Source organism: Saccopteryx bilineata, chromosome 7, assembly GCF_036850765.1.
Source record: "Saccopteryx bilineata isolate mSacBil1 chromosome 7, mSacBil1_pri_phased_curated, whole genome shotgun sequence".
Lineage (NCBI taxonomy): Eukaryota > Metazoa > Chordata > Mammalia > Chiroptera > Emballonuridae > Saccopteryx > Saccopteryx bilineata.
Genome location: NC_089496.1, coordinates 82555185 through 83131900, shown reverse-complemented (window position 1 = coordinate 83131900; position 576716 = coordinate 82555185). Strand labels below are relative to the sequence as shown.

Sequence of the window (576716 nt, the reverse complement as noted above, 5' to 3'; positions counted from 1 at the left end):
CAGCTACCTGCAAAAAAATGAAACTAGACCACCAACTTACACCATTCACAAAAATAAAATCAAAATGGATAAAAAACTTAAATGTAAGCCGTAAAACCATAAGCATCTTAGAAGAAAACATAGGCAGTTAAGCTCTCTGACATCTCTCGCAGCAATATATTTGCCGATTTATCTCCACGGGCAAGTGAAATAAAAGACAGGATAAACAAATGGGACTATATCAAACTAAAAAGATTTTGCACAGCTAAAGACAATAAGAACAGAATAAAAAGACAAACTACACAATGGGAGAACATATTTGACAATACATCTGATAAGGGGTTAATAACCAAAATTTATAAAGAACTTGTAAAACTCAATACGAGGAAGACAATCCAATCAAAAATGGGTGAAAGAAATGAATATACACTTCTCCAAAGAGGACATACAGATGGCCAATAGGCATATGAAAAAATGCTCAACATCACTAATCATTAGAGAAATGCAAATTAAAACCACAATGAGATATCACCTCACACCAGTCAGAATGGCACTCATCAACAAAACAACACAGAATAAGTTCTGGTGAGGATGTGGAGAAAAGGGAACCCTCCTGCACTGCTGGTGGAAATGCAGACTGGTGCAGCCACTGTGGAAAACAGTATGGAGATTCCTCAAGAAATTAAAAATCGAACTACCTTTTGACCCAGCTATCCTACTTTTAGGAATATACCCCAAGAACACCATAGCACTGTTTCAAAAGGAGTAATGCACCCCCATGTTTGTAGAAGCATTGTTCACAATAGTGAAGATCTGGAAACAGCCCAAGTGTCCGTCAGTGGACGAATAGATTAAAAAGCTTTGGTACATATATACTATGGAATACTACTCAGCCATAAGAAATGATGACATCGGATCATTTACAATAACATGGATGGACCTTGATAATATTATACGGAGTGAAATAAGTAAATCAGAAAAAACTAAGAACTATATGATTCCATACATAGGTGGGACATAAAATTGAGACTCAGAGACATGGACAAGAGTGTGGGGGTTACGGGGTGAGGGGGAGGAGAGGGAGGGCACAAAGAAAACCAGTTAGAAGGTGACGGAAGACAATCGGACTTTGGATGATGGGAATGCAGCATAATCAAATGTCAAAATAACCTAGGGATGTTTTCTCTGAACATATGTACCCTGATTTATCAATGTCACCCCATTAAAATTAATTTTTTAAAAAGCAGACATCAAATGAAAAAAAGATCCATTTTACCTCCTGCTCTTGGAGACTAAAAGTTACTCTTTCAGTAAATTGCTCTGTTTGAATAAGTCTGTTATTAATAATTAAAGAAACTGAGACTTAGATAACTTAAACTAGTACTCTGTAGCATGTAAAGAAGCAGTCCTCTGTCCTGCATTCATTTTTTTAATCTTTATTTTTATTTTTTCCATTGATTTGAGTGAGAAAGGAAAGAGGTAGGAAGGGAGAAATAGAGCAAGCAAGAGAGAGAAGCATCAACTCACCATTCCACTTAGTTGTTCCATTTGGTTGTGTACTCATTGATTGCTTCTCATACATGCTGTCACTGGGGGTAGCCCCATGACCTTGGTGTGCTAGGATGATGCTTTTTCCACTGAGTCCCCTGCCAGGGCTATCTTGTAGTCTTATAGTCCGATTCTAAATAGTCCATTTCCTACATGACTTTCTGGTCTTGTCCAGCCACTTTCCATTTGCTGAGACAAAAATTACATTCCTCCCATCAAAAAAGAATCACTTTTTTGTTGTTGTTGTTGTTGTTGTTTTTTGTATTTTTCTGAAGCTGGAAATGGGGAGGCAGTCAGACAGACTCCCGCATGTGCACGACCGGGATCCACCCAGCACGCCCACCAGGGGCGACGCTCTGCCCACCAGGGGGCGATGCTCTGCCCCTCCGGGACGTCGCTCTGTCTCGACCAGAGCCACTCTAGCCCCTGGGGCAGAGGCCAAGGAGCCATCCCCAGCGCCCGGGCCATCTTTGCTCCAATGGAGCCTCTGCTGCGGGAGGGGAAGAGAGAGACAGAGAGGAAAGAGAGGGGGAGGGGTGGAGAAGCAGATGGGCGCCTCTCCTGTGTGCCCTGGCCAAGAATCGAACCCCGGCCCTGGACGGTTGGCTCAGCGGTAGAGCGTCGGCCTAGCGTGCGGAGGACCCGGGTTCGATTCCCGGCCAGGGCACACAGGAGAAGCGCCCATCTGCTTCTCCACCCCTCCGCCACGCTTTCCTCTCTCTCTCTCTTCCCCTCCCACAGCCAAGGCTCCATTGGAGCAAAGATGGCCCGGGCGCTGGGGATGGCTCTGTGGCCTCTGCCCCAGGCGCTAGAGTGGCTCTGGTTGCAACATGGCGACGCCCAGGATGGGCAGAGCATCGCCCCCTGGTGGGCAGAGCATCGCCCCCTGGTGGGCGTGCCGGGTGGATCCCGGTGGGGCGCATGCGGGAGTCTGTCTGACTGTCTCTCCCTGTTTCCAGCTTCAGAAAAATGAAAAAAAGAAAAGAAAAAAAAAAAAAAGAATCGAACCCGGGACTTCCGCACGCCAGGCCGACGCTCTACCACTGAGCAAACCGGCCAGGGCCAAAAAAGAATCACTTTGGCCTGGACAGATAGCTCGGCTGGTTGGAGCATCATCCCAAAAGGTAAAGAGTGCTGGTTCGATCCCCGGTCAGGGCACATACAGAAACAGATAGATGTTTCTGTCTCTTTCTTAACTCCTTCCTCTCTTTATAAAATCAATAAATTAAAAAAAAACTTTTCTTTTTTAAATCATAAGCAGGAAAGATACCATGGTTGAATCATTTCCTTGATTTCTGTGGAAAGGGAAACTAGCCGATAAATCTGGTATCTGATTTTCCCCAATCCATAGTCACATAGCCCACTACTTCCTCTTTATTGGAGTAGAATATTAATAGCAAAATAGTAATAAAAATAAAATAACAGTAATAAATAAATTAGAAAATGTTTAGCCTGACCTGTGGTGGCACAGTGGATAAAGCGTTAATCTGGAAACGCTGAGGTTGCCGGTTCAAAACCCTGGGCTTGCCTGGTCAAGGCACATATGGGAGTTGATGCTTCCAGTTTCTCCCTCTCTTCTCTCTCTCTCTCTCTCTCTCTCTCTCTCTCTCCCCTCTCTATAATGAATAAATAAAATCTTTGAAAAAAAATTAAAAGAAAATGTTTGGACAATGTTAAAAGATTTTTGTATTTGCCCGGCTGGTGGTAGCGCAGTGGCTAGAGCAATCCTGGGGTTGCCAGCTTGAGCTAGAGGTCACTGGATCCATCCCCAGTCAAGGCATGTATGAGGAGCAATCAATGGATGCAAAACAATGAGTTGATACTTCTCCTTTTCTTTTCTCTCCCCCTCTCCCTTCCTCAAAATAAATAAGATTTTTATATTTGATCCTCTCAACAACCCTATAGCCAAGTATATACAATAGGCAAGGACAGTGTTATTAGCCCATTTCTTATTTGAGAAAGCTAAGCCCAAAAAATTAAATTCATTCATTTATCAAATATATATTGTGTCTATTATATGCCAAGAATATACTTTCATGCTCTCAGGAGCTTAAATTCTAGCAGGGAAGGCAAACAAGCAATCACCATAAGGTGACGTGGGTTAAGAACACATTCAAGCCCTGGCTGGGTAGCTCAGTTGGTTAGAGTGCCATCCCAATATGCCAAAGTTTGGATTCATCCCGGCACATAGAAGAATCAACCAGTGAATGCATGGATATGTAGAACAGCAAATCCATTTCTCTCTCAAATCAATCAATAAAAATAAAACACATTAAGAACAGGACAGGACTGCCTGAGTGAAGGTTTCTGTCCCTAGTGGCTTTAGCAATGCCCACAGTTGCCTAATTCGTTCATGATGAGACTCTTAAGAAAAAAGCTGAGGTACTGGATGAAATTACTGGAGGGGAGTTTGCTTCTTTAGTATCCCTCACCCTACTTCAAACCCAAAGTGCTCAACACTTAACAGGTGTTTGTTATTCTCATTCTTCACCCAAAAGAATGGCTCCTCTCATCTGTTTCCTAACTCAGTGTACTGCAGCGCCGCCAGATGTGCAGGTACCCCTCCTCTCCTCTCGCCTCCCACTTTCAAGTAGTAGGTACTACCAGCTCTCTTCTTTATGCTCCCCATGCGCCTTGTTGGCGACTTTTTTCCAGCCATCATTTGTTACTTAGGCCTTTGCAACAGGTTAATATCCAACTTCTCAGCTTCTACCCCTCCCTACCGGTGATGTCTTATTTACAAATCTTATAATGCCATTCCAGTACTTTAAAAGTCATGGTCCTCTATCTTTGAAGATGATAAAATTCAAAACCTTTAGCATGACTCAAATCTTTTTGCAAGGTGGCAAATGCCTCTGCACATTTTATTCTAGCTTCCCTGTATGATCCTGCTCCCTCTTGTAGGGGAACTGTTTACTTCTTGTCCCTCAAAGAACAATTCGAATGTCTACCCTCTTTTTAAAGTCTTACCTGAATCCCTAGGTACTCCTTCTGCTAGAATTCATCACATTGTCTTGTAATCAATCATTTGTTCACATATCTATCTATCTCTACCATAAAGCTGTGAACCCATGACCATGGGGGTGGGAGGAGCAACGAACACACAGTGTCTTCCTCCACACCTAGAGAATGTCTGGCACGGAAAATAGCCAATGTTGAACGAGGGAGGGAATGACTAAATAGGCTCCGCAATGTTCTTAGGGACTACTACAGAAGGTGCAAGGGGCCTTCCTTGTCACTGAACTCCACTCAGGTGCTGTGCCTCTTCTCCCCTGCCCTCGTGCCCAGCACTAAGTCTGTGCCTGTGCAGGAATGTGCCCTTCAAGCAAAACACAGGCAAGTAGGAGAGACGGAGAGCCTGAGCTCTATAATTTTAAGGGTGGATCCTCATTCACCTCTGGAATAGTTACAAATGTCTGGGATTAAATACAACGATTTTAAGTACAATATTCTCACCAATGTCCCTGCGAAAAGAGAGTTGGGCTGGGACCCTTGGGAAAACCTCCAGACGATTAGGGGGCAAATCATTTTATCGCACTGGCAAAATTTTCCCATTTAAACAGCAAAAGTTTGCCGGGATTGTGGGCTCTAAATATGTGTACATTGATTCAACCTATTTTCGAGGTGTGAAACAACGAAAACCACACCGAATAGGTTCTACTAGCAGCTGAGGGATCCAGACATCTTTCCTGAATCCCTAGAAGGCCCAATGGGGCGGCTCTAAGACTCTCCCTACGGCCCCTTCCCCTCCTGGGACAAAGATGTTCAGCAAGGCCACTCGAGCCCCGCCTCCTGGCGTCTGCCGGGCTTCGGCGGGCGGGGCCCGCCACGTGGAGCGAGGGCCCAATTCTCAGAAGGCGTCTACGCCGTTTCCGCGGCGCAGCCCGGGGCTGAGCCCTAGGCCCACGTCACCAGCGGAGGCCCAGCGGCCTGGCTTTACTCCTACGCCGCTGACGTAACGTCATCTTGCGGGACGTGGACGGAAGAAAAAAAGAGTAAACGGCGCCAGAATCTACCACGCGTGCACTGTGGGCAGAGCGCAGCAGCGGCGAGGCAGGTATGCGGTGGGGACCGCGGGGATGGCGAGGCGCTTTCTTGCGCCTCTGCGGGCGGTGATGCGGCCGAGGCGGGGGAAGATGTAGGCGCCGGGCCGCGAGCGACCGTGGGGGTTGCGGGAGCGCCGCCCAAGCAGGAGCCGTCCCGGGCGCGCACTAAGGTCCTGTGGCGGCCCATATGGCGGGGCATGGGGGCTCTGGGGCCTGCGGGGGACTTGTGGCACCCGACCTTCTTGGCCACCCAAATGGAAGAACTGGTCCAGGTGGATGCTTGAAGACCGGCGGACCCGTTCCGGGTCCAGTGCACCTGCTTTGGTGATGTTTTACCCTGGTTTGTAACTGGCCACACGCTGATTCTCAGGGGAATCCGCTCTGGACGGCCTGTTGCAGTCTGGCTTGCGGTCTGTGCGTAGTTCCCGGCTCACCAGTGGGCACCCAGATACCCCCTCCTCCCACCGCTCCCTTTATCCCCGGCTTTCTAAAGTGGTGAGATTTATCATCGGCTCTTTGTTCTTAAGTGCACCGTATACCGAACCTGTATTTCTGGGTGAACTTTGTTAGGATTAAAGTTCAGCTCTTCGTGCAAAGCAATAAGATAAGAAAGGTAAGGGCATTCTGTTTAGAACCAGTAAAAAAAAAAATACTTGAGAAATGTTCTGAATCAAAACATGAAAACTCTTTTCAACTAATAATATGAGTGTAGACACACACAGACACATGTACTCTTTGCTTCCTGGAATCAGCTATCTGCTTATTTGAGGGCATAATAAACTGGCAGGATGAACCATCTATTGCTGTGCGGAAGGAGTTAGAGCCGATGTGGTACAGGTCAGGAGGCTTGGTTTCTAGGTCAGCCTTTACCCTAATAAAGTAGACTTTAGGCCTGACCTGTGGTGGCGCAGTGGATAAAGGATCGACCTGGAAATGCTGAGGTCGCTGGTTCGAAACCCTGGGCTTGCCTGGTCAAGGCACATATGGGAGTTGATGCTTCCCGCTCCTCCCCCCCTTCTCTCTGTCTTTCTCTCCTCTCTCTCGGTCTCTCCTCTCTCTCGGTCTCTCTCTCCTCTCTAAAAATGAATAAAAATAAATAAATAAAGTAGACTTTAAACATTCAGAGCTTTTGGTGACGATTAGATAAGGGAGGAATAAACAGACTGTATAATTTGCGACTGTATCCATCAGAGTATTTATTGAATTCTTTGTGCCTGTGACAGGTCCTGAAAGAAATAAAGAAATGGTTGTAAGATATCATTAATGCCCAAAAGACAGGAGACCATCTGTTTTTCCCAGGCATTCCATGCATTGTCTCATTTAATTCTCACAATAATGCTATGAGGTTCTTTTTTTTTTTTTTTTTCCTGAAGCTGGAAATGGGGAGAGACAGTCAGACAGACTCCCGCATGGGCCCGACCGGGATCCACCTGGCACGCCCACCAGGGGGCGATGCTCTGCCCCTCCGGGGCGTCACTCTGCCGACCAGAGCCAGTCCAGCGCCTGGGGCAGAGGCCAAGGAGCCATCCCCAGCGCCTGAGCCATCCCCAGCGCCCGGGCCATCTTTGCTCCTAATGGAGCCTCGGCTGCGGGAGGGGAAGAGAGACAGAGAGGAAGGAGGGGTGGGGGGTGGAGAAGCAAATGGGAGCTTCTCCTATGTGCCCTGGCCAGGAATCGAACCCGGGTCCCCTGCACGCCAGGCTGACGCTCTACCGCTGAGCCAACCGGCCAGGGCCAATGCTATGAGGTTCTTAACTGTTATTGTACCTGATGTACAAATGAGTAAACTCAGGCTTAGAAAGATTAACCCTCCAAAAGGCACACAGCTAGCAGTTGCAGAGCTTGAACCCAAATCTGTCCAACTTCAAAGTTCATGTTCCCATACTATTTACCATGCTGTCAATAGGAAGTTTATAATCTAGTTCAGCAATTTTCAACCCTTTTTATCTTGTAGTACACATAAACTAATTACTAAAATTAGGCGACACACCAAAAAAATTCATGATATTCTTTGCCACTCTGACAAAAAATAGGTATAATTTTTATTCATTCATACCAGACAACTATTATTGTATTGGCTGTTGTCATTTTTTTATTTGGCAATCTAAGGTAAAATAGGTCAGTGCCTCTGACCAAATAGTCAGTTGTTGTATGTTTTAAAAATTCTTGAAGCATACCAGTGCCTCTTGACACACTGGTTGAAAATAGCTGATCAATGGCCTGACCTGTGGTGGCACAGTGGATAAAGCGTCGACCTGGAAATGCTGAGGTTGCCGGTTCAAAACCCTGGGCCTGCCTGGTCAAGGCACATATGGGAGTTGATGCTTCCAGCTCCTCCCCCATTCTCTCTCTCTGTCTCTCTCCTCTCTAAAAATGAATAAATAAGATAAAATAAAAAATTATAAAAAAAAGAAAGAAAATAGCTGATCTGTATAGTTGGGAAAAGCAACAATAACACATGAACCGATTAAAAGGTAACATATAGGATAACACCCAACTTTGAATGTTAGAGTTGCTGAGGAAGGTTCATGAAGGAGATGGAACTGGAATTTTAGTGTCACAACTTGATTATTTTACCGTTTTGGCTCTTCTATGAGTATTTTGGAGAATTCATGTGGAAATAATTGTTCATCAACAGTTACTAAAGGGATTTACACAATAAGCAAACACACCATGGGCTTGTATTATGCTTCAGTATTGTGCCAATAATTTTCTTTTGGGATCTTCCAGACAGTCACAAACACAGAAGTCAACAAAGACAGCACTTAGCACTTTCTGTTGCCTATTAGATGTGATATCTTTTACATATAATGGTTAGCATGATATCCTGCTAACCCCTTCCCTTCCCTTTCTGTGCCTTTGTGCAGTGAATTGAAAACCAGTATATGCCACTTCTTGTTTCTCTTCACTATAGGGCTACATGCTAGTCTTTGAGGCACATTTAAGAGGGTTAGACTATGTCCACCAATCAATAGAGCAAAAGTTAAAAGGAGGCCCTGGCAAGCAAAGAAGATGCAGTATTTGTCTTATCTTGTGAAAACAGCAGTGTCCCAGCTACAATAATGAATGGCTTATTCTCAGTATATGTATAGGAAGGAGCCCCCATCTTTTTGTGAAATAAATTATTCTTTGTCTAAAGCCTCAAGTTTGATGTAGGGTGGGAAAATGCCCACAACCATGATATTCTTAGGTCTGAGGTTTCTAGCCATGTACTTATCCTCCATGGGATGTGCCCAAAGACATTTAAAATGCCAATCATTTGTAGTCTGCCCAGGCGGTGGCGCAGTGGATAGAGCATTGGACTGGGACGTGGAGGACCCAGGTTTGAGACTCCAAGGTCGTAGGCTTGAGTGCGGGCTCATCTGGTTTGAGCAAAAGCTCACCAGCTTGGACCCAAGGTCGCTGGCTCGAGCAAGGGGTTACTTGGTCTGCTGAAGGCCCACGGTCAAGGCACATATGAGAAAGCAATCAATGAACAACTAAGGAGCTGCAACAAGAATTGATGCTTCTCATCTCTCTCCCTTGTCTGTCTGTCCCTATCTGTCTCTCTCTCTGTCTCTGTCAAAAAAAAAAAAAAAAAAAAGGTTGCGGATTAAGTCCCAATCTCTGGTCAGGGTACAAATGGGAAGCAACCAAAAAATGAACGACTGAGTAGAACAACAAATGCTTTCCTTCTCCTTCTTTTCTCTCATCCTTCCTCTCTCTGCTCTTTAAAAATCAATAAAAATTAAGTCCTCTCGGGCTCGGTTGGTTGGAGTATCGTCCTGGAGCATGGAGGTTGCCGGTTTAATCCCTGGTCAAGGCACATATAGGAGCAGCTCAGTGTTTCTCTCTCTCTCTCTCTCTCTCTCTCTCATTCTACCTCTCTCAAAAAAAATTTTTTTTTAGAGAGACAGAAAGAGGAACAGATGCAGCACCTTAGTTGTTCATTGATTGCTTTCCCATATGTGCCTTGATGAGGGGGGGTTTCTAGCCATGCTACTGACCGCTTTGCTCATGCCAGCGACTATGGGCTCAAGCCAGCAACCTTGGGCTTCAAGCTACCGACCTTTGGGCTCAAGCCAGTGACAATGGGGTCATGTCTATGATCCCGTGCTCAAGCCAGTGAGTCCACCTGCACTCAAGCTGGCGACCTCCTGGTTTCAAACCTGGGTCCTCTGCATCCCAGGCTGTTGCTCTATCCACTATGCCACCACCTGGTCAGGCAAATTTCTAATTCTTTTTTTTTTATTTTTTATTTATTTATTTATTTTTTTTTTTTTCTATTTTTCTGAAGCTGGAAACGGGGAGAGACAGCCAGACAGACTCCCGCATGTGCCTGACCGGGAACCTGGCACGCCCACCAGGGGCGACACTCTGCCCACCAGGGGGCAATGCTCTGCCCCTCCGGGGCGTCGCTCCACCGTGACCAGAGCCACTCTAGCGCCTGGGGCAGAGGCCAAGGAGCCATCCCCAGCGCCCGGGCCATCCTTTGCTCCAATGGAGCCTCGGCTGCGGGAGGGGAAGAGAGAGACAGAGAGGAAAGGGGGGGGGTGGAGAAGCAAATGGACGCTTCTCCTATGTGCCCTGGCGGGGAATCGAACCCGGGTCCTCCGCACACCAGGCCGACGCTCCACCACTGAGCCAACCGGCCAGGGCCAAATTTCTAATTCTTTTTTTTTTTTTTTTTTTTTCTTTGTATTTTTCTGAAGCTGGAAATGGGGAGAGACAGTCAGACAGACTCCCGCATGCGCCTGACCGGGATCCACCTGGCACGCCCACCAGGGGGCGACGCTCTGCCCACCAGGGGGCGATGCTCTGCCGCGACCAGAGCCACTCTAGCGTCTGGGGCAGAGGCCAAGGAGCCATCCCCAGCGCCCGGGCCATCTTTGCTCCAATGGAGCCTTGGCTGCGGGAGGAGAAGAGAGAGACAGAGAGGAAAGGGGGGGGGTGGAGAAGCAAATGGACGCTTCTCCTATGTGCCCTGGCGGGGAATCGAACCCGGGTCCCCCACACACCAGGCCGACGCTCCACCACTGAGCCAACCGGCCAGGGCCAAATTTCTAATTCTTTTTTTTTTTTTTTTTTTTTCTTTGTATTTTTCTGAAGCTGGAAATGGGGAGAGACAGTCAGACAGACTCCCGCATGCGCCTGACCGGGATCCACCTGGCACGCCCACCAGGGGGCGACGCTCTGCCCACCAGGGGGCGATGCTCTGCCGCGACCAGAGCCACTCTAGCGTCTGGGGCAGAGGCCAAGGAGCCATCCCCAGCGCCCGGGCCATCTTTGCTCCAATGGAGCCTTGGCTGCGGGAGGAGAAGAGAGAGACAGAGAGGAAAGGGGGGGTGGTGGGGAAGCAAATGGACGCTTCTCCTATGTGCCCTGGCGGGGAATCGAACCCGGGTCCCCCGCACACCAGGCCGACGCTCTACCGCTGAGCCAACCAGCCAGGGCCCCAAATTTCTAATTCTTAATGGCCTTTTGCTTATATAAAACCTAAGGCACTCTAGGAAAGGAAAGGTAGAGTTGGAATTTGGGAAGGAACTGTTTGTTATTTTCTCTTTTCTGCACTATAAAGAGTAGTTAGGAGTTCCCCAGTACAAAGAAGTTTGGAGAAGGAGGGTCAAGTGTTTACTCTGAGTGTGGGGAGAAAAGAGAATGAATTGTTTAGTAATTTTCATTATTTCATTATTCAATTTTTAAAAAATGCATCCTGCAGGTTCTTTGATCAGTAACCACATTGCAACATGTTGAGTCAAGTCTACCGCTCTGGGTTCCAGCCCCTCAATCAACGTCTCCTGCCCTGGGCTCAATCCACAGCTCTCTCCAGATCTCGTATGTACCATAGGAAACTTAGAAGTATGTGGGAAGTTTGGTCGGGGTGTGAAACTTTTGGATGTAATAGATAGGTTTATGGCATCGAGTCTGGTAATAGTTTCATGGGTATATACTTATCTCCAAACTCATCGGGTTGTATACATTAATTTTGTATAATTAATTTATGTCAGATAAATAACTCAAAAATAAAACCAATTAAATAAAGTATTACCTATATTCATTCCCCCCAATTTGTTTTTTTAAGCAAAGAGATGAGAAGGACTGACTCATAGTTGCAGCACTTTAGTTGTTCATTTATTGCTTCTCATAAGTGCCTTGACCCAGGGGGTTCCAGCTGAGCCAGCGACCCCTTGCTCAAGCTGGTGACCTTGGGCTTAAGCCAGCAACCTTGGGCTTCCAGGCAGCGACCTTTGATCTCAAGCCAGCAACCATGGGATCATGTTGATGATCCCATTCTCAAACCAGCGACCCCACATGCTCAAGCTGGATGAGTGACCTTGGGGTTTTGAACCTGGGACCTCAGCATCTCAGGTCGATGCTCTATTCACTGCACCACCACCAGTCAGGCTCTGCCCAGATTTTTTACAGAATATTTTTGTTCATTATTTTTCTGTAAATTAAGTATTTTTAATTTTGAGATAATTATAGATTCACTGAAGTTATAAGAATACATAGACATTTCTTACACTCTTTACCCCATTCTCAATATCTCACTATAGACTTCTTCCAATTTCTCTTCTAGCCATCCCTCTCCTCCCTGTCTCTAATTTCTGGCCACTTCTACTCTGTTGTCCATTTTTATAATTTTGTCATTTCAAAAATGTTATATAAATGGAATCATACAATATGTGACCAAAAGGGATGGCTTTTTTTTTTAACTTAGTATAATTCTCTGGAGACTCATTCAACTTGTTATGTGTATAAGTTGGTTCCTTTTTAGTACTGAATAATATTTAATGGTGTCAGTGTACCACAGTTAGTGTAACCATTCATGCATCGAAGGGGATCTGGTTGTTTCCATTGTTCGACTGTTACCAGTAAGGCTGCTATGAGCATTCATGTACAGGATTTTGTGTGAATGTAGTTTTCATTTGTCTGGGATAAATGCCCAAGAATTCTATTGCTGGCTCATATGGTAGTTAGTTTAATAAGAAACTGCCAAACTGCCTGACTGATGGTGGCTCAGTGGATAGATTTTCACTTGGGGCCCAGGATTCTAAGGCCCCAAGTTCAGAACCCCAAGGTATTGACTTGAGCGTGGACTCGCCAGCTGGAGCACGGGATCTTCGACATGATCCCAAGTTTGCTGGCTTGAGCCCAGAGGTCGTTGGCCTGAAGCCCAAGGTCACTGGCTTGAGCCACGGTTCACTCACTCAGATTGAGCACCCCTCACCCATGTCAAGGTAGATAGGAGAAGCAATCAATGAACAACTAAAGTGAAATAACTAGGAACTGATTCTTCCCATCTCTCTCCTCCCCCTCTCTCCCTTCCTGTCTCTCCAGAAAAAGAAAAAGAGAAAGAAACTGTTTTTGTAGAGTGGCTGTACCTTCACCAGCAGTGTGTGAGTGATCCACTCTGCATCCTCAGCAACATTCGGTGTTGTCGCTCTCTTTTTTATCCATTCTGATAGGTGTGAAATGATATCTCATTGTGGTTTTAACTTTTCCCTAATGGCTAAAGATGTTAAACATCTTTTCATGTGTTTATTTGCTATTTGTATAGTTTCTTCACTGAACTATCATTTGCTCATTTTTAATTGGATTGTTTGGTTTTTTTTAAGTTTTGAGAGGTTTTCTTTATATTTTTCTTAAGTGAGAAGCGGGGAGGCAGTCAGATAGCCTCCTACATGCACCCAACCGGGATCCACCCCACATGCCCACTAGGGGGCGATGCTCTGCCCATCTAGGGCCCTTGCTGCATTGCAGCTGGAGCCATGTTAGCACCTGAGGCAGAGGCCATGGAGCCATCCTCAGCACCTGAGCCAACTTGCTCCACTGGAGCCTTGGCTGCAGGAGGGGAAGAGAGAGACAGAGAGGAAGGGGAAGGGGAAGGGTGGAGAAGCAGATGGGCGCTTCTCCTGTGTGCCCTAGCCGAGAATTGAACCCGGGACTCCTGCATACCAGGCCGATGCTCTACCACTGAGCCAACCGGCCAGGGCAAGAGTTCTTTATTATTTGATAATAGTTCTTGGTCAGAGATGTGGTTTGACAGTATTTTCTCCCAGTTTATAACTTGTTACTTCATTTTCTTAACAGTGTCTTTTACAGAGGAAAGTTTTTTTGGTTTTGCTTTTTGGTGTTTTTTTTAATGTCCAATTTATCAGGTTTTCCTTTCATGGATTGTACTTTTGGAGTCAAATCTAAGAACTCTTTGTATAGCCCTAGATCAGCGGTTCTCAACCTGTGGGTTGTGACCCCGGCGGGGGTCGAACGACCAAATCACAGGGGTCGCCTTCCGATGGCTTTAGGCGACCCCTGTGTTTTGGTCGTTCTACCCCCACTGGGTCGTGACCCACAGGTTGAGAACTGCTGCCCTAGATACTAAAGATTTTCTTTATTTTTTTTTTCCTTCTAAAAGTTTCGTAATTTTACGTTTAAGCCCATGATCATTTGAGTTAATTTTTGTGTAAGGTGTGGGGGTTAGGTCAGGATTCATTTTTGCCTGTGGATGTCTAGTGTGCCAGCACCATTTGTTGAAAGGCTATTTATTATATTTTGAGTTGACTCTCTCCTTAATGACACCTAAATCTTATCAATACTCTATCTCTAACCTTACTGCAAGAAGACTTACTTGTCAGCTAGCCAAGATTATTATCATCTGGAAAAATCTTTATTTCTCGTTCAGGTGAAGAAGAGTGTAAGGGTTCACTAATTCATAATTCCTATAAAGAAGAGTTCAGGGTCTGGAATTAGGCTCCCTGGGTTTGAAAACTGCTAGTGGCTTTGTAAATAACTTAGTGGCAACAGCCATGGATTTGGGTCACAGTTTTATGAGTTGGCCTCTTGGACTGGGATCAGCTGCATTGTGGTTCTGGATCTCTGTCAGTTTTCACATTGACTCTGGGCTGATTGTTGAGGGCAGAGATGGTAGATCATCTCTGTCCCCATGGTCTGTCATCGTTCAGCAGTCTCCATGGCTTCTTTATATCACACTTGCGGTCAAAGCAAGTCACAGGGCCAGCTCAGATTCAAGCGGTGGGGAAATGGACTCCACCAGATGAGTGCAGAAGCTTCAAGTATTATGGCCATTTTTGCAATCTGGTAATGTTGGTAAGTTACTCAACTTTTCTGGGCCTCTGTTTTCTTATTTATAAAATGAGGCTAATAATAATAACTCACTCATAATAATACCTATCATGAAATTAACTTTTTTTTTTTTTTGTATTTTTTCTGAAGTTGGAAATGGGGAGGCAGTCAGACAGACTCCTGCATGCACTTGACTGGGATCCACCCAGCATGCCCACCAGGGGACGATGCTCTGCCCATCTGGGGCATTGCTATGTTGCAACTAGAGCCATTCTAGCGCCTGAGGCAGAGGCCATGGAGCCATCCTCAGTGCCCGGGCCAACTTTGCTCCAATGGAGCCTTGGCTGCAGAAGGGGAAGAGAGAGACAGAGAGGAAGGAGAGGGGGAGAGGTGGAGAAGCAGATGGGTGCTTCTCCTGTGTGCCCTGGCCGGGAATTGAACCCGGGACTCCTGCACGCCAGGCTGACGCTCTACCACTGAGCCAACCGGCCAGGGTAACTTTTGAGAATTCAGTAAGATGACGATGATGATGATGATGATGACAACACCAGTAGCACTTTTTTTTTATAACACTAGCTAATATTTGAGTGTTTACTTTGTGCCAGTCCCCATTAGTGCATTAACTCTTTTCTCCCCTTACAACTCTTTGAGATAGGTAAGGTTACAGCAGGTAAGAAGGTTGAGATTTCAACCCAGGCAGTCGGGCTCCAGAGTTTACACTGACCTTTTATATACCATATTTCCCCATGTATAAGACATTCTCATAAGACACACCTTAAGTTGGGGGCCTGAAATTTGGAAAAAAATGTATTACATAACGTTATTGAACTGAAGTTTTATTCATTATAATATTCATACAACTCCTGAAAAAGCAGGAAGTGCAAGTAAAAAAATCTACAACCACTTGTATAAGATGCACTCAGTTTTTAGACCCCAAATTTTTCAAAAAAGGGTGCATTTATACATGGGGAAATACAGTATTCTCTGCTTTATAAAGGTATATGAATAGTTAACACAGCTCTTGATATATAGTAAGTATTCACTTCACTATTTTTTTTTGTATTTTTCTGAAGTTGGAAACGGGGAGGCAGTCAGACAGACTCCCGCATGTGCCTGACCGGGATCCACCCGGCATGCCCACCAGGAGGTGATGCTCTGCCCATCTGGGGCGTTGCTCTGTTCAACCAGAGCCATTCTAGCGCCTGAAGCAGAGGTCATGGAGCCATCCTCAGCGTCTGGGCCAACTTTGCTCCAGTGGAGCCCTGGCTGCGGGAGGGGAAGAGAGAGAGAGGAAGGAGAGGGGGAGGGGTGGAGAAGCAGATGGGCTCTTTTCCTGTGTGCCCTGGCTGGGAATTGAACCTGGGACTTCTGCACACCAGGCCGACGCTCTACCACTGAGCAAACTGACCAGGGCCTACTTCACTATTTTTATTGTTGATATTATTGTTTATACTCAGTAGCCTCATTCACAGAAGGAAGCACTTTCTGATCTTGTTCCTAGATTTATTTTTCTATTTTTGTATCCAAATTTTTCTGGAGCCGGAGCCCTGTGTTCACTGACCATGGTAAGCAGAAGAGAAGATATTAAAAGGGCAAAGTGAGAAGGCATGTGGATGCAAACATTAGAGAGAAGTAGAAAGCCAGGAAGGGAGGAATAAATCATGTCGGAGTTCTTTCTTGTTCAGACCCGGGATGTAGCCTCACTGATTGCAGAACACGAGGACTCTGATTCATAAAGGTGAAGGGCTTCCCCTCCCGTGGAGTATGACCCATGGCACTTCTTAGGAGTGTGGACAACCGTACCCCACCACCCGGCACCACTTGTGCACACACATGCACCTCAGTAGTCCCTCAGACTTACTAGGGGGAGGTGGCTATTCTCTGGGACTTAGATTAGAGCCTAAAGGTTCCTTAAAAGATAGGAAGAAATGATACATCCAGAAGCCTTGGATTTTCCCAAACTAATGAAGGCCTTCTCAGTCTTTAGTATGGACCCTAAAATATATAATACACTGCAGAACATAAAATGCCCCAGGAAAGGAAAGGTGAGTCAGGGAGGGTGAACGCATTGTGAATGGGAAAACCAAACCCCCTGGGTCCCATGGAACTGTCCTTGGTGCTCTAGGCTACTGGGTGTGACTGAGCTTTTCCTTGCTTGAAACCTTGTTTTGTTCTTATCTTGAACCTTGTCAGCGCTGATCTGCTTGTGACCCAGTTGCCAGCAGCCAGAGTGACTCTTGACTGCCTGGCACTGAGCCAAGTACCTTCTGCTGATTCAGACAGTGAGTCAGGTGGCCTGATAGATTCTGATTGGTTTCTGTCATCTGATCACCTGGACTGACTGACCTATATCTCTGAGGTGCCCTTTCGGGCTGTCCCCATCCCTGTCAGCACATTTTCAAGATAGGATAAGCCCTATAGTGGACAGGAGAGAAGAATGGCCAGCAGGCCTAGTTCTGAGAGCTGTCAAAGGGATACTTGGCTTGGGTAGCTCTGAACGCTGCAGCCACTGATGACCCCAAGTCCAAATGAGTCTTCCCCTCTACTTGTTCTCTCTCTGCCACTCAGCAAGGGCAGAACTGTTATGTGTATAACTCTTTTTTTTTTTTTTTGTATTTTTTTTTTCTCTGAAGTTGGAAACGGGGAGGCAGTCAGACTCCCACATGCGCCCTACCGGGATCCACCAGGCACGCCCACCCAAGAGGCAATGCTCTGCCCATGTGGGGCATTGCTCCGTTGCAACCAGAGCCATTCTAGCACCTGAGGCAGAGGCCATAGAGCCATCCTCAGCGCCTAGGCCAACTTTGCTCCAATGGAGCCTTGGCTGTGGGAGGGGAAGAGAGAGACAGAGAGGAAGGAGAGGGGGAAGGGTGGAGAAGCAGATGGGCGCTTCTCCTGTGTTCCCTGGCCGGGAATTGAACCTGGGACTCCTGCACGCCAGGCTGACGCTCTACCACTGAGCCAACTGGCCAGGGCCTAACTCTTAAGCTTAGACTTAGGTATATATGTTGCTTAGAATAATATCCTTGAGGACTGAGCCAGGGTACCTATATTGATGAACCTAATGAAGAAAGGGAGCTCTCCACAGAACTTAGCCCCAACAGCAAACCAGCCCTCTGGGACTCCTCCATCACAAGGAGACAAACCACCAGTGAGTATAGCAAGGGTGCCAAGCACCAGGTCTGTCCCAGGTGATGTACTTCCTGAGCAGCTTTCTGCAGCAACTGGACTGCGGGCCTCTTATGAAAAAGACCGTGTCATCTTTCTGGTATCTGCAGACTTGAAACATAGTCACTTTAAAAAATGGTTACTTAAGAGAGGGAAGAAAGGACTCTAATTCATTAAAAATGTTCTAAGCTTGACCAGGCGGTGGCTCAGTGGATAGAGCGTCAGACTGGGATGTGGAGGACCCAGGTTCGAGACTTTGAGGTCTCCCGCTTGAGTGGAAGCTCATCTGGTTTGAGCAAGGCTCACCAGCTTGAGCCCAAGATCGCTGGCTCAAGCAAAGGGTCACTCGGTCTGCTGTAGCCCCCTGGTCAAGGCACATATGAGAAAGCAATCAATGAACAACTAAGGAACCGCAATGAAGAATTGATGTTTCTCATCTCTCTCCATTCTGTCTGTCTCTATCTGTCCCTCTCTCTGTCTCTCCCACAAAAAAAAAAAAAAAAAAAAAATCACGCATAAAAAAAAATGTTCTAAGATTTGTATGTGAAGAAGGCAGAGAGGAAGAACACACAATGATTTTCCGGTCCACAAGAATGTTTCTGCCTGCTTTACCCACCATTGTTACAACGTAGAGAAAAGGGTAGAAGCTGGATTATAGTTAGAGGAGTTAGTGGGCAGGGGGCAGAAGATAGACATGGTGGGTCTAGAGAAATTCTGAGACATGTCTATAAATAAAACCGAGGTAATCCTGGTTGATTCAAGTGGAGAAAGTTATTCTGTAATAAAAGAATTATTGAAGAATGGTCCAAAAGGTAGCTTGGAATGATTACATTTAGTAATTCATTAATGCCTATAAAGATACATAAAGAACTCTTGGGAGTGGGGGAGATGCCTAAAGTTTAGTCCTGTTGAGAACCGTATTGCCCATGTTGTCTTGCTTCTTACAATCCGGGAATCCCACAACTGAAGGTCTGTTTTGGTCAGTGAGACCACCTTTCGGCAACTCACCTGTCAGCAACTCTCACCCACAGACAGTTTCTCTTCCCCTGTGCGGGCCTCACCGGCCCTCTGCCTGTGCGCTCGTTCTCCTTCTGTGTCCGTCAGAATCAGGTCGGGGCGTGTAACAGCAAATCCAAAACAAGAATGGCTCAAACAAGATCGAAACTATTTCTCTCCTTCTCCTAAGAGAAGCCTGGGGTCCTAAAAGAAGGGAGCCAGCCCAGGACTCCCAGAGTACTATGTGAGATGAGCAGGCTTCCACACGCCTTTCTTTTGCTGCACAGTTCTTACTGTCTCCTTTTTATTTTATTTTATTTTTGTGACAGAGACAGAGAGACATATAAGGACAGACAGACAGGAAGGGAGAGAGATGAGAAGTATCAATTCTTTGTTGCAACACCTTAATTGTTCATTGATTGCTTTCTCATATGTGCCTTGACCGGGGGGCTACAGCAGACAGAGTGACCCGTTGCTCAAGCCAGCGACCTTGGGCTTCAAGCCAGCAACCTTTGGGCTCAAGCCAGTAGCGACCTTTGGGCTTAAGCCAGCGACCATGGGGTCACGGCTATGATCCCACGCTCAAGCCAGCGACCCTGTGCTCAGCTGGTGAGCCCCCACTCAAGCTGGCAACCTTGGGGTTTTGAACCTACGTCCTCTGTGTCCCAATCCAACGTCCTATCGACTGTGCCACCACCTGGGCAGGCACTGTGTTTTCTTAAGTGTAAAGTGCATGTTTGAGCCCTTGTTCCAAGCTGCAGAATGATTGAAGGGAGCAATTTTTCCTCTTTCTTTCTTTTTTTTTCTTTTTTGGTTCACATTTAATATAATTTCTGTCTAAAAGGCATTAGTAGGTAACATAACATTAGGTAAGGAGAAGAGGTTCTAGGGGGCAGTTCTACAGATGGAGAGTAATTGGGGGGCTCTGAGTTGCTGAACCTTGATTTCTCTAGGAATAAATAATAGCCATGAATTGGCACAAATAGATGTGGCTGATGGCAGCTTGAAATGTGGCACCTGTGGGTTCAGATCGCACTCCAAAGCACTTTTCTTGTTAAGGAAATTCCTAGAATCCCACGGAACGTTTTTATATGTACTGCATTAACCTGAACTTTGGGCATATAGCCATGTTTAGCTGAGCAAGGAAGTCTGGAAACTGTAATCTTGTGACTGGTGGCAGTGTACTCTGCTAGAACAGGAAACCTGGTAATTGGTGAGAGAGAGGGTGAATGGGTAATTGGTAAGTAGTTAGTGGGAAGAGTTGGACTCCTGAGAAGTTGTGGGGAGATTCAGTGCCTGACATTTAGTTCTTAGTGCTTTTGGGTGATGTAGATATATTTTCAGCTTTTCAATCAAGTTTTGTTTGTTCTTTTGCTTGTCTTTCTTAGAAATCTTATACAGCTTGTGAAAGAAAAACAAGAATAAGGAAAGGGAAAGGATTGCCTTGGGGCAACTGCCAGCCTGTGAACTGGTGCTGGTCCACCACAAATTTCGTGCCAGTCCTTGAAAGAGTTAACCACCCTGATGTTATAAGATCTGTAATCTTCATACAACATCTCGGTGCTTGACTCTTTCGCTGAGTCTATAATCTTCATACATCGGGGTGGTTAACTGTTTTGCAGAGTCTATAATCTTCGTACATCAGGATGGTTGACTCCTTTACAGAGGCTGTAATCTTCATATGGCATCGGGTGGTTAACTCTTTTGTGGACTGGCACAAAATTTCTGGTGGGCTGGTTCCAGTCCACGGACCAGTGGTTGAACTACACTGGCTTTAGGGGCAGATGTCCAAAGGGACAGAAACAAAGTATCTGATTCTAATATTACTTTTTCCTTCAGAAAGCTAGCCAGTTTCTTCTGTCATTATTACAGGCATCTAGATTCATGCTGCTATGTCAGAGAGAAAATTTGTAGGTAGATGACTTACAATTTTTATTACTTACTAATTACTTTGCTCTTAATTTATGCTAGTCAGACTTACTCCTTTTTTATAGTGCTGTGGCTTTAAAAGCACATATACTGTATTTTTTTTTAATTTTGAAAGCAGTACATTTTTACTGCATACATTTGGAAAACAGGAATAGAGAAAAATATTGAATCACCCATAAGCCATCAAGAATTAAAATATTAAAATTTTTATTTATTTATTATTATTTTTTTAAATTTATTTATTCATTTTAGAGAGGAGAGGGAGAGACAGAGAGGAAAGACAGAGAGAGAGAGAAGGGGGGGAGGAGCTGGAAGCATCAACTCCCATATGTGCCTTGACCAGGCAAGCCCAGGTTTTGAACCAGCGACCTCAGCATTTCCAGGTCGACGCTTTATCCACTGCGCCACCACAGGTCAGGCTAAAATTTTTATTTATTTTCTGCATCTTTTTTCTGTTCATTTAAACATGTCTGTGAAACATACCCTGAACATTTTGCTATGCTGTTAAAAATTCTAAAAATGTTCATTAATCCATCTGTCCTTTTTTTGGGAAGTTTATTCTGCTGACTTTTCCTTTTATAAATAACACTGCCTTCTGATGAATCTCTTTGTCTCGATCTCTGATTAGTTTCTTTGAATAAATTCTGAACATGAAATTGTTGAAGAAGCTAACTTTTTTTTTTTTCCTTCTCTGTATCGTTCCCATTTTAGTATATGTGCTGCCGAAGCGAGCACAAAAGCTAACATTTTTAAGGCTTTTAATATATATGGTCTACCGGAAAGTTCTGTCCATTTTTGGAATAAAACAAAATACAAATTTTTCTTACCGTCAATAAACTTTATTAAATAATATAATTGCCATTATTATTAATGATTTCTTGCCAGCGTGAGGGCAATTTGTATATCCCATTTTTGAAAAATGTTTTATCTTTTGATGTGAAAAATTGAACCAGTGCTTGTTTGATATCTTCTTCATTTTTGAATTTTTTTGCCCTTCAAAAAATTTTGTAAGGACAAAAACAAGTGATAGTCGGAGGGTGCTAACTCCGGGGAATATGGTGGATGCGACAGAATTTTCCAGCCTAGTTCTGCAATTTCTTGACGAGTCCCCAAAGCAGCATGTGGCCGGGCATTATCATGATGCAGTATGATGTTCTTCCTATTGAACATCGCCGGCCTCTTTTCTTGGACTGCTGTCTTTAAATTATCCAGTTGCTGACAATACTTCTCCAAATTGAGCTTTTTGTTCGGTTTTAGAAGCTCATAACATATTGGGCCTCGAATGTCCCACCATATACACAACATTCTCTTATTCAGAGTCAAATTTGGTTTAGAGGTGGAAGGGCTAGGTTTTCTGGGTTCACAGTATGCCCTTTTCCTTACGATGTTTTCGTAAGTAATCCACTTTCCACCCCCAGTTATCATCCGGTTCAAGAAGGGCTCGATTTTGTTCCAAGCAAGCAGAGATGTGCATATGACAACTCAATCATCCAGATTCTTCTGACTTAATTCATGTGGTACCTATCTTGAATATTTCCACACCAAGCCTATCTTCCGAATATGGTCTGAAATGGTTTGCTAAGCTAAATTAAGCCTTTCTGCGATCTCCGATGTTGTCAGAAAAGGATCTTGCTCCAACATGATCTTAACAACATCGTCATCAATCAAAGATGGTCGCCCAGAACGTGGCTTATGAGAAAGGTCGAAATCACCTGTTTTGAAATTTTCGAACCATCTTCTGCATGTCCTCAGAAACTGTACCTTCACCAAACACTTTCAATAAATTTCTATATGCTTCTGTAGCATTTCTTCCTTGTTGAAATTCGTAAAAATTACAGTGGCGTAAATGAACTTTATCAGTAGCCATGGGTACACTATTGCTTCACACATAAGACTAACGTGAACCAACTTTGTTTTAGTTAATTTGCTACGTCAGTATGTATACATTAAGTGATAAAAATAGAGAGGCACACATGTGCCAAATAAACATGTGCTTACGTGTCCAAACTTGTGATAGAAACGGAGAAACGGACAGAACTTTCCGGTAGACCTGATATTTTGACAACACTTCTTCAGGAAGATTGTTTTGTTTAAACTCTCCACCTCCAGTCTTTGAGTGTATCTGTGATCTGTGTAGTGGGTATAAACACGCAATACTAAGATGAGAACAAGCTAGATATATAGCTTCTGATATACTGGTTTTACTTAGTTATGAACAATAAAGCTACTTTTTGGTGGCTAACCTGGTTAATTTTATGCATAAATATTTTTAACGAGACAATATTTTGTTCTTTTCTTGCCTTTGTTTGGGGGCTCTAGATCGTGTCCAGCCTGCAGCCATCAGTCATGTTCGTTCCTGGAGCAACATCCCCTTTATCACCGTGCCCCTCAGTCGCGCACACGGCAAGTCCTTTGCCCACCGCAGTGAGCTGAAGCACGCCAAGAGAATCGTGGTGAAACTCGGAAGCGCCGTGGTGACCCGAGGGGATGAATGTGGCCTGGCACTGGGACGCCTGGCATCTATTGTTGAGCAGGTAATTGCCAAGATGGGAAATTCTACTGAACTAAAATAAAGTTTTTAAGCTGTCAGTTCAGGTTTATCAGCTTGAACCAATGATCTTGATTTGAGTGCAATCCATTTAACCCAGTCTGGAAACTGCCTTTCTCACTGAAGGTGCCGGTGGGAGACAGCTTCCCGGGGTGTCGTGGAGTAGAGCTGATTCCGTCAGTTCATTCTTCAGGCTACTTGGTAATAAGGAGCTGTGTGTGTCAGTGATTCTTAATTCTGGCTGCACATTAAAATCGCTGGGGACCTGGAGGTGTCTGGGCTTCACGCTCAATCATTTCATATGTATCTCTGTGGTGGGACTCAAACACCCATGTGTTTCTTGTCTTTGTTTGTTTGTTTGTTTGTTTTTTAAGGGTGGGAAGGGGGAAAGTCGGAGAGAGGAAGGAACAGAAAGATGAGAAGCATCAACTTGTAGTTGTGGCACTTTAGTTGTTCATTGATTGCTTTCTCATATGTGTCTTGACTGAGGGGCTCCAGCTGAGCCAGTGACCCCATGCTTAAGCTGGTGAGCCTGCACTGAAGCCAGATGAGCCTACGCTCAAGCCAGCATCCTCGGGGTTCTGAACCTGGGTCCTCTGTGTTCCAGTTCAACACACTACCCACTGCACCACCACCGGTTAGGCCAACACCCATGATTTTAACATTTCCCAGGTGACTCTAATATATAGTTAGGGTTGAGAACTCAGGTGGATGTGTATAAATATTGAATTTCGCTTTTTTTTTTTTCTAATTAGCCCAATAATCTTGAAATAAATATGAGCTATCATTGCAAAGATTTTCCAAGTCCACATATTGAGGGCTCACCATACTCCACAGAGACTACCCATTGTGAGGCTTTCATTTATTTATTTTATTATTATCTTTTTTTAGATTGCATTTATTGATTTGAGAGAGAGAGAAAGAGAGAGAGAGAGAGAGAGATGGCAAGAAGAGGGAAAAGGATCAACTCATTAGTAGTTGCTTCTCATATGTGCCTTGACCAGGCAGGCTCGGGGTTTCGAACCAGTGACCTCCGCGTTCCAGGTCAACGCTCTATCCACTGCACCTCCACAGGTCAGGCGAGGCTTTCATTTAAAAGCAAAGGGTACAGGCAGCCAGAGAGAGAATGCAAACAAATACTGGGGGTCTGAGAGACAGATAAGCCCCTTTGTACAAGCCCCCTGGGTCCTGTATGGAGACAGGCTCACACTCTGTCCCAGATTGAATCACGAGAGATCTGTGTGCGGAATCTTAGCTTTGGAAGGGCTCAAGGCAGAGGTTTCCGGTGGGGATTTAATGCTCCACTGGCCGTGCAGTCAAACCAGGCTGACTGCAGGTTCTCAGTAAAGAAACTGCCCTCGGACTTTAAACATGTCACAAATCCTACTAGCCTTATCTTTGCCAAAGAGGAAGGATCAGCAGACTTTTTCTGTAAAGGACAGACAGTAAGTATTTTAGGCTTAGTAGGCCATATGGTCTGTCTCAGTTACTCAGTTCTGCCATTGTAGTACAAAAGCCACCTTGGAGGATTGTAAATGAATGAGCATGGCTGTGCTCCAGTAATAATGTGTTTCTGAAACCAGGTACGGGTCATGTCATATTTGACCTTTAGGCCATAGTTTGCAAACCACTGAGCAAGAGTAAAAAATTAGACATCCTGCCTGACCAGGTGGTAGCACAGTGGATAGAGGGTTGGTCCAGGATGCTGAGGACCCAGGTTCGAAACCTTGAGATCGTCGGCTTGATTGCAGGGTTGCTGGCTTGAGCAACATGACCCCATGGTCACTGGCGTGAGCCCAAAGGTCACTGGTTTGAAGGCCAGGGTCCCTGGCTTGAGCAAGGGGTCGCTGGCTTAGCTGGAGCTCCCCAGTCAAGGCACATATGAGAAAGCAGTCAGTGAACAATTAAGGTGCTGTAGCTATGAGTTAATGCTTCTCATCTCTCTCGCTTTCTGTCTATCTGTCCCTCTTGCTCTCTCTCACTAAACAAACAAACAAAAAACCAAAACAAAACAGGCATCCTGGAGATGAAGCTAGAGATTTTCCATTCTGGCTGTAACTCCTCTCTCCTTTATAACCATAACCGTATTTTTAGTCATTACAACAACTTTACTGAGGGGTTGTTATTAGAAAACTGCTAAGCTGAAATTTCATGGCATTTTCTTCTTATATTTTCTATACTAAACAATTATCAAATCTGCCTCCCAGATTGAGTCCATCTGATCAATTCAATTTAGCAAATACTTGTCTCAGCTGCCTTTTGATGGGCTGAACAGGTCTCTAACAGTTCTCTCTGCCCTTGGGGGGCCAGGTCTGGGACTCCCCAAACAATTAGATGATTATTTAAAGCAGTAAGTTTTCAAATGAACGGGCCCAAATGACAGTGACTGATGGATGGAGATGGGAAACTCAAATGACCGTGTGGTTTTTCTTGGGGCTTCTTGAGAGAGCTGGACTCAGCCTGGGCATTGCGACTGCTTGGCTTTGTACCCACAGAGGGAACTGTCCCAGGTTGCTAAGTGCACAGTGTGAGCAGGGCCCTGGCATTGTGCAGCCCAGTGCTTCTGGGGAAGGAGAGGCTCTACAAGTGGATTCCAGGTGGGAGGATCAGACCGGGAATGAGTGTGGCATGCTGGCGGGCCAGGGAGGAGCTGAGCGTGTAAGCAGTAGTGATCTTTTCGGAGAGCGGGAAATAGAGTGGATCTTTCCTTCAGGCAGGACTTTGGCAAGGTAAAGAAATTGTGTTCAATCTCAAAAGCAGTTTGAAGTATTTGAGCAAAGGAGAAAGTTGATGAAAACGGTGGGGAGAACCTGGTAATGATTTCTTAGGTCACCGGCTCCTCTGCTAGAGACACTCATGGACCTAGTGCAAGGTCTTTCTAGACCAGGGCAGTGCTCCTATGTCTTGTCCAAGGCATCTGATCCTGTTAGATGGACGCAGGAGCCAACGTAAAGTGGTTTCCACCGGCCAGAGATGGGAAGATGATTACCGCAGTGAATTTAAACACATAAACTTGTTTAACTCCATGAATTCGTAATGAAACTTTAACTCCATGGTCATCTTTGGAGGATACTAAGAGGAACTATTAATTATTTTGCAGACTGGTATATAAAGGGAGAGAGACACACATCTCTCCTGCCTTTCCTGACAAATGATACCTCAAGGTGACCAAATAGTTCATGAAGAAAAATTTCCCTTTATGGAAGTGTTCAGCCTGTGAATGAATTCGGATATCAGCATTTTTGCAGCCCTAATAATTAATAGGTCTTCGTGATGATCATAAACAGCTGCTAATATCACAAAAAGAAAGATAACCAGGCATTATGTATCCCTTTGATGGATACCACAACCTATAAATTCTTGATAAGACAAATCAAGCCTCTATACCCAAGCAGGAAAATTGAGGCTGGGAAACCCTAAAGGACAAACAACCTAGTTTATTTAACAAAATATTGCAAAAAAAATGCTGGAGGAGGTACCTGTGGATTAAGAGATATAAGAGACATTTCAGTTCATTGAAATGTATGGGCTGAATTTGCACCTTAGTTTGAGCAAGCTGAAAAAATTGAAGAAATGTGAGCACTGACTTGATATGATATTAAAGAATTATTAAAATGTTTTAGATGACAATGGTTTTATGGATATGTTCCCTATCCTTTAGTGATTACTGCTGAAAAATTTATAGATAAAATTACATGTCTGGCCCTGGCTGGTTGGCTCAGTGGTAGAGCGTCGGCCTAGCGTGCGGAGGACCCGGGTTCGATTCCCGGCCAGGGCACACGGGAGAAGCGCCCATTTGCTTCTCCACCTCTCCGCCACGCTTTCCTCTCTGTCTCTGTCTTCCCCTCCTGCAGCCAAGGCTCCATTAGAGCAAAGATGGCCCGGGCGCTGGGGATGGCTCTGTGGCCTCTGCCTCAGGCGCTAGAGTGGCTCTGGTCACAATATGGTGACGCCCAGCATGGGCAGAGCATCGCCCTCTGGTGGGCAGAGTGTCGCCCCATGGTGGGCGTGCCGGGTGGATCCTGGTCGGGCGCATGCGGGAGTCTGTCTGACTGTCTCTCCTTGTTTCCAGCATCAGAAAAATGAAAAAAAAAAAAAAATTACATGTCTGGGACCTTGAAATTTGTATTTAAATAATGGTGGAGCTATACAAGGAATGTTGGAAAGTGAGTAATTGGCCATGAGAGATAGTTGAAGATGGGTGATGAGTGCATGGAAGTTTCTAATACTGTTCTTAAGACTTTGGTTTAGTATGAAATTTTCTATGATAAAAGGTTATTTTTTAAAATCATGTTTTATCATGGCTGTGAGTTCCAGGTTATAGGATTCAAGCATCAGGAAGAAAAGACAGATTTGGAATATTGACTTCATTTGCATCTTGAATCTTTTATTTTTTCATGTGGGTCTGTCCAAGATAGGGAACAAAGTGACTGGATTCTAGGCAGACAGAACAGGTGAGTGTCTGTCTCTGATCTAGACAATTTGAGAAGCCATCTGTTAAGTTTATGTTGCAATTCCTAGCTCCAGACTTCTGGTCTTTTTTTCCTATAACATAGACCTTCTGTAGATACCCAACTTCAGCAGATACCATCAAGCCCTTTTGATGCCACATCTGGCTGCACACCAGAATCCTTTACTAAAAACTTCTGATATCTACCTGTCATCTGCTTACCAGATTTGAGTCAGCATTTAATAATTTGTATTTTTACCAAGCAATCGGTGATTCTTCCCAGGGCCAGCCCAGTGCTGGTCCATAAACCAGCATTTGGGATACACTCAATTGTCCATCCTACCTGAGTTTCTTATAAAGAGAGGACAGAGATATAACAAGCGACTTCCTCTGTTTTCTTCCTCAATGTCAGGTGTCAGTGCTACAGAATCAAGGTCGAGAGATGATGCTGGTAACCAGTGGAGCCGTAGCGTTTGGCAAGCAGCGCTTGCGCCACGAGATCCTTTTGTCTCAGAGCGTGCGGCAGGCCCTGCACTCTGGGCAGAACCAGCTGAAGGAGATGGTGAGTGCTGCTTTCCCCGCTGGAGTCGGGCTCCTCAGGCCTCCTCCCCTCACCCCAACCGCACCTTGTCTACCGGTGTGTTGCAGGCAATTCCTGTCTTAGAAGCCCGAGCCTGTGCAGCCGCGGGACAGAGCGGACTGATGGCCTTGTATGAAGCCATGTTCACACAGTACAGCATCTGTGCTGCCCAGGTGAGAGGCTGGCCTTCGCAAGGGGGTGAAGGACCCACTAGGGAGATTCCCACGGAGCAAGAAGATTATGGGCGGGGCTCTGGGGCCCGATGACCAGGAGACAGTCTCTGCTTCACTAATTGCTAGTTGAGGGATCTGGAGAAAGTTTTTTGGGGGAGTGGAGGCATCCACTCTTGTGCCCATCTCTTCATCTGAAAAATGAAGATAATATCAGTGTCTACTTCAGAAGGTTTTCCACAGGCTTAATGAGAAAGTATATTAAAAGCATTTAATACAGTGTGTAGTACAAAGTGTGCTCCTAAGTGTTAGCGCTGATTGTTACTAGTACATCTTAGGGCTACCACAACCGCTAATACTTCTGAAGATAGGAAAGTTAGATGTCTTTATTTCATTGGCAACTTTGGCTTTAGCTGGCTTGCTTCACTTGGCACCTGATTGCCTTATATAACAGATATCTACTAAGAATTGACGGTAAGAAGGAATGGTGGTGTCTGGTTGGATTTTTCATTCATTCAGCAAATATTTTTTGAGCATCCACGGTGTTATCAGGGAATCTGTTACGTATTGGGGATACTGTGTGAAGAAATTAGCCCTTATGAATTTTGTAGGGTTGCCTCTGAATGTTCTAGAATTTTTTTACCTTTTTTTTTTTAACCTAAATTCCAGATTTTTTTTTATTTTTTTTTTGCAAGAGAGAGAGGGGACAGACAGGAATGGAGAGAGATGAGAAGTATCAACTTATAGTTGTGGCACCTTAGTTGTTCATTGATTGTTTTCTCATATGTGCCTTAACTGAGGTGCTCTAGCCGAGCCAGTGACCCCCTGCTTAAGCCAGTGACCTTTGGGCTCAAGTCAGCAACCATGGGGTCATGTTTATGATCCCACGCCCAAGCTAGTGAGCTCACACTCAAGCTGGCAACCTCGGGGTTTTGAACCTGGGTCCTTAGCATCCTAGGCCAATGCTCTATCCACTGTGCCACTGCCTGGCTAGGTAAGAATGTTTTTCATCAACTAAACAACTACACACTGACTAGAAATACCTTAAATATCAAAAAACAACTGAAAAAAATCTAACTCCCCAGGTTATTATTTTCTTTTTTTTTTTAATAAATTTTAATTAATTTTAAAGGGGTGACATCAATAAATCAGGGTACATGTCCAGGTTATCTTGTCGTTCAATTATGTTGCATACCCATCACCCAAAGTCAGATTGTCCTCCGTCACCTTCTATCTAGTTTTCTTTGTGCCCATCCCCCTCCCCCTTCAGGTTATTATTTTCAAACTCCTTTGCTGCCTCTGATCCATTTGCACAGGTGTTACTTTGCACAGGTGATGTTACTTTACACAGGTGGTGTTACATATACGTCCTTTCAGCTTTTGCTCTCCTTCCTATTGCTTTGTTTCCCCATCATTTTCACAGCTGTTATTCAGTGATGTTCTGGTTTGATACCAGAATGTCTTGGAAGAATGAGCTGAGACAGAAAGGTATGGACTTGTCCACCTGTTTCCTTTCGTCTTAGATCTTTTTCCTGTTAGCATAAATACAACAGAAATCTCTGTCACCTTTTCTTATCAGCTTTCTTCTCTGCCACAATCCACTGATAATTTTAATCTTTAATTTTTTTTAAAGTGCCTGGAGCCAGGTTTTGCTTTTTCCCCAGGTTTGATTTTTTTTTTTTTTTTTGAGGTGTTTTGGTTGGTTGGTTTTACTGGAAGTCACATTAAAAGTCAGTGCACATGAGCCCCCATTGTTTCCATGAATGTTGGTGTGAAAGAGTCCCACCCCCTCCACTTTCCCATAGGCCTCCATTCGTGGGCCCTTCTCTCCGGCCTCTGCCTTCCCCCGTGATCTTAGCTACCACAAATCTTGCTCTTTGTACTTGATCCTGTGGTTCTTTACTAATTCTTTTTTTTGAAGACCTTTTTCAGTGGCTTTTGGGACTCTCCAGAAAGTTGTTGGGTTAAAGAACTAAACAAGTACAGCAGCTTATTTTTTCTTCATAGAAATGAGACTGATTTGCATGTTAACAGGTTGTCCTTCTCCACTTTCCACTCTCAGGGCTCTTGTCTCCTACCTCTTGTTTGTTAAATGGTTTGAGCGACAGGTATTTTCTTTCACTGGACCTTTATACCTGCTGCTTGCCCCTCCTACACGCACGTGTTTACTTTTATTGTGTGACCTTTCACCACCAGGACTAGAATCTATATGTTTGCCTTTGACCAGTACTGTTCCCTACAAGACTAAACTTCCGAAAAGGAGTTCATGGTCTGGTCTATCCTTACAAAAATATGTCCCATTCCAGCTTCCCCAAGCTATCAATATTTTTAATCTCCATCCCAGCAGCTGGTACAGGGCCTGACATTTCAGAGTTACTCAATAAATTTTTTATTGAATGAGTGAGTGAATTATTTCCCTTAGACATGTTACTGTTTTGTCTCCATCACCCATGTTTTATGTCATTCAGATTACTGTTATCTTAGTTACCATGGCCTACCCTGGGTCAGGGCTTAGTGTTGTTGTGAGTCGGGGGCGCAAAGAGAGGTCAGCAGACAAAATCATCGTGGACTAGCAAAGGACCGCCGCTCGCTCAGGCAAATGGCGCCGAGTTCGCGCTGTGTTGTATTTTTATTCACAATATTTCAGAAAGCTTGTTTACTTAGAAATTGGCATAGTGTCAAGCATAACCTTTACTTAAAGATACATGGAATACACCTGCATGATAGCTTAGCAACAATACAGTATCAAAAGGCGTTAATTGCTATTGCTTCTATGGTTCCCACAACATTCTTTATCTCAAGGGATAACCTTGAAAGGAACAGAAATCTTAGGAGAATGTTTTACTGAGAAAAAAGCCCAGCAACCGCTTTCAGTCACATAGACCTGTTTCAGTGACCCGCCTTTGAGTCACAAAACAATGCTCTTGGCAAAACATTCTTTTCTTATTGGCCGTGTTCCCACCCAAGGCCATGCAATGGGTTATTCCACTACAGTTTAGCTTTCCACTCTTTCCTTCCTTCTTGACCACCTCTCTCCAACCATTCTTTCTTCGGCCTGCCTTACACCACAAGAACCCTCTTCCTTAAACATCAGAGGCTTTTCGGTGAAACGTATGCATGAGCTTCAGGGTTTGTTGCCATTTAGTTTCTTGCCATCGTCCCCATTACCTTTCTCTTTTGCTGAACACTGTGGACTCAAGCAGGGAAGCAGAGCTGACCGCCAGCCCCATTCCCAGCTCTCCGCTCTGCCTCTGAGCAGCGTGTGTCCTCCCCTCCCCTGAGCTAAGTTATGTTTGGCCCTTCTTTCAGTTTGCTTCTAACCATTCACTTCCATAACCCTCTCAGGTTAATCCCACATGCTCACGTCTCTGTTAACTGCAGTGTGCCTGGGCTGCCAGGCACGCACAGTGACGACACAGTCCTGTTTCCTTGTCTCCCATACACTTTTCCCAGCGAGGTAAAGCGTTCATTCATTGGCTCACCAGATGTTTCAGTGCCTGCGATGGCCAGACCCTGAATCAGATGCGAGGATACCAAGATACTTTAGAAATTAATGGCAGTCATTAGTTTCCCCACTATCCCTCCAAAGTAGGTACATTAATTTTCTTAATTTTGTAAATGGATGAGATTTGGTAACTGACTGAGAATTACTTTTGCAAGAAGACCTCCAAGTGACTAAATTTTTCAACATCTCTGGGAGACTTGGGTAAGCATCCAAAAATTTGTGTTTCGTTCCAGTCTGTATGGGACCTGAGAAGCCTAAAGTTTGACTCTTCCAGTTTTAACATCTCTTGTGTGCATTCCTAGGAATTTCATCATTTTTCTCCCTCCTGCGTTTTTGATCTATTTAAACCTTGTAGATTTTGGTGACCAATTTGGATTTCCACGATGAACAGAAGCGCCGGAACCTCAACGGGACACTTCATGAGCTCCTCCGAATGAACATCGTTCCCATTGTCAACACAAATGATGCTGTTGTCCCGCCAGCTGAGCCCAATAGTGATCTCCAGGGGGTAAATGTGGGTAAAATATGTCTAAGGGTCGAGCATGCTGGAGACACTAATGCCACGCTATGCTGCATGTACTAACACTGGAGGTTTGGCGCTAAAAGGCGGAGAGACTGGGAGAGAAGATGGCATTGTGAACATGGTGCATAAGCTCTTCTGGAATGGAAGGGTTTCACGCAGCAGGGGGAGGTGTGATAGTGGTCTGAGACGGTGCTGTCAGCGTGGCTGTGTGTGGCAGTGGGTAGAAGGGTGCATGTTTGGAAAGCGGGGTTGCCAGCAGGCCTGGTGTTTTGCAGATGGAAGGGGCCTGCGAAAGCTGTCCACCACTTACTCAGGGTCATTAATTTTGCCTGCCGGAGCGTAGCTGAGTGCTTTTGTGAACCTCTGTTTGAATTGTGTAGCTCACTCACTCACTCACTCACGACTTTTTACCTGCATTCCAGGTTATTAGTGTTAAAGATAATGATAGCTTGGCTGCCCGGCTGGCTGTGGAAATGAAAACTGACCTCTTGATTGTTCTTTCAGATGTAGAAGGTACAAGTAATGCCTTTTTTTTTTTTTAATCCAGCCTTTGTTTTAAATACTGCACGTGTGAGCACATGAGTTTCTCTCTTTGAGTCCTGCTGATCCTTTTTGTTACGAACCATTATTTTTTGAGCCATGTGGGCTGACAAAGGGTTTTTATGACTCAGAAGAAGATGGGGGAGTCTGGGAGAAGCAGTTTAAATGCTGAAAGGTTGTCATTTTCAAGCACTTTAGTTTCACTTCTCATATCAACTTTATGGACATATAATACACATACCATACCATCCATCTATTTAAAGTTTACAATTCAATGATTTTAAGTGTCTTCATACAGTTCTTCAACCTTCACCACAATTTTAGAACATTTTTATCACCACAGCAAGGATCCCATGCCTATTAGCACTCCTCACTTCCCCACAAACTCTCCCGCCCAACACGACCTTCAGTCTACATTGTCTTTATTGATTTGCCTGTTCTGGATATTTTATATAAGTGGAATCATACACTAATGCCACTTTGAACCTTCATGTACAAAGTGTGAACATGTTTTTTTATTTCACCTGGGAGCAGAATTATTGGATTATATGGTGTAACTATATGTTTAGCCTTTGGAAGAAGTGCCAGACTGTTTTCCAAACCATGTATACCATTTAATCGTGTAAACCATTTCCAAAATGGCATGAAATATACCATTTTATATTCCCAGTCACAATGTCTAAGGGCTCTTGTTTCTCTATATCCTCACCAATACTTACCTTTTGTCTGCCTTTTTTTTTCTTTTGGTGACAGAGACAGACAGAGAGAGGGACAGATAGGGACAGACAGACAAGAAGGGAGAGAGATGAGAAGCATCAATTCTTCGTGTGACTCCTTAGTCTCCATAGTTATTCATTGATTGCTTTTTCATATGTGCCTTGACCGGGGGACTGCAGCAGAGCGAATGACCCCTTGCTGAAGCCAACAACCTCGGGCTCAAGCCAGCAACCTCGGGCTCAAGCCAGCAACCTTGGGCTTCAAGCCAGTGACCTTTGGGCTCAAGCCAGTGACCATGGGGTCATGTCTGTGATCCCACGCTCAAGCCAGTGACCCCACACTCAAGCTGGTGATCCTACACTCAAGCCAGATGAGCCCATGCTCAAGCCGGCAACCTCGGGGTTTCAAACTTGGGTCCTCCGCATTCCAGTCCAGTGCTCTATCCACTGCGCCACCACCTGGTCAAACTATCTGCCTTTTTGATTAGAGCTGTTCTAGTGAGTGTGAAATGATACATCATTGTGTTTTTGATCACTTTTTTTTTTTTTTTTTCCTGAAGCCGGAAACAGGGAGAGACAGTCAGACAGACTCCCGCATGCGCCCGACCGGGATCCACCCAGCACGCCCACCAGGGGCCACGCTCTGCCCACCAGGGGGCGATGCTCTGCCCCTCCGGGGCGTTGCTCTGCCGCGACCAGAGCCACTTTAGCGCCTGGGGCAGAGGCCAAGGAGCCATCCCCAGCGCCCGGGCCATCTTTGCTCCAATGGAGCCTTGGCTGCGGGAGGGGAAGAGAGAGACAGAGAGGAAGGAGGGGGGTGGGGGTGGAGAAGCAAATGGGCGCTTCTTCTATGTGCCCTGGCCAGGAATCAAACCGGGGTCCCCCGCACGCCAGGCCGACGCTCTACCGCTGAACCAACCGGCCAGGGCCCGATCACTTTTTGTTTTTAATGTCATTAATGAGGCAGATTATTTTAAATTGGAGCCAATGCAGAAAATCCAGGCTGTGTGGCTATTATATCTTCATTGTCACTCTAGTCCTTTCTCCCTCCTCGTGGAGGGGCCCCTCTTTTCTCTAGTTTGACTCTCCATTCACTCTTCCCACTTTGCTGAACTGTTCCCATTTACATTTGGATCCATGCGGAATATGGCAGCTCTGTCAGAAATGAGCCAAACTTAATAGGACCCCCAAATTTATCATTACATTCCCAAGAGGTCAGGAGACCTGCCTAGTTCCCAGCCCACGCCCCAGGCAGGTTAACGTGGCAGGATTTGTTCTCCGGTTCGCGCTCTAGCTGGGTAAGGTCAGAGCAGGGCTGCAGGGCCAGAGAGAGGTGGGTTGATCACTCTCCTGCCCACGTGGGAGATCCGGGAGTCCGTACAGATGTGTCAGTGTCTTCACCTGTAGGAAGTCTTGGCACTGTGTTTACCCACTGTGGATGTGAAATCTCAGGATAGTAATGGCTAATTTGGGGTAAGAGTGAACCATCCTAGAGGAGAAGGCATTTCAGTTCTTCAACAGATTTTTTTTTTTATTAAATCTTTTCTATTAAATTTTTACTGTGTGAAGCAGTGCTGGGTACTTTATAAGTGTTGATTTATTTAATCCATGTTACAACCCTGCAAAATAGGGAAGGAAGCCCAGTTATTCAGATGAAGAAATTAAGTTTTAAATTCACATCAATTAAATGGCTTATCCAAACTCACATAGCTAGTATTTGGCAGAGGCCAATTTTAAATCTTACTCTTTTCAATTAAAAAATCTTCACTTGGCCCGGTCTGTGTAGCTCAGTTGATTGGAGTGTCGCCTCAGTGCACCAAGGTTGTGGGTTTGATCCCCAGTCGGCACATAAAAGAATCAACCAATGAACATATAAATAAGTGGAACAACAAATTGATGTTTCTCTTTGTCTCTTTCTTCCTTCCTCCCTACCTTCCTCTCCCCTTCCTCTGTCTCCTTTCTTAGTAAAAGTAAGTAAATAATAAATCTCTACCCTATTCCCTCTGAAGGATGTGAATTTGTGAGATCAATATATAAAACCCAATATGAACTAGACTCAGTGAACAGTTTTTCTGTAGCCCTATTCAGCAAAATTGGCTATCACAGGTTTATGCTTTTAACTCTTAATTGGTTATCCACTGAATGTTGATTTTTAGAAAATATCAGGCCCTGGCTGGTTGGCTAAGTGGTAGAGCATTGGCCCAGCATGTGGATGTCCCAGATTCAATTTTCCAGTCAGGGCACACAGGAGAGGTGCCCATCTACTTCTCCACCCCTCCCGTCCCCCCTCTTGCTTTTCTCTCTCTCTCTCCCTCTCCCTCTCCCTCTCCCTCTCCCTCTCTCCCTCTCTCCCTCTCTCCCTCTCTCCCTCTCTCCCTCTCTCCCTCTCTCCCTCTCCCCCCCTCTGCGGCCATGGCTTGATTGGAGTGAGTTGGCCTTGGGCACTGAGGATGGCTCCATGGCCTCTGCCTCAGGTGCTAAGAAGAGCTTGGTTGCTGAGCAACAGAGTAGCGCCCCAGATGGGCATAGCATCATCCCCTAGTGGCCTTGCTGGGTGGATCCTGGTCAGAGCACATGCAGAAGTCTGTTTCTACTTCCCCTCCTCTCACCGAATTAAAGGAAAAGGAAAAAAATTTATATACACACACACATATACATATATCAGAATTTTAAATATCCTCTGTGTGGGTTTGAGAGGCTGCTAATAAAGGAAAAAGAGTAGTACACAAAAATATCAGAATGCTAGGACCTCTATATGTCTCTGGAGAAATTTTGGCTTAGAATTGTCTAACCTTTTCTATCCTGTTTATTGTATGAAGCAAGAACAGCCTCCTCAGAATCCAAGCCTGTAGCCTCAGTGCACAGTATCTTCTGGGAAGAACTCACCCTAAATCCTGGGAGCTGTGAAGGGTTGGGTTGAGGTGGACAGAGGCTGTGAGAGGTGACTTCCCCTGTTACCGCTGCACACCAACTTGTTCTTACTGGACACCAATTTCCTCCCTCCTCTGACCCCCACTCCCCTAGAAAGGATGTGTACAGCAGGGCTGTGTTAAAGGTCTGGGATAGTGGAGCAGAGGGGTGTATTTTAGCATAAGAAAAGCAGTACGTTAAAGCCAGAAGCATCCCTGCCCTAAAGGTCCTGCAGCCAGTCCCCGACCAGGTGCCCTTCCTGTCTGTGTCCCCCTTGGCTTTATTGTGACACCAGTTCTTCAAGCCCCTCTTCTCCTTCCATGGCTCCGAATTGCTCGAAGTGAAATTGTGAGAATTTTAAATTTGGATTGTATGGGCCCTGGCCGGTTGGCTCAGCGGTGGAGCATCAGCCTGGCGTGCGGGGGACCCGGGTTCGATTCCCGGCCAGGGCACATAGAAGAAGCGCCCATTTGCTTCTCCACCCCCCCCCCTTTCCTCTCTGTCTCTCTCTTCCCCTCCTGCAGCCAAGGCTCCATTGGAGCAGGGATGGCCCGGGCGCTGGGGATAGCTCCTTGGCTTCTGCCCCGGACGCTGGAGTGGCTCTGGTCGTGGCAGAGCGTGGCCCCTGGTGGGCGTGCCGGGTGGATCCCGGTCGGGCGCATGCGGGAGTCTGTCTGACTGTCTCTCCCCGTTTCCAGCTTCAGAAAAATACAAAAACAAACAAAAAATTTAGATTGTATGCATGTAACATTTCATGTAACTCTTATTTCATGCCACTGTGCTCAGTTATAAAGGGACCTAGCCTTTGTGGTGATTACTCCAGACTGAATGCGAGAGTCACGCGCTCTTCTGCTGACTCAGCCTGACCTTCACATGGCTCACCCACAGCGTGGGGCGTGTGATTAGGGTGCTGTGAGAGTTAATGAGAACCAGTTTCACATTTCATCCTGCTGGGAAATAGTCACATTAAACAGTGGATGGCTGCTCTGCTCTTTCTGCAGCAGTCACTCGCCCCTTAAGGTTCCGCATCATAAATAGCAATGGCGGGGAGGAAGACAGCTTTCTGGTAGACTGTGGGCAGGGCTAATGCATTTTGTGCCAAGGATATGGCCATGCTCTGATGCTGGCAAACATTTATTAAGCCCAGTAATAAAAGTATATAAGGCAAGTCTGACCAGGTGGTGGTACAGTGGATAGAGCATCGACCTGGGACTCTGAGGACCTAGGTTTAAAACCCCGGTGTTGCCGGCCTGAGCATGGGCTCATCTGGCTTGAATGCGAGGTCGCCAGCTTGAGTGTGGGGTCATAGGAATGACCCCCATGGTCGCTGGCTTGAACCCAGAGGTCAGTGGCTTGAGCAAGCGGTTACTGGTCTGGCTGGTGCCCCCTGGTCAAGGCACATATGAGAAATAATGAACAGCTAAGGTGCTGCAACTACAACTTGATGCTTCTCATTTCTCTCCTTTCCTGTCTCTCTGTCTCTCTCTCTGTTGCTCACAAAAAAAAACAAATGCGTAAGGCAAGTCCTCCTAGAGCTGTTTCTCAGTGTGGGGGTACTCCGGTGGTTTCTTGTTCTCTTTTTTGGGTTGTGCTGGTGGAACAGTGGAGTCCGTCTGAATGAATTAAGTACAGAGCGGTTGGCAGTGCCTGGGAGGCTCCCCTGGGGGACACGTACTTCATTAAAGCAGTATTATCATCTCTGTTTACTTTTAGGCCTCTTTGACAGCCCGCCAGGCTCAGATGATGCGAAGCTCATTGATATATTTTATCCTGGAGATCAACAGTCTGTGACATTCGGAACCAAGTCAAGAGTGGGCATGGGTGGCATGGAGGCCAAGGTGAGACTCTGGTTGGTGCCTTTACATGACTAACAGTTATAAAACCGGACCCTGTTGCGTCGTCTTTACTTTTGTAATTGTTTGGGGCTGAGGGTTCCCATACTAGACACATACAGTCCTGCATACACACATATCTAAACAGGGGCTTAGTGCACTTCGTGTCCCAGTATTTAGTCGTGTCTGTGCATGCAGTCTTCTTACTGATGCTCTAGAGAGTGTTCATATTGTAAACTCCTTAAGGGCAAGGTCTATATAGTTTTCATAATTCATAAGTTCTCTAATATAATTAGCTCAGATATTTTTTTGATGAAATCTAGCAAAAATTCTCTCCCTATTAATTGTTTTAAGAAGTTATACCCTAAGGCAGGGGTCCCCAAACTTTTTACACAGGGGACCAGTTCACTGTCCCTCAGACCATTGGAGGGCCGCCACATACAGTGCTCCTCTCACTGACCACCAATGAAAGAGGTGCCCCTTCTGGAAGTGTGGTGGGGGGCCGGATAAATGGCCTCAGGGGGCCGCATGTGGCCCGCGGGCCGTGGTTTGGGGAAGCCTGCCTAAGGCCCTGGTTGGCAAACTGCAGCTCATGAGCCACATGCAGCTCTTTGGCCCCTTGAGTGTGGCTCTTCCACAAAAGACCACGTGCGGGCGCTACCTTGATAAGGAATGTACCTATCTATATAGCTAAGTTTTAAAAATTTGGTTCTCGAAAGAAATTTTAATTGTTGTACTGTTGCTGTTTGGCTCTGTTGACTAATGGGTTTGCCGACCGCTGCTAAGGGATGGCATCACCTATAGCAATGGCAGAGATGAGAACCAGAGTCCCCTTTACAAAAGCTAAAAGTTCTCAACTTCTGGGTAAAAGCCAGACTGGACACTCAGTTGAGGCACGGTAGGTCACATGTAGAAGTCGTGGGTCACAGTTCAGAGTCTTAGGACACGCTGAGCACAAGGGACAGACTGGTTCATCCTTGGGCAGCACGTGCCACAGTCGGGCTGGGAAGGGCGCCTAGGCTGGGTGTGTTTGAGCTGAATCATCCCTTTTATACTGAAATTGCTCAGTATCACATTGTATTTTATACTTTTCTGCAAATGTAAAGTGCAGGTGACTAGACCCTGCGAAGATCAGAATCTCACCTTGGGTCTGACCTCTCCTGGTAGGTGAAGGCAGCCCTCTGGGCTCTGCAGGGCGGCACCTCTGTGGTCATCGCCAATGGGACCCACCCCAGAGTGTCCGGGCATGTCATCACAGACATTGTGGAGGGAAAGAAGGTTGGCACCTTCTTTTCCGAAGTAAAGCCCGCAGGTACGTAGGTCCTCGTGGAACCCTGTGTCTGTGGGGAATAGCTTCAGGTACCACGGCGAAGCCGGAGCTGAGGGCTCCTGGTCTGGGAACAGCGGTCACAAGACTGACATGCTGATGGCATGAAATATGGGTGGTTTGAACACTATTTACAAAACTGGGTTTTGCTTTGCTTTTGCAAAATATATCTAACCTGCCTAGCTAGGCCTCCTAAGTCTCTAAAATCACTAAGTTAAAGACTGTCAGCAACCATTTTATCAAGAGACATGCTAGGCCGCTGCTGGATGCCAGACACTAGTAAACACTAGAGGTGGGCAAGAGATGGTGTGTGCTCCCAAGTGGGCACAGACACCACCTTGCATTCTGATCTACATTGAGAAGTGCAAGTACGTTAGAAAATACAAGCCAAAGTGGGATTGAAAAGAACTCTAGAAGACCTGAGTCACATCGTCTACCCCAGAAATGGAAACACGTTTCTTGTGTTTGTGCCTGAGTTAACCCAGTACAGTCTATCCTTTGACCATTTCATTGGTCAGAATAATCTCCATATGTGCGACAGGCATGCTAAGACCCTGGCTGTATGGTCCATGCGTGTGCTGAGCCATGTACGTGCTGAAATAGTGACAGGGAACCAGGCTGAGCGTGATCTGATATCTGCAAATGTGCTTACAGGCCCTACTGTTGAGCAGCAGGGGGAAATGGCTCGGTCAGGAGGAAGGATGTTGGCCACTTTGGAACCAGAGCAGGTAATAACCCTAGCTGGTAAGTTTTGTTCCTTCTCGGAGTCATGCTGTGAGGTTTAGTGCACAGTTAAGCCCGATGCCTTCCTCTTTTATTTCTCGTGTCCCCCAGAGTTTTCCAAGTTACAAGTCTGATTCAGATTTGCTCTGCCTTTTGTCTTTTTCTAAAAATTTTGTTTTCCCTTTTGTCTTTTGTAGGCTAAGACCTAAGGTAACTTTTCATGACTGATGTTTGATCAAAAACATCATGAAAATAATGAGACCAGGAAGGCTCCCTAACCCTTCCATAAACTGGGCATGCAAATATAGGAAAATTACTTGTCCGGTCCATCCGAATCATCTGACTGACCTGTAAGGTAGACGCTCACCAGCCTGCCTCCGAGTCCCAGCCCAGCCCTGTCCACGAGGAATCGGTCAGTCTAAGTAGCAGAGGTGATGAGGCTGGAAGTGCAGAGAGGTCATGTGGAAGCTGGGGACTGGCTTCCCAAGGATCGGTTGTTGAGGATGGATGTGAGAGTGATATATGTAGGAAAGCAAAGGAAGAGCCTAGCTCAGCTTCTCTCTCTGTTAAACCATATTGATGCCTTCAGTAACCACCACACGGACCCCCGCATTTCCTAATCTAGGTGGGAAAGGGCAGGGTTTCTTTCAGTATCCGGGACTGTCATTTCCCCCTTGGACTGAAGTAATTAAAGAAATAATTGTCAAAAAAGAAAAACTAGGTGCAAAAACATACCTGGGAAATTACTGTATAGAACTAGTGATGTTAAATGTACTACAATACGTGTATCGTGCTGATTCAAAGTGCCCTGGCCATGTCTCCTGGGTAGACTATATAATTCCTCATACCCCCTTCCCAGCCTTGGGCCAAGGTTTGCTAATCATAATCATCAGAAGTCATAAAGAGGAAGAGAAGTGCCTGACCTGGTGGTGGCACAGTGGATAGACCGTCGGCCTGGGACGCAGAGGACCCAGGTTTGGAACCCCGAGGTTGCCAGCTTGAGCACAGGTTCACCAGCTTGATTGTGAGTCGCTGGCTTGAGTGTGGGATCATAGACGTGACCCCCATGGTCGTTGACTTGAACCCAAAGGTCACTGGCTTGAGCCCAAGGTCGCTGGCTTGAGCAAAGGGTCACTCGCTCTGCTATATACCCCCCCCCATCAACGCACATATGAGAAAGCAATCAATGAGCAACTAAGGTGCCACTACGAAGAATTGATGCTTCTCATCTCTCTCCCTTCCTGTCTGTCTGTCCCTATCTGTTTCTTTGTCTCTCTTGCCAAAAAAAAAAAAAAAAAAGGAAGAGAGATAAGAAAAAAATAGGGGGAGATTAACAGTGAGAGAGGAAGAAAAAAAAGAGGGGTAGTGGTGGGAATTGAATGATAGGAAGTAAAAAGATTTCAGTCACTGGTGACCTTGGACTTAGGAGCAAGGCCTAGCCTGCTCAGAAGACCAGATTTAAAAGGACAGGTGGCCCTGGCCAGTTGGTTCAGTGGATAGAGTGTCAGCCCATCATGTGGACATCCCAGGTTCGATCTCCAGTCAGGGCACACATGAGAAGCAACCATCTGCTTATCTTCAGCTCCCACAACCCCTTCACTCTCTCTTTCCCTCTCGCAGCCAGTGGCTCAGTTGGTTTGAACCTCAGTCCCAGGCACTGAGGATAGCTTGGTTGATTTGAGCATCAGCCCCAGACGGGAGTTGCCGGGTCAGTCCCGGTTGGGGTGCGTGTGGAAGTCTGTCTCTCTATCTCTCCTCCTCTCTCTAAAAAAAATAAATAAAACAATAAAATAAAAGGTCAGGTGTGTGTTCTTGGATTAATGTTTGTTTATTAATGTTTTACCTTTTTCCTAGAGAGCAGAAATTATCCATCATCTGGCTGATTTGTTGACAGACCAGCGCGATGAGATCCTATTAGCCAACAAGAAAGATTTGGAGGAGGCAGAGGGTAAATACCACACAATTTGAAGTCACTGTTTAGGAGAGTTTTAAGAATTATATCATAGTCTACTAAAGTCAAGGTTGAAATAGAAGAAATTATATTGTTGAGGTTGGTGGTTAGTGTTCATTGGGCTCTTTCAAACTATACACACTACTTCCACTCCCTTTCCCAAATACTTGAGTACAACCCCTCAAAGGGGCTTTTTTTATTCCACATATGACTATTACGGCAATTTCAAACCAACAATGGAAAAGATTGAGGACCTCACTGTTTTAGAAATTGAGCTAACAGCAGCTAACATTTCTTTTTTTTTTTTTTTTTTTTTTTTTATTTTTCTGAAGCTGGAAACAGGGAGAGACAGTCAGACAGACTCCCGCATGTGCCCGACCGGGATCCACCTGGCACGCCCACCAGAGGCGATGCTCTGCCCACCAGGGGGCGATGCTCTGCCCATCCTGGGCGTCGCCATGTTGCGACCAGAGCCACTCTAGCGCCTGAGGCAGAGGCCACAGAGCCATCCCCAGCGCCTGAGGCAGAGGCCACAGAGCCATCCCCAGCGCCCGGGCCGTCTTTGCTCCAATGGAGCCTTGGCTGCGGGAGGGGAAGAGAGAGACAGAGAGGAAAGCGCGGCAGAGGGGTGGAGAAGCAAATGGGCGCTTCTCCTGTGTGCCCTGGCTGGGAATCGAACCCGGGTCCTCTGCACGCTAGGCCAACGCCCTACCGCTGAGCTAACCGGCCAGGGCCAGCAGCTAACATTTCTTCATGCTTTTCTGTGTTGCCAGGCATTGTGCTAAGGACTTCACAGACAGGATCTCATTTTATCTTTCAATGTAGCACCTGTGAGGTGGCTACTATTTATTATCCTGATTTTATAGAGGAGAAGACTGAAGCACAGAGAAGTAGTCGACATGCCTAAAACCATAGGGCCAGAGACAGACTTGGGATTCAAACCCAGATGGACCGTGCCTATAAAATAGTTATAGAATAGCTTATACAGCCTGTGCTGAAAGTTAGCTTAACTCTTAGTGAGTTAACCAGGTTGCACTCTGCCCAGAGTTGGCAGCCCTTGAGCTGCTGATGGTGGAGGGAGTGGGGCGGCTGGACTCACTTTACAGACAACTAAATATGGAGTCAGGTTGGCCCTCAGCCTTTCTCTCCCCTTTCGCTCCCTTTCCTTAATTCTCTGTCTTTGGCACCCTAAAATAATGGGGGTTGATTTTATGGGGCTTTTTATTTTCTCTTCTCTTGAATAAATTGTCTTAAATGAAACACTCAGCTGAGTGTTGCTCCCCTCAGGGAGACCTGGTAAGGCTCATCACATTGTTGTCCTTCCGGAAGACGTGTTTGAGTCGTTGCCTCAGAACTTCCTTTGGAGTTTACACGTGGTCTTTCTGAATTTTTGCAGTATTGGAAAGTCATAAAATAAGCATTCAGAAATGGAAGAAATCTTTGATAACATCCAGTTCTTTAATTCAAAGTAAAAGAATTAAGACCCACAGAGGTTAACATTGTTTTTCAAGGTCACACTACTAGGGATTGGCTGAACTCTGACTTCCGATCCCAGTTATCTGTCTGGAAGTTTACGAGGACACACAGTTGCTTAAGAACAAAGTCCTGGTAATCCCCGTTGACTCAGTAAACCCATTTCAGGAAATTTATCCTAAGAAAACATTTCAAGAGGAGAAAACAGCTCTATATGTAAAAATTCTTAGAGCAAGATCATTTATCACACTGAAAACAGCAGACAACCTGAGTGTCTGGTAACGTAAGTGTGCTTAAGTGCATTAACCTGTATCAACTCAATGAAAACTTAGTAGTAATTAAAATTATTTTTGCAACATGAAAAATGTACATGCCTTGTAAGGTGAAAAACTAGAGTGTAACATTTAACATGCACTATAATTAAAATTTGATTTTTAGCACATGGGGGAAATGTGAAGAAAATTAACTAATTGATAAAGTTAAATGATACTAATATTGTTTGGTGGAATGATGGTTTAATTTTTTTTTCTTTTTCTTTTTTTTGTTTTTTTGCTTGTATTTTTCTGAAGTTGGAAACTGGGAGGCAGTCAGACAGACTCCCGCATGCACCCGACCGGGATCCACCCGGCATGCCCAACAGGGGGCTATGCTCTGCCCATCTTGAGGCGTTGCTCTGCTGCAATCAGAGCCATTCTAGCGCCTGAGGCAGAGGCCATGGAGCCATCCTCAGCGCCCAGGCCAACTTTGCTCCAATGGAGCCTTGGCTGCGGGAGGGGAAGAGAGAGACAGAGAAGAAGGAGAGGGGGAGAGGTGGAGAAGCAGATGGGCGCTTCTCCTGTGTGCCCTGGCCGGGAATCGAACCCAGGACTCCTGCACGCCAGGCCGACGCTCTACCACTGAGCCAACCGGCCAGGGCTAATTTTTTTTTTTCTTAAATGTAAGTTTGGATCCTCTCCTCCAAATTAGAAATCTTTTTATTATCTGGGTAGGTATGGCTATAAAAAAGAAAGGGAAAATTATTATAATCTCATCTCAACATTAACCACAGTAATGATTTGTGATATCTAATTCCATATAATTTTCCTGAGTATACATACATGCATATATTAGAATATGTATATGTATTAAGAGACTCACTCCATGCATGCTGTTGTATTTAATTTAAAGAAAGTTTTATATATGAATTTGTAATTCTATTTGTTTTTATTTCAAAAGAAAAAATTTTCATCTCTTCTAATTATGAAAATCATTCATTATAAAAGACTAAAGCGCCTGACCTGTGGTGGCGCAGTGGATAAAGCGTCAACCTGGAAACGCTGAGGTTGCCGGTTCAAAACCCTGGGCTTGCCTGGTCAAGGCACATATGGGAGTTGATGCTTCTTGCTCCTCCCCCTTCTCTCTCTCTCTCTCTCTCTCTCTCCCCTCCCCCTCTGTATAATGAATAAATAAAAAAATCTTAAAAATAAAAAAAGACTAAAGCAATGCAGAAATGCAGACAGCAGTCTGCAAGAACTGCATCACAGTTCTTGATGCCTTCCAGACATGTAAACACGGAATGTTTGATAAATAGGACCCTAGCATACATGCTGTTTTGTAGTTTTCCTCTTTCACAAACTATATTCTGAACAGCTTTCCGTAGTATTTAATATAGCTATTTTATAATAACTGCATTGTAGCCCGTTGTCTGAATTTATAGTTAGAATCCAGTTTCCCACTAGTATAAAAATGCTGTGATAAGTATCCTTGTTACATGCAAGCTTATTCATGCAAATGACAAGTTTCTGGAACTGAACTTGCTGGCACAAAGGTGTGTGAGTTTACATACCTTTATATGATGATTAAACTCCCAAACTAGCCCCCCAACACAAAAATGCTGTATAAATGGCATGTCCCTGTCCTCCCGAGAACCCGTTAAGTTCCTGTCTGTCCCTGACACTGCACCACATGCTCAGTAGAGCAGTAGCAGCCTGCTCAGATCTGCTGCTCTCTCATGTGCTCTTCACACCCCCTCAGGGAGACTTGCAGCACCTCTGATGAAACGCTTGAGCCTCTCCACGTCTAAACTGAACAGCCTGGCCATCGGTCTGCGGCAGATTGCAGCCTCCTCACAGGACAGCGTAGGGCGTGTTTTGCGCCGGACCAGAATTGCCAGGAACTTGGAACTAGAACAAGTTACTGTTCCAATCGGCGTCCTGCTGGTAATCTTTGAGTCTCGTCCTGACTGTCTACCCCAGGTATGTGACTAATGCTGAGTTATGTCTCCCACAGGTTTTTTTTTAAGTGAATAAGTTTTACCCTTTTTTTCTCCCAAAGATAATTTTGAGACTTTATTCTTCGGTAATTTATATTATTGATTCTTCCAGTATTTTTTTTTTTTTAATTTAAGTGAGGAGGGGAGATAGACTCTCATATGCGCCCTGACCAGGATCCACCCGGCAACCCCAGTCTGGGGCTGATGCTCTGTCCTTCTGGGGACAGTGCTCACAACTGAGCTATTTTTAGCACCTGAGGTGAAAGCTCCTTGGAGCCATCCTCAGTGCCCAGGGCTAACACACTCGAATCAAGCCATGGCTGTGGGAGGAGAAGAGAGAGAGACAGAGAGAAAGGGAAGGGGAAGAGAAACAGACGGTAGCTTCTCCTATGTACTCTGACCGGGAATTGAACCTGGGACATCCACATGCCAGGCTGACGCTCTACCACTGAGCCAACCAGCCAGGACCCCAATAATTCTAAAGTAGGTATTTGTCCATTTTACAGCTGAAGAAACTGAAGTTTACAGAAGTTAATAGTACTGTGAAACTTATAAGGGTGGATCTGGGCATCAAGCCCAGCTGAATCTCCCATACCATGACACGAGGGCACATGTCCAGATACCTGAGCCCTCTGGGCACTTTGTTCCCTGACCACGGCACCCCTGCTGGCCGCCTGCAGGGTCGTGTATATCATAGCTGGTCTTGCCCCTGTTAAAAAAGCTCCTTTATTATCAGTGTCACAGATGGCTTCCCGTAGGTACATCTCTTAGAAAAAGAACTTCTGGTAGGAATGGAAACTAGACTAGACTCCTCTTTAAGGAATTATTACCGGCTGATGTTGAAAAGTCATGTATTAAAGGGCTTGCCAAGCAGCCATGCTTTCCTTGTCCTAAACTTTCTCCCAGAAACCCGAGACCGCACCCCCACTGGACTGTGTCCAGTAGGGTGATACCAGCTCTCCTTTGCACTAGCCACGAAGTTTCAAAGAAGGTTTATTTAAAGACATACAACCACCCCCTTTTTACTGTAGGGTGTAAGTGACCATGGAAGTCCAGAGTGCTCTGTGGAGGCCACTCCCTGGCATGACCTAAAACCAGCCTGTTCACCAAGGGACTCCCATACACGACCCCTCTGACCTGTCTCTCAGAAATGCCTGGCGGGAACTGCAGAACTCACCTCTGCTGGAAGAGTGGCCCTCAGTCTGCAGGCTGTGTCCATGGAGCTTCTCTGCTCCCTTTCAGCTGTATTTGCTGACACGTCACCGTGAAAAGGTCTCCTCGTCAGCCAGCTACAGCTGAGGTTGCTCACTTGGAGTGTGAGCCTTGGATAACATCAGACTCCTTGAATCCTAAAAGTCGTATGTAGAATTCAGTGTGTACATCCAGCTGGAGAAAGTTTATGTAACTTTTATAAAGGTTTCATAAGCAACAAAGTAAACGAACAAAAAAAGATTAAGAACCACTAATCTGGAGATTAACATATTCAGGCGAGGTTTTTCAGTAAAGAGTCTTTCACTACTTAACAAAAACAGGAAGATTTTCATTTACCCCAGGAGCATTCAGAAGGTGAAGCTTCAGGCCTTGAACGATCAGGTCAAGGAAATGAGTTCTCTGCTCAAGGAGGGAGACTAATCCTCCTCCTAGTTGGCTTTCCTACCCAGACAGGTTTGTGCTCCTTTCCCAGCAGTCTCTGCCGGAGCTGCCTGGGGGGCTGGTGGGGGCTCTGGTCTTCTCCGGGGTCTCAGCACCAGGCGCTTAGAGCTCTCAGAGCAGCTACAGGGCCAGTGTAAGATGCGGCCAGAAATGCCGCGCAGCCTCAGCTCCAGTCGAGAACAAGCGCCTGAGCCCGGCCTGTGGGGGCGCAGTGGATAGAGCGTCCACCTGGTCACCAGTTGAAAACCCTGGGCTTGCCCAGTGAAGGCACATATGAGAAGCAACTACTATGAGCTGATGCTTCCCGCCCCCAACCCCTGCCCCACATTCTCTCTTTTCTCTCTTAAAAAAAAGGGCAAGCGGCTGAGCACCGTGCCCTCCCCTGTGGCCAAAGTGAGGAGGGGACTGTGTGACTCTGGCCACTTAACTCCCGTTCCTTTGCTAATGGTGCTAGGAAGACATACAGTTTAGCTCCTAAAATCCGGGTGTTTGTTTTTAGTCAGGGCTCCCAGCCCTGCCACTTACAAGCTTTGTGACTTTGTGGAGTCACCAACTTCTCTGGACTTCAGTGTCCTTATCTGTAAAGCAGGAGATAAAACAGGTACCTAATTCGCTGAAATGTTGTGAAGATTAAACAGGCTAGGCCTTATAAAGTGACGAACACAGTGCTGGGCACGGAGAAAGTGCCCAGTGAGTGCTGACGCTGTGTTACTATTACTGCTCTTCCCCTTGGTTCACTGCTCTCCCCTTCGATCTGCAGGTGGCGGCCTTGGCTATTGCAAGTGGTAACGGCTTGTTACTCAAAGGAGGTAAGGAGGCTGCACACAGCAACCGGATTCTTCACCTTCTGACCCAGGAGGCCCTCTCGATCCATGGAGTCAAGGACGCTGTGCAGCTGGTAGGTCCCTGAGAATGAGCCGGGTCAGGCCCAGAGGGCCGTGTCAGGTCTTTGGGTATCTGAAGCCAAGCCTAAGCCTCGTACGTCCACACCACTTCTTCGGGCAGCTTGATTGAGGAAGCGGCAGGTCCAGTGTGTCTGCTGACCCCTGCTGCCAGGGGCTTCCTTAGCCCAGGTGGGTCTTCAGTGGCTTAGGAAGGCCTCTCGGATACAGCAGGGTCCTGGCTCTCTTGATCTGTTAGCCCTTCTTTCTTAGGTCACAGGGTAACAGGAATGTCAGAGCTAGACTCTCAGGCCTGGGCTTTGCTCACTGGCAGAGTGAGTTAGGCCAAGTCAGATGAGATAAATTGGATGAAAGTTTGTCATAAACGAACATGGAGTGTGGAAGTGTCAGGTCATGCTGTTATCTTTATTATTATTGTGGTCATTATTTTAACCATTGTCTTATATTCCTCAGCTGTCAAATGGAGTTTCTGAACTAGATGGTAAAAAACTACAACATACTGATCGCCTAATGTGGGCACAGCACTCTTCTTCCTTCTCTTACTTAATCCTCTGAACAATCCTATGAGAAAAATATCAATTATTAGGCCTATTTTATAGATGGAAAACATAAATAGGTTCAGAGGCTTAGTAACTCATGTGAGCAAGTCACACGGTCAGTAGAGAGTTGAGATCTAGACTTCAGCTGGCTCCAGATTCTCTTCTTCCGTCGAGGGCCACTCACTCCCACGTTGCAGGGTCTGGCTGCTGGGAGAGGGTCTGTAACCCACGTTGCAGGGTTCTTCTGGCTGCTGGGAGAGGGTCTGTAACCCACGTTGCAGGGTTCTTCTGGCTGCTGGGAGAGGGTCTGTAACCCACGTTGCAGGGTTCTTCTGGCTGCTGGGAGAGGGTCTGTAACCTGCTGCGCTGCTCGCTCACTGACGGCTTCTGGGTTTTCCTGATGACCAGAGAGTGGGTGGAAAGCACAGATGTGAGGGGACCAGTCCCAGCTCTGCTACATCCCGTCTTAATTCAAAGGCTCTGCCCTCCCCGCTTCCTCTTGATGTACAGCATGCATTGACTGTACTGACCTTATGTGATTTTATCCGTCTGTCTACATACACGTATATGTAACTACCAGCCTGATCAAGATACACAGCACTTCCAGCTCCCAGAGGCTCCCAGGCGCCTTCCCCATCTCTGCCCGGCCACCACCACCAGTAACCACTGTTGACTTCTTTCACATTCAGTTTATTTTGTCTGATCTTGAACTCCATACAAATGGAATCATACAAAATGTACTCTTTTATGTTGTATTTATTTTGTTCATTATTATGTCTATGAAAGTCATCCACATTATTGCACCTAGCGGTAGCTTTCTTTTTTACCACTGTATAGTATTTCACTTATATGCATATACTACAGTTTATTTATTTATTTTTTTGGTGGCAGAGTCAGACAGAGGGACAGATAGGGACAGACAGACAGGAAGGGAGAGAGATGAGAAGTACCAATTCTTCGTTGTGGCACCTTAGTTGTTCATTGATTATTTTCTCATATGTGCCTTGACTGGGGGCTACAGCAGACCGAGTGACTCCTTGCTCGAGCCAGCGACCTTGGGCTCAAGCTGGTGAGCCTTGTTCAAACCAGATGAGCCTGCGCTCAAGCTGGCGACCTCGAGTCTTGAACCTGGGTTTTCCGCGTCCCAGTCTGACGCTCTATCCACTGTGCCACCGCCTGGTCAGGCTATCTTTTCTTCTGTTGATGAACATTTGGGTTGTTTCCAGTTTTGAACTGTGCAGATTAAAGTCACTACGAACATTTTCGTACACGTATATTTGTAGTTCTGTTGTAAGTAACATGGCCATATGGGGGAAATTACAAATCAGTAAGACAAAAGATGCCTGTAATGTAAGTGTCCTAACACAAGCACCGTAGTCAGTCCAGCCAGCGTCTCAGGTTGAGGTTGTCAGTAGAAGTCGTGAAGAACCATGAGTCCCTGGCAAGACCCAACATGTCATTCAGGCCAAGGTTAGAGAACCGCCAGAGCAGCCACTTGCTCTTGTGAGCCTCATCGCCTGGCATAATGCCCAGTGTATGGCTAGCTGTGTCCTCGCCCCTTCCCTGCTAGACTCAGCTGTTGGTGGCAGGGCTGGGTCCTGCATGTTTGTCACACAGAGCACAGCACCTACCGCACCGTGTTTGATGACCACTTGCTGGACAACACTGATTCCATGACCAGGGACTTCAGTTCTCGCAATGCCTGATTTAGTTCTTAGGAGGTGCAGACATTTGTCTGTAAAGGGGATGTTGCTACTTGTGTATTTCATGGGGATAGAAGCTACTCTTTGTCTTCTCATTCTCTGCCTCTTCAGGTGAACACCAGAGAAGAAGTGGAGGATCTTTGCCGACTAGACAAAATGATAGATCTGATCATTCCACGTGGCTCTTCCCAGCTGGTCAGAGACATCCAGAAGGCCGCTAAGGGCATCCCGGTGATGGGGCACAGTGAAGGGATCTGCCACATGTATGTGGATTCCGAAGCCAGTGTCGATAAAGCCTCCAGATTGGGTGAGCCGATGGAGTCCCCTGTTTGACGGGCAATGTGTGTGTTCAGTCCTGTGGCTCTGGATCGTGTTAACAAACAGTTCTTTGTCCTCCTTCTTCAGTCAGAGACTCTAAATGTGAATATCCAGCTGCCTGTAACGCTTTGGAAACTCTGTTAATCCACCGAGACCTACTGAGAACACCCCTGTTTGACCAGATCATTGATATGCTGAGAGTGGAACAGGTAAGACAGTCCACAGGATTCATACATCACTTCCTGTCTTCCATGTGGAAACTGAGAAGCCTTTGGGATTAGACCAGGAGCATCTGCCCTACCATGTAAGGCAGTTCAAGAAGCAATAGTTCAGCATCTGCTCTGTGCAGTCTGTGCTAAGTACACAGAGATATGTGAGACATGAAGACATTGCCCCCTGCCCCTGACAGTCTAGTAGACGGAAGAAACCCACACACGGGTAGCTTCACGACACAGTAGAATGTTAAGTGCTAATAGGGTTCAAGTTAAGACAGATCACAGGCGCCCACTGAATGGACTTTTGGGCAACCTTTTATTCCAGCAGCTTAGTTTAAAGTTTGTCTGAACACACACTCCTGTTTGGATTTGATTTGAAAAGAGTATGCAGAAATATTCTCAAACAAAAATTTATTGCGCCTGTCCCTCCACAGAGATCTTCAATTATCAACTTGAATGTACTTTATACAGTGATTTGGGTGTCAACTATTGGTGTAATATCCTCTTTTATTGAGGTTATTTTCTTACCACATCATTAGGGTTATAAACAACCAATGCCAATGCTTCCAACATAAATGTATGCTCCACTTTAAATTCCTATTGGCAAGAAAATAGATGCTCTGCAGACAAAAATGGACAATCTTAAGTTTTCTGTCAGAATGTATTTTAAGCCTTAATATCTGACATCATCGCACCCTTCCTGAATTCTGTGAACGAACACAGCAGTAGCGAAGGTGGCTGCTGGCCTCGGTTGCTTTGACCAGGAGCATGTGTTTCTTCCTTCCAGCCTTTTGCTGGAAAGGAAGGCTCCAGTCAGCTTATAAATACGGTGTGGACCCAGTAAGAACCTGAGAGAATTATTTTGAAAATGAAAATGAGGCCCTGGCCGGTTTGCTCAGTGGTAGAGTGTCGGCCTGGCGTGCAGAGGTCCCGGGTTCAATTTCCGGCCAGGGCACACAGGAGAAGCGCCCATCTGCTTCTCCACTCCTCCCCCTCTTCTTCCTCTCTGTCTCTCTCTTCCCCTCCCGCAGCCAAGGCTCCATTGAAGCAAAGATGGCCCAGGTGTTGGGGATGGCTCCTTGGCCTCTGCCCCAGGCGCTAGAGTGGCTCTGGTTGCAACAGAGCAACGTCCCGGAGGGGCAGAGCATCGCCCCTGGTGGGCGTGCCGGGTGGATCCCGGTCGGGCGCATGCGGGAGTCTGCCTGACTGTCTCTCCCCGTTTCTAGCTTCAGAAAAAAATACAAAAAAAAAAAAAGAAAATGAAAATGGACCCCACAAATCAAAAGGGAGTGATAGCCTGTGCTCACTGGTGTTAAGGGCCTTCCTCTATGCTTGCGGCCAGTTTGACTGGGAACTGGTACGTGCCCAGCACCACACTGGACTGGACTGGACAGGATAGGAGGAAAGCTCTCCTTTGCCCAGGAATAGAACCCCCGGCCCTGATTCAGGCAAAGCCAGGACACCTCATTGTCCTCAGGATTTCCTTGAAAGGCCCCCAGTAGGATGAGTCCGTGTGTATACCTCATGTGGCACCTCGTGCTGTGTTGCGGCGAGTAAACCAGCAGGGTGACTTGTACAGAGCTGGGCTCGGCAATGGGGTTTCAGTCCCTGAGAAACATGTCTGCCCTCCAGGCCTGAAGGAAGTGGGGCTCCAGATAGGAAACCGCGCAGAGCCTCGGCAGCCACGCGGACAGCACAGGCACCTCTTGTTGTGATGAGCCGAGCAAGGGCTTGGTCCCAGAGAGGCATAAACGCTGCCTGGGCAGGCTCTGCAAACAAGGCCCAGGTGGGACCAGACGTACGACTGGGTCCTCAGTGACCGGCCTCCGGATCCAGCTGGGGGCAGAAGTAGCCCAGAGGCGGGAGCTGGGCTGAACCTACACATGGGGCCTGACTGGCAAAGTGGAAATCTAACGAGTAACCACAGTTTGAAGTGGTTATCAACCGAGGACTCTTTCCCCAAAGCACGCCTGGGGCTTTTCCAGGGTGACGGGAATGGCAGTGTGTGCATGGCATCTCCCTTTACGTGAGTCCAGCAACCAGGTCACATACTGTGGGGATGGGGTTTAATGGTCAAGTGTTCGCGTTAGTAAAATGCCAGCAATCGGGCTTATGTTGATAGCACGTTCTTTTTCTTTTTTAAAAAAACCTTACTGATTGATTTTAGAGAGAGGAAGGGGGGAGAGAGGGAAGCATTCATTTGTTGTTCCACTTAGTTGTAGATTCAGTAGTTACTTCCCATATGTGCCCTGACTGGGGATCAAACCTTGGTTTCTTGGAGGACAGAAGGCTGCCTTTAATAGGAAGGCAGTAATGCCTGAAGGGTGGTGGTGCAGTGGATAGAGCAACTGAACTCGGACACTGAGGTCCCAGGTTTGAAACTGTGTGGTTGCCAGCTTGAGTGTGGGACCATTGACGTGATCCCATGATCTCTGGTTTGGGTCCAAAGGTCACTGGCTTGAACCCAAGGTCACTGGCTTGAGCAAGGGGTTACTGGTAAAGGCATGTATGAGAAGCAATCAGTGAACAAGTAGAGTGCCATAACTATAAATTGATAGCTCTCATCTCTCCCTCCCTCCCTCCTTCCTTCTTTCTCTCTCTTTCTCTCTCTTTCTCTCTAAAAAATAAGTAATAGGAAGGCGGGAAAGGAGCCTCAGGCTTGTCATCTGCAGACTCACCCCACTGCCCGACCCTAGAGGAAGAAGTAAGCTTGCTTTCTGCATTGTGTTCTGATTCTGCACCTCCTCTGTTACAGGTGAAAATCCACGCAGGCCCCAAGTTCGCCTCCTATCTGACCTTCAGTCCCTCCGAAGTGAAGTCTCTGCGAACCGAGTATGGGGACCTGGAGTTGTGCATTGAAGTGGTGGACAACGTGCAGGACGCCATCGAGCACATCCACAAGTACGGCAGCTCCCACACGGACGTCATCGTCACCGAGAACGGTCAGTGTGCAGCTGCTTCAAGCATACGGTGCTTTTCTGCCTTGATCTCTGCGATGGTTCTGCTCCCCTCAGTCCCTCTTTGTTCGCAGGGAAACATAATCTAAGCAGACTAATGATGCCAGCTGATGGTTGCATTCACTGGTTTGCTGAGTGCTTTCACATCTGCTGCCTCATTATATTGTGACAGCGACCCCGTGGGAGGAGGCAGGAAAGAGATGATTAGCTCTAAAGATGACTCCTGTGAAGAGGCGTTATCATTTAATCCACCCAATAGTCCTTCCAGGTTATTGGAATAAACCCATTTCACAGCTCAGGAAACCAAGGTTCAGGAGGATTAAGGGCGAAACCAGCTCCAATGCCATTCATTCAGTCCACAGATATGTACTGCAGGACACCCCGAGGCCCAGTGAGAAAGGAAGCCGTGTGGCTTCCTGAGGACCCAGCACAACCAGGAGTAAAAGCTGACACCGAGGGAGCGCTCTGTGTGCCCAGCCGCGCAGAGGGCTCCGTAGGGTTTGATCACGTTGTCCTCCCCTCAGCCCTGTGAGCCAAGTAGTGTTGTCAGACCCCATTTTAATTAAGCGTAGAGAGGTTCAGAAACCTGCCCAAGGTCACCCAGCTAGTGGGTGTCAGCTTGGAGTTCAGACTTACATACACCCTTTGGCTCAGGAGCCTATGAAGAACCAGTGTAGACGCCACTGCCGCGCTGAGGCCCCGTCTCGCGGGAGACCCGCTCCCAGCCCAGTCTTCCCCAGGCAGCTGCTCTTTCCACGGCGGCAACTGCTGGAGTGGGCTTGCCTTCTTCCTCTTTAGATTTTTCACAAATCTGAAGTGTGTAACACACGGAGAGGCCTCTCGGGCCTGGGTTCTGCCGGGCAGTCGCTGGTGAGGGGCTGGAAGCAGGGCTGTTCTCTGTGGGTCATTCTAACCCAGTTCCTTCTTCCCGTGCTGCAGAGAAAACAGCAGAGTTCTTCCTGCAGCACGTAGACAGCGCCTGTGTGTTCTGGAACGCCAGCACACGCTTCTCTGACGGCTACCGCTTCGGCCTGGGTGAGCAGAGCTGTGGTCGTGGAAGGAGGGAGTCCCCAGAGCGTGGTGAGGGGAGGAGACACCTCTCCCTGTGGTGACACACTAGACCAAGATAGGAGAGACAGGGTTGCGGGAGGATGGGCGTATGCGAGAACATAACAGCTGGTAGAAGTCCTCTGCTCTGGGCATTTCCATGGTAAGAAGGTAGGTACATGTATCTTCTTTTTCATAGACGCGGAAACTGAGTCAAGAAAGTGAAGTAGTTTGCACAACGTTACGCAGCTGGCATTCAAACCCAGACTGCACAAGCCCAAAGCCTGGGTCACTTCCAGCCAGGGCAGTCCACGGCCTGTCTCCGCACACAGGTTGTGACAGGTGTGCACGCCAAGGGCCCTTGAGAGCACTGCAGTTGCAGGCTTACTTCTTAAAGAGACGCAGCCAGGTTGCCTCGGAGCTAGGGTTCTGAACGCATGAGGACAGGAGAAAGCAGGTGTTAGTACCTTTGCTGGGCTTAAGTGTCACCATCAGAAAGACACAGGTAAGGCCAGAGATACAAGGTTTAGTTCTAAAGTAGACTGAAGTAAAAAGCTTCAGAAAGACATCATTCATAGTAAATCTCTATCCCAGTAGCTTAGGGATTTTCCAGACCATTTCTGGTTTTTGTGGGGACCATTACACAGAGTTCCAGTAAGGCATTTATGACACATGTGAGAGGTACCTCCACCACTTGAAACATTTTAATCCCTCTGAACTCTTAAATAGATGATCTTCCCAGAGAAATAGTTCTCACTGAATTGCTAAAGGTTATTAAAGGGAATTTTACTCAGTTATTCTTAGTCATTAGAGACTTTAGTTTTAGTTTCTTGTTTCTGTTAGAATGGGGTGATGATTTAATTATTTAATTATCACCTCACTTGCATTGATCCCTGTATTCCATGATTTTGAAGAAGAAATAGCAGCATACGTCTAAGGGCTGAGTGTCCAGTCTCCAAGTCCAGGTGGGGAGAGAGCGAGAGGCCGCTCCGTTATCTTTCTAGCCCTGGCTCAGAGCGGGAGCTCAGACTCTGGCTAAGTCAGAAGCGTTAGTGACAGTGACTGAACACTTCTTGAGCACTTACTATATCCCCAGCACTGTGGTGAGTGCATCACATGCAGTGTCTCGCTTAGTTCTACAGAATGGATTCTATTACTCTTCTCATTTTTTTTTTTTTTCATTTTTCTGAAGCTGGAAACAGGGAGAGACAGTCAGACAGACTCCCGCATGCGCCCGACCGGGATCCACCCGGCACGCCCACCAGGGGCGACGCTCTGCCCAACAGGGGGCGATGCTCTGCCCATCCTGGGCATCGCCATGTTGCGACCAGAGCCACTCTAGCGCCTGAGGCAGAGGCCACAGAGCCATCCCCAGCGCCCGGGCCATCTTTGCTCCAATGGAGCCTTGGCTGCGGGAGGGGAAGAGAGAGACAGAGAGGAAAGTGCGGCGGAGGGGTGGAGAAGCAAATGGGCGCTTCTCCTATGTGCCCTGGCCGGGAATCAAACCCGGGTCCTCCGCATGCTAGGCCGACGCTCTACCACTGAGCCAACCGGCCAGGGCACATTTTTTTTTTAATGAAAAAAACTGAAGCAAGAGTGATGGTTAGGCAACATGCCCAGAGTCAGGTGGTCTCTACATTATTACACCGGATTTCACTCTGGTGGGCACACTGTCCTTGCTGGCCACTGCCCCACACTCACCCCCACTCGGGTCCCTGCCTTGCTCCTCTGCCCGCAGCACCCTTCCACCTGCCCTGCCCTGGCTGACTCCTTCTCATGGTCCGGGCCTCCCTCCTCGGGGGCTCTTCCTGACCACCCTCCCCATGCGGTCTCATAGCACCCTTCAGTCCATTTTGGCCGCTTTGCCCACAGGAATGTAGACTCCACAAAAATAGGACCTGCATCAGTTACTCACCACTTTATCCCCAGGGCCTCACCTAGTGCTCAGTGCAGGCGTGATGAAAAGGGAACCTGCCTCCACCGTTTGTGGTGCTCAACAGTGAACCAGACCCAGGGGAACGCCCGCCTGGTCCTGGAGCAAGAGGGATGGAGGATGAGCAGTGCCTTCTGTGTAGTCAGTGGTGGCTAGTGAGTGCCCACGAGCTAAGAACTCTGGGGGTCCTGAGAACATGTCCCTGACCTCTTAGGATTTAAAGAATATTTAGGGAGGTGAAACCTCCATACCAAACATTGTTATACACCTGAAAAAATGCCCACATGTCAAATGACGGTGCACAATCTAGGCACTGAGCAGCTATCAGAGACTCACTTCTAGTAAAGTACGAGAGAGAAGCCCACATGCCGAGTTTCAGTAGAAGAAGCGGGTTCATCATGATTTACCGTGCCCAGAGAACACGTGGGCTCAGTGGATCTCACGCTGGCCAGGGTGGAGCTGGGGGTGGCGCCCGAGTGGGCAGGGGGGAAGGTGCCGTGTGAGGGCGGGCAGGGGGCTGGTGGACGGCTGGAAGCAGAGGCCGGGAGAAGCCGCGTCCTCATCATGCTCTTTTGCAGGAGCTGAAGTGGGAATCAGCACCTCGCGAATCCACGCTCGGGGCCCAGTGGGACTCGAGGGGCTCCTGACGACGAAGTGGCTGCTGCGGGGGCAGGACCACGTGGTCTCAGACTTCTCCGAGCACGGGAGTCTAAAGTTCCTCCACGAGAACCTCCCTGTTCCTCAGCAGAACACCAACTGACAGCGCGCGGAGAAGACGGGGGCGGTTCGGAGATCTTCATGGCTGAACCTGTCTTAGGAACCTAGGGCCCGAGCCAGGGCTTGTCTCCCACATACATCCTGGAAGGGAGGGTCTTCCCGCTGGAAAGTGCACCTGGGCTTCTGGGCCAGTGACCTGCAGTAGCTCACGGTTCTCTTTCTCCTCTTTAAGTTAGAAAAGAAGCGTTAGGGATAGGGACTTGGCTGAATTGCCCCAGGAAGGGACTTTGCTTTGCATGATCCAGTTTTCTTCCGTGATAGAACCAGAAAGGCGCAGTTTCCCCACATAAGAGGCAGCGGGAAAACCCTGGCCGCTTCTTGCCTTTTATCACCTCAATGAGGTCAAGTCTCCCTTGGCATTCGGTTGGTGCCAGAGCCGGCCAAACCTAGTCAGTCTCCACATTTCATGTCTGTCCCACTCAGGCACCTCTGAAAAGGAAAGGTTTGGAACTTAGAAGAGGGGCAGCTCTTTCAGCGTTCTCATCAAAAACAATCACAAAAATGGATCAAATCATTTCCACTGGGGAGGTTAATCTTTTGTATTTGTGGAGTAAAACAAGCATTCCAGATGTTTGCAGCCTCTCTCAGTCCGGTTGGTGGAGTGACCCACAATGCATTGCAACCCGGAGCTGCTACAGGAGGTGTGAGTTTAGGGATGAAGTATCTACAACAATTATGCTTGAAATTTTTATATCAATTATTATGTCATCCTAATCTTTCCCTCCAAAATAAAATTAGAGGATTATTTTAATACTTTGGATCCTTCCCCTTTTTGAGAAATAAAGTTTTTATGAAAAGCCTGTGCACCAGATTGAAGTTCTCATTGGCTCTCCCTCAGTCTCCAGAAGCCGGCAGGGAGGCGGCTGGGCCCTGCCGCTCCAGTCAGTGGGAGCAGCCCAGGCAGGTTGGGGGGCGGGTCTCAGACTGGGAGCCAGGAGAGGAAAATGGGAGGCAGGGAGGCCCCGGGAGGTGAAGGACTAAAAGTTTGGCGATGGTCTGAAGTTGGGGGGGGTGTGCAACCACTGTGCATACAACCACTGTGCCCGGTCCGCAGGCATCCATTTGGACAGCCCCAGCCCCAGCTGACGGGGGCTCATTCTGGCTGGTCCTCCCCACCAGCCCCATTGCCTCAGGGTCGCCTGTTTCATTGACAGCTCTAACCCCTCACCTTCCTCCCTCCATCCAGCTCCTGTTCCTGGGGTCCCTGGTGCCTGACACACTGCAGTTGGAAAATGTCTTGTCTCCTGGGGGCCCTTGCAAAAAAAAATAAGCACTCACTTACATGCTGCTGTTTATCCTCTAAGGATGTTTTATGAGTGCAAGAATTACGGTGTCATGATGCGGAACGTGTTCCCAGACTGGTTCCAAGCTCTACCTCTCATCCAGACCCTTACATGGTCTGCGAGTCACCCTGCTGCCCTGTCCTCTGAATGGGGATTCGGGCATAGCTTGCCTGAAAAGGCAATGAAGTCCCGCCTGAAACTGGACGGCAAATACCACAATCAGCTCATAACCGGACAACAGATGCCCCGGAGTCTAAAATAGAAAGTGGCCCAAGAAGGCTGGGGCCCCTGGGAAAGACTCCACCGAGGTGGCAGGCCTGGGTCAGCCCTGAGCAAGACCGAGGAGTAAGGAAGGAGTGGGCAGAGCATTCAGCCTAGAACTGCAGGCACAAGTCTGCAGGTGGAGATGGACTTGTCTGGGAGCAGTGAATGTGTCGGCTGGGGCGGAAGTTCGTGTGTGCAAACGGAAGGTATTACATCCAAATGTATAATCTCGACTGGGACTTCTCATCCCAGGGCCAGGAATGGGGGTGGGGTTTGGCCTGGGAAACAGGCAAAACCCAGTTTTTCAACAAGACCACTTCCCCTCAGCAGCAACTTCAGCCTTAGTCCATTTCTACAGAGATCGTGGGCCATCAGCATTCTCCCTTTTTCACCAAAAGTGAAGAAATCCTCCAAAGAGGCTCAGAAGGCAGGTATAGCCTCACAAGTACCCCAGCCAGGCAGCCTTCCACTGCGTCCTGGCTTGTCCTAGCTAGAGGAAGCGGCTTTTTATTTATTTTTTTGTGACAGAAGGACAAACAGGAAGGGAGAGAGATGAGAGGCACCAATTCTTTGTTGTGGCTCTTTAGTTGTTCATTGGTTGCTTTCTCATATGTGCCTCAACAGGGGGCAGAGGCAAATTATGGTCGGTTGAGGCCTCGGGTGCAGAAGAAAATACTGGGCCCCTTACACTAGAAAAAAGTGTAAAGTTGCAGTTTTGCAGGGCCCTTCAGAAGTCAGGGCCCAGGGCACGCACACACACCTGGTGCGCCCGCCATTAAATCTAACTTTGAAGGGGGGGGGCGCTACAGCAGAACAAGTGACCCCTTGCTCAAGCCAGTGACCTTGGGCTTCAAGCCAGTGACCATAGGGTCATGTCTATGATCCCACACCCAAGCCAGAGACCTCGGGGTTTCGAACCTGGGTCCTCTGCATCCCAGTCCAACGCTCTATGTACTGCGCCACCACCTGGTCAGGTAGAAGTGGCTTTTTATTTTGAAGTCTCTTCTGGTCCTGCCCTACTTGCTTTTCCTGGGCACTAACTCCCGAAGTTCCCACCTCTCCCTCCAAGGGGGGAAAAGACCTCTGGGATATTATGCCAGACAGCAAATATTCTTACTATCAAGCCAAGTGTACCTGACTTTAGGTTTTCAGGTAGTTGAAGCCAAAAGTATCTCAAAGATACAGTATATACATACATTATGGGGCATTTATAAAATTCTTATGGAAAGAAAGATGGGCAGCAAACAGCTAAATGGTAATGGGTGGTATTTGCTCTATATTCCTCATTTATGGAACCATCTCTCCATTCTGCAGTAACTCTGCTTGGTCTATGGATTCAGGGGAGGGATACTGATACCCCCTTACCTCACTATTTTTTTTAGGGGATATATTATCGCTTCATATTGAAATATCCCCCCTTCTTTTTTTTTCTGAAGCTGGAAATGGGGAGAGACAGTCAGACAGACTCCCACATGCGCCCGACCGGGATCCACCCGGCACGCCCACCAGGGACGATGCTCTGCCCACCAGGGGGCGATGCTCTGCCCCTCCGGGGCGTCGCTCTGCCGTGACCAGAGCCACTCTAGCACCTGGGGCAGAGGCCAAGGAGCCATCCCCAGCGCCCGGGCCATCTTTGCTCCAATGGAGCCTTGGCTGTGGGAGGGGAAGAGAGAGACAGAGAGGAAGGGGGGGTGGAGAAGCAAATGGGCGCTTCTCCTATGTGCCCTGGCCGGGAATCGAACCCGGGTCCCCCACACACCAGGCCGACGCTCTACCACTGAGCCAACCGGCCAGGGCCAACCTCACTATTTTTAATGGTAGTCTGGTGACTTGTACCTGATAAGTCAGGGTACTCCGGTTCCCTGCTAACAGTGATTGCTTCAGGGCTAGGCATATAATTTAGCTTGGCCACACAGCATACTGGTGGAATTGAAGTTCTACTGTGGCTATTAGATTAGAAAAAGTTCTCTTTCTCTGGAGTTTTAAACTTTAACTCTCAAGGGCTAAGGCTGATAATATCCAGTCTTCCACATAGACTGTGTAGGAAGTATCCAACACAGAGGAAAGAGAGCCAGGGAATATAGAAAGACCTTGTCCACCTAGTTCCATCTGTGCCTAAAATCCACCTCTGGAATCAAGAATTTCCTTCTTCTTTTTTTTTTTTTTTTTTTCTTAATCTAGTTTGAGTTGGATTTCTATCCCTTTCATCTTAAAGGACTCTGAATAATATACCTGGGTTCATATGTCTGCTCTGCCACTTAAGTGACTTTGGGCAAGTTACCTGACTTCTGTGAGCCTCGGTTTCACTGTAGGAATATTAACACCTCCTGCATCATAGGTGGTAATTTAAATACTTGGCAGAGCATGGGCACATAGCAAGCACTCAATAAACCGGAGAAGGTCACTTGCTATGGTTTGCAGGTACCCAACTGATGCTTGACTCTACACTTCATGACAAACCAGAATTTTCTTCTGTTCTTCATGAGGCAACTTTCAGGAGCCAGCTTTTCCCACGCCAGCCACATCTGGTCACCAGGAAACCAGCCTTGGCCTGCGCATGAGCAGGAAGAGCAGAGCGCCGCATCTCATTAAACACTGAAGCATCTGGGGTTTGCGGGCCGGCTGCTGAGAGGGCGTGAACAGTAGAAACCCTAGGTGGGGTCTGAGAAAGAAGAGGGGGAGCCTAGGTGAATGTCATCTTCTACCTGAAAGGAGAAAAGCGATCTTTGTTTGGGGGAGGAGACCAGGCCTGCAAGGGGTCAGCAGTGGGTCGGAGCAAAGCAAAAGACTTGGGTTTCTAGAGAGACTGGCTGTGAGCTGTGGGCCCTGCAGTGCAGCGTGAACTGTGTGCCGTGTGTGTGCTCTTCTGGATTAGAAAGTCGGGGTTTTTTCCCCTTTGATTTTTTTTTTATTATTTATTCATTTTAGAGAGGAGAGAGAGAGGAGAGAGAGACAGGGGGGAGGAGCTGGAAGCATCAACTCCCATATGTGCCTTGACCAGGTAAGCCCAGGGTTTCGAACCGGCGACCTCAGCACTTCCAGGTCAACGCTTTATCCACTGCGCCACCACAGGTCAGGTCTTCCCCTTTGATTTGAGGGGTGGAAGGGAGAGAGAGATAAGCACCAGCTTGTTGTTCCACTTAGTGTTCCATTTAGTTGTATATTCACTGATTGCTTTTCATGCCCCGACTGAGGGTTGAACCTGAGGCCTCTGGTATGCCGGCCTGATGCTTTATCCACTGAGCCGTCAGCCAGATCTAGAAACTCATTTTTCAATCCCCAAGCAAACAAACACAAAGATTTTGTGTATTTAGATAAATCCTCTAAAAATCTTGCCTGGCTAAGGTGTTTTCTTTTATACAATTTTTTTTTTTTAATTTTTATTGACTGATTTTAGAGAGAGAGGAAGTGGAAGACAGAGAGAGAGAGAGAGAGAGAGAGAGAGAGAGATTGATTTATTGCTCCACTTATTCATGCCATCATTGGTTGATTCTTGTACGTGCCCCAACCAGGGATAGAACCCACAACCTTGGCATGTGGGAATGACGCTCTAACCAACTGAGCTATTTGGCCAGTTGGCTAAGGCCTTAACTCTGCTAATCAAAGCTCTTTTCTTATGCAGGGGTAAGTGATGTTGATGTCATTACTACTCACATCTACTTCTCAAATATACATGGAAAAAAATATTTCTGCATAGTATTTTGTACCCTGTATGAAGAGTGTCCCTAAAGCAGCAAAAGTGGAAATGTTTTCAGGTACAAGTAACAGAAATCCAAAACCAGTTTTAACAGAAAGTGTATTTATTTGCTTACATAACTGAGGAAGTCTAGAGGTGTAGTTCAGGCATGGTTTAATCAGGGCTCTGACTCTCTCTGTAGATCTCTGTAAATCAGTGGTTTTCGAACTTTGGGATCTTGGCCGTGGCTGGTTTGCTCAGTCAATAGAGCGTCAGCCCGGTCTGTGGACATCCCAGGTTCAATTCCCGGTCAGGGCACACATGTGAAGCGGCTTCTCTTTTCCTTCCTATCCTCTTCTCTCTCTCTTCTCCCACAGCCAGTAGCTCAATTGGTTTGAGCATTGGTCCCAGGCACTGAGGATAGTTCAGTTGATTCAAGCATCAGCCCAGGATGGTAGTTGCTGGGTGGATCCCAGTTGGGGTGCATGTGGGAGTCTGTCTCACTATCTCCCCTCTTCTCACTTAAAAAAAAAAGACTTTGGAATCTCAATCACCTGCAGGCCTTATTAAAACAGATCACCGATTCACTAGATCTGGAATAGAATTTGCGTTTCTAATAAGTTTCCAGCTGCTGCTGTGGTTGCCACTGTCAATCCAGGAACTGCGCTCTGAGAACCATAGCTGTAGGTGTTCGCCAGCAGCGACTTGTTCATGTTGTGGGTTGGGTGCTAGAGTGGGATCAAAAATGTTATTATCCGGCCCTGGCCGGTTGGCTCAGCGGTAGAGCGTCGGCCTGGCGTGCGGGGGACCCAGGTTCGATTCCCGGCCAGGGCACATAGGAGAGGCGCCCATCTGCTTCTCCACCCCCCCCCTCCTTCCTCTCTGTCTCTCTCTTCCCCTCCCGCAGCCAAGGCTCCATTGGAGCAAAGATGGCCCGGGCGCTGGGGATGGCTCCTTGGCCTCTGCCCCAGGCGCTAGAGTGGCTCTGGTCGCGGCAGAGCGACGCCCCGGATGGGCAGAGCCTCGCCCCCTGTTGGGCGTGCCGGGTGGATCCCGGTTGGGCGCATGCGGGAGTCTGTCTGACTGTCTCTCCCCGTTTCCAGCTTCAGAAAAATACAAGAAAAAAAAAATGTTATCATCCTTCCTTCTCCAGCAAACAAAATTTTAAGCTCCACTCTTATTAAATTGTCCTGAACCAGTCACTGTAGTAAATGTAGAAGTTGAGTTGAGTTGTATTTCACAGAAAATCTGAACAGGTAAGTCATGAACACGATAGGAGTTCATTTCTGCCCTGTGTCAAAGGAGACCTGGAGGCAGACCTCCGGGTAGGCAGGGTGACGGCTCCGTGATGTCATCAGGCACTCAGGCTCCCTTACGGTTTGGCTCTTCCATCCTAGGCTGAGGCCCTCATCCAAGGGACAGTGGTATCCCCTCCATCAGGACCGCATCCTAAACAGCAGGAAAGAAAGAACCATGGGAAAGAGTAGGCACCAGCTACCCCTTCTTTAAAAAAATAAAAATGTTGGCCCTGGCCGATTGGCTCAGTGGTAGAGCGTCGGCCTGGCGTGCAGGAGTCCTGGGTTCCATTCCCGGCCAGGGCACACAGGAGAAGCGCCCATCTGCTTCTCCACCCCTCCCCCTCTCCTTCCTCTCTGTCTCTCTCTTCCCCTCCTGCAGCCGAGGCTCCACTGGAGCAAAGATGGCCCCGGGCGCTGGGGATGGCTCCTCGGCCTCTGCCCCAGGCGCTAGAGTGGCTCTGGTCGCAACAGAGCGACGCCCCGGAGGGGCAGAGCATCGCCCCCTGGTGGGCAGAGCGTCGCCCCCTGGTGGACGTGCCGGGTGGATCCCGGTCGGGCGCATGCGGGAGTCTGTCTGATTGTCTCTCCCCGTTTCCGGCTTTGGAAAAATACAGGAAAAAAAAATTAAATAAATAAAAAATAAAAATGTTTATTTTATTGATTTTAGGGATAGAGGAAGGGAGAGAGAGAGAGAGAGGAACATAAATCTGCTCCTGCATGTGCCCTGACCAGGAACTGAACTGGCAATCTCTGTGCTTCGGGACAATGTTCTAACCAACAAAGCGATCTGGCCAAGACTCCTTAAAATAAATAAATAAATAAATAAATAAATAAATAAATAAATAAATAAATCTATATATCTATATATCTATATATCTATTGACTGACTTTAGAGAGAGAGGAAGGGAGAGACAGAAGCATTGATCTGTTCCTGTATGTGCCCTGACCAGGGATTGAACCCATAGCATTGCTGTATCGGGACCAACTGAGCTATCCCGCCAGGGTCGGCTTTCCCTTCTAAGTGACTTGCCAGGAAGGCCCAACCAATGGCTTGGCCACAGTTAGCTTGTGGTATCTCCTGTCTATAAGGGATCTGGGCACATTGCAGCTCCAAGAAGTAGGAATTCATTAGTAAGGAAGATGGTAAATTGGGTGGAGGAAAAATGATCCTAATTGATTCATGGAACTGTAAGTAGGATCTATTAACCTAAACGTGGCTGTTAGGGAAGGAACTGTTTGTGGCCAGATGGACCACTTTATCTGCAAGGGAGGCTAGGAATTATAGCTTTGTAGCTGGACTCATTTCTGCCTGAGCAAAAACAAGGATCCTCTCTGTAAGGAAGGAAAGAGGATAAATATTGGGTAAGCTGCTGGCACTATTTGTCACAATTACCCTTAAGGCCTTATGAATTTTCTTGGAAGTTTCTTTCATTTCCTTGAGCTCATTGATGGGTTTTGTAATTCAGGTTTTGTGGTAGGATGGGGGACAGCTAAATTGCTATGTAAGAGATGGAGAAAAGGCAACATTTCCGGGCGCTTCTGCAGAGGAGAGAGTGGGTTGTATACCAGCCGTAGGCAGAGGGTACAGACCAAGGATCAGCAAGATATTGGGCTGGAGAAAGAAGCTAAACCACCAAAGTGTAAGAAATGCCATCTATTTTGGGGTTTTTTTTGTATTTTTTTGAAGCTGGAAACGGGGAGAGACAGTCAGACAGACTCCCGCATGCGCCCGACCGGGATCCACCCGGCACGCCCACCAGGGGCGATGCTCTGCCCCTCCGGGGCGTCGCTCTGCCACGACCAGAGCCACTCCAGTGCCTGGGGCAGAGGCCAAGGAGCCATCCCCAGCGCCCGGGCCATCTTTGCTCCAATGGAGCCTTGGTTGCGGGAGGGGAAGAGAGGGACAGAGAGGAAGGAGGGGGTGGGGGTGGAGAAGCAAATGGGCGCTTCTCCTATGTGCCCTGGCCGGGAATCGAACCCGGGTCCCCCGCACGCCAGGCCGACACCCTACCGCTGAGCCAACCAGCCAGGGCCTGCCATCTGTTTTTGAACTGGTGTCTCAATGGGAGGAATTCTCTTGGAAGTACTTGTGTTTTAGAAAAGGAAACTTATTATTCCCAAAAATTAGCCAAAGTGACATAGAAAGAGCAACATACTAACTAACCTGCATTGCCAACTATAAATTGTGTGAACTTAGCAGAGTGACTTTTACTGAAATGAACCTCAATTTCCTTATTGGGAAAAAGTAGAGATTAACACCACCTACCTATCAGGAGAGAACCAGGCAATGGATTAGATCCCTAGCTCATGAAAGAAGCTCCATCAATACTAGCCATAATTATCAGTGGGGACCCACCTGGTCTTTATATTCCCCACTGAACACAGCTAGGAGCCACGCATATAGGTGCTAACTGATCAACAATTGTTTTATTGAGGTATAATTGACATATTATATTAGTTTCAGGTATGCAACATAATGATTTGATATTTGTATATATTATGATCATCAGAATAAGTCTAGCTAACATCTATTACCACAGGTAGTTATAAATTTTTTTTTCCTATGATTAAAACTTTTTTTTTTAAAGTGAGAAGAGGGGAGGCAGAGACAGACTCCCACATGCGTCCTGACCAGGATCCACCTGTCAAGCCCCCTACTGGATGATGATCTGCCTATCTGGAGCTCCTGCTCCATTGCTTGGCAACTGTGCTATTTTAGCACCTGAGGGGAGGCCATGGAGTCATCCTCAGTGCCCAGGACCAACTTGCTCAAACCATCAGAGCCATGGCTGTGGGAGAAGCAGATGGTCACTTCTCCTGTGTGCCCTGACCAGGAATCAAACCTGGGATTCCACACACCAGGCCAACACTCTACCACTGAGCCAACCGGCCGGGGCCTCTATGATGAGAACTTTTAAGCTCTACTCTCTTAGCAGCTTTAAAATATGAAATACAGAATTATTAACTCTAGTTACCATGCTGTACATTACATTCCCATGAGTTGAACTGTAAGTTTGTACCTTTTAACCCCATTTACCCCTTTTGCCTACCTCCCACCCCCCTGCTTCTAGCAATCACTGATCTGTTCTCTGTGTCTATGAGCTTGATTTGTTGTGTACATGTTTTCTTTTCAAGATTCCACATATAAGAGCCTGACCTGTGGTGGCACAGTGGATAAAGCAATGACCTGGAACGCAGAGGTCGCTAGTTTGAAACCCTGGGCTTGTCTGGTCAAGGCACATACGGGAGTTGATGCTTCCTGTTCCTCCCCCACTGTCTCTCTCTCTCTCCTCTCTAAAATGAATAAAATCTTTTAAAAAAAAGACTCCACATACAAGAGAAATTGTCTTTGTCTTTGTCTGACTTGTGTCACTTAGTGTAATGTCCTCAAGTTTCATCCATGTTGTATCAAATAGTGGAATTTCCCTTTTCATGACTGCATAATATTCCATTATATATGTATATGCCACAGTTTCTTTATCCCTTTGTCTATTGGTGGACAGTTAAATTGTTTTTATATCATGGCTATTAATTACCTATTGAAATGGACGAGTTGGGCAGAATTGTAGAGGTGAAGGGGGCCTTCTCTGAGCCTTGTGAACCATTAGGGACCCTAGAGTGAGGGTGGTAACCTAAAATGATCATACGTCTTTGCTGATCCCAACTTATTTCTAAAAAACTGAGGAATGCCGTTGTTCTCACCTCGTTGTGAACGTGAAGGTGCCCTTAGAGTCTGCTGCAGTGGACGGTGGTTTACACATTACAGTGTTTTTTCTGCTAGTGCTTCTGGCAAAAATAAATGAATAACTTTATAATTTCTCTTACTGGAAAACTCCCTTTTGGTGAGAATGAGATTTAAAATTTCATTCAGCATTCAGTGAGCATTTATGGTATGCTGTGTGCTAGAAATAAGAGACATTCCCTTACCTAGTGGTTCAAAGCTTAACCTGTTTGAGAATCGCTGCTCTACCCCCAGATTGTTCTCCTTAACTCCTAGTCTTTACCACCCATTTTACCCCCATTCCTAGGAGAAACCCCTTGGACAATGGGAAGGCATCAGACAGACCTGCTCCAGGCTGGAAGGGAGGGGAAGCAGAAGAAAAGCAACTCACTTTATTCCCTCTTGCCCTAATAGTCCTCCAACACTAGGGGGCAGTCTGGCCCTACGGACCTAAGGAGGTCAGCCCTCCTTCAAGTCCTGGGCCTACGGCCTGTGCGTCCTGAGACTGCTCACCCGGAGGCGGAGGCGGAGGCGGAGGCGGAGGCGCAGTGCTGGAACAGTAAAATAGCTTCTAGGGACCCGTTTATCCAGAGATAAGAACACATCCCCTTTTTTTGGATAAGAGGCAGAACAGGGTTTGGACCTTGGGATTTCACCACCTACTAGCTTTTCGACCTGGGGAAAGTCTTAAGTTCTCTGAATTTTGGTAATACTTATCCATCAATGTGTTTTGTGAGAAAATAGGTAATGCACTAAGCACAATATCCATCATATAGTAAACCTTCAGTAACTGTTCGCTGTTATTATTTATTCTAGTCTTAGTTCAGGATATTGCTCTTTTATTTAAAGTCCAAAAATCTATTCCAAGAAAATCAGGTGGGGCACTCAAGAGATATCTCCTAGGTACCCGGCACTGTAATAAAAGCCTTGTGCCACAACAATCTAACCGAGGGCATTGTTAGCCCTATTTGACAGGTACAGAAAGTGAGGACCAGCGAGGTTGAGTAAGTTGCCTAAGGCCACACAGCTGGAAGCCGTGGAATTTGGATTAGAACCCAGACAGCTGGGTGTCAAAGCTCTTAACCACCACAGCAGGCTATAGCAGTAGGGTTTTCCCAGAAGCTTCTCGTCCAAGGCAAGTTGTAAGTAAGGCTGAAGAAGAAGGTTGCCATAGCTACTAACTGGACCCCTTTTCAAGTAATCAGATCCTCAGTCTGCTCCAGTTTTGCAAGAGGAGATGCTTGTCTGGAAACTCTCCTCAACACCTGCCCCTGGAGGGAGCCAACAGCACCTGAATTATTTAGAGAGTCTCTAGACACTTGATATAATGAGCAGGTGTGGATGCTTCTCCAACTTTCTCGGACATGCCTTTACTTACCCCTTTTCCCCTCCCCCTAACTGCCTGTGAGGAAAAGGAATCATCGGCCATTTCCACATTGAGTCTACCTCTTCCTTCATTCGCCATCTGAAAATTATTTGTTGGAAATGAATTGTTTTCTCTGCAAATTTCAGATCATGTTCATTTGAGTTTAAATTGGTGATATAAGCAGGACCCTAAATAGTAAATAAATAAATTATGGTTTTCTATTGATTCAGTTTCTTTTCCTCTATCCTACACTTATGAAAATCAAACCTAAAGGCTGAATTTGTACAAATGAAAACAACAGGTAATAAAAACATTCATACTTTTGATTTCAACTACGTAAAAGGAAAGAAAAAACTATACTTAGAGAAGTGGAAAGAAATATGAGTATAAAAGTGGCACATAGCTTAAAGTATTTAGGCCATGATAGCATATGGAATAGCACAATAGCTATTATAAGCAAGTTCTGTGATTAGGGTCATGAGTTTTCTAGGATCTGTTTCTCACTCATGCACCCATTCCTGAATACTTACACACAGCCCTACCTTGACCATCCATCCACCCTCCCACGCATCCACCCTTCCATCTCTCCCTTTCTCTCACTTCCTGTTCATAGGCCAGTAGTGCAGGTTCACTGTGCATAGGAGACTGTCCTGGTGGGGAGAACTTGCTTCCAGGCCGCTTCCTCCTCCTCTCTGTCTGGTCTATGACTGTACTGTTATCACCATCCTTCATAGTACCCTGGTTAGATTTTTTTTTTTTTTTTTTTTTTTTTTGTATTTTTCTGAAGTTGGAAACAGGAAGGCAGTCAGACAGACTCCCGCATGCGCCCGACCGGGATCCAACCGGCACGCCCACCAGGGGGCAATGCTCTGCCCATCTGGGGCGTTGCTCTGCCGCAATCAGAGCCATTCTAGCGCCTGAGGCAGAGGCCACAGAGCCATTCCCAGCGCCCGGGCCATCTTTGCTCCAATGGAGCCCCGGCTGCGGGAGGGGAAGAGAGAGACAGAGAGGAAGGAGAGGGGGAGGGGTGGAGAAGCAGATGGACGCTTCTCCTGTGTGCCCTGGCCAGGAATCGAACCCGGGACTCTGAGCCAACCAGCCAGGGCCCTGATTATATTTTAATATGAAATCAAACAATCCATTGAATCCTAATTAATAATACTTGAATTATGTATCTTTGTACAGTGAACCATTTGAAAACAACTAGCCATTAAAAATCTTGTTTTTAAAAAAGAGTATTGACATGGGGTAGAGGCTTACTACAAAACATTGAATAGAAAAAACTAGACTATAAAAGTATAATTGATATTGCCCAATGATATTAGATATATTTGGTTACAAAACGGACTGGAAGAAAACGTATCAAAATATCATGAGGATTCTTACCCAGAAGTGAGACTCCTAGTGAGTTTTATTTGTCATTATACTTTTCTAAGTTTTCCTAAGTTTCTATTTTACTGCTTAAATTATTTTTAGACTGTTTTTCTTTTTTTCATAGCTACTAATCGTTATTCCAATGGGAAATTCTTGGTACAATGGTGAAAATAAAATTTGTGATAACAATCTTTTAAATCAGAAGAGAGGCTTATTTTTCCATCCCATCTCCCTTTGCAGCCTGCCTTTTGCAGACAAGAAATCAAGGCTCTGCCCTGCTGGGTGGCTCAGTAGGTTAGAGCTTTGTCCTGAAGCACAGAGGTTGCCAGTTCGAACCCCAGTCAGGGCACATACAGAAACAGATTGATGTTCTTTCTCTTTTTTTTTTTCTCTCTCTCTCCTTTCCTCGCTCTAAAATCAATAAAATAAACATTTAAAAAAGGAAGACAGGAAGGAAAGAGAGGAAAGGAGGGAGGGAGGGAAGGAAGGAAGGAGGAAAGAGGGAAGAAAGAAAGGGAGGGAGGGAGGGAAGGAGGGAGGGGGAAAGGAAAGGGAAAAGAAAGGAGGGAGGGAGGGAGGCCAGCTCAGGGCGTAGGTCCGGACAGATCCCAGGCCTCCATACGGGGATTGGGACCTCAGAGGGGAGACTGGGCGGTAGCCCCTGGAGCCTGCGGCTCATGGCTCTGTCTGTTGTACGCTGGCTTCACCCATTTTGCTGGAAACCTTCAGAAAACCATGAGGGTTTCCGCTCCAGGTATTTCACCGAACTCTGGTTTTCCTTCTCTAACTCGCAAATAAGGCTGCATCACTGACTGTGTTTCCAGATTCTGTTTCAATGCAGACAATTAGATGGTAAATAATTCAAGAGAACGGAAACTGGCAAAGTGGTGTGTGATGTCCAAATAGCTATCTTGTTTACCCTCTGGTGTAAACTTCAGGCTCATCTGCAAGTCGGGAGCCCAGGAGTGGGTAAAATGTTTAAATGCAGGAATTTCCCTGTTTTCACTCCCTCCCACCTATGAACATTGTCAAGGGATGCAGTTTCCCAGTTTGATTCACATGGAACAGCATGACTTTGGCAGACAGATTCACATGACTTCGTAGGCACATCTGAAGTTCCTCCCACCGTGGGTTGTGTCCAGAATCCAGAAGCATCCGCCTCTCTTTGGGGCGAGGACTCATTATCCAAAGTTGAGGTCTCAGCAGTATCACCATCCATCCTCTTCCTTCTGTGCAACGAGGAGATACCTTTCACCAGGCCCTTCTAAACCTGCCCATCATTAAAGAAGCAGTCTTATTTAAGACTCTTTGAATTACAGGTAACATAAACCACCTCCACTTTGCTTAAGAAGAAAAGGATAATGTATTATATGGACACAGGGTGTCTCAGAACGCCCAAGGGGGGATAAATAGAAGTTACCCAGCCTCTCAGGAGACTGGAACTAGCTCAGGCAAAAAAGAGTAGTTTGCCCTGGTCCGGGCGCTCAGTTAAAGCGTCACCCCGATATGCTAAGGTTGTGGGTTTGATTCCTGGTCAGGGCATATACTGAAATCAACCAATTAATGCATAAATGGATGGAACAAGAAATTGATGTTTCTCTCTTTCCCTCTCTCTCTCTCTCCCTCCCCTCTCTTTTTCTAAAATCAATAATTAAGAAAAGAATAGTGTGGGCTCAGGAAAGCAAACCACAGTAAGCATGAATGACAGGAATCAGGGACTCCAACATTCATCCCCTAGACATTCCCATGCCTCTCCTTCCTGTGCGAGGGCTTCCTTTCCTCCTACTGGAGACTGGCTTCTTCCATGAGCATAAGGCATAACCAGTGGAAGCTTCAGACCTATTCTCAAAGCTTTGTCCTACCTCCTACCCACTGCAAATATAAAAAGGTTCTTGGCTCCCAGTTCCAGTGCAGAAGAACTCTGATTGGTCTACTTGGGCCGCCCACGTGTCCTCACTCTAGTGAGATATGGAGAAGGGCTGTGGCAGCACTGCGTCCATTCAGCCATATATCACGCTGCGTGTCCTGACGCTTCCGGTCACACCTGCGTGACCATATTCTGGTTCAATCTTGAAATAATTTCATAGGGCTTTTTCCGGGTAGGATGTGGTATATAGAAACAATCCAATGTTCCTGCTGAAACAACTAGAAAAACGGGGTTAGTTATAAAATTATATTTTTAAAGATGCTAGATTTTTGTGGCAGCAATGAGGAATAATAATGAACTATATAAAATTATGGAGAGGAGATATCCCTTAATAAATGAGCTGATAATCTCTGATCATTTTATTCCCTGGGGGTATTTGCCAAGTCCGGGTATAAGCCTAGGTTAGAGCTTGGCCTGGGCCTAGGTCTTTACACGGACAAAGAGAGACTGATGAGTCTCTCTTAGAGTTTTATTGTTTTTTATTTTTATTTTTAAATTATTTTTATTTATTTATTCATTTTAGAGGGGGGGAGAGAGAGAGAGAGAGAGAGAGAAGGGGGGAGGAGCAGGAAGCTTCAACTCCCATATGTGCCTTGCTTGACTGGGCAAGCCCAGGGTTTTGAACCAGCAACCTCAGCATTCCAGGTAGATGCTTTATCCACTGCTGCCACCACAGGTCAGGCCTCTTTTAGAGTTTTGATGATCAATGTGATCGAGAGGAGTGTTACATTGGAATCTAGAAGAGCTCCAAACACATGGTCAGTTTTCCCCAGGGAACATTTGCTAAATTCTGGATGGAGCAGGAGAGGCTGAGCTAGAAGTGTCTAATAGTGGAGGGAAATTTCCCACAGACTTGTAGTACGTAGGAAACAAAATCCTGTTGGAGAGAGGAGGGCTGCACCAACATGAGGTGGGCGTCTCCCTAAAGACATCTGCTAAATTTTGAAACTGTATGGAACAAGAAACCAAAGAGCCCAAGATCTTGAGAACAGAACTGAATCTCCCACAGGCTCTCCAGGTTGAGAAGACCTGGCAGGCTGTCAGTCAAAAGCCTGATTGGGTTTCCCTCAGGGAACAAGATGATTCAAAGTTGGACGGGGACTAATAAAACTGCAATACAGCCCAGTGCAGCCAAATCCCTGACTATACTAAGGTGATCAATGCCTCATCCCATCTACTAAGACAGTGGTTCTCAAAGTGTGCGCCAGGGCGCACTGGTGCACCCTATGGTATTCCAGAGAAATATGTGCCTGTTGCGGACCAAAAAACCAACAGGGTTTTTGGAGTTTAGATTTTTGGGGGACAGAGGTGTGGGGAATTGGCTGTAGGCTGACAGTCTGCCCAACCCCCCACCTCACTTGCCTGATTAGGTTGCAAAAGGCTGTTAAGCTGTGGTACTGGATTGTTTACACTACCCCCCATGTTCCCTGGAAAAACTGGAGGCAAGTTTCTTCTAGCCTATGTTTGGTGTAAAATTAAGATGATATGTATGGTGGGGGTTTTGGATTGATGATTAAACATAAGGAATTGTCTCTTGAAGCCTTTTGGATTTCTATAAAAGAAGAATATGTGGCAATATCTAAAAAAGCTTTGAACATTTTACTATAATTTTCAACATCCCATTTATGTGAATTAGGATTTTCTACCCTCAACACAATTAAGAGTAAAAAGAGAGGAATTATTCAATGTATTGATGGGGAAATGAGAGTTTGCTTTTCAAAATATATGCCCAAACATTGAAGAAATCGCTAGGACACATCAGGCTCCTGTTTCTCATAAACACAAGAATGAAAAACTTAACACATTCGTGCCAGGACCTGCTGAATTTACTAAATCTTACTAAGAATGTATCTATATATATATATAAAAAGATAACTTTTTTGTCGTGTTTTTATTTTTTAACCCCTCTTTTTTATGAATTCTAAAAAGCATAACTCAAAAAATGTAACATAAAAATGTTTTTTTCCCTGGCCGGTTGGCTCAGCGGTAGAGCGTCGGCCTAGCGTGCGGAGGACCTGGGTTCGATTCCGGCCAGGGCACACAGGAGAAGCGCCCATTTGCTTCTCCACCCCTCCGCCGCGCTTTCCTCTCTGTCTCTCTCCTCCCCTCCCGCAGCCGAGGCTCCATTGGAGCAAAGATGGCCCGGGCGCTGGGGATGGCTCTGTGGCCTCTGCCTCAGGCGCTAGAGTGGCACTGGTCGCAACATGGCGACACCCAGGATGGGCAGAGCATCGCCCCCTGGTGGGCAGAGCATCGCCCCTGGTGGGCGTGCCGGGTGGATCCCGGTCGGGCGCATGCGGGAGTCTGTCTGACTGTCTCTCCCTGTTTCCAGCTTCAGAAAAATGAAAAAAAAAAAAATGTTTTTTAATGTCAGAATAAATTTAATTTTGTCTTATTTATTTTGTTTAATTACCATAAAAACACACTTGGACTTTATATTTTTTTCTTTAATATTTGATTTAATTATTATAACATTTCTCAGAAATTTGTATGTAGTGTGCCTATAATTTGTAGGATTTTAAATGCACCCCGACTTCAAAAAGTTTGAGAACCACTGTACTAAGAGAAGCAAAAAAGAATCATCGGCCCTGGCCAGTTGGCTCAGTGGTAGAGCACCAGCCTGGCGTGTAGGAGTCCCGGGTTCGATTCCCGGCCAGGGCATACAGGAGAAGCGCCCATCTGCTTCTCCACCCCTTCCCCTCTCCTTCCTCTCTGTCTCTCTCTTCCTCTCCTGCAGCCAAGGCTCCATTGGAGCAAAGTTTGCCAGAGTGCTGAGGATGGCTCTGTGGCCTCTGCCTCAGGTGCTAGAATGGCTCTGGATGCAACAGAGCAACGCCCCAGATGGGTAGAGCATCGCCCCCTGGTGGGCATGCCGGGTGGATCCCGGTCGGGCGCATGCGGGAGTCTGTCTGACTGCCTCCCCATTTCCAACTTCAGAAAAATACAAAAAAAAAAAAAAAAAAAAGAATCATCACTGGCGCCTGACCAGGGGGTGGCACAGTGGATAGAGTGTCGTATTGGGATGCAGAGGGCCCAGATTTGAAACCCCAAGGTCACCTGACCTGTGGTGGCGCAGTGGATAAGGTGTCCACTTGGAGCACTGAGGTCACCAGTTCAAAACCATGCACTTGTCTGGTCAAGGCACATATGGGAGTTGATGCTTCCTGCTATGGGAGTTGATGCTTCCTGCTCCTCCCCCCTTCTCTCTCTCTCTCTCTCTCTCTCTCTCTCTCTCCTCTCTAAAAAATGAATAAATAAATAAAAATTTAATAAGAAAAAGAAACCCCAAAGTCACCAGCTTGAGAGTGGGCTCACCTGCTTGAGCACGGGGTTGCTGGCTTGAGCATGGGATCATAGACATGACCCCATGTTCGCTGGATTGAGCACAAGGTTGCTGGCTGGAGCAAGGGGTCACTGGCTCAACTGGAGCCCCTTAGTCCAGGCATGTGTGAAGAGCAATCAATGAACAACTAAAGTGCCATAACTACAAGTTGATGCTTTTCATCTCTCTCCCTTCCTGTCTCTCTTTCTCTCTCTCTCTCTCTCTCAAAAAAAGTTTCCGTTGAGAAATCAGCTGATAGTCTTATGGGAGTTCCCTTGTACATAACTAATTGCTTTCTTCTTGCTGTTTTTAAGGTTCTCTATCTGTCTTTCAAACTTTTGCATTTCATTATGATGTATCTTGGTGTGGGCTGCTTTAGGTTCATCTTGTTTGGGACTCTGCGCTTTTTGGATTTGTATGTCTATTTCCTTCATTAGATTTAGGGAAGTTTCCTGTCATTAATTTTTCAAGTAGGTTTTCAATTTCTTGTTCTCTTTATTCATGATGTGGATATTGGTATGCTTGAAGTTGTCCGGGGAACTTCTGATACTGTCTTCATTTATTTTTTATTTATTTTTTATTTTTCTGAAGTTGGAAACGGGGAGGCAGTCAGACAGACTCCCACATGCGCCCGACCGGGATCCACCCGGCATGCCCACCAGGGAGTGATGCTCTGCCCATCTGGGGCGTCACTCTGCTGCAACCAGGGCCATTCTAGCGCCTGAGGCAGAGGCCACGGAGCCATCCTCAGTGCCCGGGCCAACTTTGCTCCAATGGAGCCTTGGCTGCAGGAGGGGAAGAGAGAGACAGAGAGGAAGGAGAGGGGAAGGGGTAGAGAAGCAGATGGGCGCTTCTCCTGTGTGCCCTGGCTGGGAATCGAACCCAGGACTCCTGCACGCCAGGCCGACGCTCTACCACTGAGCCAACCGGCCAGGGCCACTGTCTTCATTTTTTTGGATCCTTTTTTCTTTTTGCTGCTGTGATTGGGTGTTTTTTGTTTCCTTATATTTCAAATCACTGGTTTAATTCTCAATTTTATCTACTGTACTGTCAATTCCCTGTAATGTAGTCTTCATTTCAATTAGTGTATTCTTCATTTCTGACTGGTTCTTTTTTATGTTTTGTATTTCTATTTTTATGTTTCCTATCTCAGTGTTGGCATTCTCACTGATATCATTAGGCATCCTTATAACCAGTGTTTTGACCTTGGCATCTGAAAGATTGCTTGTCTCCATTTTGCTTAGTTCTTTTTATGGAGTTTTTTCTGTTCTTTCATTTGGTACATGTTTTTTTTGTCTCCTCGTTTTGGCAGCTTCCCTGTTTTGGTTTCTAGCTATTAGGTGGAGCTGTTATGTCTTCATTTCCCAGGCTTGGTAGAGTGGCCTATGCAGGTCGGTGGGAGGAATTTATCCCCAGGCTGCTCAGCTGCGAGAACTGGCTCTGACCACCAAGGAGGATCAGCTGTGTAGGGCCCTGCCCCCCAAGGCAGGACTCACATTGGTGGGGCTCTGGTGCCCGCTGTCTGTCCCTTGAGTGTGTCTCTTGTAGAGCTGGTTGGGTCGTGCTTTGATGTGGTCTAAAGCTGTCCACTGGGTGTACTGGCTCTGGGACCTCTTGGGAGGTTCAGGCCAAGGTCAGCTGCCACCTGTGTTCTGCCCAAGGCCACCTGGAATGAGCTACAAAGTGATCTGCAGATGGCTGCTACTTGTGCTGTGCTTGGAGGTACCCAAGTGAGACCAAGCATCTAATCAAGGCCAGCTGCTGCTAATGCCAGGCCTGGGGCCACTTAGCAAGTGGTATAGGGCATGCTGAGGCCAAATACTGCTTGTTTGAGTGAATTTAGTAATTTTTTTTTTCTTTAGGGAGAGGAGGGGAGGCAGAGACAGACTTCTGCATGTGCCCTAATGGGGATCCATCTGGCAAGCCCACTGAGGGGCAATGCTCTGCCCATTTGGGGCCATTGCTCCATTGCTCTGCAATCAAGCCATTTTTTTTTTTAGCACCTGAGGCAATGGCCACAGAGCCATTCTCAGTGTCTGAGGCCAACTTACTTGAAGCAATAGAGCCATGACTGCAGGAGAGGGAGAGAGAGAGAGAGAAAGAGAGAGCAAGAAGAGGGAGGGGAGGGGTGGAGAAGTAGATGGGCACTTCTACTGTGTGCCCTGATCAGGAATAAAACCTGGACTTCCACACGCCAGGCCAATGCTCTACCTCTGAGCCAACTGGCCAGGGGTGAATTTAGTGAATTTTGAAGCATGAGCCAAAACAGGCCATTTTCATAGAAAAGCCACTGAAAACAGCTTGGGTGCTTGGGTGGGCCTGAAAGTTGGGTGTGGTGTGGCCTTAGGGAATCACCAGGGTGGGGCAAGCAGTGTGAGCCAGGTTGATGGAGTCTCAGATATGGCCTAACCAGCTGGCTGTGCGTGCGTGTGTGTGTGTGTGTGTGTGTGTGTGTGTGTGTGTAGGGCGGGGGAGCATCTCAGAAAAGGAACAGTGGGCACTTTTGTCTGGCAGAAAGCTGCCCCCCAGCTCTCACCTTGATGCCAGGCGATTCAGGTCCTCCTTGTATACCCCTGGTTCTTTTCAAGCTGCTGCCCCAGCACCAGAACTCAGACCTTGATGCCAGGCGATTCAGGTCCTCCTTGTATACCCCTGGTTCTTTTCAAGCTGCTGCCCCAGCACCAGAACTCAGACCTTGATGCCAGGCGATTCAGGTCCTCCTTGTATACCCCTGGTTCTTTTCAAGCTGCTGCCCCAGCACCAGAACTCAGAGGAAGTAAATCTGAGCAAGTTTAAAAGGAACTGCCTGGGACTCCAGCAGCCTTCCATCTCACTTAGCCACACTACCAATTACCTTTGTACAGAAGTCATGGGGACTTCTCTTCCTGGCACTGAAACCCTGGGTTGGGGGAGGGGGGTTCCAGTGAGGGTCTGGGACCCCTTGCTCCTCAGGGGAGACCTCTACAACCAAGATATTCCTCCCGATTTTTATCTGCCCATTCTTCATCTCCACCCCTACCAGTCTCCATGTGGTTTCTTTAGATTTCAGGTGGTTCTGAATGATAGTTGTTCTGTAGTTTAGACGTAATTCTGATGTGATTGTGGGTGGATTCGAGTACCAAGTTTACCTATATTGTTATCTTGATTAGAAGTCTATTGTGTAATAATTTAAAAGTAATATATCTTTAAGCCCTGGCCGGTTGGCTCAGCGGTAGAGCGTCGGCCTGGCGTGCAGGGGACCCGGGTTCGATTCCTGGCCAGGGCACATAGGAGAAGCGCCCATTTGCTTCTCCACCCCCCCTCCTTCCTCTCTGTCTCTCTCTTCCCCTCCCGCAGCCGAGGCTCCATTGGAGCAAAGATGGCCCGGGCGCTGGGGATGGCTCCTTGGCCTCTGCCCCAGGTGCTAGAGTGGCTCTGGTCGTGGCAGAGCGACGCCCCAGAGGGGTAGAGCATCGTCCCTGGTGGGCAGAGCGTCACCCTTGGTGGGCGTGCTGGGTGGATCCTGGTCAGGCGCATGCGGGAGTCTGTCTGACTGCCTCTCCCCGTTTCCAGCTTCAGAAAAAATAAATAAATAAAAATTAAATAAATAAATAAATAAATAAATAAAAGTAATATATCTTTGAAATGGTCTGAAACATCTAAACATGTCTTCTTTTGTGAGCCTTAAAGGAAGTCTTGCCTGGAAACCCCCAAGACATTCCACTTTTGAATTTTACAGGGGTAGAAACTGAGGCAGATGGGGAGACCACCAAGGTTACCTGTGTGCAGAGGTAGGACTGGGAGCATTGTTCTTCTAAGCTAAGCCCACTGCTTTTTCCCAGTTCACCACCATCAGGTGAGCGTGGAAGGGGTTTTTGGAGGGTGTATGTTATCTAGTTTACTGTACTAGAAATAGTCACTATGCAAACCTGTCACCTTCTCTTTTTAAGGCTGAGCTATGCCAGTTCCTTCAACTTTTCTTCCTAGATTTTATTTACTTGCCACCTCTGAGACTATTCCAAAGCTGTCTGACACATCACCAGTGTGTTTAAATTTCCCCTCTGACAGGTTGCTTAGCACTTATTTTCCTCAACCCTTCTTAAGAGTGAAACTAAGTAAAGTGAACCAGTGAAGCACAGTCGACTCCTGGTTCTCCAGGGGCAGGGTGGCCAATTTCCCATCCATCATGGTAAAAAAGAACCCCCTCAAGCACCGTATAATAGGGGTAGAGTCCACAATCAATGGATGGCACACTGGGTAACTTTGATGTCAGAATGTCCCTTCCTTTCACCAATTTTACAGCATGAGCAGGTTGGTTTATTGAGAAATATCTATGTAGGAGTAATTTAGTACTTTTTCTTTTGGATGCCTGCCACAAACACTTTCACAGACATTTTCCAGTGTTAAAGTGCACCTCAGCAATGTTTCCATTGCAAGTTCTCCATCAGAAAAGAATTTCCCATCAAAATGGCAGACCGCATCTCCTCCCAGGCCTTCTGTCTCGCTGACAATGTAGAGTGAGGAACCAACCTCAGCTGCCAATGTTCTCACATGCAAGATCGAAATCTTTAAAAGCCCTTTTGGATGGTACTGTGGTCAACTCTTGTCTCTGTTGGGAATTATTTGGTTTCCTTCCTGAATTTCCATCTGGGAGAAAAAGAGGCTTGATCTGCCCACAGCAAGAACAAGTGGCTTTCACAGCAGCTGATTGCAATGGAAAACCAGAGTCAGATCCACCTCCAAAGAGCTTTCACGTGAAAAGGGATGAAGTTTCAGTTATCTGCTCCAATTCAAGAAGGGCCAAACACTTCTTGAAAATCCAGAATTGTTTATTTAAATTAATAAAAGAAGAGAAAGGACTAGAACGAGAGCCAGATTTTGCATCGCTACCCTCAAGGGCGCAGCGGAGTCTCTGAATCGCAAGAGCAGAGCATGCGGAGTAACTATCAGTATCCTGACCGCCCCTCAGGACAGGAAGCTCCATCACCCTCTGTGCCCGCGTGGCCTCGATTCTTCCTTCTGATATTCCCAGAATACCTCGCAAGCCGATCTTCTTACCATCCTGCTTCCCTGATTTTCAGTGCTCTGCTTCCAACCTAGAAATACAAGTCAAATAACCGCAACTACATATTATGTAAGCTTTGCAAACCAGACATAAAAGATAAAGACTGTATAGCACAAAACCTAGAAAGAAATCATAATTGATGGCAAAATATTAGAGGCCTTTCCATTAAAATCAAGAACAAGAGAGACAGCCATCAATTGAGTGTACTAATACAATGGGCTAGAAAAGGAATGAGGAGCTGTTGGACAGATAAAATATATTATGCTCACTTTGTTAAAGATGGCGCTGCCCACATGGAAGCCGTCGCCCAGGTGATATTAAAGTGTGTTGGGGGCGGGCTGTGGGCAGGCAGGATCCTTGTAGCCTGGGGCTTGGTTTTAGGACTAAGCCTTTCCCACCCTTTTTGATGTGGGGTGGTACAATCCCATCATGCCTCAGATAAGTGACTTTGTATTAGAGACTTCTCTATTTTGTATACTGGATTAAAGGTTTTGATTTCTACACTATAAAATGAGGGCAGAACAGGAGCTTGCTCTCTTGGTTTCTGAGATTAGCATTAGAGAGCAGAGAGCAGAGAGAGGCCACGTGGAGGAGGCCAGGAGAAGCAGCCAAGATGGCGGAGTGTTGAGTGAGAGGCCAGTTTGTGCAGAGTTTGTGCAGGGAGAAGGAAGGAGATGGGGAACATAGGTGAATAAGGCTGGTGAGCTAGAAACCTTTGATTCTAGGAAACTCAGATAAGTCAGTAGCTTTGTGAACACTGAATGTGAGTGGGTTTTGGAGCCCAGTGTGTGTTTTTACTTGCCCGCTGAGTGCAAGCTAGGATTAAAGATGATGGCCCATCAGTTTTTGGCTCCGTTGTTTCTTTACTGACTGTCCGAAGCCAATGCGAACCTGCATGGGCCAGGCGGCTGTGATGGTGGCCCTGGATACTGGCTTTACAGGAGCATTCATATAGATGAGAGAGAAAGAGAGCTTCCTGTTTCTCCTCTGTCCTTACTGCTGATGACTCCCCTTCCAACCTTGATTTTTGCCACTTGATCTGTGGCCAGGAGCAGATGGAAGTGCCCTGTAGCTTCGGATGCCTATGTGGCATCTACCCATTTTGGTGTTACCAGGTCAATCGTTTCCTTTTAGCTATCTGCAGCCGAGGTAGAGAGCAGAATGGGAAGAGGAGAGAGTAAAGCCAGTATCCAGGGCCACCATCACAGCCGCCGGGCCCATGCAGGTTCGCATTGGATTCGGACAGTCGGTAAAGAAACAACAGAGCCAAAAACTGATAGGCCATCATCTTTAATCCTAGCTTGCACCCGGCGGGCAAGTAAAAACACACACTGGGCTCCAAAACCCACTCACATTCAGTGCTCACAAAGCCACTGACTTATCCGATTTTCCTAGAATCAAAGGTTTCTAGCTCACCAGACTTATGCACCTTTGTTCCCCATCTCCTTCTTTCTCCCTGCACAAACTCTGCACAAAATGGCTTCTCACTCAACACTCCACCATCTTCGCTGCTTCTCCTGACCTCCTCCATGTGGCCTTTCTCTGCTCTCCTTTCTGCTCTCTCCTCTAATATTAATCTCAGGAACCAAGAGAGCAAGCTCCCATTCTGCCCCCATTTTATAGTGTAGAAATCCACACCTTTAATCCAATATACAAAATAGGGAAGTCTCTAATACAAAGTCACTTATCTGGGGCATGATGGGATTGTACCACCCCACATCAAAAAGGGTGGGAAAGGCTTAATCCCAAAACCAAGCCCCAGGCTACAAGGATTCTGCCTGCCCCACAGCCCGCCCCCAACACACATTAATATCACCTGGGTGACGGCCTCCACGTGGGCAGCGCCATCTTTAACAAAGTGAGCATAATATATTTTATCTACCCAACAGAGAGATTAAAAAAAAATAACTTTATTGGTTAGAGTTGCATGATATAACAAAATATAGGGAAAAAAACAAAAAGAAAAACAAGAAAGAATTAAGTGAACAAGAAGGACAAGTGAAAGAGAAAGGGAGAAAGGGTAGATCTGTGGAGGAGTAGCCAGGAGTAGGTTAGTTAGACCAGCAGAATCCTGACGGAAGCAGTAAGGATGAGAAACTGGGAAGGGCTCATTGCCAGGAACACGTCTGGCTACAGGAACGGGAGGCCTTACCCTGCCTGGAGGAGCGTGGAGTTGTCTGCGATGGAGCTGCGTGCGCAGGAAGATTGACTGGGAAGAAGTAACTGGGGGACGTGGAGATCTGTCCAGTCAGAGGGGAAGTTTGGGGAAACTCTAAGTCAGGGGTCCCCAAACTTTTTACACAGGGGGCCAGTTCACTGTCCCTCAGACCATTGGAGGGCCAGACTATAAAAAAAACTGAACAAATCCCTATGCACACTGCACATATCTTATTTTAAAGTAAAAAAAACAAAACAGGAACAAATACAATATTTAAAGTAAAGAACAAGTAAATTTAAATCAATAAACTGACCAGTATTTCAATGGGAACTACGGGCCTGCTTTTGGCTAATGAGATGGTCAATGTCCGGTTCCATATTTGTCACTGCCAGATGTAACAAGTGATGTGATGTGCTTCCGGAGCCGTGAGGCGTGCATCCCACGTCACTGGAAGTAGTACTGTGTAAAGCCAGGAGACTGGGCCAGGGCCACTATCAGAGGAGCCCAGCCCATGCAGGTTCGCATTGGATTCGGACAGTCGGTAAAGAAACCATGGAGCCAAAAACTGGTGGGCCATAGTCTTTAATCTAGCTTGCACCCGGCAGGCAAGTAAAAATACACACTGGGCTCCAAAACCCAGTCACATTCAGTGCTCACAAAGCTACTGATTTATCCGAGTTTCCTAGAATCAAAGGTTTCTAGCTCAACAGCCTTATTCTCCTCAGTTCCCCATTTCCTTCCTTATCCCAGATACAAACTCTGTACAAACTAGCATCTCACTCAGTACTCCGCCATCTTGGCTGCTTTTCCTGGCCTTCTCCACGTGGCCTCCTCCCGCTGCTGGCTCTATTCTCTCTGCTCTCTCATGCTAACCTCAGGAACCAAGAGAGCAAACTCCCGCTCCGTTCCCATTTTATAGTGTAGAAATCCAAACCCTTAATCCAATATACATAATGGGGAAGTCTCTAATACAAAATCACTTCTATGAGGCATGATAGGATTGTACCACCTCACACCAAAAGGGTGGGACAGGCTTAATCCCAAAACCAAGCCTCAGGCTACAACAATTCTCAACACACATTAATATCACCTGGGCAACGGCCTCTTTAACAAAGTGAGCATAATACATTTTATCTGCCCAACAATCCACCCCTATGCTCACTTTACTACCCACCAATTTACATCACCAGCATCCCCGTGCAAGGAAATTAGGCATTATACAGATTACAACAGCAAAAATCATACGGTTTCAACAATTACAAAGGTACATTTCACCAGTCTCTGAGCACTTAGCCCAAAGCACAAAATGTCCTCGGCCTTCTTTCTAGCCATGGGAAAAACTTCCCGGGACAGGGGAGTGCTTCCAACAAAGCCACCCCCCACCCCCATCAAGGGTATTTCACATTGTCCAAAATCCGTAATCCGTAAGTCCATCCAACAAAGGAGCCAATGCCCACTCCAGTCGTAGTCCAGGAAATCAGTCCACACACATGAGACCTCAGCCACCCCCCTCATCCCTGCCGTCCTGGCAGGTCTTACACTGTCCCAAAGAGGGGCACATGGCAATGACAGTCAGCATTTCCATCTTGGCTCTGGAGAGCATGATAACGTTCATCCTATGTCCCCAAAATCGGAGACCTACCAGGGCCGCAGTAGGTGCTCCTTCCAGCTGGGCTTCTATCTTCTGGAGACTGTGGATCACAACTCCAGCTCGATTCTCCTCATCTTCCAAAGAGGAACTGAAAACACCACCAGCTCCTGCTGCCAGGCTCAAGCCCTGGGCTGCCGCCGCCTTCTGCTCCGCAGACCTTGTAGCTCCGGACCCGGCCTCAGCTTCAGCCTCAGCCTCAGCCTCCTGCCGCTGCTGGCTCTCCACAACATCCAGGGCAATCTGCAACTCACGAACCTGTGATTCCTCCTCCAGCAGCTGCTCCATTTCAAGGCGAATCTCGAACACCTGGTTGGCCTCCTCCTCCAGCATTTCCTCCAGCTCCAGGGTCAGCATCGGTTTCTCCTGCATTTGCTGGAGCTCCTTCCGCTGCTCGGTTTGCAGGTCCCAGGCAGCCTCTTCCACAGAGCTCTCGGTTTCCTCACGCATGGCTGTAAAAGTCAGCCAGCCTACGATCCCCAAAAGGACAGCCATGGGGAACCCTAACACTAGCCAGTCCTCTACTCCACCACTCAAAGGCTCCTTGCCGATCTGTAGCGAATCCTGCCACAGACTACGCCAAATGTAAAGCCAGGAGACTGGGCCAGGGCCACTATCAGAGGAGCCCAGCCCATGCAGGTTCGCATTGGATTCGGACAGTCGGTAAAGAAATGGCGGAGTCAGAGGATGGGGGGCCATCCTATTTATTGGTGTCTCACCAAGACAGGCAAACCACAAAAGAAGACAAGGGAAAAGCAGAAAACCAGCTCTTCCCATGAAGGGCAAGGGATCAGGGGAGCCCCTGCAATTGTGATAGCAGGAACTGTGTGTCTGAGCTCCTGGTCTGTCCCACTTTATAGTGTAGAAATCCAAACCCTTAATCCAATATACATAATGGGGAAGTCTCTAATACAAAATCACTTCTATGAGGCATGATAGGATTGTACCACCTCACACCAAAAGGGTGGGACAGGCTTAATCCCAAAACCAAGCCTCAGGCTACAACAATTCTCAACAACATTAATATCACCTGGGCAACGGCCTCTTTAACAAAGTGAGCATAATACATTTTATCTGCCCAACATACTGTATGTGAGCGATGCTATGCTTTGTGTCTCTCACTGACCACCAATGAAAGAGGTGCCCCTTCCGGAAGTGTGGCGGGGGCCGGATAAATGGCCTCAGGGGGCCGCATGTGGCCCGTGGGCCGTAGTTTGGGGACCCCTGCTCTAAGTCCTTCAGATGAGCCAGGCACTGTCAGTGCTTTAAATTTCTTGTCTTATTTAATTTAACCCTTACACCAACTCTGTTAATGTAGGTGCTCGTATTCTTTTCCCCTTCTATTGACAAAGAAATGAAGTATTTTGCCTAAAATCAGTCATTTATCAATAAAGGGAACTGGGATTAAACCTGAGTCTGCTGACTCTGGAAGCCTGGCTGATAATCTTCAGCTTTCACTTCTCCAAATTCTTATCTGGCTTGACCCAGTTTACCTTCCAAGATTGGGTGTATTCAGCGTGCTTTGGGAGGGATCGCTATGCATTCATTATATGGGTAGGTAAAAAATTTTTTTATCAGACTAGTGAAATTATGGATGCCAATGGCTCTAAAGTCTGTGTCAAATGAGGGGTAGGGAGGATCTGGGGATGGTTAGTCGGGAGGAGTGAAAGGGGGGACATTGGATATCTGAAGGACTGACCTGGAAGAGGTCATCATCTCCTGGGTTGTTCCAAAGGGGAGACTGGTTGTTGTGACCCGAAGCTGATTACAGCTCAGCCTTGGGTGGGATTTGCAGTTAAGACTTTCTGAAAGTGGGATGACCTGTACAAGCTTCCACTGCTGAAGGTGTTCAAACCAAGGTTCCAGTATCCATGTATCCGTTCGTACAGAACCCACAGTGTGTCAACCCTATTCTAGGTGCTGCGGTCCAAAAGGCAACAAGACAAATGTGCTCACCGCTCTCCTGGAGATTTCATTTTCGGTGGGGAAAACAGACAAACAGATAAATAATTATATAAAGTGTTCAGAAATCGCGATGTGTTGTTATAAAGGAAATAAGGTAGGAAAGAAGGGAGGACACTGGAGCAGACCCGGCTGGTGATCCGCCAAGGGTCCCTGTTGTGGTTTCTGTGGGTCAGTCCCCCAGCTTCTGGGCGCTTGCGTTACAGGGACCAACTCCTGTGACCTTGTTCCAAGGATAGCCCTTGGGCCACTGGAGCTCTTTGCCAGCGTGCACACGGAGCTCCTCCTAACCCCCTAAGTCCAGGACTCAGCTAGTAGAGTGGGAGCAGGAAAGCCCAGCCCTTCGAGGAACAGGTCTGGATGCAGTCCAGGTTCATGCATCTTCCTCGCTTGGTGACTTCTGATTCCCTGTGCCACCCCTCCCCCCCGCCCATTCCTTTCCAGGGTTCTCCTGGGGGCATTTAAAAAATAAAACAGTTGCTCATGAATCCTTGTCTCAGGGTCCTTGAACTCCAAACTAAGATAGGGAGAGAATAATGATCGGATTTACATTTTTTAATTTTTTTTGTATTTTTCTGAAGCTGGAAACGGGGAGAGACAGTCAGACAGACTCCCGCATGCACCCGACCAGGATCCACCCGGCACGCCCACCAAGGGCAACGCTCCGCCCACCAGGGGGCGATGCTCTGCCCCTCCGGGGCATCGCTCTGCCAAGACCAGAGCCACTCCAGCGCCTGGGCAGAGGCCAAGGAGCCATCCCCAGCGCCTGGGCCATCTTTGCTCCAATGGAGCCTTGGCTGCGGGAGGGGAAGAGAGAGACAGAGAGGAAGGAGGGGGACGGGGTGGAGAAGCAAATGGGCGCTTCTCCTATGTGCCCTGGCCGGTAATCTAACCCGGGTCCCCCGCACGCCAGGCCGACGCTCTACCGCTGAGCCAACCGGCCAGGGCCCGGATTTACATTTTTTAAAGGTCCCCTGGTTCCTGGGGAAGAACAGACTGGTGGATGGAAGTCTGGAAGGAAGGAGGCCAGCTAGGGGCCAGCAGCCTAGGTGAGGATAAAGTAGGGTGGCAACGGCGGGAGCAGGAAGAGGAGAGATTTAACATCTGTTTGGAAGATGGAATCAACCAGGTTTGCTTGGAAATGACTGAAGGAAAGAGGGGAATCCAGCATGTCTCCTAGACTAGACAAGTACATGTAGGGCTATTATGGATAGAAATCCCCTCACTGAGTGGGAGGTAGAACAAAGTGACATCAAACGCCATGTGTCCATTTGAAGATCCACCAGCAATGGCTGGATTTAACAACCAAACAAAAGACAGGAGCTACATACAGATGGCTGCACATGACAATAAACATAAAAACAAGAGAATGTACACAGACTGGCAGGCAGTGTGCTCAAGTTATTAAACCAGCCCATATTCTTTTGGACTTACCAAGTAGAGTGTTTCTATTTCCTGCCCCTAGAGTTCCCCACCCACTTGACTCCCGGCCACAGCCGGTGTTGTGAAATGTGCCGGGCCTTTATCTCAGAGGAAAGTGTTGGTGTGAGAGTCATGCTGACTTTCTTGGCTTGGCTAGCTCATGTTCTTGCTGACTGTTCACCTTGCTTTTTCAAAGAACAGATGCTCACCTGTTGTCGTTGCTAATATTTACTGAGTACTTACTAAGTGCCAGGCACTTTGCCTCATACTATGCATACATATATAATCTCGTTTAACCTTCACAACAACTCTTTGAGGTGGTTTTCTTGTATTCCTCTTTGGGGCTGCAGCCACCATGGCTTAGCCTCTGGCCCAAGGTCAAATAGCCTGCGAGTGGCTGAGGTGGGGTTTGAACCAGAAGTCTCACATCAGAGCCCAAGTTTTCAACCAGTATGATTAGACTGATGGAAGAAAAGACAGTGTTCTCAAGGGAGCTTGACCACTTCCTTCGTCTACCAGGCATCCCCAAACTACAGCCCGTGGGCCGCATGCGGCCCCCTGAGGCCATTTATCCAGCCCCCGCTGCAGTTCCGGAAGGGGCACCTCTTTCATTGGTGGTCAGTGAGAGGAGCACTGTATGTGGCGGCCCTCCAACGGTCTGAGGGACAGTAAACTGGCCCCCTGTGTAAAAAGTTTGGGGACCCCTGGCACAAAACTCTAGTCCCTCGTGGGCTTGAGCCCCAGGACAGTGGGCAGGTTCTCACTTTTTCTCCAGACAGGCCCAGTGCCCTCTGTTCCCACCCAATGCCAATGTCCCATTTCTTCATGGAGCCTGTCTAGCTCTGCTCTGCAAAACAGGGCTCCCTGATATGTTTCTTGGACCCCTAGTGAACAGTCCAGCTCTTGAAGAACTCAGTTCCCTCTGTGGTTTAGGGATTTCCTTACAGAGGACCCCAAGGTAACCTGATTAGGGCACTTCAGATCCATTGCATCCAAGCTTCCCAAACACCTGCTGCGTGCTAGACTCTGTGTTTGGCAACGAGAGGAGGAAAGTAGGTAAACAATGTTTTTGTAGGGAACTCACAGCTAATGTCAAACATCTTGTCCAGGTGACACATATCTAGAAGGCTGAAAGTTCCCCATTCTCTGGGAACTTCAAGGGCCTTTATAAATTTAAGAGAGGCCAGAAAATAATTCCTGCCATGGATGAAAACAGCCTAAATGTCCAACAGTATTTAACTATTAGTTAATTCACTGATAAGATATTCCACATCACTGGCCCTGGCTGGTTGGCTCAGTGGTTGAGCATCGGCCTGGCGTGCAGGAGTCCCGGGTTCGATTCCCGGCCAGGGCACACAGGAGAAGTGCCCATCTGTTTCTCCACCCCTCCCCCTCTCCTTCCTCTCTGTCTCTCTCTTCCCCTCCCGCAGCCAAGGCTCCATTGGAGCAAAGTTGGCCCGGGTGCTGAGGCCTCTGCCTCAGGTGCTAGAATGGCTCTGGTCACAACAGAGCGATGCCCCAGATGGGCAGAGCATCGCCCCCTGGTGGGCGTGCCGGGTGGATCCCGGTCGGGCGCATGCGGGAGTCTGTCTGACTGCCTCCTCATTTCCAACTTCAGAAAAAAAAATACAAAAAAAAATATATATCACATCACAAAACATTCCTTTTTTATGTATTATATATATATATATTTAAAGATCTTATTTATTAATTTTAGAGAAAGGAGAGTGAGAGAGAAAGGCAAGTGGGTGGAGAGGGAAGCATCAACTCATAGTCACTTTTTGCATGTGCCTTGACCAGGCAAGCCCAGGGTTTCAAACCAACAACCTCAGTGTTCCAAGTCAATGCTTTATCCACTGTGCCACCACAGATCAGGCCACAAAGCATCCTTGAAGGCCTTAAAAAAAATTTTTTTTTGAATCACAATGGTTTCATAATATATTGTTTGTGAAGTTAAAATAAAAGGTAACATAATATTTTGCACACTGTGATGCTATTTACATGAAAAAAGATACCTTGAATGTATGATTGATAACGGTTATATCAAAATGGTAAAATTCCTGATGGTTTTTGTTTTCTTAATTAAATGGTTGATTGAAAAATAATTTATTCAGAAGTCTATCTGCAGAGGGTAGATACTACATGATTCCAACTGTATGGCATTCTGCACAAAGACAAAACTATGGAGACAGCCTGAATGGGCGGTGGTGCAGTGGATAGAGCATCAGACTGGGATGCTGAGGACCCAGGTTCGAGACTCCGAGGTCGCCAGCTTGAGCGCGGGCTCATCTGGTTTGAGCAAAGCTCACCAGTCTGGACCCCAGGTCGCTGGCTCGAGCAAGGGGTCACTCGGTCTGCTGTAGCCCCACGGTCAAGGCACATATGAGAAAGCAATCAATGAATAACTAAGGTGTCGCAACAAAAAACTGATGATTGATGCTTCTCATCTCTCTCTGTTTCTGTCTGTCTGTCCCTATCTATCCCTCTCTCTGACTCTCTCTCTGTCACTGTAAAAAACAAAAACGCTATGGAGACAGTACAAAGATTAGCAATTGCCAGAGGTTTGGGTGGAGGGAAGGAGGTGTGAGGAGTGAATGGGTGGAGCACAGGTAATTTTTAGGGCAGCGAAACTACATAGTGATGGATATATATCATTATACAGTTGTCTAAGCCAATATATTATACAACACAAAGAGTGACTTTTAATGGAAATTATGGACTTTAGTTAATAATAATGTATTCATATTACCTCAGTTATAATAAGTATACCACACTAAGGCAATTATGGGAAATGGGAAACTGTGTGTGTGTGTGTGTGTGTGTGTGTGTGTGTGTACATGTATGGAGGGCATAGTGAAAAGATATATGAGAACTCCCTGTACTTTCTATTCAACTTTTCTGTAAACCTAAAACTGCTCTAAAAATAAAGTCCATTATATATATATTAAAAAATAATACTCTATAGTTCAAAGATGCAGAAAATTACAGAGACTATAATGAACACACATTGATTCACCACATAAGTTTGTCTTAAGATATTGTCATATTTGTTTTAGATAATTTTTTAAAACACTAACAAAATATAGCCTGTCCAGATGGTGGCACAGTAGATGGAGCATCAGACTGGAACACAGAGGACCCAGGTTCAAAATCCAGAGGTCGCTAGTTTGAGCGCGGGCTCATCCAGCTTGAGCAGGGGGTCACTGACTTGAGCATGGGATCACAGACATGACCCCATGGTCACTGGCTTGAGTCCAAAGGTTGTTGGCTTGAAACCCAAGGTCGATGTTTTGAGCAAGGGGTCACTCGCTCTGCTCCGCCCTACCCCTGTCAAGGCACTTATGAAAAAGCAATCAATGAACAACTAAGGAGCTACAATGAAGAATTGATGCTTCTCATCTCTCTCCCTTCCTGCCTGTCTGTCCCTATTTGTCCCTCTCTCTCTCTGTCAAAAAAAAAACAACAACAAAAGACAAACGTAACAAAATATAGAAACTAAGTCTCTTTACACCCTCCTTAATTTTAACCTCTTTGCTCCATCCCCAGGGAACATTCCTCCTATCCACTTGTCTATACAGTACTTTTTACATATCTGATGATATATATATATATTTTTTGTATTTTTCTGAAGCTGGAAACGGGGAGAGACAGTCAGACAGACTCCCGCATGCGCCCGACCGGGATCCACCCGGCCCACCCACCAGGGGCGACGCTCTGCCCACCAGGGGGCGATGCTCTGCCCACCAGGGGGCGATGCTCTGCCCCTCCGGGGCGTCGCTCTGCTGTGACCAGAGCCACTCTAGCGCCTGGGGCAGAGGCCAAGGAGCCATCCCCAGCGCCCAGGCCATCTTTGCTCCAATGGAGCCTTGGCTGTGGGAGGGGAAGAGAGAGACAGAGAGGAAGGAGGGGGTGGGGGTGGAGAAGCAAATGGGCGCTTCTCCTATGTGCCCTGGCGGGGAATCGAACCCGGGTCCCCCGCTCGCCAGACTGATGCTCTACCGCTGAGCCAACCGGCCAGGGCCCATATCTGATGATATTAACAGTCTGTATTACTGTTTTTGATCTTTTACTTCTCAAAAATAGAATTAGCCTGACCTGTGGTGGCGCAGTGGATAAAGCATAGATTTGGAACACTGAGGTCGCCAGTTCGAAACCCCAGGCTTACCTGGTCAAGGCATATATGGGAGTGGATGCTTCCTGCTCTTCTCCCTTCTCTCTCTCTCTCTCCCTCTTTCCCTCTCTCTCCTCTCTGAAAATTGAATAAAGTCTTTAAAAAAAAATAGAATTATATTTTTGATTACCTTTTTTTTAAAAAAAAAACATTTTATTTATTGACTTTAAAGAGAGGAGAGAGAGAGAGAAGAGAGGGGCGGGGGAAGGAGCAGGAAGCATCAATTCATAGCAATTGCTTCTCCTATGTGCCTTGACCAGGCAAGCCCAGGATTTCAAACCAGCAACCTCAGCATTCCAGGTTGATGCTCTATCCACTGCACCACCACAGGTCAGGCATCCGAGTTACCTTTTTTAAAATTAATTTTATATTAAAAATTATTTTTTCTTGATACATTGAAGCTCTGGATTATTCATTTTAAATGCTGTATAGGATTCCATCATTCACATATACCACAATAGAAAGTTTTAAACTAATATTTTAGAATAGATCTTTATGATATAAGAAAGTACTCCTAATAGTAAATGAGAAAAACAAGACATAAAATATTTACAGTATGACAAAAAGAATATATGTATGTGTATATGTATAATATATAAACTTACACAAAATACTGCAATAACAAATACAAAAAAAGTTATGTAGTGATCAGACATTTGTATAACTTCCAAAGTGATTACCCTGATAAGTATAGTACCATACATAGTTATTATAACATCATTGACTATATTCCCTATGCTGTACTTTACATCCCTGTGACTTTTTTATTGTGATTTTTTTTTTCTTAGAGTTTGAGTTGAGACAGAGTTTATTAGTGGAGCAGAGAGACCCAGAGTGGCTATTCCACAGACAGATCAGCCCTGTGACTTCATTTATTTATTATTCTTATTTTTTTATTTTAATTATTTTTGTATTTTTCTGAAGCTGGATACGGGGAGAGACAGTCAAACAGACTCCTGCATGCGCCCGACCAGGATCCACCCGGCACGCCCACCAGGGGACAATGCTCTGCCCATCCGGGGCGTCGCTCTGTTGCAACCAGAGTCACTCTAGCACCTGAGGCAGAGGCCAAGGAGGCATCCCCAGCACCCGGGCCATCTTTGCTCCAAGGGAGCCTCGGCTGCGGGAGGGGAAGAGAGAGACAGAGAGGAAGGAGAGGGGGAGGGGTGGAGAAGCAGATGGGCGCTTCTCCTGTGTGCCCTGGCCGGGAATCGAACCCGGGACTTCTGCATGCCAGGCCGACGCTCTACCACTGAGCCAACCGGCCAGGGCCCTGTGACTATATTTATAACAGCATCTTGTACTTCTTAATCCCTTCACCTTTTTTTTATTCATTCCCCACCTTCTCTCCCATTGGGCAACCATCAATTTGTCCCCTCCATCTAGGAGTTTGTTTCTGTTTTGTTGGTTTGCTTATTTTATTTATTTATTTATTTATTTATTTATTTTTTATGCAGAGACAGAGAGAGAGTCAGAGAGAGGGATAGATAGGGACAGACAGACAGAAATGGAGAGAGATGAGAAGCATCAATCATCAGTTTTTCGTTATGACACCTTAGTTCATTGATTGCTTTCCCATATGTGCCTTGACCTCGGGCCTTCAGCAGACCGAGTAACCCCTTGCTCGAGCCAGTGACCTTGGATCCAAGCTGGTGAGCTTTTTGCTCAAACCAGATGAGCCTGCACTCAAGTTGGCGACCTCGGGGTCTCGAACCTGGGTATTCCGCATCCCAGTCCAACACTCTATCCACTATGCTACCGCCTGGTCAGGCTTTATTTATTTTTTTATTCCACATATAAGTGAAATCATACAGTATTTGTCTTTTGTCTGACTTTTTTCACTTAGCATAATATTCTCTAACAATACTATTTTTGGATTGTAGGATCATGGATAATTTTCCTTATTTCCTAAACTTTGCACAGTGAATAAATATTGATTTTATAATTTTTTAATAAGGCTAACGATAATCAAAACAGCATGGTATTGGTAGAAAAATAGACACTCAGACCAATGGAACAGAATAGAGAGACCAGAAATAAAATTACATATATATGGTCAAATAATCTTTGATAAAGGGGCCAACAACACACAATGGAGAAAAGAAAGCCTCTTCAACAAATGGTGCTGAGAAAACTGGAGAGCCACATGCAAAAGAATGAAACTCGACTACAGTTTGTCCCTTTGTACTAAAATTAATTCAGAATGGATCAAAGATCTAAACATAAGACCTGAAACAATAAATTACATAGGAGAAAACATAGGTACTAAATTCATGGACCTTGGCCATAAAGAGCATTTTATGAATTTGACTCCAAAGGCAAGAGAAATGAAGGCAAAGATAAATGAATGGACTACATCAGACTAAGAAGCTTTTGCACAGCAAGAGAAACTGACAACAAAACAAACAGCCAACTAAACGGGAGATGATATTTTCAAACAACAGCACATATAAGGGCCTAATATTCAAAATATACAAAGAACTCATAAAACTCAACAACAAACAAACAAACAATCCAATAAAAAAAATGGGAAGAGGATATGAACAGACACTTCTCCCAGGAAGAAATACAAATGGCCAACAGATATATGAAAAGATGCTCATCTTCACTAGCTATTAGAGAAATGCAAATCAAAACTACAATGAGATACCACCTCACGCCTGTTAGATTAGCTATTATCAACAAGACAGGTAATAGCAAATGTTGGAGAGACTGGAGAAAAAGGAACCTTCATTTACTGTTGGTGGGAATGTAAAGTAGTACAACCACTATGGAAGAAAGTATGGTGTTTCCTCAAAAAATTAAGAATAGAACTACCATATGACTCAGCAATCCCTCTACTGGGTATATACCCCCAAAACTCAAAAACATTGGTTCGTAAAGACACATGCATCCCCGTGTTCATTGCAGCATTGTTCACAGTGGCCAAGACATGGAAACAACCACAAAGCCCTTCAATAGATGACTGGATAAAGAAGATATGGTACATATATACAGTGGAATACTACTCAGCCATAAGAAATGACATAGGATCATTTATGACAACATGGATGGACCTTGATAACATTATACTCAGTGAAATAAGTAAATCAGAAAAAACTAAGAACTGTATGATTCCATACATAGGTGGGACACAAAATTGAGACTCATGGACATGAACAAGAGTGTGGAGGTTACAGGGTGGGAGGGAGGAGAGGAAGGGGGTGGGGGAGGGAGGGGCATAAAGAAAACCAAATGAAGGGTGAAGGAGGATGGTTTGACTTTGGGTGATGGGAATACAACATAATCAAATGTCAAAATGATCTGGAGATGTTTTCTCTGAATCTGTGTACTCTAATTGATCAATGTCACCCTGTTAAAATTGTCTAAATTAAAAAAAAAAAAAAGTAAGGCTAACAGCATGCAATATGGCTGAAAACAGGAGTTTGAGCTGTGTATCCTGCAAAATTATTACCACCCTCCCTGCCTCTGTTGGAAGAGCCCCTAGATAAGCTTGTACACAGTCCTGCCCTGTGTAGCCAGCCATCTCACAGGGGCAGCAGCTGGTTGCTGGTTTTTGATGCCTGATACCCGCAACGCAATTACGGGATTGGCTATAATTATGCCCGCAGTGATATTATAGGATTGGATATAAATATACTTGCTACATGTGAAGAGAGTTTATTTCTGTTCACAGTTTACCATCTGGCTGCAGTGCACCCTTTCCTAGCTGAGACAGTGAAGAGCAGTACCCAAGCTAGAAGTGAAACAGGAGTCAGATTGGAGGCTTTGAATAAGCAGCTTCTGAAAAGTCATCTCAGTGTGTGTGATGGGGCCATCGAGTCAGGAATCATGGGAAAGAGGCAGCAGCTTGGTACCAGACTTTTATTTTTCTTTCGCTGCTCTGAGCTCAGTCAGACCGGCTCGGACCTTCCTAAGTCATAGTACACCTGTAGATTTGAAGCCCTTTTCCTTGCAGAAATCTGTTTTTCTCTCTTAACTTTCCTCTCCAGCTCAAGTCCGACATTTCCACCTGCCTGCTAGATCATTCCATCTGCTGGTTCTACAGTAACATCAGATTAGGTCATCTTTGATCACCTCTGTTTAGGACCTTGTATCGAGTGGTGGGAGTCAGCTGGTTCGCACCAGTTCGGCAGAACCGATACCTAATTTTTTTGTTGAGTTTAACTAAACCAGTTGTTAAAGTGGCACTTATAATCAGGATTCTTTCTAAGGTGGGCACCTGGGCAGCTGCCCAATGTGGAAAACACAAATTTACATTCCTTACTCTTTTTTAAGGTGACCGACTTTTTTACAATGAAAAGGAGGGCAAAAATAAATTGAAGAAAACAATATCATAAATAAAAGAAACATTTTATTCATTGCAACAAAAATACACTATAATATGATAAATGCATAATAAAAACCTTTAAATATTTTATATTGTAATTATCTTTACGTGCCTATTAATTTTTAATAATAATTGTAAGAAAAAAGTACTCATTTAGATACAAATACGTCACATCATACGCAATGGATCAACTCTGCATCGATCAAATATGGATATTTACAGATTAGTTTTCCAATATCAAAAAGAAGGGCATTTAGGAGGACACTTTTCGAGGGAGGACGGAACTTACAAAAGAAGGACTGTCCTCCCTAAAGGAGGACGATTGGTCACCTTATCTTTTTTGATGTTTATCTGTGCAACAGCTTATTCTAAGCACCCATAGTAATGTTCATTCCATCCATAGCTGAAAAAAATTACAAGTGAGGATGCCAATCAAGAAGCAATATGGAGGCCCTGGCTGGTTGGCTCAGTGGTAGAGCATTGGCCTGGCGTGCAGGAGTCCCGGGTTCGATTCCCGGCCAGGGCACACAGGAGAAGCGCCCATCTGCTTCTCCACCCCTCCCCCTCTCCTTCCTCTCTGTCTCCCCCCCCCCCCCCCCCCCCCCCCCGCAGCCAAGGCTCCATTGGAGCAAAGTTGGCCCGGGCGCTGAGGATGGCTCTGTGGCCTCTGCCTCAGGCGCTAGAATGGCTCTGGATGCAACAGAGCAATGCCCCAGATGGGTGTGCTGGGTGGATCCCGGTCAGACGCATGAGGGAGTCTGTCTGACTGCCTCCCCGTTTCCAACTTCAGAAAAATACAAAAAAAAAATTTTAAAAAAGAAGCAATATGGAAATATCTTAACAGTTTTATTGTTTTCTGTCAGATATTATTTAATATTTTTTCATTAATATTTTAAAACTCTTTCTTATAACATCTAGTTTTGTGTACCTCTTTTACTTTTCTTATTTAAGTATTAAAATGCATGAAATAATAAACTACCCTTTGGTATATTTTTTTTTATTAATTTTTTTTTTTTTTTTTACAGAGACAGAGAGTCAGAGAGAGGGATAGACAGGGACAGACAGACAGGAACAGAGAGATAAGCATCAATCATTAGTTTTTCGTCACGCGTTGCAACACCTTAGTTGTTCATTGATTGCTTTCTTACATGTGCCTTGACTGCGGGTCTTCAGCAGACCGAGTAACTCCTTGCTTGAGCCAGCAACCTTGGGTTGAAGCTGATGGGCTTTTACTCAAACCAGATGAGCCTGCTCTCAAGCTGGTGACCTCGGGGTCTTGAACCTGGGTCCTCTGCATCCCAGTCTGACACTCTATCCACTGCGCCACCGCCTGGTCAGGCGGTATATTGCTTTTTTATACTTAAAACAGTCATTGGGCAGAGAACCATTGTTAAGTGATTTGAATCCAACCACTGCTCGTATCCCAACAGAAGGCAAATCTTGTCACATCTTCCTTTATGAGTTTGGTGCCCAGATCTAGCACAGTTCCTGGCTCTCAGTGATTAATGAATATTTATCAAATGAATGAATAAGCAGATCAATGAAATGTCTGTGTCCATTCCCCATGGTCACCTCCCCAGTCCCAGCCCTCACTTCCTCACACCAGGACTACTGCAGTGTACTCTCCACTGGTTGTTTTGCCTCCGACCTTTGTCATCCGCAATTCATTCTGCTGCTGCCACCAGACGGGCTATCCTTACATGTCACCTCCATCGTACCACCCCCCACCCCGTTTAAAACCCTTTGTTGACTCCTCACTGGCTGCCAGATAAAATTCATATCATGAGCTTAGCATTCAAGGTCACTGCCTCTGTCCTAAATGTAGTTTATGCCTAAAATAGCAGTCACTTTTCTAAACCCTCTGGTCTCTTCTCACAGATCTGGCACTTGACTATATGACTATCCTTAGGCTGTTCTCTTAGTCTGGACTGCTGTTCCCTTTTCTGTCTGTTCTCCAGAGGAGATAATATCTAAACTTAAGACTAGAAGCACAGTTGGGAAGGAGCAGAACCATGACTCCTTTCTTTAACAAATTCTCACTGAATCTCCACATTGGTGAGAACCAGATCTGGTACAAATTGATCCATTCCTTGCTCTTGAGGAGTCAACTCCTTTAGATTAGCCACAGGTTCTCCAGGACCCTGGAACAGCCTCACTGTGAGCCCCCTTGGTCCGACCAGGCCTGGGTCTTAGCCTGTGCCCTTGCTTTTCTAGCCACTCAGGGCTAGGCTGACCCTCCAGGGGAAACTGGGCTGTTGTTTATCCCTACCGGCTGCCTTGGGGCTAGCTGACTAGCCAGGCCTATCTAGGATCAGACTTTGTGTTCTAATCCCTTTCCTACTTCCTTGACCCCAATCATTACAGTCAGGCCTCCCAAGGACCAAGTGGCCTTCCAAATCAACAGTGGACACATGACCCTCCTAGGCAACATCATGACACTGTGGAAAAGGCCTGTTTAAAATTAACAGGTACAGCCTTGGCCGGTTGGCTCAGCGGGAGAGCGTCGGCCTGGCGTGCGGGGGACCCGGGTTCGATTCCCGGCCAGGGCACATAGGAGAAGTGCCCATTTGCTTCTCCACCCCTCCCCCTCCTTCCTCTCTGTCTCTCTCTTCCCCTCCCGCAGCCAAGGCTCCATTGGAGCAAGGATGGCCCGGGCGCTGGGGATGGCTCCTTGGCCTCTGCCCCAGGCGCTAGAGTGGCTCTGGTCGCGGCAGAGCGACGCCCTGGAGGGGCAGAGCATCGCCCCCTGGTGGGCAGAGCGTTGCCCCTGGTGGGCGTGCCGGGTGGATCCCTGTCGGGCGCATGCGGGAGTCTGTCTGTCTCTCCCCGTTTCCAGCTTCAGAAAAATACAAAATAATAATAATAATAAATAAATAAAATAAAATTAACAGGTACAATATATTATAATTTTAAAAAACAGGTTATAGAACAGCATGTATTAATGGTCTTATTTAAAAAAAATCCTGCATGGAGAGAAATTTGGAAAAATATAAATAAAATTTAATAGAGATGATTTAAAAATGTTTTGCTTATCAATAGTTTCTAATTGTTTCACAATGAGCAAATTTTACTAGTACAATATTTAAGAGAAAATAAACTGAGTGGCACAAAAAAATGACAGGCTTTAAAAACATCACTATATTTTATGTGCTATAAGTGTGAATTAATGACCTAACAGTTTTGTGGTTTGGTATGTTGGAAAGGTTCACTATTATGTTCCTTGCTAATTATACCACCTGCTATCAAGGGTGGTTTAGAAACACAAAGGGTAGTGTTTGCTTATAAAACTGAAAGTCCTTACTTCTCATGCATGGTAGTTGCCCAGGCCTCTGTGTTATAAACACCAAATCTTGGCGGGTTTTTTTGTGTGTGTGTGTGGTTTTTTTTTTACCAACCCTGGACACATGAAACCCTGGGTGAGGGAACTCGTGGTCTGACCTGCAAAAGCTTAGACCGGAATTGCCACAGAAGCTTCAAAACAATAGAATGTGATGTCGTGGGCATCCCAGGAGGAAATAATGCCAGATTGAAATGCATTTTTGCATCATTGAGCTCCCTGCTGACTGAGCCCTGCTTATCTCATTTGGCAGATCCGCCTCAAAGTGCGTGAACTATTCGTGCCTCAGTAGTTTCCAATAGATTGATTTTGCTAGGACTGCGAATTGGCCATCTTGGATTGCAGCCTGCAGAAGCTGCTTCTGGCTCAGCCGCAGGGTCACAGGCACACGGAAACAACGGCCGCCACTGCAGCCACCGCCACCAGGCCACCAGAAAAAGGGACTGGAGAGCTGTCCTAAAGCCACAAAGATGACAGTGCCTTAAATCTTCTGCAACCAGGTGGGATAAAATACAGACGTACAAGAAAGCAAACAAGGGTCGTTTCTGCTCTCTTTTCTTTCTCTTTCATGTATTCTCCGTGGTATATTCTTCCTCTTTCCCTCAGACCTCTCTCTCTTTGTCACCTTATTCCCCTCTTTAGAAGCAAGAAAAATAAAGATAACATTTTAAAAAAGAAAACATAATATAAAGATGAGTTTATAAAACAGTGAATGGTGAACGACTTATAATATAGTGATCAGAGAGAAAAGCAGAGTGTAAAACTAGGCATACACTATGGCATTGCTTTTTAAAAGTATACAAAGAAAAAGATTACAAGGAAAAAAGCAAGTCAAATGGGAATAGTGGTCGCTTTAGGCAATAGGAATACAGATGATTTTCATTTTTTCCTTTAAACATTTTTGTATTTTCAAAATTGTCTAAAATGAGTAGTAGTATACTTATCCTCAGAAAGTTTTCATAAAAATATATAAAGTCATAACACACATAAACAAATAAAGTGGTCCATGCTTTTCTTTTTTTCTTCTATTTTTAGTGAGAGAGGGACAGAGAGACAGGAAGGGAGACAGATGAGAAGCATCAATTTATAGTTGCAGAACCTTAGTTGTTCATGGATTGTTTTCTCATATGTGCCTTGACTAGGGGGGGGGGCTCCAGCTGAGCCAGCAACCTTTGGGCTCAAGCCAGCGACCATAGGGTAATGTCTATGATCCTATGATCAAACCGGTAACCCTGTGCTCAAGCTGGTGAGCCCATACTCAAGCCAGCGACCTTGAAGTTTTGAACCTGGGTCCTCAGCATCCCAGACCAATGCTCTATTCACTGCACCACCGCCTGCTCAGGTGCCTATGCTTTTCATTCAGCAAGGCGTATTGGCCTTTGCAGTTTAAAATAATAGAAACTTAAGCTAGTCTGGCAGTTCCTCAAAAGGTTAAATTTATTCCTGGCTCAGTATTTCAGTTGGTTAGAACATCATCCCAATATGCCAAGGTTGCGGGTTCGATCCCCAGTTAGGGCACATACAAGAATCAACCAATGAATGCATAAATAAGTGGAACAACAAATTAGTGTTTTTCTCTTTCTCTCTCTCTCAAATCAATCAACCAATAAAATTTGAAAAAGTTAAACTTAGAATTACACATACCATATGACTTAACAAGTCCACTATTAGGTTATATACCCAAAATAATTGAAAACATATGTCCACATAAAAATTTGTACATGAATGTCCATAGCAGCATTATTCATAATAACCAAAAAGGAGAAATACTCCAAATGCTCCAAATGTCTATCAACTGATGAAGGGATAAACAAACTGTGGTAATATGTACAGTGGAATATTAGTCATGGAAAGGAACAAAACACTGATACATACGATAGCAAGGATGAACCTGGAATGCAGTATCCTAAGTAAAAGAACATAAAAGGCCATATATGGTATGATTCCATTGATATGAGATGCCCAAAATAGGCAAATCTATAGAGACAGAGAGTATATTAGTAATTGCCAGGCACTGGGAGAGGGAAAATGGAGGCTAACTGCTAATAAGTATCTTTTTATGGTCATGAAAATGTTCTGGAATTATTTTCTCGTGATGGTTGTACAACCTTATATACTAAAAACCTCTGGACTGGACCCTTTAAAAGAGTGAATATTCTGGTGTGTGAATTATATCTCAATTTTTAAAAAACAGTGTATCTATCCCACTGACTTGTCATTTCCTACATATTTATTGGTTTTCCCCACTAGATTGTGAGCATCATGAGGATAAGGTCCTGTCTTTTTTTTGTGTGTGTGTGTGTGACAGAGACAGAGAGGGACAGAGAGGGACAGATAGGGACAGACAGACAGGAAGGGAGAGAGATGAGAAGCATCAATTATTCATTGTGGCTCCTTAGTTGTTCATTGATTAAATTATCATATGTGCCTTGACCTGGGGGGCTACAGCAGACCAAGTGACCCCTGGCTCAAGCCAACAACATTGGGCTCAACCTAGTGAGCCTTGCTCAAACCAGATGAGTCCACGCTCAAGCTGGCGACCTTGGGGTTTCGAACCTGCGTCCTTCACATCGATGCTCTATTCACTGTGCCACCGCCTGGTCAGGCAAGGTCCTGCCTTTAGTCTCTGATTCTCTAGCATTGAGTAGAGGACCTGGAACAGAGCAGGCACATGAAGCTGCTTAATTGAATGATTTGTCTCCCCACAAGCCCAGGGCTACCTGGCTGGCTTGCTCCCACCCTAATGAACCATCTGGTTATTTGAGGCCCTACTCTAGGTATAGTGTACTCACTCTGGAACCAAAGAGTGGGCAACCTATGGTTTGAATACCAACTAGTAGCATCAAATTATTTAACACACGGAGCCTTCCTTGTCCAAGGGTCACCGTGAGTTGAACAAAGGGGCTTCCACTGACCCCTGAGGGGTCCTTACTTTCCTCCTGTTGGAGGGTTCACCACGAATAATCCTCCTCCTTTGGAGGTGGAAAGCTGGGCTGCAGGAGATGATGAGAACCTGCTTCCGGCGTGTTGTCTGGTTCTGCTCTATTTCCAATCAGGGTCGAATGAGAAAGTCCTCAGTACTTTGGGCCTAAGGGAGGAGATAGGAATCCCTGTGCGCTTGTCTCTTGTGCCAAGTCCTCTCGCCCTCGCTCCCTTGGTGGTAAGACATGATTCTTTCAGTTTATCTCCTTACAGACAGAGCCGGATGAACAGGTAGGCTGTGCACGTACTGGTTAGATCACCAGTTTTAAGAGGGTTCCACTCTGGCCGGTTGGCTCAGCGGTAGAGCGTCAGCCTGGCGTGAGGGGGACCCGGGTTCGATTCCCGGCCAGGGCACATAGGAGAAGCGCCCATTTGCTTCTCCACCCCCACCCCTCCTTCCTCTCTGTCTCTCTCTTCCCCTCCCGCAGCCAAGGCTCCATTGGAGCAAAGATGGCCCGGGCGCTGGGGATGGCTCCTTGGCCTCTGCCCCAGGTGCTAGAGTGGCTCTGGTCGCCGCAGAGCGACGCCTTGGAGGGGCAGAGTGTGGCCCCTGGTGGGCGTGCCGGGTGGATCCTGGTCGGGCGCATGCGGGAGTCTGTCTGACTGTCTCTCCCCGTTTCCAGCTTCAGAAAAATACAAAAAATACAAAAAAAAAAAAAAAAAAAAAGAGAGCTCCAACACCCTGGAAATAGAACTTTCCCAGGCCTTGTCTCACAGGGAGCCATGTGTGTATGGATGAATCGCTTGGCTCAGCCAGCTGGGGAAGCAGGCAGTAAGATCCCCAAAGAGCATGGCAGTGACTAGGGATGGTCACTCATTGCCATTCATGGAGGTGGGTCAAGGTAAGTGAGGTTTAGGAGGCGGGTTTAGGAGACAGGGCAAGCAAGTTGGGGGCAAGACAGACCTCCAGAGGTAATAGAGAAGGGGCTGTCACCTGCTAGGCTCTCCTGTTCCCTTCTGCCCTTTCCCTGCACTGCGCTCGGCATCTCCTCTTGGTAAATGCTGACAAACTGTTATTAACCGTCCCAGGGCACCCATGTGACTCAATTTGGCCTGTGTAATGAGTTTCCTCAGTGAACTCTTCCAATCACCTCTGACAAGCTCCCAGCAGCTTCCAGAATGTCAGTTATTCCCTTAACACCATTGTTGTTGATTTTTTAAAACCTTGTTAAGGTTACATCCGTTTAGTGAGGCTAGTTGCCGCATTTCTGAACTTGTATTTTTTTTCTTCAGGCCATTTAATGATCTCTCTTTTTCTCTTGCCACCTTCTTTTTCCTCTTTTTTTCTGCTTATTCCTTCTTGTTGTTTTTTTTTATCACTAACCCTAAAAAATAATTTTTTCAGATAAACATTTCGTTAACAAAATTTCTTCCGAGTAGTAAGCCTTCTAAAGTAAACTCAGCATATTGCAATTGATGAGTCCCCTGCCCAGCCGCTGCCTTCAGCTGGCCCCTCCTCTTGTACCTCTCCCAAATCCCTGACCTAGGGCAGGCCATTCTATTGATCCAGTAGAAGTGGATAGAAGTATGTCCTAAATTTCTTATTTCTCTCAAAGGTCTACTCAGGTCAATACTTTAAAGTCTTATTTTGCCTAACAGCAATGTCAAATGTAAAACAATGTCAAAGTCAAGCCTTACATACTTGGTGAAATACAATGCAATTTACAATTTAATTGTATAGAATTGGGATTCCACTATATATATATATATATTTTTTATTTTTTGTATTTTTCTGAAGCTGGAAACGGGGAGAGACAGTCAGACAGACTCCTGCATGTGCCCGACCGGGATCCACCTGGCACGCCTACCAGGGGCGATGCTCTGCCCCTCCAGGGCGTCGCTCTGCCACAACCAGAGCCACTCTAGCGCCTGGGGCAGAGGCCAAGGAGCCATCCCCAGCGCCCGGGCCATCTTTGCTCCAATGGAGCCTCGGCTGTGGGAGGGGAAGAGAGAGACAGAGAGGAAGGAGGGGGGGGGTGGAGAAGCAAATGGGCGCTTCTCCTATGTGCCCTGGCTGGGAATCGAACCCTGGTCCCCTGCATGCCAGGCCAACGCTCTACCGCTGAACCAACCAGCCAGGGCCAAATTTTTTTTTTTTTAAGTGAGAGGAAGGGAGATCACGAGGCAGACTCCTGCAAGCAGTCTGACTGGGATCTATCCAGCATCCCCATCTGGGGCTGGTGCTTGAGTACCAAGCTATTTTTAGCACCTGAGGCTGGTACACTCTAACTGAGCTGCCTTGAACAAATTGAGTCACTGGCTGCAGGAGAGGAAGAGGGAAAGAAGAGGGAGAGGAGAGGGGAGAAGCAGATGGTTGCTTCTCCTATGTGCCCTGATTGAGAATTGAACCCGGGACATCCACACTCTGGGTCGATGCTCTAGCCACTGAGCCACCAGCCAGGGCCTATGCACACATTTTTATCCAACCAACAATAAAGGACATGTTGAAGCAAGTCTGTTTTTTCTTTTTTTAAGATTTTATTTATTGATTTAGAGAGAGGAAAGTGAGAGAGAAGGGGATGAGGAGGAGCAGGAAGCATCAACTCACAGTTACTTCTCATATGTGGCTTGACCAGGCAAGTCCAGGGTTTTGAACCAGCAAACTCAGGATTCTAGGTTGATGCTTTATCCACTGTACCACCACAGGTCAGCAAGTATTTTTAGGTTGATAAACAGAGGCCCTTGACTAGACTTTTGGGGTTATTGATTTATGCTCATCTTGGCTCTGCTTCCCAAGCCCAGTGATCCCCATAACCCCTCTCATTTCTACCAGGCACCATAGATTTCTGACCAACTTTCACCCATCTCACCCAGTATCCTCAGCATTGACCTCCAAAGAACATAGAATTCTTGGATCTGACATTCCATGATGTTCTAATTAGGTCTGTGCCCGCAGTAACCTACACAGCTCAAGAGTATAGATTTGTTTTTTCTCCTGCCCCCTCTTCTAATTCCTCACAGTCATGGCCCACTTGTGGGAAGCTTCCTCCTTCCTGTTTATGATCCTGGTCTGTGTGCTTGACTCTCCTGCCTGGTATTTTTATTTATCTCCAACAGCAGAAGGACTGCTGGGAATAATCTGATGCACATGAAGAGAAAATAAGGATTCACTAATAAGATTAAATTAAATTGAAGCAGATTTTTAACAGTGTGTGAAGCACACTACTAAACACTGTTTGAGATGAGCAGACACAAGCCAGGACCTTATGGAATTTACAGTCTGGTAGGGAAAAAAGATGAGGAATAAGACTATACACGTAGACTCAATTCCTGCCAAATATGGGAAATCCCATGAGAAAGGAATAAATGAAGTGCTCGTAGGGCTTGAAAGCAGGAGTGCTCACGTTTCCCTAGGGGACCAGGAATGAGACTGTGTGATATCAGAGAGCGGTTGGGACAGACGGTGGGAAGCCCTGAGCATTGCTACAGGCTCAGTCGCAGACATACCAATATAGCCTTGGTGGTCCTCCTCCCAGGACAGCCCCACAGAACTTACAGGGTCCAGTGTAAAATGGAAATGCGGGGCCTTTTGTTCAAAAATGAAGAATTTCATGATGGGGAGAGCAGAGCACAGGACCCTTTTCAGCACCAGCTGCACATCCATGGCCCCAGTCCGCCCTGGGCCTCTGCTTCGTCAGGGCTACTTACCTTCAGGAGATAGGGAGCCAAGTGTCATAGTGCCCACTACTTAAACATCTGACTGGAGATAAGAATGAATTGACACGATTACTTCTGATGAATTCTTGGGTTGCTTTCAGTGTTAAAATGTTATTAGACTATGTTTCTGAATACTTCTTGGAGGAGACATTTGAGTCTCCCCCCCCCTTTTTTTTTCTTCTAGAGACAGAGAGAGAGAGTCAGAGAGAGGGATAGACAGGGACAGAGAGACAGGAACGGAGAGATGAGAAGCATCAATCATTAGTTTTTCATTGCGCATTGCGACACCTTAGTTGTTCATTGATTGCTTTCTCATATATGCCTTGACCACGGGCCTTCAGCAGACCGAGTAACCGCTTGCTTGAGCTATTGACCTTGGATCCAAGTTGGTGAGCTTTTGCTCAAATCAGATGAGCCCGCGCTCAAGCTGGCGACCTCGGGGTCTTGAACCTGGGTCCTCGGCATCCCAGTCTGACGCTCTATCCACTGCGCAACCACCTGGTCAGGCAAGATGAGTCTTGAAGGACAGTAGTATTTTTCTTTCTATTTTCCCCTCTTCCATTCCTTCCTGTCCTTCCAGTATTTTTCCATTTAGCTCACACACTCTAATGATAACGTTAGGCTTTACAGTGAGAAATGCAACAGTCACACAGACTGGTACCAGCAGAGGAGTTCAACATTCGAGGGTTGACTTGAAGACTTGGGCCTCATTTAAGATTCCTCCAGGCAGCTTCCCACTGATAGGGATGGCCTTGCCTGTAGATCAGATGTCCATGGGTAGAGTCTGGATTTTCATTTTAAAATTATGTTGTTTTATTTTCATTGAACAATTTGATAAATGGTTTTGAAGAAAAATATAGATGAGCAGAAAATACTCATAATCCCATAGAACTATTAGAAATGGCTCTAATAGACCCTGACTGCTTAGCTCAGTAGGTTAGAGTGTTGTCTTGAAATGACAAGGTTGCGGGTTCGATCCCTGATCAGGGCACATACGGGAAGCAACCAATGAATGCACAACTGAGTGGAACAACAGATGAATGCTTCCCTCCTCCCTCCCCTATTCCTTCCTCTCTCTGTCTCTCTAAAAACCAATCAATAAAAAATAAAGCCCTGGCCAGATACCTCGTACCTCGGTTGGCTGGAGCATCATCCTGAAGTGCAGAATTTGCTGGCTTGATCCCTGGTCAGGGCACATACAGGAATAGCTCAATGTTCCTGTATCTGTCTCTCTCCCTGTCTTTCTCAAAAAAAAAAAAAAAAAAAAGAAAGAAAGAAAAAAGAAGTAAGAAAGAAGGAAAGAAAAAAAAGAGGCTCTAATAGGTTAGAACATTGTCCTGACATGCCTAGGTTGTGGGTTTGAATCCCAGTCAGGGCACATACAAGAATCAACCAATGAATGCATAAATAAGTGCAAGAACAAATTGGATCCCTCCCTTTCCTCTCTCTCTCTCTCTAAAATCAATCAATACATTTTAAAAAAGGATAGTTCTAATGGAATTGCAGTATAAAACAAGTTTTCCGCCTATGTTTCCATTCAATATGTATTATACTTTATGTGTTAATAAGTATCACTATACTCTTTAGTTATGCATGGCTGTTAGTATTCTGTCAAATGGTTGTGCTGTCATTTTCTTATCTAATCCACTCAATTGGATATTTTGAGTTGTTTCGATTTTGTTTTTCTATTCTAAATGGCGTTGCCCTGAATTTGCTGGGTAGGCAGCTTAGTTTCTCTACCTGTTATTTCCCCCTTGTGTGGATAGCCTCAAGATAATTATAATACGCCTCCTGGGTTTGTTGTGTGGTGTCAGTGAGTTAATGCAGGTAGAGCTCTTAGCACAAGTACAGAATAGCGCGTAGCAGACTAGACGTGCTCAATAAAAGCCTTTTTATTACTTTACAGGCCCAGAGGAACTGTTTTGCCTGGATCAGGGAGTCAGTTACTAGTAGAGCCTGGGAAGCCTGATTCAGATTCTTCGCAAAGCGACCAGATGAGGTGCAGGCAGAGAGAGGCCTGGGCTGGGGGCTCCCTAGAATACTTTTCTAGTGGTGTCTTGTCTCCTCAGTTGTAGAGTAAGATCCCAGGTGACTAGGAGTCTTCTAAAATTTTGTTTTTCTTTACATAGAAGAGGACAGCAGGTGCTCAGCAAAGGTTTGTCAGATACCTGACATCTAAGAGCGTTAGCAGATGTTTTTCCCATCACCCTGTGCAGTCATCAAGGCCTGTCTTTACCTTGCCACATAAAGGCTGTTAACTGGGGACATGCTCTGGCTAGAGACTTTTGCCAAGGGCGACTGATCCAAGTCAGCTGTGTTCAACTGAAGGATGACTGGGATGTCCCAGAGATGTGGGAAGCTAGGTGTGGAGGGAGCAAGTTCCAGGCCAGCTATTTGCTGACCTGCTGACCCTGTGATCTTTGGGCAAACAGCTTTCCCTGTCTGCTTCCTTTTCCGTAACACTGAGGGGGACAGGAGGAGATCAGGGTGGTATTGCACAACGGTTAGTTCTGAACTCAATCTACATAGTAAAAGTGCACTTCTCTCCCCTTGCACATTATCGTTTTATTTTATTCACTCTACTCTTCATATTGCAGGTGATCTTGTTTATTTATTCGCTATTTATTCACTAGTTTCTCTGTCTCCCTAACTAAAAAGGAGGCTTCATGAGGGGAGGGGCCTTGCCTGCTTGTTTTTCAGCAGTGACCCAAGACCCAGCGCATGCCCACTGCCGTGCAGCTCCTGAAATAATATGTTGTATGAATGACCCTCAGAACCTGCATTAAAATCTTGACTGCACTTTCTATGCTTTCTATGTGACCTTCAGCAAGCCACTTAAACCACACCTCAGTTTTCCTGCTTGAAAAGTAGGGATTGATAACAGTGCCTCTTTTCTTTTTTTAAATTTTAATTGATTGTGTTTATATAGATTCTAGTGTCCCTCCGAATACATCCTCCCCTCCCCCGTGTTCCCCACTACATCCCCCTTGTCCCCCTCCCTGTAACGCCCTCCCCTCTTGCCTCTAGGATTTGCTTTTCTGCTCTCATGCCATCCTATCAGCCTATCATCCCCTTTCCCTCTGTCTGCTTTTCTTCTGCATCCTTTGATCCCGCCTCTGTCTCTATTCCGTTCCTCACTCAGTTCATATTGTTTGTCGGATTCTTCAAATGAGTGAGGTCATATACTTATGATATTTTTCTTTCTCTGCCTGGCTTATTTCACTTAACATAATAGTTTCCAGGTCCATCCATGCTGTCACAAAAAGTAAGATTTCCTTCTTTTTCATGGCCCCATAGTATTCCATTGTGTATATGTACCACTGCTTTTTAATCCACTCGTCCACTGACGGACACTTGAGCTGGTTCCAGGTCTTGGCTATTGTAAACAATGCTGCCATATACATGGGGGTGCATGTCTTCTTTTGAATCAGTGATGTGGTGTTCTTAGGATATATTCCTAAAAGTGGAATGGCTAAGTCAAAAGGCAGTTCCATTTTTAATTTTTTTTTTTTTTCTGAAGCTGGAAACGGGGAGGCAGTTAGACTCCTGCATGCGCCCGACCGGGATCCACCCGGCATGCCCACCAGGGGGCAATGCTCTGCCCATCCGGGGCGTTGCTCTGTCGCGACCAGAGCCACTCTAGCGCCTGGGGCAGAGGCCAAGGAGCCATCCCCAGTGCCCGGGCCATCTTCTGCTCCAATGGAGCCTTGTCTGCGGGAGGAGAAGAGAGAGACAGAGAGGAAGGAGAGGGGGAGGGGTGGAGAAGCAGATGGGCGCCTCTCCTCTGTGCCCTGGCTGGGAATCGAACCCGGGACTTCCACACGTCAGGCTGATGCTCTGCCACTGAGTCAACCAGCCAGGGTCCCATTTTTAATTTCTTGAGGAATCTCCATACTGTTTTCCACAGTGGCTGCACCAGTCTGCATTCCCACCAGCAGTGCAGGAGGGTTCCCCTTTCTCCACATCCTCGCCAGCACTTATTCTGTGTTGTTTTGTTGATGAGCGCCATTCTGACTGGTGTGAGGTGATATCTCATTGTGGTTTTAATTTGCATTTCTCTAATGATTAGTGATGTTGAACATTTTTTCATCTGTCTATTGGCCATCTATATGTCCTCTTTGGAGAAACGTTTATTCATTTTTTTTGCCCATTTTTTTGATGGGATTGTTTATCTTCCTGGTGTTGAGTTTTACAAGTTTTTATAAATTTTGGTTATTAACCCCTTATCAGACATATTGTCGAATATGTTCTCCCATTGTGTGGTTTGCCTTTTTATTTTGTTCATATTAATTTTAGCTGTGCAAAAGTTTATCAGTTTGATATAGTCCCATTTGTTTATCCTGTCCTTTATTTCCCTTGCCTGTGGAGATAAATCAGCAAATATATTGCTGTGAGAGCTTATTGCCTATGTTTTCCTCTAGGATGCTTATAGTTTTATGACTTACACATTTAAGTCTTTTATCCATTTTATTTTTGTGAATGGTGCAAGTTGGTGGTCTAATTTCATTTTTTTGCAGGTAGCTGTCCAATTTTCCCAACACCATTTGTTAAAGAGACTGTCTTTACTCCATTGTATGCTATTACCACCCTTGTCAAATATCAATTGTTCATAAAGGTGTGTGTTTATTTCTGGGTTCTCTGTTCTGTTCCATTGATCTATATGCCTGTTCTTATGCCAGTACCAAGCTGTTTTGAGTACAAATGGCCTTGTAGTATAACTTGACATCAGGAAGTGTGATACCACCCACTTTATTATTCTTTTTCAAGATTACTGAGGCTATTCATGTTCTTTTTTGGTTTCATATGAATTTTTGGAATATGTGTTCTATATCTTTGAAGTAGGTCATTGGTATTTTAATAGGAATTGCATTGAATTTATAAATTGCTTTGGGTAATATGGACATTTTAATGATGTTTATTCTTCCTAACCATGAACATGGTATATGCTTCCACTTATTTGTATCTGCCTTGATTTCTTTTATCAACATTTTTTTTTTATTGTTCCGAAGTTAGAAGCGGGGAGGAAGTCAGACAGATTCCTGCATGCGCCAGACCGGGATCCACCTGGTACGCCCACCAGGGGGTGATGCTCTGCCCATCTGGGACATTGCTCCATTGCAACCACAGCCATTCTAGCGCCTTAGGTAGAGGCCATGGAGCCATCCTCAGTGCCCAGGCCAACTCTGCTCCCATGGAGCGTTGGCTACAGGAGAGGAAGAGAGAGACAGAGAGGAAAGAGAGGGGGAAGGGTGGAGAAGCAGATGGGCACTTCTCCTGTGTGCAATGCCCGGGAATCGAACCTGAGACTTCCACATACTGGGCCGACGCTTTACCACTGAGCCAACCGGCCAGGGCTTTATCAATGTTTTATAATTTTCCAATTGAAACAGTTATCAAAAAACTCTCAACAAACAAAAGCCCTGGGCCAAATGGCTTCACAGGTGAATTCTGCCAAACACTCAAAGAAGAACTAACCCCTATCCTTCTCAAGCTATTTCAAAAAATTCAAGAGTAGGGAAAACTTCCAAGCCCCTTTTATGAGGCGAGCATAATTCTGATTCCAAAACCAGGCAAAGAGAACACAAAGAAAGAAAACTGTAGGCTAATATCACTGATGAATTTCTCAGGGATAGTTTGCTAAAATTCTCAACAAAATATTAGCAAACCAGATCCAGCAATACATGAAAAAAATCATACATCATGATCAAGTGGGATTCATTCTGGGGAGGCAAGGCTGGTACAATATTTGCAAATCAATCAATGTGACTCATCACATAAACAAAAGGAAGGAGAAAAACCACAAGATAATATCAATAGATACAGAAAAAGCATTCAATAAAATCCAGCACCCACTTATGATCAAAACTCTCAGCAAAGTGGGAATACAGGGAACATACCTCAATCTGATAAGGGCCATCTATGACAAACCCACAGCCAACATCATACTCAATGGGCAAAAGTTAAAAGCAATCCCCTTAAGATCAGGAACAAGGCAGGGGTGCCCCCTTTCACCATTCTTATTCAACATAGTTCTGGAAGCCCTAGCCACAGCAATCAGACAAGAAGAAATAAAAGGCATCCAAATTGGAAAAGAAGTAAAACTATCATTATTTGCTAATGATATGATACTGTACATAGAAAACCCTAAAGTCTCAGTCAAAAAACTACTGGACCTGATAAATGAATTCAATAAAGTGGCAGGATATAAAATTAATACTCAGAAATCAGAAGCATTTTTATACACTAACAATGATCTGTCTGAAAGAGAAATTAAGAAAACAATCCCCTTCACTATTGCAACAACAACAACAAAAGTGCCTAGGAGTAAATTTAACCAAGGAAGTTCAAGACTTGTACTTGGAAACAGTGCCTCTCTTATAAGGCTTTGAGGATCAAATGAGAAAATATCCGGAAGCATTAAGCACAGGGATTGGTACAGAGAATAACAATGATAGTAGCAAATATTTATGTAGCGCAACAGCCAGACACTGACCTAAATGCTTTATGTAGGTTACCTATGTTAATCTTCACTACATCCTACTATTAGGCCATTTTATAGATGAGCAAACTGGGGCCTAGAGGTTAAGTAGCATTTGCACTCAAGATAAGATAGCTGTTATTTTTACGCCTAAAGTTCGTTCCCACCTTTCCGGGGGTGGGGTGGGGGGGCATCCCTCTGAAGGGACAGAGGGCAGCACGCTGTCCTCCAGTCCAGCCGCAGCCCGCCAAAACATTAAGGGTTACTGCGGCCCCCGGCGCTTTATGAGCCGGAGATCCGTGGGCCAGCGCGGGGGGCTGACAATGCTGTGGGCGGGGTGGCGGGGCACTTCCTCGCCTCCCATTGGCGTACACGCCCCTTCCTGTCACTGCTGGGCTCGGCCCCGCCCCCTGGCCCTGCCCGCTGCCAAAGCGAAGCCGAGTGGACGGTTCCAGACGCATGCTAATGAGGGGGCGGCTGCCGTAGCTCATTGGTCAGCGGCGGAGTGTCGGTGAAGTCAGCGCCGAGTCCCAGAAAAACAGAGCGGGGCCAACTGCAGCGTGTAGTGCGAGTGGGGCAGGACGCGCGCTGCTCACCAGCCCGCCCGCCAGGCGACCCGCAAGGTAAGCCCGCGCCAGCCGCCCGCCCGCCCGTGCTCACCCGATGGGCTGCGCCGGCGCTGGGGGCGTGCGCCAGCCCGCCCCCGCGGGCGTTGCCTTTGTTCCGCGCTCAGAGGAGTCGCGTTTAAAGGGCCAGCTGTTGGAAGGACTTGGGGACCCCCTCCCTCAGAGCATCCCCCGTAGTCGCAGGGAAACCGTGGCGCCCTTCGGCCGAACCCTCCTTTCTGTCAGTGTTTTAAGGAAAGTTTCCCAGGGTGCGGGGGTTTGGGGAGACTCCACGGTTTTTTGGTGGGTTGGGGGTACGTGCGATCATGGCCTCTGCTAGGAAAGAATGTCCGCCTGCTCCAGGCTGCCTGCAATATGGGTGGGTGCAGGAGACATCAAAGCCCGGGTGGGTTTGCGCTGTAAAGGGAAACTACCGAGGAGGGGCTCCTCTACTGCAGTTCGGGGAAGAAGGAAGGGAGCGAGCGGCAGGATGGAGGCATTTCAGGTGTTTTCATTCATCAGCATCCTTCTGGAGGAGAGGGCGGCGGGAGGGGCCAAGGACGACCGGTCTGGCCTAGGACCCGCCTGAATTAGCGGATACGTGTATGTGTGTCCGGGGACACCGTGCCTGTCTATTCGTCCATGCTCCCCCCCCCGCCCCATGCCTGGCAGTTCATTACCGAGACGGACGGAAAGGAACTCCTTTCTCCTAATTCCCGGGGCATCCCGGCTCTCCCCTGGCTGCTTTCCGACGTGGCTTCCTTGATAAGCAGTATTTCCATTCAAGTTAGAGGGGGAAAGAGGCTTGAAGTCATTATGTTCCTTTCATGGGGGAATGTGTTGTCGAATTCTGCATCCTCCTGCATCCGCTGTCGTAAGATGGCTTTGAAATTCACCAGTGCATGCTTTCTTCAGGCTGACAGAATTTATTACGCTATTACATTGCTACATAACAGCAGAAGGGATCCCACTGAGCATGGCTCCGTTCTTCCAGACCTTGGGTCGTCCCAACATGTTCTGGCTAAGCCATTGGACTTTTGTTTTAAACTGAGCGCTGGGATGCTCCTGTTGTCGCAAAGCTGACCTACTGAAATTGGCCGAATTGATTTCAGGGCCAGTAGAAGGGAGGTTCATTTAGAGACATGGAACTATCTGGCATGTCTGACAGGCATCTGACATCACCCCCACTTGCGCCCTTTTTCCTTTCATAAGTGAAGGTAGAGATGGCTTGTTTGTATCCACTGCCCTCCTTGGTTTTTGAGCTCCTCTAGATTCAATTTTGTGGTTTTGGCTTGATGGTCATCGAATGGAAGGAGGGTTCTTAAAAGAGGGATGGGCAGCAGATGGGAACAGCAGTCTCAATGACAGAAAACACGTATTGGATATTTGAGGACTCCAGCTCTACAACCCTTCAGAGACATAAGTGAGAGCGATGGCTATCTATGCAGTGAGGGGTGTGTGTGTTTTGGCTTTGAGGGAGGGGTGGAGGAGGAGGATGCTGCCAGCTATTTTTCTGCCCTACCTTCTTGATGCTGCCTTAAATAGCTCTTTGCCAGCCAAGCTCTGATGTCTCAGGCTCTTGGACCAAGGGGCCCCGCATGGAGGGGTTGATCTGTTGGTATCTTTGCCCTGGGCATTGTTAGAGTTGATCGTTAGGGGTTAGTTCCCCAGGGGTTAGTGAGAGCTCATTTCTCAGCTGGAAGGCCCTGAGTTGAACTAGCTCAAGTAATTTCCCTGTAAGGTTTAGCAACTGAAAAGAAATGCTTTCTACCCCATAGGGTGAAGAGAAGGGAAGGTATTGTTGTCTTCCATTGGACACCCACCCCCTGTTGGCTCTCTCCTCCTCTTACCTGCTTTTTAAAATTCTAGTTGGAGAGTTGCTGTGAACTTCTCAGAAGGGATTGGGAATATTGGGGGTTGAGGTAAGAGTTGTGGGAAAGGATGAGCAGATAGATATAGATGCTCCTTGCTGGCAGAACAAAGAACGGTTCAGCTCTCCCCTCTTTCCCCTTCTCCAAAATAGAGTTGAGTATAGATAGCAGAGTCTGGGGTTTTCTTTGCAGAGAATGAATGGGCAGGGTACAGGAAAGCAAACTTTGATTAGGCAACATTAGTAAATCACCTGGTCATCCAGATTTAGTTCTCGGCTCTTCCCTGGATGTGGACATGGATTTGCTGTAGAGGGCACTCATTGGTAATTTAGGATTTATTCTGTTTCTATGAAAATGGAAATGGATGGTCTCAAAAAGCTTAGGTGGAGGAGTTCTGGACCAGAGTCAGGACAGCTGGCTTTAATCCTGGTCACTAACCAGCTTTGGGCTTTGGGCTAATAGTTGCTTCTACTCTCTGGGCCTTGGTAAAGTGGAGGGCTTTGGAGAAGACCGTTTCCCACGGTTCCTGACGGCATTATTGTTCTTAGATTCAAAAGTATAGTCTGTGATGGCATTTTTAGATGCTTTTGTGTTTGCTAAACTGATGTTAAATCCACAACATTGCTGAATGGCATGAAAAAAGCATTCTAGGACTCAGGCTTCTGTTGGATTCAGACTCCCGCATGCGCCGGACCGGGATCCACCCGGCATGCCCACCAGGGAGCAATGCTCTGCCCATCCAGGCGTCGCTCTGTTGCTATCAGAGCCACTCTAGCGCCTGGGGCAGAGGCCAAGGAGTCATCCCCAGCGCCCGGGCCATCTTTTGCTCCAATGGAGCCTTGGCTGCGGGAGGGGAAGAGAGAGACAGAGAGGAAGGAGTGGGGGAGGGGTGGATAAGCAAATGGGCGCCTCTCCTGTGTGCCCTGGCCGGGAATCGAACCCGGGACTTCTGCACGCCAGGCCGACGCTCTACCACTGAGCCAACCGGCCAGGGCCCAGACTCCCCTTTTTTTTGATTAATGTGATATTTGAGGTTTAATTACATGTATATAATTCACAGCCAGAACTGCCCAGCATGAGAGGCACAGACCCTCAGAGCCTGTGGTTGGCTGGGCGGATGAGGGTGGGATGATAGACTGCTGAGGAAAGGGAGTTGCTATAACTCATTCTTTCTGTGTATCCTTAACTCACGGTTAACTTACGGTTATACAGGTGACTGTTTAGCTAGTTACAACATGAGAGTTGAAAGAGACCTCTATGATTGCCAGGTTCAGTCTCCCTCAGTGAATAATTTGAAGAGTTGGGAGGTTTGTGATTTGTCTGAGGTCGTACAGCTGGCAAGATGCAGAGCTGGGATGGAATCTCAGATACGTATAGATTCTAGGTCTCGTGTTCTACACGTATCTCTTAAGCCTCCGCCTCCTCTGACAAATGATAGAAAAGCGAGGAAGACACAGGGGCTGAAGAAGGGAGAGGCTGGAGAAGCAGACTGGGGGCAGGTCAGGTGGGGAAGGAGAAACCACAGAAACCGAGTTGGAAGGAGAAAGGGATGGAGCAGGAAGCTGTGGGGGATGCTCTATCAGCTGTGAAATAGCAGATTTCTGCAGCCCTTCGGGTGAAGTTAAGTATGGAGAGGCTTGGCCTAGACAAGGGTGAGGGTGAGTGTCCTCGGGGTGGGACTGACTTGGAGTCGCCTTGGCTCTCCCGTTGACCCTCAGATTGCAGTGCGGAGGCTGCTTGTTTCAGGGCCAGCGGAGGCCTTTGGAGCCCCTGGGGCACACGGCGCCTGAACATGTGGGAAGTCAGGTGTGCTGGTGGTGATGCTGGAGAATGCTGAGGTTGGACCCAGTTCTGCTGAAGTCCCAAGTTTTTTGTTTTTTTTTTTTGTTTTTTTTTTAATGCAGGAACTGATAAAAGTTTTCCTTGGAATTTCTTTTTAACTCAAGCAGCGTTTTCTCCTCCGACTACCATTGCGCTTTGTACGTTCATTGAGGTAGTATTTCATGTACTCCCTTTCCGAGTACATACTTGAGGATGACTGACTTACTGAGTTGTAGCTCATTTGGGGGGAGCCTACGGCCTGTGACCTGAGGTAAGTCTCAAAGTGTTTCAGTGAGCAAGTAAAGGACTGTGCACAGTGGTTAACCAGATCAGTAACCATTTAAGGGCATAACAGATAATACTTTGAAGTCTAGAGCCCGAGCCAACAGCTGGCCGTGTACAGTGAGTGCAGTTTACTTTGGCTGACTCTTCAGGCCTAGGAAGCGTCTCTGTGGATTTTAGTTGTTCCTTCTTTCTGGGTATGGGTAGGCATGTGTGTCTGTCCCTCTGTCTCACTGTCTTCCCGGTCCTTTCCCACATCTTCCTCTTCTGTACATTTCTTTTTTTTTTTTTGTATTTTTTCTGAAGCTGGAAACGGGGAGAGACAGTCAGACAGACTCCCGCATGCGCCCGACCGGGATCCACCCGGCACGCCCACCAGGGGCAACGCTTTGCCCACCAGGGGGCGATGCTTTGCCCCTCTGGGGCGTCGCTCTGCCTCAACCAGAGCCACTCTAGTGCCTGGGGCAGAGGCCAAGGAGCCATCCCCAGCGCCCGGGCCATCTTTGCTCCAGTGGAGCCTTGGCTGCGGGAGGGGAAGAGAGAGACAGAGAGGAAGGAGGGGGGGTGGTGGAGAAGCAAATGGGCGCTTCTCCTATGTGCCCTGGCCAGGAATCGAACCCGGGTCCCCCGCACGCCAGGCCGATGCTCTACCGCTGAGCCAACCGGCCAGGGCCTCTTCTGTACATTTCTTTTTCTCCCCGGTTGTATCTTTCTCCTTGCCTTCCTCCCTGTCCTTTCTTTACTGTCAATGAGGTAGCTTTGTGGTGTATTTTAATATATTTATTGTGTCATTAAAATTTCATCTTCTCTGTTCTTAATTTGAAATCAGCTGAGTTCACTCTTTTTGAACGTTTGTAGATGTGTTTTACACACAAAACCAACAAACCAACCCCAGTTAAATAGCTTTTTACTTCTGTGTGGTCTTCCATTGATTCCCCATCCTGCCTCTTCTGTGGTCAGTAGTGTCTCTTTATAGAAAAAAAATTCCCAGCTCACTATCATGTGCTTATTGTTTTTATAACAAAAACAGCTATAACAATGGAAAAAGTTTCCACCCTTGTATGTGGACACAAGGGACACTCTCTCCCAAGAGATGTGCCCTATTTCTTGACTTCCTGCCCTGGGAAGCATGTGTGCAGTGTCTTCTCTAACTGAGGCCTGCACTGCAAGGGGCTGAGGATGCTGATGGTGGACCTGTGGCTCTTGTTGCTGATTCCGGTAATGCGTAGAGTGGGGGAGGTGGGCAGGCTGAGGCCGAGAGAGTACTCTGCAGGCTTGGAAGTGTCTCTGTGGATCCTTTACTTGTTCTCGCTGAAAAATCCAGCGCAGTGGTTTTCCTTTGTTTCCCCAGGCTGAGCTAACCCAACCTGCAGGAGCAGGACTCAGACCCCTTTGTTTTTGTTTTTTTTTCTTTTTCTTTTTCTTTTTCTGAAGCTGGAAACGGGAAGAGACAGTCAGACAGACTCCCGCATGCGCCCGACCGGGATCCACCCGGCACGCCCACCAGGGGGTGATGCTCTGCCCCTCCGGGGTGTCGCTCTGTCGCGACCAGAGCCACTCTAGCGCCTGGGGCAGAGGCCAAGGAGCCATCCCCAGCGCCCGGGCCATCTTTGCTCCAATGGAGCCTTGGCTGCAGGAGGGGAAGAGAGAGACAGAGAGGAAGGAGGGGGGGTGGAGAAGCAAATGGGCGCTTCTCCTATGTGCCCTGGCCGGGAATCGAACCCGGGTCCCCCGCACGCCAGGCCGACGCTCTACCGCTGAGCCAACCGGCCAGGGCCCCAGACCCCCTTTGGAAAGGAATGTGTTGTTTCTCAGCTTTCTGGTTTGTGTTGGTTATAACCCAAAGAGTGTCTTGTGGTGACTCAGGGAGGGTGGGCCACCACCGACAGGTGGCTGATGTGAAGTCCCAGATACTTTGATAGATGCACGCTGTAGCCCTTTAGACCTTCCTTCTGACTCTTATCAGTTACAGAGAAGGTTGAGTCTTGGTGCTGACCGTCAGCAGAAAGTTTAGTGTGTAACGTGGCTCTCTCAGGCAAGAAGTCCCCTCAAAGTCTCCAGTCTTTATGTTAAAAAAATCCCGAGTTTTGTGTTCTATAATATGTGCCGGAGCATTTAAAATGCTTTACTGTTGAGGGCAGTTGATGGTCCAGGAAAATGTGTTTCTCTTAGGCCTTCACCTGTCCATGTCCCCTCTCATTATACACAGCGGCCCCATACTCCAGCCGAAGAAGCCAGCAGTGGGGCGGGTGTCACATCTGGGGGTGCTGAGAACCACCCCTCCAGCCTTTTCGCTGTTTCCGGCGCTCCCCTGAGGCCCCAGTCCTTCTGCGCTCTGCCACAAGGTCCTCCCCCACACCAGGACTTGTTCCTCTCCAGAAGACCTTTTCCTCCTGCCTGAATGACGCCTCCTTCTGTTTTCAGACTCCCCTCACCTCTGTGTCTGCTTTTTGCTAACACTGGTTCCCTGTTGGTCTTCTCCACCAGACTGAGAGATCTGGCAAGAGAGAATCTGTGTTTCATCGTTTTAAGTTAAATTTTAATTTGTATCAAAGTTATATATATATTGCTCACAACAATTAGGGGATATGTTATAGCTTCATATTCATTTTGAAATATCCCCTAATTGTTGTGAGCAGTGTATATACATTTGCAGTTTTGAAAGTCAAATAATACGACAAGGCTTATAAGAAGGCTGTGTCCCCATCCTCGTCCTGGTGATCCACTTCCCAGAGTCGGTCACTGAACACGATTTTCTGTTACTGAAGTGACACGTTACCACAACATAGTGGCTTAAAACAACAGAAATTTAGAGTACAGTTCTGTATGTTAAAACTCTGAAAAGGCTGTCAGTGGGTTAAAATTCAGGTGGCAGCCGGGCTGCATCCCCACCTGGGAAGAATCTGTCTTACTTCTTTCAGCTGCTAAAGGTTGCCTGCATTCCTTGGTTTACGGCCCCCTTCCTTTATCTTCAAAGCCAGCAATGGCCAGGTGAGTCCTCACGTTGCATCACTGTCCTTCTAACATAGTCACTTCCTCCTCTGACTCCCTTCTTCTTCTTCCCTCTTCCACTTTTAAGGATTCTTCTGATTACTTTGGGCTTATCTGGATGATTAATCTCCCTATTTTAAAGTCAGTTGATTAGCAGCTCTAATTTCATTGGCAGCCTTAATTTCCCTTTGCCATGTAACACATTTATAGGTTCAGGGGTTAGGATGTGGATGTCTTATACTTTGTGCTGTAGTCACTTTTTTTTTTTTTAAGTGAGAAGAGGGGATATAGATAGACATCCACATGTGCCCCAACTGGGATCCACCTGGCAACCCCTGTCTGGGGCCAATGCTCAAATCAGCCAAGCTATTTTTAGCACCCAAAGCTGATGCTCTGACCAACCAAGCTATCCTCAGTGCTTGGGGCGGACACTCAAAAAAATTAAGCCACTGGCTGTGAAAGGAGAAGAGAGAGAGAAGGGGGAGAGGGAGGGAAGAGAAGCAGATGTTCCGTTCTCCTGTGTGCCCTGACCTGGGATTGAACTGGTGATGTCCACATGCTAGGCCAATGCTCTATCCACTGAGCCAGCCTCACAGTCACTTCTTATATTGCACTTTTTATATCTCATTTCTCTTATATTACTATCATTTTTATAAGTTACATGCTCCCAATACTGGTTCCTGATTGTTCATTTTAGACGTTACTTCATGTCCTGCTACAGATTAGAGAAATCCTTACTCCTCTCCTCTCCCCTCCACTCCTCACAAACTCCCCTTCCTCCCTGTCATCCGGTTATGGCTACATCACAGTTTCTGATTACATCAATATTCAATGTTTACATTATTTTCACTGTAAATTGTGTTCATGGCCAAGCCATATAATATTTCCTTTCTTGTACATTTTTCAAGTTAATAATTACTTTTTTACTTATATTATTATATATTTTTTAGGGAGAGAGGTAGAGAGACGGGAAGAGGTGGAGAGATCAGAAACATCAACTCGTAGTTGCATCACCTTAGTGTTCATTGATTGCTTCTCATATGTGCCTTGACTGAGGGGGACTTCAGCCTAGTCAGTGACCCCCTTGCTCAAGTCAAAGATCTTGGGCTCAAGCCAGTGACCTTGGGCTTCAAGCTAGCAACCTTTGAGCTCAAGTCAGCGACCAGGGGTCATGTCTATGATCCCATGCTCAAGGTGACGACCCCACACTCAAGTTGGTGAGCCTGTGCTCAAGCCAGTGACCTCAGGGTTTTGAACCTGGGTCCTCAGTATCTCAGGTTCATGTTCTATCCACTGTGCCACCACTGGTTAGGCTACTTTCTTTTTCCTATTTATTTAATTTTCTATGTACTTATTACAAATTCCTAGAGTCTCTGAAAGCATTTTAAAACATCTCTGTTTTTATAACATATGTTTCTTTTAATTTTATTAGCTATTTTTGCCATAGAGACCTCACTCCCAGAGGTCTTCAATCCTTTCCTCTATTCTGGCCCACTGACCTCTGGGCCAGGGGCCTAACGCAGCCGGGGGGTTCCCGCATCTTGTTCTGGGTTGCATCCTGTTTCCTCTTTCTTGGTTAGTCCTCCAGGAGTTTCTGGGAGGACCTGTGGAAGGTGATCACTTCAAACTTGCATGTCTGAACAGTTCTTATTCTACAATTGCACTCAGTTCATGGTTTGATTTGTCTAGAATTTTAGGTTGAAAGCCATTTTCCGTTAGAATTTTTTTTAAATTTTTTTTATTTTTATGAACCTGGAAACGGGGAGAGACAGTCAGACAGACTCCCGCATGCGCCCAACTGGGATCCACCCGGCACGCCCACCAGGGGTGATGCTCTGCCCACCAGGGGGCGATGCTCTGCCCCTCCAGGGCGTCACTTTGTTGCGACCAGAGTCACTCTAGCGCCTGGGGCAGAGGCCGAGGCGCCATCCCCAGCGCCTGGGCCATCTTTGCTCCAATGGAGCCTCGGCTGACTGCGGGAGGGGAAGAGAGAGACGGAGAGGAAGGAGAGGGGGAGGGGTGGAGAAGCAGATGGGCGCTTCTCCTGTGTGCCCTGGCCGGGAATCGAACCCGGGACTTCTGCACGCCAGGCCGACTCTCTACCACTGAGCCAACCGGCCAGGGCTCCGTTAGAATTTTTAAAGCATTGTTGCACCATCTTCTGGCTTCCAATATTGATGTCAACAATTAGGATGCCGTACTGATTCTTGATTCTTTGTGGATAACCTGCTCTTTTCTTTCTCTGCATTTGGAGTTTTCTTGCTTTAAAAATTATTGTGTTGCATCCTTGATATGCTCTTTTGAACGAAAAATTCACATCCTTCAGTTCTTAGAAATTTTCTTTGACAGTTTCCTTTTCTCCATTTTCTGTGTTTTGTCTCTGGAACTTAGAATAGTTGGATGTTGGACTTAACTGGGTCAAGTTTGTAATTTTAAAATCTTTTATTTTTTATTTTCATTTTATTTTTGTTTTACCTTTTGAGAAAGATCTTCAGCGTTATCCTTAATCATTCCTTTTGAACTTTTTGTTTTTGCTTTCATGGTTTTGCATGAAACACACCTGCATGTTATACTTTCTAAAACTCTCCCCTTACCTCTGAATGCTCACTTGTTTTTCTTTCCTTTTTAAAAAATACTTCCTGTTCTTGTTATATGGCTTCAATAAGTTCACTTACGGAAGGTGTTTGTTTTTTGGAATTTTTATGCTGTTTCCCACATTGTCCTCGTTTCCTCCAAGTCCGTTTTGTGCTTGTTTTGCTTATTGTCTTGCCCACCGGAGCCGTCCTTCCGTGCGTGCCGGTCACCGAGTGGCCCATTTGTGCTTTAAGGGTGGACTCCAGAATGCTGATAGGGCATCTGTGTGACAAGGAAGGGGTTGTGAATTTCACTGCAGGGTAATCCAGCAGAGAGTCCCCCCCTTTCTCCACTGGGGACACCTAGTTGTCAGTGCCTGTGGATCCTCTTTCCTGGGATGTTGTTTTGCTGGGGAGGAGTTTGCCAGGGGTTGTAATAGCCCGGTTGTTCTGCATTTCTGGGAGCCTTGATAGAGAAGGAGGCTCGGTACCCTCTTTAATGTGTAGACTTTCAGATAACCCATCTATTTTCTGAAAGTTGCCCGCCTCTCTCCCTATCTCCCTCAACTGCGTCTGAGTTTAGAGTCTAGTGTCATTTGCTAGAACAGTGAGCCTTCACCTTCTGCTGGCTGAGGGAGGGGAGTCACCAGACCGAGCAGATTGCGGAGGGACTCTGGGGTTGATTGCTCTTGGCAACAATTTTTAGCAGGTTGTCCTCTTTTTAGTCCCCTCCCGCTTCTCACAGTCCTTGGTGCCTCCAATTCCTCTGCCTTCTCCTGTTGCAGTGGCATAAGTCACCCCTTGTTCAGTGGTTTCCTCCCATTGGCATTTAGCAGAGAAAACGAAGCAGAAACCTAAAGCGGCTACTGCGTGGTGCTCAGCTGTCTGTCATCCAGAGTCCTGTTGACATAGCTTGTATGCCGTTGACTCCTTTCCATTGAAAGAAAACAACCTCCCTTCTAGTGGGGTTCTGGGAGGGAGCAGAGATAAATATGGCTGCTCAGCCTTCTGACTTTACCAGCAGTTTGTTTTGTCTCTTTATTAGAGCCCTTAACTGGTGCCTGATATATAGTAGAAATGTTTATTGAGTGATTGAATGCATGTTTTTAAGAAGGTATGCATATGGTTAGTCATGAGATTTCAAGAGTCCCAAACACCACTCTTACAAAAATAAATCCAGGACCTATTTTGAGATAGACATAATAGCAGGCGGGTACTGCCAGGCTCCCTGTGCTGTCTGATAAGAAGCGTGAGGAAGACAGTTGACTGTTGAGCTGGTGAGTGACGAGGCCCTAGTGCTATCTGCAGCCCCATCACCAGCTCCTTGGGTCATCTTGAGAAGTCACTTAACCCGTCTGGGTCTTGGTTTCTTCAGCCTCAAAATGAGCTGTTGGTCAAGATTTGATTCAGTTTACTGCACCAGGTGCCTGCTGTGTGCAAGGCGTGGTACAAACGTCTGTTACAGCAAGTCATTGAATTGATTGTGTTTGGCTTAGATCTTTTTCCTGATTGTTGTTGAGTGCCTTACACAGAGTAAGGAGTCTGCAAAATCGACCTCTTACTCCTTTTAGACCGTGGGCTCCTTCTGAGGGACCACGTTGTAGTCCTTGTGTCTCCTATGTCTGCTACAGTTCTTGGTGCATAGGCGGTATATGGTCAATGTCAGGTTTTTCCACTTAGAAAGAGTATATCAAGGAAATATGAACACGTGAGTTCCTCTGCTAGAATCCCTGGACCCTACTCGAAGAATGAGGCCTCGCTCTTTGGGAGTTCAGTGGCACATGCCCAGACCCACGTATGGAGCCCGCAGGCTCAAATGGGTTGCTTTTAAAGTCAGCAGAGATAGCAGTTCTGGACGACAGCCCTGACAGTAGAGGCTGATTTCCTCCAAACAGATCATAGTTATGTGTTTAATCAGTCTCACACAGTGATGAGTTAACATCAGATTCATCTTAACCAAGAGCATGAATTACAGGTATGATCCTGCGTTTGTAGTGTTTAAAAATGCTTAAGTGCCTGACCGGGTGGTGGCGCAGTGGATAGAGCGTCGGACTGGGATGTGGAGGACCCAGGTTCAAGACCCCGAGGTCACCAGCTTGAGTGCGGGCTCATCTCGTTTGAGCAAAAAGCTCACCAGCTTGGACCCAAGGTCACTGGCTCAAGCAAGGGGTTACTTGGTCTGATGTAGGCTCGCGGTCAAAGGCACATATGAGAAAGCAATCAATGAACAACTAAGGTGTCGCAATGAAAAAGTAATGATTGATGCTTCTCATCTCTCTCCGTTCCTGTCTGTCCCTATCTATCCCTCCCTCTGACTCTCTCTGTCTCTGTAAAAAAATAAAAAAAATAAAAAAATAAAAATGCTTAAGTGCTTTTTCATGACTTGCTTTGGCTTTCCCAAACCTGTGAGCTCATGTGCTAGGACCACTAAGCAGGCTCTACAATGATGACCAGAGAAATGGCACCTGCCATCCTGGGATTTATAGACTAGAGCTGAGTTTTCCAATAGGATAGCCACTAGCTACCTGTGGCTATTTAAGGTTAAATTAATTAAAATTAAATGCAATTTAAAATTCAGTTTCTCAGTCACACCAGCCATACTAGGAATGCATGAAACGCACGTGGAACTAGTGGCTGCCATGTGGATAGCGCGGATATAGACTGTTTCCATCGTCTCGGGGATTTATCAAAGGATTGCAGAAGAGAGAAGGGACTGAAGCCCAGGTCATTTATCAGTTGGACCCTGGCCTTTGCTTTGAGGTTTCTGTCATGTGATTTACATTCCCTTCATTGCTCAGGCAGGTCCCTCACATGTAGCAAGGTGTCCTGGAGGGGCCCTGTGTTGCTGGATGAAGAGGAGAGCTCAGATAACTCCAGGGGTGGGAGGGTGCCCCATTTGATAGGTGAATCCTGCTTGCTTGTGGGTCTTCAGTTTAAGAAACGCTTCAGGAGCCACAGTTTCATTTCATTCATTAAACAGATACTGGGTGACAATGGAGATGTGAGTATTGCACTCCTGGAGTTTATGTCTTCATTAACACCAAGAGGCTGGGTAGGCTCTTATCTTCCCCAGCAGCCATTCAACAGTTCGTTTCAGGTTTTCAAGTAGGAAGTTGTTTTTTTGTGTGTGACAGAGACAGAGAGAGGGACAGATATAGACAGATAGACAGGAAGGGAGAGAGATGAGAAGCATCAGTTCTTCATTGTGGCTCCTTAGTTGTTCATTGATTACTTTCTCATAAGTGCCTTGACCAGGGAATGGGGGACTACAGCAGAGCAAGTGACCCCTTGCTCAAGCCAGCAACCATGGGGTCATGCTATGATCCCACGCTCAAGCCAGCAACCCTGTGCTCGAGCTGGTGAGCCCACACTCAAGCCGGCGACCTTGGGGTTTTGAACCTGGGTCCTCTGCATCCCAATCCGACGCTCTATCCACTGTGCAGCCACCTGGTCAGGCTAAGTAGGAAGGTTTTAGTATGACAGTGTGTGTGGGGGATAAGGGTAGTAAAGGCACAATAGACATACATAACCCATGAGGAATCTTGTCGCCCCAAGTGAGGCACAGAGGACAGGGAGGCAGTGATGGACTCAGGAATGACCTATGAGGAGACTGTTCCTGACAACCTGGGTTCTCAGGTGGCATAAAATCACTGCCTGAGTACCAGTACTGGGGATCAGGAGTACGCAGTGACTCCTTACTTGAACCCTAACCTATAATTGGCTCTGCCACCCTCATTCCTGTTTGGGCCTTTCCATCACGGGGGATGTTTGAGCTCACAGCAGCTGTGACAGGAACGGGCGCTTAGTTAGATCCCGGAATTGCCCTTCTGCCTGCTTGTCCATGTCAAAACTCATTACTCATTTATATAATGCCTTATGCATCGATTATTAACACCGGCCTGCAGGCCGACCTTTGAGCTTGGTTTCCTAGCATGAAGGGGCACTAGGACTTACCTTGTGAAATCCAAACAGTGTCTCTGATTGCCTGGAATTTGTGTGGAACCTGGTGTCTGTGCACCTGAGCAGTTGCCTTGGCTGACTTGTGAGTCGAGAACTCATTGGCAGATTGCTTCTTCATTTCGTGTTTGTCTTTAGTCAGGCAGAGCTAGTGTGGGGTGACTTCTCTGAGCACAGAATGATAGTCAGGGGTTATAGTTGCTTATAACAAACTGACGGGGAAAGCGGAAACATTTTTGTGGTACACTGATGTTAGGGAGTCTTTCCAACAGAGCTGTAACATGTGTACGCCACTGACTCTTCTGTGCTTGGGCCTCTCTTTTTAGACAGTGCACACGGGAGGCAGGTGATAGGATACTGGGCAGGATCTAGAAGCTAGGGATGAGATAGAAGAGGACAGGGCTGGAGCTGGGAGACTTGGGTCGCGGCCCCAGTGGGCCTGGGCATTGTTGTTTTTTTTTTGTATTTTTCTGAAGCTGGAAACGGGGAGAGACAGACAGACTCCCGCATGTGCCCGACCGGGATCCACCCGGCACGCCCACCAGGGGGCGACGCTCTGCCCACCAGGGGGCGATGCTCTGCCCCTCCGGGGTGTCGCTCTGCCGTGACCAGAGCCACTGGGGCAGAGACCAAGGAGCCATCCCCAGCGCCCGGACCATCTTTGCTCCAATGGAGCCTTGGCTGCGGGAGGGGAAGAGAGAGACAGAGAGGAAGGAGGGGGGGGTGGAGAAGCAAATGGGCGCTTCTCCTATGTGCCCTGGCCGGGAATTGAACCCGGGTCCCCTGCATGCCAGGCCGACGCTCTTCCGCTGAGCCAACAGGCCAGGGCGGCATTGGGTTTGAGAGCGGGCCAGAGATCTGGACGGAGAAGCCAAAGCGGAAGTAAGAACTGGGCTGCTGTGAGCTGGACACAATGAGGAAGGCTCCGGAGAAAGCAGAGTCCCAGTGGGGACAGAACATAGAGGAGCTGGAGGAGGCCGGCCGTCAGCAGGGTTTGGTGGTGACTGCTGAAAATCAGTGTGCCAAGCCCACGAGCCTGGGCCACGGCCGTCTTGGCCTCTTAGGACTGTTTTGTTTGCTTTGTGAGGCCGTTATGCCGGACATGGTAGGTAGCGAGCCAGCGCTGGCAGGTGTGAGGGGGCGAGGCCCCCCAGGAACTGGGAAATGCTCGTCATGCCTGAGCACTGATAGAAGATACAGCTCCTCTTCGAGACAGCTGCTGCTGGAGGAGGCCCGCCGCCCGCCAGCCTGCATCTCATCTATGGTCTTGGCTTTGCCTTTAATTATTAAAGTCATGAGCTGTTTAAACACTCACCTGAAGCGTCACTGTAAATAATTTTCCCATCCTGGGGTCAGAGAAGCTTCGGCAGAGAGGAGTTTTGCAGCTGTGCTTCTAGATTGCCCGGGTTGCTCCTTTAAGGAACGGACACCTGGGCGGCCAGGAAACGCAGAGATGCCCTTGACGGTGGGTGCACACTCCAGACTGTCTTTCGGATTGGCGTTTTACTTTGCGTAAATCTTAATTCAGGGAGAAGAGAAGAGAGTATTCCTTTTCATTGTAGGCAAGGAAGAAGCTGTGCTGTTAGATGATGTAAAATATTTAACACACTCTTTAAAAAATTAAACTGCCCAGGAGCCTTTGATTGGTGGCGCCCATGGCAACATGCATGGTTTTCAGGCGTGTCTTCCTGGGGCTTTTGAGCTTCTCAGAAGGGGTGGGGGACCTGTCTCTTTGAGGACTGGTCAGTGAGAGGGCTGAGTGACCCCTTCAGAGGAATGAAGCTGGGGGTGGTCTTTATAAATAGAGGGGAGTGAATGGGAGGAGGAGAACGCACCATCCTTGGGGGGCTTGTTCATTTATTCCATTTTACTGACCTCCGTTAGTTCTGGCTCTTAGGACTCTTTGTCCCCCCTCAGGTCTCCTGCCCACGTGGTCTCCCTTCACCTGGTCAGCCCCGCTCCCCTTCCGGCCCCACCTGAAGCAGCAGAGAAGGGGCCACTGCTGAAACCTCCTGTGCAAGGCTGTCAGAGTTTGGTGTTCTGGACACCGCATTCTGCACGGCACCTGTCTCAGCGGCTTTGTTACACTTGTGTAGAAAATCATTCATTGTCCGCCTGACCCACCCGTCTGTAGGAGCCACGATGACAGTGGCCAGGGCTGTTTCTCGTCACCATTCTATCCCCAAAGCTCAACATGTGCCTGGGCCCGAGTAGCTGCCCTCTCTCTGTGGAGTACATTAGTTCATTTGTTAAGTTTTGGGTTCAGGACCAGATTCTGGGGCTACAAAGAGACTGAAACGGCCTTGCCACCCTGCAGGCTGATCCTGAGCTCTCCAGGTCTCCATGGAGGGCAGGGTGAGAACTTGATCAGTTCAAGTTCTGTTTATTCCTTAATTCAAGTATAGAACTATGTAGCTTTCCTGTGTACAACACAGATTTATAATTAACTTATAAGTAAGCGTGCTTGATGCTATTTTACTAATAGGAGTGACTAAAAAGTTTGGTGATGACTGGTCTGAAGGGAGAGGTAGGCACATGGAAAGGTTTTTATGCTGAAGCACTAAGTTAGGGCAAGGACAGGGTGCAGTGGGGGCCACCCAGAGCGGAGCTGGAGCCGGGCCATAGGCGGGCACTCCTGACGGAGGGCAGAGGGACCAGCAGGAGCAGAGGCAGGGTGGCAGGAGAAAGCTTCCTGACGGACAGAAGAGCACATGTTTTAATCAAGCTGGAGTGTAAGGTGGGGGAGGGAGGCTGCTAGAAGCCCCTTCTGGTACTGGGAGGGATTGAGAATTGCTAATACCAAGAGGGAGGTGCCTGGGCCCTTGTCTGCACAGTGAGGCAAATCAGCAGCAGCACAAGGCAGGCAGGCCCTGGAATTCAGAAGAGGGCAGATATTTTGGTTAAGAGGTATCAGCATTGCCTGACCAGGTGGTGGTGCAGTGGATAGAGCATCGGACTGGGACACGGAGGACCCAGGTTCAATACCCCAAGGTCACCAGCTTGAGCGCGGGCTCATCTGCTTTGAGCAAGGCTCACCCGCTTGAGCCCAAGGTCGCTGGCTTGAGCAAGGGGTCGCTCGGTCTGCTGTAGCCCCCCTCGTCAAGGCACATATGAGAAAGTAATCAATGAACAACTAAAGTGCCACAATGAAGAATTGATGCTTCTTATCTCTCTCCCTTCCTGTCTGTCTATCCCTCTCTCTGACTCTGTCTCTGTCAAAAAAAAAAAAAAAAAAAAAAAAGGATCAGCAATGTCATGGTTTTAAAACCTACCCCTTTCTTCGTTGCAGAAGGGAAGGGAGAGGCCTGGGGACTACTCAGGCTTCGTTCAGGCTCATCTCAGGGTTAGGCTTCTCCATAAAGTTCTCTTTCATCTGCTCCCACCCAGTGAGGGCTTTACCTTAATGTCATCTCGACCCCTCTGCAGACTCTCTTTTCTGAGCTACAAAACTGTGTATGAACAAGAAAACGGAGTATGGCATATGTAAATATGTATATTTGATGTATTTACTTACCTGTGTAATCATATACACACCTTTCTTTTCTTTTTTGTTTTTAAGTCCCAGGGCTTGAAGTAATTATGTAGTTAGAAATTAGAATCCACATAGAGTAGGGCTAGATAAGGTGTAATTAAAGAGGAAAGCCTAATTTTGGACGAATGATAAGAGGTCATTTGACTCAGTCTGGGCCCAAATCCAATCTTGGAAGAACAGTAAGAGGTCATTTGGATGTACGGAGCTTGAGGCCACCCAGGAGCCCAACCTGGCCCGAGAATTGGACCGATTCTGTTTCAGTTCACTGTGAAAGCTATTCATTGAGCATTTATTGGTATAGGGTATTGTGGGAGGCCCAGCCACGAGTAAGAAAATGTCTCGATCTCAGGGAGGACACGGGAGGACATTGCCTTGAGAACAACTAGGAGGCCTCAGGTGGAGAGGTGACTCCAGGGGGAGGGGGCTTGGGGTCGGCTGGGGAAAGATTCACAGAGTTGGTGGCCTTTAAGAAGTGCCGTGAATGGTTAGGAGGGTTTCAAGAGCAAGGACAAGAACTTCCTGGCATATTAGAGGCACTCAGATCATATTTGTGGAATGAATGCCAGGCTGAGTTTGGAGGGAGAGGAATGGGGCCAAGCTGTCGGGAGGCCCTTGCGGTGTGGTGAGGGGTAGAGCCCACAGCTCTGGCGGGACAGTGGCAGCAGAGGCCAGGGCACACCAGGCTGAGGCCCTCTACCGGGCGGTGGTGGCTGTGAGGGGCTGAGACTGCTGTGGGCCCTGGAGGTCCACGGAGGGGCCTTGGACAGAGCCCGGAAGGACCCATTGGAGAGGGGAAAGGGGAGAAGGTAAGACTTGCCAAAGGGAGGGGAGTGATATGGGCAGAGGTCCAGAGAGGAGCCGAGAGCGAGGGGCACATACATGGTGGAGCAGGGTGCAGCCTGGTGGACTCATTCCTGGGGGCAGGAGGGGTTTAATCCAGTGAGGCGGAGGAACCATGGCGGATTGCTGGACAGGAGGCCACCATGGCAAAGGCCTGGGGAAGGAAGAGGAACCCGGGCCTGGTGGGTAGAACAGGCTTCTGAGGAGCTCAGCCTGACCTCTTTGGTGCTGAGGTGATGGGAACCAGGCGGTGGCGGGGCCGTCTGCAGTTTGTTTTGTCACTGAAGGTCTTGGTGATAAGAGGAGGAGAGAAATAAGGCAAGGGAAGAGGTGGAGGTGACTGCGAGCTTCCTAGCCTGGGAGAATGGTGGCACCAGAGAGAGGAGGGGGGCCAGCTAGCGGGAAAGAAGGTGTGGGCAGAGGCACTGGGTCTCTAGAGCCCAGAGGCTCCTGTTCTAACCCCAGCCCTGCCTCTGAACTCTCTGGGAGACCTTGGGCCAATGCTTATATCTCCCAAGTTCCTTTTTTTTTTTTTTTTTTTTGGTATTTTTCTGAAGCTGGAAACGGGGAGAGACAGACAGACTCCCGCATGCGCCCGACCGACCGGGATCCACCTGGCACGCCCACCAGGGGCGATGCTCTGCCCCTCCGGGGCGTCACTCTGCCACGACCAGAGCCACTCTAGCGCCTGGGGCAGAGGCCAAGGAGCCATCCCCAGCGCCCGGGCCATCTTTGCTCCAATGGAGCCTCGCTGCGGGAGGGGAAGAGAGAGACAGAGAGGAAAGGGGGGGGGAGTGGAGAAGCAAATGGGCGCTTCCCCTATGTGCCCTTGCCGGGAATCGAACCCAGGTCCCCCGCACGCCAGGCCGACGCTCTACCGCTGAGCCAACCGGGTAGGGTCCCAAGTTCCATTTTTTTATCGGTAGGCCCCTCCGCCTTGCAGTGCAAGCTCAGCTCACCCACTGGCGGTGTCACAGCCTGAGGGCTTGCAAGGGGGAGGGTCTGGCCTGGAGATTTGGGAGGTTTACATGGAGGTGAGGGGAGAAACCGCCTGGTCCCATTGCTTATCTTCCTGCTGTGTGGTTGAGGTCAGCACTCCATGCTGGGGCTGCACAGGGAGGGGTCGTTCATCTTCCTGAGTTCACAGCAAGGCGATTGTCAGGGCAGGGAACTGTTGTCAGTGAGCTCTTTCCCCTCCTCCTCTTCCCTGCCCTGTCTCCACTCACCAACCAGTCTCCTGGAAATTTATGGCTTTGGACTTTTAGAAGCAGAGTCCTTGCATAGAAGGCTTCCTGGCAGAGGAGGGCTTGGATAGAACTTGAGAAAGGACAGAGGGAAGTATTTCCAGAGGAGAAGGACAAGTTATATTACAGAATTTAACACAGAGAGTCCAGAAAGGAAACTATGTTTTTTTGAAGGGTGTATGCCAGCTCTGGGCCAGCTTTCATGATCTTTGTCTCATAATTTTTATATCATTCCTGCTTCTCTTATTATCCCATTTTACAGATAAGGCAACAGGATTAGAGAGATGAACTAATTTGTCCAAAGTCTCAGGGCAGGATTTCATTTTATTCAGGTCTTTGACTCCACTGGCAACAAATCTCTATTTCTGCATCCTGCAAATACTGTATTTACTGGCTGTGGGGGAACACAGGGAATAGAAGAGAATGATTTGTCTTTATGACCCTTATTCCTAGTTAGGCACTTACGTGCCATGTGGGTCCAGCTGCCATCAGACAGCAGTGTTCAGAGCATGTCTGAGAGAATGGTGACGGGCTGCTCAGAGCCCACCAGTCCTCACGGATTAGGAAACTGAGGCCCAGAAAGGGAAAAGGGCTATGCCACAGTCAGGGCAGAATGGGGATAAGAACTGGAAGAGTCCAGAGACTTTGAGGCTTTTTGGCTCTTTTAAGGCCTCCCTGTGGAAAAGTTTGTTTATGGACAACAATGGAAACCTTTGTCAGGAGAGTTGGTCTGGGCAGGGTTGGATCTGAAAGGTCCTCTCTCTCTCATTCTCTCTCTCTCTCTCTCTCTCTCTCTGTGTGTTTTCTTTCCTTCACTTTAACCTCAGATGCCTTTGAACCAGCAGGAAGGATTCCTTCTGACCAAAGGTTAAGACCAAAGGCATTTAACAGGTGGAAAGGGCATAGGAAGGAGGGGGAAGATCAGAAGCCACAGAAATAGAAGACTAAACTCTAGGCTTGGCTAAAAAGAATGTTCCAGGCCTGCAAATAATCCCTAACAATTATTGAGTACTCATTGTGCTAGTGAATCTTTATGTGACGTTTCGTGTGACTGCCATGGCTGTCCCATGAAGTAGGGGCTGTTCTGTCGTTGCCATTTTACAGGTGAAGGAACTGAGGCTCAAAGAGACTGTGTAATCTACCTAAAGTCACAGGGAGTAAGACACAGAGGTAGGACTCCGACTAAGGTCCACCTGATTAAAAGCTCTACCTTTTAACCTCCTAGCTATTTGTAGGACTAAGAGCTCCAAGTGCCCGAGCATGTGGGGGTGTGTGGAATAGAACATTTAGGGAGGTCACCCTTTGGCAGTTGTTCTTGGCCGTGGGCGCTCTTACCTCTAGGGGACATTTGACAATGTCTGGGGACATCTTTGATTGTCACAATTTAGAGCAGGCGTCCCCAAACTACAGCCCGCGGGCCGCATGTGGCCCCCTGAGGCCATTTATCCGGCTCCCGCCACACTTCCGGAAGGGGCACCTCTTTCATTGGTGGTCAGTGAGAGGAGCACTGTGTGTGGTGGCCCTCCAATGGTCTGAGGGACAGTGAACTGGCCCCCTGTGTAAAAAGTTTGGGGACCCCTGATTTAGAGGATGCTACTGGCATTTGATGGGTAGAAACCAGTGTGCTGCTAAGTCTTCCAGTGTACAGGGCAGCCCCACGACAGAGCGGGACCCCACACCCAGTGTCAGTGTGCTGCTAAGTCCTACAGTGCACAGGACAGCCCCGCGACAGAGCGGGACCCCACATCCAGTGTCAGTGTGCTGCTAAGTCCTACAGTGCACAGGGCAGCCCCACGACAGAGCGGATCCCACATCCAGTGTCAGTGTGCTGCTAAGTCCTACAGTGCACAGGGCAGCCCCGTGACAGAGCGGGACCCCACATCCACTGTCAGTGTGCTGCTAAGTCCTACAGTGCACAGGGCAGCCCCGTGACAGAGCGGATCCCACATCCAGTGTCAGTGTGCTGCTAAGTCCTACAGTGCACAGGGCAGCCCCGTGACAGAGCGGATCCCACATCCAGTGTCAGTGTGCTGCTAAGTCCTACAGTGCACAGGGCAGCCCCGTGACAGAGTGGGACCCCACATCCAGTGTCAGTGTGCTGCTAAGTCCTACAGTGCACAGGACAGCCCCACGACAGGGCGGGACCCCACATCCAGTGTCAGTGTGCTGCTAAGTCCTACAGTGCACAGGACAGCCCCACGACAGAGCGGGACCCCACATCCAGTGTCAGTGTGCTGCTAAGTCCTACAGTGCACAGGGCAGCCCCGTGACAGAGCGGGACCCCACATCCAGTGTCAGTGTGCTGCTAAGTCCTACAGTGCACAGGACAGCCCCACGACAGGGCGGGACCCCACATCCAGTGTCAGTGTGCTGCTAAGTCCTACAGTGCACAGGGCAGCCCCACGACAGAGCGGGGTCCCACACCCAGTGTCAGTGTGCTGCTAAGTCTTCCAGTGCACAGGGCAGCCCCACGACAGAGCGGGGTCCCACATCCAGTGTCAGTGTGCTGCTAAGTCCTACAGTGCACAGGGCAGCCCCACGACAGAGCGGGACCCCACATCCAGTGTCAGTGTGCTGCTAAGTCTTCCAGTGCACAGGGCAGCCCCACGACAGAGCGGGGTCCCACATCCAGTGTCAGTGTGCTGCTAAGTCCTACAGTGCACAGGGCAGCCCCACGACAGAGCGGGACCCCACATCCAGTGTCAGTGTGCTGCTAAGTCTTCCAGTGCACAGGGCAGCCCCACGACAGAGCGGGGTCCCACATCCAGTGTCAGTGTGCTGCTAAGTCCTACAGTGCACAGGGCAGCCCCGTGACAGAGCGGGACCCCACATCCAGTGTCAGTGTGCTGCTAAGTCTTCCAGTGCACAGGGCAGCCCCACGACAGAGCGGGGTCCCACATCCAGTGTCAGTGTGCTGCTAAGTCTTCCAGTGCACAGGACGGCCCCACAACAGGGCGGGACCCCACATCCAGTGTCAGTGTGCTGCTAAGTCCTACAGTGCACAGGGCAGCCCCGTGACAGAGCGGATCCCACATCCAGTGTCAGTGTGCTGCTAAGTCCTACAGTGCACAGGACAGCCCCACGACAGGGCGGGACCCCACATCCAGTGTCAGTGTGCTGCTAAGTCCTACAGTGCACAGGACAGCCCCACGACAGGGCGGGACCCCACATCCAGTGTCAGTGTGCTGCTAAGTCCTACAGTGCACAGGGCAGCCCCACGACAGGGCGGGACCCCACATCCAGTGTCAGTGTGCTGCTAAGTCCTACAGTGCACAGGACAGCCCCACGACAGGGCGGGACCCCACATCCAGTGTCAGTGTGCTGCTAAGTCCTACAGTGCACAGGACAGCCACACGACAGAGCGGGACCCCACATCCACTGTCAGTGTGCTGCTAAGTCCTACAGTGAACAGGACAGCCCCGTGACAGAGCGGGACCCCACATCCAGTGTCAGTGTGCTGCTAAGTCCTACAGTGCACAGGACAGCCCCACGACAGGGCGGGACCCCACATCCAGTGTCAGTGTGCTGCTAAGTCTTCCAGTACACAGGACAGCCCCACGACAGGGCGGGACCCCACATCCAGTGTCAGTGTGCTACTAAGTCCTACAGTGCACAGGGCAGCCCCGTGACAGAGCGGGACCCCACATCCAGTGTCAGTGTGCTGCTAAGTCCTACAGTGCACAGGGCAGCCCCACGACAGAGCGGGGTCCCACATCCAGTGTCAGTGTGCTGCTAAGTCCTACAGTGCACAGGACAGCCCCACGACAGAGCGGGGTCCCACATCCACTGTCAGTGTGCTGCTAAGTCCTACAGTGCACAGGGCAGCCCCGTGACAGAGCGGGACCCCACATCCAGTGTCAGTGTGCTGCTAAGTCCTACAGTGCACAGGCCAGCCCCACGACAGAGCGGGGTCCCACATCCAGTGTCAGTGTGCTGCTAAGTCCTACAGTGCACAGGGCAGCCCCGTGACAGAGCGGGACCCCACATCCAGTGTCACAGTGTGCTGCTAAGTCCTACAGTGCACAGGGCAGCCCTACGACAGAGCGGGACCCCACATCCAGTGTCAGTGTGCTGCTAAGTCTTCCAGTGCACAGGACAGCCCCACGACAGAGCGGGACCCCACATCCAGTGTCAGTATGCTGCTAAGTCCTACAGTGCACAGGGCAGCCCCACGACAGAGCGGGACCCCACATCCAGTGTCAGTGTGCTGCTAAGTCTTCCAGTGCACAGGACAGCCCCGTGACAGAGCGGGACCCCACATCCAATGTCAGTGTGCTGAGGTCGGGCAGCCTTGCCCTCCGGACCCTGGCTGGGTTTGTACCTCCGAGCACAGGGCTGGTGGAAGGCCACCTGGAAAGGCCATCTGAGGAACTCTTGGTGTTCCTTTAGCTCCAGAGACTTTTGTTGTGTGTTAATGAATGTTTTCAGTTTGGGCTCCTCATGTGCCGAGTTCTACAGAGCCTAGATGGTGGTAATGGTGGGTGGAGGCCAGGGGGTCACATTCCAGTCAAGTGTGACAGGCCAGCGAGGCTCAGGGCTGCAGATGAGCCGGACAGGTGAGCCGTGTGCAGGGCCCTGTCCAGGCTGCTGAGAATTGACTTGGCTGTTTCTCTGCATGTAGCTGAAACAAGAACTCAGATCCAGTCACTTGTCTGTTTTCTCCTGAAAGGCGGTTATGGAATGATTGCCATGACTGCACACCACAGAAGGGCCTGAGGAGGGGCTGCGTGTTGCAGATGTACGGGGTAGAACTAGGCTGCGTGCCCAGCCCCTTTGCTGCTAGTTACTGTTTAACTAGTCTGCCCCATGCCGCTTAGGGCAGACAGACAAGCAGATCTGGGGAAGACCCAGGACTCGGCCTTTTCTTGAGTTTCTCTGAGCCGCTGTATCTGAGCACTGTCAGCAGTCGAGTGGGCTGGGTGGAGCGGCCCCATCACCGGAGGAGGCGCTGCTGGGGCAGTCTGAGCTCGGCACCTCCCCCCCCCCACCCCCAGCTCCTCTTCCAGGTCGGACACGGAAATGTTGTGTCTGCTCCCTGCGCTCGGCTGTGTACATCACCAGGGAGGATTTTTGCCAGTAGCAGCCTCCCTGCCTCCCTTTGGAACCCTGTAGTCCCGGGGTCCCCAAACTACGGCCCGCGGGCTGCATGCGGCCCCCTGAGGCCATTTATCCGGCCTCCGCCGCACTTCCGGAAGGGGCACCTCTCTCATTGGTGGTCAGTGAGAGGAGCATAGTTCCCATTGAAATACTGGTCAGTTTGTTGATTTAAATTTACTTGTTCTTTATTTTAAATATTGTATTTGTTCCCATTTTGTTTTTTTTACTTTAAAATAAGATATGTGCAGTGTGCATAGGGATTTATTCATAGTTTTTTTTATAGTCCGGCCCTCCAACGGTCTGAGGGACAGTGAACTGGCCCCCTGTGTAAAAAGTTTGGGGACCCTGCTGTAGTCCTCCCTTGCCAAACTTGCTACCACGGAGCCTTTCCCCTGCTGGCCTCAGTGAGGGGACAGTCACCCACTTCCCTTCCGTCTCTTGGTCCCCCACCCGAGACCTCCGTCATGAAGCTCTCAGGCCACTCCAACCTCCAGGGCCACCTCCCTCCTAGAGACAGCTCTGCTCCAGAGGCTCCTTTGGTCATTTTCTCAGTCACTGAATTCTCAGTCTTTCCTGTGTCACCTTCTGACCTCTCCAGTGGCTCAGTAACTAATTAGCTGTGTGCCCTTGGATGAGTGAGTCACTGAACCTCTGGAGAAGCAATAGTGTCGAGTCAGGTGACTTCAGTTCCTTTCCAGCGTCAGTGTCAAATGAGGGTCACAATCGTAGGACCTGGGGTGTCTCTCGAAGGTCAGTGGGAATTCAGTTTCCTCTTTGTTCTCATACGGGTTCATGCAAAACTAGTTGTTATTTGGTCTTCATACTAAATAAATAAAGATTTTCATATTACTTCTTTACTCAGTAAACGTTTGTTGAATGCCTGCTACATTCAAGGGCATGTGGTGGGTTCAGCAGGGTTGTAAGATGGGTCTCTTGGGCTTTGCCTTCAAGGAGCAAAGCCTTATGGGGTGGTGGGTGTGTCTGTACAAAACCATAACAGAGAATACTTTCTAGCATATCACCCTGTGCCCATCCTTGGTACCGGCTTTCACAGTTACGTACACACACACACACACACACACACACACACACGTACACACATAAACACATGCACAAATTCAAGTTCCACTACAGGTGAATTTTTTTCAGTACTTACTATGTGCCTAACATAATGAGCTGTCAGTAAAAACTATGTTAAATGAATGCAGTAAAGAATGGCACCATTTGACTTGGGTTTTTTTGGTTTTTAAGGGGGTGGGGGTGGGGACAGACAGGAACAAACAGACAGGAAGGGAGAGAGATGAGAAGCATCAACTTGTAGTTGTGGCACTTTAGTTGTTCATTGATTGCTTTCTCATATGTGCCTTGATGGTGGGGAGGGGCTCCAGCTGAGCCAATGACCCCTTGCTCAAGCCAGTGACCATAGGCTCAAGCCAGCAACTTTGGGCCCAAGCCAACAACCATGGGGTCATGTTCAAGTCAGATGAGCCTGTGCTCAAGCTGGTGACCTCGGGGTTTCCAACCTGGGACCTCAGCATCCCAGGTTGATGCTCTATCCACTGTGCCACTGCTTGATTGGCTTGACTTGGGTTTTGAAGGAATTGTAGAAATTAGATCTGCATAGATGGATAGAGGCATGTGACAGACTGGCAGGGGATGGGGTGGGGTGGAGGCAGAAATAGGAAATGGTGTGAGCAAATGCACCGAGATAGTGAAGCCCAAGACATGCTGGGTAACTGCAGGTCCATTGGGATTGGATCCTGTGGTATGGTCAGGATGCAGAATGTCTGGAAAGGTAAATTTGGCCTGGAGTGTCTTGTATTCAAGCTTGTACTGAGAGGACTGACTGGATTTATCCTACAGTAGGATGACCTCACATACCAGTTTCCCAGGGTGGCTTTGCCTGTGGTCACAGTGTGATAATGAATAGTGCCCCCTTTCACTCTCAAGTGTCCCTGTTTGGATGGTACAGTCTATCCTGAGAGCTGTGTGGAGCTCCTGAAGGGTTCATAATGGGATATGGTCTAGCTGACCTTTTAGAAGCAGGAGATGAGATGTTTTTCCAGTCCAGGTAATTCAGGCCTGAGCCTGAGGTGGTGTAGTGTGAAAGGAGGAGGTGGTGTCCTGGCCGGGTAGCTTGGTTGGTTAGAGCAGTGGTCCCCAACCCCCGGGCTGCGGACTGGTACTGGTCCGTGGGCCATTTGGTACAGGTCCGCAGAGAAAGAATAAATAACTTCCATTATTTCCGTTTTATTTATATTTAAGTCTGAACGATGTTTTATTTTTTAAAAATGACCAGATTCCCTCTGTTACATCCGTCTAAGACTCACTCTTGACGCTTGTCTCGGTCACATGATACATTTATCCATCCCACCCTAAAGGCCGGTCCGTGAAAATATTTTCTGACATTAAACCGGTCCGTGGCCCAAAAAAGGTTGGGGACTACTGGGTTAGAGCATCGTCTTGATACACCATTGTCTTTATGTTCACTTCCATGGTCAGGGTACATAGAAGAATCAACCAATAGTCAACCATAAATAAGTGGAACAACAAATCAATCTCTCTCTCTCTCTCTCTCTTTCTCTCTTCCTCACTCTCATTATCCCTCTCTCCCTGTCCCCTTCTCCCCTTCTCATTCTCTCTCCCTCTTTCCTTCTCTCCCTCTCCACCTTCTTCTCTTTCTAAAATCAGTCAATCAATAAATTAAAAAAAACAAACAAATGAGGAGATGGTTACAAAAGAGACTAGAGGCCACAGTGACACCACACATGGTCTTTAAGAGGCTCCAAAGCAGCTCTTCCAAAGAAAGACCCATCCTAAAATCCAGGCATCCTGGCTGAGCGTTTTTCTAACTTGAGTTAGAAAAGAAAATACGTGTGTGTGTTTCCTGAGCAATTAAAGGTCAGAGGAGCTTTCCCCCAGCGTCCAGAACGTTCTGCTGAAACACACTGGTATTCGCTTTTCCTAAACCCCGGCATTGTTCCTTGGAATTTAAAATAGGTTATGAATGTGTTTGATGTCAGGAAAGATAAATCTGTGAGGAGGACTGTAGTCATTACATTTCCTTTTTAAGTAGAAACAATATAAAGAGCTTAATTCAGTCCTGAATCAATCTCACTTTGTTGCCATAATTGTGTAAAACCTGAACTGCCTTCTGTCTGTCACACTGTTTATATTCCCCCTCCGTTCCCATCTCCTGGGCCCTCTCGGAGTCAGAGCCTTTTTAGGCCATGCACGGCTCTCCTCTCCCGGCTGTTTTCTTGAGGGTTGTGTTGTGAGCAGTGACTTCCTTTAATATCTAGGGTTGCTCTTCAGGGTGGCTATTGACTAATGCCCCCAAATGAGCTTTTTTTTTTTTTTTTTTCTTTTTTTTTTTTTGGTCTAAGGGAGTTGGAAAGCTAAATTCTTGGGCTATTTTCTTCCTATTAAAAAGATTATTAGATTTTCAAATAGTTGATATATACACATGGTTCAGAAATCAAAGCACTATATAAATGTATGCATAGAAAATTTTCATTCTCATCCCTGTGATGTCTGTTTCACTCCCTCCCCCAACCTGTACCCCATTAGGTGGGTCAGTTTGCTCATGACAGTCCCAGGTTATGTTCTTTGTGCCAGTGAATGATCAGTAACCCCCCCCCCCTTTCATTCTCAAAAGTGTCCCAGTTTAGGTGATATATGATACGTCCCCCTATCGATAGATAATCACTTTTATTAATTTCGTATGGATGCTTCCAGTATTTCTATATGCAGATACACACATAAGGGGTGACCTACATTGCCTCTGGCACTTCATGACAGATCCTGGAAAACTCCGGACGAGTAGAAATGGAGGAATGTTTGTAGAGACTGGTAGGCAGTGCCTTTTCCTCTGCTTGTCAGTTTAGTTGCTAGTTAGGAGTGGCTTCTGTTTACCGAGGGAGAAACGAAAGGCTGTGGGAAATGAAGCCAGCTTCCTTCACTTAGGAAAGCCACTTCAGTAAATGCATCTGGGAAGCACTTATTAACACCAGCTTTCTGCCTAAGATGGTATTAGGTACTTCGGATGAGGTGGGTCCTCCCGTCATCTGCACTTGTCTAAATGCTTCGAGATCCAGCTCAGCTGCGCAGCCCTTCATGAAGGCTTCCCTGGTTCCGTGGCCAGAATTCTTTGGCATCCCTGGCCATCCACTCTCCATTCATCCAACCATTTATCCACTTCATCAACCTGCATTCCGGAGTGCTTCCTTTCATTGACTTAGTCCGGCCAGCATTCCACAGGACCTGAGCTGGGGACGCAGAGAGGAACGAGATGGACACAATGAGCCCTAGCTGTAGGAGACAGATAGATGAGTCAACGGGCAGTGGTTTATCTAGGCCACTGGTATCCTGCAGAGGCCTCTCTAAATTAGTGCCTGCTCCTCCCTTCAATCTCTCTTTTTTTCCATGCTAAGCAGTCTCTGTCCCCCCTCTATCCACTATACCTGCCGTGGTAAAAAAAAAAAAAAAAAAAAAAAGCCCTCCTTACTGACTAATGCTAAAGAAAAAGAGCTGTGTGAGGCGGAGCCCCAAGCGCCACCCCTCTTTGCCCTTAGTTTCTCCCTCGGAATCGGGAGTGAGGTATGACCTGTGAGAACGCTGTTATCTTGGACATTTCAACCACAGTGATTTCAGGAATCGGCCCGGCGGCACAGCCAGCTCCTTCTTTTATCTTCTGATAAATACAGCTTCCCTTGCCGTTTCCTGGTGCCGTGGAGGTGATCAGTCCAGGATAAGAAATAGCCAGGCCAGGAAAATGACCTTTTAATAAAGCTGAAAGGGCCCCTGGGCGAGCTGGAATGGCTGTTTGTGTGGCATGAGCCACTGTACTGTCTCCTGTGGTTGTCACCGAAACGTTCCACGTAACGACTCCAGCTGTAGCTGCCGAGGAAAAGGGATTGAGTCGGCTTGTTCCCGAAGAGGGTTCTGGCTAAATGTTCGCAGATGTTTTTCTACGACTGTGCAAAGCAACCTTCTGCGGGAAGAGGTGAGATTTGTTTGACAACTCACACTCCGCTCTGTTCCTCTGTCCTTCCTGCAGTAACTTTTCTCAGGAAACAGGCAGGTGGTTGGTGTTTGTCTGCTAAGGCCGTTTTGAACCAATGCTTAGAGTGTTGACCTTGAGCCTGGCCGCACTGGGTAGTTTTACTTCCCATTAAAGCAGTGGTTCTTAATGGTGGGGAGCATTCCAGTCACCTGGGGTGCTTGTTAAAAATGCATATTACTCCCTGGGGGGACCCAATCATCTGTATTTTTAACATGTGTAGGTTTCTGCAGCTTCTATTCGGATATTTTCAGCTACAAGGAACAAACTCCAACTCAGATTGGCTAACAGGGACATCATTGTTTCAAATAGGACTGGTGCACTGTACTACTCCCAAGACCCACCATTATGTGGTCTGCGGTGGGAGTCATGCCCCCTTGAAGTTGAGCAGAGGAGCACTTCTAAATCCTGAAGTAGAGTGAGCTTCTGGCTTGATTGAGTGGCTCTGTGATATCAGCAAGCAGCCAGGTTCTTGCCATCTGGGCCATCTTGGTGCTAGTGACATCAAGAGGAAGAAGAGGGACGTAGATTGAATTCTGGCTCTCTCAGGTGCCTGGAAGGCACTCCATGGCTCACTCTTAGGAGCCAGGAAGCTACCTAAGACACATCCATGATGTCTTCTTGGCTGGAGCTGGGTCACATGTCTACCCTTGAGCCGATCACTAAGGGCACTTGCACTTCTACAGCCATCTGGAGGAGGGCAGGCACCGGAACAAAATGCAGGCTCTGTTAGGAAGGAAGGAACAGGGGTGAGGGGCTGGGACGGCACCGGCTGGGCCCAGGTCGCAGGTGGTTTGCAGACCACCCGCCAAGAAACACTGCCTCACGTCATCCTGAACAGTTGGGCTGTCAGTAAGGTTATCTCCGCTGTGCAGCTGAGGAAATGACACTCACTGAGCTTCAGTGGCTTGTCTTAGATAACACACCCGGAGGTATGTGGGTTGGGAGTGAGGGCACTGGTGTGTTTGAGAGACCTTATAGCCCTCCAAGAGTAAGCATCCTTCTTTTGCCTTCCTGAGGTCTCCAGGCAGCTCCCTTCATTTCTGATTTCTCCTCCATGATTACAGTTACTCACGGCAGGAGGCCTTTCTGAGTGTTTCCTATGGAAAAAATTCTCCATGCATGAGGGGGAAAAAATAGGTTTGCTGCCCCCACTCCACATTGGCTGTGCCCCAAAGCAGTTGGAATAGTGATAACAGTTCACATTTTGGCGGGCTACGCACTCAGTCCCTGTGCTAGGTGTAGTCATGATCTTCAATCCTGGCAACAACCGCTTGTTAGGTTTTTTTATTGAGAGGAGGGGAGACAGAGACAAACTCCTACTAGTACCTGGACCGGTATCCACCTGGCAAACCCCCGGCAGGGTGGTGCTCTGCCCATCTGAGGCGTTGCTCCATTGTTCAGCAACTGAGCTTTTTCTTAGTGCTTGAGACGGAAGGCCATGAGCCAACTTCAGCACCCAGGGCCAACTCACTCCAATGGAGCCTTGGCTGCGGGAGGAGAAGAGAGAGACAGAGAGGAAGGAGAGGGGGAGGGGTGGAGAAGCAGATGGGTGCTTCTCCTGTGTGCCCTGACTGGGAATCAAACCTGGGACATCCACATACCAGGCAGACACTCTACCACTGAGCCAGCTGGCCAGGGCTTGAGTTAGGTTTTATTATTCGTATTTTATGGCTGGGGAAATTGAGGCCCAGGAAGGCGACACCGGCAGTGGCGGAGCTGGGCGGCCTGACTCAAAGTGCGAGCTGCTTTCCCGCTCCGCACTGGGGCTTATCAGCAGCTGCCAGCCTTGTTATGCCCCAGAAGGAAGGTTCTCAGGGAAGAGGGTTTTAGTGTCAAAAGAGCTCCAGAGGAGTTGAATGTTTCCTATGGGAATAATTCTCAAGGCAGTAAGAAAAAATATCCTGAGCATAATAAACACAAGAAAGAAACAGGAAATCTGGTTTGTTACATAGTAACTAAAATGTGAACAGGAATAACTCTCAAAAAAGCCTTAAGTTTTGTTGGATTTGAATATGGAAGGCCGAGATTGAGAGGGTGGGGAGACAGAAGACAAGCGGCGGACGGTGTGGCCGCAATAAGGAGTGCCCGGCAGAGAGTCTGAACGCCCCGCTGGCTCCCTAGTCCTGCCTTGGGGACATAAAGTGCAGCTCGGTGGGCACAGGGGGCAGAGAGGTCAAGGGTGGAGGAAGCCACATCAGCTGTCCAGGGCTCTGCAAAAGCGATGGAGTGTCAGCGGAAGCCACAGAGTTGACAGCTTAGTTTTGGTTTTTTGTTGTGTTTGCTCGTTTGTTTTAAAATTGATTTCAGCATGAGAGAAAGGGAGAGAGAGACAGGAACATAGGTCTGTTCCTGTATGTGGCCTGACGGGGATCAAACTGACAACCTCTGTGGTTAGGTACAGTGCTCTAACTGACGGAGCTCTCTATTCAGCCAGGTGACAGCTAAGTCTTAAACTTCGTGCAGCTCTCTCTACCTGCTTGGGAGCTGTTAGGCGCCTAGAGTGCAGCCGCGCGTCAGAGCCAGTGGAGGGCAGATGTGTGGCTTCTGCCTCATCTCAAGGAGAAAACAGCTTTGCCTGAGGAGCCCCTCTTCAGCTCTGGACATTTGAAGTCCCTCCCTTGGCTCGATGCCTGACCTACGCCTCGTCTGTGCCTCAGGGAGTATTGTCCACAGATGCCTAGAGGGAGATAACCACAGTGCAAAGTGAGCAGGGAGCAGCCCCCTGCTCAGTATACAAGGTACAGAACTCAGTATAGCAGGGAGCAGCCCCTGCTCAGTATACAAGGTACAGAACTCAGTATAGCAGGGAGCAGCCCCTGCTCAGTATACAAGGTACAGAACTCAGTATAGCAGGGAGCAGCCCCTGCTCAGTATACAAGGTACAGAACTCAGTATAGCAGGGAGCAGCCCCTGCTCAGTATACAAGGTACAGAACTCAGTATAGCAGGGAGCAGCCCCCTGCTCAGTATACAAGGTACAGAACTCAGTATAGCAGGGAGCAGCCCCTGCTCAGTATACAGGGTACAGAACTCAGTATAGCAGGGAGCAGCCCCCTGCTCAGTATGCAAGGTACAGAACTCGCAGTATACAAGGAGGACCCTGTGGGCTCAGGAAGCTTCAGGTGGCAGCTGAAGATGTATGTTGATGGTGGATCACAGGTGTTGTGTGTGTGTGTGTGTGTGTGTGTGTGTAGGGGCATCCACAGGTGAGGCCTTTTCTAATTATAGCCAACACACCTCACTGATCATAGTGGCTTTGAGACATGACTTTGCAAATGTGAACAGAGGAAATAACAGGATTTCTTTTCCTTCATTGAAGCACACCTGTAATGTTAGGGGTTTGAGTTTGTAGCAAGATATTTAAAATAAATTTCTCCCGTCCATCCTCCCTACAATGGCACATTTGTTGAGCAGCTTTGGCATGGCAAACTGAGCTTGAGGCCGAGGTTTCAAAGACCAAACTCGTTACCTTCCAGGTAGAGTCTCATAGGTCAACAGAACCGTTCCAGGGCCGTGTGATAAGTGCTAACAGGTAACAGGTATGTGCAGGGGCCTCGGGGAGAGTGTATCTGGTGGGGGAGGGGAAGGGGGTTCTCAGAGGAGGTGACACCTGAGCTTGGACAGGAAGGCTGGGAGAGCAGTGTGCCAGGTGGACGAGCCTCTTGGAAGAGATTCTAGGCAGAAGGTGGTAATAGCTTTCATCTGACAATACAGCAAGTTCATGGAAGCCTGCTGTGTGCTGGCGGTTATGCAGGACGGATGGGACTCGGTCCCACCCTGCAGGTGTTCACAGTCAGAGGTCAATAGTAAATGACAGTGCAAGTGACAGTACAATTATAGTGTGGACAGAGTCCTGTGGAAACATAGGGGCCCTTCTTAACGTAGTTATTGGTGTTTCATTCCGTCTCCCTCCCAGGAAGGGCCTTTCTCTGCAGGTCTTTTCGTTGGTGAGAGGCTCTGTTTAAGAAGCTAGCTCGCTGTTAGCTGCCCTTGGGGATGACAATTTGGATTATACTCAGGCATTTATTTACACTTACAGATTTCTTCCTCCTAGGCTTAGGAAGTTGGACTTGGGCAAGGCACCTCACCAGTCTGGGCTTTATTTTTCTCACTTATGAAAAAAAAAAACCGGCTCTTGGACCAGGCCAGTGTTTCTTGAACAGTGGTCTAGGGACCAGCTGCCTTAGATAGGCACCGTGTGCGGAGTCCTTGTGGGGTGGCTCCTCCCCCTTCATACACAGGTGCTTGGGAGTGGGTCTGGGAGGCTGCATTTAATAGGCACTCCAGCTGGTTCCTAGACATCTTAGAGTTTGGGGACACCTGTGCTACATGATTGCAACCTCTAATCCTTTCAACCCTAAACTCTCAGCCATAGATTTGTCCATAGGAACTGGAAATAGAAAATGTTAGCTTTCTCGACGGCTACCACCGAGTGCTCCGCCGTTTAGGGGTCCCGACCCTTGGCGGTTTGTTCTGCAGCAGGTCTTGAGATTCCTCCAGGAAGAAAAGCCTTGTTAACATGCATCTGAATGTGACTGTCAGAATCTGTTCATTACCACAAACAACCATCTCAGCTTTTCAGCTCTGGCTTTGGAGCGGTTGACTGGCTTCCTGTCCCCAGGCCTTCTCCCTGGACCTCCTGCATTCTGAGAAGGTCATTTGCATTGTCCCAACGTGAAGCCAGAGGTTCATCTTTCTTTCACGGGTGGCATGTCTACTTTGGTTCCTCTCAGATCATCTCTGTGAGGTTAGTAAGGAAGGTTCACAGTATTTTAAAAGCTCCTGCATGTGTTCTCATTTTTTGGTATTGTGTCTGAAAACACAGTTTTTAATGCTCAAAGTAGGTAAAGAAGGGCTTTATCTAGCTGCCTGGGAGTTGCTCCAGTTTCTTGTCTTTTCCCCTCAGAAGCCTCCTGGTGGCCCCTAAGACGCCACAGTGCTGGTGACTTTGAGAGGCTGTTTCCTAGGGATCACTCTCAGCTTGACCCCTTCACATCATTCAGGTGTGAATGAAACGGTCCTAGGTGAGGGCACTGTAATCTTGCCCATCATGAAAATGAACCTTGCCACCTAGTATTCTAGATCTTAAAAACTGACAACTTTTGGCCCTGGCTGGTTGGCTCAGTGGTAGAACGTCGGCCTGGCGTGCAGAAGTCCTGGGTTCGATTCCCGGCCAGGGCACACAGGAGAAGCGCCCATCTGCTTCTCCACCCCTCCCCCTCTCCTTCCTCTCTGTCTCTCTCTTCCCCTCCCGCAGCCGAGGCTCCATTGGAGCAAAGATGGCCCGGGCACTGGGGATGGCTCCTTGGCCTCTGCCCCAGGCGCTGGAGTGGCTCTGGTCAACGCCCCGGAGGGGCAGAGCATCGCCCCATGGTGGGCGTGCCGGGTGGATCCCGGTTGGGCACATGCGGGAATCTGTCTGACTGTCTCGCCCTGTTTCCAGCTTCAGAAAAGTACAAAAAAGCCCAAACAAACAAAAAAACCAACTTTCTCTGGATCTTGATTCCCTTCTGGTTCTGTTATTCTGTGTGGTGGTTTCCCTTGTCGAAATCAATCTATAAACATAGAATTCTACACTTGTAAATGCTGGTAAACCATCAACAGTACTCAGGTGGGAGACATCCAGAGCTGTCTTTCAACAGTGGAAATGGTAGATGTAGTTTTGCACCCAAGAAGGCAGGGTTGGGCGTGAGCCTTGTCTGTATTTCCCGGTGCCCTGGCCATCGTGGGTGCCCAAGGTGTGGCTGCTGGAAGCATGGGTTTTTAAAAAAATGATAATCATTAATTAAACTGATAAAGGCATGGCATTCAAAAATCTGATCAGTGTGAATTTGAATTTGCCCTTGGTTCTTCCTTAAGTTTAATTTTCATGGAAATGTCAATTAGATGCAGGATCAGTTGCAGTGCAGAATGGCAGAGAGGAGAAGAGACAGACACCGTTTGCATTTCTTTTTTTTTTTTTTTCATTTTTCTGAAGCTGGAAACAGGGAGAGACAGTCAGACAGACTCCCGCATGCGCCCGACCGGGATCCACCCGGCACGCCCACCGGGGGCGATGCTCTGCCCACCAGGGGGCGATGCTCTGCCCCTCCGGGGCATCGCCATGTTGCGACCAGAGCCACTCTAGCGCCTGGGGCAGAGGCCACAGAGCCATCCCCAGCGCCCGGGCCATCTTTGCTCCAATGGAGCCTTGGCTGCAGGAGGGGAAGAGAGAGACAGAGAGGAAAGCGCAGCGGAGGGGTGGAGAAGCAAATGGGCGCCTCTCCTGTGTGCCCTAGCCGGGAATCGAACCCGGGTCCTCCGCACGCTAGGCCGACGCTCTACCGCTGAGCCAACCGGCCAGGGCGACACCGTTTGCATTTCAAGAGCTTTGCTACATCTGTTAGTTATTATAAATATTTGCAAGTCATTTTGTTAGATGATCCCCAGAGATTGATTAACAAACCCTTCATTTTGTGTTCAGGGAAACTGAGGCATGGGAGTAAAGTAATGAGCCTAAGTTTACATAGCGAAGCTGTTGGCAGGCTAGTTGACCAGTAATCAGGAAGGATTTGTGGAGTACCTCCTGTCTACTGGTACACATAAATTAAAACTCATCTTTGCAAAAGCTGTTAAAGATAGTGGAGGTCACCTTGGAGTGTGTTGTTGTTTTGTGACATTTTTGTCATTTTGCTGTCACTTAGCTGTTATTTGGCTGTTTGGCTTTTACTGGTATCTCTCCAAGGACAGGGAGCTCACTATTTACTGAAGCAGATCACTTTCTTTTTTTTATTATTATTATTTTTTTGTATTTCTCTGAAGCTGGAAACGGGGAGAGACAGTCAGACAGACTCCCGCATGCGCGCGACCGGGATCCACCCGGCACGCCCACCAGGGGGCGACGCTCTGCCCCTCCGGGGCGTCGCTCTGCCGCGACCAGAGCCACCCTAGCGCCTGGGGCAGAGGCCAAGGAGCCATCCCCAGCGCCCGGGCCATCCCCGCTCCAATGGAGCCTAGGCTGCGAGAGGGGAAGAGAGAGACAGAGAGGAAGGAGGGGGGGGCGTGGAGAAGCAAATGGGCGCCTCTCCTATGTGTCCTGGCCGGGAATCGAACCCGGGTCCCCCGCACGCCAGGCCGACGATCCACCGCTGAGCCAACCGGCCAGGGCCGATCACTTTCTTTTTAAATGGTTCCAATTATTAGAATTCTTTAACATGTGATATAATCCACCTGTCTTACAATTTTCATCTTCAGGACCCGTGTCTCACTATATTTATACACCATGATTCATTCATTTGTTCATTTGTTCGTTCATTTATTCAAGTTTATGTGTTGAGTACCAACTATGTTCAGGAGGAATAAGAGAAAACAAGATAGAAAAGGTTTCTGCCTCCTGGAACTTAGGGCTTGATGTTTAAATAGTGGAAGGAGCATTGAATTAGATGTCAGAAAACCTGAGGACAACAAAAGAAATTTACTTGAAAAAAAAAGGGGGGTTTTATACCGCTTGCAAACTGTATGGACTTGGCTAAGAACACTTGAGTATCTGTTTTCTCTTCACTTTTTAGAGGACATTGTCTCACTGGATCTTCAAAGCAGTGAAAGTTCACTGGGGCAATGTACCCTGTAAAATGTTCATTGCTGTATGTTACTAAGAGTAGTGCTAGCTCTTGCCTCCAGAGTAGCAGTTCTCAAAATGCGGTCCCCAGATCAGCAGCAGCCCCTGGGAGCTTGCTAGGAATGTAGACTCCCCAGCAGCACCCCATAACTGCTAACTCAGGAACCCATGGGCGGGGCCTGAAAATTGTTTTCCAAAGGCTCCCGGTGACTCTGAAGCCTTCCAGGTTGGAGAATAACTGCTGTAGGTAGACTAGAGCACTTCTCAGTCTTGGCTGCACATTGGAGTCACCTGAGGGGTGTTTTAAACCTGTGCCTGTTGTGCCCTGACAAGTCACGAGAATCCGAGGGTGGGGCCTGTGTGGAAGCCTCTCGGGAGCCTCTGTGCAGCCAGGGCTGGAGGAACCGCGGCTGGGAGAGTGCGGAGCTCAGATGGGGGACTCTCTCGAGTTTGGTTTGAGTCTCGGCCCAGTCCCTTATCAGCGCTGTGGAATTTGGCTCGAGGTCTCTGGCCTCAGTATCCTTATCTGCATAAAGAGGATAAAAATGTCCCATCCCCCAGGGTTGTAATAGTCAATGAGATGTCATCTGCAGGATGAGTCCGGCATGTGGTAAGTGAAGGAGCACTGAGTTGGTGGAGGTATTTGAGGCTGTGGTGCTCATCTCTCCTCCCAGCCCTCTTTTCCCACGCTAAGAAGCCTCTTGAGCTCATCCTTCTGGGACCTGATTTCCAGCCCCTTCTTTTGGGAAACTCCATGACTCTCTTTAAAAGGCAGAGAGTCCTGCTTGACAATATCCATCAAAATTACAAATGTATCTGCTTTTCTTTCCTTATAATTCTAGTTCTTGAAATTTGTCTCATAGATATACCCACATGGGCAAGAAATGACGTTTGTTATTCCTTACAGCATTGCTGGTAGTGGCAGGAGACGGGTAAGCTCAGTGTTCAGCAGGTCAGCATCCATGCGGTTGAACTGTGCGCAGCTGCAGGAAGGAGTGAGGCTGCTCTTTGAGCACTGCTGAGGGACTCTGGAGGATCTATTTTGTGTGTGTGTGATAGACAGAGTCAGACAGAGGGACAGATAGGGACAGACTGCCAGGAAGGGAGAGAGATGAGAAGCATCAATTCTTCGTTGCGGCACCCTAGTTGTTCATTGATTGATTTCTCATATGTACCTTGACTGGGGGGCTACAGCAGACCAAGTGACCCCTTGCTCGAGCCAGGGACCTTGGGCTCAAGCTGGTGAGCTTTTGCTCAAACCAGATGAGCCCGCGCTCAAGCTGGCGACCTCAGGGTCTCGAACCGGGGTCTTCCGTGTCCCAGTCCGACGCTCTATCCACTGCGCCACCGCCTGGTCAGACTCTTTTTTTTTTTTTTAATCTGAAAAAAAGCAGAATGTGGAACTGCATATATGGTGTGCTGCCATTTGTGCAGAAAAAAGAGGAGAGGACAATATATGCTTATTTGCCTGTACATCCATACGGTACCTGTGGAAGGATACCAAGGAAATGGGTGACACTGTTTGCCTTTGAGGAGGAGACTGGGTGGAATAGGAACTTTTCACTATAACCACTGGGTGCCTTTTAAATCATGTGATTGTATCCTATTTAAGAAATTTATTTTAAAAAGTGTGGTGTCCTGAGCTGAATCCTTCAAAGTGGCCTGACTGCTGTGAGGTACAGTGGGAGTATTACCGTGTTTCTGGGTTTTGGACACTGTCCTACTTTTGATGCCATTTAAGATTGCATTACTCTTGGCCTGTGGGCTCTGATGAACCTTGTGGTCAGTGACAGTACTCAGCTCTGTTTCACGTGAATGGTTGCCAGGGCAGGTCTCATGGACTCGAGGAAGTTTAGAACTGCCCCCAGTCTGTACTTGCACAACCAGCTTTGTGTTTGGCCCAGAATTTAGGCTGTCTGGGTCATTTGCATCTTGATTTTGTCATCTATAGTATTAGCTCCTCTTCCCAGTTCGGAGCCATCTGGGGGTTTGATGAGTCTGCCTCCTGTGTCTCTCTTCAGTCAAGCCATTGTTTGGAAGACATTGGACAGGGTGTGGCGAAGAATCCAACATTGTGTCATGCTGTCGGCAACCTTTCTCTAGCTTGTCATTGTGCCATTAAAGACATCAGTGTGGGCAAATGGTTAATGTGTGCTATTCTGTGCCAGGCGCTGTGCTACCTCTAAAGGGCTAGATCAGGGGTCCCCAAACTTTTTTTACACAGGAGGCCATTTCACTGTCCTTCAGACCGTTGGAGGGCCAGACTATAAAAAAAACTATGAAAAAATGCACACTGCACATATCTTATTTTAAAGTAAAAAAAAACCAAAACGGGAACAAATACAATATTTAAAATAAAGAACAAGTAAATTTAAATCAACAAACTGACCAGTATTTCAATGGGAACTATGCTCCTCTCACTGACCACCAATGAAAGAGGTGCCCCTTCCGGAAGTGCGGCAGGGGCTGGATAAATGGCCTCAGGGGGCCGCAGGGGGCCCGTGGGCCGTAGTTTGGGGACTCTTGGGCTAGATAGTAAATCCTTTTCACTTTGTGGGTCAATCTCTGTTGTAATACTCACCGTGGCCCTGGTATGACCAACATAGCCATAGTCAACATGTAAAATATAACAGACACAGGTGGGGGGCTCGATGTGGCCTGTGAGCCGTACTGTGTAGAAAGACAGACTAGGAGCTCAGATTTGATAAGTGCTACTAGAGGGGTATGTACAAAGTTCAGTCATGGTCAAAGGAGGGAATGATGTACTGTATTTCCCCATGTATAAGATGCACCCTCTTATGAAAAATTTGGGGTCTAAAAACTGGGTGCATCTTACACAGTGGTTGTGGCATTTCAAATGCCATATGGAACTGAGGATGAGGCAATATATGAAGACAGTGATTCATCATCAGACACAGATGAGGACAAGCTATTGGTTGAGCTTTGACAATGATGAGGTGTTTTATGAATTTTATGATGAATAAAACTTGAGTTCAGTAACTTTATGTAAAACTTTTTATTTTTTGTTTTCAAATTTTGGGCCCCCAAAATTAAGGTGTGTCTTATACATGGGCACGTCTTATCCATGGGGAAATACGGGTACGTTCTGTGGCGGTGGTAGTTCAAATGGCTAATAGTCACATGCCAGTACAGACTGACTCTGTGTCCCTATCTTATCTGCACACGAATCACTGGAAGTTTTTCTGGTTGCTTTGCTGAAATCAAGATGCTTTCTTCTCTCTGACATTTCACCTGGTCTGCTAACTGGGTAATCATGACAAGAAACCACCGCTTACCCTCTGCCACGACTCGGTCATCGTGTCCCCACACTGCCTTCTCCCAATGTTTGCACCCTCTTCTAAATCCCCCCCGTACCATTTGTTTTAGAATTTTGCCAGGAGTCTCTTCATTTGTTGTTATCAGGGCTTATTGACTTGCAGATGGCAGGATTGCCCACTTTCCTCTTTTAAAATCGGAACATATCTCATGCTGTCAGACCCCTTCCTCCTCTGTGCGATATTTGAGGTTGATCAATCACAACGTTCTAAGAGACGTTTATAATCAGTTAAATATTCCTGAAAGAATGAGATGTTGTCTAGAGAAAATTTGGAACGACACCAGGAAGTAGAAGGAATGCTATAACTCATCGGTCGTGGTGCGCCTCTCCAACTCGGCCCCTGTAACATTTTGGTGTCGTTTCTGCCAACTATGTGGAAAATAATCTAAGTTTACAGTCTTGACTGCTTTGGAAGGTCTGTGGTCTTTAAGGGGAGCCTGGTGTTTAGACTAATTAGCAAAGTTGGAGAGGAGCATGATTCCTGTTTGTTCAGAGGATAGAAGACACAGAGGGCAAACGAGGTCTGTTTCACCTGGGTGAGGAGATGGCTCGGAAAGGGTGCCTAGAACAGGTGACCCTTGATAATCGAGCAGAAGTTGTAGTTGAAGGAATGGAAAACAGTTGTATATAAGCTACAGTCACAACTGTGTGCTAAATGTGTCTGAAAAAAAAATCGGCAAGGAAATGTCCCCAAATAATGCTGTGGTAGGAATGTTGGTGAATGTGGTTTTATTTTCTCTGGTTTTCTAAATGGGAGTCTATTGCTTCTTGTTAGTATTTTTCTTAACACCACAGACATGGGCCCCGGCCGGCCGGCAGTGACTCAGGGTTGCAGAGCCTGGCTGCAGGTTTGCTGCAGAGCCAGGAGCTCGGAGCCAGGCCGGCAGTGCCCATGCGCTCCTGGCATTGCCATCAGTGGTACCTGAGGACAAAGTAGAGAAGCTAATAATGATTTGATAGCCCAGATCTCTGAAACTGGTCGAATGTTATCTTTGAAATCTGAAAGTTCTAGACAAATCTTGGATGTAACTTGAATAAAACGGTACAGATTGCTTCTTTGCAACCCAGTCCGATCGGGCCAGACCTTGCTTCTCTGTGCTGCTCACTTTCAGAATGTCCGAGTGCCGAAACTTGAGCTAATGCTTTGAGGGGAAAGTGACTTTACTGAGTGCAGAGAGAAAGGATGTACATGCAGATCTCTTCCTTCCGCCTTCCCTCACTTAAATCATGAAAAACAAACAGGTATTTTATAGCCACCACGCCCCCTGGTATTTCTGGCATACAGATTTCCCACCCTGGGCATTTACCTCCACCACCGCATCCACACACAGAATGGAGGGGCATCCGGAGTTGGGAAGGGGCTGGCCTCGTGTGCCGCAGGCAGTGACTCCTGTCTGTCTTCACCACAGGGAAGAGGAGAGTCGTTGGTTGGATTGTTCTGAATCTAGATTTTGGCTTTATCTCTTACTTGCTGTAAAACTTCAGGCACAGTCCTTGAGCTCATCTTTTCCCCTCCATTAAATTGGGATGATGAAATTGACCTCACAGTTCTAAGGATTGAACCGGATAATGTACAGAAGCACCAACCTAATGCCTGACCCATGAACAGGTGCTCAATACATCGTGTGGCTGCCCTTCATTTTTTTTTTTTTTTTTTTTACAAAGACAGAGAGTCAGAGAGAGGGATACACAGGGACAGACAGATAGAAACAGAGAGATGAGAAGCATCAATAGTTTTTCGTTGCGCGTTGCAACACCTTAGTTGTTCATTGATTGCTTTCTCATATGTGCCTTGACCGTGGGCCTTCAGCAGACCGAGTAACCCCTTGCTCAAGCCAGTGACCTTGGGTCCAAGCTGGTGAGCTTTTGCTCAAACCAGATGAGCCCACGCTCAAGCTGGCAACCTTGGGGTCTCGAACCTGAGTCTTCCTTATCCCAGTCTGACGCTCTATCCACTGTGCCACCGCCTGGTCAGGCTGCCCTTCATTATTACTACTTGACTCATAGTGCCAGCCTTTTTTTTTTTTTTTTTTTTTTACTGAGGGAGGGACAGACAGACAGAGACAGACAAACAGTAACAAAGGGAAAAAGATTAGAAGCATCACTTCTTTGTTGTGGCATCTTAGTTGTTCACTGATTGCATTCTCATATGTGCCTTGACAGGGGGCTACAGCAGAGCGAGTGACCCCTTGCTCAAGCTGGTGAAATTTGGGCTCAAGCCAGAGACCATGGAGTCATGTCTATGATCCTGCACTCAAGCTGGATGAACCTGCACTCAAGCTGGCAACCTAGGGGTTTTGAACCTGGGTCCTCAGCATCCCAGGCCGAAGCTCTATTCACTACGCCACCGTTTGGTCAGGCCATTGTGCCAGCCTTACACATCGGCTCGTGTGTGTCCCATATGTGATCATGCAGGAAGAACTCTTGTGTTGTATTCATTGTCAGTACTTTGCACTCATGATTCTGAATATTGACATGAAGTTGGTGGGGTGTGGGTCATTGGCGGGAGTTACGGTCCAACTACATAAAATAACATTTGGTGAAATTTCACTTCCAAAATTGTTTTCCACAAAAGGCTTAAAAAAAATTTTTTTTCCATTGATTTGAGAGAGAGACAGAGAGAATAGAGGAGAGAGGGAAAGGGGGAGAGAGAGAGAAGGAGAGGGAAGTATCAACTCATTTCCATTTGGTTATGCACTCAATGTTGTTTCTCTTGGGTGTCCTGATTGGAGATCGAACACATGGCCTCAGTGTGCTGGGATGACATTCTATCCACCGAGCCACCTGGCCGGGGCCCACAAAAGCACTCTGTACAACAGGGGTCCCCAAACTTTTTATGCAGGGGGCCAGTTCACTGTTCCTCAGACCATTGAAGGGCCGGACTATAAAAAAAACTATGGCCCTGGCCAGTTGGCTCAGCGGTAGAGCGTCAGCCTGGCGTGCGGGGGACCCGGGTTCGATTCCCGGCCAAGGCACACAGGAGAAGCGCCCATTTGCTTCTCCACCCCCCCCTCCTTCCTCTCTGTCTTTCTCTTCCCCTCCCACAGCCAAGGCTCCATTGGAGCAAAGATGGCCCGGGCGCTGGGGATGGCTCCTTGGCCTCTGCCCCAGGCGCTAGAGTGGCTCTGGTCGCGGCAGAGCGATGCCCAGGAGGGGCAGAGCATTGCCCCCTGGTGGGCAGAGCATCGCCCCTGGTGGGCGTGCCGGGTGGATCTCGGTCGGGCGCATGCGAGAGTCTGTCTGACTGTCTCTCCCCGTTTCCAGCTTCAGAAACAAACAAACAAACAAACAAACAAACAAAAAACTATGAACAAATCCCTATGCACACTGCACATATGTTATTTTAAAGTAAAAAAAACCAAAATGGGAACAAATACAATATTTAAAATAAAGAACAAGTAAATTTAAATCATCAAACTGACCAGTATTTCAATGGGAACTATGCTCTTTTCACTGACCACCAAGGAAAGAGGTGCCCCTTCAGGAAGTGCAGTGGGGGCGGATAAATGGCCTCAGGGGGCCGCATGTGGCCCGCGGGCCATAGTTTGGGGACCCCTGCTCTACAAGATCCCTGAAGGGCAGACTTTGTGAAATGTACACAGTCAGGTGCTGTGTACAGTTGCTTTATGTTGATGAAAGCTGTGTTAAACTAGGAAACATGAACTGGGTTAAGTACTGGCTGAAGAAGTGTGGTGATTGACTAGAAAAACAAAAGGGGAATAATTAGCAACAGGGAAAAAGAAAAGAGGGAAGGAGGCTTCTCCGGGTCGGTTCTCGAGACCATATAAAGCTTTCTTACCCCTCCTGCCTCTTAGCTGTGAGCACCCTGGGACCTGGCTCTGAGCGTTAGGAGGGCCTGGACAACTTGTCTGCTTGAAGCTGGCGATGTGACTTAATCCCTGCTTCAGGACAGCCCCAGTTTTCACTTTTCTACTACTCTGAGGCCAGATAAAGATATAATTAGGGGAGGAAGCTCTGTCCTCAATCAGGAAGGCCTGGAGGGTAGAAAGATTGGATCAGCAGCCCCCAAAGGAAGGGTGATGTAAGAGTTAGTCTCCATTGTCTGCCTCTTGAGATGGAAAAAGTCGACTGTGAATTAGGCCTGCCCCGCGTCCTGTTACATGGAGCACTGAGCTCTCTGGGTGTGCTGTTCCCCTCTGCCTGCCTTTAAATATCAGCTGAATCCGAAGGCATGTGTGGCCTTCAGTGTTTTTCCGCCATTCCTAACCTGTCACAGCTGTTGGGGAACTGGGAAGACAAGGGTCAGGCAAAAGGGGGACCTTAGCTTTGAGGTGTGGTGCACAGTAGCTGTTTAATAAACACTGTCTCATCATCCAGTGCAGAGCCCATCTGTGGCAATTACATCAAATTCAGGGCATGGAAAGAACTGGAACCATTGTTTGTGTTTGTCTTTTTTTTTTTTTTTTGACAGAGAGAGGAACAGATAGGGACAGACAGGAAAGGAGAGAGATAAAAAGCATCAATTCTTCGTTGCAGCACCTTAGTTGTTCATTGATTGCTTTCTCATCTGTGCCTTGACCGGGGGTGGGGGTGTGGGGGGGTGTGGCTACAGCAGAGCAAATGACCCCTTGCTTAAGCCAGTGACCTTGGGCTCCAGCTTACGACCTTGGATTCATGTCTATGATCCTGCACTCAAGCCGGCAACCTCGGGGTCTCGAACCTGGGTCCTCTGCGTCCCAGTACGTTGCTTTATCCACTGCACCACCGCCTGGTCAGGCTGTTTGTCATTTTACTATCTGAGCAGTAGGGTATGTGCAATTCAGGGTATTCAAGTTTATATATAAAAACTACTTAAATATCTTTTTGTAGAAATGTCCATGAGTAAAAGTCTCCTGGTCTTGGTTTAGCTGCCTACTACCCTTTCCCCTAATTCAGGGGTCTCAAACTCGCGGGCCGCATGCGGCCCGCCGAACAATTTTGTGCGGCCCACAGACTAATCCACGAAGTTCAAAATATGCCCTAATTTGTAGAACCGTAGCTTTATATCATATAGGTTAGACCAGGGGTAGTCAGCCTTTTTATACCTACCACCCACTTTTGTATCTCTGTTAGTAGTAACATTTTCTAACCGCCCACCGGTTCCACAGTAATGGTGATTTATAAAGTAGGGAAGTAACTTTACTTTATAAAACTTATAAAGCAGAGTTATAGCAAGTTAAAGCATATAATAATAATTACTTACCAAGTACTTTATGTTGAATTTTCACTAAGTTTGGCAGAATAAATCTTTATAAAACAACTTACTATAGTTAAATCTATCTTTTTATTTATACTTTGGTTGCTCTGCTACCGCCCACCATGAAAGCTGGAACACCCACTAGTGGGCGGTAGGGACCAGGTTGACTACCACTGGGTTAGATCCATTCTCAGCCTTGCTGTGGTCTTTTTTTTTTTTTTTTTTCCCATTTTTCTGAAGCTGGAAACAGGGAGAGACAGTCAGACAGACTCCCGCATGCGCCCGACCGGGATCCACCCGGCACGCCCACCAGGGGGCGATGCTCTGCCCATCCTGGGCGTCGCCATGTTGCGACCAGAGCCACTCTAGCGCCTGAGGCAGAGGCCACAGAGCCATCCCCAGCGCCCGGGCCATCTTGGCTCCAATGGAGCCTTGGCTGCGGGAGGGGAAGAGAGAGACAGAGAGGAAAGCGCGGCGGAGGGGTGGAGAAGCAAATGGGCGCTTCTCCTGTGTGCCCTGGCCGGGAATCGAACCCGGGACTTCTGCGCGCCAGGCGACGCTCTACCACTGAGCCAACTGGCCAGGGCAAGCCTTTCCTCTTTTGCAGGAGACTGACCGGGTGCTGACGCAGGACAGTTAGCTTGGTAGGGTTGTTATGTCTTTGCTGCTCAGGGAGGAGTAGCAGACCTCCCTGCCTTGAGCAGCCTTGGTAAGTAGTAGGACCAGGGGAGAGAGCGAGGCTCCTGAGGCAAGGAGGGGAGTGGCTTGATATCGGGCTTCTCCTTTAACACCTCCTCTTCCTCTCGTTAGTTTTTCTTCTCTTCCTGCTCTGTTTCCCTTGTTTCTCCCTACTTTACTGCCCCTGTAAGTTGCTAGACCTAGTGCATCTAGGCTTGTGGTAAAGAAAGGGGTGCTACTTCCTCTCCTCATAGTTCAGGCTTTATTTTAATGCGCATTTTACAAAATGGCTTTGGGCATGTCCCCCATGCCTTGCCATGCGTGCAAAAGTCAGCATGGGTTTTACAAGGAGAGTGATGACTCAGGCATCAGCAACCTTCCCCAAAGTGGATGTCAGCTCTTTGTGACTCCTACTCTGGTGCTGGGGTGATGTGCTCACTCCTGGCGTGGACTGGCCGGAGGCGGGGACTTTTGCGGGGCTGGAGCGCTGCTGAGGCCTGGCCAGCCCCGTCTCCTTGGCTCCTGCCATGACATTGCTGACTCTGCTGTTTGGCTAGTAAGTTTTGACTCCTGAAGTGTCCTTTGTATTGGCCATTTAGTCTGTGCTGTTCACAGCCTTTTCATCATAGGAATTACAATGTGAGCATTTTTGACCTTGTAAGGCTTTGTAGAAGAGACTGTGGAGCCCAGATCACTCCGTGCAGCAGTGCAGAGGCCAGCGCTCTGGAGAGACTCTTTCTTGGACGAATGACCCTGACGCTCTGAAGGCCGTTCCTGTGGTTGGTCTAGGGTTGTGCGGAACTCACCCCGCAGGGAGCTGGTGCCCCGTAGGAGACTGCTGCAGGGCACGAGCCCAGGGGAAACTTAGGGGTAGACAGCTGCTTTTTCACAGCAAATGGGATTTTTTTCCATTTCCTGCTGCAGGAAGGGAGGTTCAGGTTTAATTAAATGTATGGTAAACAGTCTCATTTCCCTAGTTGCTTATCCTTGGTTCACTCCAAGCCTGTTTCAGGGAGTCTAGTAGAAAGGCCAGCAGCTCTGCCGTCCCTCCCCTCCCTCCCTGCCAGAGAGCTCAGTCTCGGCAGTCCCCCCTTTGGGTGAGGGGAGCTGCACAGCCACGTAGTGGGGTCCAGGTGAGGACCAGGCAGATGTGAGTTAGTGATAGGTTTTGACGGGCAGGTGATTTTATGTGCTCAGTAGCCCTGGGTCTCCTTTCTTTTTATTATTTTTTTTTTCTTTTTTTTTTTTTTTTTTTCATTTTTTCATTTTTCTGAAGCTGGAAACGGGGAGAGACAGTCAGACAGACTCCCGCATGCGCCCGACCGGGATCCACCCGGCACGCCCACCAGGGGGCGACGCTCTGCTCACCAGGGGGCGATGCTCTGCCCATCCTGGGCGTCGCCATGTTGCGACCAGAGCCACTCTAGCGCCTGGGGCAGAGGCCACAGAGCCATCCCCAGCGCCCGGGCCATCTCTGCTCCAATGGAGCCTTGGCTGCGGGAGGGGAAGAGAGAGACAGAGAGGAAAGCGCGGCGGAGGGGTGGAAAAGCAAATGGGCGCTTCTCCTGTGTGCCCTGGCCGGGAATCGAACCCGGGTCCTCCGCACGCTAGGCCGACGCTCTACCGCTGAGCCAACCGGCCAGGGCCTCTCCTTTCTTAATGGCCATCTGGTCTACTCTTTCACATTACTGGGGAGGAAGCCATCCTGGGCCCAGGGAAGTAAAATGACTTACTCTGGATCACATAGTAGTGGAAGCACCTGGACTAGAACCCTCTCACCCCTGCATTGGCTCATCGAGGCCTGTGCCTCCTTCACACTCTGGGGAAGCTTATACCCCGTAGGGAGGTAGTTGAGGCTAAGAGTGCACACACTGTGCAATGTGGCTAATCTGGGTTCCAGTTCTTGCTCTGCTTACGAACTATGTGATCATCAGTGTGTTTCTAATTTCCCGAGTCTTTGTTTTCTCATATGTAGAATGGGAACCATACCTACATCATTGGGTTTTGAGGGTGGGCCTGGCGACAGGTACAGACAGACACCCAGTAAAATGCAGCTAGCAGTAGCATTTTCCACGACTTGCTTCAGAGTTCTAGCTGGGGTGAGGTTGCAGTCTTCCCTCCTCTTTAACTGATCCTGAGGCAGGGAGAACTGCAGATTCCAAACCTGCCAGGACTCCTGCACCATCGTTACCTCATTCCACACCGGCCCTGTGAGCAGACTGAGGCTGGCAGGATGTGTGCCCGTCGGAAAAAGATGCCTGTGGATTTAATAACTTGTGGTTCTAATACTCAGCTTTTTTTTCTTCTTTATTTTTCTTCTGAAGCTGGAAACAGGGAGAGACAGTCAGACAGACTCCCGCATGCGCCCGACCAGGATCCACCCGGCACGCCCACCAGGGGCGACGCTCTGCCCACCAGGGGGCGATGCTCTGCCCCTCCAGGGCGTCGCTCTGCCGTGACCAGAGCCACTCTAGCGCCTGGGGCAGAGGCCAAGGAGCCATCCCCAGCGCCTGGGCCATCTTTGCTCCAATGGAGCCTTGGCTGCGGGAGGGGATGGGGTGGGGGTGGAGAAGCAAATGGGTGCCTCTCCTATGTGCCCTGGCCGGGAATCGAACCCGGGTCCCCCGCACGCCAGGCCGACGCTCTACCACTGAGCCAACCGGCCAGGGCCTATTACTCAGCTTTTATGGGCCAAGGGATATGGCTGAGGAGGATTGATTTTATGGGGGCATAGAGAGTTGTATGCTTGCCTAGGCAGCCCTGAGTCACAGACCTTGACTTAGGAGTTATCTATACATATGCACCGCCAGCGGCACACACCTCTTCTTCCCAGTACTGATCCCTGCCCAGCTGCCCTGGTGTGACTCAGTCTGAAAACATCTGAGTGCCTACTGTGTTCCAGGCGCAGGGCAAAGTATCAGGAAAAGACCTGGTGAGCAGAACCAGACCTGGGCCTTGATTGCATAGAACTTACGGAGTTGTGGGGAACACGGACTAAGCTTTAAGGGTTAAATTATAATCATTGTAAGGCTGTGAATAGGAAGGACTGGGGGCCATTGGAGCATACACTAAAGAGATCTGACGGAGTCTGGGAGGACAATGAAGGTCCCCAAAGTGTTGAGCTGAGAGTTGAAAGAAGGCCAAAGGGGAGGGGGACAGGTGACCTTTTGTGCCACCCTGTAAGCCTACCACCCTCCCTCTTTTTCCTTGGTCTTTTAGGAGGTAGTTAATCCTTCTATAGTCAATCCTGTTATAATTTCAAATGTTTGCTTTATTAATTGCGTAGTTTTCAGGGCAAAAATATAGCACGATGTCTATTTTTTGAGTTAAACAGCGTAAGCTGTAGCCTTTTGTTGAATGTCTACCGTGTGGCAGGCACTGTATGTAAATTGTCATTTAATCCTCTCAACAACCCTGCAAGGTATTGTCCTTTCCAGATGAAAAAACCGAGGGTCAGAAAGGCTAAGGGACTTGGTCGTTGTCTCGTTGGTTAATGATGGGGAAGCTGGCATTTGAACCTTTTGGCTCACAGCCAGACCCACCAGTGCCTGTCTGCCTCTCCCTCTTACAGATGGGCTCGAGGTGACTTGATCTGGGAGCGACCCACCGGCTCCATGGAGTGTCCATTGGAAAGTGCAGTCTGAGTTCCAGCCTTTCAACTTGTAAATGAACTGTTGGCACAGGACCCATTTATCAGTTGAGGATTGTTGTCTGTGTCATGTCATCATGGAATCTAAGTGGATCTGTCTTGTCGTGGTTTTAAAATTGCTTTTTCAGTTCAAATCCAGAATTATTGGAGGATGGCCTTAGATATAGTCACTTGAGGTGAGTGACAATGGGCCAGATAAGGGATGTCAGTTTCTGCTGCCAAAAGTATCCCCCTGCGCCACGGGGAAAAGAAATTGGTGTGATCTGGTGACTTCATTACTCAGATTAAGTCCCAGTGACACCCCTATGGCTTGTCAGTGAATGGGCTCTGGGTGGGGTTCACGTGTGTCAGTCACTTCATCTCTCTGAGTCTCAGTCTCCTTTCCTGCAAAATGGGATAATAATGTTGCTTTATCTACCTCAGCATTGCTATGAGATTCGAATGAATTATTTAGAGGACTTTAGGATTAGAAGAGGGTATCCCTAAGATACTGTGCAGTATGTCCATAAAGTCATGGTGCACTTTTGACCAGTCACAGGAAAGCAACAAAAGACGATAGAAATGTGAAATCTGCACCAAATAAAAGGAAAACCCTCCCAGTTTCTGTAGGATGATGTGGCAGCATGTGCGCATGCACAGGTGATGACATAACACCGTGCATACAGCGGAGCAGCCCACGGCCATGCCAGTCGACATGTGGATGGTACAGAGGAAAGTTCAGTGTGTTCTGTGGCTCGATAAATTCGAATCCGTGGCCCTGGCCGGTTGGCTCAGTGGTAGAGCGTCGGCCTGGCGTGCAGGAGTCCCAGGTTCGATTCCCGGCCAGGGCACACAGGAGAGGCGCCCATCTGCTTCTCCACCCCTCCCCCTCTCCTTCCTCTCTGTCTCTCTCTTCCCCTCCCGCAGCCGAGGCTCCATTGGAGCAAAGATGGCCCGGGCGCTGGGGATGGTTCCTTGGCCTCTGCCCCAGGTGCTATAGTGGCTCTGGTTGCGACAGGGTGATGCCCCGGAGGGGCAGAGCATCGCCCCCTGGTGGGCAGAGCGTCGCCCCTGGTGGGCGTGCCGTGTGGATCCCGGTCGGGCGCATGCTGGAGTCTGTCTGACTGTCTCTCCCCGTTTCCAGCTTTGGAAAAAAAAAAAAAAATTCGAATCCGTGACCAAAGTGCAACATGAATACCGGCGTGTTTATAACAAAGAGCCACCACATAGGAATAACATTACTCGGTGGGATAAGCAGTTGAAGGAAACTGGCAGTTTGGTGGAGAAACCCCGTTCTGGTAGGCCATCAGTCAGTGACGAGTCTGTAGAGGCTATACAGGATAGCTACCTAAGGAGTCCTAAAAAATCTGTGCGTGAGCCCACATCGAACTACACTGAATAGGTACGAAACTGGGAGAGTTTTCCTTTTATTTGGTGCAGATTTCACATTTCTATCGTCTTTTGTTGCTTTCCTGTGACTGGTCAAAAGTGCACCATGACTTTACAGACACACTGTATTCAAAGTGCTTCATAGGCCTATGAAAATAGATACCTCTTTTGTTGATTTACCATTATGATTCATATTATTGATAGTGTTTACACACTGGTTCTCAAACTTTGGTTGCATCAGAAGGACTTGGAAGGCTCATTAAGCCACAGATTGCTAGGCCCCTCCTCCAGAACCTGATTCAGTAGCTCTAGAGGGGGACCAGAGAATTTGTATTTCTAACAAGTTCCCATGTGATACAGCTGCTGGGCTGGGGACTGCCCTTTGAGAACTGCCACACACTGCTTAGATCTGCAGCCGGTTAGCCCTGCACCGCCTCAGGCCTGGAGGGTGACGAGTGAGACCCACTGGCTCTTGGGGGAGTGTAGATGCCAGTTCAGGGCCATGTTATAGCCAGGCAGAGCTGAATGGGCATTGGCCATCTGGTTCCATGGCTGTGATGTCCGAGTAGGCGAAGCAGTTTCACCATTGGACCCATTAGGACTTGGGATGGCCTCTGGTAGTTGCCAGTTCTCGGTGCTGTGGTGTGTGGGAGGAAGGGGTGTGGGTTGGATGCTTTGGGCCAAACTTAAACAGTCCCATCCACACTGGTGAACTCCATTCTTGAGACTGGCCCACATCCACCCAAACTCACTTTGGTTCCTGGAAAGAAATCACCTCTCTGACCTTCCAAGGTTGCAGTGGAGGGAGAGGCCCCCTGTGGGCTGGGTGTCTCATCATCGTGTTCTCTCTTTCACCCTACGTGATTTCCCATCAATTGTTCCAGCCACGCCCCTCTACCACATGGGTGGTTTCCACTTAACTCCCTATCCTAATTGAGACACCCAGCCTTTTCTTTAATTATCCCCATTTTGGAAGAGAATAGGCTGGAACAAGCTAGCAGAAACTTTCATACTTTTTGGAATCATATTGAGTGGCTTGTTAAAATTGCAGATTCCCTGGCCATACCCTCAAAGATGTTGATTTCTCAGGTTTGGAGAGATCCCGGGGATTCTGATGAAGGATCTGAGAACCCCACACTGAGGGAGAAAATGAAAGAGAATTTGACTTGGTTTTCAGCCTGCCAACTTGTGGTGGGTACCACTTTTACTCCAACCACCAAGAAGCTCCTGCTTGGGCATCTGTCCTCCTTGGAGTTTACCACCTTCGAGCCTGTCATCTATACCAGAGAGACACAGAGATGTGGGGCTGGAAGAGGAGGGGGTTTGTCAGTGGTGACTTCCTTGTTTGGCTAACAGATGACCAAGCCATTGATTTCTCTGAGAAGAAGGAAGCATCAGGGTGTCTGTGATGGTCGCTAAGGAGGTCTTTGATCTAGAGCAGGGGTCCCCAAACTTTTTACACAGGGGGCCAGTTCACTGTCCCTCAGACCATTGGAGGGCCAGACTATAAAAAAAAAACTATGAACAAATCCCTATGCACACTGCACAGATCTTATTTTAAAGTAAAAAAACAAAACGGGAACAAATACAATATTTGAAATAAAGAACAAGTAAATTTATATCAACAAACTGACCAGTATTTCAATGGGAACTATGCTCCTCTCACTGACCACCAATGAAAGAGGTGCCCCTTCCGGAATTGCGGCGGGGGCCGGATAAATGGCCTCAGGGGGCCGCATGTGGCCCGCGGGCCGTAGTTTGGGGACCCCTGATCTAGAGTGTCGTGTATCACATTCTACTTCACAAACTCTCCTCCTGCCCAAGGCCCAGCGCAACGTCTGGGTGACCTTTGTAGCCCACATGGGATTCATTCTCACGGCTTCTTGTGACTGTTGATGGGTTTAAAATTTTTCTCATTTTGCTTTATATGGCTGTCTGGTTAGGTTTCACTGGACTGATTCTTATCTCTGAAATTATATTGTAAGCATCATAGACGTCATGATGTCTACATGGTACGCTGGACGTACAGATAGGGAATCAATAGGAGGGTAGGTAAAGTCACTGTGATGTTTCTGGGCTGGCTACAGCTTGATCCCTGCACAGATCTCAAAACCATGGCAATAAGGGTTTAGAACTGGCTTGTTCTTCTTCACAGTGTCATTTTTAGTACAGACCCTGGAGGATTACCATCATCAAATAGTAATTCTAAGGAGGGAGCCCCATCTGAAGCCCAAGTTTTAACCAAAAATAGACCAGCATCAGGAAGGGAGTGGGTCAAACAACTATTCCACTGCACCAGACTTGGCAGAGACCACTGGCTCCGATGGAGTTAGCTGGGCACCTGCCACGGCGGCGTATTACTCAGATGCCTAGTTGAGTGTGTGGATGAGGTTGTGTGTGAGAGAGAAGGACAGAGAGAAAGGGTCCTTACTTCAAACAACATTCTTCCTGGGTCTCCCAAAGATATATTTGTCCCTTTAAATGTTTCTTTCTTCTGCATAATAGTCAATGTTCAAGATTGTGGGAAAGAAAAAGAAATCAGGAAACAACCCAAGAACCCAGTTTTCAAAAGGGCCTGGGCAGACTCTCAGCATTTTGTAAATGGCTCTTTCTAGCCCGGGTCCTTTCTGTGGTGGCATGCCAGATCCCGCCGGCAAGATGGCTCGTTGTTTTGCCCATTCTTTGCTCTCAGTCTAAAGTAACTTCTTAGTTCATGCTAGTCCTTTTTAAGCTTCATGGCTTATTGCATTTGGGAACTAAATTTACACAGGAACATGGAATCAGTTCAATACAACCCCAGACCCAGAGACGGTTAGAGTCCTTCCTAGGTGATCCCAGGTGGCCCGCGGAGATCGTGCAGCTGCTGAGTGCCAGCGTCCTAAGCCCAGGTTCCCTGTGTTGGAATTTAATGTCCTTCTCCCTGCCCTGCCATTGCAGAGATCCTCCAAGGGCCAAACTGAGGTGCGGCCAGTAGAGGAAGGGTTTCCAGGACCGAGGTCGATGGAACAATTTAAGTTCAAGGAGACTGACGAGGAAAGGGGTGTTGTTCAGATTGCATTTTAAAATGGGTTGGGAATAACACTGGCTGTGAAAACATTATCAAAAATCTGCAAGATCAACACTCATTCTTCCTGGTAAACATGAAAGCCCAGCAGCTGCACCTCTTTCCCACATGTTTGGCCAACTGCTGTTCAGGGCGCCGCGCCTCCCTCAGCGGCGTATGGAAGCCGATGGAAGCCAGGGTTGGCATTCCAGCTCTTTGCTGAGGGGAACAGGGTGTATCAACGCTTTCAAACGCTGTTCCCATCCAGGTTGTTGTTGAACTTAAACTGGGGAATATACCCATCCCTCAGGGGTCGCGTGGACCCTTTAATATGGCTCCATGTCCCTGGTCAGGTTTCGCAGAGTCAAGACCCAGCGGAGGGAGATCTGATTTTATTTATCAAAGGTGATTTGTGGGTGATTTCTTTTCCGCAAGTCTCCTCACCCTCTTAATCACCTCATGACCTCTGTTATACAAGAGGATTTGTTTACTTCAGAGACTCAGCCCACACACAGGTTTGAAGCAAGTCCAAAAGGAACATTTGCCACTGTATAAAAACTTGACTCATCTTATGCTTTCTGATGAGAACTGGTCCATCCGTTCTATTCGCCCCTCCACACCACCTACCTCCGCTGCCAACATCATTTGTAGAAATTTTACTGTTTCAGAATTTACTGGTTTATTTCTCAGAACTGGAGCTGTTGCCTGATTTTCTTGAGGATATACTTGGGGAAAGCAGAACTGACTCGTTTGTGCATTTATTTCTCTCTCTCTCGTTCTCTTATGTATCTTCACAAAGAGATGGCTTGGGAACAGTTACTAGGAAGAATGCAGGAGTAATTGAGAACCAGTGTAGGTTCCTGGAGTACAAGCCTGTCATTGGGTCATTTACCTTTCTTGACATGGACTCGGGTGTGCAGTAGATACAGTACCATGCTGCTGGAAGGCGTCTAACGGGAGAATCCCTCTAGGAGCCTATGGCTATGAGAGGAAGTGAGGGCTGGATGATGAGGCAGCAGGTAGATTCGCTGCTGGCTGGATTACCAGGTCAGGTTTGCATTCTCAGCATGGGAGGCAGACCTATTCTCAGCATGGGAGGCAGACCTAGGTCGTCCCTGGTCAATATTTTTTATCAGACACTTGGAGCTGTGGAAGGCAGCCATGTGAAGTGTGCAGATCTCTAAGGCTGGGAGAGACTGCTTACACTTCACAGAGTAATCAGTACCCAGAAAGCTCTTCTAAGATGTGCCCAGCATCTTGGTTCCAGAAAATCCTATGCATAGGATGGAGGTGACCTGATTTTAAAAGAAGTTCTTGTGAAAAAAAGAGGCATTTTAGATGATTAGGAAAAGGGGCAGGTCTTTCTTAGAGGGATGGGGGAGTAGATGGTTCTTCAGCAGGGTGCCCTGATAGTTTTAGATTTGCCTTCTGGACCTACTGACTCCCCGACAGGGGGTGATGCTGGGCTGGGTGCCCCGGGAGCAGAGTAAGGTGGCTTTCACATTAGGCCTCCTCTCTGGGAAACTACCCCCTTGCCCACACAAGGCCTCTTCCTAATTAGGCCCTAGGCCCTGGGGCTGAAGCTGCTTTTGTTAAAAAAAAAAAAAAAAAGAAATGAAGGGGGGACGACAACATGGGCTTTAGAAAATGCATAAATGGAATGCTTTGTATTCCCGTTCTAAACTTAAAGATAATTCTGTTCTGCAAATGAAAAAAGTAATAAAGCTGTGATTCCGGTTCCATATTGCAAGGGTGGCAGGGAGAAGGTGTAGCTGTGGGAGAAAGGGATAAAACAAGACATTGGGGTGGAGTGGGGAGGAAAGATGGTGACAAGGTGAGGGCCTGGGAGAGAAAGAAACAAAGAGAGATTTGCACAAATAGAAACAAACAAGGCACTCAGAGTCGGAAAACAACCCAGTTTTAGGTGAAGCCAGTTTGCAGTAGAGCTGCCACCCACTGCTATAATTTTATTTATTTATTTATTTATTTATTTAAAAAAAATTTTTTTTTTTCATTTTTCTGAAGCTGGAAACAGGGAGAGACAGTCAGACAGACTCCCGCATGCGCGCCCGACCAGGATCCACCCGGCACGCCCACCAGGGGCGACGCTCTGCCCACCAGGGGGCGATGCTCTGCCCATCCTGGGCGTCGCCATGTTGCGACCAGAGCCACTCCAGCGCCTGAGGCAGAGGCCACAGAGCCATCCCCAGCGCCCGGGCCATCTTTGCTCCAATGGAGCCTTGGCTGCGGGAGGGGAAGAGAGAGACAGAGAGGAAAGCGCGGCGGAGGGGTGGAGAAGCAAATGGGCGCTTCTCCTGTGTGCCCTGGCCGGGAATCGAACCCGGGTCCTCCGCATGCTAGGCCGACGCTCTACCGCTGAGCCAACCGGCCAGGGCACTGCTATAATTTTATGTCTAGGAATTATGAGAAAACCATAGAATCGCTATCCGAAAAGAGTTTTTCTTCTTTGTAAATGCACCATGAAGTCAGAATATGACAACTTGACGTGCCTAGCACTGTGCCGTGAAATCTTGGCGTTGACCGATGGTATAAGAAGCAAAGGCCCAATTTATTTAATGCTCTTCAGAATAAAAGATTCCTTCCCCCTCAAAATTAAAAACCTTATGGTCATTAAAGAAAATTCTCAATTTTTTAAATCAATATGCATATGCACATATATAAAAAAAAATTACCTCTAAGTCATCAAGTGATTAACTCTGGATGGTGATTTTATAATTTTTTCTTTGTGCCCCCCCCCTTTTTTGGAGGGAGTATTATTTTCTAATTTTTTAAAACAATGAACACCGTGGCCCTGGCTGGGTGTTTCAGTGGATAAGGCGTCCCAGTGTACCAGAGGTCGTGGGTTGAACCCCAGTCAGGGCACATACAAGAAGCTGTTAATGAGGACACAACTAAATGGAACAACTAAGCGAAACAATGAAGTCGATGCTTCTTTCCTTCCCCCATCCCTCACTCTCTCCCTTCCTCTCTCTCTCAAATCAATGAGAAAATTAAAAAATAATAAAATAAAAAGTGAACAGTATTACTGAATTACTATAATCAGAAAAGGTTACTAAAAATAATACTCTGGTTTAAAAATAAGGAGAAACAATATTTGAATACTATCATTTGCCTAATGTATTCTTTATTTTTTGTATCTTAAGTTGGAAAATATATGCATCCAAGGTATTCTGGCTCATTTCCCCTTTTTTCTTCTAGTTTTTATGATTTGCAGGGTTTATCGCAGTTACATAGCATATCGTTTCAAGAATCAAGTAGTTCTTCAGGACCACAATCTCCTGCTCCCCCGCCAGACACAGCTGCCCGGTGGCAGTCATTGAAAATACTAGCTAATTCTTTTGGTATTTACTTCCATGTTTTTCAATAACTTGCAAGTTTGCCACTTTAGGACATTAGGTTGACTCCTCACCGTGTAAAGTAAGGATTTAGCTCTCCTTCTCCTCTTTTTGTCTTTGGAGGAAGAGAAGTCCGTCTTGCTTCTCTAGAAGTCATATTATACATTATCGTAGAGGACAAGGGTTCCTTACCTGGAGTAACATGCACATCTTTTGGCCTTTTGTGATTTTTCCAATAAGACTTTTAAGGTCTGTCAAAAATTCTAAGTTACAGGTTTGAGTAGAGCCATGTGTTGTTCCTTGGTCCATGGAGTGCCCAAAACAAGGGCCCATTGGAATCTGGACTGAATTAGGGCATCTCCTGGAGGTTGTTTTTTGACGCAAGTATCAATTAATTTTGTTACCCTTTGCTTTTCTCTGTGTGTGTGTGTCTCTGTGTGTGTATGTGTATGAGAGAGAGAGAGAGACAGAGAGACAGAGAGATAGACAGGAAAGGGGAGAGAAGAGAAGCATTAATTCATAGTTGCGGCACTAGTTGTTCATTGATTGCTTCTTGTGCGTGCCTTGACGGGGGGTGGGGGTGAGGGGAGCTCCAGCCGAACCAGTGAGCTATGGGCTCAAGCCATTGACCATGGGGTCATGAGCCCATGCTCTAGCTGGAGACCCTGTGCTCAAGCTTGTGAACCTGCGCTCAAGCCAAATGATGTGCTCAAGCTGGTGATCGTGGGGGCTTTGAACCTGGAACCTCAGCGTCCCAGGTCGACACTCCATCCACTGTGCCACTACTGGTCAGCCAATTACCCTTTGCTTTTATCATGAAAGTAGAATGTAGAAAAAATATAGTATCCTTATTAGTTGTGGCCATTGTCTGCTGGATTTGGTTATCTTTGAGGATCTTAGAAGGCACCTGCCTTGAACTCTCAGACCAGGGCACTCTTAAAGAGACAGCTCTGTTCACATTTGACTGGACATGTCCAGGGTTTGTGGGGCAGTGGCAGAGATGTCTGCGTCCTGAGGCCCCAGGTGCCATCTTTTCCTGAAAAGCTGCTGCAGTTCAGTCTCAAAGTAGGGTGTGTGGACCCTAGTCTGAGTCTTGGAGTTTCCCAGAGCCACCCATGACCACCTCTGAATTCTTTGTCCAAATCGAGAGGCCATTTGTTTGAGTGTCTCTGTGTTCTCCAGGCTCCCGAGTGACTCCCACCTCCTGACTCTTGCCTCTATTTATGGCCCTTCTGAGTTCTGAAAAAGTCTTCACTGGGACTCACACCAGTGATCTTACCTCTCTTTCTCACTCACGAGGAATGGGGGAAGGCAACAGAGCAATGCCCTTGTGACGTCTACTGTAAGAAAGGAAGACTTGGAATCTTAAAGTTGTAAGCCACATGGTTTGTACAACTCTGCCTGCATACCTGCCGCAGAGCAGAGCTCGCTCTCACAAGAAACCACTCTTTCCAATTTTGGTTGGGCTCCTCTTAGGAAAGTTCTTTCCTGCTGAACTTACATCCTTTTCTAGGAGTTCTACCCACTCAGCAGATGAAGGGAGCTTTGAAGATACAGTTTGTTGAAACTAGTCAACAAAAATTACTCTTCCTGTTACTCTGGCATAAGTGATATTAGAAATGGTCTTAAGCAGAAGCCATAAAAGATGCTGGTAGAAACTCATGTTTTCTAAGCACCGAGTGTGTTGCCAGCAAGGTTCAGTCTTGTTTTTCTTTTTCATTTTGATTTATTTGAGTTTGATAGAACAGTATCAGTGACATGAGGAACAATTATAGTATCTTTTGAAATTCTACCCTGGAACCCCACCAGAAACCAACCCAGATTTGTGCCAGGGAACACATCATAGGTTTGGGGTTTTTAAAAATGCTTGTTTGAAATGCTAGGCTTTTTTATTCTTAAAGGGTATTGTTCGAGCGGGTGGAGTTCTTTTTTGAATCTATGAATTTAAACTTCTGAGTTCAGCGATGACCGTAGTGAGCATCCCGGATGTGAGTTTAGACGGCCTCTGAGAAGCGAGATCTGTGCGCGTGCACGCACTGAAATGTGTGTACACGTGCCTGCACGCTTGTGTTCCCTTTTGTCCACCAGTTTCAAACTGTTCTTGACTTTTTTTTTTTTACTGCTTTTTACTAATCCTTCAGCTATGGCCTCTTAGGAAAACTGTGTGATGTGAGGCTTTAAATAAAAATGAATTGCCTTATAAAAAAGAAGGAAACTGTCAGCAGTGAGTGAACATGTTAACAGTGGTGGTTGGATTCTTGTGTTTCCTTTGAGACTTCCTTGGTTTCCCCAGCTTTCTCTGATGAACCTATATTACTTGTATGTTTGAGAAAACTAGTTGAAAAAGAAGTATGGATGCTTTCAAACTCATTCCTCGTCTGTAAGGAAGTAACGAGGTGAATTCAGGAGAGAGAGCAGATGGGGACCTAGGATGTTGGGAGCCGGGGCCACCATGGGAACTGTTGTCCCCAGTCTTTTTATCATCAAAGGTACCTCTCTTTTATTTTTATATTTATTATTCTTCTAAATGTCCCTTGCTTTGAAAGATTTTTACCTAACCCAACATTGTGTTTATTAAGTAATAATTTCCCCGTTGTTGATCCACCAAAGATAGACTAACTGCCCATTAGAGAACGGGCAGGGTCATTTTATGGAGTTGCTGCTGCTCCAGCTAGGAGTCAAGATGTGCGATGGCTGAGCTGGCCCTTCGGCCAGGCTCTCATCTGTGTTTTACCTTCATTGCTACCTAAGTGGAACTTCCTGAGCTAAGGACTCAGGGTTGGGTTTGTGTCGTTAGAGCTCTTCCTTGTTTTGGGCCCAGGACCCTGTATTTCCTGTAGTACTGGTATGTCTTCCCACAAATTCCTTGATTTTTAATGTAACAACATCTAAAAACCTAAGGCTTCATAACTATGCTGACCTTTGCCTCATCCCTCGTCATAGTCCATACAGTGGTAATAATAGTTGGCATCAGTTGAGTGAGCACTTGCGGAAGTACCACCAGATACTGTTAAATGTCTACGCAGATCTTATTTAATCCAAATAACTCCTGTAAAGGAAGCGGTGTTCATGAGTCCCCCCATCCCATTTTATTGATGGAGAAACTGAGGTTGAGTGTTTTGTTTCAAAGTTATGAGGCCAAAGAGCAGCAAAGTTAGGATTTAAATCATGTTCCATCTCTTACATATTTCATACCATTTCTCTTTAATCCTTTCTTTCTTTTTGACAGAGACAGAGAGAGAGAGAGTCAGAGAGAGGGACAGACAGGAAGGGAGAGAGATGAGAAGCATCAATTCTTCGTTGCAGCTACTTAGTTGTTCAGTGATTGCTTTCTCATATGTGCCTTGACTGGGGAGCTACAGCAGAGCAAGTGACCCCTTGCTCAAGCCAGTGACCTTTGGGCTCAAGCCAGCAACCATGGAGTATTATCTATGATCCCATACTCAAGCTAGCGCCCCTGCGCTCAAGCTGGTGAGCCCGTGCTCAAGGTGGTGACCTTGGGGTTTTGAACCTGAGTTTTCCATGTCCCAGTCCGATGCTCTATCCACTGTGCCACCGCCTGGTTAGGCTTTTTAATCCCTTCTTAATCAATTCTTTCCAGACAGAACCTCAGCTTTGGGTCTTTTTCACATCCCAACACATCACCTCCTGTGTGTCTGGAGTTAGTTGACTGTCTTTTCTCAGTTCCTCAGCAGGGGGTTCAGGAACGGTGGTCAGACACCTGGGCTGCAGGACCACAGTGCCAGCATCCTCCTCCTGCATCTGGACAGACCAGGATGGAGTGGGTTTATTCCCAACTGTGCGGGAACTGGAGTTGGGATTTGGTTTTCTTCTAATTTCCCACTTTTAGATTAGGGCTTCTCAGAGTCTGAGGAGGCATTTCCCAGCCACAGAAATGACTGAGTAGTGTCTCCAGTGCAGTTCAGAGTTCGTGTGCCCTCCAAGAGTAGAAGGCATAGAAAACCTCAAATCCCTATCTTTTGGAAAGGCGAGGAAACTAGAGGAGGTACTTCCCTTCTCACAGAAAGACCTTAGTTTTATTCTGAGCATGTAGAACAGGGATTCTTAATTTTTATTGGATCGTAGAACCTGTTGAGAATCTGATGAAAGCTTTGGACTCCTTCCCAGAAAAAAATCATAGTGACCATAAGCAACATTTATGTTGTAGGCATTGTGCTAAGCACTTACATGTATTACCTTTTTAATCCTCACCATAACCCTTTGAAGTATATGTACTGTTGTTATTCCTCCTCTACAGATGAGGAAACTGAGGCATTGAGATGTTAAATGACTTGCCCGTGGATAAACATTTAGAAAGTGGTATAGGGTCTTTCTTTGCATATGATTTAAGTTGGACCTCAGGATCTAGACAGAGTGCCTCAGTTCTAGGGTACAAGCCACTACCAGCATTGCCTAAAGAAGGAAATTTGTATGTGTAAGAGGATAGCAGGCCCTGGCCGGTTGGCTCAGCGGTAGAGCGTCGGCCTGGCGTGCGGGGGACCCGGGTTCGATTCCCGGCCAGGGCACATAGGAGAAGCGCCCATTTGCTTCTCCACCCCCCACCCCCTCCTTCATCTCTGTCTCTCTCTTCCCCTCCCTCAGTCAAGGCTCCATTGGAGCAAAGATGGCCCGGGTACTGGGGATGGCTCCTTGGCTTCTGCCCCAGGCGCTGGAGTGGCTCTGGTCGCAGCAGAGCGACGCCCCGGAGGGGCAGAGCATCGCCCCCTGGTGGGCAGAGCGTCGCCCCTGGTGGGCGTGCCGGGTGGATCCCGGTCGGGCGCATGTGGGAGTCTGTCTGACTGTCTCTCCCTGTTTCCAGCTTCAGAAAGAAAAAAAAAAAAAGAGGATAGCAGGTGGGTATCAACCCCCACAGCTGGTGGTCAACCCGCTCGTCAAGGTGGCGGAGGAAGGAAAGGATGCTCGTAGTTCTTCTTTGCAGAATCCTCCCCCATCCTCTTGGATCAGTTCTGTGCATCTGCGTGGGGTTTCTAAGTGTCCAAGCTTTGCATGGATCCCACACAGTTATCTAACTGACATTTAACGGTAGGTGGGGACTCAGACAATCTGGGCTTCTCGCCTGGTTCTGCCCCTCCGAGCTGTGTGACTCGGGGAGTCATTCACTCTCTGAGCCTGTCTGCTCATCTGCAAACCAGGGAGGATGAACTCTGGCCTTCCTTAGGACAGGAGGGTCTGACGGTGTGAGGAAGGCACTGCTCTTAATACGTCTTCAGTGCAGCACATAAGCAAATGGGCTGAGTACGTTGTGCACCTTGTTCTGTCATTAAGATCAGGGGGCCCAGAAACTGACCTGTGACCACTGACCACACTTGACAACTGCCGCTCTGGAAGGTACAGTGAGTATATTTATGGAGCAACAATCAGGGATCATAATAAATGAGACTTTGGAATAGTCTGTACCCTTCTCGTCTCTGCCTTTCTGTTCCCTCCTGTTTGTCCATGATCCCCACAGGAGGTGTCCTTAATGTCATAGAGCCACGGACTGTGTCGGTGCGGGACAGGGCCCTGATCACCTGTGGCCAGCCTTCTTATTTTGCGGTAATGGAAATAGGCTCAGAGAGGTGTAGGAACTTGACCCAGACCACACAGCTAACACATGACAGAGCCAGAACTTCAGGTGTCGCATGTGGTGGTCATCTCTCCTCCTAATGCCCTTCACCACCAGACGCAGCTCTTCATCTGTTTCACCTTATCCTCTCTACTTGCTGGGCCGCTCTCACCATACTTTCTCCCTCTTCCTCCTCACTGCCTCCCACACTGTCTCAGTGTGTGGTGAGGGAAGGAACAGAGCCATTTGTATAAGTAGAACCAGCTCAGAAGTTCTTTCAGGTGCTACACCCGCAGTTCACACATTCAGATCATTGTAGCTTCTCCAGGCGCCAGGACAAAGCTCCGCTGTAGACAGAGACCTATGTGGGAAATACCTCTCTTTGTATATACTGCTGTCTCCCCATTAAAGAAGTGGCGGATATACCCAGCAGTGTGCTCCTGGAAATTTCTGGAAGCCAAGGTGGTGTGGCTTATTAATGACTGTGCCAGCAGAGGTCTAACTTGGATATAAAAAAACGTCCTTTCTGGGGCTGGGCGTTCAGAGCGGTGACATTTAGCACCACTGGGCACCGGCTTAGCACTCACTGCTTGTTGCCTTGTGCCACTGTGGGTGTCCATGGACTTTCTTCTCCCTGCCACAGAGTTCCATGGTCTATTACTCAGCTTTCCCAGTTATCCTGTCTTCTAGGGACAAGTTTCTCTTGGTTAACTCAGTTCCTGGGTATTTTTCATCTAGAGTCAGGGCGTTGAATAGAGGCTGAGTTAGGGGACCAGGAGTTGGGGGTGGTCAGTGTGTGTGTGTGTGTGTGTGTGTGTGTGTGTGTGTGTGTAAGGAGGGGCTTTATTCATGTCTGAAAGGGCCCAGTACTTATGAGAGAAGATGGAGTGGTGGCTAAAGGAAAAGTGTTTATGAGCTGGCAGTTGGGGAGATGGGGGAGTGGGGAGGTGAAGAGTTTCTAGAACATCTGCTGTCTGTGTATGGGCCACCAAATGGTAGAGGAGGAAGAAGCATGTTACAGGTAGTTTTCTATGCATTACGGATTTCATTTCCTCCCATTGGTGTCCAACAAGATCCACTAGCATTTTGCATCACATTTTACTATGTTTGGGCTGGGTGGTTTGCTTGCATGGCTACCTGGAGACCCAGGTATGTTCATTCATGTTCCCGGTGTGTTCTCTCCGGGAGACAGGCGGAGTGTGGGGCAGAAAGGGTGAGAAGCAGGCTCAGGAGGGCTGTGATGGGGGCGGGGGGGAGCTCTGCAGTGAGGGGTCCAGGGCTCGTGCCAGAGTCAGTGTGTCGTTTGTGTTACTACACTGTGGACAAACCCCTGATCATGTCCCTGCATTAAAAATAAATGTCAGAGTTTTCAGATTCGTGCTTATTCGCTTTGTAATATTTTTCAAAAAAAAACAACAAAAAAACCCACAATCGCCTGACCTGTGGTGGCACAGTGGATAAAGCGTTGACCTGGAAACGCTGAGGTCACCGGTTCGAAACCCTGGGTTTGCCTGGTCAAGGCACATATGGGAGTTGATGCTTCCTGCTCCTCCTTTCATTTGTCTCTCTTCCTCTCTCTCTCCTTTCTAAAAAATGAATAAATAAAAAGTATTAAAACCAGAAGAATTTGTTTAAAAAAAAAAAGTCCGAGGCAGTTCATAGTTGGAAAATGTAGAGAGATTCATTCATATTGTATATTTTTCCAAAGAGGTCAAATTGAAGAAGAAGGAGAAGGTTGAGATTCTTGGCCATATTTTACTGATATTATTGGGGAAGGATGTTTAAATTTTCTCCAAGAAATTGCTCTGTTGTACTGATTTGAGATGGAGGTAGCTTGGCACAGAGGGTTTTTCAACAGAGGGAGCGAGCAGTGACTGTTTGGTTTCAATAAAAGAGAATGCTTTTTTAGATAAAAGAGAGTGGGCCTCCTGGGGTTGAATGGGTCTGCGTGCTCCCTGTCCAGCATTCACATTCAGTAAAGTGACTTTTTTCAGTAGCTGAAGGCCACAGAATAAATAGACGCTGGAGCCCGCAGGTCTGTGCACGGAAGCCCTGGCCCCTTTCCGGGCTCCTGGGAGAGCAAGGAAAACGCTTCTGCAGAGGAGCCTGAAAGGCTGGCCTGACATCCAAGGAGTTCAGGCAGAAGTGGGTGCTTTTGGGTCCCAGGCAGGGGCAGAAAGAGTATCTGCCCTGGTCCCTCTTATATGTTGCTGGCGGGGATGCTGAACAGCTCGGTCTTTTTAGCCCAGTTGCCAAGCTGTTGGGCATCTTGAAATTGTCCCTATTTTTTTTTTTTTTTTGATCCTCTTAAGGGGCCTTGTGTGAGGGCAGGAAGTGTCAGCTGCCTTCTGGTGTTTGAAACAAAGTTTAGAGTAGACAGTCATTTCCTACCCAAGTTTAAAAGATGTCAGGAAAGCAGCCCTGTGCCGGGGGAAGGCCCTGATCAGTTTCTGGCCTCTGTGGGGGCCATGCCTGCTTGTTTCAGGGGGGCCCCTCTGCGGGCTGGGGAAGCCCAGGGGCGGCCCTGACAGTATTCTCACAGTTCCTCAGTGTTTCCAGGGACTCCTGGACCACGGGCATCACGGTCTCCAAGGTTCTCATGAGCGGTGTGCATACCTGGGTCCGCTCCACATGGACATTCAGAGTCTGGGGGCTGGTTGGGGCTCTCCACGTGGCCCCTTGGTGTACTCTGGATGGAGAGCCACTCTGCCATCTGCAGTCACTGTGCACACTGGCCTCTGTGGTTAGTCAATTTGATGCCAAGAGATCCTGGGTTCAGGTTTTACGGTGTTAAGGATGCCAGGAAAGGAAGAAGAGTGGGAAGCGTGCAGGTGTTGAGTACCAGCAGCTGTGGGAGGGCTCCATGCCCAGGGCTTCTAGCTGCTCTTTGATTTCTGCTCACCCTCAGTGTCTGTGCCCGGGCGCAGGGGACGAGATAGGTGTCAGAGAGGTCGATAACTTGCTTGAGGCTGGTGCAGGTAGTAGGTGGAGACCACCAGGCTTGACCAAGTTCTCATTTTTTCCATTATGATTATAACCCCCAGGCTAGAAAGTTGAGTGTCTTCTCCAGCATGGCTGTGCATGAGAAACATGATGTTAGTCACACCCGCAATTGAAGATTTTCCAGTAGTCACATAAAAGGGTGAAATTAACTTTAAGTACATATTTTCTTTAACCCAATGTATCCAAAATGTCATTACAATGTGTAATCAATACTAAAAAATATCAGTGAGATATTTCAGCTTTTTTTTCCACACCGAAATTTCCAAAACCAGTGTTACTGTTATAGTACATCCAAGTCACCCCAGCCACATTTACAGAGCTCAGTGGCCACGTGTGGCCAGTGGCTCCCTTGCAGGACAGTATATCTCCAGCATCTGACCGGAGAGGTGTGTCCTGCCTGGCTGCCAAGGGTAGCTAAGGGTCACAATCTTTTTAATTAATGGTTTCCAAATGCCACAGGATGAATCCGTCCCTGCTGGGCAGTCTGCATGAGTGTCACCTGAAAAGGAGGATATTAAAATTCCTCCATCAGTCTGGAGCCCCAGGTGACTTCTGTGTAGCCTGATTGGAAACAACTGCACTAAAAACATTCACTGGGCAATTTACCCGGGTTCTCTGCCTTTGCCCACCCCCTTTTCTGGGCACTTGCATTCCAGGCACGTTCTGTGGAGGGGGGTGTGAAGGGAAAGGCGGGAAGTGCATGCCCCGGGCACCGTTTCTCTCTCCCTCATATGGAACTGCAGTTTCAATGGGAAAAAGAAGTCCTGTGTATGTACCAGGACGCGATCATGCGTAAGGGGCGGAGCTTTCCCTTTTGGTGGCAGAGAGCAGGGTCCCTTGCTGTCAGGAAAGGTGAGACCAAAGAACCAGAATAATCATGGGAGAATGGGATTCTGTGTTCTGAGCCTGTTTTCTTTCCCAGTGGTTTGGTTTTAAAACGTGTCTGCTGACTTGGAGTTAGAAATTTGTGCCTGAGGAGCTCCAGCCCAGGGCTCTGAACCTCAGCGGTCAGGCGGGCACCGAGGTGAAGGGTGGGAGCGTGCAAATCCAACTCTCAGGGGTGTGCTTCACTGTCACAAAAAATGGGGCTGTCTCCCTTTTTTTGGAAATATAAAAACCTCATAGTCTTTCATTTCTCTACTGTTGATAGAAAAATATTTCTCTTAGAGAAAAAAGCAAGGTAAGCAGCACCGTAATAAATGGCGAGTGACACTTGACCTTGGTGTTTGGAAAGATGAGACTGAGAGCGGTGCCGTCTCAGGGGGACAGCTACCACCCAGCTCCACCCAGATACTGTTCTCGAGGCCCAGTGCTACCAGGTCTTGGTATTTTTAAGGAGAAGCCACAACTCCAGAATACTTTAAAAAATAAAATCTTTGGTGCTTTTTTTTTTTTTTTAAGATTTCAAAAATTACTTTGCAGGCAGAGAGAATATAGCACATGCAAAGGCCTTTGAGAGCGGGGGGTGCTCTGGGCTTTGTCAAGACCTCTCAGGGGGCCCCAAGTCAGATAGAAGGGGTGTCTTTTCTTAGGAGTGGGAGGGGTGGCAGAGGGAGGGAACCACCAGATTTGGGAGGAAGAAAGGTATGAAGTCACAGTGAATCATTTGAAGTAGGCGTGCTTTTTTTTTTTTTTTTAAAGGGGAGCTAAAAATCATTTTCCTATTTCTGAGCTAATTTTATTCTACTTTATGAGCTTTTGTGTCATTCAGTGGACTTGGAAACTTTTGTTCTCCCTCCTACTGAATCTGTGGAGTGGGTTGGGAAAACTTTGAAAAGCTCTTCCCTACCCATGTTCGTCTGCCAAGGGATATGGTGGGGGAGCTAGCTGGGCAGTGGGACCAGAGACGAGAGCTACTCGAGCCACCTCAGCATAGAGCATCTCGGAAGCTTCAGTGGTGCTCAAGTCCTAAGGATGTGGCACTGGGCACGGTCCCAGTGGGATATATATGTTATGGGAAATAGGGCTGTGTTCTTCAAGGTCAAAAAGGAGTTGTTTTGCCTGACCAGGTGGTGGCGCAGTGGATAGGGCGTCGGACTGGGATGCGGAAGACCCAGGTTCGAGACCCCGAGGTCACCAGCTTGAGCGTGGGCTCATCTGACTTGAGCAAAAAGCCCACCAGCTTGAGCCCAAGGTCGCTGGCTCCAGCAAGGGGTTACTCGGTCTGCTGAAGGCCCGCGGTCAAGGCACATATGAGAAAGCAATCAATGAACTAAGGTGTCGCAACGAAAAACTGATGATTGATGCTTCTCATCTCTCTCTGTTCCTGTCTGTCCGTCCCTATCTATCCCTCTGTCTCTGTAAAAAAAAAAAAAAAAAAAAAAAAAAAGTTGTTTTGCATATATTAAAAAGTTACCTTAAAAAAAAAAGTGCGTTGTGATTGAAGAAAAAGCACTGCACAAAAGAAATAAAAAATTATTCTGATTTGTTTTCTTCCTGAGTCAGGCCTCAGGGTCAATGGGGGATTTTCTCCAATTCTAGACTAGTTTTCTGAGCAGGGTCCTCCTTAAGGTCCACTAATTAGTGGCTGCTTAGATTTCAGAGGCCATTGGTAAGATTAAGCTGGGAAATGGGTTGGCTTGGTCATCTTTTGGTTGGGAGACATGGAGTTTGAGGTATATTCTTGAAACAACCCAGAGGGTTTGAAGGCAGGCAGTACATTGGGACACAGTAATCAGCCAGGTAGACAAAGATCTCCTACAACATCAAAAACAACAAAAACGCCAGCATGAGGAAGTGCTTTGTGCTAGGATGGGAAAATGCATGGTGCTGTGAGTGGACATAACCAGAGAGGATCCCATTGGCCCAGAGCTAGTTGGATGGTCTGCATTGATGTTTGGTAGAAATTAAGGTGGCTAAGGTGACTTTCGCAACATCCAGTATTGTTCTTTATTCTCGGGATAGAGTAAGATGAAGATATGGATGAGGGAGATAGGGAACGGCTCTAGGTGTTTGGCAGGGCCTGGAGCAACTCTTGTGATTTCTTCTGGAGGATGGGGTCAGAGAATGATCTTGTTTTAGGTGATGATATGGTGATACTGTAGGAAAAATGGATCTCCTAAAAATTGGGGACCACCAGAAGGGACCAGTTAGTATCTTGAGCTTTCCCTAGATCTTCCTGCCCTCAATGCTCTTCCAGATTTGCATTATTACTCAAGTGAAAAACTCTGTAGTTGAAGGGGGGGACTCTCGTCCTGGTGAAGGATACTGTGCGTTGCTGCCGGGCCTGGCACTCATGAAGGCTGACCTTGCTCAGCCCTGGGTCCCTCTGGTACTGGGCTGTCGGAAGGTCACCTGGCAGCAGCATCCGGTGATGGCAGGAAAGAGAGCTCTCTAGGCTGGCCCATTCAGGGAACCGGCTTACTCTGATCTGTTATCTTTGTGGTACACAGCATTTACTTTGCCACTCTTGGCTTGAGGTTGTTCAGGTTGTTACTTGACCACAAAGTGGAAATCTGGGAAGAGAAGTGCTCAGCTGGCTTGGAGGGTTTCCAGGCGTTGCATTGATCTGCAGTGTCCTGCTCTTCAGGCATTAAGAACCCGGTCAGACTTCTCTGTGCTTTGGAGGTGTTCCTCGAAGGCCACCTTGATGACGGGAGGCTCCCAGACCCTCTGTTCTGCCGGGGTGAGCCTACACAGGCGTGCGAGGTCCGTTCTCTCCGACCCTGGACAGCTGCAGTAGTTTTCTGGAGGCACTGGCGTTGGGTCCGGGGACTGGAGCAAGGTGGGAGGCTCCCTTCACTTACCTAGTTTCCATCTTGGCTGCTGGCATTATATATATATATATATATATATATATATCTCTTGGCTGCTGGCATTATGTGTGTGTGTGTGTGTGTATATGTATATATATATATATCTTGGCTGCTGGCATTATGTGTGTGTGTGTGTGTGTGTGTATATATATATATCTTGGCTGCTGGCATTATGTGTGTGTGTGTGTGTGTGTATATGTGTGTGTGTGTGTGTATATATATATATATATATATATATATATATTTTTTTTTTTTTTTTTACCTAAAATAAAAAGGAGCTAAGTGCTGGTTGTCAGAATGTGATGTAGGGAGTAGGTAAATGTACTAAGACTGTGCAGCTCCCCCGAGCCCTGGGTTCGTGAATCCTGCCCAAAGGATGCCAGGTTATTAAGGAACTTGTTTGGGAGCTCCTGAAGCCTCTGGGTGAGAGATACCCATGACCAAATGGGTACCCGAGTCTGGGCAGCAGAATCACCTGAATAATTCCTGCGCCTCCAAGTTAGAGATTCTGATTTAATGGGTCTGGGGCTCGGGAAATTTTTTTAGAGTGAGAAGAGCTTCTCAACTAGGGGGAGTTCTTCTTATTCTTCAAATGAATTCTGCCTCCTTGTTTCCTCACGCTGGCTTTGAACACTGAGCCCTAACCATGGCTTGGTCTTCACGCCTCTTTTTTTATTTTTTAAGTAGTGTGTGCACACGTGTGTGCAAGAGAGAGAGGGGGAGAGGGAGACCAGAAGGGAGAGAGATGAGAAGCATCAGTTCTTTGTTGTGGCACCTTAGTTGTTAAGTGATTGCTTCTCATATGCTCCCTGACGGGGGGGGGTGGGTGGGTGGGTGTGGGGTAGGGGGGCTCTACTTGAACCAGTGACCTTTGGGCTCAAGCCAGCAACCATGGAATCATGTGAATGATCCCACACTTAAGCCAGCAACCTTGGGGTTTCAAACCTGGGACCTCAGTGCTCTAGGTCAAGGCTCTATCCACTGTGCTACCAGTGGACAGGCAGGTCATCACTATTTTTTTTTTTTTTTTTGTATTTTTCTGAAGCTGGAAACGGGGAGAGACAGTCAGACAGACTCCCGCATGCGCCCGACCGGGATCCACCCGGCACGCCCGCCAGGGCGATGCTCTGCCCACCAGGGGGTGATGCTCTGCCCCTCTGGGGCATCGCTTTGTTGCGACCAGAGCCACTCTAGCGCCTGGGGCAGAGGCCAAGGAGCCATCCCCAGTGCCCGGGCCATCCTTGCTCCAATGGAGCCTTGGCTGCAGGAGGGGAAGAGAGAGACAGAGAGGAAGGAGGGGGGGGTGGAGAAGCAAATGGGCGCTTCTCCTGTGTGCCTTGGTGGGGAATCGAACCCGGGTCCCCCGCACACCAGGCCGATGCTCTACCGCTGAGCCAACCAGCCAGGGCTACTTCACTATTTTTTATGCCTCTTTCCAAAAGCGTGCCTTTGGGGGATGCTTTCTCTTCGCTCCCCCCACCCCAGCCCCATCCCCATCCCCATCCCCACAGCATAGACCAGGAACGCTGCCTCTTCTCTTTTTGATCCATGCAGAACAGGAGAACTCCTCCTGGGGATTTTGATGGGCCGATTTACTAGGACATTTTCTCATCTTTCCCCCTTGAGGCTTGACTGCATAGTAAGTAGATTCTGGCCCTGAAAATGCAGACCCTGGGGTGGAGATAGGACCATCTTGTGAGGGGCACGGGAAAAAAAAATCTGCTTGCTGTCTTCTCAGAGACCTTGTTTCTTGGGCGTGCAGACTCTAGGGTTGCACTGGTTGCCTGGAGTCAGAGGTGGGCACTGCCAGGGAGCAGGGCTGTATTGGTGGCCCTCGTGATAAGGGCGCTTGGCGAGATGAACCCCCCAGGAGTGCTTGTGTGGGGCTGTGCCTCGGCCTCAGCGGATGCTGGGCATGTGGCATCAGGCAGGGGTGTTTAAGACCACTGGAGTAATGTGAGATGTGGGCCAGACCAAACCGGAGGGGCTGTTCCCAGGCTTTGCTTTAGTCCATGCTGTCCCATGACCTGTAATTCTCACCTTCCCCTCAGTTTGCCCCCTGCCTGCTCCACTCCCATCCCTGCCTTAGACCTTCTGCAGGCTTCTGTCCGTGCTGGGAAGTGGCTCTTCACTCCGTCCGTGATCAGTGCTCCTGTACACCTGTGCCTAGCCAGATCTGTACATTTACTGTTGTTTTTAGACTCTTTCTGAGTGTCGGGGTCTGTCTTGTACCCAGACAGACCAGCTTAAGGGCAGGGACTGAGTCTTGTTCGTTTCTGTATCTCAGTCACCTCGTGCACCACCTGGCGTGTAGTCGAGTTCAGGAAATACCTAGTTCTAGTGAGTGACTGAATCAATCTGTTCTTCAAGGGGCTGATATAAATAACGCCCGCCACGATCTTATAGTTGAGCATTGTTCAGTTATTACAGTGCTAGTACCTGGTACATAAACTCATTTATGGCCTTGTAAAGGAAATTTTTTTTAGCATAAAGTATATATTTTAGACAGTTTGGGACATTAACTGAGCATTTTAGAAGTAGCAGATACATTGTGTTTGTGAGCATTTTTTGTACTTTCAGCAGCAAAATTTTTGAAAATGTCACATTAGGAAACGAACTGTGAGGGAACTTGTTATAATTTACTCTTATATTTTTTGAAAAATGAAGGTGTGGTGATCATTTTATTACAAAGTAGGTTGGATTCTTCAATTGTATTTCCTTGAATTTAGTATTAGCTTTGAGAGACACACAGATCTCTCTCTCTCTCTCTCTCTCTCTCTCTCTCTCCCTCCCTCCCTCCCTCCCTCCCTCCCTCCCTCCCTCCTTCTCCCTCTCTCTCTCTCTCCCTACACTCCCCCACACACAGGGTCAAAAGTTAGTTTACAGTTGTATGTGAAAGTTTATTCTTGTATTATTATTATTTTACATACAAACAACTGTATATACACAGGTAGAGGGAGGTATTTCTGTACCACAAGAAGTCATAGGTAGAGAGAAATATTTCTGTATCATAAGAAGAACAATAAGCTCTTCTGTGTTGAGACAATAGGGAGTGGTGGAGACTGGGGTATAGTGGAGTAGGCAAATTTGCCTATGAAGGGCAGCTACCCCTTAGCACCAGCTGATCATGTTCAGACATGAATATGGACAGATCCTCTGGTGGTTTTTTTTTTTCTTTTTTTTTTTTTAAGAAAAGCCAAAGGTCTGGGTTGCAGAAGTCTGGGTTTTATGACTGATTTTTTGGTTGGGCTTACATTTTCTAAACATATTCTGTAGTTCAATATAATACCTCTATAAGGTAAATGTGCCCTGCTGGGCTTTCATGTTGTAATCCCCATTATGTATGATTCATAATGCTTCTTTCTGCCCAAGAGCCCATGATCCTAAGGGGGACCATTTAGTTGGTGAACCAAAGAGTCTTGTTCTATGTGGGGAAGTCGGAGTGGGAAGGGAGTGGGCTGGAAGAGTTGGATGGGGGCTTTGAGTTTAAACAGGGTGATTTACAATTGGTATTTTGATGACCTTCTTGCAGAGAGGCTACAGGTGCCTGATTCACACCAGATGTTCTGTGTTTGTCATTGCAGGAATTGGCATTTGTTGGAAGAGTCTGTGAAACCCCGTCTCTGCCCAGACCTCCAGGACCAATGCATCTTTCCATCACCTTAAATCACTGGTGAATATGTGTGTGTGTGTGTGTGTGTGTGTGTGTCTTTCCTTCTGCAGTGAAAGGAAATATTTTTAGTGGACTATAGGATGTAATTTTCAGGGAACCACACTGTCCTTTCTATTATAGAAGGGAGGGAGGGACACTGGGCTAGGCTTTGGCGTGTCTGGGTTCTGGTACCTACTGGGTTCTGCCACTTTTGCTGTTGGATGTTAGGTGAATTGTTGGACCTCTCTGAGCCCCAGAAAGAAATGTATCCTGTCCTGCTAAAAGAGATTGTGTATGTGAGTGCTTCATAGGGAATAAAGTGCTTGGCAAATGTAAGGTAATCTTATTTGGCAGGGCAAGGCTAAGCTAATCATAAATAAAACGTGAACACTGATGAAAACATGCATTTTAAATACCTGTTTGCCGAGACCTCTAGAGTGGTTCTTCAAAAGATTTGCATTTTCTTCCTACCACTGCTGCGCTTTTTTTCTTTTTTTAAAGGATGAACCAATTACATTTTAAGTTACTTTTATTTTTATTTGCAATAATTTCACAGTTAACAAATATTTTTCCTTTTTAGAAAGAAATTTCCTTACTCATCACAACAGGTCAATGTTTTGCATCTGTGGTAGTTGAAAGAGGCAAAAATATGTCCTTAACAACAGTGGTTCCAAAGCTGAGATGAGGATGCTTCGAGGCTGCCCCTGGTGATGCTGAAGGTCGCATGGAGGCTGTGGAGGGGCAGCACCGGCATGACAGAGAGGCAGTTGGTCTGTGCATCTTGATTGCAGACACTCTTTTTTGAGAAAAGCCTGCTTTTTTTTTTTTTTTTTTTTTTTTTAACATTGACTACCTGGTCAGCTCCCACCATGTGGACCAGGTGCTCTTTTTTTGTTTTTTTTTTAAATCAAGTGAGAGGCAGGGAGGCTCAGAGTGATAGAGTTCCTGCATGCACTCTGACCAGGATCTACCCGGCAACCCCCATCTGGGACTGATGTTCTGCCCCTTCAGCTGCTGCTCCGTTGCTTAGCAACTGAGCTATTTTAATGCCTGAGGCAAGCCCATAGAGCCATCTTCAGTGCCTGGGTCCAACTTGCTCATCCAAGTCATGGCTGTGGGAGGGGAAAAGGGAGGGTGGGGGTGGGTGGAGAAGCAGATGGTAGCTTCTCCAGTATGCCCTGATTGGGAATCAGACATGGACTTCCACACGTTGGGCCGAAGCTCTACCGCTATGTAAACCGGCCAGGGCCCCGGGTGCCCCTGTATCCCTGTGAGACAAATCCCAGTTGCACGGCCACTTGGGAGCTGCCCAGGTGCAGGGGGCTAGGCGCTGGAGCAGGAGGAAGGGTGGTCAGGACAGGCAGACCCAGGCTTAGGGGCCCATTTCAGGCTTGAAAAGCTGATTGTTAGAATACCGTGACTTACGGGGATATTTTGGGTCCCCTAACTGGAGTCACATACGATAGGCAGGAGGAGTTCTGTGGTTGGGATCCCCAGGGATACCACACAGATAGCCTCAGGTGGGTGGGACAGTTTACCCATTCAGCAAACAAGTATCAGTGCCCAATCTGTGCCAAGGCACTGCTCTGGACGCTGAAGATTCCATGGCCACAAGACAGACTGTGTCCATGTTTCCTTGGAGCTGAGATTTGAGTGGCAGTGACAGACTATATGAGCGCCATGGGGGCTGGAGTCTGTTTATCGTTCTCATGGGCATATTTCCAGCTCTGAGAAGAGCACGGTCCTTATGATGGGTGTTCGCAAAATACTGTTTTATGAATGAAGTAAGGAACTAAACGGATAATATAATTTCAGGTAGTAATAAGTGGTGTAAAAAAGAAAACGAAGTGAGGGACCGGATGGAGCTCTTTTTTTTTTTTTTGGTGTGTGCAGTGAGGCTCTTTTTGAAAGAGTAGTCTGACGAGGCTTCTGTGGCATTGGGGGCAGGGAGAAAGTGGGGGGGGGAGAGGTTGTGCAGGGATCTGAAGGGAGTGAAGGAATCTGGGGGGGGGAGTGTTTAGGCAGAGGGAGCAGCAAGCTAAAAGAAAGGTCTGTGATGATGGCGGAGCCTGGCATGATAGAGGACAAGGAGGATAGCCAGTTTGGCTGGCCTTGAGCAGGGAGGCAGTAGTTATGGGGAGGGAGAGTGATATGAAACGAGATCAGTGGTAGGTGGGAGCCAGATCTTGTAGGCCATGATAAGGTGTTTAGATTTTAAATCTCTGATTGTGATTGGAAATCACTGGAGAAGTTTGGGTAATATAGTGATGTGATACTTTTTGTGCTTTAAAATGAATTTTCTGGGTCCTGAGTGGAGAATGGACTTTGGGGGCAGGAGCAGAATCATTGTAACCTGCAGGAGGCCCTTCTAGTGGTCCAGGCTTGGCGGAGACCGTGCAGTGGCTAGAGAATTGTGTGAGGCGGTGAAGTCGGGATATATTGAAGGGCGAGTTTGCTGGGTTGGTGTGGGTGTGAGCAAAAAGATGAGTCAAGGAGGAGCTGGTGTTTTGGGGTGAATGATGTTGCTGTTTACTGAGATGGGGAACAAAGAGGGAGGTTTGGAGGCCCTTAGAGTTTTGTTTGGGATGTATTACGTATGAGATGCCCACCTGATATTCTTGTAGAGAGGCAGAGTTGCCTGGGGCTGGAAATGCTACCTTGGAGAGTCATCCGAATGTAAATAGTATTTAAAGTGATGAGACTGGAGGCAATCACCTAGGGAGAGGACAGAGGGATCCGTAGGATTTGGATGGAGGATTTGGATGGAAAAGAGGGAAGGCAAAGCATGGATTTTCATATAAAATCCCTACTAAGAAGTAAATGAAGACACATGCTAATGAATATGGTATGATTTCATGTAATGATAATATAAATTATTTAAATAAGATAATGTGATATAAGAGTAGTAACAAAGCCTCTCCTTACATAAAAATGTTTGACATACTGTGACTCCCCCAAATCAAGAAAATTACTTTTAGCTCATACATACAGAGAGTATATTGATAGTTGCGTGAGGTGGGGGGTGGGGAGGGGCAAAATGGATGAAGTGAGTCAAAATGTACAATCTTCCAATCATAAAATAAGTAAGTCCTGAGGAAGTAATGTACAACATAGCAACTATGTTTAATAATGCTATACTGCATATCTGAAAGTTGCGAAGAGAGTATATCTTATAAGTTCTCATCACAAGATAAAAAATTCTGTAACTATGTATGGTGAAGATGTTAACTAGACCTATTGTGGTGATCATTTCACAGTGTATATAAATGTCAAATCATATTGTACATCTGAAAATAATATAATGTATGTCAGTTATACTTAAAAATATATAAAGTGAAAGAATATTAGTTTTAGAATTGCATAATTTTGTATCTGGTCAACTAAGTGAATTATGGACTGCGTTTAAGCAGTTGGCACATGGCTGTGCCTTTGGCTGGCAAGCAGAAGATCCAGCATCCTTTGCCAAAAGCTTGTAAACGACATTGTTCTTTATATGCACTGGGACTTCACAAGCTATTTTGATGACTATTAAGTTTAATCACTGTTAATGTTTCAGATTTTTCTCATCCTATAATCATATCATCCAAAAGTTCATTAAATGAAGGTTTACTAAGTGAAAAACATGCCTGAAAAATCAGACACTGTGCAGTGAAAGTTAGAGGTGATGAAATTTTATGAAGACAGTCAAACAGGCACCACGATTCGCAGTACCTCAATTTAGGAAATGTTCAGGATATCTTTGAAATATCAAGAATAAATGCTACGAGATAAAAAGCAGCAAAAATATACTGTGATGCTTGTAATAGAGATATATGTTTCAAGGACCACCCACACCCCTCTGTAGCTGCCATTGACTGATAGAAGAGAATCAGTTCTGAACCCCACACATTTCCATCTATTTGTGGGCTTCTGGCGTAGAGCACAGCTGTTACATACTGGTCTTGTCCATTTCCTGGACAAACGGCCCTACTGAGCTTCCTGCATGTTCTGTTGGGTTCCTTAGTTTTTCTGTTTTGAGGTTACTTGGTGTGTTTCTTTAGTCTCGTTGTCTCCTGCCCCCATGAACAGTGTTGTCCCTTTGTCACAGTTCACAGCTCAAAGCGTGCCAGCCTCCTCTCTCTTGCCCTGAGCCTGGGCCCCACCCCTCTCTGACTGCCCTGGGGAGCCCCCCAGTTTAGTGTCCTCAGGATTTCCTTTGTAAACATACTCACTTTCCCCCAGGCCTGGACTTCTCAGGCCTTCTGTGGGAGGGCCAGAGGCTGGGAAGCCGGGGCAGCCCTGACTTCCTTGCTTTGACACGCATTTCAAGATCGATACTGTAGTATCGAAGTGAAAATATTCTCAGTGGACATCTTTAGCGTCTAATCTCTGAAGAGTGAACGTTGATTGTATAGCGTTCTATATCTAGAACCAGCGATTTATGGCAAAGCGAAGGTTTGGGTGAAACGGTGTTCATGATGATAGATAGATGCCAACCCTGGTTTTCCTTTATCTTCTGTTCCCCCGAAATGGAACCTACATAAGATAAAAAAGAAATGAAACTCACTGCCAATCATATTGGGGAGGATTTCTCCTCTCTGCTTGCTTCTTCAGTTGAGTGATTTTAGGAATGAGAGGATGGTACTCTCTTGTGCCCCCAGAGACGTAGAGTGGTGGACATGTAACCGAGAGTGGTGTCCTCCTTCAGTTAAAAGCAGATCAGTGTTTCAGTGCTTGCGAGCTCAGTCGACCATCTCAGGATGAGATGTTAGAGACCCGTTGTCACCTTGTAGGGGGCTGTGGTGTAAGAAGACTTCCTTTCCTCTGTGGAGCCATCTCTACTTCTAATTGTTTTTGTATCCTGTTTATGTATGAGCTTTTAAAAGCATAACAATCTCCCTTTCAGGCTTAATACATCATCTAGAAATCTTTAAAGCTCCTTCACGATTTCACTTTCTGAGTGCTATTGCTCGATGTGTATTTTGGTCGAGGTCATTCCTGTTCCCTGTCCGTTGCCTCTGTTTGTTTAAGGTTCGTGTTCATGAGTAACCTGGGACTAGGCTTTTTAAAAATTGAATTTAAAATTTTTGCTTGTTAGGGATATGTCAGGCCAGTTTCTTTCCTCCTTTCTTCCCTTTTTGCAAGAAGAATTAAGGCTGTTTCTAGCCAATATTTTATTCAGCTGCTTTAGACAAATAATGGATTAGAAATGAGCTATAATTGCTGTGAGTTGAGCCACAAATTACAGCCATTTCATCTGGACAGTTCTGGTGCCCTTCAGAGCAGAGACTTAACTGCACTGAGAACAGGACAGGGTATTTGTAATCTATTGTTTCTGATAGTTTCTAAACCCAGAATTCAGTCAAATTTAAAAGCAACCTATACTCATTTTCCTCCTCTTAGGAATCTCTACGGCTGTAGGAAAATGCTTGAAATGGAATTGGCATAAGTTGTCACATTCCCAAACGCGAAGGCCAGGATTCAGTGACGAGGACCCGTGCTGTCGCTCACCCCGTGCTGTTGGGTGTGCTGTTGGGCAGCTTCTGCGGGGCTCATTGGCTGAAAGAGTCTCCTTGGGCTGCCATATTGGTTTGTTATTGCGTCCTACAAGGACATGATACCCATTCTGTGTAGCAGTGACATTTCTTAGGTGTCGGTGCTTCTCCAAGAGATTTACACGTTTGATTTTGTACTTTTTTTTTTTTTACAGAGGCAGAGATAGACAGGGACAGACAGACAGGAACAAAGAGATGAGAAGCATCAATCATCAGTTTTCCGTTGCGCGTTGCGACTTCTTAGTTGTTCATTGATTGCTTTCTCATATGTGCCTTGACTACGGGCCTTCAGCAGACCGAGTAACCCCTTGCTGGAGCCAGTGACCTTGGATCCAAGCTGGTGAGCTTTTTTTTGCTCAAGCCAGATGAGCCCGCGCTCAAGCTGGCGACCTCGGGGTCTCGAACCTGGGTCCTGCATCCCAGTCCGTTCTATCCACTGCGCCACCACCTGGTCAGGCTGATTTTGTACTTTTTTAACAAACGGGAAAACCATATCACATTTACTGGTCATGTGTAAAACCAAGATATCATCTCTTTTCCCATCTAGTGACTACAGACAGAGAGTGAAATAACATCTTTTGTCTTCCTTTTTATTACCCTGCTTCAAGGAAGCAAACATTAGATTGTAGTTGGTGCTGTCATTAAAACAAGAGATCAACCTCATCTCCAGTAATTAGTGAATGTTATGGGATGAAATCATTCCGATTGTTCCACTGACTAATTTCGATAAGGCACCATCTGATAGCAGTGCCCTCATCCTGAAATCTCCTTATCAACACAGAGATGATTCACTCAGTTTTCCTCACTCAGAGATTTTCTCTGGTGTGCTGATGATGGCAGTGATTATGTAAAAAATGGTTCCTGCAGAGGTATGCTTGAAAAATAGACTACATTGCTTGTGCTTGAACTTGCACAACCACACTTTCACTTTTATGATCAGATAGGTATCGGTTCATTGGTTCTTAAGCTTTTGGGAAGGAAGGTTTAAGAATTCCTCTAAGGCACATATACACATACACAATTTGCATATATAATACTGTTATATTTTCAGGAGTTGACACTCCCCAACCAGGTAGGAAGCCTTCTAACTTAGTCACACAAGCCATTAGCATACCATAAAAGTGATGGCATTTGGATGGCTCTGAGTGGCAAGTACCTGCTCCAGGATGGCATTTCTATCAAACAGAGAAAGTTTAGGGAAGATAGCTATGTTCAGGGCAGCCAAGTGCCAATGAAATTTGCAACTTCCAGAATTGTCCTGACATGGACTCAAAGGTTGGAAATAGTCTTATATGAATTGCTATTGCTTTTATGCAAAAAGGAGGTAGACAGGCCCTGGCCAGTTGGTTCAGTGGTAGAGCGTCGGCCTGGCGTGCAGGAGTCCCGGGTTCAATTCCCGGCCAGGGCACACAGGGAAGTGCCCATCTGCTTCTCCACCCCTCCCCCTCTCCTTCCTCTCTGTCTCTCTCTTCCCCTCCCACAGCCAAGGCTCCATTGGAGCAAAGTTGGCCCGGGCGCTGAGGATGGCTCTGTGGCCTCTGCCTCAGGTGCTAGAATGGCTTTGGCTGCAACAGAGCAACGCCCCAGATGGGCAGAGCATCGCCCCCTGGTGGATCCCAGTTGGGCGCATGCGGGAGTCTGACTGCCTCCCTGTTTTCAACTTCAGAAAAATACAAACAAACAAACAAACAAAAACAACAACAACAAAAAAAAAGGAGGTAGAGGCACCTGTATCCTTTTTGCTTTCTAATGGCTAATTTAATTTTTTTTCTGAGTTTATTCATTTTCCCTCCCCTCCTCCCCTGGCCAAGGTACAGGTTATTATAAGAGAATACAGGTTCTTAAAAAAAAAACAGAGAGAGATCAGCCTTCATTTTCCAACAAAATTTGTGTTACTAGACATTGCATTTTTTTCACTTAATAGCATTCTATCCTTTGTGGCCAGCTTTGTAAAGGTCAGGAAAGTTCACATAATTCGATTTCTAACTACACTTGACAATTAGACTACCTAGCAGTATGGGGCCTTATTCTTGCCCGGAACAGCACGGGCTGGTGTGGAACCAGCAGCCGCCCTGCGTGTGGGGCATGTGACCCCAGTTTGTTGCAGTTTCCACACCACCCCTTACCTGTGTGACCCTCTCAGACTTTTTGTTTTGTAACACCAGGCTTAGATGTTCAGTTTAAAATCTTTTTTTTTTCCAGAGAAAACGTCTCTAGGTTATTTTGACATTTGATTATGCTGCATTCCCATCATCCAAAGTCCAATTGTCTTCTGTCACCTTCTAACTGGTTTTTTTTGTGCCCTTCCCCTCTCCCAATCCCCTCCCTCTTCTCCCCCCCCACCCTGTAACCCCCACACTCTTGTCCATGTCTCTGAGTCTCATTTTTATGTCCCACTTATGTATGGAATCATATAGTTCTTAGTTTTTCCTGATTTACTTATTTTGCTCAGTATAATGTTACCAAGGTCCATCCATGTTGTTGTAAATGATTCGATGTCATCATTTCTTATGGCTGAGTAGTATTCCATAGTATATATGTACCAAAGTTTTTTAATCCACTCGTCCACTGACGGACACTTGGGCTGTTTCCAGATCTTCGCTATTGTGAACAAAGCTGCCATAAACATGGGGGTGCATTTCTTCTTTTCAAACAGTGCTATGGTGTTCTTGGGGTATATTCCTAACAGTGGTATAGCTGGGTCAAAAGGCAGTTTGATTTTTAATTTCTTGAGGAATCTCCATACTGTTTTCCACAGCGGCTGCACCAGTCTGCATTCCCACCAGCAGTGCAGGAGGGTTCCCTTTTCTCCACATCCTCGCCAGCATTTATTCTGTGTTGTTTTGTTGATGAGCGCCGTTCTGACTGGTGTGAGGTGATATCTCATTGTGGTTTTAATTTGCATTTCTCTAATGATTAGTGATGTTGAGCATTTTTTCATATGCCTATTGGTCATCTGTATGTCCTCTTTGGAGAAGTGTCTATTCATTTCTTTTGCCCATTTTTTGATTGGATTGTTTGTCTTCCTGGTGTTGAGTTTTACAAGTTTTTTATAAATTTTGGTTATTAACCCCTTATCAGACGTATTGTCAAATATATTCTCCCATTGTGTAGTCTTTTTATTCTGTTCTTATTGTCTTTAGCTGTGCTAGTTTAGCTTTTTAGTTTGATATAGTCCCATTTGTTTATCCTGTCTTTTATTTCACTTGCCCCTGGAGACAAATCGACAAATATATTGCTACGAGAAATGTCAGAGAGCTTACTGCCTATGTTTTCTTCTAAGATGCTTATGGTTTTACGGCTTACATTTAAGTCTTTTATCCATTTTAAGTTTTTTTTTGTGAATGATATAAGTTGGTGGTCTAGTTTCATTTTTTTGTAGATTTCTGTCCAATTTTCCCAACACCATTTGTTGAAGAGGCTGTCTTTACTCCAATGTATGCTCTTACCTCCTTTGTCAAATATCAGTTGTCTATAAAAGTGTGGGTTTATTTCTGGGTTCTCAGTTCTGTTCCATTGATCTATATGCCTGTTCTTATGCCAGTACCAGGCTGTTTTGAATACAATGGCCTTATAGTATAACTTGATATCTGGAAGTGTGATACCTCTCACTTTATTCTTCCTCTTCAAGATTGCTGAGGCTACTCGTGTTCTCTTTTGGTTCCATATAAATTTTTGGAATATGTGTTCTATATCTTTGAAGTCATTGGTATTTTAATCGGCATTGCATTGAATTTATAAATTGCTTTGGGTAATATAGACATTTTAATGATGTATATTCTTCCTAACCATGAGCACGGTATATGCTTCCACTTGTTTGTATCTTCCCTGATTTCTTTTATCAATGTTTTATAATTTTCCAAGTACAAGCCTTTAATCTCCCTGGTTAAATTTATTCCTAGGTGCTTTATTTTTTTAGTTGCAATGGTAAAGGGGATTGCTTCATTAATTTTTCTTTCTGACAGTTCATTGTTAGTGTGTAAAAATGCCTCTGATTTCTGAGTATTTTTTTAAAGATTTTATTCAATTTTCAGAGAGGAGAGAGGGGAAAGAGGGAGAGAGAGAGAGAATGGGGAGGAGCAGGAAGCATCAACTCTCATATATGCCATGACCAGGTAAGCCTGGGGTTTTGAACCTGCAACTTCAGTGTTCCAAATCTATGCTCTATCCCACTGCGCCACCACAGGTCAGGCTGAGTATTAATTTTATATCCTGCCACCTTGCTGAATTCATTTATCAGGTCTAATAGTTTTTTGACTGAGACTTTAGGGTTTTCTATATACAATATCATATCATCTGCAAATAATGATAGTTTTACTTCTTCTTTTCCAATCTGGATGCCTTTTATTTCTTTTTCTTGTCTGATTGCTGTGGCCAGGACTTACAGAACTATGTTGAATAAGAGTGGTGAAAGGGGTCACCCCTGCCTTGTTCTTGATCTTAAGGGTATTACTTTTAACTTTTGCCCATTGAGTATGATGTTGGCTGTGGGTTTGTCATAGATGGCCTTTATCATGTTGAGGTATATTCCCTGTATTCCCACTTTGCTGAGAGTTTTGATCATGAATGGGTGCTGGATTTTATCAAATGCTTTTTCTTCAGCTATTGAAATGATCATGTGGTTTTTCTCCTTCCTTTTGTTTATCAGTTTAAAATCTTACCTTGAAAAATCAAGAGGTCTTGAGGTTCCACAGAAAATTTTGGTATCTTCTTTTTTAAATAATAGAAAGTACATTAAAAATGATAGAAAAATATTTGGGGCATTGGTGTTGTGAAGCCAGTGTTGTTCTTCCTCAGGAGTTCTGGGCATTTCTAAATAAGAGGGGAAGGAAGGAAAGCAATAATATAATATTTTGTATTCTTTAAAAATGTCAAATCATTGTATTAGTTTTGAAACATATCTTGTACTCTGTATAATGTGATTTGCTCATAAAATTACCATGTTGAGAACATTTATACAAATCTGCTAATTACATTTGCTTTTAAATATTTCCAGGGTTTTTTTCTTTCAAATAGAGCTGAACTACTGAACTCGAAGGAGCTGACCATTTCTTAGCTTTTTTGCTTTTTACAGTAAGCAGACGAAAATATCAAATTTGACAACAGAAGTCACCATTTCGGGGAAAGAGTTGTTTTTTGGAACCTGGTGCCTTCCAAAGTACCCAGTAGATTACAGGAAAGGAACTTCATGTAAACAACACAAAATCAGCGACCCAACCTAACATTTTAACAACCATGTGAATTTAATCTAAGTCTTTCCCATTTTATGAGCTATTGTGATCAGCAGTTTCTGTTTATTCTAATAATATTTATTTTCCTCCTAAAATTATTATTGTAAACTTCTGGAAACTAAAAGCTAGCCAGGATGGTGACAGCACCTTGTTCCTTTTTCATTTGTAGCCTCTCGTTTTTAGGGTGAGAATTCATAAAGGACTCTTGGTATGCTGGGCAGGGGATGAGAAGGCTGGAATTTTCACCCTGGCCACTGCCTGGTCCTGACTTGCTACCTTCCCTAGGACAACGTAGGGTAGTATGTTTCTTATATAAAATGAGGTTGTTTGGGGTTTCCCCCCAACACCAATAGTCTAGATTTTTTTTTTTTTATTCAGTGAGAGGAGGGGAGACAGAGACAGACTCCCACATGCACTCCAATTGGCATCTACCTGGCAAGCCCACTAGGGGGCGATGTTGTACCCACTTGGGGCATTGCTCCGTTGCTCAGCAACTGAACTCTTCTTAGCATCTGAGGCTGAGGCCATGGAGCCATCCTCAGTGCCCAAGGCCAACTCGCTCCAATTTAGCCATGGCTGCAGGAGGGGAAGAGGGGGGGGGAGAGAGGGAGAAGCGAGAGGGGAAGGGGTGGAGAAGCAGATGGTCATTTCTCTTGTGTACCCTGACTGGGAATCAAATCCGGGACATTCACATACTGGGCTGATGCTCCATCACTGTGCCAACCTGCCTGAGCCTAGATTCCTTTGTTCTGGCACATTCAGCACTCAGTGCTAGGCATAAGTTCTGGGAAACTGGAGTCCTGGCTGCATAACAATTTCCATGGGATTAGAAGAGCAGAGCCCCAATGGAGAAGGGCTCCTGGTGTTCCTGACGTCACCATTTGTTCCTCATGGCTACCTGTACTAAACACGAAAGAAGAACTGAGGAGAACGAGTTTTGTGCTCACGGGATAGCCCTGAGCTCACAGCACTGGGGGAGAACCCTGGTGCTCTGTTTAGTGGGTAGTATAGAGGTGAACTGGGTGGAGGACTTTTATGTTCTTGGCATTCTATAGAATATTTCCGAAGACCGTGTTCCCGGATTTATAAGAGGACCATGATCACTGGTTGACTATCCTAACACTTGAATTTTATCATTCTGAGTGACACTTTTTATTTTTTTTAAAAAATAATTACTTTGTTTTGACTTTTAGTAACAGTTATTTTTTTTCACTTTCCAATTACAGTTGACATTCCTTTCTCTCTCTCTCTCTCTTTGTTTTTTATTATGTGGGAGGTGGAGAGGCAGAGAGACAGACTCCTGCTAGCTCCGCGACCGGGATCCATCCAGCAAGCCTACTATGGGGCAATGTTCTGCCCATCAGGGGCTTGCTCTATGCTTGGCAACAGAGCGATTTTAGCACCTGAGCCTAGGCCGTGGAGCCATCCTCAGTGCCCAGGGCCAACTTACTGGAGCCATTCGATCCGTGGCTGCAGGAGGAGTAGAGAGAGAAGGGGGAGAGTGAGGGGTGGAGAAGCAGATGAGCAGTTCTCCTGTGTGCCCTGACCGGGAATCGAACCCAGCACATCCACATGCTTGGCTGACACTACCAGTGAGCAAACTGGCCAGGGCAATATATATTAAATATATTGTGTTTGTTTTAGGACTTTTATTTTTGAAACGGCACTAAATGATTCAGTGCTGCTTGGGTTGGCATTAAGTGGGCCGTGTGTATAGGAGCAAAGCAGGGACCAGAGACCAGGCTCCTGAAGCCCTTGCCATTGTGTTATAGAGAGGATCTTCTGGGCAGTAAGCACTCTAGGCTGCGTTCTTGGCTCACATACCTGAAGATACTGCGTGTTTGCATCTCTTTAGAATGCCTCTTCAACATCACATTCACTCATTTGTTGACTCTTATTCACAAACAGTTATTGAATTGCTAATAATACTTACATAATGCCTTTTGGCATGCAGAGTACATCCATATACCTTATCCCACTTAAGTATGCTTGTTTCAAAGCCCAGTCAGATGCACGGGCAACAGCCTGCATTGGTTGATGACCGTGGTTTCTGTTTTTGACTGTCTTCTGTCCTGTGAGCAGATACCCACAGCTTGGCCTGGGCTATGTAGGAAGGAACTTGGGACAGGTGGGCAGAAGGGTTGCTATGGGAGCTGTGCTTGGACAGTCACGCCTAGGAGCAGAGGAGGTGGCAGTCATCCACTGAACATGAGTGGGGTGGGCGGGAGGCCGCCGCAGCTCTGAGGAAGATGGAAACTATTTGGAACAGCTGCCGTGGGTCAGGCAGTCGAGGCTGAGCAAGAGCTGAGAGCAAGTCCTGCTGAGCGCCTGGGAGGAAGCCTTTGGGTCCAGCAGGTGGGCCTGCAGTACAACTCAGGGACAAAAGGAGCAGCTGGGGGCAGCGGTTGGCGGGTTGCATGGTGGTTGACCTGGTGTTGGCATATGCCAGTCCTGAGAACGTGGCTGTATCGGGAGATGTTGAGGTGAACAACGGGCCAGTGGGGTGTTGGGCAATAATAACTCTTCTTAGCTTGGCTTAGAAGACCCTTTAGCTCAGAACTGCTCCTACCATGTGCCCTACTGGGCCACTCCTGTGTCTTTCGTACATCTTATTCCTTTCCTTTGGCTTAATTGCCTCCTACTTCAGTGCCGGCCTGGGCATCACTCCTGGGAAGTGTTCCTGATTGCCCTCTGCTTCATTCTCTGCTGGCTCAGACCCTTTGCCCTGTCCACGCGTCTCCCCTCTGTACTCTGGGAGCTTGTTTACAGGCTGTTGGTGTCTGTCAATCAGAAGGTTCCACAAGTGCAAGACTATTCTAGTACCCAACAGAGCACCTGACATACCGAAGGTGTTCAGCAAATGCCGAACGGAGGCATAACTGCTGTGCTGCGCTATTAATCGTGTAACAATGCTAGAACCAGAATAAAAAGACAGGAGCAGCTAGTCTGGCTCATTTTATATGTAGTTTGTACAGATCTGAAACTCAGAGAGGTTGAATGCCTGACCTGATGTCACACAGCTTGCTTGAGGCAGAGCCGGGACTCAAAGTCACCTCTCCTGATTCCAAATGCCGCATTCTTTCCGCTCTGCCTCCACAGTCTCCAAATGTGCCTGTGGTTGACTTGTAAGTGTGCGAAGATGGCAGACCTCTGCCTCTGCTTAGCTCCTGGTTACAGCCTGTCACTATTCATAGCAGTCTGTTATCTCATTTTTCTCGCAGGGAGGAAAACAGTGTCCTCACAACCCGAGGAGCTTTTCCTCTGCATGTTGCCAGGTTTACAACAGCCCTTACCTCACGGCTTCCCCTTCCCTTTCCGGGTCTGTCCTAGTTTATCTTTGGTTGGGGCAAGCATCAGCAACCGTTTCTAAGTAAATAGAGGAATCTCAGGTTCAGGGTTTGTGGTTCAAACACGTGGTGCTTTCTGCTTCAGCCTGTCCCCTCTGGCTGCTGTCACTGCCTCTCCCATCTCCAGGCTGCCCTGGTTTAGCATGTGTTAAAGACTGGTATTGCTCTATGGAAGTTTCCTTCTTGGTGCAAGAGCGCTGAAAAAGGGAGGCCGTAGGACAGAGAAAGGAGATACTTGTCTGAATCATTTTGTGTTAAGGAAAAAAAGGTCAATCCGCAGTTTTCCAGACCCATCCGTGGAGAATGGAATACAAGGTAGAAAGTCTAGAGATGCGTGTTGGCATATTTTCTGTCTCCCAAACTTGTCTTTTTGCACTTTTGGGCAATCTTTGATATCCCGAGTGTTCTTCTAGGGTTAAAGTCTCAGCGTGACAGAGGGTGGGGTGTGGCTCGTTCCCCTACTGCCTGTTCATGGATGACGCGGTTTGGTGAGGTTGGTTCCAGTTCACTGTGGATCAGCTGTACTCTCTCCCCGTCACCCTTGGTCCAAAGTACCTCACCCTTAGTTCCAGGATGGAAAGGTTCAGTCGTTGAGCCCTGGGGGTGGGGGGGACTGGTTTGAGCTTGGGCTCCTCTTTTAACCAACCAAACAGTACGTGGTGAAAAATGTCCATTTTGCAAAAAGTACTTTGGAAATGAGAGTCTTTTAATTTTTTATTACTTTAGGGAGCTCTGCAACACTGCTTCTCTGTAGCCTTCCATATTCCCCTCCCTTTTCTTGTTTTTAAGTTAAGAATTAGATGATGTCCAATGCCCCCTTTTAGCTCAGAATTCCTGTGGCTTGAAACAAACTCCTGTGTCTTTGATCCTATGGGTTTCTGAACCCACTTTGGATCTGTTTCCGAGTCTCCCTAGGCTGGTCTTGAGTTTCAGACCAGGAGCTGGAAGGACATCAGCCAAGGGCTCGGACTGCCCAGGAAGTATTTTGATTAGCTATATTCTCTGCTTGGCATCTACTCATTTCCTTCAGGGACGTCCCCTTCCTTGGAAAAAATATCTCCTAAGGTGCTTATCTGACTGAAGAGCCGAGAAGGCTTTCCGACCAGGCATTTCCACTCAGGGATCTTGGCTTGTTACTCACAGGTCACTGGGTGAGAAGGATGTCACCAAATTTAAAATACTCCTGACATGGCACATCCCTGACCCATCCCCGCTGGCAGTGGTCTTTTTCTGGTTAGTTTTGAGTGGGACAGTCTGGAGACAAACAGCATGGACTGCAGTATCAAGCAGAAGGCGTTTTTAGAGTGTCAGCCATCACACTTCTGGGCTGGGACCTGAAGGTGTGTCCTAAGAGGTGGTCTCTCTTTAGCCCCCACCCCGAGTTCTCCTCCAGGTGTGTAGTTTTTCCGTGTGGTGCCATGAGTGAGAGCATTAGCAGAGGTTCTGCTGACATCCTACAGCTATAGTGGGGTTCCCCCCTGAAGTTCTCTAAGGATCCTCTCAAGGACCCTAATATAACTGAGGGTTACTCTTCAGCAACCACTTCAGGCTCTTGGTTCGTGTGGAACATGTGGTCAAGCAAAGTACTACTACCTTTCCTCAGCTTCTCCTAGAAACAAGTAGTCTTCACACATGCCCATCTTACATTGAATCTTTAGATTTGATTCATATTACATCCTGTGAATAACTTTTAAAATCCAGCTTCGGTCATATAATAAGGTAGATGTACCTCTCGTTTGTGTCCCATCTAGACACGAGTGCTTGAACGGAAAGTACCAGGATAGGGCTGAATCCACATGCCTGTGGTCTGGTGGTTCAGTGATCTCTATATAAATCCACCTCTTGCTTGTGTTTCTTTCATCATATTGGTAAGAATATCACGGGACTCTTTGTTAACGCCTGGCTCAACCGAAATTACAGTCATCGGAACTATTGATCTAATAGATCTAAGTTTAAAAAAGGAATTGGTTAATTTGGTACATATAAGATCTACCGGAAAGTTCTGTCTGTTTTTGGAATAAAACAAAATATAAATTTTTCTGACCGTCAATAAACTTTATTAAATAATATAATTGCCATTATTAGTAATGATTTCTTGCTAGCATGAGGGCAATTTGTATATCCCATTTTTGAAAAATGTTTTATCTTTTGATGTGAAAAATTGAACCAGTGCTTGTTTGATATCTTCTTCATTTTTGAATTTTTTGCCCTTCAAAAAATTTTGTAAGGACAAAAACAAGTGGTAGTCGGAGGGTGCTAAGTCCGGGGAATATGGTGGATGCGACAGACGTGCTTCTGTAGCATTTCTTCCTTGTTGAAATTCGTAAAAATTATAGTGGCGCAAATGAACTTTATCAGTAGCCATGGGTACACTATCGCTTCACACATAAGACTAACGTGAATCAACTTTGTTTTAGTTAATTTGCTACGTCAGTATGTATACATTAAGTGATAAAAATAGAGAGGCACACATGCACCAAATAACATATGCTTACGTGTCGAAACTTGTGATAGAAACGGACAGAACTTTCCGGTAGACCTTATATTTTCAGTGAACCTGTTTCTTCAGTTCTTGATGATCACCACATTTTTCCTTAGGTATTCATTTATTTAATACCCCAGGCTAGAATTTTCCTGGACATTGACGCCAGGCTTCTTGGTGTATACCTCCAGAAACTTCCTTCCTCATCTTTCAGCACCGCTCCTTTCTGGAGGCTTCACCTGCTAGTCCATTGCTATGTGCGATGGATTCCTGTGAGTCAGAAAACCTGACTCGACTCAGTAGCTGCTCTCCTTCCAGCTCCACACCTGTCTTCTGCTTCAGTCACCTCTCGCCAGAGTTGCCTTTTCCAGGATGGAGGACGAGCTCTCAGATGGAGGAGGAAGACACAGCCTAGCAGGCAGGAGCCTTTTCTCTGTCTCCACGGCTATAACACTACACCTCCCCACGCAGACCTATTACTTCTTCGCTTTCCTTTTTCTTTTTTTTTTTTGCTCTGATCATAGCTTAAAAAAAACCCAAACACCCCAAACCTTCCTACTCCTGATGATTATTCACATTGCTCACATGTTTTAACTCATCCCAGAAATTAGCCTTTCGGACTCTCTTCTGACTGATAACTTTGACTGTCCTCTGTTCAGCTTTGACTGTTTCCTCCCCCATGTGGCCCAGACATGCAGACAGAGCAGTCCATGCTAGGAATGCTTCACAGCCATTTCAAGGACCTCTAGGGGCTCTCCTGGCTCCTGTCCTCACCACCCTTTTGGGACCACAGGGGTTTTTCTCCAAGCTCAGTAACCTCTGCTGCCTGTCTGCCCTTCCGAGAACGCCCCTTGTCACCGTGTTCTGTAATTTTAAGCTGTGACAGGCTCTCTGGGCTGTCTGGCACAACCAGACGGGACTGAGTTAGTGACTCAGGACAAGATTCAGCCCTGCCAACTGCCCATAACTTTTTTTTTCTTTTGTATTTTTCTGAAGCTGGAAACAGGGAGAGACAGACAGACTCCCGCATGCGCCCGACCGGGATCCACCCGGCACGCCCACCAGGGGCAACGCTCTGCCCACCAGGGGGCGATGCTCTGCCCCTCTGGGGCATTGCTCTGCCGCAACCAGAGCCACTCCAGCGCCTGGGGCAGAGGCCAAGGAGCCATCCCCAGCGCCTGGGCCATCTTTGCTCCAATGGAGCCTTGGCTGCGGGAGGAGAAGAGAGAGACAGAGAGGAAGGAGGGGGGGGGGGGAGTGGGGGGTGGAGAAGCAAATGGGCGCTTCTCCTATGTGCCCTGGCCGGGAATTGAACCCGGGTCCCCCGCATGCCAGGCCGACGCTCTACCGCTGAGCCAACCAGCCAGGGCCTCCTATAACTTTTATTCCCATCTTACATTATTCCTACCCCAACTTCCCAAGAGACCATTCCTTCAGAACTCCCACCCAGGGCAGGGCAGGGCTGGTCTGGGACCACCAGTACCTTCGCCAGGGTTGAATCCTCAGCATCTGGGCCTCTCCCTGAGCTGAGGCACAGGACCAAGGCCACCCAGCCCCAGGTCAGAGCACCAAAGGAAGGAAACAGCCCGGGACGGGCCAGCGGGGAGAACGCACTGCCTGGGCTGGAAGCTGGACGTTTGGGGAACAGGGAAGAGGGGGAGGATGGACCGTCTTGCTTGTGATGACGGGAATGTATGAGCCAGAGGGACCCAGACGGTGGGGTGCCTCGCTTTTCTGCAGAAGTCGGTATTGGGAGAGCGCCCTCTCTTAGAGTGGCCCGTCCTGTTTCGGGATGAGTCGGTCAAGGCGCAGCTCTGTCCTGGCCCCTGGAAGTGCCTCGCAGTTCCTCACTTTAGTCCCGTCATTCCTGTGAAGAAAAGCATCTTCACTTCATTGTGACAGATTTAGGATCATTATGAAATTTCTCTCTTTATTGTCTATGGAGAAGGATTTACTAAGAAAAAATCTCAGTGAGGGATGTTGTTGATTTAGGGAAAGATTTTTAAAGGACCCACTTTAGGAACGTACATTTGCATATGAACAATAAAAGTGCTAATTAAAATGATTTTCACATAGTCATTTCAGCAGTGCAGGGACTGCTGCTTGGCAACCCTTGGAGAATGGGAGTGGGGACTTTGGAAATAATGAAATACTTCTTCCATTTGTCTAATCCACTAAAACATACTGAGCACCTATTTGCCGGGCACTAAGCTAGAACCAGGCGGCGGGTGGGCGGCAGGGAGGGGCGCGGTGGCGAGAGTTTGGAACCTAATACCTGACCTCTAGGGTGGCCGCCCGCGGGGCTTGTGGGGGACAGGAGACCACCAGGAAAGTCCAGGGAGAAGCGGGATGAGTTGATCACCCTACCTGAGGAGTTGAAAGTTCGCTAGGAATTAACAATGTACCTAACTAGACCACACCTGTTCACATTGTTTTAAAAACTGTTGGCATTCTGCCCTGAGGGGCTTTTTTCACCCTTCAAATTGAGCAGTTTCATTCCCCTTTGAAACTATATCCTAACGTTTAAACTATTTCTGTCATCATCCCTGTTGGCATCAGTTGTCCCAGGTCACCGGGATAACTGTGTGCATGGCTCCAGGCTTTGCCTTGGGGGGTGTGGGGGGGCTGGTTTAGCCTTGAATTGACAGGAAAGCATTTCAGCTCCTGTCACCACCACCGCCTAACTTTTTTTAAAAGCAGTGTTTTAGAGCATAGTAGGAGCAGAATAAATATTTGTGGACCGAAGTTTGTTAACTTTGTGGTTAAGAGGACAGGGTCTGGAGTCACATGGTTAGGTTTCAGATTTTTGCTCTCTGCTTGCTTATGATCTTGGTTTGTGACAACCTCTGAGCCTCATTTTCTTCATTTGTGGAAGTGGGATTACAATAATATGAAGGTACTCATAATAATTATGATGATGAGAGGCTACATATTATGCTCTCTAGTTGTGCCTGCTCTGGAGTCAGACTGCTGAAGTTCAGATCCCACTTCCTAGTTATGTAACCTTGACAAAGTTATTGAACCTCTCCGGGACTTAGTTTTCTTACCAGTGAGACAGGGATAATAATAGCACTTATATCAGAGAGTTGTTAAAAGTAAGAATTGCATGCTACCTCATGCCTCGCATGCAGTGTTATATAATTGTTTGCTGAATTTTAAGAACCATAAAACCATTATTAATTATTTCATTTTGATTCTAGAATTCCTGTGAGGTTAGACAGACAAGTCGTACTCTTATCCCCTATTTTTGTTATTATTTACATTTGAGGATAAAAGTGAGATTCTGATGTTTTAAAATGGTTTACTGGAGGGAAGCTGGCTGGAAAAGATAGAAACTGCGACCTGAACCCAGCTATTTGCTGTAAAAGAAGATACAGGTGCACCGGCTCACATTGATTAAGGCCACATGGGTGTGAGTGAAAATATTAAGGCTTTGACATAATAAATCTAGAGGCAAGTAAATCCAAGGCAAGTGAAGAGTGGATCTCCCTCTTCTGCACCCACACCCTCACTGGAATGGGCTCCGATCGCTGGGCCTGATGCTAACTGATGTCCTCTGTGAGTTACGGCGTTGAGCTTGTTCCCTCCCGTTGGGTCTCTGGGACTTCTGAAGGTTGCCAGGTTTAGCCCTCTTCCAGATTCTGACTGCCCGAGTTCATGTTGCCTGCCCTCTGGCTGGAGTCCCTTTGGAAACCGCAAGATTCTACTGTATTTATTTACCTGATTCCAGAACACCTTCAAGGAGCTGTTTCATTGCAGCCTAAATAGGAATCCTCCCTCTCCCCTTGCCTTTATATCTGTTGTTGAAATTTTCCATTCCTCGTGAGAAATTTACTTATGAAAGCATTGTATCAGGGACTCTGAAAATAACAACACTTGTATTTGCCAGTCTCTTATCACTTAGACAGGTATCTTTAGATTAAAGTGTTTGGTGTTTGTTCCCAAACATGAGCACTTCTTAAAAATGCTGCAAACATAAGGGGTTAAAATGTAAACATCCTATAGGAGCCATGAAAGGTGCTTTAGTACTTATGTCCTATTTTGGAGCTCTGGAATTCAATTCCTTCCTGTTGCCAGCTGAACCTGGGATTGATGTATTACATGAAAATATATTCCTATCTTCAAACGGGACAACAGGACATTCTGTCCTCCAAATTTCAGTGTTTGAATTGGGTGTTGCAGGAAACTTGGCACCCTCGCTTTCTTTTCAGAATAATAAACAGATGATGTCGCCTTGGGTTTCATCTGATAGGGCTTAGATGCTATTGCCTCATAAAGGCTGATTCATAGACAAATGGGAACTAATTATAGTAACTCAAAAATAATGTCCCTGTTTAAATTTGGCAAGGCAAGATGCCTTGCATGTTTTGTAGGACATGAGAGATTCCGTTTCTTTAGTGGCATGGAGGTGACATACCCGTTTCTATTTTAGCCCCACAGTGGTTGTGCTGGGTCATTACCTGCCATCGTTATTTTATTTTATTTTATTTTATTTTATTTTATTTTAGGAATTTCTCGGGTTCTAAAGCCTTTCAGAATCTCTATTATGAAAAATCGCAGGAAATTATTCACATCTGTGGAATGAACAGAGCATTGTCAGAGGGCAACTGCTCTAGTCACGTCTGCTCCTGTCATCCCCCCTGCAGTGGATTAGGCCGGAAAGCAAACCATTGATCTTCTTCAAATAATTTTTTTTTTTTTTTGTATTTTTCTGCAGCTAGAAACGGGGAGAGACAGTCAGACAGACTCCCGCATGTGCCGGACCGGGATCCACCCAGCACGCCCACCAGGGGCGACGCTCTGCCCACCAGGGGGCGATGCTCTGCCCCTCCGGGGCGTCGCTCTGCCGTGACCAGAGCCACTCTAATGCCTGGGGCAGAGGCCAAGGAGCCATCCCCAGCGTCCAGGCCATCTTTGCTCCAATGGAGCCTTGGCTGCGGGCGGGGAAGAGAGAGACAGAGAGGAAGGAGAGGGGTGGGGTGGAGAAGCAAATGGGCGCTTCTCCTGTGTGCCCTGGCTGGGAATCGAACCCGGGTCCCCTGCACGCCAGGCCGACGCTCTACCGCTGAGCCAACCGGCCAGGGCCTGATCTTCTTCAAATAATTTTTTAAAAATTTATTTGAATAAATAGGTGATCCATGACCATGTTTAGAATTCAAAAGTTAGAGAAATGTTTGTAGAGAAAAGGAAACCTTCCGTCTCTTCCATATCCAGATGCCTAGTTCTCTCTTCAAAAGCAGTTCTGGGCACCAGTTTCTTATATGCTATTCTGGAGATTTTCTCTGAGTTTATAAATATGTGTGCATCTATGTTTTCTTCACACGAATGGTGTCCTACTCTTCACAGAATTGTACACTTGGCATTTCTATTTAACCATGATCTTAGAAATCATTCCATCTTACATTTCAGGCTACCTGTGACCTCTCATAGTTTTGGGTATTTTCATTAAGTAGATATGTCACAACACAAACAATTGTCTATGAACGGTATTTAAGCCATTCTAAAAGTTTGCCACCAGAATCATGGTAGAATGATAATCTTGCACATCTGCCCTAGGGTAGGCGCTCCATCTCAGTGGGTCTGAGAGCGGGCTGTGGAGCCCAAGGGCCTGGGTTTAAATCCTAGTTTCTCCATTTACTGTTGAACTCCCTGGTCTTGACCATTACTTAATCTCTCTGTGCCTCCGTTTCCTCATTTCTAAGATAGTATTTATCTCATAGGTAGGATGCAGTGATTAAAAACACTAAAGCTTGTAGACCAGTGCTGGGCATGTGGGCTGATCCATACGGGTTTACTAGTATTATCATTCTGTGTGCTGTGGAAACTCCTGAGTCCTAAGATAAAGGTTCTGAACCACTCTTAGTGGGTTGTAGAAGCCATAACATAGTTTTTGAGTCTTTGGGTTATCTCCCACCTGAATCTGCTGAAATGCCATGTTTACCTTCCCCTTGCCCACTTCCTTATTGCATTTGTGTAACATCCTGGAGGAGAAAAAGGAAGATTGTATGTTAGGCCACTGTACACATGTGTCCAAACCCCTTCAGAGGCAAAAGACGTATTCCCCATGGTGATAATTTTTAACAAATGGTCCACATTCTCCCCCCCCCCCCCCGCCATACTTAACTAATTTACAACTTTATAATACTTTAAGTATTTTACATTTAGGCAAACACATAGCTGTGTGTGTGTATTTGCGTATGACTCAAATTTATTTAATGATGTCACCATGTTTTAAATTGTAAGTTAAATCATTGGAAAAGATTAGAGAGTATACTTGCCCTGATTTAGTTGACTTTGATGGTGGACGTTTATAGGGTCTCATGTCACCCAAGTCTTACGTCATCAGAGACCACCACTTTTGGATTTATACAACCCAGAGCTAAAATCCCCATGTTGGTGTTGCTGGTTCTTTGACCTTGGGCAAGTCACTTACACTTCCAGGGCGTTGGGGTTCCCCATCTGTAAATGGAGACACAGGTCTACCTCATAGGACTTTATGAGGATGACAAGAAGGACCCAACAGTACATGGCCCAGAGCAGGTGCTCCTGAGCCATCCGTCCCACTTCCTCCGGCCACACCCCAGTCCCCTGGAAGTAACCACCTCCACCTTCAACTCCAGTGCTCCTCCCCTGCATTCCTGATTTGTCTTCAGATTTATCAGGGTGCTTTCTCTGCCTTAGCTGGGAGGGCAGCTCCGTCTCACTTGTTGTCACTTATATCCTGCCTTATGTTAACCAGTGTTCAATGAATGCCAGCACTTGAGTGAGTGAGAGGCAGGTCACTACTGCTTCTTTGAAAAGCAGTGGCTAGCAACAGCATTGTCAGATTGGAATCAGGAGCCGCAGGGAGTTAGGGGAGCCCTTGGAGTGATCGCAGAGAACGGTGTTTTCATTCTTGGTTATTGCTTTGAGCAAATTTGCTAAAACCAGCTCATGAAAATTATTTTCCCAGATGTTTTTTTGGGGGTGAAAGGAGTGCCTAGAAACGGTTTCATTTCATCAAAGCTCCATTAGAATGGCACTTGCAGGGCTGCTTTGACTGTTTGACCCACCACTTCCCAAGAAAAGCATGAGCCAGGCGGTGTGTAGACTTAGTGGCCAGCTTTGCTTGGCCTTTGCTTTCTGTCTTGGAGGTGGGCTGCTGGACACCTAAGCAGAGAGGGAGAGCAGGGGAAGTCAGAGACAGTTGGAAAGGGAGCAGGAAGACCTTTGCTAGATCCTCCAAATCTCTCATTTGGAGAAGAGCTGCCCTATTTTGCATTAAGCGTTTCGCTGTGAATTTTTGAAATAGCAGTCACACCCATATTAAAATGTAGGAACCAGCATGTTCTCCACGGACTGCAGACCCAGCCTGTCATAGCCCTTCCAGCTATGACAGGCTGGGATTCTACAAACCAATATTTGGATCATAGAAACCATTGTTGTCACTTGGAATGCTCTTCACAGTTCTTCTCTTCTTTTATTCAAACCTTCCTGTCCTTTAAGATGCAGCTCAAGTTGCCCTGCCCAGTTTGTGTAGTTCTTTGACCCTGGGCTATTTGACTGGCTGTTAGTTAGAAACAGCCTGTGTGTTGAACTGTTAGTTATTAACCCTGTTGTCATTGGGCTTCTTCCTGTGTTTATGCCTTGGCTTCCCCACTCCGACTTGTTCTTTGGGCCGAGGCACTGTCCCGCCCCTGGACTATCATAGGTGGGAGTGGTGCATGTTCCCAACTGTGCTTCCCAGCCCCGGCTTCTGCTGAGAACTCGTTAGAAATGCGCGTCTGCCACTCCGTCAGGAAGGGCACTCCGAGTTCTGCAGCGTGATGAAGTTTTAGACCACCTCGGATACAGTGAGAACAGCGGGGTTTCTGAAGGTCTGGGAGGCTTGGTTTGAAGTCCACTCTTGTCATTTACTAACTTGACTGTAGGAGAGTGAATTTTTCTTTCTTTTCTCTCCTTGCGGGGCTATTTTGTAGAACTCTGTTCTGCAGGATGTTAGTGGGTTCCCTAGAAGGGTAGGGACGGGTAAGGGGTTCCGTGGCCAAAGAAGTTAGCAGAATGCTCTGTTAGTGAATTTCAACAGGAGTCTTTATGGTAGGACTTCTCAGAGACCCCCGAAATGCTGTTGGGGTCACTGAGAGTCGGCATGGAAAGATGTTGCAACCTTGTTAGATTCTAGAACACATTTTCTGCTGTGTACCTGCTGACTTTTTTGGTAACAGTGTTTTGTGGAACACGTTTTGGGAGATTCCTGCCTAGGGGATCTGAGAGAGGACTTGGGGCCTTGAGATCTTGGCCCTGTGACTCAGTGAGATGTTGAAACCTCAAATGCAGGGCAAGAAGACATGATGCCAGAATTTATACTTTGGGTAAACCAGACTTAAATAACGACTTGAACATTGAGACAATATGTAAGTGAAGGATAAAGTATTATATTTTTCTTAGGTAGAAAGTTGTTGTTTTTTTTTAGATAGAAAACCGTATATTGAGGGAGAGGCGGGGAAGACAAGTTTAGGAAAATGTCATTTATTAAAAGCATTCGAGTCCTGGCAGGAAACATATGGCATATTCAAATCAGGTCATTTAAGAGACTTAAATAAAGGAGCTGTTTATAGAAGGTATAGGCACGGTTTGGGAAAGGCAACAATGGTTGGTGCAGGACTTGAATTCCTCTACGTACGCAAGGTTTTATGGGTATCACGTTCATTCCTCATGAGAACCCCACAGGTAGGTGTTATTATTTCATGCTTCGTGGAAGAGGAAAGTGAAAATCCAAGAGGCAAAGCAAGTTACCCTTAGAGAGTAGCTAGGGGACGGATGGAGGCAAAAGTCACCCGGCTCTCAGACGCGCTGTCCCTACATTGGTCTTCCGGAGCACGTGCCCTCTTCCTTCTGTCTTTCTCGTGCAACAAGACTGAAGACGCTGCTCCCTACAAGCTCGTGTGCTCATTAGATACATTGCTCTGAGCAATCAGGAGAAAGTAGTACATTAGACAAATATAGAAACAAAAGTATGCAGATTACATACTATGGGGAAGAGACACAGATGGCAAACATGTAGTTTCCATGTCTAGGTGTGTTGGGGCTATGGAAATCTGTCACCCATCCATGTGGGGATTAATCTCATTGTCAGAAGTATTTTTGGCAGATGTGGGAGCCGTTTGAAGGGCATGAATGAGGCAGCTCAGCATGCAGGGGCTGGGAGGAGGGACATTTTCCAGACATATGGCAAAGTTTGGGAAGGCTTGGCTGTGGGAGGAGAAAGAAAGGGTGCTCTATTCATAGGGGCCTTAGCCAAATGGAGATGGATCTGGTAGTGGGAGATTGGCAAGTAATGGGGAAAGGAAAGTGGTCATAATGAGATCTGATGGTGCCTCTGACTCCAGTTTTTCTGTTTGTTTGTTGTTTTTTAAAGTGAGGGTAGGAAAGATAGAGAGACAGACGACTCCTGCATGCACCCTGACCGGGATCTACCCAGCAACCCCTGTCTAGGACTGATCCTCGAATCAGCTGAGCTATCCTTAGCACCTGGGGCTGATGGTCGAACCAATGGAACCAATGGCTGTGAGAGGGGAAGAGAGAGAGAAGGGGAAGGGGGAAGAGAAGCAAATGGTCACATCTCCTGTGTGCCCTGTTCTGGGATTGAACCCAGAACATCCACACGTGGGGCTGACGTTCTATCCACTGAGCCACCGGCCAGGGCCTGACTCCAGTTTTTATATTGGGACCACACTGGCCCAGTGAAGTTTGTTTTGCCTAACATTTTTGTTAGGAGATGGTAAAGGTTGAATTTTCTAAGAACTGATTTTACTTTTTTTTTAGGAAGTTTCGGAGTGCAGATGGTCCCTGGGTTAGGAACAAGGTGGGTTTCATAGGTTTGTTCCTAAGTTGAATTTGTATCTAAGTTAAAACAGGTCCACTTACCTATTAAATGCAACTTAGACAGATGTTTGTCTTAACACAGTATTTACTTTTACCTTTCTGTGCCTATAAGTACTTAAACATTTTCAAACCTACAGAACCTATCTCGTTCGTAACCCAGGAACGGCCTTAGGTGAATACTTCATTTCTCTTATGGCCTAAGAAAATTTAAAAGTCATGTTTCCAAGGAGGTTCCTTTCTCCCATGTCATTTTGAATTTGGGTTGGCTTTTGGTGCTTAATTAGAACATATCTTATGGTTAAGTCCTCTTTATTCCAGAAAACAGAAACGCCTCTCAAGGACTTTGTGCACAAGACCGGCCTTTGAAAACATCTGGTAAAAATAACAAGTCTCTTGGAAAACTGTGATTCTCAGATGCGACCCCTACCTCCTTCTTAGTAGGGAGTCACTGGAGTAGACCTTTATTTCCTGTTGCTTCCACCCAGCGGTCCTTTACGGAAATATTTCAAATGTTTCTTTAGGCAGCAGGGAACCTTAAAGGGAAACAGTGCTGAGGCCCCAGATAGGCACAGAGATGCCTTCTTTGCCCAGTGGGGCCTCAGGGAGCATGGAGCTGGCCTGGGCCTCGGAGCTCTGAAGCGGCGCCAGGTCCCTGCCCCAAACTGCTAAAAACAACTCTCCCCCCAGGCCCGAGCACGGCCCTAACCCGCCACACCTCCAGCTCCTCTTACAAACCAGATCTTTTAAAATAGTCTTAAATGTCAGACGTATTTTTTTTTTTCACAACACGCCTCAGACATCTCATAAATTATTCTGCAAGAAAAACTTGAGTAGGAATGCTCAGAAAATGAAGAGTGCTAGTCAATTAGACGACCGTTCACTCCCAAGCCCTCCTGCTTTTGTGCCCCTCCCCCAAACTCATTGAAGAAAAATTACAGTGAAATAGAATTTTCCTGAAATCATGTTTGAGGCTGTCTTCAATGACCGCGGGCTCACGTTCTTTCAGAATGCTATGTGTTAGTTTGAACGAGGTGATATTCCAATATTTAACTACTTTCAACTTTAAAAAGGCTATTTGCTATGGTTCAATAGGATAAATACAGAAGGTATAGGAAGTTTGAATTCACTGTTTTCTGACTTCAAAATATATCTGAAAAAAAATATTTAAAGAAATCTATGATGATCCACCCTTTTTGCCATTTGCTTCTCTCTCATGAAAATGGATAATTAAAGATAATGGTTATAGAGTTTGCGGAGCTGCTCAAGCTGTCTCTGCTGTCACATTGGCTTCCCTTGAGGGCTTTACAAATACGTGTCACATCTACATGTAGAGGCGCTGGGTTCTGCTTCATGTGTGTATGCCTTCAGGTAAACCCGTGAGCCTTCCCTTTATGGGCTTTTAATCTGTTGCATCTTATGTTTATTTTTACTTATAGTTCTTAGTGACTTGATTTATTCAGTTACTAGTTTCTGAAAAACTGGCTTTTGGGAAGAACTTCAAGATATTTATTGGTACAAAGAGAAAATCTGAATTTGGGGCTATCCTAATAGTCTGGGATGTGTGGTACAACACAGAACCGTGGTCACCGATGCCCAAAGCCATGTTCTCTGGGTGCCTTTTGGCCCATCGAAAGATACACCATGTTAACGATGCTAGTTTATTTCACTTCGTATCTCTCATTCTTCAAAAATTGGGTTTTTTAGTTAACCAGTGTCTTAGTCTTTTCAGGTTGCTAGAACAGAATACCACAGACTGGGTGGCTTATACACAGTGGAAGTTTATTTCTCACAGTTCTGGAGACGAGGAAGTTCCGGGTCAAGGCAGCGGTAATAGCGTGTTCTTGTGAGGACCTCTCCCAGGGTGCAGGCTTTCTGTTCCGTCCTCACGTGGCATAAGGAGTGAGGGGGTCTCTCTGAGGGTTGTTTTATAAAGGTGCTAATCCCTTTTGGGGGGGTTCTGCCTTCATGACCTAATCACCTCTCAAAGGCCCCCAACTTCTAATACCATCGCCTTGGGTCTTGTGTTTTCAGCATGTGAATTTGGGGTGCACGAACACTCAGTCTGTAGCAACCAGTATATTTCATAATTTAGAACATTCCATTATTTCTTTGTATATGGAAAGTTAGAATCTAAAAGAATTTTTCTTAGTAAGGGTATATTTCTTAGCATCATATACTTTTTATTTTTTATTTTTTATTTTTTTATAGGGACAGATAGAGTCAGAGAGAGGGATAGATAGGGACAGACAGACAGAAACGAAGAGAGATGAGAAGCATCAATCATCAGTTTTTTGTTGTGACACCGTAGTTGTTGATTGATTGCTTTCTCATATGTGCCTTGACCATGGGCCTTCAGCACACCGAGTGACCCCTTGCTCAAGCCAGTGACCTTGGGTCCAAGCTGGTGAGCTTTGCTCAAACCAGATGAGCCTGCGTTCAAGCTGGCAACCTCGGGGTCTTGAACTTGGGTTCTCTGCATTCCAGTCCGACGCTCTATCCACTGTACCACCACCTGGTCAGGCCATATACTTTTTATATAAAATCAAATCAACAAAATATTAATTGCCTATTTACTACATCCAAGTCACCGTGTGAAAATTTGGAAAGAATACTTGTAGCAAAGAATTTTGTTTCCCTTGATACATGACATTAGTGTGACATTCTCCTTAATCATTTGGTCTCTAGAAAGATAAAGCCATTGATAGTGTCTTGACTAAGGGCAGCATCCTTTGGGGGAAACAGCACTGGATTGGAAGTTAAAAGTCCTGTTTCATTCCTGTCCGGTCATAAGCCCCTTTCCTTTCTCCTCAGGACTGTTTTCTCATCTGTACAGTTAGGGATCAAACTATATTAATTCTAAGGTCTTCATAACAAAGTAAATCTGACAATGATTTTGAATGTTTACTTCCTACTGTGTAAGGTATTGAGATGGTTCCAAGTATGTGGAAGAGAGTCTTTTACTTCTGAAAGTTTTTAAAGAGCTATCGCTCTGGCCGGTTGGCTCAGCGGTAGAGCGTCGGCCTGGCGTGCGGGGGGACCCGGGTTCGATTCCCGGCCAGGGCACATAGGAGAAGTGCCCATTTGCTTCTCCATCCCCCACCTCCCCCTCCTTCCTCTCTGTCTCTCTCTTCCCCTCCCGCAGCCAAGGCTCCATTGGAGCAAATATGGCCCGGGCGCTGGGGATGGCTTCTTGGCCTCTGCCCCAGGCGCTAGAGTGGCTCTGGTCGCAGCAGAGCGACGCCCCGGAAGGGCAGAGCATCGCCCCCTGGTGGGCAGAGCGTCGTCCCTGGTGGGCGTGCCGGGTGGATCCCGGTCGGGCGCATGTAGGAGTCTGTCTGACTGTCTCTACCGGTTTCCAGCTTCAGAAAAATACACACACACAAAAAAAGAGCTATCATAGCTAAATAAACCAATCAACCAACCAAACAAAAACATTTATTGATCATTCTGCAAGAATAGATCACTACAAAGAGCAGAGAGAACGTCACCGTGAGTGAAGTGCTCGGTACCCCTTTAGAGAATTATCCCTGGTTTACAGAAGAGGAGATGATGTGGAAGCTGTCACAAACGTGGGACAAAGAGTAGACTGGACAGCAAGTGCCCCAAGTCCTGAGCAATAGCTGCCATATATTTGGCACTTGCACCAAGCCTGGCTTTGTACCCAGTGCTTCTAGGTGCTTCACCTCTGTTATTCCAACCAAGCCTCGTAGTAGCCACATGAGAGGAATACTGTGAATACCCCATTCTACAGATGAGGAAACCGAGGCCACACAGCTAGTAAGTGGTGGAACTGATAACCTGATTTCGAGCTTCTATTCTCAATCGCCATTCCTCTGAGGGAAGGGTTAGGGCATGGGTAGAGAGAGGCAACAGACCTCTCATTAAAGGGAAGCATGGAGCCTGACCAGGTGGTGGCGCAGTGGATAGAGCGTCAGACTGGGATGCGGAAGGACCCAGGTTCGAGACCCCAGGGTTGCCAGCTTGAGCGCGGGTTCATCTGGTTTGAGCAAAAAGCTCACTAGCATGTACCCAAGGTCACTGGCTCGAGCGGGGGGTTACTCAGTCTGCTGAAGGCCCGCGGTCAAGGCACATATGAGAAAGCAATCAGTGAACAACTGTGGTGTCGCAACGAAAAACTGATGATTGATGCTTCTCATCTCTCTCCGTTCCTGTCTGTCTGTCCCTATCTATCCCTCTATCTGACTCTCTCTCTGTCCCTATAAAAAAAATAAAAATAAAAATAAAGGGAAGCATGGAATTGCCAGTAGTTAGTGATGGAGGGAGAAGGGGACATCCATGACCAGGAACCACCTGCACTGACCCATTTCCTTCTGTTTCTCTCACCTTGATTACCTGCCACTGCCTCGCCGGGCCCTGGGGAATATTGCCTCTCTGTGAAGATTGTAGCCCAAACTTGGCCAAAAACCTCCCTCCAGCTCCCCTGTGCTAAAAAGAGCCGTGTATGTTCTGGACCTTGGGATGTTTTTGCCACCTGAGTTGGCAAGAGTCACATCAAGGGAGTAAACAGCTGGACTCAATTATACTGGTCACAAAAATTAGGGGATATTTCAAAATGAATACGAAGTGATTAAAAAAAGAAGCATTTGATTTTTTTATTAAACAAGAACATCAGAAAAGCAAACAAGTCAAAGAAAGTTGTTTGATTATGCAAATAAGATGCAAAACCCACTTTTATTTCACTGGTGAAAATACACTACACAAAAGGCTGAAAGTACTGGAGTCTCTGCATGTTTTCTGATCCCCTAATTTTTGTGAGCAGTATATTTTGAATTGTAGGGTGACCCCCAATGGTATAACTATGAAAAGATTTAAAAAAAAATTTTTATTTTTCAAAACATGATGTTTGTTATTTCTCTTTTAAGTGTTTCTACTTGCAGAATCCGAAAATTCTAGATTTGGAATTTGTGCCTTGAAAGGCTCCAAGTGAACAATGTGGAGTTCTTAACGAGCCCTAAGGTCATCACGGACCAAAGCGGCCACTTGTGTCTGCTTGCAGGCCTCGGTCCAAGCTTCTGTTCACTGTCACTCTCTTGGCAGCCAGCAGTGGACATTGTCCAGGCACCCGTGGCATTAAAACAAAACAAAAACAAAAAGCCATTATCTTGCTTTTAAGCACCCACCAGGGCTTGGGTTGTAAGTCCCTCAAAGGCAATAATGGTGTCCGTCTCTGGGGCTGGCACTGAGCAGACGCTGAAGGGCTTGTTGAGCACATTCTCTTAATCACCATAATAATGAGTGCCGTAGAAAGGTGTTTTCAAAATAAGCAAGGAGTGAAATGAAGGGAAATGCAATGTAAGATGCATCTTTGTAGTGAGGTAATAGTTAAGAGCCTGGGATTTAAGGTCAGATCGAATTTTATGTCCTAAGTCCAACACATACTGGTCATGTGGAATCATTGCCTCCTTTCTAAACCGGTAGCAACAGTACATACATCATCAGCTATTGGGATTAAATGGGATATTATATATAGCATTCTAAGAATAGTGCCCGGGAAGCTCTTGATAATAATAATAGTTGTATTTACTACTGGGGGAAAAGAATCGGAGTGGGCTGTCTTTCAAAATAAATGGGTAGCAGAACTTGAGTATGTGTGCTCCCGGCCCCCAAATATAAAATGTTCATATGGTGCAGAGTGGTACAATCCTAACTGCTTTGTGATTACCTGGATCAGAGACAGGAGCACCAGGGGTGAGCGCTGTCTGTGGGGTCTGTCCTGTGTCCCGTGTGTAGTGACCTGGGGCAGAGACAGGAGCACCGGGAGTGAGGGCTGTCTGTGGGGTCTGTCCCGTGTGTAGTGACCTGGATCAGAGACAGGAGCACCAGGGGTGAGCGCTGTCTGTGGGGTCTGTCCTGTGTCCCGTGTGTAGTGACCTGGGGCAGAGACAGGAGCAGCGGGAGTGAGCGCTGTCTGTGGGGTCTGTCCCGTGTGTAGTGACCTGGGGCAGAGACAGGAGCAGCGGGAGTGAGCGCTGTCTGTGGGGTCTGTCCCGTGTGTAGTGACCCGGGGCAGAGACAGGAGCATCGGGGGTGAGCGCTGTCTGTGGGGTCTGTCCCGTGTGTAGTGACCCGGATTAGAGACAGGAGCACCGGGAGTGAGCGCTGTCTGTGGGGTCTGTCCCGTGTGTAGTGACCCGGGGCAGAGACAGGAGCAGCGGGAGTGAGCGCTGTCTGTGGGGTCTGTCCCGTGTGTAGTGACCCGGATCAGAGACAGGAGCAGCGGGAGTGAGCGCTGTCTGTGGGGTCTGTCCCGTGTGTAGTGACCCGGGGCAGAGACAGGAGCACCGGGAGTGAGCGCTGTCTGTGGGGTCTGTCCCGTGTGTAGTGACCCGGGGCAGAGACAGGAGCAGCGGGAGTGAGCGCTGTCTGTGGGGTCTGTCCCGTGTGTAGTGACCCGGGGCAGAGACAGGAGCAGCGGGAGTGAGCGCTGTCTGTGGGGTCTGTCCCGTGTGTAGTGACCCGGGGCAGAGACAGGAGCACCGGGAGTGAGCGCTGTCTGTGGGGTCTGTCCCGTGTGTAGTGACCCGGATTAGAGACAGGAGCACCGGGAGTGAGCGCTGTCTGTGGGGTCTGTCCCGTGTGTAGTGACCCAGGGCAGAGACAGGAGCAGCGGGAGTGAGCGCTGTGTGTGGGGTCTGTCCCGTGTGTAGTGACCCGGGGCAGAGACTGGAGCACCGGGAGTGAGCGCTGTCTGTGGGGTCTGTCCCGTGTGTAGTGACCTGGATCAGAGACAGGAGCACCGGGAGTGAGCGCTGTCTGTGGGGTCTGTCCCGTGTGTAGTGACCTGGATCAGAGACAGGAGCACCGGGAGTGAGCGCTGTGTGTGGGGTCTGTCCCGTGTGTAGTGACCTGGATCAGAGACAGGAGCAGCGGGAGTGAGCGCTGTCTGTGGGGTCTGTCCCGTGTGTAGTGACCTGGATCAGAGACAGGAGCAGCGGGAGTGAGCGCTGTCTGTGGGGTCTGTCCCGTGTGTAGTGACCCGGGGCAGAGACAGGAGCACCGGGAGTGAGCGCTGTCTGTGGGGTCTGTCCCGTGTGTAGTGACCTGGATCAGAGACAGGAGCACCGGGAGTGAGCGCTGTCTGTGGGGTCTGTCCCGTGTGTAGTGACCCGGGGCAGAGACAGGAGCAGTGGGAGTGAGCGCTGTCTGTGGGGTCTGTCCCGTGTGTAGTGACCTGGATCAGAGACAGGAGCAGCGGGAGTGAGCGCTGTCTGTGGGGTCTGTCCCGTGTGTAGTGACCTGGATCAGAGACAGGAGCACCGGGAGTGAGCGCTGTCTGTGGGGTCTGTCCCGTGTGTAGTGACCCCGGGGCAGAGACAGGAGCACCGGGAGTGGGCGCTGTCTGTGGGGTCTGTCCCGTGTGTAGTGACCTGGATCAGAGACAGGAGCACCGGGAGTGGGCGCTCTCTGTGGGGTCTGTCCCGTGTGTAGTGACCCGGGGCAGAGACAGGAGCAGCGGGAGTGAGCGCTGTCTGTGGGGTCTGTCCCGTGTGTAGTGACCCGGGGCAGAGACAGGAGCAGCGGGAGTGAGCGCTGTCTGTGGGGTCTGTCCCGTGTGTAGTGACCCGGGGCAGAGACAGGAGCACCGGGAGTGAGCGCTGTCTGTGGGGTCTGTCCCGTGTGTAGTGACCCGGGGCAGAGACAGGAGCACCGGGAGTGAGCGCTGTCTGTGGGGTCTGTCCCGTGTGTAGTGACCCGGGTCAGAGACAGGAGCAGCGGGAGTGAGCGCTGTCTGTGGGGTCTGTCCCGTGTGTAGTGACCCGGGGCAGAGACAGGAGCAGCGGGAGTGAGCGCTGTCTGTGGGGTCTGTCCCGTGTGTAGTGACCCGGGGCAGAGACAGGAGCACCGGGAGTGGGCGCTGTCTGTGGGGTCTGTCCCGTGTGTAGTGACTCGGGGCAGAGACAGGAGCAGCGGGAGTGGGCGCTGTCTGTGGGGTCTGTCCTGTGGGTTAAGAGGTTATCAAGGCAGTGGCATTATAGGTATCTTTTGTTAAATTTCCCGATGTTCTGTGCTTATATTTCTTTTGTACTTTAAACCATGTTTTAAAAAATAAAACCTGTTGGCCCTGGCCGGTTGGCTCAGCGGTAGAGCGTTGGCCTGGCGTGCAGGGGACCCGGGTTTGATTCCCGGCCAGGGCACATAGGAGAAGCGCCCATTTGCTTCTCCACCTCCCCCCCTCCTTCCTTTCTGTCTCTCTCTTCTCTTCCCGCAGCCAAGGCTCCATTGGAGCAAAGATGGCCCGGGTGCTGGGGATGGCTCCTTGGCCTCTGCCCCAGGCGCTAGAGTGGCTCTGGTTGCAGCAGAGCATCGCCCCCTGGTGGGCAGAGCATCGCCCCTGGTGGGCGTGCCGGGTGGATCCCGGTCGGGCGCATGCGGGAGTTTGTCTGACTGTCTTTCCCCGTTTCCAGCTTCAGAAAAATACAAATAAATAAATAAATAAATAAACCTGTTAAATCTAAAAGCTATACTCTTGAAATGAGATATAAAAGGGATTCTTGCCTGACCTGTGGTGGCGCAGTGGATAAAGCGTCGACCTGGAAATGCTGAGGTTGCCGGTTTGAAACCCTGGGCTTGCCTGGTCAAGGCACATATGGGAGTTGATGCTTCCAGCTCCTCCCCCCTTCTCTCTCTCTGTCTCTCCTCTCTCTCTCTCTCTCTCTCTCTCTCTCTCTCTCCCTCTCCTCTCTAAAATGAACAGATAAAAAAAATTAAAATAAAATAAAAGCGTCAAAACACATAAAAAGGAAAAGGGATTCTTTTACAAAAGAGTTTAATATTTGAATAGCAACCACTTTTGAATTTGGGGGGGGTTAATTGCGTTTCCAACTGCTAGAAAATATTTTCTGTTGCTGAATAATTAATGAGGCTGCATTTATTGGAAACACCTTGAGGACTTAAAGAGTGGTTCAAAATGAAAACTTTCCTTTTATAATAATATAGCAGGGTAAAATAATAATGGGCTATTAGAAATGAAAGCCTATATAATTAAAAAAATAATATTTGCTCTTTAGGTGGCATAAACAAGTATGTCAAATATATTCCTTTTTTAGAGTGATAGTCACTTTATGGATTTTGATATGAACTGGTCCTTATTGTAGGGTATGATTAAATTCTTTGCTTTCTCAGACACCCACTTATGACATATCTGTGCTCATAGAGGAGTGTGCTCTTAGTAAATTTCTCATTTGTAAGCCCTGTGGCAGACTGTGTGCAGATGGGGCAGCAGCGGGCCAGGCAGACCCTGCAAGTGGAGTGACATTCGCACATTGTTTTATTCACTGTGAACATTTTGCAAAGAATAAACGAAAACTGCCTCCCTGCTTAATGAAATTCTAAGACTATCAGTTGCTAAATAATACATTATATTTAAAGTCATACAACAAATTCATGATCATTTCCAGTTTGCTCATGTTGGCCAGTGTTTCTCGAAGTGTGGCCTTCAACCATTTTTACCAGCAGGCAGATTCTAGGGCCCCGTCGGACTTTCTCGGTCAACATATCTGGGGCAGAACCTGTCAAAGATTTAGCTGTTACCTGAATTGGAAATATTTTTAAATCCAGAGAATTCAAACTTATAGTGAAAGCTGGAGTCCAAGTTAATTTTGTTGTGGGGCACATGTAAGAATAAGTTTTAAAATTCTCATTCTCTCTCTCTCTTTTTTTTAAAGATTTTATTTCTTGATTTAGAGAAAGAGAGGAGAGAGAGAGAGAGAGAGAGAAACAGGGGAAGAACAGAACAGGAGGCATCAACTTATAGTAGTTGCTTCTCACATGTGCTTTGACTGGGCAAGCCTAAGGTTTCGAACCAGCAACCCTAGTATTCCAGGTCAACACTTTATCCACTGCGCCACCACAGGGCAGGCTCATGCTCTCTTCTAAATTCTCCAGCTCATCAGCACTGACTAAGAATAGCTTTGCAAGTAGTATATATAAATTTTTTTTTGTATTTTTCTGAAGTTGGAAATGGGGAGGCAGTCAGACAGACTCCTGCATGCGCCCGACCAGGGATCCACCTGGCACGCCCACCAGGGGGCGATGCTCTGCCCATCTGGGGCGTCACTCTGTTGCAACCAGAGCCATTCTAGCGCCTGAGGCAGAGGCCACAGAGCCATCCTCAGCACCCGGGCAAACTCTGCTCCAATAGAGCCTTGGCTGTGGGAGGGGAAGAGAGAGACCAAGAGGAAGGAGAGGGGGAGGGGTGGAGAAGCAGATGGGCGCTTCTCCTGTGTGCCTTGTCCGGGAATCGAACCCGGGATTCCTGCATGCCAGGCCGACGCTCTACCACTGAGCCAACTGGCCAGGGCCTGCAAGTAGTATTTTAAGTTAGTTCCTCAATGTCCTCAAGACGAAAACTTACATTTAAGAAAAAAATTGATTATTTCATTTGTGAATTCATGAAACAGAAAATTTGGGAGAAATTACTAAATTTGGAGGAAAGGGGATAAAGAGCTATTACCTCATGTTAAGGGTTAAAACCAATATTTACTTTGATAAATATAATTTCCTTGTCCATAAAAGTAAGGACAGTAGTTGCAGTAGCCGGTATTCCACATAAAGACAATGATGGTTTTATTAGGAATTTTTAACCACGTAATTACACAAAGCAGCATTTTTGGCTTTTAGTGAAATTAAAGCCGAAGAGGGGTCAGTCTGTGTCTTGATGTCCTCTATGTTGCAGTATATCTGTAAGGGGAAGAAACCAGGGCATGAGAAAAACAAGCACTGTGATTATCTCAAAATTTCTTTGACTTTAAAAATGATTTCAGGTAACATCTACATTTAAATATAATTTTGTCATGTCATTTGTGTGGATTTCGGGGACAGAAGAAATGAATGAAATAAGATTTAAATAAAACGTTTTAACCTCTGTTTAGTGAAGAATTTTATGTTTCTATCAATAAATTTTAATAATTCTAGTAGAGTTGACCTTTATTTTTCCAGTTGAAATGTTGTTTGGGTTGGGAAACATCGATCTATTCTTCATTCACACGTGGCTGCTGGTCTTTGGGGACTCCTTGCCCTTCTGCCTGTATCTCCCTCCATCTGCTCTCCCACCCTGAGTGCAGAGGGGCCGAGGGGACTGGAATGTGGCCCCGACACATCCTAGGGAGATCCACGGTTTATTCCCAGCCAAGAGCAGAGCAACACTCTTAAGGATGATTTCTGTATCTTTACAATTAATTGCCTGAAATCTCCCTCCTGGCGCTGTGATCTATGAGCTCCCATGACCCAGCCACTCCATTTATTTTCCTTGCTAGGAATTTCCAGAGCCATGGCTGGGTCACCCTCTGCCTTCCCGGCAGCTGGTTTCACTCTGAATTTAATGAGGGAGCTGAGCTGAGCGGCCCGGGAAGGGTTTCCCCGCCTGGCACCCCATTGGAGGGACACGGCTGCTTGTCCGTGTTCAGTGAGTAAAGGCTGACTGACTGACTGCCGGGTGACTTCAAGAAAGGGCCTTTCCAGCCAGCTCTCCTCTGGTCAGCGTCTAGGGCACGTTCCCGAGCCTGCCGCCGCTCCCGCCCTTCTCTTTGAACCGTGCTGTTACCAGCAGTGAAGTAGGAATGTGAGTATTTCAATCACACATATATGTAACTTAGAGTCACTGGGATTTTCTGTCCCTGTTCACTGGTTGGACTTGACAATGTAGCAGAGCCTCTTGACCAACTTTGCATAGTCATCCTGGATTTTGTGCCACCCAAGGCCCCACTGCACCTGATTCTCTGCATTTAAATTTGCCGGTTAGTTATTAGAGCTGTGATATTAGCAGATGGGAATTTGAAATGCTTCGTTACCATGCTGAGAGTTAAAGTATCTTTCATTTCTATTTTTAGAGTGTTAAGCTTATATTTTAGTTTTTTCTCCTTTGTAACCTAGTGTATTTACTCAGACTTTACATTTTTACAGGAGAAAAACTTATTTTTTTTTGCATTTTTATTATTAAACAGATAGGAAGAAAGTCTATAATTATAAGCTTCTTAAACTGGATGTCATCTAGAAGTGTAATATATTCACCAGACTCCACAAACATCAAACCTTCCTTTAAGAAGATTGGGAACTCACCCAAGAGTTCTAAAGTTACATTTTATGAAGGGTTTTTGTAGCATGCTTAAAGGACAGGAGAGATTGTTGTATGGAACCTTTATTCTTTCCCCCATCTCTGCAATCTTCTGCCCTGTTAGAATTTTTGATGGCTTGATTTCCAGATATGTAAGACCTAACTATAAATTTAAACAATGAGAAGACCCACAATTCAATGCCTCACAGTTAGTGAACTTTTATGGAATGGAGTTCAGAAGCACCCAAAAGGCACTGATGGTAGATTTGCCTTAATGAATTATTTTTTAAAAAAGGAGAAATCCATTTATTCTACAAATTTGTAATTGTATATAAGACTTTAGAAATTAGTCTTAGAGATATTTGCACTTACTATAAATGTTATGAGACCTTAGATTTTAATTTTCTGTTGCTTTTTAATTTTTTATTTTATTTATTCATTTTAGAGAGGAGAGAGAGAGGGAGAGAGAGAGAGAGACAGTGGAGAGGAGCTGGAAGCATCAACTCCCATATGTGCCTTGACCAGGCAAGCCCAGGGTTTCGAACCGGCGACCTCAGCATTTCCAGGTCGACGCTTTATACACTGCGCCACCACATGTCAGGCTTCTGTTGCCTTTTTTTTTTTTTTTTTTTTTTTTTTTTTTTAGTTTATTCATTTTTAGAGAGAAGAGAGAGAGGAGAGAGAGAGACAGGGGGGAGGAGCTGGAAGCATCAACTCCCATATGTGCCTTGACCAGGCAAGCCCAGGGTTTCGAACCGGCGACCTCAGCATTTCCAGGTCGACGCTTTATCCACTGCGCCACCACAGGTCAGGCTTCTGTTGCTTTTTAAACAGAAGAGAATGTCACAACAAAAATTTTAAAAGCCATTTCAAATAATATTGACCTTGTGACTTACAAATGCATACTATCACAAAGGCCGGCCTTCAGGGAGCTTAGCTCCTAGGAGGCACAGCAGGACCGAAGGCGTGGTCGTTGTAACCTCTGCTGCTGATTGGCTTTCCCCCTGTCCTGTTGGAGGGCGTGGCAGGGTGGGGGTTCTTCCTGTTTCTGGGAGGATGTATGCCTGGATGTGGCGTTTTCTCTCCTCAGTGTCAGGACTTCAAGGCTTATAACATTTAGAAATTGTGGGGTTTTTTTCTGGCCCTGAAATTCTATGATTGTTGGGCAGATAAAATGTATTATGCTCACTTTGTTAAAGAGGCCATTGCCCAGGTGATATTAATGTGTGTTGAGAATTGTTGTAGCCTGAGGCTTGGTTTTGGGATTAAGCCTGTCCCACCCTTTTATGGCGTGAGGTGGTACAATCCTATCATGCCTCATAGAAGTGATTTTGTATTAGAGACTTCCCCATTATGTATATTGGATTAAGGGTTTGGATTTCTACACTATAAAATGGGAACGGAGCAGGAGTTTGCTCTCTTGGTTCCTGAGGTTAGCATGAGAGAGCAGAGAGAATAGAGCCAGCAGCGGGAGGAGGCCACGTGGAGAAGGCCAGGAAAAGCAGCCAAGATGGCGGAGTACTGAGTGAGATGCCAGTTTGTACAGAGTTTGTATCTGGGATAAGGAAGGAAATGGGGAACTGAGGAGAATAAGGCTGTTGAGCTAGAAACCTTTGATTCTAGGAAACTCGGATAAATCAGTAGCTTTGTGAGCACTGAATGTGACTGGGGTTTTGGAGCCCAGTGTGTATTTTTACTTGCCCGCCGGGTGCAAGCTAGATTAAAGACTATGGCCCACCAGTTTTTGGCTCCATGGTTTCTTTACCATCTGTCCGAATCCAATGGGAACCTGCATGGGCTGGGCTGCTCTGATGCTGGCCCTGGCCGTGCCTTCTGGCTTTACAATGATGATCTGAGTTCTCTGGTCACCTGAAACTTTCATAAAGAATTAGACACAGCAACCTGACCAGGCAGTGGCTCCCAGTGGATAGAGCGTCGGACTGGGACGCAGAGCACCTAAGCACAAAACCTGGGGGTCGCCAGCTTGAGCGCAGGCTCCTCTGGCTTGAGCTTGGGCTCACCAGCTTGTGCGTGGGATCTCAGGCTTGAATGTGGGATCATAGACACGACCCCATGGTCACTGGCTTGAGCCCAAAGGTTGCTGGCTTAAAGAAGGGGTCACTCACTCTCCTATAGCCCCCTATCCAGGCACATATAAGAAAGCAATCAATGAACATCTAAGGTGCCACAATGAAGAACTGATGCTTCTCATCTCTCTCCCTTCCTGTCTGTCTGTCCCTATATGTCCCTCTCTCTGACTCTGTCTCTGTCAAAAAAAAAAAATTAAAAATTAGAACATAGCATGTTGCATTTCTGTTTCTCTCTCTGTCTCTTTCTCCATCTCTTTGTCTCTGTTTACCTCTGTCTGTCTCTCTCTCTCTCTTTCCAACCAGTTCTGCAGACAGCCAAGGGCACTGCTGTTCTGTAATCTGCAAAGTTCTGTACAAATGCTCCCATACTGGGTGGAGTCACCACAAGTTTTGTGTTTATTCTGCCCCAGGCAAAAAGCTTTCATTTCTGGCAGTGCCCTGCCTCCTTCAAGCATAATCCCAGTAAACTGTTGTTATAGTGAAATAGTGACTAATTAGAGCCTCTTATTAACCAGCACTTCCACTCGCCTCTGATTCTCCTCATTTTTAGAATTAGAACCAGACAAATGGGAAATAAACCAATTATGTCAGTACATGACTGTTTATTGAGTTCTTTCTTAACTGTGTGCCAAGCACTGTGTGCCTGGGTAAATGCTCGGGCCATTGTTCCTCACAACAGGGAAGGTAGTGCTGTTTCAATCCCTGTTTTGCACATGGGGGACTGAGATTTGCAGCAGTAAAGTCCCTGCCTAAACACCTAGAACTCTTGCTAATAGAGTTGTGTGTGAGGGATTTAATATTCTCTTAATCAGGGCCTCGGTGTCATTATCTTGTCACCCCTCCTATAAAAACTTTAATTGAATACATAGTTCTTTTCTTCCAGTGTCTTATGCTATATTTATATAAATTGAACCGTGAAGACGAGGTCATTTTGTGTTGAGAAATGTTCTTTGTAACATCAGTTTGAAAATGATTTTAAACATCCCTGACTCTGTCATCATTTTTTTCTGATTTAGTGGTTGCTATTGTAGCTTCTTTGAGTTTGAAGGAATTTTTGACACCTTTTATATTCTGATAATTTTATGTTGTCAGCCACCAAGGCAATTGGGCAGAAAAGAAGATTCGCTGTGGGCAAAAGCGCCAGAATGAGATTTCAGCAGTAAGCTTAGAAAATCAAATTCTCTCTGAGTAGCAGTTTTTGCTGCAAATAAGTACGCCAAGACAAATGTAGAAATTATCACCTGTGGTTGCTGTAATCAAGGCTGCTGTGGAGCTTTTCGCAGTCACATGGGCAACACAAGTTTTCTGGGAGCTTCTTTCCTGGGTAGAGGTGGCTATATGTGGCTGAGGGAAGTATTTTTGGCAAGTGGGGGTGGGAGCTCTGATAAAAGTCATTAGACATAGGCCCTGGCCGGTTGGCTCAGTGGTAGAGCGTCGGCCTGGCGTGCAGAAGTCCTGGGTTCGATTCCCGGCCAGGGCACACAGGAGAGGCGCCCATCTGCTTCTCCACCCCTCCCCCTCTCCTTCCTCTCTGTCTCTCTCTTCCCCTCCCGCAGCCAAGGCTCCATTGGAGCAAAGATGGCCCGGGCGCTGGGGATGGCTTCTTGGCCTCTGCCCCAGGCGCTAGAGTGGCTCTGGTCGCAACAGAGCGACGCTCCGGAGGGGCACAGCATCGCCCCCTGGTGGGCAGAGCGTCGCCCCCTGGTGGGCGTGCCGGGTGGATCCCAGTCGGGCACATGCGGAAGTCTGTCTGACTGTCTCTCCCCGTTTCCAGCTTCAGAAAAATACAAAAAAAAAAAAAAAAAGTCACTAGACATCAGTGCCCTCTCTGCTGGCCTGGCCTCTGCTCACTGCTCCACCTGCCTGGTGCCCCCACCCCTGTAGTTCATCCTGCAGGCCTCAGGCTGATTCATCTCAAATCAGGAAACTTCTAAAGAACTCTTGGGTTTTGTGGCCTGACAGGTAAGCACAAGTGCCTTGCCTGCATTCAGGGCCATTTTGTGGCCTCTGCCCACAGTGTTACTTCCATATACTCTCCAAAACAAATCCTTTCCACCAGTTGAACTGGACTTGGGTCTTGTTTTTGCTGTGTACCAAGCACTACCTTTGTGGAAACCATCTTGGAAACTCAGGTGAATAGTTTGTTAATAGCCAAAGACACCTGGCCTGTGGTAACACAGTGGATCGAGAGCAACGACCTGGAATGCTGAGGTCGCCGGTTTGAAACCCTGGGCTTGCCCGGTCAAGGCACATACAACAAGCAACCAGCGAACAACTAAAGTGAAGCAACTGTGAGTTGATACTTCTCGCTCTGCCCCCCTCTTCTGTAAAATCAATAAATAAAGTCTTTTTAAAAATGCCCAAAGATATGGAAGACAGTAAGTTCTAGACGTAACTCAAGTGACACCTGGCTAGTAACAACCACGAGAGTTGACTGTTTGGAGAAAGAGTAAACTAATTTCTTTGCTTCTTCTGGGAAGTTGGGTTACAGAGCGGATTGTGCTGTTGAGGAAAGACACGCTATGTAACTTCAGGAGAGAGAGGAAGTCGGTGTCTTAAGCTCTTGAGAGGAGAGCAGAGGCTGTTCTTTTAAATGGCTTGAAGAGAGGAGTCTCACTGTCACTGAGAAAGAACATCTGCAGCTAGTCAGAAAAACCAGCTGAGGATGAATGGCTTTGCGCCTCACCCTCCGAGGTTGTTGCTGTTCTGATCACGTTGACGGCAGCTACGGTTTATTGAGCACGTTCTACCTTGGCCTGATTTAATGAGCACCATAACACTGCAATGGGTGGCTGTCATTATTCCCACTTTATAGATGAGGAAACCAAGGCTTGGCAAGGTTAACTGACCAACCTCAGATCCTCCTTCTAGTAAATGTTTGAGAAGCAACTGAAATTCAGTTACATTTATTCTAGAGTTCAAATACACAGTTTTAAAGGTGTTTGTGGATGAGGGGGTGTTGATGGGCGTCATTGCTTCCTGAAGGCTGCTAGACAATGCCAGGCGTGAGCTTCTTCAATTTAACCTTCTCCAAGGAGCACTCTTTATAGAAGTTAATATAATAAAATCTACAGGAGTATTTTCAGCATTCAGAAAAAGCTGTTTTTATCTGCATGTCCCCAGGTCTTTTGCAGGTAGGTCTTAAGCTTGGCATTCTCCAGCGGGTATATCCCTGCAGTGGCGGGCAGTCTGAGCCACTCCTCCGTGCTGTCTGTAGTGATTCATCAAGGTTTCCAGGCCGCTGGGCTTCTCTCCCCAGCTGGAATGCAGGCTCTCTGAGGGCAGGCACCACGTTCTTACCTTGGTTGATAAATTGGATTACGTCATTACCATAGCTGGATAAAAATGCCCCCTGAAATGATCTGTGTCTCCTTTTTAGGCCTGTATATTCTCTGAATAACCTTTGCAGCAGAGTTCTTGTTTCAGGCAGGGACTATCTCATGCCTCTGGGGCTGAGGCCACGTTGCAGAGTTTGGGAGCCGTGCCGAGGTCTGTGTCCCCACTTCCCTGCTTGCTTCTGCAAGACTCTTCAACCAGTTTGTTTACTTTAATCGAGGCTCAGTTTCTCCATTTGCACAATGGATATAGAAATCTTACATGGAGTTGTACAGATTTATGGGCACAGGGTCTTGCACAGAATGCATGTACCGTCAACAGGTGTCACTAGGAATGGTTTGGTTCCTTGAGACTTGACCTTGAAGAGATAGTAACTCTGAAGTCAGTCTCTCTCTTTAATTTTTACTGTGGTAAAACATATATAACATAAAATTTAACATCTTAAACTTTCTAACACACAGTTCAGTGGTATTAAGTATATTCACATTTGTGTAACCACCACCACCATCCATCTCTAGAACTCTTCTTATCTTGCCAAACAGAAACTCGATGTCCATTACACAATAACTCCCCATTCTCCCCTCTCCCCAGCTCTTGGCAACCATTCTACTTTCTGTCTTAGAGCTTAACTGTTCTAGCTACTTCATGTAAGTCAAATCATATACTTTTTAGTTTACTTCTCTGAGCATAATGTCCTCAAGGGTCCTCCCTGATACCTTTATCCAGAGTGTCCTTCGTTGCCTGACTCTGCATAGAAGGCAGAGCCAGAGATGGATGTCTTGGCTCCTTAGATGCTGCTTCAGTTAGTAAAACCTGACTTTTGTACAAGCAAATGTTGGTACTGTCAGCCTCACAATAATGTGCATGGTGATTATATTCACCAGTCTATAGGCCGGCACCTTCTTAACTAGAATACTTTCCTTTTATAATACAATTTATAATGTTTAATATATATTTTTAAATTTAATCTTAGAAACGCCTTAATTTCGATAGTATTAATTCCCTTCTATAGGTAAGTAGACTTTGAGGCTGGGGAATGAAGGGGTTGCCCAATTGGCACAGCCTTGGCCAGAATGAAACTGTGTGCCCGGAGTCATACGTAGAAACAGTTTGAGAAGGAGCTCACGGCTCTGGTAGAGTTTGGATTCAAACCCAGTTCTTCCGACCGTGTTTTTGTCTGTTTGTTTTCTCAAGCCACTGAGCACATATACCAACTGTTAGCATGATGTATTTTTACCCGTCCACTTATTTTTCATCATATGTGTCTTCATAGTTAAAGCAGATTTCCTCCTGTAGAGGACATACAGTTGGGTCTTGTTTTTTGATTTACTCTTACAGTGTCTTGTGGTCTATTATTGATTTTTAGCGAGGGGGGGGGAGGTGAAGAGGAGAGAGAGAGAGAGGTCAATTTGTTCCACTTATTTATGTACTCATTGGTTAATTCTTGTATATGCCCAGGATCAAACCAACAACCTTGGCATATTGGGATGATGCTCTAACCCAGTGGTCGGCAAACTCATTAGTCAACAGAGCCAAATATCAACAGTACGATTGAAATTTCTTTTGAGAGCCAAAGGTAGTGCCCGCATGTGGTATTTTGTGGAAGAGCCACACTCAAGGGGCCAAAGAGCCGCATGTGGCTCGTGAGCTGTGGTTTGTTGACCAGGGCTCTAACAATGTCTTTTAATTGGTGCATTTGACCATTGACATTCAAAGTGATTATTGATGTAGTTGGATATATAGGCATATATACAAAATTTTTAATTATTAGTCTATAAATGTATAATAGATACCCACCTATTTCCAGGTAGTCTGGTCTAAGACAACATAGGTATTTTTAAATAGATTTTTATTGAATGTTTGCTATGAGCTTTGCACTATACTGTTTTAGTGGTTTTAGATTACTTGAAAGAAAACCTATTTCAGAAATTTGCACTGTATTCTCAAATCTTGGATGTACCTTTTTTTTACCTGGTATATTAAAAAATTGTCTAAAATCAGTGCAAGATAAAATTAAGAGACTAGAGAACAGTGGCTAAGGTAATATAATTTGCTGTGCGGTGGAAGTCGGGCGCCATGTTTGTTACGGTTAGGTACCACTATATACGGGCCTCAGCAGAGGCCCAGGTTCAGGGGTTATTGATTCTTGGCCTGTCTGCGTGTGTTCCACCCCAGTTATTAAATAAATCCCACCAAGAAGAGAGGTTCTCTTAGAGAAGATAATGTTTTCAGTGTTTCATGTTGGCTTTTTGCTAGGTTAGTACACTTTCAGCAAAACTTCAAAACTTCTTAAAGAAAACAATTCCTGAATAAGCCAGTATTATGAATGGAGGTATTTAAGTCCTTCTGCTGAATGGAACTTGTGTTCCCTCATTCCCGAGCATGGTGTGGGCCTGCACTGCAGATGTCTGTGTGCTATATAGCATGTGGTAAATACGCCGCCTAAGGAATCTTGTGGTTTAAGAGAAAAGCTGAACTACGGATTGTCTGTAAGAGGGGACACCTCTCCTGCCCCATCAAACCCACCCTTCTTTCCCGTTCTCAAGCTCTAACAGACCCCTTTTCAGATTTTGAAGATTTTTTTTTTTCAGCCACACACAGTAACGTCTTAGTCTCCTTTGCCTATATGGTAGCCTGTGGCTCAATTTTGACTCTCTTGAGAATTCAAAAGGCTTTCAATTCATGCTTTCTCTCCAGGTCGATGTTACATAGTGGCCGCTTCAGAAGAAAGGCATCATCAGTATCCAGGGCTTGCCTTGATTCCTTTGAGGTTATGTGTTTACCATTTAAACAGAGCGGAGATGTTTTACTTTTATCTGATGGGTTTGGGAATCTGCCCTTGTTGGAATTATCTAGATTGCCTAAGTGGAGGGTTCCAGCTGTACTGGATGCTGCAATTGGACAGCTCTGTTTTGGCTCTGTAGACACAGCCATATTTGGGAAACACAAATGGGCCAGTTTTTGTATTTAAGACTTGTCTTGGTTAACAATGCATGTTTAAGAAACTTTGTGTGCCCGGAGTTGTACATATAAAGAGTTTGAGAAGGCGCTAGGGCCCTGGAATGCCATGGAGCTTGGTTAGGAGCAGGGATTGGCAGGGAGCCCGCCTAGGGAGCATTGGGGTGCTGTGTGCATTGTCACCTGGCAGCCTCTGCTGACTATTTTAAGACGAAAACCTTTTGGTGCAATTGCTTCTTTAGGAAATCTGGCTGAACACTCTAGTCGCTTTATTGCCCCCCTCTGTCCTCATAAGACACTAAATGGGAGTAGTTTGGCTTCATTAAAGAAAAGCAATCTCTGGCGACTCTTGTTGGAATCCCACATTTGGGGTATTTGCCATTTAGTTCTGTGGGAGGTTGCATCATGCAGGGCCACCGCGTCCTAATGGACAAGGTTGTTAATGGCATTTTTTAAGCTTCTAGAATTTTCTCTTGGAAGGTCTAAAGATTATGTAATTGCATGTCAGATGCCAGATATGAGCTAAAATAAATTATCTTTCATTAAAAAAGAAATGTATTATAACTACCTTATAAACAGTTTAGAAAATATGAATGAAATAAAATTACCTGTAGGCCTGACCTGTGGTGGTGCAGTGGATAAAGCGTTGACCTAGAACACTGAGGTCGCTGGTTCAAAACCCTGGGCTTGTCTGGTCAAGGCACATATGGAAGTTGATGCTTCCTGCTCCTCCCCCCCCTTATCTCTAAAATGAATAAATAAAATAAAAAAATAATTACCTATAAGTCCATGTCACCGTATTATTACTAGAATTTGGGTATATTTCCTGTCAAATATATGCATAGGTTTTGTTTTTTACATAGTTATAATCACAAATGTCACATAGGCCTATACTTTGTTTTATTCACTTAGTATTATGATTAGAAGTCTTTTCCCATGTTGTGTCGTCCATATAACCATTATTTTTATAACTCTTCAACAGTCCACACAGGCCCTGGCCGGTTGGCTCAGCGGTAGAGCGTCGGCCTGGTGTGTGGGGGACCTGGGTTCGATTCCCGGCCAGGGCACATAGGAGAAGCGCCCATTTGCTTCTCCACCCCCCTCCTCCTTCCTCTCTCTCTCTTCCCCTCCCGCAACCAAGGCTCCATTGGAGCAAAGATGGCCCGGGCGCTGGGGATGGCTCCTTGGCCTCTGCCCCAGGTGCTAGAGTGGCTCTGGTCGCGGCAGAACGACGCCCCGGAGGGGCAGAGCATCTATCTGACTGTCTCTCCCCGTTTCCAGCTTCAGAAAAATACAAAAAAACCAAAAAAACAAAAAGCAAAACAACAAAAAAAACCCATCTCTGTCTGCATAGCTTTATCCTCATTTGGGGTTCTTTCTTTGGGCGAGATTCTCCTACAGCACAAAAGTGTGAGGTGCGTAGGCCCTGATGCGTCATGCTGAAAACAGTGGTAATCTACATGCTCCCTGCATTGCGTTTGTCCACACTGAGTGTTAATGTTATTTTTAATTTGTGGACTAATTTAAGAAGTGGAAAAAATGGTTAGTCACTATTTGAATCTTTTTTTTTAACTAATCAGATTAAGCAAATATTTTCTCATAGATGTTTATTGTTTGCCTTTTTTTCCTCTGGGAATTATTTCTTCATGCCCTTTTAATTTTTTTCCTTGCAATAAGTATGAGTACACTGTAAAATAAGAATATTAGCCCTCATGTTTGCTGTAAACCATGCATTATAATATATAAATAATATATGATTATATATTCTATTGTCTGAAGTGCACATAATACCACACTCTAAAGACTTGAAGCTATTTTGGAGCCGAGTTTTGGTCATAGGCAATGTTATTGGCAGAATCAACTTTGTATGTTGATTTAAACACTCTCTTCAGGTATAAAAGTAAAATGTGTTTGCAGATTTCACGGTACCGTAGGTAACTTTTTAGCCCCGGGTCTGCCCCCTCTCTCTGTCACAGACCTGGGATGAGAATGTGATGCTTCTAGTGGGACTTGGGCATGGCATTTCTAATTCCTATGATTATAAATAGGTTTTTATTAAAATGAGTTTCCTATTATCGCGAATTTTTTTTTTTTTGTAGTTTTCTGAAGTGAAAAGCAGGGAGGCAGAGACAGACTCCCCCATGCGCCTAACCGGAATCCACCTGGCATGCCCACTAGGGGACGATGCTCTGCTCATCTGGGACGTTACTCCATTGCACCCAGAGCCATTCATTCTAGTGGAGCCATCCTCAACGTCTGGGCCAACTTTGCTCCAGTGGAGCCTTGGCTATGGGAGGAGAAGAGAGAGAGAGAGAAAGAGAGAGAGAGAGAGAGAGAAAGGAAAGGGGAAAGGGTGGAGAAGCAGATGGGTGCTTCTCCTGTGTGCCCTGGCCGGGAATCGAACCTGGGACATCCACATGCCAGGCTGATGCTCTACCACTGAGCCAGTAGGCCAGGGCCTATCGTGAATTTTAATAGGGATTAAAAAACAAAACTAAACCAAAATACAAACCTTTAGTTTTTGCAGGGGGAGTAGCCCTGAAGTTTGGGTTGGTGAGAGGAAGGGCATCAGTGGAAAGTAACAGTGAGATGAAAGTCTTAGAAAGGGGAGCTCTTGTTAGGGTTCAGTAGGAATGACAGATACGGTGCCTGTGGAGTCTAGGGCTTCTGGAGGATGTGGGGGAAACGAGTCTGGAAAAGGAATCGGAACTTACTCATCTCACAGGGTTTTATGACATGTTAAAGAATTCAGACTTGATGTTTTAGACTCGTTTCCTAAAGTGTGACATTTGAGGTGATTTTAGAAGGCATATCACGGAACATTTAAAAATTGTAGTGTTTATTCATTCCTTGATTCCTTCTCCCGTTCAGAATTCATTCCTTTTCTTTTTGGGCTCCCGTCACACTTAGCTCAGGTTGCTAGCAGAAGGGTGGCCCATCATATTATGTTAAATGGGCTATCTCTGTCACCCTGTAACTCTCTGTCACCTCAAAGACAGCAGGTGTGTCTGATTCATGTTCGTGTCCTCTGGGCCACGCATGGTGCTGGGTACGTAGTAAGTGCTGAAGAAATGCTTTGAATGTTATCATCGGATCTGTGTTTTAGGTACATTATTCTCTCCTGGGAACTTCTGCCCAGCCAACACCCCCCCACACACACACTCCTGAGCTCATTGGGACCCAACAGATACTTTTTCCCGTTGAAGTCTGACTCGGGAACTCTTTCACTGCTGAAGTCAGAATGTGGCAGCACATGGACTATAAGGGTAATTGTGAGCCTGATTGGGCTGCTGTAATTGTCTAGGAATGAGGTGACGGAATAGAACGGTGAGTGTGTGGATGGAAAAGCAGAGGTGGCCGGAACACATGCATCATAAAGATGGAAGAGATGACAAAACTAGGGAGCTTATCGGGTGTTGGCGGAGGGGGTGGCAAGGGAAAGAGGAGAAAGCAGTGCACTCAGACATGTGCGAGGGGCAGATATTCACTCCACCAATATTACTTGGGTGCGTACTCTGTGCGTACTCTGTTGGGACAGAGATAAGCAAGACCCTGCCTTGACTGAAGGTGCTCACTGTTGGGGGCTTTGTAAAGAGGCCTGATTGGAGGAGCAGAGACTGGGAGGGAAGGGGGGAGGTTTGTAGTGGCCTTTGCCAATTCTGGTAGTTGATTGTCAGGACTTTGCGTCGTGGAATTATGGGGCAATGTCGAAAGGTTCTAAAGGGGAAATGACAGTGTCGTCTGTGAGCTGGGAAGGGCTGATTGACATCTGGAATTCAGAGTCTATTGCCAAGTGGCTGTTGGTACCCTGAGAAGGTTAGTTAGACGAGGGATAGGAAAGTAGGCTTAATAGAAGAAGTATAAAACAAAGACAAAGGGAAATTTTTTAATTGAGAAGAGGGGAAATAGACTTCTATATGCACCCTGACTGGGATCCACCCGGCAACCCCTGTTTGGGGCTGGTGCTCGAATCAACCAAGCTATCATCAGCGCCTGAGCCTGACACTTGGGCCAGCTGAGCTATCCTCAGCGCCCAGGGCTGATGCTCGAACCAGTTGAGCTACTTACTGGCTGTGGGAGGGGAAGAGAAGCCGATGGTCACTTCTCACATGTGCCCTGACTGGGGATCAAACCTGGCACTTCCGCGTGCCAGGCCAAACGCTCTATCTATTGAACCAGCCAGCCAGCCAGGGCCGGGAAACATTTTTCTGAATCTGATTTTGCACCCAAATCATAAGGAGGAAATTATATTTCTGGTTTACAAACTTTTTTTTTTAAGCCACAGAACCTAGGAAAGCTCAGAGCCAAGCTTTAACAAGTATAAATGAATGAAACTAGTAAAAAAGCACAGCTGTCCTGGTTGAAGTGAAAGGTGGGGAGTAGGGGGGGGGGCGCCAGCACTGTGGCCTGTAGGGGCTCATTGGACCTCCCTCCATAGTTTTGCAGAAAACCATGAAAATGGGCTCTGTAACCTGCATCGGTCTTCTGGTTCTAATAGTCCAGATGAATTCTTCACGGGGTTGGAGAGTTGGAAAGGAATGACGACCAGCTCAGGGCCCTCTAGCTCTTACACCCCTTGAGGAGCCACAGAGACCCTTCTCTAGAGGGAGGATACCCACTGCCCAGGGTAAGACGGTCCACAGTGACGCTTAGGAATCAGGACCAGTGTGTTTGTGGGAGGAGGGAAGAGTTCACTGTCTTCCATTCGGTGGAAAGGTCAGTGAGGGCCTGGTCTGAGCAGACTTCATTGGGCCTGGCCGTGTGTGCACTGGAAACCTCTCTGAAGGCCTTTTCAGATAATTGGTTAGAAAGGAAGCTATCTTGAAGGGACTCCAGGAGGAAATGGGAGGATGTGGGGGATGGCCTTTCTGATGTGTTTTCCTATTGTGCCCTCTCCAGAAGCATCGATCTTGTCACAGGAATCTCGTGTTGGTTGTGTTCTGAGCCCCCGGCCGTGTTATGGGATTCCAGACTGGAGTTAATGGCGTGGTTGAGTTTAGCCTAACTTCCTCTCCTTGAACGGAAGTGTTAGTGACTCTGTTTATCCTTTCCACCTTTCTGACAAGCCTCCGCCCCCTCTCAGATAATGTGGAGCGTGCATTTGAAGAGAAATGACATTAATAGAGATTGAGAAGAGGGTGAGCCGTTGAAAAGTTGGAGAAGCATGGCTTTGCTGGTGGATCAGCAAAGGAGTAAGGCTTTGTGAGCTGTCCCTATTCTTTTCGAGCCATTGGAAGTAACTACAAATATATCAAGTCCCAGATTGGATTTCAAAGCTAGAGTATAACCAGGGTTTGGTCAGAACGATGGGCTAGCTTCCTTTTAAGCAGCTACAGTGGAGTAAAGAGGGTCTTGTTATCTTGAAGATAAGACTCTAAAGCAGGGGTCCCCAAACTTTTTACACAGGGGGCCAGTTCACTGTCACTCAGACCATTGGAGGGCTGGACTATAAAAAAAACTATGAACAAATCGCTATGCACACTGCACATATCTTATTTTAAAGTAAAAAAACAAAACGGGAACAAATATAATATTTAAAATAAAGAACAAGTACATTTAAATCAACAAACTGACCAGTATTTCAATGGGGACTATGCTCCTCTCACTGACCACCAATGAAAGAGGTGCCCCTTCTGGAAGTGCGGTGGGGGCCAGATAAATGGCCTCAGGGGGCCACAGTTTGGGGACCCCTGCTCTAAAGTTAGGTTCTGAAGGCTAAATAGAGACAAGGGCGAAATTCATGGTTGAGCACCCACTATGCTTGGTCCTGAGGATGACTTAGTATCTCTACTTCAGAAACTTAGAACGTTTGTTTGTGTCTGGGATGGCTCAATGGAGGCAAAACACCGCAGTGCCTAGGAGAAGCTAGAGCATGCTATGTTGAGAAGTCAACCAAAGGCTCATTCTTTTCTAAGAACCTTTGCTGGACCTTGAATGCAATTCTAAAGGGAAACTCAATTCCTCCCGAGTCATATATACCTGAACCACTCATATAAGGTCCTTCTTTCCTTCCTCAACAGAAAACCCATATTTAGTTATTGGATTCTATTTCAGCTGGAAACAGTAACTTTTTTTTTTTTTTTTAGTAATTATTCATTCTATGTCATCTCAGAATTATAGGGTCATGGAGTTAGGGAGGGACCATGCAGAACTATTAATTATCCAGATGCTTTCTTAACAAGTCTGGCTACTTCACATCTTGTTCTTCTGGCGGAATGTCTGTGTTGATGCTGCAGTGCTTTGACCAAGTACGGTAGGTCCCACAGCGCAAGGGGTGGAATGGTGGCTTGACCTGCACTCGCCCACCCAAGCTGTGACACTGTAAATTTCTGCACCCCATTGGAGTAATAGCTGTCTGGTTTTGCCACTAGATGGCACTGTTCCTCTCTTTGGCTTTTACCCAAAGGTGCCTGCCTACTTTGGAGGGGACACGTGGGAGAAATTCCAACAAGGTGCCGTCATGCTCTCAACCAAATCAAGCTCTTTAGAGCTTAGATTTTAAATAAATATTCAATGTGAGGTTTTTATGTAAAATGAACTCTCACATTCTACATATGATTGTAATACCTTGCAGTATGTCCAAATAAACAGCAGGGACTGGATTACGACTTTCAGACAGCTCTTGGCGTTGTTCTGGTCAGGCTCAGTTTGTGGCAGCTTCCTGGATACATCCTCGCTGACAAAACCATTTGCTGAGCCACATGCTCCTCGAATCTGCCTGGCCTTCCTGCTGGAGAGCAGGATGGAGATTCTCCTCTCCCAGGGAAACCATGGGGACTCCCTCCTCCCCTTCATCTTTGCTGGTCAAGATTCTTGGGTTGCAAACGACCAGAAACCGCCTCTGGTTAGCTCACACCAAAAAAGGATTTATTGGCAAGATCTTGGGTAGTTCTGAGTTGATGGGAGGCTGGAGAACGGCACTCGGAACAGGGGCAGGAATTCAAGGAGGCTGAGTTGGCTAGAATCATAGCCAAAATCAGGCCCTGGAATAGTCTGGATACGATGTCACTGCTGTTGCCACCACTGGCCAAGACTAGACCCTGGCTGCCACCCTTGGCACAGCTGCCACTGCCATTCTTGCTGCAGTTTTTATTTTAAACTGTCCACTGCTACTTTGTGTCACCTGCTGCAGAGTCAATCAATCACCAAGTAACAGCATGCAGCAGAACCAACTGCCTGTCTTTATGTGCAGAGCTGGGACTCAACTATGCATTGTCATTGTCACCTACTACTGTTGTACTAGTTCTTAAGATATCAAAACAGTGTCCTACCCCCTGGGCCCTTTGTCCTTCCACTTGGTTAACACCTGGCACAGGGAGGGGCCTCCCAGGGAGTGTTGCAGCTGCCATCACCTGTGGTTGGGCATTTGTGGCGAAGTAATGGATGTATTTGCATGTTACTTCTGATATATACTTTAGATTAGTTTGTAAGTAAGAGGGGCTGACACTTAGAAATCACTAGTGTGTATATTGAGAAATATGAAATGTGGAAGGGGCTACCCACACATGACAGTGATTACTCGTCAGGTATGAGACGAGACATTCTTTGTGTATGTATGGCTCACAGGACATTTATATTCATCTCTTCATCTGCCTAAGAGTGTGGTTGTGCCATGTGCTTATTTGTAAAATTAAGATGAATTAAACTAAACTATATACAGGGAATTGGTAAATGAATTATGGAGTATTGCTATGAGATACAGCCATTAAAATGCTGGTTATAATGACTAAAAATCCAGGAAATGTTAATAAAATATATAATTTAATAGTTAGAACACAAAACTGTCCAGACATGGTTACAACTATGTAAATGCTATTTATGCAGATAGATAAAGGTAGAAAAGACTGTTAAGGGAAAAAAGTACTTTCTGTTAATATAGCTCCATGGTTGAATCAATACCATTTCTTCAATAATGCTTTGAAAGTTGAATAAATAACACCTTAACATAATAAATTGATTACTGAAATTATTTTTAAAATAAAAATGTTTGGATGCTATCACAACAGCCCTTTTGGTCCTGGGAAGCAAACTGATGTATTATAAAACCAGGATTGGAAACCATTGGGCATACACAGCACAGAAGGTTGTGTTTCTTGACTGAGAGACCAGATGTTTCCACTATTTAGGGAATGATCTGAGGGGGCTGTTGAAGGTCGCAGATAGTCTCAGGTGCACTGACAGTGACAGAGGCAAAGTTACTGCTGATTTGGGCTGCGAAGGATTTAGAATGCTTTCCTTGTTGCCCGGAGCATTCTCCTCGGTCAGTCCCAAGGACATTGAGCACGGCCACCACCCAGAGAGGAAGCAAGTGCACATGGTGAAAAGGAAACTGAAGCATGTCTCCTTGTTTAGACCCTCAGACCACACCTTGGCCTTCTTGTTACAGGATTTCTGAACCCGGGAGTTGATTTCCATCATTGCTTTAAAGTATACATAGGGACCAGCTGGGGGTATTTATTTATTTATTTATTTATTTATTTATTTTGTATCTTTCTGAAGCCGGAAACAGGGAGAGACAGCCAAACAGACTCCTGCATGCGCCCGATCGGGATCCACACGGCACGCCCACCAGGGGCAACGCTCTGCCCACCAGGGGGCGATGCTCTGCCCCTCTGGGGAGTCGCTCTGCCACGACCAGAGCCACTGTAGCGCCTGGGGCAGAGGCCAAGGAGCCATCTGGGGGTCTTTTTAAAATGCAGATTCTGATCCAGTTGGTGTAGAGCCTGAGTTTCTCCATTTTTAATAAGCTCCCAGCTGCGGCCCACACTTTAGGTAGCAAGGTTCCACATCTTCTGAACACTTGCTTTTCAGACTGTTCACCTACACCTTAGTGCTTGGAGCACCACAAAACACTGCTGAGAAGTTCAAGAAGACCCGATGAAGGGAGAGATCGTCTGTTCTCATGAATTGGAAAATTCAGCATTGTTAAAATGTTAACTTTACCAATAGATTTATCTGTAGATTCAACATGATCACAATCAAAATTCCATCAGGCTTTTGTTTTATTTTTGTTTTTTGCTAGAAGTTGACAAAATGACTCTAAACTTTATATGAAAATACAGAGGACCTAGAAGAGCCAAACAATTTTGAGAAAACAAAATTGGAAGACTCACACCACCTGATTTCAAGGCTTACTACAAAGCTAGAGTAATCAAGACAATGAGTTATTGGATAAAGACAGATGAATGGAACAGAACAAAGTCCAGAGATAAACCCATATATATGTGGCCAAATGCTAAGTTGTGTTATGTTAAGCGAGAGAAGCTAGGTACAGACAGTTACATACACTGTGAAACCATTTCTATAAAATTCTAGAAAAGAAGAAGGCAGATCAGTGGTTGCTGGGGCTTGGGGATGAGAGCATGCCAAATGGAAGAGTCCTCCATTGGGATATCAGTGCTGAGTGCAGTGCCTGAGAGCCTGGGCTCGCCAGTCGGGCTGTCTGGGGTCCAGCAGCAACTCCGCCACAATGGTAGGCAAGCTCCGCTCACCTCTCTGTGCCTCGGTTTCCTCAGCTGTATGACCGAGTACAATATCAGTGCTTATCTTGTAGGTTGCTGGGGAGGATCGATTGAAGCATCTAGAACATTTCCCTGTGCCTAATAAGTGATACTTATTGCTGCTGCTATTATTATTATTATTAACCTCCAATAATATTGTGATTTTACCTTTCTTTTAAAATGTGGTTCTTTTGTTCACCCTCTCCTTGACCCGTGCACACTCATGCACCTTGAGAGTCTTTTTTTTTTTTTTTTTTTGTACTTTTCTGAAGCTGGAAACGGGGAGAGATAGTCAGACAGTCTCCCACATGCGCCCGACCGGGATCCACCCGGCACACCCACCAGGGGGCGACGCTCTGCCCCTCCGGGGCATCTCTCTGCCACGACCAGAGCCACTCTAGCGCCTGGGGCAGAGGCCAAGGAGCCATCCCCAGCGCCCGGGCCATCTTTGCTCCAATGGAGCCTTGGCTGCGGGAGGGGAAGAGAGAGACAGAGAGGAAGGAGGGGGAGTGGAGAAGCAAATGGGCGCTTCTCCTATGTGCCCTGGCTGGGAATCGAACCCGGGTCCCCCGCACGCCAGGCCGACGCTCTACCGCTGAGCCAACCGGCCAGGGCCGCCTTGAGAGTCTTAACTGAACGTTGGAGCTGGAGGAGCCCATGGGGAGGACTGGAACGCAAGCGAGGCCAGAGGGCTTAGTGCTGTGCCGCGGTCACGCTGGTACGCAGCGCCAGGGACCGGACGCCCGGCCGGGCTGGCTCCTGCTTCTGTTCTGTTTATCAAGCTGTATGCACATAAGTGTATATGTTGTTTTCATTTCTCCTGTGAGCCACAGGGATTTCCCTGAACCTGCCATTCATTGATCCCATTGTGTGGTGTTTGTTTCTCTGCAGAGCGGTTCCGAGCCCCACCTGCCGCAGACTTGTCCCGTCACCACCATGAGCTCTGGTAAGTCATTTAAAACCCTTTACTTCTGGACAAATCTACAAAAACTGGGCAGTTCACCCAAATTTCCCATTCACATGAAGGTCCCAACTACATTTCATTTTTTGATTTTTGAGACCTGGGTAAGTGCCAAAGCTTTGTCACAAATCGTCATCATCACTGTCATCACATCCATTATTAAGGATGTATTATCTACCATGTGACAGGAACTATGCTGTACACTTTATGCGCACATGCCCTGGTCTTTGTAACAGCTTCCTTTCGCTCTATTTTTAACAGCTTTATTGAGATACAATTGGCATAGAGTAAACTGCGGATATTTTAAGTCCACGGTTTGATAAATGTTGACATGTGTACACGTCAGGGGCATTTCTTAATCCGAGTGAGTGCAGTGAAAGCGAACAGATTGACCCTCCTGCCCCAGGTGCGAGCTCATCTGTGTGGCCTCCGTCCAGCCTGGCGGAGCGGCTTGCTCACCCACCCCTTTTGCTGTGACTGCGGCAGTAAAAATCAAGACCCAAACGAATGACCAGTTTTGAGTGTTTAATGTAGAGCTGGGTGGAAGGCAGGGGCTGGGAGGACGGAGAAGGGAACACGTCCCTGCTCCTTGTGCAGCCAGGAGCTGTCAGGTGTCCAGCCCAGAACTTGAGGCCGAGACTTCCATCTGGAGGTGCAGGCCAGCTGTTCCTGGGTGGAACAGCTCAGGGCCACCACTGGCTTCCTCAGGTAGTCCCTGTGTGACCTTGGGCCCAAGGCAGACTCTGCTCTGCATTCTCCTCTGTAGATGGATTCCAGAAAGCACCAGCTAGTTGGGGTTGTGTGAGGATTTGGTGAGGCAGTGCTTCTCAAGCACTGAGTGCTGTGTCCAGGGCTGGGCCAGTGCTCTGTCCCCGGCTCTCTGCTCCGGTTTCCCCTTTGCAAGGAGAGGGACCTCGCTTGTCCCTGATGCCGTCTGTCCGTGCTTTTGCCGAGCGTCAAGAGGCTGCACCCTCTCCCCCCGGGTGGACTCGGGTACTGCCGCTAGCTCCTGCTTTGTAACTCATATTTTGTTTTTGTTGTCATTTTTTTTTCATCTTTTCTGAAGCTGGAAACAGGGAGAGACAGTCAGACAGACTCCGGCATGCGCCCGACCGGGATCCACCCGGCACGCCCACCATGGGGCGACGCTTTGCCCACCAGGGGGCGATGCTCTGCCCATCCTGGGGGTCGCCATGTTGCGACCAGAGCCACTCTAGCTCCTGAGGCAGAAGCCACAGAGCCATCCCCAGCGCCCGGGCCATCTTTGCTCCAATGGAGCCTCGGCTGCGGGAGGGGAAGAGAGAGAGAGGAAAGTGTGGCGGAGGGGTGGAGAAGCAAATGGGCGCTTCTCCTGTGTGCCCTGGCCGGGAATCGAACCCAGGTCCTCTGCACGCTAGGCCGACGCTCTACCGCTGAGCCAACCGGCCAGGGCCTTGTTGTCATTTTTTAAGAACTTTTGCTCTGCAACCCAGTGTTTTTGTTCTTCTAATATCAGAATTAGTCTAAACTGGCCTTGCTACTTACTTCTGGCACAAATAAGGGCAGAGGAAGTAGGAAGGGAGGGGCGGGCAGGAGGGCGAGGGTGTGGAAGTGCCGGTGGGACTCCTGCCCAGCTTCCCCCCTCGGGTGTGGTGCTAGAAGGCTAGAAGGAGGCATTCGTAGCCAGAGTCCAGAAAGTCTGGACCCTCTGACCTGATAATCCCTCTCTTGGGGAATGTATGTCTTAATTTGAAGGAGAGAAAAGCATCGCCCATGTGAAGGTGGGGATCTGCATATTTTACTTGATGGAATATTATGCCACTATTAAAGTGATCATTAGGAGGAAAGCAGCTGTGTAGAAAACATTTGTTTTAACCTCATGGACAGAGCACACGAGAGGATGCCTCCTTTTTATTGCAGTTCAGGACTGGGCTGCCAGTCACCGAGGGGGGCGCTTCACCTTTGTTATCTCCTTTCATTCTCCTGGCAAACCCACAAAGGTGGGCGTGGCTCACTGCTCCCATTCTATAGATGGGGAAACTGAGGTGCTGAGGGGTTAGTAATATGGGATCCCTGGTTAGTGTGTAGCGGAGCTGGGGCAAAGTCAGGATTTTGGACATCAGCAGGCTGTGCTGCTGAGTTTGAGTCTAAGGGGGTGGATATATTTTTAAAAATTTCTTCAAGTTAACTGTGTTAAATTGAAAGGAGAAGAAAGGAAAGGAAAGACACAAGCCTGGACCTGGTGGATGCTCAGAGGCTGCCCAGATGCCGGCGTGGGGAGACGCGAAGCAAAGTCTGCAGTCCTAGAAGGAGGACGGCCAAGAGGAGCTAGGGCAGATGCACGGGCGAGGGGAGTCGAAGGACAGATGGGGTGACAGAACCAGCGGTGTTCCTTTTACTTGGGTTTCTGGCCTTATTGCCAACACCTTCCTTTCGTCTATCCCAGTAATGGGGCTGCAAGGGAGACTTTGGATCTGGGACAACTGGATGTCATCCATAGGTGGATGAAAGGCAGTAACAGGACAGAGTCTGTATGGCCAGTGTCGGGAGGTCCAGGCTACCGGTGGGAGGGACAGTGGCCCTGCTCATGTCTGCATCTGGGAGCATCCATGGTGGCCTCTCAGGGCGCTTTGTGTCAGGGAGACTGATTGTTAAGGGACTAGGTTAGGGTGGCCTTGTCTCAGACAAATGAGCTACTGGGCTTTGGGCCAGGGCTTTAGTGCCAGCATTTGGGGAAATGGAATATATCTCAACCAGATATGTTCTATTGAATATATGTAACGTAGAACGTATCTGGTTTATACATGTATAGATAAACCATTTTACATAGAATATATCTGAGAGATGCACTGCTTTTTTACTTTAAAAATAAAAAGTATGTATCCCAAGATGAGCTTAGTGATCTTAGAGCCTGGAGTCCTGTCTGAGCCTCAAATTTGTTTGTTTATAAAATGGCAGTTCCTAATGCATAGCTCCAGAATCTTAAGGACAAAATGAGATGCTAATTATGGAATGCTTAGTATGGCTCCTCAGATCCAGGCACATAGATGTTTAAAAAACCCTGGCTGTTATGATTGGTTGGCTCTTGGCTGCTAGGAGCCACTCAAGCACTCTGGTCACATGTTCCTGGGGGGCAAGGTCTGCCCCCCACCCGTCTTCTCTTTCCTGCCTCCGTCAACTCTGGTTGGGGCAAGGGTGAGCAGCCAGGGTCTCAGTGTCTGCGGCTGGGCAGGACTGAGACAGATCCCCGCCGACACAGGGGTGACCTTTGCTTTGACGATGCAGAGGACTTCCTGAAGGTAAGGAGAGGGGAGAAGGCGTTCTCAGCCAAGAGCCTTGGAGGAGCCAGGCCGACAGTCTAAAAGTGTCTGACATGCTCAGGGGCTGTGAGAGGAGGCGGGCGAGTCAGGCGGGGGAGGAGGAACGTGCAGCGGGAAGACAGAGACCATCAGCCGCTGCAGACCCTCCGTCCAGGGTGAGCCACCCAGGCTTTGTCTGCAGGTGCCTGCGGGCCAGGGGGCCTTGTTTGTTTACTTCTAATTATCAAGAAGTTCAGTTCATTAATTTAAATATAACCAGGTGTGCCAAGATACAGCTCATCCCACTTCCTGAAAAAGTATATTCCAAGCAATCTTTGGTACATTTTTGGGAACTTGGAATACATTTTTTTTCATAGAAATAATAAAAATAAATGGTTGAATTCCCAGACTATAACCCAGTATTTTTACTTTTAAAACAGAGGTGAAATACAGCGTATATAAAGTAGAGGGCCTTTAGGAAACCATATTGTATTGTATGTTGGTTTTCATCTGTCCCGTACGTACCCTGGGGCTTTTTAACCCAGGGCTGTGGTTAGGTCAGGGTCTAGAATAGGCGTGGCCAACAGCTTTTGCCCATGGGCCAGATTAGAAAGAAAACATTTTTCTGGGGCCCTACGAAATATTAAAATTAAAAAATGTTAAATACAAAAACGATTCATTTAAGTAAACAAAATTTTATTATGTAATTTGTTTATGAATAAATGTGAGTGAAAAAAAATTTTAATATACAATATTTTAATAAAAATATAATTACATACCATATAAATATCCAAACTGTATTGTAATCAATCGAACAGCCCAGACACGTTTTCAACTGCAGCTATCGTCTATGCTACAATGCCACTTGATTCAGCACACTTGACCACAAAAATAACGAATTGTTTGACCTTAGTTGTGCATTGGCAAACTCTGCCTAAAAGAATGTGGGTTTTACATCGCCACTAAACGTCAAACAGTTCATATCGAGTACAAACGAGTACAGAAGTTGTAAATCTTTCTAATGGAATTTTTTTTTTTAAAATAAAGTATCACGCCTGGGTGCTGGGGATGGCCCCTTGGCCTCTGCCCCAGGCGCTGGAGTGGCTCTGGTCGCGACGCCCCGGAGGGGCAGAGCATCGCCCCCTGGTGGGCAGAGCATCGCCCCTGGTGGGCGTGCCGGGTGGATCCCGGTCGGGCGCATGCGGGAGTCTGTCTGACTGTCTCTCCCCAGTTTCCAGCTTCAGAAAAAAAAAAAATTAAAAAAAAATAAATAAATAAATAAAATAAAATAAAGTATCACGAATCCATTCGACCAATTATTGGAAGTTAACCCTAGATTAGAGTTAACTTAATTCACATGCGGAATTCTTTTCTGTGTATCACTATCTTCTTAAATATCTCGATTTCCAATAATCAAAGATGCTTCCGCTTCTGAGTAGCTGAGATTTTAAAGTAGCGGAGAATATTAAAAATTTAATCGTGGGCCGCATAAACTCATTACGGCCCGCGGGCCGAATGTTGGCCATGCCTGGTCTAGAAGGTGCTTTCTAATGTAGATTGGGGCCAAGCAGGGACAGAATGGAGGCAGGGAGACGGTCAGGAAGTCTTGTCCTCTGGGACAATCATAGCACAAGGACCTCAACTGGGGACAGTGGGCTGGTAGGGCGCAGGGCAGTGTCTAGGCAGGGGCAGCACGGTTGTGATGACAGCTGGGCGTGGTGCGGTGAAGAAAAGTGTCCGAGCTGAGGTTTCGGAGGTCTGACAGCTGTCACTCTGCAGGCACAGGATGCATTGGAGCTGGCCTTTGAATGGGTAGATAAGCCTTTGTCAGGCAAGGAGATCCTACTTTGAGGGAGTTAAGCAGATTTTTAAGAAGTGCCAGAAACGAAGCCACAGCAAGAAGGCTGGAGTTTGCAGCACCCACCACATATTCCATGCCGCCTACAGCTTTCACCTTCTCTCCTGGTTCCGGCTGCACAGAGTTCTGAGTTCTCCCACCGTGCCCTCCCTGGGCGGGGTGGGGGGTCCCTTCCCAGTCTGAGAAAGCCTGCGCGTCCCCAGCACCTCACACTGGGCAGGACTCCGTGGATGTTGGGGAGACCTCACCACTAGCCTCGTGCTTTTTTTTCCCCTTCTTTCTTTCAGAATGTGATGGTGCTTCTAAAGCCGTGGTGAACGGGTTGGCACCAGGCAGCAATGGGCAGGACAAAGGTAAGGCTTTGGTAAGGGAAGCCTGACTTGGTACTGGAAAGGGTTTCTAGAAGGAGCAGAGGATGTCAGGCCTGGGCCACTCTCCTGGGAGGAATAGTCACCGGTCTAAACAGCCCTGAACTGGAGCCCCGTTTCCCACACTGACTCTCTGAAACCGGCAGCGTGCCCTTGCATCTCAGGAGTCTGAGGCTGCCGTTTCCGCTGTGAGAAGAGGTATGCAAAGTGTCCCTAGCTCACAGGATGTTTTGAAAAACAGCTCAAACACACAGGCCGAACATACCTCATGCCTGGTGTACGTGGTATTTATTGATCAGCCTGAAATTTCTTTTCTGGCATGTCACCTTCACAGTCCTGACCCCGAGGCAACAGCCTAAACTACTGAAACGTATTATTTCGGTGGCATTAGTTCCATGTATATCCTCTTCTATTTTCAGTTTTTAAAAATTTTAGGACAAAAGATTTGAGTGTGGAACAAATGATGGATAAAAGGACCCTTGAGGTTGTGTTTGCCCTGTGGTTGCTCATCCTGGATGACTACGGGGTAAACACGTGACTGCCCGAATAGCTAGGAGGCGGGGCTTCCCGAGTCACCTCTGCAGTGAGCTGTGAGAAGATACACGCTCAAGTCCCAGTTCTGCTGCTCACAGTCCTTGGTCTCTGTGGGTGTGAACTCCTCTATCTAGAAAACACAGAAATTGCATGGTCTGCAGTATTTATTTCTGCTTCAAATTGTGGGTTCCAATGATTCTCTCTGTGCTCATCCCACTAAATTTTATGCCATCAAAGAGGGAGGGCAGAAGTCCTGTCATTGGGCATGTAAGTAATTTCAGAGAGTTTGCCGTGTCGGGCCTTGGTTTGTAATTTTCGTCTGGTTTAGCCAAGTGTTCCTTGTGAGACGAGGCCACTGTGAAGTCAGAAGGAAGAGCGGGCGAGGGAGGGCACAGAGAGCAGGAGGGATGGGCATGGAGGGCAGTGCCTGTGGTGGGAGGGGTCCCGCTGCTGGCCGTTCTGGCCTCCCTGCACAGCCCGCCGCCCTTCTCCACTCAGGGTGTGGGGCTGTGTTCTCGAAGTCCTGGATAATCTCAGCTAAACTGCTCTCAGGGGATGCTGAAGGGCGGTGTCTGTGGACGGCCTCCAGGGGAGGAGCATTGGAGAGGTTACGATTCAGATGCTTTTAACACCTGTGAGGCCTTCAGCACCATCCCTGTGAACTCCCTGAAAGAAGAGACTTCTGGGGTGTGGGGGGAGGGTGGCAGGTGAAGGTAGATTCCACTCTCCAGTAAGACTCGCCTTTGCTGAGAAAGGGGAGGCAGATGGAACCTGCAGGTCATTACGGTGGCCTGAGGAGGTCACCGAACCCGGTGCCAGGACAGTTGAACTCTAGTCTCGGCATCTTCCCTTGAAAGCTGGATGGCTCTGAGCAGCTCTCTGAGCCTCTTGCTTCTTCCTCTGAAAATGGTAACAACTTAACAGAAATCTCCCGCCCCGCCACTCTGCCACTCTCCGGGCTGGTCCTAAGGAGCAGTGAGTAGAATTGCTGTGAAAAGCATGTGTGCATCCTCACACATGCAGTATTGTTAGTATCAACGCAGTTATTGATGGCCGTATGATTACCATATGCCTTATGAAATAGCAGTATGGTGGACTGGAAGGTGAACTGTCTATTGCCTCCCTCCCCCCTGTCCCCTTGACAGGCTCGCCAGCACAATGCTGATGCATCAGTGACCGTCTTGTTTCCTACACAGTCCTACCCCCATTACTGTGTGGATCTGGGGCCAAAAGACCTTGGAGTGTTCCTCATTGGAGTGTCATTGGCATGTAGCACCTGAGGTCCCATCTCTCTCTCTGTTTGCTTCCATCAGAGGGACAGAATGAGGGGAGACCTCACACAGGCTTGTGAGAAAGATTGGGGATGTGCCCACCATTGAGATTCCAGAACTTGGGGAAGCAGGGGCCCCGGGGAGCCTGTGGAGAGAAAGGGAAGAGCACCTGGGACTTGAGGACAGCAGCCCTTGCCCCATCCCAGGCCGTTCCCTGAGCTCTCTTAAAGCTCGCTGGGCGCCAGGATCGGGGCTGTGCACTTGGGTGCTGCCCAGAGTCTTGAACGTGCACTCGGACACTTGGCAGCCTCTTGCCTGGGAAGGGTAGATCTAAGCAAGACCATCTGCTGCCCAACAGATGGGGGCTCTGATTTGCTTGGGGACAGAGGGCAGTGATTGTCCGAGCAGGCACAGGACCCCAGAGGTTATGATTCTGGGGAAGCCAGGCAGCTCACAAACTTGTCCCCTTTCTTCCTCCTCCACTCACCTGGGGCCACAGCGCTTCTCCTTGGAGCCCTGCCCCCACACAGACACCCCAACATTCTCTCAGGGGCCCCTCGGCCCTGACGGCTCTCTCCTTTATTTGCCAGGCCATCTGTGTCTCTAAATCTTGGCAAGTTCCTGGTGTGGCAGGAGGCCTAGACACTGACCAACTGCATGTGGGTGATGGTTGGAGGGCCATTCTGTTGTCTTGGCGCAGAGCTCTAAAGAGAAAGCAGGTTATTTCAAATGACAGCATCTACTGCTCTGTCTAGTGGCCTTTTCATGAGGGCGACTTCCTCCTATTGTCTCTGCCCAGTTCCTCACCCGCCTGAGTGTTTCCCAGACGTTCTTTCTGGAGGCACCAGTTACCCTTTTGTGTTTGCAGCAACTGCCGACCCTTTACGTGCACGCTCTATTTCTGCTGTTAGAATAATTCCCGTGAAGACAGTGAAAAGCCCTTCAGGCCTAGTGCTCCCCACAGGTACCTCTCTTTGGGTTGGTTTCTTTCTTTTTTTTTGTTAACTTTTAGCAGATCCTGCATGGTTTTCCTTTCTTCTTTCCTTCTAACAAAGACGTGGAGGCTTAATCCTTGCATGTTTAGGAGCCATTCCCTCTCACTTCCTCGGTGGCTTTCCTTCCTTCCTCCGTGTGTGTTTGGGTTTCTGTGTGTGTGTGTATTTCTGTGTTTCTGTGAGCCAGCCAGTCTGGAGACAAACTGACAGGTAGCTGCCCCCACCCCCTCCTTGAGGAGAGTGGTCAGTCCAGAGGCTAAAAACATTGACTCTGGTGGGGGTCTGAGCTACATGGACTTCTTAGGCTCTCCCTAGAGCTTTCCAGCTCCCAGTACTTTATTTAGAAGTAAGTCACCCCGAGAATCAATGTGGCCGCACAGGGAACCTCTGCATTGGGCTGGATTTGAAGCAGCTGCAGTAGATGCCAAACCTAGATGCACGCCTGAGATGCTCGCCGGGCTCTTTCCCAGAGCCTCCCGGCCACGCCCAGCTCCCCACGGCCACTTCCTCCCGGTGCTCTCCAAGGAGGTCCAGCCCAGGCGTCAGCGCCAGCCCAGCTCGGCGCTTCAGCCCCGTGGTGCTTTCAGGGGCTGCATCCGGGAACCGAGGGCTGGGCTGGTTTTGTTATTGCCCCTCATCCTTTTGAAAAGACCATGAATTAGTTTCCCAATAGTTTTGTGACATCAGTCGTAGGGTTGGACAGGTCAGGTGCTCTCCAGGGCCACTGCCTGCTCGGCCATACGTGGTGTTCTTTGTTTTTAAACTTGACTTTAGAGAGACAGACAGACAGACAGACAGAAACATCAGTCTGTTCCCGCGTGTGCCCTAATGGGGGATTGAACCCACAACCTTGGCATATCGGGATGATGCTCTAACCAGCGAACTATCCGGCCAGGGTCATACATTGTGTTTTAGTGCTTTGCTTTCGGTGGAAGAAGGTGCTGATGGGGCAGTGAGTTCTCTTCTGTGACACTAATGACTGGTCTGTCTGAGCTGTCGGAAAGGGGGCTGCTGGAGTGGAAAGGGGAAAAGAGGCTTTGCTTCTCTCCGCCCTGACGTGGGCGTGGGGATGAGTTGGATGTCTGAGCCCACATCCTGTCCAGTGCCCACCTTAAACTTTACCCCGTAAACGCAGGCTTGACAATTGTAGGCCAGTGATCCCGGCTGTGCTGTGAGCAGTTTGGAAAAACAAACTGTGGAATTCAGTTCGGCTCAGCTGCACAGAAAGAAACACTCAGCACGGACGCCTTCTAGGACTGTGTGGTCTGCGTCGGTTTCTTGCCTCCCACCTCCCACGGCTGACTTTCCTGGAGGATAGCATCCAGCTCTTTTGAAGCCTATTTTGAAATCCTTCTCAGTAGAATTCTGAAAGATGACCCGAATCTGTTATTAGGCCATTGTCGACTGAGGGAGAGGTCAGGACCCAGTGACGGCTCAGCTGGGGGTGCAGCGAACACCCTTCGTGGAAGGATTTAGCATTTCTGGTCGTTTCCTTTGGTGTGAATTTTGTTCATTAAGTCTGGAATGTGAGGCTCTCGCCCCTGATCTCTCTCTCCAGGCAGCATACCCTGTCTCATCAGTTTGGGGGTCTTGACTTGCTGAGGCGGGTTTTCTGTTCCTTTTTCCCCTGGGGAAGTGCAAGGAGCAGCAATTCTCTGCAGAAAACCGCCTCATTTCTGATGTTGCCGGCTTGATCTTTTATAAGACGGACGGTCTGCAAGCTTAAGAAATCTTTCATAAACTCTGCCTTGAACTGTACCTTACTAATTGGTCAGATGTCTGCTCACCAACCTAAACTTCATTTAATAAAAGAAATAAACCCGCTTCCATTTTGAAATGTTTTTTCAGCTGATATTGTAACTCATACATTTACTCAGAACTCACCGTTTGCCTCCATTTTCCCCTAACCTCTGGAAATGGGATTTGTTCCTCTCCACCACCCACAAATTAATCTTCATTGACTGTATGTGGCTGTAACCAGGTTCATCTCATCTCCCGGCTGTAACAAGTTGCTCGCTGACTGTTGTTGAATCCTTCAGGAGCCTCAGACTCAGTCTTCTCTTGTGGGTCTCCCCTCTGCAGACATGGACCCTACGAAAGTCTGCACTGGGAAGGGAGCCGTGACTCTCCGGGCCTCGTCCTCCTACAGGGATACCCCCGGCAGTAGCCCTGTGAGCCCTCAGGAAACCCCACAGCATGAAAGCAAACCAGGTGAGATACCCCTGTGACGAGAGGCAGGTGTTCAAAGTCACGTGGGAAGGGCATGGCTGCATCAGCTCCTTGTCCCATCTGCAGTGGGTGGTGATCAGTGCCCTGAACTGACAGGTGCTCCTGGGCTTCAGGCAGAGGCACAGCCACAATCACCACTTTATTTTAGCTTTCGACTGAACAGGTGGGCAGAAACCCTGTTACAGAACAGGTGGCTTTGCGGACTGCGTGGGTGAGGACAGAGGTGGCCTGGGGGCATGGGGGGGGACTGTGAGACGGGCTGGCGGTTAGGTGTCTCTCAGGGCTGGGCTAGGAAGAAGCCAGGGGACGCTGCGAAGTGCAGGCAGCTGAGTGACCTGGCTCCCTGGAAAGCGGAGGTGGGGCCGGGCTCAGGCCTGGGGGGCACCTGGCAGCGGAGGGAGCAGGACAGGAGAGCAGTTCTGAGCCCAATGCAAACTCGGAGCGAGGGAGACAAAGGAAGCCCATCTGAAGCGCACCTCCCTCATTACTCAGGAGGCCTGGGTGGCTGGAGCATGCGTGGTGGTGAGGTTTAGACCTGGGACTTGGGAACCTGGCTGATCTGTGTTCCAGCCCGGTACCATCTGCTGATGGTGCAGCCTTGGATGTGATACTTTGTCTCAACCTGGTAGTCATCTGTAGAATGGGGGGGGGGGGTGACTGTGCCGGCCTGATAGCATTATTGTGAGGATGAACACGCAAGGCATTTTGCAGCACACCTGGGGGCATGGCGTGAGCTGCATTTGTTGCAGCAAGAGTCAGGCGTGGGTCCCTAGCCCACGACCTCAGGTAGTGCTTTCTGGCCTCGGGTAAGTCACACTTTTGAAGCACATATAGAGTCTGAGGGACTGGGGCAAGATGGTTTCCACGCCACTCTAGTTCCAAAAGGCTCTGTAGTCTTGGGAAGATGGGGTTATTTTGGATCTCTAGAGAGGGCTCTCCACAGCCCAAGGGTCCCGGGGGTTGGGAGACACTGGCCTGGAGGCTCCACAGGCAGTTAGTGCGGGGGCGGGGGGGGGGGGGGACGGACACAGCCCTTCTCCACATGATCGAGCAGTGAGTGGCTCTCACACCTGAGTTCCAGAATCACCTGGGGTAAAAACAGGTTCCTGGGCCCCCCAGTCTGACTTCAGAATGTCTGATTCCCACTTGTCGGACTGGGCAGGGTCTGAGGGCTTGTGTTTCTGATAGGTCCCAGGTCATGGTGCTGGTGCTGGTGCTGGTCCAGGCCCACATTGGAGAGCTTCTGCTCTAGGGCATGGGAGTTTCTAATTGAAGGAAAGAAGAAAAAGGAGGAAAGGAATTGGGTGATGATGCCCTTCTTTGAGCCCAGAGGGGAAGAGAGCGGGGCAGGAGAGCTCTTTGGTGCAAGGGGAGCAGTGTGTTGGGTTCGACAGAGTTTTTAGCATGGAGCTGGTCAGTGTCCAGCGTCCTGGGAACTGACTTGCTGTCTATCCCAGCCACCTGTACCAGGTACCGAGCCAGAGGCCAGGCTGAGGTTTGAGCACAAGCCCCGTTCTGGTCACAGTGGTCCCTGTGGAGAGCTTCTTCCCCCCCTCAGCTCAGGGAAGACATGAGTGGCCTCCAGAACTGAACTTTCAAAGCGGCTTCTTGGCCCTAGATCCCTGAACCCACGCCTGACCCTTGCCCCACTGAGGTTTAACACATCTCCTGGAAACGTGGGGCCAAGAAGTGAAGGCAAAATAATTTTGTCCTAAAACAAGTCTAGTCCAGCCTCTTCAGACCTAACTGGGAATATTGAGCTCTCAAGCTAGAGGACATTGGGGGAGAGACAATCCCAGGTGACGGTTAAAGAGAAAAACCATCCTACAGCCTAAGGACCCAGTAACTACCTGGCCTTTGCCTCTGGTGGTGAATGAGTGGTGAATGGGCAGAGAGGGGGCCTTGAGCTCCCCCTGGTGGTTACAGCATGGCACTCTCAGAATGCAAATGCTACTCTGTCCCATGGTCTGCAGGCTTTTGCTATACAGTACTGTGCAGTTAATTGAGGCACTTTAGGAAGCTCTCTCTAGTCCCCAAATAATTATGTCTCTTAGAAATTTCTAAAATCTTTGGGTGATAAAAGATCATGTTTTAAAATGAAAGTACTCTGAAGAATTAGGGGATAGCTCACAGTCATTCACATCTCACACACAGTAAATTAATCTTAGTAGATTATTTTCATTTTAGTAAATTGAGCTCACCGAATCCAAATTATTCATTCAGACATTCATTTAGCATCATCTCTGTGACAGGCCCTAGGTGACTCACTAGGAGTTGTGATGTGAAGTCGGGAAAGGGAGGAAAAGAGAAAGTGATTCTGGGTGCTGTAGGTGAGGACGAAAGGCCATTTGTTACAACAGGAGAGTCAGGCCCAGGCCTCTGGTCCACTCCCATGCTTTTTTTTTTTTTTTTCTGAAGCTGGAAACGGTGAGAGACAGTCAGACTCCTGCATGCGCCCGACCAGGATCCACCTGGCACGCCCACCAAGGGCGATGCTCTGCCCACCAGGGGGCGATGCTCTGCCCCTCCTGGTCGTCGCTCTGCCGCGACCAGAGCCACTCTGGCGCCTGGGGCAGAGGCCAAGGAGCCATCCCCAGCGCCCGGGCCATCTTTGCTTCAATGGAGCCTCGGCTGCGGGAGGGGAAGAGAGAGACAGAGAGGAAGGAGGGGGGGTGGAGAAGCAAATGGGCGCTTCTCCTATGTGCCCTGGCCGGGAATCGAACCGGGGTCCCCTGCATGCCAGGCTAATGCTCTACCGCTGAGCCAACCGGCCAGGGCCACTACCATGCTTTGTGACCGTGGTTTAAGTTGCACCTTTTAAGCACATGAAATATGAGAAAACTGGGTGAGATGGTTTCCAAATCATTCTAGTTCCAGAATGCTCGGTGACCTTGAAAAGTTTGAGAATTGGCCTGACACAAACTAAATTCCGTTCCCTGCGGACAAATTCAATATCCTACACTTGAGAGTCTGGGTGGAAAGGAACAAGCTCGGCGTGAGTAGGCGGGGGGAAGCCCCCTGTGGATTGAGCCCACAGCAGGCTGTAGTGAGTTTACACTGGGGCGAGGTTAGGAAGATGTGACAACACTGGAGATAGGGCTTCAGGACTGGGGGTCTTGTCCTTGAGCCCTGCTGCTCATTGATCAGCATCCTGCTGGCTCTCGACTCTGGCTATGTCCTGTGGCTCCCTAGTCCTCTCATCCCTGCCTCCTCCCTCCCTCTGCACCTCTAGATGACAACTTGCTGGCCCACACCAGTCCCCGGCCCTGTCCTGGTCCTGGGAGCCCCTGGGCCTAGACCTACCTTATGAAAACAGTTTTCAGCAATATTTGTAGATAGCCATGCGCAGCCTGGACTGGGAGCCCAAGTGTGAGGCAGTGAGTGGCTCTTGCCAAGGATTAGATGTGCTTTCTGCTCCCGAAGTCTCCATAGATAGCTAATGTCAGATAGCGCCCAGCTCCCTCCCTTCTTCTTTTTTCTTTTTTTAGATTTTATTTTTTTTTAATTTATTCATTTTTAGAGAGGAGAGAGAAAGAAGAGAGAGAAGGAAAGGGAGGAGGAACAGAAAGCATCAACTCCCATATGTGCCTTGACCAGGCAAGCCCAGGGTTTTGAACCAGTGACCTCAGTGTTCCAGGTCAATGCTTTATCCACTGCGCCACCACAGGCCAGGCCCTCCCTTCTCACGAGGCCCAGCATCTGCCCCTCAGCTGCTCTGTGCCCCCCTCTGCCTTGCTCCCTGCCTTTACCATTTCCCTCCGTTCCTATCGATCTCCAGGTTGATGATCATTTGCCTAGACTTGGAAGTGGCAGTCTCCCACACCGCCCAGTACCTGCACTCTGGCGTTTTTCCTTAAGTGGCCCTATTAACACCTTTTGTGCATTTCAGAGACACCCCCTATTTCTAGTCCTTGTCCAACTCTCTCATCCTGGGAGAGATGGTCTCTTCCTGAGTCATACAGTCCTGTGTTAAGGCTCAGCTCTGCCACTTTACTATCTCTGTGATACGGGCAAACTATTCAATCTTAGCTGAATTTTCTCATTTACAAAATGGGAGTGATTTTTTTTCTTTTTTTTTGACAGAGACATAGAGGAAGAGACAGATGAGAAGCATCAGTTTTCATTGTGGCACTTTAGCTGTTCACTGATTGCTTTCGCATATGTGCTATGACGGGGGGTAGGGAGGTCTATAGCAGAGTGAGTGACCCTCACTTGAGCCAGCGACTGTCTATGATCCCACGCTCAACCCAGTGACCCCGTGCTCAAGCTGGAGAGCTTGCGCTCAAGCTGGTGACCTCAAGTTTTCGAAACTTGGTCCTCTGTGTCCTAGTGTGACGCTCTGTCCACTGAGACACCGCCTGGTCAGGCTAAAATGGGAGTGATCTTAATAGAGTTGTTGGGAGTCAACGAGCTCTTTTATATCAATATTTAACAGAGCCAGGCACACAGCAGGTGCTCTTTAATGGCAACAATTCTAGTTTCTGCAGACCAGGAGGTCCCTTAAAGACTTGCAGGAATCATGAGGGCCTGGGCCAAGCACGGTGGCAGTTCGTTTAAGGAGCACAGAGGAGCAGGGCCCGGTCAGTGTGCTTGGCAGAGGGAAGCGGCAGGCCCCATGCAGTGCGTTTAAGGAGCACAGGGGAGCAGGGCCCGGTCAGCGTGCTCGGCAGAGGGAAGCCGCAGGCCCGATGCAGTGCGTTTAAGGAGCACAGAGGAGCAGGGCCCGGTCAGTGTGCTTGGCAGAGGGAAGCCGCAGGCCCCATGCAGTGCGTTTAAGGAGCACAGAGGAGCAGGGCCCGGTCAGCGTGCTCGGCAGAGGGAAGCCGCAGGGCTCGATGCAGTGCGTTTAAGGAGCACAGAGGAGCAGGGCCCGGTCAGCGTGCTCGGCAGAGGGAAGCCGCAGGCCCGATGCAGTGCGTTTAAGGAGCACAGAGGAGCAGGGCCCGGTCAGCGTGCTCGGCAGAGGGAAGCCGCAGGCCCCATGCAGTGCGTTTAAGGAGCACAGAGGAGCAGGCCCCATGCAGTGCGTTTAAGGAGCACAGAGGAGCAGGCCCCATGCAGTGCATTTAAGGAGCACAGAGGAGCAGGCCCCATGCAGTGCATTTAAGGAGCACAGGGGAGCAGGGCCCGGTCAGTGTGCTCGGCAGAGGGAAGCCGCAGGCCCCATGCAGTGCGATTAAGGAGCACAGGGGAGCAGGGCCCGGTCGGTGTGCTCGGCAGAGAGAAGCCGCAGGGCCCATGCAGTGCGTTTAAGGAGCACAGAGGAGCAGGGCTCAGTCAGTGTGCTCGGCAGAGGGAAGCCGCAGGCCCCATGCAGTGCGATTAAGGAGCACAGGGGAGCAGGGCCCGGTCAGTGTGCTCGGCAGAGGGAAGCCGCAGGCCCCATGCAGTGCGTTTAAGGAGCACAGAGGAGCAGGGCCCGGTCAGTGTGCTCGGCAGAGGGAAGCCGCAGGGCCCATGCAGTGCGTTTAAGGAGCATAGAGGAGCAGGGCTCTCTGCTGACCGGAGAGTAACTGGCATTCATGGAGATGGTGGATTTATGAAGGAAGTTGAAAGAATGTTGAACTTCTTTATTTGATGTGTTGAGTTTTGGGGAAAGAAACGTCTTCTAGGAGGAAGTTTCTATGGGCATTTGGAAATTTGGAGTGCAGTTATGGATTTGGGAGCCATCTTTATCCAGATGAATCTGGGGAGGATGAAGATGTTTTCTGTGGGTCAGTGACAGGTGGAACTTTTGGAGTTGCCTGGTTTAAACCCACTGTCCAGGCTCTTGCTCTCAAGTGGTGCTCGACTGCACCCCTGACCATGGCTCCCTGACCAGCCTCCTGATCTCTGAATGTGGATCTTGGTTTTTGGATCGGAGCCATCTGGAAAGAACGATAATAATCTTAGTGCTGACCCCTGCCCCTGGGAGAGGCCTTACCTTACTTACCCTGTTCCTGATACCACTGCCTGACCAGGGCTGGGTGCTGGACTGGTGGTGGGTGTGATATCAAACTTCTTGTCTGGTGTAGCCCGAAGACCATTGGTCCCTGTATTTTAACTCACAGGCCAAAATCCAGTTCAACTCTTACATTTTGTTAATTCTGTGCCAGTTGGCTGCATTCCTTCTGCCTCATTTGTGAGGACCGAGTTAGCTTTGGACATAAAGATTCTTGGGCCTGCAATCAACATATTTCTTTTAGTTTGATTCTCACATTTGCTATCCAGAAATGGCAGTAGCAAAGAGATATGAGAAAATTAACATGGAAGCAGTTAAAGGCACTTTCTTTCTTTTTTTTTTTTTTTTTAAATTTATTAATTTTTTTTTTTTTTTTAGAGAGCAGAGAGAAAGGGAGAGAGTGAGAGACAGAGAGAGAGAAGGGGGGAGGAGCTGGAAGCATCAACTCCCATATGTGCCTTGACCAGGCAAGCCCAGGGTTTTGAACTGGCAACCTCGGCATTTCCAGGTTGACGCTTTATCCACTGTGCCACCACAGGTCAGGCTAAAGGCACTTTCTATGCCCATTAGCTCAGAGCCCTTTCTATGAGCACATGTGTGAGATTAGGGCCAACTCTAATGGAGAAAATGGGGAAAAGCCCCCATAAGAGAGCACCCTCACTTCTGACACCAACTCCAATTTTAGGGGACTTCCAACACTGTCCTCAGCTTGACAATCTGCTAAAAGGAATCAAAGAACTCATTGGAAGCTCTTATACTCATGGTTATGGTTTATTACAGATTAAAATCTGCCGGGAGGAGCACAGAGTTTCCGGGGTCCTCTCCTATGGAGTCAGGAAGTGTAGCTCCTAGCATGGAGATGTTACAGTGTGTTCAGGATATTTCAATCAGGACTGTCACCTGAGCCATTATGTCCAGTGTATTTATGTAGACTCCATTACCCATATGGCTGATACCCTAATAAAGAGTTGAAACTACTCCTAGGCCACTTTTTTTTTTCCCCCTGAAGCTGGAAACGGGAAAAGACAGTCAGACAGACTCCCGCATGCGCCCGACCAGGATCCACCCGGCACGCCCACCAGGGGGTGATGCTCTGCCCCTCCGGGGTGTCATTCTGTTGCGACCAGAGCCACTCTAGCACCTGGGGCAGAGGCCAAGGAGCCATCCCCAGCGCCCGGGCCATCTTTGCTCCAATGGAACCTCGGCTGCAGGAGGGGAAGAGAGAGACAGAGAGGAAGGAGAGGGGGAGGGGTGGAGAAGCAGATGGGCGCTTTTCCTATGTGCCCTGGCCGGGAATCGAACCCAGGACTTCTGCACGCCAGGCCGACGCTCTACCACTGAGCCAACCGGCCAGGGCTCCTAGGCCACTTTTAACACCCTTGGTCTGTTGGACACTCTACCAGAAAACATCCGATCTCTCAGAGAAAGTTATCCTAGGATTCCAAGAAGAACTGATCAGCAAAACAAATTAGAACAGATCAAAATGAAATGAGAAGCAAGAAAACATCAGGAGGCTGTGTCCACAGGTAGAAAAGATAATATGTAAAGAACTGTTGGAGGAGGTCCTAGCCAGATATCTCAGTTGGTTAGAGCATCATCCCCATCCACCAAGGTTGTGGGTTTGATCCCCAGTCAGGGTACGTGCAAGAATCCACCAATGGCCTGACCAGGCCGTGGCACAGTGGATAGAGCATCAACCTGGGATGCTGAGGACCCAGGTTTGAAACTCCAAGGTCATTAGCTTGATTGCAGGGTCACTGGCTTGAGCGTGGCATCTTAGACATAACCCCATGGTCATTGGCTTGAGCCCAAGTCACTGGCTTGACCAAGATGTCACTGGCTCGGGTGGAGCCCTCCGGTCAAGGCACATATGAGGAAGCAATCAGTGAACAATTAAGGTGCACAACTATGAGTTGATGTTTCTCATCTCTCTCCCTTCCTGTCTCTTTCTCTCTCTCACTCTCACTCCCTCCCCACTAAAAAAAATAAAATAAAATAAAATAAATTCACCAGTGAATGCATAAATAAGAGGAACAACAAAATCATTTCTCTATCCCTCCCTTCCTCTCTCTCTCTAAAACAATAAATTTAAAAAAATTTTTTAAAGAACAGATGGAGGACAAGATAAGGCAAATTAAATATACTTCTCATGGGAAGGCTTGGCTTTCTTCAGGGCTGTAGAATCTGTCTAAGATTCAGCTTCCCCAGGCCCTCCTTCCTCAGGAGCTATGAGGGAGCATTTATTGAAAGGAGCATTTTGACAGTCTCTTCAACCAAAAGTTAATAATTGATGGCTATGTATATAAAATTTCACATGCTGTACTCAGGCACATAATGGTCCTGGGTTACTACCAAGTTTCAAGGTTCAGAAGATGAGGTAGCAGATGAAGGGTGATAAAACGTCAGAAGTACAGCTCTCCTTTAAAGGAAGAGAGAAGGCTCAGGAAGGTTTTAGGAGCTGCCTTCTTGAGGGCAGGGGAAGGGGAACAGTTTTAATTATTTGGAATTAGAAGAAAAAGTTGGTTGATCCCCAAGGATGTTATGTTCTTGGAGCTAATTATTAAATGGCAGAAGTCAGCAACTTTAATTTATTTCTATGTCTGGACAAAATTTTTTTCCTTATGCTTTGGATTCTTAGTTTACTAAGTGCCAGAGATTTCCATTGATCCTTAGGACTCAAAAGAAGTAGATAATATCTCTTTCACAAGTGAGACTAAGTCATTTGCTGTGCACTGGGAAGTTAGCAAGATGGTCAGGACGCAAGCTTGGCGGTCTGATGCTGACATGATAATCCCCCTTTATGGTACCTAGAGCTTTGGAGGGACAGACTCATCTCAATGTTCCCTAATATATCTGTTTGCCAATGTCACCTGAGTAGAACCAATCCAACTGAGAACCAAAGGGGGGCAAAATAAGGGGCCCCAAAATTCATGTTCAAAGTTCCTGTCCTTTATTGAATAACCCCTCACTCAGAAGCTAGTGATATTTTAGTGTATTTCTAAATCTAATAATAGTTTTTTCCTTTTCCTTTTTTATGTTTGTGACAGAGACAGGGTGGGGGGGCAGATAGGGACAGACAGACAGGGAGAGAAATGAGAAGCATCAAATCTTCGTTGCAGTACCTTAGTTGTTCATTGATTGCTTTCTCGTATGTGCCTTGACTGGGGGGGGGGGGGCTACAGTAGAGCGTGTGACCCCTTGCTCAAGCCAGCAACTCTGGGCTTCAAGCCAGTGACCATGGGGTCATGTGTATGATCCCACGATCAAGCCAGCGACCCAGCTCTCTAGCTGGTGAGCCCACGCTCAAGCCGGTGACCTTGGGTTTTGAACCTGGGTCCTCCGCGTCCCAGTCCGATGCTCTATCCACTATGCCACTGCCTGGTCAGGCTCTAATAATTTCGCTAGAATGATTTGACAGAGGTGGACTAGAAAAACTTAGGAACATGGGACAGTAAATGTGATGGGTGCAGGGAGGAGAGAGAACCATTGTCACAATGTGTCACCTGGTGTCTCAGGACCTGTTAGGTGGGAGGAGATCTCTGGCCAGGGTTCTGGATGGATAAAACAGAGAATGTTTAAAATGGTTTTTCTGAGGTACTTCCCACCCCTGGTTTGTGTCTTCAGCAGCCCTGTGTGGTGCACATGGAGTAGGCATTATATCTAATAGGTGACAAGAGTGGACTTTAGAGTGATTATTGGCCTGCCCCTGGTCACACAGGCCTAAACCATTGCAGTAATGTGAGTAAAATTCAAGTCCTGCAAATTTCCCAACTTTTGTGGTTGGAAAGAGAAGACAAATTGCTGTGAATTGTCCATAAGGGAGGGGCAGAAATGTAATAGGCAATCTGCTAAAAGAATATAAAAACCTGAAATATTTTAAAACTCTAACTTAGAAGGCGAAAGTAAGCAAGAGTGGATAATTTTCCAGAATAAGGGTGTTTCTAAGTATCCTTTTATCAGTGGTTCTTCAAGTGAGGACTGTGGATATCAGCCTGTAGCATGCCCTGGGAACATGTTAGAAATACACATTTTTGGACCAAATCCCCGTCACTGAGTCAGAAACCCTGGGTGCGTCCCAGCAGTCCGTTTTCACACACCTTCCCTAGGATCCCGGTGCAGCTCTGTCACCTTTTGGCTCTCATCACCTCCCTGAAATATAGGCTCCCCTCTGTGGCTGATGCTGGGGTTGGTGACTCTGGATGGTGACAGATTGCTGTACTCCATTCTGGAGAGCTGGGCTGAATGCTTTTGTCGTTTGCTGGCTGTGTGACTTTGGGCAAGTCAGTTGGCCTTTCTGTTTCCTCATTCATAAAGTCAAGTGATCACTGGCATCACAGACTTGTGTGGACTAAATTAAACGCTAGATTGGAGCAGAGGTGACTAACGGTGTCTGACCCGTAGGAAGGCGTTCAGTAATGTTTGTAAATCTCAGCTTCACATCTGGAAAGCCCGTCTCTGTCCTGGAGGGACGCACCCGGGAATGGGCCTGGGGCTGTGAGTGTGAGCACTGCTCTGTTGTTCCCTCTTTCTCTCTGTGCAGGTAAGACAGGGGTAGTCGCCCAGGCGCAAGGAGGAAGTGAAGGGTCTGGCTAGGTCAGAGGTTGGCAAACTATGGCTGTTGGGCCAGGTGTGACCGTGCTTATTTTTGTAGAGCCCACGAACTATGAATGATTTTTACATTTTTAAATGGTTGGAAGAAAAATCAACAGTATTATACGCCATATGCAAATTATGTGAAATTCAAATTTGTGTTCATAAATAAAGGTCTAGTGGAACATAGCCACACTCATTCATATACATATCATCTATGTCTGCTGTGACAGCAGAGTTGAAGAGTGGCCGCCGAGACCAGATGGCCCACAGAGCCTAAAATATGGACTGTGTGGCCCAGTATAGACTTGGCGACCCGGGCTACACGGAGGGTGGAGAGTAGACACAGAGATGGTGCAGATGACAGGAGCAGGCATTTACTGAGCGCGGCCAGGCGCCGGCTAAGCGTTTCTCATGCACTGGGTCACTGGCTCTTGTCACAACACAGAAGAAGCCGGCATATCATTATCCCTGTTTTTCAGATGGAGAAACTGAGGCTTATAACTTGCCCAGGGACACAGAGCTTGCAGGTGGTGGAGTCAGGATTTGAATTGAGGTCCAGCCGAGCTCATAACCATTGTGCTCTGTTGCCTTGTGGCGTTAAGTGGGCCGTGTTGGGAGAGGGTTAGGGTCTCTGAGATGCATCCGGCAGAGGCTGGGAGGGCCAGGGGATAGCTGGCTGGAAGGAGACGAGGGTGCCTGGTAGGGCAATGAAAACTCGGAAAGGGCGGATAGATTTTAAGTGTTTATGTGGCTCATTTAATGGAAAGAAGAAAAGCAGGCGGGGAAGGAAAAAGTCCACAGCACAGCAGATACCTCTGGGCTTAAATCACATTCTCTCCCACAAGCAGCCATGGAAAAAGTGCTTATCTGCTTGTCCCTCTCCTGGGCCTGTTAATTAGTCCAGCCTGCTAATGAGCAGAGGTCGTTCTGAGCCCACATCAGGCGTGAAGAGGGGGAATGAGTTAGTGAGTAGGGACCGGACAGTAGAGTTTTGTTGCCTTTTAGTCTGTAAAATAAGAATGTCAAGGAACAATTGTTTCTTCATTGCCGTGAATGTGAGCCTTGTGTTTTCAAAGGTCAGCGCCTGTGAGCACATCATGGTTTAGAGTGGGTTCCTATGGTAATTAGGCCATCGTGACTGAGGGCATTTTGTGTCGGGCAGCGGGGTGCTGGATTTTCGTCTTTCTGTGCGGTGCCTGCTTGTTTCCTGCAAATGTAACCATTTCTGCCCCCCCCCCCCCCTTCTTGTTTTCATCTTTTCTGTACCACACACAGTTCTGGAATCAGAAAACTCCTCTGCAGGTATGATTTCTCTTGCATTCTTTCAGTCCCTACCTTCCACCAGGGACCCTTCAATGAAGGGAAACCAGGGCGTGTTCCCTGTGAGTGAGGGTTTTCTTTTTTCCATCCCAGATGAGTGGCGGCTTGCTTCCAGTGCCGATGCCAATGGGAATGCCCAACCCTCTTCGCTTGCTGCCAAGGGCTACAGAAGCGTGCATCCCAACCTTCCTTCCGACAAGCCCCAGGTAGGCGTGTGCCCCCGGGCCGGGTGGGGACTGCCGAGCGGTACCTGTTCCTAAGACTTTTTCGCTTAAGTTTGTACTTCCAGCATGCTCGCCTGGATAAAGGGCCGGGTACAGAGTCGTGTTGTTGGCCAGCTCTGGAAAAGCTGCCGGACCAGAGTTTGGAAGAAGTTGGGGTTGCAGGCAGCAGAGGCATGGGGTGAGGTTGGTTTTTACCAGGGTATTGGAAATATGGGCCCGGTGTTTTATAGTTTTAAAGTGTATTTACTTCGGAATGTTCTGGAACAAGGAATCCATTTGGCCTTGAATAGTGGGGGAAAGTTCTGAGCCTCTTCGTTAAAAATTCTTTAGAGTATAATATTCAAGAGAAGAGTGCATTCTTGTGTTTATTCCATTAATTTGCAGCAGTTGTGGCTGTAAGAGTTCCAGCCACTCTGTCTTTCCAGATTAAGATTGTATAGCTGTGGCCAGACCCCCATCCCGTGGCCCGGGAGCAGACAGCTAGAAGTTGCAATGGCGGTGCAGCGGAGTATAACCCGCCTAGCTCCAGCCTACGAAAGAAAATCCCCCAAAGTGGACTACGTGGAGTGGCGTAGGGATCATTTTGCTTAAGTCTTTCCCCCTAGATTGTTTTCCTGATCTTTCTTCCCTCCCCTCCCTGTGGCTACTTTGCCATTTTGATGACAGGACTAGTCCTTGTTTTAATTCAGACAATCTGTGAAGAGTGTTTTTACATAGAGCAGCCACATCCGTGGAATGGAGCAATTCTTTCTTTTAAAGGAAGCTGTGCTGCCCAGAATATGTTGCAGAAATGTGTTCCTGGTGTGTCCTCTTCCCTGTGCCTGCCTTCTGGATAGATGCTCCCAGAACTCCCTGGGGGCCGGGAATTCTGCATTACCTTCCTGTCCCCACGCTCCTTCTCCAGTGATCCTCTGGTCCCTGTGCCTGAGGACATAAAATTGCACTGGCCCCTGAAATGAAACCAGGTTTAGATCACTGTTTTAAATGTTGCCGTCGAGGAGTTTATCATAAGTGTCAACATCCTGTACTATCTCCTAGGAATCGCATATTATCTGTCACTATCCAAAAATTTTCTGTTTATGGGGTATCTTAAAGGGAACCTGGTAAACTGATGATATAGCAGTTTAATTCTGTATATTCAGTGTAAAATTGCCCATCTAAATTTCAATAACCTTCAGGTCCTGCATTACCGCTTGAATTTGTTTGCTGAATACAAAAGTGACTTCTTGTCTGTATAGCCATTGCCGGCGCTGTAAGTGTACACTGGCTTAGAGAAGCCAAGCGGGCTGGGCTGGGGCTGCCCTGGCTTGGCGTCAGCTGAAGAGAGCTCTCCTATCCCTAGGATAGGAGGATAGATCCCTCCTATCCTAGCGTCTCCTCAGAGGGGCCGAGTTAGGGTCCAAGAGACTCACGGGGGTGGGAGAAGAGTCTGTCCCTGATGTCCCCAGAGGCTGCCTTTCCCCTGCCAGCCTGGACCTGCTCCCCTGCTTCCCTTGTCCCCGGTAACAGGGAGCCAGGGCTGCCTCCTCCCTGTCCGCATCATCATCTCGATGTCCCCAGTGGAGGTGAGGGTTGGTAGTTTCCAGAACTGTACGTATAGGAACGTATCAGATTCTTCTAAGCAGTCCCATCATTTCACTGCCTCACCATCTAATAAGAGACGTGAGCTTTCATGAGTAGCACGCTGGGGAGGATACAAACTGCCTGTGTGGTTCCTACATTGTTTACAATAAAACAGAAAGCAGTTCCTTCCACGTAGAGGGATGTGCCTATCCTCCCCTTCTTTAGGGCGAAAAGAAACCCCACAGCAGGAAGGCCTTTGGCTCCAAGTGCATTGTCAACACTCTGGGGAAGTGTCCTCTCTACGGGGTCAAAGTCTTGGGAAGGTTTGCGCCTGATGTCATGCAGCTATGGCACCATATATGGCCACAGCCAAATTAAGTTAAAAAACTCGTTGAAATTGATTGCTATCTTTGTACAAGGAAGAATCACATGTGAGACACTCAAGCTCAAAGTAAAAGTAAATCTGAGCCTAATTCAAAATTGCCTTTTACTTACTTCCCTGACAACCATTATCAACATATCCCTCGGTCCCTTTAGTGCGCGTTAGTTCAAGTGTTTTGTTTCTAGAGAGCATCAGTTACTCTGTATTTATATAACATGCCCCAGCCTCCAACCTGAGTTCCCTGAAACCCAGGGAGCACATCTGGGAGGTTTTTCTCATGGTTGTTACTGACGAGGGGCTGCTCCTTTGGTTCTTTTCACTGGTACATATGGTCACCCTGTGGAAAGGATAGGCATCAGGTCAACCTCGGAAACCCAAAGAGTTTCTTTCCCATCCATGTTATTTGAAAATTTAGTTTGTTAAGGCATAGGTTGATATTCTATTCCAGACTCATAAAAATTTTTATTTTTCACCTATTTATCCTTGTTAATATCCCTTTCCCCTTGGCCTTGTACTCCACAAAAAATTAATAAAATAATAAAGTAAAATAAATAAATAACCTCGAAATAGACCTACACCCTAGTACAGTCCCAGTTTTGGTCACAGATATTGACCAAACTCTAATACATCTCACCTGTGCCATTTAGAGGAAGGTTCTGGTTTTCTTTCTAGTACTGGACTGTCTTTAAAGATAAGGGCCAGTGAAGAACATCAAGGTGTCTTAGCGTGGGCTACTATAACAAAACACCATAGTTGGGTGGCTTAAACAAAGACGTATATTTCTCACAGTTCTAGAGGCTGAAAGTCTACGATCAAGGCACTGGCCTATTTGAATCCTGGCGAGGGCACTCTTCCTAGCTAGTAGATGGCTGCCTTCTGTGTCCCCATATGATGAAAAGAGAGACAGAGCTCTGGTTGCTTCCTTTTCTTATAAGGATACTAACCCACATCATGGGGTCCACCCCAATGACCTTATCTAACCCGAAGTGTCTCCTTATGCCCCCCCTTTTTTTCCTTTGTATTTTCTGAAGTTGGAAATGGGGAGACAGTCAGACTCCCGCATGCACCCAACCGGGATCCACCTGGCAAACCCACCAGGGGGTGATGCTCTGCCCATCTGGGGCACTGCTCTGTTGCAACCAGAGCCATTCTAGTGCCTGGGGCAGAGGCCATGGAGCCATCCTCAGTGCCCAGGCCAACTTTGCTCCAATGGAGCCCTGGCTGCGGGAGGGGAAGAGAGAGACAGAGAGGAAGGAGAGGGGTAGGGGTGGAGAAGCAGATAGGCGCTTCTCCTGTGTGCCCTGGCCGGGAATCAAACCCGGGACTCCTGCACGCCAGGCCGACGCTCTACCACTGAGCCAACCGGCCAGGGCCCCCCCCCCCACTTTTAAAATCATTATTTGGGTTAGGGACTCAGCATATTAATTTTGGGAGACACAGACATTCAGTCATAACACTAGGAAAATAAACTTTGCTTATCTTATGGTCTAATTCCCAGCTGAGCCACAGGTTAACAGATGGCTCTCATTGAAATGAGGATCAACCTGGAGGTTTACCCCATTTCCTGACCTTATGCCCCACTGGGACCCAAGGAGGAGTCATGTTGAGGGAGAGGGAATGAGATGCAAACTATAGCTTTCCAGCTCTGAACCTAGAACTGGAGCTTTGGGCTTAAGCCAGGAGCCCTGGGGCTGATCACCTCCTTCCAGAATTTTCTATGCCTCCTAGTGGACTGGGTAGGAATGGGGAAAGGGCTGAAATTTGATAAACCAGGCATAGTCCCATCTGGTAGGCCAATCAAGTGCTTCTGCCTGGTCCCTTTGTTCTGTATACATCAAAAATTGGAGACATGCTTTTAATCTCATGCCTATCTTCTTAATAATTAGTTCCACCAGTGTTTCCTCTGAGAAACAGCACATGTGGATTCTGAGTCCTTAGCCTTCTCTTCTTGGCAAGCTTGACTTTGTTATGCTTATGGAATTGAGCACTAAATCCCAGTGACTCAATTAAGACATCTGTCTCCTCTGAGCACAAATAAGGATGACTTCTAATTCTCCATTTCCTAAGGGAAAAGAATGAAAGACACTTGAGAGTTTCAGTGAACTTCAACTCTTTTTAAAGCCAAAGGCACATAGAGAAGAATCGTTGCGGAAAGGAAGTGTAGAAAATTGGGGGTTTGGGGCTTCTTCCACAGGCATTTAGCCTTTGGGCACCCTGTTCAGTCAGGAGGTCTAAAAGGGTGCAGGTCAACCAAGGATTGGTGTCACAGGTGACTCAGCACGTGGCCTCTCATGGGCTGAGCTCAGCCTCCCTGCGATGTAAGGGAGAGTCGGCCAGGGCTGCCTCTCCAGGTGAGTATGATTCAGTCCTCGGCCTTACCCGGAAGAGAAATGTAGACTCTTATGCGGAATCTAAGCCGAGGACTTGCTTAAAAACATGTCTAGAATTGTTTTTTCTTCAGATCATGTTGTGCTACTGTTTCTAATGGTCGTCCTTCTTTCCATTTCCCCTCCTCTCTCTTTTTTTCCTGTCTTGATACTGTGTCTTGAAAATGTTACTGAAGGTTCTCTCTCCGCCACGCCCTCCTCTCCCTGCGGAGGGCCGCTTTGCATGGCAGTCCCCCGCCCTCCACAGCACCCACAAGGACGCGCTCTACCGGAGCTCACCAAAGCCTTACGTTCCACCCGGCACCCCCAGCCAGCAGAGCCCCGCACCACCCCAGCCTGTCTCGGCCCCCCTGGCAGCCAGATCAGCTCCCACAGGTGTGGTGTGTCCTGGGCCCTCGCTTCTGGGTCCCACATTCCGCAGTGCTTCGTTCCAGCCCCAGCACCACTGCGCAGCCACCAGGACAGTTTATAGCGGGAATGTGAGCTCTAACCCACGTCATAAGGCAGTTGGGAATAAAAAGGTCAGCAGCTTATATGTACCTTGTTTATCCAATAACATTTGCCCGGTGGCATCGGAAAGCCGCTCTCGTGTTGCACGTGACCCTGCCAAAGGCACTCCAGCACCGGCTCCCGGCATTGTCCCCTGCACAGCCGGCACGGGGAAGCCACTCTCTGCTCCTCCTCACCCTCCCAAGCTATTCTTTGACTCTCGTAAAGATGGCGAGAGTCCTTCCCTGGGGACTCGGCCCTCGTTCCCAGACGCAGTGGGACCACCTGTACTAGGCCCCCAGGTTACCTCTGATCCCGAAAACCGGAGGAGAAAAGAACCTTACCTTTTGCAGCCGTGTTATCCAGCCAAGGCAAGGAATTAGGAATGTTTGTGTGTCTTCGACTCCGACTCCGTCTCTTTTGAAACTCCCGTGAGAGCGTGTCTGTTGTCTGGGCTGCCCCGCCCCCCCCTTTCCTCCTTAATATTGCTGCAGCTGGAATCCCGAATTCTTCTCTCTAAACGTCTCAGTGCAGCCTTCTCTGTCTCCCTCTCTCCCTTTCCTGTAAGTATTTAAGTGTGCCAGAGTGTGGAATACGTAGACTAATAACACAGTGAGAAATAGACTGTCTATGCCTCATAACAAGGTGCCAAGGAAACGGTATTTACTCCCCAGCTTTCAGACTCTGCAAGTGGCTCTGGGGTTAAACACAGCCTGCCTGCCTGCCTGTTCTCTCTCTCTTTCTCTCTCATAAAGTGTTAAAAGGCTTCAAAAATAGATGGATGGAAAGTAAACTTGGACGGGGTTCCCTCTGTGTCCCTGAGTGTCGGGAGGCCAGCTGGCCAGCACCGACTGTCTCATGCACTCTGCGGAAAGGGCACCGACCACATAGTTCTCAGGCTACATCATTGCATGTCCACTCTCAGCTGTTGAAATGTGGAATTCCTCTTCTCCGCTGCCGTGCCCTTGTACGTAACGACCCCCTTATTTCCTACAGGACGCCGCTTCCTCCAGCCCAGCCCAGCCTGAGGTCATAGTTGTCCCTCTCTACCTGGTTAACACTGACAGAGGGCAAGAAGGCGCTGCCAGACCTCCAGCACCTCTGGGGCAACTGGGCCCCCCGGGCCCGGCGACCGCCCCTGCCGGCCCGCCTCTGACCTTCCCGACTCTAGACGATTTCATTCCCCCCCACCTGCAGAGGCGGCCCCCGCACAGCCCGCCAGCTGGCGCTCCGGGCCCCCACCCCCCCGTTAGCCAGGCACCGCCATCCTTCTCACCACCACCGCCTCTGGTCCCCCCAGTCCCGGAGGGCCTGCACAGAGTCTCGGAGCCTGACCTCACGGGAGCTGTTCCAAGTACCGTAAGCTTGCTGGAATCCCTTCCCCACGGCTTTCCTGAATGTCTGCTCCCGGCAGTAAAAACCCCTTTCTCACCGAAGTACTAAAGTTCTGAGGGACGTGTTGGCTGCCGCTGTGCTTGCGTGATGACTGGACCCGTGTTTGCTGTCCCTAGAGTGCATGCCTCCCCTTGTGTCCCTGGGGCTCTGCACCTGTTCGCGGGTGTCTAAGTCCCTCTTCCTCACTGTCCTGTCCTGTCCGGAATGCACATCTTCCTGAAAGCACTCTGCTTTCCCTCGGAGAGAACAACCTCTGTGGCCTTGCCTCTGGCTGCTTGTCCTCACCCCAGGCTGGGCAGGCATGCTGCTGGGAGCCGAGAAAGCTGCAGAAGGACGCGGACAGCCGGCGCAGTCTCTCCACCAGGGAGCAGGAGAGGAACAGTCGCTTTTGTGTTGATTTAGCAAGTAAACAAGGTCTTTCATGTACAGCAATGGCAGAGACTAGGTTAAAAGAAGAGAGTTGGGTATGAGTGAGCAGATGGGTATAAAAGCCTTGTACAAATATTAGGACTGTTTCCCCAAAAGGCAGAAGGTTGCTGGAACCCCTGAGTGGTGGCTCCCAGGGCCTTTGTGGCCAAACAGTGCCTCACCGGTCATGGAGTTAAAGAGCCCTTGCACTTTACGTCCCATCCTGTGAGGGACACGTCCCCATCGTATGGGGAAAAAGCCCAAGTGCTTTAGAGAAAGGCTGAATCAAAATAGTTTATTCTCAGAAGCCCCAGAGACAGAGAGACGGAAGGGCACCACAGTGCGAGCTGTGAATTGGGTTACCTGGGTCTGGACACTGGGCTGAGGTGCGTGGGCCCGAGTGTGTAATAGTTTCGGCTCTGGTCCTTGCCACACAGAGCACCCAGAAGTGTTAGCTACATTGCTGAGGACTTGCTGCAGCAAATGGGGGCCAGAGTCCCTCAAAAATAAGTAGCTGGCTAATTAACAGCCATTGAGTTGCCCCCCTGTTCTAGGCAGTCTTCTGGACCTTCTTTGTACAGCCATGAGCAAGGCACTGCCCTGCTCTCAGGCCTTGCCCGAGTGGTGTTCTCAAGCTCAGTGTTTGTGGGATCAGCATTTACATTGTCAGCTGCAGGTCATACTCCTGGTGTTTCTGATTGAGGGACCTAGGACTCGGGCTACTTGGTAGTTTGCATCCCGTGGGATTCTGATGCTGAGGGTCCATGGACCACATTTTGAGATACAGGATCATACAATTGGATGAAGGAACTGAATGTTCACTGACATCCTTTGCTTAAAGAGGTATATGCCTACAAAACGGACTCAGACGGCTCATTAAACTGAAGCAAGTCATGCGGAAAGCAGGAAGGAAACATTTTCTTGGCTTTTCAGAGAAATTATAGTGAGATATCCGTCGCAAAGCTGCGAATGGCTACATTCTGGGCTGGGACCTCTTCTCAAAACTCTAGATGCAGCACCACGCAGTTAGGTCAGGACCCTGCCAAACATGACCCAGGGGCTTGGATATCCTAGCTTTGAGCTTGACAACTCAGCCCTGTTGGAGAAAGATGCAGAACTGTTCCCTGGAGCACTCACCTCACCCCAGCTCAACTTAGGGGTGAATTTAGAGGCTGCCCTTGTTTGGGAGAATACAGGTTTCTTCCCTTTGGCACAGACTCTCTAGGGCAGCATGTGGATGAGTGTTACTTTCAGTGTGCCGGCATACCTTGTGAGCCGTCGTGTTGTGCGCCCTGTCCTTCGCCATCTGTGTAGGTCTAGGTTTCCGTATTGTGTTTCAGGAGTACCAGGACAGATTAGTTGGGACAGTGTCCTCAGTTTCTCCAACCCGACTGATTAGCCTGGTGAAGACTTCCTGGGAGGCTTCAGTTGGTCCCAGGTAACAAAGTGAGGGGTGAAAAAGGAAACTGTTTGGGGCTCCTCCACTGAAAGAATCGTCAAGAAGAGCAGATCCCCTGTGGATGTGGCCGAACCACAAGTTGGTATCTGCTCTGTCTGCAGCTATTTGATAGGAAGAGGGGAGAGGAAAATTCACGTCCATTGGTCTGGGTCCTTTTGGTCAATAACCATTTTTGTCAGGTTTCAGAAATAAGACTTGGGCCACAGAGTAAAATTTCTAAAATGCTTGATGCTCACACAGGGGTCCCCAAACTTTTTACACAGAGGGCCAGTTCACTGTCCCTCAGACCGTTGGAGGGCCACCACATACAGTGCTCCTCTCACTGACCACCAATGAAAGAGGTGGCCCTTCCGGAAGTGCGGTGGGAGGCCAGATAAATGGCCTCAGGGGGCTGCATGCGGCCCGCGGGCCGTAGTTTGGGGACGCCTGGCTCCAGGCGTCACAGGAGGTATTTATACTTTTAAAAGGTGTATGCCTGACTTTTTGTGTTTTTTGGCTGCATTGTGGCAGAGTTTCCACTGATTTGTCACTCATCAGTATGACATCACTCTGGAAGTAAAGTACGACGGTATAATTGTTTTTCCACTTTACAAATGAAAAATTGAGATGAGGCACTGTTGTCCAAGATTCTGTTGTGCCTCTCAAGACTTGGGGGAAAGTTGTGTTCACTAAACTGAGCTGCCGCTCATAAATAACAGCTGCGACACTGGGGCTCTTTCAGAAGAGTTGGGCTGAGCAAGCCGGATTTTTTTGGTAGCTGCCCCTACTGTGTGTCAGGAGCTGTCCTAGGTGCTGACACTCACATCCTCTCTTTTGGTGGGCAAGATAGTCGCCCAAACTTCTGTTTTCTTGAACAAAAGCTGTTCAGAAACACCATTGCTGATAGGTGGCTCCTGTCAGTCATGAGCACCTGCTGCCTGCAGGTGTCGGGGGTGGGGGAGAGGGAGAGGGAGAGGGAGAGGGACTTGTGGCTCTTGTCCCGCACGCACGTACTTAAAGCGATGATCTCTGATGGAGCATCTGCGTTGCTTTTATGCCATATTTTTATCTGGAGAGTCACAAAGTGTTGGTCTTTAAACCCTTTAAAGAATGATATTCTGGCTTTAGGGCCTGTAAATTCTAAAATAGAAACGTTGCAAAATGTATATGGGTGATAGAAGAACTTGTCTACATAGTCTTACTGCATTTTGAGGTCTTTTCTGTCTTTAAAAAGACTGGCATTGCCTCTGAAACCTGTATAACTATGTTAATTAGTGTCACCCCAATAAATTCAATTAAAAACATATAATAAAAATAAAAATACAATACCCAGGCTTAAAAAAATTGAAACACTGATATTATTCCTGTCATGCAGATTATAACGTTAATAGTAATAATATTTTTGGTATTTCTGGCAGAGACCCTCAGATTTTTAAAAGTCAGGATTTTCACAAGTCTTTACTTAGAGATTTTTGTCACTCGATATTGAAGTGAAAAAAACATCACAGTAGGACAGGATGATATCTGAATCTCAGAAGCGAGTGCTAGTAAGGTTGTTCAGTGATGTGGATGCCGGGAGTTCCAGCACTTAACTCTTTCTGTTCTTACATCTGTGGCTTCCTGTCCTCACAACGTCTTATGGTTCTTTAAACAAGTGTACTAAACTTTTCTGATTTTTCCCAATTAAACCAGCTCTTATTCTCAGATCGCATTTGGAATTGCATGAGTTTTGCATGAGTTTTTACTTTGATTTGAATTTGCTTTTTCAGTAACTGGATTGATCCACAATTATTACCAGGTGAAAATAATGAATAATGTTGCTGAGATTTTCAGTAACATTACCTTCCCTTTCTCCCCTTACTAATCCCAACAGAGAGAATAAGCATTCCAGATTAAGTTTCTAACTGGAATTAATGATGTTTCTCCTTGATTACATTTCTTTTCAATTAAGGTCCTTGTAAAACTTTAAGTTTCTTTTTTTTTTTTTTAAAAAAAAAAAGCATTAACTCTAGGTTTTGTGTATTGACAGCTACCATGTTTATTTTCTTTTTAGGATTCAAGTCCTCTGCTAAATGAAGTTTCTTTATCCCGCGTTGGAACTGATTCCCAAACCTTTGTCCCAGTTAGCAAGCCATCGTCTGCCTACCCCTCCACGACAATCGTCAACCCCACGATCGTGCTCTTGCAACACAACCGAGGTAAGGGGCTTCGCAGCACACCTCTGCCTCAGCTCACGAGTCCGTGACCTGTGGGACGGCGATTCTGCCTTGTCACGGAAACGAGCACGACTCTTGTGCTTCCCCGAGGCCGTCTGCCCAGTTTACTCCCACGACCCACAGAGTAAATCATGGCAGACAGACCCCTGATTTGGGATGATGTTGGATGTCGCGGTAAAGTAAGCTGAGGTGTAGCACATGTTCCGCACCTGGGGTCTTCCCAGGGTCTTCACATGGTGGCGCCAAAAAGAAAGAAAAGATGGGAAGGAACCATCTGGGACCCTTAATTTTCTCATCGTGAGAATTCTAATCCTAGCTTTGCTTGGAAAGTGGAAGTGCAGTTGTACCTCTTTGCAGTAGTGTCCTAAATCATGTAGTCTTTGACATCATTTCTAGAAAGCAAAATTTTGAGTTCCAAAATTATAAAAAGAAAACATAGTAGATGGACTGTTTTCTGGAACATGCTTTTGTACCTCTAAACAGAGACTATTGAACTTTTTTTTAGTGACTCACCAGCCTTCCTTCTTGCCAGCAGTTGTTACACTGGGCCACCTTTCGGCGCAGCCTCTGGGGACACGAGTGGCTGTTTGCGCCTTTCACTGCGTGGCCCGGGCAGCCCTGCTGAGAGAGTTCATGTTGTTTTCTGCAGTCTGACTGACTGCTTCTGGTTGGTCCCCCAACCTCTCTGCAGGGGGATCTTCACGGAAGCAGAAGTGCTTTTTGGGTAATAATTGCATATGTTCCTCCTACTACTTTAAAATTCAGAAGATGATTCTAAATCCCAATTTTTCGTTTTGGGAATGCAGTAGAGAAACAAACTTCCCTTTCCCCAAAGGTCCTTGCGGTGTGAGATGTCAAGGTTTTCCAGCTTTCCCAATGTTTCTGAGTGTAGAAAGGGCTTCTTCATCTGAATTTCAAAGAGCAGGGGGGGTTGATGATTTTGTTCCGCGTGGTAGCAGCTTTCTCTTCCTGACTCCCTGCCTTCCTGCTTCGTCACCTCCTCCCCTCTGCCTCCCTCTGCACCAACTCGGATGAGACAGGGCAGAAGTCTATTTTTAATTGTTCTCCATATTAAATGGAGTTTTCTGTTTCCTGTTTCTAACTTAAAAAAATAGATGAATGAAGCATTTTCTCTCACTTAAAATCTTTCCACTCAGATCTTAGTTATTTTAGTAATTTTATTTTTTTTACTGTGTGTGGCTCCATATTAATTCTTATCCATGAATCTGTGTTCTCCAGAAAATAAAAAGGCTCTCAGCCCCCACACTGAACTATGTAAGAGCCCATTCTCCTCTCTCAGGGGCCTTCTTTGCCCAGAAAGTGCCTGTGATGCAGGACAATGCGAAATTTTGGTTCTCTATGAACTTCTTTATGACTCATCTTTTTAAAAAATCCAGTCAAACAGAAGCAAGTTAGTTCCCAGAAGGAAAAGCAGTTTCTCTAAAAATGGGGTTTATTCCCAAGGCAACTTGGTTTTTGGGAAATGCCAAGTATAATGTCAGCTACTTCGGCTAAGTCCCTCTGATGGCACCTAGTGAGACATCTTTGGGCACAGAAATGCCAGTAGTTCCTTGTTTCTTCCGTGATCAAATGAGTTTTTCCTTTTTGCACAACTGCCTTTTGGTTCTTACCTTTCTCTTTTGTCTAAGCCCTACCCTTGGGTTTAAAAATCAGAATTGTGCAGCCTGAATCACACATCCTTCAGAAAAGGATACAAGTACATTTGCTTTTTGGAATTAGAAATAGCTTCCCATAAAGAGCAAACCATCTGTCCCCCGAGGCGGAGGCGCAGGAAGCACCGAGGAGGAAGGAGCGCCTCGCGGGCCCAGCCGTGGTCAGTGACCGTCAGTGGGCTTTAGGTCAAGCGCTCCTGGCTTGGCTTCAGAATTGACCCAGCCTGGCCGCTCTGCTTTGCCTTATAGATAATACCTGTAAAAACAATTTCTTAACTATCGCAGAGTCTCCTGAGAGAACGATAACTTTTCTCTACTTCTGGGATTCCGATTTAGTCATCCTAAAAAAGGTTCCCTTTTCTCCTGCCTAGACTGGCCCAGGGCACAGTGTGACAGTAGCCCCTGTCTCTCGCAGCCAGCTTCCGTTGCCGCAAACCCATGGAGGGCACGGCGTGTCCGCCCGGCTCTGGAGGTCACGCACGTGCAGCTCGCGCTTCCCTCCCATGAGCTCTCGTCGTGCGTGTGTGTGAGGGTGGACTGCTCATGATCAGTCTGGTCAGAGGGCTTGAGTCAGGAAACTCAGGAATGAAAGAGATGGGTGGATCCCCTAGCTCGAAGCTTCTGGGTCTTTTTTTTTTTTTTTTTTTTTGCATTTTTCTGAAGTTGGAAACGGGGAGGCAGTCAGACAGACTCCCGCATGCTCCCGACCGGGATCCACCCGGCACGCCCACCAGGGGGCGATGCTCTGCCCCTCCGGGGCGTCGCTCTGTTGCAACCAGAGCCACTCTAGCGCCATAGGCAGAGGCCACAGAGCCATCCTCAGTGCCCGGGCCAACTTTTTGCTCCAATGGAGCTTTGGCTGCAGGAGGGGAAGAGAGAGACAGAGAGGAAGGAGAGGGGGAGGGATGGAGAAGCAGATGGGCGCTTCTCCTGTGTGCCCTGGCCGGGAATCAAACCTGGGACTCCTGCACGCCAGGCCGATGCTCTACCACTGAGCCAATCGGCCAGGGCCTCGAAGCTTCTGGGTCTTTAATGTGCCTGGAGGCTTGGGGTCTTCAGAACTTGCAGATTCAGGTCCAGGGGGTCTGGGGAAGGGCCGAGAGTCTGCATTTTTCAGCAGCTCACAGGGCATGTTGGCACTGCCGGGCGTCCACGGGTCGTACTGGAGAGCCGGGGTGCAAAGCTTCCCACACTTCTGTCACATGAAGCAGTCTGGGACCTCAGGTTGCTAATTTCTAAACTTCACTAAATAGCACCCCTGAAAAGCAATTGCTGTTATCTACATCACATGTCATTCCACGAAAGAAAGGTCATTTCACACCTCAGAAGTAGGAACAACATACTGTTTTAAATGGAATAAATTTGCTTTTGCCTGTGGGGAAGACCTTGCCCCTGGCTCGGAGATCAGAGTTTGGGATCTGTGGATCCAAGTGAGCACTTTTTTTTTAATTGTTTGATTGATTTGAGAGAGAGAGAGGGAAACATTGGTTTGTTGTTCCACTCATTTGTGCATTCATTGGTTGTTTCCCGTATGTGCCCTGTCTGGGGATCAAACCCATAATCTTGGCATTTCGGGACAGTGCTCTAACCAACTAAGCTAACTAGCCAAGGCTGATTGGTTGATTTTAGAGAGAGAGGGAATGAGAGAAAGGGGGAGGGAAAGAAGGAGGGAGGGAGAGGGAGGGAAGCATTCATTTGTTGTTCCACTTACTTTGCATTCACCGGTTGCTTCCTGTGTGTGCTCTGACTGGGAGTCAAACCCACAACCTTGGCATTTCTGGATGATGCTCCATTTAATTGAGCTAGCCAGCCAAGGCCCAACGAGTGCTTTAATAGATGAGGAAACTGAGGGAGAAACAGGAAAATGGGGTTCCATGGTGGTCAGTGTCGTCTGACATTGTGCTGGCCGAGCAGAGCCTGGAGCTCCGCTGGACTTCTGTTGTCCGTCCAGTGTGAGCAATCCGTCCAGTGTGAGTGAGCCTCGTCCACGTCCACAGGTCAGAGGGAATGGGCTGCTTCCACCTTCTGGGAGCTCCCTGCAGAGGGAATGGGCTGCTTCCACCTTCTGGGAGCTCCCTGCTGCTCTGTTGAACTCCTGTCCACAGTGGTTCGGGGGGGGGGGGGGTCCGGCCAAAAGGGATGATGACAGCACGGGCTGGCAAGCGTTTATTTTTATCTATGCAGCTACTTTATATTTAGCAGCTATGGAAGGTAGACGTCATCTTTGTGCTTGTGCCGTAGCACGTACACAGAGAACTGCCCAGAGGAGAGTTGTCCTCCCCTCCTCACGGTGCCCAAGGAGGCGAGATACCCACAGAGCTCAGCGTTAAGGGGTGGGGGCCTGGTGCTTCGAGTTGGAAAGAACCCTGGGTTAGAAGACACGGCGATTCCAGCTTCCAGACCAGCTCCGGTTTCCAGTGTCATCTTGGGTAGTTTGCACCCTTTACCAAAATACCACAAACTCAGCCACCCGACCTACCCGCCAGGGTTGCTGCAAAGATAGAAAGGACTAACCTGTGTGAAAGCTCTTTTTTAGTTTTTGTTCTGTTACAAGTGAGAGGAGGGGAGATAGATGTAAAAGCTCTTAAAACAATGCCTGGCGTTTTGCAAGCACCCGGGAGGTGGTCACTGCCGTGGTGGTGACACAATTACTTTCCCTCAGAAGGTCCCAAGATGGGGGAGTATAAGGTCCTGCTTCCGTGAAACCAGAAAACAGTGACGGTTCCCTGAATCCTGGCGCAGACCTAGGGTCAGGGGGTAGAGATACCACCCTTGGACAACAGGAGCCATATTAATCCCTCTGTATTCACTGGGTACACTCCATCTCGGTATCTAAGCCCAGAGGACAGTGAGGACACAGATCTTGGGGTGCTAACGAGTCTCGGTTTTACCATGTCTTTGTAAAGCTCATACTGTGTGTATTTTTTTTTTTCTTTTATAACAGAACAGCAGAAAAGACTCAGTAGCCTTTCAGGTAGGTGAAAAACATTTATTTACACGTTACCACCTGTTCCTGTTACGGCTGGCTTCTGGTCACCACCTGATGTCCAATCAGCCCAGTCTCATAAGCTCTTCTGATGTGTGGGGGACACGGTCTGTTGCCGGATGGCAAGGGTGATGAGAAAAGGCAGAGTTTCCGCCTCGCTGCGGCTTGCAGGCTGGTGGCGCCCACCGGACAAGGGACCCAAACTAGTAAACGTGTCCTGTGGACCTGTGATATGTGCCTTGATGGGTGAGAACAGGATATTCTGAACAAAATCCTGTGACAGGTTGGAGGTTGGGAGATGTGGATGAGTTCTTTCTACTCTGGGCGGCAAGCCCAAATGCCAGTAGGTGCCCCTGGGGCGATGGACCCAGGAGAGAGCCTCCAGCCAGCAGTGTCTGGAAGAGTGTGGAGCGCTGGTCGAAGCTTAGGCCACACCTCCTGCAGCTCAGATTCAAACGGGCGTAGGGAAGAATTTACGTTTCTAACCAGCTGCCGGGTGATGCCGGCTCTGCCCTCTGTACTGACTGCTGGAGTAGCACGTTCCATCAGAGCTGACAGTGGTGGGGAGTGACCACAAATATAACCAGACATCCAGGCTCCCTCCCGGATAAAATGTGCAGGATTGGGATGAGTTGGGTGGAGAGGGAACAAAAATGTAGGTGAAAACTGTGAGGAAACCCAGGAATGGGAAAATGTGGCCATTTCCTCGTGCCTTTCTGAAGCCTTTCTGCTCTCAGCCCTGGTTCTACCACCGAAGGCAGGTTACGAACGTGCTAAGGTACATCAGTTTCTTATCCGTCAGATGTTCTGCTTATAAACAGCTTAGTGCTGGGCGTTGGCATCACTGTTTGATGAGTGTTAGTCCCTGTTTTCAGTAGGTGCCGCCATTGGTTCACTTGTCATTTCATTGAATGTTTATTTTGTGTCAAGCCCTGAGCCAGGCTCTAGAGCAGGGGTCCCCAAACTATGGCCCACGGGCCACATGCGGCCCCCTGAGGCCATTTATCCGGCCCCCGCCGCACTTCCGGAAGGGGCACCTCTTTCATCGGTGGTCAGTGAGAGGAGCATAGTTCCCATTGAAATACTGGTCAGTTTGTTGATTTAAATTTACTTGTTCTTTATTTTAAATATTGTATTTGTTCCCGTTTTGGTTTTTTTACTTTAAAATAAGATATGTGCAGTGTGCACAGGGATTTGTTCATAGTTTTTTTTATAGTCCGGCCCTCCAATGGTCTGAGGGACAGTGAATTGGCCCCCTGTGTAAAAAGTTTGGGGACCCCTGCTCTAGAGCGATGTCAGCAAACTGCTGCCCTCCAGCAGTTTGTGGTGTGATGGTTTGTAATCTTGTGCTGGTCGTGGACCTATTTGGGGAATCTAGTGAAGCAGTATGTTCATTCTCTAGAAAAAGCCACATGTGTGGAAACACATGCGTTTGGTTGACTTACAGATCCTCTTGAACTCTGAGGTCAAGAGTCTCTCTGATTTGGTGGATAACAAAAGCCACCGTTTTCTGAGCAGCTGCTCTGTGAGTTCTGTGTTCATTTCATCCACTTGTGTCCTTGGGATTCGCGGAAAGCCCAGGCGGGAAGGACACGAGGTTCCCACACCCTCTCAGCTTTATCAGAACTTGGCTGTGGAGCCAGGACAGGCTGTGGTTAGCACAAGGTGCCCTCGCTGCCCCCTCCTCACGATGCCGCCCTCCAGCCCACTTCACTCTGTGGCCCCAGCCCAGGTTGCTGAGAGCAGGGTGGCTTGGGAACAGAGGTAGCTTCCTGCCTTTGGGAGTTTGAAAGGGGCAGTGGGATAGATTTTTTAAAAGGCACCCAAATACAAGTGAGACCCCGAGTTTGGTCCTGGCTCTTCCCTCTTACGGCTGTTTGTCCCTGGGTAAGTGACGTCACCTCTCTGGGCCAGTTTCCTCATGTGGGATATGGGGATGACAGTCCTTGCCCCTGCCTCGAAGAGGTGTGTAAGGATTGTGTGGGGCAGCGTTGGGGTCTGTCTGCACACTCGCAAGTGCTCTGTGAAAGCCAGGGCTTCCCTGTTGTGCCTCCAGGCTCCAGCCACGGCCTCCTTTGAGTTTTGGCACAGAGCCACTCGTGGTGTTGGATAGCTTGGCACATAAATAGCTAACTAAATTTTGTTTAAAAAGTACCATTTTGTTCAGAAGCTTCCAAAGAGAGAGGGCTATTTGGGCTGATACCCCAGCCTGTGCCCTGGAGTAAGTGAGGCTCTGCTCATCTCATCTGTGGTGGTGGGACTTGGAAGGGCCACAGGCCTCCTTCCCTCCCTCCCTCCCTCCCTCCCTCCCTCCTTCTGTCCTTCCCTCCCTCTCTCTCCCTCCCTCCCTCCCTCCCTCTCTTCTTCCTTCCCTCCCTCCCTCTCCCTGTCTCCTTCTCTCTCCCTCCCTCCCTCCCTCCCTTTGATGGATTTTTATTGAACTTCTGGAGCCTCATGCTCAGTGAGAGTCTCATGAAGCTCATGGGTCCCTTGGGCAGATGGACAGGAATACAAGGGCCAGGACAGAGGGGCTGGCATGGGCCACGCCTCCATTCCCCGAGAAAAGTGTGTCAGTGTGCGGCAACTCTTAGTCACGGAGCTTTGGTGTGAAGGAAAGACAGGCTTTTCCCACCCCCTGAACGGAGACCTGTCTCAGGTTGTCAGCACCATTGTTGATTTATGGTCCTGTTCCAGGACCTTGCTTTTGAAAGCACAGTAAAGATCAGAAGGAAATGCTTCAGGATGTCGTATGAGGGACCAATCAGTATTTGCCTAGTGAGAAGGAGCAAGCCTGCATTATAACACACATGGCAAAAGGGTGGCCCTGTCACCTGTGTGACAATAAAGTGTCACTTAGGTTTTCACTATATAAAGAAATAGTTTTTCTTCAGCGGCTGCAATTCAGCCGTCTGTATATTCAAATCCACTCAATCAAGAATCACATGATCACAAGCTTCTAAAGTAAGATCATTCAGGGCTAATTTTTGTAGATCAAAAGGACTCCGGCAGCTTGGAACAAATCCGTGGACTGTCAGCCTGGGTTTGCAGTTAGTTCAGTCGTTGTTGTTAGAGATACCTGTTATAACAAGTTTTTAAAAAGTCATTGGACCCGAAAACTCTGAGAATGGCATAGCTGTGATCTTCCTCTTCTTCTGATGAAATGGCATAGAGGAGTGAGGAGTATGTGCACCCCCAAACACCGGGTGAGACAGAGCTTGAAATCTTGGCCACACTTAGGAAGGCCTCTGCAGGTGGGAGAGTGCTCAGAGAGCCATTTGAGAGTAGACACTGGTGACCTGAAATCCCCCCACACATCCCGTGCTTCCTGCCACATCCTTGGTCTCCTTTTGGACTTTCCTAGGAGCATGAGAACTCATCCCATGAAGCCAGTCTGGTCTTAAAATCCTTTAAAGCCTGTGGTAATGACACCCAGTATCAGGTTTCCTGAAGGACTCTGAGCTGAGTCTCCCACAGAATGTTTAGAAATCCTTCTACGGCCACAGAATGAATCCTCAGTTCAGAACTAGGCAGAGCCGATCCACGGAGCAGACTGTGAAAGGCGTAAAAGCTGAGGGCCCCGTCTCTGTTTCCCACTCCCCCAACCTCTCCTCTGCACACGGACATCTCTCTGACTCTGGCGCAGCTTGGCGAGCGCCCTCGGGGTCCTTCTTTGCCGGTTTCCTCCAGCCAGCACTCAGCACCTTTTCATTCTCAAAGAGCAGGACCTCCTCCTCCTCAGTCAGTGGACAGATGCTCATTGAGCCTTTATGATTTCCAGGGCACACCTCCATCCCCTCAGTCTCACCGGCTGGGCTTCACTGGTAGGACTTGACACTCCCTTCGCTTAGACCTTCTTGCCCCCCAATCTTATGACCTCTTTAGTTGCCATATTTCTTCTGTGCCCACCTCCCTGCTTACTACCTCACTTCCTGTGTACACATTTCTTTCTTTCTCTGCCACCTGGTGTCTGTTCCCCCGCCCTCCCCAAACGGCTCCCACATAGCAGTCCTGTGGCTCTTCTCTTGCCTGACCTAGTGCCTCCTCCTCTGCTTCGGTTTCTGGTTTTGGTTGGTTTCTGTTTTCTGGCGTGTTTAACCACTCTCTTCTTGGAAGTCTGTCTTCTCTGGTTCCAGTGACAGCTCATCTGCCTTTCTGGTTCGTCTCCTATCCCTCCAATGACTGCTGCATCCTTTGGGAGAAACTTCTTTTTTCTTTTTATTCTGTGACTGTGATATTCCTCAGTGCATAATTTCAGCCCTTGACCCTTTCTCGTTTACCTCCGCCAGTGAGCTCTCCCATCTCTTTGATCGGCCATCAATCACTTTTGTGCTGAGGGCTCTAAAACCACACTCCTGCCAGGGCCTCTCCCCTGGGCTCCGCTCTGCACATATTTTCCAGGCATTTCTGGACATTTCTGCTTGAACATCTTGCTGTCTCCTCAAAGTTACCATGTCTAGATGGGAGAGGCCACCTCCCCTGCCTTCACCCAGTTGCCTTTCCTTTGCGTGGGAATGCATAGCACCTGGCAGGTGCTTAGTAAACGTCATCCCATAAATAAACGACATGACTTGGAATAACAGGATAAACTAAATTTTATAATCGGTAGGCTGCCCATGATATGTTAATTCGCTCTCTGTAACTTCCAATCCTGAATCAAATTTAAAATAAGGTGCACTTAACGTCGCCATCCACAGTTCAAATGCTATAGAGATGTTCACCTGAGACCTATGTACTCTTATTGGTCAATGTTACCCCATTACATTTAATTTCTCCCCCCCCAAAAAAAAATTATGGAAAAAGTTAAATAATATAAGATGCACTTGGCAGTTTAGAGCTTTCCAAGCATTTTGGCCCCAGTTACCTTGTTAGGACCCTCATGGCATCCTTGTTTTACGATGAGAAAACAGAACACAGAAAAGTTAAGCGACTTCCTGAAGATGAAACAAGAACTTTCAAGTAATGCTCGGCCACCTCTTTATGGTTTTACCTGCTCCTGACAGCCAGAACCACTCGGCGTCTGGAGCAAGCTTTATACCTCGGCAGATATATTCCCAAGGGCCAGGCGGTAAATATCTTAGGCTTCACAGGACATACAGTTCTGTGATAGCTACTCAACTTTTCCCTTTTAGCTCGAAAGCAGCCATAAATAATGTGTGGGCGTGACTGTATCCAATAAAAGTTTATTTACAAAAACAGGTGGCCGGGCCTAAGTTTGTTGACCCTTGCTCCCCGTGAAACTCGTTCCAATTAAGAGTTAGCAAACACACTTCCCCCCCAGCTGGCCTGTTTGGGAGTTTGTTTCATTTTGTTTTGTTTTGGTTTGGTTTGGTTTTTTTAGCTTTGGAGATGCCAGAAGAGCTTCAGCTAACGACTTTTTTCACTCCTAGATCCTGTGCCAGAACGAAGAGTGGGAGAACGGGACTCGGCGCCCCCCCGGGAGAAGCCCACGTCTCCTGGCAGGACCGCTGACAGGAAGGCCGAGGATGACAGTCGGCGGGTGGTGGAGAGTGCTCAGGACCTAAGCGATGTGTCCATGGACGAAGTGGGCATCCCACTCCGGGTATGAGCCTGACCGGAAGTCACTCTTAGGCTTCCTCTTAAGCCAGTGACAAGTACACACCCCTGAGTGCACATGGACCCCACCCGTGGGTTGCAAAGGCCTCGTGCGAGGGTCCTCCCCGTTGTGCACTGTCCGAGCCCGCTGAGGGCTGCAGGGCCTCAAAGAGCTGTGCTGCAGCCTCCTGAGCCCACCTTGGTCCTGGGCTCAGTGTGCAGCAAGGAGCCTTCCCCAGAGCGTACGTGAGGTCTCACTAAGTCTCATGAGAAAAAGGATTTCATGGTCGAATGAACGTGAAGAAAAGCCGGGTGGAACAAAGGCTGCGAATTTCTCTCTCGTCTGTGAGACTTTAGACATATGCAGGTTCAAGGGGAACACGTGGCAGGCCGTTTCCCAGTCTGTCCCTTCCACGGACACATTATTGCTCATTCTTGTTCCATGGAGCTTACTCGGAAGTTGTTAGTCCAGGGTCAGGGAGCCCTAGGGGGACTGAGGCTCAGGGTCTCTGTTCACAGGTTCCAGAAGTTCCCCTGGTTGGGAGCTAGCCCATCATACAGAGTGAGAAGGAAACGCCAAGGCAACCACACAATGGATTCAGCCTCCTGAGGCCTCCAGAGCAGAGTGGGCCTCGGGGCAGCCGGGCCCGGCCGTCCCCCCCCCCCCCCCCGTTCGGGCAGGCCAGCCTCCTGCAGGCCCCAAGGGTTCCAGGGAAGCCCAGCTTCTGAAACTGGATTAGGGTGAATGCAGTTCCTCAGACAGAACATTGGCTGCTGTATGTTTCTCTGTGGTTTCCGTGGAGCAAATGGACAGGTTTATGTGTATCTTTGGAGAAGGCCGTTAGAAACAGCAGTGGGCTCAGCCTCAGAAGAACTGTTGTCTGGTTCTATGTGATGACAACTATATAATAATAATAGTAATGAGAATTATTACTGATCGGAATCACAGCTACCGTTTGCTAAATGCATTGTCCCATTTAAACATCACTCACTCTATAAGAGGATACTAATATTATTCCTATTTATAAGTGAGGAAGCAGGAATTCAAAGAGATTATGTTTCTTGCCCAGGATTACATAATTTGTGGGTGACAGAGCAGTCTCGGAGTCCCCAGCCACTCATTACCCATCGCCATCGTCTTAGGCAGCCCTCCTCCTCATCTCACCAACTCTGACTTTGGGCTTTGACTCATTTTTCCTCATCTGTAAAGTGGGAGTGAAAATATCTGATCTAACCACCTATCTGTTCCCTTCCTTGTTTTATTTTTGTCTTTAAAAAAATGAAAGACAGACAGAAACCAGCAAGGGCCCAGCTGTGTAGTTAGGATGATGGCGCTCCGGCATTGGCTGCTGTGGTATCAGGGTGACATTTACTGTGTGCTCTAAGTTTGGCCTCAGGCGAGGTGCTGTAGAGAAACTTGTCTAGAAGCTGAAAGGGGCGGGGCAAGGCCTGACCAGCAGTTGTTCTTTTCTCCTGTTTCTAGGAGGTTTTACTTCAGGTTAGTCATCTATGTATGGAAAGCAGTTCTCTCTGAAACAGGACTTTTTAAAAAATTACATGAAATTTATAAAAAGGACACATTTTTAAGTGGATCTTTGTCCATTGTTTTCAAAGTCTGTGTCCTTTTGGCCAAATGTTACTCTGGAGATTCAGGTGTGAATCACTTGGTTTGTCCTTTCTTAAAAGTTTTACTTTTTTTTTTTGTATTTTCTAAAGTGAGAAGCGGGGAGCCAGAGAGACAGGCTCCCACACCTGCCCAACTGGGATCCACCCGGCAAGCCCACCAGGGGGTGATGCTCTGCCCATCTGGGGCGTCGCTCCGTCGCAACCAGAGCCACTCTAGCGCCTGGGGCAGAGGCCAAGGAGCCATCCCCAGCGCCCGGGCCATCTTTGCTCCAATGGAGCCTTGGCTGCGGGAGGAGAAGAGAGAGACAGAGAGGAAGGAGAGGGGGAGGGGTGGAGAAGCAGATGGGCGCTTCTCCTGTGTGCCCTGGCTGGGAATCGAACCCAGGACTTCCACATGCCGGACCAATGCTCTACCACTGAGCCAACCAGCCAGGGCCAAAAGTTTTACATTTAAAAAAAAAGATTTAAATGTGGGCTCACAAGTATGTATAGAATAACATAAGTTTGGGCTTGAGATGTCACTTTCCAGTATGATTTTGTAAGCATAAAAGTTCTGAAACATACCAAGATTTCCATTTCATTTTACTTTTTGCCTTTGTTTTTCTCCAGAACACCGAGAGATCGAAAGACTGGTACAAGACCATGTTCAAGCAGATCCACAAACTAAACAGAGGTACTGGTTTGCTTTTGCAGCAGCTCTGCTGAGCTCGTATGTTGACTGTTGTGGTGAGGGCCTAAAGTCACTTTGCCAGGGTGCGGGGCTTGACCTGCGGCTGGACCTCCTTCAGCGCCGGCCTGCGTGAGCCCCGCCAGACACCTTCAGAGCCGAGGGCAGGGAGCACTTGTGCGCCTGCCTCACGTGCGGGCTTCAGGTCAGCTCTGAAGTCCTCCCCCCCGAGTTGCTGTGGAACGGACGGGCTGAGCCCAGCCCTCTTCCTGCGCTCCAGCATCTCCTGCCTGGGCTGCGAGCAGCTCCAACTCCCACCCGCTTCCAGCTTGATTTAGAGTCTTTAGACGCAGCTCTCCGTGTCAGCCCGTGACGACCTGGTAGGCACAGCGCGCTGAGAAAGCACTACGCTTTTCTCGCCTGCATTCAGTCCCCCAGGGCTCTGTGACCTTGGACCAATCACGTACCTTTCTGTGTGCTCCGCTTCCCTTACTCCAAGGGATGTGCAGGGTCCAAATGAGAAGAAATCTGGCTTTGGGAAGAAGCGGGCCTGGTGCACCCGTACGGTGGCATTAATCTGAAAATAAGGCTCCCCAGCTGGGAGCCAGCCCTTGGCGGGTAGCCTGAGAGTTAGTCAGGAGCTGACACACCAAAGCCCGCTCAAGCTGGAAGAGAAGCGCTTCTAAGTCGGGGGCCCTCTGGGAGGCAGCAGGTGAACAGCATGGTGGGAGAAGCGCAGGCCAGTGCCCCAGCAGCTCACGGCCCCACCGGCTCCCAGCCGCCTGCGCCGCCAGTCAGCTGACAGGCAGGGGGGCAGCTGCACCGTGGGAAGGTTCCACAGGCCGTGCACCCTGTCCTTTCCTGTGGCCAAATCCAGTCTGGCTGCCTGGCACAGATGACACACGAAGGCAAAGAAAAAGCATTCTGGTTAGTGTTGGCCTCAGCCACAAATAACCAGTCTCTCTGATTGGCTGTGGACGGCAACTGACGTCACTGTTCACTAGCTCCTGCAGCGTTCAACATGAATGCTCTTCAAACTCTTTCTAAATATTGAGATGCTCGTGTCTAGTGTTTCTGAGCCAAGAGCAGTCCGCTGGAGTTGGGTGGATGCGCTCAGTCACAGTGGCGATGCTAAAGGCTGGGTCTGTGACTGGATAGTGTTAGTTCTGCTGGCTGCTTCCTAAAGCCGGTGTCCGGTTCCTCCAGCACTCCGTCTCACCTTTAGACCCAGCTCCGGCAGCCCAAATGCCGAGACACAGGTAGGTACCTATGTGAAAAGTATAGAACTCTGCCTCGCAGGCAGTGTTGGCCTTCTCATATGTTACAGCTCTTAACAGCCTAAATTATAGGTCCTAAGCAAAACTGTCGCCTTGATGGTAGGCAGAAGAATCCACTGTTTGCCTTGATTCTCATGTCCACAGCACAAGGTTTGATTTATTTTAAAAAGCATTTTATGAAAGTGTTTTTATTGCATACTATATATTAGCATACTTAATATTTTTTTTGCCTATAAAAGGTAAAACCTTGATGCTTTGTGCTATGTGCCTCTTGCTGACTGGAGCCTATACATATTTAATTCTTTGTCCAAGAAGAGAAATGATACTATCTCTTTAGATGTGTCTCAGTACTTCCGGCAAAAGGACTGGCTTCCTCGTAGTGCTAGTGAAGCTTACTTAGCGTGTTCTGGAACTCAGGGAGTCTGAATTGCGTGTGGATTCCTCTTCGTTCATTCTCTCCATTTGTATCTTCCTCTATTTTCTCTCTCAAACCTGCTTCTCTACCTAGACACTCCTGAAGAAAACCCTTATTTCCCTACGTACAAATTCCCTGAACTTCCTGAAATCCAGCAAAATTCTGAAGGTACCATAAACTTAGTGTATCTGTTGTCCTAGCCTTAAATTAATTCTTACAGTTCCGTTATAGGAATGAGATTTGGCTTTTAGATTTTTGTTTTTATAGTCATTTTTGGTTGGTGAAATATTTATTTCACTCATTTGCATGATGTGCTATATTAAAATAACTAAGACCTTTCTAATGCATTAACCTATTTTTAAGCGTGATGCCCGTGTGCCTTAATAACACTAAAATAGGTAACCAATCATTCAAAAGAGTTTGCTGGGGATTTGCCAGTTCCTCCACTTCATGGTGGACAGTTTCAAAATCCGCCGCTTTTCTCTGCTGCAGAGGACAATCCTTACACCCCCACCTACCAGTTTCCTGCATCTCCTCCTAGTCCTAAGTCTGAAGGTAACTAAAGGGAAATCATGTGCCTCTCTTTGTACTGACGCTGTTTCTTTATCACCTTGGGTTTTTTCTGGTGGCTCAGGGCTGTCTCCCAGCCGTTTGCTTCCCGCTAACCTCGTGCTGTGTGGTGTGTCTTGCTCCTCGCTGACTATATAACTGGAGTCTGTCCAGATGATATTTTAATCCTACTCCTTTGGAGTCTACATGATTAATGGGGTAGTCAGTGGAGCTTAGTCATGATACTGTGAACATGTGCGGCTCTGGGGAAAGCTGCCTGCACCCAACTGCCCGGGCTTTAACGTTCGGGATGGTCACATAGTGTTGGCGGCTGGACAGTGACTCAGGGAAGCTGAGTCATTATGGCTGATGGACAGGAGGTTGATGTGCCATCTGTCAACAACAGAAAAGTTACCTGGTTCCCATACGTACAACCAACTCGTCACTATGCTTGTCATGGACCCTCACGGTGTGTCTCCTTAGTGGGGACTTCCTAGGGAGGTATCTAGGTATGAGATTGTCATGGTGGTAAATGGTATTCTTGAAAATAAGGGCTTCAGCCAGGCTAGAAAATGTTTTGTGAAAGAGCTGGCTTAGGAATTTGGACCTACTGGTAAGGAGTAACCACACTTGTATCTAAGAAATGTTCTTTTCTAGAGCAAAATTTAGGTAGTGTCAAAGAAGGTTCTAATAGGCAAGTTAAGGGCAACATCCTGAGAATTATTTCGGTCCCAGGGATAGTCTGATCTTTGGATGAGTGACATGTATGGCGTAGACAGGAGGGAGTTCATTACATGCTCTCTGGGATGAGATGCTGAATGCTCTGAACTTCATTCATTCAGGTGATATCGAGCACGTGTGTGTGCCATGCACTGTCCCCTCAGGCTAGCGCCATGAATAAGACATACTCTCTATTCTCAAAAGTCCACATGTGGCAGGGAATCAGACAAGGCCACTTCATCTTACTCTGTCAGGAGTGCTGGAAGATGCAAGAGCATGCCTCCAGAAGGCCACAGAAAACCTTGCTGGCACACAGCAGTCCTCAGGACATACCTGGAGAATGTTGATGGCTGAGGCTGTGGCCCGTGCAATCAGAGTTGTTTTCTAGGGTGTAGGATGGGCGCTGTGCCACCACCTCAGTTCTTCTCTGCTCTATTAGGTCAGCAAACCATCCCACACAGCCCTTCCTGTCATTGGTAAATTGTTCATTCAGGATTTCACCACACTTTCATTGATCACTGAAAATATATTATATATTATATATAATATATGTATTATATATAATATATGTATTACATATAATATATGTATTACATATATATATAATACACACACACACATGTGATGACACACTGAGATGTGTTAAACACAGTTGGAGTTAAAATTCCACATTCCCTTTTTGGTCTCCCTGTTGTTATGTTTCCAACCATTTCATGCCTGGGGCCTATATTGAATGAAAAGAAAAGTCTGTCATACAAAAACAGACTTAAAAATTAAAAGCTGACCCTAGCCATTTGGGTCAGTGGTAGAATGTCGTCCTGGCGTATGGACGTCCCGGGTTTGTTTCCCAGTCAGGGCACACAGGAGAAGTGATCATCTGCTTCTCCACTCCTTCCCTCTCTCTTCTCTCTCCATCTCTCTCCTCCGCCCATCTCTCTCCTCTCTTCCCATCTCTCTCCTCTCCTACCACAGCGATGGCCCTATTGGAGCAAGTTGGCACCGGGTGCTGAGGATGGCTCCATGGCCTCGCCTCAGGTGCTAAAATAGCTCGGTTGCCGAGCAACAAAGCAACAGCTCCAGATGGGCTGAGCATCACCTGGTGGGCTTGCCGGGTGGATCCCGGTTGGGGTAGATGCGGTAGTCTGTCTCTGCCTTCCTACTTCTCACTTAAGAAAAAATAAAAATTAAAAGCTGATGACTTAATTTTAACCAGTGGCCTCCTCACTGCCAACAAGAGTCTACATGGTGTGAGATGACCTAGTCTTTTTATGTTGGGGTGCTGATTCTAGCCAAAAGCACAGCTTAAGAAATGATTGAGGAAAGGGAGTTTTTCAGAGTAATTCTGACTAAATGACGTTTTTTATTTTTGCTTGTCTGGACCTGGGAACCTAACCCACTCAATAAGATAGAATGCACGTCCGTGACAGGTGCACACCATGCCTGCAGGCATATTATCCCGCATATGTGGGCAGAGGAAGGGCACCTGGAGACGTCCTGTGGAAAAGAACAGTGACTCTTATTGGACTGGAAAAATGCCGTAGGTCTGTCACAGGCAGTGCCAGCAGATGCCACAATCAGCCTGGCTGCTGATCTGAAGGCAGGGTGTCACGGCTTCACACCCAGAGCTGCCGCGTCACTGGCTGCCACACCTAGCAACCCTGGCTGCGGGGCAGGTCAGTCACAAGAGGGGATTGGGGTTATTTTACCTAGAGGCATAAACAACAAGGGGTAGCATGATAACTTTTCACCTATAATTCAGGGAGCAGCCCTTCTTATTTTTTATTTTCAAGGACCAAAAAGGAGGGCAGAGCATTGCCCAGTAGGGGGGTTTGCTGGGTGGATCCCGGTCGGGGTACACGCGGGAGTCTGTCTCTCTGTCTCCCCACCTCTCACTTAATAATAATAATAATAATAATAATAATGCCAAAAAGGAAGAAATAGTCTTAAAGGATAAAAAGGAAAAAAAAATAGATTGGACATGAAAAATGCATAATACCCAATATGATTAAACTTTAACACAGTTTCTAAGAAGTCTTCTTCACTGGAGATCTTTTAAAAAATAGGGTAGATTTCATCTCTTGTCCACACTTCTGCCTAGATGACAGAGTCAGTCGTAGATCACAGATGCATTCAATTAGATGAGAGCTTCTTACGAGTGAAGTATTTGAGCTAGATCACTTTAAAGAATTGTTATTTTTAATTTTTTTTTTTTAACGACTCAGAGGTTCTCTGGCTTGTGGTTTTGATGTCTGTGAGCCCCACGGGTCCTCCCCAGTCCTGTCCCTGGTACGGCTCCGGCCCTGTGCTGATAGGTGGCTCTGGGCTCTGCATACCCTTCTCAACATGAGAAGGATTTATGCCTTTCTCAAAAAGGTATTAAAGGCAGATTAGTGCCTAACTGAGGCTCTACCTGTAGTTTTTAATGAGCAATAAAAAATAGTTTTACTGAAAAACATCCTTCTAGAGTTTATCCCCTGGGAAGGAGGAAGGCTGTTCTTGCTGCTGGTTTTTTGTTTTGTTTGAATTCAAAATTTGAAACTAGAATCACTTGCCATAAACCTATCAAAGCCTAGCCTAACGCTGCTGCCTCTGTCTAAATTCTGGTGGTTTGTACAGTACGAAAAAAACCTGTCTGCACATCTCAGAACCGAGCCTCCTGAATGCTGAGGGACCACGGGAAAGTCTGTTTACGCTGGCTTAGCAGTCTTCTCTTCTTCCCTCAGCTACAGTGAAAAAGTAAACTTCTGGCCAGACTTTCAGAAAATAAAACTAGCATGTCTTAATCATTGAAGTTTAAAATGTACTTTTAAAGAAACCTGTAAATTCCAACAAGGAGCAGCCGCTTCTAATCATCTCAGCACTCTGTGGGGCAGGAGCGACGTGACGTTCAGTTCCTCTTCCTTTCACGTGGTAGTTGGGAAGAATTGGGGAGAGTGGAATGAATTCAGGAGACCTATTTCTAGGAATTTTACTATATCCCTGGTCATTAGGAAGCTTATCAAAAACAACAATTTACTAGAAAGTTATGGGAATAACTTTCAAGTAAGACTAAGCAAGTGAATTTCACTTTCTTGTTCTGAAACCTTCACTCGGTCCCCTTTCTCCCCATCAGTCTTTCCTCTCTGACCCAAAGCGTCTTGTCTGGGAGTCACACTCCATCCTGTCCCTGGAAAGGAAATGTTCTTTTCTGGCATCTGAGATGCCACTGAGTTACAAACACTGTGGGAGTGGAGAGCAAGGACGTGGACGGAGACCAGTGCTGGCCCACCCTCCGTGGCACACGGACGGACTGTGGAGGAGCTGCCAGGACGGGTCTTCAGACGTCCTGCCCACGGTTTCCTCTGGAAGCAGAAGCGGGAGGAACAGGCTGCAGAGAAATAGCTTCAGAAACGCTGGCACTGCCTCTTTCCCCGCCCCCTTCCCCTCCTCCTCCTGCTCAGGAAACAGCAGTGTGGTGGCCAGCACCCCAGCAGCTCCCAGTCATAACCCTGTTAATAACGACAGCAGAGCCACCGCACTGACTGCCTCGTTGCCCTTTGTGGAGCCCTGACCAAATACCAGGCTCCATGCTGAGTGCGGCCCAGTTGCTATGTCATTTCATTTTCCCAGCAGCCTCATAAGATACAAGACCTCGTTTTATCAATAAAGTGTGTGAGTTAAGAAGGGTTAAGTAATTTGTGTAAAATCACACAGTAAGCAGAGCGGAATTCAAGCCCAGGTCCCTGGCCCCCAGAACACGGGCTTTTCCCTGCCCTCTTCTCCTGCTTTGCTGATTCCTGTGCCTCTCCTGCTATGCCCTGTGTTCTGGCTCGGCCCCCTTGCCAAGGACTCTTGGATGCCTAACTCCAGGCATCCAGCTTGCCCTTCTTCGGAGTCGGTCACGTTTGCCCTCGGCTGAGCCAGTGTCTCCTGGGGTGGTGTCTGGGAATGTGAAGTTAGGGAAGCCCCCTGACACTCGGCCAGGACTGAGAACCACTGGGGTGGAGGAATACCACCTATTCCGAAAGAAGATGCTCGCGGGTGTATTTGGGGGATTTGAATATAGAATTAGAGTGGGGAATGAATACAGATTCAAAAGTTCTGCTCACAGAAATGGAAGATATTTTCAAGCGATGTCTCCAAATCAACAGCAAAACTCGTTGTTCACGGCCTGTGAGGACCTCTTTGGCCGTGTCTGGATGAAGGGCTATCGTGTCAGCCATGGGTGGATCCCAGAGGCCACCTTTTGCCTTGCTTTTGGATGCCTCTTCTACCACTGTCAGGCTGATGCTGGTGGCCGCTGCCACCTCCTGGCGAAGTGATTTAAGACACCCATCCCCAAGATATGCCCAGGTTGTGGTGACATATCATGTGCTATTTGGTCAGTCTCATTAAGCCTTTTTCCTCATTGCTGGATGAGAATGCACCAAAGCAAGGATTTAGGAGGCTGATTTTCCCAGGCACATCTATATTTGAGTTAAAATAATCCCTGCTGGCCTTACAGGATTTCTAAGAATAGCCTTATTTTGCCTGAGTTCAAGTAAGTCATTCTATTGTGAAGATGCCTGGCCGGGATCTGTGCCTCCTGCCCCAGACGCCAGCTAGCACTGCCCAGAGGAGGGGCTGAGCTGCTCACAGCGGTCACCTTTGCTCTCCTAGCTAGAGCTGCCCAGAGAAGGTCCCCGCCTAGCAAGCCCGAAAGTGTGTGACGGGCCTGTGAGCTCGTTGAGACAGGAGCGGTTACTCCCTTCCCACCTTGAGGCCAGGAGTGCCGCAGGAGATGGGGTCGGTGAGTCTGTCCAGCTTTCACTCCTTCCGCCCCTTTCCTGCTCCGCCTCATTCTCTTCTCCACATCCTCTTCCCTGCGTTTGTCTTCTATAGCTACTCCACGTCCTGTGTTGACCTTTTTTTCATCACTTAAAATTTGATGGCCTTTAAGCCGAACGTGGACGGGCTTAGGAACCTTCCCCCAGGCACCCTGGATAATTCCCAGCCATCTTGCCCCATTTCTTCTGTCGTGAATTCTTCCTCTTTCCTCCCACCCAGACTTGGTCGCCCACCTCTGCATATGTCTCTCTTTTTCTTTGAGTATTTTGTTTGTGGTGTGTGTCCTCTATCTTGACCCATTTATCTTTTCTCTTCCTAAATGTGTTGGATAAAGTAGGAGAAGGGATTGATTTGAACGGTGGGAAAAGATTGTGTTAAAAACAAGTCACTGATACTGAAAAAATAATTTGAACTCTCGGGACCCAAGAAATATAATTGATATAGTCGAGTGATTATGCTAATACTGCTTTTTGCCTATCATCCCATTTTGGTCAATTACATACTTTTTATAGAACAATCATTCTCAACAAGCACTTTTTCCTGTGTTTCTAAGATTGTCATTAACTCTTTAAAGTCTTTTTTTTAGTTTATTTTTAAAGTCACTGTAGTTGAAAAGGCAATTATGTGCCTCCTGGCAGTTTTAAGAGAGTAGCTGTTCCTAACTGTGCCCCCCAGGACAGACTGCCAAAGCCGGGAGTGCAATCGTTGGTGTGTGAACATCAGAGCCCAGCAGGGTCCTTTGGGCCCTGAAGTGAGTTGTTCACCCTGAGTAAATCGTGTTTAGTGTTAGAGCTTCCTGGAAGTCACCGGTACAGGAAGTTCTGAGTGTTGCTGCCAAGGTTAGATGTTTGCTGCTTTGAGGGGCACAATCAGCATGTGGCTCCACCATGAGCAAGAATCACAAGATCCCAGCTCAGCTGAGTCCACTATGGCCTTGTTTTAAAAAAAACCCTTGGAGAACCTGACCAAGCGGTGGCTCAGTGGATAGAGCATCAGACTGGGATGCCGAAGACCCAGGTTCGAGACCCCGAGGTCGCCAGCTTGAGCCAGGCTCATCTGGTTTGAGCAAAAGCTCACCAGCTTGGACCCAAGGTCGCTGGCTCGAGCAAGGGGTTACTCAGTCTGCTGAAGGCCCCCGGTCAAGGAACATATGAGAAAGCAATCAATGAACAACTAAGGTGTCACAATGTGCAACGAAAAACTAATGATTGATGCTTCTCATCTCTCCATTCCTGTCTGTCTGTCCCTGTCTATCCCTCTCTCTGACTCTCTGTCTCTGTTAAAAACAAAAAACAAAACAAAAAAACCCTTGGAGAAAGAGTAAAGGCAGGATTTCAGGTACTAACAATGTCTATGTTTGTGGACAACTTGAGAAATGTTTTGTTTAATGCAGTGGTAGTCAACCTGGTCCCTACCGCCCACTAGTGGGCGTTCCAGCTTTCATGGTGGGCGGTAGCGGAGCAACCAAAGTATAAATAAAAAGATAGATTTAACTATAGTAACTTGTTTTATAAAGATTTAATCTGCCAAACTTAGCGAAATCCAACATAAAGTACTTGGTAAGTAATTATTATTATTGAATATATGCATTAATTTGCTGTAACTGTGCTTTATAAACTTTATAAAGTAAAGTTACTTCCCTACTTTATAAATCACCATTACTGCGGAACTGGTGGGCCGTTAGAAAATTTTACTACTAACAGAGATACAAAAGTGAATGGTGGATATAAAAAGGTTGACTATCCCTGGTTTAATGTGTCTAAAGTATGGTTAAATTAACTCTCTCTCTCCTTCTCTGTCTCTCACTCACACACACGTATGCACACACACACACTCCATTTGACCAACTGTAGTATATAGAAATACAGACGGTGTCCTTACACCCAGTTTCCTCATTCATTGGTATTTCTAACTTCATGCCCATCCACCCCAGCGTAGACTTAGCCCGCCAGGATTAGATAGCAAGAAGCAGCAAGTGGAAGATGTAGCAAGAGGGGTTCAATTTTACCCACTGTCCCTAGAGACCAGTGAAAGGAAAACTGGCAGTGTGGTGGGGTAATGCAGGAAACTTGCTTAAGTGTCCTCAGGGAGGGGATGATGGAGAAACACAGAGCAAAGGCCTTAAGGGCTGGGAGGCAGTCCAGCCAGCACTGCAGTGCATGGCCTGGGTTTCAGAACAGCTTCCCTTGTCTCTTGCATAACATAAATTACCATGGAATAGCCATACACGCCCCGCCCCCCGCCCCAGGATTGGGCAGCTAGGGTGGGGTGAAGAGAGAACCAAGTACGCACTGCTGTCATGGGGCTGGAGGCGGCATTGGGAGGTGGAATCCGAAAGACCTGGACGCCATTCTTGCTTTGTCTCTTACCTGTGCTGCCAAGGGCAGATGTTCTTAGCCTCTCTGCTCCTTAATTTCCTTGTCTGTAAAATGAGATATTTTTGTATTTCCTAGAGTTTTTGCAAGGATTAAGTGAGGTATTAGTAAATTACCAGCTACTATTAGACACTTAATGGAAGCTTCTATTTATTCATAATTACAGGTAAAATTTTCTATTAGGTTTGCAAGACAAACGTAAAATATTAAAAGAATAAATGATATATTCCCTGGATGTTCAGATGACTCATGCAACTTCAGTTTGCTCTCTTAAAAGTTTGAGGGACTGAGCTCCACATGTCAGACTCAGAGCCCACGGAACCGTGAGAAATGAAAAGCTCATTCACGCAGACACCCCGTTCTGGGACAGTCTTGGATAGGTGAGGTTTCTTCTTCCGCCTACACCAAACGAAATAGCTTCAAGAACAGTCATTCATCTTCTCTGTTGTCTTCACCCCCCATCTTCCCTACTTCTTCTGCTTTTCAAAAAGGCATAAATTATTTAATTCTCCAAGCTATTTTTTTCATCTTGTAGAAACTATTTCTAATTTTCTTTTAACAAACCTAGAAATCCACATTCGAAAGCTCTAGAGAGAAAATTTTTTTTAAAGAGCTCAAGCTTTTAAAAAATCTTTCTTTGAATATTTAAATGCCTTTTTCCTTCCTATTTGCTTCTTACCTCTAGAACGGGATAGCTAGAAATTAACCTTTGCTTTATTGTCTGCAGGTAGGCTGTAATTTCTCCATGGTTTGGAGAGATACAAGGTTTTGAGCTAAAATGCTAGGCTGGGTTTTAAGCACTGCATACATTGGTTCCCAACTAAGCTAATTTTTCATTTGACAGGCATCATTTTTCTAAATTCCTATGATCAAAGTTTATATTTAGTTTTCTTTGACATCATAGCATTTTATCAGTATAATAATCAGAAGTTCTATTTAAAACAAAACAGACAATACAAATTTCTTCAGAACAGTACTTCAAAATATGTATTTCTGGATGCCATTTTATCTCTTCTGCACTATTTTCAGAGAGTTTAATAAGCTTACATACTCATTGTATAGCAGGGAAAGGCTTGCCTGTGTTGGTAGAAGAACCTTAAGCTTTGTTCAGCTTAGATACTGACTGATCCTATCCTTAAAGCAAAAAGAGGGATACAGGAAGGAAGGGAAAAATAACTTGGTACCTGATGAGGTGGGTTTTTTTGTTTGCTTGTTTTTCAATAAATTTTTTATTGATTTGAGGGGTGGGGGCGTAAGGGAAAGAGAAAGAGAGAAGCATCAACTTGTTGTTCCATTTAGTTGTGTACTCACTGGTTGCTTCTTGTGTGTGTCCTGACCAGCGGTCAGACCTGCAATGTTGGCAGGGTGGGATGATGCTCTGTCCACTGAACCACCTAGCCAGGGCCTGGTGACTTTTCTTCATTCAGGCTGGGGGCAACCTGGGGCAGATAAAACTGGGGAGGGGAGAAGGGAGGACGAAGGGGTGAGAAGACTGTCTTTGAATAGTACTTTACTCAAAAGAATAGCAGTGTTAACTTTATATTTCACAAAATATTCTGACTTTTACCTCTTTGAAACTAAAAATGCTTTCTATAGAGACAAGGACTTGATTAACACTTAGTGATTAATGTATATTGGGTTCTTGGACTTATTTTATTTTTTTTAATTTTTATTTATTCATTTTGAGAGGAGGGAGGGAGGGAGAGAGAGAGAGAGAGAGAGAGAGAGAGAGAGAAAGGGGGGAGGAGCAGGAAGCATCAACTCCCATATATGCCTTGACTAGACAAGTACAGGGTTTTGAACCGGTGACCTCAGTGTTTCCAGGTCGATGCTTTATCCACTGCGCCACCAGAGGTCAGGCCTTTGACTTATTTTTTGAGGTTAGTTTATGTGTTAAAGTTGCTACAGATTTTTAATTTTTAAAAAAATTGATTTTAGCGAGAGAGTACGGGAGGGAGAAAGAGAGACTGGAACATTGATCTGTGCCCAGCTGACCAGGGATCGAACCGATAACTCTGCTCTCATGGACGATGCTCTAACCAGCCGAGCTATCCAGCCAGCACAGTAGCTACAGAGTTTAAGGGAAGGTGTTGGATCTCCAGTCCATATGCATGAATTCTGAATTTGGGTTAGCAAGATATTAGAAAATGGGAAAGGGCGAGTGTTTCAACCGGACACTTTGGAGGGGTTGTCGTGGGTATAGTGAGTAAATATCCTACATTTTAAGGACACTCCCAATTTTGAAATCTGCTCCTGTGAATGTACCTGTCATCTCAGTTTTAGCTCAGTGCAGCCACTCCATGAGGGGTGCAGATCTTGTCTTTGTTTCTACGTCTTAGACCCCGGTGCTCACCTTCTGTGGGGATGGGCGGCACGCCCTTGGGGGGCCATCTCACCCCACAGAAACCCCTGTGACTTTGGTTTGTTCCAGAGTCACAATGTAGCATGTACCCCGAGCAGCGTCTTTGCAGAGTAAACCACGTACTGTGTCTGCCGTGGCGTGTTGTGTCCCGAGGAAGGAAAGCTCCTCGAGGGGCCGGGTGGAGGCGGCGCCAAACCCTGATGATGAGCGTTTTCCCAGACTGTGTTCGTAGCTGCAGAACCTGTTTGTTAAGTGATATTATTATACAGGGAAACTTAGCATGTCAAACGGATCACAGCTGAGGTGGGGAGTTAGAACCCACGCCCAGCAGCAGGCCTGGGGGGCTCCGTGGAAGCTGCAGGCTAGACCAGAGCCCCCGGGTGGGCACCCAGGAGCTGCAGCCCCTGCTGCAGCTCAGCCTGGCTGGGGCCCCCAGTTCCAACTCCGCTGGTGGAAATTCTCTCGGGAGGACCTTGGGCTCCTTGTCCCCATGCCTGTCTTGGTGTCAGGCGGTGGTCATCTCCCAGACAACGAGAATGTACCTCTGGACTGCGGGTTCTGTTGGGGCGGGTGGGCTCTGAAGCTGGCTCCTCTCCAGCGTGGGTTCTTGTGCTGTAGCGCCCAGTGCTTAGCTCCTTCCCTCCCCGCTGGGCCCTGGGGTGCTGGGTGCCAGGGCAGGGCCGGGGCCGTGGGTCATGTCGCTCGTTCTCCTACCTTAGCTGGATTTCTCCTGATCACTTTGTCTTGTTCAACAGATGATGATTCAGATCTGTATTCTCCGCGATACTCCTTTTCTGAAGACAGTAAGTGACTTAGAATTTCCCGTTTGTGGGGGTGGGAGGGGGAGTGTTGGATGAGGGGAGACGTCTTCCTGTGTTCAGTTTTCATGAGTTCTATGTCTTTTGTCCCCACTTCCCTTCTCCAGCCAGATCTCCCCTTTCTGTGCCTCGCTCAAAAAGTGAGATGAGCTACATTGATGGCGAGAAGGTAGTGAAGAGGTCAGCTACGCTTCCCCTCCCGGCCCGTTCTTCCTCGCTGAAATCAAGCCCAGAAAGGTAAGCGCTCCCCCTGCATGACCAGCTCTGTGAGTTCAGGCTGCCGTACACAGTCTAGCAGGCAGTCCCGTCCCTCTGCTGGGGCAGACAGCACTGGGGCTGGGCTCAAGCAGACCTGATGTTTTTTTTTTCCTGAAGTGAGAAGTGAGGAGGCAGAAAGACAGACTCCTGCATGTACCTGACTAGGATCCACCCGGCATGCCCACTAAGGGGTGATGCTCTGCCCATCTAGGCCGTTGCTCCGCTGCAAAAGGAGCCATTCTAGCGCCTGAGGCGAAGGCCATGGAGCCATCCTCAGCACCCAGGCCAACTGTGCTCCAATGGAGCCTTGGCTGTGGGAGAGAAGAAAGAGACAGAGAGAAAGGAGAAGGGGAAGGGTGGAGAAGCAGATGGGCGCTTCTCCTATGTGCCCTGACCAGGAATTGAACCTGGGACTTCCACAATGCTGGGCCAATGCTCTACCACTGAGCCAACAGGCCAGGGCTCAGACCTGATTTTTCAATCCCTACTCTGTCATATATTAGCAGTGACTTATTCTTCCTGAGCTTCAATGTTCTTATCTGTAAAATGGTGATTTACATTTATTAGGGATGTTGCAAGGACAAAGCAAGATAATGCATATAACATTTCTAGTAGTGCCTGGCTCACAGTATGGGCTTAACCAGTGTTGACTATAACTATCGTCACTTTTTACCTTTTCACCTGAGAAATCTTAGCTATAAGGCTTGTCATGTGTTTTTATACTCTTTGTGTATACTGATGGGACCCATAGCAGAGAATATAATTGTAAACACGAAGCTACATTTTTTAATATTAATTTATTTATGCAACACATCACTGAGACATAAGGCTTGGATTGATTGTAGTGATGATGTGAGTCATCTCTGAGTACCGGCACAGAATGACCCAAGATTCTGTCATTGGGTTCTTACGCCGTGTGGAGCAACCGTCTTGTGCTGTCAGGACCGGTGTCCCACGCACCTTCCACCACTTCTCAACACAAAACATGGCTCTAGCCAAGCTGAATGCTTTTTCCCTGAGAGACAGTCTCAGTTTCCCACCTTCGTACCTTTTCCATCTTCATGGACAAATGAATGGCTGTTTTGAAAGTTCTACACATGCGTCAGTGGCATCTGCCTGAGGAGCTTGATATTTAACTGAAAGGAAGGCTGAGTATTCCTGTAAATCCGTTACATATTGGGTGCACTCTGCTCATGGTACCAGGCACTGTGGAAGAATAGAAGCAAGTATATAGCATTATCCTTGCCGTCAAGGGGTTGAAAGTCTTGCAGGAGAAAGTAGATAGAACCACAGTGCAAATGCAATAATGTGCATGCAGAAACATTTTGCAAACAATTTCCAAGGATTCATGTGTCCTGAGACCCAGCACTGGATCAGGTTTGTATCTGTGCCAAAAGCTGCGATTTTGGTGATTACTGGGGTGCAGCGTGAAATAGGAAAGAGCACGCTTATCATGGCAAATAGCATTTATTGAGGGGTTACTGTGGACCTGGTGATTTATGTGCACTGTATCATTTCATCCTTGCAACAACCCCATTTTTCAGATGAGGACACTAAGATAGCAAGAGGTCAAGTGCTCAGTCCTGATCACTAGCTAGCAAGTACTGTCGCAGGGCTTGAGCCCCAGCTGACTGGCTCCGGGACCTGCCTTCTCTCTCCCCGCACGGCTTGAGTGGGACGTGCAGGCATGTTTGGGGAATGACAAGCTCAGGAGAGCAGAGCAAGGTGAAGGATTTTTCCAGAGCAAGCTTTGCTGCTGCTGCTTCCCCCGTTCCCTCCCCTTCCCCCTTCCCCCTTCCCTTTCCCCTTCTCTTCTCTTTCTCTCTCCCTCTCCATTTCTCTTCTCTTATCTCTTCGCTTTCTCTTCTCTCTGCTTCCTGGTGCCTGGTTTTGAGCTCAGGACACCTCAGACCTTTTTGTGAAACAAACAGATTTAACGGGTTGTTTTGAGACAGGAACCAGCGCAACGAACTGCTTTGCGCTGAGTCTGATTTTATGCTTCGGATGTAAAAATTCCTTGATTAGACTACAGCCAGCCAAAGTAAGGACGTGTCAGATGCTGATTTTCATGAAAATAACCCTGAAAGGATTCTCTTTCTACAGAAACGACTGGGAGCCCCCAGATAAGAAAGTGGATACGAGAAAATACCGTGCAGAGCCCAAAAGCATTTACGAGTATCAGCCGGGCAAGTCCTCTGTTCTGAGCAACGAAAAGATGGTAATGTGCATATTAAAGCTCTTTGTCTCACCCTGCCCGTGTTCCTTAGTCCGGATGCATTGTGCACGGGGATTACATTCCTTCTCCCTTGAGATAGACTTGCTTTGTTTAGATGACAATGAAAAAAAAAAAGAAGTATTTTTACCCTTTTCATTGTTGCAGGTGTTCATAAAATAAGTCCTAGGAGTCTGCTGTGAAAGAGTCTTATTATGGCTTTCTGGTGCTTTCTGTGCATGGTTTTAACTGATTTAAAAATTTCTACTAATAGAAAGATTGAGTTTGCTGCTGTCTTTTTTATAATATCTAACCATTAATTTAGCGGGCTTACTACTAACGGTACTAGATTTGGGGATTTATTTAAGTGACTCTTATTTGAATATGCATAAATTTTGTAGAAATGACTACTAGTACGTCCTTTTAAAAGCAAAATAAATAATATGATGTGATTGGGCGGGGCTGTAAAAATATGTTTTGGGTCTTCCTTTTCTGACAGTGCAATGTGGAGGACGAATTTCGTATTCAATCTGGATCATGGTTCCCTACACAAGTTCACATCTCCAGGCAATTCTGAGTGGGGCACACGGCCCTTAGGGCAGAGCAGACCACCCTGGAAAAGCGGGCTCTTCTGTGAAATGGGGAAGAATTATTACAAACCAGTTAGTTTCCTATCTGCCAGTCACAGCTCCTTTTATTCACCCTTCGTTTGAAAAAGCTGGTTCAGAATTCTGATCACGGTTAAAGGGATTTCCCAAAGCTCCTCCCGCCCTGCTGCGGGAGGGGACTGGATTTATTAGCCTGCTGTAACCGCATGGCGTGCAGGCAAAGGAACCTCTGCGTGGGCACGTGTTCTCCCTCTGCCTCCCCTGCTCTGCGTGTTCTTAAGGACTAATTGATTTGACTTTTACTAAAAGGAAAATGTGACATCTTTAAAAGCACAAAGGGATAAGTAATTTGAATTAGGATAAAATAATTGACAGAAATGCTCCTCCAGAGTTGTCATTCTTCAGCATTTTCTGTGCACCGCAGTTATTTTAAGCAAAAAGTTCAGAGAGGAGCAGAGAAGTTTGCCTCTGGCTCTGCCCTCCCTTGAAGCTTCTCTCCTGGTTAGAAGGTAATCAACACAGAAGGTAACCTTCTACACAGATGTTCCTGGGAAGAAAGCCCTGCTGTGGGTCTAGTCTTGACACTTGAATAACAGTCAGGACGCACCATCACACATCAATACACTGGAATGATTTCCGAGACTTCGTAGGCCTTTGGGCGCTTTTGTTTTGGCAATATATTGTTCATAGACGGTCATCGCTTTTATTGAAGCCTGGCCCTTTTTTAAATTTCTTCTTTGTCCCCCCTCCCTCTCCTTGGTTTCTAATAATTTGACCACTATCCAGAACTAGGAAGACAACAACATAGTTTTGTTTTTCTCCGTGATACCACAACGGTTGCAAATGTCTTCCATATCCTAGTCCTTGGGATCGTTTTTATTGTTTGTGGAGACCTGGAAAAGTAACACGCAGTACCCATGGGGCTCTCTCTTTTTTTTTTTTTTTTTTTTTTCCTGAAGCTGGAAACGGGGAGAGACAGTCAGACAGACTCCCGCATGCGCCCGACCGGGATCCACCCGGCACGCCCACCAGGGGCGATGCTCTGCCCACCAGGGGGCGATGCTCTGCCCCTCCGGGGCGTCGCTCTGCTGCGACCAGAGCCACTCTAGCGCCTGGGGCAGAGGCCAAGGAGCCATCCCCAGCACCCGGGCCATCTTTGCTTCAATGGAGCCTTGGCTGCGGGAGGGGAAGAGAGAGACAGAGAGGAAGGGGTGGGGGGGGTGGAGAAGCAAATGGGCGCTTCTCAACTATGTGCCCTGGCCGGGAATCGAACCCGGGTCCCCCACACACCAGGCTGACGCTCTACTGCTGAACCAACCGGCCAGGGGGGCTCTCTTTAGAGAGCTGCCGTGACTGAATCTCGGATTGCAGAGAACCATTGGGTGTCGCTACACATGAAGCCCTCCTGTGCTGTGTCGAGACCTAGGCCTGTCCAGTCACGGGACACAGAAACCGAAGGGGACCCATTTCCTGAAACGAAAGTGCCTTTCCCTCGTTTCAGCACTCTTCTCCCAAATAGATGATTTCCATTTGAGAGCAGGAGCTCAGTCAGATCTTCATCTTTTCAGTCTACTCTTCACAGTAGTTGAATTAGTCCTTTATTTTTAATTTTTTTCCCTGATATTTTTGAACAGAAAAGTTGGAACGTGAGTTTCAGTGTGTTTCTTGCCTTTTGAAACACACACACACACACACACACACACACGCGCGCGCGCGCTTGTTGTTAGTTGTAGATTAGTAGCCTAACTAGTAGCAGATGCAGAATTTACTTTCAGAAATACACCATTCCTCTGGGGGGAGAAACAATACTATTGTTTCCAATTTGAGTTTCTCATGTTTACTTAAGGATAGCAATTAAATTGCGACCTCATTGGCACACCTGCCCGTTTGCAGTAAGAGTTGAATGGTAGACTGTCAAGTCTGCCTTAGAGCTCATCCTGTCCCTGGTGTGAACCCAAACCATCCCAGAGAGATAAAATGCTGATGCTACCTTCAAAAACCCCAGCGGGAGCTGTACAGCTTTGGTGACCTGGTCCACAACTTTGCAAATTTGTATGAAGTTCTTTATAACTACTCAGCCTATCTTATAGTGGGAATCCATTCTGGCTTTGGATGGAGAGCATTGGTCCATCCCTACTTTGTCGGAAATAGTTTTTCAGACTTTGTTCCTTTTACTTTCCTCCAAAGTCCCTTACAGAACTTTGATTCAATTCAAAAATAGAGATAGAATAACTTTTATATGCCAAGCCCTGGCTTAGATGGGATGGGATGGAGCAGTGGGAGGGGCAGATAGCAATGTAGTAATTACACAATATATATTTGGAAGTATAAAATTAGGGGATTCACTCAGCTTGTTTTCTTCCAAGTTCACAGTCACTTTGAGTTTCTTCCTGGCTTTTCAAGTCTGTCACTTAGCCCTGTTTTAGCTTGTTATCATCTGCAAACTTAGTGGGTCTGCCCCTTCTCACAGCGAGGATGGGAAGAGGTGTCAAGAGCTCTGGACTAGGACTCAGAAGACCCAAATTCTGAGTCTGCTTCTGTCTTGGGGCACGTCCTTTACCCTTTCTGAACCTCTGTGGTTTTGTCTGTGATCCAGAAGTGTTACTGGGCCTGCTGACCTCACCCAATTATATGGGTACAAGAACCACAAACATTGTAGAGTGCTGTGCCAATGAACGTGCCACATTCAGATTATTACTTAATTAAAATGTGAAGCTACCCTCTGGCTCCTATTCATGCAGCCAAACTGTCCTTGAGGAGAATCAGGCATTTTCCTGGAAAGGCACCTGCCCTTTCCAAGGGTTTTGCTAAGCTTGGAAAAGAGAGCCCCCAGCAGCAGAGAACTTAGCCTGGCATTGTGGAATCTGCCCTCCCTGCCCGTCCCAGACCCTGCTGTGCACCCAGAAGGACCTTTGCTGTTTGTCCCGCAGTTGGATCTACAGCTGAGATATGAATGGCCAAATCAAATGCAGATGTTCGCACTGTGTGTGTTGCCTCTTTAACTTCCCTGGTGGGCACCTTGCCGGACTGCCTCCGGCTGCCCTGGGCCCCGAGCTGGTTGACATACCTCCTGATTCAGTTCTCGGCTCGGGCTTCCCCTCGGCAGTGAAACACTCTGCAAACAACCTTCTGTGATAAAATGGCTTAATTCTTCCTGGACTCAGTACCAAAGTATTCAGGAGTTTCCTGAAAGAGTTGGTACATTTTGTTAAAAAAAGAAAAGAAAAAAGCCTAACCTATTCCCAGAGAGCAGCTTATAAATAGTTTTTAAAAATAAGAAACACAAACTAGTTTTCATAAAACCCCCGTCATATAGAGATCTAGGATGTCCCAGTGTCTTAATGGTTTTTCCTGAAGAGTTGTGTCCTTGTAGGTATTGGGCCTCGTTTCACTGAATAAATACAGAATCCATTATTTTACATAATTACAGAAGCCGTTGAGAAGGCTCAAGACTTCTTCAGGATTTAAGCCCTAGGTCCCTGAAGACAATTGGGGAAGGTTTTAATCCGGACATTCCCCTTCTGATTTCAACTAACTTGTATTCAGTAAATTTCAGTTAAAGAAAAGTTCTCTGCTGTATCTTCCTCCATTTAAAACAAGAGTAGAAATAATGGTCAAGATTCTTCTAAGGATTTTAGAAGAAGGGATTGGTGAAGGTCACTAAGAAAGTCTACAGCTCTTTCTACAAGCTGCAAAAGGCCTGTTAACTGCAGGTTAAGAAAAACGTGTGCGGGAGGAGCCGCTTGGGAAACAGTCTCAGTGAAGATGTGCCCTATAGGACTTGCGGCTAGCCTCCTTCCTCGTGTGGGGAGCCCCGACAGGGGGACGTTTCATATACACTGTTTTCAGCCTCAGCGGAAAGTGTACTCTTCACATTTCATACTGTTACCCGAAAATCCCCATCTCTCACTCTCCTGATTATCAAGGTTTTTTGAAACGTGTCTATACACGAATTAATGAATCCATGAGCCTCTAACACTTTTGTCTGGTGTGACCCTATCTCCAGTTAATTAAGGGGAAACTTGCTTTGCTTTCCTGGCATTCATTTTTAACTAATTGTTTCCAGAAACACATGTTATTCCACAGAGCAAGGTACCAGGACTTTATAAATAATTTGATTACATATGAAATCCCATGGAATCAATTAGCAGTCTGTATGAACAACCTCTCGGAGTCCTATAAAGTGAGACATCTGATTTTTGTAACATAACCCACGAGTTTCCCCCACCCTGTTGTTCTGTTATCTGTCGTGTTCAGCTTTCCCCTCACTTTAATTTTCCTCGGTTCTTTAACATTTATCTGTTAGAACATAAGGTATATTCTGTCTGTATTCATCCGCCACGGGCGCTTGTGTAAAGTGTGTTTTCACTTGTGTCCTCTGTGTTTACTTATCTCATCTTTCACTTGACTGTGTGTGGGACGTGGTTTCTCACCTACTCATGCGCCATTAAAGATGCAGTATTAACAAATTGGCTTTTATAAAAAGTGTCAGTATTTGCATTTATTTTGAAATCCTTAAGGCAGCCTTGCAAATAAGTACTAAAACTATACTAGCCCGTAAAAATTGTTTGCTCTACTCACCTGGCATAAATGGCTAAGTGTTTGGTGTGCTCACCAGGTTATTTGCTCGTAACTAATGGTTTTGGTAAAGAGGAAATAAGAGCTTTCTTTTCTCCCACAATATAGGGATACTGGTATACCCATATTCTTACCTGTTGTGGAGGGTGGCAGTGTGGTTCAGTTCTCCATCTACAGTCCATTTGTCTTCTGCCTGAGGACTGAGACTGCCTCACTCACTCACTGCTCCCTAGCTCAGTGTCCCTGTTTCTATAAACACATCCTTCCCCACCTATGATTTTGCCAATGTCAGTAAAAATGGATGATTACTGCTCCTGAATGCAGTTACTGTATATATCTGGAGACCACTGCATCTCTACTGGCCTGTTCCTATGTAATCTTTGCATAATGTTATCCTTCTCTCTCTTCCATTTCCCTATCACCAACCCCTATAGAGTCGGGATATAAGCCCAGAAGAGATAGATTTAAAGAATGAACCTTGGTATAAATTCTTTTCGGAATTGGAGTTTGGGAAACCGGTAAGTTTAATAGCTTCAGTGGTTATAGACATTTTTAAAAAATAATGCTGTTGATGCATTGTCACTGCTAAAGAATCAGACCCATTTGTAAAGAATTCAGGGAGCGGGGAGTACTTGTCAAGAGTGGGACTGTCTAGTCTCCCTACAACCTGTAAGCTTCCCGTTGCTTTACTTCAAGAAAGTACAGGGAGCTCTGGAACTATTTCTTGCCAGAAGATCTTAGACACGACTAAATCCTTGCTTGTCTTAGGACCTTCCACCACTAGCAACAAATATCACGTGCCTGTGAATGGCATTATATATTGGCTGTTGGTTCCGTTCCTTGACCCAAGTCTTTACGGTGTACTGGAGACAAGCAGGAAAATGCATTATACTGAGCAGACCAACACTGTCACTGCTTTCAATAGAATTTTTAAAAGGACACTTGGCAAGGGAAGTACCAGAGCCGGCCAAAAAGGGTCTTTCTATGCAGGTGTAACCCACGAGTACAACGCCATTTCAGGTGATTTTTAGGGAATGATCTCTATGAGTTAGGATATTTCCCAAAATTTGAAATGGGATTTAGGAATTCTAGCAAATTTAATGTTTAGCATGATAATATTCTGTAGCCTCCCTCTGATGTATCTGAGCTGGCTTTGGTACAAATTGATTTTTGGCACTTACAGGAGGATTGTCTAAGCCCTGCCCCCGAGGGAGTATAAAAAAAGAAAAAGAAAAATTGAGTTCATTTCTCCACTGGGGATGACTGGAAACTGACTTTAAACCTCTAGTTACGTTAAATCTTAACTATTACAGCTGCAAAAAGAATTTACAAGTAGGTAGATAGAATGTATAAAAATAAAAAATCTCATTAGATGTTTGTATGAGACTTTTAAGCACTGACTCCAATATTTGAATCATTTGTGGTTGGGAAGTTTTATCTGCAGATAGGAAAGAACTTTACATAATGTTAAGTACAATGTTCAATTTCAGGATGTATATTGTTACTAAGATGAAGAGAAAGATAAATTAAGCTGGTGCTCTGGAAGCGCTCAGTTGATTTAGCGGTGCTGAGCTTTGTTTCAAAGTTCAAAGATCACGCATCCTCTGAGCTAGGAGCACTTAATTTGCAAACATCCTGCTTATAGGAACAGAGATTCCCCCCTGCCTGGTCCCGTGCTTGGACACTCTCCTAATAGCAGCTAAGCTGTCCCAGAAGAGCAGCGCCACCTAGCGACCAGTGGAGAGAGGGCATGTCTAACCCTCAGTGTGTACCATGTCCTCCCTTCCCACAGCTTTGATGCACACACCTCACTTCTTTCCCTGCTGACTACCATTCAGACATCAATGGAGTCTCCCTCAGGCAATCTTTTCCACATGCAAATACTTAACACTCTTCTAACCCTTTTCCTTTTCTTCTTTTTTTCTTAAAACCTGCTCAATTATCTCACAGAAAAAACCTTTTGATATATGTAGCTCTTCTCTATTACCCTAGAAAGACGATGATTTGGTGTGTGTATAATAACACCATATTTCCATCAGGGAAAACGAAAGTTTTTAGCTTTAAATTATGTATAAGCAAGAGTCTTTGCCATTGATTTTTGAAATCCCCTTCGGAATCTGCAAATTTCTAGCTGTCTGATGCATCATTGGACAAATAACTAAATTAGTTTTATTTTAAATATTAGTTTTTAGGAAACGTTATGAAACAGTTTTTTTTCTAATTAATTATGATTGGTTTGTTTTACTAAATCTGTCATTGCAAATAATTCTATTTTTGTCAGCAACAGGTAGTACTGTATTTCAGTCCCAGCATACATTAAATAGACTCTGTAAAGAACTCAGCAGATTAACACCATTGCTACTGGAAACTGGTCTGAGCACCACACCACCAATGCAAACAAGTGTGAGGAACACGGTCCATTTGCATATTGGGACCTTCTTGTAATTTGCATCTCCACCCTATTCTAACTGCTTCTTAATTATTTAGAGATGCTTTTCCAAAATGTCACTTCCTCTAAAGCAGGGGTCTCAAACTCAACTCAGCATGTGGGCCGCAGAGCAAGATCACAGCCGTTCGGCGGGCCGCACTAGGTCTACAAAAGGCAATTGTTACGCAACACTTTTCTTAAACTTCATGGATTAGTCTGTGGGCCGCACAAAATTGTTCAGCGGGCCGCGAGTTTGAGACCCCTGCTCTAAAGCCATGAGTATTCTTTGCATAGACCTTAAGAGTCCCTAAATGGGACTACTACTTTTTGTGTAGGTCTTTTAAAGTAATAAAAGACAACACTTTTGAAGACTTACCAAAATAACTTCATTGATATCTATTCTGAGGAATAATAGCATTGAGAGGAATGGTTCCTGTGGTTTAAGGCATTCTAAGGGTGGGCTTATTATCTAGTTGAACCAAGTGTAATGACTGGATGTTACTTTCCAGCATTTGGTAAGAAGGTGTGGTGGGGAGAAACTTTTTTCTTTTTACTTCTCTCCTACCCCAGTCACCCTGGGCCATGAAAGAGGAAGAGACATACATAAAAGTGGCACAGACCGTGAAAGTTGTGTTCAAAGGTTTGTCGGTCATTCAGGAGCAGAAGGAAGCTAAAATTCCTACCGAGGCGTGTGGATCAGCATTTGCGCTTTTTATTCCACACGAACTCAGGATGCCCTCCCCCGAGTGAGGAAGGCCTGCCAGAACTGTGACACTAGACATTCACCCTGGACTCCTTTCCTCTTCAGCCCTTTCCCTGACAGCCACCCAAAACAAGCTGAAATTTCCACAAGATCCTGACTGTCATACCTTCAAATCATTCAAGACTCCAGGGGCCATTTTTGGGAAGGTTATTTAAAACCAATTTAATTTGTAAGCACTGTTTGTTTGTTTTTTGGGGGGGGGTTTGCAATAAATAAGGAAACGAGTACGAGTACCTGAAGTGACTTTAAAAAGTCAACTCTCCCATGTGAACAACCTATAAAGGGTATAAAGTACTTAAAGGAGAATGATGACTATTAATAGCACTTACTTTACAAATTGCAGAATATACATACACAGGGATCATTTACTGACCTGCTGCTGTCAGCAGTGAATGCATCTTGAAATCAGATTACTTTTTATTTGTAAAATTTATTACAGAGATCCAGGCATCAGCTTTTTTTTTTCTTATTCTTTTCCTCCCCCCCCCCCAACTTTTACAGAAATTGATGTGATTTTTATAAGTAAGTGCAAGGCAAAATATCACGATGGAAACCGTTTTGAATACTTCCGTAGTTGGTTATAATGAATCTTGCACAAAATTCCAGGAGCTATATTAATGATCTCCTCTCCTCAGAGGTCACTGTATAAGAAATTTCAAGTCTAAGTAGCAGAACCAGATGGTCCACTTGGGGCAAAAGAGGTTCCAGAGTTAGAAGTGGCGTGTAACTCCCAGGCATCCTACCCTTCGAACCCCTCCCTCACTGAACTTGTAGCAATCCTGTCAGATTTCTGGTTTAGGAATGCAACTCGAACTCTATCTAGGAGAATTAAAGGAGAAAACAAAAATAACCATACAGCCCGCTGTTTAACTTCAAAGGATAAAAGCTTGTTCTCTAAGGGAAGTGGAAGGTATAGCTCTACCACTAGCGATGTTAACATCTAGTGTTTAAAGATTTTAAGAGCTGTCTAGTTACACAATGCAAATTTTGACACCCGTTTTGTACATAGATTTCATTGCCACAAACCACAGGAAACACATTTAGTTGAATTTACCCTCCATTGGCCAAATCTCCAATTTCACACATTTATTAATTTTTAATAACGGATTTTATGGAGGAGAAGACTGCTTCAAAAATATAATGTCACAGTGTCAATCTCGGTTTGAAAAGAGCAGTGAAGGATTTTAAAGTTTCTATTTTGGTTCAAATTGGTGTTAATGCTTTTAAAAAAATTTTCCTTTGTGTCCTTTAAGTAAGTTTTCAATATTTGGGCTCCAACAGTGATTTGCCACTGAGACAGAGACACAGAAAGAACGCCCCCCGTCAGCGCCCGCGGCCACGCTCCCAGCCCTCCTTCCTGTCTCAGTGCGGTTCTGCTGGTGTGCCCTCTCTGTTTGAGCCCGTCTCCATGTTTGTCTTTATGTCTTTATGCTCATTTCTTCATTTCCTCCTCTGCTTCCCATCAGCCTCCCAAAAAGATATGGGATTATACTCCTGGAGACTGCTCTATCCTTCCTAGAGAGGATAGAAAGGTAATGGCGCGCTCCCCGTGGGCTGTGTGTGTGTGTGCCTCTAGCCTGCTTAGTGCGAGTGTGTGGTGGAGTTTTTCTTTTCTTTTCTTAAATCACTTTTCTTTTAACTTGATAACTTTTTTTTTTTTTTTGGCTTGGTGATAAATCTATTTAACAAAATCTCAGACTTACACTGATGTTAAGAAGTTGTTGTGTTTTGTTTTTTTTAAGCAATGACTTACTCTTCTGACCTATAGTATTTGTCACAGTCACTGTACTCTGAAAAGAGAAGAAAAAAAAATAGGTATTGCCTCACAGGTAGGTTTCTGTGGTATTGGTAGTTCTCTTTAGCCAGGATCTAATGTCGCATTCCCTGTTTTTAGGGCTGTAAGTAATTTCCACTGAGCGCTTGTGGTTTAGCCACGCCCTCTCGGCCTTATTAAAATATGTATAAAGCGAAAAAGATGATATTTTTCAAACTTAACCTTCCAGTCTCTCTGCCTTTCCTCTAAACTAAAACATTCTCTCCTATCTTTTCTTTCTTGAACCAGACTAATCTAGAAAAAGATCTCAACCTCTACCAAACAGAGTTAGAGGCAGATTTAGAAAAAATGGAGACGCTTACTAAAGCACCCAGTGCAAACCTGTCGCAGGTATTTCTAAGTTTTTCTCATGCTGTCGGTTCCCTGTCAAGTCCCTTGTTGTTTCCTCTGCGGGTTTTGACGCAGCTGGGGGTGGTGAGTGGTTACGCCGCAGTTCTTTCAAAGCTGCTTGGCTTTCTGACTCCTGTTTTCGATTCCTTTTCCCCAACTTAATTTTTGCTTTGATTTCTTTGGCATCTTTCCTTGATTTCTTTTGGCATTTTCCAAATGCCTGTGGGATGGCCGGTGATCTAAACTGCTCCCTGTCTACCTCTGCTTTTGGGTGACCCTTCTAACTCCCTTCCTTCGGCTTGGGGTGCCTTCTCTGAATTTTCAGGGAGCCATTTTTTTGGCAGTTGTCATTTCTGCAGCCCTGGGAGATATCAGCCTCAGAGATCATTTTCAAAAGCTTAGTGGAGTGCCTCTTACATGCACGGCACGGTCAGAATAGTAGTATTTGTCATTTGGAAGGTCAGAAAGTTCTCCATGGAAAAATGCACTCCAGAGGCCAGACCGCCTGGCCACAAATAAGCATTTGAAACTCAACCTGTGCTGATATTTTAAAATGGAGCTATCTCAAAATGGGGTTTATGAAAAGATAGGTCAGAGAGTGAGAGAATGCAAGGTAAATGGGTCCCCAAGGGGAAGGAATATACCCAGTATTTGGAGAACTGCTCCTGGGCTCCCTGGAAAAACAAGAGAGACCCCTCTATGGAAAGGGGGTCATTACAGAAAATAGAGAAGGAATGCGGACATTGGTAAAGAGGCTGGGAAGGCCTTGAATGTTCAGAAAAAGGGGAAATTATGACTGGACCATGTTATACTTCAGAACTGAGACAGGAAGGAGGGTCAGATCACCAGCGTGAGTGACTTAGGTACCAAAAGTCTTGCGACTGTCAGAGATTTAACCCAGGGGAGGGGTAGAGAAAGCAGGGGAGTGTAGCAACATGGGGGAGGGGATGGAATGAGAGGATCAGAAGCCAAGGAATGGCAACAGATCCAGGGGAGTTGGGGTTCAGAACCCAGAATCCGTGAAGGCGGAGGAAGCCAGCAAGGGCCAGCGGTTTGTCCCAGGCTCCCTTCAGAACTCGGAGGAGGCACGAAAGGCAAGCCACAGCGCACACAGTCGAGGCATAGAAGTCACAGGCGGGTGAAGGGAGGCTGTTCCCAACCAGAGTGGAGACTAGAACCAGCTGTAGCCACGGTGGGATCGAATGTCTGAGTCCAGAGTGACAGCTGCGGCTTCAGGTGAGGCCTAAAGTAAGCTGGGGCAGGATGGGAGGCCCGAGATGGAGTCAGGATGGTGGCCCTTTTCAGAGTAGTCCAAATAGTGAGTGGTCTGTAACCCACGTGAGGATGGAAGCAGCTAGATACCAGATCTAACTGAAACCCTCTGACCCACCCTGAGGCCCAGATGGCTTCTGGTAGCGAGCCTCCTGCCCAGGGAGGTATCTGATGCATAAGTGAAGCATCTTCCCATTGGTTCAGTTACCTGCTGCCCATTCGCCCCTGATATGTAGGAGGTGTGCTGATGGAGGTTCTGATTCAGCACCCTGGAATGGGCTTTGCTTTCAGGAGCATGACAGTTTAGTCACACTCAGAAATAAAGGACACCCAGCAGTGTCCACAGCAGTACCTGCCAATAGTTCAGTGAACGGTGTGGGCTCTGAGTGCCAGGACAGAGGGGAAGCCTGTGGAGAGTCGGGGATGACTCAGAATTAGCCGGGCTCCTAAAGGACGGGGGCCCGAGGCACGTGGTGGAAGGAGGGGCAGCCATCGGAGGCAGAGCGCAGAGCGCAGCCTGAGCAACAGAAAACCGGGGAGGGGATAGTGGGAGGGAGCTTGGGAAAGAGGGTTGACCCTGGATTATTGAGGCTCCAAAAAGATGATTAAGGAAATGATTGATTTCGCCCACAGACCAATGATTTAACTCAGGAAGTCAGTGTCATCACTCTAGAGAGGCTGAGTTGAAAGGGGAAACTGCAGTTGAGGGGGTAAGCAGGCTCCTGCGGCGTCCGCATGGGGGTGGAGGGGCAGCCCACTCCAGCGGCACCAGCGAGGCAGGAGGGGCAGGGTAGAAGTGGGGAGTTCGGAGGAAGTGGCAGTGGGACACGTTAACTAATTGGTGTGAAAAACAAAGTTTGGGGGAAGTGGAGTGGAAACAGAGAACTCCAGAGTTCTGTCCAGGCAGCTAGAACAATGGGGACAGCGTGTATCGCAGAAGGAAGACGGGGAGAAACTCGGTGCCAAGGCAAGAGGAAGGATTTGGTTTTCAGTGGCTTATTTTTGAGGGGTTGGTTGGGGATTGCATAGGGAATAGCCGGCAGGCAGCTTGGAATGTAAAACCTAGGTCTTGTGAGAGAGGCAGGGGCTTACAAAGTCAGCTGGAGTCACCGGAAGAGAAGTGAAGGGTGACATCCTGGGAGCAGATGAACACACCAACCTGGGGTAGAAAGATGGATGGGAGGAAAAGACTAAAAAAAGAAAAAAGGAAGGAAGGAAGGAGGGAGGGAGGGAGGGAGGGAGGGAGGGAGGGAGGGAAGGAAGGAAGGAAGGAAGGAAGGAAGGAAGGAAGGAAGGAAGGAAGGAAGGAAGGAAGGAAGGAAAAGGTTTTTAAAAATGTAATAATAAAGATTGAAGGGAGAATCATGTTGAGAGAAAGAATGAAAGACCAACAGCTACCTGTCGGGATGTTGGTGGCAGGGAAGGGGGACAGAGGGAGACACGAGAATGACCCGTGCTCCAGAGGGGTCCCAAAAATAGACCCTGAGGAAAGGTCAATGGGTTTGATACCCAAGAGGTTTCTAGAAACTTTGGAGATTGCTGGGCACCCAGTGGGTGGGAGCTAGAGTGGGTGCTGAGGAATCTGGGGATCCCCTGGGGTACAGCCCTGATGGAGAATGACCGTGGAAGGAAGGCCGGGGTGTCTCAGCAGAGTCACGCCAAAGTTCTTCCAAGATGGAGCCCAGGGCCCGGTCCACAGAGGCGGGTGAAGACCCGGAACGGGGCCCATGCCACAGGACAGATTCAGCGAGAGAGGGTGGGCAGGAGACCAGTGCGGGCAAAGGGCTGGATGGCTGGATGTGTAGGTGGGAGGGGCGCCCTCTCTGAGGAGTGATGGGGAGGAAGGAAGAGGGCGCAGTCCTCCTGGGACAGAGAGGCCCTTAGACGATAGGCCCCAGCGGGCAGCGGGCCAGGTGGCCGAACCCCTGCTGAAGGTTGTCGTCTTCAGTCACCGCCCGCTGCTACAATCTCTCCCTTCCTTTTCTTTTTCCTGGTGTTTCTCTTTCTCTCCTTTTTTCAAATATCTCTCCTCCAGATGGTTTTGTTTTCCGTGTAATGGTCATCATTAGAGAGAGAAGAATCTTTCAAAGTCAACTTTGTCATTGATATATTCAACCACCATATTACTTTTAAAAGCAAATATATTGAACCTTTTACCCATTTCTTTCCAAGACACCAGAAACCCTAAACTCCACAATTATGTTGCTTTTTCTCTGCATGTAGCTTTTGATCGCTTGCTTCCTTTCGTGTAGTGGCCTGTAATCTTGTAAAGTGTTCCCCAGTGAGGCTGACACGGTCATAAATAGCTTTTGTAAAAAACTGCGTTTCTCCCCCTTTTCACACTTCTAAGTCTGCAAGGGCAAGCAAATGATCTTTCAAAATATGGTCTTTTAAAATGCATTTTTGTGCATTCTGCACCTAAAGCTTTGGGTGACCTGCTCTCTGGATGTGGCATCTGCAGTGCATGAAGGGGGCTGGTGGGCTGGCAGGGGGTCTGAGGTTGGGGTATGCTGGCGGAGGGGGTGCTGTCCATGGCACTGATGCATGTCGGCCAGCTGCTGGGTCAGTCTGCCCAGTGGGGCTGTGACTGAAGGTCCATATAAGCCGAAGGTCATCTCCTGACCCATCCAGAGTCGGCCGCAGCCACCGGGAGGCAAATGATGAGAGACAAAGAAAAGACCCACTTGCTCAGAAATCCTCCTGAGGAAGCGGCACCGCCCTCCACCAGCACTGAGGCCTTCCCACCCTGGCCCCCCTTTCCCCTGAGGTCCCTATCTAAATTAGGAAGGGAACGCAACTTCTCTCTTTTTTCCCCTTGGGCTTCAAACATCTGAGTCAAAATAAATCATACACATTTTTTTTTTTTTGACATTTACAGAGTTCGACAGTCAGCCCCACTCCGGAAATATCTTCAGAGCCTCCTGGATAGTAAGTTGCTACTTTGTTTACATGGTTTAATGTATTGAAATGTCAAGAATGGGAAGAAGCTTGTGTTTTGGACCCAAGTGTGTTTTATTTTTAGCAGTGTAGTGGCTTTGATAGTTTAGTGAAAAGGAGCAATTCAATTCTAGTCCAATTCTAGTCTAGTTTTGTTCTTCTGTATTTTCCCCTCCTCTTCTAAATTAATTTTGTGATGATTTAAGTGAAGTTTGATAAGCTTTCCCTCTGTTGTCCTCTTTACCTTTAGAACATGAATGTATTAGTCTGAGTTTAGGATCAAAGTTCACCTCCTATGCTGATTCTTGTGGGGAGGGGTGTATGACAGTGTCAAGGGGTGGGGGCCGGGTCCTTGGACAGGACCTGTCACAGGGAAAGATGGGGCTGAGAAGGGACTCACTTGTCTGATTCTTAGAGATGTGGCTGCATGAACACCTGACTCACTTCATCATGGGGCAGCCTTCTCCAAACCATCCCGCATCCTCTGCCCCAAGCCCTCCTGCCTTCCCTACTGGATTGTTTGTCTCAGAACGTCGCCACGCCACGCGGCTCTACCCCATCCCAGTGTTTCAGTGTTGCCCGCCCCACCCCACACCACACACATGGAAAATAGCAAGTATTTAGTTCATCTAAGAAGGCCTGAGCTGAGCCTACGTATACCCAATCTCATGTTAGTACCTCTATGACACTTCTGTTGCTGTATACCTGAATTACTTTACTGTATTTTCTAATAAGTTATAAACTCTTAAGAGTAAGGACTGCATCTTCATCATGCCTGGTGCGCCCCATAGAGCTGGGAGTTTGTTCTGGTAGGAGCAGCACATCTTATCACTGTTATGTCTGTATCTTATTCTTCTTTTTATTTTTTTCTTCTTTTCCAAGTGAGAGGAGGGGAGATAGACACAGACTCCCACATGCACCCCAACCAGGATCCACCCAGCAACCCCCCCCCCGGGGGGGCTGATTCTCTGCCCATCTGGGGCCATGTTTGCAACAGAACTATTTTTAGTGCCTGAAGTAGAGGCTCCACAGAGCTATCCTCAATGCCTGGGGCTGATGCACTTGAACCAATCGAGCCATGGCTGCAAGAGAAGGAAAAGGAGGAAGAGGAGGAAGAGGAGGAGGAGGAGAGAGAAGGAGGAGGGGTGGAGAAACAGGCGGTCGCTTCTCCTGTGTGCCCTGACTGGGAATTGAATCCAGGGCATCCACACACTGGGCCAATGCTCTACCACTGTGCCAACCAGCCAGGGCCATGTATCTTATTCTGTGAAATATGACAAGAAGATGAGGCCCAACTATTACATGTTCCATTTGAGTTGGGCAAATCCACAATGAGCAAAGATCACCTGTTCGGGTAGAAGCCTGACTTGATCTGAATGCTGAGTTTATAGATATTTGTGGCAAATGTTATGGTCACTTTTTGGAAGGGTAGTTTCATTTGAAAGTCAGTTACCTAGGATTGGAGTGTTTCATTGGAAAACTGGAAAAAAAAATCTTAATCCTTTTAGAGTAGTGACCAAATCTCTAGCCAGATCTATTCCTTTAATATTTCTTCTATAAATATGTATATTAATGATAATGATTAATATACCCTAGCGTATGAGATGAAATTGAAACAATGTATTAGGACGGCAAGTAGGGGGAGGTTTCCTGTCTCAAAGAACAGTCCCACCTGGGAGAAGGTTGTGGATAAAGACTCTTTTTTTTTTTTTTTCCTGTATTTTTCTGAAGCCGGAAACGGGGAGAGACAGTCAGACAGACTCCCGCATGCGCCCGACCGGGATCCACCCGGCACGCCCACCAGGGGGCGATGCTCTGCCCCTGGGGGGGGGTCGCTCTGTTGCGACCAGAGCCACTCTAGCGCCTGGGGCAGAGGCCAAGGAGCCATCCCCAGCGCCCGGGCCATCTTTGCTCCAGTGGAGCCTCGGCTGCGGGAGGGGAAGAGAGAGACAGAGAGGAAGGAGGGGGGGAGGGGTGGAGACGCAGATGGGCGCTTCTCCTGTGTGCCCTGGCCGGGAATCGAACCCGGGACTTCTGCACACCAGGCCGACGCTCTACCACTGAGTCAACCGGCCAGGGCCTTGTATAAAGACTCTTACACTCACTGTGGGGTTGGCAGTCAGGCCACCACTATGACAGAGAGGAATCCGAGTTCAGATGTATTATCAGAACTGCCCCCGCTTCTCCCTACACGCTGTGTCCTCAGGCTCACTGTTCTAAGGAGCTAGTTGAACTATGCCTTCCCCTCCAAGGACGACAAGCCACAGGTCCTCTAGGTCCCAGAGAGGTACTTTCAGAGGTGACGCCTACCAGAAAACCTTAGGCTATCTGCAGATAAAGCGCTTCTTAAAGGCCACACAGCTCCCAGCAAACTCTCCCTGGTCCCTGAGGTTACCTGTTTGTCAGTGATAAAACTTGTCACTTTGATGGTCCTGACTGCCCAGTGCAGGATCGGCCCGATCTCTCCCCGCCTGCCTCTGCTGTTTCCAGGATTGTTTACTGCAACCCTGCTGCCTGGTGAGCCCCTTCTGTCTCCTCACCCCATCTCCCTGCAATGCACAGGACAGAAAAGGCTGTTTCTGGTGGCCCATGGAGTCAATTCCTTAGCTCCACCTGATCGAAGGCACTATGCCAGGTGTTACAATAGGGACATAAGAAATAGTTCCCTTAAGAGTTTTGGGGATAAAACACACAAATGAGTGTTAGTAAATAAGAAGGCAACATGGCAAGTGATTGAAGTGGACTGTAAGGATGAGAAGTATTCAGGAAAGAGAGCAGTGCCCAGAGGCCGTCAGAGTCAGGCACACGGGCTTGAGTGAAATGGTAACTTTAAAGATTTATTCAGCATTCACTATGTGCCAGGCCCGAAATTTACCCCGTTTAGTCCATCAGCATTCCAGGGTCAGGCTTTTTTTTTTTTTTAATTTAAAAAAATTTTTTTTATTTATTCATTTTTAGAGAGGAGAGACAGAGAGGGAGAGAGAGAGAGAGAGAGAGAGAAGGGGGGGAGGAGCTGGAAGCATCAACTCCCATATGTGCCTTGACCAGGCAAGCCCAGGGTTTCGAACCGGCGACCTCAGCATTTGCAGGTCGACGCTTTATCCACTCAGGCATTATTTTTACTCCTCATTTTACAGGTGAGGCAGTGTAATGTGCACGGCTCCTCGGCTGGTACGAGGCAGAGCCGTTCCTGCTCGACCCAGGGTAGCCACAGTGGAGTTCTAGGCCAGGACACTGGCCTTGGCAGGAGGCTCTCATCCGCACCATACTGATTCAAAGTTGGGTTGTAAGTTAACAGAAAGAATGCTACAATGTACTGTCTTTTGAGTGATTGAAAAATCATTTTAAGCAACTATTTGTAATACTGTATTGGCAGGATTGAAGGGGACTAATGCAAACTGCTTAAAAGAGCAGATTGCTGTCAGACACCAAGTGTTTGTGTGGGTAAGGATATTTGATGTGTTAATTTACCGAGCACTCTTATTTACATCATCAAAACGGGTCTCCAAAGACGTCTGTTCTCTCTCAGCCTCAGCCTAGCTCACATGGAAGGCTTGGCAGGAATAGATGAGTGCTTTTCATTCTGCTATTCTACCATTTGGGGATCTTTCAGGAATTCATGCTTGGTTTTTCCCCAGTTTGTTCAAATGAATAAGGTTTTTCTGTATTTGGGACTTGGTAAGGAGCCAGAAAGTGTGCAGTAAATTTGCTGAATATATGACATCCATAAGTCTTAATTAACTAGGATCCGAGTCATTCAGTACCGGGTGGGCAGCTTGTGGACTGAATCGGGCCCTGTTCACTGGATAGACAAAACTGACGTGTTGAGTAAATGGAAGGCCAGGGGCCACTGCCATCATGGCCATTCACATGCAGGTTCTCACTAGATTCAGGCAGATGGTAAAGAAACAGTGGAGCCAAAAAATGGTGGGCCATTCCTTTATTCAAGTCTCGTACCTGCCAACGAGCAAACACACAGGGAAAAACACTTCCCTCTTCATTCAGAGCTCACAAAGCCCTGACACATAATCCGGTTCCACAACCAGGAGAATCTTCTCCGGTTTCTCCTAGGATCAAAGGCCTCACCAGTCCCAAAGCCCCTCACCTCTGGTTCCCCATCTGCACTCACTTTGCCAACACAGCTTCTTTCTCTGCAAAACTGGCTTCTCTCTCTTCCTCTGCCATCGTGGCTTCTATCTCCTCTCCTCTTCCCTCCTCCTTTTAAAACTTTTCTGGCACTAAAACCTCTCCTACAGTAAACATTAGCATAACGATGGCCCTTCCCAAGCAGGAAGGTAATTAGCAATTTCACAGATCCATACCTGGAGCTGCCCAGAGCCATTTTTAACAATAAAAGTGAGCAATCTTTTTTTTTTTTTTTTTTTTCTGAAGCTAGAAACAGGGAGAGACAGTCAGACAGACTCCCGCATGCACCTGACTGGGATCCACCTGGCACGCCCACCAGGGGGCGATGCTCTGCACATCTGGGCGTCGCTCTGTTGCGACCAGAGCCACTCTAGCGCCTGGGGCAGAGGCCAAGGAGCCATCCCCAGCACCCGGGCCATCTTTGCTCCAATGGAGCCTCAGCTGCAGGAGGGGAAGAGAGAGACAGAGAGGAAGGAGAGGGGGAGGGGTGGAGAAGCAGATGGGCGCTTCTCCTGTGTGCCCTGGCCGGGAATTGAACCCGGGACTTCTGCACGCCAGGCCGACCACTGAGCCAACTGGCCAGGGCCAAAGTGAGCAAACTTAACACAGATTTTTACAGATTCATATGCCCAACAGTAAACATTGGCAAGACTTGTCTTAACCCAATGACTGAAGAAAGAGGAGTCACACACAAATGGCCCAGGTTCAAAAACTTGGTGGTCAGTGGAGAAGTGATAGTTCTGTTTTAAATCTGCTTTCATGACTTGGACAGACTGCAATTCAGAATTTTATTAATTAACCCTATTACATATCACAATATTAAAAGAACCTGGGAACAGAGAGGAAGAAATTCACCCATTGTCCCAGTATCCTTATACAACTACCAGTCCATCCAGTCAAAAACAAATTTTGATAGTTGCAATCACAGTGTATGTCCAAGTTTGTATTTTATTTCTTTAGAGTTACGAGATCTATAAATCAATAGTGAGGCCTACTCATTTTCATCGCTGTTCTGCATTGCAGCATTGAATAGCACTAAATACATTCATTCTTTGCCTAACCAAAGAGCTCTACTCTATTTGACCAGCAGGTGGCATTCAAGAAGTTGCAGTTTTCCTGAGAGGTGATGATACATTAGAAAAAAACATCCTTTTCCCTTAATCTAACTTAAGATCACAACACAAATCATTACCTGAAGAACTTAGTGGAACATTAGAAATTTCCCAGGGCTTAAAAATGTGTCATAAATCTGTGCACATGTAGTTATTTAATTTTATGGAATCATTTATTCCACTAATATTTATGGAACAACAGTGCTGGCACCAGTCATACAGAGATTAATCAGATAAACTGCCTGCCGTAAGGGGAAAATCAGAGTGTAGTAGAGAGACAGACTTGCAAATAACAATCAAAATTCAGTGTGGTACAGGCAATGATGGGACCCAGGAGGGAGTCAGCATTTCTGTTTTGTGGAGGAAGAAAGGTGGGCTTTATAGAGACACAACAAATAAAACATGAAAAACAATAACATTATATTATGAACAGGAAAGGTAATTTTTTTTTTTTTTTTTGTATTTTTTCTGAAGCTAGAAACGGGGAGAGACAGTCAGACAGACTCCCACATGCGCCCGACCGGGATCCACCCGGCACGCCCACCAGGGGGCGACGTTCTGCCCACCAGGGGGCGATGCTCTGCCCCTCCGGGCGTCGCTCTGTTGCGACCAGAGCCACTCTAGCACCTGGGGCAGAGGCCAAGGAGCCATCCCCAGCACCGGGGCCATCTTTGCTCCAATGAAGCCTCGGCTGCAGGAGGGGAAGAGAGAGACAGAGAGGAAGGAGAGGGGGAGGGGTGGAGAAGCAGATGGGTGCTTCTCCTGTGTGCCTGGCCGGGAATCGAACCCGGGACTTCCGCACGCCAGGCTGACACTCTACCACTGAGCCAACCGGCCAGGGCCAAAAAGGTAAATATTTTCATGTAGTACAAAAGGCAAGAAGATGAACTGCTCTTGGGATTGTGTAGACTGCCCTCCTCACAGCCACAGTTAGAAGTAGTTACCTTGCTGTTTCTTCCTGGAAACACCAAATGGTCTTGAAGAGTGAATTCCATGAGGCTGGAATTTTTTTTTGGTCTGTTTTGTTCCTTGTTGAATCTCCACCCAGGAGAGTGATTGACAATAAATAGTTGTTGAATGAATAAAATAAGCAATGGAATGACATATGGTGAGGTCTTTGCTAAAAGTATCACTGGCCATGGTTTGCATAAGCGATTGGACGGAGATGTGTCTGGAAACTGGGGGAGTGATGGCGTGCTTATTGCAGAGGTGTGGGGGAGGGTGGTGAGGTGCTGATCAGGGAGGTAGAGAACGAAGGCGTTAACGCGAGCTGTGTCCAGGACAGGGAGGCAGTAGGACTTAGTGACTGGTTAGGTTTGGGGAGCAAGGAGAGGGAGAAGGGGGTTGGTTTTCTGGGCCTTTTGGCTTGGGTGAGGGGAGGTGGAGGGACAGAGCTTGGTTGGGTTTGGGACAGGTTGGGATTCAGGTGCCTGAGGAACATCTAGGTGGAGCTGTCTAGAAGACAGTTGAATTTATGTGTCTGGTGCTCGAAAGAAAGGTCAACATAGATAACAGATTTGAAAGTGGGCATTTTTGGACAGTCTCACCACCCTTAACTGTTCTGTAGATGAAAGAAATAGAGTCTGAGAGAAACAGATTGTTTCCAAGTTTTTTATTTTATTTTATTTTTTTGTTGTTGTTGTATTTTTCTGAAGCTAGAAACGGGGAGAGACAGTCAGACAGACTCCCGCATGTGCCCGACCGGGATCCACCCAGCACGCCCACCAGGGGGCGATGCTCTGCCCCTCCAGGGCGTCGCTCTGTTGTGACCAGAGCCACTCTAGCGCCTGGGGCAGAGGCCAAGGAGCCATCCCCAGCGCCCGGGCCATCTTTGCTCCAGTGGAGCCTCAGCTGCAGGAGGGGAAGAGAGAGACAGAGAGGAAGGAGAAGAGAAGAGGTGGAGAAGCAGATGGGCGCTTCTCCTGTGTGCCCTGGCCAGGAATTGAACCCGGGACTTCTGCACGCCAGGCCGACGCTCTACCACTGAGCCAACCGGCCAGGGCATTTCCAAGTTTTTTAAATGAGGAGGTTTGCCTCAGTGATTCCACATTCCGTTTTGGGGTCAGGCCGGACTCACAGCTGCCAGGACCGGAGCCGGCCACTTAGCGCAATTAGAAACAGTTGGCCCTAAACGATTGCTCTGTTCTCTTTATTCTTCGAGTGTGTTTTCGTTGAATCCCCTTGAAACTCAGCAGCCAGCTTGTCATCTTAGCCAGAGGCTGAGTTCTCTTCACTGTCTCCTCTTGTCTTGCTCTTTCTCAACTGAAAACTGGCTCAACCCAAGATGCTGAAAGTTAAGCTTCTGAACTTGACTTGTTTCTTGGGTCTTTCTCAGTCAGCCCGAGGGTACCTTTCTCATCCTCTCTGATCTGTTTGAACTCAGCAAAGACCCAGCAACTCTATGACCTATAACAAATGCCTGCAGCACTCTGGTCCTCAGTTTCCCCTTTGATACAATGGACAAATAATGTCTGTCTTTCCAATTAGGAGATCAGATGAAGATGATACACTTAAAAACACTCTACTAGAACTTTTAGATATTGTTTTTAAACAAGTTGCAAAGTGTTACACATCTGGAAAAAGCATGTTGGCTTTGGTATCAGAAAGAAAACAATTAACCATAGCAAATCTATTCTGAGAGGTTTCCTGAGTGCTGGTTTGTCGTTCTGGCGGGGAAGCAGGAAAAAATGGTGATAATGGGTGGAATAAAGCCAGAAAGTGGGGTGGCTGGTGGGGGGAGGGTTGTGAGTTCTGATAACTGATGAGGTGGAGAAGGTGTGAAGTCTGGTGTCATGGCCGAGAAGTTAGGTTTGATGTTCAACCGAGGTGGAAGCGGTTGAAAGGACAGCACATAAGAAGCCACTGTTGGAGTCACTCGGTGCTGAGGGCCGTCTGGTCGCCCCAAACTGGGGCTTCAGAGACTTTCCTTTCCTCCCATCCAAGTACTAACCAGGCCCGACCCTGCTTAGCTTCCGAGATCAGACGAGATCGGGCGCGTTCAGGATGGTATGGCCGTAGACGAGACTTTCCCTTCCTCAAAGTGACCTCAGCCACCGCAGCTGTTGGTTGGCAAAACTAAAGGACATCTATACACGGGTCTTTTTGCAGTTGGGATGTACAAACACAAGACACGTGGGATTAAGCTCAAGGACAGAATCAGAAAATGCAACCAAAAAGAAGAGGATAGACTGAGAGGGAAGTGTAGAAAAGAGGCGGGTTTCTGTTTATTTGGGAAATTCAAAGTGAAAGTCGGTTTGGATGAGCTTATATTTATTAAAATTGGCATATAGTGCCATAACCTTGCAAGTCACCTTTAGGGGTCCTTCAGCCCTCTAATTAGAGTTCATAGCTTCTGTCAGTCAGAACCAGGGACATCTGTGAATGCCGCGTGCAGGCAGAAGCAGGGGAGCCCAGCTGTTTGAGTTTGTGGGCCTGGCCCCCAAGCCTGGGAAAGCCAAGCCTTTTGTCTCTCGGGGTGGGAGTGGGTCCCTGCCCAGAGGGCAGTGGGAAGGACAGCCAATCTAGGCCTGGACAGTCTTACTCTTTCCACTGTCCAAATGACTCTATGGTCACAGATGTCAGGAACTCGGAGCCCTAAGTAAATATGGTATAGCTCTTAACACTTGTGGAAGAATTTCTAAATACATAATTTCACAAATCAAAAGATATCCTTGGCCTGACCTGTGGTAGCACAGTGGATAAAGCATTGACCTGGAACACTGAGGTCACTAGTCGAAACCCTGGGCTTAACCAGTCAAGGCACATATGATAGTTGATGCTTCCTGCTCCTCCTCCTTCTCTCTCTCTCTCTCTCTCTCTCTCTCCTCTCTCTAAAATGAATAAAAATAAAATCTTAAAAAAAACCATATCCTTAATCAGATCATGTGTGCCAATTTTGTCTTCAGAAAACGTGACCTTTTATTCATTCAACAAATATTTACTGGGTATACTCGTGGGCCCTGTCATTAAGCAGGCTCTTAAAAATAAGGGCACAGTCTGGGGAAGAGACTGCCCCATGCTACCCGTCCTGGCTCTCTGCCTCCGAGGCACACGCTGCAGGCTGCTCTGTGCTCCCTCCATCCTTGTGCCTTGATCTTCTCAGCTTCGAGGGTCGGTTTTCTTTACCCTTCAGTTCCTGGTAATGACCTTCTGTCTTGGCAAAGGAAGGCAGGGAAGCATTTGATCCCGTGACCTAGGCCTGAGAGAACGAGGTGGGGCCTGGGGGAGCCCTGACCGCCCGGTGGTCCCCTGATGTAGAGCAGGTAGAGCCTTGGAACCGTGACGGCCTTGTGGTGAGGCGGCCCCTGTGAGGGGTACCAGCTGTAGAAGCAGCACTGTTGCTCAGGGGACAGGTAGAGACACCGTCTGTTTTACCAGAGTCTCCACCTCTTTTCTGTGGCTGACTCCTGGTTCTGGAGCCGCTGGTCCCAGGCATATGTTTGTGGCCGGAGACACTGGGAGGTTCTGGTGTAGGCGGAGCTTGAGCACCCTGGAGCACCGTGTCCGGTGGTGTGTGAGCCGGGGCCCTGGGGAGGCGCCGCTCTCCAGTGGCAGGGAAAGTCCTGCACAAACAGCGGCTGAGAATGTGCTCCGTGTGGCGCTCCAGACCGAGGCCCAGTTCCAGCCCTGCCGGTCACTCAGCCATGCCAGCTTCGACCAGACCTCCAGTCTCACGGCGTCTGGGCTCCTCGTCTAAAAATGGAAAAAGTAGGATAGTGTGTGAGGACGAGAGAGAGAATGATCGTTGGGCACTCAGCACAATGCTCCCTACGTAAGGCTTCTCTCCCGGGCTGTGTAGGGCTGCTATTGCCGTCATTGTCTGTGGCCGGGATTCGTGGATAAAGGGGAGGAGGTGTGTGATAGAGCAAATGCAGCCCAGCGTACCTTCTAGAATGGGGGTGGGGAAGAAGACATGAGTGTTCGCTGTTATAATTCCTTAAGCATTTCTATACACTTGATAAAATTCATAATACAATATTGGGAAGAACAAATTCCACCAAGCTGTTTATATCTTTAGAGCTGAGAAACCCGTCTAGATACCAGCAAACTGAATTCGGTGGGACTGAGAAGCCAGAGGGAACCATTGGCACCGAGACCTGAGCTGTGGGTGGGGGAGGGGCAGCAGGCTGGGCTCAGGGAGGCGCTCAGGGAGTAAGTGCTCTTGTTTCTTTCTGTTCCCCACCCCCTTCCAAAAAGGACTTGTGGTAACTTGCAACAATACCTAGAATTTCAACAAGATAAAAATAATGAAGGCTATATCAATGAATGAAGTATGTATCAATAGTTGAGACTCACAATAAGTTGTCATAATGTTCTAAATATTTATATAAATCTTGAAAGAAGTGAGTATAAAATGTGGCTGTCATAATAAAAACACAGAGAATCCCAGGTTCCATTTTCACTTGGTGGCTGATTTTCCTAGAGACCCAGGACAGCAGGGCCTCCACTCTTCATGATTGCTTTTAATGCTCCATCAGCCAAAGAAGAATAATCTAGAAAAATAATCCAAGTGGTGGACTTGAAGTCGCCGACACTTGGCCAGCAACGTGCTGGAAGCCCCACTTAGCGTCCTGACTGCCCAGTCTTGTGTGCAGCCGTTGGGCCCCAGCACCCCCCCAGCCCACCCCCTACCCCACCCCCGTTCTCACCTCTTCTTCCCCTGCCCTCCCCCCCCCCCCCGCATTCTTTCTGTTATTCTCTCAAAACACAGATGCATCTCAATTAGGGCAGTGTGCTGTCTGGACATGATTCCTGAGCACGCAGGCACCCGTGGGCCTTGTCTGTCAAACTCTGTCTGAAAACCAGTGCCCTTTAGAAAGGGTTTGCTTGATTAGGAAGCCAGAGGGTATGTTTCTTGTCCTCAGCAGGAAATGTACTTTTTAGAAAAATGTTAAGAAATACTAACTTCTGTTCCTTTCCCTCCCCCCCTTCTTCTCTCTTTTCTTTGAAAATGACATTGTTCTTAGTATATATTCTTCCGACTTCCACGCAGTGAAGAGGGAATCAGATGGGGCTCCCGGGGACCTCGGGAGCTTGGAGAATGAGAGGCAGATTTATAAAAGTGTCCTGGAAGGTGGGGACATTCCTCTCCAGGGCCTCAGCGGGCTCAAGCGGCCACCCAGCTCGGCCTCCACGAAAGGTAACTGAGTGAAGCCCGCCGACCTCTCGTCCGTCCGCCGGGTCGGATCATCTGTCCCGTCCACACTGGTACCGGGTCTTGGCAGTGGGTGAACCTTCCGCCACTGGGATAACTTCTGCCTTGGTCAGGTCCACCTCCAGGCCTTTGAGCCTTCTTGTGTGCCCTCCCCTAGTTTCTCACCGGCCATTTTTCTTTCTGGTATTAATAGTTTTCCTTCCTTTACACCCTAACCTTGCTCTCCCTGAAGCATCTCCCCACCTCTTTTCTGTTCTGATTCCCTCTTCTTAGAAATTAGCTGAGCTTTGGCCTTCCTGACTCCAGCAAGGCGGTCATTTTTTGTTGCATCTTTGCACCTGCTTTGCAGCACAGATTATTTTGCTTCTGGACATCGACTGGAAATGAAAAAAAAAAACACAAAAAAAACCCATATGACAAATGAGCATGTTACCTCTCCTTTATTTATTTACTTTTAGCAGCTTTCAGCTTTAACCTAATGGGTCTGTTTATTTTATTCTGCATGCTTTCCAGTGGATCGTAAAGGTGGGAATGCTCACATGATTCCTTCATCTTCAGTTCATAGCCGAACGGTTAACGCTAGCAGTGTGTTAGGCCCTGTGTGTAAGCACAAGAAACCCCTGTCCGCTGCAAAAGCCTGCATCTCGGAAATCCTTCCCTCCAAGTTCAAACCCAGGCTCTCTGCTCCCAGCGCTCTTTTGCAGGAACAGAAGAGTATCCTGTTGCCATCGGAAAAGGCTCAGAGCTGTGAGAACCTTTGTGTTTCGGTTTCTCTGAATGATTCCAAGAGAGGGCTCCCCCTCCAAGTGGGGGGGAGCATCGAGAACCTGCTCATGCGCTCCCGGCGGGATTATGACAGCAAGTCGAGCAGCACCATGAGCCTGCAGGAGGAGGGCGCCAGCGCCCGGAGACCCTGCCCCCTGTCAAGGAAGGCTGGCATGCAGTTCAGCATGCTCTACCGGGACATGCACCAGATCAACCGGGCCGGCCTCTTCCTGGGATCCGTCTCCTCCTCCAGTGTGCGGGATCTTGCCTCCCATTTTGAAAGGAGCAGCCTGGGCTTGGCCCGGGGTGAGCTGGGCCCCAGCCAGGAGGGCTCCGAGCACATCCCCAAGCACACCGTCTCCTCCCGCATCACGGCTTTCGAGCAGCTGATTCAGCGGTCCCGGTCCATGCCGTCCCTGGACCTGTCCGGCCGGCTGAGCAAGTCCCCCACGCCCGTGCTGTCCCGGAGTGGCCTGAGCTCAGCCCGCTCAGCGGAGTCCCTGCTGGAGTCCACCAAGCTGCGGCCCAGGGAGCTGGGCGGGCTGAGCCCCGGGGGCGGCTGCGCCTCCCCGTGCAGCAGCATGGTGGACCCCACCTTGGGCTTCAGGGGCCTGGCACCCGCGGAGCCCCTGTCCACCTGCTCCGACGAGCTCGACCACTGCTCCAACATCTCCAGTGACAGCAGGGAGGGCAGCGGCAGCAGCGTCCACGGAGACGTCCCCAGACACCGCCTCACCAAGTGCAAGGGCAGCTGCCCGGCCTCGTACACCCGCTTCACCACCATCCGGAAGCACGAGCAGCAGCTGAGCCCCAGGCCGCCCGACTGGCGCCCGGAGGCCAGCGGGGACCGGGGCACGCTCCTCAGGAACATCTACCTAATGAGCCCCCTTCCCTTTCGGTTGAAAAGACCCCTCCAGCACCACCCCAGACAGCCTTCCCCGGGGGACTTCTCGGCGGGCCGGAGGCCAGACCTCCCCGGTCAGCCCCGTCAGGACGAGCCCCACGCCAGGAGAAAGCCCTCGGTTCCCAAACGCCTGTCCTCCCGCCAGGCCATGGCCAGGCTGAGCCGGCTCCCAGAGCCCCCCGAGGAGAGACCCGCGGCCCCAGAGGCCTGCCTGGGGGCCTTTAATAATGGGAACTCCGGGCTGTACTCAGACCACGGCCTGGACCGCAACAACAACCCCCAGAGTGGACTGGGACCGGCCCTCGGAGGTGGCATTTTGTGTGTTTGCCCAGTCTCGCCTCCCCCGTCTCTCCACTCTGCTTGCTCTGTCCCCTCCTCCGTGTGCCCTTGGTGCTCATCTTCCGGTCCGTCCTTCGTTTTCTGTTTGTTTTGCTTGGCAATTAATCATGGCTCGTAGTGGCTGCACTTTAAAAACAAAGCCCCCATGTCATTTAGACTAACCACCAAACTCTTGTTTCGAAAGAAAAATTGGCCGTTTAGCTCATCCAAGAAATTTGTTCATTTGAGCCCTTGAACCCCTTACCGTTTGCACCATCCCTGACTCCGAGGTTTTTTGAGAGGCAGCCTCTCCCGGTGGCCGTGTGTGTGTGAGTGTCCAGTGTGTCACTGTAAGATCCTGCACGCCTCTTAGTAGGGACGCTTTTCAGAGAAGGGCCTCTTTTTGCTCACCTTTTGCCTTCTAATGAGTTTTTTTGGATTATACTAGTTCACAAGTAAATCCAAAAAGTAGGGGGAGGGGGGGTTTGTTTGGGTTTTTTTTTTTTCCCTTCAGAATTTGATTTTTGATTGTTGATCTCAACAACTGTAAAAATTTGCTATTTAGAATGGATGAAAGGTGTGAAATCTTTTCCCAGTCTGGTTTCCCATTAAATCTTTGCCTGTTTTAATTCTACTTTGTTGTTTTGAAGATTCAGAATCACCAAGACATTTTATACCAGCTGATTATTTGGAATCCACGGAAGAATTCATCCGAAGACGTCATGATGATAAAGAAGTAAGTGCCATCTCTAAGATCTCGCAGCTCTTGCACAGATAATAAAATATGAGGGAAGTGGGGTTCTAGATACCTGGCAGAGAGGCGGTGTGGCCTAGCAAGAGGAAGCAAAGACTGGCAGTCAGAAGTGCCTTTTTATGTGACACAGGCCCAGTCACTTCGCGTTTGGCCCACTTTTCCAATAAGTAGGAGTGACTTTCCCAAGGCGCTTGGTTCTAAATGCCACGTCGAGCCAGTACCGCTGCACTGGAGGTCCAGAAAGAGGTGACCCACCCAGTATTGCTCTTTGCTCTTCTTTCCCTCCCCTCCCCCCCCGCCTTGTTGTTCTCTAGGGAAACCCACCCACATGGTTCTCTTAATACTGCCCACCCCTCTATTGGCAAAAAGCGTAGTTCCTATTGGGAAGAATTTAGTAGGAGAAAGAGGAAACTGGAAAATAATGGCTGTGATCCATGCTACGGAACAATTTGAAATTGCCTTTAACTTAGAAGAGGAGAAATACTCCAATAAATGTGGTAAGCCCCCACCAGGAGCTTCAGGTGCAGACCTGCCTTTGCAGCTCCTGACTGGTCCGTACTGCAGTGGGGTGACTAGCGGGGCTGGGAAGGTAGCGCGTTCTCTCAGGATTGAGGCAGAGGTCACCCTGCATATTAGCTAAAGGGGCAAAATCACAAGCTTCTGTTGTGATAAAGGGTTGATATGAGGCATGCTTTCTAGACTTTGCAATTCCCAGGAGAAAGGGCCCTAGAGATTAAACAGCTGCAAAGCCCACTTTCCAGTCATGAACTAAGAGGTAGAAGAATTGCTCTGAATCTGGTGGCAGGAGGGGGGAGAGTGTTTGTGTCTATGCAACTGTTCTTTGCCCTGTCAAGTCTGAAGCTGTGTGCTGTTCTGTTTGGTTGAGTGGTTTCAGAGTTTAGGTGGATTTTCCTTAATGATTTAGGGTAAAACTTTGAGGAGAGCTGGCTGATAATCATTACGGTCAGATGGTGAGACAAAAGATAAAAACGGCCATTGTCTCTCCACTCTCTGGGCACAGGGCAGACAGTACTCAGACCTCTACACACATCCAGGGGAAAAAAGGAGAAGCATTGGATGTCTAGAATTATTGATAGTAATGGGCGAGAACCTCATATACAGAGAGTGTTCATGAGGCCAAAGAAGAAAGGAATTTCCAGTCACCATCACGGAGATAGATTCCTACCTGTTTAGGCTGGGACTACTATTGCAACTTACCGTATAAACCTTATTACCCACCGTGGAAGGTTTTGTGATAGAATTCTACCTATCACACAGGAGGCATATTTTACTTAGTTGGCTTAGCCATTGATATATTAAGAGGTACATTCAGAAGATGAACAGCTTGTTTCCTGAATAACGCTGGCTCAAAGACCCTTAAAAGCTCTGTGTTTGATTCACCGTTTTGGCTTATGCGGTTCAACTATGGGAATGATGGATTTACTGAGGTCAGATTCAAGCTCTGGTTTGGGACTTTGCTCCATTCCCTGTCCACTTCCACAGATTTTATGGAACATTGGCCAGAGCACCAGAGAGAGGTGTGGTCTCAAGCATTTAGTCCAGCCCCATTGCTGCAGAAAAACACACTTCCCAGCTAATGGATCCTGGCATTTGTCTATGCAAAGGCTGTATTATTAACATTGATGATACTGTATCAGTCCTGGAAGGGACATTGGTGGTCATCTAGTCAGTTCCCTTGTTTCATCCAGGAAGGGACTGCCACAGGGGAGTGGCTTGCCCAGGGCCACATACCCAGTAACCTTAAACCAGACACAGCTAGACACCAGGTCTCTGTTCTGCTCTGCAGAGCACTTTCCTATGTCTTTTCTTATCTAATGTTTACAACAATTTACCCGAGACTGGAAATCCTACTGCCATTTGATGAGTTGTTACTTTATTTTTTGTAAAACCTGGAAAAAATAGGAAAATTGGGCCCACCATCATTTGGGGTGAGCTACCTCTTGAGGCATTTAATTGCCTACTGGTAAAAGACTAATGTTTTATTAAGAATGTAAGAATTATCAGTTATAATTAATACTTTTCCTATGAAAATATAAATCAAGAATGTATGTTTGGTATGAAATAAGACACATTAAAATTCTATTCCATAGGGTCATTTCAATTGATAGCGAGTAAATGCAACATTGTTTAATTATTTTTTTCCATTGATTTGGGGGGGGGGGGAAGAGAGAGAGGGAGAGAAGCATCACCTTCCCGGTCACTTAGCTGTTCCATGTAGTTGTGCACTCATTGATTGCTTCTCCTAAGTGCCCTGACCTGGGATTGAATTTGCCACCTTAGCATGCCTTTATCCACTGAGTCACTCACCCAACCAGGGCCTAATTATTTTAAAAGACATTTAAAAATAGAAATAGATTACTATTTCCTTAATTTAGGAGAGCATAGTTCTTCTAAACCCAAGTACAAGCAGTCCCCGGGTTACAAACGAGACGGGTTCAGTAAGTTTGTCCCTAAGCTGAATGTGCGTGAGTTGGAACAGGTGCGTTTACCTCTTAAATGCAACTTAGGCAGATATCTATCTTAACATGGTATTTATTTTTACCTTTTTATGCGTATAAGTACTTAAACATGTTCAAACCTACAGAACCTATCTCATTTGTAACCTGGGGACTTGCCTGTACCATTATTCTTAGTTTATCTTCTATATTAAAAAAAAAAATCCATTGATTTGAGAGAAAGAGGAAGTGGAGGAGAAAGAAGCATCAACTTGTTGTTCCACTTAATTGTTCCATTTAGTTGTGCACTTATTGGTTGCTTTTCATATGTGCCCTGACTGGGGGATCAAACCTGCGACCTCAGCGCGCTGGGACAGTGTTCTATTTAGAGAGCCACCCGGCCAGGGCCATATCTTCTCTATTTATATTTTACATCATTCCCTTCAACTCAGCTTAATTACACCTAATGAAGAAAAGTTAAGTTTAAAAGTGCAGCAACAGGACTAACTGATGGTGTCAGTCACATACATAGCATTGTGCTAAGGCCTCCTCAAAATTATGCCCAGAGAAAAGTTTGGCTGGCCTAGGAGAAGGGGTGCCACGTTTTCTGAAATGGGCAGCTCCCACTCTGTCGAGCATGTTAGAATAACAGCCATAGGAAGCACAGAAAGTGACTTCGTTGCTATAGACCCCAGAGAGTAAAAGCCCATAGCAGGTTTGGTAGGCCTGTCGTGGGCGGAGGAGTCGGCCAGTGCTGGTTCCCACCCGGGAGCACACTGTGGGAACTCATCGCTGCTCAGGCGAGGTCAAGACAGCACTTCCAGCCTCCTACCACCAGCCTAGCATGCTCATGCATGCCCTGGACGTGCCCCCTGGGTCACCTGGCCTTTGCTGCCCCCGTGTAAGCAGGGAAGTGGCTTTGGGCTTAGCCAGGGGGTAGTTTGCAGACAGTGTAACTGTACAGAACCCACCCGTCCCTGAGTCCAGTGTTTCCAGGTGTCTCCTGTGCAGTCTGTCTCCTTCCTACGCCGAGTGGCACGGGATGTAGGTATAGTGGTCGTGGTCATAAAACCCCTCCAACATCTAACCTTAAACTTTCCTCCCTATTGACCCAGCTCCTTCTTCCTGAGTTGTTTTTGTTGGCAGTTTTCCAATGCCCTGGACCAGACGATTCACTGCCCATTTTATGCAATTTCATGGCAGAAACTTTTAGCGGACCAGAGACGACTTAAGCGCGAGCAAGAAGAGGCCGATATTGCAGCTCGACGCCACACGGGCGTCATTCCAACGCACCATCAGTTTATCACTAATGAGCGCTTTGGGGACCTCCTCAATATAGACGATACTGCAAAAAGGAAATCTGGGTCAGAGGTCTGTTTTGGTCGCCTCGATCTGCTGCTTGACCCAAAGCCATATTTGCCTTCCCTCTGTAGGCCAAATTAGTTCCCCGAACAGCATCTGTCATCCTGGCTTCCCTTAGGCTTGCTTTGGCTCTCTGTGGCTGATCCGTGGACACGGGTCCCATCATGTCCTACGCTCTGTATGTCCAAGCATGCCTGGCTGTGGGACCGGGGTTTGCTGGCGCGCACCCCTCTGCATGCCTTAGAGCATCGGCTGCCTTCATGCGTCCAGTCCTCTACATCTGCCTTTTATCATGACACTGTGTTGCCTGTGCATTCTGCTTAGAAACCTTACACCTTAGTCCATATGCAGTAAGTAGCTGTGGTGCGGACAATGACAAGATTTTTTTTTTTATTTTTTATTACAGAGACAGAGAGAGAGTCAGTGAGAGGGATAGACAGGGCCAGACAGACAGACAGGAACGGAGGGAGATGAGAAGCCTCAATCATTAGTTTTTCGTTTTTGTTGCGCATTGCGACACCTTAGTTGTTCATTGATTGCTTTCTCATATGTGCCTTGACCGCGGGCCTTCAGCAGACCGAGTAACCCCTTTGCTTGAGCCAGCGACCTTGGGTCCAAACTGGTGAGCTTTTGCTCAAGCCAGATGAGCCCGTGCTCAAGCTTGGAGTCTCGAACCTGGGTCCTCGGCATCCCAGTCCAACGCTCTATCCACAGCGCCACCGCCTGGTCAGGCGACAAGATTCTTTAAAGAGATGGTGGAGTGAAACTTATGTTACAAAAGTTAGCTAGCGATGCATTATTTACACCGACCTTGACATTTAGTGACATTTATATTGAACTGTCAGAAAACAACACTTCCTGTCATCATTTTATAGTGAGTTGAGTAGCATTCAGTCGTGCTAAATGAAACCTCACTGACAAATGTTGAAACCCCAAAGGGTTTTGCAGTTAGGATGAGCTAAAGAGAGGGAGATCTCTCTGAGAGAGATTTCATTGGTTCCCTGAATTTTGACATTTCACAGCTGAGATTACAAAACTTAGTATTATAAGACGAACAGAAAAGCACTAAGCTTTGAAGTGATTTTGTTCAGGCCTCGGTCTCCTACACTAAGGTCAACACTTTGCAACCCTTGTGCTGGCCAAAGGCTGCATCTTGTGACAGAGTTTGTTTCGCCACGTGACCCTTCAGTGGCCCTGCTTAAGGTTAGCTCCTTTTGGGGTTATGAAAATAAGTGATACCCAAAGTATATACAGTTTTATAATCTTTCAGTATAGTAGATTAATATTCATTTTTCGATCTTTAGAATAACAGGTGACACTGGCTAGTGGTCAAATCGTTGTCTGGGAAGAAGAGAGAGAGAAAAGGAGACAGATTAGAAGAAGGAAAGCGAGAGACAGGAAGGAGGCTGAAAGTGGCATAAGGAAGAGGCAGAAGTTCCCAAGTGTCCATCAGTTGCGAGGGAAGGCCCGCCCCTCAGCTCCGATTGCTCCAGCTCCCCAGACCCCCTGTCCTGAAGGGTCTGGTGATGGTTGGCCCTCATTCCCGGGCCTGCTTGCTCGCGAGTGGTGGAGAAGACGGGAACACGCAGGCACCCTGGGCGCACATACTCACACGTAGAGGCAGGACATGTGAGTGGAGGTGCTGCTGGGGTAGAATTACCAAGGACAGAGGCAGGCAGACTGCCTAAGCCACCCTGCGTCCCTTCCAGAGCAGTGACTCTCAAATTTGAGCACATCAGAACCCCCAAGGGGCTTGTTAAAATACAGACTGCTGGGCTCCCTCTATAAAGTTTCTGGTTCTGGAGTGTGGCCTGAGAACGTGCATTTCTAACCAGTTCCCAGGTTATGTTGGTGATACCAGTTTAGAGACCAATCTTTGAAAATCACTGCCCTAAGATGTTGACAGATAAGACGTGAGAAAATAGACACCAACAAGCCCCAGGCCCACAAGGCTGTGTAGACAGACTTCAGACCCGTCTGGTAGACTTCGGGTGACCACTAGTTCTGTGCCAGACCCGGTGGGGAGGCGGAGTCAAGACTCAGATTATGCCCTTGGGAAGCTGGTAGACTAAAGGAAGAGGCAGCCTCCAAACAGTTACCTCTGTTGTGGTAAGTAACACAGTGCTGGGGAGCCAGGTGGATTCGGCCTCAGGGATACACAGAAAGAGAAAGAGGGAAGCGTGCTCCATAGAATCCGCGTTCCTCAACTTTGGGTAATGTATCTAATGAAAAAAGAAATTTCACCAACCCCCAGTATTGCCCTAAGCCAATTTATAAATTAAATAGTAAACTAAACACCTACACAACCTTTTTTTTTGTTGTTTGATTTTAGGGAGAGAGAGAGAGAGAGAGAAACATTGATCTGTTCTTGTATATACCCTGACTGGGGATCGAACCCACAGCTTTTGTGTGTCAGGACAGTGCTCTAGCCAACTGGTATCTCCAGCCAGGGCCACACCTATAAAACTTTATTAATCTGACAGGTTAGATCATTTTGTCTGAACTCAGTTGCCACTCCAAGTGTGAATATGATGCTCTTTTGGTATAAATTTTTAAAGTTCACACGGCCCTGTAGCTAGCTGTCATGGGTGACCTCCACTTTTACTGGAATCACTATGAAATGTTTGTAGTTACATTTTCGGTCATTTGGCTTCTCCGTGAACTTGTCATTTATCATTAACCCCACATCTGTTCTTTTCTTATTTGACTACAACTGTTCTACAACCGTTGTTTTTGTTTTTGTTTTTTTCCTACGACTGTTAAATTATATGTTCTTTGGTCAGACAGACACCATCCAGGTATTGAGATTGTGTGGCATTTGTTATCATTCACTTGACCTCTAATATGTATGTGTATAGACAGGTGGATAGAAACATCACCATGAATATACAAAAATCAGAAATGCCTGTGGAGAACTCGTGGCCCTTAAGACCCCTAGGAGACCCGCGACCCAGCCAGAGGGGCCTGGTCACACGGGGCATATCTCTGAGGGGTTAGGGTCTCTCCCTCTTCTGTAGAGCTCTTTAAAGGAGATCGAAAACTTCAGTTTGATGAAGTTTCTCAATACCATTTATTTCTCACCTAGAAGCTCCCATTTTCCCCTCTACTTTGGCCATGCCCTCTAATATTGAAGAGGACATTTGTGATTTAATTTTTATCACATTGCTTCCCTAGACCAGAAAGTCATGGGGTCAGAATTATATTGTTAGCTTTAAACAGCTTGCTCACATGAATTCTCTCCCCTATCTTTCTTTTTTTAAAAAAAGAAGAAATTAGTTTAAATAACTACTTTTATTTTAGCAAGTGAGAAAGACGGACTGACAGGAAGGGAGAGAGATGAGAGAAGCATTGACTCGCAGTTGCAGCACTTTAATTGTTCATTGCTTCTCATATGTGCCTTGACCGGGGGCTCCAACTGAGCCAGTGACCCCTTGCTCAAGCCAGCGGCCTTTGGGCTCAACTCAGCAACCATGGGATCATGTCAATGACCCCACTCTCAGGCCAGTGACCCTTCACTCAAGCTGGTGAGCCCGCACTCAAGCCAGCAATCCCACGCTCAAGCTGGTGAGCCTGCACTCAAGCCAGATATGCCCACATTCAAGCCAGAGACCTTAGGATTTCAAAACTGGGTCCTCAGTGTCCCTGACACCCTATCTACTATGCCACCACCAGTCAAATGACTACTTTTAATAGTGGGGAAGAAAGATCTGCAAATACACCTGGGGAAGTAAAGGTGAACTTTGTACTCCCTCTGCCAGAATTGGAAAGGAAGAAATTCCAGACAGAGAAGAGGGTTTAGACAAGGTGTAGCAAACAAAACTTGCCTGAAGGGGAGAGGGAGAGTGTAATAAGAGGTAAAGGTCATTAGGTATGAGCGGGAAGAAATTACCCACAGGCCTCAACCCACTTCAGGAATTGAAATTTGATCTGAGGGACAAGTTGAGAGCCTCAGCCAACTTCAAAGCAAGGAAGTGATGTGATGGAAGTATTTGAGGAATGTTATTTGTGCCCCTGAGTGACAGTAGATTAGAGTGAAGAGAAGTGAAGTCAAAGGAAGCTTTGTTTGTGCATGTGAACTAGAGGTCAGACCTGAGCAGGGCTCTGGAGGGGTGGAAGGGGAGGGAGGGCTGGCGTGACCTAATGACAGATGTGATAGAGAAGGGGAGGCTAAGGCCAAGGGAACAGCCAGGCCTGGAGTTCTGGAAGGAGAGGGCGCCCCAATAAATGGGAAGGGCAGCCTTGGAGAAAGAATGAGCTTGGGGCTCACTGTGTCTGGCTTTCTGGATGATCTCCCAGATCATGGGAAACGCATGGAGTTGAAGATGATGTCGAGGCGAGTCATGGTTTCATCCACTTGCAGGTTGAAACTTAAGTCAGGCAAATAGAAAATATAAGAGAGTAAGACTAAAAATTCCTAAACAGGAAGACGTCTGGCTAACTCCCTTTTGTTTTGGGGTTTTGTTTTTGCGTTGTTTTGTTTTTTAATAGCCATGCTCAGCTTTGGGAAACTAGAACTTCAGCTTTGGGACTTTAATAACCATCTCCTCCCCAAATGTGGCCCTCCTTAGGGAGGTTCTCATGCATGACGTAGTTGGCCAAACATCCATCTAGTGTTCTGCTAAGGTCAGACAAGTGGAGTTTTTCCCAGATGTATACACCAAAATGAACTGGTTAGATTGAATTTTTCTGCTTTGCTTTCTGGAAAGTCGTGAAAATGTGTCCTTTCCATTGTACATGAATTGTGACTTTTAACTTGACATTATTTCTTGTCTTTAGATGAGACCTGCCAGAGCTAAATTTGACTTTAAAGCTCAGACACTAAAGTAAGTGCCACCTCTCATACTTGTTTGCCATTTTACCTGCCTCTGTGAAACAAGAAGTTCACGTATAGAGAAGAGCTGGAGAAGAACCAATGATAAAACCCAGGGCTGTATGGAGTTTACTGTGTGCTGAGCACTGTTCAAAGTGCTTTACACTGTATTACCGCACTGCCTAGTTACACTGTGATCCTGTGAAGTCGGTGCTACTAGTACCTCTTTGTATAAATGGGGAAACTGAGGGACTGCATGGTGAAGGAACCTGCCCAGGCTGGTCAGTGATGGAGTCAGGATTCAAACCCAAGGAGCTTGGTGCTAGAGCCTGCGCTCTTTCCACTTTGCCACCCTGCCGCCTTCTATGTAGGGATTGAATTTTCCTGATTAGTGAACAAACCAGAACCAGCCTCTAGGAAGATAACTACCAGTTTTGCTACAATATCCCGAGAGGTTAAAGGCTTGTGGGAATCCACAGGAGACCAGCATTTCTCTAAGTGTGTTTCTCAGAATGCTAGCTCTATAAAATAATTTCTCATAGTGTACCAGCATAGGAGTGGGTCCGGGACCACCACATACCGTGTCCATACCTCCTACCCAGCCTTGAAGAGATACTTTGCTGTTGGCATACGACTGGCTCAAGAAGTCTTTCAATGAAGAAAGAAACCTGATTAGCTTATTGAACCCAGTGTTAACCTAAATTTAGATGTCCAGGAAACCTTTCTATTTTCCATGGAATGAAATTTGGGGAATGCTACCAAAAGCAGGGTTCCAAAAAGAGCCTGTTCACTTTATATCTAACTATGGATTTAAATGGCCCAGGAGTTTTTGGTGGCAGCAGTGACCAGCAGCCATCCCGCTGTCCTGAGGATAAGAGGCCCCCCCGTCTGGCGATGAGGGGGAGAGCTTCCCTCCCTCAGGCATTAGGACCTACTGTGTGGAGGCTGCTCAGCCATGTTCTCCTCCAACACAAAACCACAACCTGGGCACAAATCTGGTGCCTTTGGGTATGTTTGTAATTACTCGCCCGTTAGCTCAGCAGCTAACAAAAAGTGGTGGCATCGTGCCGGAAAGGGTATTGGCTTTTTAGAGTCCTGACTTAGCCGCTCATTGTCCCCGTGACTGTGGACAAGTCACCAACCCCTCTCCTAGCTCAGATTTCCTCATCTGTAAAATGGGCATAAAAATGCCTTGCTTGCACAGGCAGCCAAGGTAACATACTACTTACAAAACATTTTGTACAATGTAGCAAATCAGTACCCCTGCTTTTTTTAACCAAAGAGGATAACAAAGATTTATAAATTAAATATTAGCTCTATCAAGTACATATCTTCTTTTTAACTGAGAAAGATCCATGGAATACTGTTCTGTTGACAATATTATATTTACTCAGATTTAATTTTGTTTTTAGATTTTATTTATTAATTTTTAGAGAGAGGAGAGAGAGAAAGAGAGAAAGGAGGGAGGAGCAGGAAGCATCAACTTCCATATGTGCCTTGACCAGGTAACCGTGGGGTTTCGAACTGGCGACCTCAGTGTTCCAGGTCAACACTTTATCCGCTGCTCCACCTCAGGTTGGGCCGATATTTACTTAGATTTCATTTTTAATTTTAAAGAAGAAGAAGAAGAAGAGAGAGAGAGAGACAGGAACATCAGTCTGTTTCTGTATGTGCCCTGACCAAGGATCGAACCAGCAACCTCTGTGCTTCGGGAGGATGCTCTAACCAGCCGAGCCATCTGGCCAGGGCTAGATTTCATTTTTAAAAGTCTTATAAGAATTTTTTCTTTAGAGCAACCCTGTCAAATAGAGCAGGTGAGAAAGCTGAGTTAGACAGAACTGGCCCCCATTCACTGACGCCGCCAGTGTGGGAGAGGGGCTTCGTCCTCCTGCCTCAGCCCTCTCTCATTATCCCAGCTGCTCCGACAAAAGTGAAGAAAACTCTTTTAAAAGAGTAAATAACAGATCTGCAGACTTGAGTCTTTTGAACGTCTTCGGCCGCTCATAGAACATATGGGGTTCTATGTTTTCCCCATAGTATGTTACTCAAACAAGTGTTCAGTTAAACAGACTTCTTTGTCACGGGACTTATGCGCCTCTGCTGTACCCCTGTACACAGAGATACCCCCCCCCCCCTGCAAAGAGCTACAGTACATCACGTGATCGTTTCTCAACCGTGTTTTCCCCGGACCTCCTGGTCCGTCTTTGAGCATGAAAGCAGGCCTCCCGCTCGCACATGCGCTGTTCTCACCTGTCTGCCTGGTGGGGCCATCATGGCGCCCTCCTGCCTGGATGGCTGCAAGTCGCGTAGGGGAGCGGGGCTGGAGCCGGCAGACCTCTGGCACGGGTGAATGTGCTGAGGGTCTTTCTTTCTCTTCCACGTGCTCTTGGTTGAGTGGGAAGGGTGAGGGGGTGATTTCAGAACACTACCAAGGAGGACTATGGCAAAAAATTGAGTCAAAGACATTCCTTCTTACAGAGACAAACGCCCGGCTCCCTTCACAGGCCTCTTTCGGATTAGAATCCTCTCTACCCATGTGAGACCCACAAAGGCCGCCTTGTTCTTTCGTTCAGCACAGTGCTGACTTTGTGCAGTTTTCCAGATGTGGCCCCATTGTTCAGCGCGCATCCCTCGCGTACCGTGGGGCCTGTTGGCACACCGCGGCACAGGCGCGCCCCTCCATGCGGCATCGGACACCCCTCTTTACAGACGTTGGTTTGACACAAGTGGAAGACATCTAGGTTATTACTTTTATTCAAGAAAACTTCAGGTTACAATTTTTGTTCTCCTTTTAAGTTCTCATTTTGTTTATAAATTATCTTTTTGTCTTTTTTTTTTAAGTGGTCCTCATTAGAGGTTAACATCATTGTTATTTAGGCAAACAAAAGGATGGATATGGAAAACTTGGAAAAAGGGCATGAAGAACATTTGACTTCAAGATCCCTTTATGTTGAAAAGGAAGTGAATTAACATATTTACTGAGTGTTAATTATATGACAGACATGGTTTATTTGTAGTTTGTTGTTTGTTGGATTTTATTTGTAGTTTTTTAGATTTTCCAACAACTCTGAGTTAGCTTCTATTTTGATAAAGCATCTCAGAAATAATAAGTATCAATATTTTGCCCAAGGTTCCAGAGCTAGTAAATGGTATGACCGACTTTTAAACCCAGATCTGCATAATCGAGCCTTTCTGCTGCACCATGATGGATGGTGAAATGGGTGGGTGGATGGATGGAATGATAGAGGATATTAATATATGAGAAGTAATTTGATGGTAATTTAAAGCAATGAAGGCATTCCTTGACAGGGCAGAGAAGAGGGCAGTGAAGGCAGTGACAGTATCTAGAAGAAAATGGTTTTTATCATTTAATGAACATCAGTTAAGACTATCGAGTGTATTGCTTTGTGTTATGTAGACATTCTGAGCATAGGAGAGCACTTGCAAAAAATACACAGAGAAAACCACAACGGACTAATAAGGCTTCTGAACACTTTCAAGTGCTAGTTAGAAACTTAACATCCATCCTACAAAAAAACTGGAAGAATGCCAAATGGGATGTAATTTCCTGCCTTTTAGTAGGGTTCTCATTTCCAAATATGGAGCCCACTCTTGTATAATTTGGTTCTTTTGACCTCGCTCAAAGTCTCCTTTTGCTAAAAACGACACGTCTTAATCTTACGCATTACTGAAACATCTGCTAACATCCTCTGTTGACAGGGAGCTTCCTCTGCAAAAGGGAGACATCGTTTACATTTACAAGCAGATCGATCAGAACTGGTACGAAGGAGAGCACCACGGCCGGGTGGGCATCTTCCCGCGCACCTATGTCGAGGTACCGCAGCTCCTGCTTCTTCTAAGGAAGAGCCCGGTCCTGCCCAAAGCACCCTTGATTCACCGAGAACTTGTGTTTTGTTTCCGCCTTCCTTCCCACGTCCCCTCTTTCTTTCCCTTTACCCCTTTTCCTTTCTCAGCTTCTGCCCCCTGCGGAGAAGGCTCGGCCCAAGAAGCTGACGCCAGTGCACGTGTTGGAATACGGAGAAGCCGTTGCTAAGTTTAACTTCAATGGTGATACGCAAGTAGAAATGTCCTTCAGAAAGGTGAGCTGCCCTCTCACCCCATGCTTCAGGGCTCTGGCGGGTGGCACTGTCCTCGTGGCAGGGTGACACTGCAGGAACACCTTAAAGATGTGCCCAGTCAAGGGCAGTATGAAGGGCACTTGGAGAATTTTCTCACCCGAGGCTAGTGTCTGGGTTTAGCTACATCGAGTTCACTGATTAAAGGCAGTATTCCTGGAATCTTTGACAGCTGTTATAACTGTATTCAGTCAGCATTGATTGAGCACCTAAGGATGTGATAAGCACTATGGTGACTTGGTTTTCCATCACATGATATGTGGCCTAGTCAAGAAAAACAAGTCTGTTGACACCAGGAGAGATCTGAAGCCAAAAGTCACAGGTTATCAGCTCTGTGGCTTTTGGGGAATTAAATAATTTTTCTGAGCTATCATTTCTTCATCTAGAATGAAGATAAGAGGCTCTCACAGAGGTGTTGTAAGAGGATTAAATGAAACAACATATGTGAAGCCCCCAGCATGACACGTGGCATCGAGTCAGTGCTCAGTAAACAGGACATGCCATTGTTATGATCACTTATTATTGCCTCTAGGAGCTCAGCATGCTTAATTTGAAGTCAGCTAAACTTGCAGAGACGCTGTTCTTCCCAGGAATTCAAACACTCTTTACCTGTCAAAACTCTTTGACTTGCTCAAGTTATTTAAGTTACTAATTTTATTGAGGATTGAGGGAGGTGAGCACATGCCTTGGATCAAGATGAGCCCTTACAGAACAGAGAAATACTGGATGCACCTCAATTGCCCAACATCAGGAGACCAGTAATTAAGCCAGTGTATGTGTGTGCAAGGGAGTATTCCGCAGTGGCCGTTAAACTGTGTGACACTGTTAAAATGTAGAATTAAATTTCTTGATAAAGAATGAGGTTCACTGTATGTTAGTAGAGAAAAGCAAGTTGGAACAGAGAAATACAGTGCATACTCTTTTTTTTTTTTAAGAAAAAAGGTGCAAGTCTAATTCACATGTATAGAATTCAGTCTGAGAAATTCCTATATCAAAATATTAATAGTAGTTACCCCAAGCAATAATATTATGGGTAATGGTTACTTTTGCTTTATATTTACTTGTGTCTTAATTTTTTTATGATGACACAGGAAAAAAAATAAAGTTACAAAAACAAAGAGAAACCCTTCCCCAAAACCTTTGCCTTACAGAAGAGGTTTGCATATCTGTCTGCTTTTCAATCAATAGTCAAAAACACTGCATTTGCCTACTAGCTTGGGGGAATGAATCTGACCTTCCCCTTTATGTTATATAAACATTCTCTCTAGTATGACGTAAGTAAGAATCCTTAGTTCTACTATAGGGGTCCCCAAACTTTTTACACAGGGGGCCAGTTCACTGTCCCTCAGACCGTTGGAGGGCCGGACTATAAAAAAAACTATGAACAAATTCCTATGCACACTGCACATATCTTATTTTAAAGTAAAAAAACAAAATTGGAACAAATACAATATTTAAAATAAAGAACAAGTAAATTTAAATCAACAAACTGACCAATATTTCAATGGGAGCTATGCTCCTCTCATTGGTGAATGAAAGAGGTACCCTTCCAGAAGTGTGGGGGGGGGCTGATAAATGGCCTCAGGGGGCCGCATGTGGCCCGCGAGCCGTAGTTTGGGGACCCCTGTTCTACTAAGTATTTAAAGGCCAAGGTTAACCTCCCAGCATCGGGGTAGCTCTGCTGCTGTTAGCATCTCCATCCCGGTGATATTAGTTCTTTCCAGGTTTTGGTGAGCAAAGGAGGTGGTAAGCAGGACAGCGGAGGGCGCAGGCAGGGCCTCGGGTGGGGCGTGCTGAGGCGTGGTAGGGTAAGGGCCTGTGTGTTGCCGTGTCTTCCAGGGTGAGAGGATCATGCTGCTTCGACAGGTGGACGAGAACTGGTACGAGGGGCGGATCCCAGGGACGTCCCGGCAAGGCATCTTCCCCATCACCTACGTGGATGTGATCAAAAGGCCGCTGGTTAAAAACCCAGTGGATTACATCGACCTGCCTTTCTCCTCCTCCCCAAGTCGTAGTGCCACCACCAGCCCACAGGTACCTAAGCTTCTCGTCTCCTTCTCGTAGCACGACAGGCCCACAGTGTTGATGGCGCCTGGTCCCTTGCGGGGGCCCTTCAGCGCGGTGAATAAGAATCGTCCTCAGCTACACACAGTGTCCACGGCGGGTCTATTTTCATGCACACAGAGGGCATTTTTCACACACTTGGCTAGAGAAATGTTATCTCAGGGAAAAGGAAGAGCTTAAGGAGATCGCTCTGGGGATAAGATAACTAAGGAAAGAAAAGTAAGAGCCTTTATCGACCCTGTCCTGGAAGTACCCAGTGGAGTGATGGTTGGGGTCCCACAGTACCACATATACCATGGCCCAAGTGCGGCTCTCTTCATCGTCTGGTGGTCAAGGCTGGCCTGCAGAAGGTAGAGGTCCAGCCTATTCTTTGCAAGCAGAAACCAGTTGAAAAAGTAACTTAGAACATCTCTGTCTACACTGGGCTGAAAAGGTGTAAGTTTATCTTAAAATGTTTGCATTCCTGAACATGAATTATGAGCAAACTTGTTTTAAAATGTAAATTGTTCCAAACCTATTGCCACTTTCCCAAAGCCAAGAAAAAATGAGGACCTTGCAGTCATGGTGGGGTGACTTCCTGTCTAAGAGACGGACCGAGTTGCCATTGTGAGTTGTCAGGAGGATGGCCATAGGAAGGAGAGCAGGTCTGGGGACCTGGGGGTGACAGCTGGATGGTACCTGTTTTCTCTCATCCGCTAATCATTTCCTCCTCTTCTGACCTCCTCTTGCTGACCCAAGGAGATGGTTATTGGCAGGCTTCCTGCCCAGCAGGGTTCATCTCCTGTGACCTTACAGGGACAGAGTGTGACACTGGTGCAGGGCATTCTACTTTGTAATAGGGTGAACTCAGCTAACTAGATATTTTGCCTGACCATTGCCAAGCAAAACGGTGAAACAAGCTGAGTACACTGCTCACACTCCTCTCGGAAGGCTCTTTGCTGAGCCCCCAAGAGAGAATAAAAACCCAAGGAACGGCCAGGGCAGTGGCAGGCACCGTTTTCCCCTCGTGGTTCTGGGTCAGCGCTTCGGCTGCGGAGGTGGTCGGGCGGGGCAGGGAGGGGGGCTTCCACCGTGTCCCTTTGAAAGTCCGACTCTGCAGACCAGGCCAGCACCACGTGTCACTGCCCCGGCGGGACCCTGTGTCCCACACCCACTCCACTTGCTCCGTCCCTCCTTCCCACCTGCACGCAGCCACGTGCACAACCGCATCCCAGTTTCTCTCCAAACCTGAGCAGACAGTTTCCATTTTGGACACCAGAGTGTCCCACCTGTCTCCATTTCATCCCTTTCTGCGTATCTATCCCTTGTGATAATCCCCTCCTTTCTTCTTACGCTGACTCGATACCTTTTGCTTCTTTCTTTTGTTTTCCTCTCTCTCCTTTTCTTTTTAAGTTTCCCAGTCACAGCAAGTACATCATGCCAGCCCCCTCATCTCTGCCTCACCTCCACCGAGCCCTGTCCCCCGAGATGCACGCTGTCACCTCTGAGTGGATCTCGCTGACTGTAGGGGTCCCGAGCAGGCGGCCTCTGGCCCTGACCCCGCCCCTGCCTCCTCTGCCGGAGGCTTCTGTCTATTACGCTGATGCCCTTGGCTTGTTGTCCAGGCCTGGTCCCGCCCTGCCCCTCGGCCTCCCCTATGTGAGTTGGTCAGATCGGTCCATCCCACGCTCGATGGTTTCCCCACTGGCCCTCCCCGCCCCCCACAAAGCCTACTCCCTGGCACCTGGTACTCAGGCCTCCCTTCACATCAACGGAGATAGTGGCATCCACGTGCCATCTTCCAGTTTCCGACAGGACAGCTTCTCCCAGCCATCACTTGGGAGCTCTGATAGAGTCATCTCGGAGCTTAGCAACGCCTTTGGCAGCCAGGGGCAGCGGCAGGCATGGCGAGAAGAAAGTAGACAGGATGAGAGGAAAGCAGACAGGGAGGCAGATGAGAGGTGCCCTGGTGGACTCAAGATCTCTAAGAAGAGCTGCTTGAAACCTTCAGACGTGGTCAGGTGCCTGAGCACCGAACAGAGGCTCTCAGATCTCCGCAGCCCAGAGGAGAGCCGGCCCAGCAAGCCCCTGGGTAGCCCCTTTCCGGGAAGGGAGGCCGAGCAGACAGAGCTGCGTAGAGGTGGCGAGCAGTCTGGGAGGATGGCTGCTCGGAGTGGTGTGAGCCAGGTAGGCCTACCGCATGCCGTGTGTGCCTTGGCGTCGGAGTCGGCAGGGTGGGCCAGACACCTCAGCCACGGTCCCTCTGCTGAGGCCACGCGGACACCAGTGAGACCCACCTGCTGGTCTTGGGAGCAAATATACCACCCAGGAGGGAACAGAGGAGTCCTTAATAAATGTGTCGGGGCTGGGGACAGTCAGAGGCAAAAGACTGGCTCTATTCTGGCCTTTGAGGTGACTCAGAAGTTCACCCATCCCTGCTTTGGAGATCATCTTAGTTTGCTTGGACTAACTAACATGGCTGAGAACACCAGGCTTCGGTTCGCTCAGTGTGGTTTGGTTCTGTGCGTGTCACCTTTGTTTTCATAGCCCGTGGCACTCTGCCAGCGCCCAGCTCTGTCAGGTCTCCGTCCTGTCTTTTGTGTGTGTGTGTGGGGGGGGGGTGCACAGGGCCTTTGTTCACTGGCGAACAAAAGCATTTGGGTCCTGGGCGGAGCATGCAGGCCCAGCACTGGGACCGTCTCAGATACAGTGTCCTTGAATGAGCAGGCCAGGTTTTTGTTTGTTTGTTTGTTTGTTTTTTCATTTTTCTGAAGCTGGAAACAGGGAGAGACAGTCAGACAGACTCCCGCATGTGCCCGACCGGGATCCACCCGGCACGCCCACCAGGGGCGAAGCTCTGCCCACCAGGGGGTGATGCTCTGCCCATCCTGGGCGTCGCCATGTTGCGACCAGAGCCACTCTAGTGCCTGAGGCAGAGGCCACAGAGCCATCCCCAGCGCCCGGGCCATCTTTGCTCCAATGGAGCCTTGGCTGCGGGAGGGGAAGAGAGAGACAGAGAGGAAAGCGCGGCGGAGGGGTGGAGAAGCAAATGGGCGCTTCTCCTATGTGCCCTGGCTGGGAATCGAACCCGGGTGAGCAGGCCAGGTTTTTAGGTGACTGTTCCATTTTCTTTCTGGGTCAGCTACAAAGATTTCAGAGTTTGGACCAATGGGACCTTAGGTTTTGAAAGCTGAAAAATTGGGGGGTTGTAGGGAGATGAACTTGGCAAGTAGACCGTGATTCTGATTTGCTATGCTGTTTAATACCCCAAACGTCAAAGACTTTGAGTAGCTTCTCCAAAGGAGCCAGGGTTGAATGCCTGCTCACCTCCTAATGTCTGCTGACGTGGGAGTTACTTCCCCTCTCTGAGCCTCGGTTTTTTCATTTGTGAAATGGACATAACACGTACCTCAGAGTGGTTGAAAGAATTCCACAACGTAATATGTGAGAGGTGCTCAGCACAGGGGTTGGGAGTGGAGCACGGTCAGCAAGACGGAGACGATCCATCTTGGGTGAGCTAAAGCTCCCTCTGGACCCAAGAACATTCTAGAATGTGTTTAGAACCAGGTGGAATTTTTGAGGATGTCTCTCCAAACCATTGCCTACAGTAAACTATGCTTTATCTCAGACCTACAATCCTGGTGTCTCTTTAAAGTTTCAGTTATTCACTCAACAAATATTTATTCAAGACCTGTAGACACCAGGCCCTGCGTGGGGTAGAGGGGTCATTCTATACCTGCCCTTGAGGAGCCCGAGCGGCACTGAGACTGGCGGGCGTAGCAGTGTCACAGCCACCGTAATAGGGGTGCTGGGAGCCCACAGAGGCTGGAAACCCAGGTGAGGCCAGACCTCCAGCTCCAGCCTGACAACTGGCAGAGGGGGTCGTTTGCTCCAGGGAAGGACAGTATGGGACAGTGACAACCAATCAGGCTTAGCCTCTTGCTAGCAAGCCATTTAACCTCCCCAGCTATGATTTTCTCATGTGCAAGGCGGTCCCTCCCTCTTCAGGGGGGTGTAAGGATTCAATGAGGAGATGTAGTGCCTGATCTGGGGAAGGCTCCACGAGTGAGCGTGGCTCCAGCTCCGAGTGTGCGACCGAGGGAAACAGCAGCACTAGGGAAGGCTTGGCCCGGCAGGTGCTCCTGACGTGTGTGTGCTCCTGGAGAAAAAAAGGGTGAGTCCAGTTAAGGAAAGAATGGTCGCTGCGGAGATGTGGTGAAGTGGCTAGTGGGAAAGTGTTAAATGTCTGACACAGGAACAATTCTGTAAACATTCTAAGTCAGCCTAAGGCAGCGAGTCACAACGACCTGTTTCAGGACCCAGTGTACAGGAAGTGTGCGTGCTGCTCGAGCTCTGGGTGGGGGCAGAGTGACACTTGTCACTTCCTAGTGGAGGGCAGGAGAGGAGCTGGCAGCTCGGGAAGCCAGGCTGGATGGAACCGCTTTTCCTTTCCTGTGGGCCTCCGAATCCCGGGTACCACCGCCGGACCCCTCCTGCTCTTGCAGCACAGGCCCCTTCTCCATGGATGTGCCCGGCTGCGGGTCCCCACCTGACCCCCTCTTGAGAGCTAGAGGGCTTTGTGAAGGGGGCGCCTGTCCACACACCTGCCTCCCGACCCCTTCACTTTCCCCTCCTGTCCCTGGGACCAGGCGCCAGCAACTTGGGAAATGGGGTCCTTTTAAAGGAGCTTCCTGCCTCTTGAGGCCCTCTTTGGGTGACAGAGCTAAATAAAGATGGAAAGGACTTAAGTGACAACTGTTCTTTGGTGGCCCGTCAGGATGACGTGACCTCAGGCTGAGTCACTTGTTTAGATAAATGCATTCCAGCCCAGTCTGTGTTATCAGGAAAGCTGCTGGCCACTGTTCTCCTCGCTGTGGGGAGCTGAACCAAGAAGTCAGTTTGTCATGGTTGTGGGGAAGCTGGGATGAGTATCTGACAGGAAAGAGGGAATTTTACCTGGAAGCCTTGGAATAGCAGACATTCTGAAACGTTATGATCATGTACTCTTCCATTCGGGCATCAAGGCTGTTCCAGGCACTGTGCTGAGTGCTGTAAGGGGGGGGGGGGGCGGTGAACTTCATCATGGCTTCTTCCTGTCGCTCTGGGGAAAGTCTTCTTCACAGGCTCAGAGGCACTGTGTGATCGGGCTGTTTAGACAGCAAGCCAATCTCATATTCCAAAGCCACTCATGCTGTTTGCCTGGAGAACGGCCACCCGTCCCACACTTCTGCACTGAGCTGGTATTTCTTCCAGGAAGCCTTTCCTTAACAGCAGCCTCCCGCCCCTGCCGGACTGGAATGAGTGCTCTGACTGTGCTTCCACAGCTCTCCACACCTGACCTGTGGGGGCACGTCTGCAGCTCTGGCAGTCGCCCCTCTGCTTGTCTGTGTCACAGAGTATTAGTGCCCTGAAGTGGGAGACCAGGACACCTGATGTATTGAAGGCACTCCATGAATATTTGTTGAGTGAAAGGAAATACTAAAAATAACCCCAAATAAAGGATTGTGTGATCCTCACTGGGGAAATGACATGTTCACAAATAATTATAATGCAGACAGAGAAGGAGAGTAACAAACAGCTCACTCTAGAAGTTCAAAGTAGGGAGCAAAGAGAAACAACAGGAGGGGGAGGGGCCATCTGGAAAGACTTCCTAAGAAAAGTGATGTTCGACCTGGGGCTTCAAAACAGGGAGTTTTATGATAGGCAAACAGCAAGAGGGTGGCAGTCAAAGCAAGCGGTTAGCCCACCCAGAGCCCAGCAGTGCGAATGTAAGAGAGGGTTGTGGGGAATGGTGAGCTCCTGGTTGGGCTGAGCTTAGGGTGTCTGCAGTGGACAGAGGGGGCAGTGTGGAGAAGAGGCTGGAGCACAGCACGTAGAGGCTCGTGGGCGCCACGGTAGATGCTCATCAGCGCCTCCTGAAAAGGTGCCTAGTCATCTTCCTCACAGTCACGTGACCCTGTGACCGGCTGTCAGACTTCCCTTGTTGTGCTAAGTCCCTGCTTTGCTGCTTTCCTTCCCCTTCGGCATCTGTCTGGCCTGCCTGGCACCCCCAGCTCTCTGCAGCTGTGTGAACACTTCCTCGTGAAGGATTGGGCTTTTCCAGTCCCTTGTAGCCTCCCAAGCTGGTAACATATTGGTCCATCACTCCTGTTTTTAGGTGTATTTTCTCTGAACAGCAGAAGGGGGTGAGTCAAGTGGGGGGGTGTCTGGGGGAAATCGGGCTGAGCGGGAAGAGCACTGTGTTGACAGGATGCCTGTTCTAGCTCTGGCTCTGCCATTGGCCCGTCGTAGGTCTTCGGATGAGTCACATCCCTTCTCTGGCAGCATCCCAGTCCATAAACAAAACATTCAGACAAGAAAACTAAAGTTCTTTCTGTCTGTGGTATTCTCAATTAGCTAAAGTTTCTGTGTGAATTTCAATTGAAAGGGGAAAAAGGAACAAAGGTGAAGTCTGGCATTTATTATAGTCCTGTGTACCTTCTCAATTGAAATGTGAAGGTTTTTGTCTTTATTATTTGAGGGACAGATTAACTAATTGGACAAAAACATAACCTATAAAATGCCCAAGAGTTAAGAATCATCAACCAAGTTCTTGGATTTTGAGGGACATAATTTTGGCCAAGAAAGTTTAGAGCAATCAATCAGGAGAACGAAGGGGAAGATCATCTTGGAAACCTTCATTAGCACCATCAAATGTTTACTGAGTTTCCCTAAGATAGAAGCACTGTTTGCTGACTGGCAGCTAACCTCGGTTTTTGAGTCTCTACAATTTGTGAGAGAGCCCCATAGAATTTCTAAATTAAAAAGAAGCTTTAAAGATCATCTACTTCAGTGACTCGTAACTTCTCTGGACCCTGGGACCTCTGAGAATCTCAGGTTAGCCGGGGACTCCAGGCCAGCATCCACAGTTTGCATCAGGTTTTAAGAGAGTCACACTTGAGTCCATCCGAGAACTCCATGGGTCCCCGGGTGAGATCCCAGTCTACTTGACTTTTATGATGTGATGAGAAAGCTGAGGTCTGAGGACAGTGACAACACTTTTGTGATGTCAGTTTGGTTCCTAAAGGGGAGGAAGCCAGTCAAACAATAAACTCTGAGGGCACGAAGTTTAAAATAAAAATATTCAGGAAAGCTATGTGTCCTTAAAGTATCTGTCTGAGAAATACAGGAACAAACCACCGTCCGGCCTTAGGGAGAGGACAAGGAGGAAAGCTACTCCACAGAGAACAGAAAGATGTGCTTCGGTGACTTAGAGGGGACATCTCTCACCACAGGGAGACTAGGTTTGTTCCAGAAAGATAAGAAGAAAAGCACAGGCCTGCTTTCAGCATGGAAACAGAACTAGAAGAGACAGCATGTGATGAACCTTGCAAGAACCAAAAGGAAATTAAAAATGTTAATTTAAGTCCTGACCAGATAGCTCAGTGGGTTAGAGCATCATCCCAAAGTACAGAGGTTGCTGGTTTGATCCCCAGTCAGGCCACATACAGGAACAGCTCAATAATCCTGTCTCTCTTTTTCTCTCCCTCTCTTCCTCCCTCCCTTCCTCTCTTGCTGAAATCAATACATTTTTTAATTTTTTTTTTTTTTTTTCATTTTTCTGAAGCTGGAAACAGGGAGAGACAGTCAGACAGACTCCCGCATGCGCCCGACCGGGATCCACCCGGTACGCCCACCAGGGGCGACGCTCTGCCCACCAGGGGGCGATGCTCTGCCCATCCTGGGCGTCACCATATTGCGACCAGAGCCACTCTAGCGCCTGGGGCAGAGGCCAAGGAGCCATCCCCAGCGCCCGGGCCATCTTTGCTCCAATGGAGCCTCAGCTGCGGGAGGGGAAGAGAGAGACAGAGAGGAAAGTGCGGCGGAGGGGTGGAGAAGCAAATGGGCGCTTCTCCTGTGTGCCCTGGCCGGGAATCGAACCCGGGTCCTCTGCACGCTAGGCCGACGCTCTACCGCTGAGCCAGGGCTCATTTTTAAATTTTTAAAATTAATTTAAGATACTCAGCTAAGAATGGGAAACACTCCTTGGCTTACTCAGAAGGGATATCTCTAAGTAAACACCAGAGTATTTAACAATTTACCAGATGGGGAGAGACATTGGCTGCAGTTCTTACAAAAATAATCAGCATCTTAACATCTAATCTAGGGAACTAAGACCCAAAGTTGAAGTGTCCACCCCTAAAAAGAGGAGAAATGGTAGATAGTAGACACCCTAACACCAGAGATGGGGTGTAGTGGAGTACACAGGACTAGTAGTCAGGGAGACCAGGGTTCAAATCCTGGCTCTTCAGATTCCCGACTCAGACATACTGGGTCTTAGTTTTGTAAGATGAGGTTTCTGTTGACCACTGTATTGAGTTACCATGAGGATGGAATGAGCTATCCTGGAGGTGAAAGCACCTAGCACCAAGCATGCAGGTAGAACTCAAGTTTTGGCTGTGTGATACTAATATGACAGGGAAAAGAAATACAAGTAGTGTGCTGTAGCTTCCTTACCCTGTTCCTCCTAAGAGAGGAGGATGGGGGAAGAAAGAGAAGAAGGCAGACCCTGGAGAACCCTTTTACTCTGGGTTACACTAGTGCCGAATTAGAAAACGCATGCTTTGCCCTGTGCCTGTCTTGTTTCTCCTCATTCTCTTCCACCCTGAGCACAAAGCTACCATCCTGGAAATCTTTCTGTTTCTTCACACTTGAGTACACATTTGTCATTACTCCTCCGCTTGTTTTAGGAAAGAAACAGGAGTTCATCATCCAGACTGACAAGGAGGCTGAGCATTTGTGTTGTAATCAGGTTTAATTACAACAAAGCTAATGCGTGATCTGTGCAGTAATCTGCATGGAGATTAAGTCTAGGTGGTAAGCACTTAAACTAATCTGCTGTCATTGGTTTTATGTTGAAGCTGGGATCTTCTTCTCCATAAACTCCAGAGAACTCAGTGGAGTCAGACTGGAGGGTCGAGTAGAGGTAGAGGTTTCCAAGAGCCAAAGCCCAGGAGCCCGAACCATTTATGTCTTCCTACTCCTCTGGCAGAGTTGGCCCATGGTGTTTGAGGAGCTGCAAGTCTTCTGTCACCATCTGGGGCAACTCACCTCCCATCTACCTCTGGAGGCCACTGTCAGAAGCCCTGTGCCCAGTCTTCAGTGGGTGAGGAGCGGGGTGCTGTCTCCCTTCAGCTAGGTCAACCCTGCCCAGGCTCAGTTCTCAATTCACACAGTGCTCATACGCCAGTCACGGAACATAAGAACCAAATAATCAATGTAAATCTTTCCCAGTTCTTATTTTAATTTTTTCATTGTTCCACTTAGTCGGTCCATTTAGTTGTACATGCACTGGTTTTCCATTATATATGCCCTGACCAGCGATCAAACTCTTGACCTCGGTATGCTGGGATGGCACTCTATCTACTGAGCCACCCAGCCAGGGCCCAATCCTCTTATTTTATTAAGAACTTGAAGTCCAAAGAAGTTAAGCATTTTGCCAGTATTTCCCCCCTCCCCCCAGTCCAGTGTCCCCTGGGGAGGCCAGTGTAAGTTACCAGAAAACGGGGGTGGGGTCTAGGGAGATGGGACAATATGGGGCCTGAGGTGAGTAGAAGATGTCTCTGAGGGACTCGGGCAAGTTAGGAGGGCAGATAGTAATTTCTAGGAGGTTCAGGGACATGTTGAGGTTGAGTGCCTCTATCCTGTCCACATCTCCAGGACTTCCTGCTGCTCTTCAGCCCGTGGACAGTTATTTCGGGCTTCAGGGCTTTGGCACACTCACAGATCTGGAAGACGGTGCTTAGTAACTCCACAGTAGCACCAGTTGTTTTGTGGATCCAAAGGGATTAACAGCCCCAGGGAAGCTAGGGTCAGATTTCCAAGGGGTTTCTGTGAACTGAAGGGAGGGCAACAGAGCAAGGATGCAGGATTGCTCACTCAGGAGAAACAAAACGAGTGGTCCAGGCCAAGAGAGGCCACCTGCGTGGACGTCTACAAATATAGAGGAAAAGTCGTTTCTGGATTAGCGACCATCACCTGTTAAACTGTTGTTGGGGGAGGGGGGATGCAGTGTGTGTGCTTGTGTGTGCGATGGGCCAATTGCTGTTCTTCTAAACATGTGGAAAACTGCGCTGCCTCTCCAGCAGTCCAGCATGTACTTAGCATGAGATAATACCCCCTTTATTCTTAACCCTGGATGAGGTCCTGGTGAGAACTTATATCTACTTTTAGGCTTAAATAAGGGCAGGCACTGAGGACCAGAGATCAGAGCAACGCTGTCTGGTAGGAACATAATGTGAGCTACTTGTGTAATGTAAAATTTTCTGGTAGTAAAATGGAACAGGTGAAATTAATTTTGATGTATCTGCTTTAACTCATTATATTAAAGTAGTATTATTTTAACATATAATCAATATAAGAATTTCTGAGATAGTTTATATTTTTTGTTTTGTACTACATTTTTGAAATTCAATGTATGTTCTTATACTTACAGCACACTTCAGCCTAGCCACAGCTAAAGTGTTTCATAGGTAATGTGGCCTGGAGACCATTCTGATAGTAACGGTTCAGAGGAAGGGAAGAGATGTATAAAGCTATACACCAGGGGTCTTCAAACTTTTTACACAGGGTGCCAGTTCACTGTCCCTCAGACCGTTGGAGGGCCGGACTATTAAAAAAAACTATGAACAAATTCCTATGCACACTGCACATATCTTATTTTAAAGTAAAAAAACAAAACAGGAACAAATACAATATTTAAAATAAAAAGAACAAGTAAATTTAAATCAACAAACTGACCAGTATTTCAATGGGAACTATGCTCCTCTCACTGACCACCAATGAAAGAGGTGCCCCTTCCAGAAGTGTGGCGGGGGCCGGATAAATGGCCTCCGGGGGCCGCATGTGACCCGTGGGCCGTAGTTTGGGGACTCCTGCTATACACAGTTAGAAAGTGGGGCCAGGGGAAAAAAACGTTTATGCCTACAGGGGAAAGATATCTGAGGGTAAGGAACCTTTGAAGCAGAGCATGGTCCCCTGTGATGGATGTTAATGGTGGTATCCATCTCCACTGAGGGTTCCTCCATGTCAGACCCCCCAAAAAACTTGTTTATATTTCAGTTATATAATATGTTTGATTTAAGTCTAAGAAAAACATTTCCAAGAGGGAGAAATTGAATCTTAGCTAATAGGATAAATGTTTATTTTGTCTTTTTTTTTTTTTTTTTTTGTATTTTTCTGAAGTGAGAAGCGAGGAGGCAGTCAGACAGACCCCCGCATGCACCCGACCGGGATCCACCTGGCATGCCCACCAGGGGGCAATGTTCTCCCCATCTGGAGCATTGCTCCGTTGCAGCTGGAGCTCTTCTAGCGCCTGAGGCAGAAGCCATGGAGCCTTTGTCAGTACCTGGGCCAACTTTGCTCCAATGGAGCCTTGGCTGCTGGAGGGGAAGAGAGAGAGAGAAAGGAGAGGGGGGAAGGGTAGAGAAGCAGATAGGTGCGTCTCCTGTGTGTTCTGGCCAGGATTCAAACCCAGAACTTCCACTCGCTGGGCTGACGTTGTACCACTGAGCCAACTGGCCAGGGCCTATTTTGCCTTCTTTCTTCATTTCTTCACAGTGTTAAGTAAGGGACCAAGTCTTCCTGCCTCTAGCAAATGAGTTGTTTGTCCAGATGTTAAGTTCATCCAAATGTAAAGGTTATGATGATTACCCTCTGATTTGGATAGGGCCTGAGACCAAAGAAGGCTGGGCCATCAGTGTCCCTTCCAGTACTGGCAACCCTTGAGTTAATGATTGGGCAATATCATTAATGCATGCTACACACTCTACATAATGGAGAAGTAATCAAGAAGAGCTGTTACCCCTCAGAAGAGGCAGAAGCTGGGTGTTGCTATAGTGATACCAGCTATCCTGTCATGACTCGAGGAGGTGGCATATGGTGATCAGACACTGAGGGGGTCGGCATCTAGTGGTTTTGCCACCTTGTGCAAGTTTTCCTGAATCTTAAAATTCATCTTCTGCCCTCCCCAAGTCAGCAGGTGCATAACAGTCAAATGAGGAAATGGACCTATACATGCTTTGAAAGGCTGCCTTTTTTTAAAGTGCTTTACAAAAGAAAAGGATAGTAAAATATCAGTCCTCCTTTCTGTATCTGATTCACCAAGTCTCTTATGTGCCAAATATTTACTAAATGATCGATTCCAGCCACCACTTTAGCGTTAAGTTGATTGAAAGATGCTAGGAGGCTTCTATAGGCTGTAGAGATTATGTCAAGAGATTGTCCACAGTCTCCCTTTTGTGTGTGTGTGTGTGTGTGACAGAGACAGAGAGAGTCAGAGAGAGGGACAGATAGGGACAGACAGACAGGAAGGGAGAGAGATGAGAAGCATCAATTCTTTGTTGCGGTGTCTTAGTTGTTCATTGATTACTTTCTCATATGTGCCTTGACCAGGGTGTTACAGCAGACCAAGTAACCCCTTTCTTGAGCTAGTGACCTTGGGCTCAAGCTGGCAAGTCTTGCTCCAACCAGATGAGCCTGCAGTCAAGCTGGTGACCTCGGGGTCTCGAACCTGGGTTCTCTGGTCCCGGTCCAACACTCTATCCACTGCGCAACTGCCTGGTCAGGCGACATTCTCCTTTTTTTGTTTTGTCATTTCTCATTGAATTTTGAAGAGAGGGAGAGAGAGAAGCATCGTCTTGTTGTTCCACTTACCTATGTATTCACTGACTGACTCTTGTATGTGCCCCAACCACCGGGGCTTGAACCCACAGCCTCAGCATGTCAGGACAACGCTCTAACCAACTGAGCTACCCAGCTAGGGCCCATGTTCTTTTGACCTGAGGTCATTAGGCCACAAACTAGAGTTTGAAAATATTTTCATTTGTATGAGAACTTTTATTTTCATGAGGTATGACCCATAATAGCCACGGCGCAAAGAACCTCACTCTCCGATAATAACGTTCTCTCGGCCTCGCTCCGCTGGGCTGTGGGCCAGCAGCATGAACCTCGCCAGCGGGGAGCGCACAGTCTCAGGGCACACCCTAGATGTGTCGGACAGGACCCTGCATTTGAACAGGATCCCAGGGGAAACATCATACATAGCGCAGCTGCGGGGCAGGCAGCCCACCTCCTCTTGAGGCAATCCCTTCTCTGGTTGGACAGCTCTGATTTTTAGAAAGTTTCTTGTCTGTCAAGTCAAGATCTGCCTGGAGGTATCACCTACTCAGAGTCCCCACAATAAGGTTCATTCTTTTGCCACGTGAAAGCCCACCGAGTGGGTGCTTGGAGATGTCATTACTTCCCTTTGTTGTACAGAAGCCGTGATCCAGAGGCTGGGTGGGTGGTGAATGGGGCTACACAGTGTCAGCTCCTGGTCACCTGCCAGAAGCCCGCAGATCTGAGACATTGTAGAAGGAGCTTGAGATGGCCTCTTCCTGTTCTATCTCTTCCTTCACTCCTGCCAGAGAGTCCAGGAGGACTGGTTTAAGTGATTGCATTTTGAACGGGGTTTGGAGAACTTGAAGAGGTTTCCCAAAAGCACAAGAGCATTGAAGTGGGGTCTGGGATGGATGTGGGCCCTGCAGGGTGTGCGTTCTAAAGGGCAAGGTTGTTCACAGTGGGGATGAGCAGGAGAGGCTGGGTGGTAGCGTGGGCAGAGGAGCCCAGCAGCTGGACCTCTCCCTAGCTGTGACACTGGGGAATGCGGAAAACGCCTCCGAGCATCAGCTTTCAGGCTTCTAAAAGGAAAATGGGTTGGTAAACCCTGTCCTGCCTGACTCCAGGGTTTCTGTGGGACTCCGGGAAGGTAATATCAGTGAGCACACTTGATAATGTGGGGAATGGTCCAAGGATGAAAGGGAAGGTTCAGTAGGACAGATGAGCTCAGGAGACAAGTGTATGTCATCAGTAACTCACTGTGCGACTCAAGGGTGGCCCTTCCCCTCTTGGTACCTCTCTGTGAAACAAGCAAGTTATACACAAAAGATCTGAGTGCCCTTCTAGACGGCCTTGGGGTTTCTGAGGCTATGATTGTGGGCTGCCTGGAGGATTTCTCCAAGGATGGTTTCCAAATATTTATTTAGGGAGACTTCCTAGAACTTGGAATTGAATCCTTTTTGAGGGAAATGATTTCAAACACCCCTCCAGTGAAGGCCTGGCCTCTACTTCGGGTGACCCACTTAAAAGATGGGTGGTTGGCCATGGTCACACCTGTTTCCAGGTCATCATGTGGTACCTGGACTCATGAGTGATGAGTGATCCTGAGCTGGTGAGTGATGGTTTTATTTGTACAACTGCATTAAGACACTCTTTTTTTTTTTTTTTTTTTTTTTTTTTAGTAAGAGACAGATAGGAAGGGAGAGAGATGAGAAGCATCAACTCATAGTTGCAGCACTTTAGTTGTTCATTGATTGCTTCTCATATGTGCCTTGACCAAGGGGCTCCAGCCAGGCCTGTAACCCCTTATTCAAGCCAGTGGGTTTCGAACCTGGGTCCTGAGCATCCCAGGTTGACTCTATGTACTGTACCACCATCTGGTCAGGCAGGACACTCTTATTTCTGGAAGCAATGCTTCACTCTCTGAGATATGTGAGCTCCTCTCATGCGTATCCAGAGTGTGTGATATGCAGATTTTTCCAGGGGAACAGTCTTGGGTGATACTTTCATATTACCAAGGAGCTTTTCAAAAGCATTACTCCCTTTTTCAGTTTTGATGAGTGCCTGAATATGGCATACCTGGTAGTTTTATGAGCCTGCTTTGCCAGAGGAGGCTCCCAGTTTCCTGAAACTGGCTTTTGGTCCAGCAGCCCATCCGTAGATGCTTGTCAGCTGAGAGTGAGGGGACCAATGTGTGTGGTTACAGAGGGACGTAACTCTTCCTTACGACAGCCTTCTGCGTCTCTTTCCTGCCCATCTGGGGACCCTGTGTTGTTGTTCATTCTCACCTCACCGCAGCTGTATTTCCAACTTCCCATTTCATTGCCTGGATGCTTGCTTCTAACTCTGTACATTGCATATTCTGTGCACCCACCGTGTTGTCATGGAAACTTGGTGGCCGTAGGCCGCCGAGTATCCATTGTCATCGAGTGTGATGGTGTGGTACATGTATTTGCTCACGCTTTTATTTTGAATTCTTTCAAATGTGACATCTGCTAAAATGTCTCCCTTATAATTTGCTTGGTGATCACAGCCTTCTCATCATTCATTGAGAGCAGGACCTGATCTCACAGAATCTGAAAAGAGCTATGTGGTAAGATGCCTGTTGAATAAGACTGTAGCTTTTCTAAAGGGAATCCTTACTGACTTCTAGAGTCTAGATTGAAGTAATGCCTGGTTAAGTCACAGAGCCATTATTTGCCGGAATTATGTGGCTACTGCGGTAGAGAGAGATGTTAGGCCACCCCTTTCCCTCTCAAAAAAGCAGAGGAAATTAGAGATGATGTTTCTACTCTGCCTACATGTGGGGATAAACGAATGTATTAGTGCATGATTGGGGATACAGACTTGCATTTCTATCCTGAAATTATTATGTTTGTAACAGTTACTAATTACAAGCTTTTATGCTGCTACCTTTTTTTTTTTAATATTCATACTAAATTCCAAATTCTGTATCTTACCTGTTTTTCCATGCTTACACCTGGATCCCTCCTGCACTCCACTACTGGAATATCTATTTTTTTAACCTGGATCTTCAACTCTGTTGTTTCCTTGGACTTTTGTACTTCGTCTGGAATGTTACATCTCTTCCTCTCTTTCTTTTTTTTTTTTTGTCCCCATGTTGACTGTTTTACGGGGGTTTCTGGATATCTCGGGGCCACCTCACAGGAAGCAGTTTGCAATGAGATCATAAACATTGCCGAAAAGTCTGTTCATTACTGCAGCACTGTCTCTCCTCCCCTTGACTTTCATCACAAGGTACCCCCTTCTGACAATAAACCATCTTTAATCATTTCTCAGCAACCTCAAGCCCAGCAGCGAAGAGTCACCCCAGACAGGAGTCAAGCCTCACAAGATTTGTAAGTACACTTGGCAAACTTCAATTCTCACATTGTAGTTGGCTGTTGGGCTTAGAAAGTGGGTCACTGACCAGCTGGGGGGGGGGGATGAATGAATCACTCCCAGCCTTTCTAAGAATTCCGTGTTTCCCATCAGCCGATGTTAAAACAGGTGGCAGAGAAATAAAGGAGGTCATGAACTTCTGGGAGAGAGAGACAGGTAAAGAATGAACTGCTGTCCAAGGGTGACCGAGCGTCGTGCCGACTGGTCTCACTCCTAGTTGTGGGAATACAGAGGAAGGAATGGTTCATTCTGGCTGGAGCTGAGTGAATAGGGTGATCCATTCATTTAAAAAAAGAAAAAAAAAGGCTAGGTTATCTCCTTTCTTCTAAGCACAGATGAGTAAACTCCATTCACAGGGGAAAGAGGTTGGAATAATCTTTGAAAGACAAATTGGATTTGAGGTCTAGAACAAGGGTCTTCACAGGTGAGGAAACCACATGTGCAAAAGTAGAGTGTTTAGACAACTTCAGAAATGCACACATGGCCACAGAATACAGTTCATGGAGGAAACAGAGACAGAGGTCAAGAGGTCGGTTGGGACCAGATGGCAGAATCCATAATGCAGTTGGAATAGGTTTGGATTCTATTCTGCAGACACTCAGGAACCACTAGAGGGTTTTTGATGTGAGGAGCAATTAGTATTTTGGTTTTGGGAGATAACTTTGGTAACAGAGTAGAAGGTGGATTTCAGAGATGACGGACAATGGTATGGGTTAGGAGATATTAATCCAGGCAAGAAGTATTGAAGGCCTGAGCTAGGACATGGGGAAGAGGTGCTTTGTGACCATGGACACATAGGTTACCCAGGGAGATTCAGGGTAAACAGAGAAGGGAAATGAGGGTAGATCCTTGGGCAACAGAGGAGTAGCAGCAAAAGAGACTGAGCGGAGCGGCAGGAGGCTGGGAAGAAGGTCAAGGAGCATTCACTTGCACAGCCGGACCAAGCACGTTCGGTCAGCAGAGCCTCCTGCTTCAGAGGGGCCAAGGAGGCTGGGAAGTGAGAAATGTCCTCCAGGTGTTCTGTGTGGCAAATGGAAAAAAATCATCGGTGACCTCAGAGACAGCAGTGTCAGAGAGGTGGAGGCAAATACTACCTTAGAAAGGGCTGCTGAGTCGATTTAATGGAAAGTAAAAGGGCCGTGATACCAGCCAAAAATTTCAGGATGCTGGGAAGGAGGTGATAGTCCAAACAGAAGGTACTACTTGCCGTGGAATCCAGCAGAGGAATAGTACAGCTGTAGCAGAAAAATTGCACTTATGTCTTCCGGTGCTGGAAATATATCGTAACTTATTTTTGGCGTGCAGAGACTTAAGTAGATTTGTACCAGAGGAGAAGGGGTTGACAGAGTCAAAAGATGTAAGAGAGAAGATGGAAGTTAAGGAAATAGCTCAGAGAAGGGACTTCAACATGGCCAGAAGGGTCCTTTCCCCACAGATGGGAACAGAGGCAGGAGGGGGGGCGTTATAGACTTACACCTGAAAGGGAGGAAAGTTTAAAGGGCTGCCCACAGCAAGCTGTATCTCAGGGAGGGGGGGAAGCATGAGGAGCCCTCTGTGCCAAAAGTGGCAGAAGGCTGGGGGAGACGCATGGATCAGCGTCCCCAGCAGCGCGAGGCCCACACCGAGCCAGAGCCGCCGGGGCGGCCCGAGCAGCCAGATTTCGGGACTGCCTCTAGCTGGTCTCCATAGTCTGGGAGTGAGGACGCAGGATCGGAAATCGGGAGTTACCTTCCAGAGCTGAGCCTAGCAAGCAGCCAAGTGGAAGTGAGGGTCTGAGGCATTCCAAAGAGTCCAAGTTGGATGGCAGACAGCGGGTGAATACAGAAACATCAAAAGGTATTCATTTACCAGCTGGCAATCGGCCTGCCTCTCCTATTTCTTCTTTAGAGAACTTTCTTTGGCAGACAGGTCCATCAGCCAAAACATCCATACATTTGGATAAATATATAAAATTAAATTGTCCCTTTGGTTTTAACAGAGGAGAATGACCCTCTTGTTTCTGGAACTGACTCTACTTTCTAGTCTGTCTTGCCCATACAGTAGAAATCACTGGCTTCTACTGGAAATGGTAGATGTTTGACTCATTTGCAAAGTTTTGCCTGATACTATTGTGTTTCAAAAGAGTAAACAATAACACAGAATAAGTGCTGGCGAGGATGTGGAGAAAAGGGAACCCTTCTGCACTGCTGGTGGGAATGCAGACTGGTGCAGCCACTGTGTAAAACAGTATGGAGATTCCTCAAAAAATTAAAAATGGAACTGCCTTTTGACCCAGCTATCCCACTTTTAGGAATATACCCCAGGAACACAAAATCACTGATTCAAAAGAAGAAATGCACCCTCATGTTTATGGCAGCATTGTTCACAATAGCCAAGATCTGGAAACAGCCCAAGTGTCTGTCAGTGGACGAGTGGATTAAAAAGTAGTGGTACATATACACAATGGAATACTATGGGGCCATGAAAAAGAAGGAAATCTTCCTTTTGCGACAACATGGATGGACCTGGAAACTATTATGTTAAGTGAAATAAGCCAGGCAGAGAAAGAAAAATATCATATGACCTCACTCATTTGAGGAATCCAGTGAACAATGTGAACTGAGGAACTGAATAGAGGCAGAGGCGGGATCAAAGGGACCAGAGGGAAAGCGGACAGAGGGAAAGGGGATGAGAGGATGGGATCAGAGAAGGGAAAGAGTAGTGAAATTATACAGACATAACACAGCGTTATAGAGAACAAGACAGCAAATCCTGGAGGGATGGGGATGAGGGTGTGGGGGGGAGGGGGGCAAGGGGGATGTTGAGAGAAACACGGGAGGGGGGATGTATTCGGGGGGACACTAGAATCTATGTAAACACAATAAATTAAAAAATAAAAAATAATGAGCTCATAAGAAACAAACAAACAGAAAACCCGTAAACAAATTTGTAAACTGGTGCATAGTGGATGCTTCTTAAGTGTTTGTCAAAGGAATAAGTGAAAACAAAGCTTTTCCTTGTTGCCAAAGCAGATACCAGATTTGGCACATGTCCAGTGGCTGCTGTTAGAACAAAAAGAACCGCACACACCAAATTGCTTAGGCCAGTACCAAGTAGATAAAAATCTTAACCCTCAAATCACTGAGATGGGGGAAAAGCTTCCAGGAGTTCTAGAGGCCCCAGCCAGGTAGCTCATTTGGTTGCAGCATCGATCTGATATGCTAAGGTTCCAGGTTTGATCCCTGGTCAGGGCACATACAAGAGTCAACCAATGAATGCATAAAATAAGTAGATTAACAAATCAGTGTCTCTCTCTCTTTCTCTTCCTCCCCCCACTCTATCTCCAAAATCAATCAATTTTTTTAAAGAGTTTGAGAAAAATTACATCCATATTTAAAAGCAGTGAATAAAATGTATGTTGGTGTATTAAGAAACTCAAGGTAGTTTTGCTAAACAGTGAGGCAATTGGAATATATGTTGTCATATAAATATGACAATTTTATAATTATGACAGTTGTCTTGGGCTCTCCATGTAGATGACCAGAATATAGTGTCTATCTCTAGACCTAATTAACCTCTGGTTATTTTCAATAATCTACATAAATTTTTCGATGTTAAAAAAAAAGGCTTGTTTGGCCCTGTCCAGGTGACGGAGTGGGTAAAGCATCATCCTGGCACATTGAGGTCACGGGTTCAAGCCCTGGTCAGGGCTTGTAGGAGAAGCAATCAATGAGTGCAAAACTAAATGGAACAACTAAGTGAAACAATGAGTCATTGCTTCTCTCTCCCCCTCTCTCTTCCCCTCCTTCTTCTCTTCCCCTCTCTCAAATCAATGGAAAGTTTTTTAAAAAGGAAGGAAGGAGGGAGGGAGAGAAAAAGGCTTGGTTAACTTTAAAGAAGGGAGCATCTAGACAAAATCCTTGGTGGTGGGAACCAAGTATGGAAACTAAGTAAAAGGACTGATCATGACTTGCTTGTCAGAAGTTTTCAATCACTGTTAGGTCTTTTTATTTAAAAAAATTTTAATTGAGAGAGAAAGAGAAGGGAGAGGAAGAGAAAGAAACATCAATTTATTTTTCTACCCATTTATGCATCCATTGGTTGATTCTTGTATGTACCCTTACTGGGCATCAAGCTCACAACCTTGGCATTTTGGGACAATGCTCTAAGCAGCTGAGCTACCTAGCCAGGGCCCTGTCAGTCTTAATTTATCATATGCTGAACGGATCTCCCCCAATGCTAAGTCATTAGAGAAATAGCCAGTGGAGATAAAATACCTTTATCTCCATTCATGAGTAGAAAATACTACCTAAATGTTGATTTAATTAAAATGGCTTTAAAAATTTCTTATTTAATCCTATCAGTCACTTGATATTCATTTTTATCATTTATAGAATTAGCTACCAAGCATTATATAGCTATATACCACAGAACGATGATGAGTTGGAACTCCGAGATGGAGATATTGTTGATGTCATGGAAAAATGCGACGATGGATGGTTTGTTGGTAAGTGATCTCATCATGATTTTCTTACTAGTTATGTTTTGAAGGAACAACTAGGAGTGATGAATGATGCAAAAAGCAATATTCTTTGTATGGAAGGAAGAGCCTTCTCAGATCCTATGCCACCCAGTATATGTTTACTCTCAAGCCTGGATGGCAGTAATTTTGGACCTAAAGGCCAAATAAGGCCCTGGCCAGCTGGCTTAGTGGATAGAGCGCTGGCCAGGTATATGAACATCCCAGGTTCAATTCCTGGTCAGGGCACAGAACAGAAGCAACCATCTACTTCTCTTCCCACTCCACATCCCTCTTCTCTCCCTCTTCCCCTCCCATAGCCGGTGGCTCAGATTGGTTTCAGTGTCAGCCCCAGGTGCTGAGGATAACTCAGTTGATTCAAGCATCAGCCCCAGATGGGGGTTGCTGGGTGGATCCCCAATGGGGCACATGCAGAACTTTGTTTCTCTATCTCCCCTCCTCTAACTTAGGAAAAAAGGCCAAATATACCAACATCAAATGCATGGGAGGGCAGTTGTCCGATTCATTAAGTTCTGTTTGTGTTTATATTGTGAATCGATTTGTTCTACATTTGGAACTTTTATTTTTTAAAACACTTATGAAGCAACACAAGAAAATTTGACTGAGCCTAGGTCTCTACCGTGAAACTCAAGCATAGGTGTAGACATTCTAAAGATCTTCTTTACTCCAGGCTTCTAATAACTTTAATCAGAGCTACCTGCTTAATTAAAACAAAGGATTCACCCATATAAAACGAGGAAAGATCAACATTATTGAGATTACATTACAGGGCAGGCACTTGGTTGATATACTTTCTTATTGACGTTCTTTCAACAAATAGCCCATAAACCAATAATTATCTTTATTTCACAGATTCAAAAACTGAGGCCCAAAGAGATCAAATAACTACCATATTTCCCCACGTGTAAGATGCTCCCATGTATAAGATGTACCTTAATTTTAGGGCCCAAAATTAAAAAAAAAAATTACATAAAGTTATTGAACTCAAGTTTTATTCATCCTAAAATTCATACAACTCCTCATCACTGTCAAAACTCCCATCCATTAGCTTGTCCTCATCTGTGTCTGATGACAAATCATTGTCTTCAACAATGAGTGCAAAAACAAGCATGAAAAAGCAAGAAATGCAAGTAAAATAAAATCTACCACTATTGTATAAGACACACCCAGTTTTTAGACCCCCAATTCCCCCCCCTAAAAAAAAGTATGTTTCTTATACATAGGGAAATATGGTAGCCCAAGGTCACGCAGGTAGCAAATAGTGGGGCCAGCATTTGAACCCAGGCCCATCTCTCCCTAAGCCTCTGTTCTTTCTGCTCAGGTATGAGTAGGATGTTGGGAACCACTGACTTACTCTTTGCCTCAATTTTCCCTCATACAAATGTCTTTACCTTTATCTTCTCTCCAAAGACTAGCTCTTTCCTGATCTCTCTGGAGAAGCTTTGCTAAAACAGAGCAATGTCAGGGCTGGAGTAATGAGAACAGCAAAGTCTTGGCATAAATGGGAAGCCAAGCCTCCTCCACCTCTTAGAAAGCTGTCCCATCTTCCCAAGGCCGCCAGAAGCCTGCAGCCCTTGCTAGCTTAAGTTGTGTTCAGAAGGAAACCAGACTTGGGAAGTCAGCAATACTCTAGTTCAGTGGTCAGCCAACTCATTAGTCAACAGAGTCAAATATCAACAGTACAACGATTGAAATTTCTTTTGAAAGCCAAATTTTTTAAACTTAAACTATATAGGTAGGTACATTCCTTATCGAGGTAGTGCCCGCACATGGTATTTTGTGGAAGAGCCACACTCAAGGGGCCAAAGAGCCACATGTAGCTTGCAAGCCGCAGTTTGCCAACCAGGGCTCTAGTGCAACACAATCCAATAGAAACATAATACAAGCCATGTACAAAATTTAAAGTTTCTTGGAAGTTATATTGAAAAAGTAACATGAGCCTGACTAGGCAGTGGTGCAGTGGATAGAGCATCAGACTGGGACATGGAGAACCCAGGTTTGAAACCACGAGGTCACTGATTTGAACACAGGCTCATCGGCTTGAGTGCGGGGTCACTGGCTTGAGTGTGGGATCATAGACATAACTCTATGGTCGCTGGCTTGAGCCCAACATTGCTGGCTTGAAGCCCAAGGTCGCTGGCTTGAGCAAGAGGTCACTCGTTCTGCTGTAGCCCCCAGGTCAAGGCACATATGAGAAAGCAATCAATGAACAACTAAGGTGCTGCAGTGAAGAATTGATGTTTCTCATCTCCCTCCCTTCCTGTGTGTCTATCTGTCCCTATCTGTCTCTCTCTCTGTCTCTGTCGAAAAAAATAACATGAAACTAGTAAAAATTAATTTTAATGTATTTTGTTAAGCCCATTGCATTCAAAATATTATCATTTGAACATGTAATCAGTATAAAAAAGAGATATTTTACCTTCCTCTTTTCGTACTAGGTCTTAGAAATCCAATGCATATTGACAGTTACAGCATAGCTCAATTCAGAATAGCCACGTGCCAACTGCTCAGAAGACGTGTGGCTGTCATATTCGAGTACAGCTCGAGTATATGTTCCAGAAGCATTAGCATTTTTTTACGAGAACTTGGGGTTTGGTGAGGGACACCAGCTCTCTAATGGGGCATTGCCAGCAGCTGGTACAGGAAATATTTCAGATTCCTCAATTCCTCAAACACTTCCAGAGAACTAACCTACTGTTCAGACCAAGAATACAGTAACACAGCAGGGTTCATTCTTCTCGTCCGTGAGGAGAGGTGCTGACCAGCCATCTGAGCGCATCTCTGGGCCTCACCATCTCAGCGCCCTCCCTGACCACCCCCGTAGGGATTCAGATAGTTGTCTTGCATGTTTTTAGCTTTGACACATTTTTTTTTTTTTTTTTTTTTTGTATTTTTCTGAAGCTGGAAACGGGAAGAGACAGTCAGACAGACTCCTGCATGCGCCCAACCGGGATCCACCCGGCACGCCCACCAGGGGCGATGCTCTGCCCACCAGGGGGCAATGCTCTGCCCCTCCGGGGCGTCGCTCTGCCACAACCAGAGCCACTCTAGCGCCTGGGGCAGAGGCCAAGGAGCCATCCCCAGCGCCCGGGCCATCTTTGCTCCAATGGAGCCTTGGATGCGGGAGGGAAAGAGAGAGACAGAGAGGAAGGAGGTGGGGGTCTGATGTCTGCTAATGGGAGGGTAGTGATGACACAGCATAACACGCGACCATGCACATATGCGCATGCGCCAGCTCTAGAGAGGGACTCCTGGGGCAGGGACAGGATTAGGGATTCAGTAGTTCTGGATCTGGAGCAGCCCAGGAGGGGCTTTGCTCCCGAGTAGCTTAATGTTCTTGGCTCATAACCCCAGTAAGGTTGGTAGCAAAGACAGGAAGTCAATTTGGGGCTTAGGCAGGCTTATGAGAGGAATTTCCTTTTGATGTGTGGTCATATCCAGTGGATTGTTAGAAATCCTACAGTTTACAAATTCTAAATCCCCGGTATCTTGTTGTGTTGGGTAGATGTGCTCCCGCTTCCAAAGTGGAGAAGGGCTGGACAGAGCAGTGGGTTGGGGTGGGGGTGGGGTGGGGGTGGGTTGGGGTGGGGGTGGGGTGGGGGTGGACTCAAAGCCTGCAGCTGATGCTTACTCAGCGATGGGACCTCGGCAGTGTCACTTAATCTCCCTGAAAGGAGCTCATTTGATATTTTTAAAGTAAAAAAACAGGAGTATTAAATATGCCTGTCTTGCTTACCACCCAGCATTATTTTACAGCCTAAATGAGATAAAATAAGGGGAAAAGCGCTCTGGAAACCATATACTGTGCTACCAGCGGAGGGATTGTTATCAAGGGCTCTCTTTGAACTCACGTGAGCGACTCTTCTCATTGTGTGTATGTGTCTGTTTTTTTCTAGGTACTTCAAGAAGGACAAGGCAGTTTGGTACTTTCCCAGGCAACTATGTAAAGCCTTTGTATCTATAAGAAGATTGAAAACCACAGAGATGATTTTTATTGGAGGATGAAGCATAATTCATGAACCGATCTCTTTATTTAAAAGTTGAGTCAGTAGGAAAAGTAATACAGCGGATAACGTAAGAAGCAAAAGAGAAGGACAGAGAAGTGTGTTGTTTAAAACCAGAGCCTGCCTAAGCTTACCGTGCACCAGGCAGGCCTGAGCCATGCGCTGAGCAGAAAGGAATGAGGCAAATCTGTATTTACTTAGCTGCTTCTTGGAGCCACTCCAGCCCCACCTCACCCTGTCTTAGGTAATTTGACCTGTGGCACAGTCCAGGAGCAGTTAGGCCAGAAATGCCTCCTGCTGCTGCCCCCGTGACCAGCTCCGGCTCAGTGGGGTCTCGGCGTTTAGCCCCCAGAGTGCCAGGCAGCTCCCAGCTGTTCCCAGAGGCTCTACACACACAGACCCCTCCCCACCCCGCCACCCTGAGCCCGCTGATCCCCCGGTGCTGCTGGGGGTCAGTCTAGGCTGCCAAGGCCCCCAAACCCCCCAAGATGGAGACCTTCACCAGACCTGCTGAGGTTTGTGGGAAGTGAAGGCAAAACTTGGGCACCCTGAGCACCCAGCCTGTGTGCGGCATTGCCATGGACGCCCCTGGTGTTCAGACAGAAGAGCACACGGGCTTGCCCCTGGGCCGGTGGCCAGGCACATAGCTAAGTCTGTATGTGATTGAAGTCAAGAGGCCCAGTAGCTCACGGTCAGGTGCAATGCTCTCCTTTCCCATCTCCCTGGCTTTCACAGACGCTCACTTTCAGGGCAGCGCAGTTTCATTTGCCAGAACGCCTCTGCAAAACCTTTCTTTCCTGAATTGTCTTTGGCCCGGACAGTTTGGGGCCAACAGGCCTGTTCTCAGAGAGAACCAAGGATGGTGGTGTTTAGTGATTCATGTCACGTACACCGATGTTCACTAGATGCTGGGGCCACCATCAGCAAGGCATGCTCCCAGCCTTGGAAGAGGCTTGCCATGTCTCCATTTTCACTCCCCATAGGAGTTCAAGGCCCACCCAGAATTAGTCACCCAGGGTTGTGAATCCTCACGCAGCCCAGTCAGGGGTTCAGATGCAATGAGCCAAGGTGTGAGAAACGGTTCTGCCGCCCCCAGGAGGCCCGACCCAAGGGGGAGGCCCGACCCAAAGGGGAGGCCCCTGCCACACCTGGGGTGTGCAGTCACAACTCTGTCCACTTTGAAGATGTTGATCAGCCTCTCTGTTACACCCCTTGGAGAATGAAAGATAGAAATGGCCCGTTCCCTGCCTGCTGGGAACTCAGGTGATTGAGGAGACACACACACACACACACACACACACACAATCAAGAGAGACTGTGACAAGTGCTAAGAAGGGTGAGAGAGAGGAAGAGATTAGTTTTTCCTGGAGGGATCCTAGAAAGCATTGTCATTTTTCTGTCTCCATTAGCTCACTTTTAAACAACTGGGATGTTAGAAGAACCTTTACCCGGGGGTACTTTAGGCTGAAAATTCTTGGAACTGTTTCCAGAATCTTTAGACTCTCACCCTCTCCACAAATACACATCCAAGGTCAAAAATAGGAATAGCAGTTCTAAGTGACAAGGTGTATAGGAACCCTGGCTTTCTGCATATATCAATAGCTAAGGCCCGTTGTCCCAAAGTCTGGAGTCTATAAGAAGGCAAAGTTTGTGTTCAATATCTCTGCCACAGCTTCTGTCTCCACTACCCACCTTAGAATCCCGTCAGCTGCCCACGTCCCATCTGACAGCCACAGGACACTCACTTCTCTTCCTGTCCTCTTTTCAAATCTTGCTCACTAACTTCGCACTAAAGTGTGAGTGACTGATATAGAACTGTGTTATCTCTTCCCAGAGACATTTGTTTTTAACTAGGACAGAGCAGAGCCTTAATCACAAGGGAAAAGATTGTGGAACTAATGGTGGGGGTGGGGTGGAGGAGCTTCCTGGGTAGAATTGCTTACGGGCACTGTTTGCCTGAGGGAACACAGCAAACATGCACGTGCGTTTGCACAGCAGCGTTTCACCCATTTTGAAATGTAATCCTTATATTGACTAATGCATTTCCCGGTCTTTCTTAGATGCAAACCATTAAGCTTATAATCTTATCTAATAGTTTTTTGAGGGGTGCTTCTTGAATAAGTAAATAATTTTGAACACCTCTTTAAATACAGCTAGAAAATAAGACCAATTTGTAAAGCCACACTTGCATATGGATGCCAGCCTCACACATTTGTATATCTCCAGAAACCCAGATATGCCTCACCAACTTGCCCGTCTTTAATAAAATCATGTTAAAATTTGCATCAAACTTCAGCTTCCTATGTGTGACAAAACAAGGAACATAGGTTTCCAATGGCTCTTTTGTCTTCAGACATTTAATAATATAAAATACCTATTTTTATGCTGAGATGTTTATACAGGTTTATTAATAGCAAGTGCAAGTAACTGTCGGCATGCCTTGCAAACGGTTTTGATATATTAGCCATGCTTCTGGGTAAAGGCAAGCCCAAACCACTTCTCTTTGCAGTCTCTTTGGGATCAGTTAAAAACAAATCAATCATATGCTTAAGTGGGACTGTAAATATGTATATTTAACTTTGTATAGCCCATGTACCTACTTTGTATAGAAAAATAATTTTAAAAATGAGGGAGTCATGAAGTTTTTTGCATTTTTATTTAAATGAAGGAATTCCAAATAACTCACCTGCAGATTTTTAGCACAAATATAGCCATTGTAAAGTGTTAAAATTTTGAATAAATAATCATTATTCCTGGGAGAGAAGGTAACTGTGATCTCAGTTGCAGTTTGTTTTTTGTTTGTTTTTGGTTTTTTTTGATTGGTATTTTCGTTTGGTTGGTTGGATTATTATTTTTTTTTTTTGGCATTTCTATTTATCTGTAGTAGTACTAAGTCCTATTGCTAGAATAGGTTACTACACAAAAGGGTTATATAGTGTTCTGAAAGAAAAATAACTGACATTCTATATAACCAATTAATTTAAAGTGTTGCCATTTAAATTACACACCAGGAGCATGTACTATGCAGACACAGGGTTTTCTGTTCATTTTTCTTTATTGCAGTGGATTGATTTGATAAAAGAGGTGTTGAATTATGACATTTGCTGTACATATTATTTAATAAACTTTATTCAGAATCACGTGGCATCGTTTGTTCTTACAGTTCATTGTTCCCTTCCTTTGCCAAGCTTCCCAAAGGAGCCTTTCGTTCACTCCCTCCCTTTCTCATACGCTCCTTTTTCATTAACCGCCTGCCATCTGGCTTCCACCCCACTCCTTGAAGACAGTACTTGTTACTATATTCCTTTCTCAACAAACTTAACTTGGCCCTTTTTGAATTATTGTTGACCATTTCACCGTTCTTTCTATATGGTTTTATTTGTTCTGATTACAAAAATAATGTATATGTCTTTAAAAGCAAAAGCAAAACATTATAAAATAAGTATAATGGGTCTTGATTTGCTCCACAAGACAAGGGTACAGGAAATGATACCACACTTGGTTTGTCTAAATCAAATTAAATCTGGCTTTGACTCTTCTCTTGCTATGGTGGGCAGAAGCGCAGCCTTTTTCTCCCAACCCAAGTATGTCAGGGCCGTGACACTAAGCATCCAGCTTCCCATGGGCCCCATGGCTAGGATCACCTACCTCCTCACTATTTGGGGTGGGGTGCACTTGGGTCATGGGTCCCATAAGAGGAAACTCCAAACCTCCACTCTCTCCCCGGGTTCTGTCTTTCTCTGCCTCTTTCAACTCAAAGCACCAGTTTGCACTGCCACCTCTTTGGGGTGACTCAATGGAATCCCCCAGAGGGGGCTTAGGTCTCACACAGTCCTGGGAGAAGGGCTGTTTTCTAGAGTTCTGATAGCCTCAGTACTGGGCCCTGAGTCACAGGCACTACTTTCTCGCGTGCCCTTCTTCTTGTCCAACAAATTCATTATCTGTACCTTCTAAACACACTTGGAACCCAACCACTCTACCACCATACTCCAAGCCAAGGGTCCCCAAACTCTTTACACAGGGGGCCAGTTCACTGTCCCTCAGACTGTTGGAGGGCCGGACTATAAAAAAAATATGAACAAATCCCTGTGCACATTGCACATATCTTATTTTAAAGTAAAAAAACAAAACGGGAACAAATACAATGTTTAAAATAAAGAACGAGTAAATTTAAATCAACAAACTGACCAGTATTTCAATGGGAACTATGCTCCTCTCACTGACCACCAATGAAAGAGGTACCCCTTCTGGAAGTGCGTGGGGGCTGGATAAATGGCCTCAGGGGGCCGCATGCGGCCCGCGGGCCGTAGTTTGGGGACCCCTGCTCCAAGCAATGCTTGGATCATTACAGTCATTTTCTACCTGGTCTCCCTGCTTTCGCCTGTGGCCCTCCAGTTTAGTTTTAACAGAGCAACTGAAGTGTTTATTTTAAGGTTGTTCCAAAACCTGCCTGACCAGGTTATGGTACAGTGGATAGAGCATAGTCCTGGGATGCTGAAGACCCAGGTTCGAAACCCTGAGGTCGCTGGCTTGAGTGTGGTGTTGCCAGTTTGAGCGTGGGATCAGAGACATGACCCCATGGTCGCTGGCTTGAGCCCAAAGGTTGCCGACATGAAGCCTCAGGTTGCTGGGTTGAGCAAGGGGTCATTAGCTCGGCTGCAATGCCCTGGTCAAGGCACATAGGAGAAAGCAATCAATGAACAAAGAACAATTAAGGAAAGTGCTGCAACTATGAGTTGATGTTTCTCATTTCTCTCCCTGTCTGTCTGCCTGTCCCTACTTGTCCATCTCTCAAAAAAAAAAAAAAAAAAAAAAGGCCCTGGCCGGTTGGCTCAGCGGTAGAGCGTCGGCCTAGCGTGTGGAGGACCTGGGTTCAATTCCCGGCCAGGGCACACGGGAGAAGCGCACATTTGCTTCTCCACCCCTCCCCCGCGCTTTCCTCTCTGTCTCTCTCTTCCCCTCCCGCAGCCGAGGCTCCATTGGAGCAAAGATGGCCCGGGCGCTGGGGATGGCTCTGTGGCCTCTGCCTCAGGCGCTAGAGTGGCTCTGGTCGCAACATGGCGACGCCCAGGATGGGCAGAGCATCGCCCCCTGGTGGGCAGAGCGTCGCCCCTGGTGGGCGTACCGGGTGGATCCCAGTCGGGCGCATGCGGGAGTCTGTCTGACTGTCTCTCCCTGTTTCCAGCTTCAGAAAAATGGAAAAGAAAAAAAAAAAAGACATTAAAAAAAAAAAAAGTTGGTTCAAAACCTTCTAGTGACTTCTCTGACTCGGAGTGGTACAATGGCTTCAAGTCCATACCCCGCCCCTCTCTTTTATCTTGGCTTCATTCTTCATTGTTCTTTCCAGCCATGCAGTCTTACAATTTCAAACTCCTCAAGCACACATTGGCTTTAGGGTCTGTGTATACCATCTCCCTGGAAGGTAATTTCCCCCAGAGCTCCATGGCTTGCTTTCTTTAGGTCTTTTTATTATTATTATTGATTATTGGTTCTAGAGAGAGAGGAAAAAAGAAAACATCAATTTGTTCCACTTATTTCTGCATTCATTGGTTGATTCTTGTATGTGCCCTGACCCAGAATCAAACCTGCAACCTTGGTGTATCAGGGATGATGCTCTAACCAACTGAGCTTCCCAGCCATAGCCTTCCTTTAGGTCTTTATGTTACCTTCTTGGTGAGGCTTTCTCTAATCACTTTATACATAGTGGACACTACTGTCTCCACCCCAGCATTCTCGTCCCCTTCTCTGTGCATAATACACATCACTGTTTTCCACAACCATATAAAATCCTGACTTACTATTATATGCCCAAGACCTGTAAGACTGTCGACTAAGTCAATCCTTTATTGATCAAATAAATGAGTGAATAAATAAATAAATGAACCAATGGGATCAGAGATTCCCGAGCTCTGAATGCAGTAGTGAAAGAAAGGAAACATTATCCTGCCATTTTCTTACAGCAGCAGACATAGGACAGTTAATCTCTTAAATTATTCTGGGCTCATTCAAACCTAGAAAGCGAAAATTCTCTGTAATTACAGTCGCCCCCACAAAGATCACCAGTGCCAACTCTCCAATGTACGGTCCTCCAAGCTGTCTTCTCTGCACATCCAAAATGCACACTTCTAGAAACAAATCTTTGCATAGTCTTGTTTTCCCTTAACAATAGAACTGGGACATGTTTCCATAATTTATTTAACCACCCCCTCTTGATGCAAATGTTTGAAATTATTGCCAGCTTTTTACCACAACAAACAATGCTGCATTGTGTATAATTATTGGCTCAAAGAGCAGGAACATTTTAAATTTTGAGATACTGCCAAATTGCCTTCCAAAAACTATGCCAATTTATTCTCCTGCCAAGTCAATGGGAGTGTCTGTTTCCCACCACCCAATTAAAGCTAGCTCATTATCTGCTTCGATGAAGCCTTGTTGCTTGGTCGGCCTGCCTTTTCTCTGGCCAGCCCTTCCCAGTCCTGTTTCTATCATCACTGAATTCTCAGCCCTCTGATATTTTCTCTCAATACATACTCCTTCAGGACACGGATCTCTCATAATATAATGTGGGGCCAAAGAGTCAATTGTACGAGGGCTCTTGCCAATGAAAAGTAGTAGAGACCTAACACTACTGACCATTCTTGAGTCATATCACTGGGAAGAAGGGAGTTGGAATTAGCCTCAGGCAGCAGTGAATCGAGAGACCAACTCTCTGTTGCTATTTGTCTTCTTGGTGGTGTTGATCTTGTCGGCTATCTCCTCACCTATTGAACTCAGCACTAGGAAACATGGCGGCAACGCTAGGCAAAAGGGCCTTCCTGTTGGCTTCCCTGAAGACAATTCCAGACCCTTGTAGGCCCAACATGGATATTACCCTTCCTTGGACTAATCATTTTGCCCAAAGTGAGTGGAATATAATTGCACACAATCAGAACCTCCCGGAATAGGGGAGAGGAGAAGACCAGGGGAGAAGTATACTGCTGTAGGAAGGCAAGAAGGCGGCTGGGTAGGTAACTCCATCATCCACTGTGCAAACTGGACTTTGAGCGTGATTGTGACTAACATTGGAAAATGGAACACTATTGCTCTGTTCCGGTACAAACTTCAGTGCAGCTGAATGCAGTCTGTCCTGACGCTCTGCTCGCCAAGGTCTTGAGAAGAACTCAGTGGGAGGGGGAGGGATGTCCATCCAGGAGAGTGAGCTGATGTAACAAAGGGGGTGCAGCATAGTTGTGCCATACACCAAAAATATTAGGACTCTTCTAAAAAGGAACAAAGATTAGTGTCTCAAATTCATGAGAGTTTGCATGAGTTGCTCATGGGTGTATTTGCCAAGTCTTAGCATTTAGAAGTCAAGCCTGCCTCGGGGACACTTGCTGAGGCCTTTTAGGACAAATGAAAAAAAATTCCTACTCGATACAAGTACTTTATTGAGTGAATTAGCCAAGACAGTGTTTCAGATTGGAAATACCCAAAAATATTTAAGACGAATCTTTAAGATGAATCCATAGATTCAAAAGGCCTTGATGAAGTTGTGAGTGACCCTGTGACATTTTAGTTTATGAAATCTGGCTTGGAAGATAACTACTCTTCTTCCAGTGACCTCACTCAGCCATCAGCAGAAGCAAAATGCTAGGTAGATTAAGAGTCTTTTGGGAAAAATTATTTTGCAAGTGAGATATGACGAACTGAGATGAATCTGCAAAAATGAGGTAGATCTAAGGATCATCCTCAGAGTAGTAGCATAAATCATGTAGATTGGCAAGAGTTAAAATCATCAAGGTCGGCCAGGGTTAACTCAGTCTGTTAAGAGCATCCTCCCAAAATGACAAGGTTGAGGGTTCGATCCTCAACCTCAACAAGGTCAGGGCACACATGGAAAGCAATCAAAGAATGCATGACTGGGTGGAACAAAAAATAAATGCTTCACTTCCTCCTCCCTTCTCTCTCCCTTCCTCTCTGTCTCTTAAAAAAAAAAATCAGTGAAAATTAAGCCCTGGCCGGAAAGCTCGGTTGGTTGAAACGTAGTTACAGAGCATGAAGGTTGCCAGTTCGATTCCCCGGTCAGGGCACATATGAGCAGCTTGATGTTCCTGTCTCTCTCTGCCTGTCTCTCTCTGCCTCTCTCTCTCTCTCAAAAAAAAAAAAAGTGTGTGTGTGTGTCTATGTGTCTATGTCAAGGTCAGTGGCTCTCAAAGTATGGCCTGTGGACCCCCTTGGTGTCCTCAAGCCCTTTCAGGATATTTGTAAAGTCAAAACTATTTTCATAAAAACGTTAAGATGCTTGTGGCAGCCAGGTTCCAAGAGAGTCTTCAGCGACCCTCACCTCCCAGGATTCACAGTGTGGTCTTTCTGCATTTTGTCAGGATTGGGCTGCATGACTGACAGATTATGACAGAAAAGAAGGTATGTCACTTCTGAGCATAGGTCATAAAAGCCATGTGACTTCCGTTTCTTGCTCTTAGGGAGAAACAGACTACAATTTTAAACTTCTGAGTGCCAGGTATCTTGTTATGTTGGATAAATGTGCTAATTCTTCCCAGAAGACCTGAGTTCAGGAAACCTGGTTTATTTTTTCTTTTCTTTTTATAGGTGAGAGGAGGGGAGATGGTGAGGCAAACTCCCTCATGCACCCTGACTGGGATCCACCTGGCAACACCATCTGGGGCCGATGCTTGAGTACTGAGCTATTTTTAGTGCCTGAGGCTGATGCACTCCAATAAAGCTATCTTCAGCACCTGGGGCCATGCTTGAACTAATCAAGCCACTGGCTGCAGGAGGGGAAGAGGGAGAGGAGGGAGAGAAGGAAGGAGGAGAAGCAGATGGTCACTGCTCCTGTGTGCCCTGACCAGGAATCAAACCCGGGACCTCCATACACCAGGCTGACATTCTATCCACTGAGTTACCAGCCAGGGCTGAGACCTGGTTTCAAGACCTGCTGCCTCTGATACGAGGTAGGTTGTGAGACTTCAGAAATGCCACTTAAGCTCACTGAACCTGGTCCTCCCCTTGGGGGAAGAAATGCCTAAACCAAAGTGGAGTTCTGTTAGGAAGGAGGAAGAAGAAATAATGTTATAAAGACAAACTTTAAGGCCCACCAAAGAGCTCTCCAGTTACTCCAGTGTGTCTGTATGCCAGTGCGTTCCATGCATTATCTCATACCAACCCTATGAAGTAGATACTCTTGTCTCCATTTACAGGTGCGGACATGAGACTCAGGAATTCAGCCCAATGGTATATAGCAAGCAAGTGGATTCAACCTGACTCCAAAGCCAGTGTCCATTCCACTGGTCACACTCTAGTGCCTCCAAGGTACAGAGAGCTAGGATAAGTCCGCAGACCAGTACACCTCCAGAAAGTCTAAAGTTTACCTAAAGATGTGAACATTTCCAAGAGTGATCTCGTGGAATAATAACAGTAATGACCATTTGATGAACACCTACTGTGTGCTTGACCATTGAAAGCTCAATAAAAGATCTCTGTCTCTTCTCAGTCTTCTGTTAGAGCCAAGAGAGCAGCAATGGCATACAAGAAATCTTCATGTACCAATTCCATGCCATCCTATTCTTCATGGCCTCTCAGGGGTGTGGTCCAGCCCAGCTGCCTGTCCTTCCTCACACCACACTAACCCTTGAATGCCTGTGCTATGGCTTCTGCATGTAGCATTACAGATCTGCAGAGATCAAAGGCCTCCAAGAACTTCGTGCTCCATATTTTCTGTACCAGTTGAGAATAACTTCTGGCCTGACTGGTGGTGGCACAGTGGATAGAGCATCGATCCGGAATGCTGAAGTTGCCTTTTCTAAACCCAGGGTCACCAGGTTGAGCATAGGGTCACCAGCTCAAGCACAGGTTTGCTGGTTCAATCCCTAGTCAAGGCACATCTGAGAAGCAATCCATGCACAGCTAAGTGGAACAACAAGTTGATGCTTCTTTCTCTCTCTCTTTAAAAGAAATTAAATCAACTGCAAGAGCAGATGGTCCAAGAGTGACAGCTTATGTGACTGACACAGATATGTCTCATATTTCACAGAGAAGAAGACAGGCATCTGGGTTAGTATTTCTGATTCCCCTGACCTTTCTCTGATTATAAGCTGGCTACTACCATGGCAACTCCAAGCATCACATCCCCACACAACTGCTTTTGAAGGCAGGAAACAGGGAGCAACTTAGAGCAGAGGCTTTTCTCTTTGCATGCTTCCCCCATTAGTGAAGAAGTATCTTTTCCAAAAGCCCCTAGTTGACATCTTCCCATATGTCACTGGCTGGAGCAGATCACATAGCTGCTCCTATCTGTAAAGAAATTGCTAAAGGGAGGGAGGTGAGTAAGGCAGAAGGAACGGGAATAGATTTGGGCTAGCCAACCGGAAATGAGTATTGCAAGCAAAGCCCTTTCTGGGCTCTTTTTCTTTGGCTTCCATGAGATATTGCTGCCTTTCTTCTCACCGTTTCTTTGGATTCTTTTTATTTTTTCTTTATTGATTTTAGAGAGAGGAGAAGGGAAAGAAAGAAACATCGATTTGTTGTTCCACTTACTTATGCATTCATTGGTTGTTTCCTTTTTTTAAGTACAATATTTATCTTATTTTAAAAATATTTATTTATTTTTTCCATGTTTATTTTTTATTTATTTATTTTTTTGTATTTTTCTGAAGCTGGAAACGGGGAGGCAGTCAGACAGACTCCCGCATGCGCCCAACCGGGATCCACCCGGCACGCCCACCAGGGGGCGATGCTCTGCCCATCCGGGGCGACCAGAGCCACTCTAGCGCCTGAGGCAGAGGCCAAGGAGCCATCCCCAGCGCCCGGGCCATCTTTTTGCTCCAATGGAGCCTCGGCTGCGGGAGGGGAAGAGAGAGACAGAGAGGAAGGAGGGGGGGTGGAGAAGCAGATGGGCGCCTCTCCTGTGTGCCCTGGCCGGGAATCGAACCCGGGAGTTCTGCACGCCAGGCCGACGCTCTACCACTGAGCCAACCGGCCAGGGCCAATAAAAATATTTATTAATTAGAGAGAGAGAAGACTTCATTTGTTATTCCACTTATTATTTGCGCACTCACTGATTGATTCTTCTATATGCCCCAACCGGGGATCAAACCCACACTCTAACCAACTGAACTACCCAGCCAGGGCCTCTTTGAATTCTTTTCCAATGTCTCATCCTCTCCTCACCGCCTTTAATTTGATTGTTCCCCAAGCTTCTTTCTATAATCTATTCTCCTAACTTTATTACCCCTTTTTTTCCTACAAGTTACTTTCTTTCTACTTTTTAAATCAAACAATGCAAAGTTATTGAAGTAAAACAGAACTTACCACTAAGTTATGCCCTCTTTAAGAGCTCTACACATGCCTGACCTGTGGAGGCGCAGTAGATGAAGTGTCGACCTGTAATGCTGAGGTCGCTGGTTCAAAATCCCGGAATTGCCTGGTCAAGGCACATATGGGAAGCAACTACGAGTTAATGCTTCCCACTCCTCTTTCCCACCCACTTCCCTCTCTCTCTCAAATGGAAAAATAAAATCTTGGCCCTGGCCGGTTGGCTAAGCGGTAGAGCGTCGGCCTGGTGTGTGGGGGACCCGGGTTCGATTCCCGGCCAGGGCACATAGGAGAAGCGCCCATTTGCTTCTCCACCCCCCTCCCCTCCTTCCTCTCTGTCTCTCTCTCTTCCCCTTCCGCTGCCAAGGCTCCATTGGAGCAAAGATGGCCCAGGTGCTGGGGGTGGCTCCTCGGCCTCTGCCCCAGGCGCTAGAGTGGCTCTGGTCATGGCAGAGCGACGCCCGGAGGGGCAGAGCATCGCCTCCTGGTAGGCAGAGCATCGCCCCTGGTGGGCGTGCCGGGTGGATCCCAGTCGGGCGCATGCGGGTGTCTGTCTGACTGTCTCTCCCCATTTCCAGCTTCAGAAAAATACCAAAAAGAAAAAATAAAATCTTAAAAGAGTTCTAACACGCACACACACGCACACGCACATATATACTTTTCATTTATCATAAACACCTTTCTTGATAATACATTTTCCTCTCTACATCATTGTTGTGATGACTCCATGGCACTCACAATATAAATGCGCATGGTGTATCTGGCAGCTCTCTCATTGACAGGATGCTTTCTATATTTTGCAATTATGAACAGTTCTCTGGTGTTTTACATACTCTTAATATCTTAAATGCCTACTTTTATTTTCTAGAATAAATTCCTAGAGGTAGAGTTGCTAGATCAAAGGTTATGATGTATATAAGCTTTTGACACTTATATATTGTCACTCCACAGTTGACAAGACCTGTCAGGCTTTTCTTGGAGCTTCCCTGGGATTTGTATTTTCCTATCTGTGGCTAAGAATTCATCTTCTTAGGTCCTCCCTCAACGGATACTCCTTCCTGAAATCTTTTCCTCTGTCACAAAATGCTTCCTACTCATTTTTGTGAATTTACTCATGGTTGTGAATTTAGAGGTGCCCTCATCATCCTCAGCTTGGGAGTCCAATTGTACAATAGATGAATGGGCTTAAGTGCGTGTGTGTGTGTGTGTGTGTGTGTGTGTGTGTGTTTATAGTAAGAGAGAGGGAGGGAAACAGGAAGGGAAAGAGATGAGAAGCATCAACTCATAGTTGCAGCACTTTAGTTGTTCATTGATTGCTTTCTCATATGTGCCTTGACCCAGGGGGTTCCAGCCAAGCCAATGACCTCTTGCTCAAATCAGTGATCTTGGGCTCAAGCCAGTGACTATGGGATCATGTCTATGATCCCTCGCTCAAACTGGCAACCCTGTGCTCAAGCCAGATGAGCTCGCACTCAAGCCAGTGACCCCGATGTTTCGAACCTGGGACTTTAGCATCCCAGATCGATGCTCTATCCACTGTACCACCACTGGTCAGGCTGGGCTTAAGTATTTTTTTTAGTTTCCAAAGAATTAAGTATGGCTCCTTACCATAGGGCATCAGAAGTAAGGAAAGGGGGTGCGCCAGTCAGTGTGGAACCAGAGGGCACTTCTAGAAAATTATGGGAGAAACAAGCCAGATGAGCTAGGGGAAAGTGGGACTCCAGGAGGAGAGATGAGAGCTTTCAAGAAAAGCTGCATTGGCCTGACCTGTGGTGGCGCAGTGGATAAAGCGTCGATCTGGAAATGCTGAGGTCACCGGTTCGAAACCCTGGGCTTGCCTGGTCAAGGCACATATGGGAGTTGATGCTTCCAGCTCCTCCCCACCTTCTCTCTCTATCTTTCTCTCTCTCTCTCTCTCTCTCTCTCTCTCTCTCTCTCTCCTTTCTAAAATGAATAAATAAAATAAAAAAAAATTTAAAAAATGTAACATAAAAATGTTTAAAAAAAAAGAAAAGAAAAGAAAAGAAAAGCTGCATAAAGAAACATGACTGAGAGGAAGTTAAGCTTTAATCCAGGGGTTTTTACAAAATTAACCCAGGGCAGGGCAGGCCAGAAAGAGAGTAAGAGTAACAATAGTGTCCCGTTTTAGAAACAATGAAATCCCTTATATCCAACAACTTTTCCATGACCCTGCAAAGAAGGCGTAGTCCCTGCTTTGCAGCGGAGGGAACCCCTCCCAACCTGCTCCTCCTCCAGCTGCTGCGTCGTTTCTCTCGTTCCCGTTTAAGGGGAATGCCTCCACAGAGCTGTCTGTCCTTGCTGTCTCCAATTCACCTCTTATTCTCTCCTGAGCTCGCTTCATTCAGGAGTTTGTCCCCACACACTAACAAAACCCTTCCCTTCAGGACTTTCAATGACCTTCATTCACACCACTAAATTTTCTACTAGGTCTCAATTCTCAACTCCGTGGCCTTTCAGCGTCATGTGACGCCCACGATCACTCCTCCCTCCGCAAAGCATTTTCCTCCCGTGGCTTCCAGGGCCCCACCTCGCATGCTTCTCCCAGCTCGCTGGCTGCTCCTGCTCATTTGTCTTTGCTGGTTCCTCCTCATTTCCCAGGCCAACATCTTACGGCTGGTGTCCCCAGGCCGGAACGCTGGCCCTCCGCTGCTTTTTCGTCCCGGTGCTCATGTCTTAGAAATCCACTGTGTTCCTCTGTCTTGCCTGGGCCTCTCCTGTGCATTCCAGACAACCAGATACGACTGCCTGTTCCACATCCCCACTGAAACTTAAGTATGTCCTTAGCGCACCCCCAAAGCTGCTTCTCCCACAGGCTCCCCCGTTTCAGTTAATGGCAATTCCATCCTTGTAGCTGCTGTTAAGGCCAAAACACTTGAGTCATCCTGGACACCCCTCCTCATTTCCTATCCATCAGCAAATGCTTGAAAGTCTAGCCGGACTTCCAGCACCGCTCACAGACTCCCCTGCTCTCCCACCCGGGGCCCAAGCCAATAATCATCTCTCGCCTGGATTATGACAACAACCCACTTACTGCTCCCTGCCCGGTTCTCGCCTCCTCTTCCATCTGTTTCAACACAGCAAGCCGAGTGTTGAAAACAAAAGGCAGATCACGTTAAGCCTCTGAGTAAAGCCCTCACGACCTTCCCTCTGACTCCTAGTGATTCTCAAATGCCCAGGGAGGCGCTGCCCAGTCTGGCTCTTTGTTAGTTCTGTGACCTCATCTCTCACTCCTCCCTCACTTGCTTATCCCAAACCGCCACCCACCCCACCCCCGCCCCCGGCCTCCTTGCCAATGAATATGCCAGCAGTTCCCATCTTTGAACTTACTGTTTCCTCTGCCTGCAATGTTCTCCCCAAGACATCTGCATGGACTGCTCGTTCACCTGGCTCAGGCCTCAACTCAAATCACCTTCCTGGAGAAGTCTTCCCTCACCACTTTTATTTATTTATTTATTTATTTATTTATTTATTTATTTGCAAGAGAGACAGAGAGAGGGATAGATAGGGACAGACAGACAGGAAGGGAGAAAGATGAGAAGCATCAATTCTTCATGGTGGCACCTTAGTTGTTCATTGATTGCTTTCTCATACCTGCCTTGACCAGGGGGTTTGAGCAAAGCCAGTGACCTTGGGCTTCAAGCCAGCGATTTTTGAGCTCAAGTCAGTGACCATGGGGTCATGTCTATGATCCCATGCTCAAGCCAGTGACCCTACGCACAAGCTGGTGAGTCCACGCTCAAGCTGGCGAGCTTGAGGTTTCAAACCTGGGTCCTCTGCATCCCGTGCCAGTGCTCTATCAACTGCGCCACCACCTGGTCTGGTACCACTTTTATTTTTGACATTTGCAATGCTGCTTCATTGTTCTCTATAGAACTTACCATCTATCATGCCATATATATTTTTTTCCTTTTTAAAAATATATTTCATTTGGAAACAAGTTCAAGATCACAGGGAACTTCCAAGAATAGGGATAGTACAAAGAATACCATATATTTGTTAGCAGATTCACCTATTGTTAACATCTTATCCCATTTGCTTCATCTGTGTTCTCGCTCACACACACACTCACACACTCACATACACACTTTTCTATACACATAACTTTGCTGAACTGTTTGAGACTTGGTTACATATATTCAGCCCTTTATTTCTAAATACTCCAGTGTGCATTTCCTGAAGACACCACCTAGTGATTAACCAGTACATTCAACGCTGATACAAAATTTTCACCTCCCAGCTGTATCCACTTATCCCTACCAGTGCAAGGGTGGCTCTATCATCCTATATACCAGGGGTCCCCAAACTTTTTACACACGGGGCCAGTTCACTGTCCCTCAGACCGTTGGAGGACCGGACTATAAAAAAAAACCCAACTATGAACAAATCCCTATGCACACTGCACATATTTCAAAGTAAAAAAACAAAATGGGAACAAATACAATATTTAAAATAAAGAACAGGCCTGACCTGTGGTGGCGCAGTGGATAAAGCGTCGACCTGGAAATGCTGAGGTTGCCGGTTTGAAACCCTGGGCTTCCCTGGTCAAGGCACATATGGGAGTTGATGCTTCCAGCTCCTCCCCCCTGTCTCTCTCTCTCTGTCTCTCCCTCTCTCTCTCCTCTCTAAAATGAATAAATAAAAAATAAAATAAAATGCTCTGGAAATTAAAAAAAAAAAAGTAAAAAAAAAAAAAAAGAACAAGTAAATTTAAATCAACAAACTGACCAATATTTCAATGGGAACTATGCTCCTCTCACTGACCACCAATGAAAGAGGTGCCCCTTCCGGAAGTGCGGTGAGGGCCGGATAAATGGCTTCAGGGGGCCGCATGTGGCCTGTGGGCCGTAGTTCGGGGACCCCTGCTATATACTGCATTTGGATTGTCTTAGTCTTTACCCTCTACTCTGAAACATTGCCACAGGCTTTCATTGTCTTTAAGACATTTCCATTTTTGAAGAACATAGCTCCTCCCCCAACCCCTTCATTTAATAAGGTGCTGTCTGATGTTTCCTTGTGATTATTTTCAGGTTATGCTTTCCTGGCTGGAATGTTACATAGCAATGTTATGTCCCCAAGATGTCATATTTGAGTCACACGTTGTTCTTTTACCTCTGACTAGTGATGTTAATTTTGATCTCCTGGCAAGGGGGTGTTGGATATTGTCATGTATTGTGTTTTTCCCTTTGCATCTACTAAACAATCTGGAAGAAGATACTTTAAGACTGTGCAAACGTCCTGCTCATCAGACTCTGACCCTAAATTTTGTACCCAGTGATGATTCTTTTTCTTTTTTAAGATTTTATTATTGAGAAAGAAAGAGAAAGGTGTGAAGGGGAGGTGCGGGAAGCATCCACATGTAGTGGTAGTTGCTTCTTGTATGTGCCTTGACCGGGCAAGCCCAGGGTTTCGAACCAGCAACCTCAGCATTTCCAGGTTGATGCTCAATCCACTGCACCACCACAGGTCAGGCAATTCTCTTTTTTTTACTTTTTTTTTTTTTTTTTACTTTTTTAGAATTGATTGTAGAAAGAAAGTATGGGAGAGATAAAGAGAGAAACATTGATTTGTTGTTCCACTCATTTATGCATTCTTTGGTTGATTCCACTATGTGCCCTGACCAGCGATCAAACCCAAAACCTTGGTGTGGGGGGATGATGCTGCAACCAACTGAGCTACTTGGCCAGGGCCCAGTGATGATTCTTATTTGAATTCATCTTTACTTTGATAGTTGCAAAATAATGGTTTTTAAAGGTTTATTCTCCCTCCACATTTCCTAATTGGCTTCAGAATTCCACCGTAAGCAGGAACCTCTTCCTCTCTCCTTCATCCATCCATCCATCCACCCACCCACCCATTGTGTATTGATCTTTGTTTTTTCAGAGGGGCTAGAATGCCTCATTTTAATGCTTAAATTGTTCTAAATTTGGACAGTGGGAGCTCCTTTAAGTAGGCTGCTGTGCCCTTGTAACATGTACCCACCACTTTTTCAAGCACTTTCTTACTTTCTACATAACTAGTTATTCTGGGCTCATCATGTGCCTATCCTGCCACAGCCCTAGAATTTCTTTAAGAAGCGTTGGTACCTTTAATGGCATTTAGAAACCAAGATCAGGACACCAGGTGTACTCATTGCTCTGGAGTATCATTGCTATGATACTTTCCTTTTGGCAAGGAAACATATGCATACAACTACACATACACATACTTACGTAAATACATGCACACCTACATAACCACACATACACAAAATATGCCATGTCGTGTACTTATTTATTTTATTGTTTGTTCATTGCTCTAAAACATAAGCTGCATGAGGGAACACATTTTTGTCTGTTGTTTGCTGTTAATTTTCTTTTTTAAGATTTTTTTTTTCTGTATTTTTCTGAAGCCGGAAACGGGGAGAGACAGTCAGACAGACTCCCGCATGCGCCCGACCGGGATCCACCCGACACGCCCACCAGGGGCGATGCTCTGCCCATCCGGGGCGACCAGAGCCACTCTAGCGCCTGGGGCAGAGGCCAAGAAGCCATCCCCAGCGCCTGAGCCATCTTTGCTCCAATGGAGCCTTGGCTGCGGGAGGGGAAGAAAGACAGAGAGGAAGGAGGGGGTGGGGGTGGAGAAGCAAATGGGCGCCTCTCCTATGTGCCCTGGCCGGGAATCGAACCCGAGTCCCCCGCACGCCAGGCCGACGCTCTACCGCTGAGCCAACCGGCCAGGGCCTTTTTAAGATTTTTATTTATTGATTTGAAAGAGCAAGGGAGAGAAAGAAAAACAGCAATTTGTTGTTCCACTTATTTATGGATTCATTGGTTGATCCTTATATGTGCCTGACTTGCTATTGAACCCACAACCTTGGTGTATCAGGACAACGCTCTAACCAACTGAGCTACCCAGCCAGGGCTGTTATGGCTGCTGTTAATTTTCTAATGCATAGAACAGTGAGTAGTAATTGGGAAGTGTTCAATTAATCGTTGTTGACTAAAAGAAAAAAAAAAAGAAACAGCTTCAAATGACTTGCCAAATACCCACAGCTAACAAACGGCACTTCCCACCTTGCTTTGAAGACCCAAAGCAGGAGCTACCATCCGGTTAGGAGAGCAGACGACTTCATGGTCATTTTCCCACTTTATTTTTCTATGACCTCTTTTGCCTCCGGACTTTGTAGTTTGTAACCTCTCTGCCTACAGCCTGGGGTTCATCATTTCAGATGGTCAGGGGGGGGTGGGAGCTGAAGGCAGAGGCTGGGTGGCGAGGCCTGAGGCTCAGAGAAGACCACAGGCCCACAGCACCTAGTAGTGTTGGCTGAGACCTCTACTCAGCCTAGAATGGGGCCTAATTATAGGGGGGTTAAAGGGAACAGGTGTTGATACCTGGAATCAGCATTGTCGTTTCTAGTTGGCCTCCTGCTCTGTTCTCACTTAGCAGCAGCCCTGGTGCTACCCAAGGAATGACCACAGGGAAGCAGAGTGTTAGAGGTAACAGGAGAGAAGATGAACCCAGAGGGGGTGAGCAAGGTCCCAGCAGAGAGGAAGCCACCCTTCCAGGAGCCCTGGCGTCATGGAAACTGGCCCTTCCACCCCATCTGTCCCCAAGTGCTATAAATAGTCAGTTTCAGTATCAGCCATGGGCAGACCAGGCGGCAGCACAGGCAGACCCCGAGAGGAAACGGATTGGGAGGGCATGTCACTCAGAGAGTGCACGGTGGAATGGGTGGAATGAGGCTAGAGGGAAGCCTTCTCCTGTCCCCACTGCACATCGCATCTGACCACTGGTATTCGGAGCCCTCCCCACAGAATTTTCCAGCCTGCCTATTGTCCAGTAATGTTATTCCAGCAGACCATGTCCTGCCCCTCCTACCTCCTTGTTCTGTTTCTGCTGCCTGTTATGGCCTTTCTGCCTTCATATTTGCTGATACTTTTGAAGCTTATCTCAAATTCCACTTCCACCAAGGAAGAAGTCCAAAAAGCCATCCACTAAGGGATTTAGTCTAGTTGAGTGGCTGACACTGGGTGGCAGGTGTCCATGCTAGTGGAGCAGGGAGGTCTGGTCCCGGGACCTCCATGAATTGTGGACCTGGGACCCTAGGAACCGCTGAGTAACCTCCTGCCTGCCTCTCCTCTTCTGTTACAGAGCCCCCCCCTCCCCAAACCTTATGGCTCTTCCTCTGCCTTCCCCACCCCCTCCCCCACCCAAACTTTGCCTTGTTACCTGGCTACTGAGTGATTTTGGGAAATCTGTTAACATCTCTGGGTCTATTCAGGCTGGGTCCCCTGGTCCCAGAGTCAGAGTATAGCATGCAAGATCTTCATTAAGGAGGGCCCTTGAGCTCAAGCCTATGGAAGAGCATCAGGAGGAAGCTGAATTGGGCAGAGGGAGAAGTTGAGCTGCCTTGCAGGCCTGACAGCCTCAACCTATTCCACAGGGAGCTTTAGAGCCAGAATGATCCATCAGAATTGTCTCCTGTTGGGCCAAAATGGCCAGTCTTTTACTCCCACTTAGATCAGAGTGGGGAAGGGCCTGACCTTGGACAAGGCTGCTTTTTGCAGCATAAAACCATCCCTGAAGGGGCTAAAAGCTGACGCTGTCCACCTCCTAGCAGCTGAGACAAGTCCTTCCATGGAGAGGGATCTGGACTGTGCATCAGTGCCTCGCCTTCCTCCCGTAATGAGGGTATTATGATACTTCATTAGAATCTTGTTCCCATGAAATGCAACAAAATATGTCAAGTTCCTAGTACACACTCTGAGTCTCAGTCACTGTTCAAAGGCACATATGAGAAAGCAATCACTGAACAACTAAGGAGCCCACAAGAATGAGCACAATGTTTATATTGTCTGAGGATTGGGCTAAGTTCTGTTGGGTAACCCGGACCCTAACCAAGTCACTTCTCCTCTGTTGAGGAGGGGACACAGGGTGGCTCCATGTGAACTAGACTCAGATTTAGACTTTTAAAGTTTTTCGAAATGAAGTTACATATAAAGCCACAAAAATACAGTAAGAAGAATGAAATTTGTTCTTCGCACAAACTTAAAAGAGACCCTATTAGCAGATTAATTACATTTTTATTATTTTGCTAATTATTTTGAGAACATTGTCATATTACATTTTGTTTGTATGTGTGTGTTTTTGTTTTAATTTTTCCCATATAAATGCTTTTTTTAAAAAAAGAGAGAGAGAGGAAGAGAGACAGAAACATCAATCTGTTGTTCCACTTCCTTATGCATTTTATTGCTTGATTCTTGTATGTGCCCTGATGGGATAAAACCTACAACCTTGATGCATTGGGATGATGCTCCAACCAACTAACCTACTCAGCCAGGGATTCCAATATAAATGTTGACTATGAACCACTTTAGCCAGACCAGGCGGTGGCGCAGTGGATAGAGTGTCAGACTGGGACACAGAGGACCCAGGTTCAAAACCCTGAGGTTGCCAGCTTGAGCGCTGGCTCATCCAGTTTGAGCACGGTTTAGCACCGGCACATCAGCTTGAGCACGGGGTCACTGGCTTGAGCATGGGATCATAGCATGACCCCATGGTTGCTGGCTTGAGCCCAAAGTTCACTGGCTTGAAGCCCAAGGTCGCTGGCTTGAGCAAGGGATCACTGGCTCAGCTGGAGCCCCCAAGTAAAGGCACATATGAGAAAGCAATCACTGAACAACTACAGAGCCCACAAGAATTGATGTTTCTCATCTCTCTCCCATCCTGTCTTGTTTGTCCCTCTCTCTGTCTCAAATATATATATATCAACCATTTTATCTATGATCCTGTTTTGAAATTTCTTCTCAATATTTAGGCATGCTTGAGAAATGATAGTGGTCCAGGCTTCTCTCTGCATTCAAGAACTCTGGTGCCACCTGTCCAGGTGGGTAGGGGCCAGGAGTCCAGTGGGTAACATAGCTTCTGGGGCAGGTCCCTTTATTTCTTGTCTACTAAGAACATGGCTTTGGACCCAACAGTTCATCTGCCCATACCTTTACCAGCCCTGAGGGAACTCCAGCCAAGTCAGATGTACAGGTGTCCCTACCGCCCAGGCGCCAAGGAGAAAGCTCTGTGCCACCTAGACTCCAAGAAGCGCCCAATCCCGAATGGCCACTTCAGGACTTCCTCCCAGTTGAAACAGGAAGTGGGAGAAAAAAATTGGGAGCCAATTCCCTGCCCAGTGCCTGGCACAGCGAGGGCACCTCCCCCAGCTGCTCCCGCAGCCCGTGCTGACGAGTCGCCCGCCACTCGCCACTCGTGGGATCCCAGTCAAGGACGCGCTGCCCCTAGAAGTAGGATTGGGGGTTGAACGCTACTGGACAGGCGAGATAGGACGGGGCGGGGAAAGATGTCTTTGTTCTGCAAGTCTCTGAGCTTAGGTTTCATTATTTTTACAGAAAAGAGAAAGCCTGTCTCTAGGCTACCATTTCACCAGGGCGCCCCAGGCAGTTGCGCGGTTCTGGGGAGGTAGGAGTCGCCGCGCGCCCAGCCCGGCGGCTTCCGACTCTCTCCGCCGCTGGGGAAAGCCGGCTTCATAGCTCAGGGGAGAAGCTATTCAGTCTGGGAGTCACCGCGCTCCCACCTGGGTCGGGGCCAGAAACGCTCAGCCCCAGAGAAGGGGTCCTGGCGGCGATCTCCAGGGAGGGGAGCTCTGCAGTCACCTGGGCGAGTCCAGGACCTGGACATTAAATAACACCATATGTACAGCCTAGCACAGTCCTGGTCTGCCTCCACCGACATAGTGGCCTGGGGGTTGGGGTTGGGGGTCCTGGGAATGGCAGGTGAGTGTGGGGTTGCCAGTCTGGGGGAATCCGCCTGCAGACGCCTCCCACCCTGTCCACATTGGGAAACTGGGCTGAGAGCTGGAAAGACCCTCTGTACCCCTGACTTCCTACACCACCCCTCTGTGTTCCCCTGCCCTCCTTGCTTCCATTTTTCCGGCCTCTCCTGCACCCCCCCTCCTTCCCCACTCCTAAACACACACATTCCCATCCAGATATTTGATGGAGGCTATTTAGATCAACAAACTTTTATGGAATGCATTATAGTAATAACAACAAGGCAACTCAAGTTCAGAGAGGCTGCTTAAGGCCTCAGCAGGAGTCAAGGGTCGAAGAGCTCTGGAGAGTAGGGGAAAACAAGTAATCGTGTTTATTTATTTATTTATTTAATTTTTAAATTTTATTTATTTATTTATTTATTTTTAATTTTTTTTTTTTTTTAGCTATAAGAAGACAGTTTTCACTTTTTGAGATAAATTTTACAAATAATAATATTCCGTTTACAAATGATTTTGTTCCACTTATTTTTACATAAAGTTCACCATCTCCTCTTGGCCTGCGTGGTCGTTATTTTCATGCTGCATACTATTTCCTCATATGGCCATACCATATTTAGCCACTTTTCTGTTACTGGTTGATTCTAGTTTTTGTTATTATAAATAATGTTGCTATAAATATCTTTGTACATATAGCTTTTTTTCTTCTTTTAAATTATGTCCGTGGAATTACTACCCAGAAAAGGGTTGACTGGGTCAAAGGGTTCATTGTTTTTGGTTTTTTTTTCTTTCTTTTTTGTATTTCTCTGAAGTTGGAAACGGGGAGGCAGTCAGACAGACTCCAGCATGCACCCAACCGGGATCCACCTGGCATGCCCACCAGGGGGCGATGCTCTGTCTATTTGGGGTGTTGCTCTGTTGCAACCAGAGCCATTCTAGCGCCTGAGGCAGAGGCCACAGAGCCATCCTCAGCGCCTGGGCAAACTCTGCTCCAAAGGAGCCTCAGCTGCGGGAGGGGAAGAGAGAGACAGAGAGGAAGGAGAGGGGGAGGGGTGGAGAAGCAGATGGGTGCTTCTCCTGTGTGCCCTGGCTGGGAATCGAACCCGGGACTCCCGCACACCAGGCCGACACTCTACCACTGAGCCAACCGGCCAGGGCCGGGTTCACTGTCTTATTGCTCTTGCTAGGTAGATCCAGACTACAGCTGAGAACATTTAACGACTAAATGAAGCAACCAAGAGCTCACAGCGCTCACAAATGTACTAGTGCCCATGTCTGTAAAAAATATTGTGTAGGGACCCTGGCCAGGCAGTTCAGTTGGTTGGAGCATCCTACCAATACAGAAAGGTTGTGGGTTCCATGCCTGGTTGGGGCACATACAAGAATCAACCAATGAGTGCATAAATAATTGGTGGGACAAGAAACCGGTGCTTCTCTTTCTCTCCCCTTCCTCTCTCTCTAGGGTCAATGAATTAAAAATAATAATAATAAAAAGAAGATTGTATAGCCCCATGTCAGCAAGACACACAGGGATAAATGAGAGGCAGCGCCCCTCCTTGGGGAGTACAGATTTGTAGCATTTCCACCTTTTTCTCCTCCTAGGACACAAAAATACTCAAAACTGCTACACAGGGCAGACTCAGAATTTGGCAATTCCCCCAAATTCTGCAGAGTCTTGAAACACAATTCTTCTAATTAGCAGAATCTTAATCAAGGTGGGTGGATGGATTTGGGGCTTCGATGAAGCAGCTGGTGGGTTCCTGGCTGTAACATCATTCCTTTTTCTCAGATTCAAGAAAGAATATCAGGATGCCAGGGGCTGGGAGGAGTGTAGAGATAATAGAAACCCACTTTGATTTCTAATATAAGCAAACCATTTCTAAAAATAGGCATTTGTGCTGTGATACAATCAGACAAGTAAGATGATCCTTTGATGTGTAAATTTGTGCACAGGACTTCTTGGTAGGTAGGCCAGAATCACAAGGAGACCCACTTTTAACAAATACGTTAAATTGGGTCCCTGGACCTAACTGGAACGTGTGTGTGTGTGTGTGTGTGTGTGTGTGTATTCTTCCCATACCAACAAACAATTCTTAAACGCCAGTAGGGTGTCCGAGGATTCAGCTCAATTTTTTTTAAAAACAATTTTTTATTTATTGATTTTTGAGAGAAAGAGAGAGAGATCTGAACGTTGACCTGTTCCTGTATGTGTCCTGATGGGATCAAACTGGTAACCTCTGTGCTTTGGGATGATGATCTCTACCCAACTGAACCATATGGCCAGGGCGAATTCAACTCAATTTTTTTTAATGTTTTTTTGTTTGTTTGTTTGCTTTTTTTTTAGATTTTATTTATTCATTTTTAGAGAGAAAGAGAGAGAGAAAGAAAGGGGGGGAGGAGCAGGAAGCATCAACTCCTGTATGTGCCTTGACCAGGCAAGCCCAGGGTTTCAAACCGGCAACCTCAGCATTCCAGGTCAACGTTTTATCCACTGCGTCACCGCAGGTCAGGCTCAACTCAATTTTGACACTATCTACCTGGAGATAGCATCAGATTCCATAGATTAAATAAGGGTTGAATCCCACAAGACTGCCCCCCCCATACACACACACACACATACACACACACACACACTTCAGAAGCCAGCCTCAAGCCCAGGCTCATACCTATGCTCTGACCAACTGGATACAGATTGGAGATTCCAATGAAGCCCTTCAACTCAGAATGCCAATCACAAGTCCAGGTTGTTAGCTGCACTTCTGATGGACTGGCTATAAATCAGAGGTTCCCACAACATCTTCCTTGGGTTCAATTAATTTGCTAGAATGGCTCATAGAACTCAGAGAAACCTGTTACTTGCTCCATCATTGGTTTATTGTGAAAGGATAGAACTCAAGAACAGCCAGCCACATAGGAGAGTTGCATTGGATAAGGTTGTGAAGAGGGATGCAGAGCTTCCAAGCCACTTCCAAATGTGCCACATTCCCTGCATCTCCGTGTCTTCACCAACCTGGAAGTTCTCATAAGCAAATTCACCAAACCCAAGGAACGAATTTTGTGGGAACCTCTGAGAAACAGTCTGTCGCTTTTTTTTTTTTTTTTCATTTTTCCGAAGCTGGAAACGGGGAGGCAGTCAGACAGACTCCCGCATGCGCCCGACCGGGATCCACCCGGCATGCCCACCAGGGGGCGATGCTCTGCCCCTCTGGGGCGTCGCTCTGTTGCAACCAGAGCCATTCTAGCACCTGAGGCAGAGGCCACAGAGCCATCCTCAGCGCCCGGACCAACTTTGCTCCAATGGAGCCTTGGCTGCGGGAGGGGAAGAGAGAGACAGAAAGGAAGGAGAGGGGGAGGGGTGGAGAAGCAGATGGGTGCTTCTCCTGTGTGCCCTGGCTGGGAATCGAACCCGGGACTTCCGTACGCCAGGCCGATGCTCTACCACAGCCAACCGGCCAGGGCCAGTCTGTCGCTTTTTATGGAGGCTTTATTACATAGGCATGACTTATTAACTGACCATTGGTGATTAAAAATTATGTTTCCTTCTTTCTGTTTAAAAATTTTAAAAAATATATTGATTGATTTTAGAGGGAGACAGAAAGAGAGAAACACCAATTTTCTGCTCCACTTATTTCTACATTCATTGATTGGTTTCTTGTATGTGCCCTGACTGGGGATCAAACCCACAACCTTTGTGTATCCAGATGCTCTAACCAACTGGCCAGGGCCAATTTTCTCTCTTTTTGAATTTAGATCTTTGGCCATTGATTCAATTTCCAGCCCCTCCCCCCTCCTAGGAGGAGGGGATAGGGAGTGTGGGACTGAAAATTCTAAACCTTTAATCACCTGGTTGGTTCTCCTGGTAACCAGCCCCCATCCATAGGTGCTTACTTTCTTTTTGTAAAGATTTTATTTATTGATTTTAAAGAAAAGAGAGAAAGTGGGGGCAGGTGGGAGTGGGAAGCATCAACTTATGTAGGAGCTGATTTTCATCTGTGCCTTGATCGGGCAAGTCCAGCCTTTTGAACAGGCGACCTCAGCATTCCAGGTTGATTCTTTATCCACTGTGCCACAACAGGTCAGGTCATAGGTCCTTTCTAAAAGTCCCTTCAGCCTGACCTGTGGTGGCGCAGTAGATAAAGCATTGACCTGGAATACTGAGGTCACTGGTTCAAAACCCTGGGCTTGCTTGGTCAAGGCACATATGGGAGTTGATGCTTCTTGTTCCTACCCCTGTTCTATTTCTCCCCCCCCCTCTCTCTTTCTAATAAAAATGAATAAATACATTTAAAAATCTAAAAAAGATTCTTTAAAAAAATTAAAAGTCCCTTCAGCCCTGGCTGGATAGCTCCGTTGGTTAATGTCACCCAGATATGCAAATTTTGTGGGTTTAATCCCCAGTCAGGGAATTTACAGGAACAGATTGATGTTTATTTCTCTCTCTCTCTCTCTCTCAAATTAATAAATTTAAAAAAAGAATTGATATGTAAAAATAGAATATATTCATTAAAAAAATAAAAGTAACTTCGTTTGCATAACAAATGTAGCCTTTATCTTGCTCAACACAGGGAATTTTGTGAAGTTGTGAACCAGGAATTGCGGACAAAGACCAAACGTTTTTGAGAAATATATTTTGGTCATCACTATGTCACATACGTTGAGCATGTGTTCTTGTGCCAAGCACTGCACTGGGGCCCTGGTGTCAGGATGAATGAATTCCAAGAAAACTATGAAGAACCTGGATCCCAGAGAGGATACGTGGCCATAAGAATGGCCAGTGTATTGCACTCATTAAATACTATGTGCCATGCACTCTTCTAGACAGTGGGTTACAGCCTTGATCAAAACTGATAAACACCCTGCCCCCACAGAACTAATGCTTAGGGGTGGGGTAGGATAAATAATAAGTAAAATATCGAGTATGTCACACGGTGATAATTACAACGGAGAAAAATAAACCAGAGGGAGGGTGACAGCGTTCTAGAAAGAAGGTTTAAGTAGGGCGCTTAGGGATGATCACATCTGAACAGAGCGCCAAGGGATGTCTGGAGAAGAGCATTCCAGACAGAAACCCTGAGGCAGAAGCAAAGGATCCTGGCCTAGGGTAGGGGGCAGCTGCAGGAGATGAGGTCAGAGAGGGTGTTGGCCTCATTGTGGGTGGCCCTACAAGCATTTTAAGGATTTCGGCTTTACTCAGAGTGAAGCAGGGATCCAGTGGACAGCGTGAGACGGGCTCTGGTCCGGCACCGAGAAAGCGCTCCAGGGCGAGGTTGCGAGAAGGCCAGTGGGAGCTAGTGGCAGGCCCGGGGCCCCGTTTATCTTCTCAACTCCCTGCCCTCTCCTTGTATTAGCCCTTGGCCCGCTCCAGACTTGAGGTCTGAGCTGTTAAGATCAGAACCTACAGCGAACACCAGCCTAGGGGAAAGGTTTCTAGGAAGGTTTTTAATTCCAATTACAACACCGCGGGGCCGTCTCATTAGCATTAAGAAAGTGCTCGCTCGGGCTTCTTTAGCACCCGCAGCAGCGAGCTGGGTGGCCTCCGGCAAGTCTTTTAACCTCAAGCCGACCCTGTTACATCAGCTGTAAAATGGGGTTAGATGCCTCGCCTACTTCACAACCTCAAATGAGATCATTCGAAAGCACCTTTCACACATCGTCTACAAAATGCAAATGTGCAGATGGAGGTGCTCTCAGAGGGCTGATTTTGCACAGCACTTCTAAACTCGTTTTAAAAAGCGCCAAGTCCGGGTCTGTCGGAACCTGCTTGCCTCTCACCTAGCGCCCTCGGCGGCGCGGGGGTCCGGGGCGGAGCTGGAGGGCCGAGCCCCCGACCGGAGTTGAGGCTCTCTGGGGCCGGCTCCCTAACCCGCGTCGGGCCACTGGGCGGGGAAGCCTGGCGGGGCGGGGGCCGTACCGCGGCCTGGGCGGAGCCCCCCACCCCCCGCCCTCGCGCCCGTCCGCCCCGCTCCCGGGCCCGCGGCGCGTGCATTTTCTCAGGGAGCTGCCGGGGAAGCCAGCGCGCGGCTTCGCGTCCTGCCGCGTCTGTCCCCACGGGTTGCCGCTCGCCATCGCCGCGCCATGACCACCCAGCAAATAGTCCTCCAGGGCCCGGGGCCATGGGGCTTCCGCCTCGTAGGGGGCAAGGACTTCGAGCAGCCTCTGGCAATTTCCCGGGTAAGAGCAGCCTGGGACGCTCCGGGAGCGCGGCGCTCTCGGGCTGGGGAGCGGCGTGGCCCAGAGGAAACTTGGGGAGGACGGGACCGCGCGGGCGCTGTCGGATACAGCGCTTTCGGGAGCCGGGCACGGAGCTGCCGCCGCCGGGCGCGCCCAGGTGCGTCTGAAGCACAGTGCGCCGAGCGCTCTCCGCGCTGCTTCCCGGACGCTACGCCCGGGAGGAGCCGGGCGGCAGTCGGGCGCGCAGCTACGGTGCCCGCGAAAAAGAAAGGGGCAGTTTTCGTTCCTTCGCCCCGGAAGCGCGGCCCGGCGTGTGGACACGCTCGCTGGAGCGGCTAGGGGATGAGGGTTACGGCAGATCCTGCACTCGGGGAGTTACCACCTCTGGGTTCTTCTCAAGTCCCAGAGTGGCGGAGGGTCGTTTGGAAACACCCAGATCATCTGTAAAGAGAGGTGGAGTGGGTGGGAAGTTGACTGGGGAGAAGTGGGATTAACTTTAAACACAACCGAAACGACTCAGTTCTCACTCTTTGGAACTGCTCCATGGCCAGGTCTCACCTCTATAATGCCTTTTAGAGAAGAAGCTGACTTTTAGAAACAAACAAACAAAAAAACACACTGAATAAACCCTTTTGGATAGTCTCCTCCCACTGCGGGAGTGGCTATTGCCATATTTCTTCCTGTCATTCTCGGATTATCAACCGATCAGCTCTTTAAGAAACCCCGGGAATACTTGAATCAAAGGAATAATTAAATTCTTGGAAGGGACGGACTCGTCTCTTTGGAAGGGCCAAGAGTCAGTCGGAGACCACCAGACCCATTATTCCCAAATAGAGCAGAAAACGCAGGGAGACCCAGACTCAGTGTTTGGAGGCTCAGACTTGGATCATCCCGTGTGGGCCAAAGGCAAGCTTGATGTTCTACTGAGAGTCATCACATTCAGTGCCTGCATGTAAAGGCAGCCAATAAATATTTTTTTGACTAAATGAAAAAAGGGAGCAAAGCCCTGACCGGTGTCTCAGTTGGTTAGAACGTCGCTGTCCCCATACACCAAGGTTGTGGGATTGTTCCTGGTCATGGCACATGCAAGAGGCAACCAGAGACTGCACAACTGGGTGGAAAGGCAAATTGGCACTTCCTTCTCGCCTCTCTTCTCCCCCTCCGCTCCCTCTCTCCTCTCCCTCCCCTCCCTCTCTCCTCTCCCTCCCCTCCCTCTCTCCTTTCCCTCTCTCATGTCTATCCTCTCTTTCCTCCTCCCTTTCTTCCTCTCTATCAAATAAAATTAATAGTAATATTTTAAAAAGGAAGCAAAAAGCACTCCCTGGTGCCACGCCTTGCCTTAAGGCCCCACATTCCAATCTACTTGCTGAAGCTGACCCTAAACTTGCCTCTCTAGCCATGTGAACATCTTTTTTTTTTTTTTTTTGGTACTTTTCTGAAGCTGGAAACGGGAGAGACAGTCAGACAGACTCCCGCATGCGCCCTACCGGGATCCACCTGGCACGCCCACCAGGGGCGATGCTCTGCCCACCAGGGGGCGATGCTCTGCCCTTCCGGGGCATCGCTCTGCCGAGACCAGAGCCAATCTAGCGCCTGGGGCAGAGGCCAAGGAACCATCCCCAGCGCCCAGGCCATCTTTGCTCCAATGGAGCCTTGGCTGCGGGAGGGGAAGAGAGAGACAGAGAGGAAGGAGGGGGTGGGGTGGAGAAGCAAATGGACGCCTCTCCTGTGTGCCCTGGCCCGGAATCGAACCCGGGTCCCCGGCACGCCAGGCCGACGCTCTACCGCTGAGCCAACCGGCCAGGGCCTGAACATCTTTTTTTCTTGGAGGGGGTGAGGGCGGAGAGGGAAGGGAAAGATCCCAGGTCTTTTTGACCTAAGTCCCTGCCACTCGCCCCCGAGGGAGTACTGTGGGAGGAGCAGGAGGAAAACAACTGGGGGCCTCCTCTTGGCTTGTCTGCCACCTGCTGTCTTACCCACATTTCCTTCCAGGTGGCCTAATGGGACTGGGGAGGTTTTCTCTGACCATCCCATCCCCCCAAAAAGGTAGATGTCTCAGTTCCGGGGCCCTGGCTTCCCCCAGTCTTCCACCTTCTACCCTGAGGGGACCTCTTTGATCATTCCGCAGGTACAGGCTGTCCTCCGGAATTCCTGAGGCTGTGACCGAGAGACTGTGTCTTCCCCTTATCTGGACCCCCACCCCCAAGCCTGACACAGAGCTGAACCTGGCCAAGCCCAGTAAATCTTTGCAGGCTTATTAATAAATGCTCGTCCAGGGAAGGCACATTTAGACTCGCTTACCTCATAGTCCATTTGTCCCAGCTCTTTGTGTCTATAATTAACCTGTCAGTCCTCTCCAGTTCTGAATTTATAGATGGCATACAACCTTTTTTTTTAAGAGTAGAAGATATATTGGCAATCTGTTAAAAGGACAGTTAGCATCTGGCATTTTAACTGCTTTAAACAGTCTTAATGTGCCCTGACTGGGTAGCTCAGTTGGTTAGAGCATCATCTCCATACGCCAAGGTTGTGGGTTCGATCCCTGGTCAGGGCACATACAAGAGTCAACCAATGAATGCGTAAGTAAGTGGAACAACGAATTGATGTTTATCTCTCTCCAAAATTAATTTTTAAAAAAGTCAATGCAAGTGGAATGACAATACAGGGTGGAAAACAATACTGTAAATTCACTAGTTTGTACTTTCATTAATTAATTCATTGACTTATTTACTAGCACATGCTTAAATGAGCACATTCCAGGAACTGCAAAGCCCCGAATCAGGGATCTCAGAAATGAGAGGATGCAACTCCATTTTTGAGGTATTCATGGTCTACTAAGGAAAGCTAATCTTTTACGTTGGCAGGTGCTTTGATTGAAAAGTGAAAGTGATTTCAGAGGAGGTGACATTCTCATGCTGACAGTAATTTACTTGTTTCTTCTCTTATTATTTCCACACGGGAAAGTTTGGGCTTCCTCCTGGGAAAGGGAAAGTGGCTGTGAGCTGGTGCTGGTCTGATTTCTGCGTACTTGAGGTGAACCTGGGGTGAGCCTTCTGCCCAGCCTGTCTTGAGCTCTGCAGTGGGGATAACCCCAGCCACTGTCTGTGACTTGTGGCATGAGGGAGTTCCGTGTAAACAGTGAACAATAGTGAGGAGGTGTGAGCTCTGACCTAGAGTTGTTTGCACCTTGTTGGTAAGTGTGCTACATTTATCACCCTGGGTGGGTAGAGTTTGCTAGTATGGATTTGTGTATGTAGACTTTGAGTCACCACATGAAAGCAAACCATAAATTTAGTCCGGGAGAGGAGTTGCCTTTTATTTAAATAGCTATGCTTGCTTTCTCTTGCATGAATTATTCTGGTATTGGTGCTGGTCTTTTGTTAAACTACTAAGCTTTTGAATATAATCTTGTAATCTGTATACTTGAAATTGTATTTTTTAAACTTATTTTTATTGTGAAATTTTAAAAAGTTATATAAATGCATAGCAAATGATTATAAATACCTGTGTAATCACCACCACCCAGGTCAAGAAATAGAACACTGCAACACCCCAGAACAGGGGTCAGGAACCTTTTTGGCTGAGAGAGCCATGAATGCCACATATTTTAAAATGTAATTCTGTGAAAGCCATAAAACGACCCGTGTACAGTACACATTATCCAATAAAAACTTGGTGTTGTCCGGAGGACAGCTGTGATTGGCTCCAGCCACCCACAACCATGAACATGAGTGGTAGGAAATGAATGGATTGTAATACATGAGAATGTTTTATATTTTTAACATTATTATTATTATTATTATTTTTTCTGAAGCTGGAAACGGGGAGAGAGACTCCCGCATGCGCCCCACCGGGATCCACCCGGCACACCCACCAGGGGCGATGCTCTGCCCCTCCAGGGCTTCGCTCCGCTGTGACCAGAGCCACTCTAGCGCCTGGGGCAGAGGCCAAGGAGCCATCCCCAGCGCCCGGGCCATCCTTGCTCCAATGGAGCCTTGGCTGCGGGAGGGGAAGAGAGAGACAGAGAGGAAGGGGGGAGGTGGAGAAGCAAATGGGCGCTTCTCCTATGTGCCCTGGCCGGGAATCGAACCCGGGTCCCCCGCATACCAGGCCGACGCTCTACCGCTGAGCCAACCGGCCAGGGCCACGTTATTATTTTTTAATTAAAGATTTGTCTGCGAGCCAGATGCAGCCATCGAAAGAGCCACATCTGGCTCATGAGCCATAGGTTCCCGACCCCTGCCCCAGAAGGTCACTATGTCCTCACCCTATCATGGCTTATGGTAATCACTCCCTTGCTTTATCTTTATAGCTGTACCACCCAAGTATGCCTCCTGAACACCGTAGCTTAATTTTGCCTCATTCTGAGCAGAATCATACAGAATACATTGTGTGTGTGTATAGCTACTTTTGCTCCTCGGTGTTTTCATCTGTTACTGTAATCACTTAAAATTTCAATCCAGATCTTCAGTTTTAAATGGACATAAATTAGCTTTCTTCCTTTTCCCAGTTTCTCAATTAAGGCTTGGACCTAGGACTCCCTGATTATCCTCAAGATTTTATTTTGTCAGTTTCTGCTTGAAATCTATAGTTGTCTGTCTCCTTGAGGGTTTTTTTTTCTTTCCTGTCAATTTCTTACTTCCTCTCGTTGCTTTCAAGGGAAGCCTTCAGAGAATCCACACCCAGGCAAAACTGAAATTGCTGCTCTGTGTATGTTGACTGTTTTTCTCTCCCAGCAACTGACAAAATACAGGAAGGGGTGGGCCAGCGATAAGGGATGCTCTTGTGGTTTGGAGCTGCTCATTTGCCTCTTGTGTCCTGGGGAAGCTTTTGCTTAGAGCCCTGTACTTTGAGGATGAATTGCTCAATATCCTAAGGCTTACCTAATAATGGATACTCTTGTAGCCATAAGGCCTTTTTATGGTTTGTTTGTTTTTTAAGGGTATCATATCCAGACTCAGGTAGGTTTACATTATGTCCTAAAGGTCAAAAGAGCAGGGTTCATCTGTCAGATTATGAATAGTAAGAACTGTTCATGAAGACTCATTAGGCATTAATGGTCCTTGCTCTAAACTCCCTCATTCTGTGAAATCAATTACCTAAGAAATATTAGCTACTTAAGCTGATCATAGCCATCTTAAGGAATGAGGAGGAAGAAGATGAATCAAAGGAAATAATAGCATGTGAATGCATGAGCCTCCTGGCCTAAAATTCATTCACCAAGTCATGTTATATCACCCTGCCCAGATAGTTGCCCTCCCCTTCCTGGATGCCAACAGTGCTGATTTGTCTTTGAGGAGAGGAGAAGAATGGCCTTAAAGTATTGCAGTCTGGCAGGTGACTGAGAGGAGATTACCATCTAACCACTGAGGTCACACTTTCTTGTTATCACTGCTTCCAAGCTGTGCTCATTCCCTAGGCTGTGCCTTGCATTGCTCCATGCACTGCCTCTCACAGAGAGGAAGGTCAGGTCCCCATAGGTTAGGTAATTTGCTTGAATTTACATAATTTTTCCATTGGACTTGAGTTACTTCTTAACATCCTTATAAAGGAAAGGGCAGACACTGGTAAAAAATGAGTAAAAGTGGCTGTCAGATAATTTTTAAAGGATGATTTGACTTTCAGTGTCTCAGAATAAAGCCCGGGGAAGCCGCCAGAGCTTATTTGTGGTGCCTGATAAAGTGTCCAGGGCAGTGACTCAAGCTGAGTACCACACTGGGTGACTCTGGGCAAGTCACGTACCTCTCTAGGGTTCAGTTCTCTGTAAAGATAAAATAATAAACAAGTAAACCCAATGACTTTGTACACTTTGAATGTGAGGGCCCACTTTTTATTAAAAAGCGCCCTTGTATTGTAAAAAGTGACCTTGGACCATGAGTTGATTGAGAAAACGTGTTTTGAATTCAGAAATGTTTTCAGATGAATTTGTGTTGTTATTCTCCTGTGAATTGTGTCTAGATGACTTGCGTGTTAATCACAGTTGCATGTTTACACTTGAAAGATTTACTTTCAAGAGAAATACTTATTTCATTGGCGTATGATAATGACTAATTACACTATATTGGATTATTTATATGTGAGGCACTTTTATAAGTGCTTAATATAGTCTCTCACAAGTGTCTTGTAAGGCAGAAACAATGAAAGTACTCCTTTAACAGGTGAGGAAACTGAGAAATGGAACTGTTCAAGTACTTTGCCTGCAGCATGGGATAGTGAGTGATAGAGCTGGAATTTGAGCAGTCTGGCTTTAGGACCCAAGGCATTAATCTCTGTGTCATACTAATATTTTAATAGCAGCTAACATTTTTTGAGTGCCTACTCTGTGTTAGGCTTCTTTACCCCAGAGCCCCTTACACAGGGACATGAGACATGCAGTAAATTGCAGAGCTAGGATTTGAAGCCGGACAGACCGACTCCCAGGTCAGCTTTAACCACTGTATTCTGCCTCCTGATAAGCTATAACTGTCAACATTTTATTAGTAATATAGAGACAGAGAGAGAGTCAGAGAGAGAGATAGATAGGGACAGACAGACAGGAATGGAGAGAGATGAGAAGCATTAATCATCAGTTTTTTGTTGCGACACCTTAGTTGTTCATTGATTGCTTTCTCATATGTGCCTTGACCGGGGGCCTTCAGCAGACCGAGGAACCCCTTGCTCGAGCTAGCGACCTTGGGTCCAAGCTGGTGAGCTTTGCTCAAACCAGATGAGCCCGCGCTCAAGCTGGCAACCTCAGGGTCTGGAACCTGGGTCTTCCGCATCCCAGTCTGACACTCTATCCACTGTGCCACCGCCTGGTCAGGCAGTAATATGGTCTTAACACATAGCTCTGAGGTAGTAACATGAGGGGTGACAGAGCTTCTTGTGCCCATGAGGGCTGGCCGGTGTGTCTTTTCAGCTGCTTCTTGGCCTCAGCCCGAGTGCTTCTGGAGCTCAGAGCACCCCTGAGAGCAGCACCTCCCACACTGTTCTTCCTGCAAAGCCAGAATCCCTGGCCCCACCTGGGAGAACTGGCCATCCAGCTATAGGCTTCCATGCCTGTGTGGATGGTGGAGAACAGGAGAGCAGAGGAGTGGACGGACTGGCCAGAGGAAAGAAAGACTGCCTGAGGGGCCAGGAGGGAATTTGGGGGCAGTTTTTGTAACAAATGAAGATATCAGAAGTGGACAGGTCCACCTTGCTCAGCCAATGATGGACCTGGAAAGTGGTAGCCAAGCCAAGTCCAGAATGAAATATACCCATGAAGACCTAAGACAAAAAGGTAATTTCTGTGTGGTGCTTAGCACCCTGTGTGAGGGTTGCTATTGTTACTAGCCTAATCGTGGGTGAACGGGAGTGCTCGACTGTAACTGAGGACTGGTGTACTTTCATGTGTATAGTAGGTACACTGTCTTCTGGGTGAATGCCATTAATGTTAGACACGATTTTCTAAGAACACTCTGCTCTTGCAGGAGGCAAAGTTCTTGACCAATGACTCAGGGCCTGATTTTTATAAACATGACAAATCATATTAAACAAGATAATAAGGACATAGTTTTGACGTATATAAGATAAAGTTGACTAAAATGCTAGATTAAATTTGATTAATGCAGCAACAACTTAACTCTATTTCTTTTTTTCCTTCTTTTTCCAATTGAGAGAAGGGGAGTTAGAAAAACAGACTCCTGCATGTGCCCCAACCGGGATCCACCTGACGGGCCAATGTTCTTTCTATCTGGGGCCATGCTCGCAACTGAACTATTTTTAGCGCCTGAGGTGGAGGCTCCACAGAGCTGTCCTCAGTGCTCAAAATGAACCAATGTGCTCAAACCAATCAAGCCATTGCTGAGGGAAGGGAAGAGAGAGAGAGAGGAGGGGCAGGGGTGGAGAAGCAGATGCTCACTTCTCCTGTGTGCCCTGACTGGGAATCAAATCTGGGACATGCTCTACCACTGGGCCAAACAGCGAAGGCCTTATAAATATATTTTTACTTAAATACATATTTACATAACATATAAGGATAAATGTATTAACATATAAATATATATGGTTACCCTTTTATGTCTGGTTTCTTTACTTCATCACATGTGTGCTCATGTGTCTTATCCATGTCATTGTGCAGGTATAATTCCTTCATTCTCATTGCTGTGGTGTTGATATCATATAACTATACCACCATTTACCTGTCCATTCTACTGTTAGGCATTTGAGCTGTTTTGGGCTTGGGGTTACTGTGGATAGTGCTGTTTTGAAAATTCTTGACATGTCTTTTGATGCCCATGTGGACACATTTCTATTCAGTGTCCCAGTGCACACAGGAAAAGCACCCATCTGCTTCTCCATCCTTCTCCTCTCCTTTCTCTCTGTCTCTCTCTTCCCCTCCCGCAGCCAAAGCTCCATTGGAGCAAAGGTGGCTTGGGTGCTGAGGATGGCTCCATGGCCTCTGCCTCAGGAGCTAGAATGGCTCTGGTTGCAGAGGAGCAGCGCCCCAGATGGGCAGAGCATCGCCCCCTGGTGGGCATGCCTGGTGGATCCTGGTTGGGCACTCGCGGAAGTCTGTCTGCCTGCACCCCCCCCTCCCCGCTTCTCACTTTGGAAAAATACAAAAATACCAAAAAATAAAATAAAATAAAATATATATTTACAAAAAATATAATCATGCAAAATTAACTTATGGTGTTGGCAGTTGGAACCATGGTAACCTTTGCCAGGAAGTTAATGATGGGAAGGGGGCACAAGGGGGTGTCAGAAGTCCAGCTAAAGTTCTGTTACCAGTTCCGACAAACTGGTGCCGCTTCTGCGGGTGTGCTTCTCTTGTGAGAACCCACCCAGCTGTGTGGTGAGCATTTATGTACTTTTCTGTATGGGTGTTATATTTCAATAAAAAACTTTGCTTAGAAATCATTGAGCTTCTTTGAAAAGGTCAAATGTAAAAATGTGGAAAGCGTAAGGTAAAAGCCTGCCCCACACCCTTCCCCAGTCTTAACTCTTAACAGTTTGCTGCAAAACTTTCTAGATGTATTTTTCCATTCACGTAGCATTTTTAAAAATCAGATGACCATATCTGGGTGAACTATTTAGGCATCATTGCTTTGTACTTTCTGTCTTGTACAGTGGTACCTTGAGATACGAGTTTAATTTGTTCTGTAACCGAGCTCGTAAGTCAGTCAACTCGTATATCAAACATTTAAATTTCTCCCATTTAAAATAGCTGAAATAGATTTAATCCATTCCAGCTCTGTGAAACATCCCCATGGTATATTATTCAGATAGGAGAAATGGTGACATTGGATCACTTATAGCGGAATGGTGGAGTCTTGGTAGCATTGTGCGGAGTGAAATAAGCGAATCAGAAAAAAACAGGAACTGCAGGATTCCATACATTAGTGGGACATAAAAGTGAGACTGAGAGGCATGAACAGGAGTGTGGTGGCTATGGGGGGTGGGGGGAGGGAAGGAGGGAGAGAGGGAGGGGAGGGGGAGGGGTACAGAGAGAACTGGATAGAGGGTGGCAGAGGACGATCTCTCTTTGGGTGATGGGTATGCAACATAACTAAATGACAAGATAACCTGGAAATGTTTTCTTTGAATGTATGTACCCTGATTTATTGATGTCACCCCATTAAAATAAAAATTTATTTATATATATAAAAAAAATCCTAAATTATGAAAAAAAGACATGTTTTGGGTTTTTTTTTTGTATTTTTCTGAAGTTGGAAATGGGGAGGCAGTCAGACAAACTCCCGCATGTGCCTAACTGGGATCCCAGGGGGCGATGCTCTGCCCATCTGGGGCGTCACTCTGTTGTGACCAGAGCCACTCTAGCGCCTGAGGCAGAGGCCATGGAGCCATCCTCAGCACCCGGGCCATCTTTGCTCCAATGGAGCCTTGGCTGCGGGAGGGGAAGAGAGAGACAGAGAGAAAGGAGAGGGGAAGGGGTGGAGAAGCAGATGGGCGCTTCTCCTGTGTGCCCTGGCCGGGAATCAAACCCAGGACTTCCGCACACCAGGCCGATGCTCTACCACTGAGCCAACCGGCCAGGGCCAAAAAAGATATGTTTTTAATTAAGAAACACACATGTATACTTTACCAAATATATGAAATAAAAGAAAAATGTATTATTTAGTACTGTATTCTTACCTTGGAGACAGATGAGTGCGGCTAACGGAGGTGAATGGCAGAGGAGGAGGGAGGGAGGAAGGGATGCAGGCACTGTAGACACGTAAACTAAAACTGCACTTTCTTAATACTAAATGTAAACTAAAACGGCATTTTCTTTACTTTAAACAAAACTAAAACTGCACTTTCTTTACTTAAAATTAAACCACAAAAACTTAATTGTAAAAAATGCACTTTCTTAACTTTAAACTTAACCTAAGCTTAACATTAGGTATTTTTCATTTAATCATCACCTGTTTTTGCCTTTTGGGCTGCACTTTCAGCACTTTCACTTGCAAGACTTTTGACTAAAAATCTATCCAAAGAGGTTTGCTTTTGCCTGCCTTTTAAAATGTTACGGAAATGTGTCAAACAGGTATCATTAAAAAGTGCTGAAGCCTGACCAGTTGAAACTTTTTCTGGGTGTTTCTTTTCAATGAAACTTGAAAGCTTCTCCCACATTGCCAGCATGTCTTTAATTTCACTTGTAGAAATCACTTCCTCCGACTCGACCTCCTCGTCACTACTAATCTCTTACAGAAGCTCCGTATGTTGCATCATCTGTAGCTCCTTCAACTCCTCAGTTGAGAGTTCCTCCTCATGTTCCTCAACGAGCTGGTTTACGGCACCCTCATCTACCCCTAGACCCATCGACTTTCCGAGGGACATAATCTCCTCCATTGCTTCTACCTCGGTCTCAGTCTCTGGTTCGAATCCTTCGAAGTCCCTGTCTGCAACAACATCAGGCCAGAACTTTTTCCACGCTGAGTTCAAGGTTCTTCTTGTAACCTTGCCATGTCAAGTCGATTATGCGTAAACATATCAGGATGTTGTAGTGATCTTTCCAAAAATCTCGAAGGGTTAGAATTGTATTCTCAGTCACCTCAAAGCAGCGACGGAACAAGTGCTTTGTGTAAAGCTTTTTAAAGTTGGAAATGACCTGCTGATCCATAGGTTGCAAGATTGAAGTTGTGTTGAATGGGAGGTAGAGAACTTTCACGAATTTGAATTCATCAAGAACTTTAAGACCAGGTGGGTGGGCTGGAGCATTATCAAGGATTAGTAATGCTTTCATTGGGAGTTTATTTTCTTGAACATATTTCTTCACTGCAGGACCAAAGCCAAGATTTACCCATTCAATAAAAAACTTTCGCGTAACCCATGCCCTAGCATTGGTGCACCATATAACGTGCAGTTTTTTTTTTTAAGAATCTTGTGAGCCTTAAAAGGCTCGAGGATTTTCAGAATGATACACTAGCAGTGGCTTTACTTTACAGTCACTGCTGGCATTTGCACACAATGCAAGGGTCAGACGATCCTTCATGGGTTTATGGCCTGGCAGCTTCTTCTCCTCTGCGGTCATGAAAGTCCTCTGGGGCATTTTTTTCCAAAACAATCCTATTTCTTCACAGTTGTTCTTGTTGGGGGATGCAGCCTTCCTTTGCAATAAGCGCAGCAAAACGTGCGATGTACTCCTCAGCTGCCTTAACATCAGCACTCGCAGCTTCCCTGTGCCTCACCACCGAGTGGATGCCAGATCTCTTCTTGAAATTTTCAAACCAGCTGTGACTTGCCTTAAATATATCTTCTGCTGCCTCTTTTGAGGTTGATGGTCCTTTCTTCTTCAAGTCACCATAAATAATACGTGCCTTTTTACATATTACAGTCTCCGTCACTGTATCTCCTGCCAGCTCTTTCTCTTTCACCCACACCAGCAGAAGCTTCTCGAGACATTTCTTCATGGATATTTGTCCTTAATTGGGACAGAATTGTAGTTCCTTTTGCTGGATTTGCACTTTCGATAGCATCTTTTTGTTAAGGATGGTACAAATTGTAGCTGTATTGTGGTTGTATAGCCTTGCCAGTTCAATCACTCGTATACCACGCTCATGTTTTTCTATTATTTCTTGCTTTACTTCTATCGACATCATTCTCTTCTTCTCACCACTGTCCTTTACACTCACTTTCTTCGGCCCCATGATAGTACACAAGAAGTTAGTAAAAAATGCAAAAATGAGGCCCTGGCCAATTGGCTCAGTGGTAGAGCATCGGCCTGGCATGCGGGGGACCTGGGTTCGATTCCTGGCCAGGGCACATAGGAGAAGCGCCCATTTGCTTCTCCACCCCCCTCTCCTTCCTCTCTGTCTCTCTCTTCCCCTCCTGCAGCCAAGGCTCCATTGGAGCAAAGATGGCCCGGGCGCTGGGGATGGCTCCTTGGCCTCTGCCCCAGGCGCTGGAGTGGCTCTGGTCACGGCAGAGCGACGCCCTGGAGGGGCAGAGCATCGCTTCCTGGTGGGCAGAGCGTCTCCCCTGGTGGGCGTGCCGGGTGGATCCCGGTCGGGCGCATGCGGGAGTCTGTCTGACTGTCTCTTCCCGTTTCCAGCTTCAGAAAAATACAAAAAAAACCCACAAAAAACAAAAATGAGGCCCTGGCCGGTTGGCTCAGTGGTAGAGCATCGGCCTGGCGTGCAGGAGTCCCGGGTTCAATTCCCAGCCAGGGCACACAGGAGAAGCACCCATCTGCTTCTCCACCCCTCCCCCTCTCCTTCCTCTCTGTCTCTCTCTTCCCCTCCCGCAGCCAAGGCTCCATTGGAGCAAAGATGGCCCGGGCGCTGAGGATGGCTCTGTGGCCTCTGCCTCAGGCGCTAGAATGGCTCTGGTTGCGGCAGAGCGACGCCCCAAGATGGGCAGAGCATCGCCCCCTGGTGGGCGTGCCGGGTGGATCCTGGTTGGGCACATGCAGGAGTCTGTCTGACTGCCTCCCTGTTTCCAGCTTTGGAAAAAAAAAATGCAAAAATGATGCAAGAACGAGTACAGTACATGAGATTCGACTTGATTCTGCAGGTAACACATGAGAAAGAACGAGATGCTGGTGTTGTGCTGCCGATACTGGGCCCGTGCGCCAACGCACCAGCTAGTGGTAGCTTCTTGAATCATGACTCGTATCTCAGAATTTCACTCAGATCTTGAACAAAAATATGGACCGAGTCACAGCTCGTATCTTAAAAAAATTGTATGTTGGTCTGCTTGTATCGAGGCACCACTGTATTTACTGTAGCAAATCAGGAATTAAAGGCATCTTGATGTGGGAAAATGTGGTCTGGGGATCTGCCTGACCTGGTTCAAACCCTGTCCTGTTCGTTTATTAGCTGTGTGAAGACTCAGTGCGCTCGTTTGTAAAGGGGGAATAATAGTGCTTGTCTTCCAGAGTTGTGGTGCGGATGATGATGTATAGAGAGAGCCTAGCACTATGGCTCACACATAGAAGGCACCAGGAGACAGTGGTACTATTAAAAAATATTAATGGTAGCTTCTGTATATTATGGGTTTATCATGCCAGCCTTCTAAACTCTTTGTACATGTGATCTCATTTAATCCTTTTAACACCCTAGTGAGGTGGATACTGTTAAATTTTGCTTGATAAGGAAAGAAACAGGCATAGAGAATAACTTGCTCAATGTTACGTGTTTAGTGAATGGTTAGGCTTTAGGTTATGGGTGGTGCTTATTGCACATGTGGTTCCTGGGGACTTGTTTGAAGATGTTTTTTTCTTTAAGTGAGAGAAGGGGTGATAGGCTCCTGCTTGCACCCCCCCCACTGGTTTCCACCCAAAACCCCGTCTGGGGCTGATGCTTTGCTCATCTGGGGCCATGCTCGCAACCAAGCTATTTTTAGCACCTGAGATGGAGACCCCACAGGGCCATCCTCAGTGCCCAGGCTGATGCACTCAAACCAATTGAGCCATGGCTGCAAGAGGTAGGGAGAGAGAAAAAAAGAGAGAGAGAAGAGGAGGGGGAAGGGTGGAGAAGCAGAGGGTTGCTTCTCCTGTGTGCCTTGACCAAGAATCGAACTTGGGACTTCCACATGCCAGGTCAATTCTTTATCACTGAGCCAATTGGCCAGGGCCATTGTGTAGAGACTTTTGAGAGACTCGGTGATTTCTTGATAAGTTAAGATATTCTGTTTTGTTATCTACTTTTTCATTATATTCCTACCTAAAAAATGATGGTTGGTCTTTGAGACTGAGAGTAATAAGTCTCTGAGCTGTCACCCCTGAGTATTAATAGCTTCCTTTTGCACTGAGCATGAAGTGAAGCTGGATTAAGGCCCAACTCCTCTACCAGTACCTGAACTCTACTTTATTGCCACATTTCCTTGAGAAAATGGTTATAGAGTAACCAAGAACATTTAAAAACATTCTTTTCTTGGGGTTTGTGGCCAACCTACATAAACTCATATAGTTTCTATGGCTGTAATGTGGCTTTAAAGTCTGTGCCATACCCTGGACCCACAAATAAATCGAGTAGAAGTCTAACAGAAGGGAGTTCAAATTCCACATCTAAATGTCATAGTGTGAGGCTGGGTCCTGCTTTGTCCTCTAGCTCAGAGTCTTAGATTTATGCCTGAATACTTTGACATAGCCATTACGTCAGTGGAAGTTGTCCCTAAAGGCTCAGGATATTGAGATTGAACTTGAATTCCAAGTTTCTTTATCCCTGTCTTGTGTGGTTATATAATAGTAAATTATAACTACCGGTATCTTCATTTATGCTATCTTATCTACTTATAAGAAGGATTTAAGGTGATTTACAGCACCAAATGGATATTTACAATATAAAACAAGAAAAATGATCCATAAGAACACATATAATAAAATGTAACAAAAAATTGGAACATAGAAGAAGAAAGAGATGTGTCTGGACCTTTAAGTCAGAAGGTTTCTGAAATTGCATACTACATTTAGCTGAGTTTCCTGGACAGGGCAAAAGAGGTATCGGGTTCAGTTATTTACACATCTGGAATGAAATGACTTCTATAATACTCTTGCAAAGGACTTCAAGGATGTTGACCAACTTTATAGAGACTGTATTTCTTTCTTTCTTTTTTTTTTTGTATTTTTCTGAAGCTGGAAACGGGGAGAGACAGTCAGACAGACTCCCGCATGCGCCCGACCGGGATCCACCCGGCACGCCCACCAGGGGCGATGCTCTGCCCACTGGGGGGCGATGCTCTGCCTCTCCGGGGGGGTCGCTCTGCCGTGACCAGAGCCACTCTAGCGCCTGGGGCAGAGGCCAAGGAGCCATCCCCAGTGCCCGGGCCATCTTTGCTCCAATGGAGCCTTGGCTGCAGGAGGGGAAGAGAGAGACAGAGAGGAAGGAGGGGGGGGGGTGGAGAAGCAAATGGGCGCTTCTCCTATGTGCCCTGGCCGGGAATCGAACCCGGGTCCCCCACACGCCAGGCCAACGCTCTACTGCTGAGCCAACCGGCCAGGGCCTCTTTCTTTTTTAATAAACTCTTTTGGTAAGAGATAGAGAAATACTATTCTAATGGATGTTTTTTTCAAGAGCCTTCTGTGCACTTTAATAGGAGTGTTAGCCCCTACAGTTGTTTCTGGAGGAGCTGAAATTTAGGTCTATAAATATTTTTTTGTTTACCCGATGACTTAATGTCATTCAGGGAGAGAACTTGGGGGTAAAGGATAATCAACATTCCCCTTGATGTTTCCAAATCTGAATTTTCTGGGAAGCTTTAAAAAAATGTAGCCCTGGCCAGTTGGCTCAGCGGTAGAGTGTTGGCCCGGTGTGTGGAAGTCCTGGGTTTGATTCCTGATCAGGGCACACAGGAGAAGCACCCATCTGCATCTCCACCCCTTCCACTCCCCCTTCTCTCTTTTTCTCCCCTGCAGCCATGGCACAAATAGTTTGAACAAGTTGGCCCTGGGCGCTGAGGATGGCTCCAGGACCTTGTCTCAGGTGCTAATAGTTTGGTTGCTGAGCAGTGGAGCAGCAGTCACAGATGGGCAGAGTATTGCCCTTTAGGGAGCTTGCTGGGTGGATCCTGGTTGAGGTGCATGCCGGAGTCTGTCTCTCTGCCTCCCTGCTTCCCCGCCTCTCAATAAAAAAAAAAAAAGATTTCTGGGTCCCACTGTGTAGATCTTCTTCAGTAGATCTGAGGTGGGGTGTGGCGATCTATTTATATGTTTAAAACCCCCAGGAGATCTGATGACTAACTTGTTTGGGAACCATTGCCTCATCCTTGCAAATATCAAAGTTTTCCCTAGTTACTGGAGAGTTGGGTCAATTTCTGGCCTAAGGTTTAGATGCCAATTCCAACAGACAAGGTTAACAGTGTTCTGTGAACTTTCAGGAAATTGGCCTATAGAGTATTCCTGTCCACAGGTAAAAGTCGGAGAACCTTCTGAATAGAGAGGATTTCTCTCTGCAGGAGTAGGGAAGGCTCTACATCAGAACTGTGTCAACTATCTAACAAATACATGGTTAAAACCCCCATTTCTGTCAAAAGGACAGCAGTACAATTTGTCATTCATACTGGAACATTGTTGAGAGTGAAATGGGGGTCCTTTTGATAATTAAGATGGGATAGCAGGTTACTGTCCTATGCAAACCAGAGTCTCTAATAATCCTAGTCATAAAATGTTTCCGCATATAACTTGGCTTTACATAACTTTTTAACTAAGCCAAGTGGTTTGGTACAAACACATTTGCATGAAGGGATCAGAAGGCAACCTAAATGAGTTTGACTTGCAGGTGAGGTCGTAAGAAAATGAAATGAATTGCTTCAGAATGATAAATTGATAAATGGCAACTGGTACCAGGCAGCTGTGTTGAGGACAACAGAGCGTGGTAGGGACTGTGGCTAAATGAGGGAGCAGGCTCTGCAGCTGGTGCTGATTGTTGCCATAGGGCAAAATAGGTCCAGAATTGCCGAAGTTCCTGATTTCTCACAAGAAGTTGAGAATATAGGGTTTTATATGAAATTTATTAAATATGTAAATATTGGCCAGTAATTCAAGTTAAAAAAACCAGATTGTAGGTTAGATTCATTTCATGGACCTCCAACTTTCAATCTTGAGCCTAGGGAGTGAAAGGAACCCCATCCAGCTGTCAGTTGAACATGTAATTTCAATGGAATTGCCTTCTAAAAGGGCCCCTGGGGAGAACCAGCCTCCCAGTGATTGCCCTGGAGGCTGACTGGGGGACCCCTGAGTGGGTCTGCTTCTTTGAACTGCAGTTCTGAGAGTACTGTCATTCAGTCACCTTAATTTCTTGTGACTCAGTGGTTTCTTGGCAATAACTGGGAAGTTGGGTCAGATACTAGATTCCTTTGTTAGTTTCCACATAAAGTGCATTCTTCTTCTTCTTCTTCTTCTTCTTTTTTTTTTTTTTGTATTTTTTTTTTCTGAAGCTGGAAACGGGGAGAGACAGTCAGACAGACTCCCACATGCGCCTGACCGGGATCCACCCGGCACGCCCACCAGGGGGCAACCAGAGCCACTCCAGCGCCTGGGGCAGAGGCCAAGGAGCCATCCCCAGCGCCCGGGCCATCTTTGCTCCAATGGAGCCTTGGCTGCAGGAGGGGAAGAGAGAGACAGAGAGGAAGGAGGGGGGGGGTGGAGAAGCAAATGGGTGCTTCTCCTATGCGCCCTGGCCGGGAATCGAACCTGGGTCCCCCGCACGCCAGGCCGACGCTCTACCGCTGAGCCAACTGGCCAGGGCCTATGCATTCTTCTTAGAAGGAAAATAACAGGGCTCTACAGCCTGATCTCTTTATGTCTCCAGCCTCATCCCCTTCTTCTCCCTTCAGTTCCTGTGTTTCATCCCCGCCAGTCTACATGCTGTTCCTATAACTGGTCATGTTCTTTCCCACCTCCTGGAGTGCCTTTTAAGCAACACCTCCTCTAGGGAGTCCTGATTCCACCCTTAAGTTCCCACTGCCTCTTTGCCTCGAGCATAGCACTCACCAGCTCTTGTACATGCCCGTCTTCCCTAGGAGACCGCAAGCCCCCTGATGAAAGGCACCATCCTTTTCCATCTTTATTTCCGTTCCTGTGTGGTTCCCGGAATCTCCAAACAATAGCTCACATGTTTAGAGATCCACAGTGTGCTCTGCCTGAATCTTCTCATGTAGTCCTTGTTTTATAGGTGAGAAGGGTGAGGCACACACAGGTGATATATCCCACCCAAATACACTTGGCTTACAAGTGGCAAAGGAGGGCTTGAATCCTGCCCATCTGACTTCAGAAGCCACATCTTTTCTCCATCCCCATTGGTTTGAGAGAGAGAGGGAGGCTGGAAGGGAAGAAGAGAGAGAAGCATCAACTTGTCCCACTTAGTTCCGTTTAGTGGTGCACTCATGGGTTGCTTCTCGTATGTGCCTTGACCGGGATCGAACCTGTGACCTCAGCGCATGAGACGATGCTCTATACACTGGGCCACCCAGTCAGGGCCAGAAGCCACCTCTTAATCACAAGCTACACTGTCTTTCAGAATGCACTATATTTCCCCATGTATAAGACACACCATTTTGGGGGAAAAAATTGGGGTCTAAAAACTGGGGTCTTAGTGGTTGTAGCATTTGAAATGCCATAGAGGGAACTGAGGATGAGGCAATATATGAAGACAGTGATTTGTCACCAGACACAGATGAGGACAAGCTAATGGATGGGAGTTTTGGCAGTGATGAGGAGTTGTATAAGTGTTATGATGAATAAAACTTGAGTTCAATAACTTTAGGTAATACATTTTTTTTTTCAAATTTCGGTCCCCAAAATAAATGTGTGTCTTATACATGGGAAAATACAGTACTTAAGGAATGACTGTCTGATGAATGGATGAATGAAAGGAGGAAACAGAGGAGGGATAAAGTAGAAAGATGCCATTGCCATAGAGGAAGGCTACCTCTTGTCATGGCTGGTGGGTGTGCATCCAATTCTATGTAATAGCAGTACTTGGTTATTTAGATGTAAGTTGAAAGTGGGAGAGCTATATCATACTTCTGTTCTGCACTATTTAGAATTTAAATTAAACTTTTTAAAACCTATGTGCTCAGGAGTCTGGCAGCAATGCACAGGCTTGAACATTGCATTAGGAATTTGCAGTAAGGGAAAGGTATACAGGATGGCCCATGAGCAGTGTCTGCCTGGCAGGGAAGGCATGGCTGGAGTGAGGAAGACATGAGTGAATTCTGCAGAAGAGGGCACGTTGTTCATTAGTGGAAATTGTACCTAGACCCATTCTTAGGCAGCAAGAGCTGTGTAATTTGAGTTATGGTCTCTTAGGAAGAAAGCTGGAAAAGGGTGTTTGTTTTTTTTGTATTTTTTTGAAGTTGGATATGGGGAGGCAGTCAGACTCCTGCATGCGCCTGACCCCAATCCACCCCGCACGCCCACCAGGGGACGATGCTCTGCCCATCTGTGGCGTTGCTCTGTTGCAACCAGAGCCATTCCAGTGCCAGAGGCAGAGGCCATGGAGCCATTCTCAGCACCTGGGCCAACTTTGCTCCAGTGGAGCCTTGGCTGCGGGAGGAGAAGAGAGAGAGAGGAAGGAGAGGGGGAGGGGTGGAGAAGCAGATGGGCACTTCTCCTGTGTGCCCTGGCCGGGAATCGAACCCAAGACTCCTGCACTCCAGGCCGATGCTCTACCACTGAGCCAACCAGCCAGGGCCTGGAAGAGGGTTTTTGAGGATATCCATTGAGCTAATGCATCGGTTTCTTTGGAGAGTACAGGATTTCTGTTTTAGAAATTGAAGCAGACTCTAGCATGAGCTGCTTCTGATGGAATTTGATGGTCAGGAGGAAATTAGAAAGGACAGTGTGGTATCCTGAGCTAAGTGGATGCACCTTGGAAGTGGAAGTGGATGGGCTCTGGAACCTTCTGCTGCTGCTCACCAGCTAATAACCTCAGGCTAACCCTCCCCCACTTCATTTCCTCCTCTGTAGTGATGCAGTGATATTCCTACCTGATGGCATCACATGCGGATGCGTATGTGAACCCTTGCCAAATACTTAAACTGTGCTTGGTGCATAAGAAGCCCTCACTAAGTGATGATTACAGTGGATAGTTAGAACTGGAGTAAGGATCGGAGTCCACCAGTCAAGATGAGAACTAACTGATGATGGCCACGCAGGTCTCTCCTGAGGCCCTTGTCAGTTCATGCTCTGCTCCGTGTATTTCATACAGGGCCCCGCTCAGTAGAGGGCAGGGAGATGACTGTCCTGTGATGGGAGGTGCCCAGGCAGTGGCAGGAGTCTGTGACACTCCGGTACCTTTTGTAGAGGGCCACGGCCGATGAGTCTCCTAAGTCTGGGGTTTTCCTGGACCCTGGCTCTTGGGCTTGGAGCACCTGCTTGTGGCGCTGTGCTAGAGGGATTGGAACAAGGGGATCTGGTGTCGAGTTCAGGCCCAAGTCTTTAACTGTGTGAACTTGAATCAGTCCCAGCTTCCGGGAGTCAATTTCCTCATCTGTAAAGTTATATGCTGGTGGTGAGGTCATCACTATTAAAATCTCAAATAGGAGACTGTGTGTGAAAGGGCTTAAATCTATAATTTGTTTAAATCCTTTTTTGAGAACAACACACAGCTCGTAAAAGTATGTGAATTTAATCTGTTTATGTTTGATTTCATCCAAGTTTCATCTAATGATGTCTTGTAACACCCTTAAGAGTTCCTTAGGCTTTCCATTAGTTTGGCTTTAAAAAAAAAATCAGACTGAAAGATAGGATGGCCAGGCCTTGCTGACTCAGGCACGGGGCTTTTGAGACTTGTTCTAGCTTGTCCGAACCTGCTGAGAGGTACTTAGGAGAAATGCCTCTCCCAAAGAGAGTTTGAACCAAAGGCTGGAAATCCCGGAACTCCTAGCAGTTGGGCATATAAAATTAAAAGAAACTTCTCTTTTCACCTTTTCAAACTGTTCCCCCTACTCCCCACCCTTTTAGTTTTGTGAGTGAATGGTCACATTCCAGGACAGCAATGTGGAGGGAAATGATTATTTTACACACACCCCCTTTTTTTCTGAGAGAGAGAGAGAGAGAGGCAGGGGGAGAGAGACAGGAACATTAGTTGCTCCTGTATGTGCCCTGACCGGGGATCGAACAGGCAACCTCCATGCTTTAGGACGATGTTTTAGAGCTATCCAGCCAGGGCTTAACTTTTATTGATTTTTAAAGAGACAGAGAGAGAAAGGGAGACAGAGGGGAGGGCAAAGGGAAGCATTTGTTGTTCCACTCAGTCGTGTATTTTTTGGTTGCTTCCAATGTGTGCCCTGACCGGGGATCGGACCCTCAACCTTATTGATCGGACCCTCAACCTTATTGTTTCGGGACAAAGCTCTTTTTTTTTTTTTTTTGGTATTTTTCTGAAGCTGGAAATGGGGAGAGACAGTCAGACAGACTCCCGCATGCGCCCCACTGGGATCCACCCGGCATACCCACCAGGGGCGACGCTCTGCCCACCAGGGGGCGATGCTCTGCCCCTCCGGGGCGTCGCTCTGCTGCGACCAGAGCCACTCTAGCGCTAGGGCAGAGGCCAAGGAGCCATCCCCAGCACCCGGGCCATCTTTGCTCCAATGGAGCCTTGGCTGCGGGAGGGGAAGAGAGAGACAGAGAGGAAGGAGGGGGGGGGTGGAGAAGCAAATGGGCGCTTCTCCTATGTGCCCTGGCCGGGAATCGAACCCAGGTCCCCCGCACGCCAGGCCGACGCTCTACCACTCAGCCAACCGGCCAGGGCCGGGACAAAGCTCTTAACTGACTAAGCTAACCAGTCAGGGCTATGATCCCTTTTAAAGGATAAAAGTAAGTAGCACGATTGCATATTTAATAACACTAGATATGTTAGATTCAGTCATTCACTGGACAGTACTTGCTGAGCACTTAATGTGTGCCAGTCATAGTGCCAGGCACTCGGGATACCATAGCACCAAAGGCAGACAGAATCTGCCCTTACTCACCTTCCTGTTTAGTTGGTCCTCCGACATTAAATAAACCCGCAGAACAGATTTGCAGACTCAATGTGCTAAGTGCCACAATGAAGAAGAACAGACTATCTTAGGATGATGGGGGGGGGGGGTGTAACCTAGGTTGGAGGTCAGGGAAAGCCTCTCTGAGACCTGAGGAGGAGACAAGTTAACTGGCAGAGGTGACAGCAGGTGCTAAGCCCCTGCAGTGGGACAGAACCAGGAAGACCCCTGAGCTAGGGCTCAGTGAGGGAGTGGCATGATGAGGGTGAGGAGGGAGGCGTAGTTGTTTTCATTTTTAAAAATTTTTAAAGATTTTATTTATTGATTTTAGAGAGACAAGAGAGAGAGAAAGAGAGAGAGATGAGAGAGAGAGAAAGAGGGGGAGGAGAAGGAAGCATCAACTCATAGTAGTTGCTTCTCGTATGTGTCTTAACCAGGCAAGCCCCGGGTTTCGAACTAGTGACCCCAGCATTCCAGGTTGATGCACCACCCACCAGGTGACCACAGGTCAGGCAGAGGGATGCATCATCGTTTGGGACCTGATGGTGATTTGGGGTTTTGTCCTTGGGACTCTTTTTAAAAAGCACTGTTAGATGTAGTCATGACAAATGAGTTTGATCAGGCTGCTCTCTCTGGAGGCAGAGTTTGCCAATCCAGAAGCATTGCTAAACCCACATAAAGTGATGCTGAGGGCCGTTTTTAAACAAGGGCCCCCTTGTATTGTTCTTAATAAGAAGCAAAGAATACATGAGGTCACGTCAGATTTGTCTTCTCGTCAGAGCAATTTCTTCTCACTGCAAGCACTGGGTTCTGGCTGGTTCCGCCATCTTGGCTGAAGGAGGAAGCCCACGCCTGCCTGTATAAATGTCCTCCCAGTGGCTGGATGAGAAGAGGTCTAGCGTTGGATCAGGGCTTTCGTTTTTCTAAAGGCTAGCTCTCTGGTAGATGGACGATGGGAAAGCCAGAAAAGGCAAGTGAGGAGGTCAGGGTCTCCGCATTGGTTTCCACATCCTGCTATATTCCAAGGGAGTTTTGCCTGATAAAGTCATAAGCATGTCTTAAGCCAGAAGGACCTCAAGGATCAAGTCATCAACCTTTATTTTATGGGGTCAGGGTGCTGATGAGGAGATGGACCATGACAGCACACCAGCCACCTCAGAAGGGTCAGCATTTTCAGTTTGATGAAATTGGAAACAGTGGCTACTCAAAATTTCTTTAGATATTGAGGCTTGACGGCTTAAGCCTTGCATCTTGCTTTGGGGCCTCTTACCTTCTGTTCAGCCTGGCAGAGGCACATGTGTTCACGAGGGCTTCCTAGTTGGCTCCCAGGTGTCAAGGGCCCTCTCCAAGGGGAGGCCGGGACACCGTGGACTCGGGGAGTCTGGGTGTGTTACCGCCACTCAGCTTCTGGGGACTTGGAATTCCTGTTAAGGAAAGTTTTCCATGTTAAAGTCATGGACTGACGCTGGCCTGGCAGCAATATATTTAGCATACCTTGGTTTAGAAAAATACCTAATAACCAAAAATTACTCTTGAGGTTTAGTACTGCTTCAAAATGAGTTTGTATTTTATTCATCACGGCAGCATCTGTCTTGACTCGAAGAACAGTTGTACATCTGTGTGTGAGGCATGATATTTATTCAGTTCATGTGTAATAGTCAGGGGGTAGATGGACTTTGATGACCCATTACAGTCATTGACTCACTCCCCCAAGCACTGGGAAGCCCATAAATTTGGAATCATTGCCTCCAAGTCAGAAGCATTGACCTACAGCAGGGGTCCCCAAACTACAGCCCGCTGGCCACATGCGGCCCCCTGAGGCCATTTATCCCGCCCCTGCTGCACTTCTGGAAGGGGCACCTCTTTCATTGGTGGTCAGTGAGAGGAGCACATTGACCATCTCATTAGCCAAAAGCAGGTCCATTGTTCCCATTGAAATACTGGTCAGTTTGTTGATTTAAATTTACTTGTTCTTTATTTTAAATATTGTATTTGTTCCTGTGTTTTTTTGTTTTTTTTTTACTTTAAAATAAGATATGTGCAGTATGCATAGGGATTTGTTCATAGGTTTTTTTATAGTCCGGCCCTCCAACGGTCTGAGGGACAGTGAACTGGCCCCCTGTGTAAAAAGTTTGGGGACCCCTGACCTACAGTAAACCAGCCAATATAGGGGATGATCCTAATCGTAGTCAACTTCTCAGGTGGGAGGAAATGAACCAGTGGAAACCCATTCTACCAGATTAAAAAATATTCTTTATTGCCTTTATAAATTATAAAAGTAATTCAAGCTCATTATAAACACCAAAAGCATCACAGAAATGCATAACTGAACAATTTGGTGTGCAGTGTTCCAATTTGCTTTGTGTGTAAGAAACATATTTTTAAGATTTTTATAGACAGATGTTACTGTACACAGTGTTCTCTGAGTGTGCGTGTGTTTAATGGGTCATTTATTTTAAGGAAGCAATAAGGTTCAGTGGGAAGAACATTGGGTCTGGCTTCAGGGTTTGAGGCCTCGCTCTGTACTATACTATTTGGATGACTACTAGTACAAGGTGGGGCAAAAGTAGGTTTATAGTTGTTCATATGGAAAATAATACAATAGTTGATAAATAGTAATATAAGAATAAACTCTGTTTTGCATACTCACGGCTGTAAACCTACTTTTGCCCCACCCTGTACAGTAGTGTACTATTAGGGTGATCTCAGTTTTAAATCATTGATCTTACTAAGCCTCAGTTTCCAGATCTCTAAAATGGGACCTGATATTTGTCCTCCTTTCTCAGTGTTGTTGTGAGGATCCTATGAGATGTTATATGGAAAAGGACTCCTTGTAAACCAGAATGTATTCCACAAATATTATAAAGGGTTATTACGCTTGACAATTACGATTTTAGTTAGTCCCTTTCCCTTTTGCATGCTTTGATCCACATTTGTGAGTCAACTCAGTGTTTGCCTTGGAGACAAGAAGTAACTAGCCTGCTCTTTTCCCTTTTTTCCAGGTCACTCCCGGAAGCAAGGCTGCTATAGCTAATTTATGTATTGGAGATGTAATCACGGCCATCGATGGGGAAAATACCAGCAATATGACACACTTGGAAGCTCAGAACAAAATCAAGGGCTGCATAGACAACATGACTCTCACGGTAGCCAGGTAAGGCTCGTGGAAACGCCCATTCATTTCTGATCCACTGGAAGCTGCTTGCGGGCAAGGACTGCCTCACCCATCCCAGAATCCCTTCCACCCCCAGCTCAGAGGCATGTGTACTATGGGCAGGACAGAAGGTCTGTGGAATTGGAATTTCAGGTGCTTATTTCCTCTCAAATTGTCATAGTGCTTCTTACATTTTGGGCATCTTTTGGCATTTCTACTTGGTCCAATACAACTAGCCAACATTTTGAGGAAGTAAGATCAGTTTACTATTGTCAGGTAGAATTAACTGAAAACTTCTTCCTGGCAAGAGGGAACCTACCCAGGATGTTGCTCCTGCCACACCACACTGAGCAGTGGGTGCTGTGCCAGGAGATGACAATGACAGAGAAAGAGGACAGCACACCAGACAAAGCGCTCGCTGAGTGTAAGTCCAGGCACGCAACCAGAGAGGAGAGCTGACTCTTCTCAACAGGCTGGTGCGCCGAGGGGGGGCGCACACCGGGAGTTGTAATTGGGATAGAATTCCTATCCTTTCTTTGAGTCTTGAAAGGAGCCCTGCAAGGGCATCATTTCAGAAGTGATTTGGTTCAACCTTTCTGTCTGCGTTTTTCCCGTTGGACCAAGTTGACATTCTTCATTCTGCTCTCTTGTTATGTTAACCTGCTCTTGAATGTCTCATTAACCTTAGCTCCCACAACTCTTCGTCACCAACCCTTTGCTCAGGCTCTCATCTGTGAAACAGGTTTTTGGCTTTCTTCTACTTGGCCCCGCAGGACTAGCAGGAGGACCGAGTAGGGGGCAGGATGTCAAAAATTTTACACACTGCAGTGCCTTCTCCTCATGGGAGGTATTCATTTTATGACTACTCCTCATTCTTGTCTCCATTTCTATCTCAGATCCAAATCTCCTTCAAGTCTTAAGATGTTCATATATTTATTCATTCATAGAATAGTTGATTTTTGATTCATTTACCAACAAATTAGGTTTTTCTTTATGTATATCTGGCACTGTGCGGGGCACTCTGCCAATACAAAGATAAATGCAAGTATTCTCTCCGCATAAGAGAGAAAAATGAAAACTGAGATTAGACCAAGATTGTGGCTGTGTGACTGGTACGAAGAAATCCTTCGCCAGCTCAAAAAAGGACATCGCTTTTATTGGGTCCGGACAAACTTCATGAATAGTTTGGTCATCTGGCTGGATCAAGAACACTGGGGAGATAGAGGAGAGGCTTGTTCTGTTCTGAGCAGAGGTGGGCAGCATGAGGCGTGCTCAGGGAGCAAGGACGAGGCTGGTGTGGCTGGGAGTCAGCGATACAGAGTATAGTGAGGGAGGACGAGGCTCAAGAAGTCCCAGCAGCTTGGGAAGTCCCTCACAGCAGAGCGTGAGCAGCCATTGAATATGACGTCATCAGATTGGTGCTTTCGAAAGATCACCCTGGTGGCAAAATAGACGGGAAGGCAAGGCAAGGGGGGGCATTTTTCTATTCTGTTTTTAGTTTATAATATACTACAGCTCTGTTCGTCTCTTGCAGATCTGAACATAAAGTCTGGTCTCCTCTCGTGACAGAGGAAGGGAAGCGTCATCCATATAAGATGAATTTAGCCTCTGAACCACAAGTAAGTACTTGTACGCCACTCCTGTCACTACCCAGCGGCTTTTCAGCTTCTGACACAGCTCAGCACACTCCCGCTCTTTCCTGCCTTGGAGGCCTAGAAATAAGCCTGCAGGGAGAGCCCTCCACTGTCCGCTCTGGGTCCTGGCTCTTGTTCAGCTCTTCCCGTAAGGGAACTGCAGGAGGAAAGGGCTGGAAAACCCCAAGGCACTGACACCATGGCCTGGGCTGGAAGCTGGGGGTGGGAAGGCCGTTCGGGAAGCGGGTGGAAGCCTTCCTGTGCAGAATGGGGTGGCGGGGCCCTGAGAAATGAGGGAGCTGACTCGGCTCATTGTGGACTTCAGTTACAAATGAATTCTGCCAGGGATGAAAACCAGTTTGAGTCTCGGGGCCTAGAAGTTAGAGGTGCTAAGGGGAAATAGAACAAGAAAGTCAACTCTGCCTCTGCTCCTGGTGTCCACTGTCTGATTTCCATGATTGTTAGGGTGGGAATCTCTATTTTTGTTACAGTGAGACTTCTCGTGAGACCTGAAAATTACTAGAACTAACTGGTCATTTATATTGGAAAATGTGGTAGGGAGTCAGTGCATAATTGAATTTCCTGGGGGAGTCGACTGTCCAGGATCCCGTATTTGTAAATAAATCTCTCAGTACTTAAGAGTATAGGTGATTTTATTTTTTTCTTCCTTAATTGCATCTTCTAAATAATCTACCTTGAGGGAGGGGGCATTCTTTTTTAAAGAAAGGAAAATACTCAAAGAAGAAAGTTTAGAACATCTCTGTAAAAGTCTACACATTTGACATATAACTTTTCCGAAAGTATGTGTCTTTTGGATAAATTAATGAATTATTAATGGTAAGTTAATAACTAAATGGCTTTTTAAAACTTCTTTTTGATTACTTTTTTTGTTATCTATTTAATCCTTTTTATTTATTTATTTATTTTTATTCATTTTAGAGAGGAGAGGGAGAGACAGAGAGAGAGAGAGAGAAGGGGGGCGGAGCTGGAAGCATCAACTCCCATATGTGCCTTGACCAGGCAAGCCCAGGGTTTCGAACCGGCGACCTCAGCATTTCCAGGTCGACGCTTTATCCACTGTGCCACCACAGGTCAGGCCTATCTATTTAATCCTAATTGAAGATTTGAACTTTAAAGTTTTTTTTCTAAATTCAGGACATTTGTTTTTGTGATGAATTGAGATGTAATCAAAAGATAACATTGTCTGACCAGGCGGTGTCACAGTGGATAGAGCATCGGCCTGGACACTGAGGACCCAGGTTTGAAACCCTGAAGTCACCAGCTTGAGTGCAGGCTCACCAGCTAGAGCGTGGGATCATAGACATGACTTCGTGGTTGCTGGCTTAAGCCCAAGGTCGCTGGTTTGAAGCCCAAGGTCACTGGGTTGAATAAGGGGGTCACTGGCTTGGCTGGAGCCCCCCAGTCAAGGCACATGTGAGAAAGCAATCAGTGAACAACTGAGGTGCCACAACTTATGAGTTGATGCTTTTCTTCTCTCTCCCTTCCTGTCTGTCCCTCTCTCACTCTCTCTCTCTAAAAAAAAGATAACATAGCTAGCTGTCTTATACACATCAAACAAAAATGTGTATGAAGGGAACTCACTGGGGGCAATGTGAGTAGATTGAGTGGTTGTGAGTGATACTGTCTCAGACAGCTTTCATGAAAATGTCAGAAATCTAGTCACACAAAATTTTTTCCATTAATATAATAAAAATCCTAAGAATCCTAAGAGTCACATTAGGGATCACTTTACATAATACATTTCAAAACGGATACGAACCTATTATTCTGTACAACTCCTGTTAGGAAAGTTTATAAAATGGGGGTCAGTCTATAAAACTGGGAGTTGTACACACTACACACTGATTTAAAACATGCCTCAGTTAATTCCAGCTTCCCAGGGAGTTCCTGCCACTTCATTAAATTTACTGTAAATGTTATGTTTTAACGTGCTAAATTCTCATACATTTTCTAATGATTTTGTCTTAATTTGGTCTATCTAAAAGTCCTAGTTTTCATTTAAGATAATACTTACATTTCAGTTATACTTTTGTATGTATGTATTCTTAAATTTTCACCTTAAACATATAATCTGGTTACCTGTATTAATAGTTTGAAGGTGGTTCTCATCAGACTTTAAAAAGTTCTCAAATAGTTTAACATCTAACTTGAGTATATTTTTCTTTTGATTCCAGTAATTCTTGGTTCATGTGAAGAATTTCCCACCTCTCATTTTTTTCAGTCTTCACTTCTAGTCATTCTGAAATAGAGGAGTGAGGAGGAGGAGCAGAGTTCATCTATAATTAAAAATTATGTTAGCTCATGTCATGCCAGCCAACACCCCGGGCTTATCTGAGGTCAGAGCAGTTACACACCTAGTTTATATTTCCTCATTATTGAGTTTCCTAGACAACTGATAAAATACAAAGCCCAAACAATTACATCATCCCTTCCAAAAGGCAGGCCCTGAATTAACCGCCTCTTTTCTGGAAAGACCGGTCGGTATTCATGTGGGGTTACCGATATTCCTTTTATGTACAAAACAGATACGTTCTTGGAAGAGTCTCTGTAAAGTGAAAACCAAGAATTTTCAACCTGCACTTTCTACCCGCTTCCATTCGAATGGAATGTATTTCCGTGGAGGGGAGAAGGGGGTGGACACTGGCTGAATGTGTGAACCACGCACTGTGGTTGGCACACAAATATTTCACACCAGGTCCTTATGAAAGAGGTTTTATTCACTTCATTTTAAAGATGAGAAATGGGCTGAAAGAGAGGGATAATGGCCCAAAGCTGAACATGAAGCGACGGGGGTGGGGAGCAGGGGGCGGTGGGGAGGAGGTGGAGGTGGGAGGGGGGCAGAACTGAGCCAAGAAGGAAACGAAAGGCTGCTCCCTGGTGCCCAGCGTCCTGGGCAGCTCCCAGGAGTTGCTGCGAAGGAGGAGAGAGGAGGAAGGGGTCGCCACACTCCTGGCTACAGCTGTGCGTCTGCCCACGGTGCTGCAGTGTGCCTGCTGACGTGGCCGCGGTCCCAGGCCACCCGTCTGCTGATCTGCTGCCGTTAGTGACTGCATATTATTATTTGGATTAGTTGTGCCATAAAATCTACTTAATCATCCCTTGATTACTGCTAAAGTTATTAACTAATTATACTTACTCCCTTCCCCCCCCCCCTTTTTGTGAAGCTTCTGTGTGTTCTTAGCTTTGATTCAATGTGGACAAAGCCAACTCACTGTCACCTGTACAGCGAAACCTCACTGGTTCCGACTTGTTGCAGAAGCTGCCCATCTGAATAATGAAAAAAGAATATTTTCATGTTGCCTTTTATTTTAAATCAGTACATGGTGAATTAAGGTGTTATGTTACATCATCACGTTTTCTAAGAAAGCATGGAAGACTTGAAGGTTTAGCCAAAAGAAAGAGGAGAAATAAAGGAGAGCAGTAGAGGACAGAGAGCCATGGGGGGGCCAGTTGTTCAGTTGTTCTAGGCTTGGGTGTTACGAAAGGGACCAGGGTTCAGGAGGATTCTAGGGCACCCAGAAGATAACGGCGCAGGCTCAGTGTAGCGGGCTTCACAGAACCATGTGTTACAGCCTGGGAGCCAGGCTTGACCCAGACCTGGGTAGAGAGCACCTTGCTCATTGAGTCATTGGAAAAGCCGTGATTTTTTTTTTTTTTTTTTTTTCTGAAGCTGGAAACGGGGAGAGACAGTCAGACAGACTCCCGCATGCGCCCGACCGGGATCCACCCGGCACGCCCACCAGGGGCGACGCTCTGCCCCTCCGGGGCGTCGCTCCTTTGCGACCAGAGCCACTCTAGCGCCTGGGACAGAGGCCAAGGAGCCATTCCCAGTGCCCAGGCCATCTTTGCTCCAATGGAGCCTTGGCTGCGGGAGGGGAAGAGAGAGACAGAGAGGAAGGAGAGGGGGAGGGCTGGAGAAGCAAATGGGCGCTTCTCCTGTGTGCCCTGGCCGGGAATCGAACCCGGGTCCCCCGCACGCCAGGCCGACGCTCCACCGCTGAGCCAACCGGCCAGGGCCCGTGATATTTTTTTAAAAGACATGTTAGTTTAAAAAGTTTTGGCCGTCTGTAACAAAAGCTCTGAGGTGTTGTAGCTGTGGCAGTTATCCACAACGCCTGGCAAGCCAGCGTGGGAGTGGGGGGTGCTTTATTCATCTTACGGAAAGGAGGGGAGTGAAAGTCCTCCTGCAGCTCTGAGGCACCGCCCTGGGACAGGCCCTCCCCTGGATTAGCCTTGTTCTCCCCCCACAAGAGCGCCCGATCCCGAGTCCCCGTTAGCCCCCTTCTGTGGGAGCACTGAGGCCGTCTCTGCTAGTCAGGAGCCGCTTCACCCCGTGTCACCACCGCCCTCCTGTCAGTCTGACTGCTCCCTTCCAGGGACTCGATCTCCACCTGTTAGCAGCTCTTGCTTTGCACTGCCTGTGAGGTGACAGCCCATTGTTCTCTTCCTGGCACTTCAGTCCCTTGGGAATGTGGCCTGAAAGGATGTTTCAGCTCCAGGGCATCAAGGGGGGTCCAGCCCAGGGCTTGCCAGCAGATCAGCTTCACTGGGCCTCAGGGAAGAACCAGAATTCAGAGCTGCCTGTGAATCTGCACAGGAGGCCAGCTCGTGAGATCGCCCTGTTGTCCGAATCTACTGGGTATGTCAGAGGCCGGCAGCTAAAGCTTGGCCTTGAGTCAGGGCCATTGAGCTTGTTGGAATACCCCCTCCCTGCACTGCCCATCAAGGGGGGATTTGTCGGACGCCCTTCCCCCTTGATTTCTCCTCTGATCTCTGCCTGCAGGAGGTCCTGCACATAGGGAGCGCCCACAACCGTAGTGCCATGCCCTTCACTGCCTCGCCTGCCTCCAGCTCCGCCCCCAGGGTCATCACAAACCAGTACAACAACCCCTCAGGCCTCTACTCCTCTGAAAACATCTCCAACTTCAACAGCGCCCTGGAGTCAAAGACAGCAGCCACCGGACCGCAGACCAACGGCAGAAGGTAAGTAGGCTCGTGCATTCTCCAGGAGAGAACCAAGCTGTGCAAGCAGGTGGGAGAAGGTTGAGCCACTGGCCCCGGGGAGAAAAATGTCGACTTATCAGCACAGTTCTTTCTGCGTTCATTTTCCGCATCTCTAAAAAGGAGGCAATACCTCCTGCCTTGTAGGGTGGTTATAAAATTAAGAAGTATCCTCTAAAATGCCCAGTACCCCATCTGGCACAAAGTAATCAATTATCCGCCAAGACCCATGTTATTATTGTCTTGATATCTCTGGTCATTGTCCTCTTCTAAGTGACCACATTCTGCCCTTCACCGGCCCGCTGCTTCCTGAGAAAGTGTTCGGTATTTACAATTTGGGGTTTTGCGGTGTGTACCCTCCAGTCTGAGCAAGGGAAGAGTTCTTCGTGATGTGGTTTTTGGTTTGCCTGTTCCCCGAGTGGCCAGTAGAAATAATATTAGAAAGAAGTCTGTGAGGATATAAATGTGTGTCCGTAGGAATAGGTTCTGATCCAGGGACGGGGCAGAGGCAGGTTTGCCCAGGGTGGTGGGGGAGGCTGCAGGTGGGTGATGGGGAAGGTCTAAGGAGCATTTTGCTCTGCCTCCCTCCTGTCACTAACCATTAGGCCACAGCTGCCCCTAAGTCTTTATTCAGCAGAGAGGCCCTGTGTTTGCTCCATCCCAAACTCTCTGAAGATGGATGCAAACACTGGGAATACCAGGGATTGTGGCAAAGAATGGGGTTTGAGAATGGGACCACTGTTCTGTGGGTATAAAGGGGATGGACTACATCATCAGTTGCCATGTCAAGTCCCCAAAGGTGGCGGAGATAATAAGGACACGAGGGCAGAGCCCTGAGTGCAGATAGGGGAGCAGAGTGGCTCGTGGCTGCTGGCCAGTGCGCACCCCATTCAGAGGGGGAACTACTCTTTCGCTTCAGCCAGACACCATATGCTAGGAGACCCATTTCTGTTGACTAATTGCATTGAAACAGAAGTCCAAATGGCTTTGTTTATTTGAAATTTCCTGATTTTTAATGTTGGTGACAGATTTGGTGGTGACAATTCTGTGTGGTCCAAACATGTCTGATCCCTGAGGATCGAATGGAATCCATGGTTCTTGTGCTAGCTCTGAAGCCCATTTTGCTGTTCAGTTTTTCCCCAGTTGACCTTTAATAAGAATCTGCCAGCCCTGGCCAGTTGCTCAATGGATAGAGTGTCAGCCCAGTGTGCTGACATCCCAGGTTCGATATCCGGTCAGGGCACACATGAGAAGCAACCATCTGCTTCTCTTTCCCTCCCTCTCCGCACTCTCTCTCTTTTCTCCTATCGCAACCAGTGGCTTGGTTGGTCTGAGCATCTGCCCCAGATGGGGGGTTGCTGGGTGCATGCAGGAGTCTGTCTCCCTAGCTCCCCTCCTCTCACTTGAAAAAAAAAGAAATCAAAAAGGAATCTGACCAGGAGGTGATTAAACTGTAAATTCATTGCCTCAAATGCAGAGTAGGAGAAGGTAAGGCAGGAGAGGTTCCAAATGACTGAAGTGCTTGGAAAGGGCTGCTGTGGGGACCTCTTGGGGGCCCCCTGGCCATATTGTCCCCCTTCCCTGAAAGAGCCGGATATGAATGGGCAGCCACCGTATGCAGGTCTCCATGCCCAGCCCTGAAAGGCACTGCGATTTCCTTTAAGCTTTAGAGTCTAGGAGGCGAGACTGCTCTGAGAGTTTGGCTTTGATAAGTTGTTAACCCTTTGAGTAGTGAGTTTTTTTCGTGCTTGCTGACCCCCAGGAGTGAGTTTTTATTTTTCAAAAAATGAAATTAGTTCCAGTTCCAGTTTTATTAACTTAAAATTATTTTTGTTTAATAACCAATTTATGGAAACAAGAAGAACATACATTTGCCTTTTTTTTTTTTTTTTTTTGTATTTTTCTGAAGCTGGAAACGGGGAGAGACAGTCAGACTCCCGCATGCGCCCGACCGGGATCTACCCGGCATGCCCACCAGGGGCGATGCTCTGCCCACCAGGGGGCGATGCTCTGCCGCGACCAGAGCCACTCTAGCGCCTGGGGCAGAGGCCAAGGAGCCATCCCCAGCGCCCGGGCCATCTTTGCTCCAATGGAGCCTTGGCTGCGGGAGGGGAAGAGAGAGACAGAGAGGAAGGAGGGGGGGAGGGTGGAGAAGCAAATGGGCGCTTCTCCTATGTGCCCTGGATGGGAATCGAACCTGGGTCCCCCGCGCGCCAGGCCGACGCTCTACCGCTGAGCCAACCGGCCAGGGCACATTTGCCTTTTTTTAATTTTTGCCTTGCACATTTTTAAAATAAAAATTTTTGTTACGATATTATTCTGGATGGTCAGGAGGCATGAGGACGTACATGAATGTTCATACTACTCAAAGGGTTAATGAATTTATTGTAGTAACCAAGTCAAACTGGCTACGAATGCTTCTTGCCCCAAATTCTGATTCCTGCAGTGCCTTGCTGGCGAGAGATGATGATCTCCTTCAAGGTGACTGTGGGAGCATTTGGGGTACTTGACACAGAGCACATGCTGGACCCCCAAGCCTTCCGTGGACACACGGAAGGAAAGCTCTCCAGCAGCTGGTGGGGGTGGGCTGAGCGGTGGAAACATCTGGGCCACGATCCCTGTTCTTTGCTGCTTTGGTCCTGGGGGGAGGCTGAGAATGTGACCCCTTGTTACTGTCCCCAAGCGGAATGTTCCATGCCCTGGAACTAATAACCCAGGAAATGACACATCCTTAATTGAAAGAGCTGCTATGCATTGGGAGAAATATGTGCCTGGGAGGTATTTTTAGTATTATGGCCTTGGCCATTAGTCCTTCATTAATGTCTTCTTTCTTCTCCCATGCTCCCGGTCTGCTCCTTCCCCTCGGTCGGAAACGGACCTGACACTGGACACTGTGTACCCTTTCCTCTAGCCCTTGTCCCCTCCGGTTGCAGAGGTTTTTGGCTGCTGTGGCCTCTGAGTCTGTCAAAAATCTCTGCAGATTTTCTTAGCAGAGGGAGCCCAGGTTCTGCTCCATCCCAAACTCTTTGAGCATGAACCCAGAAAAAAAAAGAGAATCCCGGGAGCCCATGGCCAAGAAACTGCCTGAACAAGCCGTCCTGCCTGTGTGGGGGTCTCTGCTTACTGGACTGTTGCTAGAGAGGCCCCTGCGCACTGTCAGCAGAGGACGATTCTCCCGCGCAGCCAGCAGCCGCTGGGAAACCTTGCTTTCTCCCTCTGCAGAAGTCCCAGCGCTAACTCACCCCCGCTGTTTAGTCTGTGAAATCCGCTGACGTTCCAGAATTGGCTCACTTCATACTTTGCATCTGAGGTCATCGCTGATTCCCTGGGGCTCATTCTGAGTTTCTTTGTCCCATGCACTTCAAAACAGCCTGGTGTGTGTGTGTGTGTGTGTGTGTGTGTGTGTGTGTGTGTCTTTTTCTCTCTCTCTCTCTCAGGACTTTCCAGGGCCATGTCCCCATCAGACAAGAACACAGACAGCATTGTCATTTTCTTCTTAAAAGATTTTTATTTATTGATTTTATGAAGAGAGAAGAGAGCGAGGTGGAGCGAGAAGTATCAACTCATAAGTTGCTTCACTTTAGTTGTTCATTGCTTGCTTGTCATACGTGCCTTGACCGGGCCAGCCCAGGGTTTTGAACCGGTGACCTCAGTGTTCCAGATCAATGCTTCATCCACTGTTGCACCACAGGTCAGGCTGTCATTTTCTAATTTAACTGCGAAGGCAGGTGAGAGGGTGTTATCTGCCCTCTGTCCCCCCAGCACTTACACTGCGGAGCGGGAGGCCCGGGCCTCAGGCTCAGTTCAGTTTAATAAAGTCATTTATTGAGTGCCGCCTGTGTGTCTGGTGGGTACAGGAAATGCTGCTCTGTTCAGCATTAAGCTTTCACCTGCCCTCTGACCTCTTTCAACTGAGTTTAGGGGTTCTTGGGTCATTTTCTGATGATTCGGGCTCTAGAATTCATTATGTGATGATGCTTGATACTTTCCTAAGGGTACATACAGGCTTCGTAGATAGCAGGACCTGAGGTCGAATTTTAACCCTGCCTCGTCCTAGCCCTGTGATCTTGAGCAAACCAGGAAACTGCTCTGAGACTCTGTCTTCTTATCATGAAGTGCAGATAATACTAACCACTTCCCTGCCAGTTCCTGAGGGAACGAGGCGAGATGTGAAGAGAGCGCTCAGCATGGTGCCTGGCCCCTGGGAGCTGCTTGGTAAAGGGCAGCTCTCAGGACTGCACTGCCCACCAGGACCTCCACACCTGTCACTTCTGAGTCCTAGGGGCTTCCCCCAGAAAAGGCGGAAGCGCGTAGACGGATGTCATGGAGAAGCCTTTGCTGGGACTTACTGGAAGCGACTTCTTTCCCAGCATTGTAGCTTGGGCTCAGCCCCCTGGTGGAGTTAGTCACCTTCCTGGTGTAGCAGTGGAGTCCGAGTAGAATTATCAGCTGTGCTCCCATAACCCACACAGTCGTTCCAAGATACCAGCTGCAGAGCGTGTCTGCGGGCAGTGCCCCCCGTATCCTGGCGAGGCAGGTTCCTAAGCAGGTGCAGGGGAAGTAACGAGGTACGTTGTTCTATTCAAACGCTAGGAAGGATTAAGTTAAGCCTGACGCATTCGGAGCCGGATCAGAAGAAAACCTCTGTTATGAAGGGGGTGTTTGCGCCGCCAGCTAAACTTGCCCACAGCCCACAGAGAACTGGCTCGGGAGTCTGGGTGTTCCTCCCTCTCTGCCCGGTGCCCATAATTACCCCTCTGGTTTCTTATTACAGGCTCGACATCTAGGCCTTTGAAAACTAAAACTTCGGGCGCGTTCTGGCCAGGCTCCCCTTCTAAACATGATTATGTAGGATCCCCCCAGAACTGCATTTTTCGTGAGCATTGGGTAACCAGGTTGGGGCATCTGAGACAGGAGAGGTTTTTCTGAGTCAGCGAACCGCCTTTACCCGCACCTACACAAAAAGCAGCTACTGAAATGTCCTTTGCATCGTTTCCAGGTAGCATGCTTCAACACCATTTGGGGAAAGGGTTTGTACAATTAATTAAATTTTTTATTTTGAGGTCCTTGTAAACTCACACGCAGTTACAGGAAATAATAAGAGAGGTCCTCGATGTCCTTTACCCAGTTTCCTTCCATGGTAACATCTTCAAAACTACGGCACAATATCAAAGCTAGAAGATGAATGTAGTCAAGACAGAACATTTCCATGACCACAAGGTGCCCTTTTATAGCCACACCCATGTCCCTCCTCTCCCCGCATCCCCCCTGAACCCTGGCAACCCACTGATCTGTTCTCCATTTCTATGATTTTGTTATCTCAAGAATCATATGGTATGTTACTTTTAGGGATTGGCTTTTTTTTTTTAATTCAGCATAAGGCGCTGGAGATTTATTTGATTTATTGAGATTTTTTTTTGAAATGTATCAATAGTTCCTTTTTTCTGTTCTAAGGATTTATCCTTTTTTTATTGAGGTAAAAACACATAGCATAAAAGATACCATCTTAACCTTTTAAAGTGTACAGTACTTTAAAAGTATAGTAATATGCACATTATTGTATGGCAGACCTCTAGAACTTTTTTTTATATACTTTTTTATTTATTTATTTATTTATTTATTTATTTATATATTTATTTGTATTTTTCTGAAGCTGGAAACGGGGAGAGACAGTCAGATAGACTCCCGCATGCGCCCGACCGGGATCCACCCGGCACGCCCACCAGAGGGCTATGCTCTGCCCACCAGGGGGCGATGCTCTGCCCCTCCAGGGCGTCGCTCTGCCGCGACCAGAGCCACTCTAGTGCCTGGGGCAGAGGCCAAGGAGCCATCCCCAGTGCCCGGGCCATCTTTGCTCCAATGGAGCCTCGGCTGCGGGAGGGGAAGAGAGAGACAGAGAGGAAGGAGGGGAGGTGAGAAGCAAATGGGCGCCTCTCCTACGTGCCCTGGCTGGGAATCGAACCTGGCTCCCCCGCACGCCAGGCTGACGCTCTACCGCTGAGCCAACCGGCCAGGGCCTAGAACTTCTTTTTAATGTTTATTACTTTTCTAGAGAGAGACAGGAACATGGAGCCATTCCTTTGTGTGTCCTGACTGGGGATTGAACTGGCAACCTCTGCATTTCGGGACGATGCTTTAACCAACTGAGCTATCCGGCCAGGGCTCTTGAACTGTTTCATCTTACAAAACTAAAATCCTATACCTATTGAATAACTCCCCAATGCCCCTCTCCCCAGCCCCTGGCAACACCATTCTACTCTCTGAGAGTGACTGCTTTAGCTACTACCTCTGATAAGTATGCTCACGCACTATTTGTCTTTCTGTGATAGGTTTATTTCACTTAGCATAATGTTCTCAAGGTTCGTTTATGTTGCAGCATGTGACAGGATTTCTTTTTTGTTTGTTTTAAAATTTTATTGATTTTAGAGAGGGGTTAGAGAGAGAGAAAGGTTGGCTGGCGAGGAGGGTGGAGCAAGAAGCATCAACTTGTAGTTGCTTCTCATCTGTGCCCTGACCCGGGGCAAGCCCAGGGCTTCAAACTGGAGACCTCAGTGTTCCAGGTCGATGCCTTATCCACTGCGCCACCACAGTTCAGACTTTCTTGTTTCTTTTCTGAGGCTGAATAATAGTCTGTTGTTTATATAGTTCACATTTTCCTTATCCATTCATCTATCAGCAGACATGTAGGTTGCTTCTACCTCTTCAGCCGTTTTTGGAGAAATGTTTCTTCATGTCTTCTCTCCACTTTAAAAATTGAGTTTAAATGAATAAATAATAAATAAAAATGAAAATTCGGTTTTTTGTTGTTGTGGGGTTGTAGGAATTCTTCGTGTATTCTGGATAGTAGTGCCTTATTGAGTATATTGTTTGCAGACACTTTCTCCCATTGATTGCCTTTTCATGCTTGTCGATTGTTTCCTTTGCTGTTTAGAAGCTTTTTACTTTGATGGAGTTACACTTGTCCAGTTCTGACTTGGTTGCATGTGCTTTTAGTGTCATATTCAGGAAATCATTGCCAAGACTAGTGACATGCAACTTTACCCTATATTTTCTTCTAGAAGTTTCATGGTTTCAAGTCTTCCATTAAGTCTTTAATTAATATTGAATTGATTTTTATATGTTGTGAGAGATAAAGGTCCAAGTTCATTCCTTTGCAGCCAGATACCCAGTTGTCTCAACACCATTTATTGAAGAGGCCATTCTTTTTGCATTTTGTATTCGTGGCACCCTTACTGAATATCTATCATTTGACCGTATACACCCGAGTTTATTTCTGAGCTGTGCATTCTATTCCATTGGCCTATGTGTCTTTATGCCAGAACCATGCTGTTTTTATTACTGTGGTTTTGTTCATATGTTTTGTCATCGGAGTATGATGCCACCAGGTTTTTGTTTCTTTTTAATTCATTTATTGATTCTTTTTAGAGAGAGAGAGAGAGAGACAGAAGCGTTCATTTATTATTCTACTTATTTGTGCATCCATTGGTTGCTTCCCATATGTGCCCTGACCAGGGATCTAACCGCAACCTTATCATGTTAGAACAGTGCTCTGAGTGAGCTAATCAGCCAGGACCTGATGCCTCCAGTTTTGTTTGTCTTTTTCAAGATTGTTTTGGCTGTTTGGAGTCTTTTGATTCCACGTGAATTTTAGGATGTTTTCCCTCGATTCTGCAAAAAATGCCTTTGGGATTTTGACAAATTACATTGAGGACCCTGGCTGGTGGCTCTGTGGATAGAGCGTCAGCCCCACATATGGACGTCCCAGGTTTGATTCCCAGTCAGGGTACACAAGAGAAGCAACCATCTGCTTCTCTCCCCTTCCTCCTTCTCTCTCTCTTCCCCTCCTGCAGCCAGTGCCTCGATTGGTTTGAGCATGGCCCCAGGCGCTGAGGATAGCTTGGTTGGTCCCAGCGCATCAGCCTCGAGTGCTAAAAATAGCTCGGTATTTGAGTATATCAGCCCCAGACAGGGGTTGCCAGGTGGATACTGGTTGGGGTGCATGCAGGAGTCTGTCTTACTATTTCCTCTCCTCTCACCTTAAAAAAAGAAAGAAAGAAATTGCATTGAGTTTGTAAATCACTTTGGGTAGTATGGACATTTTAACAACGTTAATTTTTCCAATCCATGAACATAGATGTCTTTTCATTTACTTGTGTCTTTGCTGTGCTGATCCAGCTCTCAGAGCCTTGGGTGTTTTGTTCTCTGTCTTTGACATTCTGACCTTGACCCCAGCTGCTCCTTTGACTGGAGCAGGCCTGTATGTTACATAAGGTCTACGCAGGGGTCCCCAAACTTTTTACACAGGGGGCCAGTTCACTGTCCCTCAGACCGTTGGAGGGCCGGACTATAAAAAAAACTATGAACAAATCCCTATGCCCACTGCACATATCTTATTTTAAAGTAAAAAAACAAAACGGGAACAAATACAATATTTAAAATAAAGAGCAAGTAAATTTAAATCAACAAACTGACCAGTATTTCAATGGGAACTATGCTCCTCTCACTGACCACCAATGAAAGAGGTGCCCCTTCCGGAAGTGCGGCGGGGGCCGGATAAATGGCCTCAGGGGGCCGCATGTGGCCCGTGGGCCGTAGTTTGGGGACCCCTGGTCTACAGGCTCAGCCTCCAATATCCTTCTCTAGAAGACCAACTCAAGGGGAGTTTCTTTTTACATTCTAAAGACCACTGGCACCCTTAAATGCCTGACTCTGCCAACCACCTCCACAGGCTGGGAGGGGCCTGTTTGTGATACCACTGGGAAGACAGGGCCTATGGTCAGGGCCTAAAAGTATAGGAGAAAAATTAAACATTTAGGTAACGGGTGTACAGTCAGAGCCAAGTATGACTCAGGAAGAAACAAACTAGGAAAAACAAGGAGTGTAATGTATAGTTACTTCAAAGGAGTGAATTTGGTCAAACCCTTGCATTTTGTTGCTACGGTTGTAAAGCATGGGTTTGGAAAAACCTGGTGACTCTTAGCATCCCACCCTCCCAAGTTTTCCCCCTGGTGACTCGGTCATTCATATTATAGTTTTTGAAACCTTATCACTGTAGGATTCTTTCCTTCATTGCTGTTTCTATATATATATAAATATGGCAGTTCTTTTCTCTCCATTTCTAAAGCATATTTTTGTCTTAGAATTCTTTTATAAAACAATATGGTATTGTTTACTAATATCTTTCCTTTTTTGTGGCAGAGTCAGAGAGAGGGACAGATAGGGACAGACAGACAGGAACGGAGAGAGATGAGAAACATCAATTCTTCGTTGCGGTTCCTTAGTTGTTCATTGATTGATTTCTCATATGTGCTTTGACCGGGGGGGTGGGGGGTGGTTTACAGCAGACCGAGTGACCCCTTGCTCAAGCCAGCGACCTTGGATCCAAGCTGGTGAGCTTTGCTCAAACCAGATGAGCCCATGCTCAAGCTGGTGACCTCAGGGTCTCGAACCTGGGTCCTGCACGTCCCAGTCCGACACTCTATCCACTGTGCCACCGCCTGGTCAGGCTGTTTACTAATATCTTATAGTTTAATGTCTAAGACTTAGACTTTGTGTCTTACGATATTATTTTTGAATTGAGTGTATATTAGTGCTTCAAACAAGGTAATGGATAGTGAAAGTGCTTCATAAATTGTCAAGCAGTAGAAAGATAGATATTACCATTATTTGAGAAAAAATAGTAAATTGTTTTCCTTTTCTTTTAAATCATGGAAATACTTTTAAAAAGACTGCTGGAAGAATATGTGATTACCTCGTGGTTTGGGTTCTGTCATTTTTAGCATTCCCTCGGTGGCTTCCAGACATAACAACATACACCAAAGAAGGGGAAAAATTCTCCCTAAGCAAATTCCATGGTCCGATCTTGATTTTAAAATAGTTCCAAGTGTAATAGAAGGAAGATTCGTCGAGAAATAATGTGATCCACTTATTATAGGCCAGCTCAGAACTCAAGACCCAGAGAAAGAGTGCGGCATCTAACGCGAACGATGGGGCCGAGTAGGGGGCTGGAGGAAGACGAGGCTTTCGTTTCAACTCCTTTCATGGCAGCCAGCCCATCACCGGCCAGGAGGCTCTCACCGTTCCCTGCGGGTGGGAGGGACAGAGGCCGAGACCACTGCAGCCAGCATAAGTGACCTTCCTTGCAGCAGGAAAGCATACATCACCTCTTGAAGGCTTTGTCCTTGATTGCGAGAACCTGCTTGTAGTGAAGAGAAGGGCTGGTGCTCTAGTTGTGCAAGTGACTGTGCTTCCAGCCTGGAGTTGAGTGGATCGTGTGCCCCCGGGAGGCTAACCTGGAAAGGGAAGGGAGAGGGAGAGGTAACTTGGGGAGAGTCACCCAGGGAAACCACATACCTCTGTTTTCCTTTTAAAATGGAATGTGAAGGAACTACACCGTGGGCGGGAAATGAGTGAGTAAAGCGTAATCAGTGTAATCCATCTGTACGTGTAACCGTGGCTTCAGTTCAGCCCTAAGTACAGGTGGTCAGGCTCCCTGAGAAATTGCTGGTAGTCACTGCCTGCATCCTGACACCTGGAGGCCCCTGGGGGGCTGGACGGTATGCGGTTTGTTACTCACAGGTTAAAACTTGCTTACATTCAAACCTGTTCACCTGCATCAATAAAATGAACCCTGTATGGTGTTTGCTCTTTGGCTCCCTGTCGCTCTTCCCTGGGGGTGGTGGCTTCTGAAAAGCATCTGAGGCTGAGAGGCGGGAGGTGATTGGGCCACAGGCTGGGCTGCCCCTCCCCCTGGCAGAGCCCTGGGAGGTCCCGCTGCCATAGGATCCCCTGTGAGCCTGCAGGAGCAGGGAGAGGCTGCAACAGGGAGGAGAGGGACTTAACCCCACGTGGCGGTTTTCACTCATTTCTGTTACCTGCAGAGCCCTGATGCTGTGCCAGGCACTGATCCAGGGCTGGGAACACAGTGGTGAACAGACAGACCAAGTGGTTGCCCTCATGGGGGTTACTGTCTAGGGGGACAGACATCTGCACATATAACCCACGGGAGGGACAAGAAGACATGGAGAAGGATGCAGAGTAAGGGGGTGGAGTGATGGGGTGGGGTGGGCTTTGAAGTGGAGGGTCAGAGACCTGTCTGAAGAGTGACATCAGAGACCTGAATAAAGTGTGGAAGTTAAGGGAGCAGTAAGTGCAAAGGCCCTGAGGCTGCTGGATCCCAGAAGCAATGTGAGGCCAGTCTGACCAGAGCTGCATGAGCCAAGGGTGGCAGGTGATGTGTTTAGAGAGGAAAGCAGAGCCATATTTTTTAGGGCCTTTCTACTTTTTGTGATGAATATTTACTCCAGAGGAGGTGAATTTGATTAAATTCATACTTTGTTATTAAAACTAAGTATTTGGTTCTAAGTCAGATGAGAACACTTTGAGCCACATCACGAAAGTCTGATTCATGTGTTTAAAATCCCATTCTGGCCTCTGGTCTAACATGGGCCGAGGGGCAAGGTGCACAGCTGGTCAGTTGTGCTGCCACGCAGCGGCATGGCTTGGACACGCAGTGGCGGTGGAGATGCTGAGAAGGCGTGGGATTCAGGTTAGACTTCGGGTAAAGCAGCCTAGAGTCTCCCTCTTTCTTCTGCCCGAGATCAGGCAGCGAGGGCTCCCTCCTCCCCTGGAAAATGGGCTCTGTGGGAAAGAGCCCCCCAGCTCTGCCTGTCTCATCCTGTCTGGGGAGCCCAGAACGACCAGGCAGGTGTGGGAGGTGCTGGGCCTGAGCAGAGCCCCTGCCTGTCCCTTGCAGTGAAACAGAAGTTGATAGTTGATGAAGGCACTGCACTTTTCGTCCTCACCCGCAGCCGGTGAAGTAGGCCAGCACAGATACCGTGTGTGTGTCGGTGAGAGCAGAGCCCCTCGCCGTGAGAATGATGAACGTTTAGAGCAGGGGTCCCCAAACTACGGACTGCGGGCCACATGTGGCCCCCTGAGGCCATTTATCCGGCCCCCTGCCACACTTCTGGAAGGGGCACCTCTTTCATTGGTGGTCAGTGAGAGGAGCATAGTTCCCATTGAAATATACTGGTCAGTTTGTTGATTTAAATTTACTTGTTCTTTATTTTAAATATTGTATTTGCTCCCATTTTGTTTTTTTTACTTTAAAATAAGATATGTGCAGTGTGCATAGTGATTTGTTCATAGTTTTTTTTATAGTCCGGTCCTCCAACGGTCTGAGGGACAGTGAACTGGCCCCCTGTGTAAAAAGTTTGGGGACCCCTGGTTTAGAGAGAGAAAGCGCTCTGCTGTCCTCGGGAGTAAAGAGCACTGTCATTTCTGCTCTGTGAAAGGGACACACATGGCCTGCACCGAGGGGACCCCGCTGAGGGTTTAGTGGTCAGGTCGTGGTTGACATTTTCCTGTTTCTAAATTCTCTTGGCCTAATGTTGTTTATGTAATTTAGAAAGAAGCAGAGCATTCCCATTCCATGGGTTTAGGCCAAAAAGTAATTGAGTGACTGAAACTGTTTTGAAAAATAGCTTCTGCCTGCCTTGAAGCAGCAGCCAGCTAACTGCAGGCAGCTCGCGGCGTTGGCAGGGGCTGCGGCCGAGGTCAGAGGGCTTCGTCCGCTAGGACAGTTTCCATCTACCCTTTGGTTCAAGGGTGTCGTCCCTTGGAAGGGGGTGCCTGCGAAGAGAAGGGTGAATTTTTTAAAAAAAGTTTTTTTAAACTTCTGACATGTCTTAATTTCCAAACATTCTTTACAGCTTAGAGCATGCTCAGTCTCCAAGTGGACTCGTCATCGACAAAGAATCTGAAGTTTACAAGATGCTTCAGGAGAAACAGGAGTTAAATGAGCCCCCGAAACAGTCCACTTCGTTCCTGGTTTTGCAGGAAATCCTAGAATCTGAGGAGAAAGGTAATCAGCTCTGCATGTGGTCAGAGGCTCTTGTTCAAGGCCTAGAGTGAGGGTTAGTCATTGTTAATTTTTAAAATTTTCTTTTCTTTTTTCCAAGTTGGGAGGAGGGGAGATAAGAGAGACAGACTCCCACATGTGCCACAGCCAGGATCCCCCTGGCAATCCTTGTCTGGGACTGATGCTCTGCCCATCTGGGGCCATGCTTGCAACCAAGCTATTTTTAGCATCTGAGGTGAAGGTTCCATGGAGCCTTCCTCAGTACCCGGGGCTGATGCACTCAAGCCAGTAGAGCCATGGCTGTGGGAGGGGAAGAGAGAGTGATTGAGAGAGCGAGAAAGCGAGAGAGAGAGAGAAGGGGGAGGGGTGGAGAAGCAGATGGTCACTTCTCTTGTGTGCCCTGACCAGGAATTAAACCCAGGACATCCACATGCTAGGCTGACACTGTATCTACTGAGCCAACCTGCCAGGTCCTAGTCAGTCATTGTTGAAACAGGGAGAAGGGGGGTACCCCCTCCATAGAAAAAGCATGGTGTGTTTTGCAAGGCATGGCATTTGAAATGCTAAAAGCTGAGGAGAGAGAGGGAGAGAGAAGGAATGAAAGAATGAAAGAACAAATGAATGAATATGAATGAGCTCCCACTACACCTGGTTAGCTGTTTTCTCTTTCATGAGCTTCAGGAGGCTGAGGTCATGGAGAGCTTAAATGTTGTGGGATTCTGTTGGTCTGTCCCTTGACCTTTCGTTTGGCTTGTGGTTTGTACCCACATGCTGCGCTTCTGTTGTGGCGGTGATGTAGGGGTGGGTGACAGCCCTGGGTGAGGGTGAGCAGAACGAGAGTGAGTCAGCAGCACAGCGAGGCCAGGCCCTTCCACATAAGGACCACGTGTCCTTCCGCTGGAGCGCTTGGCCTCCTGCAGGCCACATCCTCCCCGTGTGACCTTCAGCAGGCCTCAGCCTTCCCGGGTCTGTTTTCTCATGTCCGTGAATCAGAATCCTGCCCTCTCAGATTGGTGTGAAGATCAAATGTTATAAATTGTGCTGAATACCTATCACCGTGATGAACACATAGTAGGTGTTTGATAACTGTTACGAGGTTCGCTGTGTGAGCTCAAGCCTGAGGCACCCAGGGCCGTGTGTGTGGCTCTGCAGAGCTCTGCAGCTCTCAGGAGATAAAGTCTCCGCATTGCATACATCACACACTGTGTGTTTATTATGATAATTCTCAAGCAGTTAGCAGTAAAACTATCTTACTTGAACAACAACTGTATATTGTGAGACATTTTTGACAGGTGGGTGTGCTATAGAAGGGATGCTTTTTCCATTCTCAGGAAGGTGACCTTGAGCAGCAGCCCTTGGGATCACCGCCTCCCTGGTGCTCATTCCTAAGCGCCCTTTGATGCTGTGATCAGCCCAGTGGAACCGGCGTTTCTGCTGAGCTGGGGTTAACACCCTTTCCTAGTGTCTGTGGCCCAGCCCAGCACACCCTGCCTTTGTCCCTCTCCCTGAGGTACAGGTCCTTTCTTTTTAAGGCTGAACAATAAGCTATGTAGATACCACATCTTGTTTATCCCCTCATTTGTCCATTGAAGGAGATTTTTAATAAGAGGAAGCTTAGAAGGAGACATTGTGGGCTGAGAAAAGACACAGAGAAACCACACATAAGAAATCTGAGATAAGCCCTGGCCTGATAGTTCTGTCGTTTAGAGCATCATCCCCTGTCTCTCTCTCCTCTCTCTCTCTCTCTCTCTCCCTTCTCTCAACTCTTTAAAATGAATAAATAAAATTTAAAAAAAAAAAGCATCATCCCAAAACACAGAGGTTGCCAGTTCGATCCCTGATCAGAGCACATACAGGAGCAGATCAATGTTCCTCTCTCTCTCTTTCTTTTGCCCCCCCTTCCTCTCTGACTAATCAGTAAAATTTATCTGTCTCTCTCTTTCTCCTCTCTAAAATTAATAAATAAAATAAAAAAATTAAAATAAAATTTTTGGAATGCTGAGGTCGCCGGTTCGAAACCCCAGGCTTGCCTGGTCAAGGCACATATGGGAGTTGATGCTTCCTGCTCCTCCCTCTGTTCTTTCTATCTCTTTCCTCTCTCTGTCTCTTTCTCTCTCTGTGTCTCCTCTCTCTAAAAAAATGAATAAATAAAAAAAAATCCTGATTTATTGATGTCGCCCCATTAAAAATAAAATAAAAAAAAATAAAGTATAATAAAAAAATAAAATTAAAAAAAATCTGAGATATAAGAAAACTGGACTTGCTCATTAAATATCAAGGCTCATTCTGGCTGATACTCGGGTCCAGGAGAATCCTTGGGTGGTCTGGAGGCAGATTAAGGGGGACCACCACGTGCTAGGTTAAAGGCTGTGAATATGATTCTATAATCCATGCGGAGCCATGGAAGGTTGCTGAGCAGTGAAGTGGATAGAAAGCTGTGCTTTACTCAGCTCATTTCACTTTTTCTCCTGAAAACTTTGAGAGATGCAGGGTTCACTGGAAGAAAGGAAATTTGGAAATTTTGTAGTTTCCCCAAATTCTAAGAGAGCTGGGTTTTTTTTACTTTAGGTTGGTTGAAAGGCAGTAAAATGAAATTTCTGTGAGATTGCAGTGTTGGCTGAGTAAGAGAAGAAAATGGGACCAGCAGGTGGCGCTGCAGGGCTGAACAAGCTGCAGCCACCATGGCTTTATCCATCTGCTAGCTGTGCCAATTTTGAGTTTCTTTCCTTCTCTTTACTCCACAAAAGAATGTGGATTCTCCGCCTACTGAATGAGGCTCCCATGTCCCTCCTTCTTATCTCCATCTACCCTTTAGCACCCCCGGCCCTTTCCTGGTAATATTTCTGCTGATTGAGAATGGGTTATCTGAAAAACTGCTCATCACCTAAGAGACCGTGAGCGCTGTACAGGTATGCCGACGTGGGCCATTTCCTTCTTTCCCAGAGGGTCGGCAGCCAGAGTGGCTTCAGCACCAACAGCCAGCACATGCGAGAGCCTATTCGGGATGATGGGAGCATGAGGGGCCCACTGAGGCCCCTCTGAGATTGCGGTAGGAGCCAGGGTCAGGATGAGACGAGGGAGGCATCCGGCTTGGGCACCGAATTTAAGGGGCGACTGAAAACTCATGAATCAAGACATAATGCACTCCGCCCAGCCAGTGAACGCCCCTTACCTGAGCACATTTCAGGTTTGGTTCAGAAACACCAATCAGCATATAAGCCCTCAAGTTTTAAAAGGATAGGAGAGCCAGGGTCCTCATTTTTCTCCCCCAGGACTGCCCAGCGTGGCTGCAGTACCGTGACCCTGCCCTCACCCCTCACCTTACATAGACAGCCTTTCCCCCTCTCTTATCCGGTGGTTCTCAGTGTGTGTTTCTCAGACCAGCAGCCCCTGAAAATGTGCTAGAAGAAGCACATTCTTGGGCCCGCCCCAGGCCTGCTTCATCAGAAACGGGGTGAGGAGAGAGCCCAGCAATCTGTGCTTTAATAAGCCCTCAGCTGTTTCTGAGGCACGATCAAGTTTGAGAACATCTGCTTCAGTCTAAAGAAGGGGGTTGAGCCAGGGGTACAGGACAGGATCTCCTGGACCCCTGCACCAGGGGGGTGATTGTTCAGCAGACCTGGGCAGAGCTCGGCTGGGAACTTTATGAAAGTGCTCCTGGTACCTGGGATGCTCGTAGGGGCCTGTTCAGAACCACTGCTGTAGAGACTTCTCTAGCTTCTTGGACCAAAGCATGTTGGTCTAAGTTAGGGACCATCATGAATTTGTCATGACATTTCATCATTCATTTCTGTGTATTTGTTCAGCTGCTATTATTTGCTAAGCTCTATGCTAGGCTCTGTGGAATATTGATAAGTATGTTAAACAGGGTTCTGGTGCTCTGTTAATTTGCAGTCCAGACTGAGACATGTGTATAAAGCTGATGAACATAATGATACAATCAGGCAACATCATAGTAAAGAAATAAGTGATATGAAAACATAGCCAGCCAGACATATAGCAATAATAGTAAAATCAGAAGCTTGCTTGCTTAGTTACTTATTCACGAGGGACAGGAAGGAGAGACATGAGGAGCATCGACTTGTAGTTGCGGCGCCTTAGTTGTTCATTGATTACTTTCTCAGATGTGCCTTGACCAGGGGCTCCCACAGAGCCAATGATCCTTGCTCAAGCCAGTGACATTGGACTTAAACCAGTGACCCTGGGCTTCAAGCCAGTGACCTCGCACTCAAGGTTGTTAGCCCATGCTCAAGCCGGTGACCTCAGCATTTTGAATGTGGGTCCTCAGCATGCCAGGTTGATGCTCTATCCACTGCACCACCACCAGTTAGGAGCAGAATCATATTATTATGGAGAGCTGTCATGGACACAGAGCTCTGAAGACATGGTGAACTGGGCTGTAGTCAGCTCAGCCCCCAGCAGCTCAGAGCTGATGTCGCATAGAGAGCTGACTCAGGAAGAGCTCCCCGTGCTCCGTGGTGGGTGCTCCTCCTCCGGCCGCTGGGTGGAGCTCTACTGCTCTACTGTAGTGGTCTTGTTTTTGTGAATTGAATTTGTTTCAGCATCTAAACAGTCTTTTTGATGACCAGATAATGTTTTTATTTATTTATTCTATCTAAGGTGTTTTTAAGATGTCACATCAGTTTATGCATGTATTTAATACGAATGTATTGTGTGTTTTGAGGGATTGATCATACAGATAAAATGCTTTGTGTGCATTTAAATAATTTTGTGCCATTGTGAAGGAAAAAATTGATTTATAGAAAAGGAAACAGAGCCAGCGAAGTTAAGTGACTCACCTAGGATCACACATCAGTGTCCCGTCTGTTAGACCCATCGCCCGTGACCTTGCTGGAACGCACATATAAATGGCTCTGAAAGACTGAGTGGCACTCACGCGCTCCTGCCCTTCCTGACCAACCCAAGTGTTGTCCTTGTTCCAGGGGATCCCAACAAGCCCTCGGGATTCAGAAGTGTTAAGGCTCCCGTCACCAGAGTGGCTGCATCGATTGGAAATGCCCAGAAGCTGCCCATGTGTGACAAGTGTGGCACCGGCATTGTGTGAGTATCAGCCTCTCCCAGGCACTGGGGGACCCCCCGAGGTGACAAGTCAGGAAAACATGGAAAGTGCTGAATGTTTCCATTTGGGTGCGATGGGGGAAATCGTACCTGGAATATGGAGCAGAGTCCGGGTAGGGCCTGTGTCCCACAGCCAGGTGGTGAAGGTCTTCCCGGGCCAGAAAACACGTAGGATATGAACATGTAAAACCAGAAAAAGCACGGCTGCTCTGTGGAAGTGAGAGACTTCTGGAAGGTTTTAGGAGAAAGGTCTCTGGACTCCAGGAGTGGGAGGCCCTGATCTGCCCTCCGATGGGCTGCCTGGGCGGAGGCCTGTCCGGGTACCCTGTCCATGTGCTGGTCGCTAATGGAGCCACTTCCCTCCCTCCCTCCCTCCCTCCCTCCCACCCTCTCTCCCTCCCTCCCTCCCTCCATCCGCAGCGGTGTGTTCGTGAAGCTGCGGGACCATCACCGCCACCCCGAGTGCTACGTGTGCACCGACTGTGGCACCAACCTGAAGCAGAAGGGCCATTTCTTTGTGGAGGATCAAATCTACTGTGAGAAGCACGCCCGAGAGCGGGTCACCCCACCCGAAGGGTACGACGTGGTCACCGTGTTCCCCAAGTGAACCCGCAGATCTGCACCTGATGCTCTTCTCTATAACCAGCCCCTGTGGCGACTTGTTCTCAGAGCGCGTCCCCTCTCCTCTCTCGGGAGTCCTTGCTTACGTTGGTTTTATGGCTGCTCATTAAACATTGCGTCCCCCACCTTTGTTAACTGACACGCACTGCTGTGACACCTGCTTTTAGGATCAATGGGAGGTTGTTTTGTCCAGTGTCCCCCTGCCAGCCTCACTGTGTCTTCTGCCCGCTCAGTTCATCTCTGCGGCAAATGGACATCAGCCGAGTTAGAACCAAACGAATTTAATATGTCTGCCATCGTTGTGTTTCTCCTCAATAAATGTACAGACTCTACAGTGTGTGGTGTTCTTCATCGTTGGACCACGTGCCCTGTTTCCTATCTCAAGCCAGAGGAGGTTCTGAATCCTCTCCTCTTGTTTAGGGAGAACAAACTTCTCTGAGATTGGCAGTCTTTTTCTTTCAGGTGTGAGAAATCTGGCATCCGAACGAACTGTGTTCTTACATTTCTTAGAAGAAGCTTGCTCCAAAATATCTGTTTTTGGTGCTAATATACTTATATTGTAATGAAAAAATGTTTTCTTTACACCTGGTCATTCTGGGGTTACTCTGAGAAAATGAATGCTTTCTACATAACAGATGGGGAGCTTTACCAGTTGGCCTTAAATACCCCCTAGTAAGTGCCTCTGCTGGCTGGTTGTTGCCTTCACAACCCCGATCCTTTTGAAGGGAAGTACGCTTGGGGACAATGCCAGCAGCACCACGCCTGCAGACTGCCCAGGGAAATGGCAAAGGCGTCCTCCCAGAAGAGACCCTGGCTGTTAAGGGGTCTTTCGTCAGACAGATAAGGTCACCATAGATCGTCTCCTGGTGACTAACCCCTAAATGGAGTTGTTTGCTCAAACAGTGGCAGCCCCATCTCTCCAGAGACAATGAAGCAATTGGTTAAGAGGTGGACAGGGCACTACAGCCAAACCTCCTTCCTCCAAAGGAGCAGATCACCCATCCTTCAGCAGTGATCACCACCACGGGCAGTTGCTTAGGCCCCTTACTGACGAAGGCACCAGCTTGGCAATGCTTACTCTAATAGGAAGGACTTCTCCAGCAGTGCTGGGACTCCGTGCCACAGATCTCTGAAACTAGAACAGGCCGGTAGTTCAGACATTTCTAGCCTACAGAACCTGGAACAGAACCTTCAGGTGGGAAATCACTTCCTGTTTGTTAAAGCTCTTTTTTCTTTTTTGTAGTTTAATTGCTATCTCTTTCTAAGTTCATAAAAAGCAAGGTGGTTTCAACTTTGCAAGTTTGGGAAATCAATGAGTGAAAGATCTCAATCATTGCAAGTTCAATTCTTAAGTCCAGTAATAACTGCTTTGGGTTTATTGATTGGAAAGGGAGGGATGGAATCCCTTTCCTCAGATAATGTGCCAGTCACGTGTCTGACATCTTGTTCGGTGACAGTATTCCATACCAGTACCCCACTTCCTGTGGAGGCCGGATACTGGGGCATCATGTGGCCACTCTGGGTGTTGCCATGGCCTCCGGGGCTAATTCATTTCCTAACAGAATGAAACAGGCTGTCAGCATAACCATCCCAACTACAAGTTTCATTCTGTGACTAAGAACACTTTTTTTTTCATCACAGCCTTTGGTTTGTAAAATTATTTCCTGCCAAGATCAATATCAGATTTGCCAATTTCTTGTGCTTCTTGCTTATCATATTAATCTGATTTTTTTTTTCTATTGTGTTTTGTAAAATGAAGGCAGAATGGAAGGAATGTATTGGAATATCTGTGATCTGATCTGCATCATTCTTTATTTACTAAGCTTTTGGACAACTTCTAAAGAGGAAAAATCCAGACTCACACAGACTTTGATCAAACTTTTACTTAGAACACTATTCTCCCATTTCCTGATTTAGTTAATTTAACATCAGTAGTCTTTCAAGATCAGCATCCCTCCACTATTTGGGCTTTTCTGATCGCCCTCCATGTCTAGGGTGCCACTCCGCTGAGCCCCATGTTCAGGGCACACCTTGGCACACATCACAGAAGACACTAGTCGCTCCTCTTCTGAAAGGAACGAAGCCCCTATAAGAGCTGGTCCTTGATCTTTTCCAGCTTGGTCTATTCAGCGCCGAGCAGAGAAAGAGTCTACAAATATTTGGTAAATGAATCCACAAATGAATGCTTCATCACTGTCCAAAGGAAATAGGATGAATCCACATGTGTAAATACTTTCTAGTGGTCACTTTAAGGAAAAAAAAAAGCAAGTAAAAATTAATTTTAATAGTACATTTTTTAGTGCCATATATCTGAAGTATTAGTTCAGCATGTGCCACTAGCAGCTGTGTTGGATGACACCGCAGAACCTTAAAGCAAAGAGTTATTAGATTTTTTATTTTTTTTATTTTTCTGAAGCTGGAAACAGGAAGGCATTCAGACAGACTCCGGCATGCGCCCGACCGGGATCCACCCGGCATGCCCACCAGGGGACGATGCTCTGCCCATCTGGGGCGTTGCTCTGTTGCAACCAGAGCCATTCTAGTGCCTGAGGCAGAGGCCACAGAGCCATCCTCAATACCTAGGCCAACTTTGCTCCAATGGAGCCTTGGCTGTGGGAGGGGAAGAGAGAGGCAGAGAGGAAGAAGAGGGGGAGGGGTGGAGAAGCAGATTGGTGCTTCTCCTGTGTGACCTGGCCGGGAATTGAACCTGGGACTCCTGCACGCCAGGCCAATGCTCTACTACTGAGCCAAATAGCCAGGGTGAGTTCTTAGAGTTTTGATTCCCTTCTAGATACAATGTTTTTTCTCTTCTCCCCAGACTTCCACGAAATTTCTTCTGATCACCTTGCACTCTGCCTCGCATCCACTCAGACTGCTCTTTCAAGCCACCGTGTTTATTTCTCCAGCCAAACCCAAGGACCTATTGTTTTGGTCATTATTCATCTCACCCACTCTGGCATTTCTATCACTGCTCACCTGGGGGTTTGGTTTGTATGACCCTGAACCTCTTCTGGGTCTCGACTGCTAGGTCTCTAGTTTGTCCCCTTGCCAAATTCAGGAAAGACTTGCCCCTTGGAGGAGACCTTTCTGTGACCTCTTTTTCTTTTTTTTTAATTTTTATTAATTTTCATGGGGTGACATCAATAAATCAGGGTACATATATTCAAAGAAAACATGTTCAGGTTATCTTGTCAATCAATTATGTTGCATACCCAACACCCAAAGTCAGATTGTCCTCCGTCACCTTCTATCTCGTTTTCTTTGTGCCCATCCCCCTCCCCCTCCCCCCCCTCCCTCACCCCCTATACCCGCCCCCCATAACCACTACACTCTTGTCCATGTCTCTTAGTCTCATTTTTATGTCCCACCAATGTATGGAATCATGCAGTTCTTGTTTTTTTCTGATTTACTTATTTCACTCTGTATAATGTTATCAAGATCCCACCATTTTGTTGTAAATGATCCGATGTCATCATTTCTTATGGCTGAATAGTATATAATGGTGTATATATGCCACATCTTCTTTATCCAGTCTTCTATTTTTTTTTTTTACAGTAATTAAAGCCTTTAAGCAAACTCTTGGCCAATACAGCAAGAATCCATAAAAAAGTAGTGTCCGTAACATGTTCACCAAGTCCAAGTTGGCACCATCACAATGGCAAATCCCTGAAAAATGCAACCCAACCTCAGTTCAGTCTGTTAGGAGCTGTCACAAGGAGCAGGAGTCCAGGAAAAGTCCGCATGGCACTGGAATTATTGTCACAATTTTATACTTTGCAGCTCACGTCCAAATCCCAATGACCACTGCTTCTAGCTGGTAATGATTCAGGTAGACTGGAAAAGCCATCTGCAGCATGTGTGGAGATGGAGCTTCTGTTTTCCTCTGCCTGGAGAGATGAGACCAGGTTGCTTTTCCCTGGAGCTCTGAGACTGTGGCTTGGTAAAGAGAACCTTGGGATACACTAAGCTGGGTGGCAAAGGTAGATTCATAATAGAAGTTGTCAAAAGGGGGAAAGAGAGCTCTAAATTAGGAGTAGGTCCCAGCCCGAAACATGAGTGGGGCATTGAGGTAGGAGGAATAAAGGAAACACTATATATTGAAAAAAGCAGCAGAAAATAGGACTATCAACACCCACAACAGAGATCTTCGAGGGAAGAATAAAAAACCTGACTATTCAGGCAAGACATAGTTAAGTGGCCCTTGTGCAAATGAGATCAGTTTACTTGCTTCTTGGAAGAAATACCCTAGGCTTGTCCACAGTATTGTAGATGGGGCCAATGGCCCTGGGCACCTTCAGCCTTCAGTGGCAAACCCCAGCATTCTGGGCAAGGTTAGGTCATAGGTGACTGGAGCAGGGCTGGAAGAGACTGAACCCTCCCTTAGAGGAGCGAGGGGGAAGCCTACCTTCCAGTGTCCCTGTTTCTTCTCAGCAGAGGCATGTAAGTCTGGCAGGCTTTAGTTCAATGACCTTCCTTTCCACTATCGAAGCAGGACCCAGATGGCATCCTATGAGACCCCTTTGAGGCATTGGAGCCTTTAGGGGCGTATCCTATAAGCTGGTAGTTCCCCTGATCTCTATTGGGCTTTTTCTGCCTCTTGGTATCTTAAAAGCCATGCTCAGAAGATCTCGCTGAGGGGTTTGAGGACCCCCATCTGCCTATATAAACCTTTTCCATATATCTGGAGCTCTTTGGAAAAAGACAAAACAGTGTTATTAGTTGGATCAAATAAAAGAAGGTAGAAGTTTGTAGGAGAAAAAGATTTGGCGTCTCCTGTTCATTAGCATTCAAAAGAAATTTAAAATTTTTTAAGTAAAAAGCATGATATGGTAGACCCGTAGGAGTTACAGAATATGCCACCCCCCTTTTAAAATTTTTTTTAAATTGACCTTAAAATATTTGCTGGGTACACTTTAATAATACCTTGACTTTAAAGATTGTAAGAAATACCCATAATTCGAAAGGTTTGACAAAATACAGTAAATGCTCTTGGTCTATATGCAGGAGCATTGTCAGTTTAACCAGTTTAGGAAATCCAATAATAAAACAATGCATACAGGCAATGAGCTATAACATGCTTAGCAGCCTCTCCTGTTCTGACAGAGGTTACTATAAATCCAGAATATGTATCCACTGTAACATGGATATAGGACTGTTTGCCAAATGATGGTATATGAGTAACATCTATTTGCCAAAGTTGTTCTGGCATGGGTCCTTGAGGGTTAACTCCAGATGAAGGGGAAGATTGTAGTATAGGACCCCTTGGACAGGATTTACCAATCTGCCGTGCTGCTTCCCGAGAAAGTTGAAACTGTTTACACAGGGCTGCAGCGTTCTGGTGATGAATAGTATGAGACTGAATTGCTCAATCTGTCATGGTTGCTCCAAATAATTTTCTTTTGGGTAGCTTGATCAACAAGGGCATTCTCTTGTGCTAAAGCTCCAGGGAGCATGGAGTGAGCTCAAGTATGTCCTATAAAACATGGAGCTCTATGTTGACATACAAGTCTTTGAAGAAGGAGGAACTGCTGAAATAGTTCATCAGCATTTTCCCCTAAGACAGCAGTCTTTATAGTGGAAACACCATAAGTAAATATTTCCTGTCTGTATATAGATTAAAGGGGGGAATATGACAAATGCTGAAAAGCCATGATAATGGCATATAATTCTAGTCTTTGAGCTGATTTTAAGTTGACTGTTTCAGTATAAAGTTGTCCATTGATTTGCAAGAGCGATTTGCCATTTATTGGAAGTTTCCCAGAGCCATTGTTGTTGATCCTTTGAAAAAAGGAACAACAATAATTTTGAGGCTCAAAACCTATGAACTGTAAGGGTCACCTATGCCCCTTGATAATCCAGGAGGCAACAAGATAAAAATATGGAAGTGTATTCCATGGGCTATAAGATGGTTCAATGTGCCCAAGCTGTAGCTGCTCTTGTACCAATTGAGCAGCTGCCCTAAGTTTCTCCTGAGAAAGGGGCCATTGGTCTACCCATACAGGATTATCTGATTTCAAAGTAATTGGGTCTGCACAATGCATTATTGAGGTAGCAGGAGCTACCAAGGCCCCTATGCTAAATTTTGATATCCTAATCCACACCTTCTGGTATTGGGTGCCACTTCTATGGGGGTGAGAATTCCTCGCTGTTCTTTCCCTAGTCCCTTGGTGGGCAAAAATCCCCGATCAAACATCTGAGTACTGACTAATCCATTTGGACTGAGAAGCAATGCTCCCATATTTTTCAAAACATCTCTACCCCACAAATTAACTGGCAATCCAGGGAGCACATAAGGCTTAAAAAATCCAGAATGACCTTAATCTTCCCAATGTAGAAAACCAGAACTTTGTTGAGGGGATTTACTCTGCCCTATACCTTGTAATTCTGTGGCTGCTGCATGAGTGGGCCAGGAAGGAGGCCAATGTAGCTTAGCAATAACAGATACATCAGCTCCAGTATCTAAAAGTCCTTTAAATTTATGCTCATGTATTGTTAGTTCCATTTCAGGGCATTCCTGACCTATATTTTTAAATCCAATTGGCATAATCAGAGGAACCAAATCACCAATTTTCTTGGGGCCCCTTTTGCAAGATATGGCCTGAGAAGCAGAGTTAGCATCCTTATACTATTCTTCTAACTGCCTGAATTAGCCGTGAGACAAATTCTTTTTTTTTTTTTGATTAATTTTAATGGGGTGACATTGATAAAATTGTCTTCTATCACCTTCTAACTGGTTATCTTTGTGACCCTCTCCTCCCTCAACCCCCTCTCTGTCCTCCCCCCCCTGTAACCCCAACACTGTTGTCCATGTCTCTGAATCTCATTTTTATGTCCCACCTATGTATAAAATCATATAGTTCTTAGTTTTTTCTGATTTACTTATTTCGCTCAGTATAGTGTTATCAAGGTCCATCCATGTTGTTGTAAATGATCCGATGTCATCATTTCTTATGGCTGAGTAGTATTCCGTAGTATATATGTACCAAAGCTGTTTAAACCACTTGTCCACTGACAGACACTTGGGCTGTTTCCAAATCTTCACTATTGTGAACAATGCTGCCATAAACATGGGGGTGCATTTATCCTTTTGAAACAGTGCTATGGTTTTCTTGGGGTATATTCCTAAAAGTGGGATAGCTGGGTAAAAAGGCAGTTTGATTATGAATTTTTTGAGGACTCTCCATACTGTTTTACACAGTGGCTGCTCCATTCTTCATTCCCACCAGCAGTGCAGGAGGCTTCCCTTTTCTCCACATCCTTGCCAGCACTTACTCTGTGTTGTTTTGTTGATGAGCGCCATTCTGACTGGTGTGAGGTGGTATCTCATTGTGGTTTTCATTTGCATTTCTGTAATGATTAGTGATGGTGAGCATTTTTTCCATCTGCCCATTGGCCATCTGTATGTCCTCTTTGGAGAAGTGTTTGTTTATTTCTTTTGCCCATTTTTTTTTTCTTTTTCTTTTTCTGAAGCTGGAAACTGGGAGAGACAGTCAGACAGACTCTCGCATGCGCCCAACCGGGATCCACCTGGCACGCCCACCAGGGGCGACGCTCTGCCCACCAGGGGGCGATGCTCCGCCCCTCTGGGGCGTCACTCTGCTGTGACCAGCGCCACTCTAGCGCCTGGGGCAGAGGCCAAGGAGCCATTCCCAGCGCCTGGGCCATCTTTGCTCCAATGGAGCCTTGGCTGCGGGAGGGGAAGAGAGAGACAGAGAGGAAGGAGGGGGTGGGGGTGGAGAAGCAAATGGGCGCTTCTCCTGTGTGCCCTGGCCGGGAATCGAACCCGGGACTTCCGCACGCCAGGCCGACGCTCTACCGCTGAGCCAACTGGCCAGGGCCTCTTTTACCCGTTTTTTTATGGGATTGTTTGTCTTCTTGGTGTTGAGTTTTACAAGTTCTTTATAAATTTTGGTTTATTAACCCCTTATCAGACGTATTGTCAAATAGGTTCTCCTATTATGTAGTTTGTCTTTTTATTCTGTTCTTATTGTCTTTAGCTCCGCAAAAGCTCTTAGGTTTGATATAGTCCTATTTGTTTATCCTGTCTTTTATTTATTTTTCCCATGGAGATAAATCCGCAAATATATTGCTGCGAGAGATGTCAGAGAGCTTACTGCCTATGTTTTCCAATAGGATACTTATGGTTTCACGACTTACATTTAAGTCTTTTATCCATTTTGAGTTTATTTTTGTGAATGGTGTAAGTTGGTGGTCTAGTTTCATTATTTTGCAGGTAGCTGTCCAATTTTCCCAACACCATTTATTGAAGAGGCAGTCTTTACTCCATTGTATGCTCTTACCTCTTTTGTCAAATATCAGTTGTCCATAAAGGTGTTTGTTTATTTCTGGGTTTTATGTTCTGTTCTATTGATCTATATGCCTGTTCTTATGCCAGTACGAGGCTGTTTTGAGTACAATGGCCTAGTAGTATAACTTGATATCCGGAAGTGTTATACCTCCTACTCTAGTCTTCTTTTTAAAGGTTGCTGAGGCTATTCATGTTCTCTTTTGGTTCCAAATAAATTTTTAGAATATGTGTCCTATATCATTGAAGTATGTCATTGGTATTTTAATTGGTATTGCATTAAATTTATGAATTGCTTTGGGTAATATAGACATTTTAATGATGTTTATTCTTCCTAACCATGAGCATGGTATGTTCTTCCGCTTGTTTGTACCTTTCCTGATTTCTTTTATCAATGTTTTATAATTTTCCAAGTACAAGTCTTTAATCTCCCTGGTTAAATTTATTCCTAGGTACTTTATTTTTTTTTTGGTTGCAATGGTAAAGGGGATTCCTTCCTTAATTTCTCTTTCTGACAGTTCACTGTTTGTGTATAAAAATGCCTCTGATTTCTGAGTATTAATTTTATATCCTGCCATCTTGTTGAATTCATGTATCAGGTCCAGTAGTTTTTTGACTGAGACTTTAGGGATTTCTATATACAATATCATATCATCTGCAAATAATGATAGTTTTACTTCTTCTTTTCCAATTTGGATGCCTTTTATTTCTTCTTGTTGTCTGATTGCTGTGACTAGGACTTCTAGAACTATGTTGAATAAGAGCAGTGAAAGAGGGCATCCCTGCTTTGTTCCTGATCTTAAGGGGATTGCTTTTAATTTTTTTCCATTGAGTGTGATGTTGGATGTGTGTTTGTCATAGATGGCCTTTATCATGTTGAGGTATGTTTTCCGTATTCCCAGTTTGCTGAGAGTTTAGATCATGAGTGGGTGCTGGATTTTATCAAATGCTTTTTCTGCATCTATTGAAATTATCATGTGGTTTTTGTCCTTCCTTTTGTTTATGTGATGAATCACATTGATTGATTTGTGAATATTGTATCAGCCATGGCTCCCAAGAATAAATCCCAACTTGATCATGGTGTATGATTTTTTTCATATATTGCTGGATCTGGATTGCTAATATTTTGTTGAGGATTTTAGCATCTAAATTTATCAGAAATATTGGCCTATAATTTGCTTTCTTTTTGTTGTCTTTGCTTGGTTTTGGAATCAGAATTATGCTCACCTCCTAAAAGGAGCTTGGAAGTCTTCCTTCCTGTTGAATTTTTTGAAATAGCCTGAGAAGGATAGGAGTTTGTTTTTTTTTGAATATTTGGTACAATTCTCTTGTGAAGCCATCAGGCCCAGGACTTTTCTTTTTGGGGAGTTTTTTGAAAAACTGTTTTAATCTCATTTGTTGTAATCAGTCTGTTTAGGTTATCTGATTCTTCTGGATTCATTTTTGGAAGATTAAACATATGTTTTAAGTAATTTGTCCATTTCATCTAGATTGTCTAGTATTTTGGCATACAGTTCTTCATAGTATTTTCTTACAATATTTTGTATTTCTGTTGTCAGTTGTTATTTCTCCACTCTCATTTCTAATTTTATTTATTTGAGTCCTCTCTCTTTTTTTTTTTGGTGAGTCTGGTTAAAGGTTCATCAATCTTGTTTACCTTTTCAAAGAACCACTCCTGGTTTCATTAATTCTCTGTATTGTTTCTTTAGCCTCTGTGTCATTTATTTCCACTCTGATCTTTATTAATTTCTTCCTTATACTACCTCTGCGCTTTACTTGCTGTTCTTTTTCTAGTTCTTTTAGATGCAGGTCTAACTTGTTTATTTGAGCTTTTTCTAGTTTCTTAAAATATGCATGTAATGCTATGAACTTCCCTCTCAGGACTACTTTTACTGTGTCCCATAAATTTTGAGTTGATGTATGCTCATTATTGTTCGTTTCTATAAATTTTTTTATTTCTTCTTTGATCTCATTGTTAAACTAATCGTTATTTACTCATATGCTATTTAGTTTCCAAGGGTTTGAGTATTTTTTAGTTTTTCTGTTGTGGTTGATTTCTAGTTTCATGCCATTATAATCAGAGAAAGTGCTCGATATGATTTCAATCTTCTTAAATTTGTTGAGTCCTCTTTTGTGCCCTAACATGTGGTCTATCCTAGAGAATGTACCATGAGTACTTGAAAAGAAGGTATATTCTGCTGCTTTAGGGTGAAAGGTTCTGAAGATATTTATTAAATCGAGTTGATCTAGTGTGTCCTTAAATCTGCTGTTTCTTTGTTAATTTTCTTTCTTGAGGATCTATCTAGTGATGTTAGTGGGGTATTAAAATCCCCTACTATTATAGTATTGCTGTTGATCTTGCCCTTTAAATCCATCAAAGTCTGTTTTATATATTTAGTTGCTCCTATATTACGTGCGTAGATATTTATTACACTTATATTTTCCTGTTGGATTGCTCCCTTTATCATTATGTAATGACCTTCTTTATCTCTTACTATAGCCTTCGTTTTAAAGTCCATTTTGTCTGATATAAGAATTGCTACACCAGCTTGTTTTTCATTTCCATTTGCATGAAATATATTTTTTCCATCCTTTTATCTTCAGTCTATGTGCATCTTTTGTTTTAAAATGTGTCTCTTGTAGACAGCATATGTATGGGTCATGTTTTCTTATCCACACAGCTACCTTATGTTTTTGGATCAGATCATTTAATCCATTTACATTTAAGGTTATTATTGATATGTAGTGTTTTTTTGCCATTTTATTCTTTTAAAACTGTATTCCTCTTTTGCTATATTCTTTTTCCCCCTTGATCTATTTATATTCCCCTTAGCATTTCTTGCAGCATTGGTTTGGTTGTAGTGAATTTCTTGAGGATTTTTTTGTCTGGAAAGCTTTTTATATCTCCTTCAATTTTAAATAATAGCCTAGCTGGATACAGTAGTCTTGTTTGTAGGCTCTTGTTCTGCATTACTTTGAATATTTCTTGCCATTCCCTTCTGGCTTCAAGTGTTTCTGTTAAGAAGTTGGAAGTCATCCTTATCGGGGCTCCTTTGTAGGTGATAGCCTGTTTTTCTCTAGCAGCTTTTAATATTTTCTCTTTATCATGTAGCTTTGGTATTTTAATTAGGATGTGTCTTGGTGTAGATTTCCTTAGGTTTCTCTTTAATGGAGTTCTCTGTACTTCTTGAACTTGTGAGATGTTTTTCTGTCTTAAGTTAGGGAAGTTTTCAGCTATGATATGTTTGAACAAAGTCTCTATCCCTCATAGTAGTTGTTTCCTTATATGCCTTGACTGGACAAGCCCAGGATTTTGAACCTGTGACCTCAGATTTTTAAGTTGATGCTTTATCCACTGTGTCACCACAAGTCAGACAAGAAATAAAATATTTTAAAAAGTCAGTGCTTAAGCCTGACCTCTCAGGGCACAGACATAGAATGTTGACCCAAATGCATTGGTCACTGGTTTGGAACCAAGGTCACCAGCTTGAACCAAGGTCACTGGCTCAGAGTCGCCAATCACATGAGAAGAAATCAATACACAAGTAAGTAAAGCAATGAGTTGATGCTTGTTTTTTTACTTTCTCTATCAAAAAATAAATAATGAATAACTGATTAAAGTGGATCACAGAATACTGAATCATAGTGAGGAGTGAGGTATGTTATGTAAACAGACTACAGCAATAGCACAAGTTATACAATAATTACAAAGGTGCATTTCACAATGTCTCCCTGAGCCCTCTGCCCAGGGTGTTAACTGGAGGCCCATCTCTAGCCCCCTACACCATGGTATGTTGGGGGCCTGTATAGTCCAGGGCTGTGTTCACTGAAGAAAGTGTCCTATTTCCCATAAGTCCTGCCACATGGCCTAAGCCCATAGATCCACTGGTTAGTGTGCCAAGTAGTAATCCAAAGGGTCAGTCCATAATAGCTCAATTGTTGGTGCAAATCACCAGATATGAAGGTTCATTATGGGCAACTAGGCATACAGCTCTTTCTACCCATTGGCTGCTTTGGCCTGTGTCCATCCAAATAGTCTCAGTGACCAGATGGTACGCTATGACCATCCACGTGGCAGGTTGGCCACTGGTAGAACCATCAGTATACCAGGCATCCTTGGGGATGGGCAGCTGCCCCTTCTGATCTGCCTCCTGATCCCCAGCTGCACTGGACTCTAAGGTCACATAGTGGCTGGACCCAAGTCTTCCTGCAGTTATGGCCTCAAGGGGCTGATGTTAAGAGCACAGTGTTATTGCAAGTATGAACCTCACTTGGCCAGGGTGGAGGTTTGGGCCAAACTACTACATGGTTTGGTTGCCCAATCTCACCCATCCTGCAATAGGGTATGTTGTCTTAACCATAACTGGAGTTGTGGTTATAATACTCTCAATGGGTAGGAGGGTAGCACACACAGCTGCCAACTGTTTCTCCACTAATGAGTAAGGGACTTCAGTGCCTTTTCATAGTTGGGACCAAAACCCAATAGGTTTCCATAAGCACTGTCTGTTGCCACAAGCCCCTTCCAAACCCCTCAGAGGTTACATGAACATCCAGCTCATAGGGCCTGGCAGGATCAAACACAATCAAGACCTGTGCCACCTTTATAGCTCTCTTAGCTGCTACAAGCACAATTATTATCTTCTAATGCCAACACCTGCTGCACATTAGAAGTGGATCAGTGGATTGCCAATTTCACATGGGCTCTCCAGCCTCCCACCCATCCCCATTGGACTGGTCCCTAGGCCATCGCCCTATTCAAACAAGGATAATGGGTTTTGGGGGTCTTTGTCTTCCTCAGTTGTCTCAATCATATAACCTTGTAACTGTGCCACCTGCACACCAACCATTTTATTGGTAGCTGCTGGGGCCATTCATCTCAGCAGCTGGAACCTCTGTTTTGGTTTAAACTGCTGCCAAAGAACCAGAAAAACTTTATTATACTTGCCATCTAATTTCTCCCTATCTCCCTTGGCTGCAATCAAATCTACCCACATCTGTGTTCAGGTGCCCTTTACAGCTTCATTTCTCTTGTTAATTGTGGAGGGAGGGGGGCAGTACATTGATGGGATGCCCACATAGGGGCCCAAGAGAGACACTAGTGACCCAAAAAGGGCTGACAGGGCACTACAGAGAATAAGATTTATCATTCCTGCGATAAACACTTCCTCATCTGGCCCACTGCACCTCAGGTTGAAAACATTCTTCATACCCAGTTCCTGAAGGACTTGCTGTAGCTCCGCATAAGACTGCCACTGATTCACTGCTCCTGACAAGTCTCGAACATTCTGCTAAACTCTACGAATGGCAACCATCACCCATTCTAATAAGGCATGGTTTCCTTAGCTACCATGGCAGTTATAAAGACACTGCCTGAAGGAAGAGTGCATAGTAATGGCGGCTAATTTCTCCATCTCTGTTCTGGAGAGCATGATGCCATCCACCCCTATGTCCCACAATGTCAGTAGCCAGTCTGCCAGGGGCTCAGTGGGTTTCTGCCTGAATTGAGTCCCCAACTCCATCAGTTCTACTTGCATTAGGGCAGACACCACAGGGTGCTCAACTACCTGCAGAAGGGGATGTGTCTGCAGCTGAGACACTCTTGGCTCCTGGGTTTTTACCTTCTGGGTAACTACCGGCCAGGCTCTGAGTCTGCAGGCAGCAGTTTCATCCCAAACCTCCTCCTCAGAAGAGTCAGAAATGACTACAACTGCTGACTCAGGGCCACTCCACCTGTAGGGATGCAGCTCCTTTTCCAGGACCTACTTTAGTTCCCGTGGCTGCCGGCTCTTGGCTTGAAGCTGAAGCTGAAGCTCTTGAACCTGCAGTTGTTTCTCTAACAACTATCGCTGCCAATGTTCAGATTCTAGGGCAAACTGGAGCTCACTAACCAGTAATTTCTTCTCCAGTTATTGTTTCCATTCCAGGTGTCATTGGTGCTCAGCCTGCCTCTCACACTGCAGCTCTCGAACCCTGTCGGTTTCCTTCTTCAGCAACTGTTGCAGTTTCTGCTGCTTTTGGCACTGGGTCTGCAGCTCACCTTGGAGGTCTGAAAACCAGGTGACCTCTCACACAGAGCTTTCAGTTTCTTCTCAGATGGGTGTAAAATACACTCAGCCCATAGCTCTCAACGGGAGCCACAAGGTACAGCCACTCCTCTATGCCACCCCTAAAGATTGTTGGTGCTCTATACCAATTTGATCCAAATCCTGCTCACTACACCAGATTTAATGGTGGTGGATGAGGCCAGGTAGGTTCACATTAGACTCAGGCAGATGGTAGGGAAATTGCATTGTGCTATTCTGTTTAACAGTCTCACAATGGTGGAGGAGCAAACAGGCAGAGGAAAACCACTTCTCATGGGCTCAGGGAAAGAAACAGCAAAATTGTCCCTCGCAGTGGTGGGCAGGCATTCGCAATCCACCATCTTCCCCGAGGGCAGCACCCTAGCCTTACACAGACTATACAGACGTGGCACTGCCACATGCTCACACACTAATCAGGCCAAGTACAAGCAAACAAGGCTAACACAGCTGGTTTCCCAACAAATGTAAAACTTTCTGAAACTTTTAGCCTAGTGGAAATTCTTTTGTCTCTTTAGTGAAAGTGTTAGGATTGCAGAAGTACTCACGGCATGACTGAAACCAGTTCATAAATCCAGAAGGCCAAACTTAGAAGGAACTTCCCTGTTGACGCGGAACCTGCAGATCTGGGCCCTTAGCTGGAATTTCAGACACACCTGGCTTCAGATGTATCAAGAGAGGGTGTGGCTGTATTGCATGTGGACACATGTCTGCTTGGGTTCAGGATCCTGTGGACCCATGTGGAAAATCAAAAGCATCTGTTCAGGTAGACAGTGCTTGAAACAACAATAGCTGCATTTTGCAAATGTGTGAGAATTTCCCCATCAGAATCCTGACTTCAGTTGTGGATCTGTGGGCTCCTCCTGTGCCCTCTGCTGGGGCTCAGCCCTAGGCTTGTTTTGGCTGCCACACTCCCAGCCTGAGCCACTTTGTATCTGACTGGATGAGGGGGCTGGGTTTTGGGTTCTAGGTCATGGAATGAACCAAGCCCTTGCCCTGAGTCTGGGGGAAAGGCAGGCTCCCAACCCCTGAAGCAGAGTCCTATTACTCTCACTGCCTTCTGACTCTTCTCATGCTCTGTGGGTTGCGGGTTTGATCCCCGGTCAGGGCACACACAAGAAGCAACTAAATATGCACAACTGAATGGAACAACAAATGTTCCCCTTCCCCGTTTCCTCTTTCTCCCTTCCTCTCTCTGTCTTTCTAAAAATTCATAAAAATTAAACCCTGGCTGGATAGCTTCCTTGGTTGGAGTGTCATCCCGGAGTGCAGAAGTTTCCAGGTCAATTCCCTGGTCAGGGCACAAACAGGAGCAGTTTGATATTCCTGTCTGCTTCCCTATCTCCTTCAAAAATAAAAAAACAAAATAGTAAATAGAATAAGCAAACAACAACAAAAAATACACCACATTTATTTCACTGTTAGTCAACCACATGTGGTATTTCAAAATAAATAGCAGTAGCTTGGCTCCACCCCAAACCCAGTAAACCAAAGGTCTTGGGTGGGGCACTGAAATGGTGAGCAGAAGCGATCAAAGTCTCTTGCAGAAAGAACGTAAATAGATCTCACTGAGCCTATGAGTCAAAGGGGCACATAGACGCTGAGCAGCAGAATGGTCTAAGGGATCGGCTTTTAACCTCCCAGTGGATTCAGTAAGAAGAGACGGGCACAATGGTCCTTACTGTGCTCCTGGTACTCTTTGTCTCCTGTTTCCTTCTCCTCTCACTGTGGAGACGGAGCTCTGGGGAACAGAACCTGCCCCCGGGCCCCACTCCGCTCCCCATTATTGGAAATATACTCCAGTTAGATGTGAAGAACATCAGCAAATCCTTCAGCAACGTAAGTATGGTTTTTGTTCTTCGAGCAGTTTGCCCAAGGTAAGTAAATTAACATTGATTTCTAAACAAAATATATTTAAGGTAATCAGCATATGTTAAAATAAAATTATTAAAATATGTCATTATAAAGCAAATACTGCCCGTGTAGTACTATTTTTGGTGTTTCATCGACAAGAATAGAGAAGTGAAATAAATGCATGTTATGAGTGCGGTGCATTAGGTCTCTGCATGCGGCATCAGAACAGTAAAGTAGCAAAGCACGAGAGAGCTGCTGTCCTTTCTTGTTTCCCTATCATTTGCTATGGTTTTTAGCTGAAGGTAAATGGTAAGGAATGTGTGTTTGATTAGAGATTTCATACAAGAAGTCGTTGGGCATGTGGCCCAGGCATGGCACCCCAAAGCCGTCCCGTTTTGGGCCAGTGGCTTTGCTGTCCCCCTTTCAATGTGCTACCTGGAAGGCCAAGTTGAGGCCTGTCAGGATCTTGCCTTCCCCCACTGCCTCCCACACTTGCCTCCAGTCATTGCCACCAGGCTCAGGACAAAGTGTTGCCCCACCTACCAGCTGAAAGAGAGCCTGCAGCCGCCACTGTGCACGGGCTCAGGCAGCACAACTCAGGTCTCTTCACCCTCAGAACCAAGAGGCAGACAGGTGGTCAGACAGGGTGCAGGCTGAAGCCTCACACCCCTCCTGCAAGTGTGTGATGCACAGAAAAGCACGCCAGTCTGGTGAATGTCCTAACCAGGTTTACCTTGCAGAATCTTCACTGTAGTTTCAAACAGTGTGTTCTAGGTCACTAGGCTCCAGCCTTCTCATGCGGTCGGAAGGGAGGCGGGGGCACTGGGCGCAGCACTGGCCTCTGGGGTCCCTCTCTGACCAGGTGCATGTTTCAGATGAGTCTGTCACTGCACCAAATTTTCCAGCTCAAGAGCAGGGTCAGGTCAGAATGAAAAAGTGACCCCATGCTTGACATGTGTTTACAGACAGCCTCTGCTGTCTCCACTCTGAGAAAGGAGGGTTTAGGGTTGGGAAGGGTGTGGGGGTCGGTATGTTTAATGTACATGGGATAATAGAGAGCCTGATTGGGAGGATAGAAATATACCAGGACCCGGCTGTGTTTCAAACGATATAAATTATTTTATCAGTGCATTTGCAAAAATTTTTTGGGTTTTTTTTATGTTTGTTTGTTTTTTTGTATTTTTCTGAAGCTGGAAATGGGGATAAACAGTCAGACAGACTCTCGCATGTACCCGACCGGGATCCACCCAGCACGCCCACCAGGGGGCAAGGCTCTGCCCACCAGGGGGCGATCCTCTGCCCCTCTGGGGCGTCACTCTGTCGTGACCAGAGCCACTCTAGCGCCTGGAGCAGAGGCCAAGGAGCCATCCCCAGCGCCCGGGCCATCTTTGCTCCAATGGAGCCTTGGCTGCTGGAGGGGAAGAGAGAGACAGAGAGGAAGGAGAGGGGGAGGGGTGGAGAAGCAGATGGGCGCTTCTCCTGTGTGCCCTGGCTGGGAATCGAACCCGGGACCCCTTGTATGCCAGGCCGACGCTCTACCACTGAGCCAACCGGCCAGGGCCTGCAAAGGTTTTTAAAGACATCCATAATATATTTTTTCCTTTAGATATCTAGAGTTATCAGTGTAACAGCTAATGCAGTAATGATTTGTTTCAAATGCCAGTGTTTAAGGTGTATGAAGCTGATTTTATACATTTTTCTTGTTAGCTGCATTGTTAGGTTTGTGTTCAGGGCTCCTTTAAATTCAGAGCCCCTTTAAAACTCATATTCCCCTCACCCAACTTCCTACTAGGGCGACTTCTTCATTAAGCATCTCCCTTGCCCAATTACCCCCTCCCCTTAAGCAAGCACCCGCCACCCTGTGAAGGTTCTGGGAAATGTCCTTGGGACAAGGCCATAGGGAGAGACCTGAGGGGGGAGAAAGGAAGACAGTCTGTATGTAATCAAGGCCACAAACTAGGATCTGAGCATGTCCTGGTGCAGGCAACTCCAAATCAGCAAATGCCTGCAGCAACTCCTATATCTAATGCTCCCTCCCACAGCCTTACGTTGACACCCATTGTTGGTCTCAGCCTGCTTGCATCCAGGAGCTTTTAAAATAAACTTTACTGTTGGAACATACCAGCCTTGCGTTTTCGATTCGGCCTATGGTTTCTGCCTTTCACATTGTAGTTAATGAAATTAAATACACCCATCATATTTGTCTTCAGGGGGACAAGGAACTGTACACCCTACTGGTTTATTTTTCTATTAGAATAAGTTGCAGCCTGTCCAGTAATGGCGCAGTGGATACAGCATTGACCCTGGGGTATCGAGGTCCCCAGTTACCCAGAGGTCGCTGGCTTGAGAGCAGGCTCATCAAGCTTGACCACAAGATCACTGGCTTGGCTTGAGCCCCTCAGTCAAGGCACCTATGAGAAGTAATAAATAAACAATAAACTGAGACAACCTTGAGTTGATGTTTCTCTCTCTCTCTCTTAAAAGAAATAAAGATAAAATATAAGCCCTGCCCAGATAGTTCTGTTGGTTAGAGCATTAGCCCGAAGTGCAGAAGTTGCCGGTTTGAGCCCAGGTCAGGGCATGTACAGGAATGGATTAATATTCCTATTTCTCTCTCTCTCTCTTTCTCTCCCTTCTCATTGGTTAAAATCAATAAATAATAATAAATAATAATAAATTGCAGACAATCACATTTGAATGGCCCTGAGTGGGGTTTACCCCAAAGCCACAGAACTCTCTGGGCATCCAGGAGCCGTTCATCAGCAACAGGGCTAGGCTGAGTGCTGCTATTCAAGAGATTATGACATTTAAAACCTATAATGATAAAAAATAAAACTTTTGTAGTAATATTGAGGGTCATTCCATTGATCTTCCTAGAAAAAGGATCTTTAATTTCACTAATAAAAACATGAAGGAGGTTAAGAAATCTGCCAAACAGCTGACTACTTACATAAATAGAATAGTTGCACAAGCTGTGAATAGCTCAGATAACCTTTGTTAGGTGCTGTACCACAGAAAGGTCATCTCCTTTTCCAAAGCCTTGTTATAGAAAGTAACAGCTCCCTAGAAATTGGGGCTGTAACACAGCAAGTAAAGAGAATAAAATGGCTTGTGCAGTCCACCTGCCTGAAAAATTACATCATGAGAATCAGACATATTTGCTTAACTCCAGTGATTCTGGTTCTTGACAGACAGAAAGCCCATCATCGAAATAGTGGGGTTTCTTCCCCTGCAGTTTCTGAGAGCATGAAACAAGGCACAGGTTTTGTTCATCGAGAATTTGAGATTGAATGTGGCTTTAACTTTCTGGAACAAGAAGTGAATTTGTAGTTTATTTGATGAGGATAGAAGACCTTGGGTGGTGGAGGGTTGCCTTCTTGTGCTCACCAATAGTTTACAGGAAGGAAAACAAGGCATCTCGCTTGGCCACCTTGTAGATTTGTTGTCCCTAGTAAAGTCATTGCTTAAAAGCCAATCTGAAGACTTTATTATAGCTGGTTTACGCTGGCTTCAGACAGTCTTAACAAGGTGGAGGTCAGAACTATCATCTCAAACAGAAATTGTAAATGATGACAATACTCAAATTTGGGATTGTGGGAAGAAGAAAACCATCTTACTTTGGTTTCAGGCTATATTGATAATATGGCTAAGGATGTCGATGCTTATTTGTTACAGTTGCATTGACAGACTTCACCTATTAAAGAACATTTGGTGATTCAAAACATCCCTGAACTATTTGGTTTCCAAACAAAGTCTCATAAAAAAACTGTGAACTGTGAAAGAAATCAACACCTTTTTTTTAAAGCCACATAATGAAGATACTAAAATGCCTAACAATCTATATTGAAGAGGAAAAATATCCGAAAGGAGCAGCATCTTCAATGAATTGAAAGTGCGCTATAAAGATTCTTCACAAGGCCCTGGCTGGTTGGCTCAGCGGTAGAGTGTTGGCCCAGCGTGTGGAAGTCCTGATTCTATTCACATTCAGGGCACCCAGGAGAAGCAACCATCTGCTTCTCCACCCCTTCCTTCTCCTCCTCTTTCTCTCTCTCTCTCTCTCTCTCTCTTCCACTCCTGCAGCCATGTCTTGAATGTCTTCAGCAAGCTGGCCCCAGACACTGTGGCTCCATGGCCTTCTCAGGTGCTAAAATAGCTCAAATGCTGAGCAATGGGGCAAGCCCCAGATGGGCAGAGCAAGGCTCCATAGAGGATTTGGAGAGTGGATCCCTGTTGGGGCGCTAGTGGGAGTTTGTCTCTTTGCCTCCCTGCCTCCCATGTAATAATAATAAAAAAATGCATTTAAATTTAAATTTTTATTTCATATAACTGTTTAAGAACTACTGGACCTTAATGTAATCCTGCATAAGAATAAATGTTCTGCTCCCTGACCAGGAGGTGGTGCAGTGAATAGAGCTTTGGCCTGGGATGCTGAGGACTTATGTTCGAAACCCCAACATCGCCAGCTTCAATGTAGGCCCATCCAGCTTGAGTTTGGGATCATAGACATGACCCCATGGTCGCTGGATTGAACCAAATGGTTTCTGCCTTGAAATCCAGGTCACTGGCCTGAGCCCAAGGTCATTAGCTTGAGTAAGGGGTCACTCTTTCAGCTGGAGCCTCCTGGTCAAGGCACATCTGATAAAGCAATAAGTGAACAACTAAGGTGCCGAAGTGATTCTTATTTTATTGCTTTCCCTTCCTATCTTTCTGCCCCTGTCTGTCCATCCTTGTGCTTGTATGACTCTCTTTCAAAATAAAAAGAACAAGAAAAAGAAAAAAGACTTTGTAAGTTTAAACATCATAGCATACTAATAGTTTTTGTCCACATTTAAGCAATGTGTACACAAAATGCCTTAATTATTAATAAACCAATAAGTATGATACCAATATCAATTTTAAAATATTAAAACCATGCTTCTGGCATGATAAAATTATGGAATTAATTCAGGGGTTTCCATTCATGTAGAATGTTCTTAGAAATTATTCCAGGCCCTGGCAAGATGCTAAGTTGGTTAGAACATCCTCCCTATATCTAAAGGTTGTGGGTTTGATCACCAGTTAGGATCATATAGGAACAGATTGATGTGTCTGTCTGTCTTTTTTTCTCTCTCCCTTTCTCTCTCTGTAAAATCAATCAATAAATTTTTAAGAAATAAAAATAACAAAGATACGAAATATAACATTATTCCTTCTCTATTAAAAAAATGCAAAACTTATTCCCGGCTCTCGCCCAGTGGCTCAGTTGGTTAGAGCAAGGTCCCAACGTGCCAAGGTAGTGCATTCAATCCCCAGTGAGGGCGCATACAAAAACCAACTAATAAATGTATAAATGGGCAGAAGAGCAATTCAATGTTTTTCTCTCTAAAAAAATTAATTAAAAAAAACTTATTTCATACCATATTTAAGATTTGAGAATATTTTTATTATCTCTGGCCTTATTTTGCCAGAATCATCATGTAATTCATGGATAAGTGAAATGGTAAGTATGTATTTGTATGAATCCTTAGCTGGAAATGTTCATAAAGAGTTGGCTATTTTATATTCACTTTCTATTGTCTATACTATAGTTTCCAACATTTTCAGGTCTGTATGATTGATTTCAGCTTCTTCCATTTGAATAAACCCTCTAAATAATCCTAAAAAGCATAAAAGAGAAGTCATCAGAAGATTTAACTTTGGGTGGTTGACACCCAATGTAATATACAGATAATATCTTATAGAATTGCACAATTGAAACTTATGTACATTTAGTAGCCAAGGTCACTCTCAAAAATTTAATTTGAAAAAGAAGTCATCTCTTATATAAACTGTATGTTTTGTTCAGAATAGCCATGAAAACTGCACTTCCTTGAGGAACAAATTATGCCTGAAATAAAGGAAAAGACTCTGGGATTAGAAACAGTGCACGTGAATGGGAGAAAGAAGTTATCAGGGCCAGCCTGTCAGTAACAGGGTCCTTTGGCCTTGGATAGCAGCTCTGTGCTGTCTGTGGCCAGGACTGCTGCAGGTGGAAGGAACTGTTGGTCCATGAGAGGCTGCATGCCCCAGCTTTGCCTCTGTGGTGCTCACGCTCCTTCCTGTTAGTAATACCAGCATATCACGAGGTGGGCTGAGCACTGGAATCATCTGGGGTGATTTTATAAAGGATAGATTGCTAGTATTCATTACAGGGCTTTTGAATGAGAATTCTGATGGCAAGAGCTCTACGGGTGATCTTGAAGAAGTCAGCTGGGTATTGGTCCTATGATGATCATTGGGGGTTGATATATTGCTCAAGGATCAGAGGTCAAATGCAAAGTGGTTCAAAATTTGATCTTCTACAAAGTAGGTATCAGATGCTGAAAATAATTTGGAATTCTCTAATATCACTTTCCTTATTTGTAATTGGGGCAAATGAACCTGCTGCTGATGTTGCTTTGAGGATTAGTTGTTATGCGTGTTTAAATTACCCAGACCATTGCCAGGCACAGAGGTGGCAGCTCTAAACAATCACCCTCATATTTATGTATTAATTTCAGAAATATTTTAGGCTGTTCACAGAATAAAAACAGAAAAACAAGAGGAGAGTATCATTCTGAATCAGGCACAATATATTATCAAATAGAGCTTTGGCTAATATTTTAATCTCCTTTGCATTTCCCTAGCTAGCAGAAGTCTATGGCCCGGTGTTCACTGTGTATCTGGGCACAAAGCCCACTGTGGTGCTGCATGGCTACGAAGCAGTGAAGGAAGCCCTGATCGATCGGGGAGAGGAGTTTGCTGCAAGAGGCAGTTTACCAGTGGTAGACAAAATCATACTGGGATTAGGTATGCTTCAATTTGGAGAATGTGTGTGGATTTAAGTTGCAAAGATTCTGAATAGGCTAAGGAATTGAGAAATGTTAAGCATTTGAGACACATGGAAATATCATCATTCCAACATTTTCTATAAGGGATAATTAATCCACATTTAAAATTATGGTGACATAATGCCCCTATGAAACAATAAATTCAATGAAAGCAAACCAACTAACCACTAATGTTCTATAAATTTGTGACTAAGCCATGTTCATTTTAAATCCTGGCCTGTTAAGAATGAGGAAGAGACAGAGAAAAGGGGAAAGGAAATGGACTAACTAATCTTATTCACCAAATATTTTGCTTTCTGTCCTGAGTCACAGTTACCAAGAGATTACTGTAGAACGCTTGCACAATATGCATGGAACCAACATAAACCTGGAGTATTTTCAACCTTGCCTTTAATCTTCTCCTCTTCTAAAAAAGATAAAAAATATTTGAATTCAATAGAATTACAGAGCATAAAACACAAATATTCTCTGAACAGAGGATGGTGGAGAAATATGTAATAAGAATGGATTGAAACTGATAGTGGAAAAAGCTTTTTAAATAAAAGACTTGAACTATCTTCCATTTGTTTTGGAAGCGAGTCTTATACTGTCCAGCCTTCTGGAGGGTCACTGGTTTCCAGCAAAAAGAGATAAAGCCTCAGTGGGGTTCTTTCCTCCTCCACATGTTCTCGAAGATATTCTTGGACAAGTTTCTTACTAGTGTTGCTTCCCCACCGGTCTGTTCTTGAGCCTCTGGAAGTCTGATGTTGACTTGTTTGGTTTTAAGATCACATTTCCTGAAAAGTGTTTCCCAAATAGAGAGGAAATGTTGAAATTAGAAGGACTATGGCTGTGTCCCTTACCTGCAGAATAGATTTTCATGAACTTCCTTCTAATGCACAAATCTGTCTCTCCTTCTTTCAAGAATTGGCTCCCTTTGTTACTGCCCCTAAAATTCACTTACAATGCACTTTTAATCTATTACTTAAACTCACCGTGATTTATTAGCTGTGTAATCAAGGAGCAAGCATTTTGCTTCCAGGATCTTCAGCACTCTTCTCAGTAAAATGGGGATAAATCACTGGCTCACAGAGTTATTGTGAGGTTTAGAGGAGTTAATGGAGAAGAAGAGTTTAGTAATATGAAAAACCAAGTCTTGATAATGAGCTTCTAGGCTGGGGTGAGAGAGAAAGCAGGCAGAGTACGTTCAGTGGGAACTTCTGAGACTGGCTCCATTAAAGTAACTTTTCTGCTTAAGTGACATTATCATTTCCTGAGATCAAGACTCTCAGCTAGAGTTAATGAAAACGGAAGTTATTCTTTTTATTTACTTTTTTGTCCTGATAGGAGTTGTTTTCAGCAGTGGAGAAGTATGGAAGCAAACCCGGCGTTTCTCCCTCACGGTTTTACGGAACATGGGAATGGGAAAGAAAACTATTGAAGACAGAATTCAAGAGGAAGCCCTGTGTCTGGTGGAAGAATTAAAGAAAACCAATGGTGCGTTTTTCTCTATGTACTTAACAAAAACAGTTTGGGTAGACTGAATGCTATTACAATTACCAATAGAGCACAGAGAGCTATGGCTCAAGTGTAGCGGAAGTTTACATTTTGCTCACAACCAGTAAGAAGAGGTGAAGTGGTTGGCACAACAGCTTTTCCAGGTTCCAGGTTAATTGGTGCTTTGACATCTTCAGCATGTGGCTTCCAGTGTCACCCAGGATCCAGCTCTTTCCACAGCAGTGTAAGGAGCAAAGAGCAAGGAAAGAAGCCAAGAGTGTTATGAATGGGCAAGGTATGGCAGTGGGACACAAAAGTTCTTTCCCATTCCAGGGGCTGTGACAAGTAAACTGTTTTAGTTCTTTGTTGCTATTAATATATATATAAAAAAATGCAATCCATTTGAATCATTGCATATGTTTGACTACTTTCTTAGAATATAATTTTGAAAATGGAATTGATAAGTCAACGAATGTTTGGTTTTGATACATATTATCTGGAAAATGATTTTGTGCACTTGATTTATATTTCAAGCAGAATTTTTATTGACTGGGTCTTTTCCCATAGTGAATGTGACCTTCTCTCAGTTTCCCGACCCATGACCACTCAGACTCTGCTTGATTCCCCCTAGCTGTGAGACCTCACTTTGTTGAGACAGCCTGTGTCATCTCGGGGTAACTATAACTGTTGGAAGTTTCTTTCACATGTTGAGCAGAAACATTTTTCCTTGTAACTTCTGCTATTTGGTCCCTGCTGAGATTTTGCCTTTTGGAGGTCCAGTGTTGTGGCAGTTACCACTTAGAGGCAGGATGGGCTTCCCACCTAAAATTTGGCTTAGATGTTGAGATTGAAGGTACCACACACACCCCAATAGGGTATGAAAATGTTGTATTACTGATAATGATCAGTGTTGGGATTCTAATAATTTAACAACTAGTTCTCTGTTATAAGTATAAAAAAAGATATACTGAAAAGTCATTTATTATTTTATACACTTAATACTTAAGAACAATAAAAGAGGTACACAAAACTAGATTATAATAGTTTTTAAATATTAATGATAAAATATTAAATAATGCCTGACAATAACAATAAAACTTTTATTTAAGATATTTCCATATTGCTTCTTTTTTTGTATTTTTCTGAAGTTGGAAACGGGAGACAGTCAGACTCCCGCATGCACCACACCATGATCCACCCGGCATGCCCAGCAGGGGACAATGCTCTGCCCATCTGGGGCATTGCTCTGTTGCCACCAGAACCATTCTAGTGCCTAAGGCAGAGGGAATGGAGCCATCCTCAGCGCCCGGGCCAACTTTGCTCCAATGGAGCCTTGGCTGTGGGAGGGGAAGAGAGAGACAGAGAGGAAGGAGAGGGGGAGGGGTGGAGAAGCAAATGGGCACTTCCCCTGTATGCTCTGGCTGGGAATTGAACCCGAGACTCCTGAAAGCCAGGCCGACACTCTACCACTGAGCTAACTGGCCAGGGCCCATATTGCTTCTTGATTGGTGTCCCCACTTGCAATTTTTTTCACCTATGGACTGAATGAACAATAATAGGGAAGCTTAGAATATGCTGTTGCACATATGAATGTTAAAAAACATAAAGTATGTAAATTTGTGATTTCCTTATTGGGTGACTACCCAGGTACCCTCCTTAGAGAGATCCTTCGTTACAAGTGCCACCTTAACAAAAGTTTGCCTAACTCAACAAAATATTAGGAAGTGGTTTAGCCAAACTATTGAAAACCAGCTGAATCCCACCACTGATAATGATGCTTTCTATATAGGGCAAGGTGGCTCTTAAGAAGATCCCAAAATGGCATGAGAGAGCAGAGAAAGGGCGCTGGCTTGAGGTTTCTATGGTGGTTAGGGGATGAGGTGAGAATGCGGGTTCCCTGTGCCAGCCAGGGTATGTGGTTTAAACACTCTGCTTGTGCCAAAGGAGGGAACACTTGAGCTTATTTTTAATTATTATCAGTTTGTTCAGATGTGAGAAGAGTAAGAAAAGATAAGGCTTAAAAGCTGTCAGAGCCAAATACCAAAAAAAAAAAATGGGAGTCATATTTGTTATTCCGTGTAGAAAGCCTGTTTCATATACTGTAACATATTTTTTTTTAAATATCTAACTGTAACTCCAAATTCTCTCATCATTCTTCTCTTCTACAAGAAAAATCCACCAAATCTTTTTCAACTTTGTTTTGTAAAGTAAGATTTCATGTCTGCACATTCTCCTGATATTCTTGAAGAAGTGTCCACACTGAGGGCTAAATTTTACACTTTTAAAGATATTTTTACCATAAAGAGGAGGAAAATGTTATTCTTTGTGACAGCATGGATGGACTGAGGGTTTTATGCTGAGTAGAATAAGCCAGTCAGAGACAGACAGTACCATATGATTTAACGTATATGCAGCATCTAAAGAGCAGTATAATGAACAAAACAGAAACAGTCTCATAAATACAGAGGACAGACTGATGGCTGCCTGAGGAGAGGGAGGCTGGGGACTGAGTGAAAAAGGTGACAGGACTGAGAAGCACAGACTGGGAGTTACAGAATAGTCATGGGGATGTAAAGTAAAGCATAGAAAATACGACACTGGGGAACAAAATTTTGTTGCATCCACAAAACACTTGTTCTTACCTAACTCGAGTGTGCTGATCTCAAATCTGACATTAGTTTTTCTCTGTAAGATACAGTTTCTTTGCAATTCAAGATTTTAAGTTTTCATCTTATTGTAAAATTTTCAACATTTAGTTTAACATAATGAAGTAGAATGACTTCTTGGGCATCATCTTCGTGAAGATATAATAATTTATATAATGCAGTAAATACACTAATACCCTAAAAGATATAATTGCATCATAATTTATCTACAACTTTGAAAGAGAACATATTAAAACACTTATTTTAATCATATAATTTGTGCAAAACTTATTTAAATTCTATTCAGGCAAAAATTTGCATTTGTACCTCTTGAGTGTGTGTACTTGTTGAGGACAATCTCGTCTGATGCTCCAGCAGTAGTCTGCTCATCACTAACAGCTCCAAGATTTTCTGGAAATTTATCAAGGTGACTGTTCAGGAAGTGAATCTTAATGCTCATGTTCCATCCAATGTCACAGAAAGCCAACAGCATCCTTTGAACCAGAAGTTCATAATTTTCTGATTTTTTGTTGCCAAGGAAGTTCTTTGTAACTGCTACAAAAGACTTCCATGCTGCTTTCTCCTCCTTATTCATCTTCCTGACAAATTCTTCATCTTGTATGCGGGTTTGAATTTGAAGTCCATTGAATACACCTGGTTTTATCTTCTCGAAAGACTAGGCTGGAAAATCAGAAATAATATGTTGAAAGCATTCACTTTCCCTATTCAAAGCCTGAACAAACTGCTTCATTAAGCCAAATTTGATGTGAAGTGGAAAAATAATGATCCTCGATTAACTACAGGTTCATTCACAATATTTTGCATCCCTACTTCCAGAGCTTCATGTTTCGGCCACTCCTTCTGTGTCCAGTGTTTCTCCTGAGCTCAGCTGTCCCACAAACACAGAATGCAAGTATACTTCATGAAACTTCTCTGTTGTCCTAGCAGGAAATCTACCTTTTTAAGATCCACAAAAATGATCCAGTTATGATCCTCATACTTCAGAAAGTTGAGGACAATTTTTACATCATTATAATCTTCTTGCAGATGAGTTGAATAACCAATTGGAACTGCTGCATAAGCATTCTGTTGGACTGTAAGTTGTAACACCTAGCTGGCTGAGAAGACTACTGATATCATGACAGTAAACAGAGTGTTTGTCTTTGCAAAAAAAGTCCACAAAAATTTGTTCACGCTTCCTGAAACGGGATACTTTAGCTGACCGGTGAAGTACATTCTTTTCCTGAAGCCTGGAGGCTAATAACTCAGCTGCTTTCTTTGATAGGCCCAAATCTCTTACTAAGTCATTCAATTTGGGTTAGCTAAACTGCTGAGGGGTTAATGACTGCTTGGCATAGAAGAAGACCCTTCAGATTCTACAACCATTTCCTCATGCATCTTATCAAAATACACTTGATGACCATGTTCACTTTCTTCGTCCTTAGAAGATATAAAACCATTGAAAACTGGAACCGGGAGTGTCTCAGACTGTGGGATAGTCATATTGCTGAAGGAATATTAGGATACGTGATCATATGCATTTTTTCTTACCGATGCCCTATGTATGGATCAGACAGAAATAACAGTCACTGCTGTGGTCCTTAGGTTTACGCCAAACCATGGGAATACCAAAAGGCATTCCTTTGCGTTTTCCTTTTGTCCAGTCACGAAGCATTTCCTCACAATTATGACACACAATATGAGGAGCCCAATTCTTGTCTTCATCGCCAAGGGGAACTTGAAAATAGGCAATACATGCACGTGTCACAAATGATGAAATATTGTGCCTTTGACGTTGAAGTGTGTTACAGCCACATATATAACAGAAGGTGTCAGGACTATTCTTACATTTACGCCTACTCGAAGAAGCCATGATTCAATCTTAAAACAAAATAAGAGAGTGTTTTTATCAGATAATAAATTTTTACATTTAAAAACAAATACAATTATGTAAAGGTGATGTTTGTAAAACATTAATTGCCTTGTGGTTATGTTCAATCCAAGAGTCATTGCCCTTTAACTCCAATTTAAAAACCAATGCATGCCATTAACTGTAACAAAAATAAATTAAAATTGCATAAAAATTACTAGAGCATGCTCCAAAAAACGAATTTCCGATTTGGAATCAGCGATGCAGAAATATATAGAAACAGTTCTAAAACCTCATGCAACAGAAAATGAAAAAAAAAAAAGTTCCCCAGTGGATTATAATCAATGCCTGACCAAGAGGTGGCACAGTGGATAGAGCTTTAGCCTGAGATGCTGAGGACCCAAGTTCAAAACCTCGAGGTTGACGGCTTGAGCATGGGATCTAGAATGACCATGGTCACTGGATTTGAAATCCAAGGTCGCTGGCTTAAGCAAAGGGGCACCTGTTCAGCTGAAGCCCCCTGGTCAAGGCACATTGAAATGCAATCAGTGAACAAATAAAGTGCTGCAACTACAAGTCGATGCTTCTCATCTCTCACCCTTTCTCTCTCTTGTTCTCAAAAAAAACCCAACAAAACACCAAAAAACAATTTAGTCAGTAATATTTATTGTAAAATAAATAAATAAAAATTAAAAAAAAAATTTTAAAGGACCTCCTTGTGAATTACCTTGTGGCTCTTATTAGGAGAATGATGTAAACATGGGAAGACTTGGTGGAAATTAATAAGTAAATTGGACTGGATTAGACATTTTTACTTGGGGAAACACAATACATTTTATTTTAGGCCTTCTGAGTTTATAGTGATGGTGGCATGCCTACTAGTTCCTATACTTAAAAAATCTTTTGAGTGAACTCTTCTCAAGTATTGTAAACAGTCAACTTAAGATTTAAATGGGAATTCCGCTCTAACTTTTGACTTACTTTCTTTTCAGAGGCTCCCTGTGACCCCTCTTTCCTTATGGGCAGTTCTCCCTGCAATGTGATCTGCTCCATTATTTTCCAGAACCGTTTTGAGTACAATGATAAGCAATTTCTAACCTTGTTACATTATTTTGATGAAAATTTCAGACTTTTGAACACCACCTGGATACAGGTAAAGTCAAGGTTCTCTCTAAATGGGAAATAATGTCCTGACTATTCTACTGCTCATGCTGACCAATCCCGTTAGCCTATTTCAAAATGGTTGAAGCGGTATTTCTCAAACTATCATTTGTAACCAATCAGTGCGCTATCAAATCAATTCAGTGTGTTAAAATTTAATTTAAGCCTGGCCTGTTGTGCACAGTACATAGAGAGTTGACCTGGGATGCTGAGATCACCAGTTCAAAACCCTGCGCTTGTCTGGTCATGGCACATATGGGAAGCAACTGCTATGAGTTGATGCTTCCTGCTTCTCCTTCTAACTTTCTCTTTCTCTCTATCCTCCCTCTAAAATCAATAAATAAAATCTTAAAAAAAAAGAGAAAAATTAAATTTAAAACATTAAACATAGTAATAAAAAGAAAAATATTATCTCATAGTGCATCAAATGATATCAAGGTATTTTTCTGAGAAAACTTTTTTCTGATTTTTATATCTATAGATGAATTGGGTGGTGGGATAAAATGTATTTCTTACTATAGTGCATTGTCAGAGAATGTTAGTAATCCATAATATGCAATCACTAACAACTAATACTCTATGTAAATCTAAAGCTCATGTTATGTTCGACCTGGGAAGGACCCTGGAGAACAAATAATCAACTTCTCATTTTTGGATCATCAGCGGATATTAAGCATATTTTCCAAAGTAGCCAAGACAAAGAATGAACTAGACCTAGAATCTAGATTTCTCGGTTCTCTTTCTAGTTTGATACAAGCTACCAGCCAAATAAATTGTTCCAGTGCCTACCTACCAGGGCACTGGATCATGTAGGAGCCAGCTAAAGAAGAGTCAGTAAATTCCAGGATTGGGAATGGCCTAATGAATAAAGGCAGTGTGCATATTCTTGAGAGTGTAAATGCCAGAATAAAATAAGCTAAGAGCCCTGGCCGGTTGGCTCAGCGGTAGAGCATCGGCCTAGCGTGCGGAGGACCCGGGTTCGATTCCCAGCCAGGGCACACAGGAGAAGCGCCCATTTGCTTCTCCACCCCTCCACAGCGCTTTCCTCTCTGTCTTTCTCTTCCCCTCCCGCAGCTAAGGCTCCATTGGAGCAAAGATGGCCCGGGCGCTGGGGATGGCTCTGTGGCCTCTGCCTCAGGTGCTAGAGTGGCTCTGGTCGCAACATGGCGACGCCCAGGATGGGCAGAGCATCGCCCCCTGGTGGGCAGAGCGTCACCCCCTGGTAGGCGTGCCGGGTGGATCCCGGTCGGGCGCATACGGGAGTCTGTCTGACTGTCTCTCCCTGTTTCCAGCTTCAGAAAAAGAAAAAATAAAATAAAATAAGTAACTTGAGCATTCCTTAATCTTCCTGACGCACTGTGTCTTCATTACAAAACAAGGGTATGAGTGCAAACTTTTTAGGTGACTGTAGAAATATGTGTAGGGTAAACTGGGTTCTAGCTCTGTCACTAGGTTGGTGTCACAGAGTAGTGTTGTAGCCTTTCTCAACCTCAGTATCCTTCATGAAAAGAGGTGGTATGCTTCTGAATACTTTTAGAGAATTATGGCTAGGAAAAGAATTTAAAGGGTTTTAAAACTGCAGTGTAACTTATGTGTCCTGTTGTCCTATAACTCAGGATATTTACCATTCCTTCCATTTTCTTTTTCCACGCACATGAGAGAGAAAAAGGGAGAGAGAGAGAGAGAGAGAAATGGAGAGAGACAGGAAGGGACAGAGATGAAAAACATCAAATCATAGTTGCAGCACTTTAGTTTTTCATTGATTGCTTTCTCATATGTGTCTTGACCGGGAGTGGGGGCTTCAGCCAAACCAGTGACTGCTTGCTCAAGTTTGTGACCTTGTGCTTAAGTCAGTGACCTAAGGCTTCAAGTTAGAGACTTCTGGGCTCAAGCCAGTGAACTTTGGGCTCAAGCTAGTGACCATCGACTCATGGTGATGACCCCATCCTCAAGCTGGTCACCTGTGCTCAAGCTAGTGAGCCCACACACAAGTCTGCAACCTCGACTGTATCCCAAGACAATATTCTATCCCTACACCACCACTGGTCAGGCCAGTTCCTTTTCTTTCAAATTCCAAGTATGTCCTAGTGCAGGATGCATGTCTTATTCATCTTTAGCTGCTCAGCATATAACAAAGTGTCTGACACATAATATATGTCTATGATATTTTGCTGAGTGAATTAATGAATGATTCTTTACTCTTTCAGCTCTACAATATGTTCCCATACTTAATACATTATCTCCCTGGATGTCATAATGAATTATTTAAAATCATTGTTAAACAGAAGGAATTTATTTTGGAAAAAGTAAAAGAACACCAGGAATCCCTGGACCTCAATAACCCTCGAGACTTTATTGACTACTTCCTGATTCAAATGGAAAAGGTATAAAAGACCCTGATTTTCAACTTCATCTTTGTTGGCGATGTGACTCATGGATTAGTTTTAATCTTTCACAGTGAAATTAGGATAATAAAATGAATGCATCTTCCTAAGGATGTATTAACTACTTATACAACCTGTTGCTTCTACAAACCATAATAAGTGTCTTGAGATAGTTCCAAATTCTCACTAAAAATGACTTACAAGGCTTTGTATTTACTTTGTTAAAACTGGTTCTTAGGCCCTGGCCGGTTGGCTCAGCGGTAGAGCGTCAGCCTAGCGTGTGGAGGACCCGGGTTCGATTCCCGGCCAGGGCACACAGGAGAAGTGCCCATTTGCTTCTCCACCCCTCCGCCGCGCTTTCCTCTCTGTCTCTCTCTTCCCCTCCCGCAGCTAAGGCTCCATTGGAGCAAGGATGGCCCGGGTGCTGGGGATGGCTCTGTGGCCTCTGCCTCAGGTGCTAGAGTGGCTCTGGTCGCAACATGGCAACGCCCAGGATGGGCAGAGCATCGCCCCCTGGTGGGCAGAGTGTCACCCCATGGTGGGCGTGCTGGGTGGATCCCGGTCGGGCGCATGCGGGAGTCTGTCTGACTGTCTCTCCCTGTTTCCAGCTTCAGAAAAATGAAAAACAAAACAAAACTGGTTCTTTATTTGGAACAGGTTTAAAGACATCCACAAACAAGTACACACACATTTAAGATTAATGACAAACAACATATATCTTTCATAAAATAAGTTCCGTGAATGCAAGGTGTAACATGTGAGGAAACTCAGGAATGCATAAGAACCTAGAATGGTTTACCTTGGAAAGGTTTACTAGGAAATTTCCCTAAATGAGGTAGTTTTAGAGGAAATTCTGGCTTATATGAACAGAGATGACAAACTGGGTCTAGGGAATGATGATCAAGTGTGTGGAATTTTCAGAGGTTATCTTGATTGTAACTGAGAAACTGTTGTCGGTGTAATGGCCGGTGACATTGGGAATAGTGATGCTGTTAGCGGGTGGGTGGTTCTGGAGGCTGAATGAGAAATTTAGACATGATAAAATAGACTATAGGTCACATACTGTCAGTGAATAGTCATGATGACTTGATAAAAATTATGTTTAAAAAAACTGATTGACTCTCATGGGTGAGAAAGTAGGAATCAGAAAGGACTTACGGAAAGTTTGTAACTCTGATTTTATTTTAACTGTTTAAAAGACACCTAAAAAGTCATCTAACTTTACCTTCAGTTATTACATCCTCGATGTCTGGATTAATTTATCAAATAAGCAAATTAAACAAATAATGATGTTATATTGAGGTACATTACAGTATCTCTAAGGTTCTTCTAATTATAGTAATTCTAATACATCATTACTAGGAAAAGCACAATCAACAGTCTGTATTTACCATGGAAAACTTGATCCAGACCGTGTGGGATATTTTTAGTGCGGGAACGGAGACAACAAGCTCCACCCTGAAATATGGACTCCTGCTTCTGCTAAAACACCCAGAGGTCACAGGTATGATTACAGACGATGGGAAAGGTAAAATTCGGGTAAAAATTGGCAGGCAGTACTAACAACTCTCCCATTCTTCACCTGTCTAGACAATATTCAAAAAAATTTTCCATTACTAATACATTTTCCAAACATTAGAGAAATTAAAGTTAAATTATAGTACAAAAAGAGAAAAAAATGTATGTGCAGCAGAGATTTGAAGGGCAGAAGTTATTGTTCTTCCTGTAATGGTAGAGTATCCTTGATTTGCATCAGACTAGATGAAGTAAGCAGGGCCGTCTTAGGATCTGGGAAAAATTAGTCTTTCTCTTTGTTGAAAAAGATATCACTTGATATTCCTTCCCTGTCCCAATAAATATATCTTTGTCAGCCTGACCAGGCAGTGGTGCAGTGGATAGCCTGTTGGACTGGGACGTGGAGGACCCAGGTTCGAAACACCAAGGTTGTGGCTTGAGAGCAGGCTCACCAGCTTGAGCGCGGGGTCACTGACTTGAGCATGGGATCATAGACATGACCCATTGGTTGCTGGCTTGAGCCCAAATGTCATTGGCTTGAAGCCCAAGGTCACTGGCTTGAGCAAGGGGTCACTCGCTCTGCAGTAGCGCCCCCATGTCAAGGTACATATGAGAAAGCAATCAATAAACAAGCGATCAATTGACACTAAGATGCCACAACGAAGAATTGATGCTTCTCATCTCTCTTCTTTCATGTCTGTCCCTATCTGTCTCTCTCTCTGACTCTCTCTGTCTCTGTCAAACAAACAAAATATATTGCTGCTCAAATGCATTTGCAATGTAAAGAGGGACTCAAGAAAATCATAATCTTTCCCTACTGTAGTGTCTTACTTTCTAAACAAAGAGCTAGACACAAATAAAAAAATCTTTTGAAATATACTCTAATGGGCAAACAAAATTTTCCTCAGAAGCATGATTTCTCTTACAAATGCAATTTTCCCATTTTACCTCATCTTCTTTATTGAGTTCATATTAAGAGGTTATTTCCTCCACTGTTATGTCATTTTCTGTTTGGTACATGCAGACAGCTTTAGTATAATTAAATCTCATGAGCCTCTCTCTCCAACATCAGCATCAGATTTTCCTTCTTGGTTTAAAGTCCCCTGTCCTCCATTATAACTGGGATGTTTTCCAAAAGGTGCGATTTACAAGCACAGCCTTGAAATCACTTTGCTTGCAACACATTGGGGTATACCATAGCAATGTATTTCTTTCATGTGACACACACTGTTTTAGCCAAATAAACTCACTAACTCTTGTAAGACCTATGTCGATTATGACTGTCAATTGTTTGGGACATTTTCCTACACACATTTAAAGCCCTTCTTGTGTCATATTTCCCCAGCTCTTCCATTTTCATTTTCTAGGTGGGTTTTTTTCTTGCATCATATCCATTTATATTTTGTCTTTTCTTTCTTGCCATCATTATCTTTCACTGTGACATTTGGCTAAGCATAGGATTTTATAAGCAGCTCCTAACCACTGCATATAACCACTCTCTTCTAGGCAAAACTCATCTCTCAAACTGAGAAGGCAAAGTCTAAAACTTCTCTAAAATTCTTAAGCCTTCGTTCCTTATATCTATTAAGCCACATATTTTTCAGATGCTCCATTAAAGGACCATTCTTCATGTGGTAGATACATCCCATATGTCCACAGTAGCCACCCGGTAGTAGAGAAAATGGGTTGTAGGCTCTAACAACAGTGGCTGCAGGTTCTGCTCTACTAGCACATAGCTGTGTGACCTCAGACTCATGACTACCTTTCCCTGTATGACGCCCTCTTCTGTTTAAGGAGATGATAATACTTCCTAACATTCACAGAGTCTTTTCAACAAAGAGAAAGTTAATAAGCATTTGTTCTTAACTAATGGATAGTCCTACTTCAGCTATTAACATGATATACTTTGTAGGTAAAGGAAAAATATAATTCACTGACACAAATTACTTACAACAATCTTATTTAGTTCAAAGACGGTGGATTTGGGAATAAGACCACATAATACCTGGATGTCCTTAATAAATATATTTACTTTTCTGGTCCTCTTTTTTTCATTTTTAAGATAAACAAACTAATATCCAACACATAAAACTATTTTGAGATATTATAAATTGTGTAGCATGCCTATCAAATTTTTCATGCTAAATAAATGTTAACTTCTTGTTCCTCTATGCTGAGTCTACTAAACATCTCATTTAATTGCTCTATTTATTAAGCACTTACTGTACTGGGAAGCTCTTACTCCCTTGGAAGTTACACATTTAATAAAACAAAAACTGCATATACAAAGAGGTTAAACTACATGGTTTGTAGTGATCATTCAGGATCCCAGGCCCCCTAGTCCATTAAACAAAAATACACAAAATAGAGAATCAAAGTTGAGAAGTGAATTTCACGGTACAATTGCATTTTACATGCACATATATTTAAGTCTCTAATGAGACTCGAATTATTAGCCCAAGAAACTAAAAATCTGTTTCTTTTTCTCCCTTATGGAGGTAGCCAAACATCGTTTTCCTTTCTTCCAATCTCCCGCCACAATGTAACCAAAATTAAGACAGTCATTTCACAAGAGTGTTCCATTTCACATACATTCTGATTCCTGCCGTGCCAGCTAAAGTCCAGGAAGAGATTGACCGTGTGGTTGGCAGAAACCGGAGCCCCTGCATGCAGGACAGGAGCCGCATGCCCTACACGGACGCCGTGGTGCACGAGATCCAGAGATACATTGACCTTGTTCCCACCAACCTGCCCCATGAGGTGACCCGGGACATTAACTTCAGAGGATACTTTATTCCGAAGGTGAGAGATATTTCATCTCCACTTTTCCTTAGGAATCAGATTCTGACTGTCACTGTAGTGGAATTACAGTCTGCTTCACTTTCTACAGGTATTGCACGTTCAAAACTCAGGCACCTCACCCTCTGTGTTCCTTTCCTTCTAGTCTGCTGACACTACTTTATAAATATAATAGCGCTTACGTTCCCGAGGATTTCAGTGCACCCTGCATGTCCGTTAGCGCAGTCTGCTGTCCACGTCTCTGCTCTCCAGTGTGTTTACTACTCTCCCCACTTAGCCAGCAGCCTGTCCTCCCCTTGTCTCCTCAGCTGTCTGTGTCACTTACTCGTCAAACTTTTCATGAAAAAAAGAAAAGCTGCAAGTCAACTGAAAGAAATCATTAGGAGGAGGGATACTATTTTCTCATTCTGATTGGGAAGTAAAGGGTTTTCAAGAATACAGCCACTCAGGTAGTTTTGAGAAATACCTCATACTTGGTTTCAAAGAGAATGACTTGGATTTTCAGTGACATCAGCACTTTTTAACTATTTTTTTATTTATTCAATTTTAGAGAAAGAGGAGAGAGAGAGAGAAAGAGAGAGAGAGAGAGAGAGAGAAAGAGAGAAAGGGGGAAGGAGCAGGGAGCCTCAATTCCCATATATACTTTGACCAGGAAAGCCCAGGGCTTTGAACTGGCGACCTCAGCATTCCAAGTTGATGCTTTCTCCACTGTGCCACCACAGGTGAGGCACATCAGCACTTTTTTTCCTTTTTTTTTATTATTGATTTTAATTTATTGTGTTTACATAGATTATAGTGTCACCCTGAATGCATACGCCCTCCCCCGTATTCCCCTCAACATCTCCCTTGCCCATCTCCATATAACGCCCTCCCCATCTCCCTTCAGGTTTATCCCATCCTATCATCCCCTTTCCCTCTGTTCTCATTTCCTCTGGTCCCTTTGATCCCTCCTCTGTCTCAATTCTGTTTCTTTGTTCACATTGTACATTGGATTCCTCAAATGAGTGAGGTCATATGATATTATTGTTTTTCTGCCTGGCTTATTTCACTTAACATAATAGTTTCCATGTCCATCCATGTTGTCGCAAAAGGTAACATTTCCTTCTTTTTCATGGCTCCATAGTATTCCACTGTATATATGTAAAACAGCTTTTAATCCACTCATTCACTGATGGACACTTGGACTGTTTCCAGATCTTTGCTATGGTGAACAATGCTGCCATTAACATTGGGGTGCATTTCCCCTTTTGAAACAGTGCTATGGTGTTCTTGGTGTATATTCCTAAAAGTGGGATAGCTGGGTCAAAAGGCAGTTTCATTTTTCATTTTTTGAGGAATCTCCATACTGTTTTCCACAGTGGCTGCACCAGTCTGCATTCCCACTAGCAGTGCAGGAGGGTTCCCTTTTCTCCACATCCTCGCCAGCACTTATACTGTGTTGTTTTGTTGATGAGTGCCATTCTGACTGGTGTGAGGTGATATCTCATTGTGGTTTCATTTGCATTTCTCTAATGATTAGTGATGTTGAGCATTTTTTCATCTTTCTATTGGCTGTCTGTATGTCCTCTTTGGAGAAGTGTTTATTCATTTCTTTTGCCCATTTTTGATTAGATTGTTTATCTTCCTGGTGTTGAATTTTACAAGTTCTTTATAAATTTTGGTTATTAACCCCTTATCAGACGTATTGTTGAATATGTTCTCCCATTGTGTAGTTTGTCTTTTTATTCTGTTCTTATTTTCTTTAGCTGTGCAAAAGCTTTTTTTTTTTTTTTTTTTTTTTTTTTTTTTTTTTTTTTCCAAAGTTGGAAATGGGAGGCAGTCAGAAAGACTCCTGCATGCGCCCGACCGGGATCTACCGGTCATGCTCACCAGGGGGTGATGCTCTGCCCATCTGGAGCGTTGCTCTGTTGCAACCAGAGCCATTTTAGCACCTGAGGCAGAGGCCATAGAACCAACCTCAGCGTCCGGGCCAACTTTGCTCCAATGGAGCCTTGGTTGCGGAAGGGGAAGAGAGAGACAGAGAGCAAGGAGAGGGGGAAGGGTAGAGAAGCAGATGGGCGCTTCTCCTTTATGCCCTGGCCGGGAATCAAACCTGAGACTCCTGCATGCCAGGCTGACGTTCTACCACTGAGCCAACTGGCCAGGGCCTGGAAAAGCTTTTTAGTTTGATGTAGTCCCATTTGTTTTTCTTTTATTCCCCTTGCCTATGGAAATAAATCAGCAAATATATTGCTGCAAGAGATATCAGAGAACTTACTGCCTATATTTTCTTCTAAGATACTTATGGTTTCACAGCTTACATTTAAGTCTTTTATCCATTTTGAGTTTATTTTTGTGAATGGTGTAAGTTGGTGGTCTAGTTTCGTTTTTTTTGTAGGTAGCTGTCCAATTTTCCCAACACCATTTGTTGAAGCAGTTGTCTTTACTCCATTGTATACTCTTACCTCCTATCTGTTGTCCATAAAGGTATGGGTTTATTTCTGGGTTCTCTGTTCTGTTCCATTGATCTGTATGCCTGTTCTTATGCCAGTACCAGGCTGTTTTGAGTACAATGGCCTTGTAGTATAACTTGATGTCCGGAAGTGTGATACCTCCCACTTTATATTTCCTTTTCAAGATTGCTGGGGCTATTCATGTTCTTTTTTGGTTCCATATAAATTTTTAAAATATGTGTTCTGTATCTTTGAAGTATGTCATTGGTATTTTAATTGATATTGCATTGAATTTATGAATTGCTTTGGGTAATATAGACATTTTAATGATGTTTATTCTTTCTAACCATGAGCACGGTATATGCTTCCACTTGTTTCAATCTTCCTTGATTTTTTATTTGTATTTTTCTGAAGCTGGAAATGGGGAGACAGTCAGACAGACTCCCGCATGCGCCCGACCGGGATCCACCCGGCACGCCCACCAGGGGCGACGCTCTGCCCACCAGGAGGCGATGCTCTGCCCCTCCGGGGCATCGCTCTGCCGCAACCAGAGCCACTCTAGTGCCTGGGGCAGAGGCCAAGGAGCCATCCCCAGCGCCCGGGCCATCTTTGCTCCAATGGAGCCTTGGCTGCGGGAGGGGAAGAGAGAGACAGAGAGGAAGGAGGGGGTGGGGTGGAGAAGCAAATGGGCGCTTCTCCTATGTGCCCTGGCCGGGAATTGAACCCGGGTCCCCCGCACACCAGGCTGATGCTCTACTGCTGAGCCAACCGGCCAGGGCCTTCCTTGATTTTTTTAATCAATGTTTTATAATTTTACTAGTACAAGTCTTTAGTCTTCTCGGTTAAATTTACTCCTAGGTACTTTATTTATTTTTTGTTGCAGTAGTGAGGGAATTGTTTCCTTAATTTCTCTTTCTGACTGTTCATTGTTGGTGTATAAAAATTCCTCTGATTTTTGAGTATTAATTTTATATCCTGCCACCTTGCTGAATTCATTTATCAGGTCCAATAATTTTTTAACTGAGACTTTAGGGTTTTCTACATACAATATCATATCATCTGCAAATAATGATAGTTTTACTTCTTTTCCAATTTGGATGCCTTTTATTTCTTCTTCTTGTCTGATTGCTGTGGCTAAAACTTCTAGGACTATGTTGAATAAGAGTGGTGAAATGGGGCACCCTTGCCTTGTTCCTGATCTTAAGGGGATTGTTTTTAACTTTTGCCCATTGAGTATGATGTTGGCTGTGGGTTTGTCATAGATGGCCTTAATCATGTTGAGGTATATTCCCTGTATTCCCACTTTACTGAGAGTTTTGATTATGAATGGGTGCTGGATTTTATCAAATGCATTTTCTGCATCTATTGAAAATATCATGTGGTTTTTCTCTTTCAATTTATTTATGTGATGAATCACATTGATTGATTTGCAAATATGTACCAGCCTTGCCTCCCCAGAATAAATCCCACTTGATCATGGTGTATGATTTTTTTCATATATTGCTGATTCCAGCTGGTTAATATTTTGTTGAGGATTTTAGCATCTAGATTCATCAGGGATATTGGCCTATAATTTTCTGTTTTTGTGTTCTCTTTGCCTGGTTTTGAAAACAGAATTATGCTCACCTCATAAAAGGAGCTTGAAAGGTTTTTTCTTCTTGAATTATTTGAAATATCTTGAGAAGTATAGGACTTAGTTGTTCTTTGAATATTGGGTAGAATTCACTTGTGAAGCCATCGGGTCCCGGGCTATTGTTGGTTGGGAGATTTTTAATAACTGTTTTGACCTCATTTGTTTAAATTGGTCTGTTTAGGTTTTCTGATTCTTCCAGATTGAATTTTAAAATATTATATGTTTCAAGGAATTTGTCCATTTCATCTAGGTTGTCTAATTTTTTAGCATACAGTTCTTCATATTTTCTTACAACCTTTTGTATTTCTGTTGTGTCAGTTGTTATTTCTTCACTCTCATTTCTAATTTTATTTATTTGAGTCCTCTCTCTTTTTTTCTTGATGAATATGGTTAAAGGTTTCTTGATCTTGTTTACCTTTTCAAAGAACCAGCTTCTTGTTTCTTTGATCCTCTGTATTGTTTCTTTTGCCTCTATGTCATTTATTTCCACTCTGATCTTTATTATTTCCTTCCTTCTACTACTTCTAGGATTTACTTGCTGTTCTTTTTCTAGTTCTATTAGATGCAGGGTTTCGTTGTTTACTTTAGCTTTTTCTAGCTTCTTAAAGTATGCCTGTAATGCTATGAACTTCCCTCTCAAGCACTGCTTTTGCTGTGTACCATAAATTTTGAGTTGTTGTATGCTCATTATCATTCGTTTCTAGGAATTTTTAAATTTCTTCTTTGATCTCATTGTTAACCCATTCGTTATTTAATAACATGCTATTTAGTTTCCAAATGTTTGAGAATGTTTCAGTTTGTCTGTTGTGGTTGATTTCTAGTTTCATGCCTGTGTAATCAGAGGATGTGCTTGATATGATCTCTATCTTCTTAAATTTTTTGAGACTGCTTTTGTGCCTTGACATGTGGTCTATCCTAGAGAATGTATCATGAGCACTTGAAAAGAATGTAAATGTATATTCTGCTGCTTTAGGGTGAAAGGTTCTGAAAATATCTATTAAATCAAGTTGATCTAGTGTGTTCTTTAAGTCTGCTGTTTCTTTGTTAATTTTCTTTCTTGAGGATCTATCTAGTGATGTTACTGGGGTATTAAAATCTCCTACTATTATAATATTGCTGTTGATCTCACTCATTATATTCAACAAAGTCTTCTTTATATATTGAGGTGCTCCTATATTAGGTGCGTAGATATTTATAATGGTTATATATTCCTGTTGGATTGCTCCCTTTATCATTATATAATGACTTACTTTATCTCTTATTATAGCCTTTGTTTTAAAGTCCATTTTTGTCTAATATAAGTATTGCTACCCCAGCTTTATTTTCATTTACATTTGCCTGATATATATTTTACCTTCAATCTATGTGCATCTTTTGTTTTGAGGGGTGTGTCTTATAGACAGCATATGTATGGGTTCTGTTTTCTTATCCATGCAACTACCCTCTGTTTTTTGATTGGATAATTGAATCCATTTACATTTAAGGTTATTATTGATATGTAGTTGTTTATTGCCATTTTATTCTTTAAAGCTGTATTCCTCTTTTGTCATATTTTTTCCCCCTTTGATCTGTTTACAACAGGCTCCTTAACATTTCTTGAAACATTGGTTTGGTTGTAATGAATTCCTTGAGTTTTTTTTTTTTTGTCTGGAAATAATTTATTTATCCTTCAATTTCAAATGATAGCCTTGCTGGATAAAGTAGCCTTGGTTGTAGGCTCTTGTTCTGCATTCCTTTGAATATGTCTTGCCTTTCCCTTTTGGCCTCAAGTGTTTTGGTTGAGAAGTCAGATGTCATCCTTATGGGGGCTACTTTTTGGATGATAGTTTTTTTCTCTCTAGCAGCTTTTAATATTTTCTCTTTATCACTTAGCGTTGGTATTTCAATTATGATGTGTCTTGGTGTAGATTTCTTTGCGTTTCTCTTTAATGGAATTCTCTGTGCTTCTTGAACTTGTGTGACTTTTTTCTGCATCAATTTAGGGAAGTTTTCAGCTATGATTTGTTGAACAAAGTCTTTATCCCTTGTTCTTTCTCTTCTTCTTCAGGAACCCCTATGTTATGGATGTTATTTCTCTTCATGTTGTCACAGAGCTCTCTTAGAATTTCCTCAGACTTTTTGAGTCTCTTTTCTTTTTGCTGCTCTGATTCCATGCCTGCGTTTATCTTTTCCTCTAACTCACTGATTTGATCCTCAGCTTCATCCACCCTACTTTTAATTCCTTTCATTGTAGTCTTTATTTCTGATATTGCATTTGTCATTTCTGACTGATTTCTTTTTTATTTCAATATCCTTTTTTATACTTGCTATCTCTTTATTTAGTTGTTCATTATGACCATCTATTGTTGTTTTAAGATCTTTGAGCATATTAACAATCATAATTTTAAACTCTGCATCTGGTAATTTGGTTATATCAGACTCATTCAAGTCCTTTTCTGGTATTTCTCTTGATTCAATTAGGTTGCATTTCTCTGCCTTCCATTTTGTCATTCCCTAGGTGTGGTGTGTCTGCAGGCCCACCACCATCTCTGCCGCTGCCTCAGGTGTTCGGGTATGGGCTTTGCTTGCACCTGCCAGCTGTGGCTGTTGCTGCAGTTTCCACCTCACCTCCACGGGAAGGGCTGCGTTCTCGTTCCCGGGTCTACAAGCCTTCGCCTTCACCCCGCCCTCATTAGTGGGCCTGCATACCACACCTGGGGCCACAAGCCTCGGCACTGCTGGCAGGGATGAGCACATTTGGTCAGCCGTGGGTCTCCGCCTTTTCCTGGGCTTTTACCCTGCTCCCACAGGCAAAGCTGTGCTCACAAGTCAGGCCGCAAGTGGGGCTCTAGGCCAGACAGGCCTGCATGCCCGTGCTCAGCCGTGGGTCTCTGCAGTTCCCAGGCTTTCTCCATTCCCCTGCGGGTGGGATTGCAGGCGGGCCTTCAGCCAGCTGGACCTCTTTCGTGGATCCCTTCTACCTCCGCTATGTGAGACTGAACTCAGGCCAGGCCTAAGTCATGGCCGGCCTGGCTTCTTCCCCCACCCATGGGACCATGCCTTCTGCATTCCATTGCCGCCCACCCTCCAGCAAACCCTCAGTAGTATAGGTGAGGGCTCTGAAGCTCAGACCCTAACAGTCAATACTGTATTCCTTAAGGTCCCCTCCTTCTAAGCAACTCTGCTCTTAGTGCCATGGAAGAGCTTGTTTGGCTGGTATCCTGCTTCCCTTTGCTGGTATTGCTGGTTCCAGGGGAAATATTCACTTCAGATTTGGGGAGTGACTCAGCCCAGGGGTCAGGGTGGCTGTCCCTCAAAGTGTTTCTGCCTGTGCCTCCTAGATTACACTCTCTTCCTGCTACTCTGGTCCTCTCTTCTCTCCTAGTACCCCGGACTTTCGGGTGAGTGGTCATGAAAGAGGTTTTCTGTGTGGTCCATTTAAGAAGAATCCTGGGTCTGAGAAATCTGTCTCTTTCTCAAAAACAGTATCCTGACTTGTTTTGCTGTGAAACACTGTCCATACGCTTCTTCGAGGCTCTGGGGCTGCAGGATGGGCTTTGTTCCTGGGGCCCAAGACCCTCACCTCTCCGCTAAACTCACTTCCTGCCATGCAAGTCTCTCTGGGCTGCTGTTTGCTCCCAGGAGCTGGGCCGCCCTCTCCATGTTTCTACTTTTTCTACCAGTCTCAGTGTGACTTCTGCAGTGTTCCTTGGTTAAAGAGCCCTATTACTTTAGTTCATAGATGGTTTTTCCAGATGATGGTTCTTAAAAGTAAGTTGTAATTCACTTTGGTTCTGGGAGGTGGAAGTTGGTATGTCTGCCTACTCCATCGCCATCTTGCTCTTCCACATCAACAGTTTTGACAATAGTGCAATTAAGGATAGTGCACTCCAGAGAGTGTCCTTAGTTTTCTGAAAAACAAGTGCTGATATCAGACTACAAACTAAAGATGATGGCCTTGGGGTCCATGAACAGTGCCTTGGACTGGCTTATATGGTTTAAGACCTATTAGGCTTCGTCACTAATTCATTCTGTGACATAAAATAAATTCTCTTTTAATACCTCAATTATTTGGTGTATAAAACAAAAGGATTTGATGAATGGACTTTTTAAAAAACTACATAATATTTTTTTTCCCATATAGTGAGAGGAGGGGAGGCAGTGACAGACTCCTGCATGTGCCTGCCTGGGATCCACCAGTCATGCTCACTAGGGGGCGATGTTCTGCCCGTCTGAGACCATTTTAATTGAGCCATGGCTATAGAAGGGGAGGAAAAGAGAGAGAAAGATAGAGAAAGAGAAGTGAGAGGCAGAGGGGTGGAGAAGCAACCTTCTGTGTGCCCTGAACAGAAATCAAACCCAGGACACAAGCCATTCAGATGCTGTACCAGTGAGCCAACTGGACAGGGCCTGCATAACATTCTTTTTCTTTTTTTTTTTTCATTTTTCCGAAGCTGGAAACAGGGAGGCAGTCAGACAGACTCCCGCATGTGCCCAACCGGGATCCTCCTGGCATACCCACCAGGGGGTGATGCCCTGCCCCTCTGGGACGTCGCTCTGATGCATCCAGAGCCATTCTAGCGCCTGAGGCAGAGGCCACAGAGCCATTCTCAGCACCCGGGCCATCTTTGCTCCAGTGGAGCCTCACTGTGGGAGAGGAAGAGAGAGACAGAGAGGAAGGAGAGGGAGAGGGGTTGAGAAGCAGATAGGCGCTTCTCCTGTGTGCCCTGGCCGGGAATCGAACCGGGACTCCCGCACGCCAGGCCGACGCTCTACCGCTGAGCTAACCGGCCAGGGCCCAGCATAACATTCTTTAATCCAATTTGTCTGTTTCTTTTTATATCAGGGCACATCCATATTCACATCTCTAACTTCTATCCTGCATGATAACAAAGAGTTTCCTAACCCAGACCAGTTTGACCCCGGCCACTTCTTAGATGAAAGAGGCAACTTTAAGAAGAGTGACTACTTCATGCCTTTTTCAGCAGGTAAGCAAGTTTCAATTCTATTTGTACATCAGATACCAAAGAGATGAGGCAGGGCTTTGTGGGGAGGCCACCCTGGGCTGGACAAATTGTCATTTGCATGAGAACAGAGGCACCACTCCCAAAGTCCAGGTTATTTCTCATTGGATTGGAGACTGCTCAATGAGTTCTGTCCCATAATTCACCACTGACATTCCCAAAAGCTCCTGCTAGAGTCAGTTCATTCAGTACACTTCCCTGAGGACCCCGTATACAGCATACTCATGCTCAGATCCAAGGATAAAGTGTGAATAAGAAACAGATCTGGCCCTGGCCGGTTGGCTCAGCGGTAGAGCGTTGGCCTGGCGTGCGGGGGACCCAGGTTTGATTCCCAGCCAAGGCACATAGGAGAAGCGCCCATTTGCTTCTCCACCCCACCCCCTCCTTCCTCTCTGTCTCTCTCTTCCCCTCCTGCAGCCAAGGCTCCATTGGAGCAAAGATGGCCCGGGCACTGGGGATGGTTCCTTGGCCTTTGCCCCAGGCGCTAGAGTGGCTCTGGTTGCGGCAGAGCGACGCCCTGGAGGGGCAGAGCATCGCTGCCTGTTGGGTAGAGCGTCGCCCCTGGTGGGCATGCCGGGTGGATCCCGGTGGGGTGCATGGGGTGCATGCGGGAGTCTGACTGTCTAAAAAGAAACAGATACCCTCTCTGAAAGAGAGGAGGACAGATAAACATGCTGTGGGCCAGCCGCAATGAGTATATTCAGGTCCTGAGCGGGAACGGTGAGGAATTAATTAAATAAAAATGGAAGAATATAAAAGATGGTTTTGGAAAGGCTTTGCAATTACTGCTAGCAGAAAATACCGTCCTAGCAGAGAAAAACATGGCCGCCCCAGAAACCACATCTTCCTTTATTATAGGACAAAATGGGCCATTATAAAATTAATGACTTATCTGATTACAATTTACAAGGCAACTCAAGAATTCTACCAAATGCAAAAAAACCTCACCAATACTTAACATGCACAAAGAAGCCAGTTTTTCCTTCAGGGAACATGGGGGGAAGGACGGACATCACAGCTAACATGGAGGTGTGGGGAAGGGCTTAGCTTTTTGCCAGCGAGGTGAGTGGTTGGGCAGCAGCCAGTTCCCCACGCCTCTGTCCCCCAGAAATAACTCTAAAAACCCTGTTGATATTTCAGTCCCCAATATTAACAGGCAATGAGACCACAGAGAGACAAATGGTCTTCGAAGGGCTGTTGTGGGAACCAAACAGAAGCTTCTGACTCTTTTTATCTTTGTATTGTTTTGTTTTAGAGAGACAGAGAGAGAAAGGGGGAGAAAGAGAAAGAGAGAGAAGCATTCATTTGCTGTTCCACTTAGTTGTATATTCATTGATCACTTTCCATATGTGACCTGGCTGGGGATCGAAACTACAACCTTGGCGTTTCAGATGACGCTCTAACAGAATGAGCTACAGGCCAGTGTCAGAAGCTCCTGACTCTTGTCCTCTGTGTTGCCAGGGCAGAGGGTAGAGTATTTAGAAGGTATGAGAAATGTTCTTGCAGGAAGTTTTATTTCAGTGCTTTCCTTTAATTTGTGAGGGTCCCAAAAGAAATAGGTGGCATACTCAGAAAGTCAACTAAAGAAAATTTAAAGAGCCTGACCAGGCAGTAGTGCAGTGGATAGAGCTTCACACTGGGATGCAAAGGACCCAGGTACGAAACCCTGAAGTCACCGGCTTGAGCACACTCACCAGCTTGAGCGTGAGGATGTTGGCTTGATCTAGGGGTCATAGATATGAACCCATGTTCACTGGCTTTAGCAAGGTGTCACTTTCTCTGCTGTAGCCCCCTGGTCAAGGCACATATGAGAAAGCAATCAATGAACAATTAAGGAGCTGTAATGAATAATTGATTCTTCTTATCTCTCTCCCTTCCTGTCTGTCCCTCTCTGTGTCTCTGTCACACACAAACACACATATGTTTAATGCAAAGACAGTTTTTTGGAGTGTGAGAAGATTAAGGGAAGTAATGAGGTGTGCTAAAGCACTCAGGGGCTGACACCAGCAGGGGAAAAACATCACCATCCTAGGTTGAAAGGAGCAAGGGATGGTGACTATTACTGGAATCCAAGTAGATCTTTAGCAAAGAGGGATGGGACCCCTCAACAGGTGATGCGTTTAGAGGCAGAGGAATAGAGCCACTGTCTAAACTGCGGTCCGACAGGGTGGGAGTGAGGATTAAATACTCTGGCCATTTCAATATCTAATCCTCTGAATTTATTCAGAACTCAGAAAGGAACCAACTTCTGGGTTTATGCAAGTCATAGAAATCAGCTTCTTGAGCAGAGAGTAAACACCAAAGACAAACACACACAGAATGGACCTGAAAGGAAGAAGACCCAGAGAATATTCAGCACACTCCAAAGGAGAAACAGAGGGAAGAAGAGAGAGTAAAAGGCCTTATCTTTCTTTCTGTGTAATGAGCCTGCTCAAAGTTTCTATTCATATCACTGGGTTTGCAGACTTGCTTTTGTCTGACACTGTAGGCATCATTTCAAGATGAAAGGCCTTACCTTAAGAGCTTATATTCCAGTCAGTGAGACAGATGAATTATTAGAACTTCATGTGACATGTGCTGTGTTAGAACATTAATGAAGGCTGTGGAAACATATGAGTATGTAACTCAGGGAGTGAGTTACATACCCTGAGCACGTCACAGAAGTTTGCATAGAGTAAATGACATCTGAACAGGATCTAGTAAAATGTAGAGAGTGTCAGCCGGCAGAGCAGAGGGGAAGACTATTCCATGTGGAGGGACCGCTGAATTTGAGACAACATCTGAAATTGCCAGTCTGTTTGGGGATTAGTGGATAATAATGCTGTGGCTAATTTTTGAGGTCTTTTTATACTTGGCAATGGTAAACTCTTGAAAAATTTTAAAGCGGCGACATGAAAAGATTAAGATTATACTTTAGAATACAGGTGAGGGGAAACAAACCTGTTACTGAGCCTTGGAACTGACCATGGAAAAGTACAGTGTGTGCCTCATGCCAGTTGAGTAGGTCAGCATGTGTGTGTGTGCATGGAAAGATGTCACTGACAAACCACAGGAAATCAAGTCCAACGTGGGAGCACAGAATAGAATCTTTCTTGCAGCACGCACACAGAAGTCGGTACTGCGAGAATTAAGGAAACCAGGTTCCGCTGTAGATAAGAGAAGACATAAATTAATTAGTCTTTTATTAATATACTTATATATTTATTTTTATTTCCATATTTTTTCAGCCTCTCTGTGTGTTAACTCAGAAATAGAATTAAATTAATATGTAATTTCTGTGTCATTTTTAGGAAAAAGGGTTTGTGCTGGAGAAGGCCTGGCCCGCATGGAGCTGTTTTTAATACTGACCCACATTTTACAGCATTTTACCCTGAAGCCTGTGGTTGATCTGAAGGACATTGACATCACTCCAGCTGTCTCTGCGCTAGGCTCTGTACCGCCCGACTATAAGCTCTGTTTCATTCCAGTGTGAAGCAGGGACACGCTGCCAGGTTGCAGAACAAGACCCTCCGGCCTCATCTGAATGAGCCAGACGCTTTCTGTTCAGTGTGTGAGCCATTACCCACCTCTTTCTGAACAGGAGGAACAACATTCCTAAGCTCTGTCTCTTCTAATTTCCCCTGTCCTGTACAAAATAAAACTATAAAGCCTCTTGTGTGAGACATAAGAGAATGTCTTTATGGCCTTAAACTCTGTAGACAGCACTTATTATAAGAGATTGTCAAATAAGTCTTTAGTTAAATTAATTTAAGCTTCTATCTATTCATCAAATGATACCATTTAAGATCACCAAAAGGCTGTCCTGGCCAGTTGGTTCATGGATAGAACATTCGCCCAGTATATGGATGTTCTGGGTTTGATTCCCCAGTCATGACATGTAGGAGAAGCAACCATCAGCTTATCTCCCCTTCCTTCCTCTCCCCCTTCTCTCGCTCTTTGCTCTTGAAGCCAGTGGCTGTGTTGGTTTGAGTTGAGGAGAGCTTGGTTGATTTGAGGCTCCAGACAGGGGTAGCCAGATGGATACCGGTTGGGGTGCATGTAGGAGTCTGTCTCTTATCTCCCCTCCACTTACTTAACAAAAAAAGATAATCAAAAAGTAAGATAAAGAGTGGGAGAAATGATCACAATGAATATATTCTGGAAGGATGTATATCCACATTATATAAAGAACCAAAAAAACCACAAAGACACTGTCAATATTTTTTTGAATGGGAAAAATGTTTGAATAGTCACTTAACAGAAGAAGATTTTATGAGGTCAATATACATGTAAAAAGAGATTCAACTTTACAAGTTATGTGGGAAGTAAAAATTAGAACCAGCCTGACCAGGAGGTGGTGCAGTGGATAGAGCATTGGACTGTGATGTGGAAGACCCAGGTTCGAGACCTTGAAGTCACCAGCATGAGCGCAGGCTCATCTGGTGTGAGTAAAGCTCTCCAGTTTGGACCCAAGGTCTCTGGCTTGAGCAAGGGGTTACTCAGTCTGCTGTAACCCCAAGATCAAGGCACATGAGAAAGCAATCAATGAACAACTAAGGTGTCGCAATGAAAAACTGATGAATGATGCTTCTCATCTCTCTCCATTCCTGTCTGTCTGTCTCTACTTATCCCTCTCTCTGACTCTCTCTGTCTCTTTATTAAAAAAAAACACCCCAAAAACAAAAAAAGTAAATCCAAAATGAATTACTAATATGTACCCACCATCAACTAACAAACATGTCCCACACAAGCAAGGATCTTTGTTTTGTTCACTAATAAATAGCAGTTACCAGGACCTGAAGATGGCAGCAAAGTAGGCAGACGCACAGACTCCCAGCTCTCACCACCAAACTACAATACAAATCAGTTTAGAAACAATCAGCATGAAAAACCAACTCTGGACTATAAGAACAGCTCTCAAAAACCAAGGAAAGGCCCCACCTCTCACCTAAAAAACCAAAAAACAGGGAGAGAAAAAGATGGCAGCGGAGTAGGCGGACGCACAGACTCCCAGCTCTCACCACTAAACTGGAATACAAATCAATTTGGGAAAAATCAGCATGAAAACCCAACTCTGAACTGTAAGAACAGCTCTCAAAAACCAAGGAGCAAAGAAGAATCCACAACAAACCTGGTAGGGAGCACCTGAATCTCCCCTGCTTACAGGATCGGGGAGGGGGGTGAGGCTGAGAGCCCAGAGGGGATCTCACAGAAGGGAAAAGTGCAGAAACTACTGCTCACAGGCACTTGCCTGGTGACCAGGGAGCTAGGTGTGTTGAAAAGACCAGCTTATCTCCCAAGTGGAAAGGAAAGAGAGAGGGACAGACTGTGAGGGGCTAAGGAATGAAGGAGATGACCTAAAACAGCTGACTCATCCATGCTGGAGGCGGCCATAGCTGGGGGAGGGACTGAACCTTTCACAAAACAGAGCTGAAGTGCTTCCAGATCAGAGATCTCCAGACATCTATCCAACTCCAATCATCACAACAAGACACAGCTGAAAACAAGAAGTGGGGAGGAGGAGCAGTAACTCAAGTCTCCATGGAGATCTGAGACACACCTCCCCCTACTGAAGCTGAGAAAACACCCTGCCCCCAGTGAGATTAGCTGGCTAAAGAAGCCTTCAGAGTCTCATGTTATACCCACCGCATTCCTGGATACAGTTTCAAGGAAGCCCCCTGCTGAGATCAGTAAACAAGACTATCACCTGTTAAGAAAACAAACAAATCAATACTTCAAAATGGCCCAAATCCGAAAGTGGATTACAAATAATAGCTGAAGCCAACCCAAGAAGACCTAGAAATAACACAATTGAAAACTGGAGATAGACAACACCAAACCTAGACTCAACCAGCTCTACAAACAAAATACCCAAATACAGACATAATGAGAAGACAAAGAAGTGTAATCCAAATGAAACCACAAGAGAAACCTTCAGGAGATGAACTGAGTGATATAGAGATAACCAAACTTCCAGGTGCGGAGTTCAAAATAATGATTGTAAGGATGCTTAGGGATCTTAGAACAACAATGGATGGTCATTATGAACATCTAAATAAAGAAATAGCAAGTATAAAAAAGGATATTGAAATATTAAAAAAGAATCAGTCGGAGATGACAAATACAATATCAGAAATGAAGACCACAATGGAAGGGATTAAAAACAGGATGGATAGAGCTGAGGATCGAATCAGTGAGTTGGAGGACAACTTGAATAAAGGCAAGAAAGCAGAGAAAAAAAAGGAAAAGAGACTCAAAAAGTCTGAGGAAACTCTTAGAGAGCTCTGTGACAACATGAAGAGAAATAACATCCATATCATAGGGGTTCCTGAAGAAAAAGAGAAAGAACAAGAAATAGAGACTTTTTTCAATCATATTATAGCTGAAAACTTCCCTAAATAAATGCAGGAGAAACTCTCACAAGTTCAAGAAGAACAGTGAACTCCATTAAAGAGAAACCCAAAGAAACCTACAGCAAGACACATCATAATTAAAATACCAAAGCTAAGAGATAAAGAGAAAATATTAAAAGCTGCAAGAGAAAAAAAAGCTATCACCTACAAAGTAGCACCCATTAGGATGACATCTGACTTCTCAACAGAAACACTTGAGGCCAGAAGGGAATGGCAAGAAATATTCAAAGTAATGCAGAACAAGAACCTACAACCAAGACTACTTTATCCAGCAAGGCTATCATTTGAAATTGAAGGAGAAATAAAAAGCTTCCCATACAAAAAAAAAAAACACAAAAACTCAAGGAATTCATTACAACCAAACCAATGCTGCAGGAAATGTTAAGGGGCCTGTTGTAAACAGATCAAAGTGGGAAAAGAATATAGCAAAAAAGGAATACAGTTTTAAAGAATAAAATGGCAATAAAAAACTACATATCAATAATAACCTTAGCGCGACCAGGCGGTGATGCAGTGGATAGAGCATTGAACTGGGATGCAGAAGTACCCAGGATTGAGACCCCGAGGTCACCAGCTTGAGCGCAGTCTCATCTGGTTTGAGCAAAAGCTCACCAGCTTGGGCCCAAGGTCGCTGGTTCCAGCAAGGGGTTACTTGGTCTGCTGAAGTACATATGAGAAAGCAATATGAGAAAGCAATCAATGAACAACTAAGGTGTTGCAATGAGAAAGCACATATGAGAAAGCAATCAATGAACAACTAAGGTGTTGCAATGCGCAACGAAAAACTAACAATTGATGCTTCGCATCTCTCCATTCCTGTCTGTCTACCCCTCTCTCTGACTCTCTCTCTCTGTCTCTGTAAAAATAAATAAATAAATAAATAAATAAATAAATAAATAAATAATAACCTTAAATGTAAATGGATTAAATGATCCAATCAAAAGACATGTTGGATGACGTCAGAGTAATGGCGAGGTAGGAAGCGATACCGATAAATCTCCCCCAAAACTCAACAAGATCTTCAACCAGAAACAGAAAAACCTATACTTGGAGCCTCCAGATGCTTCGCAATACACCTGAAGGTATGGTCGAGTGAAAAATTGGCTAAATATATAACCAAACCCCGAAGGAATTAGAGTAAGAAATGCTCCGCCTTCCTCACTAACCTAAACAGGGCAGCTTTCTCTGGTAACTGTGAATATAGAAACTGAGGCGGGCAAAGGGGGTGAATAGATCCAGGCCGTGGCACAAACGGCTGAACCAGGCTGTGGCACGGAGATCCAAGCCGAGGAAAAACTGATCCTGTGGCAACCCGGGCAATACAAGCTAACACTCGCGCCAAACCCAAACAAAGAAAGACAAGCGGGGCAGCCATTTTACCTGATCCCTGGTCGGCTCGTAGTTAGTGGGTGAGAGATTTCTTCCTAAGCACCGGGAGTGGGTGCCCGTGTTACCCTACAGAGATGCAGAGTCAGAGGCCTTTCTGTGGGCCAAAAGCAGAATCTCTGGGCAGCCCCAGTGCCCTGGGAAAGCCGTGCACGGGAGGGAGCGAGAACTAATTCCAACGGTGGAAATTTTCCGTGCTGGTGGGGGTTTCACTCAGAGGGAAACATGGCCGGCCTCATATCCTGGTCTGCGTGCGCAGTTAGTGAGTGAGAGATTCCTCCGAGTGCCTCGGCAGTGCGTGCCCGTGTTATCGCACAGAGGGGCAGAGTCAGGGGCCTTTGTGTGGGCCAAAGCGGAATCTCGGGCAGCCCCAGCACCTTGCAAAAGCCGTGCACGGGGACGGAGCGAGAGCCAATTCCAATGCTGAAACTTTTCCATGTGGTTGGGGGTTTCACTCAGAGCGTGAGACTGCTGGCCGGATATCCTGGTTTGCGCGCGCAGAGAGTTTCCTCCAAGCGCCCCGGAAGTGGGCACCCACCTGTGTTACCGGACAGAGTGGCAGAGCCAGAGGTCTTTGAGTGGGCGGAAACCCCACCTGATTATGCTAGCAGCTCTGACTGACTGAGCCTTACCCAGAGCCCTGTGCTGAGTAGAAATAGAGTGGGGAGTTGCCAGCTCTTTGAGCCTCTTACTATCCAGGCAGAGGCAGCAGCAACCCCATAGCTGGATTATCAGGCTACTAATTGAGGAAGGAAAGACTAGGAGAAAGGCTCCAGAAACACGGACTCTCTCATTGTCGGAGCCTATAAATGCTAATGAGTCTCGACTGCCAACGAGACTAAAGCACAATACATGACATTGCCATAGAGACTTATCAACTGCAAACCTCTACCTGAGCGTGCCAAAGGGGCAGAACCTGGGGTACAGAGTCACCGACCAGGAAGAGGGAGAGAAAAGAAAAAGCAAGAAGATAACCTCTCCAAATCAAGAATAATCTGCAGACTTTATAACCTATCCCATTTTATTATATTTGTTCGTTTGTTTCTCTTATCTTCATTCTTGATATTTTTTTCCTCCTCCAATTTGGCCAATTAACTCTGCTGGTCTTACTCTTTCCTCTCCTTGAACTACACTACCCATAAGTGTTACATCTCCCATTATCTTTTCTTTCCTCTTCCTTTCTCTCTATGAGGGTTGCACTCCAAAACCCTTAACTCTCTCTCTCTCTCTCTCACTCTCTCCTCTTTTTTCTTTTTTCTTCTTTTAGTGGTTCCCTCTTTTTCTCTCTCTCTCTCTCTTTCTTTTCTCCCTCTATATTAGTTTCTTCCTTTCTCCTTTACATCTCCTCTCATTCAAACCTCAATAACAAACAAATTATCTTATCTGGGACTCAAACTTATGTTTGTGGCATTTTGGGGTTTTTTTACTTCACCTTTTTAACTCACTAGCAGTGCTCCCATCCCTGGCTCTCCATTTTATCTAGTTCTTGTTCCACTAAATACAATAGTAATTTTTAAATTTGTTCCCCCATTTTTCTGTTTTCCTCTTATTCCTCTCATCATAACTCTTAGACAACCAACACCTAAAAGCAAATCATTTTATTGTTGACCCAATTTTTTTCTTATTTGCTTTTGGTGGGTCCATACCCCCTTTTTTTTCTTTTTTTTTCATTTTTTTGCCCCTCTATTACTTTTCCCCAATTCAGGCCCTCCATTACAGGCATTGTTTGTTATAATTCACAGTTCACCACAAGATTTTCTCAAGAAAGAGGGAAGAGGAGAGGAGAGGAAAAAAGGAGGGGGGGTATAATTTCCTTTTTTTAAAATTTTTATTTTATTTTTCTTTATTTCATTATTAATTTTTTTAAAAAAAAACAACTCTTTTTGATTTTTTATTTTTGTTTAACTTTTTATTCTTTATTAAATCTCATTAATACTATCAACAAAACCACCCTCAGATGCCATTAAGGAAGAGAAAATCGAATATCATGGATACAAAAGAAAGAGGTAACACAGCTAGATGAGGAAAAATCTATGGAGAAAAAATTTAATATATTGGAAACCTTGGAGCAAATGACAGAGAATTCAATATAGAAATCCTAAAAATCCTCCGAAATATACAAGAAAACACAGAAAGGCAATTTAGGGAGCTCAGAAAACAACTCAATGAACACAAAGAATATATGTCCAAGGAAATTGAAACTATAAAAACAAATCAAACAGATGAAAAACTCAATTCACGAGCTGAAAAACGAAGTAATAAGCTTAGCTAATAGAACAGGTCAGATAGAAGAGAGGATTAGTGAAATAGAAGACAAGCAACTTGAGGCACAACAGAGAGAAGAAGAAAGAGACTAAAAAATTAAAAAAAATGAGATATCCCTAAAGGAATTATCTGACTCCATCAAAAAGAATAACATAAGAATAATAGGTATATCAGAGGGAGAAGAGAGAGAAAATGGAATGGAGAACATACTCAAACAAATAATAGATGAGAACTTCCCAAGCTTGTGGAAAGAACTAAAGCCTCAAGTTCAAGAAGCAAACAGAACTCCGAGTTTTCTTAACCCCAACAAACCTACTCCAAGGCATATCATAATGAAATCGACACAAACCAACAGCAAAGAAAAAATTCTCAAGGCAGCCAGGGAAAAGAAGAATACAACATATAAAGGAAGGCCCATTAGATTATCATCAGATTTCTCAGCAGAAACTCTACAAGCTAGAAGAGAGTGGACCCCAATATTTAAAGTCCTGAAAGAGAGGAACTTTCAGCCACAAATACTATACCCATCAAAGCTATCCTTCAAATATGAAGGAGAAATAAAAATATTCACAGATACAGAAAAGATGAGGGAATTTATCATCAGAAAACCCCCACTCCAGGAATTACTAAAGGGGGTTCTCCAATCAGATACAAAGAACAAGAAAAAAAACAGAGCCACAAGTAAAAGCTCCAAGAAGAACACAATAAAACCAAATTTAAACTGTGACGACAACAAAAAGAAAGAGGGGGAGAAGATGGAGATTAACAGTAGCAAAGGACGATGGAGTGCAAAAGTACTCACAAAATAGTTTGCTACAATGAACAGGGTAGGGACCCTTTTCATTACTCAAAGGTAACCACCATTGAAAAAACCACCACAGAAGCACATGAGATAAAAAAGATAGCAACAGAGGAAAGATGTATGGAATACAACCAAAGAAAAACAAAAGATAGAAAAACGAAAGAGAAGGATCAAACAAGACACAAAACTAACAGAAAGCAAGATATAAAATGGCAATAGGGAACTACAAGTGTCAATAATTACACTAAATGTAAATGGATTAAACTCACCAATAAAAAGGCACAGAGTAGTAGAATGGATTAAAAAAGAAAATTCAACTGTATGCAGCCTACAGGAAACTCATCTAAGTAACAAGGATAAAAACAAATTCAAAGTGAAAGGCTGGAAAACAATACTCCAAGCAAATAACATCCAAAAAAAAGCAGGTGTAGCAATACTCATATCGGATAATGCTGACTACAAGACAGGAAAAGTACTCAGAGACAAAAATGGCCATTTCATAATGGCTAAGGGGACACTGAATCAAGAAGACATAACAATTCTTAATATATATGCACCAAACCAAGGAGCACCAAAATATATAAGACAGCTACTTATTGACCTTAAAACAAAAACTGACAAAAATACAATCATACTTGGAGACCTCAATACACCACTGACGGCTCTAGATCGGTCATCCAAACAGAGAATCAACAAAGACATAGTGGCCTTAAACAAAACACTAGAGCACCTGGATATGATAGACATCTACAGGACATTTCATCCCAAAGTGACTGAGTACACGTTTTTCTCCAGTGTACATGGATCATTCTCAAGAATTGACCATATGTTGGGCCACAAAAACAACATCAGCAAATTCAGAAAAATTGAAGTTGTACCAAGCATATTTTCTGATCATAAAGCCTTGAAACTAGAATTCAACTGCAAAAAAGAGGAAAAAAATCCCACAAAAATGTGGAAACTAAACAACATACTTTTTTTTTTTTTCTTTTTTTCATTTTTCTGAAGCTGGAAACGGGGAGAGACAGTCAGACAGACTCCCGCATGCGCCCGACCGGAATCCACCCGGCACGCCCACCAGGGGCGACGCTCTGCCCACCAGGGGGCGATGCTCTGCCCATCCTGGGCGTCGCCATATTGCGACCAGAGCCACTCTAGCGCCTGAGGCAGAGGCCACAAAGCCATCCCCAGCGCCCGGGCCATCTCTGCTCCAATGGAGCCTTGGCTGCGGGAGGGGAAGAGAGAGACAGAGAGGAAAGCGCGGCGGAGGGGTGGAGAAGCAAATGGGCGCTTCTCCTGTGTGCCCTGGCCGGGAATCGAACCCAGGTCCTCCGCACGCTAGGCCGACGCTCTTCCGCTGAGCCAACCAGCCAGGGCTAAACAACATACTTTTAAAAAATGAATGGGTCAAAGAAGAAATAAGTGCAGAGATAAAAAGATATATACAGGCTAATGAAAATGACAATACAACATATCAGAATCTATGGGATGCAGCAAAAGCAGTGATAAGAGGGAAGTTCATATCACTTCAGGCATATATGAACAAACAAGAGAGAGCCCAAGTGAACCACTTAACTTCCCACCTTAAGGAACTAGAAAAAGAAGAACAAAGACAACCCAAAACCAGCCGAAGAAAGGAGATAATAAAAATCAGAGCAGAAATAAATGAATTAGAGAACAGAAAAACTATAGAAAAAATTAATAGAACAAGGAGCTGGTTCTTTGAAAAGATCAACAAAATTGACAAACCCTTGGCAAGACTTACTAAGGAAAAAAGAGAAAGAACTCATATAAACAAAATCCAAAATGAAAGAGGAGAAATCACCACGGACACCGTAGATATACAGAGAATTATTGTAGAATACTATGAAAAACTTTATGCCACTAAATTCAACAACCTAGAAGAAATGGATAAATTCCTAGAACAATACAACCTTCCTAGACTGAGTCAAGAAGAAGCAGAAAGCCTAAACAGACCTATTAGTAGAGAAGAAATAGAAAAAAACCATTAAAAACCTCCCCCAAAATAAAAGTCCAGGCCCTGACGGCTATACCAGCGAATTTTATCAAACATTCAAAGAAGACTGGGTTCCTATTCTACTCAAAGTCTTCCAAAAAATTGAAGAACAAGCAATACTTCCAAACACATTTTATGAGGCCAACATAACCCTTATACCAAAACCAGGCAAGGATGGCACAAAAAAAGAAAACTACAGACCAATATCTCTAATGAATACAGATGCTAAAATACTAAACAAAATACTAGCAAATCAAATACAACAACATATTAAAAAAATAATACATCATGATCAAGTGGGATTCATCCCAGAATCTCAAGGATGGTTCAACATACGTAAAACGGTTAATGTAATACACCATATCAACAAAACAAAGAACAAAAACCACATGATCTTATCAATAGACGCAGAGAAGGCTTTTGATAAAATACAACACAATTTTATGTTTAAGACTCTCAACAAAATGGGTATAGAAGGAAAATATCTCAACATGATAAAGGCCATATATGATAAACCATCAGCTAACATCATATTAAATGGCACTAAACTGAAGGCTTTCCCCCTTAAATCAGGAACAAGACAGGGTTGTCCACTCTCTCCACTCTTATTTAATGTGGTACTAGAGGTTCTAGCCAGAACAATCAGACAAGACAAAGAAATAAAAGGCATCCATATCGGAAAAGAAGAAGTAAAGGTATCACTTTTTGCAGATGATATGATCCTATACATCGAAAACCCCAAAGAATCCACAAAAAGACTACTAGAAACAATAAGCCAATACAGTAAGGTCGCAGGATACAAAATTAACATACAGAAGTCAATAGCCTTTCTATATGCCAACAATGAAACAATTGAGAACAAACTCAAAAGAATAATCCCCTTCACGATTGCAACAAAAAAATAAAATACTTAGGAATAAACATAACAAAGAATGTAAAGGACTTATATAATGAAAACTATAAACCATTGTTAAGGGAAATCGAAAAAGATATAATGAGATGGAAGAATATACCTTGTTCTTGGCTAGGAAGAATAAATATAATCAAGATGGCTATATTACCCAAAGCAATATACAAATTTAATGCAATTCCCATCAAACTTCCAATGACGTTTTTTAAAGAAATAGAGCAAAAAATCATCAGATTTATATGGAACTATAAAAAACCCCGAATAGCCAAAGCAATCCTAAAGAAAAAGAATGAAGCTGGGGGCATTACAATACCTGACTTCAAACTATATCATAGGGCCACGACAATCAAAACAGCATGGTATTGGCAGAAAAATAGACACTCAGATCAATGGAACAGAATAGAAAGCCCAGAAATAAAACCACATATATATAGTCAAATAATTTTTGATAAAGGGGCCAACAACACACAATGGAGAAAAGAAAGCCTCTTCAATAAATGCTGGGAAAACTGGAAAGCCACATGCAAAAGAATGAAACTGGACTACAGTTTGTCCCCCTGTACAAAAATTAACTCAAAATGGATCAAAGATCTAAACATAAGACCTGATACAATTAAGTACATAGAAGAAGACATAGGTACTTAACTCATGGACCTGGGTTTTAAAGAGCATTTTATGAATTTGACTCCACAGGCAAGAGAAGTGAAGGCAAAAATTAATGAATGGGACTACATCAGACTAAGAAGTTTTTGCTCAGCAAGAGAAAATGATAACAAAATAAACAGAAAGCCAACTAAATGGGAAATGATATTTTCAAACAACAGCTCAGATAAGGGCCTAATATCCAAAATATACAAAGAACTCATAAAACTCAACAACAAATAAACAAACAATCCAATAAAAAAAATGGGAAGAGGATATGAACAGACACTTCTCCCAGGAAGAAATACAAATGGCCAACAGATATATGAAAAGATGCTCATCTTCTTTAGCTATTAGAGAAATGCAAATCAAAACGGCAATGAGATACCACCTCACACCTGTTCGATTAGCTGTTATTAGCAAGTCAGGTAATAGCAAATGTTGGAGAGGCTGTGGAGAAAAAGGAACCCTCATCCACTGTTGGTGGGAATGTAAAGTAGTACAACCATTATGGAAGAAAGTATGGTGGTTCCTCAAAAAACTGAAAATAGAACTACCTTATGACCCAGCAATCCCTCTACTGGGTATATATCCCCAAAACTCAGAAACATTGAAACATAAAGACACATGCAGCCCCATGTTTATTGCAGCATTGTTCACAGTGGCCAGGACATGGAAACAACCAAAAAGCCCATCAATAGATGACTGGATAAAGAAGATGTGGCACATATACACTATGGAATACTACTCAGCCATAAGAAATGATGACATCGGAACATTTACAGCAAAATGGTGGGATCTTGATAACATGATACGAAGCGAAATTAGTAAATCAGAAAAAAACAGGAACTGTATTATTCCATACGTAGGTGGGACATAATAGTGAAACTAAGAGACATTGATAAGAGTGTGGTGGTTACGGGGGGGAGGGGGGAATGGGAGAGGGATAGGGGGTGGGAGGGGCACAAAGAAAACAAGATAGAAGGTGACAGAGGACAATCTGACTTTGGGTGGTGGGTATGCAACATAATTGAACGACAAGATAACCTGGACTTGTTATCTTTGAATATATGTATCCTGATTTATTGATGTCACCCCATTAAAAAATAAAATTATAAAAGAAAAAAAAAAAAGAAAAAAAAAAAAAAGAAAAAAAAATCAAGGAAGATACAAACAAATGGAAGCACATACCATGCTCATGATTAAAAAGAATAAATATCATTAAAATGTCTATATTACCCAAAGCAATTCATAAATTTAATACAATACCAATTAAAATACCAATGACATACTTTAAAGATACAGATCACATATTCCAAAATTATATGGAACCAAAAAAGAACACGAATAGCCTCAGCAATCTTAAAAAAGTAGAATAAAGGGGGGGGGTATCCCACTTCCGAATATCAAGTTATACTACAAGGCCATTGTACTCAAAACAGCCTGGTACTGGCATAAGAACAGGCATACAGATCAATGGAACAGAACAGAGAACCCAGAAATAAACCTACAGTTCTATGGACAACTGATATTTGACAAAGGAGGTAAGGAAATACAATGGAGTAAAGACAGCCTCTTCAACAAATGGTGTTGGGAAAATTGGACAGCTACCTAAAAAAAATGAAACTATACCACCAACTTATACCATTCACAAAAATAAACTCAAAATGGATAAAAGACTTAAATGTAAGCCATGAAACCATAAGCATCTTAGAAGAAAACATAGGCAGTAAGCTCTCTTACATCTCTCACAGCAATATATTTGCTGATTTATCTTCACGGGGAAGTGAAATAAAAGAAAGGATAAACAAATGGGACTATATCAAACTAAAAAGCTTTTGCACAGCTAAAGAAATAAGAACAGAATAAAAAATAAAAAATAAAAAAAAGAACAGAATAAAAAGACAAACTACACAATGGGAGAACATATTTGACAATACATCTGATAAGGGGTTAATAAACAAAATTTATAAAGAACTTGTAAATCTCAACACCAGGAAGACAAACAATCCAATCCAAAAATGGGCAAAAGAGATGAATAGACACTTCTCCAAAGAGGACATACAGATGGCCAATAGGCATATGAAAAGATGCTCAACATCACTAATCATTAGAGAAATGCAAATTAAAACCACAATGAGATATCACCTCACACCAACCAGAATGGCACACATCAACAAAACAACACAGAATAAGTGCTGGCGAGGATGTGGAGAAAAGGGAACCCTCCAGCACTGCAGGTGGGAATGCAGATTGGTGCAGCCACTGTGGAAAACAGTATGGAGATTCCTCAAAAAATTGAAAATCGAACTGCCTTTTAAAAAAAAATTTTTTTAATTTTTTTTATTTTTCTTTTATTTATTCATTTTAGAAAGGAGAGAGAGGGGGAGAGAGAAAAGAGAGAGAGAGAGACAGAGAGAGAGAAGGGGGAGGAGCAGGAAGCATAAACTTCCATATGTGCCTTGACCAGGCAGGCCCAGGGTTTTGAACCGGCAACCTCAGCATTTCCAGGTCGACACTTTATCCACTGTGCCACCACAGGTCTGACTCGAACTGCCTTTTGACCCAGTATTCCACTTTTAGGAATATACACCAAGAACTCCATAGACGTGCTCCAAAAGAAGAAATGCACCCCCATGTTTGTGGAAGCATTGTTCTTAATAGCAAAGATCTGGAAATAGCCCAAGTGTCCGTCAGAGGACGAGTTGATTAAAAAGCTTTGGTACATATATACTATGGAATACTACTCAGCCATAAGAAATGATGACATCGGATCATTTACAACAACATGGATAGACCTTGATAACATTATAGGAAGTGAAATAAGTAAATCAGAAAAAACTAAGAACTATATGAATCCATACTAGATGGGACATAAAAATGAGACTCAGAGACATGGACAAATATGTGATGGTAGTGGAGGGGTGTGTGTGTGGGTGGCAATGGGACGAAGAAGGTGAGAGGGCAGGTGGGGTGAGGGGAGGGTCACAAAGAAAACCAGATAGAAGGTGATGTACGACATTTTGACTTTGAGTGAAGGGTATACAGCATAATCAAATGTCAAAATAATCTGTAGATGTGTTCTCTCAACATGTGTACCCTGATTTATCAATGTCACTGCATTAAATTTAATAATAAAAAAAAATAGCAGTTACCTGGCGTGGTGCCTGGCACGTGTTGGCTCAATAAATATTTGACAATTGAATGACTACTTGATTGAATGACAAATGATGAATGAATGAATGGTTTGTGGATGTGTGAATCAGTGCATTCTCTCTGAAGGACAGTGTGACCCCATCTATTCAGATTAAATAAATGCACACTCCCACCTTTCAAGCAGTTCCACTTCTTAGGCATTTTTCCCATGGATATTCTTGAATGTGTATCTTAGTCACATGTATGTGGATGTTCATGCCATGATTATTCATAATGGATTGAAAACAAGGACAGTGCTACTGGAGGTGGTAAGTCCATTGTGGTGCATCTTTGCGATGGACAAATATGGAGTAGATAAAAAAGATTTTCACAATGATATAATTTTGAAGTATTCATGATGTGAAAGGCTCTAGTCTCATATAAAAACAATTTACTCAGTCCTTAGAATTCAGTGAAATTAATACAGATGAATTCACTGCCATGTAACTGATAAGGACATTGAGGCACAAATATGTTTCTTTTTTGTTTTGTTTTGTTTTTACATGTTTCTTAACATGTCCAAAATCACAAGGCCAATAAGTGACAGAGCTGTGTGTGAACAGAAGGTGCTACTCCAGAGTCTGGGCTCTCCCACTCTCCAGAGTGCTGGGCTCATTTCCTTGGAGTGTCCTCTGTGCAGCCCTGCTGGGCGGTGGTCTGAGAGGCAGGGCCTCCCTTTCTGCTCCTTAAACCATCCTGATGTCCGTGCCCCTTTGCATCTTTCTTCTCTGCTGTGTTAGCCCGAGCCTCTCAGTACTCAATGTTATGGACTCATTCCTAATATGGACATTCTGTTTCCCAATAAACATATTTTCCTGCCAAGAGTCCTGGAGAGAGGAGGGATTGGGGATTGGAGGTTAAGTTTTCCACATCTCCTGTGGTTTTCTGTCCATGTCATCAAAGATGGGACCCCTCCATTCCTTTCAGGCTAACGGTAATCTTGGAATCCTTTCAGCTTTTGAGACAGTAATGTTCTTTGCTGTTTGTTTTTGTTGTCTGTTTGTTTCTGTTTTCATTTTCTCAAGATATTTTTTGTGAATTCTGGCAGTTATAGATTTTAGAGGAAATACAGGCACATCTGTCCTTGTGCGTGGCTATACATATTTCTGTATATATTGTGTCGGACTTAGAAATCCTTGGTAAGAAAAGGAAGCTTTGACCTTTAGTCCACCACAACCGACATAAACTTAGAATCGATATTGAAAAAAGAACTTAAAAATTATGAGGATCATAAGTTGAACATGTCATTCTACTACATTTAGAAAGAAACCTAAAAAGGATAGTCTTTTCCTCCATACATTAGAAAGTTCCAGTCTGACCAGGCAGTGGTGCACTGGATAGAGCATCAGTCTGGGATGCTGAGGACCCAGGTCCCCAAGGTCTCTGGCTTGAGTGCAGGCTCACCAGCTTGAGCACAGGTCACTGGCTTGAGCATGCGATCACAGACATGACCCCATGGTTGTTGGCTTGAGCCCAAGGTCACTGGCTTGAGCAAGGGGTCACTGGCTTAGCTGGAGCCCCTACCCCTCACCTGGTCTAGCCCCATATGAGAAGCAGTCAATGAATAACTAAGGTGATACAACAAAATATTGATGCTTCACCTCTCTCTCCCCTTGCTGTATGTCTGTCCCTGTCTATTTCCCCTGCTCCCTCGCTCTCTCGCTTAGAAAGAGAATAAAGCTCCACTGGAAGAATCAAAGCCAATTCCTAACAGGTTAAGTCAAGCGCAGCCTCAGAACTCTTAACTTCTTCCATATCCTCGCATCTGAAGACAACCATCCGTCAGCATTTCCACCACTGCTCTTCTCTTCTGTTTTACAAAGTTAAGAAAACCTCTCCAATTCTTGGCTTGACCTATGGTGGCACATGGGTAAAGTGTCAACCTGGAACACTGAGGTCACCAGTTCAAAACCTTGGGCTTGTTTGGTCAAGACACATATGGGAGTTGATGCTTCCTGCCCCTCCTCCATTCTCTCTCTCTCTCTCTCTTATCTCTAAAAATGAATAACTAAAATCATTTTTTAAAAATTCACAAATTGAACAAAAGTTCTCCAATTCTACTGTGTAAGTGGCACTCCCAAGAGCATGGGGAAAAGAGTAAGAAAAATGAGTCTCATCCTGCAGAAGAGGTAATTTCTGAAATGAATGTCATGGTTCATGGAGAGGACTAGCTGGGTGGAGGATATCAGTGCATCTCTGCGTCTTGTGTGTCACATAATCCATGGAGAGCAGGCTCTTCTATTATTATTATTATTATTATTATTATTATTATATAAGAGGCAGGGAGGCCAAATCAGTCTCCTGCATGTACCCCAATCAGGATCCACTCAGCAAAGCCAATAGGGGGCGATGCTCTGCCCATATGTGCTATTGCTCCGTTTGTCGGCTACAAAGCCATTAGCGCCTGAGGTGGAGGGCATGGAACCATCTTCAGTGTCCCAGGCCAACTAACTCCAATTGAGCCATGATTTCAAAAGGGGAAGAGAGAGAGAGAGAAAGACAGCGAGAGAGAAAGAGGGATGGAGAAGCAGATGGTTGCTTCTCCTGTGTGCTCTGACCAGAAATTGAACCCGACCTTCCACATGCTGGGCAATGTTCTACCACTGAGCCACCTGGCCAGGGTGACCAGAGACAGAATTAACGGTGGGTGCATCGTGAATGCACACTGGGTTTCAACTGCTGAAGGGCCCCGCAAAACCCCAACTTTACACTTTTTTCTAATGATACCAAGTTTGGTTACATATGTGCAATTTTAACATTAATAGTATGTAATATTTCTATTTATTTATTTAGTGTTTTTTTTTAAATGAGAATCAGGAAAGCAGAGAGCATGCGCCCGACTGGGGTCCACCTGGGATGACCACTACAGGGCGATGATTTGCCCACCTGGGGTGTTGCTCTGCTGCAACCGGAGCCATTCTAGCAGCTGTGTTGGAGGACAGAGCACCATCCTCAGTGCCTAGGCCAATTTGCTCCAATGGAGCCTTGGCTGCGGGAAGGTAAGAGAGAGATAGAGAGAAAGGAGAGGGGGAAGGGTGGAGAAGCAGATGAGCCCTTCTCTTCTGTGTCCTGGCTGGGAATCAAACCTGGGACTTCCACATGCTGGGCCAATACTCTACCACTGAGCCAACCAGCCAGGGCCTCAGCAGTAAAACTATCTTACTTGAACAACAAATATATATTGTGAGACATTTTTGGCAGGTGGGTGTGCTGTAGAAGGGATGCTTTTTCCATTCTCAGGAAGGTGACCTTGAGCGGCAGCCCTCAGGATCACTGCCTCCCTGGTGCTCATTCCTAAGCGCCCTTTGATGCTGTGATCAGCCCGGTGGTACCAGCGTTTCTGCTGAGCTGGGGTTAACACCCCTTCCTAGTGTCTGTGGCCCAGCCTCTCCCTGAGGTACAGGTTCCTCACAGGAGTCCTGCTTTCTACTGCTCCCCTCTCCTCTCTCCAGCGTGCCCGCCCGTGGAGGGAGTGCTGGTACTCCTGGGAGGGACGCCGGGGGTTTCTGATGTGAGACCCGATCCAGCCAGGCTCCAGGGGGGTTGACTTCATTGCTCAAGGCAGCCTGGGGGGTCAGAGCCGATGGTCCCCTGAAAGAGTCACCTCCCCAGCCCCTTCTGGGAGTCCTTCCTGAGCTGAAAGTTCCCTACTGTAAACACCGCCAACACCCAGGCTTCCTCCCTGTTAGGATGGGTTCTTTAGAGAAATTGGCAATTCACAAGCACAGGAAATTAGGAAAAAGGTTCTTTTATGCTGAGAGGATAGTGTTCTACCAGGAATTCCCCCTTTGCCTGGAGCACCTACCTGTGCAGAAGGGAAGTAATGAGCCCTACCCTGTACTAAGTTCCACTAGTAGGCCCATGAGGCAGATAACTTAGGGGCCGGCCCCAGAGGATGAGAGTTTTGTCAAAAGAGGTGAGAAATTACAGCTTCTCCTTGAGTAAGTGGGTGCAGAGCCCTTGGACTGAGAGAGGAGGTCAGTCCAGTCCAGCCCAACCTGGGACGTAGACGGCACTGCAGAGCTCAGCTAGCCGGATGCCCTCCTGTCAGAGGAGAGGACCTGAGGTCCGGGCGCGCCAAGCGCCTGGCACGGCAGCTCCATGCTCATCATGATCTGGACTCCTCCGTCCTGTGCTCCATCTGCCAAGCCTGGGACTTTACTTCTCAAAGTTACCTCGTGGTCCTAGTAGGCAGCCGGTGCTCCAGCCATCGTGCCCGCTTCCTGAAAGGAAGAGGAGGGGAAAGGCTAGTGGGGGAGTCGCCCTTCCAGATCAGCCAGCTTTCTCTTCCCCAGAAACCCACACTACTGTTCCATTTACATTTTGATCAGATCATAGTCACATGGCCACATCTAGTGCAAGAGAATTTGTGAGTGATAGTTTTCCCCTCTGAATATCTTCTTGATCCAAAGAAAATAAAAATTTTGCTAAAATACAAGAGAGTGATAATGGATCTTGCAGTCTCTCCCATACCTCTTAATACACACACACACACACACACACACACACACTTGCATTAAATTTTACTGAAGGAAACAGTATAAATTGCTACCTAAAAATCCTTGACTTGGCCCTGGCCGATTGGCTCAGCGGTAGAGCGTCGGCCTGGCGTGCGGGGGACCCGGGTTAGATTCCCAGCCAGGGCACATAGGAGAAGCGCCATTTGCTTCTCCACCCCCCCACCTCCTTCCTCTCTGTCTCTCTCTTCCCCTCCTGCAGCCAGGGCTCCATTGGAGCAAGGATGACCCGGGCACTGGGGATGGCTCCTTGGCCTCTGCCCCAGGCGCTAGAGTGGCTCTGGTTGCGGCAGAGCGACGCCCCGGAGGGGCAGAGCATCGCCCCCTGGTGGGCAGAGCATCGCCCCTGGTGGGCGTGCCGGGTGGATCCTGGTCAGGCGTATGCGGGAGTCTGTCTGACTGTCTCTCCCCGTTTCCAGCTTCAGAAAAAAAAAAGAAAAAGAAAAAAAAAATCCTTGACTTGCAGACGGCATTCAGCGGAGGGAGCTCAGTGCTTGTTTTTATAGGAGATGAAGTGGTCACAGCTGGGTAGTGCACAGTACACCCTCAACCCCCGATGAGGGTTCTGCCATTCGAACAGCCCTCTGGTTCATAGAGCAGCTGCATGGTAGCACAGACACTGGCACCCAGGATCTGCTATGAGACCTTGAGCAAGTTGCTGGTCTCTACGCCCTCTTTTCAGCACACGTTTAGTGAGGCTACTAATGGCTGCTTCAGTGATGGTTTAAGCATTAGGGAAACACCACGTGGATCAAGTACCAGGTGCACAGTCAGTGAAGCCCCATGGGTTTGAAGCATACAGTTCAGAGCACGAAGCACATTCCTGTTTTGTGCTACCGTCAGCTCTGTTTACCACAGAACTCTTCATCTTGCAAAACGGGAACCTAGTTCCCATTAAACACTGACTGCTCATTGGGCTCTCCCCCACCCCCGGAAACCATCATTCTATTTCCTGTTTCCATGTGTATGAGTGCCTCAGGTGCTTCTTATGAATGGAATCATATCACATTTGTTATTCTGTGATTGGCTTATTTTCCTTAGCATAATGTCCCCCGGGTTTATTCACATTGTAGCATGTATCAAAATGTACCCTTTTTTTGACACAGAGAGAGAGGAAGGGAGAGAGAGAGACAGGAACACCAAGCTGCTCCTGTATGTGCCCTGACCAGGGGAACTGGCAACCGTGCTCTAACCGAGCTTAATTTTTATTGAATTTTAGAGACAGAGAGAGAAAGGAGGGGAAGGGAAGCATTCATTTTTCATTCCACTCAGTTGTGCTTTCTTGCTTCCCGTGTGTGCCCTGACTTTGGATCGAACCCTAAACCTTGTCATTTCGGGTGATGCTCTTAACTGACCGAGCTAACCAGCTAGGGCCGGAATGTCCTTTCTTTTTAAGGCTAAACAATAGTCTATGTCGATACCACATCTTATTTATCCCCTCATTTGTTCATTGAAGGAGATTTTTAATAATAGGAAGCTTGGAAGGAGACATCATGGGCTGAGAAATGACACAGAGAAACCACAGATAAGAAATCTGAGATTAGCCCTGGCCTGATAGCTTGGTCAGTTAGAGCAGATGTCCCCAACCTTTTTGGGCCATGGACCTGTTTAATGTCAGAAAATATTTTCATGACCGGCCTTTAGGGTGGGATAGATAAATGTATCCTGTAACCGAAACAAGCGTCAAGAGTGAGTCTTAGATGGATGTAACAGAGGGAATCTGGTCATTTTTTAAAAATAAAACATCGTTCAGACTTAAATATAAATAAAATGGAAATAATGTAAGTTATTTATTCTTTCTCTGTGGACCGGTACCAAATGGCCCACGGACCAGTACTGGTCCGCGGCCCCAGGGGTTGGGGACCACTGAGTTAGAAAAATCATCACAAAGCACAGAGGTTGCCAGTTTGATTCCTGATCAGGGCACATACAGGAGCAGATCAATGTTCCTCTGTCTTTCTCCTCTCTCTCTCTTTCTCTCTCTCTTCCCCCCTTCTTCTGCAGTAAGGTAACAAAAAGCTACAAATTTTATATTGATAATTTAGGAGGAAAAGGTCAGGCTTTCCTGTCCCCTCTTTTCTGTAGAGAAGGAAGGGAAAGAAATGTGACAGTTTCCTAGCTTGTAGAAACATACTGTGTAGGAAACTCCCTTCTACTAGGAGGCCTAAACGGCATTTTATTAATTGGGCTAGGCATACAGAGAGATTTTGTAAAAATAATTTTTATACTTGTGTGATTTACACCAGCTCAAGATGGCCAATAGCATTGTACTGTATTGTAAATGAAGAGGGGAAGGAGATTTAGATTTCCTCCCTTCCCCCACACCTGTAAGGAAGCAGGTAAATAGCTAGCCAGGTGCAGGAAGAGAGAGATTGAGAAAACCTTTTCCTATTTGATGAGCCATTTATTCCCTGGTGCCATGGAAACTACCCCTCCCCTCTTGAAAACATGTAATTAATATATAAGGCTATAGGAATGGCAAATGAACACTAGAAAATTTAGGAATATTTTTTAATAGGTAGAACAACATTTTTGCTATTGTGCTACCTTGTAAGTTTTGATATATAGAAATATTTTTATAAATCCTATGGACAAATGTTATAAGCTTGCTAATTGTAAAGTATTTTTCCCCACCGAGAAGAAAGGAAGGGGCATAGCCTCAAGTATGGAATAGTAAAGGCTTTATTTAGTACAGAGTGTTTCTCGGACGAGATTCACTGGCCCAATAGATGGAGGTCAGGAAAATTGTGCATGGAGACATCCTGTGGGCAAATTTAAAGGGGTCCTCTAGGGAAGTCGGGTTATTATGACGTAGCAAAATCTCACTGGCTGTCGGTCGCTTTTTTTCCCAAGGACTCCTGGGAAGTTTGTTTTGGCGTGGGCGTGGACTCCTGGGAAGGTTGTGGGCGGTCCTAACCAAAATTCCCAGGCCTGAGTTCCCCACATGACCTTCCCCCATTATCCACCGATCTTATATTCTGATCTTTTTGTGTTAATTAGGGGTGCCACTTATTAGTCTGGCTACTTCCTGCTGATTAGGGGTGTTGTGGGGGGGGAGATGAGAAGGTGGTGGCTTTGAGGGGTGTCAGGAGGAACATCTGTTTGGCCATGAGTTGAGCAACCTTGCTGGTTCGGTTCTGTAAGAATTTTAAAAAGAGGGGCAAATAGCCCTGGCCGGTTGGCTCAGTGGTAGAGCATCAGCCTGGTGTACAGGAGTCCCGGGTTCGATTCCTGGCCAGGGCACACAGGAGAAGTGCCCATCTGCTTCTCCACACCTCCCCCTCTCCTTCCTCTCTGTCTCTTTCTTCCCCTCCCGCAGCCAAGGCTCCATTGGAGCAAAGATGGCCCGGGCACTGAGGATGGCTCTGTGGCCTCTGCCTCAGGTGCTAGGATGGCTCTGGATGCAACAGAGTGACGCCCCAGAGGGGCAGAGCATCGCCCCCTGGTGGGCATGCCGGGTGGATCCCAGTCGGGCGCATGCGGGAGTCTGATTGCCTCCCAGTTTCCAGCTTCGGAAAAATGCAAAAGAAAAAAAAAAAAAAAAAAAAAGAGGGGCAAATATGAGTTATACGCTGATAATTAGAAAAAGATTTAGGATAGGGGCAGCCCAGGTCAAAATAGGTGGCTGCCAGTAGGAGTTAAGCAGGTTGTAGGAGGAGAGATTTTTGCTTAATTTTTCTTGCAGACAGTTGAGGAGATTGAAGCTTCTTTTATCAGGCCAGTCTTACTGAACAGCATTGCTCCCTGCTTCAGCTCACTCTGGTGGCAGGTTCCTGGTGGGCGAGACAGGAGCTACTGGAGGGTCTGCAAGGCCCAACCTTTTGGTGAGTCACAGACGAGTAAGGCCCAGTGGTTCTGAATTCCCGCAGTCCTGTATGGGAGCAAGTTTGAGGCGAGAGACATGATACCAAGGTGTTTGCCCTAGGAGTTTAGTTGCAGTAGGAGTTGTCAGTGTTACTTACTGCATGGGGTCCCGTCCATCTGGGCTGTAGGGAGCCAGGCTGGAGCTCCCTTAGAAGAACTCTGTCTCCTGGTTGGAGGGGGACCATCGGGTGTGTTTCATCTGGACCCCCTATGGGAGGAAGGGTCCGGTCTGAATGTTCCCTGAGAAGATGGAGAAGTAAAGACAGAAAGGGGAGGTACGTGGCAAGAGGAGGAGGTTGACAGGTAAGTTGTGATTGATTAGAATTGGTCTACCATAAACCAGCTCAAAGGGGCTGAGTCCAGTGGGGTTTCTTGGAGTTGCCCTGATTCTGGTGAGTGCCAAAAGGAGGAGGTTTGGTCAGGAGAGCCTGGTCTCGATGGAAAGTTTGGTTAGCTGACCCTTCAGGATGCCATTACCCCTTTCCTCCTTACCCAATGATATAGGATGATAGGGTATGTGGAGTTTCCAGGTGATGCTACAAGATATATATTACAATAGATTTGAAATTTGTTCTAACCAAATATCACAGAATCAGGAAGAAAAAGGAGGTTCGTGTATCTAGATCACCTCAGAGAAAATCTCAAATTTTTGTATAGAGTGCACAAGATCCGTTCAATGAGGAAGATCAAAACTATTTTCAAGAATGTACCTCTATGACCTTAATTGACTTTTTCTTTCTTACTCTTTGACACTAGTGCACAGTGGAGTTTTCCAAAGGCTATATATTATGTGATGACATTGCTATGATGGCTAATGCAATGTGTGCTTGTATATTCTTTTTTAAAAATTAATTTATTGTGTTTACGTAGATTCTAGTGTCCCCCTGAATATATCCTCCCCTGCCCAGTGTTTCCTAGTACATCCCCCTGTCCTGCTCCCTGTAACGCCCTCCCCCCTTCCCTCCAGGGCTTGCTTTCCTGCTCTCATCCCATCCTATCACTCTATCATCCCCTTTCCCTCTGCCCACTTTCCTTCTGAATCCCTTGATCCCGCCTGTCTCTATACCGCTCCTCAGTTCATATTGTCCATAGGATTCCTCAGATGAGTGAGGTCATATGATATTTTTCTTTCTCTGCCTGGCTTATTTCACTTAACATAATAGTTTCCACGTCCATCCATGTTGTCGCAAAAATAATATTTCTTTCTTTTTCATGGCCCCATAGTATTCCATTGTGTATATGTACCACTGCTTTTTAATCCACTCATCCACTAACAGACACTTGGGCTGTTTCCAGATCCTAGCTATTGTGAACAATGCTGCAATAAACATGGGGGTGCATTTCTCCTTTTGATTCGTTGATGTTGTGTTCTTGGGATATATTCCCAAAAGTGGGATGGCTGGGTCAAAAGGCAGTTTGATTTTTAATTTTCTGAGGAATCTCCATACTGTTTTCCACAGTGGCTGCACCAGTCTGCATTCCCACCAGCAGTGCAGAAGGGTTCCCTTTTCTCCACATCCTCGCCAGCACTTATTCTGTGTTGTTTTGTTGATGAGCGCCATTCTGACTGGTGTGAGGTGATATCTCATTGTGGTTTTCATTTGCATTTCTCTAATGATTAGTGATGTTGAGCATTTTTTCATCTGTCTATTGGCTGTCTGTATGTCCTCTTTGAAGAAGTGTCTATTCATCTCTTTTGCCCATTTTTTGATTGAACTGTTTATCTTCCTGGTGTTAAATTTTACAAGTTCTTTACAAATTTTGGTTATTAACCCCTTATCAGACAGATTGTTGAATATATTCTACAATTGTGTGGTTTCCTTTCTATTTTGTTCATATTGCTTTTTGCTGTGCAAAAGCTTTTTAGTTTGATGTAGTCCCATTTGTTTATCCTGTTCTTTATTTCCCTTGCTCGTGGAGATACATCAGCAAATATACATATATTATTGCGAGTGATGTCAGAGAGCTTATTGCCTCTGTTTTCCAATAGGATACTTATGGTTTCACGACTTACATTTAAGTCTTTTATCCATTTTGAGTTTATTTTTGTGAATGGTGTAAGTTGGTGGTCTAGTTTCATTTTTTTGTAAGTATTAATAGCTATCCAATTTTCCCAACACCGTTTGTTAAAGAGGCTGTCTTTACTCCATTGTATGCTATTACCACCCTTATCAAATATCTATTGTTCATAAAGGTACGAATTTATTTCTGGGTTCTCTGTTCTGTTCCATTGATCTATATGCCTGTTCTTATGCCAGCACCAAGCTGTTTAGAGTACAATGGCCTTGTAGTATAACTTGATGTCCGAAAGAGTGATAACACCCCCTTTATTGTTCTTTTTCAAGATTACTGAGGCTATTTGCATTCTTTTTGGGTTGCATATAAATTTTTGGATTTTTTTTATACCTTTGAAGTATGTCCTTGGTATTTTAATAAGAATTGCATTGAATTTATAAATTGCTTTGGGTAATATGGACATTTTAATGATGTTTATTCTTCCTAACCATGACATGGTATATGCTTCCACTTGTTTGTATCTTCCTTGATTTATTTTATCAATGTTTTATAATTTTCCGAGTACAAGTCTTTAACCTCCTTGGTTAAATTTACTCCTAGGTACTTTTTTGTTGTTGTTGCAATAGTGAAGGGGATTGTTTTCTTAATTTCTCTTTCAGACAGATCATTGTTGGTGTATAAAAATGCCTCTTATTTCTGAGTATTTATTTTATATCCTGACACCTTGCTGAATTCATTTATCAGGTCCAGTAGTTTTTTAACTATGACTTTAGGGTTTTCTATGTACAATATTATATCATCAGCATATAATGATAGTTTTACTTCATTTTTTCCAATTTGGATGCCTTTTATTTCTTCTTCTTGTCTAATTGCTGTGGCTAGGACTTCTAGAACTATATTGAATAAGAGTGGCTAAAGGGGGCACCTATGCCTTATCCCTGATCTTAAGGGAATTGCTTTTAATTTTTGTCCATTGAATATTATGTTGGCTGGGCCTATCATAGATGGCCTTTATCATGTTGAGGTATGTTCCCTGTTCCCACTTTGCTGAGAGTTTGATCATGAATGGGTGCTAGATTTTATCAAATGCTTTTTCTGCATCTATTGAAATTATCATGTGGTTTTTCTCCTTCTTTTTGTTTATGTGATGAATCACATTGATTGATTTGTGAATATTGTACCAGCCTTCCCTCCTCAGAATAAATCCCACTTGATCATGATGTATGATTTTTTCATGTATTGCTGGATTCAGTTTGCTAATATTTTATTGAGAATTTTAGCATCTAAACTCATCAGAGATATTGGCCTATAGTTTTCTTTCTTTGTGTTGTCATTGACTGGTTTTGGAATCAGAATTATGCTTGCCTTTTAAAGGAGCTTGGAACTATTCCCTCCTCTTGAATTTTTGAAATAGCTTGAGAAGGATAGGAGTTAGTTCTTCTTTGAATGTTTGGTAGAATTCACCTGTGAAGTCAGTTGGCCCATGGCTTTTGTTTGTTGGGAGTTTTTTTTTTTTTTTTTTTTTTTAGAGGTTCTAAATTTATTTTTTTTTTGTGACAGAGACAGATAGGGACAGAAAGGCAGGAAGGGAGAGAACTCTTTTTTTTTTTTTTTTTTTTTTTTACAGAGGCAGAGATAGACAGGGACAGACAGACAGGAATGGAGAGAGATGAGAAGCATCAATCATCAGTTTCTCTTTGCGCGTTGCGACTTCTTAGTTGTTCATTGATTGCTTTCTCACATGTGCCTTGACCGTGGGCCTTCAGCAGACCAAGTAACCCCCTGCTGGAGCCAGCGACCTTGGGTCCAAGCTGGTGAGCTCTTTGCTCATGCCAGATGAGCCCGCACTCAAGCTGGCGACCTCGGGGTCTCGAACCTGGGTCCTTCCGCATCCCAGTCCGATGCTCTATCCACTGCGCCACCACCTGGTCAGGTGGGAGTTTTTTGATAACTGTTTCGATCTCACTTGTTGTAATTGGTCTATTTAGGTTTTCTGATATTTCCAGATTGATTTTTGAAAGTTTATATTTTTCAATGAAGTTGTCCATTTCATCTAGGTTGTCTAATTTTTTGGCATACAGTTCTTCATAGTATTTTTTTTACAATCCTTTGTATTGCTGCTGTGTCCGTTGTTATATCTTCACCCTCATTTCTAATTTTATTTATTTGAGTTCTTTCTCTTTTTTGCTTGGTGAGTCTGGCTAAGGGTTCATCGATCTTGTTTACTTTTTCAAAGAACCAGGTCTTGCTTTCATTGATCCTCTGTGTTGTTTTTTGTCTCTATGTCATTTATTTCTGCTCTGATCTTTATTATTTCCTTCCTTCTACTTCCTCTAGGCATTACTTGCTGTTTTTTTTTCCTACTGTTTTTTGTTGCAGGATTAAGTTGTTTATTTTACCTTTTTCTAGCTTCTTAAGATATGCCTGTGATGCTATGAACTTTCGTCCCAGGACTGCTTTTGCTGTGTCCCACAGATTTTGAGTTGTATGCTCATTTTCATTTGTTTCAAGGAAATTTTTTATTTCTTCCTTGATCTCATTGTTGACCCATTTGTTGTATAATAACATGCTGTTTAGTTTCCAAGTGTTTGAGTGTTTTTCAGTTTTCCTATAGTACTTGATTTCTAGTTTCATGCCATTGTGGTCAGAGAAGATGCTTGATATGGTTTCAATCTTCTTAAATTTGTTGAGACTAGTTTTATGCCCTAATATGTGGTCTATCCTAGAGAATGTACCATGCACACTTGAAAAGTATGTATATTCTGCTGCTTTAGGGTGAAAGGTTCTGAAGATATCTATTAATTCCAGTTGATCTAGTTTGTCCCTTAATTCTGCTGTTTCTTTGTTAATTTTCTTTCTTGAGGACCTATCCATTGATGTTAGTGGGGTATTGAAATCCCCTACTATTATAGTATTGCTGTTGATCTCTCCTTTTATGTCCATCAAAATCTGCTTTATATATTTAGGTGCTCCTATATTAGGTGCATAGATATTTATAATGGTTATCTCTTCCTATTGGATTGCTCCCTTCTGGGCTCTCAACCTCACCCCCCTTCACCCCTGGAAGCAGGGGAGCCCCACCGCACCTCTGCGTACTCAACCAGGCTCAGTGTGGCTTCTTCTTTTCTCCTTGGTTTTTGAGACCTGTTCTTGTAATCCAAAGTTGGTTTTTTATGATGATTGTTCCTAAATTAATTTGTCATCCAGTTTGCTGGTGTGTACTGGGAGTCTTCGTCTACGTACTCTGCTGCTATCTTGTCTTTATCTGCTTATATACTCTTTTAAAAGTTGTCAGCATTAGTTGACCTGTGGTGGTGCAGTGGATAAAGCATTGAGTTGGCTTGACCAGGCAGTGGTGTAGTGGATAGAGCGTCGGACTGGGATATGAAGAACCCAGGTTTGAAACTGTGAAGTCACTGGCTTAAGCACCGGCTCACCAGCTTGAGCATGAAGTCACTGGCTTGAGCGTGGGATCATAGTGAGGGAGGAGAAACCAGAAGAAAGCAGAAGAGGGGGGCCTGCAGTGTCGGGGGTCTCAGGCTCCAGCCAGTGACCTCAGTGTTCAGGACTGAGGGAACAAGGGCAGACAGAAAAGTTTGAAAAATAGCAAAACACAGCTGTGGATATTGCTTGTTATCTGTTCCTTGAAATGAACTTGCAACTCCAGAGAGAAGAATAAGTAATAAGTCAAGGACAGACCCTTGGTCTCCTCTCTTACCCTTCCCCATCTCGGAGACATGAAAGTCACGTAGGCCTGCAAACAAAGAAGTAATAGAAGTCAGGCATTTGTCATGTGAGAGCTAAAGCTGTAAAGGTATATGAGATGAAAGAAATCTAATTTCGGGGAGCAGGTGTTTTGTTGCCTCTTTTGGGGTCACACTGCTCTGCCGGCTACAAAATAATCCTACTTTCTTCATCTAGTTGTCTGGGCATCTTTGTCCCCCTTGATTCCTGCAATGATAGACATGACCCCATGGTCACTGGCTTGAAATCCAAGGTCACTGGCTTGAGCTTGGGGTGACTTGCTCTGCTGTAGCCCCAGTCAAGGCACATATGAGAAAGCAATCAATGAACAACTAAGGTGCCACAAAGAAGAATTGTTGCTTCTAATCTCTCTCCCAGTCTGTCTGTCCCAATCTGTCTCTCTTTCTGACTCTCGCTCTGTCTGTCAAAAATTAAAAACAACAACAACAAAAACTGTGTCAACCTTGAACTGGTTTGAATCCCTGGGCTTGCCTGCTCAAGATACATACAAGAAGCAATCAATGAACAACTAAAGGAAAGCAACTATCAGTTGATACTTCTCATTCCTTTCCCTTCCCTCAACCTCTGTAAAATTAAATAAAATTTTTTTCCTGAAAACTTTTTTTTTTTAGTTTTACTTTATTGATTTTAGAGAGATTGAGAATGGGAAGGGAGTGGGAAGCATCAACTCATAGTAGTTGCTTCCTTATATGCCTTGACCGGACAAGCCCAGGTTTTTGAACCTGCAACCTCAGATTTCCAAGTTGAACCTTTAAACACTGTGCCACCACAAGTCAGACAATAAAATATTTTAAAAAATCATTGCTTAAGCCTGACCTGTCAGGGCACAGTACATAGAATGTTGACCCAAATGCAGTGGTTGCTGCTTTGGAACTGAGGTCACCAGCTTGAGCCCAAGGTCACTGTCTCAGAGTCGCCAGTCACATGAGAAGAAATCAATACACAACTAAGTGAAACAATGAGTTGATGCTTCTCTTTCTCACTTTCTCTATCAAAAATAAATAATGAGTAACTGATTAAAATGGATCACAGAATACTGAATCATAGTACACATTCAGTAAATGTTGGGGAGCTTGCTTGAACTGAATGTTTGCTTGGAGAGAAGCATACAAGACTCAGCGGATACAGGGTCCAACCTCAACTCTACCACCTGTAGACACTGTCCTTGTTCAAATACTACATCTCCAGATTTCCTCATCCTTAAAATGGGCATAATTTTTCTTTAGGCAAAGATATTGGGAGTATCAGAAGGGATATAATGGGTGTGAGAACTTTCTGCTAATTGTCAAAATCCCTGTAAACATGAGGAATAAAACATTTTGTAACTTGAGTATTGACTAATCTTAATATTTATTTATTTATTCATTTTTGCTAAAAAAGCTTAGAAATAACTGCACTAATCAGGTTAAAACAAATATGATAGTACATTTACAGAATATTTCTGTACAATCATTACTATTATTTTTTTGCAATGTATATCACTTCAGCAACATCTGGATCCTCATAACCACTGTATGGCCCTTGATCAGGTCTACACATTATGCTGGTCTGTGCTGTGGGTCAGTTCAGTGAACTCCCTATCTTCCATCCTCCACCAAATCCATGCCTGTAGTCCTGTCTAAAAATCTCCCTCCTGCCCAACGAAGTCAATTAAAAAGAGAGTATTGTGCCAATAGAAGACATTGTTTATTAAAACGGAAATGTATTTAGATTAAAGGGATGAATATCAAAGGGCCTTATTTTATTATTTTTTATTATTTTTTATTTTGCCAGGAGTTCTGAATCTTAGAGACCCAAATAAATTCTGGACATTTTATTTCCTGATCTGATTGAAACAACAATACTAGATTGGGCACTGTAATATTGTAATGCTGGTGGTTGAGGCCGGGTAGGTTCACATTGGATTCAGGCAGACGGTAGAGGAGCTGTGGACCCAGGAAGCATTGGGCCATTCCTGCTTAATAGAGTCTTGCAACAGCAGATGAGCAAACAGGCAGGGAAAACTGGCTCTATGACCTCAGGCAAATGACCAGCAAAATCATGCCTCCTAGTGGTGGGCAGGCAATCGCAATTCACAATCCACCCTAAGAGCAACCACCCACAGCCTTACAGAGACTATACACGTGTGGCACTGCCACGTGCTCATGCACTAAGCAGACAAAGCATAAACTAACAAGCTTAACACAGCTGTTTCCCCAACAGTCCACCCCTTTAGGGTTGCTCACCTCACAATCTACATGACAGGTATCTTCCACGATGGTCCCTGTGTGAGGAGTGAGGTACGTTATGTAAACAGACTACAACAACAGCACAAGTTATACATTAATTACAAAGGTGCACTTCACAATGTCTTTCTGAGCCCTCTGCCCAGGGTGTTAACTGGAGGCCCATCTCTAGCCCCCAACCCCATGGTATGTGGGGGGCCTCTATAATCCAGGGCTATGTCCACTGAAGAAAGTGTCCTATTTCCCATAAATGGAAACAATCAAATAGTGATTGTTTCCATTCCAGGCACCACTGGTGCTCAGCCTGCCTCTCACACTGCAGCTCTCGAACCCTGCCACATGGCCTAGCCCATAAATCCACTGGTTAATGTGCCAAGTAGTAATCCAAAGGGTCAGTCCATGGATAGCTCAATTGTTGGTGCAAATCACCAGAAAGGAAGGTTCATTATGAGCAACTAGTCATATAACTCTTTCAACACATTGGCTGCTTTGGCCTGTGCTTGTGTCCATCCAAATAGTCTCAGTGGCCAGATGGTCAGCTATGGCCATCCATGTGGCAGGTTGGCCACTGGTAGAATCATCAGTATACCAGGCATCCTCAGGGATGGGCAGCTGCCCCTTCTGGAACTGGCTTCTGATTGCCAGCTGCACCAGACTCTAAGGTCACATAGTGGCTGGACCCAAGACTTCCTGCAGTTCTGCCCTCAAGGAACTGGTGCTAAGAGCATGGTGTTATTGCAAGTATGAACCTCACTTGACCAGGGTGGAGGTTTGGGCCATACCACTACGTGGTTTGGTTGCCCATTCTCTCACCCATCCTGGAATAGAGTATGTTGTCTTGACCATAACTGGAGTTGTGGTTCTAATACTCTCAGTGGGTAAGAGGGCAGCATACACAGCTGCCAAATGTTTCTCTACTAATGAGTAAGGGACTTCAGTGCCTTTTCACAGTTGGGACCAAAACCCAATAGGTTGCCATAAGCACTGTCTGTTGCCACAAGCCCCTTCCAAACCCCTCAGAGGTTACATGAACATCCAGCTCATAGGGCCTTGCAGGATCAAACACATTCAAGGCCTGTGCCACCTTGACAGCTCTCTTAGTTGCTGAAAGACAATTATTATCTTCTAATGCCAACACCTGCTGCACATTAGAAGTGGATCAGTGGATTTCCAATTTCACATGGGCTCTCCAGTCCCCCACCCATCCCCATTGGACTGGTCCCTAGGCCTTCCCCCTATTCAAACTAGGATAATGAGTTTTGGAGGTCTTCCTCTCCCTCAATTGCTCCATCATATAACCTTGTAACTGTGCCACCTGCTCACCAACCATTTTATTGGTAGCTGCTGAGGCCATTCATCTCAGCAGCTAGAACCTCTGTTTTGGTTTAAACTGCCGCCAAAGTTCCAAAAGAACTTTATTTGACTTGCCATCTAATTTCTCCCTATCTTCCCTTGGCTGCAATCAAATCTATTCACATCTGTGTTCAGGTGCCCTTTACAGACCCATTTCTCTTGTTAATTGTGGGGGGAGGGGAGCAGTGCATTGATGGGGTGCCCACATAGGGGCCCAAGATAGCCACTAGTGACCCAAAAAGGGCTGACAGGGCACCACAGAGAATAAGATTTATCATCCCTGCCATAAACACTTCCTCATCTGGCCCACTGGACCTCAGGTTGAAAACATCCTTCAACCCAGTTCCTGGAGGACTGGATCTAGCTCCACATAAGACTGCCACTGATTTACTGCTCCTGACAAGTCTTGAACATTCTGCCAAACTCTATGAATGGCAACTATCACCCGTTCTAATAAGGCTTGGTTTCCTGGGCTACAATGGCAGTCTTTTTTTTTTTTTTGTATTTTTCTGAAGCTGGAAACAGGGAGAGACAGACAGACTCCCGCATGCGCCTAACCTGGATCCACCCGGCACGCCCACCAGGGTGAACGCTCTGCCCACCAGGGGGCGATGCTCTGCCCCTCCGGGGCGTCACTCTGCCGTGACCAGAGCCACTCCAGCGCCTGGGGCAGAGGCCAAGGAGCCAAGCCCAGCGCCCAGGCCATCTTTGCTCCAATGGAGTCTTGGCTGTGGAAGGGGAAGAGAGAGACAGAGAGGAAGGAGGGGGAGGGGGTGGAGAAGAAAATGGGCGCTTCTCCTATGTGCCCTGGCTGGGAATCGAACACGGGTCCCCCACATGCCAGGCCGACGCTCTACCGCTGAGCCAACCGGCCAGGGCCGGCAGTTCTAAAGATACTGACTCAAGGAGGAGTGCATGGTAATGGTGTCCAATTTCTCCATCTCTGTCCTGGAGAGCATGATGCCATCCACCCCTATGTCCCACAACGTCAGTAGCCAGGCTGCCAGGGGCTCAGTGGGTTTCTGCCTGAATTGAGCCCCCAAGACCATCAGCTCTGCCTGCGTGTAGGGCCAGACACCATAGGGTGCTCAACTACCTGCGGAAGAGGATGTGCTGAGACACTCTTGGCTGTTGAGTTTTTACCTTCTGGGTAACTACCAGCCAGGCTCTGAATCTGCGAGCAGCAGTTTCATCCCAAACCTCCTCCTCAGAGGAGTCAGAAACGACTACAACTGCTGACTCGGGGCCAATCCACCTGCAAAATGCAGCCCCTCCTTCAGCACCTACTTTAGCTCCTGTGGCTGCTGGCTCTTGGCCTGAAGCTGAAGCTCGAGGTCTTGAACCTGTAGTTCTTTCTCTAACAACTATCGCTGTCAATGTTCAGATTCTAGGGCAAACTGGAGCTCACTCACCCGTAATTCCTTCTCCAGTGATTGTTTCCATTCCAGGCACCACTGGTGCTCAGCCTGCCTCTCACACTGCAGCTCTCGAACCCTGTCGGTTTCCTTCTCCAGCAACTGTTGCAGTTCCTGCTGCTGTTGGCACTCGGTCTGCAGCTCACCCTGGAGGTCTGAAAACCAGGTGACCTCTCACACAGAGCTTTCAGTTTCTTCTCAGATAGGTGTAAAAAAACACCCAGCCTTCAGCTCCCAAAAGGAGCCACAGGGTACAGCCACTCCTCTATGCCACCCCTCAAGGTTGTTGGTGGCTCCATACCAATTTAATACAATTCCTGCCCACTACACCAGATTTAATGGTGGTGGATGAGGCCAGGCAGGTTCATATTGGATTCAGGCAGATGATAGAGAAATTGCATTGTGCCATTCTGTTTAACAGTCTCACAATGGTGGAGGAGCAAACAGGCAGAGGAAAACCACTGCTCATGGGCTCAGGGAAATAAACAGCAAAATTGCCCCTCGCAGTGGTGGACAGGCATTCGCTATCCACCATCTCGCCTGAGGGCAGCACCCCTAGCCTTACACAGACTATACAGACGTGGCACGCCACATGCTCACGCACTAATCAGGCCAAGTACAAGCAAACAAGGCTCACACAGCTGTTTTCCCAAGAAATATAAAACTTTCTGAAACTTTTAGCCTAGTGGAAATTCTTTTGTCTCTTTATTGAATGTGTTAGGATTGCATAAGTACTCACGACATGGCTGAAACCGGTTCATAAATCCAGAAGGCCAAACTTAGAAGGAACTTCCCTTGTGGAGGCAGAACCTACAGATCTGGGCCCTTAGCTGGAGTATCAAGAGACGGTGTGGCTGTATTTTATGTGAACACATGTCCGCTTGGGTTCAGGATCCTGTGGACCCGTGTGGAAAATCAAAAGCAGCTGTTCAGGTAGACAGTGCTTGAAACAACAATAGCTGCATTTTGCAAATGTGTGAGAATTTCCCCATCAGAATCCTGACTTCAGTTGTGGGTCTGTGGAATCCTCCTGTGCCCTCTGCCTGGGGCTCAGCTCTAGGCTTGCTTTGGCTGCCAACTCCCAACCTGACCCACTTTGTATCTGACTGGATGAGGGGGCTGGGTTATGGGTTCTAGGTCATGGAGTGAGCCAAGCCCTTGCTCTGAGCCCGAAAGGAAGGGAAGCTCCCAACCCCTGAAGCAGAGTCCTATTATCTCAGTGCCCTCTGACTCTTCCCATGCTCTGTGGGTTGCGGGTTTGAAACCCAGTCAGGGCACACACAGGAAGCAACCAAAAATGCACGGCCGAGTGGAACAAGTGTTCCCTTTCCTTCTCCCCTCTTTCTCCCTTCTTCTCTCTGTCTCTCTAAAAATCAATAAAAATTAAACCCTGGCTGGATAGCTTCCTTGGTTGGAGTGTCATCCCAGAGTGCAGAAGTTTCCAGGTCAATTTCCCTGGTCAGGGCACAAACAGGAACAGTTTGATATTTCTGTTTGCTTCCTTATCTCCTTCAAAAATAAAACAACAAAATAGTAAATAGGATAAGCAAACAACAACAACAACAAAAAAAAACACAACATTTATTTTATTGTTAGTCAACCACGTGTGGTGTTTCAAAATAAATAGAAGTAGCTTGGCTCCACCCCAAACCCAATAAACCAAAGGTCCTGGGTGGGGCATTGAAATAGTGAGTAGAAGTGATCAAGGTCTCTTGGAGAAAGAGAACGTAAATAGATCTCACTGAGCCTATGAGTCAAAGGGGCACATAGATGCTGAGCAGCAGAGTGGTCTAAGGGATCGGCTTTTAACCTCCCAGTGGATTCAGTAAGAAGAGACGGGCACAATGGTCCTTACTGTGCTCCTGGTACTCTTTGTCTCCTGTTTCCTTCTCTTCTCACTGTGGAGACGGAGCTCTGGGGAACAGAACCTGCCCCCGGGCCCCACTCCACTCCCCATTATTGGAAATATACTCCAGTTAGATGTGAAAAACATCAGCAAATCCTTCAGCAAGGTAAGTATGGTTTTTGTTCCTCGAGCAGTTTGCCCAAGGTAAGTAAATTATCTTCGACCTCTAAATAAAGTATATTTAAGGAAATCAGTATATGTTAAAATAAAATCATTAAAATATGTCATTATAAAGGAAATACTGTCCATGAAGTACTATTTTTGGTGTTTCATCAACCAGAATAGAGAAGTGAAATAAATGCATGTTATGAGTGCGGTGCATTAGGTCTCTGCGTGCCAGCATCAGAACAGTAAAGTAGCAAAGCCCGGGAGAGCTGCTGTTTTTTCTTGTTTCCCTATCATTTGCTATGTTTTTTAGCTGAAGGTAAATGGTAAGGAAAGTGTGCTTGATTAGATATCATTCAAGAAGTTGTCGGGCACGTGGCCCTGAAGCAATCCCGTCCTGGGCCAGGGGCTTTGCTGTCCCCCTTTCCACTTGTCACCTGGAAGGCCAAGTTGAGGCCTGTCACGAGCTTGCCTCCCCCCACTGCCTCCCACACTGGCCTCCAGTCAATGCCACCAGATTCAGGACAAAGTGTTCCCCCCACCTCCCGGCTGGAGGAGAGCCTGCAGCCACCACTGTGCACGGGCTCAGGCAGCACAACTCAGGTCTCTTCACCCTCAGAACCAAGAGGCAGACAGGTGGTCAGACAGGTGCAGGCTGAAGCCTCACACCCCTCCTGCAAGTGTGTGATGCACAGAAAAGCAGGCCAGCCTGGTGAGTGTCCTAACCAGGTTTACCTTGTGGAATCTTCACTGTAGTTTCAAACAGTGTGTTCTAGGTCACTAGGCTCCAGCCTTCTCGTGCGGTCGGAAGGGAGGCGGGGGCACTGGGCGCAGCACTGGCCTCTGGGGTCCCTCTCTGACCAGGTGCATGTTTCAGATGAGTCTGTCACTGCACCAAATTTTCCAGCTCAAGAGCAGGGTCAGGTCAGAATGAAAAAGTGACCCCATGCTTGACATGTGTTTACAGACAGCCTCTGCTGTCTCCACTCTGAGAAAGGAGGGTTTAGGGTTGGGAAGGGTGTGGGGGTCGGTATGTTTAATGTGCATGGAATAATAGGGAGCCTGATTGGGAGGATAGAAATATACCAGGACCCGGCCGTGTTTCAAACGATATATATTATTTTATTAGCGCATTTGCAAAGGTTTTTAAGAACATTCATAATATTTTATTTTCCTTTAAATTTCTAGAGTTATCAGTGTGACCGCTAATGCAATAATGATTTGTTTCAAATGCCAGTGTTTAAGCTGTATGAAGCTGATTTTATACATTTTTCTTGTTGGATGCATTGTTAGGTTTGCATTCAGGATTCCTTTAAGCCCAGAGCCCCTTTAAAACTCAAATTCCCCTCACTCAACTTTCCACTAGGGCGACTTCTTTATTAAGTATCTCCCTCGCCCAACCTCCTCCTCCCCTTAAGCAAGCACCCTTCACCCTGTGACGGTTCTGGGAACTGTCCTGGTACAAAGCCATAGGGAGAGATCTGAGGGGGGAGAAAGGAAGACAGTCTGTATGTAATCAAGGCCACAAACTAGGATCTGAGCATGTCCTGGTGCAGGCAACTCCAAGCCAGCAAATGCCTGCAGCAACTCCTATATCCCTCCCACAGCCTTACATTGACACCCATTGTTGGTCTCAGCCTACTTGCATCCAGGAGCTTTTAAAATAAACTTTACTGTTGGAACACACCAGCCTTGCGTTCTCAGTTCGGCCCATGGTTTCTGCCTTTCACATTGTAGTTAATGAGATTAAATATATCCACCACATTTGTCTTCGGGGGAGGGGGGGCAAGGAACTGAACACCCTACTGGTTTATTTTTCTATTAGAATAAGTTGCAGCCTGTCCAGTGGTGGCGCAGTGGATACAGCATTGACCCTGGGGTATCGAGGTCCCCAGTTACCCAGAGGTCCCTGGCTTGAGCACAGGCTCATCAAGCTTGAGCGCAAGATCACTGGCTTGGCTTGAGCCCCTCAGTCAAGGCACCTATGAGAAGTAATCAATAAACAATAAACCTTAGTTGATGTTTCTCTCTCTCTCTCTCTTAAAAGAAATAAAGATAAAAAAACAAGCCCTACCTAGATAGTTCTGTTGGTTAGAGCATCAGCCTGAAGTACAGAAGTTGCCGGTTTGAGCCCAGGTCAGGGCATGTACAGGAATGTATTAATATTCCTAGCTCTCTCTCTTCCTCTCTCTGACTCTCTATCTCTCTCTTTCTCTCTCTCCCTTTCTCATTGGCTAAAATCAATAAATAATAAAAAATAATATTGAATTGCAGACAGTCACATTTGAATGAATGGCCCTGAGTGGGGTTTACCCAGAAGCCAAGGAAATCTCTGGGCTTCCAGGAGCTGTTCATCAGCAATAGGGCTAGGCTGAGTGCTGCTATTCAAGAGATTATGACATTTAAAACCTAAAATGATAAAAAATGAATCTTTTGTGGTAATATTGAGGATCATTCCATTGATCTTCCTAGAAAAAGGATCTTTAATTTCACTAATAAAAACATGAAGGAGGTTAAGAAATCTGCCAAACAGCTGACTACTTACATAAATAGAATAGTAAGACAAGCTGTGAATAGCTCAGATAAACTATGTAAGGTGCTGTACCACAGAAAGGTCATCATCTTTTTCCAAAGCCTTGTTATAGAAAGTAACAGCTCCCTAGAAATTGGGGCTGTAACACAGCAAGTAAAGAGAATAAAATGGCTTGTGCAGTCCACCTGCCTGAAAAATTACACCATGAGAGTTGGACATATTTGCTTAACTCCGGTGATTCTGGTTCTTGACAGACAGAAAGCCCATCATCGAAATAGTGGGGTTTCTTCCCCTGCAGTTTCTGAGAGCATGAAACAAGGCACAGGTTATGTTCACCAAGAATTTGAGATTGAATGTGGCTTTAACTTTCAGGAAAAAGAATTGAATTTGTAGTTTATTTGATGAGGATAGAAGACGTTGGGTGGTGGAGGGTTGCCTTCTTGTGCTCACCAATAGTTTACAGGAAGGAAAACAAGGCATCTCGCTTAGCCATTGTGTAGATTTGTTGTCCCTAGCAAAGTCATTGCTTAAAAGCCAATCTGAAGACTTTATTATAGCTGGTTTAAACTGGCTTCAGACAGTCATAAAAAGGTGGAGGTCAGAACTATCATCTCAAACAGAAATTGTAAATGATGACAATACTCAAATTTGGGATTGTGGGAAGAAGAAAACCATCTTACTTTGGTTTCAGAATATATTGATAATATGGCTAAGGATGTCGATGCTTATTTGTTACAGTTGCATTGACAGACTTCACCTATTAAAGAACATTTGGTGATTCAAAGCATCCCTGAACTATTTGGTTTCCAAAAAAATATCTCATCAAAAAACTGTGAACTGTGAAAGAAATCAAAACCTTTTTTAAAAGCCGCATAATGAAGATACTAAAATGCCTAACAATCTACTTTATATTGAAGAGGAAAAATATCCGAAAGGAGCAGCATCTTCAATGAGGTGAAAGTGCGCTATAAAGATTGTTCACAAGGCCCTGGCTGGTTGGCTCAGCGGTAGAGTGTTGGCCCGGCGTGTGGAAGTCCTGATTCTATTCACAGTCAGGGCACACAGGAGAAGCAACCATCTGCTTCTCCACCCCTTCCTTCTCCTCCTTCTCTCTCTCTCTCTCTCTCTCTCTCTCTCTCTCTCTCTCTCTCTCTCTCTTCCACTCCTGCAGCCATGTCTTGAATGTCTTCAGCAAGCTGGCCCCAGACACTGTGGCTCCATGGCCTCCTCAGGTGCTAAAATAGCTCAAATGCTGAGCAACGGGGCAAGCCCCAGATGGGCAGAGCAAGGCTCCATAGAGGATTTGGAGAGTGGATCCCTGTTGGGGCGCTAGTGGGAGTTTGTCTCTTTGCCTCCCTGCCTCCCATGTAATAATAATAAAGAAATGCATTGAAATTTAAATGGTTATTTGGTATAACTGTTTAAGAACTACTAGATCTTAATTCAATCCTGCATGAGATTTCATGTTATGATGCTTGACAGGGAGGTGGTGCAGTGAATAGAGCTTTGGCCTGGGATGCTGAGGACTCAGGTTCGAAACCTCAACATTGCCAGTTTTAATGCAGGCCCATCCAGCTTGAGTTCAGGATCATAGACATGACCCCATGGTTGCTGGCTTGAGCCGAAAGGTTTCTGGCTTGAAACCCAGGTCACTGGCCTGAGCCCAAGGTCGCTAGCTTGAGCAAGGGGTCACTAGTTCAGCTGGAGCCTCCCGGTCAAGGTACATCTGAGAAAGCAATCAGTGAACAACTAAGGTGCCGAAATGATTCTTATCTCTTTCCCTTCCTATCCTTCTGTCCCTGTCTGTCCCTCCTTGTGCGTGTATGTCTTTCTTTCAAAATAAAAAGAACAAGAAAAGGAAAAAAGACTTTGTAAGTTTAAACATCATAGCATACAAATAGTTTTTGTCCACATTTAAGCAATGTGTATACAAAATGCCTTAATTATTAATATACCAATAAGTATGATCTAATATCAATTTAAAAATATTAAAACCATGCTTCTGGCATGATAAAATTATGGAATTAATTCAGGGGTTTCCATTCATGTAGAATGTTCTTAGAATTTACTCCAGACCCTGGCAGGATGCTAAGTTGGTTAGAGCATCCTCTCCATATCTAAAGGTTGCGGGCTTGATCACCAGTCAGGTACACATAGGAACAGATTGTTGTGCCTGTCTGTATTTCATTCTCTCTCCCATCCTCTCTGTAAAATCAATCAATAAATTTCTAAAAAATAAAAAAAACAAAGATATGAAATAAAACATCTTTCCCTTTCAATTAATAAAAGACAACTTATTCCAGGCACTCGCCCAGTGGCTCAGTTGGTTAAGGCAAGATCCCAACGTGCCAAGGTAGTGCATTCAATTCTCAGTCAGGGCGCATACAAAAGCAAGCAATAGATGTATAAATGGGTGGAAGAGCAATTCAATGTTTTTCTCTCTAAAAATATTAATTTAAAAAACTTATTTCATACCGTATTTAAGATTTGAGAATATTTTTAGTATCTCTGGCCTTATTTTGCCAGAATCATCATGTAATTCATGGATAAATGAAAATGGTAAGTATGTATTTGTATGAATCCTTAGCTGGAAATGTTCATAAAGAGTTGACTATTTTATATTTACTTTCTATTGTCTATAGTCTCTATAATTTTCAGGTCTGTATGATTGATTTCGGCTTCTTCCATTTGAATAAACCCTCTAAATATTCCTAAAAAACAAAAGAGAAGTCATCAGAAGAATTAACTTTGGGTGGTTGACACCCAATATAATATACAGATGATATCTTATATAATTGCACAATTGAAACTTATATACTTTTAATAGCCAATGCCACTCTCAAAAATTTAATTTGAAAAAGAAGTCATCTCTTATATAAACTGTATGTTTTGTTCAGAATAGCCATGAAAACTGCACTTCCTTGAGGAAGCAAATTATGCCTGAAATAAAGGGAAAGACTCTGGGATTAGAAACAGTGTACGTGAATGGGAGAAAGAAGTTATCAGGGCCAGCCTGTCAATAACAAGATCCTTTGGTCTTGGATAGCAGCTCTGTGCTGTCTGTGGCCAGGACTGCTGCAGGTGGAAGGAACTGTTGGTCCATGAGAGGCTGCATGCCCCAGCTTTGCCTCTGTGGTGCTCACGCTCCTTCCTGTTAGTAATACCAGCATATCACGAAGTGGGCTGAGCACTGGAATCATCTGGGGTGATTTTATAAAGAATAGATTGCTAGTATTCATTACAGGGCTTTTGAATGAGAATTCTGATGGCAAGAGCTCTACAGGTCATCTTGAAGAAGTCATCTGGGTATTGGTCCTATGATGATCATTGGGGGTTGATATATTGCTCAAGAATCAGAGGTCAAATGCAAAGTGGTTCAAAATTTGATCTTCTACAAAGTAGGTATCAGATGCTGAAAATAATTTGGAATTCTCTAATATCACTTTCCTTATTTGTAATTGGGGCAAATGAACCTGCTGCTGATGTTGCTTTGAAGGTTAGTTGTAATGCGTGTTTAAATTACCCAGACCATTGCCAGGCACAGAGGTGGCAGCTCTAAACAATCACCCTCATATTTATGTATTAATTTCAGAAATATTTCAGGCTGTGTAAGAATAAAAACATAAAAACAGGAGGAGAGTATCATTCTGAATCAGGCACAATATATTGTCAAATAGAGCTTTGGCTAATATTTTAATCTCCTTTGCATTTCCCTAGCTAGCAGAAGTCTATGGCCCGGTGTTCACTGTGTATCTGGGCACAAAGCCCACTGTGGTGCTGCATGGCTACGAAGCAGTGAAGGAAGCCCTGATCGATCGGGGAGAAGAGTTTGCTGCAAGAGGCAGTTTACCAGTGGCAGACAAAATCATACTGGGATTAGGTATGCTTCAATTTGGAGAATGTGTGTGGATTTAAGTTGCAAAGATTCTGAATAGGCTAAGGAATTGAGAAATGTTAAGCATTTGAGACACATGGAAATATCATCATTCCAACATTTTCTATAAGGGATAATTAATCCCTATTTAAAATTATGGGTGACATAATGCCCCCATGAAACAATAAATTCAATGAAAGCAAACCAACTAACAACTAATGTTCTATACATTTGTTACTAGGCCATGTTCATTTTAAATCATGGCCTGTTAAGAATGAGAAAGAAACAGAGAGAAAAGGGGAAAAGAAACGGACTAACTTATCCTATTCACCAAATATTTTGCTTTCTGTCCTGAGTCACAGTTACCAAGAGATTACTGTAGAACGCTTGCACAGTATGCACGGAACCAACATAAACCTGGAGTATTTCCAATCTTGCCTTTAATCTTCTCCTCTTCTAAAAAAAAGATAAGAAATATTTGAATTCAATAGAATACAGAGCATAAAACACAAATATTCTCTGAACAGAGGATGGTGGAGAAATATGTAGTAAGAATGGATTGAAACTGATAGTGGAAAAAGCTTTTTAAATAAAAGACTTGAACTATCTTCCATTTGTTTTGGGAGTGAGTCTTATACTGTCCAGCCTTCTGGAGGGTCACTGGTTTCCAGCAAAAAGAGATAAAGCCTCAATGGGGTTCTTTCCTCCTCCACATTGTTCGCGAAAATATTCTTGGACAGGTTTCCTACTAGTGTTGTTTCCCCACCGGTCTGTTCTTGAACCTCTGGAAGTCTGATGTCGAACTTCTTTGGTGTTAAGACCACATTTCCTGGAAGGTGTTTCCCAAATAGCAAGGAAATGTTGAAATTAGAAGGACTATGGCTGTGTCCCTTACCTGCAGAATAGATTTTCATGAACTTCCTTCCAATGCATAAAGCTGTCTCTCCTTCTTTCAAGAATTGGCTCCCTTTGTTACTGCCCCTAAAATTCACTTACAATGCACTTTTAATCTAACACTTAAACTCACTGTGATTTATTAGCTGTGTGATCAAGGAGCAGGCATTTTGACTCCAGTATCTTCAGCATTCTTCTCAGTAAAATGGGGACAAATCACTGGCTCACAGAGTTATTGTGAGGTTTAGAGGAGTTAATGGAGAAGAAGAGTTTAGTAATATGGAAAACCAAGTCTTTTTTTTTTTTTTTTGTATTTTTCTGAAGCTGGAAACGGGGAGAGACAGTCAGATAGACTCCCGCATGCGCCCGACCGGGATCCACCCGGCACGCCCACCAGGGGGCGATGCTCTGCCCCTCCGGGGCGTCGCTCTGCCTAGACCAGAGCCATTCTAGCGCCTGGGGCAGAGGCCAAGGAGCCATCCCCAGTGCCTGGGCCATCTTTTGCTCCAATGGAGTCTTGGCTGCGGGAGGGGGAGAGAGAGACAGAGAGGAAGGAGGGGGGGTGGAGAAGCAAATGGGCGCTTTTCCCATGTGCCCTGGCCGGGAATCGAACCCGGGTCCCCCGCATGCCAGACCGACGCTCTACCGCTGAGCCAAACGGCCAGGGCCGAAAAACCAAGTCTTGATAATGAACTCCTAGGTTGGGGTGAGAGAGAAAGCAGGCAGAGTAGGGGTCAGTGGGAATTTCTGAGACCGGCACCATTAAAGTAACTTTTCTGCTTAAGTGACATTATCATTTCCTAAGATCAAGACTCTCAGCTAGAGTTAATTAAAATGGAAGTTATTCTTTTTTATTTACTTTTTTGTCCCGATAGGAGTTATTTTCAGCAATGGAGAAGTATGGAAGCAAACCCGGCGTTTCTCCCTCACGGTTTTACGGAACATGGGAATGGGAAAGAAAACTATTGAAGACAGAATTCAAGAAGAAGCCCTGTGTCTGGTGGAAGAATTAAAAAAAACCAATGGTGCGTTTTTTTCTATGTACTTAACAAAACAGTTTGGGTAGACTGAATGCTATTACTATTACCAATAGAGCACAGAGAGCTATGGCTCAAGTGTAGCGGAAGTTTACATTTTGCTCACAACCAGTAAGAAGAGGTGAAGTGGTTGGCACAACAGCTTTTCCAGGTACCAGGTTAATAGGTGCTTTGACATCTTCAGCATGTGGCTTCCAGTGTCACCCAGGATTCATCTCTTTCCACAGCAGTGTAAGGAGCAAAGAGCAAGGAAAAAAGCCAATAGTGTTATGAATGGGCAAGTTATGGCAGTGGGACACAAAAGTTCTTTTCCATTCCAGGGGCTGTAACAAGTAAACTGTCTTAGTTCTTTGTTGCTATTAATATAAAAATGCAATCCATATGAATCATTGCATATGTTTGACTACTTTCTTAGAATATAATTTTGAAAATGGAATTGATAAGTCAACGAATGTTTGGTTTTGATACATATTATCTGGAAAATGATTTTATGCACTTGATTTATATTTCAAGCAGAATTATTATTGACTGGGTCTTTTCCTAGAGTGAATGTGACCTTCTCTCAGTTTCCTGACCCATGACCACTCAGACTCTGCTTGATTCCCCTAGCTGTGGGACCTCACTCTGTTGGGACAGCCCGTATCATCTCGGGGTAACTATAACTGTTGGAAGTTTCTTTCACATGTTGAGCAGAAACATTTTTCCTTGTAACTTGTACTATTTGGTCCCTGCTGAGATTTTGCCTTTTAGAGGTCCAATGTTGTGGCAGTTACCACTTAGAGGCAGGATGGGCCTCCCACCTAAAATTTGGTTTAGATTGAAGGTACCACACACACCCCAATAGGATATGAAAATGTTTTATTACTCATAATGATCAGTGTTGGAATTCAAATAATTTAACAACTAGTTCTCTGTTATAAGTATAAAAAAAGATATACTGAAAAGTCATTTATTATTTTATGCATTTACTACTTAAGAACAATAAAAGAGGTACACAAAACTAGATTATGTTATAAGATTTTAAAATATTTCTAAAAATATTAAATAATACCTGACAAAAAACAATTAAACTGTTACTTAAGATATTTCCATATTGCTTCTTGATTGGTGTCCTTACTTGTAATTTTATTCACCTATGGATGGAATGAACAATAATAGGGGTGATTAGAATACGGTGTTGCAAGATGAATGTTAAAAACGAGAAAGGAATGTAAATTTATGATTTCCAAATGGGATGGCTTCCCAGGCACCCACCTTAGAGAGAACCTTGATTACAAGTGCCACTTTAACAACCGGTCCACCAAACTCAACAAATAATTCGGTATTGGTTCTGCCGAACTGGTGCAAACCAGCTGAATCCCACCACTGATAATGATGCTTCTTTGGAGGGTAGAGTGATTTCTAAGAAGATCCCAAAATGGCATGACAGAGCAGAGAAAGGACGCTGGCTTGAGGTTTCTAGGGTGGTTAGGGGGTGAGGTGTAGATGTGGGTTCCCTGTGCCAGCCAGGGTGTGTGGTTTAAACACTCTGCTTGTGCCAAAGGAGGGAACACTTGAGCTTTTTTTTTTTATCAGTTTGTCTAGATGTGAGAAGAGTAAGAAAAGATAAGGCTTAAAAGCTGTCAGAGCCAAATACAAAAAAAAAAAAAAAAATGGGAGTCATATTTGTTATTACATATAGAAAGCCTGTTTCATATACTATACCATATTGTTTGGAAATATCTGACTGTAACTCCAAATTCTCTCATTATTCTTCTCTTCTACAAGAAAAACCCACCCAATCTTTTTCAACTTTGTTTTGTAAAATAAAATTTCATGTCTCCACAGTCTCCTGATATTCTTGAAGAAGTGTCCACACTGAGGGCTAAATTTTACACTTTTAAAGATACTTTTTACCATAAAGAGGAGGAAAATGTTATTCTTTGTGACAGCATGGATGGACTGAGGGTTTTATGTTGAGTAGAATAAGCCAGTCAGAGACAGACAGTACCATATGATTTAACGTATATGCAGCATCTAAAGAGCAGTATAATGAACAAAACAGAAACAGTCTCATAAATACAGAAGACAGACTGATGTCTGCCTGAGGAGAGGGAGGCTGGGGACTGAGTGAAAAAGGTGAAAGGACTGAGAAGTACAGACTGGGAGTTACAGAATAGTCATGGGGATGTAAAGTACAGCATAGAAAATACAACACTGGGGAACAAAATTTTTGTTGCATCCACAAAAACACTTGTTCTTACCTAACTCGAGTGTGCTGATCTCAAATCTGACATTAGTTTTTCTCTGTAAGCTACAGGTTTTTTGCAATTCAAGATTTTAGGTTCTTATCTTATTGTAAAATTTTCAACATTTAGTTTAACATAATGAAGTAGAATGTCTTCTTGGGCATCATCTTTGTGAAAATATAATAATTTACATAATGCAGTAAATACACTAATACAGTAAAAGACATGATTGCATCAGAATTTGTCTACAATTTTAAAATAGAACTTATTAAAACACTTATTTTAATCATAAAATTTGCACAAAACTTATTTAAATTCTATTCTGGCAAAAAATGCATTTGCAGCTCTTGAGTGTGTGTACTTGTTGAGGACAATCTCGTCTGATGCTCCAGCAGTAGTCTGCTCATCAATAACAGATTGAAGATTTTGGGGAAACTTATCAAAGTGACTGTTCAGGAAGTGAATCTTAACGCTCAGTTACATCTAATGTCGCGGAAAGCCAACAGCATCCTTTGAAACAGAAGTTTATAGTTTTCTGGTTTTTTGTTGCCAAGGAAGTTTTTGTAACTGCCACAAAAGACTGCCATGCTGCTTTCTCCTCCTTATTCATCTTCCTGGCAAATTTTTCGTCACTTATGAGGGTTCAAATTTGAGGTCCGTCGAATACATCTGCTTTTATCTTCTCGAAAGATAAGGCAGGAAAAGCAGAAATAATATGTTGAAAGCATCCACTTTCTCTATTCAAAGCCTGAATAAACTGCTTCATTAAGCCAAGTTTGATGTGAAGTGGGGAAATAATGATCCTGTCTCAATTAACTACAGGTTCATTCACAATATTTTACATCCCTACTTCCAGAGCCTCACGTTTTGGCCACTCCTTCTGTGTCCAGTGTTTCTCCCGAGCTCAGCTGTCCCACAAACACAGAATGCAAGTATACTTCATGAAACTTCTCTGTTGTCCTAGCAGGAAAGTTACCATTTTAAGTTCCACACAAATGATTCAGTTATGGTCCTCATACTTCAGAAAGTCAAGGACAATTTTTATGTCATTATAATCTTCTCGCAGGTGAGTTGAATAACCAATTGGAACTGCTGCATAAGCATTACCATTGTGTAGAACACATTTCAGACTTCGTTTAGAACTGTCAAGAAATAGCTGCCAATCTGTTGGACTGTAAGTGGTAACACCTAGCTGGCTGAGAAGACTACTGATATCATGACAGTAAACAAAGTGTTTGTCTTCGAAAAAAGGTGACAAAAATTTGTTCACGCTTTCTGAAATGGGATACTTTAGCTGACCAGTGAAGTACATTCTTTTCTTGAAGCCTGGAGGCTAATAACTCAGCTGCTTTCTTTGATAGGCCCAAATCTCTTACTAAAGTCATTCAATTCGGGTTGGCTAAACTGCTGAGGGGTTAATGACTGCTTGGTATCAAAAGAATACTCTTCAAATATTACAACCATTTCCTCATGCATCTTATCAAAATACACTTGATCACTATGTTCACTTTCTTTGTCCTTAGAAGAAATAAAACCATTGAAAACTGGAACCGGGAGTGTCTCAGAGTGTGGGATAGGTCGTATTGCTGAAGGAATATTAAGATATGTGGTCATATGCCAGTTTATCTTGCCGATGCCCTTTGTATGGATCAGACAGAAATAACAGTCACTGCTGTGGTCCTTAGGTTCACGCCAAACCATGAAAATACCAAAAGGCATTACTTTGCATTTTCCTTTTGTCCAGTCATGAACCATTTTCTCACAATTATGACACAAAATATGAGGAGCTCAATTCTTGTCTTGATTGCCTAGGGGAACTTGAAAATAGGCAATATATGTACGTGTCACAAATGATGAAATATTGCGCTTTTGACGTTGAAGTATGTAACAGCCACATAAATAACAGAAGGTGTCAGGACTATTCTTACATTTACGCCTACTCGAAGAAGCCATGATTCAATCTTAAAACAAAATAAGAGAGTGTTTTTATCAGATAATAAATTTTTACATTTAAAAAACTACAATTATGTAAAAGTAATGTTTGTAAAACATTAATTGCCTTGTGGTTCTGTTCAATCCAAGAGTCGTTGCTCTTTAACTCCAATTTAAAAACCAATACATGCCATTAACTGTAACAACAAAAAAATTAAAATTGCGTAAAAACTAGAGATGCTCCAAAAAACAAATTTGGAATCAGCGATGCAGAAATATATTGAAACAGTTCTAAAACCTCATGCAACAGAAAATGAAAAAGAAAAATTGTTCCCCAGTGGATTATAATCAATGCCTGACCAGGAGGTAGTGCAGTGGATAGAGTTTTAGCCTGAGACGCTGAGGACCCAAGTTCAAAACCTCGAGGTTGACAGCTTGAGCCTGGGATCATAGAATGACCCGTGGCCACTGGCTTTGAAATCCAAGGTCGCTGGCTTAAGCAAAGAGTCACCTGCTCAGCTGGAGTCCCCTGGTCAAGGCTTATATGAAGAGCAATCAATGAACAAATAAAGTGCTGCCACTACAAGTTGATGCTTCTCATCTCTCCCCCATTCTCTTTCTTTTCCTTTCTCTTTTTTGCTTTCATAAAAAAATGTAGTCAATAATATAAATAAACAAATAAAAATTTAAAAGCAGTTTTTAAAGGACCTCCTTGTGAATTACCTTGTGGCTCTTATTAGGAGAATGATGTAAACATGGGAAGACTTGGTGGAAATTAATAAATAAATTGGACTGGATTAGACATTTTTACTTGGGGAAACACAATACATTTTATTTTAAGCATGTTGAGTTTACAGTGATGGTGGCATGCCTACTAGTTCCTATACTTAAAAAATCTTTTGAGTCAACTCTTCTCAAGTATTTTAAACAGTCAACTTAAGATTTAAATGGAAATTGCGCTCTAACTTTTGACTTACTTTCTTTTCAGAGGCTCCCTGTGACCCCTCTTTCCTTATGGGCAGTGCTCCCTGCAATGTGATCTGCTCCATTATTTTCCAGAACCGTTTTGAGTACAATGATGAGCAATTTCTAACCTTGATACATTATTTTGATGAAAATTTCAGACTATTGAACACCACCTGGATACAGGTAAAGTCAAGGTTCTCTCTAAATGGGAAATAATGTTCTGACTATTCTACTGCTCATGCCAACCAATCGCGTTAGCCTATTTCAAAATGGTTGAAGTGATATTTCTCAAACTATCATTTGTAACCAATTAGTGCGCTATCAAATCAAATCAGTGTGTTAAAATTTAATTTAAGCCTGGCCTGTTGTGCGCAGTAGATAGAACGTTGACCTGGGATGCTGAGATCACCAGTTCAAAACCCTATGGCTTGTCTGGTCAAGGCACATATGGGAAGCAACTGCTATGAGTTGATGCTTCCTGCTTCTTCTTCTAACTTTCTCTCTCTCTATCTTCCCTCTAAAATCAGTAAATAAAATCTTTAAAAAATGAAAAAAATTAAATTTAAAATATTAAAAGGTAATAAAAAGAAAAATATTATCTCACAGTGCATGAAATGATATGAAGATATTTTTCTGAGAAAAAATGTTTCTAATTTTTACATCTATAGGTGAAAAGGGTGGTGGCATAAGATGTATTTCTTACTATAGTACATTGTCAGAGAATGTTAATAACCCATAATACGCAATCACTAACAACTAATATTCTATGTGAATAATAAGCTCATGTTATGTTCTACCTGGGAAGGACCCTGGAGAACAAATAATCAACTTCTCATCTTTGAATCATCAACAAATATTAAGCGTATTTTCCAAAGCAGCCAAGACAAAGAATGAACTAGACCTAGGATCTAGATTTCTTGGTTCTCTTTCTAGTTTGATACAAGCTACCAGCCAAATAAATTGTTCCAATGCCTACTACCAAGGGTATTAGATCATGTAGAAGCTAGCTAAAGAAGAGTCAGTAAATTCCAGGATTGGGAATGGCCTAATGAATAAGGCAGTGTGAATATTCTTGAGGGTGTAAGTGCCGGAATAAAATAAGCTGAGTAACTTGAGCATTCCTTAATCTTCCTGATGCTCGGTCTCTTCATTACAAAACAAGGGTATGAGTGCAAACTTTTTAGGTGACTGTAGAAATATGTGTAGGATAAACTGGGAGGAACACTGGGTTCTAGCTCTGTCACTAGGCTGGTGTCACAGAGTGGTCGAGTAGCCTTTCTCAACCTCAGTATCCTTCTTTGAAAAGAGGTGGTATGATTCTGAATACTTTCATAGAATTATGGCGAGGAAAAGTATTTAAATGGTTTTAAAACTGCTTTGTAACTTGTGTGTCCTGTTGTCCTATAACTCTGCATATTTACTATTCCTTCTATTTTCTTTTTCCATGCACACGAGAGAGAAAAAGATACAGAGACAGCAGAGAGAGAGAGAGAGAGAGAGAGAGAGAGAGAGAAATGGAGAGAGACAGGAAGGGAGAGAGATAAGAAACATCAAATCATAGTTGTGTCACTTTAGTTTTTCATTGATTGCTTTCTCATATGTGTCTTGACCGGGAGTGGGGGCTTCAGCCAAACCAGTGACTACTTGCTCAAACTAGCGACCTTGCGCTTAAGCCATTGACCTTAGGCTTCAAGTTAGAGACTTCTGGGCTCAAGCCAGTGACCTTTGGGCTCAAGCCAGTGACCATCGATTCATGATGATGATCCCATGCTCAAGCTGGTCACCTGTGCTCAAGCTAGTGAGCCCACACACAAGTCTGCAACCTCGACTGTATCCCAAGACGATCTTCTATCCCTACACCACCACTGGCCAGGACAGTTCCTTTTCTTTCAAATTCCAAGTATGTCCTAGTGCAGGATGCATGTCTTATTAATTTTTAGCAGCTCAGCATATAACAAAGTGTCTGACACATAATATATGTCTATGGAAATTTGCTGAGGGAATTAATGAATGATTCTTTACTCTTTCAGCTCTATAATGCTTTCCCACAGTTAATACATTATCTCCCTGGATGTCATAATGAATTATTTAGAAACACTCTTAAGCAGAAAGAATTTATTTTGGAAAAAGTAAAAGAACACCAGGAATCCCTGGACCTCAATAACCCTCGAGACTTTATTGACTACTTCCTGATTCAAATGGAAAAGGTATAAAAGACCCTGATTTTCAACTTCATCTTTGTTGGTGATGTGACTCATGGATTAGTTTTAATCTTTCACAGTGAAATTGGGATATTAAAATGAATGCATCTTCCTAAGGATGTATTAACTACTTGTACAGCCTCTTGCTTCTGCAAACCATAATGACTGTTTTGAGATAGTTCCAAATTCTCACTAAAAATGACTTACAAGGTTTTATATTTACTTTGTTAAAACTGGTTCTTTATTTGGAACAGGTTTAAAGACATCCACAAACAAGTACACACACATTTAAGATTAATGATAAACAACATATATCTTTCATAAAATAAGTTCTGTGAAAGCAAGATATAACATGTGAGGAAACTCAGGAATGCATAAGAACCTAGAAAGGTTTACCTTGGAAAGCTACTAGGAAATCTTCCCAAATGAGGTAGTTTTAGAGGAAATGCTAGCTTAGATGAACATAGATGACAAAAAGGGTCTAGAGAATGATGATCAAGTATGTGGAATTTTCAGAAGTTATCTTGATTGTAACTGAGAAACTGTTGTCGGTGTCATGACCAGTGACATTGGGAATAGTGATGCTGTTAGCGGATGGGTGGTTCTGGAGGCTGAATGAGAAATTTAGACATGATAAAATAGACTATAGGTCACATACTGTCAGTGAGTAGTCATGATGACTTGATAAAAATTATGTTTGAAAGAACTGATTGACTCTCATGGGTGAGAAAGTAGGAATCAGAAAGGACTTACAGAAAGTTTGTAACTCTGATTTTATTTTAACTGTTTGAAAGACATCTAAAAACTCATCTAACTTTACCTTCAGCTATTACATTTTTGATGTCTGAATTAATTTGTCAAATAAGCAAATTAAGCAAATAATAATGTTATATTGAGATACATTACAGTATCTCTAAGATTCTTCTAATTATCAGTAATTCTAATGCATCATTACTAGGAAAAGCACAGTCAACAGTCTGTATTTACCATGGAAAACTTGATCCAGACCGTGTGGGATATTTTTACTGCAGGAACAGAGACAACAAGCTCCACCCTGAAATATGGACTCCTGCTTCTGCTAAAACACCCAAAAGTCACAGGTATGATTACAGACAAGATAAAATTCGGGTAAAAATTGGCAGGCAGGACTGATAACTATCCCATTCTTCACCTGTCTAGACAATATTCAAAAATAATTTTCTATTACTAGTTCATCTTCCTAACATTAGAGAAATTAAATTCAAATTATACTACAAGAATAGAAAAAAATGTAAATAGCAGCAGAGATTTGAAGGGCAGAGTTATTGTTCTTCCTGTAATGGTAGAGTATCCTTGATCTGCATCAAACCAGATGAAGTAGACAGGGTCGTTTTAGGATCTGGGAAAGATTAGCCTTTCTCTTCATCTAAAAAGATATCATTTGATATACCTTCCATGTCCCAATAAATATATCTTTGTCAGCCTCACCAGGCAGTGGCACAGTGTATAGACTGTTGGATTAAGATGTGGAGGACCCAGGTTCGAAACACCAAGGTTGTGGCTTGAGAGCAGGCTCACCAGCTTGAGCATGGGGTCACTGACTTGAGCATGGGATCATAAACATGACACATGACACATTGCTTTCTGGCTTGAGCCCAAAGGACATTGGCTTGAAGCCCAAGGTCACTGGCTTGAGCAAGGGGTCACTGGCTCTGCAGTAGCGCCCCCCTGTCAAGGTATTTATGAGAGTACAATCAAGAAACAAGCCAACAATTGACACTAAGATGCCACAACGAAGAATTGATGCTTCTCATCTCTCTTCTTTCATGTCTGTCCCTATCTGTCTCTCTCTCTGACTTTCTCTGTCTCTGTCAAACAAACAAAATATATTTCTGCTTAAATACATTTGCAATGTAAAGAGGCAATCAAGAAAATCATAATCTTTCCCTTCTGGAGAGTCTTACTTTCTAAACAAAGAGTTAAACACAAATAAAAAATTCTTTTGAAATATACTCTAATGGGCAAACAAAACTTTCCTCCTAAGCATGATTTCTCTTACGAATGCAATTTTCCCATTTTACCTCCTCTTTTTTATTGAGTTCATATTAAGAGGTTATTTCCTCCACTGTTATATCATTTTCTCTTTGGTACATGCAGACAGTGTTAGTATAATTAAATCTCATGAGCTTCTTTCTCCAACATCAGCATCAGATTTTCCTACTTAGGTCAGAGTAATGGCGGAGTAGGAAGCGATACTGATAAATCTCTCCCAAAACTCAACAAGATCTTCAACCAGAAACAGAAAAACCTATCCTTGGAGCCTCCAGATGTTTCGCAATATACCCAAAGGTATGATGGAGCGAAAAATTGGCTAAATATATAACCAAACCCTGAAGGAAATAGGGAGTAAGAAATGCTCCGCCTTCCTCACTAACCTAAACAGGGTGGCTTTCACTGGAAACTGAAAATATAGAAACTAAGGCGGGCAAAGGGGGTGAATAGATCCAGGCCGCGGCACAAACGGCCGAACCAGGCTGTGGCACGGAGATCCAAGCCGAGGAAAAACTGTTCCTGTGACAACCCGGGCAATACAGCTAACACCCGCGCCAAACCCAGACAAAGAAAGACAAGCGGGGTAGCCATTTTACCCGATCTCCTGGTTGGTGCGCGCAGATAGTGGGCGAGAGATTCCTTCCAAAGCTCCGGGAGGGTGCGCCCGTGATACCACACAGAGAGGCAGAGTCAGAGGCCTTTGTGTGGGCCGAAAGCCTCCGGGCCACCCCAGCGCCCTGGGGAAGCCGCACACGGGGAGGGAGCGAGAACTAATTCCAACACTGGAACTTTTTAGTGCGGGCGAGGGGTTTCACTCAGAGGGCAAGACTTCCGGTCTGACATCCTGGTCTGCGCATGCAGATAGTGAGCAAGAGATTCCTCCGAGTGCCTCGGCAGTGCCGGCTCGAATTATCCCACAGAAGGGCAGAGTCAGGGGCCTTTGTGTGGGCCAAAAAGCGGAATCTCGGGCTGCCCCAGCGCCCTGAGGGAGCCGCGCATGGGAAGGGAGCGAGAGCTAATTCCAATGCTGGAACTTTTCAGTGCAGGTGGGGGGTTTCACTCAGAGGGCAAGACTTCCGGTCTGACATCCTGGTCTGTGCGCACAGAGAGTGGGCAGGAGACTCTTCCCAGCACCTCAGGAGTGGGAGCCCGTGTTGTCCCACGGAGGGGCAGAGTCGGGGGCCTTTGTGTGGGCCGAGGGTGGAGTCTCAGTCCACCCCAGCGCCTTGAAAAAGCTGCACACGGGGATGGAGCGAGAGCCAATTCCAACTCTGGAACTTTTCAGTGCGGGCAGGGGGTTTCACTCAGAGGGCGAGACTTCCGGCCTGACATCCTGGTCTGCGCACGCAGATAGTGAGCGAGAGTTTCCTCCAAGCGCCCCAGAAGTGGGTGCCCGCCCGTGTTACCAGACAGAGTGGCAGAGCCAGAGGTCTTTGAATGGGCAGAAGCCCCGCCTGATTATGCTAGCGGCTCTGACTGACTGAGCCTTACCCAGAGCCCTGGGCTGAGTGGGACTAGAGTGGGGAGTTGCCAGCTCTTTGAGCCTCTTACTATCCAGGCAGAGGCAGCAGCAACCCCATAGCTGGATTATCAGGCTACTAATTGAGGAAGGAAAGAGTAGGAGAGAGGCTCCAGGAACACGGACTCTCTCACTGTCGGAGCCTATAAATGCTAATGAGCCTCGACTGCCAACGAGACTGAAGCACAATACATGACATCGCCATAGAGACTTACTAACTGCAAACCTCTAACTGAGCGTGCCAAAGGGGCAGAACCCGGGGTACAGAGTCACCGACCAGGAAGAGGGAGAGAAAAGAAAAAGCAAGAAGATAACCTCTCAAAATCAAGAATAATCCGCAGACTTTATAACCTATCCCATTTTATTATATTTGTTTGTTTGTTTCTCTTATGTTCATCCTTGATTTTTTAATTTTTTTTCCTCCTTCAATTTGGTCATTTAACTCTCTGCCGGTCTTACTCTCCCCTCTCCTTGAACTACACTACCCATAAGTGTTACATCTCCCATTATCTTTCCTTTCCTCTTCCTTTCTCTCTATGAGGGTTGCACTCCAAAACCCTTAACTCTCTCTCTCTCTCTCCTCTTTTTTCTTTTTTCTTCTTTTAGTGGTTCCCTCTTTTATTTCTCTCTCTCTCTTTATTTTCTCCCTCTATATTAGTTTCTTCCTTTCTCCTTTACGTCTCCTCTCATTCAAACCTCAATAACGAACAAATTATCTTATCTGGGACTCAAACTTATGTTTGTGGCATTTTGGGGGTTTTTTACTTCACCTTTTTAACTCACTAGCAGTGCTCCCATCCCTGGCTCTCTATTTTATCAAGCTCTTGTTCCACTAAATACAATAGTAATTTTTTAATTTGTCCCCCTATTTTCCTGTTTCCCTTTTATTCCTCTCATCATAACTCTTAGTCAACCAACACCTAAACGCAAATCATTTTATTCTTGATTCAAATGTTTTCATTATTTGCTTTTTGTGGGTCCATACCCCCCCTTTTTATTTTATTATTTTTTATTTTTATTTTTTAACTTGCCCCTTTATTACTTTTCCCCAATTCAGGTCCTCCATTACAGGCATTGTTTATTCTATTAAATATAATATAATTCACAGCTCACCACAAGATTTTCTCAAGAAAGAGGGGAGAGGAGAGGAGAGGAAAAAAGGAGGGGGGAAATAATTTCCTTTTTTAAAATTTTTATTTTATTTTTCTTTATTTCATTATTAATTTTTAAAAAAACACAACTTTTTTCGATTTTTTATTTTTTTAACTTTTTGTTCTTTATTAAATCTCATTAATACTATCATCAAAACCACCCTCAGATGCCATTAAGGAAGAGAAAATCGAATATCATGGATACAAAAGAAAGAGAGGTAACACAGATAGATGAGGAAAAATCTATGGAGAAAAAATTTAATATATTGGAAACCTTAGAGCTAAATGACAGAGAATTCAAGATAGAAATCCTAAAAATCCTCCAAGATATACAAGAAAACATAGAAAGGCAATTTAGGGAGATCAGAAAACAACTCAATGAACACAAAGAATATATTTCCAAGGAAATTGAAACTATAAAAACAAATCAAACAGAGATGAAAAACTCAATTCACGAGCTGAAAAACGAGGTAACAAGCTTAACTAATAGAACAGGCCAGATAGAAGAGAGGATTAGTGAAATAGAAGACAAGCAACTTGAGGCACAACAGAGAGAAGAAGAAAGAGACTCAAAAATTAAAAAAAATGAGATAGCCCTACAAGAATTATCTGACTCCATCAGAAAGAATAACATAAGAATAATAGGTATATCAGAGGGAGAAGAGAGAGAAAATGGAATGGAGAACATACTCAAACAAATAAGAGATGAGAACTTCCCAAGCCTGTGGAAAGAACTAAAGCCTCAAATTCATGAAGCAAACAGAACTCCGAGTTTTCTTACCCCTAACAAACCTACTCCAAGGCACATCATAATGAAATTGGCACAAACCAACGACAAAGAAAAAATTCTCAAGGCAGCCAGGGAAAAGAAGAATACAACATATAAAGGAAGGCCCATTAGATTATCATCAGATTTCTCAGCAGAAACTCTACAAGCTAGAAGAGAGTGGACCCCAATATTTAAAGTCCTGAAAGAGAGGAACTTTCAGCCACGAATACTGTACCCATCAAAGCTATCTTTCAAATATGAAGGAGAAATAAAAACATTCACAGATACAGAAAAGATGAGGGAATTTATCATCAGAAAACCCCCACTCCAGGAATTACAAAAGGGGGTTCTCCAATCAGATACAAAGAACAAAAAAAAATAAAGCCACAAGTAAAAGTTCCAAGAAGAATACAATAAAACCAAATTTAAACTGTGACAACAACAAAAAGAAAGGGGGGAGAGGATGGAGATTAACAGTAGCAAAGGACGATGGAGTGCAAAAGTATTCACAAAATAGTGCGCTACAATGAGCAGGGTAGGAACCCTTTTCATTACTTAAAGATTTTCCTACTTAGTTTAAAGTCCCCTGTCCTCCATTATAACTGTTTTCCAAAAGGTGCGATTTAGAAGCACAGCCTTGAATCACTTTGCTTGCACACATCACATTGTGGGATATGATGGCAATATTATTCTTTCATGTGACACAGAGTCTTTTAGCCAAATAAACTCACAAACTCTTGTAAGACCTATGTCGATTATGACTGTTAATTGTTTGGGACATTTTCCTACACACATTTAAAGCCCTTCTTGTGTCATATTTCCCCAGCTCTTCCATTTTCATTTTCTAGGTGGGTTTTTTCTTGCATCATATCCATTTATGTTTTCTCTTTTCTTTCTTGCCATCATTATCTTTCACTGTGACATTTGGTTAAGCATAGGATTTTATAAGCAGCTCCTAACCATTGCATATAACCACTCTCTTCTAGGCAAAACTCATCTCTCAAACTGAGAAGGCAAAATCTAAAACTTCTCTAAAATTCCTAACTCTTTGTTCCTTATAACTATTAAACCACATATTTTTCAGATGCTCCATTAAAAGACATGTTCTTCACGTGGTAGATACACCCCATATGTCCACAGTAGCCACCCAGTAGTGGAGAAAGTGGGTTATAGGCTCTAACAACAGTGGTTGCAGGTTCTGCTCTACTAGCACATAGCTGTGTGACCTCCGACTCATGACTACCTTTCCCCGTATGACGCCATCTTCTGTCTAAGGAGATGATAATACTTCCTAACATTCACAGAGTCTTTTCCACAAAGGCAAAGTTAATAAGCATTTGTTTTTAACTAATGAATAGTCCTACTTAAGCTATTAACATGATATATTTTGTAGGTAAAGGAAAAATATAATTCACTAACACAAATTACTTACAATAATCTTATTTAAGTTCAAAGATGGTGGGTTTGGGAATGAGAAAAACCACATAATACCTGGATGTCCTTAAGAAGTATATTTACTTTTCTGGACCTCTTTTCTCATTTTTAAGATACACAAACTAATATCGAACACATAAAACTATTTTGAGAAATTATAAAGAAATACACTAAATAGTGTAGCATGCCTATCAAATTTTCCATGCTAAATAAATGTTAACTTCTTGTTCCTCTGTGCTGAGTCTACTAAACATCTCATTTAATTACTCTATTTATTAAGCACTTACTGTACTGGGAAGCTCTTACTCCCTTGGAAGTTACACATTTAATAAAACAAAAACTGCATAGTTTTTGTTAAGAGGTTAAACTACATGGTTTGTAGTGATCCTTCAGGATCCCAGGCCCCCTAGTCCATTAAACAAAAATACACAAAATAGAGAATCAAAGTTGAGAAGTGAATTTCATGGTACAGTTGTGTTTTACATGCACATATATTTAAGTCTCTAATGAGACTCAAATTAGCCCAAGAAACTGAAAATCTGTTTCTTTTTCTCCCTTATGGAGGTAGCGAAATGTCGTTTTCCTTTCTCCCCATCTCCCAGCACAATGTAACCAAAATTAAGACGGTCATTTCACAAGAGTGTTCCATTTCACATACATTCTGATTCCTGCCGTGCCAGCTAAAGTCCAGGAAGAGATCGACCGTGTGGTTGGCAGAAACCGGAGCCCCTGCATGCAGGACAGGAGCCGCATGCCCTACACGGACGCCATGGTGCACGAGATCCAGAGATACAGTGACCTTGTTCCCACCAATCTGCCCCATGAGGTGACCCGGGACATTAACTTCAGAGGATACTTTATTCCGAAGGTGAGAGATATTTCATCTCCACTTTTCCTTAGGAATCAGATTCCGACTGTCACTGCAGTGGAATTACAGTCTGCTTCACTTTCTACAGGTATTGCACGTTCAAAACTTAGGCACCTCACCCTCTGACTGCATTCCTTTCCTTCTAGTCTGCTGACACTACTTTATAAACAGGCCAATATATCTTTATTGATTCTCTGTTTGGATCTTGAGCCATCAGCGGTGTATTGAAGTCTCCAAGTATATTGTATTTTTGTCAGTTTGTGTTTTAAGGTCAATAAGTAGCTGTCTTGTATATTTTGGTGCTCTTGGTTTGGTGCATATATATTAAGAATTGTTATGTCTTCTTGATTCAGCATCCCCTTAATCATTATGAAATGACCATTTTTGTCTCTGAGTACTTTTGCTGTCTTGTAGTCAGCATTATCAGATATGAATATTGCTATACCTGCTTTTTTTGAATGTTATTTGCTTGGAGTATTGTTTTCCAGCTTTTCACTTTGAATTTGTTTTTATCCTTGTTGCTTAGATGTGTTTCTTTAAATAATTTTATTTTTTTAATGGGGTGACATCAATAAATCAGGATACATATATTCAAAGATAACAAGACCAGGGTATCTTGTCGTTCAATTATGATGCATACCCGTCACCCAAAGTCAGATTGTCCTCTGTCACCTTCTATCTTGTTTTCTTTGTGCCCCTCCCCCTCCCCCTTTCCCTCTCCCATTCCCCCCTCCCCCCCGTAACCACCACACTCTTATCAATGTCTCTTAGTTTCACTTTTATGTCCCACCTACGTATGGAATAATGCAGTTCCTGGTTTTTTCTGATTTACTTATTTCGCTTCGTATCATGTTATCTAGATCCCACCATTTTGCTGTAATTGTTCCGATGTCATCATTTCTTATGGCTGAGTAGTATTCCATAGTGTATATGTGCCACATCTTCTTTATCCAGTCATCTATTGACGGGCTTTTTGGTTGTTTCCATGTCCTGGCCACTGTGAACAATGCTGCAATAAACATGGGGCTGCATGTGTCTTTACGTATCAATGTTTCTGAGTTTTTGGGGTATATACCCAGTAGAGGGATTGCTGGGTCATAAGGTAGTTCTATTTTCAGTTTTTTGAGGAACCACCATACTTTCTTCCATAATGGTTGTACTACTTTACATTCCCACCAACAGTGTATGAGGGTTCCTTTTTCTCCACAGCCTCTCCAACATTTGCTATTACCTGTCTTGCTAATAATAGCTAATCGAACAGGTGTGAGGTGGTATCTCATTGCTGTTTTGATTTGCATTTCTCTAATAGCTAAAGAAGATGAGCATCTTTTCATATATCTGTTGGCCATTTGTATTTCTTCCTGGGAGAAGTGTCTGTTCATATCCTCTTCCCATTTTTTTATGGGATTGTTTGTTTGTTTGTTGTTGAGTTTTATGAGTTCTTTGTATATTTTGGATATTAGGCCCTTATCTGAGCTGTTGTTTGAAAATATCATTTCCCATTTAGTTGGCTTTCTGTTTATTTTGTTATCAGTTTCTCTTGCTGAGCAAAAACTTCTTAGTCTGATGTAGTCCCATTCATTAATTTTTGCCTTCACTTCTCTTGCCATTGGAGTCAAATTCATAAAATGCTCTTTAAAACCCAGGTCCATGAGTTGAGTACCTATGTCTTCTTCTATGTACTTTATTGTTTCAGGTCTTATGTTTAGATCTTTGATCCATTTTGAGTTAATTTTAGTACAGGGGGACAAACTGTAGTCCAGTTTCATTCTTTTGCATGTGGCTTTCCAGTTTTCCCAGCACCATTTATTGAAGAGGCTTTCTTTTCTCCATTGTGTGTTGTTGGCCCCTTTATCAAAAATTATTTGACTATATATATGTGGTTTTATTTCTGGACTTTCTATTCTGTTCCATTGGTCTGAGTGTCTATTTTTCTGCCAATACCATGCTGTTTTGATTGTCGTGGCCCTATAATAGAGTTTGAAGTCAGGTATTGTAATGCCCCCAGCTTCATTCTTTTTCTTTAGGATTGCTTTGGCTATTCGGGGTTTTTTATAGTTCCATATAAATCTGATGATTTTTTGCTCTATTTCTTTAAAAAACGTCATTGGAAGTTTGATGGGAATTGCATTAAATTTGTATATTGCTTTGGGTAATATAGCCATCTTGATTATATTTATTCTTCCTAGCCAAGAACAAGGTATATTCTTCCATCTTATTATATCTTTTTCAATTTCCCTTAACAATGGTTTATAGTTTTCATTATATAAGTCCTTTACATTCTTTGTTATGTTTATTCCTGAGTATTTTATTTTTTTTTTGCAATTGTGAAGGGGATTATTCTTTTGAGTTCCTTCTCAGTTGTTTCATTGTTGGCATATAGAAAGGCTATTGACTTCTGAATGTTAATTTTGTATCCTGCGACCTTACTGTATTGGCTTATTGTTTCTAGTAGTCTTTTTGTGGATTCTTTGGGGTTTTCGATGTATAGGATCATATCATCTGCAAAAAGTGATACCTTTACTTCTTCTTTTCCGATATGGATGCCTTTTATTTCTTTGTCTTGTCTGATTGCTGTGGCGAGAACCTCTAGTACCACATTAAATAAGAATGGAGAGAGTGGACAACCCTGTCTTGTTCCTGATTTAAGGGGGAAAGCCTTCAGTTTAGTGCCATTTAATATGATGTTAGCTGATGGTTTATCATATATGGCCTTTATCATGTTGAGATATTTTCCTTCTATACCCATTTTGTTGAGAGTCTTAAACATAAAATTGTGTTGTATTTTATCGAAAGCCTTTTCTGCATCTATTGATAAGATCATGTGGTTTTTGTTCTTTGTTTTGTTGATATGGTGTATTACGTTAACCGTTTTACGTATGTTGAACCATCCTTGAGATTCTGGGATGAATCCCACTTGATCATGATGTATTATTTTTTTAATATGTTGTTGTATTCGATTTGCTAGTATTTTGTTTAGTATTTTAGCATCTGTATTCATTAGAGATATTGGTCTGTAGTTTTCTTTTTTTGTGCCATCCTTGCCTGGTTTTGGTATGAGGGTTATGTTGGCCTCATAAAATGTGTTTGGAAGTATTGCTTCTTCTTCAATTTTTTGGAAGACTTTGAGTAGAATAGGAACCAAGTCTTCTTTGAATGTTTGATAAAATTCGCTGGTATAGCCGTCAGGGCCTGGACTTTTATTTTGGGGGAGGTTTTTAATGGTTTTTTTCTATTTCTTCTCTACTGATAGGTCTGTTTAGGCTTTCTGCTTCTTCTTGACTCAGTCTAGGAAGGTTGTATTGTTCTAGGAATTTATCCATTTCTTCTAGGTTGTTGAATTTAGTGGCATAAAGTTTTTCATAGTATTCTACAATAATTCTTTGTATATCTACGGTGTCCGTGGTGATTTCTCCTCTTTCATTTTGGATTTTGTTTATATGAGTTCTTTCTCTTTTTTCCTTGGTAAGTCTTGCCAAGGGTTTGTCAATTTTATTGATCTTTTCAAAGAACCAGCTCCTTGTTCTATTAATTTTTTCTATAGTTTTTCTGTTCTCTAATTCATTTATTTCTGCTCTGATTTTTATTATCTCCTTTCTTCGGCTGCTTTTGGGTTGTCTTTGTTCTTCTTTTTCTAGTTCCTTAAGGTGGGAAGTTAAGTGGTTCACTTGGGCTCTCTCTTGTTTGTTCATATATGCCTGAAGTGATATGAACTTCCCTCTTATCACTGCTTTTGCTGCATCCCATAGATTCTGATATGTCGTATTGTCATTTTCATTAGTCTGTATAAATCTTTTGATCTCTGCACTTATTTCTTCTTTGACCCATTCATTTTTTAAAAGTATGTTGTTTAGTTTCCACAGATGTGTTTCTTGTAGGCAGCATACAGTTCGATTTTCTTTTTAAATACATTCTGCTACTCTGTGCCTTTTTATTGTTGAGTTTAATTTGTTTACATTTAGTGTAATTATTGACACTTGTGGGTTCCCTATTGCCATTTCATACATTGCTTTCATTCATATTTTTGTCTTGTTTGATTCTTCTCTTTTGTTTTTCTATCCTTTTTTTTGTTTGGTTGTATTCCATACTTTTTTCCTCTGTTGCTATCTTTTTTAAATCATGTGTTTCTGTGGTCGTTTATTCATGGGTGGTTACCATTAAGTAATGAAAAGGGTTCCTACCCTGTTCATTGCAATGCACTATCTTGTGAGTACTTCTGTACTCCATCGTCCTTTGCTACTATTAATTTCCATCCTCTCCCCCCCACTTTTTTGTTTGTTTTTATTGTCACAGTTTAAATTTGGTTTTATTGTGTTCTTGGTGGAGCTTTTACATGTGGTTTTGTTTTGTTTTTTCTTTGTATCTGGTTGGAAAACCCATTTTAGTAATTCCTGGAGTGGGGGTTTTCTGATGTAAATTCCCTCATCTTTTCTGTAACTGTGAATGTTTTTATTTCTCCTTCATATTTGAAGGATAACTTTGATGGGTATAGTATTCTTGGCTGAAAGTTCCTCTCTTTCAGGACTTTAAATATTGGGGTCCACTCTCTTCTAGCTTGTAGAGTTTCTGTTGAGAAATCCAATGATAATGTAATGGGCCTTCCTTTATATGTTATATTCTTCTTTTTGCTGGCTGCCTTGAGAATTTTTTCTTTGCCATTGGTTTGTGCCAATTTCATTATGATGTGCCTTGGAGTAGGTTTGTTAGGGTTAAGAAAACTTGGTGTTCTGTTTGCTTATTGAATTTGAGGCTTTAGTTCTTTCCACAGGCTTGGGAAGTTCTCATCTATTATTTGTTTGAATATGTTCTCCATTCCATTTTCTTTCTCTTCTCCCTCTGATATATCTATTATTCTTATGTTATTCTTTTTGATGGAGTCAGATAATTCCTTTAGGACTATCTCATTTTTTTAAATTTTTGAGTCTCTTTCTTCTTCTCTCTGTTGTGCCTCAAGTTGCTTGTCTTCTATCTCACTAATCTTCTCTTCTATCTGGACTGTTCTATTAGCTAAGCTTGTTACCTAGTTTTTCAGCTTGTGAATTGAGTTTTTCATCTCTGTTTGATTTGTTTTTATAGTTTCAATTTCCTTGGAAATATATTCTTTGTGTTCATTGAGTTGTTTTCTGAGCTCCCTAAATTGCCTCTCTGTGTTTTCTTGTATATCTGAGTATTTTTAGGATTTCTGTTTTAAATTCTCTGTCATTTAGCTCCAAGGTTTCCAATATATTAAATTTTTCTCCATAGATTTTTCTTCATCTGTCTATGCTACATCTCTGTCTTTTGTATCCATGAGATTCAATTTCTTTTTCCTTAATGGCATCTGAGGGCGGTTTTGTTGATAGTACTAATGAGAATTAATAAGAAATAAAAAGTTAAAAAAATAAAAATAATAATTATTTTTTTCCACTCCTCTCCTCTCCTCTCCTTCTTGAGAATATCTTGTGGTGAACTGTTAATTATATTGTGCTAAATAGAACAAAAACTACCTATAATGGAGGGCCTGAATTGGGGAGAAGTGATAAAGGGGCAAAGAAAGGGGGTATGGACCCATAAAATGCAAAAAAGGAAAAAATTTGCGTCAAGAATAAAATGATTTGCTTTTAGGTGATGGTTAACTAAGAGATATAATGAGAGGAATAAGAGGGAAACCGGAAAAATGGAAAAAAATTAAAAATTACTATTGTATTTAGTGGAGCAAAAACTAGATAAAATGGAGAGCCAGGGTTGGGAGCACTGCTAGTGAGTTAAAAAAGCAAAGTAAAAAAACCCCAAAGTGCCACAAAGAAAAATTTGAGTCCCAAATAAAATAATTTGTTCATGATTGAGGATTGAATGAGAGGAAAAGTAAAGGAGAAAAGAAGAAACTAATATAGAGGGAGAAAAAAAGAAAGAGGAAAATGCAAAAAGACGAAAAAAGAAAAAAGAACAAAGGGAGAGAGAGAGAGTGCAACCTTAATAGAGAGAAAGGAAGAGGAAAGGAAAGATAATGAGAGATGTAACACTTATGGGTAGTGTAGTTCAAGGAGAGGAGACAGTAAGACCGGCAGAGAATTAAACGACCAAATTGGATAAGGAAGAAAATAATCAAGACAAGAAAATAAGAGAAACAAATGAACAAATATAATAAAATGGGATAGATTATAAAGTCTGTGGATTATTCTTGATTTTGAAAGGTTATCTTCTTGCTTTTTCTTTTCTCTCCCTCTTCCTGGTCAGTGACTCTGTACCCTGGGTTCTGCCCCTGTGGCACATTTAAAGTAGAGGTTTGCAGTTGATAAGTCTCTAAGGTAATGTCATATATTGGGCTTCGGTCTCGTTGGCAGTCAAGGCTCATTAGCATTTGCAGGCTCCGACAATGAGAGAGTCCGTTTTCCCGGAGCCTTTCTCCTAGTCTTTCCTTCCTGAATTAGCAGCCTGATGATCCAGCTATGGGGTTGCTGCTGCCTCTGCCTGGGTAGTAAGAGGCTCAAAGAGCTGGCAAATCCCCACTCTATTCCCACTCAGCACAGGGCTCTGGGTAAGGCTCAATCAGTCAGAGCTGCTAGCATAATCAGGCGGGACTGGGAGCCAATTGTTTTCAAGATGCCTTTCTATGTGCCTCTAGGCATGTCCCGAATGCCTCAGCACTCTGTAGGACTCCTTTCCCCAGGCTTTTGGTACTTTGTAACCTCTTTTGGCTGGGTAGAAGATGCCCTAGTCACTGTTTGCAAAGCAGGAGGACTTACAAGCTGCCAACCTCCCCCTTTTTAACATATAGCCCTGAGTATGCAAGCTCTGCCAATCAGAGGTTGCCCCCACCCCTATGTGCATAGCATAGCAAGAGGTACTAAAAAATAGCTTCCTCTCTTGTCTTAGATCACTGACCTGAAAGAGATTTTGTCAGTTAGGGTCGCATAGGTCAGTTGGGAGGCAAGCAGACTGTGGGTTAAGCTAATCCTTCATGGGTCTGTTAGCTTGTATGGCTGGGTGAGGTGCCCCACCCACTTGGAGAAGTTCAAGCGTAGGGAATCTCGCTTTCACGAGTCACTCTTCAGGGTGCAGGGGTGACACTGAGACTCCGGTCACAGCCCACGCAAAGGCCTCTGACTCTGCCCCTCTGTCTGGGAACATGGGCACCCACTCCCAGGGGAATCTCTTGCCTGCTATACATGCTCGCTAACCAGGATATCGGGCCGGCTGCCTCTTGCCCTGGGTGATGCGCCCTACCCGCCGGGAGAAGTTCCAGCGTTGGGAATTTCATTCCCGCTCACTCCCCACGTGCAACTTTTTCAGGGCTCAGGGGTGACCCCAAGACTCTGGTTTTGGCCCACACAATGGCCTCTGACTGCCCCTCTGTTTGGTAACATGGGCGCCCACTCTTGGGACTCTAGGAGGAATCTTACACACACTATCTGCGCTCACCGACCAGTAGATCGGGGCGGATGGCTGCCCCACTTGTTTTTCTTTGTCTGGATTTGGCGCGAGCATTAGCTTGTGTTGACTGGGTTGCCACAAGCACAGTTTTACCGCGGCTTGAATGTCCATGCCACAGCCTGGTTCGGACGTTTGTGTTGCAGCCTGGTATTATTCACACCCTATGCCTGCTTCAGTTCCTATACTCTCAATTCCCAGTGAAAGCAGCCCTTTATTTAGGTTAGTGAGGGAGGTGGAGTGTTTCTTCCTCCGTCTTATTTCCTTCGGGTTGATTATATATTTAGTCAATTTTTCACTCGATCATACCTTTGCGTTTAGTGTGGAACTGCTGGAGGCTCCAAGGATAGATTTTTCTGTCTCTGGTTGAAGATCTTGTTGAATTTTGGGGGAGATTTATCAGTATCGCTCCTTACGGTGCCATTTCTCTGAAGTCACTCCTAGCCTTTGTTTTAAAGTCCATTTTTGTCTCATATTAGTATTGCTACCCCAGCTTTATTTTCATTTACATTTCCCTGATATATTTTTTCCACCTTTTTACTTTCAGTCTATGTGCATCTTTTGTTTTGAGGTGTGTCTCTTGTAGACAGCTTATGTATGGGTTCTGTTTTCTTATCCATGAAGCTACCCTATGTCTTTTGATTGGATCATTTAATTAATTTACATTTCAGGTTCTTATTGATATGTAGTTGTTTATTGCCACTTTATTCTTTAAAGCTGTATTCCTCTTTTGCCATATTCTTTTCCCCCTTTAATCTGTTTACAGCAGGCTCCTTAACATTTCTTGAAACATTCATTTTGTTGTAATGAATTCCTTGAGGTATTTTTTTTTTTGGTCTGGGAAGTTTTTTATTTCTCCCTCAATTTGAAATGAGAGCCTTGCTGGACAAAGTAGCCTTGATTGTGTGCTCTTGTTCTGCATTACTTTGAATATTTATTGCCATTCCCTTCTGACCTCAAGTGTTTCTGTTGAGAAGTTGAATGTCATCCTAGTGGGGGCTTCTTTTTTGAATAATAACCTTTTTTTTCTAGCAGCTTTTAATATTTTCTCTTTATCACTTAGCTTTGGTATTTTAATTATGATGTGTGTTGGTGTAGATTTTTTTGCGTTTCTCTTTAATGGAATTCTCTGTGCTTCTTAAACTTGTGTGACTTTTCACTGCATCAATTTAGGGAAGTTTTCAGCTATGATTTGATTGAACAAAGTTTCTATCCCTTGTTCTTTCTCTTCTTCAGGAACCCGTATGTTGCAGATGTTATTTCTCTTCATGTTGTCACAGAGCTCTCTTAGAGTTTCCTCAGAGTTTTTAGTCTGTTTTATTTTTGCTGCTCTGCTTCCCTGCTCCGTTATCATGTGCTCTAACTCACTGATTCGATCCTCAGCTTCATCCACCCTACTTTTAATTCCCTTCATTGTGGTCTTTATTTCTGATGTTGCATTTGTCATTTCTTACTAATTCCTTTTTTATTTCAATGTCTTTTTTTATACTTGCTATCTCTTTATTTAGTTGTTCATTATTACAATCTATTGTTGTTCTAAGATCTTTGAGCATATTAACAATCATAATTTAAAACTCTGCATCTGGTAATTTGGTTATATCTGACTCATTCAAGTCCTTTTCTGGGGGTTTCTCTTGATTCAATTCAGTTGAATTTCTCTGCCTTCTTATTTTGTCATTCCCTGGGTGTGGTGTGTCTGCAGGCCCTTCACCACCTCTGCCGCTGCCTTGGATGTTCGAGTATGGGCTTTGCTTGCGCCTGCTGGCTGTGGCTATTGCTGCAGTTTCTACCTCACCTCCACGGGAGGGGCTGTGTTCACATGCCCTGGTCTACAAGCCTTTGCCTTCGCCCACCTGTTGTGAGTGGGGCTACATACCACACCCAGGGCCACAAGCCTTTCAATGCAGGCAGGGGTGAGCACCTTTGCTCAGCCATGGGTCTCCACATATTTGTGGGCTTTCATCCTGATCCCACAGGCTGAGCTGTGCTCATGAGTTGGGCCACAAGCCCCGGTCCTGTGGGCCAGGTGGGGCTGTATGCCTGTGCTGAGATGCAGGTCTTTGCAGTTCCCAGGCTTTAATCTTTCCCCTGCGGGTGGAATTGCAGGTGGGACCACTTTTTTTGTGTCCCTTATGCCCCTGCTATGTGAGACTGAGCTCATGCTGGACCTGAGTTCTGGCCAGCCTAGCTTCTGCCACAGCCCATGGGACCGTGCCTTATGCATCCTGCTGCCACTAACCTCCAGCGAGCCCTAAGTAGTGTGGGTGAGGGCTCTGCAGCTCAGACCCTAGAAGTAAATATTGTATTTCTTAAGGCTTCCTCCTTCTAAGCAACTCTGCTCTGAGTGCTGCAGAAGAGCCTGTTTGGCTGGTGTCCTGCTTCCCTTTGCTGGTATTGCTGGTTCCAGGGAGAAATATTCACTTCAGATTTGGAGAGTGACACAGCCCAGGGGTCAAGGTGGCTGTTCCTCAAAGTGTTTTGCCTGTGCCTCCTAGATTACACTCTCTTCCTGCTACTCTGGTCCTCTCCTCTCTCCCCGTCCCCCAGAGACCCGGGTGAGTGGTTGTGAAAGAGGTTTTCTGTGCGGTCCCTTTAAGAAGAATCCTAGGTGTGAGAAATCTGTCTCTTTCTCACAAACAGTATCCTGACTTGTTTTGCAGCTAAACACTGTCCATACGCTTCTTCTAGGCTCTGGGGCTGCAGGCTGGGCTTTGTTCCTGGGGCCCAGAACCCTCACCTCTCCACTAAACTCACTTCCTGCCATGTGAGTCTCTCCACGCCGCTGTTTGCTTCCAGGAACTGAGCAGCCCTCTCCACATTTCTACTTTTTCTAGCAATCTCAGTGTGGCTTCTTCGGTGTTCCTTGGTTAAAGAGTCCTCTTAGTTTAGTTCAAAGTTGGTTTCTCGAGATGAAGGTTCTTAAAATTAAGTTGTAATTCACTTTGGTTCTGGGAAGTGGAAGTTGGTATGTCTGCCTACTCCATCGCCATCTTGCCGCTCTTCCACATCAGCACTTTTTGACAATAGTACAATTAAAGACAGTGCACTCCAGAGAGTTTCCTTAGTTTTCTAAAAAAGAAGTGCTGATATCAGACTACAAACTAAAGACAATGGCCTTGGGGTCCATGAACAGTGCCTTGGACTGGCTTATATGGTTTAAGACCTATTAGGCTTGGTCACTAATTCCTTCTGTGACATGAAATAAATAAATTCTCCTTTTAATACCTCAATCACTTGATGTATAAAACAAAAGGATTTGATGCAGGGACTTTTTAAAAAACTCCATAACATTCTTTTTTTTTTCCATTTCATGAGAGGAAAGGAGGCAGAGACAGAATCCTGAATGCACCTGCCTGGGATGCGCCTGCCAGTGATCCACCAGGCATGCTCACTAGGGGGCGATGTTCTACACATCTGAGGCCATTTTTAATTGAGCCATGTCTGTAGAAGGGGAAAAAAAGAGAGAGAGAGAGAGAGAGAGAGAGAGAAGTGAGAGGGGAAGGGGTGGAGAAGCAAATGGTTGCTTCTTCTGTGTGCCCTGAACCAAAATCAAACCCAGGACACCAGCCATTCAGATGCTCTACCAGTGAGCCAACGAGCCAGGACCTCTATAACATTCTTTAATCCAGTTTGTCTGTTTCTCTTTATATCAGGGCACATCCATATTCACATCTCTGACTTCTATCCTGCACAATAACAAAGAGTTTCCTAACCCAGACCAGTTTGACCCCAGACACTTCTTAGATGGAAGAGGCAACTTTAAGAGGAGTGACTACTTCATGCCTTTTTCAGCAGGTAAGCAAGTTTCATTTCTATTTGCACATCAGAGGCCAAAGAGATGAGGCAGGGCTTTGCATGGAGGCTACACAGGACTGGACAAATTGTCATTTGCATGAGGACAGAGACACCACTCCCAAAGTCCAGGTTATTTCTCATTGAATTGGAGGCTGCTCAATGAGTTCTGTCCCATAATTCACCACTGACATTGCAAAATCTCCTCCTAGAGTCAGTTCATTCAGTACACTTCCCTGAGGAGGCCATATGCAGCAGACTCATGCTCAGATCCAAGGATAAAGTGTCAATAAGGAACAGATCCCCTATCTGAAAGAGAGGACGGCAAATTAACATGCCGCGGGCTAGCTGCAACGAGTATATTCAGGTCCCAAGCAGGAACGGTGCGGAATTAAGAAAATAGACTTAAAGAATTAAAGAATATAAAAGATGGGTTTGGGAGGGCTTTGCAATTACTGCTAGCAGAAAATACTGTCCTAGCAGAGAAAACGGTCGCCTCCAGAAACCACATCTTTCTTTATTATAGGGTAAAATGGGCCATTAGGAAATCAATAACTTTTCTGATTACAGTTTCCAAGGCAACTCAAGAATTCTACCAAGGGCAAAAAACCACTACCAATACTTAACATGCACAAAGAAGCCAGTCTTTCCTTCAGGGAAAATGCAGGGAAGGACGAACATCACAGCTAACATGGAGGTGTGGGGAAGGGCTTAGCTTTTTGCAAGCGAGGTGGGGGCTTGGGCAGCAGCCAGTTCCTCACACCTCGGTCCCCCCAGAAATAACTCTAAAAACCCTGTTGATATTTCAGTCCCCGACATTAACTGGCAATGAGACCCCAGAGAGACAAATGGTCTTCAAGGGACTGTTGTGGGAACCAAACAGAAGCTTCTGACTTTTTATCTTTGTATTGTTTTGTTTTAGCGAGACAGACAGAGAAAGGGGGAGAAAGAGAGAGAGAGAGAGAAGCATTCATTTTCTGTTCCACTTAGTTGTATATTCATTGATCACTTTCTGTATGTGCCCTGGCTGGGGATTGAACCTTCAACCTTGGTGTTTCAGATGACACTCTAACAGAATGAGCTACTAGCCAGGGTCAGAAGTTCCTAACTCTTGTCCTCTGTGTTACCAGGGCAGAGGATAGAGTCTTTAGAAGGTAAGAGAAATTTTCTTGCAGGAAGTTTTATTTCAGTGCTTTCCTTTAATTTGTGAGGGTCCTGGAAAGAAATAGGTGGCACACTCAGAAAAGTCAACTAACAAAAGTTTAATGAGCCTGACCATGCAGTAGTGCAGTGAATAGAGCTTCGGACTGGGATGCAGAGGACCCGGATTTGAAATCCTGAGGTCGCCGGTTTGAGCGTACTCACCAGCTTGAGCGTGAGGTTTTTGGCTTGATCTAGGGGTCATAGACATGACCCCATGGTCACTGGCTTGAGCAAGTGTCACTCGCTCTGCTGTAGCCCCCCCCACCCCCGGTCAAGGCACATATGAGAAAGTATTCAATGAACAATTAAGGAGCTGTAATGAAGAATTGATGCTTCTTATCTCTCTCTCTTCATGTCTGTCCCTCTGTCTGTCTCTGTCTCACACACACACACACACACACACACACACACAAATGTTTAATGCAAAGATAGTTTTTTGGAGAGTGGGAAGATTAAGGGAGGTAATGAAGTGTGCTAAAGCACTCAGGGGCTGACACCAGCAGGGGAAAAACATCACCATCCTAGGTTGAAAGGAACGAGGGAAGGTGGCTATTACTGGAACCCAAGTAGATCTTTAGCAAAGAGAGATGGGACCCCTCAACAGGTGATGTGTTTAGAGGCAGAGGAATAGAGCCACTGTCTAAACTGTGGTCCGACAGGGTGGGAGTGAGGATTAAATACTCTGGCCATTTCAATATCTAATCCTCTGAATTTATTCAGAACTCAGAAGGAACCAACTTCTGGGTTTATGCGAGTCATAGGAATCAGCTTCTTGAGCAGAGAGTAAGCGCCAAAGACAGACACACACAGAATGGACCTGAAAGGAAGGAGACCCAGAGAATATTCAGCACACTCCAAAGGAGAAACAGAGGGAAGAAGAGAGAGTAAAAGGCCTGATCTTTCTTTCTGTGTAATGAGCCTGCTCAAGGTTTCTATTCATATCACTGGGTTTGCAGACTCGCTTTTGTCTGACACTGTAGGCATCATTTCAAGATGAAAGGCCTTACCTGAAGAGCTTATATTCCAATCAGTGAGACAGATGAATTATTAGAACTTCATGTGACATGTGCTGTGTTAGAACATTAATGAGGGCTGTGGGAACAGATGGGGGAATGAGTTACATACCCTGAGCACGTCACAGAAGTTTGCATAGAGTAAATGACATCTGAACAGGATCTAGTAAAGTGTAGAGAGTGTCAGCAGGCAGAGTAGAGGGGAAGACTATTCCATGTGGAGGGACCGCTGAATTTGAGACAACATCTGAAATTGCCAGTCTGTTTGAGGATTAGTGGATAGTAATGCTGTGGCTAATTTTTGATGTTTCTTTTTATACTTGGCAAGGGCAAGCTCTTGAAATTTTTTAAAGCAGGGACATGACAAGATTAAGATTATCCTTTAGAATACCGATGAAGAGAAACAAAGCTGTTACTGAGCCTTGGAACTGTCCATTGAAAAGTACAGTGTGTGCCTCATGCCAGTTGGGTAGGTCAGCCTGTGTGTGTGTGCATGGAAAGATGTCACTGACAAGCCTCAGGAAAGCAAATCCAATGTGGGAGCACAGAATAGAATCTTTCTTGCAGCACGCACACAGAGGTAGGTGCTGAGAGAATGAAGGAAATCAGGTTCCGCTGTAGATAAGAGAAGCCATAAGTTAATTAGTCTTTTATTAATATACTTATATATTTATTTCTTATTTCCATATTTTTTCAGCCTCTCTGTGTGTTAACTCAGAAATAGAATTAAATTAATATGTAATTTCCGTGTCATTTTTAGGAAAAAGAGCTTGTGTTGGAGAAGGCCTAGCCCGCATGGAGCTGTTTTTAATACTGACCCACATTTTACAGCATTTTACCCTGAAGCCTCTGGTTGATCTGAAGGACATTGACACCACTCCAGCTCTCTCTGGGATAGGCTCTGTACCACCCGACTATAAGCTCTGTTTCATTCCAGTCTGAAGCAGGGACAAGCTGCCAGGTTGCAGAACAAGACCCTCCGGCCTCATCTGAGTGAGCCAGACGCTTTCTGTTCAGTGTGTGAGCCATTACCCACCTCTTTCTGAACAGGAGGATCGACATTCCTAAGCTCTGTCTCTTCCAATTTCCCCCGTCCTGTACAAAATAAAACTATAAAGCCTCTCGTTTGAGACATAAGAGAAAATCTTTATGACCTTAAACTCCGCAGACAGCACTAATTATAAGAGATTATCAAATAAGTCTTTAGTTAAATTAATTTAAGCTCCTATCTATTCATCAAATGATACCATTTCAAATCATCAAAAGGTGGCCCTGGCCAGTTGGCTCATGGATAGAATATTCGCCCGGCATATGGATGTTCTGGGTTCGATTCCCAGTCATGACTCACAGGGAAGCAACCATCTGGTTGTCTCCCCTTTATCCCTCTCCCCGTTCTCTCTCTCTCTTCGCTCCTGAAGCCAGTGGCTCCATTGGTTTGAGTTGAGGACAGCTTGGTTGGTTTGAGGTCCCAGATGGGAATAGCAGGTGGATACTGGTTGGGGCGCATGCGGGAATCTGTCTCTCTATCTCCCCTCCTCTCACTTAAAAAAAAGATAATCAAAAAGTAAGGTAAAGAGTGGGAGAAATGATCACAATGAATATATTCTGGAAGGATATATATCTACCTTATATAAAGAACCAAAAAAACCACAAAGACACTGTCAATATTTTTTTGAATGGGCAAAATGTTTGAATGTTTGAATAGTCACTTCACAGAGAGGAGTTTTATGAGGTCAATGATCATGAAAAAAGAGACTCAACTTTATAAGTTATGTGGGAAATAAAAATTAAAACCAGCCTAACCAGGCGGTGGCACAGTGGATAGAGCGTCAGACTGGGATGTGGAAGACCCTAGTTCGAGACCCCGAGGTCGCCAGCTTGAGCGCGGGCTCATCTGGTTTGAACAAAGCTCACCAGCTTGGACCCAAGGTTGCTGGCTCAAGCAAGGGGTTAC

The 576716-nt window shown here is 46.0% G+C and overlaps 5 protein-coding genes, 1 long non-coding RNA gene and 2 pseudogenes across 57 annotated transcripts; 7 read left to right on the top strand and 1 right to left on the bottom strand.

Moving 5' to 3' along the window:
- Positions 1–5428: 5428 nt before the first annotated feature.
- Positions 5429–59074, top strand: ALDH18A1 (aldehyde dehydrogenase 18 family member A1). Of its 3 annotated transcripts, none has more exons than XM_066239499.1 (18): positions 5429–5584; positions 11272–11387; positions 23049–23263; positions 28140–28289; positions 28376–28480; positions 32338–32490; positions 32928–33018; positions 38385–38509; positions 39671–39815; positions 40485–40558; positions 42408–42501; positions 45991–46211; positions 48642–48779; positions 51137–51332; positions 51431–51552; positions 54314–54500; positions 55455–55550; positions 58074–59074. In XM_066239499.1, the coding sequence occupies exons 2-18, from the start codon at positions 11300–11302 to the stop codon at positions 58253–58255; spliced, it is 2382 nt and encodes a 793-aa protein (XP_066095596.1). In that variant the 5' UTR covers positions 5429–5584; positions 11272–11299; the 3' UTR covers positions 58256–59074. The 3 variants fall into 3 exon arrangements, with proteins under 3 accessions (XP_066095596.1, XP_066095594.1, XP_066095595.1); XM_066239497.1 differs by having other exon boundaries at positions 32338–32496; XM_066239498.1 differs by having other exon boundaries at positions 5456–5580; positions 32338–32496.
- A 55103-nt stretch (positions 59075–114177) lies between these two features.
- SORBS1 (sorbin and SH3 domain containing 1) lies at positions 114178–377743 on the top strand. 50 transcript variants are annotated; one of them, XM_066238992.1, is made up of 35 exons: positions 114178–114315; positions 187703–187791; positions 245077–245131; positions 250570–250635; positions 253324–253419; positions 255533–255661; positions 267489–267515; positions 267627–267739; positions 272266–272949; positions 273575–273937; positions 277873–278017; positions 282653–282682; positions 288082–288254; positions 290483–290546; positions 292326–292400; positions 292725–292787; positions 303800–303847; positions 303970–304099; positions 306224–306338; positions 311953–312036; positions 316176–316241; positions 316772–316873; positions 321024–321073; positions 332307–332479; positions 335132–335217; positions 338895–339062; positions 343830–343876; positions 347584–347698; positions 347838–347963; positions 349839–350033; positions 351456–352229; positions 365212–365271; positions 365979–366037; positions 370454–370566; positions 374496–377743. In XM_066238992.1, the coding sequence occupies exons 3-35, from the start codon at positions 245122–245124 to the stop codon at positions 374561–374563; spliced, it is 4617 nt and encodes a 1538-aa protein (XP_066095089.1). In that variant the 5' UTR covers positions 114178–114315; positions 187703–187791; positions 245077–245121; the 3' UTR covers positions 374564–377743. The 50 variants fall into 50 exon arrangements, with proteins under 50 accessions (XP_066095089.1, XP_066095078.1, XP_066095094.1 ...); XM_066238981.1 differs by having other exon boundaries at positions 365847–366037; XM_066238997.1 differs by having other exon boundaries at positions 187703–187799; positions 253367–253419; positions 365847–366037.
- LOC136310425 (uncharacterized) lies at positions 268415–273140 on the bottom strand. The gene is made up of 3 exons (XR_010726563.1): positions 272923–273140; positions 269935–270039; positions 268415–268707 (listed from the first exon to the last, which is right to left on the bottom strand). It is a non-coding gene; the product is annotated as an uncharacterized lncRNA (long non-coding RNA).
- Positions 377744–402642: 24899 nt separating the features above from the next.
- PDLIM1 (PDZ and LIM domain 1) lies at positions 402643–453461 on the top strand. The gene is made up of 7 exons (XM_066239744.1): positions 402643–402864; positions 427758–427909; positions 429444–429528; positions 434348–434547; positions 447279–447430; positions 452371–452488; positions 452927–453461. Exons 1-7 carry the CDS (start codon positions 402769–402771, stop codon positions 453111–453113), a joined length of 990 nt encoding a protein of 329 aa, XP_066095841.1. The 5' UTR covers positions 402643–402768; the 3' UTR covers positions 453114–453461.
- A 15587-nt stretch (positions 453462–469048) lies between these two features.
- On the top strand, positions 469049–502847 carry LOC136311017 (cytochrome P450 2C21-like). Its single transcript, XM_066240167.1, has 9 exons — positions 469049–469351; positions 476011–476173; positions 477541–477690; positions 483198–483358; positions 485574–485750; positions 487113–487254; positions 489880–490067; positions 498955–499096; positions 502423–502847. The coding sequence occupies exons 1-9, from the start codon at positions 469184–469186 to the stop codon at positions 502602–502604; spliced, it is 1473 nt and encodes a 490-aa protein (XP_066096264.1). The 5' UTR covers positions 469049–469183; the 3' UTR covers positions 502605–502847.
- On the top strand, positions 472167–473050 carry LOC136311020 (KATNB1-like protein 1 pseudogene; annotated as a pseudogene).
- A 34807-nt stretch (positions 502848–537654) lies between the features above and the next one.
- Positions 537655–575906, top strand: LOC136311018 (cytochrome P450 2C21-like). Its single transcript, XM_066240168.1, has 9 exons — positions 537655–537908; positions 544158–544320; positions 546084–546233; positions 551394–551554; positions 553402–553578; positions 554531–554672; positions 561157–561344; positions 572408–572549; positions 575523–575906. Exons 1-9 carry the CDS (start codon positions 537741–537743, stop codon positions 575702–575704), a joined length of 1473 nt encoding a protein of 490 aa, XP_066096265.1. The 5' UTR covers positions 537655–537740; the 3' UTR covers positions 575705–575906.
- Positions 540303–541187, top strand: LOC136311021 (KATNB1-like protein 1 pseudogene; annotated as a pseudogene).
- Positions 575907–576716: the final 810 nt, after the last annotated feature.

What these genes read in the sequence shown, in the direction of transcription:
- ALDH18A1 (XM_066239497.1), top strand. Translation starts at nt 11,300, where the DNA reads ATGTTGAGTCAAGTCTACCGCTCTGGGTTCCAGCCCCTCAATCAACGT. An exon ending in TGGGTGGCATGGAGGCCAAG is followed by an intron (nt 38,510 to 39,670) that starts GTGAGACTCTGG and finishes CTCTCCTGGTAG; the next exon opens with GTGAAGGCAGCCCTCTGGGC. An exon ending in CGGCTACCGCTTCGGCCTGG is followed by an intron (nt 55,551 to 58,073) that starts GTGAGCAGAGCT and finishes GCTCTTTTGCAG; the next exon opens with GAGCTGAAGTGGGAATCAGC.
- SORBS1 (XM_066239028.1), top strand. An exon ending in GATCCACAAACTAAACAGAG is followed by an intron (nt 290,547 to 303,799) that starts GTACTGGTTTGC and finishes CTTGTTCAACAG; the next exon opens with ATGATGATTCAGATCTGTAT. An exon ending in GTGCCACCACCAGCCCACAG is followed by an intron (nt 350,034 to 351,455) that starts GTACCTAAGCTT and finishes TTTCTTTTTAAG; the next exon opens with TTTCCCAGTCACAGCAAGTA.
- PDLIM1 (XM_066239744.1), top strand. Translation starts at nt 402,769, where the DNA reads ATGACCACCCAGCAAATAGTCCTCCAGGGCCCGGGGCCATGGGGCTTC. An exon ending in CCGCAGACCAACGGCAGAAG is followed by an intron (nt 434,548 to 447,278) that starts GTAAGTAGGCTC and finishes CATTCTTTACAG; the next exon opens with CTTAGAGCATGCTCAGTCTC. An exon ending in CCTAGAATCTGAGGAGAAAG is followed by an intron (nt 447,431 to 452,370) that starts GTAATCAGCTCT and finishes TCCTTGTTCCAG; the next exon opens with GGGATCCCAACAAGCCCTCG.
- LOC136311017 (XM_066240167.1), top strand. Translation starts at nt 469,184, where the DNA reads ATGGTCCTTACTGTGCTCCTGGTACTCTTTGTCTCCTGTTTCCTTCTC. An exon ending in TGAACACCACCTGGATACAG is followed by an intron (nt 483,359 to 485,573) that starts GTAAAGTCAAGG and finishes TTACTCTTTCAG; the next exon opens with CTCTACAATATGTTCCCATA. An exon ending in CTTCATGCCTTTTTCAGCAG is followed by an intron (nt 499,097 to 502,422) that starts GTAAGCAAGTTT and finishes TGTCATTTTTAG; the next exon opens with GAAAAAGGGTTTGTGCTGGA.
- LOC136311018 (XM_066240168.1), top strand. Translation starts at nt 537,741, where the DNA reads ATGGTCCTTACTGTGCTCCTGGTACTCTTTGTCTCCTGTTTCCTTCTC. An exon ending in TCAGCAAATCCTTCAGCAAG is followed by an intron (nt 537,909 to 544,157) that starts GTAAGTATGGTT and finishes GCATTTCCCTAG; the next exon opens with CTAGCAGAAGTCTATGGCCC. An exon ending in TCCTGATTCAAATGGAAAAG is followed by an intron (nt 553,579 to 554,530) that starts GTATAAAAGACC and finishes CATCATTACTAG; the next exon opens with GAAAAGCACAGTCAACAGTC.